The sequence below is a fragment of the Bos grunniens genome, chromosome 6 (genome assembly GCF_055505025.1).
Source record: "Bos grunniens cultivar Pamir isolate PY7600 chromosome 6, Bosgru_T2T1.0, whole genome shotgun sequence".
NCBI lineage: Eukaryota > Metazoa > Chordata > Mammalia > Artiodactyla > Bovidae > Bos > Bos grunniens.
In genome coordinates this window covers 55,344,382-55,921,097 of record NC_141170.1, presented here as the reverse complement: position 1 = coordinate 55,921,097, position 576,716 = coordinate 55,344,382, and the positions used below count along the sequence as shown (strand labels likewise).

Genomic DNA, 576,716 nt, shown 5'->3' with positions numbered 1-576,716 from the left:
ATACTTTGTTTCTAGTTCTTCTCTTATATCTCTTCATAATAACATTGTCTAACTGAGATTCCTTATTATCTCTAATGGTTGCACAGGAAGGCAATATTATCAGCCTCCAATCAGGTCCTACCAACCTGCTTTACAACATGTTCCCTCTACATTCTTTCTCTGTCTCCTATTTGAAGACTTGTCCTACCTGCTCCATTTACTTTAGGACCCTTAGCTGGAGGTCCAAGTCCTCTACAACTTATCCTAATTTACTTTTCCAAACCTGCCTCTCAATACTTACCATCATAATCCCCTTATTTCAGCCAGGCTGATTTTCTCATTATTCAATATGCCTTCTTAGATTTTACCTCTAAGCCTAAGCTCAACCATTTTCCAGACTTTAGGCTCCTTCAGTCATGCAATTTCATCCACCTCCCAGTTTCAATCACAGCAGCATAGACAGTTTTATAAGTAGCATTAAAAAAGAAATTAAAGTCTCTGGCCATTTTCTAATCATGATCAAGTAGGTCTTCCTAGGTGATGATTTAAAATGAAAAATGTTCTTTTTGTTTAGGACTGATATTTGCTCCCCAATGAAGATTTTATTAGAATAAAAAATAGTTTATACTTTTTATTGGTAATAAAATCCATATAGATGTTACCTGTTTAGGTCATAGATGATATAATTTTGTAGAAAGATCCAGAATTCAAATGGTATTCATTTTTACAGCAAATGTTATATTCTACTTATCTGAATAAAGTATAGGATGGCCGAGAGTAACTGAAGAGGGCCTAAAGGGAATTAAAATTTTAATTGATGTATATTGTGTAGATATTATTCAATCACCTACTTCAGTATAAGAAAAAAGTTTGTGTATTCAGGAATAATTGTTAAAATGCAAGTTTCTTTATTCATTCATTTGGTTAAAAACAACTGCTCATCCACAGTTAAAAATAATCTTTCACATAGATTCCAGTTTGTTGAACGCCACACCTTCTTAATGATGCTTCTAGACATTGGAGGGTTTAACCAGGTGATGTGATCTAGTAGAAAACATTGGAAACTTAAAAAATAGGACCAATTCAATTATATCAAAGTAAAACTTTTCCTGGAAATTTTAATAATTTCAAGGTCTGTTCCTGTCTAGAAAGCAGTGAGATATGTAGAAACTCTAGTCAGAATCCTTATAGCTTATATTCTTTATATGAGAATAGAATTAACATTAAATTAATGTTAGGACTGGTTCAGCATGGGGATGGGAAGAAAATGAAGATTGGTTATTAACAAATGATATATGGTAATTTGTATCATATCTCAAAGTATTTCCTACCCTAGAGAGATTTATAGCTGCTTTGGCCATTAATTCAGGTTTGGCTATATTTCTGAGATGCTTCCCTCTTGACAGGAAGATTATACATCCTGTTTTGGTGAATTCAGTAGCAGTCATATGACTTGTATTGACCAATAAAATGTTTCTATTAAGTATTATGTATCACTTTTAAGAAAGCTTTAAGAGTTTATGATTCACTCTTTTTTTTTTTTTTTTCTGATATGAGACTCCCAGGTAGGAGAATTTCTATCAGTGTTAATCTGGAAGGCAGAAGATATGTATAGGAACAGAAGTACATCCTCAAAAGTCATGTAGCATGATAAGGAAACTTGTTTTGCAAAACACTAAGGTTTTGTGATGGTTTGTTGCTGTAATATAACCTAACCTATCTTGACTGAACCCTGACTAATGCAATTGTTCTTTGAACACTTCTTTTTCTCTACTGTAAACAACAATGTACAATTAAGTCAGTGGGAATAGTGTCTGTTTACATTATGCACATATGCAAAAGTTAAATGACTCCACATTTCCAATTTTATCCTAATGATACTTGATAAAAGCTTTATGCATTTGATTTTCTGATAGGTGAATATATCGTTAAGTGTAAACTGGTTCATAGTCAAAAGTCTGCCTCATTTCCTGCTTGTTCCTATATCCATGCCCCCCCAACCACGAAAATTACTTCAATTATATTTTTATGCATCTTTCAGATTTCCCTTATATGTGCCAAATAAACAAAATACAGATTCTTATTTTCTCTATTTTCACACCAAAGAAAGTATATTATGCCCATCGCTCTGAGCATGTTTTTTTACTTACAATTTATCTTGGAGGACTTTCCAAATCAATGCAGTTAGATGAACATTGGTCTTTAGCCACATATTATCCATTATATGGCTGTATCATAATTTATTTAAGCCCTCTCTTTTTGGTGGTCATTGGGTGGTTTGATTCTTTTGCTATTGCAAACAATGCTGTAACCAACAAACATAATGCTGCTAAGTCGCTTCAGTCGTGTCTGACTCTCTGCGACCCCATAGACAGCAGCCCACCAGGCTCCACCGTCCCTGGAATTCTCCAGGCAAGAACACTGGAGTGGGTTGCCATTTCCTTCTCCAAACAAACATAATAAGTTAATATAAAAGTAAATGAAAATGGCATAAAGCATTTTGCATATGGACAACCACATATGTAAACTAAATTCCCAAAGGCAGAATTGCTTGATCAAAGTCTCTGTGTTTAAAATTTTGATAGGTATTGCTACATTTATGATTACATGGCTTGTATGAATTCACACTCCCATCAGCAATGTATCAAGTCCCTAATTGCTTTGCCAAGAGTATGTTACCAAACTTAGGAATATTTAGGAATCTGATAAGTGAATAATGGCATCTCAGTGTAGCTTTAATTTGCATCATTCTTATCATAAGAGAGGTTCCATGTAACTCCAACAATGTAGTTAATCCTATTTATTTGTTGGCACTCTGGATACCTGCTTAGCAAATCAGCCTGATTCAGGCTTTGCTCCAATTCAATTTCTCCTTTCTTTCATTTTCTGCTATTATTCTAAATAGTGCTCTCTGGTTCTGATTTCTCATTTCCATTTCTCCAGCTTTCTCTCATTGGCTTAGGGCTTTGTTGACTACCTAGGATTTAAATATCCTTACGGGGTTCCTTTGCAACAAATCAGCCTTTGCAAAAAATAAGTAAATAAATCCATTGATATGTTTTCTAATAAGATTTCTAAATATGAAAAGCCAAGAGTATCAGGCATATACCTGGAGAGAAGATGAAATGAGAGCATAGAAAAGATGGTTGACGGCATCAAGAGAAATCCTGCCCAAAGAACTTGACTTGAAACCTCAATTTTCTCTCTCCTCCTCTCTTTCTCTCCGTCTCTCTTTCCTTCCTTCCTTCTAATTCACTCCAGATTATATCTCACACAAAATTAGGAAACATAGAGAAAGAAGATTGACCACAGACATTAGTTGAATATAGTCTTTCTTGGGCAGGAAATTTATTGTAAGAACCAGAGAAAATGATGCAGCACTTTATAATCTACAGGCTTGTAACATTTGGCTGTGTGTGTGTGTGTGTGTGTGTGTGTGTGTGTGTGAATTGTATCATGGCTATTATCATGCAGTCAAAGATCCTGGTTTCGTATTTATTCATCAATAATTCCTGGCTGAGAGTCTCACAATATATAACAAAATAATTCTTTCTATTCTGTCAGAATAGTTGTTCATCAAATTGAATTATGAATGAATGAAATTTTCTCTAAGAAGCACACTCTTACATTTTCTGCCTAACTGTTACACGGACAATATTTAGGTAATTGAAATCTCCCATAAGCATTATAATGACTTTTTCAGATCTCTTCTGATCTATACAAATATTGTACAATTGATTTCACTAATTGTTTTTGTAGATCAATAGGAAATCAGAAGCATCTTGTTCCCACTTTCAGTGTTAAATTTTATCTACATAGTAAAGATAATCTGTCAGTCAAGATGTTACGTATTTATCCATCTGGCAATTCACAGTTTTTATCACAGACCCTGCCAGAATGTCAAAATGCCTATGTTAGAGAAAAGAACCCTCATATTTGAGATGTGCAAAAATTTTAATGTCAATATTTATAAAGTAAGAATGCAAATCTATCTTTAAATCATATATATATATATATACACATATGTATATATGTTTCTAAAGCCCCTAAGTGCCCTGAACCTGAGTTAGGTGTGAGTTGGGTACCCTCACCAAAGTATAGTGTAGGAGTGGGAAAAGCAGTAATGTTGCATGCTTTACTTATATTTAATCCAGTTCCTTCCCTGACTCCTAGCACACGTTTTGAGAAAGTAGTTTAGAAAAATATGTTCCTTGGCAAGTTATCTTATCTTCTGGCTCCCTTCCTAATTTTAATATGGCAATGATTTCTCTCAGCATAGTCTTTGCTTCTAAAGGAGTCTTAACTTGTCTCTGATGTAGTTTGCAAACTCACCCTGAAATAAAAGCAATATTCTTAACACCATCTGGGGTGGCACAAGGAGGGAATGAGGGTCCCCACTCAGCCCAGGACTCCTTTATGTCTCCATGCATGTTTAATTCCCTCGCACACTCTTCTTGAAATTTCATATAACTGATGTTTATGTACTTAACGGGCTTCTCTGGTGGCTCAGTAGGCAAAGAATCTGCCTGTAATGAAGAAGACCCAGGGTCAATCCCTTGGTCTGGAATATCCCCTGGAGAAGAAAATGGCAGCCCATTCCAGTATTCTTGCCTGGGAAATCCCATGGACAAAGGAGCCTGGTTGGCTACAGTCCATGGGGTTACAAAGTGTCAGACATGATGGAGCAACTAAATCACCACCATGTACTTAATACCTTCTGCTGCTGCTGCTGCTAAGTCGCGTCAGTCGTGTCAGACTCTGTGCTACCCCATAGATGGCAGCCCACCAGGCTCCCCGGTCCCTGGGATTCTCCAGGCTAGTAGTATGCTTTTGAAGAAAAGATTTGTTTATTCCCCTCAGAATCAGGTACCTGTTTCTTTAATATGTAATATGTAAATAATGAATAAATCTGTTTATCTTAATTAGATACTTAATGTTTCCTTAGGCTTGATTGACATCATATTTCCCTTTCCCAGACTGTTTTCAACTGAGTAGTGAGCAACACAGCAAGGTATATATAAATTTGCATTCACTAATATAACCACACTTCACCAATTATTTAAGTTTTTCATTATGAAGTTTTTATATTTGCCTATAATTTGATATTAGTTTTTAAGATATATATTTTCTGTATAATTTATAAAACATTCAAGGTTTATTTTTATGGAACATGTAAATATATTGTTTATGAACAGATACTTCCACATGTATTCGAGTTGTGCACTCAGATTTTTTTAATTGAAATGATTACAAAATCATAAAATATTTGTAAACTACTGTCCTAGAATGTAATACACAGGAAGAGTGAAGGATTGAGTCTATAATAAGAGAATAATGTTGTTCAAACATTCAAGTAATGCTTGGATTATTAAATATATTTCATTCTTTTTTCCTGGAAGAATAAAATGAAAAAGGTTTGATTCTGAAATTCAAAAAGAAAGGAATACTGTCTTTCACTTACATGTAATTTTGTTCTCTTTCCCTTATGCTATCCTCTTTTCCCATTAAGGAATTACTAATGAAGAAGAAATGGTGATCTGACATTTAGCATACAAGTGGGAATCCTAATAGGAAAGGCTACTCAAGCTGCCAAGTGTAGCAGTGAAGTAAGGGAGACTCAGGAGAGGCAAAATCAGATTGTGTAAAAATCTGGAGTTGTATTCCATGTACCCCTATGAGGCTTTGATAAGCTTATTGAAGTCTCTCCATGTCTTCCCTGAACTGAAAAATGAAGATAAGAAATCTATGGACACAGCAGGATTATTTTGGTTTTTAAATGGAAGAGAAAACATAGGGCATGAAGGAAACTAAGATTTTTTCTTTATATTTTATCATAGTATTTGGAATTAACATAAAAATACTCAGGAATGAGGAGGGAATATGCTGTGAATGAATGAGACAAAGCAAAAAATATTTTCTCACAGTCTTTAGATCGATTCCCAGTGTATTTATTTGAAAATGTCTCCTATATTAAAATATTTTGCAGAATAATACGGAACCTTAATAAAATTACTCTGAAGAAGTATGTACACATTTTGAGTGATTTTTCAGTTTCTTTAGTTTTTGTAGAATGAGATTAAGCAAACCAGTTTAGGAAAATCTGACCTCTATATAATAAACTACCTTGTATTGGTGATCATATATCCTTTTATATTCTATGGGTTCACTTACTGACAGACCCTAAAGAATACATGTTGTTTCAAGATGCTTGGTCATATGTGTCTGCATCCCAAATGTGCTTTGGATAATTATCTAAATTAATCAAGAACTCTTCTGTGAACTGTTTAAGTGATTCAGGTAATTGGAATTAGATACTGAAGTGACTAGATAGAAAAAAAAAAAAAATGTGTGTACTTAAATAACATTTTATAAGCATGGAAATCTAAAAAATATAGAAAATATAATTTTATAATAAAAAGTTATTCCTCAGTTTAATCTATATTTAATCAGTGCATTATACTAAGATATTGTAGGGGTTTGTTTGCTAGGTGAATTTGAGTAAGATAATTCATAGCCAACAGCAGTAAAATTTAAACCTAAATCAGAGTTTCTACAATTAGAGAATGGAAGTGATTGTACATCAGCAAACCTGTTTTTTAAAAAATTTGTATCATTTGATATCTTTATTTTAGAGCAGTTTTTGGTTCACAACAATATTAAACAACATACAGAGATTTCTCATCTATTTTCTACTGCAACATGTGCCTAGCCTCATCTGTGTTCATGTTGTTGTGTGAACATAAGTTTTCAACTCCTTTGAGTAATTATCAAAGGATGTAATTGCTTGATCATACAGTGTTTACAGTGGCATTTCATTGTTATTTTAATTTACATTTCCCTGATGACATACAATATGGAACATCGTTTCATATGCTTATTTCTCATTTGTCTCAAAAGTGTCTTTTCATATCTATAACCCATTTGTTAATTTATTTAAAAATATTAAGTGTTGCTTGTATATTTTAGAGAACAGTCCTTCATCAGATGTGTCTTTTATAAATGTTTTCTCGCAGTCTGTGACTTCTCATTCTATTGATAATGTCTTTCAGAGGGTAGAAATTCTTCATTTTAGTAAAGTTTGCTATGCTAAGCCACTTCAGTTGTGTCCGACTCTGTGCGACCCCATAGATGGCAGCCCACCAGGCTCCCCCGTCCCTGGGATTCTCCAGGCAAGAACACTGGAGTGGGCTGCCATTTCCTTCTCCAATGCACGCAAGTGAAAAGTGAAAGTGAAGTCGCTCAGTCGTGTCCGACTCTTAGCGACCCCATGGACTGCAGCCTAACAGGCTCCTCCGTCCATGGGATTTTCCAAGCAAGAGTACTGGAGTGGGGTGCCATTGCCTTCTCCGTTAGAAAAGTTTACTTTGTTAATTATTTCTTTTGTGAATCATTACATCAGTGTTGTATCTAATAAGTTATTGCCAAAACCAAGGTCATCTATAATTTCTTTTGTTATCTTAAAGTTTAAAAGGCTTGTATTTTACATTTAGGTCAATATTTAAGTTTTAATTTTCATGAGAGGTATAAGACCTGTGTCTACATTCAATATTTTTATAGGTGGCTGTCGAGTTTTCCAGCACCATTTGTTGAAAGATTATCTATTCTTCATTGTATTTTCTTTCATCCTTTGATCAAGATCAGTTAACTATATTTGTATGGCTATTTTAGGTCCTTTAGTTTTCATTATAAACAGTTTATTTGAAGGCCTTGGCTTTTCAGACTCTCTTAATTCTATGGGAACATTCAGGCCTAGAGATTTTCTAGAACTCACTCAGTTCAGTTCAGTTCAGTCGCTCAGTCATGTCTGACTCTTTGCAACCCCATGAATCACAGCACGCCAGGCCTCCCTGTCCACCACCAATTCCAGGAGTTCACTCAAACTCATGTCCATCGAGTCGTGATGCCATCCAGCCATGTCATCCTCTGTTGTCCTCTTCTCCTCCTGCCCCCAATCCCTCCCAGCATCACAGTCTTTTCCAATGAGTCAACTCTTCACATGAGGTGGTCAAAGTATTGGAGTTTCAGATTCAACATCAGTCCTTCCAATGAACACCCAGGACTGATCTCCTTTAGAATGGACTGGTTGGATTTCCTTGGAGTCCAAGGGACTCTCAAGAGTCTTCTCCAACACCACAGTTCAAAAGCATCAATTCTTCAGCGCTTAGAATTCTTCACAGTCCAACTCTCACATCCATACATGACCACTGTAAAAACCATAGCCTTCACTAGACAGACCGTTGTTGGCAAAGTAATATCTCTGCTTTTCAATATGCAATCTAGGTTGGGCATAACTTTCCTTCCAAGGAGTAAGCATCTTTTAATTTCATGGCTGCAATCACCATGTGCAGTGATTTTGGAATCCAAAAAAATAAAGTCTGACACTGTTTCCACTGTTTCCCCATCTATTTCCCATGAAGTGATGAGACCAGATGCCATGATCTTAGTTTTCTGAATGTTGAGCTTTAAGCCAACTTTTTCACTCTCCTCTTTCACATTCATCAACAGGCTTTTTAGTTCCTCTTCACTTTCTGCCATAAGGGTAGTGTCTTCTGAATATCTGAGGTTATTGCTATTTCTCCCAGCAATCTTGATTCCAGCTTGTGTTTCTTCCAGCCCAGCATTTCTCATGATATACTCTGCATAGAAGTTAAATAAGCAAGGTGACAATATACACCCTTGACGGACTCCTTTTCCTATTTGGAACCAGTCTGTTGTTCCATGTCCAGTTCTAACTGTTGCTTCCTGACCTGCATATAGGTTTCTCATTTTCATGAGAAGAGGCAGGTCAGGTGGTCTGGTATTCCCATCTCTTTCAGAATTTCCTACAGTTTATTGTGATCCACACAGTCAAAGTCTTTGGCATAGTCAATAATGCAGAAATAGATGTTTTTCTTGAACTCTATTCCTTTTTCATGATCCAGCAAATGTTGGCAATTTGATCTCTGGTTCCTCTGCCTTTCCTAAAACCAGCTTGAACATCTGGAAGTTCACAGTTCACATATTGATGAAGCCTGGCTTGGAGAATTTTGAGCATTACTTTACTAGCGTGTGAGATGAGTGCAGTTGTGTGGTAGTTTGAGCATTCTTTGGCATTGCCTTTCTTAGGGATTGAAATGAAAACTGACCTTTTCCAGTCCTGTGGCCACTGCTGAGTTTTCCAAATTTGCTGACATATTGAGTGCAGCACTTTCACGGCATCATCTTTCAGGATTTGGAATAGCTCAACTGGAATTCCATCACCTCCACTAGCTTTGTTCAGAGTGATGCTGTCTAAGGCCCACTTGACTTCACATTCCAGGATGTCTGGCTCTAGGTTAGTGATCACACCATCATGATTATCTTGGTCGTGAAGATCTTATTTGTATAGGTCTTCTATGTATTCTTGCCACCTCTTCTTAATATCTTCTGCTTCTGTTAGGTCCATACCATTTCTGTCCTTTATCGAGCCCATCTTTGCATGAAATGTTCCCTTGGTATCTCTAATTTTCTTGAAGAGATCCCTAGTCTTTCCCATTCTGTTGTTTTCCTCTATTTCTTTGCATTAATCACTGAGGAAGGCTTTTTATATCTTCTTGCTATTCTTTTGAATTCTGCATTCAGATGCTTATATCTTTCCTTTTCTCCTTTGCTTTTTGCTTCTCTTTTTTTCACAGCTATTTGTAAGGCCTCCTCAGACAGCCATTTTGCTTTTTTGCATTTCTTTTCCACGGGGATGGTCTTGATCCCTGTCTCCTGTACAATGTCACGAACCTCAGTCCATAGTTCATCAGGCACTCTATCTATCAGATCTAGTCCCTTAAATCTATCTGTCACTTCCACTGTATAATCATAAGGGATTTGATTTAGGTCATACCTGAATGGTCTAGTGGTTTTCTTCACTTTCTTCAATTTCAGTCTGAATTTGGCAATAAGGAGTTCATGATCTGAGCCATAGTCAGCTCCCAGTCTTGCTTTTTGATGACTATATAGAGCTTCTCCATCTTTGGCTGCAAAGAATATAATCAATCTGATTTCAGGGTTGACCATCTAGTGATGTCCATGTGTGGAGTCTTCTCTTGTGTTGTTAGAAGAGGGTGTTTGCTATGACCAGTGCGTTCTCTTGGCAAAACTCTATTAGCCTTTGCCCTGCTTCATTCTGTACACCAAGGCCAAATTTGCCGGTTACTCCAGGTGTTTCTTGACTTCCTACTTTTGCATTCCAGTCCCCTATAATGAAAAGGACATCTTTTTTGGGTGTTAGTTCTAAAAGGTCTTGTATGTCTTCATAGAGCTGTTCAACTTCAGGTTATTCAGCGTTACTGGTTGGGGCATAGACTTGGATTACCATGATATTGAATGGTTTGCCTTGGAAACGAACAGAAATCATTCTGTTGTTTTTGAAATTGCATCCAAGTGTTGGGGGCCGGCGTGAGGCACTCCGCCCATGACAAAGGTTATGAGGAAGGAGACTTGACATACACAAAGGCAGGATTGAGCCTCAGGAGTCCCCCTGGAAATTCTCAAGCATCTACCCCCATAACCAGAGCCTGACTATTTTACTACTTTGTGCTCTTCCCTACACCTCTGACTTTACGGGGGGCTGTCTCCCACCACCTCTTTCGGAGAAGGAATTAACTTAGAGCTCCAGTTAATAATAATTCCTGGTCATGACAGGAGTGTTTCAACCTACAAACTCCTCTGAAGGTTCTCTAGCCTGCCTGACAGGCTTGTCCGGCCACATGTGATTGCTCACAGCCTCCCAACCGTGAGAGGCATGAGATGCTTTAAACCTTCTAAAAACCGGTTCCTTAGAAAAGTTAGAAAACTATTAGTATAAGTATAATGGGCTGATTAGAAATTGTATTGGTGAAGGGTTTTTCATTTGTTGAGCCAATGTTTGTTGCTAAGTCTTCACATCCCCTGCCCTTACACACATTAATGAATATATAGAAGAAATAAGTATTAACCTTTGATATTAATCACGTTAGACCTTAGGCTAAGTAAATTCTTTCCTTAACTAAAACCCACTACACCCTCACCCTATAGGAATGTAACTTTATTTGGGTGGCGTCTGTTTTAAGAATAATCACCCTTGGAGAAAAAAGTGTTCTGGTTGACTGACCACTGTCAGAAGGAGAGGGTTGTAAATTGTCAGCAGGCCCCCCTGGCCAGAAGATGATGTAACACCCCTAAGACCTCTGTATACATTTGTGTGAAGCACCTGACTTTAATAAAAGTCAGGACTGCTGTCCCCGCGTGACTTTTGTATAACATCTCAGTGTATAAAAACAGACTCTGGAAAATAAAGAATTGGGATCAGTTCCTCGAAATACTGGTCTCCCCATGTCGCTCTCTCTCTCACTCTGGCTGAGTCTCCATCTGGAGCGTGGAACCCACCAAGCTTACTAATTTTGCCTGGGCTTCTAAGATCCGACCGGGGAGGCCTCAGTGTCTCCTCTCCTTCGGGAGAATGGAAGGACGCCTGTGGCCTACGTAAGTGGTGCAAGCTTCTTGTCTTGAAGTTTTATTGGTCTCCTGCATAAACCAAGCTACTCAGCCTCTTTTCTCCACTGAATTTTCCTACTGGGCTATCCTCATTCTATTACTCTTTATATCTTTGATGAATATCTAAATAGTCGCCAAAGCCGTCTCCCCTTTGAATACCCTGGATCAGCCGGGGCTGGACCCCAGCATCCAAGTACTGCATTTCAGACTCTTTTGATGACCATGATGGCTGCTCCATTTCTTCTAAGGGATTCCTGCCCACAGTAGTAGATATAATGGTCATCTGAATTAAATTCACCCATTCCAGTCCATTTTAGTTTGCTAATTCCTCGAATGTCAACGTTCACTCTTGCCATTTCCTGTTTGACCACTTGTAATTTGCCTTGATTCATGGATTGACATTCCAGGTTCCTATGCAATATTGCTCTTTGCAGCATTGGACCTTGCTTCTATCACAGTCGCATCCACAACTGGGTACTGTTTTTGCTTTGGATCCATCCCTTCATTCTTTCTGGAGTTATTTCTCCACTGATCTCCAGTAGCATATTGGGCGCCTACTGACTTGGGGAGTTCCCCTTTCAGTATCCTATTATTTTGCCTTTTCATACTGTTCCTGGGGTTCTCAAGGCAAGAATACTGAAGTGGTTTGCCATTCCCTTCTCCAGTGGACCACATTCTCTCAGACCTCTCTACCATGACCTGTCCGTCTTGGGTGGCCCCACACAGTATGGCTTAGTTTCACTGAGTTAGACAAGGCTGTGGTCCGTGTGTTCAGATTGGCTATTTTTCTGTGATTATGGTTTCAGTGTGTCTGCCCTCTGATGCCCTCTCGCAACACCTACGGTCTTACTTGGGTTTCTCTTACCTTGGACGTGGGGTCTCTCTTCACGGCTGCTCCAGCAAAGTGCAGTTGCTGCTCATTACTTTGGATGTGGGGTTGCTCCTCTCGGCCACCTCATCTGACCTCAGGTGTGTGGTAGCTCCTCTTGGCCACTGCCCTGACCTCACTAACCATGACCAAATCAAGAATCAGTATTTTTTTGCTTTCCGGTCCAGTAATATTTTCACTCCCATCCATTTTTTTTTAATATGAATTTTGATGTTATAAGGTTATCTTTATTTTGATGGATTAAATGATTAACATTATTATTTACATTTTGGAGATTAACTTTCAATAACTGTTAACCATACAATGCTACATTGTTATGGCTGATGACCATAGGTATCAAGAGTGTCAGTCAGGTTGGTGTGAGGAGTTTTGTTATTTCTAATATAATTAATTTCATAAGGACTCTAACAAAGGAAAGAGCCTTGGGGTCACAGACCTTATTGGAAGATGCCAGTCATTGTCTGGTTTGATCCTTTCTATTTGTTGTCCTTCTGGAGTCTACTTCTCTATGAGGTATGTGAATGTCAGATCAGATCAGTCGCTCAGTCGTGTCCGACTCTTTGCGACCCCATGACTTGCAGCACGCCAGGCCTCCTTGTCCACCACCAACTTGAATGTCAACACCTTATCTAATCTTATATTTGGAAAATAGTTAACTATTCTTTCTTTTCATCTTTAGATTGCTCTTTATTCTCAAGGCAACCAAGGCATTTAGTTAAATAAAAAGTCAAGTAGGAGGAAATATTTTTTAAAAAGTCACAAGTTTACGTTTCAAAAACTGTATCCCACTTGGCTTCATTTTTCTCTCTCCCACCTGTAACATCTAAATATCCCAACCTCTGATATCCCAACCTCTATGCCCTTGAATTTAAAGTTAGTTTCATATAAACAGGCTATTTTTTGTTTTTATTGATAGATTGCTTTTTAATTAAAATGGTCAGTATTTTACATTAAGTGAAATTACTATTAATAATGAACAGTCTACTACATTACTCTTTGTTTTCTTTTGAATTATCTTTTCTTTGTTCATTTGATTTTCCTTTTCTGCCAAGAACAGCGTGTGACCAAAAAAAAAAAAAAAATGTTGCCTGCCATTTCAGTAGACACAGAACACTACCAAACATTCTGGTAAACAAGGTATGTTTCCCGCCATCAGCCATCAGCCATAGCATCTGCCTCTGATGGTGCACCCAGAGGGGAATTCCGAATGGAGAAATACAGGATATTGGTCCTAGATAGTTAAGATGCATATCAAAGGAATAATTTCAATAAGCCAAGGATCTTGCACTTTCCCATACCCAGAAAAGCACTAAAGTCATTAACATGATGTCCGTTTTTTGTGAATAGTGATAATCATTTGATATTTGACTACATTTTTTTTTTTTAAGCAAAAACTGCTATATATTCTGGTTCCTCCCTTACCTCTTTGCGACTGCTCTGAGCTATCTGAAAGTTTACCTTCCCAGGATATAGTCCTCAGTAACGTCTCTGGATAAAACTTAATTCTAAACTTTCTAAGTTGTGTTGTAGCCACGCGTTCCAGGAAACAAACTCACTCAGAAGGATGATGCAGATAGTGGACTGTAGTTTATTACACCGGCGGGTAATAATTTTGTCTCCTCTGAGCCAAAGACCCTGACCAGCATTTGTGAAAACCTTTTATACCCCATGTGTACGTGTCTGAACCCACCACCCCAAATTCCTTGAGACTTACATAAACCAAGGAAAATACAATCCCAATAACCCCATCATTCATGTGCTATGTGCTCAAACAGTCAAACAATTAGCCAATAATCAATAAACCCGAGGTTACACTCCAATAGATACAGAAAAATTTATGGCCTGTCTGGAGGAAGTGGTGATTAGTGTATGTTTTCTCTTAGGTGATGAGTAACCTAGATATGATCTTCAAGGTTCCCCTGTCTGGAGGGGGTCTTCTCCTTCTGTTGTTGTTTTCATAGGCACTAAACACAGAGTTGAGAGTCCATTGGAAAAGTGGCCAAGCATGATCAGCATGAACAGGCCTAAGATGGAGTCCAGGCCCTATGAATTCCTTCTTCAGTTGTACTCTCTTTTTCAATGGATAAGTGCATGGCACTTAGTTGGCATTCAATTCTTGTTGATTTCCATTTCTAAACAATCACTGTGTGTGTGTTTGTCACTCAGTCCTGTCCAGCTCTTTGCAACCCCATGAAGTATAATCCATCAGGCTCTTCTGTCCATGGGATTCTCCAGGCAAGAATACTGGAGTAGGTTGCCATTCCCTTCTCCAGGGCATCTTCCAGACCCAGGGATCGAATCTGGGTCTCCCATACTGCAGGCAGATTCTTTACTGTCTGAGCCACCAGGGAGGACCCAAACAATCACTAATTCCTTCAAATGTAACTCTTTAAACTTATTTTAAAGTTTTTTTTTTTTTAAACTTTACATAATTGTATTCAAGGCTGATTTGGATGTTACATGGAGAAGCAAATAAAGTTTTAGGTTACTTAGGTTATTATTATTTGTTCAGACAATTTCCAGTTCATGGCTGGCTATAACAGTAGATTTATATTTATAACAGTAGATTAATTTCCTGAACCTGTTTTTGCCTAAGTTCACTATATTACAAGCAAAATAATCTTTCTAAAATGCCATACAAAAGTATCATCCTATGCAGTCCTATGTAATGGCTAAACCTGGCCACATCAGTTTTGAAAAAACCCAAATTACTTAAGTAGAACTCAAAAGTTTTATTTTTCTTCTATAAATTCCTCATGTTTTATGCAAAAAAATATACTAAACTAAACTACATACTGTCCTTCAAAGACACCTTTATTTCTCTGTTTTGAGCCTGAGAATGCTCCCATTTTCATAACAAGCAAAAAAAAAAAAAAAAAAACTCTCCATGTAACCTCCAAATCAGCTTCCAAAAGAGGGCTCATCATTCCTTTGTTCCAAAACCTTTCCCTCCATGAATATCTATTTTAACATGACATGTTGAATCACAATGTCTTGTCTTTCTTTTTCTAAACAATGGAATTCTTCAGGGCTTATAAATGAATTTTGTATATGTAACTCTTGAAACATAATAAGCAAAGTATAATGTTAGTTGTTCTTATTTACTATTTGTAACAAAAGAACAGTACCTAGTAGACAGGAGAGCCTCATGAATATGTCAAACAAAATTTCTATGCATGCATGAATCAGTAAAGGGTGAATAAACTAAAATATGAATATATGCACTTGAAAAAGTTATACCAGATGGTAACAAATGTTTCACTTCATCTTTTAGAATATCTGGGGTAATATCAATGTCAGTGTGTACTCAGGTGACTCTTTTATTTTTCTTAGTTTATGTTGAAAATGTCTTTCCTTTAACCAATATCTAGAGTCGGAAGACATTGTGATGGGTTTTAGAGGGGCAATGATAGTTATCCTGGCACAACACTTGAGGCTTGTTGAGAATAGTTATCAGTTAAGTATAAATAAGAATAAGAGAGAAAAAGAAATAAGTTTCTCCTATCTTTCTAAGTCCTCAGTTGGGACCCCTATAACATAAGACACATTAACAAGAGAAAAGCAAACAGAAGTTTATTAGCATGTATAGTCCATGTTCATATGAAAGATTCAGGGGAAAAAATGAATAACTCAAAATTTTGGTTAGAACTTGAATTTACAATATCTTAAGTATAGTATCTTAGCAAAATAATAATAAATTTTTAGAGAAGTGAAAATAAAAAGGAAAAGAGCCTCAATTCTCTAGGGTCAGTGAATTGTGATAAAGCAAACATAAGCATTTTGTGGACAAAGCTCAGTTAGTAAAGTTTCTTATGTAGATTCTGCTGGTGTCCTCTCCAAGTTGCTGAGGTCTAAAATTGTCACTGGCAATTAAGTTTTGTCCATGCTGGGAGAGAAGGGAGGAAGAATGTCTTTGGAAAATATGTTCTTATTTTGGTGGAAGGCAAATAGGATGAAAGCAGGGAGATTTTCACTTATCTGCTTTTTCTCAATTTCCTTAAATGCCAAATAATCCTCATGTCTAATTAGCATATTTTGTGGTGACATATTCTGCCACCCTTCAAAAGAAGTATGTTTGACTCAGTTGTGTATAGTCAAGGTAAGACATGTTTTTATTAACAAAAATGATTTAAAAATTAAAATAACTTCAAGTTATTTTGGTACATTTGTTCATACATACACACCCATATGTAGTTTCCTTCAAGGTATAGTTTTAGATTTATTTTTGGTTGATATTGTTGGACTTTGAAGATTCATGAACAGGTAAAATTACAGTCTATATGTTACAATTCACTTGTTGAATGAGAGCACAGTTTAGAATTTGTAAGCTAAAACAGCAAACATTTGTCACTTTCTTGACTTTATGTAGGTCTGTCTTTTTCTTCAGTGGCTATCGTTTACAGTCTATGGTTATAATTTTTCAGTGAAGGTTAATACTGATGTAAAACTCAGTTTCTCCTTCCCATTTTTATTTATCTAATATTGACTAGTAAGTTTCCTACTTTTAAGGGTAACTTATTCATGGAAAATCATAAAGATCATATTTTTTTCTAATCTAAAATCAAAAACAAAGACAAAAAGGAAAATGATGCTGAGGTAGAAATCTCAAACTAAGGGAAAAAAAATGAAAGCAGCTGGCCTCTGTACTCCCATCCAAAATGAGTCTAAATACCACCACTGATACTTGCATTCAATAGCTGTGTTACATCAGGAAAATGTCAATACTCTTCTGAGCCTTAGTGGCCTTATTGGAAAGTGAGGGCAATGGTTTAAATTTGTTTTACTTGTATTTGTCATCATGGGACAGCTGAGACTATAAGCCTAGAATCTCCATAGTAACAGATACCATGCCTTTCTCACTTATTGCTTTGAGTCCAACACAGCACATAAATGGTGCTCAATAAATATTTAATAAACAATACATTTGGAGAATTGTAATGAAGATTGGTTTGTAAATTAAATGGCACATTTGTAGGCATTCAATGTTAGTATTCAACATGAATATTAATTGGAAGGACTGATACTGAAGCTCCAAACACTGTAATCACTTGATACAAAGAGCCAACTCATTGGAAAAGACTCTGATGCTGGGAAAGACTGAAGGGGATGACAGAGGATGAGATGGTTGGATCGCATCACCAATTCAATGGACATGAGTTTGAGCAAACTCCAGGAGATGGAGAAAGACAGAAGCCTGGCATGCTGCAGTCCATGGGGTTGCAGAGTCGGACATGACTGAGTGACTGAACAACAACCAATATTTGTACACATTTCACTCATTAAATTGATCTTTTCATGTTTTTCACTTTTATTATTTTGTTATAAATGTTTTCTCTTTTTGAGGGGTGATGAAATTGCTAAACTTTTTTGGATATTACTGACTGTTTCATGGATAAGCATATTATATTTTATATTTGAAATTTATTTCACAGTTGTCTATTGCCCCTAGATCTTAAATTGCACAAAATTCAATAGAAAAAGTAAAATGCATTAACAATTGAAGAAATTTTCATGGACTTTCTTTAGAATGACTGCAGGGGTTCAAACATAAACCTGCTTTTATTATCTTTCTGTGTCTGCAAGCCCATGGGAAGCCTAGGAGTCTCCAAGCAGATTATGGCTCTATGTAAATGAAGAAAAGAAAATTAAAACCAAGAGCTTTCCCAGCTCTATTTAAAGAAAATTTAAATGGCTTTCCTTACTTGCATGTCACAGCGAAACAGGTTTAAATCACTAGAGCTGTGTAATGTGAGACGTTTAGAAATTCAGCAAAGCATAAGAGGTAAAACACTTTCAATGTTAAGTAACAGCATCTGATTGACATAGCTTTCCTCCTAGTGTGTAAGAGCTTAGTTTACCTTAAAGGATAGCTGAGATCACTCAAAAAGTCCAAAGAAACAGATGAATGCTTGCTTTAACATCAATGCTCAAGAATTAATTTTCAGTTCAGTTCCTTTGTTAAACATGATTATTTGCCCTATCCTTGATTTTGATTTTTTCAAAGGTATAACTTGTTTAAATTTGGAAAGAATGAACTTACATTATCATAAATGTTTTAAGATAGGAAAGAATGAAGCACAGTTATTGAACCATTCTCCAACAGTTTTTGAATAGATTCCACAATAATAACCACGTAAAATTTAGTTCATGTTTGCATACCTCTACAGAGGGCAAACTTACTGTTTGTCAAGGAAATCCATAGCATCATTGAATATTGAGGTTTAAAGAAAAGTCCCATTAGATCTAGTATTTTTTCTGTATTATAGAGATACAGTCATTTCACATTGCAAAATAATGTCTTGATTTTTAATCTAAATTATTTTACCATTTTCCCACCTGATCTCAAATGATATATAATAGAAATACTACATTTTAGGATTCTTAATAGTGCACATAAAATAACAAAAACAGTGTCTATAATAAAGTTTCCCAAATACTTAATATATTTTAAAGAGGTTGTTTCCATTTAAAATATTCAATTTACATAATTTGTGATGAATGGAAACAAATATGTATTGATCATTTTCAAGCAATATAGTACATATGTATGCCAAGCACTCTTGTAAGCACTTTACTAATATCAATTTATTACCATAACAATCCCTATTTATGGAAGAAAAACTAAACATTTTAGAATAAACTGTGAAAGATCATATAGTTAGTAAATAATAGAGATCTGAAAGCAGTGGTCTGCCTACAAAATAGTTTTGCTTAACCAAGCACTTTTGTAAGATAAGCATTATTAGTCTCATTTTACAAGTCTGGAAACTGAAATAGAAAGATTAAATAATTTTTTCATGAGTATAAATAAATGGAGATCTGGAATCTAAACACTATAAGAAGAAAAATATAGAAGAGAATTTGAAATGCAAGTTAGAATAAATGTAAAAAAAAAGAAAGCTAAGCCTTTGATAAGTTTCATCAAATTAAATTGATGAATTGCATCTGGTGATATTAAAAGTGTAGGTAAGGTTATTTAACAGTTTATAACTAACTCAATAGTTTTCATCCTCCACATAATTTAAGCTGACTTACTTTTTTTTTTAATCTGAAAATCAGTGATATCTTCTAAATATATAATTCCTACTGGTGACATTGCCTCTACACCTGTTTCAACTGCTCCTTTCAATGCTCTCTTGACTGTTGACAGATGTTTCTCTTTTCTTATCTTCAATGCACCAATCTACTGGGCCTCTGTGCTCTTATTCAACCATGCACACAAAAATAATGATCTGCCCTAATTTTGATTCACCTAAAAGCGTCTCTTCCTTTTTTCACCAATTACAGCTATGTCACCAGCTGCTTTTTTATCAGAAGCTGTTTGGACTAGGAAAATGCCTTTCCTTTCTCTTATAGCATTTTGCAACAGAATAGCATGTGTCCTGTATAGAGAACAAAGCATTGACTTTGCAGCATCTACTCACAAACAAACTTCGATTTTCCTCTAGAAAAAACCATTCATCCACTTGCAGGCCAGTAAGGAGCAAGTGAAGCTGATACAAATTTTAACTCATAGAATGAGAACAAGACTGAAACAGTCTCATATTACAAAAGTGTATGGTTTTGTGATTGAAATATTATTCAACAAGGACAATAAAATCCAAAAGTTTTTGGAAGAAAATGTGAAAGGGTTTGATTTCTCTTAGAAACCTGGAACTTAAGAACCAAAGAGACTTGATCATTCTGTTGCACGTGACACTTAAGGATCTGCAAAAGAGAATAAAGAATCAGAAAGAAATCTTGTCTGATGATAATGTTTGAGCCTGGAATTGAGTCATTACTGAAGCCTACCCACCACCAGATAGCTTAGCTTGGGTAATATGTAACTTGTGACAAAAAGTATTTCTGAGTACCTTAACCTGTGATATTTAGAAAGCCAACTCTAAGGTAAATGCTTATTTGCCACCATCTCATTAGAAGGCAACCCAAGAAAACAAGTGCCCAGAACAAAGAAGTGAAATTCAGTGCAAGCTGCTCAGTTGTATCCAACTTTTTGCGACCCCATGGGCTATACAGTCCATGGAATTCTCCAGGCCAGAATACTGGAATAGGTAGCCGTTCCCTTCTCCAGGGGATCTTCCCAACCCAGGGATTGAACTGGGGTCTCCTGCATTGCAGTTGGATTCTTTACCAGCTGAGCCACAAGGGAAACCCAAGAATACTGGAGTGGGTAGCCTATCCCTTCTCCAGAGTATCTTCCTGAACCAGGAATCAAACGGGTCTCCTGCATTGCAGGTGGATTCTGTACCAACAGAGCTGTCAGAGAAGCTCTAAGAAAAAAGAAAATGACAGACAAAAAGAGAAACCAACCTGCAGCCACTTGGGTGACTGATTCTAATAAGTTGGTACCTTCTTCTTAGAGGCTATCACATGAACTATATCTTAGAACAGTCCACAGTGATGGAGGGTATAGATGGTAAACCTGACCATCAGATCTTACTTTCCATTGGTCAGAGTTTCAACCCACAGAGTTGTTCAGGATCAAAAAACATGAGGTCCAGACAGGGTCCCATTGTATCCCCAACCTTTACATTGATAAAAACACTTCCTTAAGCAAACTTTAGTCAGGCATCTCTAAGGCCTTTGAGAACTAGGTTTTATACTTGGGACTTGACCTCAAGAGCGAGAATCCTGCCAAGTAAGTTTGGGATGAATTTTCCACTCTCAATATCTGCTGCTGCCACTGCTGCTGCTAAATCACTTCAGTCGTGTCTGACTCTGTGAGACCCCATAGATGTCAGCCCACCAGGCTCCCCTGCCCCTGGGATTCTTCAGGCAAGAACACTGGAGTGGGTTACCATTTCCTTCTTCAATGCAGGAAAGTGAAAAATGAAAGTGAAGTCGCTCTGGTCACCCTTAATGTCCTGATGATCAAATTCTTAATTCCCAAATGCCTCAGGTGATATCTGATTATTGTGGCCTGCTTTTATCAAGGATCCTGTCAGGTCAGGTTAGCCAAAATCGTTCCTTACCCCTGGTGTTTCCTCCTAGTAATTTTCTATCCATTGACCCGAACCCCTTCTCCTTGGGTATAAATTGATTTCAGAATTAAGCCCAGTTCAGTACTAATGTCTCTTTCCCCCTTTAGCAATAGTTCCTGAGTAAACTTTGTTTTCATCACTTTTTGTCGGGCTCCAGTTTTTTCTTTAACAACAGGGGAAGTCTTCTAAATCAGGAGGTAAATGCTTTTGGTCATCTATCATCAGGTGAACCTTTAAGACACTGATCAATGCCTTCATTTAGATGGTTATGTCAGTGATAGCTGGTATAAAAAAAGGGAAAGCTCCAGAGGATCTGATGTTTTGTGGAACAGATATTAGACCATCTTTTCACTCTAGTAATTTAGCACTTACTAAATTTATTACATGGAACTAGGAGAGTTCCACCATAGAATTTCCTGGACAACTAAAGTCACTGTTCTTTCAATTTTACTTCATAAACATCTCCTTTGTAGAGTATACAGAACACTTGTTGACAGAAGATTGAGTTGGGATTGATTTAAGGAAATGTCTGTACTGTTATTTCAATCCTGGGTCAACTATAACCAAAACATACTAAAGCTAAGGCACACATTTTCTCATCTTGGCAGCTTTTGTGTTATGAATTCCATTGCTCAGTAATCTACTTTCCTTTAGGATTTATCTTCTGCTTCTCAATTCCATTAAATGTAACTTATTCAGAAAAACTGATTTTTGAACAAGGCTAATTTTTTTCTCCCAAGAAACACTGGCACCCAATAAAATCAATGGGTTCTTTTCCTACCTACACACACCACACAATTCAAAACTTTGACAGGTTTCCACTGACTGAATAATTTAAGACAGATAAACATTCAAATATAAAAATAAACATTTACCAAAATTAAAATAAACCACAGTGACAACAGAACAAATACAGTAAGTGATTAAAATATTTGACAGTAGACAAAAATGTAAGCACTAATAATTTTAATATTTTAAAAGAATTAGAAAAATAGAGAAGTATTTATTAATAGTCATATATAAAACAATGTAGAGTTGTTTCTCATTATTTATGCTGGTTATGTTCTATATAGTCACCAAGAATGCTGAATTAGTGAATACTGACCCACTGTTCCTAGGGGAAATACATAGGTTCTGAGAGGCTTTAGTCACACTTTTGTCAATCAATATATAATTTTGTTTTGTGTGTATTTTTGTTTAAAGACATCTTATTTAATATATATTTCTAATTTATTGACTCACAGTCAAAAACAAGGCAGCTTAAACCCAAAATGAAGTTTATCTAACAAACATATTTTCTCTGGAAGCCTTATCATAGACTTTTCTAACTTTTGGATAGTACTTCAGCACTATGTTTGCAGGCCATTTTAAGCAACACAATTAGCCAAGAAGCACAAAAATGTATAAATTACAGCATTAAATAGAGCACAAAAAGAGTTTTCATTCTCAGAGTTAAAAACAGAGCAAAGTATTGCCTTGTTCAAATTCAGCTGGAAACATGAACATCAGAAAAGTTAAACTTTTCATTACTTTATGCATGTTTGCAAATGATCACAAAAGGATGTTTAAGGTTAACAGGGGGATTATAAATAGATATTAAAAATTTGGAAAATTTGCAAATATGGAATCTGTAAGTAATGAGAATATACTTAAATAAAGTGTAATATTATAAATTAAGAAATTTGAAAATCAAAACCCCAGTGAGTTCAAAGAAGTCAAGAAATGAGCATCAGTGAATGTTGTTCTGAGGTAGCTCTCTTGGATTTGGATAAAGAACATAGAGGCAGAGAGAAAAAACATTGGTTTCATTCATTCATTTCATTTACCTTCTGCCTCAGGCGATTGAATGCAGTAGGTAGAATTATGGGGAGGGTACAGAAGGGTAGGGGCCTGATCAACATATCACATAGCTCAGATAGGCAGGCTAACCTAATGCTTTATGTAAATAAATATGAAACATTATCCTGGAAAATTTTAATTCTTTGTCTACCTGTATTTGTATATACTTTTTATGTGATTTTGTATTTTGAGGTTTTTTAACACTACTAAGATTTCCATGAGTATTATACTCATCCTCAAATTACTTGTTTCAGGTAATGGGTATTCACTTCTTTGGGCAGAATTACTTATTCTTTTAGAGATACATGATTTATAAAATGGTAAAATATAAAAATTTGATTAAATCTAAAAATATCAGAGGTCTACAAGGAGATCCAACCAGTCCATCCTAAAGGAAATCAGTCCTGCTATTCATTGAAAGGACTGATGTTGAAGCTGAAACTCCAATACTTTGGCCACCTGATGCAAAGAGCTGACTCATTTGAAAAGACCCTGATGCTGGAAAAGATTGAAGGCAGGAGGAGAAGGGGATGACAGAGGATGAGATGGTTGGATGGCATCACCAACTTGATGGGCATGAGTTTGAGTAAACTCCGGGAGTTGGTGATAGACAAGGAGGCCTGGTGTGCTGTGGTTCATGGGGTCACAAAGAGTCGGACATGACTGAGCGACTGAACTGAACTGATTACAAACTCACAGCTAACAGCATACTCAGTGATGAAAGGTTGAAAGCCTTTGTTCTAAAATCAGTAACAAGACAAGGATGCCCACTCTCACCACTTATATTTAACATAGTACTGGTTGTACTAGCCACAGCAATCAGATAACAAAAAGAATTAAAAGTCATCCAAATTGGAAGGGAAGAAATAAAACTGTCACTATTTGTAGATGGCATGATACTGTGCATAGAAAATCCCAAATCCTTCACCGAAAAAAAAAAAAAGAAACCAAACAAAAAATGAATGGAATTAATAAATGAATTCAGTAAAGTTGTAGGATATGAGATTAATATACAGAAATCTGTTGCTTTTCTATTTGCTAATAATGAGCTATCAAAAAGAGAAAACAAGAAAACAATCCTGTTTAATATTGCATCAAAAAAAAAAAATACCTAGAAATAAATTTAACCAAGAAGGTGAATGACCTGAACCAGCAGCAGGAAGTCTATTCAATAATATTCATGTATATATATATGAATATTACTCAGCCATAAAAAATCCTGTCATTTGCAACAATGTGGATGGACATAGAGAGTAAAATGCTTAATAAAGTCAGACAGAGAAAAACAGATACTCAATGTTATCATCTCTATGTGGAATCTAAAAAATAAATAAATATATATAAGAAAATGGAAACAGATTCACAAGCATAAAGTAGGAATTAGTGATTAACAGTAGGAAGAGGGAAGAGGAGAGGACAAAACAGGGATACAGGATTAAGAAATACAAACTGCTATGTATAAAACAGATAAGCAAAATGAATGTAGTGTACAGCACTTATCAGTGTAATAGCCTTAAATGGAATCTAATCTTGAAAATATTGAACCACTTGTTTGTTATGCATTTGAAACTAATATAATATTGTAGATCAGTTACCCTTTAACAAAAAAGAGGTATGTAACATGTAGTACATTCTGCATTTGAATTAATTGCTTTCTGAGTAGTACTTTTAAATTCAGGAATTTGGAAATCACTTCAGTGTTTCTGAAGCATTCTTATAAACTGGATAAACAATTGTTTTTTAAGACAGAAATGTCTTAATTTGCCTAAATTTACTTTTTTTTTTTGATGAACACAAATTACTTTCAAATTACTTTGAAGCATACTCATGACATTTTTTTCTCTAGTTTGCAACACAGTTTTTAACATAAGTTATTAGTGGTTAATATAAAATTTTTGTCTTGGTTTACAGGAACCACAAAGAACACATTCTCTAATATGTGCCATGTTTAATACAATGCTTGTTTGACACATTGTATGGATCAATAAGTGAGCATAATTAAGAAACCAGGCTTAATAATGAGATAAATTAATTTCTATTTTCAATGAAATAATCCTGTTATTTTTGGAAAGCTCTTGTTTTATTCACATCAAATTTATAATTAAAATGGTAAATTAACTCTCCAGGCAAGAGATTTCAGATTTTCATTCTCTTCAAATTCATAATTAGAAGAAAAATAAACCAATACTTTTTAACAAACCAGAATTTTGAACACACTCCAGTGAAAAATGTAATTCACTAAGAAAGACAGTTGCAACAATATAAAGTGTTACTACGGTATCAATTCAAATGAGAAGTCTAAGGATAGATAAAATCAGGAATGAAAAACATGCATTAAAATTGAACATATGAAAACATTTTAGAAATAAAACTTTTTGGCCATGTCAACAAAACTGAACTGAAGACAGTCTCTGTATCTTAATACGAAATGAGATTGCCAGCTCTGATGTATTTTTCCACTTTCTTCCACCATAGTTACATTAGCATTTCTCACTTACATACCGGTAGTATCACACTGGTACCACTATCATTTTTCAGAATAAAAATTAAAACTACTCTGTTGACCTAGTAAAATATATCAATATCTTGATACTTAGATTGCTTCAAAACAAAATGTTCTATGATTAGAGCTGAAAATTACTCTTCATCCTTATCTGCTGTGATTGGTACATTTTAATAGAATGAACTTGAAATTTAGGAAGTTGGCACAACTTTTTAAAAGGTTCTTGTCTTCTGAAAGCCTCTGTTTTTAAAGGCAATATAATCTCTTAAAAATATTAATAGGAGTGTCAATAATCTAGAGTTTTGTTGGGTTTTCTAAAATGATTTTTTTTAATTACAGCAAATATAATTTGAGAAATAGAATCTCTTAAGTTATATTGTTTCAGATTCACTATTATGTATAAGTAAATTCATGCTCAGAATCATAATTACAGGCACTGAAACATTCTCATCTATTAAAGATATATTTTGGTGTTTCATGCTGTCATGTTGGACTCTTTGCAATGCCATGGACTGTAGCCCACCAGGTTCCTCTGTGCATGGGATTCTCCAGGCAAGAATACTGGAGTGGATTGCCATTCCCTTCTCCAGGGATCTTCCAGACCCACGGATCAAATGCAAGTCTCCCCCATTGCAGGCATATTTTTTACCATATGAGCCACCAGAGAAGCCCACTAAGATAAACAGGTACCTTTATATTCTTTAGAGAGCTTTTAGTCAAGGCTGAATGAGAGTAATGCTTGCATAATAATCAGTTAACAAGAGAACATCAAGAAAGTAGAGTCTGAATTATTAAGCATTTCCAATGTTTGCTTATAGTTGTACTTTTAAAATAGTTAACTGCTTACTTCCCTTTTTCTGAAATTCTATATATACATTATTAAACTATATCATTAGATTATAACTAATAGCAGATACCAGGCTAGGCATCTATCTTTCTCTGAAAATTTCAGACACAATTTTTAGAATGAAACAGAAATTTAGTCGATGGTTTCCTAGCCCAACACAAATAAAGCTACCTCTTTTCTGACTATTTGTGCCTCCTGACTTTCCAGTCATTCTCCATCCTTCGGTAAGGATTTCCACAGCTAGATCACTGACACCCTCCCGCTGCTGCCCTACTATTAACAGCAACATCCATGATGATTTGAACATTGAGATCCATTGAAGATCCAGTTAGTATAATTCATAGTTTCTTGATCTCCTCAGTTAACCACCTACCTAATCTCAGTGTCAACCTCCATAACTACATCACTTCTAAACTTCTAAACTTGATCCATTTCTAAACTTGCCCTCTTTGTATCTTCATCCCCATCCTTCATCTCACTGTATTGCTATTCCCCTCCGATAATTGTAAACATAATGACTCTTACAGTAGACACTACCGTCTCACGTTCTCAGTTCCCTCTAAACCCATCCCAAATTCTATGATGCTGTACTATGTTCATTCCTTTGCAAACCTAGAGCTCTTTCCTTATTTCTCCTTTTTCTTTATCACCTGACAAAATTCCAATCCTGGTAAAAGCCAGGATCTCATTTCTGTTTAGCCAAAAGTTGCTGTAAAGAAATATACAAAAGTTTTGACTGAAAATAACATTAACAGAAAATATTCCCATTCTTTCCTTGAAACTTTATTTTCCCACAACCTATGATTACAGCCATATGACTCAGATGGTAAAGAAACTGCCTGCAATGCAGGAGACCTGGGTTCGATCTCTGAGTCAGGGAGATCCCCTGGAGAAAGGAAAGGCAACCCACTCCAGTTTCCTTGCCTGGAGAATTCCATGGACAGAGAAGGCTGGTAGGCTACAGTCCATGGGGTCACAAACAGTGGCACACGACTGAGTGATTAACATGTTTCTTTTCATGACTACTATTTACACAATCTCATTCTTAACCCTCCATCACTTCCTGTTCTCCTGAATCCCAAGTAATATTTTCTATATTTCATAGAAAGATATAAATATCAGGTGAGATGTCTTTTTCTCAGTATCAATCCCAACAAGTCACTGATACCTGAACCACATACTCTGTTTTCCCACTTGCAACAATGCAAGAGCTGTTTCTGCCTTTGCTGTTCCTGTGGTTCTGGATCCTATAACTCCTTTCAAAAGCCAATAGTTAATTCTCTGGCTCATCTTACTCAAACACTCTTCAACATTTGACACAGGTGATAATTCCCTGGTTTAAACATTTTCTTCTCTGGAATTCCAGGATATCACATTCTTATGAAATGTCTTCTTTTTTTCCATTGAGTTCCTTCTTATACATGGCTTTACTATTGTAAAAGTCCTTGTCCCTATTAGGCCTCTAAATATTATGATAACCAAGATATTATCTTTAATGTTCTACCTATGTATTGAATCTGCTTTTTATTTCATTTTGTACATTCTAAATTATCTTATCCCATTCAGCAGTTTCAAATATGATTCTAAGATTTTATCTCCATTCTGATCTCTACCATGAGTCTTAAGCTCCTAAAACATATATACTATAATTATGTATTTTAGTTATTTTATTTAATTTTAATTAATTTTGATGCTCAGTGTCATTGCTTAATAATTATCTTTAATTAAATATGATGGATACAGAAGTCTTAACCTTTTCTCATTGAAATAATTTTCACTTAATTCTTCTGTGACTTAGTAAATGATACCATTATTCATTTAGATGATTTATCTTTGACTTTTATACTTTTCTCACAATGGTTTCTCTATTGTTTCCAGTATATCAGCAAATCATACTATTTATATCTTCAAAATGCGTTCATTTCTCAAAATTTCAGTTACTAATTTTATAGTTCAAGTCACCATCCTCTTTGACATCTAACATAAAAATAGCCTCTCATTTGATCTCCTTGTCTTTTCAAATGTGAGCCAGCACAATGGTTTTAAAAGATAAATCAGAGCTTTACAATTTCACTGAACACCCTCACGAATTTTCCTATTACTCTTAAAATAAAATCCAACTCCATAACAATGGCCTGAGCTGTATCTGGCCTCTGATAGCTTCTCTAAATTCTTCCTCCTTTCCTCCCATCAGCCATCATGCATTAGTAACTGTATTGGATTTTTAAAATTTTTTCTGTTTTCCTCTATTTAATCATGAAAAGCATGTTGCTGTCTCAGGATCTATGAATTTGAGTTTCCTGTTTTTCAAGCTCTTTCTAGGAAATGCCTCCATTTCCTAATCCAGAATCAATGTAAATGATTTCTTCTCACAGAGCCTTCCCTGGCTACCTATTCTAAGCATCACTCTGAACACTGTATTTAATCTTCTTCTTAACAATAATTATCTGTCAATATCTTACACTTGTATTTGTTTTTACGTCCATTAACTATATCTCACTCTATATTATAAATGTCTTGTGAGAATTCTTACTTCTTTTTTCTATTCTAGCAACAAAGAAAGAGTCTAGCACATTAAAGGCAATCAAGATTTAATCACTTTCGGATTGCAGAATATCTACTACAATCTTTAGTATTATTTTGTTTGCCAGAGAGAGAGAGAAAGGAGTATAGATAGATAGATATTAAAGATTGTCATAGGCTATACTACTCCTTCCTTTCCCAAAGAAAAAGTAGTTGCGTAAGTGTCCCATCAAGAAGACTTCATGTTTGATCATTTTTCTATGATTATTTTAAAGTCCATCCCATTGTTAAGTGGTGATTTGGAAGTACTCCTTTAGGAATTTCTAATAAAACTTAACCTATAAAGAGGTATACATTAAACTTTGAAAGTGAAAGTGAAGTCATTCAGTCTTGTCTGACTCTTTGCAAACCCCATGGACTGTAGCCTACCAGGCTCCTTACCATGGAAATTTTCCAGACAAGAGTACTGGAGTGGGTTGCCATTTCCTCCTCCAGGGGATCTTCCCGACCCAGGGATTGAACCCAGGTCTCCTTCATTGCAGACAGATGCTTTACCTTCTGAGCCACTAGGGAAACCCCATACATTAAACTCCACAATTCAATAGATATTTGTACAGTGCTTGATACGCACCAGGAACTGTGTCAAGTGCAATGGTCAAGAAGGACTAAGTTTTCTATCTTCACAGGGCTTGATATTAGTGAGATAAATATAATTGAAAAGTCTGATGTCAAAGAATTCAAGGAAATACAATATTTGAAGAACGAAAAAAAATGGGAAGCTATATATTCAGTGAATGTTGAGTAAGGTAAGTACTGCAATATGTATTTGAATTCAATAGCCAGGAAATTAATGTGCTGAATAGGAGCAGATTTAATAGAGACATTAAGGAAAGAAGTGTGAAATTCTTATTATATTAGGATTACAGTGAATATAGCTCCTTAAAAGTGGTAGATAAAAGCATGTACATAAAGTAAAAAAAAAAAAAAAAAAAGGTTCTATTTCAAATACAGAGAACCTAAAAAAAAATGAAAATACTGCTGGAATGAGCTAATTGGGAAAGACAAACTGAAGATAAAATAGAGAAATGAGAAACATTTTAAGTATCAGTGTCCTAATAAGGGAGAAAGATATGAAACTTCAAAACAAATAGACATTGAGAGGAGCTCCAATTAGAAGGAGATACTGGCTATGAATTCACTTAGGTTTGTAGGTTTGGGATAAGATGATAAAAAGTTTACGAGTGATGGTTTGCATTTTGTTCCCTGTGCTGTGCTGTGCTTGTCCGGCTCTTTCTGACCCCATGGACTGTAGCCCACCAGGCTCCTCTCTCCATGGGGATTCTCCAGAAGTGGGTTGCCATGCCTTCCTCCAGGGGATCTTCCCAAACCAGGGATCGAACCTAAGTCTCCTGCATTGCAGGCAGCTTCTTTACTGTCTGAGCCACCAGGGAAGCCCAAGAATACTGGAGTGGGTAGCTTATCCCTTCTCCAGGGGATCTGCCTGGCCCAGGAACTGAACTGGGGTCTCCTGTATTTCAGGTAGATTCTTTACCAGCTGAGCTGTAGGGAAGCCTAAAAGGTGCCCCTAGGAAGTATTTTTAAAATCTGTCCAGTAGATATGACATAAAGAAGGAATATCAGGTTTGGGAAGGACAGAGAAATTTTTAAATAAATATAGGAAATAGGAGAAGATTTGAGACAGAGAAAAGGACTGCTGAATTAAATGAAACAGTATTGTCAAACAGAACTTTCTACAGTAATGAGAAGTTTCTATACCTCTGTTGTCCAAAACTAAAACCACTAAACTTGAGGCCACTGGGCACTTGAAATGTGTGCAGAGCAACTGAGAAATTTTTAAATTGCATTTCAACTCAATTAATTTAAATATAAATAACCACATTTGCTTAAGTGGCCATAACAGATGGGCAGGTATGGAGCATCTAATTGGAGATTATAACCATTAATCTATAATAAGGAGGGAATTTCTTTTCCTGACAACTTAAATCTGAGATAAAACAGGAAAATATACTGAGATTCAACCATATTTGACTGGATTTAAGACAAGGTTTTGGATCAAGAGTCTTGGAAACAATGAGTCACTTCTTCACGTCAGGTGGCCATAGTATTGGAGCTTCAGCATCAGTCCTTCCAATGAATATTCAGGACTGATTTCCTTTATTTTTTTTATTTTTTTGCTTGTTCATTCTTGAGTTTTTCATTTTTATTAATTATTAACTTGGTTTTTAAGAGTCAGACATGACTGAGAGACTTCACTTTCATGTGTACTTTATATGGTGAATCATTACATGTTTAAGAACATTATCTACCATCTTTGAATATCTTCAATAGGTATAAAATCACAGGATCACTAGCTACATCCTTTAAGATGGACTGGTTGGATCTCCTTGCAGTCCAAGGGACTCTCAAGAGTCTTCTCTAACACCACAGTTCAAAAGCATCAATTCTTCAGTGCTCAGCTTTCTTTATGGTAAACTCCCACATCCATACATGACTACTGGAAAAACCATACTTTGACTTGAAGGACCTTTGATAGCAAAGTGATGTCTCTGCTTTTTAATATGCTGTTTAGTTTGGCCATAGCTTTCCTTCCAAAGAGCAAGCATCTTTTAATTTCATGGCTGCAGTCACCATCTGCAGTGATTTTGGAGGCCCCCTCCCCAAAAAAAGTCTGCCACTGTTTCCATTGTTTTCCCATCTATTTGCCATGAAGTGATGGGACGAGATGCCATGATCTTAGATTTTTAATGTTCTGTTTTAAGCCAGCTTTTTCACTCTCCTCTTTCACTTTCATCAAGTGGGTCTTTAGTTCCTCTTTGCTTTCTGCCATAAGGGTGGTGTCATCTGCATACCTGAGGTTATTGACATTTCTCTTGGAAGGCTTGATTCCAACTTGTGCTTCATCCAGGCAGGCATTTCTCATTATGTACTCTGCATATAAGTTAAATAAGCAGGGTGACAATATACAGCCTTCACGTACTCCTTTTCCAATTTGGAATCAGTCCATTGTTCCATGTCCATTTATAACTGTTTTCTATTGACTTGCATACAGGTTTCTCAGGTAAGATGGTCTGGTATTCCCACCTCTTTAAAAATTTTCCTGTTTGTCATTATCCACACAATCAAAAGGATCTGAAGTAGTCAATAAAGCAGACATAGATATTTTTCTGGAGCTCTCCTGCTTTCTCTGTTCATTTCCAAGGCAAGTCATTCAATATCATAGTAATCTAAGCCTATGCCCTGAGCAGTAATGCTGAAGAACCTGAAGTTGAACAGTTCTGTGATGACCTACACAACCTTCTATAATGAACACCAAAAAAAGATGTCCTTTTCATCATAGGGGACTGGAATGCAAAAGTAGGAAGTCAAGAGATACCTGGAGTAACAGGCAAGTTTGACCTTGGAGTACAAAATAAAACAGTGCAAAGGCTAGCAGAGTTTTGCCAAGAGAATGCACTAGTCATAGCAAACAGCCTCTTCCAACAACACAAGAGACAACTCTACACGTGGACATCACCAGATGGTCAATACCAAAATCAGATTGATTATATTCTTTGCAGCCAAAGATGGAGACGCTGTATATAGTCAGCAAAAACAAGACTAGGGGCTGACCATGTCTCATGAACTCATTACAAAATTCAGACCTAAATTGAAGAAAGTAGGGGAAACCACAAGACCATTCAGGTATGACCTAAATTAAATCCCTTAGGATTATACAGTGGAAGTGACAAATAGATTCAAGGGATTAGGTCTAATAGACAGAGTGCCTGCAGAGCTATGGACAGAGGTTTGTGATGTTGTACAGAAGGCAATGATCAAGACCATCCCCAAGAAAAAGAAATGCAAAAAGGCAAAATGGTTGGCTGAGGAGGTCTTACAAATAGTTGAGGAAAGAAGAGAAGGGAAAGGCAAGGGAGAAAAGGAAAGATACACCCATCTAAATGTAGTGTTTCAAAGAATTGGAAGGAGAGATAAGAAAGCCTTCCAAGTGATTGATGCAAAGAAATAGAGGGAAATAGTAGAATGGGAAAGACCTGAGATCTATTCAAGAAAATTAGAGATACCAAGGGTATATTATATGCAAAAATGGGCACAATAAAGGACAGAGACTGTATGGACCTAACAGAAGCAGAAGATATTAAGAGGTGGCAAGAATACACAGAATATACTAAAAAGATCTTCACGACCCAGATAACCATGATAGTGTGATCACTCACCTAGATCTGGATATCCTGGAATGTGAAGTCAAGTGGGCCTTAGGAAGCATCACTACAAACAAAACTAGTGGAGGTAATGGAATTCTAGCTGAGCTATTTCAAATCCTAAATGATGATGCTGTGAAAGTGCTGCACTCAATATGTCAGCAAATTTGGAAAACTCAGCAGTGACCACAGGGCTTAAAAGTTCATTTTTCATTCCAATACCAAAGAAAGGCAATGCCAAAGAATGTTTAAACTACCACACAATTGCACTCATCTCACACACCAGCAAAGTAATGCTCAAAATTCTCCAGTTGAGTATTCAACAGTGCGTGAACCAAGAACTTCCAGATGTTCAAGCTGGGTTTAGAAAATGCAGAGAAAAGCAAAACATGGTTCAAAAGTGGAATGATTGATTCCTTTCAAAGTAGAAATTCCATCACACTGGCATGGATGGCGTAAAAAACTGCTTTCAGTTGCTTTTCATTCAGCCTTAGATTTATTCATCAATTAAACAATTATTGAGCACCTTCAATGTGTCCAGTGATCCAGATTTAAAGATGAATTGAATTTCATTGCCCCTGCTATTAAGAAACTTACATTCCATTGTGAGATACAGAGAAATAGAGTTACAGTGAGAATTATGTCAATTATTTTAGCCTTTAAGTATATACATATATTTTTTAAAGTATTCTATCTAAAAGTATACAGCTCTATGTCCATATCATGTAATTATGATGATCTTATTTAATTTTGAATTGATCACAGATTACTTAATCAAGAATTGCACTATAATTAATTCAGTCTGTTAGCAATGAAACTTTTCAAGTTTATTTGGCAGAGTTAAACTCCAAAACCCCCAAAGTACTATTAACTATTTTGACTCTTTCTTACTCCCAACTGCTTGATTCCTACTCCTACATAAATGTAGTTCTCTAAGCCCTAAGGAAACTGAGGAATATACATTAATTCCTTATCAGACACAGTTGCTCTTCCAGAATCATTGAGCAGTTAGTGACCTCACTACTTTGGCCTCATATACATTTTTCTCCAGAGGACCTTTTGATGCCAGTAACCTAACTATGCTCTTTTGCATTATCCTTAGGGGACATTCACAGCATATCTTTACCTTTCATTTATTTCAAATTTTTCTTCAGTATTTCTAGATTTAACAGAATTCCTATTATATGCTATTGTTCAGTTGCAAAGTTGTGTCCGAGTCTTTGCAACCCCACGAACTACAGCAGACCAGGCTTCCCTGTCCTTCACTGTCTCCTTGAGTTTACTCAAACTCATGTCCATAGTTAAATCTATGAATATTGGTTCTTTTTGAGCCAACCACTCTAGAAGACACAAATGCCTCTGGAATTAAAGCTTGATAAAAGCCATTTCATTAACATGATGCACTTGCTCTGGTACCACATATTCTAAACACAAAAGTACAGGAGGTATCATATTTTGATAGGATTTTAAAATTATCTACTAGCACTACTTTGTTCTCGCTTCATCACATCAAGTAATGCAGTCTACAAATAATGACAATCATGTCTTTTTTTATTAACTTTGTCCCCAATAAAATAAACCCTTGAGTCTATTTTAGGCATATATAAGTCTTATGTTGACTTTGCTGTCTTTGTCTTCATTGTGTGTATCTCTTTCCTAATCATTTTCCTAACATTTCTTTTATCACTATTTCTGTAGAAAATGTCATAATTTAACCTACACATATTTGTTGTATATTCTGCAGTTAATTATAGCCCATGATTCCTGATTTACATTTTTTGTATTTAGTGAATTTTGAATCGTCTGAAATACTTTCCTGATATCAAGCAAATTTCTCCACTTTAGATTGAAAGTGATTTTGAATCCACTTTCTCTTTATTGCTTTCAGTAGTTTTTCATCCATCCTAGTGAGATCATCATACAGCTTTCTACAATTTTCTCCTTAGGTTTTTAGAAAAATGTATCAAAAGGTTTCCCTTTATCTATATCCTCATGCATCTGTTTCTGTATCTTCGTGTATAAGGTACTCTTTGTGATATAGGCTTGATGGTGGTTATTTTCCTCAAACTAAGAACATTTTATTTAGTTTGGGAGTTTGCCAATGTATAAAGTAATGAAAGGGAGGGTGCAGGTAAATTATCTCTTGACCAACAATTAGATGACATATTTTACCTGAGTGGGGACCACAATTATTTCGATCATCACTGTGTACTAGTGCTAAGGGGAAAAAAGCTCAATATATTCTTGAATAGATGAATAATAAAATCTCTTAGATACTGAAGTGAAAAATCAGCTGATACACACAGCTTCTGGTCTAATTAACAGTATCTATCATTAAAGATAAAGATTTTTACTTATCTAAAGTAGACTTTTCTCCTTTTCCCACTAAATAGTTTCATGACCACATGAAGTTAATAAACAAAACCACTTTCTTAGCAAACACACACACACACACACACACACACACACACAGAGAGAGAAAAGCAGCAATCCCTACCATGAAGACCCAGAAGGCTTTCACTGAATCCTACAGGACTTTACTTTGAGGATTCCATTTCCCTGTTCACATTGTGCCATCGGCAGATCCCTAACTATGATTTTTGTGGAAACTGTAGTCTGAAAGTTTGGAGATCCAAAAGCAGAACCTAAATACTCAAAACCTCATTTAATGATGGCAAGATTTCCTGAATAGTTCCAGGTGGAAGGAAACAAACAAACAAAAAAATGTGTTTAAACTTGCCATGTTGTCTTCCAGTAAAGCTCTTTTATTAATAGAAAGTCTTTCTGGGCTCTAAGAATTTGCCTAACTAGACATGCTAATTTTTTTTAATTTAAATTTATTTATTGTAATTAGAGGCTAATTACTTTACAATATTGTATTAGTTTTGCCATACATCAACTTGAATCCACCATGGGTGTACACGTGTTCCCCATCCTAAACCCCCCCTTCCCACCTCCCTCCCCATACCATCCCTCTGGGTCATCCCAGTGCACCAGCCCCAAGCTTCCTATATCCTGCATCGAACCTGGACTGGTGATTCATTTCTTATATGATATTATACATGTTTCAATGCCATTCTCCCAAATCATCCCACCCTCCCTCTCCCACAGAGTCCAAAAGACTGTTCTATACATCTGTGTCTCTTTTGCTGTCTTGTATACAGGCTTGTCATTACCATCTTTCTAAATTCCATATATAGGCATTAGTATACTGTATTGGTGTTTTTCTTTCTGGCTTACTTCACTCTGTAAAATAGGCTCCAGTTTCATCCACCTCATTAGAACTGATTCAAATGTATTCTTTTTAATGGCTGAGTAATACTCCATTGTGTATATGTACCACTGCTTTCTTATCCATTCATCTGCTGATGCACATCTAGGTTGCTTCCATGTCCTGGCTATTATAAACAGTGCTGTGATGAACACTGGGGTACATGTGTCTCTTTCCCTTCTGGTTTCCTCAGTGTGTATGCCCAGCAGTGGGATTGCTGGGTCATATGGCAGTTCTATGTCCAGTTTTTTAAGGAATCTCCACACTGTTCTCCATAGTGGCTGTACTAGTTTGCATTCTCACCAACAGTGTAAGAGAGTTCCCTTTTCTCCACATCCTCTCCAGCATTTATTGCTTGTAGACTTTTGGATAACAGCCATTCTGACTGGCGTGAAATGGTACCTCACTGTGGTTTTGATTTGCATTTCTCTGATAATGAGTGATGTTGAGCATCATTTCATGTGTTTGTTAGCCATCTGTATGTCTTCTTTAGAGAAACTCTTAGAGGAGAACATAGGCAAAACACTCTCCAACATAAATCACAGCAGGATCCTCTATGACCCACCTCCTAGAATATTGGAAATAAAAGCAAAAATAAACAAATGTGATCTAATTAAAATTAAAAGCTTCTGCACAACAAAAGAAACTATAAGCAAGGTGAAAAGACAGCCTTCAGAATGGGAGAAAATAATAGCAAATGAAGCAACTGACAAACAACTAATCTCAAAAATATACAAGCAACTCCTGCAGCTCAATTCCAGAAAAAATAAATGACCCAATCAAAAAATGGGCCAAAGACATGCTAATTTTTGATGCTCTTGTGAGTTTTTCTTTTTAATGTTTTCACTTTTTATTTTCCTTCCCTGTTTTGCCAGAACTTCAGAGACTTCCTGTCAGACAACATTTTATTTTGGAAGATATATTTGTATTATTTAGGCTTGTTTGGCTCTTTAGTCAATTATATTAATATTCATTTTGGAAAATGGCTACTCAGCAACAAACTTACATTTCCCAGCCTCCCTTTCTGTTAGCATGGCCAAAAGATTAAGTTCCGGTAAATGGGAAGGAGGTGAAACTTATCATGTAGCAGATTCCAGAAAACTTTCTTAGGAGAACACTGGCATAAGTTTTACTTTTTTATTTTCAATTGATCCTCCATCCTGCTGTTTAGAACATGGATATCTGGGATGTAAATGTCACTCTCTTAAACTAAGTTATTGAAGTATCATTGAGCAGCAAGGTTGAAGAAGTCTAATTTCTTGAGTTGCAATATGAAGAGGATTTATTTTTCTTGAATTATAATTAATATCTTCTAAATTATTTTTGTTCTGTTTAGAAACATATCAGCAGAAATTCATTGTGTGGAAAATGATAGGGAATAAAAATAAATAAAATATCTGAGCATTATTAGATGCAAAAAAAATGGTCACCATTTCAAATAAAAGTCAGTCCTCCCTTGGAATATTATGCAATATAATTTATAAATTGAAGATGTACTTCAGAAGTCATTGTGGGCATAGTGTAGGTGGTATATCATTTGACTGTTCCTTGAATATGAATTATTAATTTGAACCCTATTTAGTCAGAATTTGTGATAATTTGAAAGGAACTCATCAGTTAACAGATCTTCATGTGTCATTTTATATGTAAGCAAAGATATTCTAATTTCTGCTAAAGGCAAGTCCCTAAACACTTAATTTAGAGAGTTCTTATTTATGCCTGAGTTCCTATGTGACCAGAATATGAAGAATACTCTGTTTCTTATGAACTATTCCCTGAAGAAAACATATTAATAGTTTAGAAAAGTTTCACTTCAGACAAATGAACAGAAGGAAATTTTCAGAAATTTTACCTGCTTTTCAAGGAAAGACTCTCATAATACATGAGGTCAAATAAAGTATAACCTATGAGGCCAAATAAAGTATAAACTTCTGATTCCATCTGAAAGATACTAACAGAGGAGTTGTACGTGCTGGCCAGAGGGATGCCGCTACATTTGTGCTTTAGTTAGTAATTTAGTGAACAGTTAATAATTCATAGAAAATCTTCAAATAATCTTACCAGTTTCTCTTAATATTACAAATATATTTGTCTAACCCCACTTCTTGGAGTACATCTTTCAGATATTATGGCATATAATTAAAATGTATTTGAGAGTTTATTAGTTGATTTTTTTATTTTTAAGTCAAAGACCTGGTAGCATCTCAGTGTTCATAGGCTTTCTGGGTAGGTCAAATTGTAAAGAATCTGCCTAAAATGAGGGAGACCTGGGTTCAATCCCTGGGTTGGGAAGATTCTCTGGAGATTGGCATGGCAACCCACTCCAGTATTCCTGCCTGGAGAATCCCATGGATAGAAGAACCTGACAGGCTATAATCCACGGGGTCATAAAGAGTCAGACACGACGAGAAACACACAGTGTTCATTCATATGGGACTGATTAAGTCAACTAGGAAACAGTCTCACAATGGAATGCCTGTAACTGTTGAAAATATGAAGGAAAAAAAATAATAAGGAAACTCTCCATATGCTAATGTGAACAGATTTCCAAGACAGTCAGTTGGACTCTATGAAACTGATGAGTCAAATATAATAGTACTTGGGCAGCTTTATTTAATTCTTATTATTCATTCTAAAACTAACAAACAGAAAACCAGACAATGTGCAAGTTATGTGTACATTGCTAACTTGTAAGAAATGGGACAAATGTAAGATTACTTATGATCATATTTCCTTAGAAACAGAGACAGTAATAAAATGAGTTATTTAAATGATAGAGTAGGAGGGGGCAGTATTAAGAGTGAGGATTGTCACTTTAAACATTTGTATATGATTTCACTTTCTAATCAACTGTATTACATATTTTTAAAAAACTTTATTTTGTCTACATTAAACACAATAAATTTTGTCAGCCCTTACATTCTTTTTCAGAAGAATTTGTGCTATGAATACTAATAAATAAAAAAATAACTGAGTCATTGCTTTCAAGATGTTCCTTGTCAAATCAAGTACTCAATAATATAGTTTTAGAATTGTAGAAAGCTGGAGCCTTTAAATATATTACCTAAAAATGGCATTCTCAATATCATTTTGTAGCTGAAAAGTATGCATATATAACTTAACTTTCAGTATCATGCCTGAGACATTAAAATATTTTGTAACTATTACTTTAGCACAGCCTTATGAGTCTCTCCAACAAAATATTTAATACTATCTTTCCCTAACTTTATATGTAATTATTATAAGGGAGTAAATTGTTATTAAAAGAAAAATCTACCACATTTAATAAGCACCTGCTAAGATTGTGGGTCAGTGTTTTTGATGAAACATTTACCAGCTACTTATTATAATTTGCATCATTAGGTCTTTTAAACTGCAGCTCCCATAAAAAGAAAAACATTTTCTTAACCCACTTTGTGTTTATAATGTCTGCTGCTTTTCAGCTACGAAAATATCATTTCTTACATTCACGGGTTTTTATGAAGAAAGAGACTGGATGAGCCTTTCTACTAACAGTGCTTCCCATTTGATCATGTCATTCTACCCTTTAGTGTATATGGAGAATTTGAATTCAGTCAGCTGAAAACGGTTCCCTTTAGATTCTATACACATGTTTTCTGAGCCTTAAATTTTTGTATCCAAAGGGAAAATAGACGGAAGAAAAGAGGAAAAGGGTGAAAACTATGAAAGGTGATTTTCTGCATCTAAGTATTAAATGAAGAAAGTATCTCTTATTTATTTAATACCTGGCACTCTTGATGCTTAACTTGTATTAGAACCATTTAATGCCCTTTCAGAAAGTTGAGTTCAGTTGCTCAGTTGTGTCCTACTCTTTGTGACGCCACATACTGCAGCATGCCAGCCTTCCCTGTCTTTCACCAACTCCCAGAGCTTGCTCAAACTCACGTGCATCAAGTTGGTGATCCCATCCAACCATCTCATCCTCTGTGGTCCCTTTCTCCTCCTGCCTTCAATCTTTCCCAGCATCAGGATCTTTTCCAACAAGTCAGTTCTTCACATCAGGTGGCCAAAATATTGGAGCTTCAACCTCAGCATCAATCCTTCCAATGAATATTCAGGACTGATTTCCTTTAGGATTGACTGGTTTGGTCTCCTTGAAGTCCAAGAGACTCTCAAGAGTATTGTTCAACATCACAGTTCAAAAGCATCAATTCTTTGGCACTCAACTTTTTTTATTGTCCAACTCTCACATGCATACTTGACTACTGGGGAAAAAAACCATAGCTTTGACTAGACAGACCTCTGTTGGCAAAGTAATGTCTCTGCTTTTAATGTGCTGTCTAGGTTTGTCATAGGTTAATGTCTTTTAGAGACCTGTAAGCTCTCTATGTGGAGAAGGCAATGGCACACCACTCCAGTACTCTTGCCTGGAAAATCCCATGGATGGAGGAGCCTGGTAGGCTGCAGTCCATGAGGTCGATGAGAGTCGGACACAACTGAGCGACCTCACTTTCACTTTTCACTTTCGTGCTTTGGAGAAGGAAATGGCAACCCACTCCAGTGTTCTTGCCTGGAGAATCCCAGGGACGGGGGAGCCTGGTGGGCTGCCGTCTATGAGGTCGCGCAGAGTCAGACACGACTGAAGCGACTTAGCAGCAGCAGCAAGCTCTCTATGAGGTACCTACTACTTTCAGACCCATCATAAATAAGTAGAAACATGAGAGGTTAAACAGTGTGTTCTACACCACACATATTATGTGGTAGAACCAGAAGTGAGCCCAGGCAGTTTGGGTTCAGAATTGGTGCTATTGGACATTATGATATAAGGAATTAATGAATAATTAATGGAGTATGCACATTGACTGAACATATGGATGAGTTAATAAGTGAATGAATAAAAAACAGTATATATATATATATACATATATATATACATATATATATATATGCCATCACCACAAACAAGATAATAAACATAGTTTTCACTCCCAAGAGTTTCATCCTGACATTTTGTAATACCCTTTCCAGCCCCTCCCACCTACATCTGAATTGTTTCCATCAGTAGATGAGTTTTATATACATAGCATCAAGCAGTTTGAGCTCTCTTTTACCTAAGGCTTCTTTCAGTTGGTATAATTACTTTGAGATTCATGCACTGTCCTGCATGTATCACTAGCTTATTACTGTTTTTGTGTAGTACTGCTCCCCTTTGTTGATATATCACAGTTTGTTTAGCCTGTCACTTGTTGATGAACATTTGATTCTTTCCAGTTTTGACTATTACAAATAATGCTGCTCTAAATATTCACTTAAAGGATTTGTATGATCAGATGCTTCTTATTCTTCTGGTGAATACCACAAGCAGAATGCCTGAATCACACAGTAGGTACATTTTAGCTTTATAAAGAAAATGTCAAATTTTCCAAAATGCTGTACCATTTTGTATTCCTGATAGTATTGTACCCGATTTTAAGTTCCTCTGCATCCTTGTCAACACTTAGAATGGTCAGTTTTTCCTACTGTAGCCATTCTGATAGGCATGCAATGATAGATGTGTTGTTGTTGTCATTCAGTCTCTAAGTCATGTCCGACTCTTTGTGATCCCATAGACTGTAGCCCATCAGGCTCCTCTGTCCATGGGATTTCCCAGGCAAGAATACTGGAATGGGTTGCCATATCTTTCTCCAGGGGATCTTCTTGACCCATGGATTGAACCCCGGTCTCCGGCATTGCAGGCGGATTCTTTGCCCCTAAGCCACTGGGAAACCAGTGATAGTTTGCTGCTGCTACTACTGCTAAGTCCCTTCAGTTGTGTCGGACCCTGTGCGACCCCATAGATGGCAGCCCATCGGGCTCCCCCATCCCTGGGATTCTCCAGGCAAGAGCACTGGAGTGGGTTGCCATTTCCTTCTCCAATGCATGAAAGTGAAAAGTGAAAGTGAAGTTGCTCAGTCGTGTCCGACTCTTAGCGACCACATGGACTGCAGCCTACCAGGCCCCTCCGTCCATGGGATTTTCCAGGCAAGAGTACTGGAGTGGGGTGCCATTGCCTGTACTGCTAATTTGCATTTCCCAAATGACAAATTATATAGAACACCCTCTCAAATGTCTACATGCCATCCATACATAACCTTTAGCAAAATGCTTAAATCTTCCCATTTTTAAATTGCAATGGTTGTTTTATTAGTGAGTTTTAAATATATATTTTACTGTTTAAATATATACATTGAGTTTAAAATATATACATTGCACTGAAGATTCTACTCAGTGTCAAGAAATAAATAGTGGCATCTAGATTGGAAAGGAAGTAAAAGTATCTTTATTTAAAGAAGACATGATTTTCTATGTAGAAAATCTGATGGAACCCACAAAAATAGCTTTAGAACAAATAAATAAGCTTAGTAGCATTTCAAAATCCAGTCTAAAATGAAGTCTAGTTTATATACTAGTAATAAACTATAAGAAATTGAAAGTAAAAATATACCACTTACAAAGACATCAAAATATATGAAATATTTACATATAAATCTGCCAAATATGTGTAAGATATACAATGAAAACTACAAATCCTTATTGGGAAGAATTAAAGAAATCTTAAATGGAGAAGTATACCTTGTTCAATGAGTCAGAAGACTCATTATCATTACCATATAAATTCCCCCCAAATTGATGTATAGATTCAACACCATACCAATCAAAATTCCTGTAAACTTAAAAAAAAAAAAAAAGAAGCCAACAAACTGAATTTTAAATTTCAGAATGCTTAGGGCTTGGAATAGCTAAAACAAAAATATCTTTTTCTTGAAAAATAAGAACGAAGTTGGAGGGCTAAAACTCCTGATCCCATGAATTGTGGTATGGTTATTATAAAGCTGCTATGATCAAAAGAATCCAATATTGGTGCAAAAGTAGTGAAACAGATCAGAGGAACAGAATAGAGAATCCAAATATAGACACACCTATTTATGGACAACTAATTTCAGACAAAAGTTCAAAGGCAATTAATTCAGTGTAGAAAGACTCTTCAGCAAATCGTGTTGAATTAATTGGATATTTCTATTCAAAACAAAATATGAACCTTCATGCATCTTTGTATCATGAATAAATATAACTCAACATGAATCATAGATATAAATATAAAACTCAAAACTATATAATTCCTAAATGAAATAATTTTTTTTTGCTTGGATTAGGGAAAGATTTCTTCACAATAGCTGTACAGGGTAATCTAGAAAAAAAGTAATTTGGTAAGCTAGGCTTCTTTAAAATTAAAAAGTTGCTGCCCTTCAAAAAATAACAATATTAAGAGAATGGGAAGGCAAACCACAGACTTAGAAAAGTATTTGTCAACATATGCCTGAAATAATTTTGTCTGTTCATTGCTATAAGCTACTAGAGGGCTAGTATCTTGTTTATACTTTTAAATGCTGTATGTCTAATGTTTAGGATAGTGCTATGAACATAACAGATCCTTAAAAAATATTTCTCTAATGATAGAGTGATTGGAAAAACTAAGAAACAAACAAGTCAGCATATAGGTGGAAATTAAAGCTTTGGAAGACTTAAAAGGACCTAAGGATTTAGTAAAGTAATGCTCAAAATTCTCCAAGCCAGGCTTCAGCAATACGTGAACCATGAACTTCCAGATGTTCAAGCTGGTTTTAGAAAAGGCAGAGGAACCAGAGATCAAATTGCCAACATCTGCTGGATCATGGAAAAAACAAGAGAGTTCCAGAAAAACATCTATTTCTGCTTTATTGACTATGCCAAATCCTTTGACTGTGTGGATCACAATAAACTGTGGACAATTCTTCAAGAGATAGGAATACCAGACCACCTGACCTGCCTCTTGAGAAACCTGTATGCAGGTCAGGAGGCAGCAGTTAGAACTGGACATGGAACAACTGACTGGTTCCAAATAGGAAAAGGAGTACGTCAAGGCTGTATATTGTCACCCTGTTTATTTCACTTCTATGCAGAGTACATCATGAGAAACGCTGGGCTGGAAAAAGCACAAGCTGGAATCAAGACTGCCGGGAGAAATATCAATAACCTCAGATATGCAGATGACACCACCCTTATGGCAGAAAGTGAAGAGGAACTGAAAAGCCTCTTGATGAAAGTGAAAGTGGAGAGTGAAAAAGTTGGCTTAAAGCTCAACATTCAGAAAATGAAGATCATGGATCTTGTCCCATCACTTCATGGGAAATAGATGAGAAACAGTGGAAACAGTGTCAGACTTTATTTTTTGGGGCTCCAAAATCACTACAGACGGTGACTGCAGCCATGAAATTAAAAGACACTTACTTCTTAGAAGGAAAGTTATGACCAACCTAGAGAGCATATTCAAAAGCAGAGACATTACTTTGCCTACAAAGGTCCGTCTAGTCAAGGCTATGGTTTTTCCAGTGGTCATGTATGGATGTGAGAGTTGGACTGTGAAGAAAGCTGAGTGCCAAAGAACTGATGCTTTTGAACTGTGGTGTTGGAGAAGACTCTTGAGAGTCCCTTGGACTGCAAGGAGATCCAACCAGTCCATTCTGAAGGAGATCAGCCCTGGGACTCCTTTGGAAGGAATGATGCTAAAGCTGAAACTCCAGTACTTTGGCCACCTCATGCGAAGAGTTGACTCATTGGAAAAGACTCTGATGCTGGGAGGGATTGGGGGCAGGAGGAGAAGGGGAAGACAGAGGATGAGATGGCTGGATGGCATCACTGACTCGATGAACATGAGTCTGAGTGAACTCCGGGAGTTGGTAATGAACAGGGAGGCCTGGCGTGCTGCGATTCATGGGGTCGCAAAGAGTCGGACACGACTGAGCGACTGAACAGAACTGAAGGATTCAGTAAGTTCTGAGATAGGACTTGAAGTTCTGAATTTCTAACAAGCTCAGGTGATGTCAAGGCTACTGGTCCTGGGACTTCCCATGAAAGACAATGGTATAGAGTATTTAACTCAAAGATATATAGATGAAACTTAAGTTGTAAGTGTAGAAATTAACTGTTTCTAGCTCTGGGGGTTGGAGAAGGAAATGGCAACCCACTCCAGTATTCTTGCCTGGAGAATCCCAGGGACAGAGGAGCCTGGTGGGCTGCCGTCTATGGGGTTGCACAGAGTCGGACATGACTGAAGTGACTTAGCAGCAGCAGCAGCAGCAGCTCCAGGGGTAGGTGATGGACAGGGCAGCCTGGCATGCTGCAGTCCATAGGGTCACAAAGAGTGAGACACGACTGGGAGACTGAACTGAACTTATGAATGAATCGACAATATTCTCATTAAATTACTTTAATATATGAGGTCACCTGCTGAGGAATAATGGCATGGAAAAATAGAAGAGTATTCAGAGGAGTGAAAGATGAAAGGAAAGGAGAGTTGTTTTCAAAGAGGAAGATGGGTAAAATAATTGCAATGATTTTTGCAAACATTTATGGTGGCACTAGTGATAAAGAACCTGCCTGCCAATGCAGGAGACATAAGAGATGCAGTTTTGATCTCTGGGTCAGGAAGATCCCCTGGAGCAGGGCATGGCAACCCAATCCAGTATTCTTGCCGGAGAATCCCATGGACAGAGCAGCCTGGCAAGCCACAGTACATAGGGATGCTAAGAATCAGACAGGATTGAAGCAACTGAGCACCACACCTACACTAGTAGAGAAAATATGAAAATGTAGACTCTGCTATGGAGAGTCAATGTGCAAACAAATTAACCCTTTAAAAGTATCATCTAAAAACTTGAGGTACCTGTTTCTCTCTGCGTATTTATTCTGCATTTCCCTCCACCCCTGCTGAAATCAGCAATGAAGAAGCTCTAAAATGTAAATCAACTTGGTAGGCCTGCTTGTTAACAACTCCAGGAAGGTTTTGATAAAGGAAGGAGGTTAGAATTTAATTGTTCAAATGAGATTTGGGGATTTGCTTTAGATTTCATTAATGTGCTGTACCTACCTTCCATTTCTATTGGGAGCTGAGAGTTGAGAGTAACGAACACATATTTGATGTTCAGGATGAAAAAAAAAATCAAACTATTATCTAAGCATTCATTTTACTGACTATTAAATTTTACATAACTTCAACTTTTTTATTGAGAATACAAAACATTTTAAGGATGAGACCCTCCTAATCATATAAGCAACTCATTACATTGCTAAATAGCTCAGCCAGGCAACTCTTCCTTATACTGAAATCAAAATATGTCTCCAGTCAATTGTTCTAACTCATTCCTATAGCTTCAGGGAATGTCAGTTCCAATTCCTCTTCCATGTTTCAGATTTTCCAATACATGAAAGAAGAAATCATTCTGCCAACTCCTCTGAAGCTGAATGTCTTCAGCACTTGCCAACGTTCTTCCAAGACAAGAGCTACAAACACTTCATTTTATTGTTCACACTGCTCTTAATTTGTCTTCATTGTCTGTATCCTACTGAAATTGTACCAACAGCAGTAAATAGTATCCTTAGGACACTGCAACAAAGGACTTCCTTAACCCATATATTATATGTTTCAATACAGTTCAAATTAACAGTGATGCTTTACAACAAGAGTTGTTGTTCAGTTGCTAAGTCATGTTCAGTTGCTAGCTCTTTGCAACCCCATGGCCTACAGCACACCAGACTCCTCTGTCCTTTACTGTCTCCAAGAGTTTGCTCAAATTCATGTCCATTGAGTCTGTAACGCAACCTAACCGTCTCATTCTCTGCCACCCCCTTCTCCATTTGTCTTCCACCTTTCCCAGCATCAGTGTCTTTTCCAGTGAGTCGCCTCTTAACATCAGGTGGACAAAGTATTAGAGCTTTAGTTTCAGCAATACTCCTTGCAGTGACTATTCAGAATTGATTTCCTACAGGATTGACTGGCTTGATTTCCTTGCAGTTGAAGGGACTCTCAAGAGTCTTCTGCAGCACCACAGTTAGAAAGCATCAGTTTTTTGGTGGTCAGCCTTCATTATTGTTCAACTCTCACATCTATACATGACTACTGGAAAAACCATAGCTTTGACTAATGGATCTTTGTCAGCAAAGTGATGTCTCTGCTTTTTAATACTCTGTCTAGGTTTGTCACAGTTTTCCTTCTAAGGAGTAAGTGTCTTTGAATTTCATGGCTGCAGTCATTGTCCACAGTGATTTTGGGGCCCAAGAAAATAAAATTTTTCCACTTTTTCACCTTCTATTTGTTATGAAGTAAAGAGACCAGATGTCATGATCTTAGTTTTTTTGAATATTGAGTTTTAAACCAGCTTTTTCACTCTCCTTTACACCCTCAAGAGGCTCTTCAGTTCCCATTCATTTTCTGCCAAAAGAGTGGTACCATCTGTGTATCTGGAGTTGTTGATATTTCTCTCAGCAATCTTGATTCCAGCTTGTGCTTTATCTAGCCCTGAATTTCATATAATATACTCTGCATATAAGTTAAATAAGCAGGGTGATGATACACAGCCTTGTCATACTCTTCTCCCAATTTTGAGCCAGTCTCTTGTTCTATGTCCAGTTCTGTTGCCTCTTGACAACAGGTTTCTCAGGAGACAGGTAAGGTTGTCAGGTATTCTCATCTCTCCAAGAATTTTTCACAGTTTGTTGTGATGCACACAGTCAAAGATTTTCATGTAGTCAATGACACAGAAGTAGATGTTTTTCTAGAACTCCCTGTCTTTCTCCATGATCCAATGAATGTTTGCAATTTGATCTCTGGTTCCTCTGCCTTTTCTAAACCCAGCTTATACATCTAGAAGTTTTTGGTTCATGTACTGCTGAAACTTGGCTTGAAGGATTTTGAACAGAACATTTCTAGCATGTAAAATAAGCACAATCATGTGGTAGTTTGAACATTCTATGGCATCGTGCTTCTTTGGGATTGGAATGAAACCTGACCTTTTCCAGTCCTATGGCCACTACCAATTTTTCCAAATTTGCAGACATTTTGAGTGCAGCACTTTAACAACATCATCTTTTAGGATTTGAAATAGTACAGCTGGAATTCTGTCTCCTCCACTAGCTTTGTTCTTAGTAATTCTTCCTAAGGCCCACTTGTGTTCACTCCAAAATGCCTAGCTCTTGGTGAGTTACCATCACTGAAGGCCAGAAGAGTTAACTTTTCTGACCTTCATTTATGTTGCCTATTAGTGTATTATCAGTACCTGACTTGTATGTTTTTGAGGATGATTGAAAGAGTAAATCTGACAGCATCATCCGCCTTCTACCCGCAGGTGTCTCTGGACCAGACGGCCGCCCCGGTGCTGGACGGCAGCAGCTTGGGGGTGAGCACAGGCCAGTCCGTGGACAGGGGCAACTTGTAAAAAAAAAAAAAAAAAGAAAGAGTAAATCTGTGCTAAGTGTTTTGTATAAGGCATGGCATAGTGTAAGCAGCTACTAAAGATACCCATAAATTTTACTCCTCATAAAAGATCTCATCATCAAGAACAATTATAATTATTTTATTGTATATGCTGTTTGACTCAGAAAAGAATAAAATATATATCACATGTTAGAAAAACAAAGATCAATTCATTTTCTTAGAGTTTCAGATGTTAGTGTATACTTTGTTTGGAGATACCTCTCAAACAATCCTCTTCCAAAACCTGATGTTAAAAGCAACAGCGTGTATTTTATAGAATACTTACTTGACATTGTGCTAGATGATTTATGAACCTTCATGTGAGACATATCAACCCTGTGAGGCAATTATTTACATTTATTTTACAGGGGAAGAAACTGAAACATAGAGATAGAGTCAGACTCTGAAAAAATATAAGGAGAAAAACAAAACTTCATAAAATAAGGGCCATTAAAACATACCTTGTTGAAAAAAATGATGAATATATATTTTCTTTAATATCTAAAGATCACCCCAGGGGATGGATCAGAATTTTCAGAAGCAAAAGGGCAGTGATAATTCACTGTAGTAAAAATGCTGATTTTATACACTTGGAAGTAAAGGAATAAAGGTCTTGGGATTCAGACACCAAAACATAAATGAATAAATAAATAAATAACCAAACCAGTAAATAAAAGCTTGGGTTATATCAAATTCTGATATGGGAATAGAAGTTCAAAAGAATTAAGCATAACTCCAGTGACATCGTACCACACATAAAGGTAACAATATTTTAAAATGTTTTACAGACTTTCTCTCTCTTTTTTGATTCAGTACAATAAAATTATATTATACCATGGAAATAGTCTTTTTTTTTTTAAAGTTAAGTCATTTCTAAAAAAGGACTTCATCAAACTCTAAGTTGATTAACTTTTCAAACCATCATATATATAGTTTTTTGCCCTTAGTTTTTTTTTTTTTTTTTTTTTAAGATAAAATGATTGTTTTCATAGTTTCTTTAGGAATTAAGAAGACAAAAGAGAACAGAAAGGACCTAAGAAGACCATGCTTCAAATCTATCCTTGTTATTCACAAGAGATGTCAGCTACTCAGCAAATAAAATTCACATGTCAGAACGAAAGGAATTAAAATTAAAATACTAATCACCTTTCAGGGAAGCATCATTTTAACCAGTCTTTCCCTTCTATATCATCCCACATTCTTCTGAAAGATTAGATTTTTGTTACTGATATGTTTTTGTGTCCTTATGCTCTAAGGTTTAATTTAAAAAGTGCAGAAACTTCTCTGCATTAATGGTATCTTTCCAGGGCTGGAAATTATGCTCTCTTTGCTTTCTTTCATGTATGAAAATGGGAGCATTTAAAAGCCCCTTTGGCAGAAAGCCAGATTCTACTCCAGTATCCTATTACACTGAAATTCTGAGAATTATTTGAGGGTTTTTGCTTTAGAAAATTCATTTTCTGATTGTGTGGACGTATTTCTGAGTTTTCGGTTCCTGTTGAGCCTCATCTTGTGGCTCTGAAGTTTTAAGTTCTGTGGTTTGTGCTGTGCTGTACTTAGTCACTCAGTCATGTCTAACTTTTTGCGACCCCATGGACTGCTACAGACTCCTCCGTCCATGGGGTTCTCAAGAATACTGGAGTGCATTCCCATGCCCTCCTCCAGGGTATCTTCCCAACCCAGTGATCAAACCAAGGTATCCCACCTTGCAGGTGGCTTCTTTACCATCTGAGCCACTAGGGAAGCCCACTGAGGTTTACTTAAATTTCAATTATGTATCTTTTTATGAGATATGCACAATGTCAATGGTATATTCAATTCTCCTCTACTGAAAATTTTGTAGCACAGGTAGAATTTAAAGAAACAAAGAAATCTGTTCAAAGAATTTTCCTTAAGGCCATGGAACATTTTCTTTTACCAGTTAGTTAATCAGCTTGAAATTTTGCAATGAATTCTTCGAATCAAGAATGATACTAATTTCTGTGAGGAAAACTGCTCTAGTTACAAGCAAAGTTTTCTTTTGAAACTTGTGCTTGTATAAACTACATGGAGAAGAGTAATAGCAAAGTAAGATTGCCCTTAACTGGAGCAAAAATGTGATAATATGATTAGTACAATACTCTCTTAAAAAGCATCAAATCATATTAGAAGCATAATTGATATTTAGTCTCTTGAAAGAAATGAATTTTCTGCCAGTGAATTTTACTGCCAGTGAATATTAAAACAAGTTGAAATTTTTTCTGAGAATAAAAGATTAGATGCATTGACAGTAAAAAATAAAATCTTAATTTATCAATGATTGCTTGTATGCTAAGGGACAATTAGGACAATTTCAAAATGATGGAAATTTTGTAACATGTATATTAGTCTGCTATTTCTTTTCAAGTTTTCTAAATGTATTTACAGAGAGAGAAAGAGAAAATTTCAACACTACACTTTTAGTTCATTAAAAGCTAAATTTAAGGGCTTACTTTCTTATTAAATGCCTTTAAAACATTTTTTTCTAGTTTCATTGATTCTTTGGAATAAATTTTTATTCCACAAAACTTTCAAAGGAAATGTTATGCATTGACTGAAAATACACTTGAGAAAATTTCACCTAAGTATTTTAATATAGCATAGTATTAACTAACACCAGGAATATCTAATAATCCTGGATAGAGAAAACTTTTAGTCCAATTTATTATTATATTTTGTACTAGTTCAGATTCTAAGAGTAGTTAGAAATAGTTGTAGAACTATCAGAAATAATACTGACTTTGAACCAATGATTTTATACTTTTGGCTCATCTGCCTTAGCAGAGGATCCAGACTCATCAAATATAATACCTGCATTTTTGGATCCATGAGTATTGTCAGTGACTCCTAGCATAAATTCTTCTTCATTCTTGTCTCAGAGAAAGAGCATATTTCTGCCATCAATTTTCGAGTTGAAGTCCTGAAATTTAGTCTGATTATATTGGTTTAGACTTTCATGTTTTTCTCTGCATTTATTTCTGTGCTTTAAGAGAGAGATTATCCCATTAGTAGAAGCCAGATTCTCATGCCCACTCCAAGATGAAACTAAGTTTCTGAAAACTGATAGTGACGTGAATGATTTTTATCAAGGGAAGCGCAAATCAGTGTCCAAGGGAATACACATTTGAGTATTGCCTTTTTGATGGATGTATTTTTCCCCGTTTGCAAAAATAGGTTATTTTCAATACGTCTCTGCTCTTTGAATTCTCTTTTGAACAAACTGTAATACACTGTGTCCTCATTTTGTAATAAATTACATAAAATTTTTGACATGTGTCCATTTTGTATTTTATGGGAAACAAATATGCCTTTTGAAAAGAACTCATCCTTTAACAATGTGCACATAAACATGCATTTTTAGAGTTTATATTAATACATGCACTTATTTCCCTGTACTGAATGGGCAAATTCTTGCAGCATAATGAGCAAATTTAACACTCAGATCTACGTCTCTAATATTATTTCCAACAAAAAGGAATGAAGGCCTTTTGAATTTGCTGTTTGCAGATTTATGAAAGGCTAAGTACAAAATAAGTTGGTTGTATTTTGTTTTACTGGAAATAAGGAAAGTGCTCAAAAAAAATTATTGGCAAATGTCACAGGAGCTAGCTTAAAGGAGTTCCTATGAGACATCTAATTTTAGCATCAAAATCATGAGTTAGAGAAATAAATTGTAAGCAATTGGAAAAGTAATATGTCATGAGTTTATATAGATGATAGATGATTGCTACAAGAGGTAGATAAATGATAAGTAGATAGATAGACAGAGGGAAGTGGAAGATCCCCTTGACTATAGAATGCTGAGTGCCAATTCATTAACAAGGAAGAAATTGGACTGGCAAATTATCATCTTCCAACCATCATTTTAAAATTTTATTTAGAAAGGAATCAGGGATAGATGGTAAATCTAGGGTGAAATTCTGATAAGGAGAAGGCTATTTCTGTCCCAATAGATTGCTTAGTATTTATAAGGGGGAAAAAAATAGTACTTATGATAAATCAGATAACACCTTGACCAGTTAATATCACCAGTAATGCCATATGGACATAGTGTGTCCCAGGTATAATACCCACAAAAGGCACAGTTTCATGTTTTAATACCTCATTCAGGAACAAATAAACTGAATTTAAAGACCAGACAAGTGAAAGTGAAGAAAGAAAGCACAATTAAAATCAAATGGCATACAAAGTTTACAGTAGTGAATCTATGTAAAGGATATATCAATTTTTCTATTCCTCTAACTTTTAAGTTTAAGATTAGTTCCCAATATAATTTTTAAAACTGTACTGAAAGATTAATTTATCTTGACAAAGGGAATTAGTATTTTTTATTCTATTTTCCAATTAGAACAGACTTCCATACGAGTTAGCTTATTAAACATGAAGAATGTTGGAAGAAAGTTTTAAAGAAGTAATAATAAAAGATACCATCTTATATAGGGTGGTGGAGTCCTGCAAAATGACATTTTTATAATGTGAACATTTCCGTTTTATTTGTAAGATATTTTTCCTTCAAGAAGTTATCCTTTTTAAGAATCTACTTATGCACTTTGTTCTGAATTATAAGATGATGATTGCATTATATTATGTAGAAATCCAAAAAGGAATATCAATTTCAATAATGTTTTCATACATATATATATAAATTACGTATTTATAAATCACAATTTGAGTTAATAACTTACTGTACAATTCTTATGTCATCAAAGTGCTTTTCATTATGCAAAGGAAGGTACATTATAAGTCTGAATAGTTTGAAATTGATTAAAATATACATACATACAAACTGAATTATTTATATCTTTGCTCATTTGTTTAATGCATTTTTTTTACTTTTTATATATTGCCATTTTTTCTGGAGTTTTATTGTTAAACAACAATTTCTAAAATAAATGGTGTATAGTGCAAATTATTTTACTTTGTAAATAAAATGACTTAGTCATGTGAAAGTTTAAACTCTGACCTTCCTTTCATTTAATATATTTTTACTAAGCAAAGTGATAAAACTTAATAAATGAAGAAAAAGTTAATAATTTAATGAGGAAAAAATTAAGATAAAAATTAAGGGAGGACAAATTTAAATATCACTTTTTTCTAAGAGTATTGGAATGATGCCATTATTAAAACAGTGTGTTTATTACTTCTAAAGAGCCTTCTCCATATAAAGCATTGTATTGTTTACTGGGAATGAGTTATACGTACTGGTGTATGGCCTAGAATCACCCAATTTTCAAAATGTCTACACATTCTGATTCATGGGGAAAAACACTGCCTAACCACAAAGCAGTTATCCCCACCAAAGTGCTTATACATCCCCCCAAATTTATGCTTAGGTTAACCCATCAGAGACCAATAGCAAAACACAAATATGTTATAAAGACAAATAACCATCTAGAAAACTAACTTTGACCTTTGTCCCTAAGCATATTAGTTTGGCCTTTTTTGTGTGTGTGCATCACACTATTTGGAATGTATAAGCCTTAAAAAAAAAAAAGTGATGTGAAATAACTATTATGGGGATGAAAACAGAGAAAAGCTCTAGCTAGGGAAAGGTGGACAACTTAGAATGAATCCTACAGGTAAATCTTACTTACGTCACTATTTTAGATGCAAATGCTAATTTGGTCACAATTTAAGATCTTGGTGAATTTTTAATTTGTTCTGTTACTTGATACTAAGTATGATTCAAAGAGAGCTTCCCAAGGGGCACTAGTGGTAAAGAACCCGCCTGCCAATGCAAGAGAACGGGAGTTAGGTCCTTGGTTCAGGAAAAGCCGCTGGAGGAAGGAAAGGCAACCCACTCCTGTATTCTTGCCTGGAGAATCCCATGGACAGAGGAACCTGGAGGGCTACAATCCATAGCGTCATAAAGAGCTGGACACAAATGAAGCAACTGAGCACGTATGCACATGATTCATGAAAGTGACAAGTAGCATCCTCTTCCATAAAAGCCTATGGCCACCTGCTGTCCTGAAGATCTTGGTTTTACACAGAGCTTCCTCAATCTTTTAACTCTCTAAAGGCTTTATTGACAAAAAGATAACTAGTAAGAAGACTTCAAAGTGATTCCATAGATCTCAGTTTCTGTATTTTTTCTTTTGTGTCCCACTCTATTCAACCTTTATAGTGAGCTCAAACCACACTAATTGTGATAGCTTTCCTAATCTAGCTAACATGTTGGTTTAGATCATGGATAAGCATTTATCTTCTGTCATCCATTAGCAGAATATTGTTATGAAAATTGAGCATATCTGTTCTATTAAACAGAGATGTCCTTGATATTCTTTTTGTTTGCATGTGAAAAAGGTTAATCAACAAAAGCATAGGTTTGCAGTTTTGTCTCCATGGTTGATAACTCATTATCTGAGCAATTTTGGTGTAGATTAAAATTCTGTTGGTAGATATTTATGATTAAAACATTGCCCATATAATGTTGCATACCACTGCAGTACTCTTGCCTGGAAAATCCCATGGGCTGGGGAGCCTGGTAGGCTGCAGTCCATGGGGTCGCTAAGAGTTGGACATGACTGAGCGACTTCACTTTCACTTTTCACTTTCATGCATTGGAGAAGGAAATGGCAACCCACTCCAGTGTTCTTGCCTGGAGAATCCCAGGGATGGGGGAGCCTGGTGGGCTGCCATCTATGGGGTCGCATAGAGTCGGACACGACTGAAGAGACTTAGCAGCAGCAGCAACATATAATGTTGTTATAGTCACAATTCTCAATCTGTATTACTGTCTTAAGACATTTGGGATTTTGGTATGTGCATTGTCATTGATTAAGAAATCAGAACATCAATTCAAGCTTAAAGCCTCATCTTTTATATGTTTTGTTTGTTTAATAAAGAAATTTTAAAGTCTATTCTTAACATTAACTGATATGACAAATGCTTAAATTGAAAGCTGGATTCCTACATTTTTGTAAAGAAAACATAATTTGTGTTGTTAATTTGGTATATTAGCATTATAGTCAATTTTAAGGGTATTGTATATCTCCTAGAACAAATACTTTATCTATGCACTTTTGAACAAGTTTTGTCCAAAAGTAGATACTTCCATTTTAGTCTTGAGTTTTAAAAGTAATGTTTCAGTCTTTTCCTTCTTTATTACCACATAACCCTCAAAGCTCTCTTTAAGTGTTGGGCTTTATGTTTTTCAATTTATATTTTATTTCTATTCTTCACATGCTCATATGTAGTGAGTCAGTATCTTCACATAAATATTTGGTATATTCATCTATATCTCAGATACTCTAGTATAAAACCATCCTTGTAATAGCTACCAATCTATTGCCATTATAATGATGTGTAGCAGACAACCATAACATCTTAGTGCCATATAACAATAAATGTTTATATTTGCTCCTAGTCTATAGATTGTCTGGTCAGTTGTTTCTATCTGGGTTGGGCTCAGTTTGGCTCACTCATGAAATTGCTCTAAGCTGTGGTTTGACTGAGTAGTTTTGAAGATCTTGGTTCAAGTTTGTAACATGTCTGAAGTCTTAAGCTGGGGCTTTGGGGTTGACTTGACTCTCCTCTCTGTGTCTCACCCTCCAATGGTCTGGACTGAGGTTGTTCTTGTAGACAAGGCAGTGAAGCAAAGTAGAAGATAAAAGCATGCAAGTACTTGTCTAGTATCTGCTTATATCAGGTGGGCTGTCATCCCATCAGCCATAGCTATGCAAATGGCCAAGCACAGAGTCAATTTGAGATGACAACCACCAAAGGGAAATTGGTGGTTCTTATTATTTTCCAACAGGATTTTTATTTCTTGTTGTTTCCCTTAACAGTATCTTTTTACTGGAAAAAATTATTGGAATTTATTCATTCAATCATCATATGTTTATTAAGCACCTAGTAATATGTACCATCAGAGAGTACATTCTAGTGGTGGGACAGGAAAAAAAGACAAGACAAAAGTAAGTAAAACAATACTGTTTGTCAGCTGTTGATAAGTGCTAAGAAGAAAAATTAAGAAGGTGATAATGGGATATTTTAAAATATAGATTCAGTGAAATTCTCATAGATAAGGAAAGGATTAAGCCATGAGAATATATTTATGAATTTTCTCCCAAAAAGAGGATATAGCCAACTAAAAGGTGTATGCAGAAATAAAGTTTTTCAAAAATGGCAAGAAGGCCATGGTAGCTTTTATAGATGCTCAATGAGGCCACAAAGAGGAGATGGGAACATAGCTATAATATCAGCTCACATGAGATAGGGCAAAATAGATCATCTTGAGGGTCTTAACTTTTACTCTGTGTGAAATGATAAAGAATGGAGGAATTTATGTAGAAGAATAAAGAGATTAGACAGATTTAAAAGGAGTTTTTTCTACTTATTGCATTAAGAATAAACTTGTAAAATAAAACAAAAATTGAAATTTAATTCATTGCAGGTTGTGAAAACAGTAGTTAGTTGGACAGGAGGAAGAAAAGCCCAGGTTGGAAGGGTTTCAAGAGAAAAAGGAAAGGGAAAAAATGGAAGCAATAGTATAGACATCTTTTTGGAAGACTTTCATGTGTGGTGAGAACTATAGCTGGACAAAATATGTCAAGGGAGGGCTTTCTGCTTGTTTCTTTTTGAAGACGGGGAAAATTACATCATGTTTTCATGCTTGTGAGAATGATCCACTAATAGGCAATTAAAAAGCAACATAATACTGATGCATATGTCAACATGGATGAACCTCATAAACAGTATGCTAAGAGAAAAAAGCCAGATACGAAAGAGCCCATTTGTAAGAACTATCCAGAAAAATACAAATTGATGAATACAGAAAAAATAAAATCATCAATTGCCAGGGTCTAGGTTGGGAGTGCGGAGAAGGCAATGGCACCCCACTCCAGTACTCCTGCCTGGAAAATCCCGTGGATGGAGGAGCCTGGTAGGCTGCAGTCCATGGGGTCGCCAAGAGTCGGACACAACTGAGCAACTTCACTTTCACTTTTCACTTTCATGCATTGGAGAAGGAAATGGCAACCCACTCCAGTGTTCTTGCCTGGAGAATTCCAGGAACAGCGGAGCTTGGTGGGCTGTCGTCTATGGGGTTGCACAGGGTCAGACATGACTGAAGCGACTTAGCAGCAGCAGGTTAGGAGTGGGGATTATAAAAGTCCTCATAGAAATTTTACGGAGTGATGGAAATGTTATAAAATTATTGCAATGACAGTGGCATAACTCTCTTTATATTTATTGAAAAACAGTCAATCATATACTTAAAATGCGTGAATTTTTTGGTATGTAAAGATTTCAATAAAGTTATAATAAACCAACAGCTGAGATGACTTTCAATTGTACATTAACAAAAGAACCGTAATTGATACATCCCTTTTCTATTGACTCTACCTAACTTAGTTTGCTTGGCTTCCATGGTTGCTCAGTGGTAAGCATTCTTCCTGCCAATGCAGGAGACACAAGAGACACGGGTTTGATCCCCTGGAGGAGGAAATGGCAACTCACTCCAGTATTTTTGCCTGGGAAATCCCATGGACAAAGGAGCTTGGCCGGCTACGATCTATGAGGTCACAAAACAAATCAGATACGACTTAGTGAGTAAACAACAACAACCTTAGTCTGCATATGGGAAATGAGGATTTCTAAATTGGGCTCTTGTATTTGCTAAAGTCAGTGTGTTCTATGCAAAAGATCAATTCCCTATATTTAAGCTGTAACTTTTTAAAAAACCCAGTATTAGTAGGAATAAAAACAGATATCATGAACTAATACCAAACACACTTCCCAGGTGGCGCTTGTGGTAAAGAACCCACATGCTGATGCAGGAGACAAAAGAGACTCAGGTTAGATACCTGGGTGGGGAAGATTCCCGAAAGGAGGGCATGACAACCACTCCAGTATTCTTGCCTGGAGAATCCCATGGACAGAGGAACCTGGTGGGCTACAGAGCATAGGGTCTCAAAGAGTCAGACCCAGACTGAAGTGACTTAGCACACAAACAATACCAAATAGGGCTTCCCTGGTGTCTCAGATGGTAAAGAATCTGCCGGCAATGCAGGAGACCATGGGTCTATCTTAGGTAGGGAAGATTCCCTGGAGAAGAAAATTGCTTTCCACTTCAGTATTCCTGGGAAATCCCATGGACAGAGGAGCCTGGCAGGCTAATCCATAGGGTCGCAAAGAGTGGGACACCACTGAGTGACTAAGCACGCATGCATGCATGCATACAACACCAAATATTAAAAGAAATGGTTAAAAATTTTGTATTTTCTATCCAGACACTTCCCCTGAAAAATTCCACATGGAAGTGATACACTAAGGAAAACAAGATGATACAACTGGTGGTGGTGTATGTTTTGGGAGAACAAGTCCTCCTCTACTACTGCTTTAGGGAAAGCTGATCCACCCAACCCCACACGTCAGCTCATCTGTGTATTGAACATGTAAGATATTACAACTAGCAAAAATGAGTCAGAGGAACAAGAGGAAGTAACTAGAACTCTGTGATGTCTTTACTGTCCTCTGCTCAAATTGGATCGCATCATATTTGTTACGACCCTGGCTGTTCTTGCCTGCATGCTCACTCAGTTGTGTCCAACTCTTTTGCAACCCCATGGAGCAAGCCCACCAGGTTCCTCTGTCCATGGAATTTTCCAGGCAAGAGTACTGGAGTGGGTTGCCATTTTCTACTCCAGGAGATCTTCCCAACCCAGTGTTCCCAACCTAGGGATCAAACCTGCATCTCTTGTGTCTCTTGCATTGGCAGGCATATTCTTTACCACTGTGCCACCTGAGATGTCATGACTCTGGTTATATTAATCTAAAAAGAACTTTTAGAACCTTAAATTTTGTCTTTCCATTATCAGTAATTTTAGCATATTCTCAAAAATTAAAAAGAAATAAAATTTCAAATTTTAATAGCTCTAAAATCAAGTATAAATATTTTAAGAAACTGTCAGGGACTGTTTAACAGGAGGATTCCTATGTGCTGTTTCTCACAAGTCCTTTGTTTCTTTTCAAGCGGAGCAGAACGCTGCTCCCAGGAACCAGGGTCATCGTGTGAGACAGGCTTGAGGCTCCTTTAGTAAACATTCTCTTTATGACAAAACTGCTTAGTCTCGATCCCCTTTCTTGAGATATGGATGGTCTTCTGACCTTGTGGCAATTATTAAGCCCCTGTTCCCTTGGTAACGGTTGTTGTATGCTTGGTTTTCTGATCTTTATCATAGTCGTAAGAAACTTCTTGTACCACAGCTTATATATACTCACAGAAAATTCATTAAAGCACCTTTGCTCCATCAGAGCTTGGGTCCCCGTGTTTTTCTTCCTTCCTTCCTTCCTTTCTCTCTCTCTCTGTCTCTCTCTCTCTTCTGCTGATTCCTTGGAGCGCAGAGACCCGTCTTGCTCACTCTCCTGCCTGGGCTTCTAAGACTGTCTCGAGAAGGCGCCCTGTGCCTTCACCCCCCTCGAGAGGGCACCCGGTGCCTTCATGAGAGATGCAAGTCCTGTGTCAAGGACTTTATTGGTTTTCTGCATAAACCAGGGAATATCAGCCTCTTTCTCTCTTTCACTTTCTTATCGTCGCCTCCAGACCTCCAGGTCCTGGTCCATTAAAGGACCCCAACAAGAAACAATTTTCAAAAATGCAGTACAGAACCTTAAGATCGAAATCAACTATTTAGTCAGCTGATTATAGAATCTGACTTCATTTTTCATATTCATTTTATATGTTTTCAAAGGATACAGTAAACATTCAGTGTAATTCAAGGAAATAAAACTCTCATATCGATCCAAAAATTTCCCCTAAATTCACAAACGACAGTTATTTAATCTAGTTTTGTTTTATGTATTTGCTTGTTTATTGCTAACGTGCTAGAAGGGTGAATAGGAACAGACTATAGGAGCATTAAAGAGACACGAGAAGACAAGCGTCTGCTCAGAGTTCTCTAATTCATACCATTTGCCTACCAAGAATTCTCATGAATAATATTTTTGACATCCTGAAAGTTACATTCACATGTGTGAATTACATGTAGATACTATTCACTTTGCACACACTAAGGCATCAAGAGTATTTTGGAAACTAGGAGACTTCTTCGTGGTACAAGACAGAGCTTGATGCTACTGTCGGACAACAGAGTCACAGAAGATCTAAAGATGTAGAGTGATTAAGGGTTGGATGAGGAGATATGAATGAAAAAGAAGAAAGAATGAAGGACATTTCATGGGATTTCTTCATAAGATTTAAGCTGGCTTTATTACAACTTCATTATTATCCCACTGGCATCTCCTCATTAAATCAGTGAGCATTCTAATCATTAAAATTTTAAGGAGAAGTTATTCCTGTAAAATGAGAAAGTTCAAATGGTAAACAAACAAAATGTTCAGGAAACAGAAATCAACCAAGGGCCTTCATAAAACCAATCCAGCAAATATCTTGCTATTTTGGCAAGTTCTGTTATCATCTGAGAAAGGGGGCCATTTTTGTTTGTCTTTGTTTTTTTTTTTTTTTTTTTGACCACTTGACTTCTTTAACTATTGTCTTGTTATTTTATGATGTATTTTTGGAAGGCTACTTAATATAAAAAGATTTTTACCTTTTTCTACTTCTCTTTGATTTTTTTAAATTTATTTATTTTTTAGTTGAAGGATAATTGCTTCACAGAATTTTGTTGTTTTCTATCAAACTTCAACATGAATCAGCCATAAGTATACATATATCCCCTCCCTTTTGAACCTCTCTCCCATCTCCCTCCCCATCCCACCCCTCTAGGTTGATACAGAGCCTCTGTTTGAGTTTCCTGAGCTATACAGGAAATTCCCACTGGCTATCCAGTTTACATATGGTAATGTAAGTTTCCATGTTACTCTTTCCATACATCTCACCCTCTCCTCCCCTCTCCCCATATAAGGAGCCATTTTATGAGGATTCAGAAGTTTTACCCTGCTCCTTCTGTTTTCTAGAATACTCTAAAATGTAGGGTTCCAAGGGAAGGATTCTTGCCAATTCAGCTGTTTTTATACTTGTTGATTCTCTTATACTAAGGCCACAATGCAAAACATGATCTTAACTTGGTCCAAAAATTAATCAAATGTTATTCATTCTGGACCTCACAAGTGTTTTTGTAAATCATGCAGTCATAGTTCAAACGTTGAGACTATCAAATTATAGCTTGAGCTTGAATGGTCTTCTCTAGTAATGATGACCTGAAATAAAACAGGTCTGGCAAGAGAATTTTGTGCAAATTTCAAATAGAGAATTGTCCCAGATATTTTGTTTGCCCTTTTATCTCTCCACTCCTTCTTTTTATTCATACCCTGTGAAGCTGGCTTCTGTGGTCTACATCAGCTGAATCCTCTTGACTGTTGACCTTCAATGACACGCACCCTCAAGAGATGGAAGTTCACTTCTCTGCCTTCTTACCACTAGATTTTAGGTAATGGCTCTTAGTTACTGTAAATAACTAGAGTGCTTCAACACTCTTTACTGGTCTTTTTTAACCCTGACTATAGTTTTGTAATAGCTCCTTAATTTATTCTCTCCTTAATTATCTCACTTAAGCATCTATCTTTTTCCTGCCAGGAAACTAAAACATAATTAATACCAGGAGTACCAATTATTCCTAGTAATATCTGACAATGTCACATATTTAAAGATTGCTCATAACTTGCTTGCTAAGGGAAATGAGACACTGGTAATCCTTGCATGTGTGGGAATAATTAAACAAATTATTAGTAGGATGACACTGAATGAAGGGCAAGTGCAAAGCATTGTGATGACCAAGGCATTTAGTCACTATGGCGATGATGGTGTCACAAAAACTATAGGTTCAGTAGGTTGTTATTTGATCCATATTCCAGGTAATTTACATTACTAATAGTATGAAATTTCATGCATATTACATGTAAAGCTTCCATGGTGAAATAAGTTCAGAAAGGCTGCATCAAAATTTAGAGAGATTTAATTAATGGAATATGATTGAAAATGCCAAATTATAATTTTCAAAAAAATTTTTAAAGATTATTATATAAATACAGCATGACCTGAAGAATGTCTACTGATTTTTAGTGAACCACATTGAACTTATTTCATAAACTTGTCACACAGCTATTTAACTTATTTAACATGAAAGAAGAAACATTTAATATATCTTCTTAATTAACATGAAGAAACTATCAAGATGGTAAACCTTATTCAAATATTATTTGTTGAAATGAGTAATTCATAAGCAATAAAAATAAACATGAGAATAAAATTATTACCTTATATATATAACTAGTTAATAACCTATAAAGCAATGAAATTAGAATGATAACCTTTGACATAATGATTTCTATCAGAAGAAGATCATTTGCATAACTGGTAGACAAAAATCTACAAATTAACTTATAATTCCATAGAGTGTGGGCTTTACTCAAGAGAAAGTGGTGAGGTCAAACACAGATGTATCCTCCTAGAGCAATGAATAAGCCTAGATAAGTCTATTAAACAATGCCCATATATGGCACTGAAAGTGCATGCTATCTCCTCTTTGCCTGATTTCCAAGTTCTATTTTTTTTTTTTGACCATACTAATAGCAATCACTCTTTTAATTTTTATGTTTAATCAAATGTGATTTGCTTGATGTTTCATATTCTCAGGAATCAGTTAAATTTGGGCAAGGTTCTGAAATTCAGGATTGTTCACTAAAATGTAATAAACATGCTCAGGGTAACAGTGATGACCTCCCCAACTCCATGTCAGCCAATATGTTTTATGAGTATTCTCTAATTCTCACAGAAATAATTTACATTCACACAATTAGAGGAGATTTTTTTAAGTCATCAACCCCTTTCAATAGCAATATAAAAACTATGTACATTTTTATGAAATCTTCAGTTCAGAACCTCAACCTGAGATTCTGCAATCAAATGAGTCATTGAAAAATAGATAGCCTCTTAGATGTTGGAAACCCAATAGAAATTGCTTTTATATGCCATTTTAGAGTTCCACCTGCTCACTATGGAGCAAAATACCAGAAAATAATGAATCAACACTATACATATTGAAGTTGCAAGATGGGAAATAGGATTCAGATCAAAGGCCCCTGAGAGACAAAACTTACAAACCAATGAACTTTTGACACTGAAGAAGGCATTGCAGCCTACTTTTAAATTCCTTTGTAGGGCCACTGGAGCATGCTGAATGGCTCTGCGTTTCTAAATTTCCTTTCTTTTTTGTCAGGGGTCTCCCATAATAGAATTATATTTGTGCAAACAAAGCTGTTGATAAACTCATGGATATCATGCATTTTCTTGGATATGAAGATAAATGACAGTAAATAAATACTACAAATTTAGAATGACCCCTAAAATAACTTCCAAATCCTGGAAGTTTATGGTAACATAAATTACTGATCATATTTGTACACTAGAGGACCGTGAAATTTGAAAACTATGCTTCACAGCTTCTGTGCAAAATTACTCACCACTTAAGAACACAAAATTTAAAAATTGTCAAATTGCTCATTTGGCAGAGACCAAGAATTTAGTTAAGCATTTTTTAGAATAAATCTGTGTTACTGAATTGCTGTTGCCCAACATAGCATTTTTTTTCATCTATATTTGCTAGCCTTTGAAGATAAATGTCAAGAATCGGATTATAAATATAAAAAGATTTTTGTTTACAATGAAACAGAGAAACTATGTGGAAGGGGACCCTCTGGTCAATAAATGCATGAGCTTTGCTGTGAGTCTGAGTGAGTCCATGAAGACCTGAACATATAACAAATGACAAATAAACAGAATGTGGAAGAGAATTAAAATCAGTCTGAGCCTCAGCAGAAGCTTGAACAGTATTTATGATTAATGAAGGAAAACAAGGAAGAGACTGATTCCACTATGGCAGGATAAAAACAAAAAATACAGAAATGGAAAATTATCATTGACATTATTATCATTGCACTGTGTTAAGAATTGCCCAAAATTATCCCTATAGCATGACCTGCCAGGCTCTTGGGGTAACTGAAAGTTGATATTGTATGAGGATTGCCAAAGACCTGGTCTCACATGCCAGGATTTATACAGAGATCAAATGATCAAAAATATCCAAAAGTTTTTAAATGCAAACCATTTAATCAATTAACTTTTGGTTCAATTTCTTCCTTTAATATTTTTGAAATATACTGGACTCTAATAAAACAAGCAGTATGGGCTAAAATTTTAAAATAAATATATTCTTTTGGACTCTTTGGGAGAGGGAGGGGGGGTGATGATTTGGGAGAATGACATTGAAACATGTATAATATCACATAAGAAACGAATCACCAGTCCAGGTTCGATGCAGGATACAGGAATCTTGGAGCTGGTGCACTGGGATGACCCAGAGGGATGGTATGGGGAGGGAGGTGGGAGCGGGGTTCAGGATTGGGAACACGTGTACAGCCGTGGCAGATGCATGTTGATGTATGGCAAAACCAATACAATATTGTAAAGTTAAAAAATTAAAAAAATAAATAAAATCCAAAAAAATAAAAAATAAAATAAATATATTCTAACTAAAAAGATCTTTTATCTATTGACCTTAAAATGCTGTGTTGCCTATTCTTATCATCCTCACTTTATGATGGAAATGCAAATTCTATGGCTGTTTATCTGTGACTACAGTGATGTAATCTTGTTACTTGCTGTTGCTATATAATAAATCATGTCAGTGTTTAATGACTTAAAGGAACAGGCATTTGTTATCTCAAATTTTCTGAGGGTCATGAATCCTGGAGCAACTTACCTGAGTGGTCTTTTTTGAGAAGGAAATGGCAACCCACTCCAGTGTTCTTGCCTGGAGAATCCCAGGGACGGGGGAGCCTCGTGGGCTGACGTCTGTGGGATCACACAGAGTCGGATACGACTGAAGTGACTTAGCAGCAGCAGCAGCAGCATGAGGTTGCAGTGACTCTATCAATAAGACCGCGTCTCCTCCAGTCTTGACTGAGGTTTAAGAATCCGCTTGCAAAATGGCTCCCTCACGTGACTGTTATTAAGCATACTCAGTTCTTCGCTGGATTTTGGCTGAAAGCCTTCATTTCTGACCAAATGAGACTCTCATAGTGCCAGTTGAGTGTCCTCAAGATAAAGCGCTGGTTTCACCAGAGAAAGTGATCTGAAAAAGAGAAAGAAATATGAGCGAATGACAGAAGCTAAGTGACTGTTATAACCTAATCTCCAAAGTGACATACCATCATTTCTGACATATTCTGTTAGTCACACTGACCAAGTAAACTATGGGAGGGCATGACACACGGGGATAAATTCCAAGACACTCGGATAACTGGGACTATCTTCATGGCTGACTATACAATGATAGAATCAAATAAATATTTCACACTGAGAAAATATCTATCACAATCAACCAGCTCATCAATTATCCTGAACACAGTAAGGATTAAAAGAGCAAGATAATGTGATCTATATAATTGCATAATTCATCTATAAAGATATTTAGTCACACAGTAAATGAAAATTGAGTTAATTCTGAATTTACTGCTTTGACATCTGACCATAGAGGGTTAAATTTAATTAAACACACACACACTGAATGTTTAGTTTGGAAAAGTTACTTCTATTTCACTAATATTGAATGTTATTTCAAGATGTGGAGATTTCATTCTATTTGGCAGAAAGTAATTTCATGATAGATATCAAAATTTTAAATGATTTTGTGTGAATAAATCGTATAGTAACTTCAAGGACAAATCAATAAAAAGGGAAATAGTTCAAGGTAAAAGATGTAAACAGAAGAAATAACACACACATTCATACACCCTATGTAAAACTGTCTTCTTTATGGTATATAGAATAATGGCTTTCCAATGATATTCGTGTCCTAATCCCTGGAATTTATTAATATATTTCACACAAAAAAAGAAATTAAGGTTGTTGATGAAAATAAGGTCGATAATCAACTGACTTCAAAGTAGAGAGATGATCCTGGATTATATCTGGGCCCAATTTAATCTAAAGCTTATTTAGAACTAGAAGTATCTTAGAACTAGAAGAACTAAAGTATCCTTAGAACTAGATGGCATCACCAACTCGATGGACATGAGTTTGAGTAAGCTCCGAGAGTTGGTGATGGACAGGGAAGCTTGGTATGCTGCAGTCCATGGGGTTGCAAAGAGTTGGACACAACTGAGTGACTGAACTGAATTGAGAACTAGAAGAGGTGGTAGAAGAGAAGTTCAGAGTGTCATTTTATGAGGAGGACATGACCAGATGTTGCTGGTTTTAGAGATGGATGAAATGGGGCCATGAGCTAAGGAATGTGGGTGCCCACTACAAACTGGAAAACACAAGGACATGGATTCTATTCAGAGCCTACAGAATGCAATGTAGACCACCCAACACCAGACATTAGCCCAGTGAGACCCATAAGGGATTTTTAACCTTCAGAACTGTAAAATAATATCTTTGTGTGTCATATGCCACTATGTTGAGGGTAATTTGTTACAGCAATGGTAAAAACTAATATGCTTCCCAAGTGTGAAAGTTGCTCAGTCCTGTCTGATGACTCATTTGCAACCCCTTGGACTGCACAGTCCATGGAATTCTTCAAGCCAGAATACTGGAGTGGGTAGCCTTTCCCTTCTCCAGGGGATCTTCCCAACCAGGTATCTTACCCAGGTCTCCCACATTGCAGGTGAATTCTTTACCACCTGAGCCACAGGGAAGCCCAAGAATACTGGAGTGGGTAACCTATCCCTTCTCCAGGAGATCTTCCTGACCCAGGAATCAAACTGGTGTCTCCTGCATTGCAGGTGTATTTTTTACTGAGTTATCAGGGAAGCCCCACACTTCCCAAAGTAGTAGCCAAATAAATGCAAATGAAATGAGATATATTTTCCAGAGTGTCAGGTTAGCAAACAATTGAAAGCCTGACAATACTCACTGTTGAAAGAAATGTGAGGAAGAAGAACTTCATGTCCCATGTTACTTTCTGGTAATTCAAGGTTTGGGAATCCGTGTATTTCAAAGAAAAAAATATAAGCCACCAGGCATACCTCCCACCTTTTCCATCTCAATATATGCAGAATGACTTCTACAGTGGCCAGTTCACTTCTTTCCCTCCTGTTATCAAAAGGGGAAAAGGTCCTTTCCTGTAACACCAGTAGATCTTTTCCCTGCACTCTGAATTCCATCCCTAACAAATATCCTATTTGTTAGGTATATAACAAATAGGACACATGGGCACATAAGCATTATTTTGGCAACCCATTCCAGTACTCTTGCCTGGGAAATCCCATGGATGGAGGAGCCTGGTAGGCTTCAGTCCACGGGGTCATGAAGGGTTGGACATGACTGAGTGATTTCACTTTCACTTTTCATTTTCATGCATGGGAGAAGGAAATGGCAACCCACTCCAGTATTCCTGCCTGGAGAATCCCAGGGACAGGGGAGCCTAGTGGGCTGCCGTCTATGGGGTCGCACAGAGTCAGACACGACTGAAGAGACTTAGCAGCAGCAGCAGCAGCAACCTTCTTTTTACTTTATTATGCATTGTGGCTACAAATATTAATTTAATAGGGTTATTTCCTTTAAGATGTTCAAACCTAACAGAGTCAGGTTTTTAAAAAAAACAGAGAAATATAACATAATAGATGCCAAAATAATGCTAAAGCAATATTTGATAGATCAGATATTCACAAAGGCAATATAGGAAGAATCAACAAATCTGCTCCAGGAAGTTGAGGATTATTCAGAGTGTAGTTCACATGTAACTTGAGGTAGAATAAGAGCTGAAGCCATTTAAGACAGAAAACTGCAGGATCCATGGTATGCAAGAATTTTCTATATTCCAATGCTGTGCTTAGATAAATGGCCAGAAGCTTATGAATTTTTTCAAGAATTAGCTGGTTTATATTTATTTAAAGTTATTCACTAGACCAGACAAGGGTTAAATTATAAAATCATAATAATATAAATAAATAAAATTTTAATCTATACAATTATGTTCAATAGGGCACCTAATGTACTTGCATCATTTTAAATAAGAATAACAAGTTCCATACAATACTAGGGTGAAAATGACCTTGTTTTTCTGAACCATTCAGTTCAATAATTAAAGTCAATTTTAGTAACTATCTTTGGTGAATCTCTCTCTCTGGAAAAAACACTGCTGTTTTCCTGTAATATAAAAATATAATTTCCAGTGTTCAGGAAACCTATTTGAAATAATTGTGTAGATTTCATGCTTGGCTAATTCAGAAATGTAATATCAAAAATATTTTGTATTTCCTTTATAGTATAAAACAACATGATATACTTTATAAATGATATTGTGATTTAGGAAACCACTTTATCATTTAGTAATGAATTTCTTCATCTACTTATTCACATTTGGAGTGAGGCTAATATTAAAGATTATGTTTTAATATTTAATCATTTGAAAATTATTTCATGATTTTCATAATAATACACAATGATGTTTTACATCAACTACATAATTGTAAACATATGATGTTCTATATTTCATTTAGAATAGATCATCTTCTCTGTTTTCCAAATAAATATTTTCAATGAAAAATTCTACTTCTATATCTGTCTAACATAGAAAAGAGGTGAGTTTTACTTCTTCTTTTCCAATTTGGATTCCTTTTATTTCTTTTTCTGCTCTGATTGCTGTGGCCAAAACTTCCAAAACTATGTTGAATAGTAATGGTGAAAGTGGGCACCCTTGTCTTGTTCCTGACTTTAGAGGAAATGCTTTCAATTTTTCACCATTGAGGATAATGTTTGCTGTGGGTTTGTCATATATAGCTTTTATTATGTTGAGGTATTTTCCTTCTATTCCTGCTTTCTGGAGAGTTTTTATCATAAATGGGTGTTGAATTTTGTCAAAGGCTTTCTCTGCATCTATTGAGATAATCATATGGTTTTTATTTTTCAATTTGTTAATGTGGTGTATTACATTGATTGATTTGCAGATATTGAAGAATCCTTGCATCCCTGGGATAAAGCCCACTTGGTCATGGTATATGATCTTTTTAATGTGTTGTTGGATTCTGATTGCTAGAATTTTGTTAAGGATTTTTGCATCTATGTTCATCAGTGATATTGGCCTGCAGTTTTCTTTTTTGTGGGATCTTTGTCAGGTTTTGGTATTAGGGTGATTGTGGTCTCATAGAATGAGTTTGGAAGTTTACCTTCCTCTGCAATTTTCTGGAAGAGTTTGAGCAGGATAGGTGTTAGCTGTTCTCTAAATTTTTGGTAGAATTCAGCTGTGAAGCCATCTGGACCTGGGCTTTTGTTTGCTGGAAGATTTTTGATTACAGTTTCAATTTCCGTGCTTGTGATGGGTCTGTTAAGATTTTCTATTTCTTCCCGGTCGAGTTTTGGAAAGTTGTACTTTTCTAAGAATTTGTCCATTTCTTCCACGTTGTCCATTTTATTGGCATATAATTGTTGATAATAGTCTCTTATGATCCTTTGTATTTCTGTGTTGTCTGTTGTGATCTTTCCATTTTCATTTCTAATTTTATTGATTTGAGTTTTCTTCCTTTGTTTCTTGATGAGTCTGGCTAATGGTTTGTCAATTTTATTTATCCTTTCAAAGAACCAGCTTTTGGCTTTGTTGATTTTTGCTATGGTCTCTTTTGTTTCTTTTGCATTTATTTCTGCCCTAATTTTTAAGATTTCTTTCCTTCTACTAACCCTGGGGTTCTTCATTTCTTCCTTTTCTAGTTGCTTTAGGTGTAGAGTTAGGTTATTTATTTGACTTTTTTCTTATTTCTTGAGGTATGCCTGTATTGCTATGAACCTTCCCCTTAGCACTGCTTTTACAGTGTCCCACAGGTTTTGGGTTGTTGTGTTTTCATTTTCATTCATTTCTATGCAAATTTTGATTTTTTTTTTTTCTGATTTCTTCTGTGATTTGTTGGTTATTCAGCAGCGTGTTGTTCAGCCTCCATATGTTGGAATTTTTAATAGTTTTTCTTCTGTAATTGAGATCTAATCTTACTGCATTGTGGTCAGAGAAGATGCTTGGAATGATTTCAGTTTTTTTGAATGGTACCATTTCACGCCAGTCAGAATGGCTGCGATCCAAAAATCTACAAGCAATAAATGCTGGAGAGGGTGTGGAGAAAAGGGAACCCTCTTACACTGTTGGTGGGAATGCAAACTAGTACAGCCCCTATGGAGAACAGTGTGGAGATTCCTTAAAAAACTGGAAATAGAACTGCCATATGACTCAGCAATCCCACTGCTGGGTATACACACTGAAGAATCCAGAAGAGAAAGAGACACATGTACCCCAATGTTCATAGCAGCACTGTTTATAATTGCCAGGACATGGAAGCAACCTAGATGTCCATCAGCGGATGAATGGATAAGAAAGCAGTGGTACATATACACAATGGAGTATTACTCAGCCACTAAAAAGAATACATTTGAATCAGTTCTAATGAGATGGATGAAACTGGAGCCTACTATACAGAGTGAAGTAAGACAGAAAGAAAAACACCAATACAGTATACTAACACATATATATGGAATTTAGAAAGATGGTAACAATAACCCTGTATATCAGACAGCAGAAGAGACACTGATGTATAGAACAGTCTTTTGGACTCTGTGGGAGAGGGAGAGGGTGGGATGATTTGGGAGAATGGCATTGAAACATGTATAATATCATATATGAAACAAGTCACCAGTCCAGGTTCGATGCACGATACTGGATGCTTGGGGCTGGTGCACTGGGACGACCCAGAGGGATGGTATGGGGAGGGAGGAGGGAGGAGGGTTCAGGATGGGGAACACATGTATACCTGTGGCGAATTCATTTCAATATTTGGCAAAACCAATACAATATTGTAAAGTTTAAAAATAAAATAAAATAAAAAAAGAAAGAAAAGAGGTGAGACACAGGCAATAGTGCTTATTAACCTGGAAACTATTTCTTCTCAATCTCGAGTTCCTAAGCATTGTCGTATTATCAGTGGCACAAAGGAAATATACATTCTGAATTACCAGGTTTTTTTTTTTTTTAACATATATTTACCTTTTGTAGCAATGGCCACAGGACTGGAAAAGGTCAGTTTTCATTTCAATCCCTAAGAAAGGCAATGCCAAAGAATGTTCAAACTACCGCACAATTGCACTCATCTCACACGCTAATAAAGTAATGCTCAAAATTCTCCAAGCCAGGCTTCTGCAGTACGTGAACCGTGAACTTCCTGATGTTCAAGCTGGTTTTAGAAAAGGCAGAGGAACCAGAGACCAAATTGCCAACATCCGATGGATCATCAAAAAAACAAGAGAGTCTCAGAAAAACATCTATTTCTGCTTTATTGACTATGCCACAGCCTTTGACTGTGTGGATCACAATAAACTGTGGAAAATTCTTCAAGAGATGGGAATACCAGACCACCTGACCTGCCTCTTGAGAAACCTGTATGCAGATCAGGAAACAAGAGTTAGAACTGGACATGGAACAACAGACTGGTTCCAAATTGGGAAAGGAGTATGCCAAGGCTGTATATTGTCACCCTGCTTATTTAACTTATATGCAGAGTACATCATGAGAAACGCTGGGCTGGAGGAAGCACAAGCTGGAATCAAGATTGCCGGGAGAAATATCAATAGCCTCAGATGTGCAGATGACACCACCCTTATGCCAGAAAGTGAAGAGGAACTAAAAAGCCTCTGGATGAAAGTGAAAAAGGAGAGTGAAAAAGTTGGCTTAAAGCTCAACATTCAGATAACGAAGATCATGGCATCTGGTCCCATCACTTCATGGCAAATAGATGGAGAAACAGTAGAAACAATTACAGACTTTATTTTCTTGGGCTCCAAAATCACTGCAGCTGGTGATTGCAGCCATGAAATTAAAAGACACTTACTCCTTGGAAGGAAAGTTATGACCAACCTAGACAGCATATTAAAAAGCAGAGACATTACTTTGTCCGCAAAGGTCCATCTAAGAAAGGCTATGGTTTTTCCAGTAGTCATGTATGGATATGAGAGTTGGACTATACAGAAAGCTGAGCAGTGAAGAATTGATGCTTTTGAACTGTGGTGTTGGAGAAGACTCTTGAGAGTCCCTTGGACTGCAAGGGGATCCAACCAGTCCATCCTAAAGCAGATCAGTCCTGGGTGTTCATTGGAAGGACTGATGTTGAAGCTGAAACTCCAATACTTTGGCCACCTGATGTGAAGAGATAACTCATTGAAAAGACACTGATGCTGGGAAAGATTTAGGGCAAGAGGAGAAGGGGATGACAGAGAGTGAGATGGCTGGATGACATCACTGACTCAATGGACATGGGTTTGGGTAGACTCCGGCAGTTGGTGATGGACAGGGAGGCCTGGCATGCAGCAGTTCATACGGTGGCAAAGAGTCGGAGAGGACTGAGTGACTGGACTGAACTGGACTGAACTTTTTGTGGTTACTTGTGGCTTTATTTTTTGCCAGGACCATTTTATCTATTAATACGTAAACTTGAGTTCTTTCTGCAACAACTTCTCACAGTACTGTAGTTCTGATTATTCTTGTTCTGTGGAAATAGTGGCTTTTTAAATGAAATGCTTGATATATTAACTTTGTTCTTTAAGTGACTCATGAATGAATTCATGCAAGACTATTTTAAAATTCAAGGTCCTAATGATTTGTGAAATTCACTTTGGAGATATAATACTTCTAATATTCTATAGAATTTTAGGATATAGAATCAAGTAGTTCTGTTCCAAGAAGTTTCTTTTACACTTTCACATAAACCAAACACTTTATCGCTACATTTATTGAGTCTCATTAATGTAATAAGTACAGTACTGTACATAGAAGTAGACATAGTCACCACTCTTTGAATTTTCTTAGACAGTAAATGCAGATGCATTTATATTCTCAGATAAATTTAGTTTGTTCTTCATCTTTTTTCCTTACATTATTGAACCTATAATGAATTCTTTTTTGCTAATCAATGCCAACTATGGCAGTGAGACAATCAAATTTGAGAAACATCTTGGAAGGATTGAACTAGGAAATAAGGAAGTAAACACAATCAGGAGCAGATTATGGAAGGCTTTATATATCAGCCTTAAGGGCAAATATTAAAGGCTAATCTCCTAATCTGTGTGTTCTTTATGTGTCAATCATGATCTATCTGGCCGTCAGGAAAAATTACAAACTATAAATAATACCTGAAAAGATTACTAAAACTTCCCATAGTATCCAAGTTAATTGATGTATGGCAAGGTTAAATATTGCTAACCCTAGGACTTAGTCTTTATTTCCTTTTTTATTATTGTTGTTGTATACATAAAATATTACTTGCAAGCTATAAAAATCATATGAAGAAAGTATTTCACTTTAGAAATAAAAAGAAATAGAGAAAAATACAAAGAAAAAGAAAAAGGTGTGATGAAGCCAGAAATCAAGGATTTTTCACACAGAAAATGAGGCTTCCTAAAAAAGTTCTGTGTTCAAAGATGCCTGAGTATGATGGTTAATCAACTTGATCAGGCCAGGCATGCCCAAGTATTTGACTTAACATTATTCTAAGTGTGTCTGTGAGGGTGTTTCTGAATAAGATTAATATTTGAATAGGTAATTGCCCTCTCCAGTGTGGGTAGTCCTCATCAAATCCTTTGAAGGCCTGAATAGAACATAAAGGGAAAGTAAGAAAAAAATTAACTTTCTCTGCCTATCTTTGAGCTGAGATATTGGTCTTTTTCTGCCCTCAGACTCAAACTGAAAAACCGACTCCTCTTGGGTTTCAAGCCTTTAGTGTGGCACTGGCATCCTCATTTCTCCTGACCCCCCAGCTTACTCACTGCAGATTGCCACACTTCTCAGCCTCTGTAAACATGTGAGCCAATCCCTTGTGATAAATTTCTGATATATTGAGACAGAGATAGTGATGGATATAGAGATAGATAGAATGAGATGGTTGGATGTCATCATTGACTCAATGGACATGAGTTTGAGCCAACCCCAGGAGATGGTGAAAGACAAGGAAGACTGGCTTGCTGAAGACCATGGGGTTGCAAAGAATCAGACACGACTGAGCAACTGAACAACAACAAATAAGATAGAGAGCTATAGAGAAAAAGATAATGAAGATACAACCAATCATTTCTGTTTCTGGAGAGAACCCAGACTACTACACTGAATATTGTATTTGCCTGGTTATCTGATTTCTGATGCCCACAAAACTTGATTAGCATTATCCTTCTTTCAACTATTAAAAAAAAAAAAATACACGAGGACTATAGCCCAGGAGACATCATTTAGATAACTGAGAAACTGCTCCAAAGAGGTAAGAGGGAAGTTCAGTATATATACTATTTTGGTGAAGTGGGAGTACATGCAATCAAGTATTTTCTTTTTTTTTCCCCCACAAAAGGTTTATGTTAGTCGTGAGAAGCAGTTGTTACCATAAAGGAGCAGCCATTACCATGAAGGATTTTTAGTGTTTTTTTTTAGATGTGAGGGGATAAAAGAATTGGGCTCATTAAACACAGTTCCTGAAGATATCTATCTGAAGACTTGTCTTGCCAGTTTTTTCCAGAGCACAGAGTGCCTCATTTCAGCTCTCCACCTTAAACTCCTTTGAGGGGTACTGAAAGTAAGCAGTCACAGAAGCACCTGATTTATTCCTTGTTGAAGTAGATGTCAAATGTCCATGGCAGGTGTCAGTTTGTAGCTGGCACTTCTACTGAACATTCTCAAATCTTTTATTGGCCCAACTGTGTGGATTTTTTTAAAGATGCAAAGAATTAAAAAGTGAGAGATTCCATCTTTACAGAATTTTTCCATCTCCTGGTCTTTTTTGTTTTTTTGTTTTTTTTAACTCATCTAATGAGTTGTTTAACTGAAGTAATACACCAGCTTTGCTTGATAGTTCATTAACTATACACTCAGCCCTGAAGATCTAGACCCAGTCAATCCTAAAGGAAATCAGCCCTGAATATTCATTGGGAGGACTGATGCTGCAGCTGAAACTCCAATATTTGGCCACCAAGTGCGAAGAAATGATTCACTGGAAAAGACCCTGATGATGGGAAAGGTTGAAGGCAGAAGGAGAAGGGGATGACAGAGAATGAGATGGTTGGATAGCGTCACTGACTCGATGGACATGAGTTTGAGTGAGCTCCAGGAGTTGGTGATGGACAAGGAAGCCTGGCATGGTGCAGTCCATGGGGTCTGCAGAGAGTCAGATGTGACTGACAGACTGACCTGAATTGAACCGAAGACCTAGGAATAGGCATAGTTACTGTTATAAATCAGAGATGACTCAAGGCTTCTCTGGATTCCTCCCACTCATTTGCCTCAGATAAGATCAGATCAGATCAGTTGCTCAGTTGTGTCCGACTCTTTGCGACCCCATGAATCGCAGCACGCCAGGCCTCCCTGTTCATCACCAACTCCCGGAGTTCACTCAGACTCATGTTCATCGAGTCAGTGATGCCATCCAGCCATCTCATCCTCTGTCGTCCCCTTCTCCTCTTGCTCCCAATCCCTCCCAGCATCAGAGTCTTTTCCAATGAGTCAACTCTTCGCATGAGGTGGCCAAAGTACTGGCGTTTCAGCTTTAGCATCATTTCTTCCAAAGAAATCCCAGGGCTGATCTCCTTCAGAATAGACTGGTTGGATCTCCTTGCAGTCCAAAGGACTCCCAAGAGTTTTCTCCAACACCACAGTTCAAAAGCATCCATTCTTCGGCTCTCAGCCTTCTTCACAGTCCAACTCTCACATCCATACATGACCACAGGAAAAACCAAAGCCTTGACTAGATGAACCTTTGTTGGCAATTAATGTCTCTGCTTTTGAATATGCTGTCTAGGTTGGTCATAACTTTCCTTCCAAGGAGTAAATGTCTTTTAATTTCACGGCTGCAGTCACCATCTGTAGTGATTTTGGAGCCCCAAAAAATAAAGTCTGACACTGTTTCCCCATCTATTTCCCATGAAGTGGTGGGACCGGATGCCATGATCTTCGTTATCTGAATGTTGAGCTTTAAGCCAACTTTTTCACTCTCCACTTTCACTTTCATCAAGAGGCTTTTGAGTTCCTCTTCACTTTCTGCCATAAGGGTGGTGTCATTTGCATATCTGAGGTTATTGATATTTCTCCCAGCAATCTTGATTCCAGCTTGTGTTTCTTCCAGTCCAGTGTTTCTCATGATGTACTCTGCATATAAGTTAAATAAACAGGGTGACAGTATACAGCCTTGACGAACTCCTTTTCCTATTTGGAACCAGTCCATTGTTCCATGTCCAGTTCTAACCATTGCTTCCTGACCTGCATACAGATTTCTCAAGAGGCGGATCAGGTGGTCTGGTATTCCCATCTCTTTCAGAATTTTCCACAGTTTATTGTGATCCACACAGTCAAAGTCTTTGGCATAGTCAATAAAGCAGAAATAGATGTTTTTCTGGAACTCTCTTGCTTTTTCCATGATCCAGTGGATGTTGGCAATTTGATCTCTGGTTCCTCTGCCTTTTCTAAAACCAGCTTGAACATCAGGAAGTTCACGGTTCACATATTGCTGAAGCCTGGCTTGGAGAATTTTGAGCATTACTTTACTAGCATGTAAGATGAGTGCATTTGTGCAGTAGTTTGAACATTCTTTGGCATTGCCTTTCTTTGGGATTGGAATGAAAACTGACCTTTTCCAGTCCTGTGGCCACTGCTGAGTTTTCCAAATTTGCTGGTATATTGAGTGCAGGACTTTCACAGCATCATCTTTCAGGATTTGGAATAACTCAACTGGAATTCCATCACTTCCACTAGCTTTGTTGGTAGTGATGCTTTCTAAGGCCCACTTGACTTCACATTCCAGGATGTCTGGCTCTAGGTCAGTGATCACACCATCGTGATTATCTGGGTCGTGAAGATCTTTTTTGTACAGTTCTTCTGTGTATTCTTGCCATCTCTTCTTAATATCTTCTGCTTCTGTTAGGTCCATACCATTTCTGTCCATTCTCGAGCTCATCTTTGCATGAAATGTTCCTTTGGTATCTCTGATTTTCTTGAAGAAATCTCTAGTCTTTCCCATTCTGTTGTTTTCCTCTATTTCTTTGCATTGATTGCTGAAGAAGGCTTTCTTATCTCTTCTTGCTATTCTTTGGAACTCTGCATTCAGATGTTTATGTCTTTCCTTTCTCCTTTGCTTTTTGCTTCTCTTATTTTCACAGCTATTTGTCAGGCCTCCCCAGACAGCCATTTTGCTTTTTTGCATTTCTTTTCTATGGGAATGGTCTTGATTCCTGTCTCCTGTACAATGTCACGAACCTCATTCCATAGTTCATCAGGCAGTCTATCTATCAGATCTAGGCCCTTAAATCTATTTCTCACTTCCACTGTATAATCATAAGGGATTTGATTTAGGTCATACCTGAATGGTCTAGTGGTTTTCCCTACTTTCTTCAATTTAAGTCTGAATTTGGCAATAAGGAGTTCATGGTCTGAGCCACAGTCAGCTCCTGGTCTTATTTTTGCTGACTGTATGGAGCTTCTCCATCTTTGGCTGCAAAGAATATAATCAATCTGATTTCGGTGTTGACCATCTGGTGATGTCCATGTGTAGTGTCTTCTCTTGTGTTGTTGGAAGAGGGTGTTTGCTCTGACCAGTGCATTTTCTTGGCAAAACTCTATTAGTCTTTGCCCTGCTTCATTCTGTATTCCAAGGCCAAATTTGCCTGTTACTCCAGGTGTTTCTTGACTTCCTACTTTTGCATTCCAGTCCCCTATAATGAAAAGGACATCTTTTGGGGATGTTAGTTCTAAAAGGTCTTGCAGGTCTTCATAGAACTGTTCAACTTCAGCTTCTTCAGCGTTACTGGTTGGGGCATAGACTTGGATTACTGTGATATTGAATGGTTTGCCTTGGAAATGAACAGAAATCATTCTGTCGTTTTTGAGATTGCATCCAAGTACTGCATTTTGGACTCTTTTGTTGATCACGATGGCTACTCCATTTCTTCTGAGGGATTCCTGCCCGTAGTAGTAGATATAATGGTCATCTGAGTTAAATTCACCCATTCCAGTCCATTTGAGTTCGCTGATTCCTAGAATGTCGACATTCACTCTTGCCATCTCTTGTTTGACCACTTCCAATTTGCCTTGATTCATGGACCTGACATTCCAGGTTCCTATGCAATATTGCTCTTTACAGCATCGGACCTTGCTTGTATCACCAGTCACACACACAGCTGGGTATTGTTTTTGCTTTGGCTCCATCCCTTCATTCTTTCTGGAGTTATTTCTGCACCGATCTCCAGTAGCATATTGGGCACCTACTGACCTGGGGAGTTCCTTTTTCAGTATCCTATCATTTTGCCTTTTCATACTGTTCATGGGGTTCCCAAGGCAAGAGTACTAAAGTGGTTTGCCATTCTCTTCTCCAGTGGACCACATTCTGTCAGATCTCTCCACCATGACCCACCTGTCTTGGGTTGCCCCACGGGCATGGCTTAGTTTCATTGAGTTAGACAAGGCTGTGGTCCTAGTGTGATTAGATTGACTAGTTTTCTGTGAGTATGTTTTCAGTGTGTTTGCCCTCTGATGCCCTCTTGCAACACCTACCATCTTACTTGGGTTTCTCTTACCTTGGGCGTGGGGTATCTCTTCACGGCTGCTCCAGCAAAGCGCAGCCATTGCTCCTTACCTTGGACGAGTGGTATCTCCTCACCACCGCCCTTCCTGACCTTCAATGTGGGATAGCTCCTCTAGGCCCTCCTGCGCCACGGCTCCCGGTAACTCCTCTCATCGCAGCCCCTGGACTCGGGCGTGGGGGCGTGGGGTAGCCCCTCCCAGCTGCCGCCTCTATAGGGGTTAAATGTCTCTTCAACTTTCTCTTATATAGGTTCTCCAGGTCACACACAGGGCAGTTACCAACTCTCAGCTCTTCTTTGGCCTTAGAGACAAAAACTTGTTTATTATACTCATTGACTGGTTTCATCTCATTTGAAGTGACCTTACCTCACAATCTGGGTAAACAAGATAACAGAATACTGAGGGCTCTACTTGAGTTTAGGTGGAAAAAAGCAAGAAACCAATTAGCTAAATTTGTGCTCAGGTCTCAGACTTGCTACTGTCAAAGAAAAAAAAAAAGACAGAGAGGGGGGACAGATTTATGAGGAGAGATGAGAATCTTTGTGATCTGCCCTAACTTCTTAGGATTTGGGGCCTAAGCATTACTTTGCAAAAAGTCATTTATTTGTTCGTCTGTCTTTTCTGCATGCTCCTCACTAACAAGCCTTATATAATGGGGCATCTGGCTTAATTCATAAAATCGTATTCATTTTTAGTTAAATGAAATGTGTAATAATTATTATAAGTAAACAAATCAAGACATCTCAGGAATGTTGCATGTGAACAATCCTAAGTCCCATAAAAGAAGATAACTTACCTTAGATGGTTTAAATGAAAAGATTTAATAACTTGCATCATGCTTGCATTCCATTGGTTATATAATCTTACATGACAGAGCCTGAAATCAATAGTGTAGGAAATATACCCTACCCTGAGGGGACATAGCAAGGGCAAGAAGGAAAACAACTATAAATGAAAGATATAAATAACTAGCACCAGTTTCAATTTAACTTTTTAGGTTTGCTATCATAAGCAATGCAATGACTTTTAAATATGACCTGGTTTCCACAGCCAAGAGTTCCTTTTGGGCATATACACCTAGAATTAGACTGCCAGTATACACCCCAACATCACAAAATAATGTTTGTTGATTTCTTTTCCAAAATTGTCTTATCAATATACATTTGTATCAGCTATTTGTCTGCCTTTAGTTATTAATCAATAATGGGGATAAAAATGGTATTCCATTTATTTTTTATTTTAATTTCCATGACTAAATATCTGGTTGATCATCTTTCAAATATTTACTGTCTTTGTGACAAATTAATTGAAAGTAAAAATATTAGAAAAGGATGTATTTTTTTCTTAAGTGAAAGAATAAGAAAATGGTAAGACATTTTAAGTGATCAAATGATGAAACTTTTGATATTCATTTTTATAAAGTAATCAAACCATGCTTAATATAATAAAAGGGTGAAGTCTCCTTAAATTATTTGGCTATGTTATTTTAAGAAAAAACTGTGGCACTGAGCTTATCACTTAGTAGTTGCTGACAAATACCATCCCTCATTAATTTATCCAAAGAATATTTATTGAGTTCCCACTATGTGCCAGTCAGATTCTAGTTGCTTAAGAAAAAGCAAATTGTCCAATCACTTCATGGCAAATAGAAGGGGAAACAATAGAAACAGTGACAGGCTTTATTTTGGGGGGCTCCAAAAGCATTGCAGATGGTGACTGCAGCCATGAAATTAAAAGACGCTTACTCCTTGGAAGAAAAGTTATGACCAACCTAGACAGCATATTAAAAAGAAGAGACATCACTCTGCCAACAAAAGTCCATCTAGTCAAGGCTATAGTTTTTCCAGCAGTCATGTATGGATGTGAGAGTTGGACCATAAAGAAAGCTGAGTGCTGAAGAATTGATGCTTTTGAACTGTGGTGTTGGAGAAGACTCTTGAGAGTCCCTTGGACTGCAAGGAGAGTCAACCAGTTCATCCTAAAGGAAATCAGTCCTGGAAGATCATTGGAACGACTGATGTTGAAGCTGAAACTCCAATATTTTGGCCACCTGATGCTAAGAACTGACTCATTTGAAAAGACCCAGATGCTGGGAAAGATAGAAGGTGGGAGGAGAAGGGGATGACAAAGGATGAGATGGTTGGATGGCATCACCGACATGATAGATGTGAGTTTGAATATGCTGCGGGGTGATGGACAGGGAGGCCTGACATGTTGCAGTCTGTGGGATCTCAAAGAGTTGGACACGACTGAGTGACTGAACTGAACTGAACTAAGAAAAAGCAGGAAACAAACAAATATCACAACCAAGTAGCTTACTTTATAACAAGGTAAATAGAATATATAATGTGCAGAGGGTGGCAATCATTCTGGGAAAACAATAAAACAAAAAAGTAAGATAAGGCTCTGAGCATAGAGTTGGATTTTTTTTTTTTAGTTGCTCAGTCATGTTCAACTCTTTGTGACCCTATGGATTGTAGCCCACCAGGCTCCTCTGTCCATAGAATTCTCCAGGCAAGAATACTTAGTAGGTTGCCATTTTCCTCCTCCAGGGGATCTTTCCCACCCAGGGATCAAACCTGTTCCTAATGTGTCTCCTGCATAGCAGGCAGATTCTTTTTACCCACTGAGTCACTGCAGAAGCCCATAGGTGGGAATAGGGACTCACAAATTGACTCTCAAAGGACAGACTGACTGATTCAGTGAAATCCCTGAAGAAGGTAGAAGGGTGAATGATTTGAGGACCTGAAGGAAGAACTTCCAAAAGTGGAGACAGTACTGGTGGAAGCCCTGAGGTAGGGATATTCCTGGTGTGGTCTAGAAATAACAATGCTGGAACAGAGTGAGAGAAAGGAAGAATAGTAGGCGAAGAAGTCAAAGAAATAGTGGTGGTCAGATTCCCATAAAGAGTTGAAAAGATTTTCAGTCATACTCTGAGTGAGGCGAGGAAACTTTGGAATACTTTGAGCAGAGGAGTTTCCTGAGCCTTGCAGTTTTTGTTTTGTTTTTGTTTTTTTGCCTCACCTCGTGGCAGGTGGATTCATAGTTCCCTGACTAAGGATCCCCTGCAGTAGATGTAAAGACTCCAAACTACTAGACCAGCACGGAAATCCCCATAAATGACTTTTAATCTACCAGTTTAGGTTTCCTAAAGACAATTTTGCATCTAACGTTAATCAAATAAATCACCACCACTGTACTTTGCCTCAAGAAATCTTCCGTTACTTAGGATTTACTGAATCCTCATTGCCTCACTGCCCATCTATATAGCCTGTATGTGAGATTCACAAGTCTAATTTTAGTGTCTGGGCTTTCCACTGTTTATCATATAGAGAAATGACCTTGCCTTTCTGTTAACTATTACCTTTTAGTCCTGAGAACTTACAGGAAGATAATCATTACCATCTTTTTTCACCCGCCTTTCCCCTTTTTCATCCACCCTGCAGTTCTGCTCTTTTATTTACTATTAAAACATATTTCCCATTAGTGATATCCCTTTATTAAAGCCTGAAATTAAGTATTAATAGAATATAGGAGAAAGTATATATGCAATAATTTTATATGTTTTGAAATTTCTGAAAATGCATCATAGTGGATATGATAAATTGTATCAAGACTTTTCAATTATCTAGCCAGGGTTATTAAAAAATACATCAACTTATTTTTTTCTATCATTTATTATAAAATCCTGTTAAGACTAGAGTTCTTTATTGGAACATAATTTATACTTGAATTTGAGAGAATTGTGACCAGTTGCCTTGTCTTCAATGTTGACTCAAGTTTTAATTTAAGGATAAGAATCAAAGTGCAAGTAGTTTCCTGGAGATGAATGATCATTCAGGAGGCATCCTTGTCCCAGGAAAGATATTTAATCATTAATCCTATACAGATGTAATGTACAGAAGTTATTATCACTACCATCAAATGGCATTTCTTTTCTTTCAAGTAAGTGCTTACTTTATTTCAAGTTGATAAAAGGCCAAAGATGGACATTCTGTAGAAAGAATAGCTCTATTAGTTTACTAATCAAGGAAATATCAGATAAGAAAAAAAAATTCTGGGCAGGTAGTGGTATAAATTTGATTCAGTGGAAAGGAGTTTTAAATTCAGTAGCATATACAGCTGAACAAGGGTAAGTTAAATGTTCTCCACTCACTGCCATTCTTATGTGTTTGTATCACTCCTTATTTTTCTAATCAATGTGTTATTAATCAACATATGCTTTATTTATTAGATTTTTATCATATTCAATATCTCTTATCCATAATACCTTCAAATGGCCAATGTAAACTTTGGAAATAGGTTTCAGTGAATTCTTCAATAATTGTCCTACTTCCTCACTCTCTCCTTAAAAGTCTCAGTCACCTCTACACAAATTAAAGTTGAGTTCTATTCATGCTGAACCTCCTAGCCTGTTGCAATAGTTATTACCAAATGCATCTGTTCTTACCACTTTAACTAACATCTAGCTTTGTTCATCTTTGACACTACTTGAAGAATAAAATATCTATAGTGTAATAAGAATTGAAATAGTGAAACAAATCAAAAGGTTAATGAAATAGTCTAAGAAAGATATTGTATTGATAGAGTTATAATCATATAAGTAGTGAGAAGTAGATAGATCCTAGTGTATTTTGAAGACAAAATCGTGTTTACCATGGGTGAAAGATTGAATAAAAAACGTTAGCACTTTTATTTTTTTTACCTAGTTATTTTCATTGTCCATAGAAATTTTTCACTAAATGGGTCATTCTTTAAATTTTTGAATTATATTGTAATTTACATATAATGAAATGAATGAATCTTAAAATGAGTTTTGTCAAATAAATAGGCTCATAACTACACTTTTATCAATATTTCTGGAACATTTCCATCATCCTTAAATTTTCCTTTGTGCTCCTTTCCTTCCGAGGCCCCCCAAACCACTAGACAGCATTCTAATTTATTTCACCATAGAATAGCTTTGCCTGTCTTATAACTTAATCATAAAATATATACTCTTTGTTTATATTTCCTTTTATTCAGTATAACATTTTTGAGATTCATACAAGTTACTTCATATTTTAAGAGCATATTTTGTTCACTAAGAGCATAACTCAATGTTTGTGTTCATTCAAAATTCATGTGTTGGAGCCCTAAATCCCAATGGGGATTTTGGAGGTAATTAGGTGAGGTCTTGAGAGTGATGACCCATGATGTGATTACTGCCTTTGTATGAGACAACACCAGAGCTTCCTCTCTACCATGACAGGACATGGCAAGAAGGTGGCCATCCACAAGCCAGAAAGAGGCCCTCACCGAGAATTGAACCTGCTGGCACATTGATCGTGGTCTTCCCAACCCTCAGAACTATGAGAAATAAATATCTGTTGTTTAAGCCACTTAGTCTATGGTAGTTTATTGTAGCAAGTGTAGCTGACTAAGACATTAAACTGTATGGAATTAACATAATGAGCTTATCCTTTTCTTCCTTGACAAATATTTGGGTGGTTTCTAGTTTTCGGTTATTATGCATAAGGATGTTGTAAACAACTTACAAAAGCCTTTTCTTGCATATAGTTTAGGTTCTTTGGGCAAATACCTAGACATGAAATTGGTAGGTTATAGGGTTGATGTCGGAGAAGGCAATGGCACCCCACCCCAGTACTCTTGCCTAGAAGATCCCATGGATGGAGGAGCCTGGTGGGCTGCAGTCCAGGGGGTCGCTACAAAGTCGGACACGACTGAGTGACTTCACTTTCACTTTTCACTTTCATGCATTGGAGGAGGAAATGGCAACCCACTCCAGAATTCTTGCCTGGAGAATCCCAGGGACCGGTGAGCCTGGTGGGCTGCCGTCTATGGGGTCGCACAGAGTCGGACATGACTGTAGCAACTTAGCAGCAGCAGCAGCAGGGTTGATGTATTCATCACTTCTACAATTTAACTACCTAAGAATCTACCAGAATGATTCGACAAGTGGTTGTATTGATACAACCTATCATTCATTAGTAATGTATAAAAGTTCTAGTTACACCATATGCATGAATGCCTAGTGCTGTCAGAACTTAAATCTCAGCCATTTTTATGGGTGGAGAGAATTATCTCATTGTGGTTTTAATTTATATTCTCTGATGACTAATCATCTTTTGTGTGTCTTTATTTTTGTACTGCCTGTTTACATCTATTGTTTTTTTCTTTTCAGTCACTTCCTTTTTTATCATTGTGTTGTAGGACTTATTTATACATTCAGAATAGAAGCCTTTAACTGATATATGTACTGCAGCCACAATGTTTCATCAAAAAAAAAACAAAACCTAAAACTTTGCTTGCTCCAAGATCATGATGGGACTTCCTTCTCTCCTTCTGGAAGCTTATTTCCTTTAACTTATTCTTTAAGGTCTATCAGTTTAGCTGCTCAGTCATGTCTGACTCTTTGCAACCCCATGGACTGCAGCACGCCAGGCTTCCCTGTCCATCACCTACTCCCGGAGCTTATTCAAACTCATATCCATCAAGTCCGTGATGCCATCCAACCATCTCATCCAATCTATCTCAATTAATGTTTGTGTTTGATATAAAATGTGATCATTTTATTTTTATGCAGATATTAAATTTTTCTATACTATATATTTAAAAGATCCTATTATTCTTATTAAATCATTTTAGCAACTTTTGTAAAAAAAAAAATCAGTTGACCATGTAATTGAGGTCTATTTTTTAATTCCTAACTTTTTTCATTGATCTACTTGTCTACATTTAAGACAATTCACTACTGTTATATTAAGTCTTAAAAGCAGGTATTGTAAGGCCCTTCAAGTTAATTTTTTGCAAGTTTGTCTTCTGGTTAATTCTTTACACTTCTGGCTTGACACAACTGACTCTCTTGAATTTCTCTTTTCCCTGAGTGAAGGAAAAGCATGATTTCACACTTCCTAGCAGAGGCCACCGGAGAAGGCAATGGCACCCAACTCCAGCATTCTTGCCTGGAAAATCCCATGGATGGAGGAGCCAGGTGGGCCGCAGTCCATGGTGTCGCTAAGAGTCAGACACGACTGAGCGACTTCACTTTCACTTTTCACTTTCATGCATTGGAGAAGGAAATGGCAACCCACTCCAGTGTTCTTGCCTGGAGAATCCCAGGGACAGGGGAGCCTGGTGGGCTGCCATCTGTGGGGTCGCACAGAGTCGGACACGACTGAAGCGACTTAGCAGCAGCAGCAGCAGAGGCCACAGAGGCATTCTCTGACTTGTAAATAAGAATATACATCAGGCTTGCAATCCTCCCCCATGTCACTACTTGGATAAGAGAAAACCATATCTGGTCTCTGTCATATTTCAGCAGACACATCTAAATATGGCCCCAAGATTTAGATGCACAGCTTATATCTATTCTCTGCTTTAACCAGTAATTTTCACCAATATATTACAAAGGTTAGAACACTATAAGGAAGAAAGGTAAATTACATTATTCCTTTCTTTCTCCTGAATCCCCTGCAGAGTACAGCAGTACTTTCTGAGCTGGAACATAATTTTTAGAACTGTATTATAGCATGCTTATCCTAGAAATCAATATAAAAAAGAAATAATAGCTTTTATATAAATATCATGTTTTTTTTAATGTTTTGTGGTTTCTTGCACAGTTCTACTCTAGCATTAATTGAAAATCTAAATTCAGCTAATTAGTTTTCACTAGAAACAATAGGGAACTCCTGATGAGAATGCTATAAAACTTCATTTATTCATTTATTTGCAAATGCATATATAGAGGAAAATGGCTTTGTTGTTAGTAAGATGAGCCATCTTCAAAACATATTTAGAGTGGGGATTAAAGTAAAAAAGCTGGATCTAACACAGTTTTTCTTCCATTCCAAATAGACTGATCCTCAATAAACAGAGTACTGAAACTCTAAAAGAGCAGCATCATCCTCTGGAATATGGCAGATTATAACCATCAACAAAATAATATATTTCTAGACCATTTAATCATCATGGCACTTTTCAAATGCACAATAAGCTAGGGGAAATTAATATTCTGTAGCTACTGGAAAGAACTACCATTGAAAAAATGAAAGCCTATAAAACAGACTGAAAGATCAATGTTTTCTGAGCTTCTAAAATGCTTAGATGGGTTTGGTTATTTTTCTATTTTATGAATCTGAATTTTCTACTCATGAAATCATCAAAATAATATATTTTTGACAGGTTATATTTCAGATTGCTGAGAATAATAAAGTGGAATAGAGACAGATAGAGATTCTGTTATACAAATCCTTGAAGGAAACAGGTCATAAGAGAAATCAAAACCTTAAGCTCCTAAGCCTAATTTTCAACAAGATGTCATGTCCATGGCCTCCTTGTCTTAAATCCATATCTTTCATTTAGGTCTACATATGTGTCAGTCACATCCAAACCTTTGTGACCCCATGGACTATAGCCACTCAGGCTCCTCTGTCCATGGGATTCTCCAAGCAAGAATACTAGAGTGAGTTGCCATTTCCCTCACCAGAAGATCTTCCTGACCCAGGGATGGAACCCATATCTCTTCAGTTCAGTTCAGTTGCTCAGTCGTGTTCCACTCTTTGCGACCCCACGAACCGCAGCACACCAGGCCTCCCTGTCCATCACCAACCCCCAGAGTTCACCCAAACCCATGTCCATTGAGTTGGTGATGCCATCCAACCATCTCATCCTCTGTTGTCCCCTTCTCCTCCTGCCCTCAATCTTCCCCAGCATCAGGGTCTTTTCAAATGAGTCAGGTCTTCTCATCAGGTGGCCAAAGTATTGGAGTTTCAGCTTCAACATCAGTCCTTCTTGGGTCTCCTGAATTGGTAGGTGGATTTTTTATCACTGCACCATGTAGGAAGCTCATATCTTTCATAAGTGCTGCCAAATTAAATATCAGCTTGCACAAAGGTGTCCTGACTTAGCTCACTCTCTCATGAAAGTGTCAATGAAGAGTGGAATTGTGACAGAAAAGGCAGCAGTGGAAATAAAAAATCTGCTGGGAAAAAAGATCACTTTAAATCGTTGATTATTGCCACTCTTATACTGAAAGCTGAGACATTGAATGCATCTGGCCCTATATGGTTTTCAACTGGCTTTCAATGATACATAAGACCTAGTGAGATTACCTAGATTACCTTAGTATATAACAATAATAAATAATCTTTGTATGATCCCTGGGTTGGGAAGATTCCCTGGAGAAGGAAATGGCAACCCACTCCAGTATTCTTGCCTGGGAAATCCCAAGGACTGAGGAGTGTATGGTCTACAGTCCATGGGGTCACAAAGAATCAGACACGACTGAATGACTAAACAACAGCATTCTTCGTACAGCCCTCACAATAAGGCATGTGTTGTGCTTTCACATATATTTTCTCAGTCTATCTTTAAATGGTAGAACTATGCAATGTAAGAAGGATAGAGTATATGTAATAATAAAAAACCTATCTTACATCCTTATATCCAGATCTTACATGTATTCACTGGGTGCTTTTGAATAGTTTACTTACATTGTTTTCTCCTCAGTAGTCTCAACCGCAAAGCAGATGTAAAAATACTCACCATGATGGGAAGTTGTAGGATTAAATAAAGTTTTACAGAAAACATACTTGATTTATAACAGATCCTCAGTAAATTATGTACAGATCCAATAAGAATCTATTTAACAGAATGAGTTCTAATTATCAGTTTGTATAGGTAATTGATGTTGGAAATAGACCTAAAACCTAGATTTGATTTAAACATGAACACCCACGTTGATTTAATGTCCAATACCATCATCCTTTTTTTCATATAGTTAAGCATCTAAAATAATGCCTGACACAATTTTATTTGTTGAATGCATTTATAGAATACTGTTTCAGAAAAATGAATGATTTTTTCACATGAATTGATAAATGGCATTTAAGCAAGGCAATTCCCAGAAGGGAGTCTATGATATTTTCAATATTCCCAAGCCACCTTTTAATTCATAGATGGTAAATGTTTTCGTCCATAGAAATTCTGTCAAGTAAATCATTATTATCATTTTTAAAGGCCAATTAATATCTTCAATGTCCATTGTCTGATAAGAAAGAGGGCATTTACAGAGAATCCTTGAACTGGTTGACAGAACCAGGGCTTAATCTTCATTCTGCCTCTAATCAAATTTGCTGAAAGAAACTTTATTTTTGGCAGAAAGCAAAAAAGAACAAAAGCCTCTTAATAAAAGTGAAAGAAGAGAGTGGAAAAGCCAGCTTAAAACTCAACATTCAAAAAACACAGATTATGGCATCTGGTCCCATCACTTCATGGCAAATAGATGGGGAAACAGTGGAAACAGTGACAAACTTTATTTTCTTGGGCTCCAAAATCACTGCAGAGGGTGACTACAGCCATGAAATTAAAAGACACTTGCTCCTTGGAGGAAAAGCTATGACTAACCTTGACAGCATATTAAAAAGCAGAGACGTTACTTTGCCAACAAAGGTCCATCTAGTCAAAGGTATGGTTTTTCCAGCAGTCATGTAGGGATGTGAGAGATGGACTATAAAGAAAGCTGAGTGCCCAAGAATTGATGCTTTTGAACTGTGGTATTGGAGAAGACTCATAAGAGTCCCTTGGACTGCAAGAAAATCAAACCAGTCAATCCTAAAGGAAACCAGTCAATCCTAAAGGAGACCAGTCATGAATATTCATTGGAAGGACTGACACTGAAGCTGAAGCTCCAATGCTTTGGCCACCTAATGCAATGAACTGACTCATTGGAAAAGACCCTGATACTGGGAAAGATTAAAGGTGGGAGGAGAAGGGGATGACAGAAGATGGTTGGATGGCATCACTGACTCAATGGACATGAGTTTGAGCAAGTTCCAGGAATTGGTGATGGACAGGGAAGCTTTGCGTGCTGCAGTCCATGGGGTCGCAAAGAGTTGGACACAATTGAGCTACTGAATTGAACTGAACTGAACTTTATTTCCCAAGATCTATTTCTTTATCTGTTAAAGAGGGTGTAGACTACATTTTCAAAAAATTTGTTCCAGGTTCTTCCATATGCACAGCACTAATACGGGGGACACAGGAAGGGATGATAACAGAGCATGAAGCTGTTCTGGCGAAATCACCCAGTTCACATTCTAATCCAACATGTACATCAAGTAAGTGCCCATGTGTAGTAGGAAGACAGGGAAGATATGTCAAGCCGATTGTCTAATATCAGTCTTAGATAAGACACAGATAACATAGAACAATGGTTATGTTTTTGTTTTTGTTTTTTTTTAAAGACATCATGGTATTGTCACATTTATAAAAAGCATCGTTTAAAATATATATTGAATATGGTATTTACAAAAACCCATAATGTAAAAATCATTATCTCTTTTTTACAGAAAAAGGAAACAGAACTCTGAGAAATTTCAAAATGTCTTAAAATAAAGGTTATAGTAAATATTTAAATTTAGTTTTTCAACTCTAAGTCTGGTATTTAGTTACTAGGTTATAGCTGGCTGTTTTTAACATTAGCATGCTTCTGCACATAATGTTTTTCATCTCTTTTATTCATTTTTCCTTTAAAAAAAAGCAATAAAAATTTGGAGTCTATGTATTCCTGTTCTATAAAACAACAGGACATACCAAAATTTAAAAAAAAAAATCAAGTAGGAAGAACATTCTATAAGGGTTAGAATGTAAAAATGGGTCCTTTACAATACTGTAAACCAACTGTATTTCAATTAAAAAACACAGAATGGGTCCAGATTTGCTTCATGGTTCTACCACTTGCTGAGTCCATTGGGTCATATCACTGACCTTCTGTCTTAATAACTTCATCTGTGAAACTGAGGTCCTAACTGCACTTTGATTTTGTAGGGCTGTGAACACTAAATGCAAGTGTTTGTTATGTACTTAGTACTATTACTAGTAATCCTCAATAAATGCTGGTTGACATTGATATTGCTGCTGCTGTTGTTCAAATATATCCAAACCAAACTGTCTATTGCAATCTTACAGAATTTTCGCCATGACCAAATTCTTCTTCAAAGTGCTGGTCTATGTCACCAAATTGGATACAAAATGTATAACCCAACAAACAAACAGAATTTTCTCACCCCCAAAATGCTGATATATCTGAAATCAGAAAAACAGAGAAATTATATGTCCTTTTAATTGTCATACATTTTTATGACAAGCTCATTTTCCTCATTTATAATGTAAAAACTAGCCCAAAAATGTCCAAATTTTTCTGACAAAAATTATTTTAAAGGGTCAATATTTTAAAGAAACACTATACTGTGAAATGTCTGTATCTACCAATACTATATTACATACTTAAAATGTGCTCAGCTTTATGTTTGTGTTCTTACCACAAAACAACAACAAGAATAAGAAAAACAGGAGCAGAGGAAAAGCTGGAGGTGATCGGAATTTCATAGCTTTGATGGTGGTGATGGTTATATGGGTGTATACTTGTCCCAAATTCATCTTGTTGTATACATTAAATATGTACAAGCTTTTTGTATGTCAACCATACCTCAATAACGTGGTTTAAAAGAAGAATTCATATTACTAAATGAAGATTTGATTGATAGTATGGAGGCTGGTGAATAGGAAGGGGTTTTGAAATGTATCAGTTGGTAGTTATGTGACCCTATTTCAGGAGGAAAATTATACTTCATACAAAAATGTGTGGTGAAACTATGTAATGATTTTAAAATAATTCCAAGAATTAAAAGGGGAATTCAAAGAGAGCATAAAAACTGTATACACAAAAAAAATACAAAATTGACTAAGACTTGGAAAACCAAGTCTTATTTTAATGTACCACTAACATTTTTCTAGTCTCCACTATATATTGGTTAAAATGAGAACTCAGGTACTGTCTTCTGTTCAAAGCTTTGTGACAGAAGCATTGAAACTAGAACTGAGAGACTACCAAATGAAACCTCCAAATCTTTTCACTAACAGTAATATATAAATATAAAGAAACATAACTATTTTAAATCTGATAGACAACAGAGCATTATAATATACAAAAATATTACGTTGTGAAACATGATTGCATTTTGATTTGTTCTATGTGTAATCATCATTCCTTCGATGTAAAGGTTAAAAACTAGAAGCAAAATATATTATTGCAACAACTTATGTTACACACACACACACCTAACACAGAATATTGCATATTAGTAAAGTGTTTTCTACCACAATTTTGAATAAGAATCCTACAGAAAATAAGTAACCATGGATTCTATTTGAGTTTTCCAATATAAAAACTTGATTGCACTCTTCACTTATCCCCTAAAGATTTATTTTTGTGCCCACCAAAAAAAACATATCACAAAAATGATTATGTAACTATCCAGAAAGTGCCCCTTCTATATGATTCTTTCACATATTTGAAAATGACCTGGATAATAGAAGTGGATTCCCTGGCAGCTCAGATGATAAAGAGTCTGCCTGCATGCTGGAGACCCAGGTTCAATCCCTGGGTTGGGAATATCCCCTGGAGAAGGAAATGGCAACCCACTCCAATATTCTTGCCTGGAAAATCCCATGGATGGAGGAGCCTGGCAGGCTACAGTCCATGGGGTTGCAAAGAGTTGGACACAACTGAGAGACTTCACTTCACCTTTTGTTTTTTTGGTAATAGGATATTATTACCCCAATAAAAGAAAGGTGTAAATCACTACCAATTCTCATAAAATAATAGTTACCAGCAGAACTGAAGTTGGTGATGCTAGCAGTAAAGGATCTACCTGCCAAAGCAGAAGACACACAAGGCGTGAATTTGATCCTTGCGTCAGGAAGATCCCCTGGAGTAGGAAATGGCAACCCACTCCAGTATTCCTGCCTGGAACATTCCATGGACAGAGGAGCATAGAGGGCTATAGTCCATGGGGTTGCAGAGTTGGAAACAACTGAGCACTCACACACACACAAAGATATTATTGCTAAATCTTCGCAGTCATCATAAAGTTGGAAGAGATCTTTTGTGGTTGTCCAGTTTACACAGTGTCTTCAGGCGTGTTCTCCAAATTATCCTGCATGGGTAAAATGCAAATGATCATTACTGAGACCTGATTTATTCAGAGGAATTGATTTGGCTATATAAGTTTCTAGTCCAATGTTGCACAGAGATAACAGAGACTTTTATAAATCAAGATGATCCTTAATTAACATTTAAGAAAACAGCTTGCTGTCACTTAACTATTTTATGGCATAAATCTATAATGAATAACTGCTTACTGGCTCTAACAGTGTTAGGAACCAATCCTCTGCCAACCTTTTCAAAACAATAATGTATAATACTAATAAGAACATAACTATAACCTTATTAATCATCTTCCCATGGTTAGTGTATAACTGACAAATATCCTTTTCTAAATCCCAGACAACATTCGTCAGTGGTGACAAAACAGTAGATGAAACTCTTTTATTTCTTTACAACTCTAGGAAAATGACTACAATTTTAACAAAATTATAAGCAATCCTGGTGGCTTAAGTGGCAGGTTGTTTATTTTTACAGGGTTGAAATGAACTGTGAAATCATCGCAGTCTGTGTCTGGGGCTTGGTGGCTTATGTATGGTGACGTGTAACGTGGAAGAATATGTTTATAATCTCTTTTTGCCATTTAAGATCAGGAAGAAGAACATGGGTGATTTTCTTAAGCTTCTAGGAGCATGCTGTGACCTGTTTTTATTCACCTAGCTTTACTGAACACATGTATTCAGAAATTAGTTGATTAGTTTAGTAAAGATTTTACAACATATTTTTGCGACTATTTGATGTCAATCTTGGCTTTTAATTAGAAGAAAAGCCCACGGAGAAAAAGATGATAAAGGCCTAGTTAAATTAGTATGCAGTTTTTCCTCTGATTTGTGATTCTTAGGGCTACAGGTCAAGTGTGTATCTATGCTAAACGTATTTTCATGTTTGCACTAAAGACCTCATTTTAAGAAAAGTCATTCATTTTTGCTTATTTAGAGTAAGAATGGAAAGAACTTATTGGAATGGCTCTTATAAGAGCTTTTAGGAATGGCTTCTCAGTGTCAACTGGAGATTTGGGCATCTGACTTTTTGCAGAGAAATGCAAAGAACTGAACCTCTGCAGACCACCTGGGGACTGGAACCTCATTAGGCAGAAATGTGTTTACAGAGGGAGACATGATCAGGTTGGATCCATTTCTGGTGCTTTTGAAAATAATACCGAGCCAAGTGAGTAGTTGTAGTAGAAGGTCAAACTTTTCTATGTTTAGCCAATCTGGTTTGTGTTAATTAATAAGAAATGTTCTGTAAATACACATTCTTAATTGCAACTAACTTAAATATTCATTTGTAACATTTGCTCTAAAAAATTGATTTCTTAATGAGTATGAGATGAATAGGTCATACATTTAGTGCACATGGAACTCTTTGTAAAAAGAACTTACCAAAAATAGCAGTGATAATTTTTGAACTTTATAAGGGCACACAGAAGTGCTCACTATGAATATGAAAGTTTCCTGATATCATTAATATCCTCCTAAAATATACATTTATAAAAATCAAGAACTCTTTTGTTATTAAATATTACATACAGGTTGTTTAGTTGTATATGCTGATTTTGGTCAAGCTTTCTATGGGTTTGAAGTAGATATATACCAATCATTGTGCCTGAATCATACACAGCCACTTTAAGGAAATATTCTCTGTTTCATTCCTGCCACTTTATTAGATATTGAACAGCCAGCCATGATAATGTTTCAAAAGAAAGCATAAATAAATTGATGCCACCTCTTTGCTCAAATGAGTTTCCATCTAAAAAAGTAAGAATAAATTATTTTCTAAGGCCAAATGAAATCTTACTAGAGAGTTTGCATGGAGTAATGTTATATTTATCCAAATGTGTTCTTGGAATATTGGTGGACTTCTTGGAATATTGGTGACTCTTTTAATAGCCTAAACCTTATCACGCCCGTGATCTCAGGTCTGTTCATCAATGGATTCATTTCTGCCCATTGAAATTTGTAGACGGGTGTCTTAGCTCAAGCTACTATAACAAAATACCTTAGTTTCAAATGACTGGCATGTAGTTTTCATAGTTCTCCAAGCTGGGGCATCCAAGACCATGGTGCCAGAAGATTTAGTTATTTGTGCAGGCTCTTTTCCTGGCTTACAGATGGCTGTCTTCTTGAATCCACACATGGCAGAGAGAAAACTCTGGTCTCTCCTCTTCTTTTTATAAGAACATCACTTTCATCATGTGCGCTCTACCCTCTTGACTTAATCCAACCCTAACTACATCCCAAAGGCTTCCATTTCAATATATGAATCTGATGAGACACGGCCCATAGAATTCTACCCCTGACTCCTGAAATCCATGTCCTTCTCATATGGAGAATAGATTCCATTTCAACAATCCCCAAATACTTCACTCATTCCAGTATTAACTTTAAAGTTTTAAAGTCCAAAGTTTCATCGAAGTGCCATCTAAATCAAATATGGGTGAGACAGGAGGTATGATTCATCCTGAGGGAAAATTTCTCTCCAGCTGTAAACCTGTAAAACCATTCAAATTATGTGCACATACTCACAACAGTTGTACAGGCATAAGAGACATTGCAACTCCAAAAGGGAGAAATAGAAATAAAGGAGGGAGTGATGGGTTCCAAGCAAGTCCAAAACCTGGCAAAACAAATATCATTCGATCTTAAGGCTGGAGAATAGTCCTCTTTGGACCAATGCTCTACCCTCCAAGCCATAGCTACTAGGGGAGATATGTTACTCCTACAGGCTGCCTGGGTATTCTCACCCCTTCGGATCTGTGGAATAGTCTAATGCATGTAGATCTCTGCAAGGGATCGGACTTATGAGACCGAGTAAGAGGGAGCCTTTTCTGCTGCATTTATGAAGGGAATGATAGTCTTGATGATCTCTGAACAGACTTCAGGGTCGTTCCTGAGAGATAATGCAGGTTCACAGCTTTTCTTTATTCTCCACCATTTTCTCTGTTTCTTTAGTGCCAGCTGACAGAGATGACATAATTCCATCTCTACTCTTGGCCTCTGCTGAAGTGGCTGGTTGAATCCCTGAGTTGAAATTGCGGTTCAACACCCTTTATCTTCTCTTCAGAATAAGTGTGTGTGTGTGTGGTTTGTTTGTTTTTTTTTTTTTTGCAATATGGATAAGTTGAGGATGTTTTAATCTTCAAGTCTTGTTCCTTTTGACTTAGCAATTCCTTCTTTAACTCATCTGTATCCTTTACCATATTGTTACAAGTAGTAAGGAGGACACAAACCACTCTTTCAATAATTTGCTTAAAAATATCCCCCGCTAAACATTATTATTCACAGGTTCTACCTTCCACGGAACAGTAGAGCATAAATGCAATTCAGCCAAGTTCTCTACCACTTTATAACAAAGATCACCTTTCCTCCAGCTTCCAAAATATGTTCTTCATTTCCATCTGAAACTTAACCAGATTAGACTTTAACATCCATATTTCTACCAACATTCTGTTTATGATAATTTTTGTACTCTCTAAGAAAAAGAATATCTCTCCAGGTCCCTCTCTGAGCCTTCAGCAAAATTGCTTTTAACATCCCTATTTCTACCCACAGTCTTTTTACAACAATCTTGGCTTCTCTACCATCATCAATTTCAGGGCCCATCTGTATAACCTCATTTAACCTTCATCAGTTCCAAATATGGTTACATTGGGAATTACAGCTTCAACATATGAATTGATGAGGAACACAAACATTCAGTATATAACACCACCCTATGTGGCCCAATACAGTAGCAGGACAAACTACTGCAATTCTTTCTTGGTGCTTGGATTTCTTTTCATGGTTCCCAGGCTGTCTCTTTTCTGGAATTGAATTGGATTGCTAAAACACACACACATGCATGCACACACATATGTGTGCACATAGTTTTTACTTTAGAAGTTAGAGTTTTCTGTTATTTCATAAATTGCTCTTTGCCTGAAAGTGATGGGAAAAATATTGCTCAGAATAGCACTGGATTGAAATACACAAAGAGGGAAAAATAGAAGTGAGAATAGATTAGGTATCTTCAGTCTATTCACTCCTACCGATGTCACAAATAGGAAACAAAATGGAGAAATTTTACTCAGGAGTAACAAAATTTAATTGAAACTATTCCAAGAATAACTAGATTGCCCTTGCCTACTCACAGCCAGGAAAGTGAAGATATAGAAAGCTTTATTTGAACTTAAATTCAGAGGAATTTACAGTGTTTCAAAATAATTACAAGATAAAAATATATTTCTTGATTCCAAATACTTTACTATAAGGTTTAACAGTATTGGGATAAGAGCAGAATGCAGAATTTGGCAAACTGTTTTCACATATAAGAACAAATAGGAGGCACTGTCACAGGAAAGTCAGAGAAAGGAAAGCAGTATCATAAAAATCTAAGAAAAAAAAAAAAAACAAGAGAGAGAGAGAGATTCGATTAAATGCCAAATTTCACATGCACTCTCCATTGTTGGTTTAACTAGCTCATTCATATGTCCCTTTAAATTTCAAGGTACCCTCCTGCAGAAAGGCTGCTCTAGCAATTGAAATATGATGTGAATTCTCACATCTTTGCTTGCCCATTATCTGTGGTAATTGCTAGCATACTGACTTTTATAAAATCACCCACTCTGTTACTAGACATAGGTTAAATTTAATTTGATGTCTTTTGGAGTTCTTAGGAACAAAATAACTTTATCTCTACATAATATAGTTATCTTTCCTTTTCCCATTATTTATTACTATTGATTTTTTTCTTACTTATATCACTGACAGTACCAAAATTTCCAAATTATACTAAACAGTAATGGTAAAGCAGAAATCATTTTTCCTAAAAATAAGGAGAATTTTTTTTAATTTTGATTTAAAATGTGTTATTAAATAAGAATCTTTCTCTAATATATTTAAATTCAAATTTAAAATTTGAGATGAGTCATTTAGGCTATTAGTTTGGGCATATGCTAAACTGATACAATAAATTTTTGACCTAGTAATTAATATACTTCCTTATCTCATCTTTATTTGCATTCTTGGATCCAGTCCTTTTTGGTAATGTTTAAAGTGAAAGTGAAAAATTGCTAGTCCCTCAGTAATGTCCAACTCTTTGTGACCCCATGGACTATAACCTGCCAAATTGCTCAGCAGGTAATGAGCAATGCAGGAGACACAGGAGACACGGGTTTGATCTCTTGAGTCAGGAAGATCCCCTGGAGGAGGAAAATGGCAACCCACTCCAGTATTCTTGCCTAAAAAATCCCATGCACAGAGAAGCTTGGTGGACTACAATCCAAAGGGTCGCAAAGAGTCAACATGACTGAATGACTATGCACACATGTGCATGTGTGAAACTGATAATTTTAATTATCACCAAGTTTGGGACTAAGAAAACATTAACTTTATATGGTAATATCACATTGCTTTTGTGGCCTAGAACAGATAATGTAACTTGACCACTGTATTTTTTGTCAAATTTTTAAGTTTCACCAGTGAACTTGTGAACACTTTGCGGATTTTGATGTACTATTTTCACATTTTTGAAAAATTTTCCAAGAGTTATTGTCTGCTACTTTTTACAATTCTGTTATATCAGTGTGGTATTGAGCTTTTTCATAGCAAACAAGCAATCTTAATTAATGTATCTGATTGTAGTATTTACTACAAATGTTTATAGCCTTTAAAAAAAAATTTTCTTGGCTTCTTTTCTCTTATTTCCTGGAACTTGTTCTCAGATTTACCAATTTCTGCATTTTGTGATGTCTTATAAATCAGACAAGGTTTGTAATAAGCGACTTCTGTAGACTATTCTCACAAATTTCTCCAAGCTGAGCATTCATTCCTTCAAAATAAATCATTCTGTACTTTCAGGTGTCAAGTGATCCCGAAAAACACCACAGCAAGGGAGCTAACCATATGGATTCTACAGCCAAACTTCGTAGGCATGAATCTCAGCTCTGCCGCTTACCAACTGTGTAATGTTGAGCAAATTATTATACCCTGTGCTTTAGTTATCTTATCTGCAAAATCAAGATAATGCTAGTACTTACCTCATAGGGTGATGCTGAGGATCAAATGCATAGATTCACATATGTCATTTAGAGAACTGTCTGCCACAGAGTGAGGACTCAATAAAAATAAGCAATTGCATTGATTTTTGTTCTACTTGATGGCATAGCAATGATATAAGAAAATATAATGTGTCAGGGGTTATTAATCTAACTCCTTTCTTCTGCCTGTTTTATTTGCAGGTAGGAAAAACATGCAGGGATTAAACCTAAAAGAATGAACTCTCCTAGCTGTTTGTTTTACTATCTAGGATTATGGCCCATAATCATCTCTCTGAGCAATAGATGAATGTAGTGACTCGTCAGCATTTCTCTGCATATGCATACCAAATTCCTGACCATAAAATGAAAATACCTGAAGCCAAAGAATATATGTATAAATATCCACTCAAGTGAACAAAAATAATGTAACACCTTATAAACCATCACCATGGGCTCAAGGGGACAAATATAAACAATCATTTGTTGAAAATAAAGCAGAGCTTAAAGCCAATATAATAGAACCAGATGCCTTTAGAATCAGCCATAAGGTATAGAGTTTATTGGATGTAACTGCATGCCTATTCCTTCTGTAACCCTGGAGTAAGACCTTCTGAAACTAAGCAGATGAAATTCAGATGCTAAGTAGGATTGCATCTTTTTTTTATGATCTGCAAAGGTAGTTACTTAGTGCTGTGAGTGCTTTCATGTTTTGATGATGATGTCTGCAGACTACATCAAGTGGGGGAAATCTTTTCAGATGCAGGGCCAGATGGTAACAAGAGCTGAATGTTTCCAGTATGTGATTCTGAGGTATCCAGGACAAGGGCCATAAATAATACCAGGTTTACCTTTTAATCTCTTAAATTTCCCATATTTTACTTGCAAGTACTCTCCACTTCATTTATTTCCAGGTGTCATTTGTATGTCAAAGTTGTTTATAGCTTCATTTAACCACGTATATATAACATATATATAACATATATATATATACATTTATATATATATGTATATATATTATTTTTTTAAAGGGTGAATTGACTGAAGTACACCCTATAGGCTAATCTATACTTAAAACTTGATTGAAAATCCCTTTGAGTGCAATGACTTTCCTTGAGAAAATGAATGTGAAAGTATGTAACCAATCTGCTGCTGCTTCTAAGTTGCTTCAGTCGTGTCTGACTCTGTGCAACTCCATAGACGGCAGGCCACCAGGCTTCCCCTTCCCTAGGATTCTCCAGGCAAGAGTACTGGAGTGGGGTGCCATCACCTTCTCCGATGTAACCAAGAGAAATATTTTTAAAAGCATATTCATAAAAATACATTAAAAATCAATAGTGCATTAATGTTGACATTTTACTACAGTTTAATTTTAAGAGTAATTAACAAAAAGAGGACATGTAAGAAGTGTTTGTCTCTTAGACAACTTTTCATGGAAAGAGAATCTGCTGACTAAATTTCTGTGCAATTAATCGGCCTGTCCTCAGTGGAACATGAAATTTGTGATATAGAGAAAGTGTCTCTCAACTAATTATACTGTTTACCTTATGAATAAAATATGACTACTGATTTTTGCTGGTCTGTGCTATTTCTCCAGTGTTTTTAAAGTTATAGTTACTACTTTGCCTCTTACCTTCTGAAAAACACAAACCCACCCTAAACATATTTTTAAATGGCTATAATTTTCCCATAATTGGTTTCATTTTAGATAGAAGATGTCCCAAGGCCCATTCATTCTTCTCTCGAGCACTCTTTTCCTGCTCCTGATTTCTGTTTAAATAGGAAAGTTAGTAAATTACTTAAGCCCCTCCCCCTCCATATAGGAATCTGGAATCTTCCTAAGAGAAGCTGGAATCAAGATTGACAGGAGAAATATCAATAACCTCAGATATGCAGATGACACCAACCTTATGGCAGAAAGCGAAGAACTAAAGAGTCTTTTGATAAAAGTGAAAGAGGAGAGTGAAAAAGTCGGCTGAAAATGGAACATTTAGAAAACTGAGATCATGGCATCGAGTCCCATCACTTCATGGCAGATAGATGGAGAAACAATGGAAACAGTGAGGGACTTTATCTTTTGTGGCTCCAAAATCACTGCAGATGGTGACTGCAGCCGTGAAATTAAAAGACCCTTGTTCCTTGAAAGAAAAGCTATGACCAACCTAGACAATATATTAAAAAGCAGAGACACTACCTTTGCCAACAAAGGTCCCTCTAGTCAAAGCTATGGTTTTTCCAGTAGTCATGTATGGATGTGAGAGCTGGACTATAAAGAAAGCTGGGTGCCGTAGAATTGATGCTTCTGAACTGTGGTGTTGGAAAAGACTCTTGAGAGTCCCTTGGACTGCAAGGAGATCCAACCAGCCCATCCTAAAGGAAATCAGTTCTCAATATTCATTGGAAGGACTGATGCTTAAGCTGAAACGCCAATACTCTGGCCACCTCATATGAAGAACTGACTCATTGGAAAAGACCCTGATGCTGGGAAAGATTGAAGGCAGGAGGATAAGGAGATGACAGAGGATGAGATGGCTGGATGGCATCACTGACTCAATGGACATGAGTCTGAGTGTCTAAAAACATATTCTTCCTTAGTGGTAGATTTTATTACTATCCAAAGAGAAAAGTATTCCATCAGTGAACTAGAGATGGGTGCTAGCTACGCACAAATTCTATGTTAGAGTCTCTATACAACATTACCTTCTAAAGAGAACCAGAACACCGACCATCCCTGTCATCAAGTAGGCTTTAGTTATTAGAAGTAGCAGATAAACTAATAAAAATAATTATAATTTAAGATCTGTATAGACTAAATTCTATCTTTAACTCTTCTTGGAAATTTTCAAATCAGTCAGATCTAGGCAATTCTTTCAATTTCTTTCAAAGAAATGTGTTATTCTTTGATCCAATTATCAGGATCTTCCTTCAAATCTACTTTATATTTTAACTTACCAAATCCTGAAGAAAAGAAAAAGTAATAAGAACTACGTCATATTCTTCAGTTCAGTTCAGTTCAGTCACTCAGTCATGTCCGACTCTTTGCGACCCCATGAATCGCAGCACGCCAGGCCTCCCTGTCCATCACCAACTCCCGGAGTTCACTCTAACTCACGTCCATCGAGTCAGTGATGCCATCCAGCCATCTCATCCTCTATCGTCCCCTTCTCCTCCTGCCCCCAATCCCTCCCAGCATCAGAGTCTTTTCCAATGAGTCAACTCTTCACATGAGGTGGCCAAAGTATTGGAGTTTCAGCTTTAGCATCATTCCTTCCAAAGAAATCCCAGGGCTGATCTCCTTCAGAATGGACTGGTTGGATCTCCTTGCAGTCCAAGGGACTCTCAAGAGTCTTCTCCAACACCACATCATATTCTTATTTGAAAGACAACATTGAATTATGAAAAGAGTATAGCATTTGCAACCAAGTAAATGTGATTTTGAATATAAAGCCAGCCATTAATTAGATATAAGATTTTGCAGGTTACTTCATTACCTGAGCCAGGTTTCTCATTTTTAGATTGGAGATACTAATAGCTGAAGGATTTAAGTAAAGTTTCATAAATAAAATATGTCAAGTTCCTAGCACAGGGACCGGCTGTAACAGTAATCGATAAGTGCTGTTATTTTTTTTCAGTAACTAGTTGGTAAATAATTATCCACTTACATTTTTCTCAGTAGTATTCTAATGTTAATGAAAACATTAGCCATTTAGCACAATCTCAAAGGATCTAGCAGAGGAAGAAAAGATGCCATGCGATTTTGAAAATACATAAAATGGATAAAAAAGAATAAAAGTGAAAACCAGATAGGATAATAAAGCTTAATAACTTGTGTGCAAAAATGGAAAAGTTCTAAGCAAAGCCTGTTGAATATTACTAACTAAACAGATTTTCTCTCACATCCTTTGGACCTTAAGAGTAAATCTCATCTGAGGCATCCCTCTTCAATTCAACCCAAGATTATAGATTTAAACATGATTGCTGTCTTAGCTTGTGATATCTGTTTTATCTTAACTTCTCGCCTCTGAGAATTTTTGATACTATTTGCACAGTAAGTTCTTTAATCAAATTTGAAAGGAGTTGCTCTCAGTAGCTCAAAATAAGGAATATGAATGAATAATGAAATAATGATTTCAAAAGCAATCATTATATTTAAAAAATAATGTTTTAAACTTAAAAGAGGAGCACACACACGATAAGTTTTTAAGCCAAAATTACATAATTCAGGGGTGGTAGTGGTAAAGAAAACATCTGCAAATGCAGGAGACATAAGAAACGTGTGTTTGATCCGTGGGTCAGGAAGACACCCTGGGGGAGGGCACTGCAACCTGCTCCAGTGGGCTACAGTCCACAGGCTTGCAAAGAGTCAACACAACTTAAGTGACTTAGCATGCATGCATCACAACATACAGGAAGACAGCTTTAAAGTGACATGAATTTCAGGAAAATTTGAAAGATAGTATTGATAAAATTGATAGAACAGAATTATTAAAACTTGAAAGACAAGTTTTGAGGGAAAGTAAGTGTCTAAAATAACTTTACTCAGACAAGTTATCATTGAATTATAAAGCTAATAAAAAGATATTTTGAAACTGGAAAAATACTGGAGGTGAAAGAAATAGTTGAAAATGAAATCAAATGAAGGTAAAATGAAAGGATATTAAAGTATAAGAAAATAACTATTTAATGTTGGATTCTAAAAAAACAACATGTGTATAAAGAAGTTCTTAGAACTGACAGGTTTTCAAAACCAAAATTATTTGAGAAATGTCTGCAAGTAAAAGCAATATAAATTAATTATATTCAGGTGCATTATAAAAAAAATTGTTTAACAGCTCTGATGAAGAGAAAATTTTAAAACATCCACTGTATAAATGACACGTTTTGTACAAAGAAACTAAGAATTACAGTAAATTTCTCATTTGAAATTATGCAATTCAAAATACAATGTAACATTTTAAAAATCCTGCAAAGAAATAAATGTCAACCCAGAAATTTTGACTAGCAAAAATATTACAAAAGTGAAGAACATAAAGATAGATTAGACAAAAAAAAAATTGAGAGAATTAATTGAAATCAGACATTTACTAAAGGAAATGTTAAAGAAGATTCTTTAGGAATAAAGGAAATGATACCAGATGGAAATGTGTTTCTATACAAATGAGTGAAGAATGAGAGAACTGGTAACTTTATAGGCAACCATAAAATACTTTTATTTTTAATCTATTCCATGGCAACCCACTCCAGTATACTTGCCTAAAAAAATCACATGGGCAGAGGAGCTTGGTGGGCTCAAGTCCATGGGGTCAGAAAGAGTCAGACATGTCTGAAAAACTGAGAATGAGTGTGAGCAAAATTAATTGAAAGTTTAAAGGAAAAACAATAATTTACTGTGTGCTTCCTAGCATGGTAAAGTAACATATCACAATAGGCAAAGGATAAGAGGGGTGTACTTCTGCAAAATTGTTGTAAAAATTGTGTGCATGAAATACTATTTGGAAGAGAACTGTGACAAATACAGACATATATAATTAGCCTTAGGACAATCACTAAAAATTAAAACCAAGATTTATAGCTATAGTTTATAAAAATAAAATGTGAAGGTAAATGGAAGCATAAAAATACTCAAATAAATGATGGTAGGGAAAGAGGATAAAAGGACTAAGTGTAGATGGGACACATAGAAAACAAATAGAAAGACAGTAGATTTCATATCAGCAATATGATAATTACATAAAATACAAATGTTCTAAACCGGAGACTGGCTCATTGCTTTCTGTAGAGAGTCTAATAGTAAATATTTCAGGCCTTGTCATCCACCTATAATTTCTGTCACATGTTTTTATTTGTTTTGTTTTAATTCTTTAAAAATATAAATTCCATTCTCATCTCAAGGGTCATAGAAAAATAGGCATGGCTCAAATTTCTCCTGAAAGCCTTAGTGTTTCAACCCTTGGTTTAAAATCAATGAGCTACACTTTCTCTTTAAATAATTAGAAAAAAAAAGCAAATTTAATACAAATTAAGAAAAAGAAGAGAAAGAATAAAGGTAGATATGAATAAATTAAAAATAGCAGTTTCGCAAATAAAACAGATGAAAAAGTTCCTTCTTTGGAAGCATTGATAATATTGATAAAGTACCTACTTACTAGTTTATCCATGCCAATAAATTTACCTACCAGGTGTTTTTGTTTTTTTTTTTCCCCTTCATAGCTCAAATAGAAATCATGGTTATTCACACAATTATTATTGAGTAAAATAGAATTTATTAAAATGTCCAAAGAGTACCTGAAGCTTAGTAGATGCTCAATAAATTCTAGCCTTTGTCTTTTAATGATTCTGCTAATACATTTCTTCTTGTAATCATGGTGGTTACCTTCCTCTATTAATTGTGATATTCAATTTTCAATGCATTCTCTTTACTATGCTAGAGGAAAATGGGGATGAAATAAGCAAAAACTTAAGACAGTTATGTGGTCTGACTAATATCAGAAGCAAGTTAAGATATAATTCATAAGCGGTCAACATTCCTGCCCATTGTTTATCCCACTGTGCCATTCAACTGTCTTCTTTGAAATAGCCCCTTTAAAAATCCTATTAAAAGTTTTATGGATAATAGTAATTTATGAACTGCTTGTAAGCATAAATATTTTCAAATAAAATAACATAGTAAAAACATCTATCAAACTTCAATAACTAAAACTCTTAGACAATCATAAAAATAAATGAGCTTTTTTTACCCATATTCCTTCTCATAGACAAGCTACTTGGAAGGAAAAGTACAGTATCAGGAATTTGAAAAATTGTGTTTGTTAATCTCTCTCAAGGGATATAAGAGATTTATTGAAAAAGACCCTGAACTACTCACCTAAATTCAAACTCTAGCACTTCAAAACTATGGACCAGTTATTTGGCCATAGACTTCATGAGAAAATGCAAAAGCAGTTAAACAGCTTAACTGTTCAAACTAAAATATTGTTCAGATGGCACTAAAAATAACATTACAATGACTGATCTTGTTCTGAATGTAGTTTCATCTTAAAAAAAATTCTCCAATATGTAAACTAAATTTTGACACTTCAGACACAATCATAGACACAAATGGTTATTTTGGAGCCATATTTAGTTGAAAGAGATTCAAAATAAAGCTCAAAGGATTATTTTACCCACTTTGCACATAATATAATTTAAAATTATATTTTATAACTATGGTCAATGACATAAAAAGATGAAAATAATCTACTTATCTTTGAATTGCCTTGTCATAAAGATGTGCTGCTGTTTTTTGAGATATTTATTGGCAGAAGCATAGAAAATATTTATTTAGTATATATATATTATCTAGGTAAAACAAAGAATATTATTTTTTTTCATTTTTATAACTATTTTCCTATAACTAGGAGAAGGCAATGGCACCCCACTCCAGTACTCTTGCCTGGAAAATCACATGAACAGAGGAGCCCGGTAGGCTGCAGTCCGTGGCGTCACTAAGAGTTGGACATGACTGAGCGACTTCACTTTCATGCATTGAAGAAGGAAATGGCAACCCACTCTAGTGTATAACTAAGTTTCCTACTTATAACTATTCTCCTATTGCTATAATAAAAATCAACTGCTATACAGTCTCAGATTTTTAGTAAAAATATGCCTTGATATTCTTAAGATTTCTTGAATTTACTTATTTTAATGGATATTTAATATTGATAAGTGTATCCCACCATGCAGTGCTTCTTATTACTTAAAATTGTGGCTTGATCTTTTCTTCTTCATTTTATTCTCTCATGCTCTTTATTTAAAAATTAAAATTTTAACTATTAAAACTGCTGAAATGCTGCAGAAACCAGTAATCCAGAAACCAAGCAGCACTCAGAGAGTTGGAGAACTTGGGTTTATTATGCTGGCGGGCCCAGAGGAGTTAACACTCCTCATCGGACACCTTCCCACTTTGTTCTCTTTATATAAATTCTAATAACATATGGCCATAAAAGTTTGGAAACTATATTTTTTAGAGGAGCAAAAAATTTTTTTAAATACTAAAAACCTAACTTCCTTAACAGTAGGCTTTTAGCAGTGTAAGTTTGGGGAGAGTCAAAAGTTATGTGTGGATTTTGGACTGTAGAAGTATTGGTATCCCCAGCCTGTGTTGCTCAAAGGTCAACTGTATATCACAATACCTATTACAGTAAAAGTATTAATAATGAAAAACTATCAGAAGTTAAAATTTATAGGAAAAATAGAATTACAATTTATAACTTAAATGAGCTTCCAGTTTAAGAGATGATTTAAGCATACTCCACTATGCCAGAATCCAATTAAAATCACACAAAGTCATAAAAATGAGCAAAAGTTAAATGATGATAGATATAAAACTTTTAGTATAGTCTCTGATACTTATTAGGGGTCCAGAAAGGTTATATATTGTTAATGATATTCTTATCATATAAAAAGAGTCATTCATGATGGCACTAAGAAACAGAAGAAGTCACTATTACTGGATTGAGACATTGTTGACTTTTGGGGAGATAGAAAATGATTGTTATCATATGGATAATCACAATCCAAAATACACAAAGAGATTGTTAGCTGTTATAAGTGCCACTTTTCTGATAAAACAGTGATGTGGCTCCCAACTTGGAGCAAGCAAGCACAGAGGGAAGAAAAGGAACAGGTGTAGAAATCAAGTTAATAAACAAAAGGACTGTCCACAAAGCAATTCTTCAGGTTGTAAAACACTCTCTTCTCTCACCCCTGTATGTATTTAATGCCAGCAGTAGAGAATTAAGGAAAAACCTAGACAAACTAAAAAAATGAAGGAGATGTTCCTAACCTGATACAAGGAAGCTACAAAACATATAGAACATTCAGTGAGACGTCTAAAGCATTTTCTGCGATATCAGGAAAAAGACAAGGATGCACACTAACAACACTTCTGTTCTATGTCACACTGGAGACTCTAACATGAATAGTAAGACATATAAATGGGATTATAATGTATGAGGATTGGAAATGAGGACACAAAACTCTGATTATTCATAGATGATATGAATGTATACATAGAAAATCAAATGGATTATATAGATAAATTGTTAGAATTCATGTTTATTAAGATTGCTGTTACAAATATCAGTTATTATTAATGAGCAATAGTATATTGCATGTCTACCTAAGAGCATAAAATAACTAGAAAATAAAACATAAAAGTATATTTTTTCAAATAGCTCAAAAATATAAAGCAAAAATACTTCAAAAATAGCTTGGACTAAATATATTAAGAACACAAATATGCAAGACATGTATGAAGAAAACTTTAAAATGCATTGAATAAATAACCACAAAGGTTACAATGATATAGCTATCAATCATGTTTATGGATTGGATGACTCAATACTATAAAATTTCCAATTATCTCTAAAATTATGTATATATTTAATAAAATCCCAACAAGATGTGTGTGCATGTGTGTGTGCATGTGTGAAAAACCTAACAAGCCAACACTAATCTGTATTCTAAAATGTTAATCTCAGGAATAGCAAAGTCCCTCCTGAAAAATAAAAAATTGGGACAATTTGACCTAGAGATTGCAGGATTGTTTACAGAAATAAGAGAAGGCAATGGCAACCCACTCCAGTACTCTTTCCTGGAAAATCCCATGGACGGGGGAGCCTGGTAGGCTACAGTCCATGGGGTCGCTAAGAGTCAGACACGAATGAGCGACTTCACTCTCACTTTTCACTTTCCTGCATTGGAGAAGGAAATGGCAACACACTTCAGTGTTCTTGCCTGGAGAAACCCAGGGACGGGGGAGTCTGGTGGGCTGCCATCTATGGGGTTGCACAGAGTCAGACACAACTGAAGCGACTTAGCAGCAGCAGCAGCAGATCTGCCATAGAAAAACAGACCAGAAGAACAGACTAAAGAGCCCAGAAACACATGAACAAATATATGATTTTTTGCAGAACTGGCATTACAGATTAAAGATCACTGGCAAAAGTACAAAGTTTTAATAAATGATGCTAAATTATTTTGGCATCCATATTGGGGAAAAAGATAAAATTAACCCCATACATTCCCCTCCCATCATTCACAAAAATTAACACGAGGCAATTGGAATATCTAAACATAAAATCAAAGCCATGAAACTTTTAGAAGATAACTTGTGGAATTACTTTGTGTTATCAGTGTGCATAAAAAGTACCTTACCATAAAGTAAAAGACTCAACTTCAACTAAGTTGAATTTAAGAATTTACATACATTAAAATACATCTTTAAGAGAGTAAATGGGCAAACCACAGAATGGGAGGAGATATTTTCCAAAGCTAGCAAAGGACTAACATGCAAAATATAATTTAAATAAACAAATTTATAAATTAATAAGAAAAAGAAAACACAATAGAAAAATAGGCAAAAGATTTAATTACACACTTCACAAGAAAGAAAATCCAAAGTGCCAATAATATGAAAGGGATTCAACTATGTTAGCAATCAAAAATGCAAATTAAAACCACAATAAGATATTCTCATACATCCATCAGAATGGAAATGATATTTTACCATTCCATCAGAATGGTGATGATATTTTAAAAGTCTAACAGTCTAGGGTTTTAACAAATATGGAACAAAAAAAAGCTTAGAAATTTCAAGGTGGAGGAAAGTTGGTAAAGCATATGGAAGATATTTGGCAATTCATAGGAAATTTGAAGATTCAGAAGTTCTAACATTAGGTGTGTGCTATAGAGAAAATTTTGCATGTATGCATTTAACAGATCTGTAGGAAAGTTCCTGAGAGCACTTTAGTAATAGTAAAATACTAAAAACAATTCAAATATCCATCAAACATGGGGCAGATACAAAAATTGAGGCATATTTTCAAAACAAACAATTATGGAGCATGATAAGCAATAGATGGAGATAGGAAGGGTGCTATTGACTGAGAACTGCAAATTGTAAAAAATACATATGGATATGGATTAAATTGTGTCCCTTCCCAGATTATGTTAAGCCCCTTATATGTCTTCCTTATAGGGCCTCCCTGGTGACTCAGATGGTAAAGACCCTGACTGGAATGCAGGAGACCCAGGTTCGATTGCTGGGTCAGGAAGATCACCTAGAGAAGGAAATGGCAACCCACTCCAGTGATCTTGTCTGGAGAATTCTATGGACAGGAGCCTGGTGGGCTGCATGGGGTCCCAAAGGGTTAGAAGGCAAAGGAGAAAAGGAAAGATATACCCATTGAATGCAGAGTTCCAAAGAATAGCAAGGGGAGATAAGAAAGCCTTCCTCAGTGATCGATGCAAAGAAATAGAGGAAAACAATACAATGGGAAAGGCTAGAGACCTCTTCAAGAAAATCAGAGCTACTAAGGGAACATCTCACGCAAAGATGAGCACAATAAAGGACAGAAGTGATATGGACCTAACAGAAGCAGAAGAGATTAAGAAGAGGTGGCAAGAATACACAGAAGAACTGTACAAAATAGATCTTCATGACCCAGATAATCACAATGGTGTGTGATCACTCACCTAGAGCCAGACATCCTGGAATGTGAAGTCAAGAGGACCTTAGGAAGAATCACTACGAACAAGGCTAGGGGAGGTGATGGAATTCCAGCTGAGCGATTTAAAATCCTAAAAGATGATGCTGTGAAAATGCTGCAGTCAATATGCCAGCAAATTTGGAAAACTCAGCAGTGGCCACAGGACTGGAAAAGGTGGGTTTGCATTATTTTCCCAAAGAAAGACAATGCCAAAGAATGCTCAAACTACCGCACAATTGCACTCATCTTACATGCTAGCAAAGTAATGCTCAAAATTCTCCAAGCCAGGCTTCAACAGTACATGAACCGTGAACTTCCTGATGTTCAAGATGGATTTATAAAGGCAGAGGAACCAGAGATCAAATTGCCAACATCCGCTGGATCATCGAAAAAGCAAAAGAGTTCCAGAAAAACATCTACTTTTGCTTTATTGATTATGCCAAAGCCTTTCACTGTGTGGATAACAAGAATCAGTGGAAAATTCTGAAAGAGATGGGAATACCAGACCACCTTACCTGCCTCCTGAGAAATCTGTATGCAGGTCAAGAGGCAAAAGTTAGAACTCACCATGGAACAACAGACTGTTTCCAAATTGGGAAAGGAGCACATTAAGGCTGTATATTGTCACCCTCCTTATTTAAGTTCTATGCAGAGTACATCATGTGAAATGCTGGGCTGGATGAAACACAGCTGGAATCAAGATTGCCAGGAGAAATATCAGTAACCTCAGATACGCAGATGACACCACCATTATGGCAGAAAGCAAAGAACTAAAGAAAATCTTGATGAAAGTGAAAAAGGAGAGTGAAAAAGTTGGCTGAAAACTCAACATTCAGAAAACTAAGACCATGGCTCCAGTCCCATCACTTCATGGCAAATAGATGGGAAAACAATGGAAACAGTGACAGACTTTATTTTCTTGGGCTCCAAAATCACTACAGAAGGTGACTGCAGCCATGAAATTAAAAGACCCTTGGTCCTTGGAAGAAAAGGTATGACCAACCTAGACCATATATTAAAAAGAAGAGACATTATTTTGTCACCAAAGGTCCATCTAGTCAAAGCTATGATTTTTCCAGTAGTCATGTATGGATGTGAGAGTTGGACTATAAAGAAAGCTGAGCACCATACAATTGATGCTTTTGAACTGTGGTGTTGTAGAAGACTCTTGAGAGTCCCTTGGACTGCAAGGAGATCCAACAAGTCCATCCTAAAGGAGATCAGTCCTGAATATTCTTTGGAAAGACTGATGTTGAAGCTGAAGCTCCAATACTTTGGCCTCCTGTTGCAAAGAACCAACTCATTGGGAAAGACCTTGATGCTGGGAAAGATTGAAGGAGGGAAGAGAAGGGGACGACAGGGCATGAGCGGTTGGATGGCATCACTGATGTGAAGGACATGAGTTTGAGTAGGCTGTGGAAGTTGGTGATGGACAGGGAAGACTGGTGTGCTCTAGTCCATGGGTTCGCAAAGAGCCAGACCCAACTGATCGACTCAACTGAACTGAACTGAGCAACTAACACTTTCACTTATGTGTTAGTATTTGGAGGTAGGGCTTTTAAGCAGAAAATAAAATTAAGTGAACTAATAAGGGGGGATCCCAAACCAATATGACTGGTACCTTTAAAAGGAGAGGAAGTGGCGCCAGAAGTGCCTGTGCACAGAAGAAAGGCCATGTGAAGATACAGCAAGAATACAGCCATGCAGAAGTCATGAAGAGGTACTACCAGAAATCACTCCTGCTAGTATCTTGATCTTAGACTTCCAGCATCTAGAACTATAAGAAAATAAATGTCAGTTGTTTAAGCTACCCAGTTACAGCAGCCTTAGAAGAATATATAGAAAATAGTATATATTTTTTAATCTCTGTATGTGAGATACATTTAACCATAAACAAAAACAAAATAGAAAGATGGCCATAAGTCAAAGTATATTTGTAATCCAATAAATGTATTTGTATTGAGATTTCCTGTTAAAGTTATAGGATTCAAATTGAGTTCAATGAAAATCCAGCTCTCCATAGTTTTTAAAAGGCACATTTAAAATACAATATGAAAGCTTTAAACAGATGGGAAAATTGTGTCATGGAAATACTACCCAGAAAAGACACAGTGTGGCATATTAAAATTTGACAGTTTATAATTAATATGTAAATAATTAATAGTGTAAGTTAAAAAAAAATAATGTTGAAAGATATGTCTTCAATTTGAAGTGGCCCTACCACACTCTGGACAAAGGAAAAAGACATAACAACACAAATCCTAATGATATTTAGGGTCTGCCTAAATAGTATGGAAATAGTGAGCCAAATCAATACTCAACTAAACTATCCGTTAAAGACATTCAAATAAAGACTTTCAAAAAAGCACACTTTCATGTACCTGTTTATTAAAATGTTTATGCTAAAAATATGTTCTGGTAAATTGAGGTTAAACAGGAAAGATGAAATATGGGGTTTAGAAAATACTGTATCCGTCAAAAAAGAGAAAAGATGAGCTAGTCCAAAAAGTAGTGTAGTTGTGCAGCTAGGCTAAAATGCAATAATCCCAATTTTAGCAAGAGAATGGAAAACTGCAAGAGGAAGATATATGTCCATGAGGTGAAAAAAGGAGCGAGAATGCAAGCAAGAGACAGACAAAAAGACAGACAGGCAGTGAGGGAAAGGAAGATTTTACTATTCTTACTAATTTACAGTACAGGGGAAAAAAATTTTTCAAAGAGGAAATATAGATATACTATTTGAATATACAAGAAACTGTATTTAAATGACCATTATTATAAAAACCTCATCTACTAATTTTTAACTTTCAGAACTGATGTATAGTCAAAATATGAATATGGATATATGAGACATTAACCCTTGATAATAAAAATATATACGTGCACACAAAGCAAAAAAAAAAAATTGAGAGCAGTGAAGAAAAAGAATTGGAGGGATCCAAGAGCTCACAATATATTCTGAAAATATGAGGAGTGGAGAGATACTGTCTCAAGCTCATGGCAGAATATATTCTGAATAAGTGTATTATTCAAAGTGAGAGAAATATCCAGTAAAGAAATTAAAATAATACATATTGTTAGAAGAGGAGAGGGAAGGTTTAGAAGTATTAATCTTAACCTAAAAAAGTGAAAGTAAAATTTGCTGTGTCCCAGGGATGTAGCCTACCATGATCCTCTGTCCATGGAATTCTCCAGGCAAGAACACTGGAGTGGGTAGCCATTTCCTTCTCCAGGGGATCTTCCCGACCCAGGAATCAAACCTGGGTCTCCCACACTGCAGGCAGACTCTCTACCATCTAAGCCACCAGGGCAGCCCTAATCTTAACTTACCAGAATAAAAAATCAGTAACCTGTAAAGTTAATCAATCAAGAAAAAAGCAATAAAAAGTGCAAAGAGAAAAAGCAATACCAGCATATTATTTAGAGAAACACCAGTGAAAAAAATAAGAATGAAAAGGATTGAAAGTTTGTTCAGCATATGGGATTGTCATAAGGGAGGACACTGAAACTTTTCATTATAAACCTGTGATCCTTTGATAAAGTTGAAAACAAAATCATTTAAAAAAATCACTCTCTACCAAAAATCTATTTACAGTGTAAGATGAACACTTAGGATTCTTCTTAAATCTTATTTTATAAAATTTTTTTCTTCTCAGCTAAGATACAGTATGATAATTTCTCAGAAAGAGCGGTAAAATGAAGTTTCTGGGAAGCACCAAGGGAGGCACTAAGTTTTCCACTCCTGGATCCATAAGATGGCAGAAAAAAGCAGCTACAATCAGATGTCACACTTGGAGAATGGAAGAATAAAAACAGTGCTCTGGGGAAGAGTAAAACAAATCAACTACTCTAGGATTAAAAACAAAAAGGTAATGCTTAAGGTCCGGATTAGTGTGCCTGAAAAATGAGACCATGAACATGGAAATTAATAACACTTACGAGTTGTACTCTACTATTGTATAAGTAATGCTGTGAACATTGCTGAAGAGTCAGCAAAAGTAAGAAAAAGTTCAGGATCAGTTAATGATCTCCCAAGGATGGAATCCAGGGAGAATCTCCAATGCACTTGTTGGAAAATTCCAACTTTAACAGAAAGACATATATGGGAATCTCTTGAATGTTGCATTGGAAAAGTGGGAATTTCTAGTCATTAACATGTACCATCAGGATTTTTAAAAACATTTTTGTATTGAGAAGCACACAATACTTTCAATTTTACCTTCCTGATACTATGAATGTATGGTTATAAATTGAATTTGGTATGCTCTGATACAATTCTGCTACGTTATATTCTTCAGTGCTTGATACAGGTAGCATAGTGTTATAAGCTTTGACCGAAATTGATCTGAATTCAATGAGTATGGTAACTTTATGTCAAATAGTTAGTGTTTTGTCTTTGAGAAGGGAATGTGATCATTTTTATAGTATGTACTGGGAGACAATAAATTATGGGAGTGTGCCGCAATGCTGTGACCTTTTCAGTATTCAGTAGTTTGAATAGCTGGTCTTTCTATCCTATTTGATTTAACCTCCACTAATCGTCAAGAAAGTTAATGAAAGATAAAACATTTTTTTAAATGGCACAGCATTAATCCTTTTATATGGCAGAAGTTGGAATGGGAACTGTTAAGATATTGGTAACAAATTTCAATGTCTCTGCTGTAGCTGCAAATCTTTAGACAGCATCCATTGACTTTGGATGATGGAATTGTGACCTGATAAAACCTTGATCCAGCACTTTTCAGGGTAATGGTATATTACAAATGTACTTGCCGTACATAGAGAGTAGACACAACCTTCGAAATAACATTAATGTTTTCCTCTCCTCAGCATCACATACAAACTATCTCTGGAGAATCCTACTTACACTGCTGCTGCTGCTGCTAAGTCACTTCAGTCATGTCCGACTCTGTGCGACCCCATAGACAGCAGCCCACCAGGCTCCCCCGTCCCTGGGATTCTCCAGGCAAGAACACTGGAGTGGGTTGCATTTCCTTCTCCAATGCATAAAAGTGAAAAAGTGAAGTCACTCAGTCATGTCCGACTCCTAGTGACCCCATGGACTTCAGCCCACCAGGCCCCTCTGTCCGTGGGATTTTCCAGGCAAGAGTCTGATATCCAATTACATCAGTTTTCTTTTTCAGTAACCCATGGCTAATCCTGAACCTTGATGAGAGAGAGTTCTTATTTATACTGAATGAAATGTAACAGATATAAATCTATTTTTTACTGATGGGAGTTTTTGCTGGGTATTCCGTAAATACGTATTAATTGAAGAGTAGCTAATGAAGAACAAAAATCTAACCTTGTAGATATTGCAGGTTTTCATATATAGTCATTTTTTTATGATTGTAGAAATTACTTCACTGACCAGTTTTTTCCAAAATATTCAGAGTTAAATTTCATCTATATTTCAACACATTGGGAAACATAGTCAATTATAAATAAATATTCCTTCTTTATTTTAGAGTATACTAAGTGATTTATTTTAATTATCAATATGTAAGGCTTGGGATTTTTTTGTGGGAAGAGCTTACTGTATTTATTGCTTATAGCAAACTTTTAAATGATTGACACAGAGCAGGCACTCAACAAATGTATGAATAATATGTGACTGAAAGATGAATGACAACACAAAGATAATTACATATGCTATATATATTCACTGTTTTCATGATACTATCAATTTAGCATGAAATTGCTTTTAGTTGGGTTGTAGACTTGAAAAGTAAAGGATCAATATCTATTGTTAGGAGATTTTACAGATATATACATAAAAACAATTACTCATAGGAGAGTTAGTTCATTAGTTATTTGGCTAGTAAGGGTAATATTTATTACCTGTTGGTTCAACAAATGACCAGAGTTTTAAATGAATTGAAAGCAAACCAGATGTATCCTTTGAAAGTGTTGTTTGTCCATATTTTAATATAGATATAGCTTTTTAGTTCTTTCTTAAATATTGGAAGTCAAAACATTTCTTGGTGAAATTTTTATCACTTTAAAGTATTTCAAAGAAACAGCTTATCATTGTTTCTTAAAGCAATCTGTGGTTTAAAAATTTTTCCCTTCTGTTTACATTTTCTGAAGTCTAATACTCTGTTAACTGGCAGTAACAGTTACTGTTGTTGCTTTTCTTGATCTCTTATTGATTCTTAAACCAAAAATCTAAACTCTAATCCAAGTAAAATGAATCTCAGTATGATTGAAATCTTCCCTGGTGGCTCAGACAGTAAGAAGCTGCCTGCAATGGCAGAGACCTGGGTTCGCTCCCTTTGTTGGGAAGATCCCCTTGAAGAGGGCATGGCAACCCACTCCAGTATTCTGGCCCAGAGAAACCCCATGGATAGAGGAGCCTGGCGGGCTACAGTCCATGGAGTTGCAAAGAGTCAGACACAAGTGAGAGACTAAACACAGCATACAGCATGATCGAAAGCTAAGCCTGCATATCTATTTTTTCTGCATGTCTATTGCAAGACAACATAATTTTTTCATAAGAATACTTTCCGTCTAATAGGTGAAATAAATGTCTATTTAATTCGAAAATGTTTTATGTATCCAAAACTTAGTGTAATTCATTATCCATTGTTTTATTAAAAAAACATTTATGAAGTGTATGCCTGAAAGTGTTGCTAAGTCACTTCATGCATGCCTTACTCTTTGCAACCCTATGGACTTGTAGCCCCCTAGGCTCCTCTGACCATGGGATTCTCCAGGCAAGAATACTGGAGTGGGTTTCCATGTGCTCCTCCAAGGGATCTTCCTGACCCAGGGATCAAGCCAGCATCTCTTGTGTCTCCTGCATTGCAGGTGGATTCCTTATTGCTGAACCACTGGGGGAAGCCCTATAAGGTGTGTAAGTATGTGTCAAAGTTGCAGTAGATGCTACAGACGCTCTGTTAAAGAGAATAAAAAACTGATGTGCTAGTTTACATTCCAATTGGTAAAGGCAGAATGTAAATAAATAAAAAATAAATAAGACAATCTCAGCTGATGAAAAATTTATGAAGGCAACAAATGTGAATAATATTCAAGAAAATAATTGGGGCTTATACTCTATTTCTGTCCTTTTATTTAGCAAATTTAAAATAACTTTATTTTTATACCATAGATAAGGAAAATAATTATAGCAGATTATGAATCAGTAAGAATTCATCAAAATTGATTGCAATTTGATTTGCTGCAACTGGCATATCCTCAATAGTTGGTCCTGTTAGAAGTAATTTAGTGGTGCTCTTTGAGTATTGCTTTATATTAATAAATAATAATCCAATTTGCATAATAAATATTAGAAAAACAAGCTACTGACTTCTCCACACAAAACTAGGTTGATAATTTTATATGGATCCAGCCAGCCATGTTAGCTCAATCATCAAGGGTCTCTTCATTTTTATATTTTCCTCTCTTCTATTGATATGCCAATAGAGGTGACACCCATTTTAAATAGTTGAAATGTGGATTAAAATTCCAGCAACTTGGCCTCCTCTAGATAGCCATAATTATGCTCCCTGAAAAAATATGGATAAAAATATTAAATTCTAATCAAATTGCACAAATTTAGCAGTTAGCAAGATTCATCCATTTAAAGTGAAAGAAATAATTATATTTTAAGAGAAATTCAAAATCCCCCAACAATTTATTTTTAATTTGTTCCAGGTAGGGTTCTTACATAAAATGAGGTGCTAGAGATTTTCTATCCCTTTTTCCTTGGACAGTCTAGCATGCTGATGAATCAAAATTGGGCTGAGGCAAAACTGGATTTTATTGCAAAAGTATTTGTTCAGAATTCACATTAGAAGAAAATCCTTTCTATCCCATGGATGCCAAATCACACTCATGATGGGGATCAGTTCCCAAGAGATTAACTTTAGACCAAAGACAGGGCTCTTCAGTTCAGTTCAGTCACTCAGTTGTGTCCGACTCTTTGCAACCCCATGAATTGCAGCACCCCAGGTCTCCCTGTCCATCACCAACTCCCGGAGCCTACCCAAATCCATGTCCATCGAGTCGGTGATGCCATCCAACTATCTCATCCTCTGTCGTCCCCTTCTCCTCCTGCCCACAATCCTTCCCAGCATTAGGGTCTTTTCTAATGAGTCAACTCTTCGCATGAGGTGGCCAAAATATTGGAGTTTGAGCTTCAACATCAGTCCTTCCAATGAACACCCAGGACTGATCTCCCTTAAGATGGACTGGTTGGATCTCCTTGCAGTCCAAGGGACTCTCAAGAGTCTTCTCCAACACCACAGTTCAAAAGCATCAATTCTTCAACACTCAGCTTTCTTCACCGTCCAACTCTCACATCCATACATGACTACTGGAAAAAACATAGCCTTAACTAGGTGGACCTTTGTTGGCAAAGTAATGCCTCTGCTTTTAAATATGCTATCTAGGATGGTCATAACTCTCCTTCCAAGGAGTCAGCTTCTTTTAATTTCATGGCTGCAATCACCATCTGCAGTGATTTTGGAGCCCCCCCAAAAAAAGTCTCTCACTGTTTCCACTGTTTCCCCATCTATTTCTCATGAAGTGATGGGACCAGATGCCATGATCTTAGTTTTCTGAATGTTGAGCTTTAAGCCAACTTTTTCACTCTCTTCCTTCACTTTCATGAAGAAGCGTTTTAGTTTCTCTTCACTTTCTGCCGAATGTCATCTGCATATCTGAGGTTATTGATATTTCTCTTGGCAATCTTGATTCCAGCCTGTTCTTCCAGCCCAGCGTTTCTCATGATGTACTCTGCATATAAGTTAAATAAGCAGGGTGACAATATACAGCCTTGACGTATTCCTTTTCCTATTTGGAACCAGTCTGTTGTTCCATGTCCAGTTCTAACTGTTGCTTCCTGACCTGCATGCAGGTTTCTCAAGAGACAGGTCAGATGATCTGGTGTTCCCATCTCTTCAGGAATTTTCCACAGTTTATTGTGATCCACACAGTCAAAGGCTTTGGCATAGTCAATAAAGCAGAAATAGATGTTTTTCTGGAACTCTCTTGCTTTTTCGATGATCCAGCAGATGTTGGCAATTTGATCTCTGGTTCCTCTGCCTTTTCTAAATCCAGCTTGTAAATAGGGAGTTGTAAATAGGGAGATAACTGAATCCACATCTTGGGATCACCCTCTTACTTCTTACTGAATTCAATATTGTCTTGAGTGTTTTTCCCTGCTGCTGCTGCTGCTGCTAAGTCGCTTCAGTCGTGTTCGATTCTGTGCGACCCAATGGACAGCAGCCCACCAGGCTCCCCCGTCCCTGGGATTCTCCAGGCAAGAATACTGGAGTTTTTCCCTAGATGCACATTTATGAAAGCTGACAAAATTTAGAAAAGAGTATTTCACAGCTAATCTATTAAAAAGGAGGGAGAGAAGAAGAAGGAGTAAGAAGGAGAAAGAACAGCTCTGTTATTCTCAAGATTATTTTAGAAACTTGATGGATTCATTCCTACATTACTTCTCTATATCTCTGATTAATCCCCATGGACAGAGGAGCCTGGAGGGCTATAGTTCATGGGGGTTGCAAAGAGTCAGACATGACTGAGTATTTTCTGACAATTGAGAAATTTTCCTAGTTGGAAAATCAGTCTAAGTGACTCGTCTTAACTTGTGAAGATTGTCACTTATTAATAAATGTTGAAAGAAATTTCTGTTTACTAAGAAACTTGAATTTATCTCTGGGCTATTTCCCCTTGAATGGTGAAAGATAAATTATTCTGTAGAACTTTGTGAGTTAGGCAAGATCTTCATGCAGGGAAGCAACTGAAAGGAAGAATTTATGGCTCAAACATTTAAGGGTTATATTTAGTAATGTAAATTTCCTGTTTATTATAGCAGATTTATATTCCTGCATAGGCCTCATTTAGATTAATGATTTTCTCTAAAGAAGAATTTAAGTTATCAATGACCTGTTCTTACAGAGTTGGGCATGCTATTGTTCAAACAGCTGCTCCTGGGAGAGCTGAAACGTAGACCCTTAAAAACAATAGTATTTCCAGACCTGTTATGCTCTTCACCTTCTCTCATAGAGGAGTCGATGTAAACAACCAGGAACTGAATGCTGAGCACAACCTGCCTCAGGATGACAATTTAGTAGGCTCAGAGGACACCGGTGCTATTATTTCTGACTGAATTTCTTACAAAATGGGAAAGTCTACTCTGTTGAATTATTGTTTTGATAACTTTTACAAAGCTGCTATGCACAGCTGTGCAATCTGTGCACCTTGAAAATGCAGCCTGTCTGGGAACAGATAGAGATTGAAACGCAGCCTAGCATAGAACTGGTTCACAAGAGAAGAAGGAGCAGCCTTATTTTCTTTGCTTGTTTGTTTTTGTTTTGTTTGCACAGAGTAGAATCTACTCAAGGAGCTGTGAACCATGTGGAGCTGATCCTCTGAGAGGCACCATTTTTCTCTTTGGCTGAACAAGATACATTTTTCCAATTCAAACAGAAACCTTCATATACTCGCAGAAGCCCTGACTGCAGTCTTGTGGGAGCTGAGGTTTTTAAAAAAGAGATTAAATGGACTTCCCTGGTGGTCCAGTGCAGAGGGTGTGGATTTGATCCCCGACTGGGAGCTCAGATCCCGCATACTTCATGGCAAAAAATAAAAAACAGAAGCAATATTGTAACAAGTTCAATAAAGACAAATTCAATAAAGACTTTAAAAATGGCCCACATAAAAAGATCCTTTAAAATATTAGATTTATCTATTGCACATTATCTGGGAAATTATCCAGGAAGTAAAGACTCAGGAGGTTGGGCTTCAACTAGCGTGAGAGAACTTCATTTCTAAGTATTGGAGTCAGTTTTTCTCTGGATTCTGAGACATGGCAGCATACAGATCCCCCTCAATGACGCATAGTCATGGTGCAGGAGCAGATCAGGGAGGCAACATTTGAAGCCTCTCTGAAAGCATAAGTTCTGCAGTGGCTACAAGGTGTATTTGCTTCTCCTTCAGGATTCTAGACCTTCATGTAATTCTTGTCAGCTGTGATGACTAGAACTATCCTGTGAAGAATTAAGGAGACTGTGAATCCTTTGCTGGGGGTAAGGTTGACACAAAAGACCAATTTCCTTTCTCTATAAATAGTGAAGACACCTTTAATAATGGAAAGGGCAATGTTTGTAGAGGGATCAAGCATAGATGTTCAGCATGGCAAGAAATCAAAAATAGATGGATTCTTACATCGCAGCACTGTTTATAATAGCCAGGACATGGAAGCAACCTAGATGCCCATCAGCAGATGAATGGATAAGAAAGCTGTGGTACATATACACAATGGAGTATTACTCAGCCATTAAAAAGAATACATTTGAATCAGTTCTAATGAGGTGGATGAAACTGGAGCCTATTATACAGAGTGAAGTAAGCCAGAAGGAAAAACATAAATACAGTATACTAACGCATATATATGGAATTTAGAAAGATGGTAACAATAACTCTGTATACGAGACAGCAAAAGAGACACTGATGTATAGAACAGTCTTATGGACTCTGTGGGAGAGGGAGAGGGTGGGAAGATTTGGGAGAATGGCATTGAAACATGTAAAATATCATGTAGGAAACGAGTTGCCAGTCCAGGTTCGATGCACGGTGCTGGATGCTTGGGGCTGGTGCACTGGGACGGCCCAGAGGGATGGTATGGGGAGGGAGGAGGGAGGAGGGTTCGGGATGGGGAACACATGTATACCTGTGGCGGATTCATTTTGATATTTGGCAAAACTAATACAATTATGTAAAGTTTAAAAATAAAATAAAATTAGAGAAAAAAAAAATAATAAAAAAAATAAAAAATAAAAAAAAAAATAAAGTTAATTTATTTGGCTGTGTCAAAAAAAAAAAAAAAAGAGTTGTTTTTTTTTTTTCTTAAATACTGTGAATATATTTGGGCCAAGTGATGGCCCTAGAAGTTGTATTTTAGGATAATATGGAAAACTGTTTTTTAATAGCTATGGATAAAACTATTCCTAAAATTGGTTAATGCTTATTATCTGAAATTAGTTTTTACATTTTTTCTCTTCTATTAAAGTATTCAATTATTCCTTTTGAATTATGATGTATATTCAAACAATACAATTTTCTATCTCTTTTAGGATGTATCCTAGAAAAGATCAGCAAGAAAATATATGATACTCTCAAAAGAAAAGTCAGAAGTTTTGCTGCTGCTAAGTCACTTCAGTCATGTCCGACTCTGTGTGACCCCAGACATGACAGCCCACCAGGCTCCCCCGTCCCTGAGATTCTCCAGGCAAGATCACTGGAGTGGGTTGCCATTTCCTTTTCCAATGCATGAAAGTGAAAAGTGAAAGTGAAGTCGCTCAGTCGTGTGCGACTCTTAGCGACCCCATGGACTGCAGCCTACCAGGCTCCTCCGTCCATGGGATTTTCCAGGCAAGAGTACTGGAGTGGGGTGCCATTAGAAATTACTGAATTTAGAGCTGATAACTAATCAAGCAGAGGACATTTGGTGAATGCACTTTGTATAAACTTTGTATATATGGAAGTTAATGTGTATGTAAAGAATAAATTATGAGTAACCGCTTGTGGTAGCACTGGTTTTTGCCTGCTCTCTGTATAATATTTTCTTCTCCTAGTTATATTAAGGGATTAGATTTGATAGACAGAGTGCCTGAAGAACTATGGATGGAGGTTCATAACGCTGTGCAGGAGGCAGTGATCAAAACCACCCCCAAGAAAAAGAAATGCAAAAAGGCAAAATGGCTTTCTGAGGAAGCCTTCCATATAGCAGAGCAAAGAAGAGAAGCAAAAGGCAAAGAAGAATACAAGAAAGATATATCCATCTGAATGCAGATTTCCAAAGAATAGCAAGGAGAGATAAGAAAGCCTTCCTAAGTGATCATGCAAAGAAATAGAAGAAAACAATAGAATAGGAAAGACTAGAAATGTCTTCAAGAAAATTAGAGATACCAAGGAAACACTTCATGCAAAGATGGGCACAATAAAATACAGAAATGGTATGGACCTAACAGACGCAGAAGATATTAAGAAGTGGTAAGAATACACAGAAGAACTATACAAAAAAGATCTTCATGACCCAGATAATCATGATGGTGTGATCACTTACCTAGAGCCAGACATCCTGGGGTGCAAAATCAAGTGAGCCTTACGAAGCATCCCTATGAACAAAGCTAGTGGGGGTGATGGAATTCCAGCTGAGCTATTTCAAATCCTAAAAAGATGATGATGTGAAAGTGCTGCACTCAATATGCCAGCATATTTGGAAAACACAGCAGTGGTTGCAGGACTGGAAAAGGTCGGTGTTCATTCCAATCCCTAAGAAGGCAATGTCAAAGAATGCTCAAATTGACACACAATTGCACTCATCTCACACGCTAGCAAAGTAATGCTCAAAATTCTCCATGCCAGGCTTCAAGTGAGCCATGAACTTCTAGATGTTCAAGTTGGATTTAGAAAAGGCAGAGGAACCAGAGATCTAATTGCCAACATTTGTTGGATCAAAGAAAAAGCAAGAGAATTCCAGAAAAAATATTTACTTCAGCTTCATTGACTATACCTTTGACTGTGTAGATCACAAGAAACAGTGGAAAATGCTTAAAGATATGGGAATATCAGACCACCTTACCTGCCTCCTGAGAAATCTGTTTGCAGGTCAAGAAGCAACAGTTATAACCGGACATGGAACTATAGACTGGTTTAAAATTGGGAAAGGAGTACACCAAGGCTGTATATTGTCACCCCACTTATTTAAATTATATGCAGAGTACATCATGCAAAATGCCAGACTGGTTGAAGCACAAGCTGGAATCAAGATTGCCAGGAGAAATATCAATAACCTCAGATATAGAGACGATACCACCCTTATGGCAGAAAGCAAAGATAAAGAGCCTCTTGATGAAAGTGAAAGAGGAGAGTGAAAATGTCAGCTTAAAACTCAACATTCAAAAAACCAAGATCATGACATCCAGTCTAATCACTTCATGGCAGATAGATGGGGAAACAATGGAAACAGTGACAGACTTTATTTTCTTGGGCTCCAAAATCACTGCAGATGGTGACTGCAGCCATGAAATTAAAAGAACCTCGCTCCTTGGAAGAAAAGCTATGACCAACCTAGACAGCACATTAAAAAGCAGAGACATTACTTTGCCAACAAATGTCTATCTAGTCAAAGCTATGGTTTTCCAGTAGTCCTGTATGGATGTGAGAGTTGGACCATAAAGAAAGCTAAGCATCGAAGAATTGATGCTTCTGAACTGTGGTGTTGGAGAAGACTCTTGAGAGTCCTTTGGACAGCAAGGAGATCAAACCAGTAAATCCTAAAGGACATCAGTCCTGAATATTCATTGGAAGGACTGATTTTGAAACTGAATCTCCAATATACTTTGGCCACCTGATGCAAAGAACTGACTCATTCCCTGATTCTGGGAAAGATTGAAGGTAGCAGGAGAAAGGGATGCCAGAAGATGAAATGGTTGGATGGCATCTCCAACTCGATGGACATGAGTTTTACCAAGCTCTGGGAGTTGGTGATGGATAGGGAGGCCTGGTGTACTGCAGGCCATGGGATTGCAAAGAGTCAGACATGACTGAGTTATGGAACTGAACTGAACTGAGTTTTATTAATAAACCTTGTTGTCTTGAAAACAAAATTGAGTCTATAACTCTGTGAACTAGTCACAGTCAATCTGTCTCCTATAGTGGTTTATTCACAGAAGTGTATACACTCAAGCAGAAACTCTTGGAGACGTTGTATTTTGTTATGTATATAATATATACATATGTTTGGGGGGGAAATGCTGGCTGTCTTTCACTGGGATTAATTACTAACCTGGAATCTTATAGGATAGGGTGAGGGTGGGTCTTATCTTTAGCCACATTAAAGAAGCTTATCGCCAGTTAGAGAAACTAAGATCAACATACCGAGAGAAGCAGAGAAGAGATGCATGGAGCGAGAAAAACACACACAACCTTGTCTAGGCTCACAACAGAACTGAAGACAGCTTTCTCTTCCTTTTGTGTGGTAAGCAAATTCCCTTTGCTTGGGTTGATATTCTAACATAAAGAATTCTCATTAAACAAGAGAAAGCTGTGGAAATACATTTTGCTAGGTTAGAAAATTGGTAAATTTAAGTCCTGGACCTAGCTCTCCTATAGATCAGTGTGTCTTTGAATGAGGCATTTATTCATTCTGAATCTATTTGAAAACCTATTAAGTAAAGAAATGTTACAAAATAATCTCAGTTTTGTTCTAACAATCTCCATTTTAATTACATATTTTATCTGGCCTTCATTTTTTTCCCCCTCATTTTCTTTTTTTGTTTTTTTTTACTATTATTATTATTTTTTACTTTACAATACTGTATTGATTTTGTCATACATCAACATGTATCCACCACGAGCGTACACGTGTTCCCCATCCTGAACCCCCCTCCCACCTCCCTCCCCATACCATCCTTCTGCGTCATCCTAGTGCACCAGCCCCAAGTTTCCTGTATCCTGCATCAAACCTGGACTGGCAATTCGTTTCTTATATGATATTATACATGTTTCAATGCCCTTCTCCGAAATCATCCTCCCCTCCCTCTCCCACAGAGTCCAAAAGACTGTTCTATATATCTGTGTTTCTTTTGCTGTCTCACATACAGGGTTGTCGTTACCATCTTTCTAAATTCCATATATATGCGTTAGTATACTGTATTGGGGTTTTTCTTTCTGACTTACTTCACTCTGTATAATAGGCTCCAGTATCATCCACCTCATTAGAACTGATTCAAATGTATTCTTTTTAATGGCTGAGTAATACTCCATTGTGTATATGTACCACTGCTTTCTTATCCATTCATCTGCTGATGGACATCTAGGTTGCTTCCATGTTCTGGCTATTATAAACAGTGCTGTGATGAACAATGGGGTACACGTGTCTCTTTCAATTCTGGTTTCCTCGGTGTGTATGCCCAGCAGTGGGATTGCTGAGTCATATGGCAGTTCTATGTCCAGTTTTTTAAGGAATCTCCACACTCTTCTCCATAGTGGCTGTACTAGTTTGCATTCCCACCAACAGTGTAAGAGGGTTCCCTTTTCTCCACACCCTCTCCAGCATTTACTGCTTGTAGACTTTTGGATCGCAGCCTTTCTGACTGGCGTGAAATGGTACATCATAGTGGTTTTGATTTGCATTTCTCTGATAATGAGTGATGTTGAGCATCATTTCATGTGTTTGTTAGCCATTGGTATGTCTTCTTTGGAGAAATGTCTATTTAGTCCTTTGGCCCATTTTTTGATTGGGTCGTTCATTTTTCTGGAATTGAGCTGTAGGAGTTGCTTGTATATTTTTGAGATTAGTTGTTTGTCAGTTGCTTCATTTGCTATTATTTTCTCCCATTCTGAAGGCTGTCTTTTGACCTCGCTTATAGTTTCTTTTGTTGTGCAGAAGCTTTTAATTTTAATTAGATCCCATTTGTTTATTTTTGCTTTTATTTCCAATATTCTGAGAGGTCGGTCATAGAGGATCCTGCTGTGATGTATGTCGGAGAGTGTTTTGCCTGTGTTCTCCTCTAAGAGTTTTATAGTTTCTGGTCTTATATTGATCTTTAATCCATTTTGAATTTATTTTTGTGTATGGTGTTAGAAAGTGTTCTAGTTTCATTCTTTTACAAGTGGTTGACCAGTTTTCCCAGCACCACTTGTTAAAGAGATTGTCTTTTCTCCATTGTACACTCTTGCCTCCTTTGTCAAAGATAAGGTGTCCATAGGTGGGTGGGTTTATCTCTGGGCTTTCTGTTTTGTTCCGTGGATCTATATTTCTGTCTTTGTGTCTGGCCTTCATTTTATATTTAATGTAGAACTCTAACTCCAAGATAAGACACTAAAGAAAACACTTGCTGTCCTTATGTCACTATTTTTCAGGAAGACAAATCAATGTTTTGGGTTGCCTTGTATGAATATTGAAAAATTGCCTGTTGAGCTAGATTGTTCAGGAAAAATGCTTCAACAAAGGGACTTTTGAGACCTGAATGATATCAGAAGACAATCATGTGATGGTCTCAGAAAGAAAAGAAGAAAGATTCCAGCAGTTTGAATGAAAAAGCATGCTTGATTTGGGTTGACTACACAGAATCACTAATGAAATGAATTATTTATGCAGATGCTTTGTTACCTACTCTTGAATATTCTTGTTGAATAAATCTGAAGAAGTGAGACTCATTTATACTTCATTTCCACTCTCCTTTGAACTTTTTTTTTTTTTGGTGAATCTGCAAAGATAATACAGAGGAAATATTCAAAATGGAGGCTTCCTTTTTATATAATTCAGTTCAGTTCAGTTCAGTTGCTCAATCATGTCCGAGTCTTTGCGACCCCATGAATCGCAGCACGCCAGGCCCCCCTGTCCATCACCAACTCCCAGAGTTCACTCAGACTCACGTCCATTGAGTTGGTGATGCCATCCAGCCATCTCATCCTCTGTCATCCCCTTCTCCTCCTGCCCCCAATCCCTCCCAGCATCAGAGTCTTTTCCAATGAGTCAACTCTTTGCATGAGGTGGCCAAAGTACTGGAGTTTCATCTTTAGCATCATTCCTTCCAAAGAACACCCAGGACTGATCTCCTTTAGAATGGACTGGAGATCAGTTGGGCAACTGGAAGGAAAAATTATGGAAAGATGAAAAAGCTGTACCACCTTCAAATACCTACCTCCATCAAACAAAAACAATTAGAATCAATCATAGATGAGCCAGATTTTTTATTCATTCCAAATAAATACTGTAGATCCACAACTATTCACATGTACCTGAGCATATAAAATATTTAGAAAATTCCATCTCAGCAAATTTGGAAAACACAGTCAATCTTAACTATCTTCCTTTACTTACAAAGATTTAGAGTGCTTTTGAGAGACAGGAAAAAAGCTGTAACTATTATTCTAGATCAAGACAGGACCATTAAAATGCCTGTCACCTTTATGATAAAAACTAAGATGATCACAAACTGCTTATGTAGCTGAGACACTATCGGTAAGCACATTGACAGCATATTTAGATACTTGATATTTCAAACCCCAAAAATTTTCCTAGAAGAAATACAAATATCTGTTTCCATTAATGGAATCAAGCACACTTATCTTAAATCCTTTCTGTCAGAATGTGAATGCTAACTGATACAAAAACAGCCATGTAAATTTCATCCATATCTTCTTATAAAAGATGCTATATTAATTGGTTCATTTATTAAGATTGATATGAATAGTGTTTCCTTCTTGCAATAGTATTCCTTCTCTCAGTTTGCACCAACTCCCATCACACATACAAATATAGCTAAAAGCTACAATATGGATGGGTACTGGATGTATCTAATGTATTACAATAAACCAGCCTTATTATAAATTTTAAAAGCCAGACAAGGCAAAGTTTGTCTGGTGGAAGGAAAAAGGCACCATACATGAAACTGAAAGCTAACTTCTGCTCCTGACTTTTCAATAAGTAATTGTCAAGAATTCCCAAGTGAAATATATATTTTGTGCTTGATGAGTTTTATTATGTCAAAGCACAGGGGCTGCTTTGCTAAGAGAGGTCAGTGGTTACTGATGGCAAGGCTGTAAAAAGCACACACTTTTATATGAAGAGCATGCCTTCAGAGTAAAATCAAAAGTCAAAACCTTGTGAACGGTTCATTTAAGCCTCTCTCTCCTAAGACCTCAAATTTCAGGCCCTCTCCATGGAAATGCTACATTTTAAGAAAGTCATTCCGCAAATAATCTTCAACATAGACAGGAAGTTACTATGGTGGAAAAATTAAAACACTTGAAATAAAATAATCAGGTTTAGTGTCCTGGATAGAATCAGCTTTAAGTCCATGTGATATTCCCAGGAACCCATGCTCGTAAACCTGGGAGCTGATGCTCTTGAAATTCTGCCTTGAAATTCTTAATTTTCTCTTTGAATCTGTGCTTTGCAAATGAAGTGTGATGGAGGAATGGAGCCTGTATGCCTTGACACCCACATCCTGCTTCCATGGGCATCCCACCTTTCTGCTTCTCTTGAGTGGGTTCCTGAGCGGGTTCTCCATCATCTGCCCCCACCCAGAAACTACTGACACCCTCCACCCATGGAGGGGGAATAGTGTGTCTAGGCATGTGATCCCACACTCTGTTAAGGGTTTCCTACACTTGCCCCTCAAATCTTCCCATGCCCTAAGGAGTATAACATCAAATAGCAAATGAAAACCACCACAACAACCAGAGAGACAAGCTGTGGAAGAAGGGAAAAATCTTTTCTTCCTGATTTTTGAATAAGGGACCTCGCATTTTCATTTTCCACTAGGCCCCTCAAATTACTGCACTGCTGGCTCAGACCTCAGATCTTCCATTCTACAAGCTCTGTATACCTTGGAAAATCACTTCATTGATCCATGTTTGCTTCTTCATCTGTAAACTGTGGTTTATGTTTTCTGTTATGCAGTGATGCCAACTGAAAACCATCTTGATTGGAACACACAGTAGCAGGAGGAAACTATGATTTGCCTTTGAGTTGATTCATTCACGATTACTTCCAGTTCTAAATCACTTTAAATAGTCAGATCTATAGACTATACAAATCTGTAGATCATTCACTGGAACTGCGAGTTCTAGATGTCTCACTGCCAAGTCAAAAGAGAAGATATATTTTTCAAAGACCAGGTTAGAAATTAAAAACACATTTCATGTAATTAATTTTATAAATCTTGAAAACTGAAAGTGAAAGTCACTCAGTCAAGTCCACCTCCTTGTGACCCCATGGACCGTAACCCACCAGACTCCTCTGTCCATGGAATTTCCCAGGCAAGAATATTGGAGTTGGGTAGCCATGCTCTCCTTCAGGGGATCTTCCTGACCCAGGGATCGAACCTGGGTCTTCTGCATCACAGACAGATTATAAATCTTAGCCAGGTTCTATAGTATTCATTGGCCCAACTGCTAAACTGTATAGCAGATAAATTAGATTACACTGCTTGTTTTAGAAAACTAATTGTCACTTTTAGCATTATAATGCTATTATTAAATTTTCATAAGAAAATGTATTTTAACATTTCAAAACCCTCAAACATACCAAAATGAACTTTGATCATCTAACTTGTTTGCATGCTGGAGGCAGGCTGACAGTAATGCATTTTGAAGAGATTTCAGTAGTGGCTGTTAGGGATATACAAATTAAACAGTATCTACTCCACCCCTCTAGCTGTTCTCTGCCCCATATTTCTAATTAAAAATTCACAACTTAGAAAGAGAGATAGCACTAAGATATCTTGAAGTTATATACTATCTCTTCTCTTTCCCTTTCAGCCATTTGCCCTTGTGTGTTTTCTTCACCACCTCCATATCTTCACCAGTTAACATTTAAATGCACCAATGCCAATGTCAATTTCCAATTTAATGATGAAAAAGGGACTAAACTTCATATGAAAATATTCTAGGACTGTTGGCAGTTTCCTATCTGGCTGTGTTATTGAGAAATACAGTATTTTAAATACTTAATACTCAGAAAATATTTAGCCCAGAATACAGAAAGATTATCTTCTTATGTAGGGTCAAAAGTAAGTACATATTGGAATCATGTCTCTAAAGCCTAATTTCACCATGAAGCCAGAGTTATTAGAAGCATATCTTTCCTGCAAGGAAAATTTAAAATTTATAAACATACCGGATAATGGTCTTGGTGGCTCAGCAGCAACAAATACATAATTTAGTATTTGGGCTTATTCTGATTGCCCTACACACATCAATTATCTTCACTCCCAGACTGTATATTAGGTTGACAGGCAGTATTCAAATTTAGGTCTGTAGTCACCGTTCCACTTTCTCATCACAAGGAGCATTACAGATATGTCAAGTATATTGGGAAAATTAGAAACGTATCTAAGAATATTCATAATTAAATGTTTAAAAATTTACTGAAGATGATATAATTTTAACAGCAAAGGGGACATTCTGCAGTGTTTCTATCATGTATGAATATTGTTTCAAATTAAAATAATCGGATTATATATATATATCAAAATTTCTTTTTAAATTTTGAAGAAAACTAATTGGGATTATGTGGTTTAAAAGAGGAGACTTGAATACTATTTACATATTAAGAGAGGATCTAAAGGTCTTTGAGGGTTTTACTTTGAGAATATGAATTAAGAAGATGTGAATATTTCACTGGACTGAAAATATAACCCATTTCTCAGCTAGGACTCCGTACAAAATCTGTGAGGCACTGATTTGATCTGCTCAGTCCTTATGATATTTTCTCTAGTCACATATTTCTATATTCAAAATTTACTGTAAATCTTACATTGAGAATGACATAAATCAGATCACTCAGTTTCCTAATCACAAAAGCTCCAATTTTTTTACTCCATGAGCCCCTTCTCCAAACATTATAACATTAATCATAATACAATTTTGTCATATATTTGTTGAATTCCCCTGATTCTATTTCCTTTTATTTTCTAAGATGCACTTAAGCTTTTTAACCTATATTTTTCTCTTTTAGTTTCTCTCATTTAAAAAAATCATTTAAGGCTTTCTTTAGTCATATTTATATTCAATTCAGTCACTCAGTCATGTCCGACTCTTTGAAACCCCATGGACTTCAGCACACCAGGCTTCCCTGTCCATCACCAACTCCTGGAGCTTGCTCAAACTCATGTCCTTTAAGTCGGTGATATCATCCAACCATCTAATCTTCTGTCATCCCCTTGTCTTGCCTTCAATCTTTCCCAGCATTGGGGTCTTTTCCAATGAGTCAGTTCTTTGCATCAGGTGACCAAAGTATTGGAGCTTCAGGTTCAGCATCAGTCCTTCCAATGAATATTCAGGACTGATTTCCTTTAAGATTGACTGGTTGGATCTCCTTGCAGTCCAAGGGACTCTCAAGAGTCTTCTCCAACACCACAGTTCAAAAGCATTAATTCTTTGGCACATATTTATATTAAATGTCTTAAAATTACTTCATAGAAATACACATCCTTAATATATAAATGTGCAGTTTAAATGACATTAGTTCATATTTTGGATATATGAAGTCATATGCGCACAGAAAACACTCATTTTCTATTTCAACTCTTGTAAATTTAATGAATTCCTTATAGTGATAAAGCTTCAATCTTTTCTTACTGCTACTTTTTCACAAGATAGAAAGAAATATATATTGATTCATATAGTACAAAATTAATGTATACCTATTGCTAATTCATATTGATATATGGCAAAAATCATCACAATATTGTTAAGTAATTATCCTCTAATTTACAAAAATTAATGTTCTGAGACTAAGATGACCTTCTGAAATTTTATTATAAACTTACTTATTCTTAAAGTTTTTAAAATATGCTATATACCTTAGATAACACATATCAAGGGAATTTATAGGTTTGTTTACTTTCCACTTGATTTAAGAAATGTAATAAATAGCACTAGCTTGTTTTCATTGTTAAGTACAGCCTAGTAAATATCCATCAATTCTGTTTGCAGTGGGCCTCATACACTGAAAGCTGAACATGTGAGATTTGCAATTTTATGAAACATATATATATATATATATATGTATAGCTCATCTTTAATATGTTTTAGAAGAATAAATAATGCAAGTTACAGTATGCAGATACAAGAAAACATCATGACAAAATCCAAAGTTAAAAATGAAGTTAATAAGTACCCTCTAGTAACCATCAAAAAAAGGCAATTTTGGTAATTACTGTAAATGTTGTTTTTCTACTTTTTTTTTTAATGGGTTTCACCTCAGATAGAGCTGATAGGGTATAGATAAGGAAAGAATTATTGATAGGAATTCTAAATGTGTTCTAGGAAAAAAATAATGGGAATTACTAGATACTTATATGGCTCCTGTCATAGGAGGGAAATACAGAGGTAGCATTTAGCAGTGATTGAAAATAATAAATGATATTGTACAGCACTTCCTCTTCCAAGATATTGCTCTAATTGATAAAGCTAAATATATATCTACATTCTTACTCATATCTCTATCTATGCATCTAGTCATTTAAACCTCATGATTATTCTAAAAATCTACTAAAATTGTTGCCATTTAATAGTTGATGATAATAAAGCCCAGAAAAAGGTAAGTAACATGTCTAAGTTTCTCTCCTGGTAAATGGAAGAGATAGGATTTGATTCATAATTCTTAGTCAGAATCTGGATTAATGACAGTGATTATTTAGAGGGTTATTAAGCTTCTCAAACACACAAGCACATACACACAAGCACAGTTTATTTGTATTTCTTTATTATTTATTTGTATCTGTATTTACTTGATGGAGAAGGCAATGGCACCCCACTCCAGTACTCTTGCCTGGAAAATCCCATGGACGGAGGAGCCTGGTAGGCTTCAGTCCATGGGGTCGCTAAGAGTCAGACACGACTGAGCGACTTCCCTTTCACTTTTCACTTTCATGCATTGGAGAAGGAAATGGCAACCTACTCCAGTGTTCTTGCCTGGAGAATCCCAGGGATGGCAGAGCCTGGTGGGCTGCCATCTATGGGGTCGCACAGAGTCAGACTCGACTGAAGTGACTTGGCAGTATTTACTTGAAAGTGTAAGTGTTTGTTTCAGATTTCCTACCTTCCATGTGGGGCTTCTATTGAACCAGCAGATTGATGATCTCTTATATGAAATAGATGTCACTCAGTTGGGCTCAAATTAGTGAAGTAGACTGTATACTTATTTCACCTTAGCTATGACCATTGGTTAGCTTTATGAGTAAAAAGTAAAGTATTAGTTGTTTGGTCATGTCTGACTCTGTGATCTCATGGACTGTAGCCCACCAGGCTCCTCTGTCCATGGGGATTCTCCAGACAAGAATACTAGACTGGGTTGCCATGCCCTTCTCCAGGGGATCTTCCTGACCCAGGAATCAAACCCAGGTCTCCTACATTGCAGGCAGATACTTTATTGGCTGAGCTACCTGGGAAGCCCAGGTGGCTTTATGAAATATCATGATTCAATGTTTACAATTTCTGCTGCATAAAGATTAAGCATATTAGTCAGAAGAGTGCTGATGGCAAGTAACAGAAACTGAACTCAACCTAGTACAGGGAATAAAGAGAAGTTATTACATTACAGAGATTATGGAAGGAAAGAACAAAGAAACTAAGACTGGCAGAAGGCTGGGCTGTGGGGATAGCTAGAGCCAGTCACCAGAACCTTCATAGGACAAACTCTCTCACCAACATTCTCTCTGCATCTCTCTCTCCTTCCTTCCCTTTCTCTTTAAAGAATATCAATATTGTTTCTTCTCATAACAGGAACACAGGCCCAAAGAGTTTGAGAAGCTCACATATGGAGGTTTGTATCATCAGGAAGCTGATTCCTTTTTCAAGCTCCCAGTTTTACAACCCCAGAGAAAAGTTATAATAGGATTTTGATAACTATACATTTCAACTCCAGTCAAATGTGGCCAGAGTAGATTTTGTGAGTATTTGATGATTTCCCCTAGAGCAGCTGAGGGAAAAAAGGAGCAGCCACCAAATGAAGACAAAGGGAAAGAGGGAAGACAAGAGAAGGAAAGTAATGCTGGTCAGACAGAAACTAAATAAACGCAATAAAAGTAATTCACAGGCACAGTTCAGTTCAGTTCAGTTGCTCAGTCGTCTCCAACTCTTTGCAACCCCATGAACCGCAGCACACCAGGCCTCCCTGTCCATCACCAGCTCCCGGAGTTTACCCAAACTCATGTCCATTGAGTTGGTGATGACATCCAACCATCTCATCCTCTGTCGTCCCCTTCTCCTCCTGCCCTCAATCTTTCCCAGCATCAGGATCTTTTCCTATAAGTCAGCTCTTCACATCAGGTGGCAAAAGTATTGGAGTTTCAACTTCAGCATTAGTCCTTCCAATGAACACTCAGGACTGATCTCCTTTAGGATGGACTGGTTAGATCTCCTTGCAGTCCAAGGGATTCACAGGCTACAAAACAACAAATGGAAGGAAGTTAGATGAACTTAATTTTTGCTTCTTTGTTTCAAATGAACAGTACAATGAATTTTTATGCATCAGATTAAGGATACAATAATATGTTTAAAGTGCAATTTTAATTAAAATAAATTTGAAAATAAAAGTTATGAGCACTAACTCTTTTTACTAATAGCACATGTAATCTTACATGCATATTCTAGACTATGTTCCTGCATTTCTTCCCTAAATCTGAAATGTGCTTCTAGTACATAATTTTAGGATGTGAGAGACATTATTTTGCTTATTTGCTGGTTTGTTCTTTAATTTTTTTATTTAAAATCTTCTAATACATTTCATATGGGCTTCCCAGGTGGCTCAGCTGTAAAGAACCCACCTGTAACACAGGAGATGCAGGAGACGTGGGTTCCATCCCTGGGTCAGGAAGATATTCTGGAGGAGGGCATGGCAACCCACCCCAGTATTCTTGCAGAGAAAATCCCATGGACAGAGGAGCCTGGTGGACTACCTACCGTCCATGGGATCACAGTTGGACACAACTGAAGTGACTGAGCATATACAGTACTTTTCTTATACTTTTTTTTAGAGCAACCACTGGGGGTGGGAAATGAATATTTAATTCAAGACTACAGTGAGAGAGCAACAACAACAACTTAAAAAAAAAGAGTGAAAAAGGAAATATTAAAATTGAGCAGAAGTTAATTATATACATACATTTTCTAAAAAATTTAGGGGGAGCACATCATGTGGCTTTCAGGATCTTAGTTCCCTGACCAGGGATTGAACTACACCCTTGGCAGTGAAAGCAGAGAGTCCTAACTGCTAGACTAACAGGGGATTCCCAATTACATGTATTTTTAAAAGGGGATGAAAAGCAATATCTTTGGAAAAATCAATAACATATAGCATCTTCTGGGAAAGAATCAAAATAAAAAAGGGGATGAAGAAACTAAAACAAATGAAAACAAGAAATAATACAATTAAATTTTTAAAAAATGAAATAATACATTTATATTCTATATCAATGAATTTATTAACATAGATCAGAGGAATGAACTACTGGAGTCACTGTAAAATGCCAACTTGAAAAAGTGTGGGAATCTTGAACAAACCAATGCTCTTAATCAAACTTAAGTACTGATTGAAATGATAAAAAAGAGGAAAACAGCATGAAGAAAACTATGTATTTTGTATGGTTGGATACATATTTCAGAAAATACATTTTATAATATGTTCATATATAATTTGCATATTAAAGAGAGTGTTATCGAACAAAGAAAGTAGGATTAAAGGAAATCAGGGGAAAAGGAAAAATAATACAATACAGTGCAATACACAGAGAAATACAATAAAGATTCTTTAGATAAACTGATGATAGCATTGTCCTAATTACTGGAGACAAAAATAAAATGAGAAAGAAATATATTCAGGAGAGAATATTTTTAAATGGCTTTATGTAACCAAGGGAGGAAGTGAACACCCACAACTGTTTACCAACCCTATGAAAAATGTTTCAGAGATGGCAAATATAGGTTCATTAACACCACACTGACAGCAATTCTGTATGCAGTATCAAGTATCATCTCTGAGTACCCAAGTAAATGCCAAAATGCAACAATGGTTAGTGTAGCTTTGTGAATTTTACATCTATCTCACTCTGAAATGTTTTAGTTTAATCAGTTTTGGTTATGAAACCATTATACAATAACATAAATAATTTATAAGTCCTCACTATTTTGAGGAAATAGTCCAAAGAAAAGCATCTACATTTACTTGACTGCTTGCAGCATGAACAGTGACTATTGCTGACTTAGAGGGTGAAATGTCTCAATTTTTCTGCATGTAGATTTTCAAGATTCAGTCAAATGTGGTTTATTCCTTCCTCTTTCTCCACTCTTGTTACATAAGCACACATGGCTAGGAATCTGGCCTTACGACTAACCTTCAAATTTATGCATATGTATTGATACATGAGGGAAATATTCTTAATAAAACTACATACTATTATAAATCAGGAAATATAAACATTCTTCCATTATTTTCTACCTACTTCTAAAGATTGGACAAAGCCCTACAGTCATTTTAAATAATTAACTTTTCATTGGACTTAATTCAAGAAGTTCTATATTTATTTCAAAATAGATCAGTGAAAAGCAGTGGTGAATGAGGTTTCATCTTAGCAAATTGTGCATACTCACATTCTTGCCAAATCATAGCAATTAACTATCAAAAATGATGCAGTATAAGTAATTATTCACCCTAAATGATGAGGTGTTGTAATGACTTTATAAATGAAGCTACTTTAATCTATTCTGCCTCCAAATTGATTGTTATAAGATTCATTATTATTTCTAAATCATTCATACTTAGCTTTTTAATAAAACATATGGAGGGAGAAGTAATAATATTGAGCTCTATAATGGAATCAAACTTAAGTTGTTATCAACTTAAAATATTTGTTGTAGATCATTATGTGATTTACATAATCACATAATGGTTATTCTTGTGTGTGTGTGCTCAGTCACTTCAGTTATATCTGACTTTTTGCAAACCTAAGAACTGTAGCCTGCCAGGCACCTCTGTCCATTGGATTCTCCAGACAAGAATACTGAAGTGGGTTGCCATGCCCTTCTCCAGAGGATCTTCCTAACCCAGGGGTCAAATCCACATCTCCTGCACTGCACATGGATTCTCTACCACTGAGCCACAGTCACCAGGGAAGCCCCAAGGGTAATCCTAAAGGTAACCCAAATCAAAAGCTTATGGTAATGACACAAAAGACAAAGAAAATGTAAGCATTCCACAGAAGAGTCATCAAACCACAAAGGAAGAGAACAAGAGAAGAAAAAAGAAACAAAAACTATAAAAACAGTCAGAAAACAATAAACAAAATAGCAATAAGCACCTACTTGTCAATATTCATTTTAAATGTAAATAAACTAAATTCTTGAATCAAAAGACATAGATTAAAAAGACTGATTGTTGCCAGAGGCAGGGAGTGCTAGATGGGAGAAATAGGTGAATTATATGTTTTTTGTTTTAGTTTAAATAAATTAAATTTTTGAAAATGAAGCAAATTTTTTTATAATAACTATAAGTGGAGTATAACTTTTAATGTTGAGAATCACTATATTGTACACATGTACCTCCCATAACTTCATGGGAAATAGATGGGGAAACAGTGGAAACAGCATCAGACTTTACTTCTGGGTCTCTGAAATCACTGCAGATGGTGACTGCAGCCATGAAATTAAAATACACTTACCCCTTGGAAGGAAAGTTATGACCAATCTAGATAGCATATTCAAAAGCAGAGACATTACTTTGCCAACAAAGGTCCGTCTAGTCAAGGGTATGGTTTTTCCAGTGGTCATGTATGGATGTGAGAGTTGGACTGTGAAGAAAGCTGAGCACTGAAGAATTGATGCTTTTGAACTGTGGTGTTGGAGAAGACTCTTAAGAGTCCCTTGGACTGCAAGGAGATCCAACCAGTCTATTCTAAAGGATATCAGTCCTGGGTGTTCATTGGAAGAACTGATGCTAAAGCTGAAACTCCAGTACTTTGGCCACCTCATGGGAAGAGTTGAATCATTGGAAAAGACTCTGATGCTGGGAGGGATTGGGGGCAGGAGGAGAAGGGGACGACAGAGGATGAGATGGCTGGATGGCATCACCGACTCGATGGAGGTGAGTTTGAGTGAACTCTGGGAGTTGGTGATGGACAGGGAGGCCTGGTGTGCTGTGATTCATGGGGTTGCAAAGAGTCGGACACGACTGAGTGACTGAACTGAACTGAACTGAACTGAACTATATAATAATTTATATAAATTATGTTTCAATAAAAAATATGAAAGCAAACAAAGAATTTGTTAAGTAGTTGACAAAGTCAGAAATGTACACTAATCAAAATATATAAAATGTATATTCATAACACTACCTTGAATTTTAAACTTCTTTCAGTGAAAACATGCCAAATTTATAACATCTTAGAAAAATTTACTTACTCATCCGGTCTCCATCCAACATATATCCCAATGGCAACGGACTATAATTTGTAAACATAATCATAATAATATTTGGATTCAACTGACATTTGATATTCAGTAAATGTTGATTGAGCACTGAGTCACTATTCTATATATCAGAAATACAACAGGGAACAAATTTTACTAAGTTCTTGACCTCAGATAGTTTACATTCCATTGGCTTTATAATATTTTAGGCTAACAGAATTCTCAGTGAAATATGAAAATAGTGAAGAGTATAAAAAGGCAGGTAAAGAAAGGAAAGCACACCAAAGTATACAGTATCTGTCAATGTCAACACAATAGTTCACTTTATATTGTGTTGACATCTGAGTGGTGGGAGAACTCCCAACAGAGATCTTTCATTGGAGAGAAAATATCCAAAGTTTAGTTTTGAACTGGTAAGTAAGATGCCAGTCAGACATGCCAGAGATATAGAGTATCACCTATACATGGATATGTTAGTCTAGAATTCATGAGAAGCACTGCAGCTGGAGATAAATGTGGAAGTCAGTGGCCTATAGATGATAAGACATATAGCAAGTCTGATATGGACCATGGTGAGATTTAAGAGTTTAAACATCACTAATTTTTTAATCCCTAGCCTCACCTCCTCCCTTTTTCCTCTTACCTCCTATTTCTTTCCCCTCCTCCTTTTTCATCTTTATAACTTTTTGTGTGTGGACTTCCTAGGTGGCTCAGTGGTAAAGAATCTGCCTGCCAATGAGGAGGCACAGTTTACATCCCTGGGTCAGGAAGATCCCTTGGAGTAGGAAATGCCAGCCTACTCCAGTAGTTTTGCCTGCAAAATTCCATAGACAGAGGAGCCTAGCAGGCTACAGTCCATGAGGTCGTTAAAGAGTCGGACACAGCTGAGCAATGGAGCAAAATCATCAGTTGGGACAGAGTCAGATTGTAAATAAACTCTTGTTTATTTATCTGTACCTTTATTTATAGCATTTTAGTGAATAAGGCCTTCTTTAGTTCTTCCCATAGTTCAGCTGTATCCTGTTTTCACCCACCTACTAAAACTAAAGCAGACATCCATGTTTATATTTCCCCAGAGAATGTCGAATTCAAGGGTGAAATAGGCCAGGCCACAAAGGCAGGTTCAGGTTTGACGAGTCGGAGAGGGATGACTTAGATTTGACTCACTACCTTCACTTTGTGAAAAGCAATTCACAGTGCCTACAGTTAGGAATAAAGAGAGTGCACACAGTCCCTCAGTGCCTCTTAATGTTCATCAGGGAGGCACACCAATAATTGGATGGGCTCACTATGTGGCATAGAAGGGGAGTCAATCAGGTCAGATATAAACAAGGATTTTACACCACTTTAAACTAGGGTGTTGGAGTATGTCAACCTTCAAAGGGTCAGGCTGTTTCCAGGAAAGAAATTTCTTATCCAATCAGAGTCACACATTTCTTTGCTTTAATTCTATTTATAAAAAGAGTTATAAATAGAATTAAAGGTGAAGGACAGGGAAGGACAGGGTGAAGGACAGGAAAGCCTGGTGTGCTACAGTCCATGAAGTCACAAAGAGTCAGACATGACTGAGTGACTGAACAACAACAAATTTATAATTTGACTATTTTTAATTTGTCTATTTGAAGTTTCAATGTAATAGCTCTGGTCATGGCCTATCTGTGTGACAGAGAACAATTATATTTATTATACTGAAGATTTTCTAAGGGAGACCTGGAAGAATATTACCATACACATATAGTCTCAATTGATGTATCCTTTCTCAAGCCCCTGCTGTTATTTATTTCATAACTTTCCCACCAAACCACTGGTAATTTTTCTCAATTGTTATACACAGTAATTTTATTTGTGCCCCCCGCCCTCCGTGGTGAACACACACACACATCATACTACTCAGCAAAGAATGCTTTGGAGTACCCTATCATGAGAAAGGCAAGTTTGCTTATAAATAACATGTAGTATTTCCTATCATTCAGTTGTTCAGGCAAAACACTAAAAACCAATAGTGTGTTTTCTTGGTAAAGTCTCCTCCAGCTTTAAAGATTATACTTGTAATCCTGTAAGAACTTTGTGTCTTAAAAACCTTTAAACTGGAAAACTATTTATAAAGATTGTGGAGATGCAACACCTACACCATGTGGAAAAGTTAACTCACAATTAGAATTTTGCTTTTACATCCATACTGAAAATTATCATTACTTCTTTACTAATACTATGAACATTTTATGAACATAATTTATCTCCACTGCCCTTCACTTTGTCTGTTTCTGTTGATGTATGACACACTTCAAATTGCTAGAAATAAGTTATAGTGAGCAATTCCTAATTATTTGCTCTGATTAAAGTTCAGATATATCAAGGAACCTGATTCCACATGTTGCTGTTTGATGGGAAAAACTATTTTAAAATTTATCTGGGTCATTTAAAAAATATATGAATAAGGGCTTGCATTTATGTCTGTGAAATGATTTAGTATTTTTTATTTCTCATTTTCTTCTGATTTATGGGGGGATAAACTACCAAAGCTGTCATATCTTAAAAAAAATATGGATGGATAGGAGTATCATATGCTCTTTTCAGCGTAAGCGTGAACACAGTTAAGCATCTGTCAGAAAAGTTTATAATTAGATGCAAATCTACACATTGGGCTTTTCACTCATACTTCTAGTTAGGCCTTTCTGCAGAGAAAATCATTAATGCTCTGCCTGCTCAAGTGCATGCTCAATTGTGTCCGACTCTTTGTGATCCCACCAACTGTAACCCACCAGACTCCTCTGTCGAAGAATACTGGAGTGGGTTGCCATTTCCTACTCCAGGGGATCTTCCTGACACAGAGATTGAACCCATCTCTCTTGCATCTCTGCTTTGGTGGGCAGATTCTTTTTTTCCCAACTATATTCTCCCATGAGCAAGGGTTTGATGAAGAGCTTAATTTTAATCACACTGAGAATCTTTTGAGTTAATTTAAAAGATTGATAACCCATTAAAGTCTAACTAGAGCAGGAAGAAAATCAGGAGGGAAAAACGGAAATAGCATTTAATATAGTGTCTCCTAAAATATTACAAAAGACAGTTTAGGATTTGAAATGAGTTGAAAAGTGAAAGTGAAAGTTAGTCACACAGTCGTGTCCAACTCTTTGCAATCCCATGGGCTGTAGCCTGCCCGACTCCTCTGTTCATGGAATTCTTCAGGCAAGGGAGTACTGGAGTGGCTTGCTATTCCCTTCTCCAGGGGATCTTCCTGACCCAGGGATGGATCCTGAGTCTCCTGCATTGCAAGACAGATTCTTTACCAACTGAATCACCGGGGAAGCCCAAAATGAGTTGAATTGAACCTAAACTTTTGATTCTGCCTCTTTCAGTTGTATAACCTTGGGGTGTGGTGTAGAATATTACTTAGCCTTAAAAAAGAATGAAATCTTGACATTTGTGACAACATGAATGGACCTGGAGCATAAAAGCGAATTTAGTCAAGCAGAGAAAGATAAATATTGCAGGATTCCACCTGTATATGGTATCTTAATAAACAAAACAAATGAACAAACATAACAAAACAGAAATAGAGTTATAGATACAGAGAAGAGACTGCCTGTTGCCAGAGTTGAAGAGGGTAGGGAGGGAGTGAAAAACTAGGAGAGGGATATTTAGTGGAACAAACTTCCAGTTGCAAAATAAATGAATGAAATGAACAGGGAGGAGAATATATAGTCAATAAGTAATAACTTTGTATTTTAACATATCATAACTAGACTTAATATGGAGATCAGTTTGAAATGTATAAAAATAATGAATCACTATATTGTGTATCTGGAACTAAAAATGTATAGATCAATTACACTTCAAAAACAAACTCAAAGAAAAAGAAATTAGATTTGTCATCACTAGAGGGAGGGCAGAAGGGATTGGATGAAGGCAGTCAAAAGGTACAAATTTCCAGTTATAAGTACTAGGGATGTAAGGTAAAAGTGAAACTGAGTGTTAGTCACTCAGTCGTGTCAGACTTTTTGTGACCACATGGACTTTAGCCCTCCAGGCTCTTCTGTCCATGGGATTTCTGAGACAAGACTACTGGAGTGGGTTGCCATGCCCTTCTCCAGGAGGTCTTCCCAACACAGGGATCAAACCCAGATCTCCTGTATTGCAGGCAACATGCACATTATTAATATATAACATAAATAAACATAATTGACATTGCTATATGCTATATATGAAAATTTTTAAAAGAGTAAATGCTAAGAGTTCTCATCAGAAGAAAAAATTTATTTTTGTTTCTTTAATTTTGTATCTATGGTAAATGATGGATGTTCACTATATATTGTGATAATCACTTCATGATATATTTAAATTAAATCATGCTATATACCTTAAACTTATATAGCACTGTAAGCCAATTATATCTGAACAAAACTGGAAGAAAAAAAATGAGTACAAATACACTGACCTCAGCTCTGAGGACTATAAACTTGAACAAAATACATCATCTTCATTTTGCTACTTGTGCATGTGCCAAATTCCAAACATTAAAAGACAATGGATGCAAAAAAAGTAAAAACATAAATCAGTCTTAAAATACTGTAACAGATTTGCATTTTTTTATTGCATCTATAACTGTAATGATCACCGACTCTATGGACATTAGGTTGAGTAGGCTCCAGGAGTTGGTGATGGACAGGGAGGCCTGGTGTGTGCGAAGAGTCAGACACGTTGAGCGACTGAAATGGAACTGGAACTGTAATGTAAACAAACATAAACTTATGTTCAGCATAAAAGGGAAAATAAAGGACAGTCATTTTGAACCATAATTATTATGACTAAAGCTGTGTTTCTGTTTCAGAAACTTTTGCTCTTATTAAAATTATTTTATTTTTTTCACTTCCTGGCATCAATATACTATTCAATAAGAATCTGTTGTCTCAAAATAAAAATAAAAGAATGAGTTGTAATTGTTCTTCAATGTTAAATATTTGTCAGTCAAAAGGAGAGTGAAGTTCAGGTGATATATCTGTGGGGGTTTAGGAGTGATAGTGCCTCAGAGTAAACAAGTAAAGATTAATGGTCCTTTTTTAAGGAGGGGATTAAATTGTGCGCTAATGTTGTATATTCAGGATGAGGTTGGCTTAAAGAAGAGGGGAAAAGGAAATTGTACTTATTTATTTAGTAAATAATGTTTGAGCAGCTACTATTTGCTAGGCTGTGATTGAGGCACAAAGAAAGTAGCAAAGAAAAATAATATGTACTTACAGAACTTACATTCTGTTGAAGGAGAATGACAAGTAATGACATTCACAAACAAAAAAGAAAATATAAAATGTAAAACTCCTCCTAAAGAGAAATTTGTTAGAGCTATGAAGACAAAGAAAGCAGAATAAGAGACAGAGTATGTACGCTTCTTATGCTATTTAGATAACCAGGCATAGTGTCTTAGAAAAGATAACATTAGAGAAGAAAAGCAAATGTAAAGACTCCAAAGCCGGTTTAGTGCTCAAGAAGCAGCCAAACATTCAATGAGTCTGGGAGTGAGTGAACCAAGAGAATTCAGAGACCAGGTCACTCAAATAGTCATGGTTCAGATGACAAAGGATATTTTAGGCTATGAAAGAGACTTTCAGTCAGTCTAAATGCTATAGAAATCATTGGAAGTATTAGTTGTATATGTTGTGAGAAACATTTTAACACTACATGTACAGTGGACTTGAGGGTGAGCATGATCAAGAGGATGGGTTTGGGAGGGAGAAGGAATGAAGGGATGAGACCAGTCAGAAGACTTCTCAGGGCTCTCAGGAGACATGGTGGTGACTTGAACCAAGTAGCAGTGAGGGAAGCAGTGAAAGGTAATGAGATTCTGGATACATGCTGAGGTATCTTTGCAGGACTTGGTGAACTGGACTTGGGTTGAGAAAATGGAAGAAAAACAAATTTGAGCCTTGAGTGTTGACTGAACTCCTAGTGCAAAGCAACAGTGAAGACTCAGGGGAAGAGAGTGAGTTTGGGAATACAGATCAGTTCTTTATTGAACATGTTTAAAAATATATGCCTTGATAAGTAGGCAGTGAAATAGAGAAGTCTAGAACCAAAGGAGAGTCTAGATTGGTGATATTTATCTGGTGATAGTAGGATAAAGATGGAATTTATGGCCATGTGCGTGGGTGTGCACTAAATGACTTCAATTGTGTCTGACTCTTTGCCATGCTATGGACTGCAGCCTGCCAGGCTCCCTTGTCTATGGAATTCTCCAGGCAAGAATACTGAAGTGGGTGGCCATGTCCTCCTCCAGGGGATCCTTCTAACCCAGGGATTGAACGTGTGTCTCTGATGTCTTCTGCATTGGCAGGCGGATTCTTTACCACTAGCACCATCTTGGAAGCTCCATTTATGGCCATAGGTCATAATAAAGTTATCTAAAGTACACTTTGAAATGAAGAAAAGAAGCACAAGGACTGAGCTCTGGAAAATGCTGATAACTCAGTGACAGAAAGGAAAGGAATGACCAGTCGAAGACTGAGAAAGAGCAGCATGCAGGACAGGAGGAAACACACATGTGGTAGGAAATACACACATGAGCCTCAGGAATTCGACTCCAACCTTCACATTATTGTCAGAGGAAGGCAAGACAAATAAAATGGGGCTGCCACGCACAAGGCTGGGTGAAAGACGATGTGATGTGGGAACCAACTTGATGTTATCAGGGGTTGGATGTGGTCTATTAATGGTGGAAGAAAGTGTTCTGGTTTCGTTCTTTTACAAGGGGTTGACCAGTTTTCCCAGCACCACTTGTTAAAGAGATTGTCTTTTCTCCACTGTATATTCTTGCCTCCTTTGTCAAAGATAAGGTGTCCATAGGTGTGTGGGTTTATCTCTGGGCTTTCTATTTTGTTCCATTGATCTATATTTCTGTCTTTGTGCCAATACCATACTGTCTTGATGACTGTGGCTTTGTAGTAGAGCCTGAAGTCAGGCAGGTTGATTTCTCCAGTTCCATTCTTCTTTCTCAAGATTGCTTTGGCTATTCGAGGTTTTTTGTATTTCCATACAAATTGTGAAATTATTTGTTCTAGCTCTGTGAAGAATACCGTTGGTAGCTTGATAGGGATTGCACTGAATCTCTAGATTGCTTTGGGTAGTATACTCATTTTCACTATGTTGAGTCTTCCGATCCATGAACATGGTATATTTCTCCATCTATTAGTGCCCTCTTTGATTTCTTTCATCAGTGTTTTATAGTTTTCTGTATATAGGTCTTTAGTTTCTTTAGGTAGATATATTCCTAAGTATTTTATTCTTTTCATTGCAATGGTGAATGGAATTGTTTCCTTAATTTCTCTTTCTATTTTCTCATTATTAGTGTATAGGAATGCAAGGGATTTCTGTGTGTTGATTTTATATCCTGAAACTTTACTATATTCATTGATTATCTCTAGTAATTTTCTGGTGGAGTCTTTAGGGTTTTCTACGTAAAGTATCATGTCATCTGCAAACAGTGAGTGTTTTACTTCTTCTTTTCCAATTTGGATTCCTTTTATTTCTTTTTCTGCTCTGATTGCTGTGGCCAAAACTTCCAAAACTATGTTGAATAGTAGTGGTGAGAGTGGGCACCCTTGTCTTGTTCCTGACTTTAGGGGAAATGCTTTCAATTTTTCACCATTGAGGATAATATTTGCTGTGGGTTTGTCACATATAGCTTTTATTATGTTGAGGTATGTTCCTTCTATTCCTGCTTTCTGGAGAGTTTTTATCTTAAATGGATGTTGAATTTTGTCAAAGGCTTTCTCTGCATCTATTGAGATAATCATGTGGCTTTTATTTTTCAATTTGTTAATGTGGTGTATTACATTGATTGATTTGCGGATATTGAAGAATCCTTGCATCCCTGGGATAAAGCCCACTTGGTCATGGTGTATAATACTTTCTAACACCATACACAAAATAAACTCAAAATGGATTAAAGATCTAAACATAAGACCAGAAACTATAAAACTTCTAGAGGACAACATAGGCAAAACACTCTCCAACATACATCACAGCAGGATCCTCTATGACCCACCTCCCAGAATATTGGAAATAAAAGCAAAAATAAACAAATGGGATCTAATTAAAATTAAAAGCTTCTGCACAAAAAAGAAACTATAAGCAAGGTGAAAAGACAGCCTTCAGAATGGGAGAAAATAATAGCAAATGAAGCAACTGACAAACAACTAATCTCAAAAATATACAAGCAACTCCTACAGCTCAATTCCAGAAAAATAAATGAGAGAACAGTGTGGAGATTCCTTAAAAAACTGGAAATAGAACTACCATACGACCCAGCAATCCCACTGCTGGGCACACACACAGAGGAAACCAGAATTGAAAGAGACACTTGTACCCCAGTGTTCATTGCAGCACTGTTTATAATAGCCAGGACATGGAAGGAACCTAGATGTCCATCAGCAGATGAATGGATAAGAAAGCTATGGTACATATACACAATGGAGTATTACTCAGCCATTAAAAATTTTAGAATACATTTGAATCAGTTCTAATGAGGTGGATGAAACTGGAGCCGATTATACAGAGTGAAGCAAGCCAGAAAGAAAAACACCAATACAGTATACTAACGCATATATATGGAATTTAGAAAGATGGTAATGATAACCCTGTAGGAGAGACAGCAAAAGAGACACAGATGTATAGAACAGTCTTTTGGACTCTGTGGGAGAGGGAGGGGGGGATGATTTGGGAGAATGGCATTAAAACATGTATAATATCATATAAGAAATGAATCGCCAGTCCAGGTTCGATGCAGGATACAGGAAGCTTGGGGCTGGTGCACTGGGGTGACCCAGAAGGATGGTATGGGGAGGGAGGAGGGAGGAGGGTTCAGGATGGGGAACATGTGTTCGCCCGTGGCGGATGCATGTTGATGTATGGCAAAACCAATACAATATTATAAAGTAAAAAAAAAAAAAAAAAATTTGATGTTCTGTCTAAAAATAATAATAATAATGTTGGAAGAAAATGTGGCTGTAGTCTGCATTTTAGCTAAAGATAAAATAAATATGGTGACATGAGGGATTAGGTACAAAAGACTGACAGAGATACTGACAGTGTGAAGATTCAACTAAACCCACCAGCCTGTCTTAGAGTTTGTGCAGTTCTATGTATGGTTTATGATTTTCTGAGACTCTAACCAGGGACTATTAGGGCCTTAGTGGTTCCATTCAAAACACAGAGATAGTTTTTCTCTTTTCTATGATGGAAACTTCAGTTTTGATTTTGAAGTGTCTATTTTTCAGAAGCTAATCAGGGTGAGCTAATCCTGATAACATTTGTCTTTCTTGTGAATAATTCTACATAAAAATTACATTTCCCCTTCTCTCAGCAGACAGTTGCAATCATTGTCAGAGGAAGTCAAGACAAACAAAATGGGGCTTCCATGCACAAGGCTGTGTGAAAGAATTCCCACAATAGCTGTTTGCTAAAGGCGACGTTTTATAGTTTTAATTATAACACTGCTGGAAAATCATGAAATGTATACACAAATTCATTTACCTCATTTGTTTTTCACCCTTAGGTGCAATATTGTGAACAACTGCATTTGAAATCTGAAACAGAGATTTATTTCCCACTCGTGTTTATTTATTCCTAGTAAAATGGACTTCCTTTGAGCAACATGTCATTTTGTGTAATGCTCTGGCAAGCCAGTTTTAATTTCACTAAATGGCACATTTTTTATGGCTCCAAATGCTTTTTTGCCACCATTTATTTTGAAGAACCTAGTGATAACTGTAAAATATGAACTCCTGATTACTAAGAAGATATTTTGGTTAAGTAAGTAATTCACTAATTACCACTACCATAAAACTGAACACAAATGAACAGGAAACAAGTGTTTAGGAATGCAGTCACAATGGTTTTTTCCTTTTTTTATGACTAAGTGAAATTTAGTCATCTCTGAGAAGTAGATCTTTCGTTATTTTGAATAGAATAAAAGAAAGCAAATAAAGCATTTCATGATGGATGTAATGATGTCTAATTGGAAAACTGTGCTTAGTCACTCAGTCGTGTCCACCTCTTTGTGAACCCATGAACTGTAGCCCACCAGGCACCTCTGTCCATGGGAATTCTCCAGGGAAGAATACTGGAGTGGGTTGCCATTCCCTTATCCAGGGTACCTTCATGACCCAGGTCTCCTGCATTGCACGTGGATTCTTTACCATCTGAGCCACCAGGGAAGCCCAAGAATACTGGAATAGGTAGCCTATCCCTTCTCCAAGGGATCTTCCTGATCCAAGACTCCAGCCTGTGTCTTCTGCATTGCAGGCAGATTCTTTACCAGCTGAGCTACCAGGGAAGCCCAGCTGGAAAACTAGACTGATGAATATATTTTTCCTTCTCTGATTTTTCTATTCCTGGAAATTCTAAACAATTCTGTCATTACATATTAAATATCTTCTTGCCCATGTTTCAAATGAAGGTGTAATAGCAACAGGAATGTGAGTGTGTTGGTGAAAGACAGCTTTGGGGGATCCAGATTCAAGGTCACAGAGAGGATGATGATAACCTCAACTAACTACATGAATGGGACTGGCAGATTATGTTCTTTTCTTTGTCTTGCATCTGTAAAGAAGTTAGGGTTCAGGTAAAGTCAACCTCTTCTGGGAGAGTTCTGACTGACTACTTCTCCAAGATTGGTCCACATTCAAACAGAACTGCTATAATATTTTGGTTGGATTCCAAAATTCATTTTTAGGAGACAGATTAAATTTTCTGGGAAGATTATTTTTAGATGTTTTATCAGTAAATGCTCTAAACAGGAAATAGGAAACACTAAAGCATCTTGCATCTATTTAGAAAGGGATTTTATATAAGGGAGTAAGTGCCCATAAAATCACTGGAAGAGTTGGAGGAGTGCAGTTTATTCTGGGAATTCAGGAATAATTTCCAAACCATGAGAACCTGCCAGCCAACAGGAGCTCCTACCATTAAAACTGGAAGTCCCACCACTGAAACTATTGAGATGAAGATGATCCATGGTTGTATTCCAGATATCAGGAAGTCAACACTACCACAAATGTCTTGCAACATACAAAACTGGTGCCTGGATCCTAGAAAATGATAACAATCTCTGAAACCAGGAAATGGGAGAAGAGGAGCTATAATACTGCTGCAGGAAAACTTCACATCTGCAAGACCTTGCCTACCAGTAAAAAATATTCAAAAGGGCAGGAGGATGTCTTCATTCTCACTTGGATTTTCCAGTTCTCATGTGGATGGATCTTTTTGGTGGGAATTAATTAGCAGTCAGATCCTTAGCCGTATAGGAGTACTGAAAATGTAATTTTTAGTTTTCCAACATCTGCTTTAGAAAGATATCCTAGAAGACTGATGGAATAAGGAGGAGCTAAGCAAACTGCAATACCTGTCACAAATGTGATTTTAGAACAAATATACATTTCAAGTAAAGGTAGTATAAGAAAGGGCTTTTAATTTTAGACTGTGTGCATTCATACACTGAAAATGTTTGCCAAAGTCTTTCAGATCCCTATCCGTCTCTAAAGTTTACCAGAAATATATGCTGCAGCAGAGTATTGGACTAAAGTAACATGACATCATAGTGTGCTTCTTTCAATTTCTAAATCTTTGATAAATATTAAATATGCTATACTGGTGTCTTATTTTCACATACTACATGACAAGAATACAGACAAGCCCTTCAGTCATGTGTATTTAAACTTCAATACTGGTGACAGCATAAGCTATGAAAATTGATTTTTTTAATTTGTTAATATGTTTCTTTTGGGTACTTCCAGTGACAGCAATGACTCTGACTTTCCCAGACAGTAAGAAATTGCCATAGTCTGTCAATACTGCTTCATCTCATGTGATCTATTAAACACACTCAGTGTGATCTAAGCATTTTCTTTTCTGGTCTATGAATATGAAATAAATTTCCTTTGAAATAATATCATGAATTAACATTTAAAGTGGCTTTTTTTTATTTATTGAATTTCCTTATATAACAATATCAAGACCATGAGTTTTATTAATGTTGTATCTAATATTTTTGCATGTAGGTAAATAAAAATTTCATTTCCATTTAAACTATCACTTAGTTACCCGAATTTTAATTCTGAATATGGCATTGACAAGACATTATGATGATTAATTACAAGCAAAGATCTCTTGGGGATAAACACAAAAGGCACATATAATATTGTTGACAATATTTTAAAAATTGTCATTAGTGAGATCCAAGGAACAACTATATACGAACTTTTCATCCTTTCTCTACTAGAAAAATATCTATTTGAGTAAAGAACCTAATGTAACTTCTCCCAACTTCTAACTATGACTACTATGTCAAATTTTGGCAGAGTCTAGAAGGAATTTTTTCTACAGTTACTGGAACTGGCCTTACATTAACATGCGCAATGCACATTTGTGAGAAATTTTGCTTGATTTTGTTCTGTTTTGTTTTTATTTTCCCTCCCCACTTACGACCTCCTTTCTGTGATTGCGAAAACCCACCCCACACCCCAGATGTATGTAATCTTTGGGGGAGGCAGAGTCCTTATCCATTACTTAGGACAGATGCCTGCAAGTTCAGCATCTCATTTGCCTTTCTGCACACTAGGTCATAGAAAAGTGATCCAGGCTAGGAAAATCTACTATGATCCCTTAACACTGGATTTACATCTCACAATGCCAAGAAACAGGGAGAGAGACTTCATTATGGCTGTGGTGGAAGCATCCACAGTGTCCAGGAGCCCAGAAGCAGGGGCAGCCACAGCAGTGGTGCTATATGGAGTCCAGAGCAGCTGAAGAGGGACAGTTCCTCAATCTGGTGCCCAATGCCTATGACAGCTGGGGGGCCTGATTTGGCCTGCTTTTCACATTAAAAAGCAGAGACACTACTTTGCCAACAAAGGTCCATCTAGTCAAGGCTATGGTTTTTCCAGTAGTCGTGTATGGATGTGAGAGTTGGACTGTGAAGGATGAGCGCCAAAGTATTGATGCTTTTGAACTGTGGTGTTGGAGAAGACTCTTGAGAGTCCCTTGGACTGCAAGGAGATCCAACCAGTCCATTCTGAAGGAGATCAGCTCTGGGATTTCTTTGGAAGGAATGATGCTAAGGCTGAAACTCCAGTACTTTGGCCACCTCATGCAAAGAGTTGACTCATTGGAAAAGACTCTGATGCTGGGAGGGATTGAGGGCAGGAGGAGTTGGTGATGGACAGGGAGGCCTGGTGTGCTGCGATTCATGGAGTCGCAAAGAGTCAGACACGACTGAGCGACTGAACTGAACTGAACTGAACTGAATCTTATTCACTACATATGTAAGAGCATATGATTAATATTGTATTATGAAACAAACATTTAAATGAATTTTAAAATATATTCTAAAGAAAATTTTGAACTCATATGTACAAATAGGCAATATTTGTCTTTTTTTTTTCTGTTTTTAGAAACACAATATATTATCTGGTTTTGCCTAGTTTTAATGAGAACATAGGAGACATGAGTTTGGGTGAATTCCGGGAGTTAGTGATGGACAGGGAGGCCTGGCGTGCTGAGATTCATGGGTAGCAAAGAGTCGGACACGACTGAGCGACTGAACTGACTGACTGACTGAACTGACTAGACTGCCACTCATTTCCATCCATTTTCTAAGATTCATTCCTAAGCCTTCACAGGGATCCTGTGAGTGTTCCACATTTCAATAAATTGATTGCTGTTTTAAAAAAAAAATTCAAAAAGAAGCAATTTTGTATTTTTTCTTTAAGCTAAAAATCCTGACTTGTACAGAAATAGATAAAATCAGAATACTGAACATAACTCCAGCAAATAAAGAAACCTGTAATTTGTAACTGTATTAGTTTCCTAGGGCTGCTGTAATAAATTGTCACAGAGCTGTTGGCTTAAAACAACAAAACTTTATTCTCTCACAGTTTTAGAGACCAGAAGGCTGAAATCAAGGTGTTCTCAGAATCACACTCTCTACCCCCGTCTTCCCCGACTCCCACCCCGCAAAGGCTTTAGAGGAGAAACTTTCCCTGCATTTTCCAGTTTTGCTGGCTCCTGGGATTTCTTGGCTTGTGGTAACAGAGCTCCAGTCCTCATCTCTATCTTCATGTGGCCCCTATGTCTCTTTGTGTCTTTTCTCTTAAAAGTACACTCTCATTGGATTTAGATTTCTTCTAATTTAGACTTCTACTTTAGATAGAGATTCTTCTAATCTCTATCATTCTTTAATTACATCTGCATAGGCCCTGTTTCCAAATAAGGTCACATTCTGAGGTTCCAGGTGGATGTGAATTTCTGGGGGACATTATTCACAGTAACTGTATTTAATTTGCTGAAGTGTCACAGTGAAAATCCACTAGTGGGGCATAGTAACCTGCAATCCCATGATGTGTGATAATAAAGCAGTTAAATTATCTCCATAAAATTATGGCAAGTCTCTAGGATTCTGCATAGCTACTACTAAACATAAAGTTTATTAGGAAGTCAAGAACTGTGGATAAGGTGGCTGCCTTTATGGCACTGAATAGCATAAGAAAAGAGAATGATAAGGAAAAATATCCAAACTATCTATAATTTTGGCTCAAGGAACAAATGGAAGACCTGAGAGTATAGTTATATCAAGAGAATAGCAATACTTTCAAAATAAAAGATGACTGTATCTCACAATTAAACAGCACACTTAGAATTATCCTACAGATTGATGAAGTTTGATTTCAGGTGAATTCACAGTTGTTTTAAGATTATCGTTTTAAAACTATGACACTGCTAGGGGAAGAGAAAACCAGAATTGAGATAAATTTATATGAGGGGATTTTGAAGATTCAGCACACCAGGTATCCACAAACCCAATCAGCCAAAACAGTCCTTTTTCTTGTTTTCTCTGAGGTATTCTTGGGCAGTCAACCATGTCATCTTGTAAGAGAAAGCAAATTCTCTCCGGGCTCCACCCTTGCCCTGTTTATTATCACCAGATCCCTAATCACAGACATATCACAGCTCAATCCTTCAATGATAAGGAGGAAGTTGAAAAGCCTTCTGAAGCTGAGGTATATGCCAAAATTTTTTAAACCTTTTCAATTTTATGTCAGCAAAAATTTCGATAATCAGAAAAGGAATTAATTTAAAAACTAGAAAGAGGGCAGAATACAAAGTCAAATGAGATATAACTTCAATATGAGTGTTCTTACTGCAGAAATCAAGATCAACATGATACAGTGAGTATTTGAATGTGATTCTAATGGCTTTCTCAGTTAAGTTACTGAAATCTTTACTCAAAGAGTTGAGGTGCCCTTGCTAAATTGAGTTGAGATGCCAAAGAAACAACTCAATATGATTTAAAGAAGGAATCCAAATGCTCTGTGAAAGGGGAATGTTAGAGTGGATTTGTCAGTTATTGACCACTCAGCTATCTTCTATTTCCCGGAAAGCAAGCCATGCCTTAATTATATTGAGTAATGCATTGTTGCTCGAAATGCCTAGCAGCTTTAAAAGTCTTTGAGAGAATGTGTGATTTTTGTTGGACTAAGATGCTGATTATTGGCTTCCCAGGTGGCACAGTTGATAAAGAATCTGTCTGTAAATGTAGGAGATGCAAGAGCCATAGGTTCAATCCTGGGGCCAGGAAGATTGCTTGGAGAAGGAAATGGCAACTCACTCTGGTATTCTTGCCTGGAAAATTCTATGGACAGAGGAGCCTGCTGGGCTACAGTCCATGGGGCTGCAAAGAGTCAGACAAAACTGAGCACTCACTTAGATAAGTAGGTGGGTAGTTGATTAGAGATGCTTCAGTGCTATTGTTGAAATGAACTCTTTGATTCCTATGGGCAGACAATTACTAGGTAGGGAAGTCAAAGGGAGTGATATAAATGCCCCAGGCAGATTTTCAGTGATAACCTTTTCAGGAAGCTGAACTTGTTATCAACATCACTTAATCCCCAGTGACCTCAATGGCAAAGTCTTTGACTACAACATTAATACAGAATCTGCCCCAGGGCCATATACTTGATTTACACAAATGGAAAAAAAAAAAAAAAAAAATCTCCAGATGAGATAGGTAGAAGTCTGGAGAGAGTTATATCAGTGGAAAGTCACAACTTATTGAATTTTCAGAACTACATCCCTTAACAGGCCTGTTACCTTGAATTAAGAAGATGTTAGGTATTCATGAGGAAATATAATGAAAATAATAAACAAATACTAATATAAAACTCTTGACTTTCTCCAAAAGATCCTGACTGACTCTGAATCATTACCACTTCTTGGGCAAATACACAAAGGTGTTGTTGCAGATCAAATGAAAAAGATGCAATTTTTGCCTATATACGCCACACCATATACACAGTAGGACACCTGCGTTTGGTTCTCCCAGTTCTAGGGTGTATGGTTTCTGGAAATAATGTAAGCCATCGGCAGGATTCTGCATAAGAGTTGTTACAGAAGGAGAAGCCAAGTTCTATAGTTCATCCCATCTAAGAAAATAGCAAATAAAAACCAATAGTGTATCACCAGAAAAGTCAAAGAAATAAGTACCTCCATCAAAGACTCTAAAGATGCAAGAGTAATGATTTATATCACAGCCCATTTAATGCTCAGACTTGACCACTTTCAAAGACAGATGGGTTTTTGAGAATGACTGAATTATTGTAAGCTTAATTAGGTGGGGTATCTGACTGCAGCTGTTATTCCATATGTGGAACTGTAGCAAATCAGTAAACTCAAAAGGGTAGATGAAAGTTGATATTTACCCACTTGGATGAAGTTCTTGTAGTATATCCTGCTGTCTCTTTTACAAGATGCCGAGACACACTGAAGTAAAAATATACTCTAATTTCTGGTTAATTGCTAGCAGATTATCTGGGTTTCTGGCACTTGGGAGAAGCAAGATTGGAGTTCTGGGGGCAAGAAACTTTGACAGAGTTGTAAAAATATACATAGCTCAGGAATGAATCCAAACTGTAGGAAAAAGTTTGTCCCACATGAACATTTACTAAAGATCCCACTGCAGAGAAAGTTATGAATGTTCAGGTGTTCCAAAAGATGCAGTCAGAAAGTTAGTGTGGCAGTCCTTTTCCACTCCAGAGCCGATTTGCTGCCTTGTCAAGTCCTGTGGAGAGAGTATCTCGACCGTGAATGACAGATTTTAATTCATTTACAATATCTTTGCTTTCCCTGCCCTGGTCCTGAACATTATATTTTTTAAGGTTCCCTGATAAGTGGCTTCCAGTTAGAGCTTGTCAGTGGGAATCATTGTTGGAATATTAGATGGCAGGAAGAAAAGAAAAACTGGAGTATTTCTCTCTTTCTCCACTTCCAGTGAAATCAACAGTAACAGATTCTTCTTTACAGTAGCTTCAATCCTGCCACGCAGACTCAGTTCCTACAGTGCCATAGTCACTTTCTCTCTATATCCCCCCATTCCCTATGGATGGTAGCAAGTAACCTCTGGTTGCCTCACTGATAGCCCTGTCTGGTTTTCAGGCTCCTCCAATCCTTCATACACTCTCTCTTTTGCTGCTGCTAAGTCACTTCAGTCGTGTCCGACTCTGTGCGACCCCATAGACAGCAGCCCACCAGGCTCCCATGTCCCTGGGATTCTCCAGGCAAGAGCACTGGAGTGGGTTGCCATTTCCTTCTCCAATGCATGAAAGTGAAAAGTGAAAGTGAAAAGTGAAAGTGAAGTTGCTCAGTCGCATCTGACTCTTAGTGACCCCATGGACTGAAGCCTACCCCACCCCTCCATCCATGGGATTTTCCAGGCAAGAGTACTGGAGTGGGGTGCCATCGCCTTCTCCACTCTCTTTTGCTACATGATTCCTAATGGATGTGCCTGGTTTCCAGGAACCATAATGGAGCTAGGTACTGATTCAGCCCCCATTGTTTCCATTTCAATGTCTTCTCTGTACACACTGGACTATATCTATGTTTGAAATATTAGTTTACCATCTTCACTTTTTAAAGTTATTTTTTGAACCTTGTTCTCTAACTCAGTATCACACTCATCTTGCTAAAATTGTGTTGGCTCAAAGTCGATCTCTAAACATTGCATATTCAAAACCTAATTTGTCAGCACACCAAAATGCCTCTGCTTAAGTGTAGGCTTTAAAGAAAAAAAGCTCATAAAAGTGATATACAAATGGAGAAATTTAATTAACTATGATACAGTGATGCTAACTTCTGAAGCTACCATACTTGTGTCCTCTTTTCTGCCTTAAGAAAGATCCTCATGGAAACTTAAACCAAAGAACCTTTATGTGTTCCCTTTTTACATAGACGGTACTCAGAAAAATCATTATAGTTTATGAACTTTAACCAGCTTTTTTAAACATTGATATCCATAAGATAAGTGCATTAGGTAGCATATGATTCCATTCAAATCCTGCTTTATACCATTATAAGGGCAACCATAGTCAATGTCTTGGAGAAGAAAATGCCAACCCACTCTAGTATTATTGCCTGGAGAATTCCATGGACAGAGGAGCCTGGCACACTGCAGTCCATGGGGTCACAAAGAGTTGGATATGACTGAGCAAATTTCACTTCACTCATAGTCAATGTCATTGACTATTGTTCTATAATCTGAGATGTAGCAAAAATTCCTATTTTTTTTCTTTAAAAAAATCATATATCTTGGGAGGAGGTGGAATTAATTTTGTTACTCTTGAAATAAAATTATTTAGAACTTCTTATGTTACATGATTTTGAAGCTTGATTTACATCTTCTCCATCCCCAAATCCTACTAAATAGGAAGGATAAAACCCACAAAGACAAGGAGAAAAAAGTGAGAACAGTAAAGCAGATGGATAAATGATAATTAATGTGCCAGCTCTGATAAAGCTGAAATTCAGTTATATAATGTGCTAAACTAAAACAAGCTGATCTCCTTTAGAAATTCAGAAGGATTAAAGAATTGGAAGAACCTCATGGCAACCCACTCCAGTCTTCTTGCCTGGAGAATCCCATGGACAGAGGAACCTGGTGGGTTACAGTCCATGGGGTCACAAAGAGTCGGACACGACTGACTAACAACAACAACAACATAACTCTAAAAGTAGGAGTAGCAGTAAGGATGAAAATAAAAGGAGTGCTTGGAAGTCTATATAAATAGGAATTCAATTCCAGGATTCCTGGAGATACTAATCTAGAAGAACTAGACTTTGGAAGAACCCAGGTACAACTGAGAGCAAAAGGTAACCATGTTGAAAATCAGACATATTTAGCTCTCTTCTGTTTGTCAGCTTCAAAAATGTCGGCAGCCAGATGTATATTTCCCAGTTAGCAGTCAAGATGATTCCATTCTCAAAAAAAAAATAGTCCCAGGAGAACCAACGTGAGCTGTTGGATCTCCAGTAGGTTGAGATCACTTTACTGAGTCCTATCTGGTAACAGGTCTCCTTTCCCCCAAAACACATACAAAGATATTGAAGATTTAGTGTATCAGTCCCAAGTGGAAAAATTTAACCAAGAATTAATAGACACTTAAGAAAATCCTTTGAAATGAAAGAGACTAAAACAAAGAGCAAAAAGAAAGTTAGAGGAACCAGGGAGAGCAGAGAAAATAAGAAAACTCCAAAAGGCTTTATTTGATATCCTATGTGACAAAAAGAAGATATTACCAATCTGAAGCAAGCACAGACAACTAATAACAGGGGAACCTACAAAGAAAAAAAGATTGAAGAAATATAACATTAAAATGAAAATCCTTTGCAAGAATAAAAAGATGAATTTGAAGACTTTTAGAAAATAGAGTAAAAGACAAAGTAGGAAAGAAAAGGTTAGAAGATTCCCACAAAATCTATACTAAAATGATACCAATTGTAAAATAAAAGAAACAAAGAGAAACTATCAAATAAATAACACATCACAACATTACAGAACCAAAGGAACCAGTTTTCAGTAGAGATAGATTTGGTGCCCAGCACAATGATGGAGAAAGATCCGCATTAAAGCAATTACTAGAATTTAAGGATACAAGGTTCAAAAGGAGATAGCAAAAATAAATAGAAAGACCTCATTGTTTGGAAATCAGACTGGCCTTAGCTTTCTCAGTGGCAGCACTGAAAGAAGACAATAGAGCATAACCATCAAATGTGAGGGGAAAAAATAATTCCACTTTAGAACTCTAAGCATCATCACATGCTGAAGTATGATAATAAAAATGTATTTTCAGACAATGTATCAGAAATCATTTCTTAGATTATTTCTCAGGTACTGACTTGAAAACGTGTTCCAGCTAAGTGAGGAATTAAGAAAAATGGAAATGTGGAACTTCCAACATTAGAGGGATGACACCAAGAAAATAAGTAAAGGCATAAACAAACTGATGGTGTATGTAGCTGCTGATTCAGAACAAAGTTGCCCAGCAGACTCAGACTGTAGCCATTGGAACTGATAAAGAGAAGATTCCAGGAATGAGATTAAAGAAAATGATAAAGTTAGCATTATACTTGATTTTTTTTTAATGCACTAAGAGGAGATATATGTGAGAGGCCACTTAAAGCAGATGCATTAAATGTCGGAATAATTAAAAAAGAGAAGGAGTGAGAAATAAATCAGTTAATGAAACAATCTCCAAGAATAAGACTGTAGAAGAAAGGAAGTGACATCACTGTCATGCACAAAGTGAATGCTGAGGAAGAGCTTCTTGTTGTTGTTGCTCTTGTAATTATATTACTTTGCTCACCCATTAATATTTTTATGTCATAATAACAACTGAATACCCCATACAAACAATATATTATGCAAAAAAAATCATAATATAACACCATTCAAGCATAAGTGAGGCAGATGCACATGGTAAGGTGAGGGATGGAGAGTTAAATCAACATCATCAGTAGAAAGTTAACATATAACATACACATATAACAACATATAACACATTTTAACATGCATGTATAATATGCATGTGTGAACATATAATGTGCATGGATAACATATATATAACATAAGTTCAGTTCAGTTCAGTCCCTCAGTTGTATCCGACTCTCAATGACCCCATGAACCGCAGCACGCCAGGCCTCCCTGTCCATCACCAACTCCCGGAGTTCACCCAAACCCATGTCCATCAAGTCAGTGATGCCATCCAACCATCTTATCCTCTGTCATCCCCTTCTCTTCCTGCCCTCAATCTTTCCCAGCATCAGGGTCTTTACAACTGATCAGTTCTTCACATCAGGTGGCCAAAGTATTGGAGTTTCAGCTTCAACATCAGTCCTTCCAATGAAAACTCAGGACTGATCTCCTTTAGGATTGGACTGGTTGGATCACCTTGCAGTCCAAGGGACTCTCAAGAGTCTTCTCCAACACCACAGTTCAAAAGCATCAATTCTGCACTCAGCTTTCTTCACAGTCCAACTCTCACATCCATACATGACCACTGGAAAAACCATAGCCTTAACTAGATGGACCTTTGTTGGAAAGTAATGTCTCTGCTTTTTAATAATCTTGTCTAGGTTGGTCATAAACTTCCTTCCAAGAAGTAAGCATCTTTTAATTTAATTGCTGCAATCACCATCTGCAGTGATTTTGGAGCCCAGAAAAATAAAGTCAGCCACTGTTTCCACTGTTTCCCCATTTATCTGCCATGAAGTGATGGGACCAGATGCCATGATCTTTGTTTTCTGAATGTTGAGTTTTAAGCCAACTTTTTCACTCTCTTCTTTCACTTTCATCAAGAGGCTCTTTAGTTCTTCTTCACTTTCTGCCATAAGGGTGGTGTCATCTGCATATCTGAGGTTATTGATATTTCTCCCAGCAATTTTGATTCCAGCTTGTGCTTCTTCCAGCCCAGCGTTTCCCATGATGTACTCTGCATATAAGTTAAATAAGCAGGGTGACAATATACAGCCTTGACGTACTCCTTTTCCTATTTGGAACCAGTCTGTTGTTCCATGTCCAGTTCTAACTGTTGCTTCCTGACCTGCATACAAATTTCTCAAGAGGCAGGTCAGGTGGTCTGGTATTCCCATTTCTTTCAGAATTTTCCACAGTTTATTGTGATCCACACAGTCAAAGACTTTGGCATAGTCAATAAAGCAGAAATAGATGTTTTTCTGGAACTCTCTTGCTTTTTCAATGATCCAGCAGATGTTGGCAATTTGATCCCTGGTTCCTCTGCTTTTTCTAAAACCAGCTTGAACATCTGGAAGTTCACAGTTCACGTACTGCTGAAGCCTGGCTTGGAGAATTTTAAGCATTACCTTACTAGCGTGTGCTGCTGGAGAAGGCAATGGCACCCCACTCCAGTATTATCGCCTGGAAAATCCCATAAATGGAGGAGCCTGGTGTGCTACAGTCCATGGGGTCACTAAGAGTCGGACACGACTGAGCGACTTCATGTTCACTTTTCACTTTCATGCATTGGAGAAGGAAATGGCAACCCACTCCAGTGTTCTTGCCTGGAGAATCCCAGGGATGGGGGAGCCTGGTGGGCTGCCGTCAATGGGGTCACACAGAGTTGGACATGACTGAAGCGACTTAGCAGCAGCAGCTGCCCATAGACGGCAGTCCACCGGGCTCCCTCGTCCCTGGGATTCTCCAGGCAAAAATACTGGAGTGGGTTGCCATTTCCTTCCCCAGTGCATGAAAGTGAAAAGTGAAAGTGAAGTCACGCAGTCCTGTCTGACTCTTTTCGACCCCATGGACTGCAGCCTACCAGGCTCCTCTGTCCATGGGATATTCCAGGCAAGAGTACTGGAGTGGGTTGCCACTGCCTTCTCCCTTTCTAGCATTTGAGATGAGTGCAATTGTGTGGTAGTTTGAGCATTCTTTGGCATTGCCTTTCTTTGGGATTGGAATGAAAACTGACCTTTTCCAGTCTTGTGGCCACTGCTGAGTTTTCCAAATTTGCTGGCATATTGAGTGCAGCACTTTCACAGCATCATCTTTCAGGATCTGAACTAGCTCAACTGGAATTCCATCACCTCCACTAGCTTTGTTCATAATGATGCTTCCTAAGGCCCACTTGACTTCACATTCCAGGATGTCTGGCTCTAGGTGAGTGATCACACCATCGTGATTATCTGGGCTGTGAAGATCTTTTTTGTACAGTTCTTCTGTGTATTCTTGCCACCTCTTCTTACTATCTTCTGCTTCTGTTAGGTCCATAACATTTCTGTCCTTTATCAAGCCCATCTTTGCATGAAATGTTCCCTTGGTATCTCTAATTTTCTTGAAGAGATCTCTAGTCTTTCCCATTCTATTGTCTTCCTCTATTTCTTTGCATTGATCACTGAGGAAGGCTTTCTTATCTCTCCTTGCTATTCTTTGGAATTCTGCATTCAAATGTCATTTCCTTTTCTCCTTTGCTTTCGCTTCCCTTATTTTCACAGCTATTTGTAAGGCCTCCTCAGACAGCCATTTTGCTTTTTTGCATTTCTTTTCCATGGGGATAATCTTGATTCCTGTCTCCTGTACAATGTCACGAACCTCCATCCATAGTTCATCAGGCACTCTGTCTATCAGATCTAGTCCCTTAAACCTATTTCTCACTTCTACTGTATAGTCATAAGGGATTTGATTTAGGTCATACCTGAATGGTCTAGTGGTTTTCTCCACTTTCTTCAATTTCAGTCTGAATTTGGCAATAAGGAGTTCATGATCTGAGCCACAGACAGCTCCCAGTCTTGTTTTTGCTGACTGTATAGAGCTTCTCCATCTTTGGCTGCAAAGAATATAATCAATCTGATTCCGGTGTCGACCATCTGGTGATGTCCATGTGGAGTCTTCTCTTGTGTTGTTGGAAGAGGGTGTTTGCTATGACCATACAAAGATATAAATAAGAAATAGCAATGTAAACTATGCTATGCTATGCTAAATCACTTCAGTTGTGTCCAGCTCTTTGTGACCCTATGGACTGTAGCCCACTAGGCTCCCCTGTCAATGAGATTCTCCAGGCAAGAATACTGGAGAAGGTTGCCATTACCTTCTCCAGAGTATCTTCCCAAACCAGGGATTGAACCTGCCTCTTTTATGTGTCCTGGATTTGCAGGAGGCTTCTTTACCACTAGTGCCACCTGGGAAGCCCAAAGTAAACTAATGTGAATGTAAATTCTGAAAGAATCAATAAGAAAGTCAGATGAAGAAAGGTGCAGTAGAAGGACTTGCTGAAATCTGGCTGGAAGATGGGAAAAATACTACTGCCTTTTGTAAAGTGTTTTATAGATATACAGGGTCTGTGTACATACAATTTGATTAAAATTTTTTAAATAATTAGTCATATGATGAAAAGTATTAACATAAGCCAAGACAATCTAACATGCCCTCTCCAAGCCTGAGACAAAAATATGCCTGACTCAGAGTGGAGCAGTCTGCGGATCCCACCCCTACAATCCATGGACACACCTGGTATACACATAAGCAACATTTGCCACTGAGACCTTTCTTTTTATGTTTCCATGGACAACTGGCACTTTTCTGCTAAATAATATAATCTCTCTTTACATTAATTCTGCCATAGAAAAGTTTCTAGGTGAGGAAGTCACTATCTTTAGAGGGGTAATTTTTTGCAATTGTGTGCTCTAATTCCTACATGATGATTATCATAATTTAACTTTCTCATTCTATTTACTTAACTTCAACTTCCTGAAGTATGTTTAACTCTACCACCTCAAAAAGAGAAGTTGTCAACCCTGATTTAAAAGCTATATCCTTAATTATCATTTTAACTTACTTCTTAACACACTGTTTTAAACACGTTACCCTATGTGTTCAATTGTGTCAAACTCTTTGCAACCCCATGGACCTGCCAGGCACCTCTGTCCATGGGATTTTACAGGCAAGAATACTGGAGTGGGGTGCCATTCCCTTCTACAGAGGATCTTCCAGAACCAAGGATCAATGTCTCCTGCATTGGCAGGAGGATTCTTTACTACTAAGTGCCACCTAGGAAGCCCTTTAAATACATGAATTCATGCTCAAATGTCTATACTCTTAGGAGGCATGTGTCACAATGCACATGCTCTGTTCAGAGTAGGAGTTAATTAATTGAAAAAATTTAAAGTATATTTTAATGGGCATCTGCTCAGTGACTAATGCATTAAATTGGCAGCAAACAGTATTAAATAACTTTGGGATTTATTATCTGCAAATATCATTTCTCTTACACCATTAAGAGTGTAAAACATTATTAGCTAGGAATTCTGTGGAAATGTAACTCTTTAAGAATTAATGGATTTTTAAAATAATGTTGATAAAAATTTGACCTTAGAGCTCAATTAATTTTTAATCTTATTCCAAGGACAATCAACACAATCATATGAAGATATAATAAGATAGATTTTGTATTTCTTGCTAGCTCAGTCAGTTCTGAAGGTACCAACAGGAAAAAGCTTACACCAGTCAATGATTTCACCCTTTGTGAACTGGACATTCCATATCTCTTTTCAGCACTAATGCTCAAACTGTAGAATTCCTTGACAAATGCTGGCCACATCTATCAACAGTAGGCTTATCTATGAACAAACTTCAAGATCAATACTAGTCTAACATCCCCCATGCATCCAAATCAAGATATATGTGTTTTTACCAAGATTTTAGAACCATATATGTTTATTGAACAGTACATATTTTTAATAATATACAGCTACTCCACATGAAAATAGGGCATGTTCCAGAACTTTTTCATCAATAAATTAAAATATCTGGTGCTTTTAATTAATTAAGAAAAATCACAATGTATCTAGTTTTTGTTTGTAGAGATGACCTTATATCTTCCAGAATGAATTGGGAAGGTCACAGTTTGGTTCTTTAGGTGCAAAAATTCTAAATTACTAAGTGAAAAGAAAGTGAAAGTGTTAATCACTCATTTGTGTCTGACTCTTTGTGATCCCATGGACTGTAGCCCACCAGTCTCCTCAGTCCATGGAATTCTGCAGACAAGAATACTGGAGTAGGTAGCCATTCCCTTAAATATGGTTGTTTTGTTGTTAGGTGTTAACATAGGAATTCTTGGTTATTTACCAATGAAAGTGATTGCGAAACACTTTAGGACCCAGATCCTTTGCTAGAGTGCTCCAAAGCTTGCACTTGACAACCATCTCCTTGAGGTACAATACACAAAGAAACCATAAGGGACTAAAAATAACTGTGTGCATGAGCATTTCAAGCAAATTCTGGACAAAAAGACCAAAAAAGTCCAACTACTGCTACTAAAGAGCTGGGAGCAAAATCAGGGGGTTGAGAGCAAAAGCAGGGTACTCTGCATGCCCCATGCACACAACGTCACAAGGGGTGGGCAAATCACTTAAGCCACCCCTCTGACCAGGACCTTTGACACACCCCTACCCTCACTCCCATGTAAGGAACTAGCTCAGCCCCCTCAGAGAGGGAGCAAGCAAGGGAGCTCACTGTTCTTACACGCCGCTGCTTGAGCAGGGGCTTCAATAAAGCCTTGCCTGAATTTCTTGTCTGGCCTCTGATCAATTTGTATTGATTAAGGTGGCCAAGAACTCTGGACAATAACAATTGAACGAAATGAAAAGCTAAAAGAAAAAGTACCAAGCATATTCAAAAAGGGAGAAACACCAGGTATCATCTAATGAAACAGAAATAGAAATGTTAGTTGCTCAGTCCTGTCTGACTCTTTGTGACCCCATGGATAAATGGGAGTCCCTCTGCCAAAATGAGAGGTCCTCTTGAAGGATATTCTCAGGGCTCTGCCTGAATAACTTCAGGGAAATGACAACCACAAATATGTATGTGTTTGATCTGACTGAATCCAAGCTTTTTCTTAGGTAACACTGTAGTATTGACTCTGTGTTATTGTTTCCACCTTCTGCTTCTAAAGGAAAACAATTAGAGTATGAAAAGATTGCTACTATGATCCTTTCTGGGCTAGTCTTCCACAGTATAAATATTCCCAATTTCTCATTTGTTTTCTTTTGCAGCATGGCCTCTTTATCCTTTGCCAAATGGAGGTCTAACTCTAGATGGACACAGGGTTAATAGTGAGTCTCTTAATATGCAGTTTCAAGAAGAAAAGAGAATGTTCTGAAGAGGGGATTCTACTTATCCAAACCAACGATTTTCAAAATCCAAAGCCTCTTTCCCCCATGAAATGTATGGGGTTTATTTACTTATTTATATTGAGCTATAACTAACATGCAATACTATATTTCAGGTATATGACATAGTGATTCTGCATTTTAATATTATGAAATGATCACTATTGTAAGATGAGTTACCATCAGTCACCATAAAAATGGTGATTAAAATTTATTGTCTCTATTCTCTACACTGTACATTATTTCCCCATGATTTATTTATTTTAGAGTTGGAAGTTTGTACCTCTTAATCCCTTTCATGTTTCAACCCCTACCCCTACCCCTTTGCCCTCTGACAATGCAAGTTTGTTGTCTGCATCTGATTCCATGCCTATTTTGCTTTATTTGTTTGCTTTGTTTTTAAGATTGCACATAAAAGTGCAAGACATCATGCTGCACTGTCTTTCTGTCTGACTGATTTCACTTAGCTTTGAAACACGTATATATTTCCTCAGAAATTGGTAGACTTGGACTGAATATGATTTTTTTTTAATTGCAAAGAATTCTGAGCTGAGTTGTTTATAAACCTTACCTGGAAAAGCTCTAATCTAGATTTTTGAGCAAAAAATAACATCATAACATTCCCTAATTATTACTGGTACCCATTAAGCTTAAAGTAAACTTAATCTGAGTTTCTGTTAAGCCAGGTGTCCCAGTCCTATACTTTTGCAATTGATATTTTCATTGTGTATTTGGAATTTCTGTTTGTTTGTTTTTTTATGTTCAGATTCTTGTTAATTTAAGTCTATAAGTTAAGTCTGTTGGGTAAAATAGTTGAACCTTGATTCTATCACCTGAAATAATTGCTTCCCTTGTCAACACTGTATCACTTACAAATCTGATAAATGTTCCTTCATCCAAGTCATTGATGAAAATTTATAAGACTAAATAAAGAATCTTATGACATGCCACAAGATACCTCCTTCCAAGGTGACAATCATTTATTAAACAACATACTTGGGGGTAAGCCAAGAATTTATTAAACTGCTCTATCACTTAACATATTTCTCTGTTTTATCTACAAGCATGCTGTACTCAAGAGAATTTACAAAGTGCTTTACTGAAATTCTGATAAACTGTGTCAATAATACTTCTCTGCTGTCAAAGATCTAGCAGAGTCAGTTCTGGTGCGGAAAGCAGTGGACACTTATTGAGCATTTAAACCTTTCAAATGCATCCCCTCATTTATGACCACCATCTGAAATGACTTTTTTAATTTCCCACATATAAGGACACAAAGGACTAAGTAAAAGTACGTGATGCCACAAAACTAGAAGGAAAGAAGTCCAAGGGATTTTTGTATCTCATCACTTATTAGCCCCATAGCATTAAGCAAGTTTCTTAATATCCATTAACTAATTCACAGTGTATATAACAGAGAATCAGAATAAAATATATAAAATATAATATAAATTTATCTGTCATTTAAAAGTTTGAGAAGGGCAGTCTAAAGCTAGTATGGTTGTTCTTTTTCACACAGTTCTCAAAATACCAGGTTCTTTCTATCTTGTTTCTTCATCAAGCACAGCTTCCGATCTCAAGATTAACTCATTATTCATGATGACTGCGCCAAGCTCCAATTGTTACACTCACATTTCAGGCAGCAGCAAAGAGGAAGAATAAAGAAAAATGGATAATACAAATTCACCTTAGAAAAGGATTCCGGCAGCTGCTACATGACATTCTATGAGACATGTATATCTCATTGTCCAAGAGATAGTCAGATAGTTGTATCTCTCTGCCAAGAAAGCTGAAAAGTGCATTTTTAAAAATTCTGTATGTTTATGTGCCCGATAAAAATTAACTATTCTATTACTATGGAATAAGGAAAATGGATTTAGGGAGACAGCTATATCTGTGAGAAACATGCTATACATATAAAAGAAATGAGTTTAATTGCATGTGCTTGTTTTTAGTGAACCCTACTGATTCTCCTTAGTCAGAGGAGCCTGGCAAGCTGCAGTCCATGGGGTCACAAAGAGTCGGACACAACTGAGCAACTAGCACTTTCACACTGATTCTCAAATATGAGCTTTTTGTATTGTCTTTACTTTGTTCCAGAAATATCTTAACACATTCATTTATTAATTTATTCATTCAGTCAACAGATATTACTAAAGAGGCCCAGATACCACACTAGATATTGGTCCTCAAGAATCAATACAAGACACAGTTCCTGTCATAGAGGAATAAAAATTCTGTTTTTGTGGGAAAAAATATTGTGAGGGAGATAGACTTTTGAACAAGTGTAATAACTTTCATAACAGAATCATATAAAAGAGAATCAGGAGAAGAGTAAGATTAAATTAACCAAACAGTGAAGAGTTGAGGAAGGCTTCAAAAAGGTTATATTAAACTGAATTTTGAAGGACAAATGTATTTTTTTATCAGAAAAAAAAAGAGTGGGAAAAGTACTCTGGTCAAAATAATAATATACACTAAGGCATAAAGAAGCAAAAAAAGAACCATGCTATTATAGCAACATGCATAATTTCATACTATTATTAAGAGAGATTAAATAAGTTTTCCAAGAAAACCTAGTTGGTAAGGAGCAGAGCTTAGATATAAAACCAACTCTACCCATCAACAACTAATAGCCAACAACTAATAACAAGCCAATCTATCAACATGCTGATAGTTTGCTTATTTATTAATGGGTAACAAACAGACATCAGCTCATCCTATCAATACTTATGAGCTCTTTGGATAAGCCTATCATTCACCTGTGACTCCCTTAATGTGTGTACTTGTGTATTTTTGTGTGTCTGTGCATGTGGTGTTTCTATTAGCCCATGTGTCCCATCTTCCACTTCTAGAAGATTCACCAAGAAGCAATTTCTTGTCTTTCTTAGAGAATGGAAGCTTACATTCACTCACACTGTTTGTTTCTTCTTAAATAAGGTGTTAGACAACTGAGCAACTTCACTTTCACTTTTTACTTTCATGCATTGGAGAAGGAAATGGCACCCCACTCCAGTGTTCTTGCCTGGAGAATCCCAGGGACTGGGAAGTCTGGTGGGCTGCCGTCTATGGGGTCGCACAGAGTTGGACATGACTGAAGCGACTTAACAGCGGCACCAGCAGCAGCATAACATGTAAAGAAAACTAATGTCTTGTATATACAGACATCCAGCCAACCTAAATCAGAGCATCTTTAATAAAAATAATTTTTTGAATTTTGTTAAATTTATGAAATTTACTACCTTCCTAATTGGGATATATTTGAAATATAACATTGTATAAATTAAGATATATAACATGCTGATTTGATGTATTAATTAATATGGTTCCCATTGTAGTGATAATCAGCATTTCTATAACCTTTCACAATTACAATTTTTTTTAGTGGTTGGAATAATTAAGATCTACGAGCTTCCCAGGTGATGCAGTGGTAAAGAATCCACTTGGCAATGCAGGAGACACAGGAGATGTGGGTTTGATCCTGGGTTAGGAAGATCCCCTAGAGGAGGAAAGGTAACCCATTCCAGTATTCTTGCCTGGAAAATCCCATGAACAGAGGAGCCTAGAGGGCTACAGTCCATGGGGTCACAAAGAGTCAGACACAACTGAACGATTGAACACACACACATAATTAAGATCTAGTCTCTGAGCAACTTTGATGTATATAACACAATACAGTTTGTATTATACTGTACATGAGATCTGTAGGGCTGACTTGCTACCCATTGCAAGTTTGTACCCTTTAATAACTGTCCTATCCACTACCACCTCCATTCCCTGCTAACCACCATTTTATTCACTGTTTTTATGAGTTTGACTATTTAGATTCCATATAAATGATATCCTATAGTATTTGACTTGGTCTGACTTATCTCACTTAGCATAACATCTTCAAGATCCATCTATGCTGTCATTAATTGCAGGATGCCCTTTGTCATGGCTGAATAGCATTCAGATATATCTAAAGTATATATCTATGTCTATGTCTATATCTATAAATATATGCCACATCTTTATCTCTTCTTCTTTTGACAAGCACTTAGTTTATTTCTATATCTTGAGTATTGTGAATAATGCTGCAAAAAATGTAGAGTATGTATATATCTCTTCAGTATTCTGTTTTTATTTCCTTTGAGTATGTACTCAAAGAAGTGGAATTGCTGGATCTGGACCATCTTTTCTTCTGCTATCTTAACCTTCTCTGCACTGGCTTCCAACTTCATCCTGACACACAACGTTTAGTATTAACTAATGAGAGTAATTTGTTAATAGTAAATAAAACTGGGTTTTCTAACACAGATTTCTTGTTTTTCAGTAGCTAAGTTGTGTCCAACTCTTGGTAACCCCATGGACTGTAGCTCTTCAGGCTTCCCTGTCTTTCACTATCTCCCAGAGTTTGCTCAAACTCATGTCCATTGAGTCAGTGATGCCATTCATCCTCTGTTGCCCCCTTCTTCTCCTGCCTTCAATCTTTCCCAGCATCAGAGTCTTTCCCAGGGAGTCAACTCTTTGCACAAGGCGGCCAAAGTATAGGAGCTTCAGCTTCAGCATCAATCCTTCCAATGAACATTCAGGGTTGATTTCCTTGAGGATTGATTGGCTTGATCTCCTTGCTGTCAAAGGGAATCTCAAGAGTTTTCTCCAGCACCGCAGTTTGAAAGCATCAATTCTTCAGATTTCTTTATGGTCCAACTCTCACATCCATACATGACTACTGGAAAAATCATAGCTTTGACTATAGGTATCTTTGTCAGCAAAGTGATGTCTCTACTTTTTAATACCCTGTCTAGATTTCTCATAGCTTTTCCTCCACAGAGCAAGTGTCTTTTAATTTCGTGGCTGCAGTCACCTTGTGCAGTGATTTTGGTTCCCAAGAAAATAAAATTTGCCACTGTTTCCACTTTTCCCCCCCTCTATTTGCCATGAAGTGATGGGACCAGACATCATGATCTTAGTTTTTTGGATATTGAGTTTTAAGCCAGCTTTTTACTCTCTTCTTTCTCCCTCATCAGGAAGCTATTTAGTTCCTCTTCACTTTCTGCCATTAGTCTAGAATCATCTGTATATCTGAGGTTGTTGATACTTCTCCCAGCAATCTTGATTCCAGCTTGTGAGTCATCCAGCCTGGCATTTCAAATGATATACTCTGCATATAAATTAAATAAGCAGGATAACAATATACAGACTTGTCATAGTCCTTTCCCAATTTTGAACCAGTCCATTGTTCCATGTCCAGTTCTAATTGTTGCTTCTTGACCTGCATACAAGTTTCTCAGGAGGCAGGTAATGTGGACTGGTATTCCCAACTTTTCAAGAATATTCCAGTTTGTTGTGACCCACACAGTCAAAGGTTTTAGTGTAATTATGAAGCAGAAGTAGATGCTTTTCTGGAATTATCTTGTTTTTCCTAAAATCCAACAGATGTTGGCAATTTTATCTCTAGTTCCTCTGCCTTTTTTAAATCCAGCTTATACATCTGGAAGTTCTTGGTTCATATACTGTTGAAATCTAGCTTGAAGAATTTTGAGCATTACCTTGCCGTCATGCGAAATGAGCACAATTATATGGTAGTTTGAATACTCTTTGGCACTGTCCTTCTTTGGACAGATTACTATTGAACATAATTTTTTAATTTTGTCAAAATTATACCACTGATATTTATTTACGGCATAAAAAAAGATTTAAACAATCAATTATTTAGCTACGACCAAGTACAATTTCTTTTTCAAAATATTATTTCTCCAAATGTTATAACTGAATCAGACAATTCAGTTGATATTTTGACATCTATTTCTCTCTTTTAGGAGCAATATGGCAATAGTGTGCATGCAAGCATGTTCAGCCATGTCCAACTCTTTGCAACCTTGTGGACCATAGCCAGCCAGGCTACTCTGTCCATGAGATTTTCCCAGCAAGAATGCTGGAGTGGGTTGCCATTTCCTTCTCCAGGGGATCTTCTCAATCCAGGGATCTAACTCATGTTTCCTGTGTCTCCTGCATTGCAGGCAGATTCTTTACTGCTGAGCTACTGGGCAATCCAATGGCAATAGTAGATAGAAACAAAAATGTCTGGAGTCAGGAAGACCTAGTTTCAAGTGGAAAGTCCTACTGCTTATTGACGCACACTAGCTGTATGACCCTATGCAAGTCACTTAACTTCATTGATCTTTAGCTTCCTAATATGTAAAATACAGATGAGGGCTTCCTAGGTGGCCCAGTGGAAAAGAACCTGCCTGCCAATGCAGAGACACAAGAGAAGCAGGTTTGATCGCTGGGTAGGGAAGATCCCCTGGAAAAGGAAATGGAAACCCACTCCACTATTATTGCCTGGTAAAATCCCTTGCACAGAGGAGTCTGGCAGGTTACTGTCCATGGGTTCAAAGAGTTGGACATGACTGAGCATGTGTGCAAAATACAGGTAATGCCACATATATATTAGAGTAAATATTAAACAAGGTCTATATATAAAATGCTAGTAAAATGCTAAAACAAAGTCAATTAGGACTGTTAGATTCAAGTGGAACCAAATATGGATCTGCTAGAAAACTCTTGGAGATAATCTAATTAAACTTAATTATTTAACAGATATTGTCATCAAATCTCAAGGAAGTGACATGATTTACTCAAAATTGCATAGCAAATTGAGGCAGAGCAGAGATCAAATCTTGTATCACATTATTTCAGTTAAGCCTTTACCCACTACGTCATATCATTGCATCCAAAAGAAAAATCGTCCTCAAATTCTATGCAAAAGCATTTGTGTATTTTTCATCCACAGAAAAAAAATAATTAAAACAAAATATTATGTGAAAGACTATGTAGAATTCAATGGTACTACTGTATTAATAAAAATAAAATTGGCATTTGAAACCTACTTAACTGTCCTAGACCATAAGAGTATGGTTTTCAGAAAGTTAAATGAGAGTAAGAGAAAGAATTTAATGGAAAAGAAATTGACTCCAAGGAAATTTACTTAATTCTGTCTGATTCGTGATAATAGAAAAACATAGACTTTAAAACAGTAAAATAAGGACATTCAGTTCACTTCAGTTCAGTTCATTCGCTTAGTTGTGTCCGACTCTGCAACCCCATGAATTGCAGCATGCCAGGCCTCCTTGTCCATCACCAACTCCCGGAGTTCACTCAGACTCACGTCCATCGAGTCAGTGATGCCATCCAGCCATCTCATCCTCTGTCTCCCCTTCTCCTCCTGCCCCCAGTCCCCCCCAGCATCAGAGTCTTTTCCAATGAGTCAACTCTTCGCATCAGGTGGCCAAAGTACTGGAGTTTCAGCTTTGCATCATTCCTTCCAAAGAAATCCCAGGGCTGATCTCCTTCAGAATGGACTGGTTGGATCTCCTTGCAGTCCAATGGAATCTCAAGAGTCTTCTCCAATACCACAGTTCAAAAACATCAACTCTTTGGTGCTCAGCTTTCTTCACAGTCCAACTCTCACATCCATACATGACCACAGGAAAAACCATAGCCTTGACTACACGGACCTTTGTTGGCAAAATAATGTCTCTGCTTTTTAATATGCTATCTAGGTTGGTCATAACTTTTCTTCCAAGGAGTAAGCGTCTTTTAATTTCATGGCTGCACTCACCATCTGCAGTGATTTTGGAGCCCAGAAAAATAAAGTCTGACACTGTTTCCACTGTTTCCCCCATCTATTTCCTATGAAGTGATGGGACCAGATGCCATGATCTTCGTTTCCTGAATGTTGAGATTTAAGCCAACTTTTTCACTCTCCACTTTCACTTTCATCAAGAGGCTTTTTAGTTCCTCTTCACTTTCTGCCATAAGGGTGGTATCATCTGCATATCTGAGGTTATTGATATTTCTCCTGGCAATCTTGATTCCAGCTAAATCAAATCCCTTATGATTATACAGTGGAAGTGAGAAATAGATTTAAGGGACTAGATCTGATAGATAGAGTGCCTGATGAACTATGGACAAAGGTTCGTGACATTGTACAGGAGACAGGGATCAAGACCATTCCCATGGAAAAGAAATGCAGAAAAGCAAAATGGCTGTCTGAGGAGGCCTTACAAAGAGCTGTGAAAAGAAGAGAAGTGAAAAGCAAAGGAGAAAAGGAAAGATATAAGCATCTGAATGCAGAGGTCCAAAGAACAGCAAGAAGAGATAAGAAAGTCTTCCTCAGTGATCAATGCAAAGAAAAAATAAGGACACTAGAAATAGCTTTTTAAAGTTATAAAAACTAAAGTAGATTTAAGTAGAAAAAAAAATAGTAAAAGCTATTTTGTATAACAAATAGTTCTGAGGTAACAAAATAATAGCAATCATTTTAACACAAAGATTGTATGTTAAACCTAATCCTAAAGGTAGATACTTTTTGAAATCTTTCAGTAGGTTCACATGTGACAAAGACTTTTAAAAGTGGCAAACTCAGATGCAAACATCTAACTGTGAAACCCATCATACTTCTATCATAGAGTTCTTGCTGCCAAATACAAAACCAATACTTCCTTCCCAATTCCTAACTTGCGAATGAGTAGGGAGTGATATTACATTATTGATTTGGCATTTCAATCCTATTTATAATAATGTTTTTTGTTCTCCAAGGGGTTTGTCCTACTTCCCATTTATTCAGAGATAGTCACAGTCCCAAAGAAGGGGTACTACAGCATAGCTGGAAAACAATGACATCACATTTTTACATTTATATTTAAGAAATGCAATTTAGTTTAAGAGAAAAATAAGAGATGCACTGGTAGATTTGTCTACCCAACCTCACTCAAGATTAAATAAGATTCTTTGAGGAAAGGAAGAAAGGGGTTTGTGAAGCCAGTGACAAGAAATGTGAAATGTAGTTGAGGGCCATACATTCTGACCCCAAATCAAGGTTTCATCTAGAATCTCTTTAAGATATGGGTGCATTCAGGAGAATAGAGAACTTCTGCCTGGCTTCCTCTGATAAGGCCAAGGAAATAATACCCAGTGCTATGGAAAAGTCCTGTAGCATACATTGTTGGAACTCTGGGGAGGTAGGTAGTCTTATGCTAACCCTAGCTGTGACCTCTGTCCTCTGAACAACAGACAAGAAGGCTCTGTGAGGCGTAAGTTGGGGAAGAAGGCCTGATGAAAGCCCAAGGCCCCAAAGGCTCCAGCTGAGTGGCACAGAGCAAGGGAAACTTCCTCCTGCCTTCTGGGGATTCCAGGCCTGACTTAGTTTAAACCTGAAATGATTTAGAAAACCCAAGCTGACTTATACAATTTGACATTTGCTAGATTACTTTTTCTGCCAGCATGCAGAATGTGATCTTGAGTTAGAAATTACATTCAGTTTTATAGAAATAAAACAAGTTTCCTTTCTTAGGATACCTTTGCAATCTTGAAAATACATTTCAGTAAATGATCAAGTTAAAGGACTAATATTGCAAATAAAATAAGTTAATAGAAGTCTTGACCACAGAGCTGTTTTAATTGGCCATTCTTTTCTATTTTTAAAGAATTGAGTCATCTGCACACTAAAGCCCATTAGTATTGAAGAGGGCATAATAATTAAATCATATGGAAATTAGTACTTAAGGAAACCAAGGCTTTTTGTCCTACATATGAAATAATGAATGTGTCTTGTTTGCGGCCTTTGCCATTATAGTGTTATTACACAATCATTTAATTGAAGTTCTTATTCCACTGTTAAAATAACTGATCAATATCCATTTCCATCCTCTGATGTTTGGAGCCAAAATGTTTTTGTAAATGAGCCACAGTCAGGTAAAGATCCTTTTGCATTGATATATTGTTTAAAATGTCCTGAAGCTTATAATTTCCTTAAGGGAAAGAACAAGTCGTCAAATATGTTCTCCGTGTAGGTGAGAAAATGTGCTTTAACATTCTCTGTCCTCTGTAGCAATATATTAGTATTTGAGACAGAACACTGAGAGAACAAATTCTCCTACTGAATTTCTCCCTTATATTCTCTCTGGCACGAACCCTATTGAGGAAGTTTCATTTCATTTCTAAGTTGAGCAAACACACATTCTAATGAGCCAAATGATACATGAGCCTATAAGAGTGATTTACTGATGGTTTCTGTGTTTGGGGCTCATTCTGAAATAGGTGCATTTCTTGTTATCAATGGCATGTGATTTATATGAAAGCTTTAAGTTCCATTATTTAAAAGAAGTTATAATAGGGGACAGAAACTTGGCATTGGAGAAAAAGAAAAGGTCACATTATACAACTTTTATTTCAAAGAAGGAAATGTTATTGCATTATTTTTGTTTAAAACTTTATATATTTTGATTAAAGCAGATGATGTAAAGTATACTGTTACTGTTTAGTCTCTAAGTCTGTCCAACTCTTTGCAACCCTATAGACTGCAGCATGCCAGGCTTCCTGGTCCTTCACTATCTACCGGAGTTTACTTGAACTCATGCCTATTAATGTAAATTATCTTATGTATAAAATTATACTTATATATTATATGTGAAATTACAAATACATTTTCAGAAACAAAGATGTCTAGTATATGAATAATTTGTTAATAGTTTTTCTGGTATTAAGTACAAACTACATGCCAGACACTTTAAAATATAGCAGTGTAGAAATGGTTGTTGTAGTCAGGGATGCTGTTCACCTCCTTTCGCTCTCCTGTCATTTGATGGTACCTTGTTGCAGGCTGACTCATAGCCCTCGAAATTCAGATGTTAAAGTCCTATTGACCAATATCTCAGAATGTGATTGTATTTGGAGATAGGGTATTTAAAGATATAATTAAGTTAAAATGAGGTCATTTGAGTAGACCCTAATTCAATATGTCTGGTGTTCTTGAAAGAAGATGGAATTAAGAGACAGACACATACCTAGGAAAGTCCATTGGAAACACAGGAAGAAGACAACTATCTACAAGACAAGGAAAGGGAGCTTTGAAGAAATCAACCCTGTTGACACTTTGGTCTCAGACTTTCAGCTTGAAGAACCACGAGAAAACAAGTTTATTTTGTTTAAGCCACCCAGTATGTGGCGATTTGTGATGGCAGCTTTAGCAAACTATTTCAGGCCCAGTGAACTGTGAGCATTAAACTGCTGATCTGTCCAGTGTGCTTTTCCCTTGCCATGATGGCAGTGTTCCAGTTCACCAGAAATACTGCAGTATCCCGGGAGCACTGCTCATCTGCCTTGGCCTAGAGAGAGTTTGATGCAGAATACAGTCCTAGTGACTTAGAATGGCATGAATAACAAATAAACTCTTTTTGTTCAAGCTATGGTGACTGCTACATGGCTCTGTTGGGGTAATTAAATGTAGCAGATTTTTTTAGCATTTTTAATTGAAAAATATGTTAATTTCAGGGGTACTACATAAGTATTTAAAATTTACATATGTTATGAAATGATCACCACAATAAAGTCTTGCAACCATCTGTCCCCACAAAAGTTACATAATATTATTGATCATATTCCTTCTGTTGCAAATTACATCCCTGTGACTTATCTATTATATAACTAGAGTCTTATACATCTTAAATATCCCATATTTATTTCACCCTCACTCCATCTTCTTCCTTTATGGCAACTGTTTGTTCTCATTTGTTTTCTGTATCTAGGAGCCTGGTTTTGGTTTTTTATTGTTTTGTTTTTTGATTCCACCTATAACTGAGATCATGCAGTACTTGGCTTTCTCTGTCTGACTTAATTCACTTAGCATATGCCCTCTAGATGCATCCATGTTGTTGCAAATGGCAAGATTTTATTTTTTATGGATAGGTAATATTTTCCTTCTGCGTTTGTCTATTGATGGCTACTTAGGTTGCTTCTATACTTTGTCTATTGTAAATAATACAGAAATAAACATCATAGTACATAAATCTTTTAAAATTATTGGTTTGGTTTACTTCAGGTAAATATCCAAAAAAGAAAATTTCTGGATTACATGAAGCTCTATTTCCATTTTTTTAGGAACTTTCATACTGTTAACCATAGTGGTTACACCAATTTACAGTCATACCCACAGTCTGCAAGGGTTTCCTTTTCTCCAAATCTCGCCTACATTTGATGATAGACGTTCTGACGGGTATGAGGTGATATCTCAATGTGGTTTTGATTTGCATTTCCCTGATGATTAGTGATGCTGAGCATCTTTTCATGTGTCTGTTGGCCATCTTCATATCTTCTTTGAAAAGAAAAACTCTAATCAGCTTCTCTGCTTATTGTTTAATTGGATTGCTTTTAAGTAATATGAGTAATATGTATGAAGTGAAGTGAAGTGAAAGTCGCTCAGTCATGTCCGACTCTTTGGGGTCCCATGAACTATACAGTCCATAGAATTCTCCAGGCCAGAATTCTGGAGTGGGTAGCCTTTCCCTTCTCCAAGGGATCTTCCCAACCCAGGGATCAAATCCAGGTCTTCTGCATTGCAGGCGGGTTCTTTACCAGCTGAGCCACAAGGGAAACGCAGTTCACTTCACTTCATATGAGTAATACGAGTTCTTTGTATATTTGGATATTAACCCTTTATCATATGTTATTTGCAAACATCTCCTCCTATTCAGTAATGGCCTTTTTAAAATAGTTTCCTTAGCTGTGCAAAAGCTTTTTATTTGAGGCAGTCTTATCTGTTCATTTTGCTTTTGTTTCCCTTTCCTAAGAAGACACATTCAAAAAATATTACTAAGACTGATGTCAAAGAGTATACTATCTATGTTTTCTTCTAGGAGTTTTATGGTTTGGGGTCTTAATGTAAGTCTTTCATCTATTTTGAGTTTGTTTTTTTATATGGTTGTGAGAAAGTAGTCCAGTTTGATTCTTTTGCCTGTAGCTGTTCAATTTGCCCAAACCATTTATTGAAGAGACTCTCTCCTCCACTGTATACGATTGCCTTTTTTGTGATAGATTAATTGGCTTATAAAGTGGGTGGGCTTGTCCCCTGGGTAGCTGGTTGGGAGGGCCAAGTGGTCCTAAGGCTGGTGCCAACCACACGGGCAGGTAAGCCCCTACCCTGATAAGCTAGAGGAAGGGTTCTGAGACAGGGCTTGCCAGCACCAGTGTCCTTGTGGTAGAAGGAGCTCCCAAGAATGGCTATCTCTGGGGTCTGTGCTCCCAGTGGGAAGTTCAAGTTGCCTCCTGCATCTTGGAAAGATGCAGCAAATAGATCTGACCCAGACTCCTTTCAAATGGCTGCTTCTTTGTTAGAACTCAGTGTGTGAGAATTTGCACGCAGCCTCTAAGGGCAGAGTCTCTGTTTTCTACAGCTTTGCAGCTCTCCTGTGTGCAAACCCAGCTGGCCTTCAAAGCCAAATGTTCTAGGGGCTCCTCTTACCAGTGCAGGATCCCTGGGCTGGGGAGACTGATCCAGGGCTCAAACCCTTCCTCCTTGGGGGGAACTTGTGCAATTGTGATTATCCACACATTTGTGGATCTCCCACCCCAGGGATGGGTTTTGATTATACATCTCCACCCCACCTACCCATCTCCTCGTGGTTCCTACTTTATATCTTTAGTTGTGGAAATTCTGTTCTGCTAGTATTCAGGTCATTCTCATAGACAGTTGCTCTGTAGGTAGTTGTAATTTTGGAATGACCTGGGAGAAAGTAAGCTCAAGGTCTTACTACTCTGCCATCTTGACCTAAAGTTAACAAATATTTTTTTAATGACTCAAATATTTTATTTAATGACAGGTTTGTGATAAACCTGTGAAGGAAAAGTGCAACCTTATATTTACACAGCAAAACAACTTTTGTATAAATCCCAACCATTTTGGACACAGAAGTGGCAAATATTTTTCTAGGCTGCTGGGAGATTAATTATCAGAAAGATGTCTGACATAGCCAGGCGATATCTTTATAACATGATAAAACAAGGATCAGAATCCACATTTTCAGCTACTTTTTAAAAAACACTTTTTAACTATATCTTTATGTCTCTTTAAGAAGTCAAGTTTACGATGGAAGAATCATTCAAAGTAAACAACAACAAAAAATATAGCACTTCATCACCATGTATGTGTTCCTCTCCCTAAAACTACAAAATGAAGCATATTTTAAAATCTTTTATTGTATAGTATGCATCCATGCTTAGTTGCTTCAGTCGTGTCCAACTTTTTGTGACCCTATGGACTGTAGCCCACCAGGCCTCTCTGTATAAGCAGTTAAAATAGAAACTTTGAAATTTCAAATTCTAAAGAGAAATTAAATATGTTTGTTATTATTTAATTTCTATAAATAACGTTTATCTAAAAGTAAGGAGAAATATATTTCTATTTCATCTCTAATTGGACCTTAGACATACATGGCTCCTAGTGGCATCTGACTGCTTCACAAGTTGAGTTCTAATTAATTCAATTTGATAAAGACTTACTAAGTCTCTAGATATTTAAGTTCTGTGCTAGATGGGAAGATTAAAAAAAAAAAGATGAAAACTAGGCCTATGAAGAGCAAACTTATTAAGTTAAACTATAAAACTCTTTACACTTCTAGACATGAAGCATTTATATAATGACTGAGAATATGATTATTTTCCATAATATGAGGTTAATCAAAGGATAATGATTTCCAAGGGCATGGATAACAATGGATAGAATTTTATGTTCCCACTTAGAATAACCAATAGGTTAAACATATAGTTTAAAATAAATTGAACTACAATGATTTTTAATAATGAATTTCACCCTGTTTTGGAAATACCTAAATTAAAGATGAAAACTAACTATTGCTTTATATAGGCCATATCCTGGGGCACCAGCCAGATTGTTCTTTACAGTTTAATATCTTTGATTTTGTACAGTCTAACTCCATATGTTTCTGACAGTGGGGTTTCCACAATGTCCTTTGCAAAAGGGAATCTTGGCACAATTGATCTTACAGTCAGGAAATCTTTGAAGATATTCTGAATAATTTCCTCATTCTTTTAACCATATATCTGTGATAAATCCCAATTTAGAGCCACACAGTAAATTAAATAATGTTAATAAAAAAAGACCTCCATGTTCTTTTTGTTACTAGTCAGTGAACTAAAACATTATTAAATAGGATGGCTCAGCAGGTAAAGAATCTGCCTGCAATGCAGGAGATAAAGAGATGCAGGTTTGATCCCTCGGTTGGGAAGATACCCTGGAGGAGGAAATGGCAACCCACTCCAGTATTCTTGCCTGGAAAATCCCATGGATAGGAGAGTTTGGTGGTCTACAGTCCAAAGGATGTCAAAGAGTCAGACACGACTGAGCAACTGAACACCCACCATAAGTACTATTGCCTCTATCTGTCATCAGAGAATAAAGAGAGAAATTTACTCCTGTAAACTACCTTCATTCCATTTAAATAAGATTTGCTTGTTGGAACAAGAAACTCACTTAGCAGTGTTCTGGATTGTCCTCAATTCAGAACTAATGACACAGTTTAAGCTATCGCAGCTAAATTATTTAGATCAGGGTTAGAAAATGGCAGTCTATGAACAATATCTACCTCCACACACATGTTTTTGTATCGCCTCCCAGTGTTTCTTTTCTTATAGTTAGTTGACAGAAGTGAAAATTGGGACACTTTGCATAAAATCAGGATTTCTGACTACTATTGGAAAATGGAGACACAGAAGAAAAGAAGAGGAGAAATAGGGGAGGGGAAGGGGAGGGAAGAGAAAAGGAAAGAGAGCAAAGGAGCAGAGAGGAGAAGAAAGAAGGGGAGATGAGAGGACGGCACAGAAGACAGTCGTGGAGAAATGGTACCACCTCTGGTTCAGCCTCTTGATAAACACAGGTTCCTTCTGAGTAGCTGGTATTCTCTTAAAAGGCTTAAGTTTGCTATTAATGTAATTTCTTTTTTTTTTTTCTTCAACATTTTACTTAAAAAAATAAAGCTCTACCCTTAAGTTTGCTATAATCTTCTCCTTTTCCTGTTCTTTAGCACTGTATGTGTGTGCGCGTGCTAAGTTGCTTCAGTCATGTCTGACTCTTTGCAACTCCATGGACTGTAGCCTGCCAAGCTCCTCTGTCCATGAGATTCTTCAGGAAATAATACTGGAGTGGGTTGTCATGCCCTCCTCCAGGGGATCTTCCTAACCCATGGATTGAACCTGAGTCTTCTGTGTCTCCTGAATTGCAGGGAGATTCTTTACCACTCACTGGGGAATATCTTTTTACCATTTTACTTTTTAAAAAACCAACTCTAACCTCTGTGATAATTTACTCTGTGACCCTTAATTTAGACTTCAAGCTCTTTAAGGCAAACCCAGTGCTGAGAATGGTGTTAAATCTACAAGTTATTTGGGCTGAAATGAATGGGGTTCCGTGTTGAAGTCTCATCATATCACATTTATTTCTGTTTCAATTTTCATCTCATTAGAAATACTATTTCGTGTATTTTATGCTTTCTTCTTTCGTTTCCCATTGTCAAGGTCAAATAGCAACTTTATTTTGCACCCGTGCTCCTAACTTCATCTCCACCTACCGGTGATTGTAGGTGTCTCATTTCAAGGATTCCATTACCTCTGAAGTCACCTCTTGAGGCCAGTAGCACTCAGTTTCCCAATCTAAAATACGATTCATCTTAATATGAGAAATGGAAAATAAATAATGTCATCATAAACTAACTCTGGCTGAAAATCTGCTGTTCTTCCTCATTATTTAGGGCAGACGAGTTTTACCCCTTAATGCTGAATTATCACATATTTATTCAAGAATTGGGGACCAAATCTTATCTATCACTCTGCTAAGTAAGACTTTTTAGTCTCATGTAAATTAATCAGTTCTAAGCAATTTGAGGTCTTAAAATATAATTAGACTCTTTTCTCATTACTCATTTATTTTAAACTTATAACCTTCAACTTCGTTTATAGCCTATGTTGTAATCCTCATTAAATTTAAAATAAAGATAAAATATCCTGGCTTCTCATATCCAAATAGTTTTAAAAATCCAAATATTGTGTGATTTTACTCTAATAACTATATAGTGTCTAGTAAGTTCAGATTTTTTAGGGTTTTTTGTTAATTTGTTTTTACCATTTTGAGTATTAAATGATCATACTTCTATTGGTCTCCAGAAATTAGAAGTTATTTTTTTTCACTATCACAATATACTTATCTCACTATCTTCTTCAGGTTTTATTCTTTTTCCTATAACCATAATTCTTCAATTCACAACTCTAAAATATCACAAGACATTCTGTTTTTTTAAGTGCATTGATCCTTTCACTGCTAAGCTTTTATCTTAGTTGAATAAGCATCAAGATTTATGTGAATTTTATTTTAAAGCATCTTATTTTTCATACATCTTTATTATTTTAATGTTACTTTTTTGCTATGAGCTCTTCTGAAAATGTTTTTTAAAGATAAGTATAGAAGAGAGTTAAAGTTGGAGCTCTTAGAAATTTTAGAGCCAATATTATTTTCATGTCTCATTTACATCTTTTGTCTAGTATTTCCCTTTCCTTAGTATCACTGTAAAAGCCCCATATATTCTGTATAATTCCCATAGCTACAATTGCTACTTTTAGTTTTACTTTTTAAAATATTTTTTTTTTCCTTAAAAGTTTCAACTCATAAAATATCAGGTAGTCTTTAACCTCTAGTTTCCTTTTGAAGCATTGGCTTGGTTGATTTGGAAGCATAAATGAACCCTGTTCATTTGAAAGATAAGAAACATGAATCCTGGCATACCTCAGAGATATTTTAAGTTCCAGGCTACTGCAAACCAATCAAATTTCACAATGTAAAGTGAGTCACACAGATTTTTTGACTTCATAGTGCATATAAAATTTATGTTTACATTATAATTTATTAGATGTGCAATCTCATTATGGTTAAAAAATAATGTACATACCTTAATTAAAAATACTTTATTGCTAAAAAACTTTGGCCACCTGATGTGAAGAAGTGACTCATTGGAAAAGACCCTGCTTCTGGGAAAGACTGAAGGCAGGAGAAGGAAACAACAGAGGATGAGATGGTTTAATGGCATCACCAACTCAATGGACATGAGTTTGAGCGAGTTGGTGAAGGACAGAGAAGCCTGGTATGCTGTAGTCCATGGGTTCCAAAGAGTCAGACATGACTGAGCAACTGAACTGAACTGAAAAAATGCTCATCAGAGCTTTCAAAGATCACAAATTTCCATAACAAAAATAATAGCAATGAAAAAGTTTGAGATATAGTGAGAATTACCAAAAATGTGACACAGAGACATGAAGTAAGTAAATGCTGCTGGAAAAATGGCCCCAGTAAATTTGTTAGATGCAAGATTGTTGCAAATCTTCAGTATGTAGAAAACACAGCATCTATGAAGCACAATAAAGCAATGTATCTCTGTATTCTATTTCCAAACTCCCTAACCCGTTATTTGCATAAATTTATTTTTTAAACTATCCACTATTGTGGAATAGAATCAATGATGAGACAAATATTTAAAAGTTTCAGATGCCTCATCATATTTTGAGGGTTTTTTTTTTGAAACGTTTAGATAAAAATATATAAATAGTCTTGTACTTACTACATGAATAGGCAAATACTAATGATTTCTTATATTTCTTTTATTTCTTTAAATAAATAAAATAAGGTATTACTGATAAAGTCAAAGTCCATTTATACTTTATTGCTTGGTCTCAGCTCCACCCCAGAGACATTTACTATCAGAAGTTTATTCTTTAGTCCATATTTTAATAAAAAGAAGAGGAGTAAAAGGAAGAGCAGAAGGAATATTTTTAAAGTATTGACATTTTATTTTTGTTGAACATTCACTATGAATCAGGGACTCTTCTAAGTGTTTCTAAATGCTTTTCACATATAAACTCATTTAATTTTCAAAACAAATGATTTTATAGATGAGAAAATTGAGGTACAGAGAGTTTAAATGCACAAGGTCACACAGACTATAAATTCTGGAAACAGAATATAAATTCAGCAATTGTACTACATATAGAGGCATATGCATCTTTTAATTATGTTTAGTATTATTATAGGGCTTCCCTGGTAGCTCAGCAGTAAAAGAATCTGCCTGCAATGCAGGAGAAGCGGGTTCGATTCCTGGGTGAGGAAGATACCCTGGAGAAAGAAATGACAACCTACTCCTGAAAATATGGACAGAGGAGACTGGCAGGCTACAGTCCCTGGGGTCACAAAGAGTCGGACATGATTTAGTGACTAAAGAAAAGGAAGAGTATCATTATATCATGTTTAATATCGTTGTTTGAATACTTGTTTTTAGTTCCATATTTTATTTTTGAGGTGCACTTTTGTTTTAGTTTTTTTGTCAAAACGAGCATATTGTTGTAAATATTTATAAGAATTTCTTCTTACATATATCTAATAACAGGATTTCTGGATCTAGTGAATACACATTTCAAATTTTGGTAAAGATTATTAAATTGTTCTCCATGGTAGTTATATTTACATGTCCATGAGATTTCAGAATTTTCTGTTTATTTCATATATTTTCTAATACTTTATACTGTCAGGCATACTTCCTTTCCATTCAGATATGTGTGAATGGTAACTTAAAAATTTATTTTCCTTGAGAGAGATGGGATATTGTTTATTTTTTCTGAAATCTTCCTTTTTTCTCAATTACATTTAGAATTATTTGTCTCTTCATTAATACGTAAAAATTGTAATAAACTATGCACTCAAACCTTGTGTTGTAAATATATTTTTCCAATTTGTCACATATTTTTAAATCACCTTTTTGCATTCCACATACATTTATTATTTGCTAATTTTAATATTACTTATTTGCTAATTTTAATATTTAATTATTTGCTAAATATTTAATTATTTGCTAATTTAATTATTTGCTAATTTTAATATTAATCTACTACTCTTACTTTTATAATTTGTGCCCTTTAAAAACTCTTCCCTTCCCACAGATGACAGAGCTATTTTTTTTTATACTTTAATGATTCCATTGTTCTGTGAACTTTGCATGTGTAGTATAAAATAATTATATCTAATTTTATTAGGTTTCATATTTTAAAAAAGCAGTGATTTCATTGCCATTTAGTGAATTCTTATCCTTTTCTTGTGCTGTTCTGTGCTTAGTCACTCAGTCATGTCCAATTCTTTGCAACCCAAAGGACTGTAGTCTACCAGGCTCCTCTATCCATGGGGATTTTCCATGCAAAAATACTGGAGTGGGTTGTCATGCCCTCCTCCAGGGGATCCTCTCAACCTAGGGATAGAACAAAGGTCTTCCCCATTGCAGGAGGATTCTTTACCACTTGAGCCACAGGAGCCAATCCTAAAGGAAATCAGTCCTGAATATTCACTGGAAGGACTGATGCTGAAGCTGAAGCTCCAATACTTTGGCCACCTGATGTAAAGAACTAACTCACTGGAAAAGACCCTGATGATAGGAAAGATTGAAGGCAAGAGGAGAAGGGAATAACAGAGGATGAGACAGTTGGATGGCCTCATCAACTCAATGGACATGAGTTTGAGCAAACTCTGGGAATAGGTGATAGACAGGGAAGCCTGGTGTGCTGCAGTCCTTGGGGTCACAAAGAGTTAGACACACCTGGGCTCAACTGAACTGAACTGAGCCACTGAGGAAGCCCAAGAATACTGGAGTGGGTAGCCTATCCCCCTCCAGGGCATCTTTTGGACCCAGGAATCAAACTGGGGTCTCCTGCATTGCAGTCGGATTCTTTACCAGCTGAGCTACCAGGAAAGCCCAAAATACTTAAGTGGGTTGCTATTTCCTTCTTCAGGGTAAATCTTCCTGACTGAGGGATGGGACAGGTCTCTCCTGTGTCTCCTGTATTGGCAGGCAGATTCTTTAACTCTGTGCCACCTGGGAAGCCCTTCTTCCTGACTTACAAATGCTAACTCAGAACCAGTGGCTCATGAAAAGAAATGGGAAAGCCATTTGTGACTAATCTGAATTGATTTTTATAACTCTATGTAACATGTTATGGGCTTCTCAGGTGGCTCTGTGGTAGAGAACTCCCCTACTAATGCAGAAGATACAGGAGAAATGGGTTCAATCCCTAGGTTGGGAAGATACCCTGGAGTAGGAAATGACAACCCACTCCAGTATTCTTGCCTGGAAAATTCCATGGACAGGGGAGCTTGGTGGATCCCTGGGTCACAAAGAGTTGGACACAGCTAAGTACACACACCACCATAGCATATTATGAGGGAGTTATTTTAAACATAGAAATGAAAGAAAATAAAGTCCAAAAATCTGAGAACTTGTAAGTGTGGAAAAGCAGATGTGAAAGATTGCATTTTTCAAACATGTCACCATCAATATCTCCCATCTCACACGCTCTCCAGCAGTGTGACTTTGCCACTTTCCATAAAGATGTGGAGACAGTTTCTCCTAACTCTTGAATCTAGATGGGTCTTGAGAGTGTTTTAACCAACAAATAAGGCAGAACGACTCCGTGCCATTTTCTGGCTCAGGTTTCACATGACTTGTCAGCTTTCTCTGTCTGCTAGTAACAACTATGAAAAGGGCAATTGCCCTGGGATCACCAAGCCATCACTTAAGGAGACTGGAGGATCAGATGCCATGTGGGAGGCAAGGAGAGGATGGGGCACCAATGTATCTGTTATGTAAGTAAAGAAACTACCTGGAAAGCAGAGTTCCTGGCTCTAGATACCTCTGCTGACATTATGTGTATAGGAGACAGAATCACCAGCTCAGTCCTTCAGAAATTACTGACCCATAGGATGCTAAGCAAAATAAAATCATTGTCTTAAGGCATTATGCTTTGGTGTTTTGTCATGCAGTAATACATAACCTAAGCAGTGTATACCACAAGCAATAAGAAAGAAAATGGAAAAGATAAAAATAAAAAGTTTAGAGCCATCAAGTCACTTACAGGATATTAGCTCTACAGCAAAGATCAGCTAAGAATAATTCCTTCTAATCAGACCCACCCAGATTATCTAGATTCATTTACTTAAAGGAAACTTACTATCCTGTGAATCACATCTGCATAATTTCTTCACAGCAACATCTAGATTAATATTTGATTGAACAATTGGGTACATTGACACATAACAGTATCATATCATATAAATCTCTCATTTCAGATGATTTGAAGATAAATACCCATTAAAATGTGTTGTAGGAGGCAAAATATGGATCAGTTAGCAAAGAAATAAGGCAGACAGAGGGTTCTGTCTGGTAAAGAATTTTGAGTATAGCTACTGACACACCAAATAGATCAAGGGCCTACAAAGTTTTTATTGATGGAAAAATCATGGGTTTGGACCAATTACTCTTTGTCCATAATATGTGATTGTGAAACTGAGTACAAGCTATTATCCTGACATATTTTCCTTCATATTCTCTGCTCCAGTGACAATGAACTACCCTCTCAGACAGCAATGTTCTTCTTAGTCCTACAGCATGAATATAGTCTGAACACTCTAAGCTACTAAAGCAAAGAGATTTTAAAAGATGATGTAGTGACCCAAACACAATAAAAACGTTTCTTTTTCATGCAGTAATCCAGGATAGGAGTTTCAGTACAGGAAGATGAAGGGATGGATGGAGCTCTTTTCTGCAGTTATTTGCAAAGAGTGAGACTCAGCTTAGCAACTGAACAACAATGAACAATTCCAAGTCCTAAGCTGATGGTGGCTCTGCCATTGACACATAGCTTCCAAGGTTTCTGTAATCATCACTGTTCAAGTCCATGAGAAACAGAAAGTTGTGGAAGAGTGTACCTCCAGTTTCATGGGCCATCTCTGGAAGTAGCGTGCCTGACTTCTGCTCATTCTCCTTTAACCAAAGCTTACTCACATGATGACATTTCTCTCTCGGAAGGGCTGAAGTGTATAGTCCTTGACCAGGCAGTCATGTACTGGATACAACTACTTGGCCATGGAAGGAAAAAGTATAGATAACAGTGAACAGATTTGTCACTTATTGTTAAATTTTATTTGTCCTTAAGAACTCAGATCATATGCCATCTGCCCTGAAACATCTTTCCTGACTCCATGAATAGTGATAGAGCATCCCTCTCATGGGGCTTCCCTAGTGGCTCAGATGGTAAAGAATCCACTTGCAATGTGGGAGACCTGGGTTCAATCCCTGGGTCGGGAAGATCCCATGGAGAAGGGAGTAGCTACTCACTCCAGTACTGTTACCTGGAGAATTCCATGGAGAGAAGAGCCTGGTGGGCTATGGTCCATGGGATCACAAAGAGTGGGACATGACTGCGTGACTAACACTTTCACTTTCAACATCCCCTTCGTGTGTTCTCATAGTCTACTTCCTACTGATATATCATCCTTCCAATTATAGAGTGAGTTTCTTGATGGGAAAGACCTATTATTAATTTTAATATTTTCAATACATAGCACATTGCTAACCACATAATGTCATTCTCCAGAAAATAAATTAGATTGAATTAAAATGAAATTATATGGAATGTGCCAAGATTGACAAAGAAAGAAAAGAAAAAGACTGAGAACTGTGAGAGGCCAGTGTTAGGGAAGTCAGGTGAAGGAACAGCTCTATCAAATGCTTCAGAGAAACTAATTATGTCTGAAACAAAAGTTTGCTAGTTTCAGCCAATGAACAGAGGTAAACAGGTCGAGATAGTAAAGAGAAGGGGAAATAAAAGGTGAAACTAGGTGACCAAAAAAATTTAAGGAAGATTTTGTTTTGTTTAAAAAATAGGAAGTCATGGCCTTCCCAGAAGGTATCAGAGGGTATGAAAAGTAAACAGCTTGTTCTATAATTGTTCCCAAGTGTCTAGACTTGGATTCAATTATTTTATACTAAGTACAAATAGCCTAGGCATACAAGGTTAATGATGTGCAATTTTTGTTTTTCTCTATTGACAAAGAATTATACTTTCTAAAATACCTAAGCAGGAATGCAATTAAACAAGCATACATTATTACTAGAATCAGGATACGTTGAGTGACTTGAGTTTTCAAATATGTTCCAATTCTCAAAAGCTGATTTCCCCAAAAGTTGTATTTATGCTTGCATTCTTAAGCCAGTTTAGAATATGTTTAAAAACAAAAAATTAATTTTTTATCCCTTTGTTAGAAACTCAATCTATATATCTTTGTTAGCTTCAGGGCACTATAAATCATGTTACTATTTACCTCTGCTCTGACAAAGCTTTATTCTCATGTACCCAAAATAAACACATTTTTTAACCTTTTTGTATCTCAAGAATGAAAATACTCTGCATGTATTTTCTTCTTTCATTCTCATTCTGGCCTCCCTAGATTTCAAGAGTGCACAAGAGAATCCTGCTGACCAAGATAAAGTCATCAGAAAATTGTACAATCTTGCAGTAGAATATCCTGCTCTGGAGCATCTCCCTTCTTATTACTCTCTAGATACCACTCACAGAAACTCCCAGAAGGAGTGAAGAGATTCTGTGAATATCCGCTAATTTGGAGGAAAGAAGACATTGGAACAGACACTACCAATTTTCTCTTCCTGCAGTGTTCTTTGAACCTGGTGATGCAGTCCCTCAGCCCAGATTAAGGTCCCATACTGTGTGTCTCCACAGAACCTTGCAAAATCATGAACTATCCCATAATACACTTTACTGGAATTCTCTGTGTGACCCAACTGGCCCAATTTATATCAAGTGTCTATCCCATGACACTAAATAAATATGGCTGCCTGGGTGGGATTAAAATTCTTAGAAAAGGTTTATCATGGACTAGAGAGGTGTTTGCTATAGTGGAAATGTTCTAGTCAGAATTGAAGAACACATATTAGGATCGTGCATCTGAGTCTGCTGCTAAGAGAGTATATTAATTGCCTTCACAGATATTCCTTTCATTAAGATATGACATCTCATACATATGAACTGAAGATGGTAAAAGAACATGACTTGAGAAGTGAAGTAGGAATATCCTAGGAAAAAAAGACTCCAATGGGGAAAAAAGAATGCTTTTTCTCTACTTAAAAAATAACTCTCTTCAGTAAGGAAATCTTACTGAAATGAAGCTCAAAGCATAGTTTCTAATTAGCTGTCCAGGTTTCAGAGAGATGAGTAAAAGAATTTCATGAATAATAATTAGCAAGAGATAAATTAAGCTATGAGTTTTTAATTATGAAAAAAAGATTTTTCTCATTACTTGTTTACAAAATGTTGTAGATTTATAATCACAATTTGACTTTTTTACAACCTTTCTTCAAAGTAAATGGCCTCAAACATGCCAATTCAAATAGTTCTCATTTCTGACTGCTTTATTGAAATATAAATCATATACCATAAAATTTACCCCTACAAGGGCACAATTTAGGGGGTTTTAGCATATTCATGAAGTTATGCAAACCTCACCACTATGTATTTTTATAACATTTTCATGTTTTTCCCCAAAAGAAACTTTGTAGCCATTAGCAACAGTTTCCTTCTCATCCTCACATACCTAGGCTTCAGTTCAGTTCAGTTCAGTAACTCAGTCATGTCCGACTCCTTGCGACCCCATGAATCGCAGCACACCAGGCCTCTCTGTCCATCACCAACTACCGGAGTTCACTTGGACTCACGTCCATCGAGTCAGTGATGCCATCCAGCCATCTCATTCTCTGTCGTCCCCTTCTCCTCCTGCCCCCAATCCCTCCCAGCATCAGAGTCTTTTCCAATGAGTCAACTCTTCGCATGAGGTGGCCAAAGTACTGGAGTTTCAGCTTCAGCATCATTCCCTCCAAAGAAATCCCAGGGCTGATCTCTTTCAGAATGGACTGGTTGGATCTCCTTGCAGTCCAAGGGACTCTCAAGAGTCTTCTCCAACACCACAGTTCAAAAGCATCAATTCTTTGGTGCTCAGCTTTCTTCACAGTCCAACTCTCACATCCATACATGACCACTGGAAAAACCATAGCCTTGGTTACACGGACCTTTGTTGGCAAAGTATGTCTCTGCTTTTCAATATGCTATCTAGGTTGGTCATAATTTTTCTTCCAAGGAGTAAGTGTCTCTTAATTTCACAGCTGCAATCACCATCTGCAGTGATTTTGGAGCCCCCAAAAATAAAGTCTGACACTGTTTCCACTGTTTCCCCATCTATTTCCCATGAAGTGATGGGACCAGATGCCATGATCTTCGTTTTCTGAATGTTGAGCTTTAAGCCAACTTTTTCACTCTCCACTTTCACTTTCATCAAGAGGCTTTTTTAGTTCTGGGCAATAATGTACTTTATGTCTCTATAGATTTTCCCATTCTGGAAATTTCATATAAATGGAATCATACCATTGTGGTCTTTTCTGACTGGTTTCTTTCACTTAGTGTAATGTTGTCAAGGTGCATTCATGTTCTAGCATATGCTAATACTTTATTTCTGTTGTGAGAAAATTCCCATTATAAGGCATACCACATTCTTTTTACACACTTTTTGTTTGATGGATATTTGGATGTCTCCACTTTTGGGCTATTATGAATAGTATTGATATGGATATTTGTACACAAGATTTTGTGTGGAAATAACTTTTTAATTCTCTTGGACATATATATATCAAAGAGTAGAATAACAGGGCTATATGATATCTCTATTATAACTTTTTTAGGAATTGCCAAACTTTTTTCTTAAATAGCTGTTCAATTTTACATTCCTACCAGAGACATATGAGCATCCAATTTATCCACATCCTCACAAATACATTTATTGTATATCTTTTTATTATTTAATTATAATCATCCTGGTGAGTATGAAATGAATGGTTTTGATTTTTATTTCTCTGATGATTATTTTGAGCAACTTTTTTGCATTTATAATTTGTCTGTTCAGATCCCTTGCCCATTTTCAAATAGGGTTATTTGTCTTTTTCTCGTTGAGTTGTATGAATTCTTTCTGTGTTTCAGACACAATTTCTTTAAGACATATATGTTTTTAAAACATTTCCTCCCATTTTGTGGGTTTTTCTCTCTTAATGATACCCTGTCCTTTGAAGCACAAAGAATTTAATTTTGCATAAATCCAATTTATCTGGTTTTATTTTGGTAACTCATACTTTTGATGACATGTCTAACAAATCTTTGCCTGAACTAAGGTCACACTGATTTATGCCTCCTTTTCTTCTGAGAGTTTCACAGTTTTCCCTTTCACATTTCTGTTTATGAACAAATTTGAGTTAATTTTGTGTATGGTGTGAGATAGGGATTCAATTTTAATTCTTTGTGTGTGAGTATTAAGTTGTCCTGAGACCATTCATTGAAAGAATATTTATCCTTTAGCTGTGACACTCGTGGAAAAGAATTACAAAATTGACAAGAATTGATAATTAGAAAAACTATTATTAGCATTTATAGGGAAAAAAGAAATATCTGGATAAAGATCATTAGACTCTTGTCTGGCAAACCTCGGTATGCATAGGTTACTATGTACCTAAAAAAAAAAAAAAAAGTTCCACTATTTTTCCTCTGAAATTATTTATGCATTTCATCCCAGATGGCTCACTAAAGTAGTTTAATTTCTAGTTCAAGTTTTAAATTGTTTTTTAATAAGTCCTAGCAAAAGGGAGATATCAGAGTTCCAAGAAATCTATACTTTTTTCTAATAAAACGTCTCATAATTTTTTGCTACAGGAAGATACTGAACTTTATAAATGAATGTAACATTTATATTTAGTCCAGTTTCAAATGCTAAAGGAAAACTTATTACAGCAAACAAGGGTGAATTCTTTTGCAAAAAACAATAACAGAAATAATTTAAGTCATTCGAATATTCACTGGAAAAGCTATCAAGGTCCAGCCTCCACTTTTTGGTGGTACATATATATTAGAATCCTGGGGTAGCTTGCTGCTGCTGCTAAGTTGCTTCAGTCGTGTCCGACTCTGTGTGACCCCAGAGATGGCAGCCCACCAAGTTTCCCCATCCCTGGGATTCTCCAGGCAAGAACACTGGAGTGGGTTGCCATAGGGTAGCTTAAAGGAACAAATATCAAGTATTTGAAGAATCTGAGTGATTTGTTGTTCTTCTTCTTCTTTCTTTGTTTATTATTGTTGTTGTTGTGTATTTTTCTAAACCAGTTGTCAGTCCAATATAGATTCCAGAAATCTGTGTTCACAAAGCTTGTATAAACCAAAATATTATAATGTTTAAACAATTCTATATTTTCTAAATTAGAGAGACATTTCTAACAGACCAATGACTGAAATAATAGGACAATTCTAAATCCATTTGCTAGAGAAAAAAGGAAAATGGAGAAGCAATTATGCAAATGATCACCATGCAAAGGCTGGTCAACCTGCCTGGAAGAGATAATGTATAATATGGTGGAAAGGAAAAAACCAAAATATATTTGATTCATTTGATTTCGAGCCTCATGTTTCATTAATGTTTGTTTTCTGAAAAGAAATTAATCACTTTTTAGTCACCTGTTTGGTATATTTGTATTTCTGGTCATTATTCCCATATTTTTTAGGCAAGTCATTTTCACTTATTAAAAGAATGTAAGTTTCAGGAATGCTGAGATGCTTTAAGTTTTGTTTGCAATTATATTCTATTGTTCATATTCTAGATGCTCAATAAGAATATTTTATTGAACTTTGAGACTATTCTATTCAGAAATAAATAATTTCCCCATTACACACTAGGAAATGAGAGGGAAGAAAAGAGTTTCCAACAAGTTTATAAATGTTTTCAGTATGGAAATCTATGTGATAGACCTTTGTACATTCACAATCTAAAACTTTCCAGGAAGAAGCACCAAAAACTAGTAAACATAAAAAATAATAATTGTTGATAGAATTACTTCCAGCAGTCTATTCCCAAAGATGACATATTAAAGGATTTTGAGTGCCTTCCCTTATTTACACTCAAAAAATCCAATTCAATAGATAATTCCTTCATTCCATTTCTTCTTCAAAAGTCTCCAAAGAGAATAAAACCATTCAAGCAATAGTGGGTTGTTTGGTTTTTTTTTTTTTTTTAACAAGTTTTGCTCACTATTTTATAGCCTGGAAAACCAACAAACCCTTCTCCAGAGGAAAAATCTACTATAAGGGCCCTATTGCATTTAGGAAATAGATGTTAGTTTGATTATGATTATTCCCAATTAGGAAATAAAGCTTGACTTTTTTTATATCAATGACAGAATAGTTATTGCAAAACGAAATGATTTAAAATCTTTATTTACTGAATGAATGGTAATGTTAGTAGAATAAACCACACCATAACAAAACCGGATAGGGGAATTGAGGCGTGAACTCTTCAATATTCATAAAGCAAGTATCATCTTTATTTGACTTGAAGATATCTATTCTGCATCCATATTTAATTATGAAAAGTGAAAATAAGTGAAAGTAAAGTCGCTCAGTCGTGTCCGACTCTTTGCGATCCCATGGACTGTAGTCTACCAGGCTCCTCTGTCCGTGGGATTTTCCAGGCAAGAGTACTGGAGTGGGTTGTCATTTCCTTCTCCAGGGTATCTTCCTGACCCAGCGATCAAACCCAGGTCTCCTGCATTGCAGGCAGACGCTTTATCCTCTGAGCCACCGGGGTCTTCTAATCTGCCTACATTTTGTGGCAGTTCGGTACAGGTAAAAAGATTTCTAATGCTAAAATGTCAATATATGGCCCCCAAACCTAGGTTCTCTCAATGATTTGCTGGATGAATTTGGAAATTTAGTGTGCTTATTTGTAAAAAGTTTTTAAAAACAAACAACAAAAACCTCCCTCCATCTATTTTACAGGCTTAATTTAAAACTTTAAAGAGATGAGATCTCTGTTAAAAAAACAGAGACATTTAGGCTTAGCAACTTGCATGGTGCTGGAATATAAGTCTGAATGAGGTGTGGTCCTGCCTTCACATTATTTAGCCAATAAAAGAAAGAGCCACATAGATAGGAAAGTTCTGTAAAATGATAGTCCTCAGGAAGACAATGTAGAAACATAATTCCATGAGTCTATAACTGCTAAATGTCTTCTTCACCTCCCTTAACAGTTTTCTGAGGTCAGTTTTCTGAAGTTCATTTTAACTCTGAGAATGGAAAAGTCTATTTTTTAAAGATATTTTCTATTAAATCCTGTGTAGATTGTGTAGCATCAGTTTCAAAGGCATGGCCTATCTCTTGAATCTAAGAGAAAATTGAAGACAGAAATATATATATATATATATATGTGTGTGTGTGTGTGTGTGTATTATCCTTGGTTGCTATTCTCATTATAAATGGAAAGAGGTTTCACCTGAATTATTTGAATTTCAGAAGTCATGAAAAAGCTAGAGTTTATTACTATTCCAAAAGCAAGTGAGAGCTTTTATTAAACCTAAATCACTTATTTCTATGATGCCATCTTTATTTCTTATCACTAACTATGTGACCTTAGGCAAGTTATTTGGATTTTCAAAAATCTCAGCTCTTCCAAATGTGAATTGGAGATAATAATAATAGCTAACTCAGAAAGCATTTGAAATGGAGCCATTTGAATACTGAACACAGGAGCATATTAAAAGAATCAATACATTTTAGCCATTTGTATTCTTATCACAGAGGTTATAAGGTTAACTTCGTAAATGACCTTCCCAGTCATTTATGCTGTGCTCTGAAATTCCAAACCGGTTCCACAAATAGTCAGCTTCCTCTGGCTTTCTTCCAATGGATCAGCAAAGGTGCCGTCATAGCATTACCTTGACCAGGCAAAGGAACTGAAGGGAAAAGACTGCTTTATTGTGAAAAAGAAGAAGCCGTTGAGTTTCCAAGGAAATTGTATTGAACTAAATAGAAGATAACACTTATTCCAGTGAAGTTTGGTGGGAGATATGAAGTGGGGAATAAGTGACAGCTGAGGGAAGATGCAAAGAGCTGTAAAGAGCTAAGAGAAAATTCATTTTTTTAAATTATTATTATTATTTTAACAAGAAGAGTAGTCAGTTTTTCAGCAATTCTCCTAGCTTACTAATTTATTTCACGTTGGATTCTTCTTGAGATTTGCTTCATTAATTGCAAAAGATTTTCCGACAGGTATAACAGATTACAGCTACAGATTTTCTCATTTATAATAATGTGGCAAGAATGTAGCTTTCTACAACCATCAAATAAAAATTCTGAATTTCAGTTTGATTAGACCAACATGAGCCAGTAACTGTGACCAGAGTAAATATACATGGTCATTGATTTAGCCTTAGGTTGTTGTTCACTCTTCAACTCATGACTGTGCCAACAGGTACTGTGATTATGTTGATTTTCCCACATCAATGAGTGGGCATCTATGGAGCCAAAGGTGGGGTTAGCACCCACCCATATTATATGACTGCCACACAGAAAAAAGGAAATACCCCAAGGGGTGTGAATTTCCCAAGAACAAATCTGCAGTTTGCTTAAAAAAAAAAAAAAGGTGGGGGGTGGGTGGTAATGAGGTGGAAGTGACTGATAAGAGTATAACTAACTAATGATATTCCAGACCAATGAGCTTCCCTGATGGCTCAGCTGGTAAAGAATCCACCTGCAATGCAGAAGATGCAGGAATTGCATGTTTGATCCTGGAGGAGAAAAGTGACAACCCATTCCAGTATTCTTGCCTGAAAAATCCCATGGACAAAGGAGCCTAGAGGGCCACGGTTCTAAAGGTCCCGCAAGAGTGGGCCACGACTCTTGGATGCATGCATCCAGAACAGAATCACTTTTAGTTCAATTGGTAAGCATCATCATTTTTATTGGAAAATAGGGAAACACAGAGAGATAATAGCTACCTACCATTTATTGATTTTTCCATGCACTCTCTACCTGCAATGTTCAAAATATTTCTGTAAGCCTTGAAATACCTTTGGTATGGAAGTAAAGTTTTAATTTCTTCATTTTACAGAACACATAATGATTCAAGAAATTTGAGAGATTTGCTCCATGGGCACAAATCTAGCAAGTTACAGAACTAGAATTCAAGGCCAGTTATGCTTGACTCTAAAGCTTTTGCTCTCTTTCTACCACTCTGTACTACCCTCTCCTGATCCTGCAAACTCAGCAGTAACAAAAATTTCCAAAGCAGTAAATAATATATTTAACACTCTTTGCTGGAAGCAGGATGAAAATCAAATTGCCACTGAAGATGTACTAAACAACCATGAAATAAGTAGAAGCATAAATTAACATAAACTTTTTGGAAGGGATCATTATAATATACCAGAGAAGGCAATGGCACCCCACTCCAGTACTCCTGCCTGGAAAATCCCATGGACGGAGGAGCCTGGTAGGCTGCAGTCCATGAGGTCGCTGAGGGTCGGACATGACTGAGCGACTTCACTTTCACTTTTCACTTTCATGCATTGGAGAAGGAAATGGCAACCCACTCCAGTGTTCTTGCCTGGAGAATCCCAGGGACGGGGGAGCCTAGTGGGCTGCCGTCTATGGGGTCACACAGAGTCGGACACGACTGAAGTGACTTAGCAGCAGCAGCATTATAATATACATTGAAACAAATTATATGTACTTTTTGATCTGTTTTATTGTTAGAGGATACAATTTTAAGTTTAAAAAGATATGGATACAAGAATATTAATTGCAGTAGTTGGCGGAATAAGACAGGAAATAACCCAAACCGTAAGTGTTCAAGGATGGTGGAAGGGACGTGCTACACTTATTAAAGGAATAGTGAGGAAGGAGACTGAAACTTACAGACATAAGGAAGAGCATTCCAGAATGTAGAATAATTTAGAGCAAAATACAAGGGTGGGAACATGCTCAGCAAGTTTACAAAAAAGCAGAGAGGCTAACATATTTAGAACAGTATGAGGGAGGGTGAAAGTATGAGATAAAGGCAGAGCTAAGCTCAATAAAATGCATATAAGGCATTATAAACACTAGTGTACACTGGCCTATGGTTGCACACTTAGATTGTGTGTATATGTATATATTCAAGTGTAAAAACAACTGATCTAAGAACTGGGCAGCTAAAATAGAGGGGAATAAGATCAGGAGGCTGAAGAAGTGACAATTTTGAGAAGAGAGTAAGTTAACTTTATTTCCATCCTTCATTGATGAAGGACAGATTATGACATAATTTGAGAGACAGCAAGAATGCTGATTCTCGTTCTTGGCTATAGGAGTAGAAGGCTATGCTGACCAGAAGGGATTTAGGGAAACAAGGTGTCTACTAGCTCGGTTCATGTAATGAATGTGAAGTGATCGAGCTAATTTTTGAGGAAAATTCTGAAGAAACATAAGTGCTTGTTGCAAAAAAGCAAGGATACTATTAATAGTTTAAAAAGGAACACAAGAAATGTGATTTTCCAAATAATTTAGAGACAATAAAATTGATTTTTTTTCTTTTGAGATTTCCTTTTTTAACATGGATTAATTACTCCCCTAAATTATCCAAATAAAAATTAAGTATTATACTTAATTAGGCTGTTTTTCCTCCATAAAATCAATGCACTTATGTTAATGTCACTGTAAACTACAGAAACTCCACTGAAATGCATAATAATGTCACTAACAGTGCATATGAATTCTATTTTCTATTTTTATTGCAATCTATTTAGTAACTTAAGAAAAGTAGGTTCTCAATCACCTGAGGTAGTTGTGTCTATCTTGATTACATTACCAAATAATTTATTGTAGAGAAAAGTAAGTGACTATTGATTACAACTCTATGAATTTCCTAATTAATTTTAAGATTTTAAAATGTAAGTCTTAGTTATGTTTTGGATTTGCTGTCCTATTCTTTTTGCCTGCTACTTTTGTGATATCACTCCAGTTGCAGCCGAGCCAGTCCTGGAGAACAGCCCAGGGATAAAGTGTAAAGACCAGAACTGAATCAAGCATAGGACAACATACAGCCAAAGAGGACCTGAGAGAAGATAAGGATGACAGAGAGAAGGAAATTCAGGAGAAACTTACCAGTGGAACGGAAAGAGAATAAGGCTGCCAGTTACTTACCCACATCAGAGTCAGATGAATAACTGATGTGAGACAAGAATACATAGTTCACCTAGTATCATAATCACACTGAATAAAGAAAGTCACAAAGAGAAAAACAAATATGTAATATCACTTATATGTGGGATCTAAAATATGACACAAATAAACTCATCTATGAAACAGAAACACTTGTGGTTGCCAAGGAGCGGGGCATAGATGGGGGATGGACTGGGAGTTTGAGGTTAACAGATGCAAACATTATGCATAAGATGGATAAATAATAAGGCTCTAGTGTATAGCATAGGGAGCTACATTCAGTATTCTATGAAAAAACATAATGAAAATGTATAGTATGTATAACTGAATCACTTTGCTGTATAGTAGAAATCAATACAACTTTATAAATCAAACACTTCAGTAAAATTAATTTTTTAAAAAGAATACATAGTTCAGAATCTACCTGTAAAAAAATTTTTTTTTTTTACTTTTAATTTTATTTTATTTTTAAACTTTACATAATTGTACTAGTTTTGCCAAATATCAAAATGAATCCACCACAGATATACATGTGTTCCCCATCCTGAACCCTCCTCCCTCCTCCCTCCCCATACCATCCCTCTGGGTCATCCCAGTGCACTAGCCCCAAGCATCCAGTATCGTGCATCGAACCTGGACTGGCAACTCGTTTCTTACATATTTTACATGTTTCAATGTCATTCTCCCAATTCTTCCCACCCTCTCCCTCTCCCACAGAGTCCATAAGACTGTTCTATACATCAGTGTCTCTTTTGCTGTCTCGTACACCGGGTTAATGTTACCATCTTTCTAAATTCCATATATATGTGTTAGTATACTGTATTGATGTTTTTCCTTCTGGCTTACTTCACTCTGTATAATAGGACGGTGGAGAACACTTAGGGAACTGATTACTGGCTGGATCTGTCTCCCTCCTTTTCATACCTGTAAAAAATTTTATTTGTTTATATAGACACAACTACCTATCAGTTGAAAAATAAATTTAACAGTGCTTTTTTCCCATATGTATTAATTTGATACAATTTCTAATTAATCACTAAAATGAATAATGAAGAAAATCTGCAGCCTAACACAATACTGTAAAGCAATTACCTTCCAACTAAAAAAAAATTTAAACTAAAGAAAATAAAATACACCCCCAAGATCTGCAACAATCTGAAAGACTATTGTCTTTAACTTCTTAAAAAGGATTTGATATATTCACTACAATAGTTATTTCCCCAATAGAATTATATTCTTTACAAATATGATAAGAATGAGACACAGTTCCTCACATCAGGAGAATCAATTAAATCAAAAAAAATTTAAACTAAAGAAAATAAAATACACCCCCAAGATCTCCAACAATCTGAAAGCCTATTGTCTTTAACTTCTTAAAAAGGATTTGATATATTCACTACAATAGTTATTTCCCCAATAGAATTATTTTCTTTACAAATATGATAAGAATGAGACACAGTTCCTCAAATCAGGAGAATCACTTAAAATATGATAATCTTGCAGATAGATGATGTAATTCTTTTATTATAATTATTATTGATGGGCTGTAGTGACATTCTGCTCACTACCAGGTGCAGCCTAGTTCCTGGCATCTGGTTTTCCCCTTTAGCTCACTCTCCATTTCTCCTCAGTCTCCTTTGCTTATTTCAACTCTTCAGTTTGACTTAAAAAATTCTTGTGTCCCAGAACCTATCCTTGGAATCCCTCTCTTTTCTAACTTCATGGACTTTCTAGGTAAATTATCAGTTTCAAGACCTTAAATACTGTATGTATGCTGCATGCGTGCATGCTAAGTCACTTCAGCCATGTCCAACTGTCTGTAACCCTATGGACTTTAGCCCACGAGGCTCCTCTGTCCATGGGATTCTCCAGGCAAGAATACTGGGGTAGGTTGTGATGCTGTCTTTCAGGGGATCTTCCCGGCCCAGGGATTGACCCAGCATCTCTTACATCTGTGGCATCTGCAGGTGGGGTTTGTCTGTTTGTTTTTTCCACTACCAGTTCCACTTGAATTCTCTTGTTTAAACTTCAGGCTCATGTTTATATTTACTTGTATTATATTTATATTTATTTATATCAGACTCATCAAAACTGAACTTTTGAATTTCTTCCTGAGTCTTCTCTATCCCCAATGTTGCTCATTCTTAGTAATAACAACTTCTTCATTTCATTTTCTTACATCAAAAACACGAATCATTCTTGACTTCTCTCACATAAAACAATGTTGAGTCTTCAAAAGACATTCAGAATTGTAAATAAGTTCATTTGCAACATTTTTTTTAGATTCCACACATAAGCAATATGATATTTGCCCCACATAATATGATATCTATCACACACAAACATTGTAATATATTTGTCTTTCTCTGTCTGACTTTGCCTGATTTGCTTCACTTAATTGCCAGGTCCATCTATGATGCTGCATATGGCATTATTTCATTCTTTTTATGGCTGAGTAGTGTTCCATTGTATACATGTACTGTATCTTCTTTATCCATTCCTCTCTCAATGGACATTTAGGTTGCTTCCATGTATTGGCTATTGTAAACAGTGCTGCAATGAATACTGGGGGGCCCATATCCTTTCAATCTGAATTTTTCTCTGGAAAAAAGCCCAAGAGTGAGATTGCTGTCTATATCCAAACATCCTCATATTATAACAATCATTTTAGATTAGGATCCATACTACTTACCTCGTTTTAACTTAATAATCTCTGTTAAGATCCTATCTCAAATATTGTCACATTCTGAGTTACTGGAAACTAGAATATCAACATACAAATTTGGGCAGTTTGGGGAGTGGGGAATACAATTCAGCCTATAACAACCACAAATTCATATTCAATATCATGAATCTGAAATTTAACTGACTCTTAATTTAATGACAGATACTGGGAATGAGTTTCTGCTGGTTGGAAGGTAAGGAGAAAAACATGATACAGAGGATTAATAACCAAATGAATTATATTTGGACATTCACTCACCATTCAGGTCCTGGGAAATTTTTCATATCCATTGCTACCCTGATCCACTGAGTAGAATACTATTAAAACAAAATTTTTTTGCATAAATCTCCAAAAGAGGTCTAACTTGTGACTTAGATCCAGACCTTAGACCTAGAATGATAAAACTGATTTTTATGCATTGAAAATTAGAGCCATCCAAGTTGTACCTTATTGTATTTAAGCTCTCACCCTTGCTATTTTGTAAAATAAATTAGCTTCAAGAATGCTGAATTAAAATGTTGTCTTGATTATTCATCTCTTGGGCCTTAGACTTTTTGATTTTCCCAGGCCACTGAAGACTGAATAAATGCCTGAAAACATTCATACTCACAAAAAAACCTGCTGTGGTATTTATCAACTGATTTTTTTTTAAAGGCCACTTAGGAGACTTCAACCTGGTGCATGCAGAAAATAGATTATTGTTGGGGGTTGTGTTGTTTAGAATCCTTAAATCACAGCTACAGTGTATAACTTGGAAATGAGTTTAGTTCAAATGATTAATTTTTATAAAAATTCAAGATGAGAAAATAGGAGTTTTAAGTATTCTGTGTTTGCCAACACTTGGTTCAGTGGGCTTATCTGGAAATTTAACAACTACACTACAGATAAATTATAAGCATTTCTAAGCTTGGCTGCTGGGGAATCAGGGTAGAATTCAGGTTGTGACAGGTTTCAAATGTCAGGTTCATGGTGAATGATCCTGGAGCTAATTTGCCACACCCTCTTGCTTCTAACATTTCTCTAAGTCCTCTGGCCATGAGTTGAGAGAATTCAGGTACAGAATTTTAGGGATTCTTCATTATGACTCTCGAAAAATTTGATAGGAATGACTGATCCCCTCCAAATCTTAGAACTTACAGAAATCTCCTTTTAGAAGTTAATGAAAAACCCTCTCAGGGATCAACACTAGGCATTCCAAAGTAGTTTAGCAGCATTGTCCACTGACCAAGAGCAGGATGAATATAGCAACAATTAATAATAGGTACAATGTGAACACTGTCCAGTGAAGCCTGGGTATTTAGCAGTCACAAATGGCTCTAGTTATGCAAATTAAAAAAAAAAAAAAAACCCTTCTGGTGCATAATAACTATAGGATTTGTTTACAATTCTAGCAGCATAAATGGCTTCAAATTCCCATCCTGCTATGTGACTTTAAGAAAGTTCTTAAACTCTTTGAACCATTGTTTTGTTTTGTTTCTGTGTCCTGTATCCTAGGAAAAAATACTGCCTACTTTCTGGAATTGAAGGATTACAATGTAAAGAGATAATTGAACAACATAATAACTGACTCATTGGAAAAGACCCTGATGCTGGGAAAAATTGAAGGCAGGAGGAGAAGGGGACGACAGAGGATGAGATGGTTGGATAGCATCACCGACTTGATGGACATGAGTTTGAGCAAGCTCTGGGAGTTGGTGATGGACAAAGAAGACTGGAGTGCTGCAATCCACGGGGTTGCAAAGAGTCAGACACAACTGAGCAACTGAACTGAACTGAACTGAATATCTCTTAAGCTTTCAACACAAGCATGCATAAGTACACCTAAATGCTTGCAAGTATGTACAATAGAAGTTTCCTAAATGCTTTCTCATTTGATTTGGAGTTTATTTCAAAAAGAATATTTGGGAGCACTTCATGGGAAATAGATGGGGAAACAGTGGAAACAGTGTCAGACTTTATTTTGGGGGGCTCCAAAATCACTGCAGACAGTGATTGCAGCCATGAAATTAAAAGACGCTTACTCCTTGGAAGGAAAGTTATGACCAACCTAGATAGCATATTGAAAAGCAGAGACATTACTTTGCTAACAAAGGTCCATCTAGTCAAGGCTATGGTTTTTCCAGTGGTCGTGTATGGATATGAGAATTGGACTGTGAAGAAGGCTGAGCGCCGAAGAATTGATGCTTTTGAACTGTGGTGTTGGAGAAGACTCTTGAGAGTCCCTTGGACTGCAAGGAGATCCAACCAGTCCATTCTGAAGGAGATCAGCCCTGGGATTTCTTTGGAAGGAATGATGCTAAAGCTGAAACTCCAGTACTTTGGCCACCTCATGTGAAGAGTTGACTCATTGGAAAAGACTCTGATGCTGGGAGGCATTGGGGGCAAGAGGAGAAGGGGACGACAGAGGATGAGATGGCTGGACGGCATCACTGACTCGATGGACATGAGCCTGAATGAACTCTGGGAGTTGGTGATGGACAGGGAGGCCTGGCGTGCTGCGATTCATGGGGTCGCAAAGAGTCAGACACGACGAGCAACTGAAATGAACTGAACTGAACTGAAATGAAGAATAAAAGAGAATAGACAATTCTAAATGATGTGAAGATATTTATTGTTTACTTTGAATTATTTTCTCAGATGGTGCTTAACTGGTTGAGAAGAATCAGGCCTTATGAGATATCACAGTAAATAAAAATAAAAACTAATGTGCATGTTTGGTATGCACAAATTTGATATGTGATGATGAGAAAAAAGACAACATTAACACTATTAATAGTAAATACTTATGTGGCTATTACAATGTTCCAGACATTAAGTGGTTTCTGTTGAGGTCCTTTAATGGACCAGAACCTGGTGGCCTGGAGTTGACTGATAAAAAAGTAAAGAAAAGAGAAAGAGGCTGATATTCCTTGGTTTACGCAGAAAGCGAATAAAATCCCTGACACAGGGCTTGCTCTGTTCACGGAGGCCTCAGGCGCCCTCTCCATGGGATGAAGGTGCAGAGGGCCTTCTCGAGAGGGTCTTAGAAGCCCGGGCAGGAAAGTGAACTCAGAGAGCCTCTGCACTCCAAAGAAATAGCCTGAGAGAGAGAGAGAAAGAAAGAGAAAGAAAGATAAGGGGACCAAAGCTCTGATGGAGCAGAGGTGTTTTAATCAACATGATGTGTGCATATATACTGTAGTTATTCTAAGCAAAGATAAAGATTAAAATTCCAAACTTACAAAACATAGGCGATCCATATTAAAGAGAGAGAGAGAGAGAGTTGTAAATAATCACTTTTACTATAGGGTTCATAAAAAGGAAGAGGGTACTTATCACCGTGTAGAAAAACTAACAAAAGAAATGCCTGGATTCCTCAGCCCCCTGGGAGAGGCTTGCCTCTCCATTTAATTCCTGAATATTCAGGAATTAATAAGGAACAGAGAATTCCTGACAGATCCAAAACAGCACACAGGAAGCCTCCTGTTAAATGCTTCCTGACAGTTTCCATATATTAACTGAATTGGTCCTGACTATAGGGTAATTATTATTATTGTTCCCATTTTATAAATAGGAAACTAGGGAACAAAAAGCAAAGCTTTGTGACCAAGATCATATCCCTAGTAATTGGTAGAGATGGGTTTTGATATGAGTCTATGTACTTAACTTCACCACTTTTCCCTTATGTGTTCCCATGTGCCAGAAACTTTGGCAAATTCTTTCGTTTATCTTATAACATTAATGTTTAGATGGGATTTCTGTTTCAATTATACGGGATAAGGCTCAAAGATGCTTAATGATTTAAAAGTCAAGCTCTAAGAAGTGACAGGTACAGCATTTTCACTTAAGAACTCCAAATCCTGTGTTCTGTGCAGCAGTTGTCAGTACTATATTGGATGAACATCTTATAAAAATTTTTAGCTATCATTGTTTAATTAATTTTAAATTAGTAAAGATATTCCATTCTCTTTACTGAAGTTAACTTGTCTGGCTGAGGCCATAAATGTAATTGGAAAGGGAGTCTGCTAGCTGTAACACCTGAAGCAAACAATAGAATAAACTGTGATTGTAGCTGTAGGTTCTGATTTACAGTCACTGAAATTGAATCACACTGTTTGAGAGACTGCTGGGTTTCAGTTGTTAGGCATATGGATATTCCTGTAAAATATCTCAAATGATGATTAATAAAAGATATTGACAATTGAGAACTCCAAATGGAAAGCATAAATTGTCAAGAATGGTAGGGGGGAAAAAATCCACCAAGTCCACAATTGTCTACTTTCAAGGTAAAATGTTTCTCCCCATAAAGAGGAATGAACATGAGGATGTCTCTATAAAGGGCTGTGATTGATTTCCTGGGTGACTAATAGCAATCAGTCTCTTCCTTTTGAATCACACCTCATATGTCACAACTCAAAGAGCCTTAATGCCAGCTAATGTCTGCACCCAGAAAGAACAAGTAATGAATTCACAGATTGCCTTTCTTTCTATACTTCATTTAAGAAAGCTAATTGTTTAGGGAATAGACTCTCACTGGCTCATTGGTTTAATAATACAGGAAACTTGAAATTTCACAAATCTTGCATTTCACAGTAGGAAGCCAAACTCAGCCTAAATGAACAATCCTCTCTTAACCCATAATTGTGATAAAAGCAGAGAGCCTTACTCATTATTAAAATGTAAACAGATAATGAATGAATTTACTAACTATTCTTTCCTGCTGGGGCATTTAGCCTTTGGGTAGCTTTTAGCTCTAAACTATAAATAAAACACCTCCTCATTAATCTGAAACAAAAGATCACAATTAAAATATTTTGTTCACCAAAACTGATCTTTTAGCTCAACAGACCTCCATAGCAAGAATGTCTCCAGATCACTTATGGGAAATGTCACTAGTATTTTATTATTTTACTATTTTGTACATTAATTATCATGGATTTTAGGTAGCTCTACCATAATATCATATGCATGCATTTGCTTTTTGTAATGCAAATTCAGAATAGGAAAGAAAGTTTTGAAGCTACAGGTACTATATACTTAGAATTTTTGATAATCCTAGGTACATCCAGGGAAATAAACCTCATTTGTGAATGTCATCAGTTATGTGATTTCAGAAATAAAATAGATTGAGAACCACTGATTTAGTTTGTTAATATTTTAAGTTGAAGTTAAAGTATCAATTCTCATAGTCAAAATTATACATAAGCAGTACAAACTTAAGAGATACCCAGTCCTTGTCTTCTAAGATTTATGTTAAAAGGTAAGACTCCTATCACAGAGTAATAAGTAATGTATTAATACATGACAAAGTAAAAACATAACAATAATATCACTGCTAAAAATAGCTATAATTCCTGGAGTTTTGATATATAATAGATGCCGTGTATATATATATATATATATATATACATATAAATATATATACATATATGCATGCATGTGTGCTGTCAGTCTTTGCAACCCCATGGACTGTCACCCACCAGGCTCCTTTGTTCATGGAATTCCCCAGGCAAGAATACTGGAATAGGTTGCCATGGCCTTCTCCAGGGGATCTTCCTGACCCAGAGATTGAACCCACATCTCCTCTGGCTTCTGCATTGCAGGCAGATTCTTTACCACTGAGCCACCTGGGAAATCTACCTATCTATATATATATTATATAATATACATTTGGTACCTTATGTTCCTCCCAACAGTACAAGAACAGTATATATGTTATTTCTCCATTTTTAAAGGAGAAATATGAGGCTGCAGCTGCTGCTGCTGCTAAGTCACATCAGTTATGTCCGACTGTGCGACCCCATAGACGGCAGCCCACCAGGATCCCCTGTCCCTGGGATTCTCCAGGCAAGAGCACTGGAGCGGGTTACCATTTTCTTCTCCAATGCATGAAAGTGAAAAGTGAAAGTGAAGTCGTTCAGTCATGTCTGACTCTTAGCAACCCCATAAACTGAAGCCTACCAGGCTCCTCCATCTATGGGATTTTCCAGGCAAGAGTACTGGAGTGGGTCGCCAGTGCCTTCTCCAAAATATGAGGCTCAGTTCAGTTCAGTTCAGTCGCTCAGTCGTGTCCGACTCTTTGTGACCTCATGAAAATATGAGGCTAAGAGAGGTTAAATATCTTACCCTTGTAGCCAAATGATGAAAGCAAGATTTAAACCTAGGGATTACTCAGAACTGCGTGTGTATGCTTTTCCCATATGCCATTAAACAATGTGAACAACAACTATGAATTAGACTTATATCTGATATTTAGCCAAGGTCAAAAATGAGTGAGACTAGAGAAATAGGAAAGGGTTGAGAAAGATGTTGTTAAAATTCTAGGATGGATCCCACTGACTCTTGCCCTTGTATGATCCCTTCCCCTTGAGTGTGGATGGACTAGATGAGTATGATAGGATATCTTAATTCACATGGAAAAACTGGAGGGACTCTTTAGATGTAGTTAAGGGGTCTAATCAATTGACTTTGAGTTAATCAAAAAGAGATTCTCTTGAGCTTTGAAGGTAAGCACTTCAGTAGGAGACTTATGTGCTCTCCTGGCTGACCTTGAAAACGTAAGCTGCCAGGTTGTAAAAGGGAGTATAGAAGGGGCTACTTGGAAAGGACCTAAAGGTCACTTATGATAGCTAAAAATGGTCCCTGAACTAGAACCATCAAATAACACAACATGATGTGTTTCTAATCATTCTGGGTGGAGGAATTCAGATATCAACACTGCATGATGTTCTGAAAAATAGTAAATAGGAGGCAGTTTATAAATGGGCATTTGGAGAAAGCTAATTTATAAATGACACTCAATACTCCCATGGACGGAGGAGCCTGGTAGGCTGCAGTCCATGGGGTCGCTAAGGGTCGGACATGACTGAGAGACTTCAGTTTCACTTTTCACTTTCATGCATTGGAGAAGGAAATGGCAACCCACTCCAGTGTTCTTGCCTGGAGAATCCCAGGGACGAGGGAGCCTGGTAGGCTACCGTCTATGGAGTCGCACAGAGTTGGACATGACTGAAGCGACTTAGCAGCAGCAGCAGCAGCAGCAATTTATGTGACACTCAGTACAACACCTAAATGCTAAAATTTCCAAACAGCATTGACAAAAGAAAGGAAAAAATAAGAAAATTGTGATTAGTATACAGAAAATAACACCTTATTTTGACAAAATATTTACATCTTAAGAAGGTTATTTCACCTCTAGGCTGAAATACAAAATACCACCTTTTGCATGTTTCATGTATATTTCCAGCTTTATCATCTTTCCTTTTCTGATTTCTGAAAGCTTAATCAAGACGTCCTGAGCAGGCTCAAAACTTGAGATTTATTAGAGATTGTGACATCTGCACTGGCTTTAAGTTGTAGAGGGAAAAAAGGTATCACACCCAATTTGGGATCATGGAAAATATATGGCAAGCTGAGTCATTAAATGAAGACAGTGCATGATGATGTTATATCTGTAAAGTGAAATATTATGTAGCTATTACAGATTTTGTCTTCAAAATATTTAATGATTTCAGAAAACATTAGCAAGGGTTAAATAGAAAATTGGGATCTTAATTTGAATGTTATTTTGTTAAAAGAAATTTCAGATGGAAGACATGAAAAAATAGACCAATGTGTTAGCAGCTATTAGCTCTACACAGTGGGATTATGTGAAATCTTATTTTTAATGTAATTTTTGCTTTCTTGTACTTTCATGGATTTTATTTATGTTTTTCAGTAGTATGCAAATTATAGATGAATTTCATTATTTTTTGAAAAAAATAAAAAAATAGAAACTGAACTTCAAGCAAGGCATTAGAATTTGAAGTGAATTAACTGGTCTATAGAAAATGAACAAAATGCAGACATTAAACCCCTTCTACTCTCCAGATGCCTTGATTCTAAGTTCACATGGTTAAATATGCAAAGAGAGGAAAATTTTTTGGCATTTAGCCAGTATCTATAGTTCACAGTACATCATAAATAAAATATTACTCACATCCTTAGCTACAAAAAAGGGTAACCAAATTAGATGATGAATATCATGATCTCTTCAAGCTATACTACTCTGTGGTTCCATATTCCATGATTTCCTGGTATAGAATTCTTAAAGATTTTCAGATTTGTGTGTTAAGAATTTCATTTTATTTAAAAAAAAAAAAGTATAAACAGAAAACATTCAGCCTTAAAATCTATTACATCATGAAGGAGCTGGTTGCAAGCAGAGAGACAGTGCAGTATAGAATTAAAGCCAAGGGCACTGAGGTCAGATTATCTATGGTTGAGTCATATCACTGACACTTATTAAATGTGTGATTTGAGTCAAGTTCTCTGTGCTTCAATTTGCTCATCTATGGTTAAGTGCTGAACTCATAGGGTTGAATATTAATGAATAGATGTAGCCTACTTGGAACAGTATCTGGCACATGTTAAATACATATTAGTTATTTTTTTTTCTCACCTGCTAAAGTAGGAAGAGAAAAAAAATGAGTCAAATGAAAAAACAGCCCAAGGGAATTGGAGCAATTTATTCTGCATTAGAAAAGGGCTAGGAGGGACATCTAAAATTTCTCAGTCAAAGCAACCTTATTAACTTGCATGATTGCTTCTCCTCTTAAACCTGCTATTTTACCTTTAGAGGAAGAATTACATGGGCATATTGCTAAAGATAGTTAAATAACTGAGATTCTAGCTCAGAAGAGGGAGGATTCTGCAAATAACCCGGTTGCCAATTTAATTTTTACCTTTCCTCCAAGGCCACTCTCAAATGCCATTTTCTCTGTTAAGTTCTGTTAACAAAAATAGAAATGTTTCCTATCTCATCTTTTAAAGTCCTTGTGTCAGCACACATGTGACACTTTTGATAGAACCTTATTTCATATAAAAGTGTAAATGCTGTTTATTCTCCAAAAAATATATTAATAATTTATTCAACAAACATTTATATAGTGCTAACCATGTTCCAACCTCTGCTTTAAGCACTTTGCAAATATTATCTCATCTAATCCTTGTGGGTGATTGCAAAATGTAGCCGTGATTCCTCCCATCTGTGTTTGCACACCTGTTTGCAGTGTGACTTTGCCATACTTCCCAAGTGTATTGCTCCATCTCCTCAAATCTCTGTTGCCCTTGTGATTTGTTTTGACCATAGAATGCATCAGAAGCGATATTTTGTGTGTTGAGAGTGCATACTGGAACAAGTCTTACAGTTTTTGCTTTGGTTTTCTTGCTTCCCTGAGATTGCCACATAAGGGAACATTAGTCTTTTCAAGGATAAGTGATGCAATGGACAGACAAGCCAGCCAATGACTAGTACCACCTACTAAATAATGAAGAAACTTCTTAGATCAAATTTGCTTGTGTGCATGCTCAGTTATGTCTGACTCTTTGACACTCCTTGGACTGAAAAGCCCTCCAGGCTCCTCTGTTCGTGGGATTTCCCAGTCAAGAATACTGGAGGGAGCTGCCATTTCCTCCTCCAGGGAATCTTCCCAGTCGGGTTATCAAACCTGCGTCTCCTGCATCTCCTGAAATGGCAGGTGGATTCCTTACCACTGAGCCCCGGCAAGCCCCCTTAGATTAAATATCCCCAGAGAAACCACCAGATGACTACAGCTGCATGAGCGACCCAAGCAAGAACAGCAGGAAAATTACCAGCTAATTTTGGCCACCAAGTTTGGGGAGACATTTGTTTTATAGTCAAGGGTAACTGATACACATCCCAGAATAGAAATGTAAACCTGATATAATTCCATTTCCATTTTACAAATGAGGAAGCAGAGATACCTAAACTAATTGTTCAAGTTTCCACAGAGGGCACATGGCAAACCCAAGATTCAAACTTAAAATGTGGTCCTAACCATCACACTAAGCTGACTTCCTTAAATTAGCATTCCAGTGTATAGTTTCTTCAATTGCACTAACATTGTGAAGCAACCTTGCCCTCAATTAAGGACCACGGTGTCTACTGACATTCTTATTTGCATCATTTTTGTTTGAATCTCCCAACTATCCTCTGGGGTAGGCAGGCCAAGTGTCAACACTTTCATCCCATAGATTTGAGACAGAGACTCCTAGAGGTAAGCATAATGACCAAAGTTATACAAGGAAGAGGGAAGAATCTTAAATACATTCTCTTTATTTTCACATATTACCTAATGCACAGGTACCAAGTTTTCCCTAAGTTGTATATATTAGAGTATCTCTCATGGAGTAAGTTTTCAATGAATATTTACAGTAATTAAATGCAGTGGAGATATATCATTTAGCCTGTGCTTAATTTATTTCTGCTTCTTTTGCAAATGAGGTCATTCATGCTTCTTATTTATATTTCCTCATTGCAGATTCCATATGCCACACAATATGACAAAGAACAGCCATCACAGCCATCAAGAGTGATGACAATAAAATAGTGATACCAAGAGAGAAATGAATCTCTCTTCTTGCTATTTCTTACATGTCTCAAGTCAGTACCTAGGGACTCCAAATGACAATCACCTTGAATTGTGACAGCTAGAGAGAGGAGCAGATAGGCTGGTAAAAAGCATATAGACAGAATGATAAGGCAAAGATTCAGGGGCAACAGTTTTTTGGCATAAATATATGGCAGGAAAAAGGAGGTGATATAGTGGCAACCACTCTGTAAAATCATGGATTTGACCTCTACAGAGCAAAGTTATAAGTTCTTCATCATGTTCTTATAAAAAGATATATAGATATATTTATACCTCTTACATCTTATGCCTGTCTTTTATGCCTATCTTTTAAGCCTATTATATAAAGATATGTAAATAAACCTTTACTTCTTGAATAGCACATATGGTAGCTATTTTGTTTAATTAAAGAAAGGAAACTTTGGATTATATGTAAACTGCAAGTGCTGATAACAGTTCAGCCACTTTTGATTTATAATTAATCAATATGACAAATCCTTGGCACACTAAATATCAAGACTCCTGACCTATTCAGATGCTAATGTCTCATTGAAGTCCTCTGTCCTTTGCCTTAGGAAAATAGAGCTTATGAGAGAGTCATTAATGCCAGCCCCAGGAGGCTGAACTTTATGAACTAATGCAAACACCCACCAGGAAAGCAAGATCTATTTAAGCAGAGAGGATATACTGAATGGATAATATAAATATAATTGTGCTGTTCGTCTTTCCTCTTCTCTTTCCTCCCACAGCTGTATCTTTTGGGAAATTGAAGACAAGAGGAAATTTGTCAATTTAGTAAAGTGAATTCACTGTCAAATTTGAGAAAAACTAGGATGTAAATTAATAGAATACGTCTGCATCTCTTCTCTACAAATACCTAGAGGAGTGGGATGGGGGATGGGAGAGAGGCTCAACAGGAAAGGCATATATGTTTAAATACGGCTGATTTGCATTGTTGTATGGCAGAAACCAACACAACATTGGAAAGCAATTTTCATCTAGTTAAAAAATAAATTTTAAAAAATCAATAGCATAACAATAGTAATGTAAAATTTGTCTAATGCAAGAAGACTTCACACTTCAGACAGAATCTGTGCTACTCTGGGTTGAACTTAACTTTAGACGTACGTCTAAACAGTGCTAATTTTCACTAAAGTCTCTTTTATGCTAAGAAATTCAGAAACCTAAGGGTAGAAGCAGGAAGGGGAAAATAGGAGAGAAACAGATACCATATTATTATAGAAGTTTGAAGCAACATATCTAAGAAAATAGTGGAGATAATTTGCACTTTTTTATTATTTCTTTCTTGTCTTTTATTTTCCTCTTGTTTGGAGGGATCATAATGATAAAATATTTAAATTCTAAGATCTGGACTTGGAATGAAGTATATTTAACACTCACACAGTGAGTAAAAGTAACACACATATCAAGATATATCCAACTCTAGGTATGAAATCGGAGAAGGCAATGGCACCCCACTTCAGTACTCTTGCCTGGAAAATCCTATGGACGGAGGGACCTGGTAGGCTGCAGTCCATGGGGTCGCTGAGGGTCGGACACGACTGAGCGACTTCACTTTCACTTTTCACTTTCATGCATTGGAGAAGGAAATGGCAACCCACTCCAGTGTTCTTGCCTGGAGAATCCCAGGGACGGGGGAGAAGTGACTTAGCAGCAGCAGGTATGAAATAATCTGGATCTAGAATAATATTAATAATTCTACCAAAGATGGCTTATCTTCTAACTTCATGAATTGAAAATAGTTTTATTTCACAAAAAATGGAAGGATTTGTTTCAAATTTCAGAAACTTCATGTATTTATGCCTTCTCCTCTGTAATATTTAGCTAATTTAAGGAATAGCACAAAATGATCAATATTTATTAAAGAATAAAGTAAGCTTTGTTACCTTAAAATATGAGACACTGTTTGCCTAGACATTGCTAGAACATTATTTAAGTCTAGAGGGGAACTGCTTCTACCTTTCCTTTCCCATCTTTCCAAAAAAAAAGCCCCTAACCTAGATTCTTGAGAAAGTTTTAGGAGGAATCTGTCTGCGAGAAGGCTAAGTTTGCAAATCAAATTCTGTACCTATATGTAGCCAGTGAAATGCAAGGATGAGCCTATTTCACATTCCAAGTGCAAGATATGCAACACAAGAAGAGGAAAGAGATAAATCAACACTGCTTCTTCAAGCAATTTTTCACCCTAATGTGTCCCTTAGCACCAGTCTGGCGAGAATCCTCTTCTGGCCATGAGGAATGAGTGTGGGGAGTTAGAAAAAGGTTTGCAAATTCTTTAATACTGGGTCCTCTGGGTAGAAAGATAGAAGCCCTATAGCAAATTGTGAGGATGAGGCAGGACAAGCCCCCTTTCTCCTAATAAAGAGAAGTAGAAGTTGTTCCTTTCAATTCAAAATGAACTGATAAGACAAATGACTAGATTCATAGTGTTAGGGGAAGCACACTGATTGAAACCGCCTACCCTGGCCAGGCACCATAGTAACCATTTGCATAAGTTGTTTTATGACAGGAGATCCTGATAAGGAGTTGGGCACTTATAAGCCACCATCAACAGGAAGAGTTCGGGAAAGGTCTAAAGAGACACCGCGTGTCCGTCCACTTCCCAGAATCCCTCTCGCTAGCATCCATCTTGGCTGAGCCATACGTGCGCCACCAGGAAAGACTCTGAATTAGAGTGATTGGCCAAAGACCACCGGGAAACTAATCCCATTACAATAAAACCCGAGACTGCGAGCCACGCGGCAGAGCAGTTCTCCTGGGTTCCCTTACCCTACTGCTCTCTACCCGGGTGCCCTTTCCCAATAAAATCTCTTGCTTTGTCAGCACATGTGTCTCCTTGGACAATTCATTTCCAAGTGTTAGACAAGAGCCCAGTTTCGGGCCCTGGAAGGGGTCTGCCTTCCTGCAACAATAGAAGGCAAGAACTTTACACCTAGCTCATTATTGCTTTAATAGCACAATTTTGGACAAAGAATAGTATAGGACTAAATATCTTTTGGCCACAGGAAGGAGACACAAAGAAAGGAAGGAAAGATAAAAGGAAGGAAAGGAAAAAGATAGGGGGATAAATCATGAAAAAAAAAAAAAACATCATGATGAGAAAACAAAGTACTCAGAGAATACTCAGAGATTTATCCCATCCGTTTAATAATTTAAAAAGACAAGTTACTGACTTTTAAAAAATCAGTAAGATACTTTCAAGGCAAAATTGCACTGGATAAAGATAAACAAGGAAGGAAGATTTTTATTCAATAAAGAGGAGAAGGGGATGACAAAGGATGAGATGGTTGGATGGTATCACTGACTCAGTGGACATGAGTTTGAGCAAATTCTGGGAGATAGTGGAGAACAGAGAAGCCTGGAATGCTGCAGTCCACAGGGTGGCAAAGAACAGGACATGACTTAGCCACTGAACAACAAAGATTGCCTTAGGGAAGAGTGACCAGAATTCATGAACTCTTCTGATACAAAGGAGTATGGGGTTTGAAGAGCTGGGGTGGGAGCTATAGCAGATTGTGTTTAAGTGCTGCTACTCAAAGGAAAAGTAACAGACTGGAGGTAATTTTACAACTTAGAGTAAGACTCCCCCTTAAATTGATGTTACTTCAGTTGTGTCCGAATCTTTGAGACTCCATGGACTGTAGCTGACCAGGTGCCTCTGCCCATGGATTGTTCATGCAAGAATATTGGAGTAAGTTGCCATGCCCTCCTCCAGGGGATCTTCCTGACCCTGGGATCTGGCGGCTCCTGCATTGGCAGGCAGTTTCTTTACCACTAGCACCGCCTGGGAAGACACCCCCACCCCTGCTTAAATTAGTCTCCTATTTTCCCACAAAAACCTGGAAAAATGAGTGTGTAAAATCTTCAATGATTACATTTTGAAGAGATTATTTTCTTGCCCTTGAGAAAGACACTCTTGGGCTATAACCTGGCAAAAGCTTTTTAAAAGATTTACATCTCAAAAAGGTGAAGAAAATTTACAATTACAAGTGTTCTAAAGCAAATGCTCTGGGAGAAGGAGGTCAGAAGCCTACTAAGGAAAAAATGTGCCTACAGTTTACTCAAGCTGAGGGGAATATTAAGGCCTGTCTTGATCAATATCATAAACAAGAATTCTAAAAAGGGATAGAGGACATTTAAAACATCTGATTAAACAAATGCTAATGGTGGTGGACAGGGACGCCTGGCATGCTGCAGTCCATGGGGTTGCAAACAGTCAGACACCACTGAGCAGCTGAACCTAACTGATTCAAATGAAGCATAAAAAGGGAGTTGGCCGGCAGATAAATGTGGCTGTTTAGCCAGCTTTTCTGAAGAGCATAGTTTATAGAAAACATATGAATGAAGAAATTATGAGATATATAGCTAAAACTGAGCATTTAAAGGATAATATCATAATAACATCTAAGATCCCTGGTAGCCCAGACAGTAAAGAATCTGCCTGCAATGTGGGAGACCCAGGTTCGATCCCTGTGTCAGGAAGATCCCCTGGAGAAGGGAATGGCTACCCCCTCTTTATTCTTGCCTGGAGATGGAGGAGCTTGGTGGGCTACATAGTCCATGGGATCACAAAAAGTTGGACACGACTGAGTGATTAACACTTTCACTTTTCACAAGATATAAAACAACAATGTGCCGGTGATTAATAGAGCCTTAAATGATCACTAATATTTTTCACTATCTACAATTTTGAAATAATAATTAAAAAAAAAACACCTCAAGATGTATTTTTAAAAAAATAAGATAGTAAAATAAAGCAAGAGGGTATCTAAATGAGTCAAGTATTGTACTATTAATACAAAACAGGCAGGGCCATCCAACCTTGGAATTCTTAACCAAGGAGATTGATTTTAAAATGGAAAGTGCCAAAGCAAACATCATTACAAAGAAATTAAACCTCAATAAGAAAAATTACAGCAAGAGTACTCAGACATTTGAAATAATTTTTAAGTATCTAGGCTCAAATCCCCATAGGAGAGTTTAAAACTCAACTCTTCAACATATCCCTTGAATACTCATGGGTGGGCTTGCAAAACTATTCTTAAAATTTTTGAGAAATGATGGAAAACAAGGAATATATTTAAAGGGTTTTTTTTGTTTGTTTTGTTTTTTAATTTAAAGGACACAAAAGTGAAAATTTTCTTTAAAATTTTATGTCAAACACTCCTTCACGGTATGGCTCATCTGTGGCCCTAACATTTACTTTAGTCATTAGCTGGAAGTGACTGCTGATTACACATGTAAAAAAGAACCGACTCGTTAGCATTTTTTTTCAATTTAAGATTTACAACAGTTCCAGGTATAAGACAATTTTGAAAGACAAAAAATGACTATTGCCTGACTTCTCACAGAAAATACCCTACCCTTGTGGAAAATCTTTTCCTGTAAATATGAAATATGCATGAAATACATAATGTATATTACATAATATATGACTAACCAAGACTTAGATTAAAAAATCTTTTTTGTGTGTTTCAAATGTATTAAGTGTTTTAATAAAATATTATTAAATGTCTGTTTTGATTTAAAAACTTTGATTCTACATATAATTAAAAAGTAAGAGAAATCCCTCACAAGAATTTTCTATCATTTTTGCTACTACTATTAAGACATTTTACATCATAAGCAAATCTGAGACAGGATTAACAAAGTTTTATTAATAATTTAAGGTTTCTTTCATAAGCAAGAGTTAAGAATATTACATAGGTGAGTAGTAAATTCTAAATCCCATTGTTTCTTTTATCTATTTTTTTCCCCCATCTTGGTCAGTTCTCACTTTCATTATTAAAATATGTTTCAAGGAAGATTCTGATATTAGTAATTTATATCTGATTATAAATTTAATTTCTCACCTTCTCCAAAGGTAATTGCATTTAAACATTTAACTCACCCACACTGTATCCTTTAGGTTTTTCCTGTCATTCTCTAACAATATGGAACAAATTAGATATCACAACATGGATCCTTAAGACATTCACTTATTTATTATAGTGGTTGTCAATCCAGTAAACAGTTCAATAGGTCTGCATATGTCAAGAAGTTTCATACAATTTCAATGATCCAGGTCAAGACCATCCCCAAATGATCTTATTCACTAAAAAAAAAAAAAAAAAAAAAAGCAGATTTTCCTGTTTTCTGTTATATTTATATCTGTATATATATTTTTCTTTTCACCATGGTATTCTTACCTATGGGTTTCCCAGGTGGCACTAGTGGTAAAGAACCACATGCTAATGCAGGAGATGTAAGAGATGAGGATTCAATCCTTGGGTCAGGAAGATCCCCTGGAGGAGGGCACAGCAACCCATGCCAGTATTCTTGCCTGGAGAATCCAGGGACAGAGGAGCCTGGCAGGGTACAGTCCATGGGGTCGCGAAGAGGCAGACATGACTGAAGCAACTTAGCACAGCATTCTTAACCTCAGTTTGGGCTCAGTCAGATCTGCTTTTTTATTTGCTCAATTCATCACTTAATTCTCCGTGCATCTCACTCTCTTATCACCAAAATGTAAATATTCTGTGGTCTTCTTCCTCATGTCCTCCCTTGAGATTTCATAACGTGAGATTTCATAACCTGTGCATGCTCCCCTAAATTCACTGACTTAATGCTTTTCTATTTCTACAAGCTTTATCTTATTACTGTCTTCATCCAAGTCAATAGATTTCTATTCATTTCTTTCTGAATGAATGCTAAAAGAGTTTCAGACAAAAAGAAACAGCAAGGTACACATGTTCTTGAAATATGTCCTCTTAAATGTCCTTGAAAAGGTTTGCTTTGGAATGTTTGGTTGTTAGTCGTTGTTGTTCAGTTGCTCAGTTGCGTCCAGCTCTTTTCAACCCATGGACTGAAGCACGCCAGACTTCCCTGTCTTCACTCTCTCCTGGAGTTTGCTCAGATTCATGTCCAGTGAGTCAGTGATGCCATCCAACTATCTCATCCTGTGTCTCCCTCTTCTCCTGCCCTCAATCTTTCCCAGTAAAAGGTCTTTTCCAGTGTGTCAGTTCTTTGCATAATGTGGTCAAAGTATTCGAGCTTTAGCATCAGTCTTTCCAATGAATATTCAGGGTTGATTTCCTTCAGGATTTACTGGTTTAATCTCCTTGCAGACTATTGTTTCCCCATCTATTTGCCATGAAGTGATTGGACCGGATACCATGATCTTAGGTTTCAAATGTTGACTTTTAAACCAGCTTTTCACTCTTCTTTTTCACCTTCATCAAGAGGTTCTTCAGTTCTTCTTCGTTTTCTGCCATAAGGGTGGTATAATCTGCACATTTGAGGTCATTAATATTTCTCCTGGCACTCTTGATTCCAGCTTGTGCTTCATCCAGCCTGACATTTCACATGATGTACTCTGCATATAAGTTAAATAAGCATACATGATTCACTGGGTAGAAGAAACTGTGATAAATAGGCTTTTAGCAGTGTTGTGGCAAAGTGTTGGAGTATAGGAGGCATCCTAGACTCCTACGATGAAGTCTCAGTCTTTCAGTGAAGCTGTGCATATGGATTGTGAAGTTCACAAGTGCTTCTCAGATTCCCATTCCTGCTTAGGTGGGATAAAATGGCTAGAAGTGGCTGATAAAACTTCATTAGGTTAAACTCTGGTAAAATAGTTTCTCTTGAAGAAAGGCCTACTGAAAAACAGAATGCTCTGGACACTTTTTTTATTCCTTTGCCAGAAGTGTGAGAGGATTTTTCTCTAATCTTCACTGAGAACCTGGTAAATCTCCTGGAGCTGAAACAAACAAAAGTGTGATCACACTACCCTAAGACTGGGCCCCTTTGGAGTTTTTTATCTCCTAGATTTATCCATATCGAGTTTCAAGCTATTCAATTACAGTTCAGATTTTCCTACCCCCAAACTGGATCTTATGGAGACTTCTGTTAATGGATCTCTGGTCTGTTAAGTTGTAATTCTCCATGTTTTCCCATCTATCTCTCCAGTTTTGAGGGCAGCTGTTTGCTCTGTGACTTCAATTCACAGAGACAGTAAAGAAGAGTTGTTAGTTTTCAGTTTGTTCAGCTTTTTACTGGTTGTGAGAAAGGAGTGAACTTCTAAGCTCTTTACATGTCAGACCAAATAACCCCCATCAGTTCCTTGACCTCTTCTATGACCTACCCTCCATCTCATCTGAGCCACATGCTACGTGATTTATCTTAGACTTTGTCACTATCAAAAACAAAAAGTCTTCTAAAAATCTCAATTTACAGTATTCCACTTCAGATTATCACTTTTTTATTTCCAGTGTTTTCTAATATATCAACTCCAAAAATATTCTAACTTCACCAAAATCTAAAATTAATTGGCTATACCACTTTTCTCTGTCCTTCATCACTGATATGCCCAATTTTTGGTTTACTGTTTAATACATGGTCCATTGCCAAAAAGCAAATCCACACAGTATTTGTATTTCTCATTTCTCCAAGTTATCTGAAATAAATTCCAACTCTACTTAAATCTGGCTTCCCGGGTGGCTCAGCTGGTAAAGAATCTGCCTTCAATGCAGAAGATCCCAGTTCAAGTCCTGGGTCAGCAAGTTCCCCTGGAGAAGGGATAGGCTACTCACTCCAGAATTCTTGTTCTTCCCTGGTGGCTTAGGCAGTGAAGAATCCTCCTGCAGTGCAGGAGACTTGGGTTCAACCCCTGGGTTGGGAAGTTCCCCTGGAGGAGGTCATGGCAATCCACTCCATATTTCTTGCCTAGAGTATACCCATGGACAGAGGGGCCTGGAGGGCCACAGTCCATGCGGTCACAAAGAGTCAGACATGACTGAGCAACTAAGTGTGTGCGCGGACACATACACACACACACACACACATTAAATCTAATTCTTTGGGTTCTCTTATTTCTTTACCTAAGCAGTTGAATGTTGTTGAAGAAAGTATTCATCCATGATGACTGGTTTCATTGTTCTTATGACCACAGATTTAACGTAGATCCTTAGTGCTCACCTGCATTATTCTATTTTTACTCACTCATGTTCCCACTCTCCTAAATAAGCATTTTCATATTTTCTTCCTGCTCTTCAAACTTCCAACTACTTCTACTTTATCCTTAATGACTTTGCTTCCTGTTTCCCTGAAAAATAAGAACAATCAGAAGATGAATTCCATGAATTTCTATTCTGATATTGCTGCATCCATCACTTTATATTCTGTATTCCTTCCTGTTACTACTGATAACTGATCATAGCAAAGACCAACTCTTCCACTAGCATACTAATAAATCTGAACCTATTCGATGATATCATCTTAGTCATTTTTTTCATCTTCAAGCTAAAAAATAAAAACCTTTCTAAGTAATTAGCCTCCAATTAAAATAAATAAATTTAAAAAAAAAAAACCTTTCTAAACTTCACATCACTCTACAGCTACTATATCATTTTTACCTTATAACAGAACTCTTTTGAAATGTTGTGTATTCACAACATCCTTATTTGTTTTAAGGCTCATTCTTTCTTGAACTCAATACAATCAGGATTTCTTCCCAACGTAACTGTAAAACTATCTATATTCAAGGTCACTTATGGCTTTCATGTAACTAAAACCAATAACAAACACCCCATTCTCTCCTTGACCCATAGGCAGCTTTTCACATAAATATTCATTCATCCTTTTGGGAATTATTTATTTATTTAATTTCCAGAGCACTTCTGATTTTTCTCCTGTCTCATTAACTCCCTCCGAATACCTTTTTCTGCTTTTTTTTTTTTTTCCTCTTCTAGCTAACCCCTAAATGTTGATATGCCCTATTTAGTGCTTAAGTCTCTTTCCTATCCAACTCTTTCAGACTCAGAACTTTAAATACTGGCTACACTAGATAACTTTCAAATTTGCATTTCTTCCCATAATTTTACCTAGAATTGAACATACGAGTGCCTACTCAGTATCTTCGTTGTCATGTCTATTAAGTGTCTCAAATTAATCACAATCAAAAGAGAATTCTTTCTCTTACCATCCACTGAACTGTCCTCATAGTTTCCCAGTCTTGATACAGCTTCACTCTATCCTTTCAAATATACCAGTATAAATGTTCAAATAGCCTCCATTTTTCTCCAGGACTATTTCGACAACAGACTTGTAACTAGCTTACTTGCTTCTACCCTTGTCCTTGAACAGTATATTCAGCACTGAATCCAACCTGATCCATTTAAAATTTGCCAAGTTTATTTTAGTCTTCTGCTTTAACATTTAGTGGCTCCCTATCTTATCGAGAAAAGCCTATGTCTTCATCCCACCTACATAAGTGATGCCATTACTGCTCCAACCTCATTTGCTACCAGTCTTTTACTCTCAACTTTGCTGTAGTCACATTGGCCTCCTTACTCTTTCTTAACATGTTGGCACGTTCCTGCTTCAGGGTCTTTGCATTTACTTTTCCCTTTGACTAGAACTCTCTTGTCCTGTCTGTCCAAATGGCTTTTTCCATAACTTAAAATAATTTTAATAGATATTATCCCTGGTGACTCATTCAGTAAAAATCCACCTGCAGGGCAGGAGACATGGGTTTGAGCCCTGGGTCAGGAAGACTCCTTGGAGAGGGCATGGCAATCCACTCCAGTATTCTTGCCTGAAGAACCTCATGGACAGAGGAGTCTGGCAGGCTACAGTCCATGGGATCACAAAGAGTTGGACACCACTGAGAAACTAAGCACAGCACATTTTTAAAGCAGTTTTCAGTTCAGTTCAGTTCAGTTCAGTCGCTCAGTTGTGTCCAACTCTTTTCTACCCCATGAATCGCAGCATGCCAGGCCTCCCTGTCCATCACCAACTCCCGGAGTTCACTCAGACTCACGTCCATCGAGTCAGTGATGCCATCCAGCCATCTCATCCTCTGCCATCCCCTTCTCCTCCTGCCCCCAATCCCTCCCAACATCAGAGTCTTTTCCAATGAGTCAACTCTTCGTATGAGGTGGCCAAAGTACTGGAGTTTCAGCTTCAGCATCATTCCTTGCAAAGAAATCCCAGGGCTGATCTCCTTCAGAATGGGCTGGTTGAGGTTTACATAAAAATGGAGAGGAATGTACATAGAGTTCTCATATACCTCTTCAAACCTACCTTACCACCCAGATTCCCCTATTATTAGCATCTTGCATTAATGTGGTACACTTGCCATACATTGATGAATAATATTGATTAAAGCCATTATTAACAAAAATCCACACTTGACATGTTTACATTAGGGTTTGTTCTTTGTATTATTGATTCTATGTGCTTTGAAAAATGTACAATGACATGAATCTGCCATTAGAGTGTCCTACAGAATAGTGTCACTGTCCTAAATATCTCCTATACTCCACATATCCATTCCTCCATCTCCCTGAACTCTTGGAAACCACTTTTCTTTTTACTGTCTCCACGACTTTTTACTGTTTCCATGATTTTATCTTTTCCAGATGTCATACACTTGGAATCATGAATATGTATGTATATTTTGCATGTTAACTTCTTTCACATACCAATATGCACTTAAGATTCCTTTGTGTCTTTTGATGGCTTAATAGCTCATATCCTTTTATCAATAATCTTCAGTTGCATGCACATATCACAGGCAATTCCTTTGCTTCTTGAGAAACATCTTTGTTGCTTACAAAATTTGGGAATTATTAATAAAACTGCAGTAAACATTTGCTTGCAGGCTTTTGTAGAGACATAAATTCTCAACTCAATTTTATATATCATGAGTATGATTTCTAGATTGTATGGTAAGAGTGTGTTTAGTTTTCTAAGAAACTATCAAATGGCCTTCTAGAGTATTCCTTGACTTTTTAAGATCTTTATTCAAACATCACCTTCTCAGTGATGTCTTTGCTAAGGCTACAACTTCAAATTGCAGCTACTATCCCTCAACCATGACCATGAAACTCTCTATCTACTGCTCTTTCTTCAAAGCAATAATAACTATGTTAACATATCATATATCTTACTTGTTGAGGTATCCTTTCTGACCTTGCCCCATCTAATGCCACTAGAGTGTAAGATACATGAAAGTGGAATATTTTTCGCTTTTTTCCATTAAAAAAAAAAAAAAGCAACAACCTAGAACACAAATGGAACCGTAAGGGTCATTTAAAAATATGTATTGAACAGAGGAATCAATTCAAGGTCATATGATTGTTAAGAACTGTGAAAAGTCTGAAATTTTACCCTATTTACAAGCTAACAAGTTGATTTACCAGAGTTTAATGGAACATGGCTGAAGACATGGACTTCCCTGGTGGCTCAGACATAAAGTGTCTGCCTACAATGCAGGAGACCCAGGTTTGGGCCCTGGGTCAGGAAGATCCTCTGGAAAAGGAAATGATAACCTACTCAAGTACTCTTGCCTGGAAAATCCCATGGACAGAGGAGCATGGTAGGCTACAGTCCATGGCGTTACAAAGAGTCGGACACGACTGAGCGACTTAACTTTTACTTTTTCTGAAGACATGAAACTTCAGTTCAGTTCAGTTCAGTCGCTCAGTCGTGTCCGACTCTTTGCGACCCCATGAATTGCAGCACGCCAGGCCTCCCTGTCCATCACCAACTCCCAGACTTCACTCAAACTCACATCCATCGAGTCGGTGATGCCATCCAGCCATCTCATCCTCTGTCGTCCCTTCTCCTCCTGACCCGAATCCCTCCCAGCATCAGAGTCTTTTCCAATAAGTCAACTCTTCCCATGAGGTGGCCAAAGTACTGGAGTTTCAGCCTTAGCATCATTCCTTCCAAAGAAATCCCAGAGCTGATCTCCTTCAGAATGGACTGGTTGGATCTCCTTGCAGTCCAAGGGACTCTCAAGAGTCTTCTCCAACATCACACTTCAAAAGCATCAATTCTTTGGTGCTCAGCTTTCTTCACAGTCCAACTCTCACATCCATACATGACCACTGGAAAAACCACAGCCTTGACAAGACGAAACTTTGTTGGCAAAGTAATGTCTCTGTTTTTCAATATGCTATCTACGTTGGTCATAACTTTCCTTCCAAGGAGTAAGCGTCTTTTAATTTCATGGCTGCAGTCACCATCTGCAGTGATTTTGGAGCCCAAAAAAATAAAGTCTGACACTGTTTCCACTGTTTCCCCATCTATTTCCCATGAAGTGATGGGACCAGATGCCATGATCTTCGTTTTCTGAATGTTGAGCTTTAAGCCAACTTTTTCACTCTCCTCTTTCACTTTCATCAAGAGGTTTTTTAGTTCCTCTTCACTTTCTGCCATAAGGGTGGTGTCATCTGCATATCTGAGGTTATTGATATTTCTCCCTGCAATCTTGATTCCAGCTTGTGCTTCTTCCAGCCCAGCGTTTCTCATGATGTACTCTGCATATAAGTTAAATAAGCAGGGTGACAATATACAGCCTTGATGTACTCCTTTTCCTATTTGGAACCAGTCTGTTGTTCCATGTCCAGTTCTAACTCTTGCTTCCTGACCTGCATATTCAGTCAGACACAATACCTTTTATTACTTGTGATGTATACAGTAAGTAGTATCAGCCTCAAGTGCATCATGGTACCCATTGCTTCCTGGGTCCCATGGAACCAATACTGAGGTGGGTCCAAGTGGTTGTTGTACGTGCAGCATGTTTGTATAACAACTGAGGAACTCCAAGACTAGAGAAATCCAATCTCTTATCAGGGGCTACAAGCAAAACTGCTAAACCTTTGCCTGTAGAAAGATATTAGTTTTATTATACTGGGCACTTCCCAGATGGTGCTGGTGGTAAAGAACCCACCTGCCAATGCACGAGACGAAAGAGACATGGGTTAGATCCCTGGGTCTGGAAGATCCCCTGGAGGTGGGCATGACACCCCACTCCAGTATTCTTGCCTGGAGAATCCCATGGACAGAGAAACCTGGCAGACTACAATCCATAGGATCACAAAGAGTTGGGCACGACTGAAGTGACTTAGCAAACATGCATGCACATACTGGGCACTAACAAAACCTTATCTCTGCTCTAAGTCTATTCAATAACATCCTTGAAAAAATAGCTTGTAACAAAATATGTTAATGACTTTGTCTGCAAGATATACAGAACACAGGAGACCTATGAAAAATCATTTCTCAATGATAATGATCCAGCTCAATTTTAATCTTTCACAGTTCTTTCCTACACAAACCTGAAGGATTATAGAAGACTCTAAACTAGTTGGAGATTCTCAAGTGTATCATGCTACTTTATGTCTCTCAACGTCTTTGCTTATGTTCCTGGGAAGGCCTTTTGATATCCCATTCCACCTAGTCTACTTGGTATGAAGTTTTTCCTTTTTTAAGACTGAAAGAAAATGTTATTCAATAAACCCTCCCTTGTGTATCTTTGGGAGTAATGATCACCCCTACACTGGGGCCTACACAGAGCAGCCAGGGGTTTTATATTCATATGCATAAGTACTTCTTGTAGCCCAGTGGTTCTCTCTTACTGGCTCTTGGTATACTGGTAAAACACAATCTATGGTAGAGGTTTGCAGGTTAATTATTATTAGTAATAAAGTATTTGAATTTCCCTTGGCCTTGTTCTTCAAATAAATTTTAACACGATCCTTTGCAAGAATATTTTCATTTAAAATGTCACTTTCATCACATTGTATTTCTTTAAATGAGAAAGATAATGATAGAGTAGTCCTCAAAGAAACACAAAATGTCTAGATTATCTAGACCAAATATTTCCCCCATTTTCCCCTGTATCTTTCAGACAATTAAAAGAAAAAAAACAGAGCTATTCTTACATTTGTTAAGTGATCTTTAAAAAAAGCTATTTAGTCCTGAGTTTACAATTTTGTATGTGGTCCCAAATTTGCTTCTAAACAAAGGCTCTTATCCTGTAATATCAAATTGTCACCAGATATATTATTCCACTGAAATAATTCTTCTTCCATATCAGCAAATAAAAGTAATACAATTCAGTATAAAGTTACACTGTTTTCTATTCTTTGTTAAAGAAGGAAAAAGTAAAGCAGTAAAACATCTACTTGTATAACTTCGGTTCAGAGCTTCTTTTAACTGAGTGTGCCTTGAGAGGGAAGCAGTTGCATTATGTTTCATTGTTCAGTGTGTCAGGGCCACTGCAATTTCTCTTGGGGTGAGTTAGTGGCAGGCTTGCAATTTTAAGTCTCAGTGGCCTTCCTTTAATTAATTTGTTACAATATTGCTAGGATTTTTATGTTTTTAATATTTAATAATCAAAAAGCTTTTTCTGGTTTTGTGTGTTTGTTTTGTTTTTCGCTCATTGTCTTCAGATAGCTGTCTGCTTTTCCTAAGTAGAGTATATAACAATTGTGCATACTATTGATTCATACCACCAAATGCATCCTTGACGATATCAAGCAAATAAGCCATACTGTGAAAAACAAAAGGAGTAAAGCTAGGGAACACTAAAAGCTTAAAAGGAGATCCAGTATTATTAAAGTGCTTTGTCTAGAATCAATTCACACGATACCTTAGGGCATACCCCCTCATGAAAACACAAATAAATAAATAATGTAAAATAAAACTATGATTGCATAGCTTTCTTTCAAATGATTGTGCCCATCTACAACAAGAAAGAAAGTGTAATTAACGTACATCTCAATTTCAAAGGCCAAAGTATTTAAGGGGATGAAGTCGAAAATATAAATTCCTTTAGTTTTGAGGTTCACATCACTATTTCTTTTGTAATTTCAGAGCTAGCATCATCACTACTACACGTTGGAGGTCCAATAACCATTAGGTAAAAGGTGATGTAACAAAGTAGTGAACCTCGCAGACTTCAGTCAGAATCACACTAATGGAGCTTACCTGTTGTGTGGCCTCGGACAGATTACGTCACTTTTAGCTTTAGTATTCGTACCTATAAAGTGGGTGCTAGCTAACTAATACATTCTTATTATCTGTGTCATATTCATCATCACAATGAGTATCTTTGGAGTTTTGCCCATCTTATGATGGGCAAAGACTGTTCTAAGCATTTTCTGTAAATCATCTCATAACCTGCAGAGAAATACCATAAACTGTGTCTACAGATGAGAACTAAGACCAAGAAAGCTTCCATCATGTGCTCAAAGATCGCACAGCTATAAAGAAGCCAGACCTAGTTTGGAGCCTAGGTGTGTCTGAATTCCAAACCTGTCTATTTATACATCTAAGTTAGGGATTAAATTTTTTAAATGCATGTTAAACTTTTGGCTGAACAAAGGTCATAGAGTAAATACTATGCTAGATAATCCCAGGCGAATCCTTAAACCCAGAGTTTATGGAGCTGTCAGAATAAAGGAGGGGGCAGGAGGAAGTGCTCACAACTGTTTTTTCCTTCCTTTTCTTTCGTGATTCACACCGTGAGTCACTCCCACTAGTTTTAGAACTGAGAGTCCCCCAAAACCACTAACGGGCGTATATTGAAGAGAGAAAAAAAAAAGCTTTACCTGAGATAAATATTAGGTAAGTGAATCAGTGCCCTGGAGGAGCCAAGTAATAGTAAAGTAACAGCCAAGTAACCAAACAAACGGAAAAAAAGGACACTGACCTTCATAACCTTAAGCTAATCTCACTGGTCTTTGGAATAGAATGTAATTGTCAGGAAGGGCGAATTCATTCTGAACTGGTTGCAAACAATGTATGGTTTCCCACTTGTTTATCTTCTATTTTCCTTTTTCCAATTTATCCTTTCTCCCTTTGGCATTGTATAAACTTCACCCACTTTTCTCCATTTACACACACAAACCAGAGACAGCAAAATTTCGGGTCATATCTAAACCCTAAGTTAACCCGTTTCTGGATCCCCAAATCAAAGTGTTGTGTTGCTGCCGTGTTGATTTTTCTTATTCACACTGTGGCACATGTAGCCCTTTTACAGATATTTCCCCACCCACAGTTTCAACGAATGAAAATGTATACTGATGGTGAAAGAACTGGCTGTCTGTTAAGCACAGTGTCTGGTTAACACTTCTAAGAAAGATATTAAACAAGAACTTCGGATAGTAGTTCCACATGGAGTTAGGCATTACAAGGTGTGCAAGTTTGTTAGGGCTTCCATAGCAGACTACCAACAACTGGGTGGCTTAAACAACAAAAATCATTTTTCCCACAGTTTGGGAGACTGGAAATCCAAGATCAAGATGACGGCAGATTCGGTATCTTCTGGAATATCTCTCTTGGATTGGAGATGGTCAGGACTCCCACTGAATCCTCACATGGTCTTCCATCTGTCACTATCTGTGTGCTCATCTCCTCTTCCCGTAAGGACAACAGTCACACTAGATTAGGGCTTTCCAAAGATGCTCTTCATTGGGGTTCCATGTTTGACCCCCAGTTCAGTTATTTCAGTCACTCAACTGTCTGACTCTTTGAGACCCCGTGGACTACAGCACGCCAGGCCTGCCTGTCCATCACCAACTCCTGGAGTCTACTCAAACTCATGCCCTTTGAGTCAATGATGCCATCCAACCATCTCATCCTCTGTCATCCCCTTCTCCGTCTGCTCTCAATCTTTCCCAGCATCAGGATCTTTTCAAATGAGTCAGGTCTCCGAATCAGGTGGCCAAAGTATTGGAGTTTCAGCTTCAGCATCAGTCCTGCCAATGAATACTCAGGACTGATTTCCTTTAGGATAGACTGGTTGAATCTCCTTGCAGTCCAAGGCACTCTCAAGAGTTTTCTCCAACACCACAGTTCAAAAGCATCAATTCTTCAATGCTCAGCTTTCTTTATAGTCCAACTCTCACATCCATACATGACTACTGGAAAAATCGTAGCCTTGACTAGAAAGATCTTTGTTGGCAAAGTAATGTCTCTGCTTTTTAATATGCTGTCTAGGTTGGCCATAGCTTTTCTTCTAAGGAGTAAGCGTCCTTCAATTTCATGGCTGAAGTCACCATCTACAATGATTTTGGAGCCAAAAAAAATAAATAAATAAAGTCTGTCACCGTTTCCCCATCTATTTGCCATGAAGTAATGGGACCAGATGCTATGATCTTAGTTTTACGAATGTTGAGCTTTAAGCCAACTTTTTTACTCTCCTCTTTCACTTTCATCAATAGGCTCTTTAGTTCTTCTTCACTTTCTGCCATAAGGGTGGTGTCATCTGCATATGTGAGGTTATTGATATTTCTCCCAGCAATCTTAATTCCAGCTTGTGCTTCATCCAGTCCAGCGTTTCTCATGATGTACCCTGCACATAAGTTAAACAAGCAGGGTGACAATATACAGCCTTGATGTACTTCTTTTCCTATTTGGAACCAGTCTGTTGTTCCATGTCCAGTTCTAACTGTTGCTTTCTGATCTGCATACAGATTTCTCAGGAGGCAGGTCAGGTGGTTTGGTATTCCCATCTCTTTCAAAATTTTCCAGTTTATTGTGATTCACACAGTCAAAGGCTTTGGCATAGTCAATAAAGCTGAAGTAGATGTTTTTCTGGAACTCTCTTGCTTCTTCGATGATCCAGTGGATGTTGGCAATCTGATCTCTGGTTCCTCTGCCTTTTCTAAATCCAGCTTGAATATCTGGAAATTCATGGTTCATGTATTGTTGCAGCCTGGCTTGGAGAATTTTGAGCATAACTTTACTAGCGTGTGTGATGAGTGCAGTTGTTCTGTGCGGCACTAGAGCGGTGAACGGTGGCTTCATGGCACTGGAGAGGCAAGTGGCAGAGAAGACATACCCCACGTCCAAGGTCAGGAGCTGCAGCTATGCTTCGCTGGACCAGACATGTGTAGATACCGCACATCCAAGGGCAAAGGAGAAGCCCCAGCAAGATGGTAGGAGGGGCAAATTCACATTTAGAATCAAACCCCATTCCCACCAGAGACACTCAGAGGGCTCAAGCCAACCTTGCACACACCAGGACCCAGGGACCCCACAGAGACTGAGACAGAACTGTGTTTGAACATCTGTGGAGGTACGGGTCAGCAGTGGTCTGCCGCAGGGACAGGGGCTCTGGGTGCAGCACACTTGGGTATGACAAAGCCCTTTTGGAGGAGGTCCCCATTAACCACACTGTAGATCTGCCGGAACTTACACAGGACTGGGAAATAGACTCTTAGAAGGCACAACAGAACCTTGTATACCAGGACCAAAGGAGAAAAGAACAGTGACCACACAGGAGACTGTCCCGAACTTGCCTGCGGGTGTCTGGGAGTCTCCGGTGGAGGTGTGGGTCGGTGGTGGCCTGCTGCAGGTCTGGGGGCACTGATGGTAGCAGTACATGCATGGGATCTTTTGAGGGAGGTCACCATTATCTTCATTACCTCCACCATAGTTTGGCCCCAGGTAAATGGCAGGGAAGGAACACAGCTCCACCCATCAACAGAAAATTGGATTAAAGATTTACTGAGCATGGCCCCACCCATCAGAACAAGACCCAGTGTCCCCCTCAGTCTCTCCCATCAGGAAGCTTCCATAAGCCTCTATCCTTCTCCATCAGAGGGCAGACAGACTGAAAACCAGAATCACAGAAAACTAACCCATATAATCACATGGACCACAGCCTTCTCTAACTCAATGAAACTATGAGCCATGCTGTGTAGGGCCACCCAAGATGAACAGGTCATGGTGGAGAGTTCTGACAAAATGCGGTCCACTGGAGGAGGGAATGGCAAACCACTTCAGTATTCTTGCCTTAAGAACCCCATGAACAGCATGAAAAAGCAAAAAGATAGGACACTGAAAGATAAACTCCCCAGGTCGGTCAGTGCCCAATACACTACTGGAGATCAGTGGAGAAATAACTTCAGAAAGAATGAAGAGATGGAGCCAAAGCAAAAACAACACCCAGTTTTGGATGTGACTGGAGACGGAAGCAAGGTCCAATGCTGTTTGTCCCTAAATTACCCAATTTTAGTGAAAATCCTGCATTCTGCCAAGTCAGTTTAGCTAGAATCCCCCAACCTTGACAGCCCATCACCCTGGATATCTGATGGAGTTTCTCATCCTCTATCATCTGGAGAGGAGAAACAGTGGAAACAGTGGCAGACTCTATTTTGGGGGGCTCCAAAATCACTGCAAATGGTGACTGCAGCCATGAAATAAAAAGACGCTTACTCCTTGGAAGAAAAGTTATGACCAACCTAGACAGCATATTAAAAAGCAGAGACATTACTTTGCCAACAAAGATCTTTCTAGCCAAGGCTATGGTTTGTCCAGTAGTCATGTATGGATGTGAGAGTTGGACTATAAAGAAAGCTGAGCATGGAAGAAGTGATGCTTTTGAACTGTGGTGTTGGAGAAGACTCTTGAGAGTGCCTTGGACTGCAGGGAGATCCAACCAGTCCATCCTAAAGGAAATCAGTCTTGAATGTTCATTGGAAGGACTGACGTTTAAGTTGAAACTCCAATACTTTGGCCACCTGATGTGAAGAGCTGACTCATTTGAAAAGACCCTGATGCTGGGAAAGATTGAAGGTGGGAGGAGAAGGGGACGACAGAGGATGAGATGGTTGGATAGCATCACCGACTCAGTGGACATGAGTTTGAGTAAGCTCCTGGAGTTGGTGATGGACAGGGAGGCCTGGCATGCTGCAGTCCATGGGATCACAAAGAGTCGCACACGACTGAGCAACTGAACTGAACTGATCATTTCCCCCAGGCAGTGTCTAATCATCCTTGCTTGCCTTCAGCAAGAATTCTACTCAGTCATGTTAGCTAGAATCCATACTTTTTCCTTAATGTTTCTTATTAGTAATTTTTCATCCACTACCATCTGTACCACCCAAACCCTAATGACATCATTTTAACTTAATTTCATCTTCAAAGACCATATCAGTTACATTCTGAAACACCAGGACTTCAACATATGAATTGGTGGGTGGTGTGGATACAATCTAATTTATGATACAAGGCCTTGGTGTGTTGCCTCTGTGGCTCAATTTCAGAACTGGTGCCACAGGCTTAAACTTACAGATTCTCTCCCTTCACTTCTTCCTGACTCTCTTTGATCTAGGGTTTAGATCAGTTATCAAGAGTCCCCCCAAGGAGACAGCTAGCTAGTAGGCAAGCAAAGCAGCTGCATTTATGAGCTGCTCTCCTTGGCCTGAGAGCATCTGATTTTTCAAGTGTTCATAAAAGAGTAATATGAATTACCAAACCAATAATTTGCCTTCTATTATTTATTTCTTTTTTACTGGTAAGATTTTAGAAGTCTGCTGAACCAGTGATACATTTACTGCTACTGCTACTGCTAAGTCACTTCAGTCATGTCCGACTCTGTGTGACCCCACAGACGGCAGCCCACCAGGGTCGCCCGTCTTAGCAAAGTTAGCTTGAGCTCAGTGAAGTGAGTGAGCTGTGTTGAACCAACAGGCATGAACTCACTCCCTGCAGATATCTGAGGGACTAAGATAGAAGAGGAAAGCAGAAACTATGTGTCTGTTTTCATGGCTCTTCCTCCTGCCCAGAAGCCATTCACTGCAGCCCAGTGGGAACAGGCAGCTCTGTGGTGCCTGTGGCAGCTGGTTCTTGTGGCAAGCAGAGGAACAGGATTTGAGCTGTCACCTTATCTCATGTCAACCCACACTCCATCACTTATAGAGGACCCAGGTGTCTGAGAGGCAGAATTCAAATTTACATTCCTTGTTCCCCAGTTCTGAAGTCAGGCACAAAGCCATTCCACAGGCAACACCTCCTGCATCAGCACCAAGAGGGTCATCTGGCTTTACAAGTACTTTTTTCCTGGAGAATAAAGTATTTGTGTTTGTATCTGTATGTGTTTTCCTTACAATTTCCAGTGCTAAGACAGAATAGCTGGGATTCTTTTTAATGGCTTTCAAAAAAAAAAAAAGCCTGTTCTGAGGCCAGGGGGGTGAGCACATTGTGCAAATTCAATAATAAATAAACAGATTTAGCAAAGAGGAAAATGATACGTTGTTCTTTGGAAGTGGTCCTGAGGGCTCAGCTATTGGCACATTTTACAAATCAGTGATCTTGGAAGTGCTTCTGTTGAAATAAATTAAAATCTCCGGTGAGTGTCAGCAAAGCTTTTCTCCCTTGTTTCTTGTCAGAGGCAACATCCAGAAAGAGAGCTGGTCTCCTTCTGGACTTGCTCTAGAGGTATTTTGACAGATTTTGCTTTTATTCTTTGTATAGTCATTGTTTTCACCTTAATTATTTTTTTTGCAACAGTGAGGCTTAGTATTTCTTCTTCTAGCACAGAAAACAAATTTGCAGAGAGAATGGCCCATTAATCACAGTGATCCTAAGTCATTAGCAAGTGTTAATTACATAACAACAGAAAAACCCTTAAATGCATCTTTTAACTAATCATAAAACCTCTACAACACTTTCTCTGGCTATTTGAAACTTCCTTTGTTTCAGTAATTATGAAGATGTCTTATACTGTATTTGTGAAATAATTTAAGGTCTAGATCTCAGCCTCTACTGAAATGGTTTCTATTTCTACTGTGGGCTATGTTCTTTCATGAATCTTTTTTCATTTGACTATTAATATTATAGAGGTTACAGACAGATATTCCCTGATAAAACAAATTTTAATTTTAATAGCAGAGGTTTCACTCTGCTAGGAAAACTTAATTAATCATTTAATTGTTTAAAATCAGGCAGGTCTCTCTTTTCAAAACCTCAAATTGTGGAATTGAAATGAATGTCTACCTTCTTCTGTGTTAACTCCTTGAGAAAGCTCCAATTATGTAATCACTTTGTCATTTACAAAAATATAACTGAAAATTACCAGAGGAAGCATCCCTGAATTCATATACATGCACATATATATACTATATACATACACACTATGAAGTGTGGAAGTGTTAATTGCTCAGTCATGTTCAACTCTTCGACCCATGGACTGTAGCCTGCTAGGCTCCTCTGTCCGTGGGATTTTCCAGACATGACTACTGGAGTGGGTTGCCATTTCCTTCCCCAGGGGATCTTCTCAACCCAGGAATCGAACCCAGGTCTCCTGCATTGCACACAGACTCTTTACCATCTGACCTGCCAGGGAAACCCCATACACTAAGCAAAGTAACTCAGAAAGAGAAAGATAAATACCATATAATATCACCCATTTGTGGATTCTAAATATGACACAAATGAACTTATACTGGATCTTTCCAGTATAATTCTCTTTATATAAAATAAAAAAGATTGGATATTATATCATTCTTTCCATTTGTATCCAGTTAAAGCACATTTGATCTGATACATTCAGTATTTCATCTGTTCTTTCCTTCTTTTCTCCTTCTTATTTTTCTTCTCTACTTTTGTTCCACTTTTTGTTCTTTTCTCTTTTTTTTTTGACTCTTCTCATTCTCCTTCTTAAACTTTTCTCTTTTGCCTTAACATTATTTTCTTTTTTTCCTTTTGCATTTCCTCTGTTGTATTGTCTTTTCTCAGCAATTTCTTTTTTTTCTAGAGCTTTCTATGTTTTCCTGATTTCACCCTCACTCTTCTGTTTCTGACTTTGTGACTATCATCCTACAATGTAAAATGATACCTTGATTTTCTTTGTTCTAGCCTCACTATAATGCTATATTATTGTCCTTTCTGTCTCCGCATTTAAATAATTAATTTTTTTTACCAGCTTTTACAATTCATTGCCTAGGAACATAGAATTCTAATAGGCAGTGATAACATAATTAGTAAAGTCTGTGTAATGTTCAACATATCATGAGTGGAGAATAAACTGTGAGTACCTTAGCAAGGGATCTCCCTGCCCCCACCACCACCATCAGTCAAAGCAAAAGATGAATTTACCAGAAATATTTTTTCTAGGCTTCATTTTATAACTGGTGTTCAAATAATTAAACTGAATATCAATTCAATAAATTGAATTAAATTTCACCTTAGGACAGGATCTTCTAAAATTCTTTTATTTTCAGACTTCTCTTTTTTCTGCTCCATGAACCATGTAATAAGAAAATAAAAACACAAGAGAGTTGCTTACAACTCAGGTACCAGTTTCTTGCAAAACAAGAAAGCCAGTTTTATAAAACAATGGAGTGAAAGAAGAAGACAGAGAGAAAGGGGAAGGAAGAGAAATCGGTGTCTATGGAGTAATGAAGAATTAAATCCCTTGCTAAGACTGAGATATCTATATCTAGAAACTTCTGAATTAGGGGAATAAACCCTCTTCTTATGAATATGCATAGGTACTGAACATTACTGCTAAATAGATTGTGGCCAGTAGGACCAGATGGGGTCAAAATAATGGAATCAGAGGAAGGCTAAGCCTATGTTTCCTGCATCTCTCTGAACAGCATGTTAGTCTTCTCAGAGGACTCGTGTTTCCTACAGGTTCACTGAAGACGCTGAAAGGTTTACTGAGGAAAGGAAGCCATGGCACTGACCAGATGACAGAACAAGCCTTGGAAGTATAAGGGCAAGATCATGTGTGGAGGGATAGAACTGGGGTATCGAGGAAACTCAAATATATCTGTCAATTAAGAGGTGCGTGGAGAAAGAGGAGACCAAGAGAACTGGTTTGTGTGGTAAAGAGAAAGTATATACTAAATCAATGTTTGCAAATCACTTAATTATTACAATTTACTTTGATCACATGTTCTACCATAATGTAGCTTTGAATTATACAGTTCTCTCCTGTTAACATTCCACCACTGGGTACAAGGGCAATGTTAACAATTATTAAAATGGAAGAATTTTCAACTTTCTTAAAGACAAGACAGAAAATCAAAGAAACTAAAGCATCCCCTGAAATATCCAAACAGGTCATTTAAATGGCATACAAAATTATATTAATAATTAATTCAATAAATATCAGAAATTTCAAGAATGTAAGATAGAAACTATAAAAATTTCTAATGGAACAAAATTAAAATTTTATTTGACTAAAGAATGACTTCTTATTTCTACCTCATATGAGATATAAAGATAAATATTTAGCATATTTTCATGGAAGATAAAATTCCTTTAAGAAAAGCAAAGTGAAACTAGTTTGAAACAGAAAGATCTAAGTAAGAGAAAGGGTAGGTAGAAGTAACTGAATGTTTTTGGCTCTAGGTCATTGAAGATTTTCTTCTCAAAGATGAATTAGTTACCTGCTGCTGTCTTCTTAAATTCACATGTGCTGGACAGAAGCATTTAGAAATATCTTGATGTTTTGTTACACAATCCTGATTTTCCAGAAAGATCGTAAGTATAAGAGATCTCACCAGAAGTATTTTTTTTCCACTTTTCCCTATTATCTAAATGTAATTTCAGGTGTTAATTACTCATGTATAAGCATTTTAGATGAAAATGATCATTTAACTTGCCTTGATAAATTTTTTTTTGTAGCTTAGTATGTGTAAATGATCCAAAAGAGAGAACATAGAAACAAGAGAAAACATGTTGCTAAGGAGATGATTTAACAGTGTATTTATAAAACCACTCATTGTTTGAATGGATTTTTCACACATTAACCATGACTGTAATTTTCAAATTGCATTGATGCAGCCAGGTGTTTATGCCTGTATCCAGCATCAGTACCAGCATCTCTTCCAACTACTGAGGGCTCATGACAATGCTTTGTTATCATCCCCGCATTCTTTTTGTTAGACAATTTTTAAATAATATAAGGTAATAGAGGTAAAATACTGTGTTATAATAGGCAGTGTTCAAAGGAGTTTTTTATTTTATACGTACAAAATAAAAGACAAATAATCTTAGTGTCAACAAGAGTAAATGAAATCAAGCATGCAATGATAAATAGGGTTTTGTTTAAAATTACTCAGACACACAAAAGTTGACAGGGCATGTAATGTGGGAGAAAAGAGTTATTGACTCTGAGATGCAAAGCATAGAAAATACAGATTAAAATAAAATTAAATGGAGAGTATTAGTGATCTATAATGTGATCGTCTGCATATAATGTGTTTTTGTGTAAATACTGCAGATAAAGTAAAATTACTGTCTAAAACATGTAATGCTTTAAAACAACAGTGGATGTTTATATTACCAGATAAATAAATAAATAAAATTTAAAAATTGCAAGACAACTGAAAAGAAGAACATAAAATCTTTTAAAACTTGGGCCATGTGAATATGCACATTATAAATACAATGTATAAGTGTGTCTTAAACGTGCAAATTTTACAGTCTTGGAAATTATACTTTATCAACTATTTTTCTACTGCTGTTATTCACTCATGAAGTCATGTCTGACTCTTTGCCACCCCATAGACTGCAGCACGTCAGAGTTCCCTGTCCTTCACTATCCTGACAAATTAGGCAGAATAGTTGGAGTAGAAAAAAATGATACTTCAAAATGATTTCTAAGTTGGTCAGGTAAACAAATCTCTAATTTCATAGAAAAATATAAATTAAGCACCTCTCCCACCCCACTATCTCTTTAAAGATAAGATGGACAAAATGAAATTATAATGTCACTGGTTAATTATGTAACTTCATTTTTTTTTTCATTTAAATATCAGGCAAGAGTTCATAAAGACACTGCAAAACACTTAAGAAAAACCAGTTGAGATAGAATACTAATACTGGCCTGAGGAAAAACAGAGTGGGGAAATCAAAATATGCGTTGAGCCACTATGTAAAAGACAAAATGTAATTAACATAGTAATGGACATGCAAATTAAAAGGCTATGGACTATATGTACTGTCATATTAAAAATAATTTTTAAGTACTAGCAATATCACATGTTGATAATCACTAGAGAAAATATATAATTAGGCAACAAGTATAACCTCATTAAAATTAATTTAGCAAGATAAAGTAAAATGTCTAATGCATTTAGACAAATGTCTAATGCATCTAATTCAGTGATCAGAAATCTCACATCTAAGAAACTCTTCCAAGAAGTAAAATTTAAGAATATTATTATATACACACAAGGATATTCATATTAGTATTTTTTGTAATGATAAATCTGGAGGTAGGTTTGATATTTACCAATAACCCACCTTAAACAAAAATTATGAATATGACACATTCAGAACAGTAAGTTCTTTACTTACTGATGTGGAGAGCTATCCATTAAACTGCTAAAAAAAAAAAAAAAATGGAAGTTGCAAGCTATAGGAAGATCCTGCTCACAGCATTACTCAATGTCTTCTTCTTGAACTTCCAGATGTTCAAGCTGGATTTAGAAAAGGATCAAATTGCCAACATCCGTTGGATCATTGAAAAAGCAAGAGAGTTCCAGAAAAACATCTATTTCTGCTTTATTCACTATGCCAAAGCCTTTGACTGTGTGGATCACAATAAACTGTGGAAAATTCTTTGCCACATTATGTGAACAGCTGACTCATTGGAAAAGACCTTAATGCTGAGAAAGATTGAAGGCAAGAGGAGAAAGGGGCGGCAGAGGATCAGGTGGTTATATAGCATTACTGACTCAAGGGACATGAATTTGAGCAAACTCTGGGAGATAGAGGACAAAGGAGCCAGGCTTGCTACAGTCCATGGGGTGCAAAGAATCAGACATGACTTAGCAACTGAATAACAACAAATCAAAATAAATAAGAGAGTAGACTTAATCAGGGTGTCTAGAGACAAGGAAGTAAGAGTCTACCAAATAGATTTCAGCAGTTGTTTTTAGAGAATATTTGTCAAACATAATCAGGCTTAGCAAGGCTATCATGGATGCAAAGCTAGGAATAAAGAGAGAAGTATTGCCAGATGGACTAAAGGTGATGATGAATAATGTAGCAAACTCAAGCAGGGAGGAAAAGTGAGCACATGGAAAAACTCCTTTCCTACTACCTCCAGTGACATTAACTGATACATTTTAAGGATCAGAGGCATGTCTGCCTTTAGCCTGTGACTTAAAAAATTGCTGGCTGAAGCGAATGCCTAAAGCTCCATCAAGAAAGATATAAAGATTTTGGCAATAAAATAAAAAGTAGCTTTTATGCATAACCTGGCATCGCATATCTGATACTGCTTATGTTTGAAATCTATCCAATGGATAGATTTAATTTACATAAATCCAGAAAAACAGTTCAATGGTCTCATCTCAAATAATCAGAAGGTATTTGTATGTAGCCATTTAGAATTACTCTTCCAGCAAAGAGCAATTTAAATGAGAATATTGAAAGCCAATCCGTAATTATTTAGTTTATTTCCTAACTGGGAACTCAGACAACATGGATTCATGCCAGGAAATTATAGAGTCATTTAATTTAGAGGTAATTATTTTTTACCATTATCAAAGATATATGAGCATTGCCAGTAAACAAAAATGTAAAGTATGCTTACTAACTAGGAACACTTGAAGCACTGAATGTGCCTTTCTAAGGCCCTGGAGATACATGATATAAATGACATATGTGTTATAGATGGAGCAGCTGGACAGTGTTGGGTCAGCTTTCTGGTAGTCTTCACAGGAAGGGAAGGAAATGTTGTAATGTTCACATTAAATGCAGTAAAAAAAAAAAAAAAAGCTATTGGCATTATAGTTGCAAAGCTATCCTCTAAGCTGTTTTATTCAGGCTAATGGGATTCCTGCAGATGTTTGATGTGACAAATAGATGAAACAGCCAACAGACTGTGACTTAGAATGTGTAATTGAGTATTAAATTTTTCCTTTCCAAATGTCTCTTTAAGAATAGTTTATTCCCCATCTCTATACACCTATTTTGCTCCAGGTGCATAAGTATTGCTTCTAACCTACTTTAAATTATGTTACTAATAGCAGTATTTCTATCTGTAGTTTATGAGTACTTTGTATATATATTATCTAGATACTGTGGGCTTCCACTGTGTAGCTAAGGAAGAGTTAATTCCAAATAGTTTAGTGACTTGCCAGTTGGTAGTGAATAACTGCAGTGGAATTTCATTTGCATCTGCTGCTATTTTACATGAAGTTTTAATTATCATTGAAATTTGTTATCATAGATATAAAAGCTTTCTGAAAGGATGAAGCCCACTAGACACACTTGTATCAGATGTGCTGAGATGTTCTAAGAAAAGAATATATTCTTTACAACCCTGGGTCTTTCCACTACTTCACTTCTATCCGTATCCAGTATTTAGCACTCTGTTTAAATAGATGATTAATCTGATTTCAGTATTGACCATCTGGTGACAACCATGTGTACATTCACCTCTTGTGTGCTAAGACCAATGTGTTCTCTTGACAAAGCTCTGTTAACCTTTGCTTTGCTTCGTTCTGTACACCAAGGCCAAATTTGTCTGTTATTCGGGTATCTCTTGACTTCCTACTTATGCATTCCAGGCCCCTATGATGAAAAGGACATCTTTTCTTGGTGTTAATGCTAGAAGGTCTGTAGGTCATCAGAGTACCCATCAACTTCAGCTTCTCTGGCATCAGTAGTTGGGGTATACATTTAGATTACTGTCATATAGAATGGTTTGCTTTGGAAGCAAACCAAGATCATTCTGTCGTTTTCGAGATTGCATCCAAGTACTGCATTTCAGACTCTTTTGTTGACTATGAGGGCTACTCCATTTGTTCTAAGGGATTTTTTTCCCACAGTAATAGATATAATAGTTATCTGAATTAGATTCACTCATTCCTGTCCATTTTAGTTCACTGATTCTAAGATGTTGATGTTCAATCTTGCCATCTCCAATTTACCTTGATTCACGGGCCTAACATTCCAGGTTCCTATGCAATATTGTTCTTTACAGCATCAGGCTTCACTTTCACCAGCAGACACATCCACAACTGAGTATCATTTCTGCTTTGGCCCAGCCGCTTCATTCTTTCCTGAGACATTAGTAATTGCCCTCTGTCCTTCCCTGGTGGCTCAGATGGTAAAGAATTTGTTTGCAATGCTGGAGACCTGGGTTTGATCCCTGGGTCAGGAAGATCCCCTGGAGGAGGAAGCAGCAACCCACTTGAGTAATCTTGCCTGGAGAATTCCATGGACAGAGGAGTCTGGTGGGCTACAGTCCAGGGGGACATGACATGACGTCTTCTGACCTTGGGGGCTCATTTTCTGGTGTTATATATGTTTGCTCTTTCATACTGTTCATGGGGCTCTCGAGGCAAGAATATAGGAATGGTTTGCCATTCCCTCCTCCAGTGGACCACATTTTGTGAGAACTCTCCACTGTGTGTCCATCTTGGGAGGCCCTACATGGCATAGCTCATAGTTCAATGAGTTATGCAAGACCTTTTGCATAATAAGGCTGTGATTCATGAAGGGGATTAAATAGATAATCTCTGCCCTGTGTTATTGCAGTACAATTCCAACTGGTCATACATAAACTCCTACTTTCCTTCTTCTGCAACCACACTGAAAGTCTAAAAGCATTTTGTTCATGAACCCTTAAGTTTCCAAACTTTCATTGGCTTTCCATTGTCCCTAGGAAAAATCTAGTGTTTTATGTGGCTTAAAAGGCTCAGGTATCTGCTGACTTCTGCAGCTTCATCTCTCTACATTCTGCTTTCTGCATTTTTCTTCTTATTCTTCTAAGGCTCTCTCTTGAATTTGAAAATACTATTTCTGCTGCAAAACTACTGTGTCATTCCCTTCCATTCCTGTCTAGAAAATTCCAACTAATTCTTTAAACGTAGGCCAAATGTCTTCTGGTAGACCTCCCTTTTACTCTCAGATCACTGGAGATCCACATGTGCTCCTAGGACATCTGTGTTTCTATTTTATTAGCTTTCTTTATATTCAGAATTTTTTATTGATTTAAAAAAAAACTGTGTGAGTCTACCATGTTTTGGTTACTTGTCACTGTGGCATCAATGTTTCATTTGGTTGTCAAATAAAAAAATTTGGAAAAAATTTTAAAAACCAACAATATATGAATGAATGGATGGATGGATATAGAAATAAAATAATGGGTATAAATTTGAGTAAAAAAAAAATAATGGTTCTCTAGCTAGGTTTCTATCTACTATCTAGCTTTTTTTTAAAAAAAGTACACTATTAAAAAAGCCCTAGAACTTCAAAAACCAATTCAGCAAGTCAACTTATGGGGTATTTTTACATTAATAGAGGTTAATGGAATGACATTTTAACATACAAGATATGACATTTTGCAAATAGAGGACAAAGACAGTAATGGATATGATGAAAAAGCACACTCTAACATTATAGGAAACTTTGATTGTTTGGAATCAAACTTTCAATGATGTTCCTAACTGTGTTATAAATGCATCTGTTTCAGTATTTAAACACTGACAAGATCACAAGTGAAATGGAAATTTCACCCTAATTTGAAGGTAAATTTTGTCTACTGTCCATCTGCAGGTGATTTTCACTATCAAATGGAAGAATCTAGGAAGAAAAGAAAAAGGCTTAAGGTTTTTCAGTTAAACATTTAGGGCTTTAAAGGTTTAGCAATATTTTGTTCTTTTCAACTCTAGAAATAATGACCTACATATTTCCTTGAGATAATAAATATTCTTTATATAAAACTGCAGGATAATTGTTAAAAGCAAGGTGTCTCCAGGTGGCAAGAAATGGCATTTTCAGTGACAATTTATTTACAATTAGGGAAATTCTAGTTTGACATGGGATTGATTTAACTAGTGTGCTTTGTGTATGGGTAGATTCAAAATTTTATGCCGAAATATTGCTAACACTGCTTATGAGTAGTTCTATGTGATTATGAAATGACTGCTTTATCCCTACGTTTGTACTCTTTTCATTTCAAATGGAAAAAAAGCCCAAGGTTGTTCAAGTAATGAGGGGGTTGTGAGAAAGCAGCCTATCAAATATGCTAATGAGTTAATTGGATTGAGAGTTTATTACTGTGATATCAGAAATACTCTGGGCTTCAAATTGAAAAGGACTATTTTTAATTTTTTTTAAAGTTTCTAAAATGACATTATACTATCTTTTTACAAGCCAACCCACACACAGGCATACACTCCCTATTCAAAATGAATTGGGTCTTCATCCATAAACCAATGCTTTGAACCTGCATCTCCACTGGCACAATTGGTGGTTTTGTTCCTTTAATAGAACTTTCCAAGCTATATACTTCCTCCACTGACAAGTATTTTGAGAAAGGTGACTATTCTAAACAGCAAAGTTTTTACTACAACAGATCTAATCAGAACAAAGACATGTGCTCTTTTGAAGTGATTGGATATTACTAAGTGTTGCAGCTTCTGGCTCAGCCTCTATCAGCAGGTACATGATTTCTAGGTATGGAGGGAAGTAATTACTATGCTGTTTAGAATGCATAGAACTCCAGAACAATAGAGGTAGTTATTAAAAATTGATTTTTTGTAGATAGCTATCATTTATTGTCCAGGAAAGGAAATCTAAAATATTAATTAAATATTAATTAAAATTTAATAAAAATATTTTAAAAGCAGAGGCATTACTTTGCCAATAAAGGTCCATCTAGTGAAGGCTATGGTTTTTCCAGTTGTGTATGGCTGTGAGAGTTGGATTATAAACAAAGCTGAGCACCGAAGAATTGATGCTTTTGAACTGTGGTGTTGGAGAAGACTCTTGAGAGTCCCTTGGACTGCAAGGAGATACAATCAGTCAATCCTAAAGGAAATCAGTCCTGAATATTCACTGGAAGGACTAATGCTGAAGCTGAAGCTCCAGTACTTTTGGCCACCTGATGCAAAGAACTAACTCATCAATAAAGTCCCTGGTACTGGGAAAGATTGAAGGCAGGAGGAGAAGGGGATGACAGAGGATGAGATGGTTGGATGGCATCACCGACTCAATGGACATGAGCTTGAGCAAGCTCTGGGATTTGATGATGGACAGGGAGGCCTGGCATGCTGCAGTCCATGGGGTCACAAAGAGTTGGACACAACTGAACAACTGAAATAAAGTGAATCATTTATTGTCCGGGTAAGAAAATCTAGATACAACAGTCCGTGTTTTTATTATCATTATATCAGGGCTGCTGGGATTTTTTGCTATGAGAAATCCAACTTTTAACATATCACATCTTCTTTGATTTATGCTATTGCACCACACAGTCTTAGTTTGCATGGTGCATAATTCATCATGCAATTATAATAAAATCTCAGAGTGATAAAATCAAGAAGCAAGAATAGAGAGGAAAACGATTATTCCTGTGGTCTCTGTCCCATAGAAGCTGAATTATGTTGAATTTGAACTGAGGCTTCTGAGAAAAGAATGAAGGGAATGACTTGACCCTGTAATACCATTGGATGAGCACAGATTTTCTATGCAAAGAAAATGTTTGCTTTCCTATTTGTGAAAAAATTTTCCCAGAAGAAGACAGACATTATAATTATATTTAATTTCAAAACACTTATAGGGCAGGAATGCATTAACAAACCTCCAAAAGTTCTCCTCCTCCATAAAAGCAATGAGATTGGCAACAGTGATCAAGGGTCAGCTTTTCTAAAATTTGGAGACTAGGGCTTCCTGGCTGGCTCAGTGATTCAAGAATCCTCCTATAATGCAGGAGACACAGGACAAGTGGATTTGATCCCTGGGTTGGGAAGATCCCCTGAAGGAGGGAAATAGCAACCCACTCCAGTATTCTCGCCTTAAAAATCCCACAGACAGAGGAGCCTGGTGGCCTACAGTCCAAAGGGTCACAAAGAGTCAGACACTTGCAACAATTTGTGTAGTCTTTATTCAAGATTTTATGAAATCTCATTTTTTAAAATAGTGAGGTTTATAGCATTTCAAATTTCATTGGTACCAGGTCCCTCTCTACTAGTTCTGTGATAGCCTTGAGAACCAACAGCCCATAATAAAAGTAGCAACCTAGAATCCTCTAGAGGGAATGAAATGGGGCTGGATTGCCTCCAAAATGCAATTCCCTTGGTTTCCTGGAAAATCCCACTGGCAGGACTTATTTTATTTGACCTGGTTCAGACCTCTCACAAGGTGAACAGTCTTCTCCTGAGGGTGTTGTTGAAAATATAAGTGGCCATTATTTATCATCACGGCTACCTGAAGCAATGAGTTGGGGCAAATGACAAACTGACCAAAACAAAAGGAAAAGCTGGAGAATGAGATGCCCATAGGAGACTTTGAAAGCACCAGTGTTTTTCTGGGGAACTATAAGGTCACATGCATGGGTAGTATTGTGTGAAATCCTAGAAATGGCATGTACAGGGCTGCATACATGCTTAAGAGAGACCTAAGACTGTCTTAATCTCTCACTACTGGCTGACTTTCAGGCCAGGTGAAGGCAGAAAATGAAGGCCAAAATGGAGTAAGAATGTCTCTGTGTTGAAGACATGCCCTAACATACACAAAAGTCCCTTAACGATGACTAGGAGACATATTGGTACAAACATTGGGGGACTTACAAGTCCTTTGTCTGATAAGGATTTAGTATCCAGAACATAATTTAAAAACTTACAAGCTAACAATAAAAAGACAAATAATCCAATTTAAAAATAAGAACTTGAGTATTTTCCCTAAAGAAGATACACAAATGTCCAACAAGCTCAAAATAAAAAGGTATTCAACATCATTAGTTATTAGGGAAATGATAAGTGCAGCCACAATAAAATACCACTTTATAGCTACTAGGATGGCTAGTATGATGGCTGTGTATTAAAAACACAGATAATAACAAGCGTTGTCAAGAATGTGGAGATGAGAGCCTTCGTAGACTGCTAGTAGGAATGTAGACTGGTGTAACCATTTTGAGTGAGAGTTGGGGAGCTCCTTGAAAAGTTAAACATAGAGTTATCGTATGATCCAGTAATTCTATCCCTTAATATATACCCAAGAGAACTGAAAATATATATTTACTCAAAAACTGGTATGCAAATATTCATAGCAGCATTATTGATAAGAACCAAAGATTAAAAACAACCCAATGATCATTAACTGATGAATGGGTAAACAAATATTCTATGTTCATATTCAGCCTTGAAAAGAAAAATGAAATACTGTTTCTGATGCAATATCCATAAACTTTGAAAATAAAAATGAATGATAAATGAAAACCTATGATAAATGAAAAGATCTCCATATAAAAAGCAACACATTATATGATTCCATACACATGAAATGTCTAGAATGGACAAATCCATGGAAACTAAAAGTAGATTAGTAAAAAGTAGCTTAGCCATGTGGCTGGCAGGGCGAGGAGCGGGGAAGGGCACTAGGAAATGATTACTGATGGGTATGGACTCTCTTTATGGGATGAGAAAAGTGTTCTTGTATTAGATAATAATGAGGGCTCTGTCACTTTGTGAATATATTTATGATTACTGAAATGTATACTGTAAAAGGATAAATTTTATGGTATTGAATTATATCTCAATTTAAAAACTGATAACTCATTCACTAAAGAAAAGAGAGAAAAATTTCACTTGGATGTCAATATTTGTACACATTCAAAATAATCAGATATTACAATATTAAATAAAAGTTTAGGGGAAAATATTGCCTTTGGAACAATAGCAAACCCCCCTTCCCAAATATTCCTTAGCAGGATCTCAAAGTATATTTGCATTCAGATAATTCAGTTTTACCACATTAATATGATGGATCTGAGTCTTAGATAATTAGGGCAAATATTTACATGATAAGTTCCTAAAATATCAACACTGATTGATGTCTGAGTTTAAAAATTTTCCTGTTTATAGATGAGATCTATGAAGTTTAACTATATATTTTTTAGTTTTCTGAATAGATATTTTAATAGAAGTATAGTTGATTGAAATCTCTGTAAAATAGCATATCTCCTCAAAAGTTTGTAGAATAAACTAACTTTGGTAACAAACAAGAAGCTGCTATAATGACGTATATTGATGAAAAATAGATATGCTTTGGTTTTCTGAATCAGAAAGGTGATAAATAATTAATGGTGGGGCATAACTCAGGAGTCTTAAGGTTGAAGCCTGAGTGAAAAATTAGCATCCTGTAGAACAGTCTGGGAATTTGAGAGCATTCATTTCTCCTGAGGTTTCACTTTACAAATCCATGCTTCTTTGTTTAATCTCTTTCATTCATTCCCCTGTTTGTTAGTATACTTATTCACTTATTTTATTTAACTTAGATATTTGATATTCAATTAACCATAAGCATTTATTAAGTAGCTAATGGTGCAAAACAGGGGCTTCCAAGCAAAATACAGCCTAAATGTAGTGAATACAAGACTAGTAGAGATTATAAATCTTCTTTCATGTTATTACAGAATGAACTTAAGGCCGTATGTGGAAATATTTTGAAGTATAACAATTATAAATCTCTACTAAAGGAATTCAAATGAAGGAATACATCATGGCAAGAAGGTCTTTTTTATAAACAGTTTTAAAAGTTTTTGAGCAATGCAAACATTGTTTAAAATGCTTTACATCAAGTCCTGACTACAATCCTTAAAGTAGGCACGATTATGATCACTATGTTATAGATGGCTACTATGCAGTGGACTTTTCAACACTTTTACAACATTTTGCTATTGCTGGGTTGGGAAGGTCTCCTGGAGTAGTAAATGGCAACCTGCTCCAGTAATCTTGCTGGAAAATTCCATGGATGAAGGAGCCTGGCAGGCTACAGTCCATGGAGTCACAAAGAGCTGGACATGACTGAGTGACTGAGCACACACACACACAATATTTGCTATGATATATTATCTGGACTTTGATGGGATGATTAACTTGGTATGAAAAGCCTTAGGGAAAAAGAGAATTTCAAGTTTGAGGAATAAAGAGAACGGAAAAGAAAAAACAGGAAGACAATATGTCTGATGGAAACTGAGGCTGATGGGAGTTAGTGTTTGGGAAGGTGAAATGAACAAAGAATGGCCAGTTAAAAGAGAGCTGGGAATGACAGACTAAGACTTTCGGAAATGATCTGGGGAAAGAGACTGGACGTTTTGAGTGAAGGAGTAGAATTATGAAAGCAGTGTTTTATGAAGAGTAATCTAGTCAGGTACCATGCTTTTGATTGTGGTGCTGGAGAAGACTCGAGAGTCCCTTGAACAGCAAGGAGATTAAACTAGTCAATCCTAAAGGAAATCAGTCCTGAATACTCATTGGAAGGACTGATGCTGGAGCCCCAATACTTTGGCCACCTGATATGAAGAGCCAACTCACAGGAAAAGACCCTGATGCTGGGAAAGATTGAAGGCAGGAGGAGAACGGGGTGATGACAGAGGATGAGATGGTTGGATGGCATTATCAACTCAAAGGACCTGAGTTTGAGCAAATTTTAGGAGATAGTGAAGGACAAGATGAACTAGTGTGTTGCAGTTCATTGGGTCACAAAGAGTCAGACATGACTTAGTGACTGAACAACAATAACATGGGTTATTTGCATGAGATATCACTGAGGGAGTGATTAATCAATCATGAAGTAAGGTCTGCACTATGGAAGTCAAATCCTTAGTCAAGAAAGTTGGAATAAGTAGATTCAAATGATTTTTGGCCCTTCTGGATTCTCTTTAAAACCTAAATTATTAAAATCAAAAGAATAGCTTTCTATGGCCACACTATCTATTCCCTCCACATTGCATATACAACCACTTTTTCTGAGATCATGCTTTGATTAATGAGATTTCTAGACTAGAGACCACTCAGTTATGCACTCCCCAATCTATTGCTTTATTTTTTATTCTTGATTTTTTTAAATCCAGTTGAGTTTGTAAGTTCCATCTTTTAACATCCTCACCAATACTTTAATCTCCCTTGCTTATCTGTATTTCACCAAAAATTCTAATGGATTAGAAAAACACATAGATAATTATTTTTATACAAAAATTCTCTGTACTTCAACCCTAACCTCCCACCCTAGAAGTCAAATACTGTTTCACAGTTACACAATGGGATAAAATGATGTCACTAAAAATTCTTGTTCATTAACCTCAGAAGTGCTTTCAGCTTTGCCACACCTCCTGTTATTCACTGAGTCAACATTCTCCCACTTCTCAAAATGTATTAATATTTTTTAAAATATTGTTTTATTTTAAATCTTACACAAAATTGAAGAGAGGCCATGAGTTCTGTCATTTGCTTCAACAATTATCAGCATATCCAAGTTTGCTTCATCTAGTGCAACACACAGCTCCTTCATGATGTGTTATTTTAAAGGTAAACTTGGGCTTCTTATTGTTTTATCCTTTAATAGTTCAGAGAGCATCACTAAAAGATGTGAAGACTATTTTCAACATAGCCACAGTATCACTGCTACAAATTATGATAATTTCTTATCACTAAACATCTCTCTTAAAGCTCTTTGATGATGATTATGATGATGATGATTTCTACAGTTGGTTTGACTGCAGTCAGGATAAAAATAATATCCCTACATAGACATATATGTTGTATCTTTTGATTGCAGTTTCTTCACTCTTCATCTTTGTTTCCCTTGCCATTTTGTTATTGAAAATCAAATAATTTGTATTGTAAAATCTCCATTGTTTTAAAAATTACTAACTACATAATTTTATTATCTTTTTTTGGGGGGTGGTCAAGCCATGGGCAGCAGAAGATGAGATGGTTAGATAGCATGACCAACTCAATACATGAATTTGAGCAAACTCTGGGAGATAGAGGAGTACAGAGGAGCCTGGCATGTGCAGTCCACTGGGGTCACAGAGTCAGATACTACATAGTGACTGAACAACAACAAACCATCTTATTGAGGGCCTTTGGGGGAGGGTGGAAGGGTTGAGAAAACAGTAAGATCCAACATCCTTTCCATGACTAGGATTCTCTAGCTTCAGAGTGCTGAAAGCTATTGTCTGTTGTTTTTTTTTAATTTGATTAGGTTACAGTTGATTTACAGTGTTGTGTTAGTATCATTGGAGAAGGAAATGGCAGCCCACTCCAGTACTACTGCCTAGAAAATTCCATGGATGGAGGAGCCTGGTAAGCCACAGTCCATGTTAGTATCAAGTGTACAGCAAAGTGATTCAGTTATACATATACATATATTCATTCTCTTTCAGATTCTTTTCTCATATAGATTATCACAAAATACTGAGTAGAATTCTCTGTGCTGTGCAACAGGTCTTTGTTGGTTATGTATCCTATAAATATATATATATATATATATATATATATATATATATATATATATATATAACATAGATAATCTGGTGGCTTAAATGGTAAAGAAACTGCCTCCAATGCGGGAGACCCTGATTCAACCCCCAGGTCAGGAAGAGCCCCTGGAGAAGAGAATGGCAACCCACTCCAGTATCCTTGGCTGGGAAATCCCAAGGACAGAGGAACCTGGGAGGCTACTGTTCATGGGGTCTCAAAGAGTCAGAATTGACTGAGTGACTAAACTTTCACTTTTTTCATGTTAATCTCAAACTCCTGATTTATCCCACCCACCCCATATTTTCCCTTTGGTTACAATAAGTTTGTTTTCAATATCTGTTTCTGTTTTGTAAATAAGTTTATTTGTATCATTTTTAAAAACATATTCCATATATGAGTGATATCATATAGTATTTGTCTTTCTTTGTCTGACCTATTTCACTTGTATGATAATCTCTATGTCCATCCATGTTGCTGCAATTGGTCTTATTTCCTTCTTTCTTATGAGTAATATTCCATTGTATATACATACCACATTTTATTAAAAGGTTTCTTTATCCCCCATTTTCCCAGAAAACTGGCAGTTAGATCTAGAGACCTGTCAGATTCAGTTCTAATGGTTTTCATAAGAACTCATCATAGATGGTGCTGTGGTGCCTCAGCATGATGTTATGATTTGACAGTGGGATCATATATTATTAGCCTGATTTGCCCGTTATCCTTTCATGAATAATTTAAGTAGTCATGGATGACTATTGTTTAGATCCATTAAGGTTTGAAAAATGGTAGCATTTTATCTTTTATTACTTATTCTGCCATGAAAACAAAGCTAAGAGGAAAAAGGAAAATGTGGTAGAAATGTGTTTGTGGCAGTCAGAGCATGGGTTGGAAAAAAATTTCCAGACACAGAGTAGGAGGAAGGAATGAGTTTATTAAGAATGAAGAGCAGAGATAATGTGGGCACCTCCTGACAGGTCAGGGAGAGTCAATGCTTTTTGTGGTTTAGTAGGAAATTTTTATAGCCTCAAGACAAAAAAAAAATCCTGCTGGAAGGGTGGCTTTATGTGATTGGTTAGAGTACTATAGGGTGAATATAAAGCTTGCCTGGTGGCTCAAACAGTGAGAAATTCATTTCCAATGCAGGAGACATGGGTTTGATCCCCGGGTTGGGAAGATTCTTTGGAGAAAGGAATGGCTACCTACTCCATTATTCTTGCCTGGAGAATTCCATGGACTGAGGACCCTGGTGGGCTACAATTCATAGGGTCACAAAGAGTTGACCAACACTAACAGGGTGACTACTGGGGTGGACCCCTAATTTGGAAACCTTGCTGGTGATGATCAGGGAGGCTTTGGGCAATGGTTACACAGGGGCTCAGTCAGCTTCAGAGGTGAACTTAGCTCTGGGCTCTGCATCTGTAACCTTGGGGCAAGGCCTCTCATCTGCGTGGCAGACCTCCACAGAATGGATTGTGCACTGTGTTTCTTATATTCTCAACTTCTTTTTATTTTATATCACCAAATAGGTGAGGACTGAGCTGGCAAAACTTCATCTTTAGTTTGGAAGAAGTAGAGGAAGGAACATTAACACATATCAGCAAATTTTGTCCCTGACTTAAATAAATATTACAATGATGAGCACAAAGAAAGAAGCTGCAAATTCTTCTTGGGACTTAGAATTATAAATAGATGGAAAAGTAGTATCTGTGTGTGTGTGCATTATACCTGTTGGAAAAGATTAAACTGGAGAAGATGCAGAAAATGGACTTTATTAATCACGCAATTTTTTTCTTGACAGTGAGATGAACAGACTTAAGCAACAGAATATGAAAAATTTGTGTTGTAGTAAGATCACCTTTCTAACAGTATGAAGGACGGGCTGACAGGGAAAGGATTGAAGGCAGACCAGTGAAGTCCTTATTCCTGTAGCTGAAGTGGAAAATGATGAAAGTGTGAACCTGTAGTTGCAGTAGAGATAGTCCTTCTTTATACCCTTAGCGCAGTGCATGTTAAACTATACCATAATTTCTAGTCTGTCTTCTACATTGAACTGCAATGAATATAAAATAAAGGTGATGGGAGCAATTTGCCCCAGGTGTAGGCAATAAAAGTAGATAATTTTTAAATGCCAATAAAATGACTATAAATTAATCTACTTTTTATTATTACCATGCAACTGCAATTCTAAACAGCATTAGTATTAAAATACTCCTCCCAGATAAAAAATATTTTATTGGTCTAAGTTCTCATTCGTTTCTTTTCATGAGTTTTAACTAATCAGTTCCCATTTGGTCTCTTAGCAGCATTTTAGAGAAAACATAATTTCCCTATACCTTAGTGGACCAAGGTAAAAAGAGACTGGGTGGATCTAGGAAGAATTTATTCATGAGAATATAATCTAGAAGGGCTTCCCAGGTGGTTTAGTGGGTAAGAATCTGCCTGCAATGTAGGAGACTCAGGAGAAGTGGATTCAATCCCTGGGTTGGGAAGATCCCCTGGAGGAGGGCATGGCAAACTGCTCCAGTATTCTTCCCTGGATAATCCTATGGGCAGAGGGGCCTGGCAGGCTACAGCTCATAGGGTCACAAAGAGTTGAACACAACTGAAGTGACTGAGCATGCATGCATGAAGGTTACTATTAAAATATTCTTCATTAATATATTCTTCAACATAAGAATGATATATTCATTTTAAAATTACATTCAGAGGTACACACAATAATATTTTTTTCTAATACCATTTTTAAAATTGGGCTTCCCTGGTGGCTCAGATGGTAAAGCATCTGCCAGCAATGCAGGAGACCTAGATTTGATCCCTGGGTTGGGGAGATCCCCTGGAGAAGTCAAGGCTACCCACTCCAATATCTTGCCTGGAGAATTCTGTGGACAGAGGAGTCTGGCAGGCTATATAGTCCATGGGGTCATAAAGAGTCAGAAATGACTGATTGACTAACACTTTCACTCCTTTTAAACTGGAGGATAATTGTTTTACAACATTGTATTGGTTTCTGCCAAACATGACTATGAAAATACAAGCTGGAATCAAGATTGCCAGGAGAAATATCAATAACCTCAGATATGCAGATGACACCACCCTTACGGCAGAAAGTGAAGAGGAACTAAAAAGCCTCTTGATGAAAGTGAAAGTGGAGAGTGAAAAAGTTGGCTTAAAGCTCAACATTCAGAAACGAAGATTATGGCATCCGGTCACATCACTTCATGGGAAATAGATGGGGAAACAGTGGAAACAGTGTCAGACTTTATTTTTCTGGGCTCCAAAATCACTACAGATGGTGAGTGCAGCCATGAAATTAAAAGATGCTTACTCCTTGGAAGGAAAGTTATGACCAACCTAGATAGCATATTCAAAAACAGAGATATTACTTTGCCAACAAAAGTTCTTCTAGTCAAGGCTCTGGTTTTTCCAGTGGTCATGTATGGATGTGAGAGTTGGACTGTGAAGAAGGCTGAACGTTGAAGAATTGATGCTTTTAAACTGTGGTGTTGGAGAAGACGCCTGAGAGTCCCTTGGACTGCAAGGAGATCCAACCAGTCCATTCTGAAAGAGATCAGCCCTGGGATTTCTTTGGAAGGAATGATGCTAAAGCTGAAACTCCAGTAGTTTGGCCACCTCATGCGAAGAGTTGACTCATTGGAAAAGACTCTGATGCTGGGACGGATTGGGGGCAGGAGGAGAAGGGGATAGCAGAGGATGAGATGGCTGGATGGCATCACTGACTCGATGGACGTGTCTGGGTGAACTCCAGGAGTTGGTGATGGACAGGGAGGCCTGGCATGCTGCGATTCATGGGATCGCAAATAGTCGGACACGACTGAGCGACTGAACTGAACTGATATTATACATATGTCCCTTCCCTCTTGAGCCTCCCTCCCACCCTACCCCATATCCCACCCCTCTAGGTCGTCCAGAGTGCCGACCTGTCCTCTCTGTGTTATATAGCAGCTTCCCACTAGCTATCTATTTTACACATTGTTGTTGTTGCTGTTCAGTTGGCTAGGTCATGTTTGCCTCCTTGTGATCCCAAGGACTGCAGCACGCGAGGCTTCCCTGTCTTTTACCATCCCCTGGAGTTTGCTCAAACTCATGTCCATTGGGTCAGTGATGTTATCCAATCATCTCATCCTCTGTTGCCCTCTTCTCCTGCCCTCAATTTTTCCCAGCACCAGAGTCTTTTCCAATGAGTTGGATACAACAGCTAGGAATTTACACATGATAGTGTATATACGTCAGTGCTACTATTCATCTACTACAGTGTGCTTACATATTTAAATGTAAACTTTGCTCATTCCTTATAGAGTCCTCTGTTCAACATTCTCATATATACAAATCCAAATTCCCTTGCAAGTCCCAGTTAAAATTCCATTTCTGCCATAAAACTGTCTCTTCTATGATGTTTGAAATTAAATCCATTATTATTATTTCTTACTCATTGCTGTATCTTTAATATATTTGATAAAATGCTTTGCCCATAGTAGACACCCTTGAAGTAGGCGTCAGTTACTTTGAATTCATTTATATAGGAATTTTACATGACTTACAAGATACTTTCAACCCTATAGTTGTGTGATTCTTTTAGCCTCTGTATGTTACACTTCAAAGCGAATGCTTTGCGGACTATAAAATAGAAAAGGAGAAAAAAAGTTGATTTATTTTTAAAAGTTTATAAGCATATCTTCGAAATTGCATCTTTTCTCATTGAACATAACTATTTCTGGTAATGCTTGCTTAACTAACCTATACTAAAATCATTAACATACAAGGTCACAGGTTATGTTTACTTTATGCCAACCAATGGTGAGTGGATTTCTAGCTGGAGATGCTTAATACATACTTATCGAATTGTAAAGAGATGGGAATACCAGACCACCTGACCTGCCTCTTGAGAAACCTGTATGCAGGTCAGGAAGCAACAGTTAGAACTGGACATGGAACAACAGATTGGTTCCAAATAGGAAAAGGAGTACATCAAGGCTGTGTATTGTCACCCTGCTTTTAACTTCTATGCAGAGTACATCATGAGAAATGCTGGGCTGGAAGAAGCACAAGCTGGAATCAAGATTGCCGGGAGAAATATCAATAACCTCAGATATGCAGATGACACCGCCCTTATGGCGGCAGAAAGTGAAGAGGAATTAAAGAGCCTCTTGATGAAAGTGAAAGAGGAGAGTGAAAAAGTTGGCTTAAAGCTCAACATTCAGAAAACGAAGATCATGGCATCTGGTCCCATGACTTCATGGTGAATAGATTGAGAAACACTGGAAACAGTGTCAGACTTTATTTTTTTGGCTCCAAAATCACTGCAGATGGTGACTGCAGCCATGAAATTAAAAGATGCTTGCTCCTTGGAAGGAAAGTTATGACCAACCTAGACAGCATATTCAAAAGCAGAGACATTACTTTGCCAACAAAGGTCCGTCTAGTCAAGGCTTATGGTTTTTCTAGTGGTCATGTATGGATGTGAGAGTTGGACTATAAAGAAAGCTGAGTGCCAAAGAATCGATGCTTTTGAATTCTGGTGTTGGAGAAGACTCTTGAGAGTCCCTTGGACTGCAAGGAGATCCAACCAGTCCATCCTAAAGGAGATCAGTCCTTGTGTTCATTGGAAGGACTGATGCTAAAGCTGAAACTCCAGTACTTTGGCCACCTCATGTGATGAGCTGACTCATTTGAAAAGATCCTGATGCTGGGAAAGATTGAGGACAAGAAGAGATGGGGATGACACAGGGCGAGATGGTTGGATGGCATCACCGACTCAATGGACATGGGTTTGGGTAGACTCCGGGAGTTGGTGATGGACAGGGAGGCCTACCGTGTTGCGGTTCATGGGGTCACGGAGAGTTGGACACAAATGAACAACTGAACTGAACTGATGAAATATTTTTAAATTAATCTTTGACTAATCTCTCATGAGGGATCAGTAATGTAGGACTAATGAGTGGATTTGGCCTGAAAACGTAAAGGTGCTTTTAGCAAGCCTAATTAGGCAGGGAGAGTATCTATCAAAGATTGTTTAGGAGATTATTACATTAAAAAGAATGTTTACTCTTTTGCCAAAATTATTCATACCTACTGTGTGCCAGAAGTTGTCTAGTTATTGTTTCTCCTCATAGAAAGAAATAAGATCTTAACCTATGTTTAAAAAAAAAATCCTTCAAATCAATGGAAAACACAAATGTCTATCATTACTCTTATATACCATAAAACACAACATGTAGAGCAAGACAAAATGTTTTTAAAGTCATTTGATATTTCTGAGAATAGAATGATTAGTAATTCTCTATTGAGGGATTAAAAAAAGCTTTGGAGAGTAGGTGCTATTTAAATTGAAATATGCAGTATGGGAAAGATTTCAAATGTGAATGAAAAAGTTTTTGTGTATTTTGTGGGGGAAGGTGATTTCAGGGTGCAGATAGAGCCTCTTAACTTATTTCATTTAAAAGACTTATTCTAATTAAATTTTAATAAAATATTTAAATATTTTTATTATGTAAAGTAAAAGATTTATTTAAAGTCTTTTACTTTTAAATAACTAGTAAATGGTGTGCAGTTTGCTTCTAGTTGTGAATCTGAAAAAGATGGATTGCTTCTATAGTAGATTACAAATGATCACAGATTCCTTGTTTCTTCCATGAAGAGGTATATACTCCCAAGAGGAGTATATTTCCATATCGCTTGCATTCAAAATAACTTGCTTTGACCAAAAGAAGGCAGGGTAAGTGATGTTGTATGAGTTTGGAGCCAGGGCTCCAGATCCCTGCAACTTCTTGTCTGACATTTTTAGAACCACCAAGTGAACAAATTTGAGCTAGATTCCTGGAGAGGAGAGTTAGAAGACTAAGACAACGTGATGAAACCTGTCATTGCCAAATATGGAATGACACTATTACAGATTATTTGATTCCTGACTAATTATCAGTCAATTGTCTAGGTGAATAAGCCCAGGTGAGATCAGTGGGAGAACAGCCCAGCTGATTTCAGTCCAAATTGGCAATTCTTGGAATCATAAGCTGATAAACTGTTGCTGTTTTTAAGCCACTAAGCTTTGGAAGTGGTCTTTTGCCAGACAAAGGTAAATTGATATGGAGCCACTTTATTGAGGACCTGTAATGTGATACTAAAGTTTTTAGACTTTATTTTTCAAAAATAGGGGGTTGTATTATATCATCAACGAACAGTGGAATTTGAAATTAAAAACACACTATCATTAACATTAGTACTCCCTAAAATGAAATGCTTAGGTATAAACCTAACAAATATATACAAGCTCTGTATAAAGAAAACTACAAAACTCTGATGAATTGAATCTACTAACAAAATAAATGGAGATATATTCCATGTCCATCAATAGTAAGACTCAATATTCTCAAGATGTCAGTTCTCAACTTGATCTATAGAATCAATGCAATTTCAATAAAAATCTCAGTAAGCATTTTTGCAGATATAAACAAAGTGGTTATAAAGTTTATAGGAAGAGGAAAAAGGCTCAAAATAGCCAATACAATACTAACAGAGAATAACAATGTTAGAGGACTGATGCTGTCCATCTTCAAGATTTAGCACAGAGGCTACAGTAATTTAAAAAATGTGATCTTCGTAAAAAAAAAAAAAAAAGGCAAAATATCAATTAAATAAAATATAGATTCCCCTAAACAGACCCATATAAAAATAGTCAACTGATCTCTGACAAAGAAGAAAAGGCAACACAATGGAGCAAATGCTCCTAAAACAACTAGATGTCCACATGCAAAAAATGAATCTGACCATATAAAGTTATGACCAACCTGGATAGCGTATTCAAAAACAGAGACATTACTTTGCCAACAAAGGTCCATCTAGTCAAGGCTATGGTTTTTCCAGTAGTCATGTACGGATGTGAAAGTTGGACTGTGAAGAAGGCTGAGTGCCAAAGAATTGATGCTTTTGAACTGTGGTGTTGGAGAAGACTCTTGAGAGTCCCTTGGACTGCAAGGAGATCCAACCCGTCCATTCTGAAGGAGATCAGCCCTGGGATTTCTTTGGAAGGAATGATGTGAAAGCTGAAACTCCAGTACTTTGGCCACCTCATGTGAAGAGTTGACTCATTGGAAAAGACTCTGATGCTGGGAGGGATTAGGGGCAGGAGAAGGGGACAACAGAGGATGAGATGGCTGGATGGCATCACTGACTCAATGGACATGGGTTTGGGTGTACTCCAGGAGTTGGTGATGGACAGGGAGGCCTGGCGTGCTGCGATTCATGGGGTCGCAAAGAGTCGGACACGACTGAGCGACTGAACTGAACTGAAGTAAAAGAAGCCAATCTGGGAAGACTATGTATAGCGTGATTCCAACTATATAATCTTCTGAAAAAGATAACACCATGCACATGCACAAAGAACAGCAGTTTCCAGTGGTTGAGTGAGGGGTGAAAAATGAATAAGCAGAGCATGAAGGATTAGAGTGAAGAGAAAATACTCTCTATGGTACTGTAATGATGGATGTGTGTCATTATGCATTTATCTGAGCTCACAGAATGTAAATATCAAGAGTGAACAATAATGTAAACTATGGACTTTGGGTGACAATGATGTATCAATGTATGTTCATCAATTATAACAATGCACCACTCTGGTGGGGGATGTTGATATTGGAGGAAGCTATTCATATTGGAGGATAAGGAATACATGGGAAAGTTCAGTACCTTCCTCTCAATTTTGCTATAAGCCAAGGCTTAAAATGATTATGCAATAAAATTGTGTTCACCAACCTAACACAGCACAGCAGTTATTATCTAACTGCTAGGCTGCACCTTCTCTGGCCTTTTGGTTAGAGAAAGCAGGGTTTTGTTGATGCTTGTTTTTTCTACACCTGTTAGTTTTTCTGTGTTACCAGCTTCTTCAGCTATAAATAGGCAAAAAGAAAACCCAAGAATCTCCAACAACATGTTGTTCTTTGGGTCCTAACACCTCTAGTCAGCTTTCCTTTTTTTATTAGCCTTTCAGAGTCTCTTAAGAGTGTTCACATATAATGTCTATGGCTTTTGGGTATACTGAGTGGAAAAAATAGGGCAAGTGTATCAACTCAAAATTGAAAATCTCACAATTTCACTTTTATTTTCTTCTCTCATCTCAGTTAATACTCAACATGTTTCCCATTTATTTTAATAATGAAACATCAGGTCACAAGTTAAGCAAATCCTGTATATCAAACAGTATTTTTTGATACCATTTGAGCATCAAAGGTTCATCATATGAGCATCAAAATGCATTTATTCCCTAAAATATTTAAATTCAATGCCTGCTTCCAGCTTTTCTGATTTTTGGCAACCTTCTAGATTTTATCTACTGATATTTTGGTAAAGTTTTATATAGCAGTTTTAGTCTAAGCCATCTTTAAATTTTGGAGTCTCCTTTTTTTCAAAGAAGAGTTCTCATTCTAGCTTCCTCCCTTGATCCTCTTGTAGCCCCAATTGGGACAAGACAGGAACTAGTCTCTGGGACAAGACAGGAACTAGTCTCTGGTGAAAGCATAATAGTATGGGAGAATCAGACCATAAGCTTCTTCCCAAGGGCAATGGCTAGTAATTTGTATTTCTTGAGTATGTTGTTAACCTTTGAGCCAAATGCTTGGTGTATGGTAAGTGCTCAATAGACTATAGAAGAAATAGGTTCTAATTTTCTAAGAAGGACTTTAAGGGTAGGCAATCTTATGGGAATCACTTCTCTTGTGGTAGAGATATGAAGATCTGAAATAGTTCTCATATACCAGATTCTTACCCCTGCAGTTCTATTTGAAATTTTGTGTTGGAAATAATAGAGGAGGGTGGGAGGTATTCTTCAGATCTACTCCCTGCCCTTCAGTGCTGGGCTTTCTATCACAGTGGGATCACCTCTACTGAATTGCATTTCCAAAGCTCATTTACCAACTGCTTCTACTCATGGTGGGAAAATGGAAAGTGTTGGTGGGAATTGAAATGTGAGAAGCTAGGATAACCTATCCCCTTTGTCTTTGCTTTGGGAGGCATCTTTGAAAGTGACCATGACTCCTTAGAGACTATAGTTCTTATTGAACAGCTTATTCCTATTTGAAATTTTCCATCTGACAGTACTGGTTCCAAAAATTCTGGTAAGCCCACTACCTGTTTTTCCCCTCCATCTCCAGGAGTGGTAGTGATGCTTAACTTCAATTACCTCATTTAAACCTTCTCTATCATGTTATTAATATCCCTGTTATCCCTAAGGTCACATTAGTGGTAGTGGTAGAGATGGGTAGAGATGGGAACAGTAGCAACCTAATCACAAGCTCTGTCCATTTAACCAGTGTATTGCAGCTACACTTAGCCAACTTAGTGGGTGGGCCTGCCAACCTTCCCAAAATGAAACGCAGAATTTAAGAGTAGCTCTTTCACTAAAACCTGATAGGTTATTCAAGGCAAATCATACATTTGGGTTTTATTTAATACTCCACTGTAGATGGTATTTTACATAATAGAGGAGTGAGAACTCTAAAACTACATCCAAAAATGAACATCAGTTTTAAATTTTGAGCTAATAATGCTTATCTTCCAATATTACCCTGGAAGAAATGGTACTACAAGTGCTGTTCAACTTTTATTTCAACTAACCACAGAGGAGATTGAGCTCTGATGATTAGAGATATTTTTGTCCTCCTGGTGCCTATTCTTTAGCAAAATTTTGGGATATTATATATTTTTTTTCTGTGGACATGATGAGGTAAAAATTGTGTGGCTTATGATAAGAAAGATTATTTTCAAATATGCAATCAGGAAGCAAGCTCTTGTCATTCAGGCTGAACTTTTAGCTTCCTGTTGACATTTCTGTCCCATAATTTGCAAGCAGCAACTTCCCAATTGTATTTAGGGAGACTTTCAATCCAGTTGTCAGCTAAAATCAAATTTTAGTGCATCCTCAGATGAAATCTTTTTCTCTTGCAGGCTAAGGGTTTATTAATCAATACCAAAGCTATCTGAATTTGACTCTACCTCCATTTTGAATTATAAGTTTCTAACTTGTCAACATTAAGTTTGAACATATCACTCTCCAGTTTGGAATTTTAAAGGAAAAACTGAAGACAATGTAACAACTGAATATTTTAAAAGAAGAGTCAATAGACATCAAGAAATTCTAATATATATTTCCTTTTTTAATAAATACATAAAGCTCTTCACCATTTCCCTCAATTATTGTGATTAACATGAGAGTAAGATCTTTCAGAGCATCATTATGCCAATTTTGACAGCCTGATATAAGGACTCATTTCACAGAAATAATCATAACTAGCATTAATAGATGAATGTCAGTGCCATAACACAAGATCATAAGGCATATTTACACCATCTTAACATACAGAACACCATACACATACACAAAAAAATCACAGATCCAGAACAAATAAAATTCAATCTCTTAGCTTACATTTATAGGCTTTGTCTGAACCATATTTTTTTTGCTATTTTTTCATAATTATTTCTTTCCAAGCAACAAACAGATCTTCCTATGTCTTGTGATTTATTTGTAATATTGTGCTCATGCAAAAGTAATACTTGTTTTATTGCGTTAACATTTAAATAGTTTTGGATTTGGGTCCCAAAACTATCATCTAACATTTTACTTGATGTTGCTTCATCCATATTGTCACTTTATTTGGAGTGATATGATGATTTGTTTTTGGTGAGTTACAAAATGACAAACATAGCCAGTTGACCACAGTTCAAAAATCAAGATTTTAAGCTTCTTGATCATGCACATTTTACTTTCATTCTTGCAAAATTTTTTGAATCAGGAACACCATTTGACTCAATATTTATTAGTTTTTTTTTTTTTAAATATTTCTAAAAACAACAACAACAGAAAGAATGAAAGAAAATACTGTCCCACATCCACTGTTCACAAAAAGGAAGAGCAGCAAGAATCACACTGACCATTGTTAGTACAGTCAGGTGGTGACACCGGTAAACACTGAAGGTCATTGAATACTGCAGGAATGTGATCGTTACTATAACCCATACTTCTGTAACAGTTCAGATTGCCACTGGCGTTTGCGCTCTGGAAAATAATCTGGAATGTGGATTTTTTTAAAATCCTGAATACACTTTTTCATTTCTTCTTCCACACTTAGCTTCTCACAGACTTTCTTTTTGGAAAGATTGGTTTCCCGGGACTTGCTGATGAGCGTCTGAAAGAGTTCACTGTTTCTACGTTTGTCTGGTGGGGGCATCCATTGCACAGGTGCTTTTTTGGAAGGACGATCCAAAGTTAAAGTGTTAGGTTGGTGAGCTGTCGCCTGCTGGGCACTGGGTGGGTTGTCCTGGGGAGTGCTCGCCTCTGAGTGGCTGTCGCAACTGGAAGTGGAGAGCTCATTACAGGAAGTCCCACTCTCACTTCCTTTATCCGTGACTTTGTCATGTTTCCTATCTTCGTGTTCTTGTTTAGGTGACACTATTTTCTGAGGTGGTCCTAAAAAGGAGAAAAGAAGTAGAAAAACTGAGTAAGAAGTGGGAAGGTCAAATTAAATAAGCTTTATATATATTTTATTTTCAACCACAAACATTTAAGAAAAATGTCGTCTGCTTCCCTAATTTATATTTGAGGAATTAAATCCAGCACCTGGTGTAGTTAATGCACACTGAAGCATGCAATGTGCTGATTAATTATTGATAACAATTAAATTTGAGGGGTTTGCTTGATGAGCATTTATCCCATAACAGATCATCTATAACTTCATGCTAAAAAAAAAAGATTTTGTTATTTTTAGTTACTGGTTCCTGCAATCTGAAAAAGATATCACATATAAATATTTTGTTAGTCCCATAACTGTTTTATTGAACAGTTAGTTCATTTCTGTTTTAGCTAATGGCATTAGTTGTCCTTTGCGTATATAAATAATTCGCCATCATAACGCAGAAAGTACCATGGCTCTATTTTACAAAGTAACAGTATTCTCCAGGCCCAGAAGTGCAATAGCATCATTTATGCTTCCAAGAGGGAAACTGGTTTAAATCTTATCCTTCATCTCTTAATCTTGTTTCCTGTCTACTTTCTTGGAGAGAATCATGAAAGTACTATAAGATATATAGGTACCTAATATTATGCTGAAAAATATAGTTGAAATATAGTATTCTCTTAAAGTACAAGGCTTACCATTTGAGGTAAATTACCTAGGAGGACAACTTTCAGAAAATGATAGTTTGCCAAGATAATTATTTCAAATATACAAACAGTTTATTTCCAAGAGGGTGCATGTTTTATTCTCCTTGACTCTGCTGTGGGATTAGGATCTCCATCTAACATTTATTGAACATCACCACATACCCAGAACTATAATAAAACCTTGATTTAACTGGAGCCCAATTATTCAGAAATATAAGTTACTCAAATGTCTTTCTCTTGTATTCAACATTTATGCACAAGTTATCTGAACCATAATTGAAATGAAAGGCATCAGTATTTTAAACAATTGCATAGGGGATTCTACTGTGAAGCCAGAGTTGAGAATAACTGGTCAGATTCATAAGGTTTCAACCTTAGCCACATATGGAATTACCTGGAAAGCATGGATTATTGATGCCTTGATCTTAACCCCAGATATCCTGCTCGATGCTACCTGATCATTGGGTCATTTAATAGATTCAGGTGATTTCAACATGCAGTTAAGATTCTGAGGGTTTCTTCAGTCTAATATATATGAATTAATAACCAATATGAATAGTCTATATTACTTAGAAGGGTGAGGAAACAAACAATAAAAATACTTTTCATAAGAGCACCCACTATGTACTGCTGCTGCTGCTGCTAAGTCACTTCAGTCATGTCCAACTCTGTGCAACCCCATAGACTGCAGCCCACCAGCTATCACCAATTTCCCTATTTAAAGTTAGAAGAAAACCCAATGATGCTAGACATTTAGTTGAAAGGGAGTAAAGATTTTAAAAAACTTTAGAACCTTTTGGAAGGCTGCCCTGGTGGCTCAGTGGTAAAGAATCCGCCTACAAAGACAAGACACTTGGGTTTGATCCCTGGATCGGGATGATTCCCCAGAAAAAGGAATGGCAACCCACTCCAATATCCTTGCCGGGAGAATTCAATGGACACAAGAGCCTGGCAGGTTACAGTCCATGGGGTTGCAAAGAGTCGGACATGACTGAGTAACAAACACACACATACACACCCCCCACACACACCCACATATATGCACCATACAAAAAGGTCTAGTACAGTAATTCTCAACAATGAGAGTACATCATTGTAATTTTTTTAATGTACAAATGTACAGGTCCATCTCTGGAGATTTTGTTTGCTGAATGAATGGTTTGTATGTATGTATTTAAATGGCAGTCAGAGTGGTAAAGGAAGTACAGCATCTGTTTATCTAATTACCTTAATGGCGGAATGTAATCCCAAGCTAGCATAATGCCCACTAGCCTAGTAAAATGTAGACTATAAACAAACAGTTTTTACTTGTTTACCAAACTTGTGTGTTATTTTAACCAGAAATCTCTACAGAGGAATCTAAGATTTTCATTCCCAATGATGACTAAAGGATTAAACTGCAAGTAGCTGGGAAAGCCAATTTATGTTTAAGAATTAATGAGTAATGAGAAATCATTTCCTGTTAATAGGCAGAGGATAGAGCATTAAATAGAGATATCTAGGCAGAAAAGTAGTAACATCCAAGAGGAAGACAGTACAGAGATACCACATACCATTAAAGCAAATGGTTCGTTCTGTTTTGATTCACTGGGGAACAATGCTCAATGAGATAGGCCAGGAAGAACACAGATGTACATGAAGTCCATTTGTTCAGACACCAAGTCGTGTCCAACTCTTTGCGACCATATGGTCTGCAGCACTCCAGGCCTCCCTGTCCCTCACCATCTCTCAGAGTTTGCCCAGGTTCATGTCCACTGAATCAGTGATGCCATATGAAGTCCATGTGTTAACTAAATAAATTATATACAGTTATTGTTCTTAATGGTATTAATAATTATCCATGGAAAAATACTCCCCAAAATACACACACACAAATGCAGTCTCCACAGCACAGCAGAAAGCAATATATGTATGCTGGAAATGGATTACTCTTGTCTGTAGTGTAAGATGGAAGCTCAAGGAAGACTTCTTTGAAGAAGGCATTGATCACTTTAGCCAACAGAATTTTACTGAGCACCACGACGTGCCAGGCGGGGGCCTAGAGGAGGCACACAATGGGTGCTCCAGTGAAGCCCACAGGCTATGTTATGGTATTCCATAACATCAAGTGTTTAAAATGCATGAGGCACTTTAGAATATCTCCCACTGTAGACTTTGAACTCCACGAAAAAAAAATGGAGGTGGAAATCTGAATTTTCTTTGGTCTCGAAAGCACCTTTTTCTCAAAAAAAGAACTTAGAATAGGTATAGATATTAACAAGAATTAATAAATATACATTTTATTTCTCATCCCTCCTAATTCTTAAGCTACTTTGGCAAGGTAGACTCCTAATCAAGAGACAAATTAGGTTCAGATGTTCACTTAACAGAAAATGCATAACTTTATTTTGTCCACACTTTTTAGTTTGTTTTTGAAGTGTAACTGATCTAAGCACTATGTTAGTTCCTGTTACACAACATAGTGATTCAATATTCCTATACATTTCAAAATGGTCATCACAGGAAGTCTATATATCATGTGTCACCATATAAAGATATTATAGAACTATTGACTATATTCCCCACACTGTACATTTCATACCTTTGACATATATTTTGCAACTGGGAATTTGTACCTCTTAATCTCCTCATCTATATCTTTCCTTTCCCCATCTCTGCCTCCTGGAAAACACCAATTTGTTCACCTTATCTATGACTATGTTTCTGTTTTGTTGTTCATTCATTTTTTTTTAATATTCCAAATGTAAATTAAATCATACACTATTTGTACTTCTCTGATTTATTTCTGTTAGCATAACACCTGCTCAGTTCAGTTCAGTCGCTCAGTCATGTCCTACTCTTTGCGACCCCATGAACTGCTGCACGTCAGGCCTCCCTGTCCATCACCAACTCCTGGAGTCTACCCAAACCCATGTCCATTGAGTCAGTGATGCCATCCAACCATCTCATCCTCTGTCGTCCCTTTCTCCTACCCTCAATCTTTGCTAGCATCAGGGTCTTTTCAAATGAATCAGCTCTTCCCATCAGGTCGCCAAAGGATTGGAGTTTCAGCTTCAACAGCAGTCCTTCCAATGAATACCAAGGACTGATCTCCTTTGGACTGGTTGGATCTCCTTGCAGTCCAAGGGACTCTCAAGAGTCTTCTCCAACACCACAGTTCAAAAGCATCAATTTTTCTGCGCTCAGCTTTCTTTATAGTCCAACTCTCATACCCATACACGACCACTGGAAAAACCATAGCCTTGACTAGACGGACCTTTGTTGGCAAAGTAATGTCTCTGCTTTTGAATATGCTGTCTAGGTTGGTCATAACTTTCCTTCCAAGGAGTAAGCGTCTTTTAATTTCATGGCTGCAATCGCCATCTGCAGTGATTTTAGAGCCCAGAAAAATAAAGTCAGCCACTGTTTCCACTGTTTCCCCATCTATTTGCCATGAAGTAATGGGACCAGATGCCATGATCTTAGTTTTATGAATGTTGAGCTTTAAGCCAACTTTTTCACTCTCCTCTTTCACTTTCATCAAGAGGCTTTTTAGTTCTTCTTCACTTTCTACCATAAGGGTGGTATCATCTGCATATCTGACGTTATTGATATTTCTCCCGGCAATCTTGATTCCAGCTTGTGCTTCCTCCAGTCCAGCATTTCTCATGATGTACTCTGCATAGAAGTTAAATAAGCAGGGTGACAATATACAGCCTTGACGCACTCTTTTTCCTATTTGGAACCAGTCTATTGTTCCATGTCCAGTTCTAACTGTTGCTTCCTGACCTGCATACAGGTTTCTCAAGAGGCAGGTCAGGTGGTCTGGTATCTCTTTCAGAATTTTCCACAGTATATTGTGATCCACACAGTCAAAGGCTTTGGCATAGTCAGTAAATCAGAAATAGATATTTTTCTGGCATTCCTTGCTTTTTCGATGATCCAGCAGATGTTGGAAATTTGATCTCTGGTTCCTCTGCCTTTTCTAAAACCAGCTTGAACATCTGGAAGTTCATGGTTCACGTATTGCTGAAGCCTGGCTTGGAGAATTTTAAGCATTACCTTGCTAGCGTGTGAGATGAGTTAAATTGTGCAGTAGTTGAGCATTCTTTGGCATGGCCTTTCTTTGGGACTGTAATGAAAACTGATCTTTTCCAGTCCTGTGGCCACTGCTGAGTTTTCCAAATTTGCTGGCATATTGAGTGCAGCACTTTCACAGCATTATCTTTCAGGATTTGAACTAGCTCAACTGGAATTCCATCACCTCCACTAGCTTTGTTCATAGTGATGCTTCCTAAGGCTCACTTGACTTCACATTCCAGGATGTCTGGCTCTAAGTGACTGATCACACCATCGTGATTATCTTGGTCATGAAGATCTTTTTTGTACAGTTCTTCTGTGTATTCCTGCCACCTCTTCTTACTATCTTCTGCTTCTGTTAGGTCCATACCATTTCTGTCCTTTATCGAGCCCATCTTTGCATGAAATGTTCCCTTGGTATCTCTGATTTTCTTGAAGAGATCTCTAGTCTTTCCCATTCTGTTGTTTTCCTCTATTTCTTTGCATGATCGCTGAGGAAGGCTTTCTTATCTCTCCTTGCTATTCTTTGGAACTCTGCATTCAAATGGGTATATCTTTCTTTTTCTCCTTTGCTTTTTGCTCCTCTTCTTTTCACAGCTATTTGTAAGGCCTCCTCAGACAGCCATTTTGCTTTTATGCATTTCTTTTTCTTGGGGATGGTCTTGATTTCTGTCTCTTGTACAGCTTCACGAACCTCCATCCATAGTTCATCAGGCACTCTATCAGATCTAGCTCCTCAAATCTATTTCTCACTTCCACTGTATAGTCATAAGGGACTTGATTTAGGTCATAGCTGAATGGTCTAGTGGTTTTCCCCACTTTCTTCCGTTTCAGTCTGAATTTGGCAATAAGGAGTTCATGATCCGAGCCACAGTCAGCTCTCGGTCTTGTTTTTGTTGATTGTATAGAGCTTCTCCATCTTTGGCTGCAAAGAATATCATCAGTCTGATTTCAGTGTCGACCATCTGGTGATATCCATGTGTAGAGTCTTCTCTTGTGTTGTTGGAAGAGGGTGTTTGCTATGACTAGTGAGTTCTCTTGGCAGCACCTATTAGCCTTTGCCCTATTTATTCTCTATGTCCATCCATATTATCACAAATGGCACAATTTTATTATTTTTATTGCTTAGTAATAATCCATTATGTGTGTATATCTATCTTTATACATCTATGTATTTGTATATGTATATAGATAGATAAACCATACACACCAAATCTTCTTTAGCCGTTTGTCTACTGATTGGCACTTAGGTTCCTTCTATATCCTGGCTCTTGCAAATAATGATTCAATGAATATAGGGGTGCATTTATCTTTTTATAATTAGTATTTTCATTTTGGGGGGATAAATATCTAGGAGTGAAATTGCTGCATCATATGGTAGCTCTGTTTTTAATTTTTTGAAGAACACACCTTCGAATGTATAGAATGCTATCACAGTTATTTGCATAAATCATTAAGGGTAATAGTCTCCTTTTGATTTATGTTAGAATTTTTGACGATGCATAACATATTATATAATTTCTATTTAATTAAACACACTTCAAATCATTACTGATAACTTAGTTGATTTAAATTGAGACTAAGATATAATAACAAGATGATTTTTGCATTTTTATGACATGAGATTTAATAAAATAAGTGAATTAAAAGGGAATAATGATTTATTCTAGTTGCTTAGTTTTCTGTGAATGCCTGCTAATTGTATGCTTCCAGGGATAATTTAAAACTTTACATCATTCCATTCAATGATCCAAAGCCACTTGAAATGCCTTAATAAGCACATGAATAATAATTTAATAAGTCCTGCATATACAAGAATAGCATGATTGTCAGAAACTTCTCTGTGTCTCTTCTGCTAATAAAAGAATCAAATATATACCTGTGATCTTCTTAAAAGCATTCTGCACTTTGAATTACAGCACCAATCAGACTTAGTATAAGAAAAGAAGGATAAAAAAAGAAAATTAAACGTGATTTGGTGACTTAATCAGCTGGACTTTCTTCCTTCACTTAATTATTAGAATAGGCGACAAATCAGTGAACAATAAGATTAACTTTAAAAAGGAATTAGCTATTTAAAAGCCCAATATATATGTGCAGTTAGAAGCTTTTCAAAAAGTATTTGGAAAAGTAAATCTTCCACTCTTCTTTGGTTATTTGCCATTAAATACAGTAGGATTTTCATCCAGGAGTTGACTGTCTTTGAAGGCGAGTTGAGCTCTACCTAAGAGACGTGCAAGCCAGCTACCTAGTTCATGCCACTCCACAATTAATTTTTAAAAAGCAGTGAAGACACATACACACACACACACACAATACACATTATACTCCTTTATTAGATTCACACCTTTCTTCACTGTGATGGAAGATCTGAGGCTCAGCTTGTCTCAGCCTCTCTAGGCAAGTACTTTGTGCTGTTCATATCATCTAATATTTGTTAGCCCCTAGATTCATTTATCGGAGAAGGCAATGGCACCCCACTCCAGTACTCTTGTCTGGAAAATCCCATGGATGGAGGAGCCTGGTAGGCTGCAGTCCACGGAGTCGCTAAGAGTCGGATACGACTGACTTCACTTTCACTTTTCACCTTCATGCATTGGAGAAGGAAATGGCAACCCACTTCAGTGTTCTTGCCTGGAGAATCCCAGGGACGGCGGAGCCTGGTGGGCTGCCGTCTATGGGGTTGCACAGAGTCGGACACAACTGAAGGGATTTAGCAGCAGCAGAATTATTTATGTGATAAAGTTCTGTGATTCTAATTTATATCATGAATAGTAAGAACTTTTTCCATGTAGTAAAACTCTGAAAAGTGAAGTTGCTCAGTCATGTCTGACTCTCTGCGACCCCATGGACTATAGCCCACCAGGCTGCTCTGTCCATGGGATTTTCCAGGCAAGAGTACTGGAGTGGATTGCCATTTCCTTCTCCAGGGGGATCTTCCTGACCCAGGGATTGAACCTGGGTCTCCCGCATTGTAGCCAGATGCTCTTACTGTCTGAGCCACCAGGGAAGTCCAGTAAAACTCTACTGAATATTAAATATAAAACATTAAAGAGTTACCCTTAATAGAAATTACCTTTTAGAATGGGGAAACAAATTCAACTTCTATTTAAATACTTCACAGAATTACAGGATTCTAGGGTAATTTTCTCTAAATTCATTGATAGGAAGTGTAGTTCTAGAAGATATCAACTTACATTTGTTTCATTAAATCTATTCTTATCACTGAAATGCTGGCAATAAGAGTGACACTTAAGCCAACATAGTGCAGACTGGCTGGGCTCACGTTCTAGTTCAAGAACCTAACTAGGTGTGTTTTCTTGGCCAGGTTATTTACTTTCTTTGGGCTCTGCTCCTGTTTAAACTGCATCAAGTTGCAGCAAGGATTAAATGAGCTAGCACACATAGAGTACTTAGGATGTGCCTGGCATGTGTAAATGTTTGCAATGTTTATTATTAATATACAGAATAAATATTCATTGTTATTTGGCTACAGTATGGCATATTTGCTTATCTGAATACTGAGAGTACTGATTGAGGAATCTAAATAATTCCATTCTAATTTTAGCTTCACAGGTAGTAACTCTGAACATATGAATTACAGGCAAGTCACATTTCTTTAAGCCTAGTTTTTTATCTATTAAAAATGAAATAAGAACAGTAATTCCTAGTCATATGGTTATAATAAGAAAGGAGATAACAGATGTTGGAGCAATTTTGCTGTAAAGTTCTCTATAATAAATTTGAGAGACTATTAAGTATTAAATTGTTTTGTCCAAAAAGGAACTTATTTGAGAAAATAAAACACAAAAGCTCTCTTTGAGTTATTAAAATGTATGAATTACAATAGTAAAAACATTACATTCAACAAAATAAAATACACTGAATAGTGGGCGAAAACTTGTAAAATTGGACAAAATGGTATTTTCAATTAATTCCATTGGCTTTTATTACATTGATATAAAAAGGAAGAAATAGTAGCTTTTCTAAGTTATTTGGGTGAATAGAGTTGTACAGAAATAAACATTAATATTTTCATCTTTTACAAAGGTACATGACTAATAGTGCTGGCTGTAGGCGCATTCAATAGGACTTCCATATTTTTTTTCAGAATACACAGGAATTTCAAAAGGAAGTCTATGTGGAAAACTGCGCACTGGAAAAAAATCTTTTATTTTAATCTCTTTACCTGCCTACTGATGTTAAAAAAGACTGAATATGTAAAATGTGTCTGCAACAGGCATAATTCCCAGAAAGGAAATTACCTTTTAATAGTACTAAACTCAATGGTGTGTGAATGGTTATGTGGTACTTGAACAGAATGAACCAATCCATCTTAAATATTAGCACCACAGGCCTCAAAGTATTAAGCAGTTGAGTCCAAAGGGGAAAAAATTTTCATTTCAATTTGATAAACATTTGTTGAGCACCTATTATGTACCAGGCACCACAGTGTTAGTTTCAAGAGGAGGACACACACACACACACACACACACGAGTTCCTAGTCATTCAGTCGTTCAGGCTTAGTGTGACAAGAACAGTAATGCAGCTGTAAAAGGCTATTTGAATGAATAAAAACTAATTTTATATGAAAATAATTTAAACATTTCTTATGTTTTAATGATCTTTTCTATCATTACTTGATCACTTCTATGAAGGAAACTGAATAAAAGAGAAACGTAAAGAAGGGTAATTGAAAACAGAAATATACTGTGGATTCTTTTTTTCATACTGACATGATTGACCACTAACCCAATCTTGTGATAATCCTTGTAGTTGTTAACTTTTTACTATACTTTTTTATCTATACTCTGTCTTCCAGTGCTTAAACTGCAAATGCCTTGAAGGCACAAACTGTGCCTTTCTAGACTGTTGTGAAGTCTTGTTCAGAGTAATTGTTTAACCAAAATAATAAAAAGAAAATTATATTCATTTTTCTGAATTTCTATGGTAACTACTACTGACTAAGTCATTTGTTTGGTACTTAGCATTCACTACATTTTATGTTACTATGTGTGCTTGTGCTTAGTCTCAGTCATGTCCGACTCTTTGCAACCCCATGGACTGTAGCCCACCAGGCTCCTCTGTCCATGGGGATTCTCCAGACAAGAATACTGGAGTGGGTTGCCATGCCCTCCTCCAGGGGATCTCCCCAACTCAGGAATGGAACCCAGGTCTCCCACAGTGCAGGCAGATTCTTTTCTGTCTGAGCCACCAGGGAAGCCCTTTATGTTACTAAATATTCGCTTAAATGACCACAGAGTAGTAGTGGTAGTATTCATTATGGGCTCCCCAGGTGGCTCAGTGGTAAAGAATCTGCCTGCCAAGTAGGAGACATGGGTTAGACCCCTGGGTTGGGGAGATCTCCTGGAGAAGGAAATGGAAACCCACTCCAGTATTCTTGCCTGGGAAATCTCATAGACAAAGGAGCCTGTGGGCTACAGTACATGGGATCGCAAAGAGTTGAACACGACTAAGAGACTAAACAGCAGTAGGAGCAGTATTTACCATTGATAAAAATTTTGCGTTTAAGTGGACCTGCACAGTTCCAACCTATATTGTTCAAGGGTCAACTGTTATTTCCATGAGGGCACAGACTATGTCTTAAGTTTCCTTGTATCGCTCCATTCAGGAGGCTGATTCATCACTGAATCAAAGATACTAATAGACTGAATAAGCAAAAGTAATGTAGTACTAGGGAAAAATAAGAGAAGATACACATGTAGTGAGACTTATATTGGAGGAGGTTTCAAAAGTAATCTTGTCACCTTCCTCCATTTCTATAAATCTGTTTCTTTCTGTTAGTTATTTCTGTAGATGATATCCAAGTAATCTTTGGCTACTCGATGGCTTCATCAGTTCCAATTATTTTCCAGGTTTTGTTAATTCTACTGTTAAAACTGGCTTTTGAATCTAGTGTTTGTGTTAGTTGCTCAGTTGTGTCTAACTCTTTGTGACTGTGGCCCACGAGGTTCCTCTGTCCATGGGATTCTCCAGGCAAGAACACTGCAGTGGGTAGCCGTTCCCTTCTGCAGGGGATCTTCCCGACCCAAGGATCAAACCCGGGTTTCCTGCAATGCAGGCAGATTCTTTACCATCTGAGCCACCAAGGAAGCCCCTTGAATCTAACCTTCATTTCTATTCCCATTTTTCACTTCTTGTAACAGGTTTCTCATGACTTTTTAAGCAGTTCTCCGACTCCATTTCTAGCTCCACTTCAAACAATTCTCTACAGCATTGCTAAATAAATATTCCCAAAGTCTAATTCCATGTACAAAAACCTTCTAAATATTTCCTATGTACACAAAATCAAATCTCAGTGACACATTTTGGCATTGGAAACTACTCTTAGTGTGACCCAAGTGATTATCACAACCCATCTTGTAATGTTCCACATATATTGGCCAAAATACATGTATTTCTGGTAAATGCTTGCTTTATCCATGCCTATTCCACCCCTCTGGATTGCATTCCTTCCTTGCTTCAAAGGAAAAGTATCATTTCAAAGCCTATTCCCAATAGTGGTTTTAGCATCAAACATTCCATTCTTCCATTTGGAAGTGACTTCTTGTTATCCTTGTTCTCTGATGATCCTTTGCAGTTTGCTTGAATCTATCAATTATTGGGTTTATCTTGTCTCAAATAATAGTTATTTCCATACTAATTCTAAATTGCATCTCTGGATTCTGCCCCCAAACACACACACACATACACACACACATAAAACACCTATGTTAAGCACTATGGAACAGAGATTCTTTTCTATGTTTGTATTTCCTGGAGCACCACTATTATGAACAAGACTCATAATTATTCAGTAACAGTTAAACTGAATTAAGTGAAATTCATATAATTTAACTAAGAATGTCTAAGCTCATAGGGAATTTTTTATCCCCAAAGAAGTTTTGCTTTGTTTTAACTAATAAGAAGATAAACCCAAGTATAACTAAGCCCATAGGTTATAACAAAAACAAACAAAAGACATGTGCAAAGATAAGAACTTTTAGTGTGATATATAAGAAGGACCTCATAGTCTGTGTAGTAAGTGAAAATTTTCCTTTGAGAAGGTTCAGTTCAGTTCAGTTCAGTCACTCAGTCATGTCCGACTCTTTGTGACCCCATGAATCTCAGCACGCCAGGCCTCCCTGTTCATCACCAACTCCTGGAGTTCACTCAAACTCATGTCCGTCGAGTTGGTGATGCCATCCAGCCATCTCATCCTCTGTTGTCCCCTTCTCCTCCTGCCCCTCAATCCCTCCCAGGATCAGAATCTTTTCCAATGAGTCAACTCTTCGCATGAGGTAGCCAAAGTATTGGAGTTTCAGCTTTAGCATCAGTCCTTCCAATGAATACCCAGGACTGATCTCCTTTAGAATGGACTGGTTGGATCTCCTTGCAGTACCTATGTTAATCCCTTGAGGTTATTAAAGAGAAATAAAAAGCACTGGGGAACTGTATATAATAAGGAAAACCAACTGTCTTTGTTGTGTATTGAATTCTACCATACTAATGTGATTGTATCTGATGCTTGCATCAGATGTCTAGGAAAGAAGATATTAAGTGCTCATGTGTCCATTCAGAATCCTTATCACATGCAGAATGGTTACCAACACCTTGTAAGAAGTCTACATTTGAAACTATCTTCTCATTTCACTTATAGGAGCTAGTATTCTGTGGCGCATGTACCAAATTTTGTGATAAAAAATAAAAAACAAGAGCTTCAGAAAGATGCTCAGGCTCCTTCTGGATCCTGAAATTAAGAGTTGTTCATTCTCAGGCTCCTACCACATCCGAATCTACCACACCTTATTAATGAATGTCTGACTTTTTTCTGTACATGCTGAGGTAGCCACCTTCTCATTACCTCCTTTTTCACAGGCACATACTATATAAGAGGGATAATTTATCAGGTTTAAAAATTTGTGGACACAAGCCTACTCACGCTGTTCTACATCTGTAAACTGTGGGTCATACCACCTTCACAGGATTGAGAGGTTGTATTCATAACACATCTGATGGCTGTGGGAGGAAAAAAAGGCGCTCCGAAAATGTAGGTTGGGGTGCACTTACGGTATGCTGTGTAACAAACTGAAATGAACAAAATACCATGCTGGCTGTAAATTATCCTTGCCTGATGTAAGATACTAAAAGCAAAAACTCAACGACAACAGGGGAAGCAGAGTGTGTGAGGGAGCAAAATAAAAACCAGGCTAATACTCTTGGGCTCCAGGAGCAGCAGTGATTGTAGGCAGGAAGTCATATTTAAGGGGATTTTTGTTTGTTACATCTCTTCAAAATCTGAGTGCCTGCCTACCAATAAATGGTTTCAAGTACTTCCAACAATGTCCAGCGAGATGCCACTTCTTATAGCTGCCATACTATTTGATGTGCGTGCCTCCTCTTTTCCCTTTGAGATGTGTGAAAGTGTACCTGTTATGGAAGCAGTGCAGAATCCCAACAGTGAATGGAAAAGGGAAACATAAATGCTCACAGCAGGGCTTAACTTCATGTTGTGTGACAATGAAAAATTGCTCAGCCTTTAAGTAGCAAAACTGTGCTTGAAGTAAAGTTCTGACAACTACTAGCTATGTGCCAAAATGTGTCTTTGAGATTCATTTTCCTATTCTGCTCAAGAAGGATTAAAAATATGGTACGTCCCTCCTAGAATTGCTTTAAGGAAAGATATGTATAAGAAAGTCTTACAGTTGGCTGAAACGTGGCCCCAGGTCCTAATTCCTGGAAACTAAGTGTCACTTCATATGACAAAGTGTTAGCAGTTGTTCTGGATTATTTGGATGGAATCTAAATCAATCACAGGAATCCTTGCAAGAGGGACATAGAGGGAGATGTGATACACACACAGGAAGAGGAGGAAAGGTGATCACTGAGTCAGAGATTGGAGGGAGGTGGCTACAAATCAAGGAATGCTGGCGACCACCTGGAGCTGGAAGACGCAAGCATCAGATTTTCCTCTTGAACCTGTGGAGGCAGTTTAGCATGGCTATCACCTTGATTTCAGCCTGCTGAAATGATTTTGGATTTCAGGCTTCTGGAACTATGAGAGAATAAAATTTATGTTGTTTTAAGCCACAAAAATTTTGGGAATTTGTAACAACAGCCACTGGAAACTAATACAAGTCTATTTAGTCTAATGTCTGGCCCTTGTCAATGTTGAGTTATGGCATTTATAGAAGTGAGCATGGTATTATCTTAATAACTTGATGATACTGGATCTGAATTATAGGATCTTAGTTTCTTTACTAAAATGCAATCTCTGCCAAACTGTCATCATATTTCTTTTCCAACTCTTAGCCCTTAAGATTTGGGAAAATAGTTATCATGTTGAGTCTAAGTTTTGCCCAGTTATATAAATCAGCCATTATTTGAATAATGAGGTTTATAGTCCTCTAACAACATATCTGTTCCCACAATAAACTCTTCTATTTCTAAACATACATGCTCACACACACACATCCACCCCTCCAACTATACACACAAACATCATATATATATATATATATAAATGATATTTTTAATCACAAACTCTTATCTATAAGTGATTCCATACACATCTCTAGCTCCTGACCATTCCTTAAAGTTTTAGCACTAGATTTAACTGCTCTCTGGACATCTCCTAAACTTCAAATACCATACGCCCCCAAATGACAAATGACCTCACTATTATTTCCCCTTTAAACCAGTTCTTCCCCTGATGTTTCTATTTGCCTTTTTTTGTATAAGAACTGCAATCTTGTGACTCACACAGATTTGAAGTCTTAGCATCATCTTCATTATTGCTATCCCTACTGCTCTATTGATTCCTTCCTTCTATGAACAGCTACCTAATCTTACTGAGTGTACTTTGATAGCATCTCAATCATTTCCTTTGTTTTAGTCTTGACCATCACTGTTATGATCCTCCTTAATCTACTGCAATGACCTTTTAACCTCTTACTGAATCTACTGAAAAGACATTCAAGATTTTTTCATTTCTAATATCTACCACCTGCTATCCACACTGAGAACCCAGCTGCATATCACCAAAACACAGCTCTTTTTATAGTACCTCTTCTCTGAAAATGGCTTTCAGAAACAAATTCAAATCTCTTAGCCACATAAACAGGACATCCTATGACATGGTCCCAGTTTCAACTCCAAAACTCATTTTCTATTACTCCCACCTTCTATTCAAGCCAGATTAGAGATAATTATTATTAATCCTCAATACTGTATATATTTTTGCTTCAGTTCTTTACCTCTGCAAAGAAGGATTAATTTCTCTTTTGTATCATACTTATGTATTTGGAGTAAATTCTTTATTGGTTGAGTGTGTATGTGTGTCTGAAAATAAATTTATGGCCCCTATCTATGTAATGGTCTCCAAGTCCAAGGAGTAGATTTATAACCCAGACTGGGATAACCACAGTACCTTACCAACTCCATCCCATAATCTAAGGCAAAGATGAAGGTTAGAAGGCAAGTTACTTGGGTAGTTCAATAACAAGAAATCCTTGGAATACTTTAAACTCTTGATGAAAGAAAAAAGAGAGAGAAGACCTTTACATACTTGGCAAAAAGCTTTTGGATGTGACTGCAGATGGCTGAGTGTTCATCCCCAACCAGAATAGAAGAAAATGAGAGTTGAAAGGAAGCCCTATCAATGTTGGCCCTGTCTGACTCAATGATCCTTCTGTTCAATTCCACCTGTTAGGCAAGTATTTTAGACAGAATAAAATATAATATCACCAGAAAAGTCCTTTTTATATAAAGGACTTTTTATAAAGTCAAGTTTAGATATTTTATTAGATTCAAATAAGCTTGAAGTACAACTTAAATCTTTGCTCTTGAAGCAAGCTGAGTGACATTTGATTGTATTCGTCATTGCAGAACTCTGATGCCTAATGCACAAATTTAAATATTTTAAGCTGCTGATCTGAAAAGCTGGGGAAATTTAGAATGAGTTATGCAGAAATATATATATACACAATCAGTGTGTATGTGTATGTTAAGTCCCTTCAGTCATGTCCAACTCTGTGCAACCCTACGGACTGTAGCCTGCCAGGCTCCTCTGTCCATGGGATTCTCCAGTCAAGAATACTGAAGTGGATTGCCATGCTCTCATCCAGGGGATCTTCCCAGCCCAGGGGTTGAACCCATGTCTCTTATGTCTCCCAAACTGGCAGGCAGGTTCTTTACCACTAGCACCACCTGAGAAGCCATTTAACCAGGTAATCTTTATCAAATCTAAGATTTTTCCATTTCAGAACAAATGTTTATGTTGCAATATCTTCTGAAGCACACATTATTGTAATTTAGACCTATAAAAAGTTTCTTTTATATTAACTGGATAGGCACAGATCAAGAAAACAAAAACAGTTTAAACAAAAATTATTTATTTAAATATGAATTCCACTTTAAAATTTACAGTGTGAAAATAATTAGAAAATTGATGAGGATGTAGAATTACAGCCGAGAAGAAAAAGAGAGGATGAGGGAATTATCTCAGGAATCATGACTTGCCAAGTACTATAATATAGTCCAAAATATCAGAATTAGATTTGTATAATAAGGCACCTTTGCTGCTGCTGCTGCTAAGTCATTTCAGTCGTGTCCGACTCTGTGCAACCCCAGAGACGGCAGCCCGCCAGGCTTCCCCGTCCCTGGGATTCTCTAGGCGAGAACACTGGAGTGGGTTGCCATTTCCTTCTCCAATGCGTGAAAGTGAAAAGTGAAAGTGAAGTCGCTCAGTCGTGTCCAACTCTTAGCGACCCCATGGACTGCAGCCTACCTGCAGTAGATGCAGGCTCCTCCATCCATGGGGTTTTCCAGGCAAGAGTACTGGAGTGGGTTGCCATTGCCTTCTCCGAAGGCACCTTTAAGACTGAACATTTCTCAATGATGTGCCTCTTGATCGGAAAGATTCTACCATAAGGTCAGAAATGTCTGTTAAGAGCTTTCGGAGCCTAATTAAATAATGAGTAGATTCTGTCAGAGTTGAGATGCCTTGAACTTTTCATGGCATAAAACTTTTCAAGTGCACTTCATACTGCACTTTAGTCTAAATCTAATCTTTCAATAGCAGCAGTAACATCAATCTTCCTTTCTGACTTTAAAGCTTTACAGATTAAAAGATTGTGAGGTATTGCTAATGAAACTATTACAAGATAAAAAGATGTACTGGTAACACCTTCTATGTAGATCAATCAAAATGGTTATGTAAAGTAAGAATTTGCACTGGGAATACATTAGGAAAACCGTGTTTAATTACAAGATATATTAATGGTTATTCAGTAAAAGCTTAAAGATAGCGCTATTTAAATATAGGCAGCATTAGTAAAAGAGTATGTTCCCAGTATGATGCATATTGAATAGCTCTTCATGAAGTGCTGAGAACACAGGATTCACAGAAATGAATAGTCTGCTTTGACTTTATGTAGTTCAGTGAAAGTGATGTAGGATGGTCATTCTTTGTTCAATTCATAAAACATATTTAAACAAACCACATACAACTGGAATAGAAAATTCAACTCTATTCATTCCTTTTAGGGCAAAAATTTCCATAACAAGGAAGTAAACCAGAGCTACAATTACTCAATAATAAGAACTATGTATAAAAACCACTAATTAGGAATTATGGCTTACATTTTAATTGATTTTAACACAACTGTCACTGTATATAAGCATTTTGGGGGTGTGTGTGTGTGAAGCACAAAAAAATGTTTAATCAATGATTAAAGACTTACACTGTTTTGCTTGAATGGCTGGTCACTCCATTTGCCTTTAATAAATGGTGAAATACTTTGCAAGCAATACTGCAAAGGACAAAAGTCACAGAACACTAAGGTGATTCTGATTTGGGGATCAAAGAGCAGATCAGAATGGATAATATTAGTATTAATGAGAATGGTTATTGGTTTTATTTTCTCAATTTCTACCATTTTTGTTTACAATAGAAAATCATACATATAATTAGAAAAAAAACTTCATAATCAAAATCTTCACTATTATGTGTTCAAATTGCTCTATCCTTTAATTACTTTATCAATAACAAAATATTGTTTTATAATTCAATTTTTGACCAAGGAATCCTATCCTATCCTTTCTTACTCATCATTATACTAAAAATGATAGCATAGAAAGGGAAAGATAGGGAAATCCATAACTCTTTTTTCTTTCAGTTCTTCAGTTATTAGTCGGACACAACTGAGCAACTGAACTGAACTGAACTGAAGGCAAAGATAGTGTGTTGGCAGAATGTGTACACATAAAGAAGTGGAATACGAGCTTTGTTAGTTTTGTGCAATACTTTTTGCCTTTTCTAGTAAGAAAGGTATGCATACACACACACTGGCAACAAAAACCAGTCGTGTAATCTTGGTGATTCTGTTTATCAGTTTAATGCTTTAATATTTGCATTTAAAACTGACATTCACTATATAAACAGTAAAATTCATGCTAGTAATTTAAAACTTAACATTTCTTTACTTAGAACACTATTTAATAGCAAATAAAAAACAATGAGTTGTGAGAGCGACTACAGAAAAAAGGAAGAAGCTTTATATTTTAGAATTTCAGTGGCTCGCTCTTTCTGCTTTTTGAACAGGAAACGATCTTTTCAGTTAGCACTGGGCTGTACACGTTACATCAATAAAAGACTTTATTTTAAAATGTAGAATAGTGAGGTCACTACATATCAAAAATCTGTAGAGTTTACACAGTGATACTCAGAATAATAAATAATGTATCCTAAAATACATTTAGTACAAAACTAGAAAGAATAAAAATAAATGAATTGAGCATTCAACTCAGGGTACTGAAATATAGCAAAATTACTCAAGAGGAATAGGAGCTTAATATGAAAGACAGACAGTAAAAAGAAGGAAAAAAAATCTTTAGCAAATAAAATGAAAAGATGGCTGTTAAAAAACAATTTTGTGGTATATCTAATAAAGACAAAACAGAATTCTCTTTAATTCTGAGAAAGTGAGAATAATTAAAAAGAGAATTAGAGAGACTGTAAAGTGATTATACTATTAGTAAATTTATATCAATAAATTTAAAATTAATATTCTAATATATATAAATTATTAATTTTGACTTACTAAAATAGAAAATATGAATATATATATACACATATATGTTTTAAAATAAAATAAGTTTAAGATCTAGTCCTAAAAAGGAAGAAACTAAATAACTGATTAGATCTTTAAGTGCAATGCAAATGGTAAAGTATGATATGAAGAGTATATCATGTTACACAATCTCTTTCCCGTATTTGATCAATATCATACTTCTCAGTGAGTCTGAGTCTGACTATTCCCTATTTTAAATGGTAACCCACCTTCTCTTCTGTCTCCTATTAATAATTAAAAACTCCTTACACATCCTTCTCCTCTGTTCTACATTCCTGGAATACAAAATTGTTTTCTCACTAAATGTGTGTGTCAACCACTAAAGTTAATGTTTTTAAACAAACATGCGTTCCCTTAATTCTGTGGAGAGAGTAAAAGCCTGCCAGCACATGGCACCTCTGTCAACTGCTACATCAGCACTGAACATAATATATTAAAAACTCCTTTGTAGCAGAAACACAAAAACCACTGTTCTCTACAGGAAGCTTAGGATAATGCTGAAGGATGAAACTGCTTTGCCTGAGGAGTTTTATTAGGTGCTCCACGGATGGGGAGAGGCTTGCTGCTGAGTTGCTAGCAGTATAAACACAGACAGAGTAAGCAGGGATGAGAATCAGAGGTATAAAGATCAGTCTGAGATGATCGCACTTGACCTAGTTGGTGACATTGGACATTCAGGTGGAATTCAAGAAACCATATTGGAGAAGCCCCAGGAAATGACGGCAGGCTGAGAAATCCTGTGTCCATTACAGAGTTTTACTCTTTTGAGTATAAAAGGTGAACACAGCCTTTAAGAGGTTCCACTAAGCTTTCTTAGCAAGAACATTTCTCAATTACCCCAGCAATTACCCCTGTACCATTCACTTATTTTCTCTGTGAAAAACAGTTTCTAATCACTGCCATAATTGTAATACAGTGATTGCACCCAGTATTTAACTAAAGTCACTATTGCTAATTATTTTTACCACAGCGTTACTGAGTCAATACCAGTCAGTGTCATCTCGCATATCTGCCGTGTTTCCTGGCACCAGCTAGCAGGGGAAGTAATTACCTGGGAGCAGAGCCATGGGGAACTTCCGAGCCCTGCTCCATCACCAGAGTGTGTCTTAATGGGTAGCCTTTGAATCTGTACCTCCACCTCTTATCTGTACCTCCACCTCTTATGTTTTCATAAAATAATGCAGTCCCTAAATAAGGTCATCATATCAGGCCACAAGATAGAATTACAAAGCATATCAAAAACTGAAAAATAACCTGAGATGAGAAATTTGGGATGCTCTAAAAGTACAACGTATGCAAATTTTCATTCAAAAAGAAAAAGACCTTGTCTAGGACTGGAATAATTGGTCTGCCATTATTGCAGCCTTGTGTTACTCAGCCTTGACTGATACACTGTCCTGCTCTTTTACTCATTTATCCTCATAAAACTCAACTGAAACCTCTCTTGTTTATAAATACTGCAACTACTGAAGAAATCAAAACCTACATCATTATATTGGGAGTTAAAAATAAACCTTGGGAGGATATGTTTATTTCTATAGCATTTGTCAGCTTTTACTTGATAACTGATGTCAAGATGGGAATTTCAAATCAGTTGACGGTCTGTCTCTAATCCACAGTTTAAATCTCTAGGCAATATGGGGAGGATTTTGTTTGTTTGTGTTTGTCTGTTTATTAAGAGGTATTCAGTTTCCTTGTATGTGGATTTTCTTTGGGGGTTTGTTATATTTCAAACATATATTTCTTTGGGGGTTTGTTATATGTGTGTTCTGTTTAAGTATCTTAATAGAAAAATTAAAACAAAAGAATAAAAATGTGTTTGTTCTGGAATCTTGGATTTTTAGCCCCTCACAAGCAATAATATTTAATGATCTGTTAAAATGGGATTTTTCTAAAGGGTTTTTATTATGCATACACAGCAGGGCTTGCTTTAAAATGGCTTGCTTCTATTGCAATGAGGAACAGAGAAAAGAGATGTGATGGGCCAAAGAACTTAATAAAAGAATATGAGATTCAGAATTCCTGTGCAAACTCAAGATACTCACTAGGGAACATAAGTTCAAATAAGATTCTCATCTTTTTTGAGTTTACTCTTCAAGCTAGTAAACATTTTACTTAATAAACTTTAGGGAAAAAGGTTGCCCTTTCTCCTTTCACATTATATAAAATGAAAACATATGATTACGTATGAAAAGCAAAAAATAAATGTATGAACAGAGGCACATTAAAGAGCCTGGACAGACCTGGCAGTGAAAATGCAAGGTTGGATGGTGATAGAAGATGACTTACAGTACAGAAACCAAAGGAAGTTATGCAATTCTAGCTAAATAAATAACTCCAAGTGTTGAAAGCACTAGTGAGTTCTACAGTGGAAGGAACTGTGTAATTCAAAAAAACAAAAACCGGTAAAAACAGAAAGTACAGAAGGCATATTAACCTCTCTGAGCTCAGTTTGAGATCTACTGGAGTGCCCAGCATATATTTTTTTCTCAGCATTGTGTCAGTATTGTAAAAATCATTACTGCATGTGTGCTCAGTTGCTCAGTTGTGTCCAGCTCTTTGTGATCTTATGGACTACAGCCCACTAGCCTCCTCTGTCCATGGGATTCTCTAGGCAACCAAGCTAGTATACTGTAGTGGGTTGCCATTTCCTCCTCCAGGAAATCTTCCTGATCCAGGGATCGAACCCATGTCTACTGCATCTCCTGCACTGGTAGGCAGATTCTTTACCACCACATTACCTGGGAAGCCCCAATCAGATAGCGTGCATGCATGCTAAGTCACTTCAGTCGTGTCCGACTCTTTGTGACCCTGTGGACCATAGACTGCCAGGCTCCTCTATCCATGGGATTCTCCAGGCAAGAATATTGGAGTGGATTGCCATGGCCTCCTCCGAAGGAGCTTTCTGATCCACGGCAGGTGGATTCTTTACCACTATGTCACCTGGGAAGCCCCAATCAGATAGCAGTTATTGCTTATCTTTTCTTCACAACTCTTTCCATAAAACTGATCTCCTCCTTCTACAAAATGTTAAAGCATTTTATGTTTCTTATGTTTTCATTCTTCAGTGACTCTGAACCCTTTAAGAGTTTGGGGAATGGGGAGTTGCTTTTCAATGGGTATAAAGTTTCAGTTACATAAGATGACTAAGTTCTGGAGATCTGCTGTGCACACTGTAAACCTTCTATACTGTACACTTAAATATTTGTAACAGGGTAGATCTTATGCTATCTGTTCACACCACAATTTTTTAAAAAGGAGTTTTAAACCCTCCTATACAGCTGGTAGAAATGTAAATTGGTGTAGTACTATGGAGAACCGTATGCAGGTTCCTTTAAAAAGCTAAAAATAGAGCTACCATATGACCCAGCAATCCCACTCCTGGGCAAATATCCAAACAAAATTCTAATTCAAAAAGATGCAGCACTCCAATGTTCATTGCAGCACTATTCACAATAGTGAATAGCCAAACAGGGAAAAAAGTTAACTGTCCATCTACAGATGAATGGATAGAGAAGATGTGGTACATATTAACAATAGAATATTACTGAGCCATAAAAAGAATGAAATAGTGCCATTTGCAACAACATAAATGGACCTAGACATTATCATACTAAGCACGTGTTAGTGTTAGTCACTCAGTGTGTCTGATTCTCTGCAGCCCCATGGACTGTAGCCTGCCAGGCTCCTCTGTCCGTGGGATTTCCCAGGCAAGAATACTGGAGTGGGTGGCCATTCCATTCTTCAGAGGATCTTTGCAACCCAGTGACCAAACCTGGGTTTCCTGAATTCCAGGCAGATTCTTTACCATCTGAGCCACCAGCAAAGTGCCATACTAAGCAAAGTACCCAGGAAGAGAAAGGTAAATACCATATAATTTCACTCATTTGTGGATTCTAAATATGATGCGAACTTATCTACCAAAAGGAAACAGACTCACATTGAGAACAGATTTGTGGTTGCCAAAAGGAGAGGTGGCAGAGGGTTGGATTGAAAGTCTGGGATTAACAGATGCCAACTATTATATATAGGATGGATAAACAACAAGGTCCTTTATCCCTGAACAGCACAGTCGTGTCTGACTCTTTGCAAACCCATGGACTGTATAGTTGAATACTTAAATTCTCCAAGCCAAAACATCAGACTGAGTGGCCTTTCCCTTCTCCAGGGCATCTTCCCAACCCAGGGATCGAACCCAGGTCTTCCGAATTACAGTCAGATTCTTACCAGCTAAGCCATAGGGGAAGCCCAAGAATACTGGAGTGCGTAGCCTATCCATTCTCCAGCGGATCTTTCCGACCCAGGAATCAAACCAGGGTTTCCTGGATTGCAGGCAGATTTTTTTTTTTACCAACTGAGCTACCAGAGAAGGCCCTGTATATTTAATATCCTGTAATAATTCATAATGGAAAATAAAAAGTTTTAGGAAGTCAGATGACCACCGTAACTGTCGGGAGCTGCGTTAGGCATTACTGACAAAATGGAGGCACAGCCCCAACTCCCTCTCTTTGTCCCGCAGGGACGGACCTGGGATGAAGGAATTAGGCCTTGTAATTCTGACTTGTTTTTTCCTCTCCTTGGCTGAGTTGACTGAAAAGAATATTAAGGTGCTTATTGTTCTTGAGAGAAGCATGAGAAACCACAGAGCCTTCTGCAGTTGTGCCCAGAAAACAATTTTTAAAGTAACCATTGACATTTGTTCAAGGATCTTTACAAAGAATGTTATGGGGTGAGCATGTAGGCTGCAGCTTGAGGCCATGGGAAGGATTGTTATCTGAGACCTATTTTTGAGAGAAATGTTTATGGCAAAGGAGTTTGCTGAATTTAGGGCTTAGGAATAATTAAAAAGTCAGGAGTTAAAGATTTAAAGAATGTTATAATGTTAGCATATTTTACAATAGCTTATAGAAATTAGGAACTTTAGAGATATTAATAGCTAGAAGCCATTTTTAAGGAATAGTTAGCTTAGGATACTAGGGGCAAACAGGATTTAGAAAGATAAGAAATAAACTGAGGAATGTGGTATGCAGCCCAGACATTAGCATGAGTTACAGTGTATTCACAAGGACACATGAGAAGAAGTAGATAAGAGAATCGCTGAGGCAGGAACTCCTTTTGAGGGGCAACAATGACTTATGGAGACAACAAATTTGGGTCAGGGGTAACTAAAAATGTCAAACCTCTGACCTAATGCTTTTGTAAAGGTATAAAAGAGAATCTTAAGCTTGAAATAAATATGCAGTCCAAGAAAACTGAGAGGCTGCATCATTTCTTGCCAACACCACCCATCCCTTCAGGCTGATTCCCCGGCTGCTGGAGCTGGACTCCGGCACGGAACGAGTCGTTCCAGTTCTCTAACTCTCTGGTGTACTTGTGACAATGAAAAAACTGCTGAAGCATTTTTCTTTATCTTATATATTCATGCTGCTGCAACTGCTAAGTCACTTCAATGTCCGACTCTTTGTGACCCCATGGACTGTAGTCTACCAGGCCTATGGCATTCTCTAGGCAAGAATACTGGAGTGGGTTGCCTTGCCCTCCTCCAGGGGATCTTCCCAACCCAAGGATTGTACCCAAGTCTCTTAAGTCTCCTGCATTGGCAGATGGGTTCTTTACCACTAGTGCCACCTGAGAAGCCCCTTATATATCGATATTTACCCTTTATTACTCATAATAATTTTGTTTTGAAACAAAGAAGGTGATATGGAAAATGTTTTAATAAAATAATCAAGAAAAAAGTCTTATCACATGAAGACATATATGCAGGATAAATGATTTGGAAATTTTAAATGAGTTTGCTCTAAAAACAAGTGCTTCTCTTACTGTTATTTCATTATTATTATTTTTCTTAAAGAGTATCTACCTATCATTTGTGTTGATAATAACATAAGGAATAATTTTTTACTCAAAAAGCACCACAGAGTTTCAATTAAATCTGAGAAATGGATGCTGAAAGGAGGGGATATAGTCAATTAGGGGACAAAATAAAATTTTTTGTAGGTACATGGAAATTGGGCACAACCCATCTCTGATAGGAAGACAGAAAGGGAGGGGACCACTCTTCCTCTTTGAAGATGTGCTTGGACCCTGGGATCTGCAACCAGACATTAGGTAGTTCTGCCTCTAGGAGAGTTTCCATCTCAAATTAAGAGAGAGAAGTAGGGAAGGAGGCTCTCTGGAGGTGGGCAGAGAGTCAGTGTCACCATCAATGGAATAACAGCAGGAGTAGGCAAGCAGAAAGTTGGGACTGTAGCAGAGACACAGCTCACCAGTCAGCTAGTGGTGAAGGTGCATTTATGATGGCTTTGCTTAATGTGTGTAAAAAATATTGTATTTGACCAGATTTCCCCTTTCACTAGCTTTATCCTTAACATATCTTTAAAATAATATTATAATAAGGAAAACAATATTACGCTCATTTTATATATTTATTGGCTTTCTAATATATTATTGCTTATTTTGTGCTCATTTTTCCTTTGCATCTATAATCCTTTTTTAGTGACTGAAAATTTGTTTAAAATTATAGTTATTATATTATATATTATACTTATAAAATTATACCAGAATAAAATTTATAAAGTCAAAATTTTAATCTGATTTTGTATTTTTCTATAATTAATTTGGGATTTATAAACTGTATGCAGGTCAGGAAGCAACAGTTAGAACCGGACATGGAACAACAGACTGGTTCGAAATAGGAAAAGGAGTACATCAAGGCTGTATATTGTCACCCTGCTTATATAACGTCTATGCAGAGTACATCATGAGAAACGTTCGGCTGGAAGAAGCACAAGCTGGAATCAAGATTGCCGGGAGAAGTATCAGTAACCTTAGATATGCAGATGACACCACCCTTATGGCAGAAGGTGAAGAAGAACTAAAGAGCCTCTTGATGAAAGTGAAAGAGGAGAGTGAAAAGTTGGCTTAAAGCTCAACATTCAGAAAACTAGGGTTATGGCATCTAGTCCCATTACTTCATGGCAGATAGATTGAGACACAGCGGAAACAGTGTCAGACTTTATTTTTCTGGGCTCCAAAATCACTGCAGATGGTGATTTTGGCCATGAAATTAAAAGATGCTTACTCCTTGGAAGGAAATTTTTGACAAACCTAGACAGCATATTCAAAAGCAGAGACATTACTTTGCCAGGTTTTTCCAGTAGTCATGTATGGATGTGAGAGTTGGACTGTGAAGAAAGCTGAGCTTGAAGAATTGATGCTTTTGAACTGTGGTGTTGGAGAAGACTCCTGAGAGTCCCTTGGACTGCAAGGAGATCCAACCAGTCCATTCAAAAGGAGATCAGTCCTGGGTGTTCTTTGGAAGGACTGATGCTAAAACTGAAACTCCAATCTTTTGGCCACCTGATGCGAAGAGCTGCCTCATTGGAAAAGACCCTGATGCTGGGAAAGATTGAGGGCAGGAGGAGAAGGGGATGACAGAGGATGAAGTGGTTGGATGGCATCACCAATTCAATGGACATGGATTTGGGTGGACTCCTGGAGTTGATGATGGACAGGGAGGCCTGGCGTGCTGTGGTTCATGGGGTGGCAAAGAGTCGGACACGACTGAGCGACTGAACTGATTCTTTTAGTAGATATGAAAAATTACTATGAAATTAAATACTTTAAACCTTAAGCCTAGGTTAATCAGCCATCTTCTTGAAAAAAGAAAAAAAAAGCAACAAACTAGAATATTTGAACTCTAACCTCTCTTTAGTTATATGCTATCTGTTGGCCAATATTGACTTCTGTTTTTAACTGAACGTTCTCAATTTGTAATGCTTCTTTGACCTTACACACAGATTTAATGAAACCAGAGTTATATAATACAAAAGGGGTTTTTGGAGATTCAGTTCAGTTCAGTTCATTTCAGTCACTCAGTCATGTCCAACTCTTTGCGACCCCATGAATCACAGCATGCCAGGCCTCCCTGTCCATCACCGTCTTCCAGAGTTTACCCAAACTCATGTCCATCGAGTCAGTGATGCCATCCAGCCATCTCATCCTCTGTCGTTCCCTTCTCCTCCTGCCCCCAATCCCTCCCAACATCAGAGTCTTTTCCAATGAGTTAGCTCTTTGCATCAGGTGGCCAAAGGATTGGAGTTTCAGCTTTAGCATCAGTCCTTCCAATGAACACCCAGGACTGATGTCCTTTAGGATGAACTGGTTGGATCTCCTTGCAGTCCAAGGGACTCTCAGGAGTCTTCTCCAACACCACAGTTTGAAAGCATCAATTCTTCAAGCTCAGCTTTCTTCACAGTCCAACTCTCACATCCATACATGACCACAGGAAAAACCATAGCCTTGACTACATGGACCTTTGTTGGCAAAGTAATGTCTCTGCTTTTGAATACACTATCTAGGTTGGTCATAACTTTCCTTCCAAGGAGTAAGTATCTTTTAATTTCATAGCTGCAGTCACCATCTGCAGTGATTTTGGAGCCCCCAAAATGAAGTCTCTCACTGTTTCCACTGTTTCCCCATCTATCTGCCATGAAGTGATGGGACCAGATGCCATGATCTTAGTTTTCTGAATGTTGAGCTTTAAGCCAACTTTTCACCCTCCTCTTTCGCTTTCATCAAGATGCTTTTTAGTTCCTCTTCACTCTGCCATAATTTTGGAGCTTAGTGGGCCAATATTAATCTGTCTAGTTCTCTTGAAAGGAAAGAACCCTGTGAAAAGATCAGGGTGTCTGCCCAAACTGATATGCCTTTCTTAGCCTATAAAATGAGAAATAGGTCCCCTGTGCAGTGTCATGTGTTATTAGCAGCTTAAAAACAAAAACAAAAACAAAAAAAACTCAAAGGCTTATAATACAGAAAAGTGCAGAAACAGGCAACTGCCAACATTCACTATAGCCAAAAGGCACATTCAATTTTTATACAGTGAGACTCTGAATGAAAGAAAATGCAAGAGCAGGAAATTAGTATTTTTGAGAACTATCTCTGCTATTAAATTTTTTATGAATGGTTCTTCTAAACTAGAGTTTCTAGCAAAATAGAGAATTCATTATGTTATAAAGATTATCAGTGTATATGCCTTGCAATTTCACGACTTAGTTTTCTTATTCTTCTTAGTAAAGTGCCTTTTTAATTCATAAATATCAGGTCTAATCACCCAAAGCATCATTTCCCCAAGGATCTCTAGACATCTGGATTAAAATGAAGCAATCTCTTGGAGCAACAGGCCACAGGGATTATGATGTGACTCAAAATTAAGGGTGGGATGCACTGGTAGAGCATAAGGATTGTTAATTGGTCTGCAGGGAAATTTCACTGGTTAAAAGAGGAAGACTTGAAGCAACAATGAAACATTAGCATTGACACAGAAGTGTGTAAGAGATATGCAAGCTAGTTTCAAAAGGTAAGAAATATGGAATAGCACAGTGTCTGTAACTAGTAACTGTTACTAAGTCAAGGGTCTTCTTAGTTTGTTCCTCAAATCCATCTTCCATTTTTCCTGGGTCAGTGCAGTTTCATGAAACAAGATTGAGAAATACACAACATAAAGAGAGATTTTAAGCTAAATAATGATTATAAAATTCTTTTCTGTTTCATAAAACCAGAGCCCCACTGTCACTGAATTTCACAATATTAGAATTGTATTTTCCTCAGTGTACCTGAAAGAGTCAATTCTAGGCAGGTTGATAAGAAGTCTGGGGTTGAGGAGGAGAAAGGGGTCTGGAATGCTCAAGGAGGAGGAAAGAACAATTTTTTTTTTTTCACATTCCTTAGTCTTAGTCACATAAAAGTTTTTTTTCTTTAAACCAGGAACTGATGATTATACAAAAAAAAAAAAAAAAACTCAGCTTAAACTCTGCACTAAGGATTATGTAACAACAATGTATCCTGCTTGAGGATAGTTTCTCCTTCTTGAAAACCTTCTGATTAATCCTGTTATCTTAAAATGAGTATTATGGGAGTGGGTCTGATAAGATCTTTCTATTGTTAGTTTTGATCCTGTCATCTTAAAATGTAAATTGTGGGAGTGGGTCTAGTAAGATCTTTACAACCTTGAGACATTCTTTTGATTTATTATAATAATCAATTTAAAAAGTTATAGCTCCTTTGATAAGACTAGCAATGGGGGCATTCTCTGTCCCCCTTCTGATGTCTATATCAGAAGCTTTCTCTGTCATTTTTTCACATTAATAAAACTCTGCTACACAAAAGCTCTTGAGTGGTCAAGTCTGGTCCCTGGTCCCAAATCTAAATTTTCTTCTTCGGAGATCACAAATCCAACAACATTCACCTTCAGCTATCATACCTAGAAAAGCAATTTCATACTCTTCTATTCACAGGACTGTAGTTCAACGTTTTCTATTGAAGGACAAGGACCCATATTTTCTTGACTCATCCTCCATCACCCTTCCATAAGCCCACCACAAATTCTTTTCAGCCACTATAAAAAGTATTATAAAGAAACCAAGTTTTAAAATTTCCCTGATGAATAACAACATAGTGAATTTCAATTGTATTTCTGATTTTATGTTCAATCCATAATGTTAGTAATGTATACAAACAAAATTATTAAATGTTGCAAGTTAAATAATTTTAAGCAAAGAGAAATGACAACATGAAACAAAGAACCAGCTAACAAAAATTGATTTTTGCTTGCTTTATGATGTGGGTTGTTTTATGTACCCAGGAGGATATGTTCAAGTCCTGATATCCTGTACCTTGACTGTGACCTTATTTGGAAATAGGGTCTTTGCCAATGTAATCAAGTTAAGATGTGGTCATATTAGATTAGGATGAGTCTTAATCCAATGGCCAGTGTCCTTGTGAGTGAAATTTGGACACCAAGGCACAGGGAGAAGAATGATACAAGCAGATGAAGGCAGAGACTGGAGTTATAACAGCTACAAGTCAAGGAACACCAAAGATTAAAAGCCACCACCAGAAGCTAGGAAGAGTCAAGCGATCATTCTACCCAGAGTCTCAGAGGGAGCATGGCTTCTTGATTCATACTTCCAGAGTCCAGACCTGTGAAAGACTACGCTTCTGTTATTTTAAGTCACCCAGCTGTGGTTATGGAAGCCATAGAAACAGAACACTGTAGTATTAAATATTTGTCAGAGAAGTCACTATTAGAGGCAATTTTTGGTTACTATATCTGTATATAAGTAAAATTTATAATCATTGTTCCAAAGAGTGACCTATATCTGTGAGAAGAGTTGTGTGCCTACTGAGTCGCTCAGTTGTGTCTGACTCTGTGTGACCCTATGGACTGTGGCCCACCAGGCTCCTCTGTCCCTGGAATTCTCCAAGCAAGAATACTGGAGTGGGTTGCAGGCCTCCTCCCGGGGATCTTCCCCACACAAGTATCAAATCTATGTCTCTTATGTCTCCTGTATTGGCAAACAGGTTCTTTACCACTAGCGCCACTTAGGAGACCCATAATTTAACATTTTACCAAAGGCAAATTATCTATAATATCCAGAGTACAACAATGTATAATTTATGAGTATAAAAATGTTAAGTCCTTTATTTTCTGTAGTAGTAGTGTTAGTTGCTTTTAGTTTTATCTGACTCTTTGTGACCCCATGAACTGTAGCCCCGGAGAAGGCAATGGCACCCCACTCCATTACTCTTGCCTGGAAAATCCCATGGATGGAGGAGCCTGGTAGGCTGCAGTCCGTGGGGTCGCTAAGAGTCGGACATGACTGAGCAACTTCACTTTCACTTTTCACTTTCACGAATTGGAGAAGGAAATGGCAACCCACTCCAATGTTCTTGCCTGGAGAATCCCAGGGACGGCAGAGCCTGGTGGGAGGCCGTCTATGGGGTCGCACAGAGTCGGACACGACTGAATCGACTTAGCAGTAGCAGCAGCAGCAGAACTGTAGCCCACCAGGCTCCTCTGTCATGAAATTCTCCAGACAAGAATACTGGAGTGGGTAGCCATTCCATTCTCCAGGGGATCTTTGCAACCCAAGGACTGACTCTGGATCTCCTGCATTGCAGGTGGTTTCCTGTATCGCCGGGGGATTCTTTACCATCTGAGCCAACAGAGAATGAACACTACTACTGGAATGCTTAGTAGCCAAAATTAACCACTATAAAGTGATATGAGAGGTACAAAAACTGTAAGACCTGGTTTCCACATTCACACTGAAGGAAGATGCATATATGGATTACATACATGGATTAAGGCAGCACATCTGATGCACAAAACATAACCATGAATTACTCCATTGACTTTACTGCCCATTTTTTGATGCTGGGCCTACAGCCTTACTTTTGGATTGAAGATGAGTTAAGAATTTTATCCAGTGTTCATCTAAGCTAGAAGATAAATTCTAAATAGCTTCTAATATGTCTATTGTAGCAGTTTCAAAGAATGCAGAAAGCCAGAAATAAAATGCCACTTCTCTGTTACCTCAATCTTCAAGCTGTACAGTGGGTTTTCTTGTGAGATTGGGCACTCAGTGAAGCCTGGTAAACATAATGGAGCCTATACCTAGCACTGCACTAATTAGAGGAATGCTCACATTTGAGGTGCTGGTAGAGAATGAGGTATAGTGATGAGTCTAAATGATTTACCTTCTTAGGAGGGGAAGAGACACGTGTACCCCAGTGTTCATCACAGCACTGTTTATAATAGCCAGGACATGGAAGCAACCTAGATGTCCATCAGCAGATGAATGGATAAGAAAGCTGTGGTACATATACACAATGGAGTATTACTCAGCCATTAAAAAGAATACATTTGAATCAGTTCTAATGAGGTGGATGAAACTGGAGCCTATTATACAGAGTGAAGTAAGCCAGAAGGAAAAACATAAATACAGTATACTAACGCATATATATGGAATTTAGAAAGATGGTAACAATAACCCGGTGTACGAGACAGCAAAAGAGACACTGATGTGTAGAACAGTCTTATGGACTCTGTGGGAGAGGGAGAGGGTGGGAAGATTTGGGAGAGTGGCATTGAAACATGTAAAATATCATGTAGGAAACGAGTTGCCAGTCCAGGTTCGATGCACGATGCTGGATGCTTGGGGCTGGTGCACTGGGACGGCCCAGAGGGATGGTATGGGGAGGGAGGAGGGAGGAGGGTTCGGGATGGGGAACACATGTATGCCTGTGGCGGATTCATTTTGATATTTGGCAAAACTAATACAATTATGTAAAGTTTAAAAATAAAATAAAATTAGAAAAATAAAAAAAAAATAAATAAAATAAATGATTTACCTTCTTAGGGAAACTGGTGTTAAGAGATTGCATGCTCTCATAATCCAGTCAGTAGTAACCATGACAAAAGCTAGAGAACATCATTACTTTATGAAGTAATGGCAGAGATGGTAAGGTAGAAGTTAAAAGAAACTTAAAGGGGAGATAGGTCCCTTCCCTTATACAGATTAATCCCAAAGTGGTGGCATGTAAAAGAGTGAACTACCATGTAGGAACCTATTGAAAAAAGGAATAGTTTTGTTTGATTTTGGAGACAGGGATATGGAGGTATTCCTAGATAGGCTGCAGCTAATCAGAGTGATGGTGAAAGATTCACTTGTTTTTTCTATAACAGAGCAACTAGTTCTGAGAAACACACACCTAATGTTGTCCAAGCTGTCTAGGATATAGTAGCAATAAAATAGACACTGATGAAAACACACGTAAGAAGTATCTTTGACGAGTCCACCAAGGTTTGTCTAGGGGAAGGGTGTGGTGGAAGGAACATCACATTCTACCCCTGTTCCTGCCCAAAGCATAATTCACTGGCCCCATCATATTTCTTTAATAAAGATACAATTTGTAGCTCTAGACACTCTGCTCCTGTTATCCACTAAGAAGTTTTCTTTTGACTTCTCGGTTTATCTTGCCTCCACCAAGGGTTATACCTTGTAACACTAAGCTCTTTGGAGCTTCTCAGGCTTCCCTGGTTGGCTCAGCTGGTAAAGAATCCATCTGCAATTCAAGACAGCTGGGTTCAATCCCTGGATTGGGAAGATCCCCTGGAGAAGGGAAAGGCTACCCACTCCAGTATTCTGGCCTGGAGAACTCACATGGGATCACAAAGAGTCAGACACAACTGAGCAACTTTCACTTTCACTTTTCACTTTTATACTGAATAGATATATGCTGTCAGCGGAGAAGAATCACAGTTACTTGGAGCTGGAGTCAAAGATGAAAAATTTGGGGAGTATTTGGGGTACAGGAGTCACTTCTGTATGTTAGGAAAATGAAGAAATAAAATTTAAGATGAATTCTGTATCTCCCTGCACAGTGTTTGGGAATTACTTTTAGATTGAAGGATTTGTTTTCTTTTGATCATGGTACTATTTGAGCCATGGGTTACCATGAGGGTCCTGGCTTCCAATTTGCTGCATTTTGGGAGACATGTAATGAATTTTAGACCTAAGGATCAATATCCAGCTGTACAACCCCTCCACCTCCCACCACACACAACATACTTGAATAAACAGATAGATCCATCATCTTGGTATGAGCTGTGTTGTGCCGTGCTTAGCTGTTCAGTCACGTCCAACTCTCTGAGATCCCATGGACTATAGCCCACAAGGCTTCTCTGTTCATGGGAATTCTCGAGGCAAGAATTCTGGAGTGGGTTGCCATGCACTCCTTCAGGGGATCTTCCCAACCCAGGGATTGAACCCAGGTCTCCAGCATTGCAGGTGGATTCTTTACCATTGGAGCCACCAGGGCTAGCAATGTATATATAATTATCACTGCTCAATGCTTGACTTAGAAGGATACAAATGGGTTTCCCAGGCTGCTGAGTGGTAAAGAATCCGCCTGCCAATGCAGGAGCTGCAGGTTCAATTCCTGGGTTGGGAAGATCTCCTGGAGGAGGAAATGGCAACCCACTCCAGTATTATTAACTGGGAAATCCCATGGGCAGAGGAGACTGGTGGGCTACAGTCCATGGGGTCTCAAACAGTCAGACACGACTGAGCGACTGAGCACACAGAAGGGTATAACTGGGTAAGTATCATCGGCAGGAAATCCATGATTGTCCTTGGAATGCTCCCAATACACCAAAAGAACTCTGTAACGCAGTTATCAGTTTACTGTCTCACAGCTCCAAATGCTTCAGTACCTTCTCTGTTTAAGTGGAATGGGCTCCTTAAGCATTTCAAGCATTTCTCCTTTACAGTGACTATGATAAGCACTGCCAGCAGAGGGCAGTGGCGGAACACTGCAGGAGAAAGGAGGCGGCTCCTGAATATTCATTGGAAGGACTGATGCTAAAGAGAAAGCTCCAATACTCTGGCCACCTGATGCGAAGAGCCAACTCATTAGAAAAGACCCTGATGCTGGAAAAGATTGAAGGCAGGAGGAGAAGGGGGTGACAGAGGATGAGATGGTTGGATGGCATCACTGACTTAATGAACATGAGTTTGAGCAAGCTCCAGGAGATGGTGGACAGGGAAGCCAGGTGTACTTGGGGTCACAAAGAGTCGGACATGACTGAGTAACTGAACAACAACTTGTTCCACTGTGCTGTGTTTCACTGTGGTGCTCTGCCTTAGTTAGCCTTATGACAGAGGGACAGTCCCTTGGGGATCTCATAGACCTGGCATGGTCTAATGATGACACTGCTATTGCTCTCTTAACACGAATAATGTCTGAGTTGGGACTCATGTCCAGATCAGTGTTCCAATTTCATCTATATGCTCCCCAACCAGCTTCTATTCACCTGTGCCAGAGAGGGTTGCTTCCTAGGCAACTTCTCCATCCCATGGCTGCAACTTCACCTTCTCCAGTGGGGTTTGATTCCAGACTTTGAGAGTGCACTAGTTTCCCAAGGCTGCTCCAGCAAAGTACAACAAATCAAGAGCTTAAAACAACAGAAATACATTATCTCACAATTCTGGACGCTGAAACTTTGAAAACAACATGCTGGCCGGCCGATGCTCCCTCTGAAGCCTGTGAAATCTTCCTAACTTCTGGTGGTTTGCCAGTAGTCTTGGCTTGCAGCTGCTTCATTCCAATCTCTGCCTTCATTGTCACATGGCATTTTTCTTGTGTCTCTCTTCATATGGTGGTCTTCTTATAAGGACACTGGTCACACTGAATTAAGGGTCCACTCCACTTCAGTATGACTTCATCTTAACTAATTACATCTGCAACAACTGTCTTCCAAATAAGGTCATCCATTCTGAGGTACTGAGGATTAGAATGTCAACATACTGGTGGACCAAGTTTGCCCCATCACAGGGAGGAAAGTCCTTCTCCAAGCTTGGCCCTCCTCAGGTACTCTCCTTCAGCCTCAGGGTATCTCTAGAACTGGTAGGTTGAGAAATCTTGATTAAGTCACATTATCTAGAATTCCTTTCTTTCTAAATCTGAGAAGAGGGGCAGTGGAGGCAAACCTTTGTAACAAGTGATGCAGCAGGACAAGCTCTAGACAAGCATGTTCAGGTAGGCAGATCACACTCTATTTCCAGCCCTATTAGCTCCCAGGACATGCTGCTTTCCCAGGAAAGGCTCAAACTGATTTATTCAACAGTCTCAGAATTCCTAAAGACACATAGGGCATCACACAGAGCGAGGCACCTAACAAATGGTGGACTACCAGCCTCGAGTGCTCCAGTAGAGGTTACTGCCATTTTCACCATAGCAGGAAAAGAGAAATGCTTTCGTGAGAGGTTTTCCTTTATTTCAGAAAAAAAGAAGCCTCACTGTCAAGTCCAGAGTATCTGACTTTGTGCTTAATATCGTGATTTTGACCAAAGCAGAAGTGACAGGCTGTAAATGAATCTGAGTCGGAATTAATACCCATCCTTTCTCCTTCCCAGGTTGGTCACAAGCATGTGATTAGCCCGGCAGACATTTAACACCACCCTGTGATGCAGCTGTCCTCATTCTACTCACTTACCTCAAGTCAAGGGAAAACTGCAGAAAGGGGTTACAATCTGCTCATCTTTACTGCCAAAAGTAAAATATATCTGATGGAATGAAGACCATGATTTGAGTTCCTAAACTGTATTAGCTAATTTCTTAAAAAATTCAAATGACTATTAATGATATAGTTTTTCATTATTACAAATGAAAGTTATAGATGCATAAGTAGGTTGCTGCTGCTGCTGTTGCTAAGTCGCTTCAGTCGCGTCCGACTCTGTGCGACCCCATAGATGGCAGCCCACCAGGCCCCACCGTCCCTGGGATTCTCCAGGCAAGAACACTGGAGTGGGTTGCCATTTCCTCCTCCAATGCATGAAAGTGAAAAGTGAAAGTGAAGTCGCTCAGTCGTGTCCAACTCTTAGCGACCCCATGGACTGCAGCCTACCAGGCTCCTCCATCCATGGGATTTTCCAGGCAAGAGTACTGGAGTGGGTTGCCACTGCCTTCTCCATAAGTAGGTACATGATGAATAAATAGATCAATAGATATATAGATGCATAGATAGATATGCTATCTGTCCTTAGCAGGATTTTCACTGATCCTTGGCAACCATTTTTATTTATATCTTCGCTGAATCACAATGTTTTTGCAAACATTTTTTGTCAATAACTCAGATCCTTATTTAACTTCTCACCATTACCCCTATACTCAAAAGATGTCACATTAATTCAACAAATATTTTCTCAGTATACCAGCCAATGTGATACATCCTGAAGATGCATTGTTTAACAAGACAAATTACTGCCCTCATAGAGTGTGACTTCTAGTGGGTCAAAGAGATAGTCAACAATAAAACAAACAACTACAGTTCTGATATTAATCAGTTCTGAATATTCATTGAAGGACTGATGCTAAAGCTGAAACTCCAATACTTTGGCCACCTGATGCAAAGAACTGATTCACTAGAAAAGACCCTGATGCTGGGATAGACTGAAGGCAGGAGGAGAAGGGGACGACAGAGAATGAGATGGACATGGGTTTGAGTAAGCTCTGGGAGTTGGTGATGGACAGGGAAACCTGGAGTGCTACAGTCCAGGGGGTCACAAAGAATGGGACACGACTGAGTGACTGAACTGAATGGATGATGTCAGTAGATACTACTAGAAAAATAAATGTAATAGATAAGCTATTTAAGTTCCTCTTAAACATAATAGAGGATCTATTTAAGATGAAGCTTCAGGAGAAATCTCCTTAAAACCTCATTAAGGTTTTATATTTTTGCTAAAATTGAAGTTAAGATTCACTCAGATTAGTAGAATTGCTATGAGAGTACAGAATAAGGAATTTATTGTAGGGGTTAGTCCTCATGTGAGGGGGGCAGCTGATGAGAAAGTCAGGGGAGCCAATGGGAAAGCCCAGGCAGGCTACTGCCTCTGCAGAGTTGAGCCTGATGTTGCTAAGGAATCATGAAGACCAGAAATCATGAAGAAATGGAAAGCTGAAGGTGAAAGAGAGCAAGGGCAAACTGAAACCTGCAGGGAAAAAAACTGGAAATCACAAGGACTGACTACTGAAACTGTCTTTCAACAACTCTAACCTTGATCTGATGGGTGGCCTGCAGAATAGCTAGCCCCTTCTCCACAGTTACACACATATGCCTCCATCCCAGAGAAGCTAAAGTTGGAGATTTGATCAAAGATCTGAAGCTATGGCTCAGGAAGCTGCCACATCCCCAAATGTAAGCCATCATAACACTGAGATGCTGAAGTTCCTGGTGCTCTGCATTATCATTCAGAGTTTAAAAATGTGACTGCTGCTTCACTTCCACTTTTCAAATCTCATGCAGAATATATCTCGTGTTCAAGGCTAACCCAAAACTACACACTAAAAGGAATTCTAGGTCAGCACATCTAGCATAAAGTCACCATACTTGCTAATATACAAAGAGAAGGGGAAAGAACCAGACAGAAGGAAGGGAAAGCAAAAATACTTGGAAACTTTAAAAAAAAAAAGTTTCAGAATTTTTATGAGATGACAGTAACAATGACTGGGTGACATCGGATAAGATAGAGGCTGGCCATGACCATAGATTGGAGATGTACAGAAGAGACTAATTTTAAATGTCCTTTTAGGTCATGATGTGGAGTATGGATTTACTCCAAATTTCATGGGAAATCATTGAACAGTTTTAACCAGAAAACTAACTGACTTGACAATTATGTAGAGAATGCAAGTGAAAGTCGCTCAGTTCTGCCCAACTCTTTGAGACCCCAATGACATGGTTTTGTATACCACCTGCACAGATTGTGACATCTGTATACCTCTCTCATGATTTCTGTCTTATGTATTTCTTATCTAAATGATTTTTCACTTAATAATTTCATTTACAAAATATTTTACTTAATATTTTTCTTTGTGACCCCATGGAATTCTCCAGGTCAGAATACTGGAATGGGTAGACCTTTCCTTCTCCAGGGGATCTTGCCAACCCAGGGATCGAACCCAGGTCTCCCACATTGCAGGTGGACTCTTTACCAGCTGAGCCACAAGAGAAGCTCAGAGAATTCAAGGAGGATATCAGTACGGGAGCAGGGATATTTTGTGGTAGCCATTTGAGAAATGATAATGGAGAGGAAGAGTTTTTTAAAAATTCAGTTCAAGAGTAAGATCCACAAAAGTGTCTGAAAACATAAGATTTCCCCCCCAGATTATTCCTCTTAAGAAAGAGAACCAGAATGGCGTATAGGGCTTCTGTTTTTAGTGACTAGGTGAATGGCAACATCACTGATGAAGATGGAAAATACTGGAAGATTAGATTTTGAAGTGGAGGAAGAAAGGAAATCAAATATGGCATTTCGTACCTGCTAATTTTGAGGTGCTTTGGGGCATCCAGATGTGGAAGAGTAAAATAATTTGTTCAAAGTCAAGAGTATTTCTAATAATGGCATGACTATTTTCCATTAACTCAAGCTTGACAGACACTCTATAACACTTTGGGACTTTGTTAATTCTTTCTTATTCTTCATATTCAACAATTTAAAAAATTCTCCTATTACTTATATATTTCACTAAGCACTTAACATGCTCTCAATATGAGGATGAATACAATTTAGCCTTTCTTTCATGGAGCTCCTAGTCTACTACTATAGCAGAGAAAGGACACCGATTTTACAGTCAATATGGAAAGTAACACACTATCTCTGCACGTTCTGTTTGATTGATGTCTATGTGTCACATTCCTTTCCTCCTTTGTCCTTCCACCTTTCCACTGGTCTCATAGTTGAAATCTTGTTACTTTGCATCTGGACCAGGGGTGGGCAAACTAAATCCCACAGGCTGTTCAACTGTTTTTGTAAATAAAGTTTCATTGGAACCTAGCCATGCCTATTCATTTAAGTATAATCTATGACTGCTTTCATATTATAAAGGCAGAGTCGAGCAGTTGTGGCCTGCTAAACCTGAAATATTATCTGACCCTTACAAACATCTGTAGAACATTTAGACCAAAGTGACTTTTATGTGAGCTCCTTATTTACTCTTTCCTTCAATCCAACGCTTCTTTTACATCACTGTTATATTAATATCTCAAAAGTTGTTATAATCCTTTCTTCAAAGAGACATGGTATACTTAAATAAATATAAAAAAACATTCTAAAAATGCCTTTGAATACATTATAACCTGCTCATAATCCTTCAACAGCTCTCTACTGCTTATGAATTAAATATGAACACCCATTCTGACATTCAAAAGCTTCTATTATATGTTCAAGAGCTAATTTTTAGGCTTATCTCCAATTACACCCCAGTAGAGATGTTTCAGTCAAATTGGGCTTCTTCCTATTTCTGTGATTTCTCCTCCTCCTGAAAAACCCCTTTCTACCATCCTCTTTACAGGTTCAGTGCTATCCATTTGTGAGGATAATGTTAGCATCTAAAACAGACAAACTCTTAAATTCCTGACTTAATACACACAAATAAAGTTTTACCAACATACTAGTTCAATGCTTGTGTTCTCAGTCATTAGTGTGAGGTGAAGCATGGTGAGGGCTTCCCAGGCGGTGCTACTGGTAAGGAACCCATCTGCCTATGCAGGAAACGTAAGAGACACAGGTTCAATCCCTGGGTCAGAAAGATCCCCTGGAGGAGGGCATGGCAACCCACTCCAGTGTTCTTGCCTGGAGAATCCCCATGGACAGAGGAGCCTGGCGGGCTACAGTCCACAGGGTCACACAGAGTCGGACATGAATGAAATGACTTAGCATGCAGAGACACACCCATGATGTGTGGTGAGTGTGTAGTCCACTCTACAAAGTCACTCATGATGGCTGTCTTTAACACAAATCCTTCAAGATCAGCTTTGGCCTCAGTGTCCAGCCAGCAGGCAGAGAAAAGATAGTAGAGAAAGGATAGCTCTTCTTAATCCCAAAGACGTCACACACGTTGCGTCTGCCTACATTTCACTGATGAGAACTGGTCATACGGTCCCACATAATTTCAAGGGAGTTTGAGAAGTGTGGTCCCTCGTCAAGCATCTATTCCTCAGCAATAAGTTGGTGTGATCAGCGGGGAGTATGAATCTTTGATAGACAATTAGCACTGTCTGTAGAACTATCTTTCATTGCACATCTCCATACTATCTTCCTAGTCAGAAAAATTCTCCTCCCGATTCAACTTTGTAGCACTTCATTTTTATCTATTATTAGGTTCCAACATGGTCGGTCTATCAAGTATTTATTATATGTCTACTTATATATTAACTTTCACTTGATTTATCTTTTAACTTTTTTAACACTATCCCTAATGACCTTACTTTCCTGACAATATTCTTCATATCCAAAGAATACAAAGTGAATGAATGAGTGAAACATTCTTGTGTTGAATTTCATCTTGAACTTCTTGTTCAGGAAATAATTTTTATGCACAAGGCATTCAAAATTTTCCCTACCAAGGGAAACTTTTGTAATGCCAAGACTGATATTTGAATGCTGCAAGAGGAAATAGACTCAGTGAATGTTTCCTGAGAGACAGCACCCCTGACGTGACAAGGAGATTCACAGATAATTGTTGCTACAAATACGTGAAATACTTAGAATGTGGCTGGCTATTCAATTCTAGAAACTGCTATGGGTTGCACTGTGCTCCTCCTTTCCAGCCAACAAGAAGAGAGATGTTGATGTCCTAACTCCCAGTACTTCAGAATGTGATCTTATTTGGAAAGAGGTCTTGACAGAGCTAATCAAATTAAAATGATGTCATTGTAATAGGTTCTATTCCAGTAAGACTGGTGTCATTATCAAAAAAAATGAAAAATTCAAACACAGACATAGACTCGCCCTGACGAAAGATGATTTGAAGAGGCACAGGGAGAAGGAAGAGAAAACGGATCAGAGACTGTGGCTATGGTGTCATTAGCCGAATAACAGCTGGGATAGCAGAATCTGGAAGGCGGTGGGAAGGGTTATTCCTCTTGGTTTTCAGAGGGAGCATGGCCCTGATGGCCTATTGGTTTTGGACATCTCATCTGCAGAACTGGGAGACAACAACTTTTTCTCCTCTTAGAAAGTCTGGCTTTTTCTCTCTCTTCCACTTCCCTGGCTAATCAAAAGCATGACCACTGTCCACTATTCCCACATCTTAATCTAGTTTAGCATATTAATTGTCTACATCTCTCCTTAAAATGTAAGCTATAGGGCAGTGTACTTGTCTCATTCTGTTGTGGCTTTAATCCCTCTGTGCATAGCCACAGTGACTCATATATCATACAGCCTCAATAAACAACTGGTGAGTTAGTCAAATAAATCATCACATTTTTAAATTTAAATACATAGATTCTGAAACCAAACTTAATGGGTTTAAAACCCAGCCTTGCCATTTCACAGCTCCTACTTAGGGCAAGTTGAATAACCTCTGTTATTAATTTTCACATTTGTAAAATGAAGGTAATAGCTATACCTAAGGCATTGGATTGTTACTGTGATTGAATGAATAGTACATAAAATATTTAGAGCCACATCAGCACATGGTAAAATATTAACATTTGGATGGCTCAGCAGTAAGAATCTGCCTGCAAAGCAGGAGACACAGGAGATGCAAGTTCAATCCCTCTTTCAGGCATATTCCTCGGAGGAGGAAATGGTGACCCACAACAGTATTCTAGTATGGAAAATCCCATGAACAGAGGAACCTGGTTGGCTACAGTTCATAGGGTTGCAAAGAGTTGGACACAACATGCATGCAGATGCAGATTTGCTGTTATTATCATTATCATTAAAGATATGCAATGTATAGTTTATTTACTTTAGTTGATTAAAAAGTGGTTAAGGCCATTTTTTTTTTCTGCCTACAAAGACTAATCTATATAGTTAGGGAAACTGTATGTTATTCAAATAAAATTCAACTTATCAATTTAAAGCAAATGATATAACACAAATACAACATTAAAATATTTGAGGAAATAATTATGGTGAAGTGAATATAATTAACATGTTGTTTAGTTGCTCAGTCATGTCTGACTCTTTGCAACCCCATGGACTGCATGCAGCATACCAGGCTTCCCTGTCCTTCACCATCTCCTGGAGCTTGCTCAAACTCATGTCCATGGAGTCTGTGATGCCATCCAACCATCTCATCCTCTGTCATCCCCTTCTCCTCCTGCCCTCAATCTTTCCCAGCATCAGGGTATTTTCTAATGAGTTGGCTCTTTGCATCAGGTGGCCCAAGTACTGGAGCTTGAGCTTCAGCTTCAGCATCAATCCTTTCAATGAATATTCAGGATTGATTTCCTTTAGGATTGACTGGTTTGATTATACATCATATAGTTATTATCAAGTGAATGGTACTGCTTAGGACTGATTTCACCATCTCACATCATCTGGATCACAAAGTTGTGTTCTAAGAAGCATTGTTTACAAGGAATTTAACTAGAGGTTACAAATTAACTTCTCCTGAAGTATTTCTAAAAGAAGTTCTTTAGTGAAGTGAAGAGACCCAGTGTCTGGCACAAATCTACAGAAAAATATAGGATGTCTCAGGACTCTCACAGCAGAGACCCCAAAATTTGGGATCAGTATGCTGCTTATTAATGGTATTCTTTCTCATGGAGGAATTCCTGAGGCACTTTCACTTTAACTTTGCCATTAAAGTCTCTTAATATTCAAAGCTAGTCTTCAGGATCTACAGATCTTATTAGTACACACCATTATCAACACCTACCAATAGGGAATATTCAGATTCTCAAGCATAATGGACAGAAAAGAGTGTGGTTTCCAAGCCCAATCTAGCCATCTGTGCTAGGTGGTTCCATGCAAACACCTGAAAAAATTGATTTTGCTTGCAAATTTATAAATTTGGTCATAAATTCTCTGTGTTTGTTTAGTGTTCCTCCACTGGGCAGCAGAGATGCTCAGTGGTAATGACAAACTCAGATATGCACATTTAGGTGATTATTTTGGATTCCAAACACCTGCGCCAAGAGCTGGTCAGTATTCACTAACTCCAGTTATCCTCCAGCTGCCATGTGACTTTTATCATACATAGGCTAGGAAAAGATCATATATCTTACCCTGTTTCCCCTGCACCAGCCCTATCTCTGATTTTCAAGTCTTTCTATAATTGCTTCAATCAATGTTATAACATATTAAGTGGATATTTATGGAAAATCAATTCAGAACACTATAATTAGCAAGTACCATAAGCCTGGAAATGTTGATGCAAAGCATTCAACTCCAGGAAGGGATTTATCTGTAATAAAATTTGTATAAAATTACCTATGACATTTACCAGTACTGACTTGGTTGAGGCTTAAATTTTGGTTTTTATTTTATTTATTTGAGATACTGTATATATCACAGCCTTTATCTTATTTTCCCAAACAGTGATGACAAAGCTATATTTGACCAAAATGGAATGTTATCTATAAGTATGTAGTTTAAATATTTTCAGTATTATGTTGCTGCTGCTGCTGCCGCTGATAAGTCGCTTCAGTCGTGTCCGACTCTGTGTGACCCCATAAATGGCAGCCCACCAGGCTCCCCCACCCCTGGGATTCTCCAGGCAAGAATACTGGAGTGGGTTGCCATTTCCTTCTCCAGTGCATGAAAGTGAAAAGTGAAAGTGAAGTTGCTCAGTCATGCCCAACTCTTAGCCACCCCAGAGACTGCAGCCTATCAGGCTCCTCTGTCTATGGGATTTTCCAGGCAAGAGTATTGGAGTGGGTTGCCATTTCCTTCTCCGTATTATGTTAGGAGGAGTAAAAAATTCAGTTTTGTACTCCACTGGTAAAATTATTTTAATGTTCTTAATACATGAAAAAGGTATACTAAAATTAACTACATATATTTTTAATTTTAATTTTTTATTAACATTTTTTTCTTGGAATGAACCAGTCTCTTCTTTTCCTTCCTCTTCTCTTTCTCTGATTCTCTGTTTCTCTCTGTCTGTTGATGGAATAACATGTTGTTACCATGTTGATTCTAGCCACTAACTCCAGAAATGAAATTAGAGTGGCTGCTCTGAAAGCCAAGGTCCAAGATGGAAACCTCTTCAGTATCTTTGGGTGTGTGCATAATGAATAAATAGCTCAATATTGGATAGCATTGTATTCTAACTACCTTTCAGGCTTTTATTTCTACCAGAAATATCTGAGGAGAAGGTGTGCTAGATAAAAATGCAAATTTATAGGCTACAACCATAGTAATCCTGATTCACTAGATCTCTAGTGACACCTATTTAAAAAAAAACAAACAACACTCAGGTGAGTCTTAAGTGATCACTTAAGTGTTAAATGATTTAGAAACAGCACTTTCAGAAACAACTTCTAGACTAAAAGGCTCTTTCATATTGCTTAAACATTCCTTCCTAGCTTTCTTGATGACTGATTTCTCAAGATCTTGTCTTTGTTTTTCGCAGGGCCAAAACTGTCAAAAAATTTAGTGGTGGAGTAGAGACTCAAACCCACTTTTCTGCCCCACACTTTTCACCATGTTGCTGGTTCCACTATAGACCCAGCCTGCCCAGCAGGGTGCCTGACTGACTGATCTGACTATAAAAGTCATGAGGAATCTCAGGTTTTCAAGGTAGCTGCATAGCTAGAGAACGAAAAGGGCCATAACATGCCACTCAATTTACAAAAAAAAAAAAAAAGAAATCAACAATATTTATCCTTCTATAGCAGAAGAAACGCCTTTCTTTCTATTAACTTTACTGTCTAAAACATGACAAAATAAATAGATGGAGCTATTACAATGATCAGATCAGATCAGATCAGTCGCTCAGTCATGTCCGACTCTTTGCAACCCCATGAATCGCAGCACGCCAGGCCTCCCTGTCCATTACCAACTCCCGGAGTTCACTGAGACTCACATCCATCGAGTCAGTGATGCCATCCAGCCATCTCATCCTCTGTCGTCCCCTTCTCCTCCTGCCCCCAACCCCTCCCAGCATCAGAGTTTTTTCCAATGAGTCAACTCTTCGCATGAGGTGGCCAAAGTACTGGAGTTTCAGCTTTAGCATTATTCCTTCCAAAGAAATCCCAGGGCTGATCTCCTTCAGAATGGACTGGTTGGATCTCCTTAGCTTAATAAAAATAATAAACGACAAATTCAGGATAGTGGTTTCCTTTGGGGAAGGGTAGTTCAACTATGGTTGGAATGCTTCACTTCTAACTTGGGATATAACATTATTATTTATACCTATTAAATTTAATTTGATATTTAAATAAAGTAGTATTATATGTTTATCTAGAAACAAGAATTCCATGGACTGGAATTCACTTTCACTTTTCATGGAGTTAAATGATGAAACTAACAAGGAAATAAATAGAAAATGGTTGCCTCTGAGGGCCTAACGGGGTTTCTCTGGTGGCTCAGCACTAAAGACCCCGCCTGCCAATGCAGGATATCTGGGTTTGATCCCTGGGTTGGGAAGATTCCCTGGAGTAGGAAATGGCAACCCATCCAGTATTCCTGCCCATGAAATGCCATGGACAGAGGAGCGTGGTGGGCTAGAGTCCGTAGGATCACAGTGGAGGAAGGCACAGGGAACTCTATTTTTTTAAATTAAATTTATTTATTTTAATTAGAGGCTAATTACTTTACAATATTGTATTGGTTTTGCCATACATCAACATGCATCCGCCACGGGTATACACGTGTTCCCCGAACTGAACCCCCCTCCCACCTCCCTCCCCATACCATCCCACTGGGTCATCCCAGTGCACCAGCCCCAAGCTTCCTGTATCCTGCATCGAACCTGGACTGGCAAATCGTTTCTTATATGATACTATACATGTTTCATTGCCATTCTCCCAAATCATTCCCCCTCCTCCCTGGAGGGAACTCTATTTTTATTATGAATCTCATATTACTAGTTGACATTTTATACTATACAGTACACTCTTCAATTGATCCAAAACTTAAATAAAATATATAAAAGACACGAGCTTAGTTATTGTTTTATTTGTTTTGGTTCTTAATTTTGTTTTCTTGTTTTTTAGAAGCAAGTTAATTTAGGTACTTACCTTATGTAATTCTTTCTAAACGGAAAGTAAAAAAAGAAATGTGTGTTTATCTTACCAATCATTTAAGTTGTTATCTTTACACTATTCTGATCTGGGTTCTTTATATTATGAGTTCTTTGGCCTGCTTGAATACATTCTGCCTTTTCAGTATCTTTCAAAGCCTCTAAAATTTTATTAAAGATCAATTCTTTTACCATTTTAATCTTTCATTTCAATACAGAGTGTCTCTATTTCTGTAAATCAAATAGTCACAAAAGTAATTTGCTCTTTTTCAAGGAGCTTCCTAATTCATCTCAGTGCTGTGTGGCACTGCAGTTTCACCGGGTTTGTTCACCACTTCAGCAATCTGTACAGCATTTGAATCTGTCAATCCCGGATTTCATTACGATTAAACTTGCTTTAATGGATAAAAAATACACTTGCCCCAGGTTTAGATACAATGAACTGAAGAATAGGAACCAGGTTGCTGTTATATGCAACTGTCAGGAGGCTTATGTTGCTTTACTCTTATTCTATTTTTGTACACAGATTCTGTATCTCAAGGGACTTTCAAAGGTTGTCAACGTTTAGACTAAGGATACAATTTACCACAAGAAGTCTATTCTCTAGAAAAAAGCAACGTATACTTTATGTAGTCCTTAAGAATTTCAAATGTTTTCTCTAAACATCAGGGTTTCCTATATTATTTTTTTTAACTTTATTTTATTTTTAAACTTTACAATATTGTATTAGTTCTGCCATATATTGAAATGAATCTACCACAGGCATACACGTGTTCCCCATCCTGAACCCTCCTCCCTCCTCCCTCCCCATACCATCCCTCTGGGTCATCCCAGTGCACCAGCCCCAAGCATCTAGTATCGTGCATCGAACCTGGACTGGCGACTCGTTTCATATATGATATTATACATATTTCAATGCCATTCTCCCAAATCATCTCACCCTCTCCTTCTCCCACAGAGTCCAAAAGACTGTTCTACACATCAGTGTCTCTTTTGCTGTCTCGTATACAAGGTTATCGTTACCATCTTTCTAAATTCCATATATATGCGTTAGTATACTGTATTGGTGTTTTTCTTTCTGGCTTACTTCACTCTGTATAATAGGCTCCAGTTTCATCCACCTCATTAGAACTGATTCAAATGTATTCTTTTTAATGGCTGAGTAATACTCCATTGTGTATATGTACTATAGCTTTCTTATCCATTCGTCTGCTGATGGACATCTAGGTCGCTTCCATGTCCTGGTTATTATAAACAGTGCTGCGATGAACATTGGGGTACACATGTCTCTTTCCCTTCTGGTTTCCTCAGTGTGTATGCCCAGCAGTGGGATTGCTGGGTCATAAGGCAGTTCTATTTCCAGTTTTTAAAGGAATCTCCACACTGTTCTCCATAGTGGCTGTACTAGTTTGCATTCCCACCAACAGTGTAAGAGGGTTCCCTTTTCTCCACATCCTCTCCAGCATTTATTACCTGTAGACAGGGTTTCCTTTAAAAATTGTGTATTATTGACACAAACACAGTGTAGAACATTCCAATAAAAAAGTTTGTAAATATGATGGTTTCAGATATTCCCATTCATTTATACATTATTTCCCACTAGCTTCATAACCTTTGGGAAATTGCTTAACCTCTCCATGCCTTGATTTTGTCTTCTATAAATTGAGGCTTAAAATACTATCAGCATTATAAGATTGAATAATTTAATAATAAATTGAACACTTATGCATACTTACCATGTGTCAGGCACTGTTTTAAGCCTCTCACGTGTAATTACTATTTAATCCTCAGAACAACCCATGGGAGATTTACTCTTATCAACATCTGAATTTTATAGATTAGGAAAGTGATCTGGGCAGTTGAGATACGACAGTGGTGTCTATGATCTACAACAGACATGGTTTCTATTATTCAGGAGCTCATTAAATATATGGAAGATAGTTCAAATCAAGTGTGATTAGTGCTTGGGCATGAGTACATAGGAGGTGGCATGGCAGGAGAAAACAGGAGGCTCTGATGTACTCTAGAGAGTGATAGAAAACCCTGCAGGCAAAGATGGCCCCATTTGATGAAGTAGCAAAGGCTAAACTCTGTAGAGTTCTGAAGATGACAAGGATGATCTCAGTCGGTGTCCTTTGGTAGACTGGTATCAAAAGAAAGGAGTGAAGACAAGTCTTTTTAGGATGAGTGGAGGAAAGTTGTGGCTATTTTTTTTCCTCTAGTATTATTCATAAAGTCAACTGGATGGGGAAAGTTAGCAGAGAGGAGGCCAGCTTTGGTCAAGGGCGGTCAGTAGAGTGTGACCAGGCTTTGCTTGTCTCTGCTTTGACCCTCATAGGGAGAAAGCAGCACAGAAAGCCACTCCTCTTGACCACTTGCCTCACCTGCTTTTAGTCCATGAACACATAAGAGATCACTACATGCTGAGAAATAGCAGGGAATATTGCAGATACAATGTGTGCCCTGAGGGCCTTTACACTGCTAAGTGAACCAAACAAAAGTAAAGACTTCACTATAGAAATTATCACTCTCCTACATGGAAAAATTTAAAAAGCAATATTCTAGAACAGGCAGGCTCAGGCTCAGTTCTAATTGATGTTTTCTTTAATAACAGAATTGGCAGATGAACTTAGCCCTCAGCAATAGTGTAAAGAATTAACAGAATATATGAAGCATTGTTAGGCAGAAGGTGAAAATGTGCTTTCTGTCCAACTCCAATAACAAATCAAGATCATAAAATCATTAAATCAAAGCATGAATCAATATGGGCTGCTGTTGAGCAGCGATAATGATAATGATGATAATAATACATTAGTAAAAATAACATAAAAATGATTGAGCACTTAAAACTTGTCAGACAGTGTGATACATTTTCTGTACACAACATCTCATTGAACTCTTGAAACCTTTTGTAATGAGAAACCTGGCACCTGGATGAGTTAAATGGCAATTCCAAAGTCACCCAGCAAGTAAGAGGCAAAACTGAGACTTAAATTCTTACTTGTCATGAGTCTTTTTCTGGATGTCATTGAAATGAGGATAAATTGAGGATAGCTTGGGTGAAATCCAGTCGCTAAGTGGTGAAGGAAGCAAATAGCTTTTGGTCTAACAAGGTGGCTCAGACAGTTACAAATCTGCCTGCAGTGCAGGAGACTCGGGTTCAATCCTTGGATCTGGAAGATCCCCTGAAGAAGGGAATGGCAACCCACTCCAGTATTCTTGCCTAGAGAATTCCATGGACAGAGGAGCCTGGCAGGCTACAGTCCATGGTATCATAAAGAGTCGGACACAACAGAGTGATTTTCATTCTACTTTATACCAGTGAAATTGCTTTATTTTTAGTATTTTAGTTACGATTATGTTATTTTAAGTAGTCTACAATTCAATAGAGAAATAATATCACCTATCTCTCAACTATGTGGCACCTTCTATGTTTATCCAGAGATTCTGACTCATTAGTTCTCCCCCAAACATACCATAATGCCATAAATATTCTGGGCTTTGATTTTAAACAGAATTCATCACCTTTATGACCATAACTTCCTGTAACAATCAAGGTCATGGAAGGAAATAGAACTCCTTCCATAGAAGGATGTTGTCAGAGTAGAAGTTAAGGAAGGACAAAGGGTAAATGGAGATGAGGGGAATTCAATAAGAGACACTAAAGCACCACAGGACTGGCAATCCGAGGGAATCCTTACTGTATCTCTAGAACTGAAGGGCCAGAGGCTACCACAATCTGGAAAGACTGTCTACATTTTAGCTGAGAACTGCCTAACCACCCCACTCCAGTACTCTTGCCTGGAAAATCCCATGGACGGAGGAGCCTGATGGGCTGCAGTGCATGGGGTCGCTAAGAGTCGGACATGACTGAGCAACTTCACTTTCATTTTCACTTTCATGCATTGGAGAAGGAAATGGCAACCCACTCCAGTGTTCTTGCCTGGAGAATCCCAGGGACGGGGGAGTCCGGTGGGCTGCCGTCTATGGGGTTGCATAGAGTTGGACATGACTGAAGCAACGCAGCAGCAGCAGCAGCAGCAGCTGCCTAATAGCAGCTCTGGCCCAGGGAGCCAGGAACTCAGCTATTGCCACCTATAACCATGAAAGAGGGAGCCCAGGGACTCAACCCCTGACCTCATTACTCTCCTCTGCTCCTCACATCCTGCAGTGCCTCCCACTGCCTGGACCTCTATCTGAAGTCAGACAGCAAGTGAGCATGACTGATGCAGTACAGAAGGCTCAGCTTCCTGGAGTCTGAAGGGTGAGGCACACTGGAATCCAGGTAGGTCCCATGGTTTCTGGCTACCCAGTGGACAGTGCTTGCAGCACTCGCTCAAAGAGTAATGGAGAAGAGAAAGATGTATTCATTTTGAAACCAAGTGTGTTACTTTAAAATGAGTTCCATTTGGGAAGAATGGAACTTTTTCCATAGGGAGAATGTTTATTTCTCCCTATCCCTTGTAGAGTTTTAATCATTGTGAGTTGGTTGTATTTAATTCTTACACATGTAAATACGTGATTTTGAAGCTATATGAACAAAAAGAAAAAAGCAATCATTCTTTACCACCTGGAATACTGTGTATAAATTTGCCTGAAATGTACACATTGATACATATTTACATCTACATGGAAAATGAGTAGAAATGGCCAGATCCTTTGGAAGATAGTGAAGAAAAAAATAAAAATAAAAATATAGCTAAATATCTATGTAAAAAAAATAGAAGAATTAATAGAAAAAAGTAGTAATGAAAGAAAAAACAAATAAATAGCTATGGAGGAATGTGGACATATATTTACCATCTCTTGCCAGGTGGCACTTGTGGTAAAGACCTGGCTGCCAATGCAGGTGATATAATAAGACACTCAGGTTGAATCCCTGGGTCAGGAAGATCCTCTGGAGAAGTGCATGGCAACCCACTCCATTATTCTTGCTTGGAGAATCCCATGGACAGATGAGCCTGGCAGGTTACAGTCCATTGGGTCACAAAGTCAGACACGAATGAAGCAACTTAACACACTTCTATAATAGGGAAGGAATGTCTACTACACTCCTAAGAGAAGAACAATGCAGGAGGAATCCTTTATGCCTCTTTCTTCACATCTTCTTGCTCCTTGTTTGGGAGGGAAGAGTGATATCTGACAGATGAGTGATTCTACATTCTCCGTTCCTCCTCCCCTTTTACTTTCTTTCCATTTTCCTATGCAAGATACACAAGAGTTCCTGTTCCTCTGTAGGGTGAGTTTATCAGAACAGAATCTGACACTACAGGTTTGCTGTTGGGAAGGCTGGAGTGGATTTAGTAGGATGGAATGGTCTATAGTTATGAGTGAGTAAAATAAATTCATGGAGCACTGTGGGGAAGACTGGTTGTGATATGGATGCAAGTTGTATTCTCCAATTGAGATTTACCAATAGTAGGGCCAGCTTTTTGATCTCCATCTGACTCACATATGGCTTCAACTGGTTTGCAATTTAGGAGGAAAAGAATGGAATGGTATTCATTAGTCCACCCTGTAAAGAAGTCCAGCAGCTACTGTCTTGAAGAATACATGAAATCTCCCATTCCTAATTTTCTATTTAACCCTAAGCATACGCACATTTTGTAAGACCTTTAATACATGGCTTGAATATGCACATCACAGGAATGAGATGACTCAATAAATAAATCTCAGGTGTTGGAGGGGAGAAACACTGCTGAGAGATTATGCAGACACCAATGAAACAGCTGAGGTCCACGCCATTTTTGGAGGCGTGTATGTAACATTCAGATCTGCCTTTGCCACTCAAAACACTAAAAAACAAAACAAAACAAAACAAAACACAGAAACCCTCCAATACCTTCCATTGCTCTCTGGATGAAGTCTAAAATCTGACAGGATCAGAGTTCTGGCCTCTTGTCCCACTCATGATTCATCTTGTGCCACACTATGTTCTCTCCTCCTCAAACCCAACAATCTCCCTTCTGCCACAGAATCTTGTGGATGCTGTTAGCTCTACTTGGAATGTTTTCTGCTCCCTATCCAAGTTACCTGTTATTCACGATTCTTATGTCAGCTTTAAGCTTCTCTTCTTTGGGAAACCTCCTTGATTCTTCAGCTTAGGTTACTGATACTGCTATATGCTCTCATAATTTCAGCTACTCTCTGTCACTCTCTCTTGACTTATCCCTTGTTGTAATGTTTTATTTTCTGATGAGATTATTTGACTAATGAACTATTGCAGTCCAGGCTATAGCTTCATGAAGGTAGAAACCGTGCGTAATCTTGTTAACCTATCATTTAAAGTAGAGTGTAGCAGAGTCAATAACTATGTGTTGAATTAATGAATAAATGCAAATTAACAAAAAATAAAGTTACCCATGTGTCATTATATCATGTGTAAATATGCAGAAACACTCAATTAAATAGATTTTATGGGTCTTAAGATACAAGACCCTGGTGTATTTGAAGAAAGCATTCCATACTAAAAAATAAATTGACTTCTACATTAGATTTTAGTAGTTCGTTTTTTGTTTCTCAAAAATATGTTCATTTCATCTTAGTGGCACAAAGTTTTTAATAAATAATCTCTCTTGTGATATAGTGAAGTTACTTCTTTATTATTCACACAGTTATACCATTTCAAAATTTTATATAATTCATATAACTGGTAGCACTATTATGTATTATCTTAACTATCTAAGCATTCTATTGAATTTTCTAAAATTATAAACTGGTCCCCAAATAAATGTTGCACATTGAGGTCTTATGTTATCTTTGATTTATAAAAGAAAATCAAAAAAAAAAAAGAAAGAAAATCATATGATAGGAAGCAGAGTAGGAGAAGCAGATCACTTTGGAGGAAAAAAAAAAAATCAGAGCCTTGGGTTCTAGATCGTTCCACAAATTGCGAGTCATGTGCAGGAGTAAATTTAAATAACCTGAACATCTCTGTGACTGAGGAAAATAGTGCCTGTTCTGTCTTTACCAGCAGAGGATTATACAAGATAATGTGGTCTCATCTCTTGGTAAAATCTAAACTACAATTCAAATAAAAGATAATCATAGGCAATCCCTATACTGGGAAATTTCAGAGAGGATTTTGATGTTGTTACAGACTCTGAAGCTACATCATATTTGTCCAAAGCCTAGAAGTATTAGGATTAAGAACAAAGCCTCAGGATTCATAGGCAATAACTACTTCATACCAGTCTTGGCATTGATCTTTTAATCTGACACCAAAAGCAAAGCAACAGATACAAAAACAAAGAAACGGGACTACATCAAAGTAAAAAGCTTCTGCAGAGCAAAGGAAACCGTCAACAAAATGAAAAAGCAGCCTATGAAATGGGAGAAATCATTTGCAAACTGTGTATCTGATAAGGGGCTGGAGAAGGAAATGGCAACCCACTCCAGTATTCTTGCCTGGAAAATCCCATGGACAGAGGAGCCTGGTGGGTTACACTTCATAGGGTTGCACAAGAGTGACTGAGCACACAGTATTCAAAATACACAATGAACTCTTACAACTCAATAGCAAAAAAGCAAACAATCTCATAAAAGATGGGCAGAAGATCTGAATAGACAATTTTCTAAAGAATACATAGAGATGGCCAATAGGGACATGAAAGATTCTCTGTATCATTAATCATTAGGGAAATAAAAATCAAAACTACAAAGAGATATTATCTCACATATGTTAGAAGGGTGATTATCTAAAAGATGACAATAAAAAGTGTTGGTGAGGATGTGAAGAAAAGGAGACCTTTGTGTACTGGTGGTAGGAGTGTAAAGTATTGCAGCCACTACTAGAAAACATGAAAGTTTCCTGAAAAAAATTAAAAACAAAACTACCATATGATCCAGCAATTCTAATTCTGGGTGTTTATCCAAAGAAAATAAAAACACTAACTGGAAAAAAATATGTGCACACCCACGTTCATTGCAGTCTTATTTACAGTTACCAAGAGAGTGAAATAATCTAAGTGTCCATCAATGGATAAACAGATAAAGAGGACATCGTATATAAATATATATTTATTTTCCAATTGTGGTGCTGGAGAAGATTCTTGAGAGTCCCTTGGACACCAAGGAGATCAAACCAGTCCATCCTAAAGGAAATCAACCCTGAATATTCATTGGAAGGACTGACGGCTGAAGCTGAAGCTCCAATACTTTGGCCACCTAATGTGAAGAGACCATTCACTGGAAAAGACCCTGATGCTGGGAAAGATTGAAGCAAGAGGAGAAGGGGGACACAGAGGATGAAATGGTTGGATGGCATCATCGACTCAATGGACATGAGTTTGAGCAAACTCTGGAAGATAGTGGAGGACAGAGAAGCCTGGTGTGCTGCAGTTCACTGGGTTGCAAAGAGTTGGACAAGCCTTAGTGACTGAACAATAGCAACAATGGAATATTGATCGATTATCAAAAAGAATCAAATCTTGTCATTTGCAACAACATGGATGGAGTTGAGGGCATTATGCTTTAGTGAAATAAGTCAGAGAAAGATAGAGGCATATAATCTCTCTTACATGTGGATTATAAAAGCAAAAAAACAAAGGAGCAAACAACACCCCCCACACCAAGAAAAGAAGGCTCACAGATACACATTGGTACCAACAGATTGGTAGTTGCCAGACGTAGGGGACTGAGGGTGCAAGAAACAGGTAAACTGTTTTATTTTTTTTTAATTTAAATAAATTGAACATTTTAAAATATGGTTGGAATTTTAAAGTCTCAGGCTACTTATATGCCACTTTCTGGAGCAGTCCCTTGGTACTCAATCTTTCAGCTAACATGTCTTTATTGAACAGCTACTATATTCTCAGCAATATGTTAAGCTGATTCAACTTATGTGAACAGCAATAAATATGAAAAAAACAAAACAAAACAAAACAAAAAACAGAACACAGCATCTAAAGCCAGAAGTCTGGCCTCAAATTCCAGCTTCCTCATTTCATGGCTGTTACTTTGTATCTGTGCCCATTTCCTCAGTCATGTGAAAGCAATACTAGCATATTTCGTACAGTGTTATCATGCAGATGAAACAAGGCTGCATATGAAATGTGCGAAGAACAGTGCCACCACAATCACCCACAGGACTGACGCTATGTAAGAATTCATTGTCTGAGCTACAGCTTCCTTATATCGGACGGTGTGGGTGGCAGCAGTTTATTGCTCTCTTCACATGTGTCTGCAGCCTCTGGGGTGAGAAAAAACACTGTTCATTTAATACTTTGGGGATATTTAGTCAATGAGAATATAACTTTGCCAACTGAAATTTAATTGAAAAACATTTATCATTTTTACTAATTCACTGCTTATCTCTACTGCCTTTGGGTTCACCTATACTCAGCATTTTCTTCTGCCACAATAGGGTGTGTATTCTCTTTTGATTGGCTTGTACTTTCACCTCTCAGACAGTAAAGAATCTGCCTGCAGCGAGGAAAAACCCAGGTTCAGTCCCTGGGTCGAGCTGATTCCCTGGAGGAGGGAATGGTTACCCATTCCAGTATTCTTGCATGGGGAATTCCATGAACAGAGGAGCCTGGTGGGTTACAATCCATGGTGTCGCAAAGAGTCGGACACGACTGAGTGACAAACACTTTCTTTTCACCTTTTCATCTCTCAGTCTGGGCCTCCAAATTTTCTAAGGTAATTTGGCCTCTAACCTTGTTACCTGCTTTCTCTGTCTTGAGGGTACTTCACTCTTCTCCATTTCATGCCAATTACCTCTCCAGGTAGATTTACTAATAAAGAAACTGGAGATGCAACCAAATACTAACTCCAGCACAAACCACTGGGACTTCCCAAAGTGCCTTTTATCCTGACCCCACTGCCAGTCTCGGCTGTGTGAAGCGGGTTCACTTTCAAGCCCATTTAAATCAATTTGTAAAACTGCCTGAGGCACTAACAGATGATTTACTGAAATTGAGGTATGACTATTGCCTTCTCGGCAGCCACAAATGGTGTCCCTTCTACGAAAATAGCAATCAAGTGAGTTTTGCATGATTTGATTTTAAGAGACCCGAGGTCTTCGCCGTTCACGTTAATTTTATTCTCTAGATGCTGGAACTCCTTTTCCTACTCCCTTACATTGGAGAGATTAAAGAGAGATTTGAGAGCTGATGATTGCCAGCAGCGGGCTGTGCAGCTCGCCCCACACTTTCATCACCGTCTTGTATTGCTCCCGGCATATCTTTAATGTGTGTCTTTAACCCCACCCATGAATCAGAATTATTATCAGCCACAGGATTTTATTCTAGTTTGTGTTCATGAATGATTTTGTTGTTTTTTCAACTGTGACAAGGATCCAGTATCTCTAGGAGCCCTGAGCGAGACACATCTCCTACAGCAGCTTTTAAAACATGTCTAAGACTGACATTATTACAATTCTAAAGACCAGCTGGGCATGGTCAAAACAATATACGGACACAACTGAAGCGACTTAGCAGCAGCAGCAGCAGCAGTGTCTACAAGGCCCCTGAGGCTATTGTGTGACTGTGCTGAAATAAACAGGAATTTCTATTATTTTATACAATTCACTTGTCAGAGGTATTCAGAGGAAAACATGCAGCAAGGTCTTCATCCTTTACTCCTTTCTCCATGATCTTAAGCATCACAATCTCTCTTAAGACCAAAACCTACATCTCATTTTTCTGTAATTTCTATCAACCCAACTCTTGCCCTTCTTGATTTTAAAGCTCAATGTTGCCCTATTCTCATTTTGCCAATTCCAAATCCCTAATCTATATATCACAGCTATTTTCTGCTAGAGGAAGTGCCAAGTACTGGTGATGAGATTTGCATGCATTTTCTCTTTTTATCCAGGAAAATGAAAACTATTCATGTTTATAACATTGGTGCACCTCACAAAAGGTCAAAAATACGTAGAGTTATAGCTGACTAAAACACAGATTTATTTTGTGAATTTATATCATAATTTTGAAAGAATTAAATCTTTATTTATAAATATGAATATATGTATGCATAATTTATATACACACACTCACTTTGTCCTCTTCAAAATCTCTATGATTATCCCCATTTCACAAAATGAAACTGTTGCATCAAACAATTAAGTAATTTCCAAAGGTGAAACAGCTGAGATAGAGTCAGATTTTGGAGCCAGGTGGTCTGGTTCCAAAACTAATTCAAGATATACTTAAGGAGTATCTTCTCCAAAGTTACCTGACCATAAGATAAGTGAAATAAGAGCTGTTTTAGAGAGAGAAAGATTATATGGACTTAACTGATGCACTTAATTATGGATTATATGGACTTAATCGAATATAAGGGCTTCCCAGGTTATTGCTGTTTAGTCCCTAAGTTATGTCCAACTCTTTGTGATTCCATGGAGTAGAGTGTAGCTCAACAGGCTCCTCTGTCCATGGAATTCTCTAGGCAAGAATACTGGAGTGGGTTGCCATTCCCTTCTCCAGGGGATTTTCCCAACCTAGGGATTGAACCTGGGTCTCCCACATTGCAGGCAGATTCGTTACTGCATGTCTCCAGTTCAGGAGACATGGGCTCGATCCCTGAGTTGGAAAGATCCCCTGAAGGAGGAAATGGCAACCCACTCCAGTATTCTTGCCTGAAAAATCCCATGGACAGAGGAGCCTGGTGGGCTACAGTCCATAGGTTTGCAATGAGTGGGATTATGATTGAGCACATAACTGTATTTTCATTTGTTAAATCTGACAACCCTATTACCAGGAGACATTAATTTAGGCAAAATGACCACTTTCTATTATCAACACTTCTGTTCTCCATACTAAACTTCGCTCATTTTCCTTAGGCTTCCTTTCCATATTCAAACACAAAGATTTATAGAGAGACTGATTTTTCGTCCTCTTTTCTTGTGATTCTGACATTCGATTATAGAAAATTCTTTTTTAGCATGCACTTTTTCTTACAATAAAATAAACATTCCTAACCTGTCCCTCTTACCTCTAGCAATTTCATAAAGTAGCAAAAATAAAAGACTGAAAGCTTTTGAATTTATGATATCAAAATTCTACAAGACATGTCAAAAAAGGAGGATAATGAGAATAGGGAATATCAGCGCCAGCTGGTTTTCTGGGGAAGGCAAGGGAATAGAGAGACTGGAAATAAGTCTAATAGCCCTCAGAATGTTTTATAATATATAAAGACATTAGTATCGCTGTACTAAGACTGAAAATATAGGATACATCATACTCAAAATAATACTCAAAAGAAGCTAAAATCGGCAGCCAACTATCAAAATCTATGTATCTGTTCATGTTTGGAAACCTCAGAAAATAATACTGAAGCTGAAGCTCCAAATACTTTGACTACCTGGTGTGAAGAAGAGTCGACTCATTGGAAAAAGTCCTGGTACTGGGAAAGATTGAGGGCAGGAGGAAAAGGGGGCAACAGAGGATAAAATGGTTGTGTGACACCATTGACTCATGGACGTGAGTTTGAGCAAACTCTGGGAGATAGTGAAGGACAGGGAAGCCTGGTGTGCCGAGTTCATTGGGTAACAAAGAGTTGGGCACAACTTAGCAACTGAACGACAACAATAAAAAAAATAATACAACTGAAAAAAATAACAAATTTTTACACTTAGTTAACAAAATACCTAGGGTCTGGGTTAACGTTCATGTAGGTTTTGTATGTCTTATGGCTTTAAGCAGGTATGTGAATTTTTTCTTTAATTTTCTTAGAAAGAAGAAAGAAAAAAAATAAAAAAGAAGAATAAAAAACTATTTTTAAGATAGCAGTAGAAAAATAGATAAGAATATTCTCAAAATTCAATAAAGTGATGTAGACTATCAGGAAAATGAGATTAAGAATATACTCTAATTGGTGTTAAAATGTCAATATTCCAATAACCATATGCCAGCACTAAAGTCAATTTAATTAGTATTTTTTTCTTATCAAGCAATAAATCAAGTAGAAGACTGATTGCAAAGAAATCAGCTGACTTATGAAACATTCTGGAATTAGTTTTCTAAAACTTAATTGCCTTCAGATAGATCAGAAAATGCTTGAAATAATTTAAGAATTCAGAAAATTATATATGGCATGTATAAACCTCCCAGTACCTCTTATATATCTTCTAATATTTTAGTTTTTCATAATTTTTTTTAATAATGAGAAGACAGTAAACACTAGAATGAGCAAATACCATATTTTCTGGCTGGGGCCAGTACTAGCTAGACAAATATGATTATTTCCCAAAATTGATGACTAGGAGTTATAACAGATTCCAATATATAAACACATTTAGACAATGTACTGATTTCTGTCACATGGGAAACCCTTCTAATCCATCCTATCATTCCGCTAGTCCAAACTACACAGAAATCAATCCAAACCTTTATAACGATCCCCAAATAAGACAACTTCAAAGACTTTCATTTCTGGCAAATGACTGTGTCTCTACTTAGAATTTGAAATCATTGAGTATGAACCACAAGTCTCCAACATACTCATCTAGTTTTTACCCTAATTTTCCCTCATCTTTCAGTATGTAGTCACTAAGTCGTGTCCAACTCTTGTGATGCTATGAACTGTGTAGCCTGCCAGGCTCCTTTTATCATGAGATTTTCCAGGCAAGAATACTGGACTGGGTTGCCATTCCTTTTCCAGGGAATCTTCCCAGCCCAGGAACTGAACCTGGGTCTCCTGCATTGCAGGCAGATTCTTTACAGTCTGTGCCACCAGGGAAGCTTTGCTTCAAGTGAGTCAACCCACCTATAATTTTTAACCCATTGTTTTCCATTTCTTCAAGGAAGATGCTCTATTAATCATACCTAATTTCCCTCAGATCTTTAATCTACAAACATCCTTCTTTCAAAAGAAGCAGCCTTAAGTTTCTCTTATTAGAAAATCAAAATCTCCCCTTTGGTTTAGGTCCACTTTCTAACCTTTTCCTGTTTCTCAGACTCCCCATTTTATCTTCTTTAAAGAGCCTTTCCATCTTCCAAACTTAATTCCTCACATCTCAATCACTCTCAGTCATCTATCTTATGCCATCCTCCCATGTTCAACCCATACCATCCCCTGTAAATACCCTTGCTGAAATCAACTACAAAGACAGTTGCCACATCCAGCGGCAATTTCATAGCCCTTATCACATATTCCTGTGTCTTAGAGCAGATATTTGACCTCCTTGCCATCTACTGCCCCTGTTTAGGAAAACTATTCCACTTTGATCATAGCTACATCTTCTTGCTCTGATATCCTTAAATCAAAAAAAATGCCCCATGATTTTTATTCTTTCTGTCTGTTTATGGTATCAATGGTTATAAATGGGGAAAAATCATCTTAGATACATTTTTAGTGATCCATGTTCCCATCATCCAACTAATCATTCATTCCTATTAGTTAAAACTTCGAATTATTTCCTATTTTCCTCTTTACTATCAATAATGTTTTAGTCACTACTATTCTCTTTTAGTTCCCTAAAATCTCTTTACTGCGCCATTACAATTTTTTTTTCATTTTACTTTATTGTGGTAAGAACACTTAATAAGAGAACTACCCTTCTAAGGAAATTTTCAGTGTGCAGTAGAATATTGGTAACTACATGCATAATGTTGTACAGAAAATCTCTGGAAATCACTTATCTTGCATAACCAAAGCTCTATATCAGTTCAACAACAACTCCCCATTGCACCCTGCCTCCAACACCAGGCAACCATCACTTTACCCTCTGTTTCTATGAGTTTGACTATTTTATTTATTTTTTAATATAAATTTATTTATTTTAATTGGAGGCTAATTACTTACAATATTGTATTGGTTTTGCCATGCATTGACATGACTCTGCCACGGGTGTACAGGTGTTCCCCATCCTGAACCCCCCTCCCACCTCCCTCCCCATCCCATCCCTCTGGGTCATCCCAGTGCACCAGACCTGAGAACCCTGTCTCACTCATTGAACCTGGACTGGCGATTCGTTCCACATATGATAATATACATGTTTCAATGCTATTCTCCCAAATCATCCCACCCTCGCCTTCTCCCACAGAGTCTAACAGTCTATTCTTTATATCTGTGTCTCTTTTGCTGTCTTGCATACAGGGTTATTGTTACCATCTTTCTAAATTCCATATATATGCGCTAGTATACTGTATTGGTGTTTTTCTTTCTGGCTTACTTCACTCTGTATAACAGGCTCCAGTTTCATCCACCTCATTAGAACTGACTCAAATGCATTCTTTTTAATAGCGAATTAATATTCCATTGTGTGTATGTACCACAGCTTTTTTATCTATTTGTCTGCTGATGGACATCTAGGTTGCTTCCATGTCCTGGCTATTATAAACAGTGCTGCGATGAACATTGGGGTACACATGTCTCTTTCAATTCTGGTTTCCTCGGTGTGTATGCCCAGCAGTGGGACTGCTGGGTCGTATGGCAGTTCTATTTCCAGTTTTTTGAGGAATCTCCACACTGTTTGCCATAGTGGCTGTACTAGTTTGCATTCCCACCAACAGTGTAAGAGGGTTCCCTTTTCTCCACACCCTCTCCAGCATTTATTGCTTGTAGACTTTTGGATCGCAGCCATTCTGACTGATGTGAAATGGTACCTCATTGTGGTTTTGATTTGCATTTCTCTGATAATGAGTGATGTTGAGCATCGTTTCATGTGTTTGTTAGCCATCTGTATGTCTTCTTTGGAGAAATGTCTATTTAGTTCTTTGGCCCATTTTTTGATTGGGTCGTTCATTTTTCTGGAATTGAGCTGCAGGAGTTGCTTGCATATTTTTGAGATTAGTTGTTTGTCAGTTGCTTCATTTGCTATTATTTTCTTCCATTCTGAAGGCTGTCTTTTCACCTTGCTTATAGTTTCCTTTGTTGTGCAGAAGCATTTAATTTTGATTAGGTCCCATTTGTTTATTTTTGCTTTTATTTCTAATATTCTGGGAGGTGGGTCATAGAGGATCCTGCTGTGATTTATGTTGGAGAGTGGTTTGCCTATGATTTCCTCTAGGAGTTTTATAGTTTCTGGTCTTACGTTTAGATCTTTAATCCATTTTGAGTTTATTTTTGTGTATGGTGTTAGAAAGTGTTCTAGTTTCATTCTTTTACAAGTGGTTGACCAGTTTTCCCAGCACCACTTGTTAAAGAGATATCTTGTGTAATTGGACTCACACATTTGTGTGCCTGGCTTTCTTCACATACCACACTGTCCTCCAGGTTCGCCTATCTTGTCACATACTACAGAATGTATTTATTTTATAAGGTAGAATACTATTCTACTATATGTATATACCACATTTTCTTTATCATTCACCCATCAGTGGACATTCAGGTTGTTTCCATATATTGGCTATTGTGAGTAAAACTGCAATGGATGTGTATGTGTGTGTATGTGCGCGTGTGTGTGTGTATGCGCGTGTGTGTGTGCGCGCGTGTGTGTGTGCTCAGTTGTGTCTGACTCTGTGACCCCATGGACTGCAGCCCACCAGGGGCCTCTGTCAATGGAAGTTTTCAAGCAAGGATACTGGAGTGGGTTGCCATTTCTTCCTCCAAGGGATCTTCCCCAAACATGGATTGAACCTGTTTCTTTGAGTCTCCTGCATTGGCAGGCAGATTCTTTACCACTAGCGCCATCTACGGGTTCCTCAAAAAACTAAAAATAGAACTATTATGATCTGACAATCCCCTATATCCAAAAGATTTGAAATCAGGATCTTGAAGAGATACAATAGTTCTTTTACTGTTTTTTCACCCTGCCTCTGGAGTTATCCTCTTCAAATCTATATTTCTTTATGCTGTTAGTTTTTCTTTAATTAATGTTCAAATGACCATAACTTTAATATTCTCTACTCAAAACCTTTAAAGACTAAGTATTACTTATCAGAATGAATGTAGCCTTTTTAGCATGGCATGAAGGAATTTCATGATATGTAATATTACTGGATTTATCAAATTAAATTATTGCATAGGACATACCTTCAGTCATTACTTGTATGAGATTCAATTTGAACCAGGCATCCTATGTTTTTCTAGCAACCCCCATGATAGAGAATTTGATTATTTATCTAGGTCATTCCTCCTATGCTCCACCCATATTACTACTCTCCACCTTACACTGTCCACCTTGTATAATATTATCCACTTCTCCCACCCACCTTAAGACAAAGAAAAACCTACTGGCTTACTACTTTCTTCTTTCTAGTCTTTTAACACACTATACTTTCTTGCCCACGTAATGTCTTCTCTTCATCTCTGGTGTGTTACCTTTCTCTTTAATAGCTGTGCATATGTATTCCCAGCAGAACACAATTCTAGAATGGACTTGAAGTCAGATGTTGCCATATGATCAAATTATTTCCAGTGAAATGGGACCAGATTTAATCCATGCCTTAATCTAGCCCTGTTTTCCAGAACTTCAAAGAATGCCCTTCAATACACTTTGTGATAATGACACAAAAGGGCCTTAAGTCCATGTATAGATGATAACCAAGCTGCCATCAGCCTGGGTCCCTGAGAAACTAGGTCCTTGTGAAGTCTCTTCAAGTTCCTGGAGCACCTGCCCCAGAAGTTTTGTAAACAAACAAACAATTCTATTGTGTTTGGGGCCATTACACTTAGGGTCTCTTCAGTTAACATTCAGGTCTCAGATAAATGAATATTATCTAATATTGAAATGCTTTTCTGCCTCCCAAATACTGGGCTGCAGAAGGACAGGAAGACTAGGTGAAGGAGATTTGACAATTCTGAGGACTAAGAGCTTCAGTGAGAAAAGTAGGACTTTCATTACATTTAACTTGAGACATGAATTATAATGCAAAAAGCCTGTATCCTCCTTGATTCTTATGAACAAAGAATATAGGTTAAAGATATTTTTCTTATGACTAAACTTGGGCTTTTTTGACTTTCACTTTTGAAAATGATTAAAAGTTAACAAGCCACATGCAAAAAGACTTTGCATAAAACCACTCGAAAAATCAATTCCCTTTACAAGTCACTATTATTCTAATGCATATTTTTTAAAGTATAAAATACTTTATATGAGAAAACTACAAATTGTGCTCTACACCAAGTGTCAGGGTTTTTTTTCTGTAAAGGGTCTTATGATAAATATTTTTGGATTTGTAGACTATACAATCTCTGTCACAATGAATAAAATGCAAAAGCAGCCATAGTTGACATATCAACAAACAAGCACAGTTATATTCCAATAAAATTATATTTACATCAACAGGAGATAGGCAGGATTTGATCCATAGGTTACAGTTTTGCCAACTCTCTGATCTATACCCAAATACAAAGTACCAGTAAAAACTGCACAGAAATGACAAAAATATTAATAATTTGTCTTATTCTGTCTTTCCAAATTCTCCTTTCCCCTCCTCTTCCTATTCCCTTTCTTCTGCCTTCTTTTTCTCTCAATGAATATTACAGAAAAATGATGTAAACTAACCTATTTTCTTAAGTTATACAAATGGTATCATTTTTGCACATAATCCTTTGTGGTCAGTTTTTCTTTTTTTACTAAGAATTTTCTTTTGAAATTTAACTAGGTAGATTTGAGTTAGTTCATTTTCATTGCTCTATAATATTTTGGTGTGTTTACAGTTTATTCATCATTCTCCATTGGTTGACAGTTTACTTTTTTTTATAAACTCTAGGAAACAGTGTGGAGTTTTTCTTAGACTCTTTGAAGTGGAAATGAGGAGTACTAAGAATATGCATATCTTCAAAAACTGCTTTTCAAATCAGACGTTATGCTTTCACCAGAAATAGCTTCTGTTTCCCTATATCTTGTCACACAGGTTCTTGTCTGATGTAATAATTTTTGCCTATTTGATGAGTGTTAAAAAAATTCTCTTTAATAGAAATTGCTTAGACTTATGAAATGCTCATGCTTAGGCTAAACTAAATGTTTAAAGTGTCCTAACATAATCATATGAGCCAGCATTACTTTCATTTCCATTACAGAACTGAAGCAACAGAGGCTCAGACGCATAAAGTCACTTTCCCAGTAACTTGGCTCATTGTGCTTGTGCTCAGTCGTGGCCGACTCTTTGGGACCCCGTGAACCGTAGCCCTCCAGGTTCCTCTGCCCATGCAATTTTCCAGGCAAGAATACTGGAGAGGGTTGTCATTTCCTACTCCAAAGGATCTTCCCAATCAAATCCGCATTTCTTGCATTTCCTGCACTGGCAGGTGGATTCTTTACCACTGTGCCATGCTACTCAGTGATAAAATCAGAATTTGAACTCAGGTAATTTGATTCCAAAATCTATGTTATTTACCCATAAAACTAGCAAGTAAAATTGATGATCATATTATATATTTATTACTACTCAGACTTCTTTTTTTATGAACTGCCTAGATATACCCTTGGTTTATTGCCTCATTGGTCCTGATAGGAAAACATGGTCTTAGAATCAAGATGCCAATGACTCCTTGTTATGTTTGAGCTCTGATGCCTGCATCCAGTCCCAGACTGTAGCATCTAGTCCCTGCTAGATATAATAGAGACTTACCCAGCAGCTGCACAGCCCAGCCTGAGGCCCAGGGTCCATGGTGAACACCAACACAGATGCCTTTTTTTTCCTAATACATTTATGTATTTTTAATTGGAGGATGATTGCATTACAGTATTCTGTTGGTTTCTGCCATGTATCAACATGAATCAGTCATAGGTTTATGTATGTCTCCTCTCTCTTGAACCTCCTTCCACCTCCAATCCCATCCCACCCCTCTACGTTATCACAGAGCAATTCCTCCCAAGACAAAGCTTCTCTTCTCCAATCTGCTTCTGAAATTTTCAAACAATTTAGCAGCCCTAAATTCTGGCCTATCACTTCTCAGCTCCACAAGTTACCTCTCAACTTGTGTGCTTCTTCTCTTCATTGTGGTAAAGAAAGTACTCCCATACAGAGATCCTGAGTAAATATGAAGTTAACTTCACATACTTCTATCTCGAGAGTCTCACCCTCCCTGCCTGTCGTCCAATGTCTGGAGCCAGTTTTGTTAAATTATCTTGTCCAGTTTTGTAGTTGCTATGGTGGGAGGGGAAATCTGGTCCCATTTACTCTGTCATGGTTATAGACAAAACTATTTTGAGCTGATATTTATGTGTGCTTATTATGTCTACGTAGGAATATTTTATAATTGGGGGAGGAGTCCCTCCTAAGCAATTTTGTACTTATTTTTGCCAGTGTCCTAGAGGTTTCACCATACCAGAAATAATTTTCCTGTTGAGGAGATGAAACTTAAAACCTCTGTAAGTGCAGTGATTGCATATATATATTGCTGTTCAGTTGCAAAGTGGTATCTTACTCTTGGCGACCCCATGGACTGCAGCATGACAGGCTTCCCTGCCCTTCACTATGTCTTGGAGTTTGTTCAAACTTGTGTCCATTGAGTATATATATGTCCTACAGCCCAGACACAAAAATAAAACACCATCTTAACAGGCATGGTAAGCAGTTTTTATTCTTCATCATCTTTGTACTATTTCTAATATATTCACACAGTAGGATACTATGTAGTGATGAGAATAAACCACTTATAAATACATGACATAATATGGAAAATGTCACAAACAATATTGATAAAGAGGCTCAATACATAAAAGTAAATGCATCCAATTTACATCCAATTTAAAAATTAATAGAAATGTAGATAGTGGCTACTATGCTTGGAGGCAGCAGAGTCTCTGTGGGATCTGAAGAGGTGTGTTTGGGTGTGTTAATGTTTCTTACTTAGTCTGGGTGATGGCTATGCAGTTTGTGAAAATCATCACTTTTTCTACATTAACTTTAGCATATATTAATGCTAATAAAAAGTTAAAATGTAAATTTAAAATGTGACCCAGAAATTTCTTTTGATCAATAATAAGGAAGATTAAAACTTATGGAAATTTTAAAAGATTTTAGAAAATTTAAATGATTTAAAAAGTTACTTTGGATAAATACATCAAAAATATTAACAAAGGTCTTTTTGAGGTCTTATTTAAACATTGAAACATTCTCTCTAGGCCTGGAGGCCTAGCCTGAGGCTGGGACTGTCCCTAGAGCACTGTCACAAGGTCATGCATATTTAATTGGATAGTTAATTGAAATACACAGAGGAAAAATACTTTCCCAAGGTTGACACAATGGCAATATTTTCCTTTCTAATTATTTGTTCCAATGTCCCTACTGAGACTACAATATTAATATAGGCCACACTTTTAGCCACAGCCACTTCTAGTTCAGTTCAGTCGCTGATACTTTGGCCACTTGTAGTTAGATGTCTTCAATTCCCTAAACCCTTTTGTACTACTTCTCCTTACTAGGCACACTGACGTCATCGGTACTAGTAGCTATGTGCTTAGAGAGTAGATAGATGAGGATGCAATGCGACCATAATCCAGGTTTTAAAAGACAGTCATACTGGACAAGGCCTATACTTTTCCTCTTTATCTTTACCTAAAAAAAAGGATTCCACTGTCAAGGTATAAAGGTTTTGATCCGTTGACCTGAATACCCAGTTTTTAAAGATCCAAGTAGCTAGAAAGGCTATTGATAGCCATGGGTAAACTCACCTTCAATAGGAAGAAAGATACTTTCCTAAATTGTGCCTTCCTAATTCCTTGTAGTTCACTACTTCTTTTAGTTAAATGTAATAAACTTTGAGTTGCCTATTGGATACAAAGTGCTGTTTTAAGAAGGTGAAGGGGGTTAACTTACTAACAAAAATGAGTTAAAAATCTTTGCCCTCAAGTAAATCGAATTGTTAGAAGAAAGGTAATTTATGATTCACGGATACAAATATATTAATGCTATGATATCTTTTTGATTCATTTAAAGGTTTTAAGTTTAAGGGAATATCTGGACTAGTCAATATAAAAAGATTTGAATTGGAACTTAAAACAATGAAGATTTACTAAATTCATATATATATGTAGTTGTATATAAATATATTTCATATGCGTATATATGTATGAAATCTGCTTACTTATAGACATATTATCATTGTACATCATCTGTATCATAGTATATATCATCTATATTAAAGCAAGTTGGAAGGACTGATGCTGAAGCTTCAATACATTGGCCACCTGATGCAAAGAGCTGACTCATTGGAAAAGACCATGATGCTAGGAAAGATTGAAGGCAGAAGGAGTAGAGGGCAACAGAGGATGAGATGGTTGGATGGCATCACTGATGCAATGGACATGAACTTGGGTAAACTCCAGGAGATCGTGAGGGACAGGGAAGCCTGGCATGCTGTAGTCCATGGGGTCATGAAGAGTCGGACTGGGTGACTGAATAACAACACTACATGCTAAATATTAATGCAAACAAGCCTTGAATTATTAATAAAACATAACAGAATCAAGCAAAGACCACTACCTTATGTAATTTAGTTTGACATAAATTTCTCAGTTTGAGTTCTGAAACTAGAAGTAGACAATACATAAACCTTTGTTAATTCTTTGTCTACATGATGAAATAAAGTAGTGATGCCCAGCATTCTGCCTCTATCATTCATAACTGAAGTGCATTCAGTGAAGCATTAGGAGTCTACATGGCACAGGACCTTTCCTCAAGAAAACCACCCAACCCAGCTTTTGTTCAAGGAACCGTGCTAGGCCAGTTCATCCACATAAGCCAACAAACCACCTCAGTGACAGGGGACTGAACCAGAAAGGGGCCCCTAGATCAGAGACAGCAAATCTTAGAAACTCTCTCAAGGGATTTGTAAATTTGAGATCAAGAAACTAAAATTAGAAATTGAGAACATGTAGAAAAAGACAAGCAAGCAGTGACTCTGAGGCAGAGGGACATGAACAACAACAACAAAAAAAAGGTTATTAATCTGGAGTAAGCAGAAATCAACAGATACAAGGAGGAGAGTCTTAGGAGGGGGCAGTTAGAGCAGTAGATGAAAAAGAAGGACATGCTGTCACACTGGAAGAGAGCACACTTGCAGAATGGGAAACAAATATTTGCAAATCTTGTGTCTGAAATGCATTTGTATCCAATATATAATGATTTATATAGTAAAAAGGCAAGTAACCCAATTAAAAATGAGTGAAGGATCTGAATAGACATTTCTGCAAAACAAATGATCAATTGGTACATGGGAAAGATGCTCAACATCATTAGTCATTATTGTTTAACTCTTTTGCAATCCCAAGTACTATAGCCCACCAGGCTCCTCTGTCCAAGGGATCCTCCAGGCAAGAATACTGGAGTGGGTTGTCATTTTCTTTTCCAGGGGATCTTCCTGACCCAGGAGTCAAATCCACATCTCCTGCATTGGCAGGTGGATTCTTTACCAGTAAGCCATCAAGGAAATATAAAATGCAAATTAAAATGACAATGAAATACCACTTCACATCCACTAAGATAGCTTTAGTCAAAAGTCAGACTATAATATGTGTTAACAAGGTTGCACAAGAAGTGGGACAGTCGTTCATCCCTAGTGAGAATTCATTCCTGATCACTTTGAAAAACAGCTTGGTGTTTACTAAATTGCTAAACACAGATTTACCATATGATCCACAATTCCATTCCCAGGTATATATGCAAGTGAGATGAAAACACATTCACCAAAAACATGTACATACATGTTCACAGCAGCATTACTATGTTGCCGAGTGTAAACAGCCTAAATGTCCATAAAATCAATGTTTAAACAAAATCTGTATATTTATACACTGAAATGTTACTCTGCTATAAAAAGCAATGAAGTACTGATACATGCTACAACATGGATAGAACTTGAAAACATTATGCTAAGCAGAAGAACCTTCATAAAAGACCATCTATTGTATAAATGTACTGATACGAAATGTCCAGAATAGGCAAATCTATAGAGATATAAAATACACTAGTAGTTAAGCAGTGCTGAGAGAGAGGAGGGTAAGAAGTGACTACTAATAGGTATAGGGGTTATTTCAGGAGTGATAAAAACATTCTAAACATAGATTATGCTGATGGTTGGTTAGTTCTTTCCATATACTTACAAATATATAAAACTGTATTCCTTAAATGGGTGTATTTTATGATATGTAAATTATATCTCAATAAAAGTCCTAGGGAAGAGATTCATAAATTTATGAATATTGGTAGAGAAGAGGTAAAATCCAAAACTGAACTGTGTTTCCTCTTTCCAAAGCCCAACTGGAGTATTTGTGAGTGTCCATAATTTTTGGTTGTGTGGTTAGCCATATATTTGCAAACTAAGCTGATTTCACTCCCTTAATGTCACATATGCCTTTACTGCAAAATATTCTAAACTTCAAGTAACCTGAATAAGACCCCTTTCCTAAAAACTCAAAGAGGATATTTAAAACATTTCCCTGGATAATATCTCACTCAATTTTCATACTGGCTCCACTGCCTTAAACCTAAAATGATTATGAGGATGGTCTTTGATAATTAACATATGAGTCAAGTGTTGTAAAGTGTGGCTCTCTAGCTACAGTACTTGGATACAACAACTTACAAACTGTGTGATCTTGGAAAAGTTCTTAACCTCTTGGTATCTCAGTTTCTTCACATGTAACATGGTAAAAATAATGATACCTGCAATGGAAAACTGGTGTGAGATACCTGACACATAGCACTCACAAACATTAACTATTATTGTACTATTTGGAGCCAATATATTTCTAGTATTTCTAAATATGTGGTTTTCATAATTAATAAACTGAGTTAGAAAACTTCTGGGGGAAGATAAAGCAGCCTTTTCAAAACTCCCAAATACCAATAGCACTTAAGTTTTTAGCTAAAGACTCTGTACTGTATTTAGAATAGTGCCTCCAGGAACTTTGGTGTTTGTTTTTTAAAAAGAATAGTATTGGGGGCTTTCCTGTTGGCTCAGTGGTAGAGAATCCGCTTGCCAATGCTGCAGACACAGGTTCAGTCCCTGATCCAGGAAGATCCCACATGCTGCAAAGCAACTAAGCCTGTGTGCCACAGCAACTGAGCCTGTGCTCTAGAGCCCAGGAATTGCGACTACTGAGCCTGTGTGCTCCAACTCCTGAAGCCCATACCCTAGAGTCTGTGCTCCACAAGGGAAGCCACCACAATGAGAAGGCTCGTGCGTTGTAACTAGACAGTAACCCCTGCAGAAGTGAAGACCCAGCACAGCCAAAAATAAAGGTAAATAACATTTTAAAAGGATAGTATTGGATTTAGTATTATCGGTTCTGTTTTTGTTTGCAGAGTAATAGTACATGATTTCTATATGTAGCAGCTTGAGTAGAGAGATGGTAATTACATGTTTCTTTTCTGCACCTCAAAATTATGTATCTCTCAAATATCATCAGCAGGTCCCTATTATGAATGAAGTGTAAACATGTCACACTGTATATAAATATCATTATGTTGAACACCTGAAACTAATATAATACTGTATGTCAATTATACCTCAATTAAAAATAAATTAAAATTTAAAAAGTCATGTCACACTAACATTTTGAATCTGCCAAACAAAGCTTCTGGTTCCTTTTCAAGTAGAAAAGGCCATATCATTATAGAAACAAAGATTCAATAGAGCAGGAAGTAATTGTTTAGATTTATTTAATTCATCCTCCTACATTCAAGCACCTAACCCATCCCGAAAAGTAACAGTCTACTTTATTCCCCAAAACCTCTTGAGATGGAAATGTATTTTTCTTGGTAACCTCTCCCTGTTTCTTATAATTGTTTGGTCAAATAGTTCTTTCTAAAACAAGTTCAGAGTAAAGAAAAAAACTGAACATACTTCTATATCCACCTCTCTCTCTAAACATGTTTCCCCTCCCCACCCCCATAGGAGCTGCCTGAATTTTATCACCACTTTTGTGAAATGTTTGAAGGCATTAATGCTAGAATATTTTAATAGGAGCAAAAAAATCTAAAGGCAAATTGTTCCTTATGTCTGTTCTTTGAGGTATATTTTTTCACGATTTCTCTCACCTCCCTACCCCACCTAAAGTTCTTAAATATTTATCCCAAATGTTGTAAATCAAATATTTTTAACATTTGATCATATGCTCAATTCCATATTTTAGGTATAAATTTGACAGGAAGGCTCAATACCGTATCTTAGGCATAAATTTGACAGGAAGATTCAATTTCTATATATACTTCAGCTTTCCACAAGTTATTCAGTTGTTAGGAAGTCAGCCCAAAAAGAAACAGAATGCATTACTAGTGTCTGAAAATCTGAAAAAGCTAACCTGGTTGCATAAAAATGGAGATACCGTCAAGTGAAAAGTAAGTATTTTACATTAAAATGTAAAAACAATTATTAAACAATTGAAATTAGTAGAAAAGTAAGTAGAATAAAATTAGAAAATATGTTGAGATTGGAGAGCAGGGGGAACATGCAAGTGATAACAATAATTTACTCAGCACATGTGATCTGAGCACCTATTATGTTCAAGGCACTAGAGGTTCAGGTTTGAGCAAAACAGAAAACATGTTTACCTTCATGCAACTCACCTTCCAAGCACGAAGACTGACAACAACAAAATCCTAAACGAAGTTATAAAAACCATAATGTCAGGGATTCACAATCACTTGCAAAAAAATAAAGCAAGTTAAGGGGAAAGAGTGAGGAAAGGTGATGCTCAAGATAGGGTGGCCAGGGAATGCCCTTTGAGGTGCTAAGAGCAAAAAGTCTTGGGGTTCCTGTCATCATGTTTAGAATTTTCAAAGAACAGAAAGACCAGTGTAGCAGGAGCTAAATGAGTAAGGAGAAGAGTGAGGGAAATGAGTTTGAGAGCTACTGAGAAGAGGCTGGAAATCATAGGACATGACATACAGGCCAAGGACTTAGAAGGTCAAGAAAAGGTGAGTAACTTGATATGTATTTTGTCTTACAAAGGATTACTTTTGTTGCATTGTGATGAATAGACTTCAGCGAAGTAAGACTGGAAGCAGAGAAACCAATTAGACCTTATTGAATTAAACCATGAAAGAGTTAACACGTTTAGACCAGGTTCTTGGTGCTGAGGATTAGAAGTGGTAAGATTTGGGTTCCCATTTGAAGGTACAACTAGTAGAATTTCTACTGGTTTATACAGGAGATAGAAGAGAAAGAAGCTAGAGGACTCTAGGAAGGTGCCAGGATTTGTGACCTGAGTAATTGGTGAACTAATGGTGGTCTTCATGGAATCCGGGAATACTGGAGAAGAAGGAGGTTTGAAAAGAAACATCAGATGTTAAATTTGAAATGTCTATGAGATATCCAGAAAAATGCCAGAAAGCTGAACATATAAGTCTAGATTTCAGTAGCAAATTTGGTTCTCTAAATCAAAATTAAGTCATCTGAAAGTACAGATGTTAAACCAATACAATATTATAAAGTAATTAGCCTCTAATTAAAATAAATAAATAAAATTAAAAAAAAAAAACAAAACAAGAGAATGGATGAGATCCCCAAAGAAACTTGTATAAATAGAGAAGAGAAGAGGTCTCAGAACTGAATCCTAGAGCCCAAAAGCACCTGAAAAAATCTTGACATTGGACCATAAGCCCGTAACAGAGACTGGCTTATATTGAGATAGAAAGGCTGAGAGAGTACAGTGTCCTAGAAACCAAGGGGAGAAAGTACTTAAAGAAAAAACAAAAGTGAACAGCTCTTTCAAATGCTTCTGAAAGAATAAGTCATGCACAAGTGTCCACTGGGTTTGACTTTGACAAGTTCTTGACGAGACTTTTAGTGTAGTGATGTGGAAGAAGAAAGAATGGAAGACAAGGAAGTACAGATTTCAAAGATTTTCTCTTAAGTAGAACAAGTGGAGCATTGCTTCCAAGAGGGATATATGATAAGGACTTCTCTGGTGGCTCAGTCAGTAAGGAATCTGCCTGCAATGCAGGAGACCACCAGTGATGCAGGAGACCCAGGTTCAATCCCTGGGTCAGGAAGATCCCCTAGAGAACGAAATGGTAGCCCACTCCGGTATTTTACCCTGAGAAATCCCATGGACAGAGAAGCCTGACAGACTACATTTCACAGGGTTGCAAGAGTCAGACATGACAGCGACTAAACCACCACCACCACCATAAGATCAAAATATCTATCTATTCAATCATCTATCAACAATTTAGAAGAGAAGAGAAGGGATAACTGATGATAAAGAAGAGAGAGGGAATAACTGCAAGAATAGTATCTCTGAAAAACCTGTAAGAGATAGAATTCACATTTATTATATAAAGACATTGCTTACGTAAGGGCAAATGTATCTTACAGTAAGTCACTTGTGTGCTGCGCTTAGTCGCTCGGTTGTGTCCGACTCTTTGCGACTCCATGGACTGTAGCCCTCCAGGTTCTTCTGTCCATGGCGATTCTCCAGGCAAGAATATTGGAGTGGGTTTCTATGCCTTCCTCCAGGGGAATTTCCCAACCCAGGGATCGAACCCAAGTCTCCTGCATTGCAGGCAGATTCTTTACTGTCTGAGCCACAAGGGAGCGTCTGTCTACAATGCGGGAGACCTGGGTTCGATCCCTGTGTTGGGAAGATCTCCTGGAGAAGGAAATGGCAATCCACTCCAGTACTATTGCCTGGAAAATCCCATAGACAGAGGAGCCTGGTAGGCTACAGTCCATGGAGTCGCTAAGAGTCAGACACGACTGAGCGACTTCACTTTCTTTCAGCTTATCCCTTCTCCAAGGGCTCATCCCAACCCAGGAATCGAACTGGGGTCTCCTGCATTGCAGGTGGATTCTTTACCAGCTGAGCTACCAGGGAGGCCCAAGTCACTTGTGCCTTAGGGTAAAAAAGGTATTCATTCTTTACATTAATGTTACGGAGTGATTTTATTTTGCTTTTAATGAGAAAACGTCTAGGAAGTGTGCATTAAATTTTATTTGAATCACCATTTTTGTCAATGTCTTACAGTGATAAAAACAACTGATAAAGCTCTACAAGAAAATGATTTCTATAATCATTACACTTTCCCCTCTTGGGTTTTTAAAACATTTTAAGAAAGTGAGATAAGGGATGTACACAAGTAGAATGATGAAACATGGTCTGGTACTTTATTCTCAATTTAAAGTGTAACAGCTTGTTCAAAAATTAATATTCAATATTCTCTAGGGTGTCTTTCAAACTTCAAAGCAAGACTTCCTTATAGCTTAGTTTGTATGAAAACTTGAGCAAAGTAGAATAGCTGTTAAAATGAAATTCATTCAATTACCATAACAAGAGATCGGTTTTGGGTAAAAGGCTGCTAGCTATAGGAGATTTTGTATAATTGTTTTCACTCTGTCCATAACAATTCTAAATTTTACCCTGACATTCTCTTTCTTCTGCCACTGCAGCAATAGAAAGAGCCTGGTACTTTTTCTTTAGGCCCATATTTTGATAATCTTTATTTTGTCACATTTTAGGCATAACAAGTAACATGAAAATCTGCTTCTTTCCCTATATCAAACATGAACTTATACATTGAAAATCTAAGTAGATGAGAAGTTGAAGTTGTTTTATTTTTCAAAGAATATAGATTCATGAATCATGTTTGCATATCTAGATTCTTTCAAAGAGAATAACGGAATGCCAGTGTTGTCATGGCCTCAAATTAATATCAGTGGAGTTGCCTCTGTGTGAATGCACTGATGTTTTGGACCCTAAACTTGGCTACTTCTTGTTTGATATAGCTCCAAGCCTTTAAGCCCAGGTATACACACTGCGTATCCTTACTGTCTGCTTCCCTAGTGGCTCAGTAGTAAAGACTCGACCTGCCAACTCAGGAGACGTGGGTTGTGAAGTCCCCTGGAGAAGGAAATGGCAACCCACTCCAGTATTCTTGCCTGGAGAATTCCATGGACAGAGGAGCCTGGTGCGTTACAGTCCATGGGGACACAAAACAGTTGGACACAGCTTAACAAATAAGCAATAACAAACAATCCTTACTGACTACAGATGGATTAATATACAATTTATTATTTTATTTTACTCTGATATTAGAAAGAAAAGAGTAGTAAAACTAGAAGGAAAGAAAAAGGAAAGGGATGAGAAAGAAAGGCAATGCTCAGTTTGGGGCAAATGGCTTACAAATATTGAAAAGTGCTATTAAGACTACTGGGCTTCCCTGACAGCTCTGATGGTAAAGAATCTGCCTGCAATGCAGGAGACTGGGGTTCAATCAGTGGGTCAGGAAGATCCCCTGGAGATGGAAATGGCAATTCACTCCAGTATTCTTGCCTGGAGAATTCCATGGACAGAGGACCGTGGTGGGCTACAGTCAGTGGGGTCAACATGAGTCAGATACAACTGAGCGACTAATACACAGACATTAAGATTACCAATGCCTTAAAACGCATCCCTGATCAATGGCCTTCAAATGTCATAGGAAATTGAATCTGCTACCAAGACAGGAAGTAAAATCATCTATCCATCAGCACACTTGCTTACAATATCCAAATGCAATCTCACTCATTTCCTTAGTAGAAACTGACGCCATTCTGGGGAAAGCTCCCTGTGTCTCTGATAGCGTGATATCAATTGACAATTTTTTTTTTCTTTCAAGAAACAGTCTCCAATCTCTCCCACTGTTTCCAAGTAATTGCCACAACTGACTGTGCCCCCAAAACAACAATTCAGAGCAGTCACTTACCTGCTTTTGCCTATATTTTCTCATCTATAAAACTGGGATAATATCAAATCAAAACTACAATGAAGTATCACCTCACTCCAGTCAAAACGTCATCATTAAAATGTCAACAAATAATGAATTCTGGAGAGAGTGTAGAGAACACGGAACCCTCCTACACTGTTGGTGGGAATGGAAACTGGTATAGCCTGTATGGAGAATAGTATAGAGTTTCTTTTAAACACTAAAAATAGAGTTACCATATGATCCTGCAATCCTATACCTGGGCATAAAAGAAGGAAATTATGCTATTTGCTGCAACATGAGTCGGCCTAGAGATTATCATACTCTAAATGAGGTAAACCAGACAGAAAGACAAATTATCATATGATATTCCTTATATGTGGAATCTGAAAAAAAAAAAAGAATTTATTTACCAAACAGAACTAGATCCACAGACATAGAAAACAAACTAATTGTTGCAAATAGCTTATATGGATGGGTTTAATATATTCACACCACTATATAAAAGAGAAAACCCACAAGGACCTACTGTACAGCACAGGGAATCATACTCAATATTTTCTAACAATTTATAAGGGAAAATAATCTGGAAAATATATATATAAATAAATCACTGTGCTGTACAAACCTGAAATTAACACAATACAGTAAATCGGCTATGTTGTCAATTTAAAAATAAAAAATATAAACCCCTAAGAAACAAAACTGGGATAATACCAGTTTCTATCTCAAAGGGTTATCATGGAGACTAAACAACTGAAAAAGTATCTAGAACATTTTAAGCACTAAATAAATATTATTATTTTTTTTATTAGAAAATAATGAAGAGGAGCAACTCCTTTTTACTGTTTAAGTTCAGAATTGAAACTTACTCAAAGCTTCAATTCCCTGGATGTGACCAACCTTCAGTATTTGGTCCCTTTATTATTTAACCAATATAAAATCTTAACCAATTATTAGGACTTCCAAAAGTCAGTGTCAAATTTTCTTATTTACTTCATATTAGGGTGTTTGTCAAGCCTCATCACAGTACCTATATTAAATTATAAAGTCTGTAGACTTATAATTATAAAGTCTGTAGGCACAAACTTTGGAGCTAAATTGAGGTTAAAATCCATAAAGAATAACAGCAAGTTATACAAGTATATACACATACTATTGATTAAAATTTTAATTTATTATAACCATTATTGCTTGTCAGAAGAAGTAAAGGCACTTCAAAGCCCTTCATTTGGATTTCACCCTCAATCAATATTTACATAGAATTCTAATCCTCTAGAAATAATATTCAACTTAATGAATAGTAATCAATCATGAAAGGAATATACTGAGTATATCAGATAATTAATTTGTGAATAATAGTTTTGTTGTGGGAGATAGAACAAAATAATATTTGAGTGTACATGTTCAGATTACAACTTCTAATGTTCAACTCCCAATGCCACAGTTCACTGAGTATGTTAATTCCTCTATCAAATAAAGGTAATATAATTAGCTATACTTCATGGGGGTTGTTGTCAGTATGCAGTAAAAAGACACACACTGACTGTCCACTGATAAACATCCATTGTATTACCACATGGACATATGTTAGGCTGAGCCATAAGTAATTGATGCTTTTTGTAAATATCTATCAAATATTGGAAGGATAATACAGTTGAATATAATAAATATACACAGAGTGACTCTCCATAAGCTTCAAAAGAAACCTTACAAAAAGTAACAAGAACATTATTTCCCACAAAGTTTTCCAGAAACACAAATGAACAAATAAGTCAAACTAAAAAGAAATTATAGCTCCTTCTAGAATATATTATAGGATCAGCATAAATTTTCCCATCCCATATTCCTGTCTAAAGTAATGCACAGTGACAATTCAAAATGAAGCTCTTTATGAACTTGAGGAAGCTTGAATCATCAGATTCTTAAAATATGTGTAGAATAAAGAGTATTCCCATCTACCTTCATTCTTTAAAAAATGATACTCTATATAGGATAATGTTTTAGATAATTAGTATATGAAATTAATACTTTACAAATTCTTGAAGAATTTGTGTTATCATAAGCTCACATACATATGTGGAGTGTGTGCATATAAATTGCATTCATGGTAACACAGGTTACACACCATTATGTATTTTAATTCATACTTTAATTCAACAGATCCATTTTCATGTCAAGCATGCATCAAGCACAGGGGATGAAATGGTGAGTGAGACAAGCATGGTCTCTGCTCTCAACTAGGCACAGGTTACTGGAACTATAGAAATCTAGTTTTTCCTGCAGTACCACCAAGACAGAAAATCAAAAATTCTTCAAATATAAAAACTCAAATTCCTTTACTCACTGTAATCATTTAGTAGGGCCAGAGCTATTGATATTTCTGAAATGGGAGAGTAAATTGTTCTTATAGAGAAGATTATCCCTCTTCATGAGTCACATCATATATGAAGAACCACAAATCTCTTATTTTACTTGAAGAGTTAGAAAGCTAACAACAAAATTGGGAAATGGAAGCATAATAGACAAAACACAAATCTGCCTAAAGAATTCTGAATGTTATATGACAGTTCATTTCTTCAATGGCTTCTGTCCTAAAAAGAAATACTTCCCAATTTTTAAAACATCAAATACTCATAAATATTCAGAAGGTGACATTCCTTCCATATGGCATATATAATTCATATTTTCTCCACTATGCCATTATACAGGTAAAAAATAAGTATGTTGAAAGGGTGCTAGCCATCCATTTGAATTTAAAAACTTACTCTTATAGTAGCAATTTATAGAAAAAAAAAGCATGTGTATATATTTGTCATATGTATATTAACAGACTGCTACATAAATATTTTCTATGAGAAAACAACTAAGACATTTTCAATGTTAGCATTGTAAAACTTCAATGAATTTTTCATGATTGAAAGAGTGCAGAGGTTTGGAATATGAATTAGAAATCTCATAAAAGGTTGAAAATGGGCCTCTCAGTTTAGCCACTGAACCATGTGGGATAAAGATGAAGATTTTAAGGAAAAAGAGTCAAAACTGTCCTGAACTCAAAAAAAAAAATCTTTTAAACTGAAATGCCAGGATAGTTCACACATGATCATTTCTTAATTTTTTCCACTGACTGAAAAATTCTCTTGAGAAATATGTATTTTAGGAAATAACAGTGCTAAAAGCAAAATATAAGCATGACAGGATGAACCCAATATTAGCAGTTATGTCAAATAATTCATGTTTGTAAAATAATAAACATGATCAATAATATTCAAAAATGCTATTATGATAACATATTTCATAATTATCTTGTTACAATGAACAGATGTTAATTTGGATCCTCAGTGTTATGTTTATTAAAAACCATATTAAAGTCTGAGGAGAAAAATATAGTTTGTTGCCAGCTAAAAACTTTGTTTCTTTGTGAAAGTCTTTCTGTTGTTTGAAATCATGTAAATAGGCAACAAGAGAGAAAGTCTTATTCAGCTTACTCTTTAAACTGAAAAAGATTATAAAACTCTACCTGATCTAGCTACCAGTGTTAAAACTCCCTGTAATCCTTATGTTTAACTCCAGAGAAGGCTTTAATAAAATTTAACAAGTGCCCCAAATATTGAGACAGTAACAGAGATTTTATAGTACTAGCTTTAGAGGCTTAATGGGTTCCCTGGCAGCTAAGCTGTTAAAGAATCTGCTTGCAATATAGAAGACCCTGGGTCAAGAAGATCCCCTGGAGAAGGGTTAGGCTACCCACTCCAGTATTCTTGGGCTTCTCTGGTGGTTCAAATGGTAAAGAATCCACCTGCAATGCGGGAGACGTGGGTTCAATCCCTGGGTTGGGAAGATCCCCACTCCATGGGGTCACAAAGAGTTAGACATGACTGAGTGACTAAGCACAGCACAGCACATACAGGCTTAATAAGTAATTTCAAATGCATGCATCCCTCCTTGGAGTAATTAAAGTGTTGCAGAAGCCAGTAATCAAGAAACCAAGCACCACACTCAGAAACCACACTTGGAGAATTGGAGAACTCAAGTTTATTGCACCCGCCTGCCCAGAGGACTTAATACTCCAAGCTCTGAGCCCCGAACAGAGGGGTTACAGAGTTTTTATAGACCTACTATAGTGGGCAACGCTAGCTGCTAACAGGCTGGTTTAAACTAAGAGGCTTTGTGCACGCAGAAACAGCAGTCAAGATAGGGAGGGGGATGCCTGACCTTTACAAAGACAGGCAGATTAAGCAGGTTTTCTGGGGCTGGGCAACTGCAAAGAGCAGAACAAGGGTGAGAGAGATAAGCTCCAGTTTCTAGTATGGTTAAGTCCCCACTTTCCAAGAGTATGTGACCTACATGACAGACTGCAAGGAGCAAGCTGAGTTACAGAGGCAGAATGAGCAGGAGGTTATGTAAAATTTTAACTTTTCCTCTTCATAAGGAGACTTCATCTTCTAGCCTCCTAATGCATGCACGCTCAGTCATGTCCAACTCTTTGTGACCCCGTGGACTGTAGCCCACCAGGCTTGTCTGTCCATGGAATTTTCCAGGCAAGAATAGTGGAGTGGGTTGCCATTTCTTCCTCCAGAGGATCTTCCCCACCCAGGGACTGAACCCATGTCTCCTGTGTCTCCTGCATTGGCAGGTGGGTTCTTGACCACTGAGCCATCTGGGAAGCCTCTAGCCTCAGGAAAGTCTAACAGTCTAATGTCATTCCTTTGATTGAATCAGGTGCTTTTTTAAGAAACAGCTCATTCTTTTTTTCCCCCCAGAGTTATTCAAATTAGTATAATATGTTTATCTTTTATTATCCATAATCACTATCTAAAGGCTTCCAGATTTTTTCTAAACCAATAAATTGTGAAGCTCCATGTTAGATAAAATGCTAATCGTAAGATTATACTGAGATCACATCTTGGCTCTTGTGAGCTTGTCTTCTGCTATATTACACTATCAAACTGGATTGTCTCTGAGTATCTGAACTTAATTATATTAATATTTATATAATTCCTTAGCCCATGCCAAAAATTTGGTTGAAAAATGCTTATTCATTCATGATAAGAGTTTAAAGTCTGGACTGGAAAGTTTATTCCTAAGAAATTTTATTACTTTCTAACAGTCTCAAATCAGAATGACATTGACCAGGCTTGCTATACTTGCTATATTGCTATAAAGCAAAAATATTTACTGTTTTTGGAATGGAGCTTAATCAATTTAGAGATTGGAATATGGTACACTGCAGTCTATTAATGTTTCTTTTTCATTTGTCCTGATTAAGGTTCTACACATACATTAAGTTGTAAATCTTTTTTTTTTTTTTTTTTTACTCAGAATGGCTTTTAGGAGGTGAAGTGATTTACTAAAAAGAAATGTCTTGATGACAGCTTGGAATAAAAGTTAATACTGAAAGGTCATGTTCAAAAAATAAAACTTCTATGTGTGGGACAGGATAAAGACTTAATGTTACTCCTTAATTAAAGTGTATGAAATGATGGGGAAATATCCTAAAAAAATCAACACTGGAATGAGACAGGGACACAAGGAAGATGTAAGACTACGTAATCTCTATCTCCATGTGTAGGAACTAGGGACAACAGGAATACAAAAGATGTGTTCTTAACATTACAAGTGGTAAGGGGTGTCTATCAGGTAAATTATCTCCATGAGCAATTTTACCTCCTCTCTCTTGTCTCTGTCTATCCTTCCCCTTTCCTTCTCTTCTCTTTCTTTCTTCTTTCTTATCCAATGTGAGAATAAAAAGACATGGTCTAAAGTACCCACATCAAGCATAAAAGCATGAGAGCAGAAAAGATCAAGAGTATTTGGGAATTTCTACAGTTTTAGGAGGTGGAGACTTCAGTCATCCATAAACTTAACAAATGAGGACACAAACTTAGATTTACATGTATAAACTAGAAGTTGAACTCCAGTTTAATCTGAGCCAAGAACCTACTAAAATACAAAGTGTGATCTTCAAATATAAAAGCCTCTTTTTAATGCCCTTTACTTGCATTTTATTTCTTGTGATCATAGTGGAACAAGCTGGTTTTAAATGGTAGCAAACACTGCACTCTTTATGCCCATGTAAAGAGCTGCACTCAGGCAGTCTGAATGCCAGACTGAGGAAGGGTGCTCCAGGAAAAGGTATGGCAGTGTGCATGGTGGGTGTGTGTGTGTGGGAGGGGGTGGTGGTGACAGAGGATAAGAGTAATGCTATCACATATAGCCCCCAACAGAAAAGCAAAGCAACTCTTCACAACTATTAATTAACCAACTGGTATCACTTAAGGAAACTTAGTGAAACTTAAGGAAATTCAGACTTCTTAAAGGTCTGAATTAAAATGCAGTCGAACTTGCTTTAAATATGGTTTCTTCTTCCATGCGAGCAGTAAGTATATTACTGTGGCAACTCCTATGGCCCCAGAACACAGCCTACAAAGTGGGACACAGTGAGAGATGTGTAGATACATGTAGATACATGTAGACACATGTAGATAATAAGGTAGGTGCATTGCAGACAAATTGAAAACAACAATAAAACTTAAAGTCTTTTATTATTATTATTATTACTATCATGCAAGGGTAATTCTCAACAATTTCCATACAAAATACTCCTCCCTGAAAACATCTTTTGTTTGACTAGGTTCTACATAATTGCTAAACCAGTCAATTCTAAAGGTACTCAACCCTGAATATTCATTGGAAGGACTGATGATGAAGCTGAAGCTCCAATAGATTGGCCACCTGACACAAAGAGCCTACTTGTAAGAAAAAACCCTGATGCTGGGAAAGATTGAAGGCAGAAGGAGAAGGGGATGCAGAGGATGAGATGATTGGACGGCATCACCGACTTGATGGAATGACTCTGAGCAATCTCTAGGAGGAGATGGTGAAGGACAAGGAAGCCTGATGTGCTGCAGTCAGTGGGGTTGCAAAGAGTCGGACAAAACTAAGCAACGGAACAGCAACTAAACCAATACTGAATCATTCATAAATGACGTCATATCCTGTAACCAACCCTATATTCTGTAATTTATTCTCTATTCTCCCCTCAATATGTCCCCAGTAAATGTCAAGGTTTCTTCCTTTCTCCTATTGTTGCTTTACTAATCCCACTTCCTTTTCATTCGTATTGTAGGGAATAAAAAAGATAAGCATATGTGCTTTTAATAGAAGAGAAATACTTATTAAAAAGTCAGACTATTGATAGGGTAGAATAGTAATTACTTTCATATGGATTGAAAGGGCAATGGTGAAAAATGAAGGGAGCAGCATATTTATAGAGGTGATGAGGAAATAGTCTAGAAACTATAGAAGAAACAGTCAATAGTCATTGGCTCTCTGGCCTCATCCTGGGAAGTCATCCAAATGTACTTTAAAACTCTGTTGGAATTGGAAAACCTATCACACCCACACTGATCAATAGTATTCAGGTTGAAATGAAGAGGGTCTAAAATCAGAAATGATCAGAGTAACGGTGACCTGTTTGAGAGTCAATCCAAGGCCTCATCTCTGTTCTCATCTTTTCTGACCACTCAACCATGACTCATAGAGTTGACCACTCTGTCTCCATTATTCCTCAGCTATGCAGAGGACAGACTCCACTGGCTACCAAAACCTTCTGCTCAGTTTCCCCAACATTTTCTTTATTGATACATTGTGGTTCATTTCCAGACAGACAATCTGATCTCCAAGGTATCTGCAACAAAATTAAACAATGCCAGTCACATTCGCATTCTTGGTTGCTGAAGATTTAGTCATTGCTTTCCCATTCCTGGTTGCTGAAGATTTATTAATTGGAACAGAATTAAAGTTATGGGCTGATCTTTCTATAGAATGCATCTCAATAGTTTGTTTCATAAAGTGTATACATTTTCCCATGGGCTTCCCAGGTGGCTCAGTGGTAATGCAGAAGATGCAGGTGCATTCCTGGGTTGGGAAGATCTCCCAGAGGAGGAAATGGCAAGCCATTCCAGTATTCTTGCCTGGAAAATTCCATGGACAGAGAAGCCTGGTGGGCTACAGTCCATGGGGTCACAAAGAGTATGACATGACTGAGACACTGAGCATGCACACATACATTTTCATACTTAGATTTAGGAGGAATATGTCTCCTGCTCTCTTCCTTCTTTATATTAAACTATAAATGATTCAAGTTGCAGAGATGCCTGCTTTCAGCAACTTCTCCTGGGCACTACTCTGAAGAAACTGATGTATACACTCATTAAATCCTGGGCTTTGACTGATAAGGATTTTCTACGTGCCTTCTTCAGTCCAATGATATTAAGACAGAGTTCTCAATTTGTACCTGTGGTGATTTACTGTTCCTGCTCCAACAGTAATGATGGAAAATGCTTTTCCACTATCATTTAATTCGCCTGGAATCCTAGTAGAAATTAGTCTTCCAAATGTACCAGCAGAAAAAAGATTGAGAGCAGCTATAAAGAACCTTGCACCAAGACTGGACAATTTTAATAGCACAGCATTGGTATTAAACACTATCAATAACGGTAGTAATCCTTTACTATAAATGGGTTAGAAACAGACATCATTAGCTTCTGGGGACTGCATTCCCTATCGGCATAATGAAAGGCTGGGCTGGCTCATTTGAAATACCCATCCCCAAAAAGATGGCCTAAAATAAAGTGGCCCTGAGGATGAATATTACACTAATAAACATCTTAAATGAATGAGAAGTGATTCCAAGGTAACAAAGAAAATCTGGCTTTCTTAACCATCTATGTCTTGTCATACCATAGCTTCATTTTTAGAAGTCCTCATGTATCCAGTAAACTATCTACTCCTATAACAAATATAAAGTATATTTGGGACTGTTCTCCTGCATTTCGGGTAACAAATATAAACTCATTTGGATTGTTAAGAAACTGTCAACAGCTCAGGACTGATATGTTCTTACAACTAAAAAAGAGTTAACAATATTTAAAGAATCAAAGTACAATAAAATATCAAATATTGAAGGCATCATGAATGAAACAGAAACTATGATATGCTTTAGAACTGTAGCGATTTTGAGTCATGTTTTATCAAAAAAAAACCCAAAAACAAATGATAGTTCTTTCAGCTTTCTAGCTGACTATATAAGTGAAGATAATTATAAGGAAATGTCAAGAAAATAAAACAGATTTGCCTCTTTTTTAACCTGGCAGTCAAAATATGTATATGATTTCTTTATAAGAAAAAAACTGCCTTTTACCTTTATGTTCTTTTCTCTTCAATACAGTCAAAAATTAGAGTCACACTGGATATCACACAAATCAAAAAGATGTATCAGTTATATCTCTGCTTCTCAGGCATGTAAAAAGTACAAAAACATTTCAATATCAGATTCATCATAATGCCTTCAGTTTTTTTTTTTTTTTAACAAACCTGAAAGTCAATCATGATAGATTCAACTAAAAGAATGAACAAGCCACATATCTTAAATGAGGTGAATATCATTTTATCACAGCATACTAAAGTATAGGATTTTATATTTTTAACTACATGAATACCCAACTCACAGAGAACCTAAGAAATGTAACTGGTTCATAATGATTCTTTTTCTTTAAAACAACTGCACAAACAAAAAAAAATCTATGGAAACCAAGGAAAAAGTAAAATATATTTCTAACTAAACTAAACTTCAGGTGTATATCAAGAGACAAATCAATTTCAAAATCTTTATTGTAGAGAGGAGTAACTACTCTCTCTATCTCAGTTCAGTTCCATTCAGTTCAGTCGCTCAGTCATGTCTGACTCTTTGAGACCCCATGAATAGCAGCACACCAGGCCTCCCTGTCCATCACCAACTCCTGGAGTTCACTCAAACTCATGTGCATCAAGTCGGTAATGCCATCCAGCCATCTCATCCTCTGTCGTCCCCTTTTCCTCCTGCCCCAATCCCTCCCAGCATCAGGGTCTTTTCCAATGAGTCAACTCCACATGAGGTGGCCAAAGTACTGGAGTTTCAGGTTCAGCATCAGTCCTTCCAATGAACACCCAGGACTGATCTCCTTTAGGATGGACTGGTTGGATCTCCTTGCAGTCCAAGGGACTCTCAAGAGTCTTCTCCAACACCACAGTTCAAAAGCATCAATTCTTCGGTGCTCAGCTTTCTTCACAGTCCAACTCGTACATCCATACATGACCACTGGAAAAACCACAGCCTTGACTAGATGGACCTTTGTTGGCAAAGTAATGTCTCTGCTTTTGAATATGCTATCTAGCTGGGTCATAACTTTCCTTCCAAGGAGTAAGCGTCTTTTAATTTCATGGCTGCAATCACCATCTGCAGTGATTTTGGAGCACCCCCAAAAAAGTGCGACACTGTTTCCACTGTTTTCCCATCTATTTCCCATGAAGTGATGGGACCGGATGCCATGATCTTTGTTTTCTGAATGTTGAGCTTTAAGCCAACTTTTTCATTCTCCTCTTTCACTTTCATCAAGAGGCTTTTTAGTTCCTCTTCACTTTCTGCCATAAGGGTGGTGTCATCTGCATATCTGAGGTTATTGATATTTCTCCTGGCAATCTTGATTCCAGCTTGTGCTTCCTCCAGTCCAGCATTTCTCATGATGTACTCTGCATAGAAGTTAAATAAGCAGGGTGACAATATACAGCCTTGACGTACTTCTTTTCCTATTTGGAACCAGTCTGTTGTTCCATGTCCAGTTCTAACTCTTGCTTCCTGACCTGCATACAGGTTTCTCAAGAGGCAGGTCAGGTGGTCTGGTATTCCCATCTCTTTCAGAATTTTCCACACTTTATTGTGATCCACATAGTCAAAGGCTTTGGCATAGTCAATAAAGCAGAAATAGATGTTTTCTGGAACTCTCTTGCTTTTTCCATGATCCAGTGGATGTTGGCAATTTCATCTCTGGTTCCTCTGCCTTTTCTAAAACCAGCTTGAACATCTGGAAGTTCACAGTTCACGTATTTCTGAAGCCTGGCTTGGAGAATTTTGAGCATTACTTTACTAGCGTGTGAGATGAGTGCAATTGTGCTTAGTCACTTCAGTCGTGTCTGACTCTTTGCAAGCCTTTGGATTATAGCCTTCTAAGCTCCTCTGTCCATGGGTTTCTCCAGCCAAGGATACTGGGGTAGGTTGCCATGTCCTTCTCCTGGGGATCTTCCTGACCCAGGGATTGAATCTGCATCTCTTATGTCTCCTGCACTGGCGGGTGTGTTCTATACCACCAGCACCCCCTGGGAAGCCCTATTAATAGTCTAGGGCTCGCTAGTTCAGTTTTCACCCCTTCTCATTTTTGTCTACACTCAGTCCCTTTGTATACATAAGAAGTCTCATAATTTTAACTACCAAGTACATTCCAATAATTCAAAGAATTTTAATTTAGCACAGATCTCTCCTCTTAACTCACGGTTCATATATTCAATTTTCAGGCATCTCAAATTCAACACCTTCAAAACTGAATTCCTAATTTTTTCTTCCAAATACACCCCAAAACTTAGTCTGTCCCATTTTAATTGATGGCAACTCTATCCTTCCAGTTGGTTAGGCCCAAAACCTTGGAGTCACACTTGAATCATCTTTCTTTCATAACATACTCTTCAGGAATTGCTGTTGGGGTTACCTTCAAAATGCATTCATAGTTGACTACTTCTCAACATCTCCAATACTACCATCCTTGTTTCTCACTTATAATAATGTAATGGTCTCCCAACAGTTAAAAAGTCCAATGCGGCTGGACATGTGGATAAAGGAAAGAGGGGATGGGAAATCAGAGAGAAAGACCAGAGGTAGATTCCTGTAGAGCTACTTAGGTAAATTTAAGAAGCTTAGAATTTATGCTACTATGATAGGGAACTATTGGAGTAGTTTAAGTAGGAAAGTGGCATGACTCGATCTATGTTTTAAGAAAGATAACTCTGCTCCTGGAGGGAGAAAGAATGTTATATATGAGTGGTAGTTAGAATATATGAGAATGAATAGTAATGTATATATATTTTTTAGTGATCCATTATCAGATGTAGGTAAGTTGGGGGAAAAAAATTGAAGAAATAGGACTTAGTCTTAATTAATAGTTCAGCGTAGAAGGGTCTACATTTTCCTAATCATTACATAGATTGGATACATAGATTACTACAGCATTAAATTTTATCTCAGAAATACCAGTTATTCACAAGTAATTTTTTAATTATAAATTTTAATTCTAAAGCACTTCAACTGATTTCAGCTTTGGGTTTACATAGAAACTATGGGAAATAAGTATTATGCAACTCTTTTGGTTAAAATCATTTTTAAGCCTCCTTGAAAACAAATTTCTAATTTTTAAGCGATTGTAGATAATCATTGTAGATCATTAAGAAATGCTGACAAAACACTGCAAAGAAAATATAAATAAATTTCAGCTAGTGAAAAAAAAATAACCAGAATCTAAACACATGGAAACTTTACCTGAGCACAGGATTATTATGAATATCAACATCACTCGTTTTTCTAATTTGATTCTTTTTCTATATACTATAACTTTCTTTTTAAAACCATTTTAAAAGGTTTTTTCTTCTTCATCGATGACCTTTTCCTATTCAGTAAGAGTTATCAAATATAATCTCCCAAATTACTGACCTCAAATTATTTCCAAAAGAAATGTTCAGCTTGCCCAAATTTGAAACCAGATTAATTTATCCCCCATACTTCCTGGAGAAAATTAACTTTAAGTTGTACCAAGATTCTGAACTCAGTTCTGCATCCTGATTTACATTTGATGTGGCAAACAAGCATTAGTCACTATAGACTGAAGCAAGGAAACCATGAAAGTGTAATTGCTAGAAGCAGCACATCGAGGACATAAAGAAATCTAATTTCTATAAGAAAATGTCAGGGAAACTCAAATGATATTTATTGCTTAATGAGCGAGATTTTCAGGCTTTGATTTTTTTCCCCCCTAGGAATTTGATATGGTAGGTCTACTGATAATATTTTAATCAATTGTTTGATGACTCAAGATAAAGCAAAAGATTCAATAACCTTTTTAACACTAGCCAAAAATTAAGCAAACTGTTGAAAATACTGGAGCATAGCTACTTGAAAATTCTTCCAGCATTCTGAAGGATAGAGAATCAAATTTTTTCGAACAGCCTATGGAAAGCCAACCACAAAGGAGAATTCCTTATCTGAAACGTTTTTCTAAAACTTACTGCATTAAAAATTAAGTAAGCCTATTTATTCATTTGTTTAACAATCTTTATGAACATATACTTTTATTAACTTAATCATCAATGTAAAATTTTAACATGACTAATAACTAAAATTTAAATTAATGCAACCCTATGCATTTTTACCTAAAAACTTACCAAAGTTAATGCTTATGGTTGGCAAGGGATTGGTGAAATTAACATTCAAAAAAGTAAGATGTAAATGATACCATGTTATTGTGGATCTAAATCACAGAAATGATTTGACACATGTAAGTTCCATATAACTATACAGAAGGAAAAATGAACAACTACCTTACGATTTCCTGGACATCCCTCCTCTTAGTATATTTGGATCCCTGGAGTTCTGTGGTAAGTCAATCTACACTTAGTAGATTTTATGAGTTTCATTTGCCCACTGCTACCTAGGAGCCATCAAAGTGCTCTCAAGATCACAATATAGGAAAACATTCTGACTAAAGCTTTTATAAATCAAAACCAGATTTTCTGATTGCAATGAGAGAAAAATTTTCTTTGAAAAGTGTACTCTTTTCTCATGTCATCCAGTTCAAATTCATTTGCTTATCACCCTGTAGCACCATAGCAACTGGTAAGATTATCTGCTTTTGATTTATAATAGGATTGGTTCACTGTGAAATAGACCACATATTTATGAATACTGAAAAAAACATTCTCCAATGGAACCTAATCTTCTTGACAACTTATCCCCTAAGGTTTCACTTGGGTTCTCACCAAATACCATCATCAGTAGAATCGAAAAATGCTGATTCTGCACAATATCCTTTATATCAATGTTTGCACGAATCTTCCTAACAAGTTTTAGTTGAACCTGTTTTTCTAAGTAAATCTCACACAGAGTCCAATATACAGAACAGACAAAAATAGAGCTGACTTGTTAAAAGAAAAAGGAGAAAGTATCACCCTTCATGTTTAAGGTCCCACTTTTCTATAGTAAAATTTGGAGGCATGTCTATTGAATCTTAAGACCAAGGAGAACTCAGTGAATACACCACTGAACTACAGGAAATGGTAAGACAAAGTGTTCTAGGACAAGGGGAGAGAAAAGGCTATCAGAGACAGAGAAGCTAGATGGTGATACAGATGTCCTCCAATGGGTCCTTCTAGACCTAAGATGCTAGGCATCTTAGATTTGGCCACGGGCTCAATAGATTTTAAATGTAAGATCCAGGAAAGCCCTCCTTTCAGGTCCTTTGATGTCATCCTTAATTAACCGACAGCTTCTGGGAAAGGGAGGGAAAGCAAAGAAAAAAATTTACATGTTAAATGTGTAGGTAAGTGTATATTTTTATATGTAACTGAATATATTCACATTCTTTGTTTTCCTAAGTATTACCTTTTCTTATATCCCTTTATTTTGATACACATTAATAGTAGTGGTTCATTAGATATTAATTCAACAGTCTTTCCTTTTGTAAATTACTTAGCCTGGTCATTTGGTAGACAAATTTAAAATTATAAGTCCAAGTTTGATGCATGAAGCAGGGAACCCAGAAGCTGGTGCTCTGGGACAACCTAGAGAGACAGGGTTGGGGGTGTGAGAGGGGGGTTCAGGACGGGAGGACACATGTATACTGTGGCTGATCTATACTGATATATGGCAAAAACCATCACAATATTGTAAAGTAATTATTCTCCAATCAAAATAAATCAACAAAATAAAATTTTAAGTTCCTAGATAATTAAAACTACTCTACCCATTCCCCCTTTAATTGCCTTCCATCAATAATTATTTTCCTTGATTTAAGTATTTCCAGTTCTTATCCGATCATGTTTGTTATTAAAAGCAATTTTGCAGCAGAACAAGGAATGCTATTTAAATGGCGTGAGTGGTTGTCCAGTCATGTCCAACTCTTAGCTTGCCAGGCTCCATTGTCCGTGGGATTCATCAGGCAAGAATACTGGAGTGGGTTGCCATTTTCCTCCCTCAGAGGCTATTCCCAACCCAGGGATCAAACCAGAGTCTCCTGTGTCTCCTGCATGGCAGGCAGATCCTTTACTTGCTGAGGCATCAGCAAGTACAAATAAGCATTATGAATGCATTTTTAAAATACCTAGATGCACATTACAGGAAAAGATTTAAATTTTCTTTTGCTGGGCAAGAGATAAGTTTTCCCTCATTTTTCTGACCTTATGACTAAGTCAATTTCTCTGCCTTTCTTCCCATTCTAACCAAAATGGAATTCCCTCCTAGCCATAATAGTCAAAACAAAAAAAGGATATGGGAAATCCTATTTCTCCTCTAATAGACACTTTGTGTTTGATTTTGGAAATGACTTTACCATAGAATTAGTGATATAAATGGTGTTAGTTTCAACAGTCCATAACAGTGGCACATAGGTTAGTTAGACATTTGTGAGCAGGATTAGTGATCCAACAATCATTTATAATGTTTCTACAATATGTTTCAAATTGATACGTTAGTGGTTTATGAAACACTGCAATGTGTTTCATAAAACTGCAAATCAGTTTTAACTGTTTGTTTAAAAAAAGAATATCTCAGATATCAATATAACCTATAGATTATTTTCTTGATCTTTAACAAGGTCACAAGATTATCTGACTCCTCTGATAACACAGTGATGAAAGGTATCACTTAGGTTCCACTAATATTTTTCTCCTGAATTCTCATAAAGACACCAGAGAGCTTTGGGATTTTTCTCATTTAGTTTTTGTGATTTTTCTGAAAAAAAATTTTTTTTCAATATTTCCCACAATGATAACCTAAAATCAAAGGATATAAATTGACTCTAAAAAAATTCGAGAATAATGAGAACCCAGAGTTTATTCCATCTTCAGTGTCACATAGTCTAGGTTACATAAGGCATAATCTGAAATATTCCAGTAGATACTGGAAAATGGCCACTTTCTATTTTTTTAACATCAGTAAAAGACATATTGTATTAGGCTTTCAAAATTAACATTCCATATTTTAAACAGTATATCCGGTGCTACAGAAGCAGTGTACTTTCATAAATACTTTTGGCATATCTATGTGCCAAACACTGGGTTGACATCATAAAAACCCAAATAACACACTCAATAATTCAATTCAGACACTACCACATAGAAAGCATGCTATCAATGCAAAGTACTAGTTTAAAAAGCAATTGAAAATAACATAAGAAAAACTAAAATATTTTGCAAATAGGTACATATGCTAAATGAAACAAATTAAAATAAAATGGTCTAAATAGTACTACTCCTTACAAACTCATAAAAATAGAATTGTCATCTAAAGTTTCAACTTACTTTGCAAATTAAATTAACTTTTGATTGCTTTCAACTCCAAAAAGTCCTTTTCCTTACATAGTATGGTTTCCTATTTTTAAGATGCATATTTTTTCTATTTAAACAGCTATCTATATTAATTATAGTATTATATATATTTTTACTCTGATGAACTATTAATTAAATAGCACCCTAGAATCAGTGAAATACAGTATATGTTTTCTATTTTTTAGGGAAAGCACTAATTTCCCATTTCCTTGTACTTGAAAACATATTTGTAAAATAAGGTCACCTATTAGTGGGAATGCAAAATGGTACTTCTACTTTAGAAGGCAGCCTGGCAATTTCTTACAAAATTACACATACTCTTACTTTTTGTTGTTCAGTCACTAAGTCATGTCCAACTCCGCAAAACCCCATGGACTGTAGCCAGCCAGGCTCCTCTGTCTTCCACTACCTCCCAGAGTTTGTTCAAATTCATGTCCATTGAGTCAGTGATGCTATCTAACCATTTCATCCTCTGTCTCCCCCTTCTCCTTTTGCTTTCAATCTTTTCTCAGCATCACGGTCTTTTCCCTCTTACTACATGATCTAGCAGTTACATTTCTTGGTATTTACCCAAAGAAATTGAAAATTTATGTGCACACAAAAACCTGCATACAAGTGTTTACAGCAGCTTTAAATAAATAGAACACTATACCTGCTTTTCTTAAACAAAGTTTTCCAGATCCTAAGAAGAATATGTTAGACTCTTCACAGTCCAAGGGAATATATTTATCATATACATACAAACATAAGAAAAGTCCAATTCTACATGATGCATCTGAGACTTCCTTGGAACACAGCTCTTGTGCAATATCTTAACATATCTGAGTAATTTCATAGGAAATATCTACGACTTTTCAAGGAATTTTTTACCTCTGGAAGTTTCAGTATCCCTCATCCCTTTATAATGTAACTGGTGTATCCATATATGAGCCTACCATAAGACTGAACCAGTTGCAGTTAAGAACTAGCTTAAGTTATCTCTTTCCTGTCACAAAGAGTACTGAGTATATCAGTGTCAAGAAGACATGTATGGAATGAAAGTTATACTGGAAAATACACATAAGATGATATGTTTACAAGAAAGAAATATACATGGAGATGTGGCAGGAAAAATAAAAGGATGCCAGGTCCAACATTTCTCATTCTCTGTGCTCAGATGGAGACTTATAGTAGTCCTTCCGTATCCACTGAGGCGGAAGATCCCTTTGTTTCCCACAGATGGTCTGTCAGGGCTTCTTCTGTTTTGCAATTAGAAGATGATATGTTCAGTTATATATGTCACCCAGAATGAATCAGGATCCCTGCAAGGGAAATGGCAAAGTCTCTAACTTCTTTTCATAGAACTCCTTCTCTGATGACTTTCCCTCTCCTTTATTTTTTTATAAAATGAAATTAACTAAAATAAATTAGGGTGAAGAGCATCACCATCACCATGGACTGTGCCTACATTTATGTTTTGTTTCAGCATCAATAATGTATAAATATATATTAAAATCTCTTCAGGGAAAGAGCTGACACTCCCACAGAAACAATAGAAAATAGCTTCCTGGAGAATTTCCTTAGAACTTGCTTCTTGACATTCATTCTGACAGCCCCAATGTGAAACAAACTCCTTCAGCTGACTAAACTCTATAAAGTATTTAGAATGGTTATCAGTTTGGAGTTCATATCCACTGGGTCTGTATCCAAGTGACCAAAGGCTACCTTCTTAAAGACAGGTAAAATTTCTAGATCCAGAAAAGTACAATACAGTAGTTAGACATGAAATAAATATTTATAAAATGACAGCAAATAAAGTAAAAAGTGAATGGAGCTTTTTAAAAAGTCATTTATCTCATGTAAATGGATGTGGTATAAAGGTGAAAACATGGTAAAACATATATAATTGCAAAAAAATTAATTCAAAATTTTGCATGGCAATAAAACCTAACTAATTTACTTATTATTCTAAGCCTCTTTGAAAACTGCCATGCAATGAGGTTAAAAATATAAAGATCACTAGAACTTACTTTAACATTTCTTAATTAGGTGTCATTTTCCCCATTACAGATGTGAATGAACATGTGGTTGTGTGAATTTATGAAAGCCAGAAAAGTATGAAAGGATATCAAATGGCTAATAACTGCATGACTTAAAGATAAGCATTCTTACCTAACACTGGAAGAGATGTCTGCAAGAGTTCTCACTGTGTCATTTTCTAAGAGAAATATTTTCTTATGTCTCTTTAAAAACTAGGCATGTCACTATGTTTTGCTGCCCACCTAGTCTTCCGTGTAGCAACATTCTCACATAATGAATGTGACGTGTGCTTAGTCACTCAGTCGTGTCCAACTCTTTGCGACCCCAGGGAGCCTGCCAGGCTCCTCTGTTCATGAGGATTCTCCAGGCAAGAATACTGGATTGGGTTGCCATGCCCTCCTCCAGGGGATCTTCCCAAGTCAGGCATTTAACCCAGGTCTCCCACATTGCAGGTGGATTCTTCACCATTTGAGTCACCAGGGAAGCCAATGGATGTGATACTTCCTCTAAAGTTTAAAGTTAGACAGCAAACTGGAGTGTGTTCACCTTTCTTCTTGCACAAAAATGTAGTGGGTATTAAAAAAAAAAACTGACTCATCTATTTTTAATATGTAAAAGGAATTTAGAGTTTTCTACAATGACCTATAGAGGTTCAGAGTAATACTGTCTTGCATTATAATCAGTCTTCCCATTTATGCATAAATTAGAAAGGATTATAGTACTCCAAAGGTCGGATATTTATTAGAGACATAGTTTCTGTTTCAGTTTCCTAATCATGACTTTTATTGCTAGTAATATAAGATAATAATAAATGTAAAGCACCTTCCAAAATGGATCTAATTCCAATCATACTATCAGAAAAAAAGATTATATTCACATATTTTATGAGGAAATAACTGTGTATTACCATCTCTTTTTAAATGAAAACGTATTTGAAACAGTCTACTAAAAGATTGCAGAAAAGAATAATCATCTTTGCAATCCGATGGCAACACGGGAAAATACTATCATACTTGATAACTGGAAAATGAATTAAATACTTTCATGGTGTACTTTTTAAATGTTCAGTTCAAACTAATTCCATGCTAGTGAAATTAACAATGACTACTAGGCCCAAATTGTCAGCAGAAAGAGTATGGTGCTTCAAAATCTTAACTGCAAAATAAATAAAATTCAGGCTACAAGTCAGTAATATAGCATGTATGAAGTCACACTGATAAGATGTCACGTAACACTGAGCTATATGGTAGGTCAGAAGTCCAGCCTTCAATGCTATTACTGAACTTCAGACACCTGAATTGTGATTCTATCTATAAATATCACAAGTGATCATCTATATTCCTAGTTCTACAAGAATCCATTTTTCCCTATCTGTTTTCACTAAGCATGAAAAGTATAAAACAAACAAAAAACGAATAATTCTAGGTGTCAAAGATTGAAATGTTTGATACATGGAATGTGTCCAATTAACACTTGTTGATTAAATAAAAAGCATGTTGATTAAGTAAAAAGCATGTTGATAAAGACAACAGTCACAGTTTATAATGAGGAGTGGAAGGCCTGCATTTTAACAATATCTCCCCCAGTCTTTCTACCACTTGAAGCATCATTTGCCTCAAAAAACTCCTCTGTTGCAATGACATCACTCATTCCCAGCTTGGTCTTAAGGTAACAAGAAGTGATAACAAATTTAATGATTTCAAGAACCAAGTGAAATCAGCCTTGATGAAGAAGAGATTTGTCTGGAAGGACAGAAAAATCCATGTGTTGGGGATTAGGTAGACCCAAACTCATAAAGTGACTTCTCTTTATTCTGCTTCCTCTTTAAAATGATTCAGTTCAGTTCAGTTCAGTCGTATCCGACTCTTTGTGACCCCATGAATCGCAGCATGCCAGGCCTCCCTGTCCATCACCAACTCCCGGAGTTCACCCAAACTGATGTGCATCGAGTCGGTGATGCCATCCAGTCATCTCATCCTCTGTCGTCCCCTTCTCCTCCTGCCACCATCAGGAGGAGGGATCTTTTCCCAGCATCAGGGTCTTTTCCAATGAGTCAACTCTTCGCATGAGGTGGCCAAAGTATTGGAGTTTCAGCCTCAGCATCAGTCTATTGAACACACAGGACTGGTCTCCTTTAACATGGGCTGGTTGTATCTCCTTGCAGTCCAAGGGACTCTCAAGAGTCTTCTCCAACACCACAGTTCAAAAGCATCAATTCTTAATAATAGGGCTTCCCACGTGGCGCTAGTGGTAAAGAACCCATCTGCCAATGTAGGAGATACCAGAGAAAAGGGTTCAATCCTTGAGATTGAAGATCCCCTGAAGGAGAGCATGGCAATCCACTCCAGTATTTCTTGCATGGAGAATCCCATGGACAGAAGAGCCTGGTGGTCTATGGTTCATAGGGTCGCAAAGAGTCGGACATGACTGAAGTGACTTATCACACACACAATGGTTAATGATAGTTAATAAAATCAAATACGGTTAACAATGACTCTCACATTTGCAAGAATTTCTAGTCTCTACTCTTCTGTATGTTTGTAGTCTCCTGCTGAGATAAGGCTTCCCTGGTGTCTCAGTGGTAGAATCTGCTTGCCAGTGCAGAAGACGTGGGTTTGATCGCTGATCCAGGAAGATCCCACATGCCGTGGGGCTACTAGGCCTGTGCACTGCGACGGTGCTGTATTGAGCCTGTGCTCTAGAGCTCTGAAGCCGCAACTACTGAAGCCCGCTTGCCCTAGAGTCCATGCTCAGCAACCCCAGAAGTCACCAGCGAAACCCGTGCCCCGCAACCAGAGAGTAGCCTCCATCCTCCACAACCAGAGAAAAGCCTGCACAGCAATGAAGACCCAGAACAGTCAAAAATAAATAAATAAATAAAATTATACAAAAAAGAAGCATCACATAAAATCTACTCATTTTGAGAAAACAATGAACTACGTTTAAAAGTAACACTGTTTTTGTTATCTTATACCAAATGACCCTAGATTAAACTTATAATTTTGCTTCCCTCCACTAAGTTGATAGCTAGAGTAATAAAAGTATAGAATTTAATATAGTTAGAAAAGATAAAACATCTCTTTTTTACTGAATTACAGTCAGAAAGAAGCACAAAAGGAAAAGGTCTATCAATGTGAGTCAATCCCTCCCCCTGTAAAGGTATTTTTAGGGAGAATAAATCTAACATTTTCTACTTAAATATGATTTACCAGAAAATAAGTGAATAGCCATCTTGGGGAGCTAGGAAATGTGAATTTTTATTGAATTTGTCATAAATAAAACTGGCTTTCTGTTAGCAAAGAAGAAAAATGAATTTTAATAGGCAACTGGCACTCTCTGTCACAGATCATAAAAAAGGAGAAAGAGAAAGAAAAGGAAAAGATAAGTCTCTAATCAACAAATCAGATTATTTTCAGTAGAAGGCAAGCACCAAAATGGCCATGCAGTCTGAAAAACTAAAAGATATAAACAATGGTTAAAGACACCAAGCACATTTCAACTGAAGAGAGGAACTTGACAGCTGTCTTCAAATACATGATGAATTATTTAACCAAAGCAGCCAAAAACAAGAACAGTAATTAAAATTTAAAAGGGACAAAATATCCTTTCTTAATATAAGAAAGGATATTTTTATTGAGTTCCAATCAGAGCTAATGGGAAAGGTCCTTATCCCTAAAGAATTTTGCCACAATCCGGTGAAGGTTTGTTGTAGAAAGGCTGTTTGTCTAAATGCAGATCAGATTAAAAGAAACTAAAGAAGTCTTCCCACGCCCATGCTCACATTCTAGTAATGATGATCACATACCTTTTTTGCATATCATACCCAGAAATAATCAAACTTAAGAATGAGAATTAAGCCAGCTCATCTATCTCCATTGTCTAAAGCTGATCTACTATGGGAAATGCCCACCCTTACACTGTGAAGTCATCCTATACTTGTTTATGCATCATTATTTTCAAGAGGAATATCATATTTAGAAAATAGTGCAATACTAGATGCATATGTTTGCAGTGTTTTGTCAAATAAGACATAGTGAAGTTCAATATACCATCATCATGATATCAGATTACAAACACAATTTATAAAAAAGCTATAGGCCATTGGGTATAACACATTGCCATTTATTTTCCAATTAATCGTATAATTAAATTTTTACCCTCAAGAGAAATTTAGATTTAAGTTACATATCACCTATGCTTTTCATTATATCAACTTACATTATGAACAAAGTAGAAATTACTATGAAATAGGCCTCAGAGTGTATCTAAATTTTTCACAATGCACAGGCTTATCACTCATATATCTATGTATCTAAATAAAAATCTATGGTCAAAAATCATAATAGTAAAATAGTGTAGAGGTTTAGTGTATAATAGTTTAAAGAGATCTAGACAAAAGACAGATTTATTAATTAGAAAGAGGTTAATATCACTTCCTTAAGCAACTTAAAATATTAAATATTAAAATATAAAATATTAAAATAGCCAGCTGTTACAGTCACTATTGCTTATTTCCATATACTGAAATAAATCCCTGTCTATTGTTCACTTTATTTAATTGCTATTATATGTAGATATAAAATTTCCCAAGATATGCAGATGCTCCCTTACATATAATTCAATGATCTACATTTATAAGTTAAACAAAACATTACACAAGTTAATATAAAAAAAAATTAAATATATATGATGTCTCCTATTTGGATATGGCAAGAAAGTTTTCAAACTGATATTAGTCAATCATTTAATCAATTAAGCAATCAACAAGTGCCAGTTAGCTCCAAATTGATGCCCAGAGTAGACATTAAGTTACAAAAAACCCTCTTTTTTTTCTGTAAAACAAAGTAGAACCTGTTGGGTTCCATATTTAGACAGTTTGTTAAGAAGATTATATAAAGCTCATTTTTCAGGTTAATAGATTGTATTGAATATACTAATCATAATCTAGAAGAAAAAGTAATATATAAACAGGGAAGGAGTGTGGAAGAACAATATTGAATTTTATCAATTCTTGTTCAATATCTATAGGATTTGATATTATAATATTTCATTCTGTATGTATTTTCTTTTGAAATTATAAGTGCATATTTTGAAAAGGTAATGTTTACAGGGATAAACATTAAAAGGAGAATAAAAATGTGTACTTTTATGTATATATCTTATATGTTTATGGCCTCTTCCTTACAAAGTTAAAAATAAAAATAATCAAAAAGAGATTGCAATTTAAAAATAACCTCTTAGCCATAAAAAAAGAATGAAATGTCATTTGCAGCAACATGGATGTAACTAGAGGTTATCACACTAAGTGAAACAAGTCAGAAAGAGAAAGACAAATGCTGTAGGGTATCATTTCTATGTGGAAGTTAAAATATGGCACAAGTGAATCTATCTACAAAACAGACAGACTCCCAGACACAGAGAACAGACCTGTGGCTGCCAAGGGGGAGGGAAGTAGAGGAGGGAACGACTGGGCGTGTGGGATTAGCAGATGCAATTATTGTATATAGGATGGATAAACAGCAAAGTCCTGCTGTATAGCACAGGGAACCATATTCAATATCATGTGACAAATAATAATGGAAAAGAAAATTAAGAAATATCTATATGTAGATAAGGGAGTCACTTTGCCATACCACAAAGATTGACACAACATTGTAAATGGACTATACTTCAATAAAAAATAAAATTAAATTAAAAAATAGTCAAGTAATTTACTAGTCAATAACGAAAATGCAGACTATCAAATAACATTCACTATAACACTAAAAGTTTCTTTAAATAAAATATGGAAAAAGTGGGAGCAGTGAAGATTTTATTTTCCTGTGCTCCAAAATCGCTGCAGACAGTGACTGCAACCATGAAATTAAAAAAATGTCTGCTACTTGGAAAGAAAGTAAAAATCACTCAGTCATGTCCAACTCTTTGTGACCCAAATGGACTATACAGGCCATGGAATTCTCCAGGCCAGAATACTGGAAGTGGGTCATCTTTCCCTTCTCCAGGGGATCTTCCCAACCAAGAGATCAAAACCAGGTCTCCCGCATGGTAGGCAGATTCTTTACCAGCTGAGCCACAAGGAAGGCCCAAGAATACTGGAGTGGGTAGACTAACCCTTCTCCAGTGGATCTTCCTAACCCAGGAATTAAACCGGGGTCTTCTGTGTTGCAGGCAGATTCTTTACCAATGAGCTATCAGGGAAGTTCTACTTGGAAAGAAAGCTATGACAAACCTAGACAGCATATTATAAAGCAAATACATCACTTTGCTAACAAAGTTCCATATAGTCAAAGCTATGGTTTTTCCAGTAGTCATGAACTGATGTGAGAGTTGGACCATAAAGAAGGCTGAGTGCTGAAAAGTTGATGCATTTGAATTGTGGTACTGGAGAAGACTCTTGAGAGTCCCCTGAACTGCAAGGAGATCAAACCAGTCAATCCTAAAGGAAATCAACCCAGAATATTCATTGGAAGGCCTGATGTTGAATCTGGAGCTATAATACTTTGCCATTTGATACAAAGAGCTGACTTATTAGAAAAGAATCTGATGCTGGGAAAGATTGAAGGCAAAAGGAGAAGAGGGCAGCAGAGGATGAGATGGTTAGATAGCATCACCGACTCAATGGACATGAGTTTGAGCAAACTCTGGGAGATGGTGAAGGACAGGTAAGCCTGGTGTGCTACAGTCAATGAGGTCGCAAAGAGTCAGACACAACTTAGCAATTGAACTACAGCAACACTAAACATTTCTTTAAATAAAACATGAAGAGATAAATGTTGAAATATTTAAAATATCATGTTAATCCTAGTCTGAGCAGGAGCGGCAATAATTAATATACTCTATATTGAATATCTAAAGAACATAACTATGGAATAATGATTTTAATCAAATACCAGATAAATACGGTAACCCACTCCAGTACTCTTGCCTGGAGAATCCCGGGGACAGGGGAGCCTGGTGGGCTGCCATCTATGGGGTCGCACAGAGTCAGACACGACTGAAGTGACTTAGCAGCAACATACATTACCTTGACTCAACTTTGTCAAACAAAACTAAAGAATTTTAAATTTATAAAATGTTTGAATTCCTAAAGTAATTTTAATTTCAAAACTATATCAGTTACAATAATCTAAGGGCATTATTTCACATAATTCAAATTCTCTCAGAAAAATATATATCTTACAAATTGTATTATTCTGAGCATTGACAATATTCTGGAAACCCAGTAAAGTCTTTCAGCTATATTTAATTATCTTACTCATTAAATATTTAGCAAGTCATACTATCAGAATTGTTTAGCTGAGATAAAATGGAGGTAATTTTAATGGACTTTCATAAAGTTAGATAATTCACTTCACAAGACTATTCCCATAATCTCCTTTTCCAATTCTCAACCTTGGACTTTAAAAATATAGCTATCCAATAGTTGCATCTATTAAAATAGTAGTAATATGAAGAACAGTTTTTTAACAGAGTATTGAATCATTGTAAGCAATCAGATCATAAGATTTATATCATTTTGAGACTTCTATTAACAAGTCCTTAGACAGATCCTTCAAAAAGAAAAAAAGAAAAAAAAAAGATTGCATATTCTTTAAAAGCATGGGACCTAGTATTACTAAATTAGATCTAACTGAGGAGAAATACAATCTTCTTTGTTTATATGTATCCCTTATAAACACTTGACATTTTAGAGATAACTTTGAAATTCTATTACATGAAACCCAATGAAATAAATAAATAAATTGATAGTATAATTGTTATTTGCATAATGAAGATTTTGTGAATAACCTGGCTTTGCATATAGAAACAGTCTTAGCACATAATTTCTAGACCAGGAAACACTAAGTGTAATGAAGTGTTGTTGAATTGAGCAATTTTTAGTGTTACAGTAAAAAGGCACCAGAGTGTTTTATGGGATATGTTAAAAATATTAAAAATGAGAATAAAAATACAAATTTTTAACACATATTTATAAAGCTAAGGTCTAGTATCTCCTGATATAGTCTAAACCATTGTAATGCTGGTTAGTCACTTTCAGGGAAAAGAAATGAACTATTTCACTACACAAGCTTTCTATGTGATCATAAAAATTTAAACTCTAAAATTTTTTAGTTACTAATATTACATTACTTGCACTGAGGCAGGACATAGACAAATCCCAGCCTGAACAGCTGGATTGGGGCCCTGTGTAAAGTTATTCCAAAATGAAGAGAAGGAAGAGCTGAGCCCTGCCCAGATAAAAGACAGAGACCATGTGGTTCTTCCAGAGGTCAAAGAAACATTCCCAACTATACGTACATGTGCAGAGAGGCTCCTTGGAGGTCAAAGAAGGAGTGATGTCAACCTACTCATAAGCCTCTTCGCTGGAATGCATTTTGGCTAAGATATATATGCACGCAGGAGGACCCTGAGATATACCAAGAAATGGACTCTGAACCTGACAAAGCAAGATGACTGGCCACAGAAAATCTGGAAGGGATGCCCCATTTAAGTGATTTAAATTACCATGGGGTAAGACTCTTCTCTGAGTCTGTCCATGTGTCTATCCACATGTACTTTTTCCTCCTAATAAACACTTCACTTGTTTCATTGTTTTCTGTCTTTATGGGAATTCATTTTTGCAAAGTCAAAGGGCCAGGGCCTTGTCACTGGCCACTGGTTTAGTGGCTAGAACTCTTACCACTGTGGCCCAACCTCAATCTCACCAGAAAACAAAATCCTGCTTCAAGTCACTGCAGGTTGAGGCCCTTACTATAAGGAACAATGATCAGATTCATGGTGAATCCAACATAATAAGACACTGCCAGTGTGCAGAAAAACTGCAAATGTGATTAACACATTTATAAATCTTATTTTAATTTCTGAAAATTGTTTGATTTTATGTGTCTCGATGTTGCAAAGAATTTGCTTTTATTTTTGCTTGCATGTGCCTGTGTATCTAACTATATATAAGCCAACTATTTCTTGGATTCAGTAGAAAAGATTAGCTCTGAGAAACCCATTTCCTCCCCACTGAATAAAATGTTAAGTATAGATCACATCATCAGTTTTCCAAAACAGGCCTATTCTATACTCATCTTTCACACGCTTCTACATTCCCGATTCCTCTCTCTTGTGTATTATTTTCATATATGTCTCAGCTTCAGGCTTGGCAATTACTCTTAAGGTAAATAATTTTCTAAGATCCAGTAAGGCTCTCAAATTCTTCCATAAATAATGTTCCAACAAATCTTCTATATCACAGATATGAATAGTCCTTAGCTGTAATATCCTTTCTCCATTGTTTTCCACCTCCAAAATTTTCAAAAGTATTTTATACTCAGAGCTTAAATGACAATAAAGACAATGCCTACAATAAGCTCTCTCTCCATTACTTTCCTGTTGTACAGTGTTACCCACAGACTACAAATCATTTTCCATGTTAATCGGAGGAGCATCTTTCACCACAAAGGTAGATAATCTCCCTATTTATGCCGCTGCTGCCGCTGCTAAGTCGCTTCAGTCATGTCCGACTCTGTGCGACCCCATAGACGGCAGCCCATCAGGCTCCCCTGTCCCTGGGATTCTCCAGGCAAGAACACTGGAGTGGGTTGCCATGGCCTTCTCCAATGCATGAAAGTGAAAAGGGAAAGGGAAGTTGCTCAGTCGTGTTCGACTCTTCCCGACCTCATGGACTGCAGCCTACCAGGCTCCTCCGCCCATGGGATCTTCCAGGCAAGAGGACTGGAGTGGGTTGCCATTGCCTTCTCCGCTCCCTATTTATACATTACAACAAATCAGTAGAAAAAAATGAGAATTGCTCATTTTATTTCAAAACATATTTACATATAGCAAAAACCTATCTATTTTAGCTTTATTTTAAGGAAATTAGATTTTTAAATTCAAGGGTCACCAACAGAAAAAACAGTATGTTCATTTCAAGGGACGCTAGTAACACCAAACCCTTTGCCAGTCAGATGGAAAGCCTGTCATTAAAATGCTGGCCTTGCAAAAACACACAGTATTTAACATTCAAGAAAACATGGCATTGCCAAGCAAATCCAGAAGGAGGGGATAAAAACCAAGTGTGCTTTATATTATACTATGAAATAATTCAGGATCTATAAAACAAAAGGCCAAAAATAATTTATTTGCATCTCTTAAACCCTTAACTTGAGTTTTAAAAGTTGAATGCTCTATTTTCATTCTTCCTGTTTTCCTCACTGTTGTTATGTATCTCATGTCATCATCCCAGAGGATACTTAACTAGGCTGATTTAAGTGTAGAAATTGAAGGAAACCTTTACTCATAATCAGAGTGCCCACTCCTTTTTTTTTTTTTGTAGATACCTATCAGGAATCAAGGGTCATAAATATTCTCTTACCACCTTTCCCTGTCAGTTCCAAAACCAATTTCTCTTGAATTTCAGGTGTCTTGATTTGTCATTTTTTTTAAGTTAGATAAAATGTGACTGTGAGGAGAGGTATACTTTCAGATTTTCATGCAATTAAATTTTGGAAAATGTTCTCTAAAGAATTTTGAAATGGCATGCTTTGCTCCTTGGGAATGTTTTAAGAGTAGAGGCAGTATTTTACATATCTTTGTTTCTTAAAACATACTTAGGTGCTCAACAAATGGGGATAACTCATTTGATTGGACTACTAAACTGAACTGACTAGACTTTCTCATTGCATTTGAAAATAGAAAGGCCATTCAAGTCAGGACATGAATCACTGGATATCAATACCCAGGTATTGATCAATACCCAGGTATTAAATCTTTCTCAATTTAGTTCAGTCGCTCAGTCATGTCCAACTCTTTGCGACCCCATGGACTGCAGCACGTCAGGCTTCCCTGTCCATCACCAATTCCTGGAGCCTAGTCAAACTCATATCCATCGCGTCAGTGATGCCATCCAACCATTTCATTCTCTGTTATCCCCTTCTCTGCCCGCCTTCAATCTGTCCTAGTATCAGGGTCTTTTCCAACGAGTCAGTTCTTTGCATTAGGTGGCCAAAGTATTGAAGTTTCAGCTTCAGCATGAGTCCTTCCAATGAATATTCAGGACTGATTTCTTTTAGGATAGACTGGTTGCATCTCCTTGCTGTCCAAGAGAATCACAAGTCTTCTCCAACACCACAGTTCAAAAGCATCAATTTGTCAGCTCTCAGCTTTCTTTATAGTCCAACTCTCACATCCATACATGACTACTGGAAAAATCATAGCTTTGACTAGATGGACCTTTGTTGGCAAAGTAATGTCTATGCTTTTTAATATGATGTCTAGGTTGGTCGTAGCTTTTCTTCCAAGGAGTAAACATCTTTTAATTTCATGGCTGAGGTCAACATTTGCAGTCATTTTGGAGACAAAAAAATGAAATTTCTCACTGTTTCCATTGTTTCCCCATCTATTTGTCATGATGCGATGGGACTGGATACCATGATCTTAGTTTTCTGAATGTTGAGTTTTATACCACCTTTTGCACTCTCCTCTTTCACTTTCATCAAGAGGATCTTTAGTTGTTCTTCACTTTTTTTTTTTGTTATTGAGTGCAAAAGTGGGAAGTCAAGAAATCCTTGGAGTAACAGGGAAACTTGGCCTTGGAGTACAGAATGAATCAGGGCAAAGGCAAACAGAGTTTTGCCAAGAGAATAACTGGTCATAGCAAACAACCTCTTCCAACAACATAAGAGAAAACACTACCCATAGACATCACCGGATGGTCAATACCGAGAGTAGATTGATTATATTCTTTGCAGCCAAAGGTGGAGAAGCAATATAAAGTCAGCAAAAACAAGACAAGGAGCTGACTGTGGCTCAGATCATGAACTGCTTATTGCCAAATTCAGAATTAAATTGAAGAAAGTAGGGAAAACCACTAGACCATTCAGGTATGACCTAAATCAAATCCCTTATGATTATACAGTAGAAGTGACAAAAAGATTCAGGGGATTAGATCTGATAGAGTGCCATAAGAACTTGATAAAGATCAAGGAAATGCAAAAAGGTAAAATGGTTGTCTGATAAGGCCTTACAAATAGTTATGAAAAGAGAAGCAAAAGGCAAAGGAGAAAAGGAAAGATATACCCATTTGAATCCAGAGTTCCAGAGAATAGCAAGGAGAGATAAGAAAGCCTTCCTCACTGATCAATGCAAAGAAAGAAAGGAAAACAATAGAATGGGAAAGACTAGAGATATCTTCAAGAAAATTAGAGATACCAAGGGAACATTTCATGCAAAGATGGGAACAATAGAGGACAGAAATGGTATAGACCTAACAGAAGCAGGAGATATTAAGAAGAGGTGGCAAGAATATACAGAAGAACTATACAAAAAAGACCTTCATGACCCAGATAACCACAATTGTGGGATCACTGACCTAGAGCCAGACATCCTGGAATGCGAAGTCAAGTGGGCCTTAGGAAGCATCACTATGAACAAAGCAGGTGGAGGTGATGGAATTCCATTTGAGTTATTTCAAATTCTAAAACATGATGCTGTGAAAGTGCTGCACTCAATATGCCAGCAAGTTTAGAAAATGCAACAGTGGCCACAGGTCTGGAAAAGATGAGTTTTCATTCTAATCCCAAAGAAAGGTGATGCCAAAGAATGCTCAAATTACATACAATTGCACTCATCTCACATGCTAGTAAAGTAATGATCAAAATTCTCCAAGCCAGGGTTCACAGTACATGAACCGTGAACTTCCAGATGCTCAAGCTGGTTTAGAAAAGGCAGAGGAACCAGAGATCAAATTGGCAACATCCGATGGATCATCAAGAAAGCAAGAGAGTTCCAGAAAAACATCTACTTCTGCTTTATTGACTATGCCAAAGCCTTTGACTGTGTGGATCACAACAAACTGTGGAAAATTCTGAAAGAGATGGGAATACCAGACCACCTGACCTGCCTCCTGAAAAATCTGTGTACAGGTCAAAAAGCAACAGTTAGAACTGGACATGGAACAACAGACTGGTTCCAAATTGGGAAAGGAGTACATCAAAGCTGTATCTTGTCACCCTGCTTACTTAATTTATACACACAGTACATCATGCAAAATGTCAGGCTGGTTGAAGCACAAGCTGGAATCATGATTGCCAGGAGAAATATCAATAACTTCAGATATGTTGAGCACACCATGCTTATGGCAGAAAGCGAAGAAGAACTAAAGAGCCTTTTGATGAAAGTGAAAGAGGAGAGTGAAAAAGTTGGGTTAAATAGTCAACATTCAGAAAACTAGGATCATGGTATCTGGTCTCATCACTTCATGGCAAATAGATGGGGAAACAGTGAACAGTGTCAGCCTTTATTTTGGGGGGCTCCAAAACCACTACAGATGGTGACTGCAGACATGAAATTAAAAGACACCTGCTCCTTGGAAGAAAAGTTATGGCCAACCTAGATGGCATATTCAAAAGCAGAGTAATTACTTTGCCAACTAAGGTCTATCTAGTCAAACCTATGGTTTTTCCAGTAGTCATGTATGGAAGTGAGAGTTGGACTATAAAAAAATCTGAGCGCAGAAGTATTGATGCTTTTGAACTGTGGTGTTGGAGAAGACTCTTGAGCGTCGCTTGGACAGCAAGGAGATCCAACCAGTCCATCCTAAAAGAAATAAGTCCTGAATATTCACTGGAAGGACTGATGCTGAAGCTGAAACTCCAGTTCTTTGGTCACCTGATGAGAAGAAATGACTCATTTGAAAAGACCCTGATGCTGGGAAAGATTGAAGGCAGGTAGAGAAGGGGACGACATAGGATGAGATGGTTCGATGATATCACCAATTCAATGGACATGAATTAAACTCCGGTAGTTGGTGATGGACAGGAAGGCTTAGCATGCAGTCCATGGTGTCACAAAGAGTCAGACAGCACAGGGTGACTAAACTGAACTGAGTGCAGCACTTTCACAGCACCATCTTTCAGGATTTGGAATAGCTCAACTGGAATTCCATCACCTCCACTAGCTTTGTTTGTAGTGATGCTTTCTAAGGTCCACTTGACTTCACATTCCAGGATGTCTGGTTCTAGGTCAGTGATCACACCATCATGATTATCTGGGTCGTGAAGATCTTTTTTTGTACAGTTCTTCTGTGTATTCTTGCCATCTCTTCTTAATATCTTCTGCTTCTGTTAGGTCCATACCATTTCTGTCCTTTATCGAGCTCATCTTTGCATGAAATGTTCCCTTGGTGTCTCTAATTTCCTTGAAGAGATTTCTAGTCTTTCCCATTCTGTTGTTTTCCTCTATTTCTTTGCATTGATCACTGAGGAAGGCTTTCTTATGCCTCCTTGTTATTCTCTGGAACTCTGCATTCAGATGGGTATATCTTTCCTTTTCTCCTTTACCTTTAGCTTCTCTTCTTTTCTCAGCTATTTGTAAGTCCTCATCAGACAAACATTTTGCCTTTTTGCATTTCTTTTTCTTGCAGATGGCCTTGATCACTGCCTCCTGTACAGTGTCATGAACCTCCATCCATAGTTCTTCACGCACTCTATCAGATCTAATCCCTTGAATCTTTTTGTCACTTCTACTGCATCATCCATAAGGGATTTGATTTAGGTCATACCTGGATGGTATAGTGGTTTTCCCTATTTTCTTCAATTAAATACATATGATTAATATCAGTAATATATTTTTCTCCTTTCAATGGTTTACTTATTTTTTAATGTAATAGAAAATGAAAATTAACTAAGGTATGAAATCTTAAAAAAAATAGCAATAGAGAACCACAACTATATATGAATACATAACTAACTAACTCCTAACTCCTAAATGCATTTGGACATACCTAGAAAGTTTAGTATTTGCATAGTTGTATTAAGAAAGCATTTTTATATCCTCTGTTCTGCCGCCTTTAAGACTGAACTTTGCTAAGCATTCCTTCACAACTATCTTTATACATAAACATGTGTTTTTATACACATGCACAGTAGAACTGGTTATTTGATTCTTTTGTTTGTTGTTGGTATTCTATATATGCAACAATGTTTGTAGGAAGACAAACAGGTTTGTTCAATGTATGGTCCAGATACTGTCCTAAAATTGCCTGGTAATGAGCCAGCTGGGACTAGGGCTTTTCTTGTCTCCCAACAAGGGATGCTGTGCAGAATCTTCATGTTACCCAAAGGCTCCATTTGGCAGGCAGCTAGCATTCTAACACACCATTACTAGTTGATAATCTACTTCAAACTGTATATCCAAACTCAGACTGTTTTCTCCCAATTCTGAGGTCACAGTCAGACCCATCTCACGTAGAATGAGAGCATCAGAATGGTGGGTCACTTTCTTGTAACACAGTCCTGTGATATAGCCAGCTGTGCCCGGCCCAAGTAATATTTTCTGCAGACTTCCAAGAAAACTAGAAACTTATATGTATCCACCATCTGCTCATGAGTTCCAGTCAGAGAAAGGGAACACTTTCTTAGTTTGTGCTTCCCAAATCTCTGTGCATCAGTGGCTTCAAATGTGAGGTAAGCACCAACTGGTGCCTGTTAGCTAAAAAGTATTTAAATGAATATACCAACAGACAGAGATATAGCTAGAGTGCTACAGGAGGTTGTAGTCAATATGATGGCCATGTGGTCCAGTGGCCGCTCTGCTATAGAGGTCCTGAAGCAGGTCAGTCAAGTGCCCTTGGGAGGATACCTATAATCTTAACTGAAATTGGTCTCTAATTTGGTACTTCATTTAATTTGAAGAAACAGTATTTTCTGGCTCAGAATCAACTCCTCAGTGGAAATTTTCACCTTCCCATTAAGTAACAGTGAGTTGCCTTGTCATTTATTTGGTTTATCTATAATTCAGATTCTGTCTACAAGAATGATGTATACCATTGATTAACACATATAGTACAAAATTATTCTTGTCTATAGTTTACAAGGTACTAGTTTAGGTAATGAGGATACGATGATATCATACTAGGAGATACAGATAAATATCTGAGGCAAAGAGACTGGAATAGGCATAGGGTCCTTTGGAACAGATACCTAATTTCTGACCTGAAAAGTATATTAAATTTTAGCCTAGTAGAGATGTGTGGAAAGAAAATTCAAATACAGAAACAACATCTGCAAAAACCTGCAAGGAAACTTGCCAAAATTAGGTAAGTGAAGGTAGATCCTCCTTCATGAAACCAACTGAGCAAGGAAGGAGTCAGAAGAGAGAGGGCTGAAAAAATAAACCAATAGTGAGATACGAATGGTCATGTAAAATATTGTAAGCATTTTGACCTAAATTAAACTAGGTTTCAGAAGAAAGAAACTTTTATAAGTTCAAGAGAGACCAGAACATTAAATGGATAGAATCCAGTGACTAGTTGGAGACGATGAAGAATTAATGATATTATCCCAAAGTCTAGTTTGAGCATCTTTCTTCAATCATAAAGAAAGACAAACTAGACAATACTACAGGTTTCTGTAGTTTGGTGAGACAAAACACAAAGAAATTATGCATTCTGTTTTGGAAATGAGGGTCTGAGGTGATGTGAGACATACAAGTTCATGCAGCTGGTAGGAGTTGATATATAGTAGGCTGAAGTCCCAGGAGATATGTAATTTAGATTTGTAACCATCAGAATATAGCTGTTGTTGCTGTTGTTGTTGCTGTTCAGTTGCTCGGTCATGTCTGACTCTTTGCAATCCCATAGACTGCAGCATGCCAGGCTTCCCTGTCCTTCACCATATCCCAGAGCTTGGCCAAACTAATGTCCATTGAGTTGGTGATGCCATCCAATCAGCTTATCCTCTGTCATCCCCTTCTTCCAGTGCCTTCAATTTTTCCCAGCATCAGGGTCTTTTATAATGAGTTGGCTCTTTGCATCAGGTGGCCAAAGTATTGGAGCTTTAGCTCCAGCATTAGTCCTTCCAATGAATATTCAGGACTGATTTCCCCCAGGATTGACTATTTGATCTCCTTGTAGTCCAAGGAACTCTCAAGAGTCTTCTCCAACATCACAGTTCAAAATCATCAATTCTTCAGTGCTCAGCCTTCTTTACAGTCCAATTCTCACATCCATACATGACTACCAGAAAAACCACAGCTTTGACTAGACAGACCTTTGTTGGTAAAGTGATGTATCTACTTTTTAATACGCTGTCTAGGTTGGTCATAGCTTTTCTTCCAGGGAGCAAGCATCTTTTAATTTCATGGCTGCAATCACCATTTGTAGTGATTTTGGAACCCAAGTAAATAAAGAACATAGCTGACATATGTCAACAGAAAAGTAGTAAGAAAAAGGAAAAAATAGTGTCATGAAAGTCAAATAATAGATTCAATTTTTTTTAATTATGTAAGTTACAGTTCCTTATAATCGACCCAAGCAGTGAACTGTGCACTAAGTATGAAATGAACTCTGTTTTCTTCACCAATGCAATCTCAATTCTCAGAAGTCATTGGTAACACTTTGGTGTGTATGACCAGACACTGTCTCAGTTCAGTTCAGTTCAGTTCAGTCGCTCAGTTGTGTCCGACTCTTTGAGACCCCATGAATCACAGCACGCCAGGACTCCCTGTCCATCACCAACTCCTGGAGTTCACTCAAACTCATGTCCATCGAGTCAGTGATGCCATCCAGCCATCTCATCCTCTGTCGTCCCCTTCTCCTCCTGCCCCCAATCCCTCCCAGCATCAGAGTCTTTTCCAATGAGTCAACTCTTGGCATGAGGTGGTCAAAGTACTGGAGTTTCACCTTTAGCATCATTCCTTCCAAAGAAATCCCAGGGCTGATCTCCTTCAGAATGGACTGGTTGGATCACCTTGCAGTCCAAGGGACTCACAAGAGTCTTCTCCAACACCACAGTTCAAAAGCATCAATTCTTCAGTGCTCAGCTTTCTTCGCAGTCCAACTTTTACATCCATACATGACCACTGGAAAAACCACAGGCTTGACTAGACGGACCTTTGTTGGCAAAGTAATGTCTCTGCTTTTGAATATGCTATCTAGGTTGGTCATAACTTTCCTTCCAAGGAGTAAGCATCTTTTAATTTCATGGCTGCAGTCACCATCTGCAGTGATTTTGAAGCCCCAAAAAATAAAGTCTGACACTGTTTTCACTGTTTCCCCATCTATTTCCCATGAAATGATGGGACCAGATGCCATGATCTTAGTTTTCTGAATGTTGAGCTGTAAGCCAACCTTTTCACTCTCCTCTTTCACTTTCATCAAGAGGCTCTTTAGTTCCTCTTCACTTTCTGCCATAAGTGTGGTGTCATCTGCATATCTGAGGTTATTGATATTTCTCCCAGCAATCTTGATTCCAGCTTGTGCTTCTTCCAGTCCAGCGTTTCTCACGATGTACTCTGCATCTAAGTTAAATAAGCAGGATGACAGTATACAGCCTTGATGTACTCCGTTTCTTATTTGGAACCAGTCTGTTGCTCCATGTCCATATAAATACATAACATTTATACCCATATTTATACAGAGGGATCATATTCTATATTCTACAACTTGTTTTATTTATTAGACTCTGGATATATTTTACTATCTGAATGACATCATATTCTATTGTATGAATATACCATGAGTAAATCATTTAAATTTTATATTTAAATTCTTATTCTAGGAATAATTCAAGAATATAAAAATAATAAAAAATAAAATTTAAAATTTAAAATCTCCATCCTCAACTAGAACCAACCCCTGTCATTACTTTCGGATATCTGAAGATTGTTTCCAAGTATTACACTTAAAAATCTGCTATATAATTCACCAACTTTTTATTTCTATTATACCTGTAAAAGATGAAAAATAGGAAATTTATGCAGCATCTCATTTCTCTTGCTCTCTACATCCAAATCTTTGTTACTTAATAATTTTAATTTTTTCTAGGGTTTTTATTTTTCATTCACTTATGTAAGAGATTGTAATCTACTTCTCTTGAGTTGTTTATCACTTTTAATATTATTTATTTACCCTCCACTCAAAAAGAGAGAAAACTAGCTACTTAGCTTCTGGCCATCTTTCTTCCATTTCTCAAAGATTTTGGCATAAATTATTTTAGGATCAAAATTTTGCATTCTCTTCTGTAAATATAAATTCTAAAGTAATTTTCTTTATTTCTATAGCTTAGTACTAAAATTGTTTAACCATTGTACAGAATTTAATGTGCAATTATGTAAACATTATGTACTATAGAATCAAAAAGCGTACTGAACTCATAGAAACTTAAGAGTACATTATTTAAACTCTTGTTTCCATTCCTTTTCCAACTTTCTTATAATATTTTTGTAGTCCACAGTGCCCTTCCTCCTCCCATTTTTAGGGGAGGTTTTTCTTTTTATTTCCTGGAATACTTGCTCAAGTGACTTTTTTTCATAAAATAAATATGTACACTAAAATTTCTCAGTCATTCTATTCCTGCAAAAGTGTGTATTTTAACTCCGCATTTGATTGACAGTATATCCAGATATCTAGGTTCAAAACATTTTCTCTCAGACTTAGGAAACTATTGTTCCAGGGTCTGATGTTGCTGATGAGAAGTCTGATGTCTCTATGACTGCCAATTCTTTGAAATCAACATATATTAGCATAATTTTGCTTTGTCTCATTTCTTTCTGGATGATTTCTAGGATTTTTCTCTTTAACCTTGATATTCTAAAATTTTATTCTTTTGGTTCTTTTCATCTTGCTCAGCAATGAAAAACCAGTTTTTACCAATGTATTCAAAACATCAGCTGTCAGTGTCTTTCTATTCTCCCTCTAAAACTCATTTGGACATGCACTGGGCTTTTCTCATTTACTTTTCTTTAATTTTCCTCCTAATCTTCATCTGTTTCTTTTTTGTCTTAGTTCTGTCAGATTTCTTGATTTTTTTTTTCCAGATGATTTGTTGCTGTTTTTTAAGATAAATTCTTCCATCAACACCCCTTAACTCTGCCTGTTTTTACCACTCATACTTTGTCATTTTCATTTCCATACTCATTTTTAAAATTTATGAGTAATCATTCCAATAGTTTAATTTACACCTAAATCTTAATAAAGACAACTAAATTTATTTTTAAGTTTTCCTTCATTCTCTGAATTATCTCTAATCCTCAGACTGATTTTTGTTTTGGTTTATCTTGGGGTTTTTTTCTTCACTTTGGTGATGCTGATTTTTTCCAGAAGTCACACGTTCATTATAAATATAAGTGAAATACTAAGTGCTTATGGATAAAATTTGTTTTCTCATCAATTGTATATGCTTCTTCCAGGTGATAGGTCTCTTCTACTGGAAGATCAACTGCAATTGTTAATATAAATAACTATGCATGTCAACAGGTAATATTCCTATAGGCTTCACAGATAAGAAAAAGGAAGTCAGACATCTACATTACCAGAAGAAGGAGTAAGCAGTTTGGCAGTGGAGACAATCCTTTTACTACTGAATCAAAGTACATTTCTTTTCATTTCTCTCATTTTGTGTGTGTGTGTGTGTGTGTGTGTGTGTGTGAGTCTAGAGCAGAGGTTGGGAGAAGGCAATGGCACCCCACTCCAGTACTTTTGCCTGGAAAATCCCATGGATGGAGGAGCCTGGTAGGCTGCAGTCCATGGGGTCACTAAGAGTCGGACACGACTGAGCGACTTCACTTTCACTTTTCACTTTCACACATTGGAGAAGGAAATGGCAACCCACTCCAGTGTTCTTGACTGGAGAATCCCCGGGACAGGGGAGCCTGGTGGGCTGCCATCTAAGGGGCTGCACAGAGTCGGACACGACTGAAGCAACTTAGCAGCAGCAGCAGCATGGTTGCTTTCATGCTACAAGAGAATTGAGTAGGTTCATCAGATTATATGGTCTGAAAAGCCTAAAATGTTCCCTATGAAGATTTTTGCTTGGCAAAAGTTTGGCAACTCCTCATCTAGGGTATCCTTAAGCCAGTGATACTTCTTTTTCATCCTCAGTGCTCACTAGTAGCTGTGTTCAGGTAGATCATTTTCTGTGTTTAAGAAAGGAATTTCAGTACTTATCTTTATGCTAAAAACACTAATCATTAGATACTTAATTTACAATAGGAAGAGGGAAGAAAGGCAGGTGTATCAGGTATTCTAAAGGTGTTTACTTAATAAATTACCTGGTTTGTTCCCAGCTGTCTTTGAATTTGTTAACTCTCAACCTGGAGCATCTCTGGACTTGGGAAGGGAAGTCCTTGCTTATTCCTGTTATCTATAGGATATTCTACATTAATCTTATGCTATATGCGTTCTATATCCCAAGCTTATGGGATTTCTGATTCATTGTTGAATCAAATTATTTCTTATTCATTATCATTATAATTGTATTTCTCTTCTGTTTCCATGAAATTTCTGAATGACCTATAAAAACTTTTAAAGTAAATGAGCTAGATTCTTGTGCTCAAGCTGTCATCTGCTATACGAAACTCCAAGAGAAAAAAAGTTTTACAAGAAGTAATAATCAATATTGCTAAATACTGCTGAGAATTAAAATGAGATATGGGTGGAAAAGTGACCCTAGATAGAGAAACAAGGATATCATTGGTTACCTTGGATATAGTAGGTTAAGTAAAATAGTAGGGGGAGAGAGCAAAGAGCAGTAGCTTGGGGAATGATTGAGATTTGAAGAAAAAAAATACAGTGCATATATACAACTTCCTGGTGTTTGATCATGAAAGAGAGGAGAGATATAGGTCAGTGTGTGAGAAAAGGAAAGTATGACTAGATTATGGATTTAGAAATCTGTGGGCAGGTCAAGAAGCAATAGTTAGAACTGGACATGAAACAACAGACTGGTTCCAAATAGGGAAAGGAGTACGTCAAGGCTATACATTGTCACCCTGCTTATTTAACTTATATGCAGAGTACATCATGCAAAATGCGAGGCTGGGTGAAGCACAAGCTGGAATCAAGATTGCTGGGAGAAATAACAATAACCTCAGATACACAGATGACACCACCCTTATAGCAGAAAGCAAAGAAGAACTACAGAGCCTTTTGAAGTGATGAAAGTGAAAGAGGAGAGTGAAAAAGTTGGCTTAAAACTCAACATTCAGAAAACTAAGATCATGGCATCTGGTCCCATCATGGCAGATAGATGGGGAAACAGTGGAAACAGTGAGAGGCTTCATTTTGGGGGCTCCAAAATCACTGCAGATGGTGACTGCAGCTATGAAATTAAAAGATACTTACTCCTTGGAAGGAAAGTTATGACCAACGTAGATAGCATATTGAAAAACAGAGACATTACTTTGCCAACAAAGGTTCGTCTAGTCAAAGCTATGGTTTTTCCGGTAGTCATGTATGGATGTGAGAGTTGGACTATAAAGAAAGCTGAGCGCTGAAGAATTGATGCTTTTGAACTGTGGTGTTGGAGAAGACATTTGAGAGTCCCTTGGGCTGAAAGGAGATCCAACCAGTCCATCCTAAAGGAGATCAATTCTAGGTGTTCATTGGAAGGACTGAAGCTGAAGCTCCAACACTTTGGCCACCTGATGCAAAGAACTGACTCATTGGAAAAGACCCTGATGCTAGGAAAGATTGAAGACGGGCAGAGAAGGGGACGACAGAAGATGAGATGGTTGGACGGCATCACTGACACGATGGACATGAGTTTGAGTAAGCTCTGGAAGATGGTGATGGACAGGGAAGCCTGGTGTGCTGCAGTCAATAGGGCTGCAAAGAGTTGGACACAACTGAGTGACTAAACTGATTGCTTGTTTATTGTTGCCACATTTCTTTTTTAAGATAGAAGTTACTATATCACACTTAAAATACAGTGAAAGAAACTTTTAGATAGAAACATTTTATTGGAAGAAAGAAAGGAAAAGAGAGGGTATAATTTATGAAATGTGTCGTTGAGTAGGCAGAAAAGAGTAGAATCCTGGGTAGAGGTGGAAGAACTCACTTTAGATACGATGACCGACAGAGAGGAGGGAAGGACAGGTGTGGACATAGACTAGAAATAGACAGCAGTAAAATCACAAAGGTTTTTTTCCTATTCACTTTTATTTTCTATGTGAAATACCAGCTAAGAATATATCCTATGTGTTAGCTAGCCTAGGAAATTTAGAGAGGGTTGGAATAGTTGCCATAGATAATGGAAGAGAGAGAATTTGGATAACACTGAAGTACAGAGGAAGTATCAAGGATCCAACTGAGGGTAGGTATCATTCTTCTATAGTAACACAAGCTTCAGTTTGTAATTTTCTATAATAGTTTTCAGCAATCTAAATAAGGGTGCAGCTAGGTTTATCTAGAGTTAAGGTTTTACCCAGTAAGGAACTGGAAGATTTGGTAAAGACTATCTGAAATTTGACTATAATGCTTAAGATGAGTAAGAAGGGAGTAAAACTAGGAGATGACTGATAGGGAAAAAAAGAGAATTTAGGGACTATGTACTTTTGTGGTTAAAAATTCAAAATACAGAGTGAAGTAAGCCAGAAAGAAAAACACCAATACAGTATACTAACACATATATATGGAATTTAGAAAGATGATAACGACAACCCTGTATGCGAGACAGCAAGAGTCACAGATGTATAGAACAGTCTTTTGGATTCTGTGGGAGAGGGAGGGGGGGATGATTTGGGAGAATGGCATTAAAACATGTATAATATCATATAAGAAACGAATCGCCAGTCCAGGTTCAATGCAGGATACAGGAAGCCTGGGGCTGGTGCACTGGGATGACCCAGAGGGATGGTATGGGGAAGGAGGTGGGAGGGGGGTTCAGGATGGGGAACACGTGTACACCTGTGGCAGATGCATGTTGATGTATGGCAAAACCAATACAATATTATAAGGTAAAAAATAATAATAATAAAAAGAAAAAAAAAGAAAGTAAAAAAAATTCAAAATAGTGTATAAACAGAATGAGAGAGTTGCAGGAAAAGATGCTATGACTACAGAATCTTTTTTTAATTTAAAATAGTAAAGAAATGCATTCCTATGCCATGACCCTCTTATAGATATGGAAATAAATTTCTAATTAAATTCTTACTTCAAAGTGAATAATTATTATGTAATTCCTTTCAGAGATAAGAAAATCACACAAAAACACACATAAGAACAGTAACTTGCACAGGGTTACACAAAATACCAAAAGGTGATAAATCTAAAATTTGGTGTTCATAAAATCAGTCCTATATTCTTCATGCTTTTTCTGTGTCTCAATGATATTTCTAATGAGAAGGGCACCAGCAAGAGAATGACAGTCCTATGTCCTTTCCTATGAAGCATCAAATCCCACAGCAAGTTACTCTTATCTACTCCTATACTTTCTGTCCATCATTTCATATATGATTTCCTATAAAGAAAATGGTCCCTTTGTGGGAAAGTTTGGGCACTTCAAATTTGGGGGGATTTTTACTTGCAACAAGGTTTTTCTAAGGGCACTTAGAAAAGGATATTTCAAATTTTTCTTCAATAAAAATCTCACTCTAGATTCTGGTACTGCCCTAATTTATTATATTGCCCTAAGAATACAGGTTATGATTCAGATATATAGCTAATGCCTAGTCACAGGTACCTTTTCCCCATAAATATTGTGAAATAAAGCTTTATACATTTTGCTGGTGTAGGGAGAATCACTGAAAAATAGACTTCTCCCAATAAAGCATTTTTATTTTGGAAGTATAATTACAGTCTCAGAGGACTCTGCTAGAATTCATTTCAGGAAAGGTTTGAAACTGAAAGACTGGGAGGCCCAACAGTCAAGCAGCAGTTGTGTGCAAGAAAATGCAGACAAGCTCACCCAATCTATAATCAATCCCTGCGCAATGGTGACTGGAAAACAGAAGACAGGAAAATGAAACAAAGTCCATGGTTTATTCCTGATTCTTAGAAAAGTCCATAGACACTTCTGCTTTGCTAGTGTATTTTAAGACATCTTAAGAACGCACACAAAAGGACAACAAGTTCAGAGTGACAAGAGAAAAATGACAGTAGAACCAGGGGCTTCAGAAAATGGCATTCCCAGCTGGATTTGCACATTCTGTTCCTCATCCCTAGAAACTGTTCCTTGTGGTGTTAAGGCTCCTTTCGTTCCATTTTTGTTCCAAAAGTGTCATTTGCTCACAGCAGCTTTCATCAGTCACCTTGGGTGAATACTTGCCAACCTGTTTTGCTTATCATTCAGTACATTTCCTTCAAAATATTTATCATAATACCTGTTTTACTTGTAGTTTTTATTCTAACTTTCTCTGTTTTCTTTTTAACCCCCATTTTTACTGTATGAGCAATTCAATCAGCATCAAGGCTGTTTTATGTAAAAATATGCACCATGAACCTTATACACAGTATGCACTTGATTATCTTTTGCTGATTTAATCTACCATCCTAAACTTTATAAGAACAATCTCCCAAAGGTTCACTTAAGATTTACTGTGTCACTCAGGTTTGTATTTGAGTTCAGGCAACAGAGACCCCACAGTGTCCTATCCAAAGGATATAGTTGTTTTACTTTATGTTCTTATATAACAAAGTGCTCAGAGATAAGTAATAGCTCAGGAAAGGTGTGACAACTCCACATTACCATTATCCTAAAATCCTTGGATTTTTTTGTTTTCCCAGACTTAGTTTAGCATCCTGCATCAGAGATTGTAAAACGTGTTTTTTACTTGTTGGGAATATCATAAAAAGTATCAGTGGTTCTGTTAGTAAAAAGTCTGGGCAGAGAATTAAGCTTTATACACACTAGAATGTCTCTTCATTGATATATAACAACTGCAAAAAATCATCATCACATTGTTTATATCACCCCAGCAGGCATGATCGTCAATAGATTGTCCTACATGGGAAACAAAATCTTTATCAGAGAAGGCCTAGAGAGCACTGAGTTAAAATGAAGAGAGATAGATGAATGAAATAACAATGTAATGGCAGAATAAGACAGCTTAATGTATACATCTTCACTTTGGGATGACTTGTCCAGTGATATATGAATATTCAGTTTGTTGAAAAAGGCATCTTTTTCTCTAGACCATATTTGAACTGACACAGTGAACTCAATTACAGGACCCTGTCTTTTCTATACTTCCTTTTCTGACTAAATCCTTTATTGAGGGATACTCTTTATATTTTACTATGTTAAATTAAATTTAATCTTGTAATTCAAGAAGCTGATATTTCTCTTTAAGACAACTTTGCATATCTCTGATCTGATGTGTTACGTGTTGACTTCACAGTTGAACACTCAGAAAACAATTTCATTCCCATTTTTTCCAAGTGTTCCTGGGACATTAGTATAGTCAGGAAATACTGACAAAGGGTACATATAATAGTCAATACGTAGTGTGCAATAGGAATAAAGATTTTTCTTCTAATGTCCAATACTGATATTGGCTTCCCCTTGGAGACATTAGTAAATGTATTATTTTCTAAATCTAAGAATTGCTAAGATTTCTGAATGTTTGGTTCCTTAACATAAGCCAACACTTTACTAATTTATTCTCTTTTTAAGTGTAAGGATTTGGAATCAAAATGGTCCAATTTGAGGCTGGCTTTACAGTGCTACCTGTGATTTTAGGCAACTCACATGACATCCCTGAACTCATTTCTCCATCCAGAGAAATGATATATCTGCCAAGCTATCACACAGGGTTGTTTTAAAAATCAGATTACAGAGGTATGAGGAAAAGTGAAAGGAAAGGTGAAAGGAACAATCTTGGTTAAGGCAGAATTTCTAAGTGTTGCTCACCTCTAAATTTCTAAAATTCTGGGAAAAAGAACTATAAATACAATTGTCTGTTTTATATAGCCAATGCAGATAACTAGCCACAATTACCTCTTTGGAGGGTAGCAGATAGTTTGGACAGATAAGCTGAGATGCCTCACATGTGTGTATGTAAGATTCCTGAAAAGACAGGAAGAATCCAAGGTGAAGAGAACAGTTCAAAAACTAATGAGAGGATGAGGTTGAAGGCAAGCTTTCCTAGTACTGCCATCTTCTAGAATAGAATTCTTAGCCATTTAATAATTATAAATTTAAATCTGCCATTCTAGGTTTTTGTGAAAATATATTAGTCAAAGTATGAAGGTAAACTCTGTCTTATTTAATAATTTGCTAATTAGATACACAACTTTAAATATTCATACATATAATTCTTCTCTGCACCTGCAAATGTTAGCAGCTGGCATAAATCTTAGTCTCTCCCTATGCTTAGGAAATATTTATAAACAGCCCTACAGAAGGAGATGTACCCTCAACACCTTAATTCACGGGGTATACAGTCACCCTAGTGCTATAAGGCACATCCAGAACAGGGCAGGAAGAAACATGTACAGATACACAAGATAATCCTAGCATCTGCTTCAGAGAGTGGTGAGGTAGGATAACTCTAGAGCCAATGCATAACTTCTCAAAATGGAATCTCTGGATATAAAGGAAAAACAAATATGTGAACATTGTACTAATGGCCAGACAGGAGTTGTGGTCTAAAACATTTATTTTGAAAAGCATTATCCTGCTACTGTTCCATTCACAACTTTGTACCGTTCTGGGCTTTGTTTGTTCCATTCTTTAAGTACATTGGACATCTATGCATGATGAGCCTTTTGTATATTTTAACCTTAACACTTCATATTTTGGGTCATTTTTACTTTCAGGAATAACAGCATAGCACCAGTCACACTAGGATTAAACATGATTGTGTGTGTGTGTGTGTGTGTGTGTGTGTCTGTGTGTGTCTGTGTGTCTGTGTGTCTGTGTGTGTGTTCTGGCAGCTGTTTACACCTCATGGATTAATTTTTTTCTAAAAAAAATTAGAAACAGGATTCTACTTTGTGCCATTTGCCTTTAACCTCTATGGGTTCAGAATTAGGATTAAAGCAATTTGATTTGGTGAAAGTGACTACTTAAATCCCTCAGTATATAAAAAACATAGGTCTACTCCCATATATTTTATTTACTTACAGGGTTTGGGACCTGAATTACCAAGATAATTTTCTTCAATCTTCACTGTATTTGTCTCAACAATTTAAAACTTAAACACCATTTTATTTTTCACATTTTAGCTTAGGATTTTTTGTATAAACAGGTTGTATCTTTCCTCCTCGGCTTTAAGCCCTATTTGTTTGTCTAGTTAGCTTTCTCTGAATTTGTTATTTACTATGGGTGGCCAAGGCTGATACTCCTGTCTTTCTAATATCTGAACATTTGAAAGCAAGCTGTTTTCCAGAAAGATTCCCATGCATGAGTAACAGTAGTCTGACAGTGAAATTAACCACCTCACATTCTTCATCCCTTTATTCTTCCAAATGAGAAAACTAATCTTGTTATGTAAGAAGTCATTACTTCATCTACTCATCAGCTGTTTCTGACATGCTCCAGTTGGCTCTCAGTTTGGAAATAAAATTACACAAGGATGAAAATGAAGCCTGTTTCAGAACATTTTCAAGGAAGATTTGTTCCTTTAATGGGCTCTTTGCTGAAAGATATGGTTTTTAATTTGTGAGAAAATAAAAATGCAGTTCAACCAAGTGAAGCATAAAAAGTCATGGGTCAAAAGACTTTCTTATTTTTATAGCAAGAAGTTCAAACTCCGTATGAAGTGAAATCACAAGCACAGTTCTTGCTGTGATTTACTTCTAACAGTTTGGGTAATTCATCAGAAAATAATTCAAAACAGTCTGGTTTTGATGTCAGGGTTTCATATATACTAGTTGCAGAACCAGTATTTTTTCTAAGTAAAGTATTAAGCACATTAACTTCAACCTCACCATGTCTATTTTCTTATAATGATAGGTCTCTGCTTTACTTGTTGTGGCAAATAAAGTATGTTCTAACTAATACACGAGGTTGATAAAGAATGTTTGCATAATGTTCTCCACAGTATTTCTGGTTGCAAGAGATTTTATAAATACTGGAGCTGAGAGCAAACCCTGAGGATATAGTGAAATAATCAAGGCTCAGAAAGAACACAAAAGTCTGAGATAAAGTTTGTTATTATTGACATTAATAATTATAATTATCATTATTTCATTTAAATGCTTGAAGAAGATAGCAATTAAGAAAATACAGGGACTTCCTTAGTGGTCCAGTGATTAAGAATCCTCCTCCTTGCAACACAAGGGATACTGGTTCAATCCCTGGTTGGGGAACTAAGATCCCCCATGCCACAACACAGTTAAGCCCGAAGCCACAACTACTGAGCCCACAAGCCACAATTAGAGAGTCTGCGCACCAGAAAGATCTCGCATGACTCAACAAAGATCCCATGTGCCCCAACTAAGACCCAACGCAGCCAAATAAATAACTGTTTAAGAAAAATAAAGAAAATACAGTCTCTGGAGATAAACTTTCTGCACTCTCACACCAGTTTCACCACTTTCTAGCTCTTTAGCTGTGGTATCTTGAGCAAGTTACTCAGCGTATCTATGCCCTGATAGCCTCATGTGTTGAATAAGGACAGGGTTAGGGGCAGTAAATAAAGTAGGTCCTAACTCATATAGACACTGTGGAGGTTTAGTTCATCAATACAAACAGTAGGGCAATGGCACCCCACTCCAGTACTCTTGCCTGGAAACTCCCATGGACGGTAGCAACCCATTCCAGTATGCTTGCCTGGAAACTCCCATGGACGGAGGAGCCTGGTAGGCTGCAGTCCATGGGGCCGTGAAGGTCAGACACGACTGAGCGACTTCACTTTCACTTTTCACTTTGATGCATTGGAGAAGGAAATGGCAACCCACTCCAGTGTTCTTGCCTGGAGAATCCCAGGGATGGTGGAGCCTGGTGGGCTGCCATCTATGGGGTTGCACAGAGTCGGACACGACTGAAGCGACTTAGCAGTAGCAGCAAAAGTCATTTCCTGGACACTATTCAAAACAATTTATAATCCCCAAAGTTTATAACTTTAAGTTTTAAAATATTGATTTAGAAAGCACATTGGGAATTTATACACTCTTTCCGAGATACTTTCTCATAGGAAAATAAAGTAATGCCACTGTCCCTCTGTTCAGTCGCTTAGTTATGTCTAACTCTCTGGACTATAGTCCGTCAGGCTCCTCAGTCCATGGAATTTTCCAGGCAAGCATACTGGAATGGGTTGCTACCTTCTGGGGATCTTCCCAACCCAGGGATCGAATACAGGTCTCCTGTGTCTCCTGCATTGGCAGGCGGGTTCTTTATCACTGTGCCACCTGGGAAGCCCAAGGCCACTACCTGTAATCAAGTAATAATTGAATATTTTTACTAATATTTAACTGTCTTATGTATTAGCTTCATTCTCAAATACTTAATAATTAGATTTATTGGTTTTATAAGGCACACCACAACTGATAAAAGATTAACATAAAAATAATTATTGCAATTGACCTCTCTAAAGGATTTTTCGTAACACCTACTAAATGTCTTATTCTGACTCCAACAAATATATTTGAATTAGAGGGAGATCTGAGAATTGCATAACCAGTTTGTTAATATACATTCTGGCAAACCCAACGATTTGGCTCTCCTGACTGTATTTTCTCTTATCTTATGGCAATTTTCACATGGAAGGCACCCATACAATATACAGATATTATTGTGCATAGTAAGTACTCAATAAAAATAATTTTAGATGACTTTCCATTAGGGATGCAAGAAAATTAACTATTTTATGCTAGCAAAGACCATGAGAATCAAGCTGCTAAATAATCAGTGCCATCCAGAGAGTTGTTTTAAAGCTTCAACAACTACGGGAAATGATTCCACCACGGGAAATGGTTCCAGCTTTTATTGGGTCGAATCTTAACTACCCACAAGTTACTTTGGGAAATCCATTAATCTTCAGAGAGCTCTGAGATTTACTTCATTACTGACTGTCAGTAGAAACTGAGTTTGCCCATCATTCCCTGGCAGCTAAGGAGAAGAATGTAGAGAAAAAGAGAGCTGTGTTTTGGTTCCCATTCTGTAGTCACTTATTTGATATACTGTGCAAGTCACTTATCATCCCAGGGCTTTTGTTTTTCCATCTGCGTACTGACACTAAAATATCTCTTTTAAGATCTTGCTAAATGTTGGTTACAGGGTAGGTACCATAAGAACCAGAATGTTTCCTTTGGAACATTATATCGGAGAAGTAAATATTCCTGTAAGGTCTTACACTAATTAATGGGTTTCAATAGTTTTAAGGATAAATTCTCTATTTCTGTTTTTAAGACAGAAAACAATTTCACTATTTTTCTTCTAAAATGTTTTATTTAAAATGTGTAGCTATCAAACGGAGAAGGCAATGGCACCCCACTCCAGTACTCTTGCCTGGAAAATCCCATGGACAGAGGAGCCTGGTAGGCTGCAGTCCATGGGGTTGTGAAGAGTCGGACACGACTGAGCGACTTCCCTTTCACTTTTCACTTTCATGCATTGGAGAAGGAAATGGCAACCCACTGCAGCGGTTCTTGCCTTGGAGAATCCCAGGGACGGGGGAGCCTGGTGGGCTGCCATCTATGGGGTCGCACAGAGTCGGACACGACTGAAGTGACTTAGCAGCAGCAGCTATCAAAAATGATCATTCACAAATTAATTGCATTTTTGACAACAATGAAGTTTTGTAGACAGTATCCTGAAGACTTCGAGAAAAAGCTCTCCCATTTTACATGTTTCTTAATAAGTTTGTATTACATTCTTTCCTAATTCTTTTTTAGAGGGTCTTTCTGTAAAAAATGATTTCAGTGTCATTATGTGAGGTGGAACCAGTACTGGTCTGAATCAAGTTTCTTATCAACTACTCTTGGCTTGACCAAACCATCGTGTAACTGTGAGTCATTCATTCAACTGTCCAGCCTCAATTACCTCACCAGCAAAGAAGGAAAATATGGTAAAACTGCCTCACTACTGGAAGTGAACCACAACACTGGTATCACCAAGGACGTTTTAAGAAATCTAGAAACTCAAGCTCAGACTTGCTGAATCAGAACTGACATTTTAACAAAATCCCTAAGTAATTTCTGTACACATTAAACTTTGAAAAGTGTTGAAATAATGAAATTTAACAGTTTGTGAAAGCAGCTAGTAAATTGTAAAGTTCAACAGAGATGTAACACAGCCATTATTCTCATGTTCTTCATTCCAATCAGAGATACAATTAACCTTGAGCTTTTTCTTTACAATTAGATTAAAAACAAGCACCTCAACACGAATCAGCCACAGGTGGCAGAGGCCAACACAATGTTATAAAGTAATTATCCTCCAATAAAAAGGAAAAAAGAAAAAAACAAGAGTTCCAGCACAAACTTTTGTACTAGATTATAGACGACTAATGCATACTTATTTGAATGAAAAACAAAAGCAATATTTACTCAAAGAATACACTAACACTAATTCAAAAGATACATGCACTCCAATGTTCACTGCAGCATTATTTACAACAGCCAGACATGGAAGCAACTTACATGTCCAACATAGGTGAATGGTTAAAGAAGATGCAGTATGTTTGCATGATGAAATATTACTCAGCCATAAAAATAATGAGATTTTGTCCTTTAGGACAACATGATTGAATCTAGAGGGTATTATGCTAAGTGAAACAGATCAGACAGAGAAAGACAAGTACTGCATGATCTCATTTATATGTGAAATCTAAAAAACAAAAGAAAGTAAAATGGCAAGAGTCTCAGAGATACCGAGAAATAAGTTTTTGCCAGAAGGGATGGGGTGAGATGAGGCAAAATAGCTGAAAAGGATTAAGAGGTCAACCCTCCAGCAATATAGTAGGCAAACCACAGAATGTCATATATAGCATTGGAAATATGGTTAATAATATTGTAACAACTTTGTATGGGAAAGATGGTTACTAGACATCATGGTGATCATTCCCTTATATATGTCAAATCATTATGTAGCACACCTGAAACTAATATATTCAGTCAATAAAAGTCAACAATATTTCAATAAAGAAACAAGAAAAAAGTGAGTTGAATTATAAAGCACCTGTTCTAAGCATAATATTAATAATGAAAGTGAAAGTCACTCAGTCGTGTCCGACTCTTAGAGAATCCATGGACTATACAGTCCATGGAATTCTCCAGGCCAGAATACTGGAGTGGGTAGCCTTTCCCTTCTCCACGGGATCTTCCCAACCCAGGGATCAAACCCAGGTCTCTCGCCTTGCAGGCAGATTCTGCACCAGCTGAGCCACCAGATAAGTCCAAGAATACTGGAGTGAGTAGCTTATCCCTTCTCCAGCGGATCTCCCCAACCCAGAAATCAAAGCGGGGTTTCCCGCACTGCAGGCAGATTCTTTACCAGCTGAGTTACCAGGGAAGCCAATATTAATAATAATCTGATACATAATTTTCTTAAGATACAAAGGCCTAAAATTATTAGTTTTTGTTCTTCAGTGTTACAGTGCCAATACAGATGGAGAGTGATAGCTAGCAAAAGAGGAAGGTAGATTTTAAGATGTAATTAAATCCAATAATGTGTTTTGTACAGGTCATATAGGGAAACATTCATGGAGCAGCATGCATTAAATTTGGAAATCATTCTTAGTAATCCAAATAAATAACTTTCTAAATATCTTGGAATTAGCTTTACCACATAAAATTTAAATGTCCATTCTAAATTTGACCTCATAGATTTTAGTGTAGAGGAGACTAGAGTGAATATAACTTCAATTTTTCATTTAAGACCATGGCAGCTTCCATCTACTGGCATTTCCCAGCAATACCATGAGAAATATACTATGACATCTCATGGCTCAATACCTCACAATCTGGCTACTGCAGATACTTTATGTCCTATATAGAAAAGCCCCAATAATTCAGGAAAAAAATGCACATGAGCCTGCCAGCTTTTTCTATTGTCTTTGTACTTTTCAGTGTAACTAAAAGCCTCACACTTCAGATTAGCTATGCCAGGATTCCCTGGTGGCTCAAACAGTAAAGAATCCACCTATAATGTAGAAGACCCAGCTTCAACCCCAGGGTCAGGAAGATCCCCTGGAGAAGGGAATGGCAACCCACTCTAGTATTCTTGCCTGGTGAATTCCATGGAAAGAGGAGCCTGGCAGGCTACAGTCCACAGGGTCACAAAGAGTTGGACAGGACTGAGCAATGAACACACATAGACACAGACATGCCAGAATCACAGCAGTTGAGTGAATCTTTTGGTTGGTCTTTCAGCCATCAGTGATACACTGTTACAACTTCCTGCAAGATTTACAAATGTGGGTCAAACCTCAGGAACATATTTCACTTATAAAAATTATGCTCACTCAACTATTTGCTTGAAACCTCAGGTCAGTGCTGTCTTTACTTTTGTATAATACTGTTACTAGTTCATTCCTATGTTTTATTTAGTTCTGCCTTTCTCAAATACATCAGTGTATCTTCTTACCTTTTGAATTTCTAGAAATTTTATTGTCTCTGAACTTCTTACTCTAGTTTCCATAAGTGTTTGTTATTCATGGATGTTATCAATATCATTATCTCTATCAATATCAGAACATTATCTATTTTGCAGGGACTGAAGCCCATCTTTGTAGTAGCTTTCAGTTAATTGTGGGATTCAGTTTTAGAAAAAAAATTAGAATTGAAAATCAGAGTGACCTGGGTACAAATCACAGTCTGACAGTTACTAGAAGTGTACACTTGAGCTAAATTACCTAACTACTGTGAGCCTCAGTGAATCTGTCTATATAGCAGGTATGAAGAAATGGCCACCAGAGATTCACACCAGATATGTGAAAGTTAAATAAGGTAATATACGCAGGGCACTCGTACACAGTGAACGCAGGCACTCAGTTTCATGTTGTGATGATGACGGTGACAAAGACAATGTGTTAGTGATGCTGATTCAGAGTTTCAATTACTTTCCTGTTTGAGCAAGAGAAGGGAGGGCTTTCTCCCCTAGAGCAGAGACGATATTGTGACACTGACCCTCCAACACCATCCTCATCTCCTGTCATTAAAGTATCACAGATGTCATGGTAAGACAGGAAGACTTTTTGTGGATCATCCATGTTAAACATTTTTCATCAGTGGAGAAACTGTTCTATAATCCCACATTCATTACAAATTGAGAAGACATGGTAGTTTTACATGACTTCTAAAGAATGTCCATGAAAAAAATTACATTTCTGGAGTTATCTGCTTCTTCTCAGTTTGGCAATAGATTTTTGATGGAAAGAATGGCTCTAATGGTAAGAACTCTTAATACATTAATACATTAATTTGTACTATTAAATTTTACTATTAGTACATCACTACAGTCCATTCTAAAGGAGATCAGTCCTGGATGTTCTTTGGAAGGAATGATGCTAAAGCTGAAACTCCAGTATTTTGGCCACCTGATGCGAAGAGTTGACTCATTGGAAAAGACTCTGATGCTGGGAAGGATTGGGGGCAGGAGGAGAAGGGGACGACAGAGGATGAGATGGCTGGGTGGCATCACTGACTCGATGGATATGAGTTTGGGTGAACTCTGGGTGATGGACAGGGAGGCCTGGCGTGCTGCAATTCATGGGGTCACAAAGAGTTGGACACGACTGAGCGACTGAACTAAACTGAACTGAACAAATTAAATACATGTTCTTAATTTTACATCCTTTCATGATGTCAAGAAAAACAAAGAACCAGAGTATTAATAACATACAGACACTCCCTTAGTTGGGGATATTTTAATTCAATGATAATAGGAATACAATCAGCTCCTATACACATTAACAACCGTAGTATTTTACAATTATCTTCTTTTAGAAAGACAAATACACTCAATATAATATTCTCTATTCTATTATAAAGCACTGAGAAAATTATTTGGATTCAATGAGAGAAAACAGATCTCAGAGTCTTAATGATGGGCTAATCATGTTGTTCTTGATATAATAAATGTGACACCATATGAATATAAATTAATCTGCCATTGCCATTTTTGAGTAGAAAATTTTATTGTTCATCTTTCTTGTTAATTTGGAGATAGCAATTTACAGGGAAAAAAGCTACAAATAAGTTTCCATACAGTTACTCCACAGAAACTAATGAACCCTCAAGTAAAACACAGACCAAATTTCTCTCAGATCATCACGCTTTAAGAGACATAAAGATTAATGCAATATGCTAAAAAAAAAAAAAAAAAAAAAAAACACTTGAATGAGTCAGAAGACCTAAATTTAAGTCACCATTCAATTATTTTATAGCTACACAATCTTGAGTAAGTCACATCTTCTAAATTTCAATATTCTTAATTTTCATAGAAGAACTTGGACTAGATCAACAAATGTTTTTTTCCAACTGGTCTCCTTGACAGTCAAATCCTCTTTTTTAAGCACACTCTACACAGAATTTCAATACGTTTCTAACAGATGACAGTGGATTTGCTCTGTTGGAAAGAAGATGAGAGAAACACGGTCCAGCACCTACAGCCTTACTTGTCACACACCGCTATTACACAAATACCTTAAATGTTGTTTCAAATCAAGTGTCTCCACTTCTAAAAGTTATTCATCACAAGTTTATGAATTTCAGTCCTTCAACACAGAGGAGAATGGAATATTATTCAAATGTTATTCTCAATGGTACAACAGAGCCTAAGTGCTTAATAAATGGTCTTTATCTGCAATTCTATCCTACATTTATGTACTATTTTACCTCTTACAAAGCACTTCCAGTTTCCCAGTCTCTCACTTGCTTTTCCACTTATGAAATAGGCAAGACAAGTATAAATAAAAGAGGAGTAGGTTCCTTCTCACTGTATTCATCTTTCTCTTTAAAATTTTTCCAATAGTTAGGAAAAGACAAATTCATCATAATAATTCCATTATGAATGATTATATTTTTATCACACCACACTACACACATGTTCCATACTCATTTTACTCTTTCAAAAATGCCTTTTGCTTTATATGAGAGACCAGGGATTCTCTTCCTTGGCACTACTAACATCTGGGATTGGATAATTCTTTGCTGTCCTATGAACTATAAGATGTTTAGCAGCACCCTGGCCTTTACCCTCAATACAGTTTTTAAACTACCCCCATTGCTATAACCTAAACTTTTAAAATGTCTTCAGATGTTGTCAAGTATCTCCTGGGGAGAAAAACAATCCCTAGTTGAGAGCCACTTGACAGACAAACACTGAGACCAAATGTAATGGCTAAGTCATTTAATATGCCTACCATATTCTCAACTATTTGCACACATGAATGGAGAACAATGCCATTCTTTTGCTGTTGTTGTTGTTGCTGTTTAATGGCCCAAATAATGAGCTGAATGCACTGAAGCCTTTTCATTTTATCCATATGGAGACAATGGAATGAGTACATCATAGAATACACAGGTACTTTATTAGACCTTGTAAAAAACACTGTATCTTTTCATTGACAACTGAAGATAAGGATAGGAAATCTAACATAAAGACCAGGAAAGATGTGAGTCCTATCATGAATATTAATTATACCGAACAGCAGGCTGTATAGAAAGCATTAGATGCTTAAGTCACCAGTAAATTAGGAAGCCTTTTGTTGGAGATATTCTAGATAAAAACATATGCTACTGTCTTAAAGACATAACTCAATACTTCTTAAATACTGTGCTTTACCACATCCTTCAAGGGATGCACAGCAGTAGTGCAACTGTCAAGGGCAGAACTGAGCACAAGCTGGGTATAACTAAAGTCAAGTCTTCAATGAATACCTAAGGACAATACATAACTGACAGACAGTCCTTCAAGGAAGGTCCTGGTGATTACTCAAAGCTGACGCCATCACTCATCCATTTCTCCACACATTTATGAAATGATCACTTCATCTGATAATATGTAAGAGATGAGAAAGTGAAGATAATACAGCAGCTGAGTTAGAGATGTGGTGTATGAAGGTGGATGAGATTGATGATGTAAACATGGACAAAGGCAAAAACACAAGGCAAATCCAAATGTAAAAAGGAGTAGTGGCTGTATTATTAGTTGCCAGATAAATTTTTTACAAAGTTCAATCACTTTATATATTTAAAAATTAATATGCATAGAAAATAAAATATTCATAATCCTTAACACACTAAAAGAGGTATCATCAAAATATACGGAGCAAAGTATATCAGAAGTATGAGAAAAACTGAACAGAATGTAACTCTGGATAGCATTTCCAATTTTACTGTCAATTGAAAATGCAGAAATTAGGACAGAATTTGAAGGATAGAATTAATAAAGTTGAGTTAATAGCTATAGTATATTGAACTTAGCAGTCTACAGAGAGATATTACATTAATACTTTTTATTCCAATAAGCCACTGAACATTTTTTAAAAGTCACTGAATACATTAGGTGTCTACTACATGCCAGGCATTCCTCCAGTAACTGGAATACAGCAAAGAAAAAAAAGAAAAATTCTCTTCACTATATAGCATACATCTGTTGCATTAAGCCACCAAGAAACCTTCAAAAAATTCGAAGTACATACATTTTTAACTACAACAGTATATAGGAATAAATTAAAGACTTATTTATTTAATATTTAATAAATTTAAATATTTAATAAATTAAATATTTCGGGCAAAAACCTCATCAGTCTTTTTTCTTTTTTTTTAATTAAATGTTAATGCCAATTTTATCCAGGATTATTAGTTCTGGAAGTTTACATTAAGAAAATAAACAGAGATAGGCATGCAGATTTAGCTGCAAGAGTAAATTTACCAAGGCATTAACTACGTTAATAAAAGCTTCATAGGATTTGAATTGTAAATTTATGGAAAAAATTTCAAAAAACCATATGAATGTAATAATACACAACCTTTTAAAACAGAGGTTTGAGGGGTATAGGTAATAATATGAGAAACTCTATAAACATAAGAATAAAAAAATCCAAGATACACTCTAATGTACATATTCTGATCACAAAGGAATAAAACATTAAAGTGATAACCATAAATATTTGGAACTGAAGATATTAAATAAGTAAATACACATTGGAAATTTTAAAGTACTTGGCTCAATTGTTTTATAATCAAAGTGAAATCCAAACATACAACCACAGATTACCTAGAATACATCCAAAATGAGAATAACCTATATGAAAATTGTTTAAAGACTTTTCATCAGACAAGGGATAATACCAGGAAAAAATTTTTAGATAACAATAGAAGTATTCAAATAGACAATTAAATACAATAATTATTCTGGCAAACATTTTTTAATTATCTATCTAACATTTTTATAAAGTTAGGAATAAAAAAATGTACATATAACACATATAAAAAGATTTGGGAAATATGATACTATGTACCAGTCTGTGTTGACAAAGTCGATTATCTCAATGAAATGGAAAATTATTTTTAAGTGAAATACTTAACAAGAACAAATAAGCAAAGAAAAATTTGAAAACCCTGAAAAGACCATTAGTCACAGAAGACATTTTAAAGAGATGAAAGAATCTTCTGCAGGAGTGACAGTTTTATTAGTGAATTTCTTATGGTTTCCAGACTAGATAATACTTGTTATGGTGCAATATAGATGCAAGAAAAATGCTAGTCTTTTAGAGAATAGAAAAGATGATAATGATCCTAAGTCAACGAGAAGACTATAACTTCCAAGGACCTCTGACCACAACAGAAGAAATTATTGAAGAATTACAAAATAAAATTTTAAAATTTTGAATAAAATATTAGCAAACCAAATTGAACTGAATATTAAAACCGTAAGTCAAAAATACCAACAAAGATTCACCTCATAAGTATGAAATAGCTTAATATTAGACCCTAAAATAACATATTATCAATAAAACTAGCTAGGAAAAGGATCATCTTCATAGAATTGAAAATTTATAAGGTAAGTTTCATAAAGAACACTTCCTTACAGTCAAGAATCAGGTCATACTCACATAGTTAGCATTTATTTATTTTGATTTATGGTGAGTCACTGAGGGCACCCATCCAAAAGAAAGACCCCCAAATTGTTGTTATTTCTGGTGTATAAAACAACAGAACATGAAACATACAGAAAAACCACAATTATAAGAGAAAGCATGACTGTTACAAAATATTAACTGAAAGATTAGAGATAAAAAACATTCAAGTGGCTGAGAAGATAAAAGTGCAAACTTTGTTATAGCAGTAACAGAAAATATAAAAAGTCATAATATCATAAAATTAAGATATTCCAAGCATTGAATGTGTGATATCTACTTGGAGAAAACTACATATCTTAATTAGGAGATATAAAAATAATTGATGAGGACTTATTTTAAAAATGAATAAAATTATAGGTCGGCTCTGATAGCAAAAGAAACTTAGAATAAAATAAAAATGGTACATAATTAATCCCTGAATGAGAGAAGTCTTTTATTTTTAAACAGGATTGAAGAAGTGATAAACGAAAACCCATTTAATAAAATTAAAATAACAAAAGCAGAAATATTTAATTATGTATGTAAAAAAATGAATTAATTCAGGTAAGAATCTGAACCTTCTTGTCATAAAAGAAAAAATAATAAAGTAATAAACATCTCTAAAATGTTCGATCTTATAATAAGTTAAAATGTAAAGCAAATTACAATTACAAATTAATTAATTTAACTATGATAGAGTTAATCAGAGGAATTTTTCAAAAGTGTATATTTTGAATTGAACTATTTAGAGAAAGCAAAGAAGAGAAGATGGTGAAGCAAATAAATTTTACTTAGGAAAATTTCTCTTCATAAGACCTTATATATACTCACAATAAAACAAAGTAGATAGACAAGTGAGGCCTGTTTTGAATAGAGAGGTACATTCAAAATTTAAAGCAGGAAAAAAATGAGATTTCTTCCTATTTTCCAGTACCACTGCATTTTAGAGGCAAGGAAACAAACAGGTTTAAATCCTGAATCTATAGTTTAATGCTGGGCAGCACCTAGGCCTCACTGACTTTATATCCAAAATGAAGATATTACCTACCCAATTTATTACCTAATGGGACTGAGACCAAAGATACTGCAGAAATTTACAGATAGAAAGGTAATTAATACTTGTAATATAGTCTGCTTTAAATTTTCAAAAGCTTTTTTTAAAATTCGAAGTATTTTTATTACAATTCATACTTTATTTCTTGAGGAAAGAAGAAACACACTACACACAGCAAGAATTTGGAAATTTGTTTTGGGTGTATAGTGGAAGTAAAGTGAATAAAAGTCACTCAGTCATGCCCAACTGTTTGCAACACCATGGACTATACAGTCCATGGAATTCTCCAGGCCAGAATACTGGAGTGGGTAGCCTTTCCCTTCTCCAGGGGATTTTCCCAACCCAGGGATTGAATCTAGATCTCCCGCATTGCAGGCGGATTCTTTACCAGCTGAGCCACCAAGGAAGCCCAGGATCAGTCAAATTGTAAAAGGAATTTTAAATGGTTGTGTTATTGATTCTTCCAGAGTGCTTAGGACCCCTAACAAAATACCCAAACAAATTAAGAGCAAGAGAAAAACCTGTTTTTAAAGTACCAGTATTTCAGTGAATGTGAAAATTAAAGTCAAAGTCGCACAGTCCTGTCCGACTCTGCCACCCCACGGACTATGCAGTCCATGGAATTCTCCAGGCCAGAATAGTGGAGTGGGCAGCCTTTTCTTTCTCCAGGGGATCTTCCCAACCCAGGATCAAACCTAGGTTTCCCACATTGCAGGCAGATTCTTTACCAGCTAAACCACAAGGGAAGTCAATGTGAAAACAGGATTAACTCAAAGTGTGTGTGTGTGTGTATGTGTGTGTGTGTGTCTGTGTGTGTGTGTATCATTTTATCTACATCTATAGAAAGAGAAAGAAAGATTCAGTTCAGTTCTGTTGCTCAGTCATATTCCAACTCTTTGAGACCACATGGACTGCAGCAACCCAGGCCTCCCTGTCCATTACCTACTCTCAGTCTTTACTCAAATTCATGTCCATTTAGTCAGTGATGCCATCCAACCGTGTCATCCTCTGTCATCCCCTTCTCCTTCTGTCCTCAATCTTTCCCAGCATCAGGGTCTTTTCAAATGAGTCAGCTCTTTGCATCAAGTGGCCAAAGTATTGGTGTTTCAGCTTCAACATCAATCCTTCCAATGAACACCCAGGACTGATTTCCTTTAGGATAGAATGGCTGGATCTCCTTGCAGTCCAAGGGACTCTCAAGAGTCTTCTCCAACACCACAGTTTAAAACCATCAGTTCTATATATGTGCGTTAACGCACATATATGGAATTTAGAAAGATGGTAACAATAACCCGGTGTACGAGACAGCAAAAGAGACACTGATGTATAGAACAGTCTTATGGACTCTGTGGGAGAGGGAGAGGGTGGGAAGATTTGGGAGAATGGCAATGAAACATGTAAAATATCATGTAGGAAACGAGTTGCCAGTCCAGGTTCGATGCATGATGCTGGATGCTTGGGGCTGGTGCACTGGGACGGCCCAGAGGGATGGTATGGGGAGGGAGGAGGGAGGAGGGTTCGGGATGGGGAGCACATGTATACCTGTGGCGGATTCATTTTGATATTTGGCAAAACTAATACAATTATGTAAAGTTTAAAAATAAAATAAAATTGGAAGAATAAAAAAAAAAATAAATAAATAAAACCATCAGTTCTTTGGTGCTGAGCTTTCTTTATATTCCAACTCTCACATCCATACATGACTACTGGAAAAACCATAGACTTAACTATACAGACCTTTGTGGACAAAGTAATGTCTCTGCTTTTTAATATGCTGTCTAGGTTGGTCAAGGAAAAGGCAATGGCACCCCACTCCAGTACTTTTGCCTGGAAAATCCCATGGACGGAGGAGCCTGGTAGGCTGCAGTCCACGGGGTCGCTAAGAGTCGGGCACGACTGAGCGTCTTCACTTTCACTTTTCACTTTCATGCATTGGAGAAGGAAATGGCAAGCCACACCAGTGTTCTTGCCTGAAGAATCCCAGGGACGGCAGAGCCTGGTGGGCTACCGTTTAGCCCACCAGGGTTAGACACAACTGACGCGATTTAGCAGCAGGTTGGTCATAACTTTCCTTCCAAGGAGTAAGCGTCTTTTAATTTCATGGCTGTAGTCACCATATGCAGTGATTTTGGAGCCCAAAAAAATAAAATTGGCCACTGTTTCCCCATCTATTTGTCATGAAGTGATGGGACTGGATGCCATGATCTTAGTTTTCTGAATGTTGAGTTTTAAGCCAACTTTTTCACTCTCCTCTTTCACTTTCATCAAGGGGCTCTTTAGTTCTTCTTCACTTTCTGCCATAAGGGTGGTATCATCTGCATATCTGAGTTATTGATATTTCTCCCGGCAATCTTGATTCCGGCTTGTGCTTCCTTCCACCCAGCGTTTCTCATGATGTACTCTGCATAGAAGTTAAATAAGCAAGGTAACAATATACAGCCTTGACGTACTCCTTTTCCTATTTGGAACCAGTCTGTTCTTCCATGTCCAGTTCTAACTGTTGATACTGACCTGCATATAGATTTCTCAAGAGGCAGGTCAGGTGGTCTGGTATTCCCATCTCTTTCAGAATTTTCCACAACTTATTGTGATCCACACAGTCAAGTCTTTAGCATAATCAATAAAGGAGAAGTAGATGTTTTTCTGGAACTCTTGCCTTTTCGATGATCCAGGGGATGTTGGTAATTTGATCTCTGCTTCCTCTGCCTTTTCTAAAACCAGCTTGAACATCTGGAAATTCACGGTTCACGTTCTGTTGAAGCCTGGCTTGGAGAATTTTGAGCATTACTTTACTAGCATGTGAGATGAGTGGAACTGTGTGGTAGTTTGAACATTCTTTGGCATTGCCTTTCTTTGGGACTGGAATGAAAACTGACCTTTTCCAGTCCTGTGGCCACTGCTGAGTTTTCCAAACTTGCTGGCATATTGAGTGCAGCACTTTCACAGCATGATCTCTCAGGATCGAAATAGCTGAATTGGAATTCCATCACCTCCACTAGCTTTATTGGTAGTAATGCTTTCTAAAGCCCACTTGACTTCACATTCCAGATGTCTGGCTCTAGGTCAGTGATCCCATCATCGTGATTATATGGGTCGTGAAGATCTTTTTTGTACAGTTCTTCTGTGTATTCTTGCCACCTCTTCCTAATATCTTCTGCTTCTGTTAGGTCCATACCTTTTCTGTCCTTTATCAAGCCCATCTTTGCATGAAATGTTCCCTTGGTATCTCTAATTTTCTTGAAGAGATCTCTAGTCTTTCCCATTCTATTGCTTTGCTCTATTTCTTTGCATTGATCGCTGAGGAAGGCTTTCTTATCTCTCCTTGCTATTCTCTGGAACTCTGCATTCAACTGAGTATATCTTTCCTTTTCTCCTTTGCTTTTTGCTTCTCTTCTATTCACTGCTATTTGTAAGGTCGCCTCAGACAGCAATTTTGCTTTTTTGCATTTCTTTTCCTTGAGGATGGTCTTTATCCCTGTCTCCTGTACAATGTCACGAACCTCCATCCACAGTTCATCAGGCACTCTGTCTGTCAGATCCAGTCCTTTAAATCTATTTCTCATTTCCACTGTATAATCGTAAGGGATTTGATGTAGGTCGTACCTGAATGGTCTAGTGGTTTTCCCTACTTTCTTCAATTTAAGTCTGAATTTGGCAATAAGGAGTTCATGATCTGAGCCACAGTCTACTCCTGGTCTTGTTTTTGCTGACTGTATAGAGCTTCTCCATTTTTGGCTGCAAAAAATATAATCAATCTGATTTCAATATTGACTATTTGTTGATGTCCATGTGTAGAATCTTCTCTTGTGTTGTTGGAAGAGGGTGTTTGCTATGACCAGTGTGTTCTCTTGGCAAAACTCTATTAGCCTTTGCCCTGCTTCATTCTGCCAAGATCACACACACACACACACACACACAAACCAAATGCTTTTGCATTCTTTACATATATTTGTTCCTTTTTATCTTGTTAGTTCAATCCCATATCTGTTCTTTTTTCTTCCCCATTTCTTACTACACAGTGGCAGTGGCTCAGCCAACCTTTGATACAACAAAGATCAGAAAACTATTAGTTCCTCTAATAGGACATACGGCATCAATTAGTACTTTCAGTGGAAATGGATATTGGAAAGCAAAGTCTGTCATCTTTGACGTGCCATATCTTACATGTGAGTCCTGAACTAAGAGTGATTTCCTAAGGTTTTTAGAATTTGTTGTAGGCCAAAATAATACCTCTCTTCCTGCAAAAGATTTTTTTAAAAAAAAGCCTAGACCTACCTAGTCCTCAGATCCTGTGGTTATGTTATCTTCAATGAGAACAAAAGACTTGGCTGATATAAATTTAAGGGCCTAGAGTTGTGGAGATGACACTGGCTTATCTGGATTATTGGGTGAGCCCAATCTAATCAAATTCAAGACAGTAGAAGAGTGGGTCAGAGATGTAATATGAGGATTCAGTCCACTGCTGCAAGCCTTGAAGTGAATTGTCAGTCGCTCAGTCTTGCCTGACTCTTTGCGACCCCATGGACTGCAGCCCACCAGGCTCCTCTATCCATGGGATTTTCCAGGCAAGGATACTGGAGTAGGTAGCCATTTCCTTCTCCTGGGGATCTTCCCAACCCAGGGGTTGAACCCGGGTCTCCTGCACTGCAGGCAGATTCTTTACTGACTTAGCTATGAGGGAAGCCCTTGTTGCAGGCATTAAACAAGGAGAAAATGGGGCTACAAGCCAAGGAATGCCAGTGGCCTCTAGAAACTAGAAATGACCTCTGTGTACAGCCAGCAAGAAAATGAGGTCCTTTGTTCTACAACCATAAGAAACTTAACTCTGCAAAAAACTCAAATGAGCGGGGAAATAGATTCTCCTTTAGAGCCATCAGAAAGGACTGCTGGCCTGCCAACACCTTGATTTTAGCTCCATGAAACCCTTACTGAGCTTCTGATCTATGGAATTATAATACATTTATGTTGCCTAAGCTGCTAACTTTGTGTTAATTTGTTATGGCAACAACAGAAAACTAATATAAAATTGCACACTTAGAGAAAATGTTAAAATTCATTTGAGAGAACATAAGACAATGATAAAATTCTCAAGTTCTATCAAATACTTCAAAGCACTAACTGATTGTAAAGCACTTATGTTAATCATTTATTAAATATCATCAAATAATATTATCTAAAAAGTATAATTACTACTAATACTAATAATAACTAACATATATAGAACGCCAAGTGTTACCCAAAATGTGTGACTAGTATTAGCTTACTTAACCTTCTGGAAGACCTTATGGTAGATTTGGTTTTTATCCATATCTTACAAATAAACAAACTGAGGCTTAGTGAGATACAATAAATTCCCTAGATTCACTCATCTAGTAAAATGTAGAGATGAAACTCAAACCCTAATCTCTGGAAATAAATCTTGTGGTTTTAATACTATAATAATGTTATATATTACCTGTTAATATAGTCAGCAAATTTGCCTTTGTGTCATCTGCATGTTTTGGAGGCTCTGTGGTCCAAATATTTTACTGGAGTTCTCAAAGACCCAGAATCAAAACCTTAATAGAATAGTTAATACCCTCTAAAGTTTGCAGAACATAACAGCATATGAATTTTTAAATAAATAAAATATAAAACACTTCGAACATTGACATTTATAAATATGAATAAAATAGTAAGAAGTTGAATTAAAAATAAATATTCTGCAACTTCTTATAAAAATAATTCTTGAGAGCAAGAAATCTGTCACTCACTCTCATAGGTACTGTGAATATTGCACAGTTCTTTATTGAAGAGAAGTGAAAATTTATATTAACACAGAAATATGTATGGGAATATCAACAGTCTGCTTAATCATAATCTCCAAAAACTGTTAATTGCCCTACTATATTTTACCCAAAAAATGGCTAAAACCCTGGTACCATATATATTCATATAGTACCAATAAAAAAGAATGATCTATCAATATATACAACAATATGACTCCTAGATGCATTTTTCAAATTGAAAGAATCAGACTCAAAAGGTTATATATTATATATTTGTATTTGTATCATATTATGAAAAATACAAACTACAGGGATGGAGAACAGATCTGTGCTTACCTGGGGATGGATGTGAGAAGAAAGCCTGTCTATAAAGAGAGTTAAGATTCTGTGCTATATATGTTCTATATATTGATTATGGTGACAGACATAATTTCATTCATTTTTAAAACCTACATAACTGTAAACCAAAAAGAGTAAATTTTATCATATAAATTTAAAATATATAAAAAGTTACTAGAGTAGATATAATGGAATATTGAAAACTACTCAGGAGACAGAAAATAAAAAGATGAAAAAATAAAAATCAAAAGACACAAATATAAGGACAAAACAGCAAAACAGGCTTACAAATAACTATATCTATCACTACATTAATCATAAACTTACTAATATTTTTATTAAAAATGAACAATTCTAAATTACAATTATAAAAACGAGAATTAAGTATGTGCAATCTTTTTCACATATTAAATATAAACACTTAGATGACTTAAAGTAGATAGATAACAAAAGATACAACTTCATAACAATAAAGATACAACTTCATAACAATAATCCTTAGAAAACTGTAGTGGTTTTTTAGAAAAAGTAATCTCCAGGTAAGGAGTACTATAAAAATGAACAGATATAATTCAAATGAAAAAAGGATCAACCATTTATCATAATTCCAAATACATATGGACCTAATAATTGAGCTTCAAAATACATAAAACAAAATGACACAACTAAAGTGAGAAATAGTTACATAATTATTGTTGAAGGATTTAAACCTCCTCTTTCAGTAATTCATAAAACAACGAGACAAAAAATCCACAGGAATATATAAGATTTTAACAACACTATCAACCACCTTAGAATAACTGACAAATTTAAAACATTACACCAAAATATTGAGAAGAAACATATTCCAAGATAGACCAGTACTTTGAAAGAATCTGAATCATATAAACTATGTTCTCTGATCATAATTTAAAGAACACTAACAAATATATCTCAATGATCTCAATGAGATCATCAAATATATCAATGATCTCATTGCCAGGTATTTGGAAATTAAATATCCAATAATTGTTTCATAACTGCCCAATGAAATAGTTGTACAAAATATAAAAGCATTATTCAAATAATTAAAGACAAAACCCAATGGAAAAACTACATGAAAAGACATTTCAAAAATAAAACACACAGATGTTCAATAAGCACATAAAGGCATTCAAGTTCATTGGTCATCAGATAAATAAAAAATAAACCACAAATACCCCACAAACTCACTAAATTAGCTAAATTTAAAGACTGAGAGTGACAAAACTTGGAAAGGACATCAAGAAACTGGAACTCTGGATTGTTGATGAAACTGAAAATGGTACAGTCACTTTCAGCAATGGTTTAGCATGTTCTTATGAAATTAACACATCATTTGATACAATAATTCTACACCTAGGTTTTCAAAAGAGAAAGAAAACATGTCTGAATAAAGAAATATACAAGAATGCTGGAAATTTTATTCATAACAAACAAAAGTTGGAGGCATTCTAAATGCCCACATAAAGATCAATGGGTAAACAAACTCTGGCATATCTAAAAATGGAATACTATTCAGCAATAAAAGGAACTGAACTCTAGAAAGTTGTTCTGTAGAACAATGATTCTACAGTATATGCTGCTGCTGCTGCCGCTAAGTCACTTCAGTCATGTCCGATTCTGTGCAACCCCATAGATGTCTGGCAGCCCACCAGGCTCCCCCGGCCCTGGGATTCTCCAGGCAAGAACACTGGAGTGGGTTGCCATTTCCTTCTCCAATGCAGGAAAGTGAAAAGTGAAAGTGAAGTCGCTCAGTCATGTCCGACTCTCAGCGACCCCATGGACTGCAGCCTACCAGGCTCCTCCATCCATGGGATTTTCCAGGCAAGAGTACTAGAGTGGGGTGCCATTGCCTTCTTAGCATATAGGAAGAGGCAAAAAGACACAGAATAGCCAATAAATTATTGAAAGAGAAGAAAATATTGGAAGATTGAAACTACACAACTTTAAGATTTCTACAAAGCTACAATAATCAAGACAGTGAGGTACTGGCAACAGAATAGACAAATAGATGAACAAAACAGAATAGAAAGCCCACATGCTGCTGCTGCTGCTAAGTCGCTTCAGTCGTGTCCGACTCTGTGTGACCCCATGGACTGCAGCCTACCAGCCTTCTCCATCCATGGGATTCTCCAGGCAAGAACACTGGAGTGGGTTGCCATTTCTTTCTCCAAGAAAGCCCACATAAATATATACAAATCTCTGACAAAAGAGCAAAGGCAATACAATGAAGTAAAGACAGTCTTTTCAACAAATGATGCTAGAACAAATGAACATCCAGACAAAAAATGAATTCCGACACATACTTTACCTCCATCATAAAAGTTAACTCAAAGTGGATTGCAGGCCTAAATATAAGGCCTATAGGAGAAAACCTGAAAGAACTTGGTTACTACTTCTGCATTTGTCCAAATGTTGACCATCTTTCTGGTGATAACTTTTTAGATACAAGACCAAAGGCATGATACATGAAAGATATAACTAATAAGCTAAACTTCATTGAAATTTAAAACTTCTAGTCTGCAAAAGACAATGCCAAAAAATGAGAACACAAGCCACAGACCGGGAGAAAATATTTGCAAAAGACATATCAGATATAGAGCTGTTATCCAAAACAAAGATACTATTCAAACTTTAACAATAAAAAAACCAAAAAACCTAATTAGAAACAGTCCAAAGACTTTAACAGATAACTCACCAAAGAAGACACACTGATGGCAAATAAGCATATGAAAAGATGTTCCACTTCATATGTTACCATGGAAATGCAAATTAAAACAGTAATGGGACACACTTATTAGAATGGCCAATATCCAGAACATGTGACAACACCAAAGGCTGGTGAGGATGGGGAGCAATAGGAAATCTCACCTATTGACAGTGGGGAGAACACTTTGAAAGACAGATTATCTATTTCTTACAAAACTAAACATACTTTCCTACGTTATGACCCAGCAATCACTCTCTGATGTTTACCATTAGAAGTTGAAAACTCATGTCCACACAAAACACACAGATGTTTACCACAACTTTATTATAACTTCCAAAACTTGTAAACAACCAAGATGTTCCTCAGTAGATGAATAAATAAGTAAACTGTAGTACATCCAGATAATGGAATATTACTCAGTGCTAAGAAAAAGTGAGTTATCAAGTCATGAAAAGACATGGAGTAAATTTAAATATGTACCACTAAGTGAAAGAAGCCAGTTTGAGAAGACTTCATATCGTATGATTCCAAGTAACATTCTGAAAAAGGCAGAACTCTAAAGACAGTAAAAAGATCAGTGGTTTCCAAGAGTTGGAGGATGAGGGGAGAGGTGATTGCAGAGCACAGAGGATTTTCAGAGCAGTGAAAATAACCTAATGATGGATACATGCCATTGTACGTGTGTCCAAACCCATAAAACTTACAAAACCAAGACTGAACAATAACTTAGACCATGGGCTAATAATGATGTGTTAATGTAGGTTCATTAATTGTAACAAATATATCACTCTAGTGGGAAATGTTGATAATGGAGAAGGTTGTGCATATGTGGGGACAAGGGTTATATGAGAAATCTCTATTCCTTTCCCTCAATTTTGCTATAAAACAAAAATTATTTTTTAAGTAAAAATAAAAGAACTGAACTGATAATGCAACAACATGGACAAATAAGCTGAGCAAAAGAGATGATGACACAAGGGCACAGGCTATATAATCCCATCATAAGAAGCTCAAAAACAGCCCAAACTAATCTATGATGATAAAAGTCTGAAGGGTGCTTGCCGTGGAGGAGTGATGGTCTCAGAATTGACAGGAAAGGCAGGATGGTATTTCCTGGTGTGATACTTCCGTATTTTAATAGGGTTGTATTTTATGCACATGTATATATTTGTCACAACTCACTGAATTGTACATAAAATAAGTTCTAGTTTACTGTATGTGAATATTATCTAAATAAAATAAAATTTTAAATCTATAATAAGTAATATAGACCTACTGAACTTTCAGGTCTTTATCAACTATAAAACATACAAAACACACAAAACACAAATATAGTTTACATGATAAAATATGTTAATAGTAGTATTAACATAAACCAAAGATACTGTGGTTATGCTGAACTATATCATTTTACTCATCTGAAAATTAAACCGGCTACCACATTAAGGGGGGGGATATTTTGATTTCAATATATCTACGTGCGGATTACTAACTAGTTCTATTTTTCTCTATTCAAACAACTATGAACTTTCCAATTACACAGAATCACATGACACTACTAGGGTTTATTTATCAGTTAGACATGCATCCTTTACACCTTAAGTACACCCTCTCTCCTCTGCTACTGGCTACAAAATTAAAGCACGTGGATAACACAGACCTAAAAAACAATGCAAATACAGACATAGAATCAGTCATTCTAACACAAAGGCCAAGCATTGACAGAATCTTCTTACAGTAATTTTCCAAAGGTTATCATTGAATTAAAAACACAGTATTTTAATACTAAGGAATTCCTCTAAATATGTGAAACAATGGTGCTCTATAGGTTAGTTTGAGAAACAATGCTATTAACCTTCCCTTTCTACTACCAACACAGGCTTCTCTGGGCAACAAGGAAGAAAGTAATGGAATGTGTGCCCGTCCCCTACCCTCCTCACTGTTCGTAAGCCTTACTTTGGTTCACATTATTCTGTTCTTGTTTCTGTGTTCTTTTGTTGAGTCCCAAGAAAACACTTCACTGCCTCTCTTAAACCTTTTAGGACACACTGTAACTGAACTACTTTGGCATGTTTCTCAGGTCTGGATGGTTTAGACAGTTACTACTTTCTTTATTCGATATTTCTACATGTTTTGTTCATTTCCAGTAAACCAATACTTAAGTTTGAGAATATCTTATTAAGTACTAGGAACAATAAGTTAGCCTTTAATTTTTAATTTTATCATAGAAACTATTTTTAACATTCAAAATTGTACTTTTAGTATAACAATTTCATGAATAATAAACAAAAGAAAATGAATATCAGGTAGATTCAAACATACTAAAGAAAGTTAGAAATGTTCTCAAACAGGTTCTTGGCAGATTAGAATAAAATGCCCTAAGGAATTAGTTTCAAAAGTACTCTTTGGTTAGACTTATACAAAGTGAGCCACCAGGGAAGCCCATACAAAGTGAACAGGAGAACTAACAATTAAGTAATAGGTATATTCAACCAGGATGGATAGCTTAAACAAAAATACGCCATTGGTCCTAGCTATCTAAGTGACAATTTATATAGCCCTAATTTACTATATAAGCTTCCCACATGGCTCAGCGGTAAAGAATTTGCCTGCCAAGGCAGGAGACTCAGGTCCAATCTCTGAGTAGGGAAGATTCCTGTGGAGGAAGACATGGCAACCCACTCCAGTATTCTTTCCAGGAAAATTCCATAGATAGAGCAACCTGGCGGGCCATAGTCCACGCAGTCTCAAGGAGTCAGACACGACTGAGCACATACACACAATTTATCATACAGTGTTCATAAAACCTTAAATTAAGTTCTGAAGAGACAGAATATGATCAGGATCAGCTCAATTTACTATGAGGAATAGAAAATTTTATATATTTAGTGTATATACTGATCAAGTCTTCACCCTTTTATTATGTCTGAAACATAAGCATACTCTCCTCTGGTCAGAAGCTTTTAGTATTTTTTGGCTTCTTTGGTTTGTTTTTTGTTTGTTTGTTCCTTTCTTTCTTATCAATTCAACTGGACAAAACTGTATTCTCAAGTACAAGATTCTCCACAAACCAGAACACTGGGGAGAAGACACACTGTGTTACTAAAATTAAAATTGATCTATATGTTACCTAGATAAAAAACAAAATAGAACTTTTAGCAATTGTGTATCATGAGTGAGGTTTCAAAAAATGTGTTCAAAAGACTAAATTCTGAAGCCAAGGTAAAGACAATGAAGAAAATAAAATAATAATTTGAGGGGCTTATATCCTACTATTGGAACTGAGTTCATAGACTACATGGCTATGCTTTAATATTAACAATTTGCTATCATATTAAAGGAAAGGTATGAACATTAGATAGATCTGCATTTGAATAGCTGAGCAGACCCAGATCTCTATAGGACTCCACTTGAGAATTCTACAGACATTTGCAAGCTCTCTTTCAAATGATTATATACACATTTATATACCTTAAAGGCTTGGTTTTGCCAAAATGACTTTACGATTGCAGGATCATTCAGTCCAGGGTCTTAGTTGACATCTGTAACCAGAGACTCTGGTCCTGATTTCAAAGATAATTACTAGGGAGATGTCATAGCAAACTATCAGAATTGACTGATTTTACTTCCCTACATCCAATATATTCTGTTCAGTTCAGTCGCTCAGTCGTGTCCAATTCTTTATGACCCCATGAACCACAACACACCAGGCCTCCCTGTCTATCACCAACTCCTGGAGTCCACCCAATCCCATGTCCATTGAGTCGGTGATGCCATCCAACCATCTCATACTCTGTCGTCCCCTTCTCCTCCTGCCCTCAATTTTTCCCAGCATCAGGGTCTTTTCAAATGAGTCAGCTCTTCACATCAAGTGGCCAAAGTATTGGAGTTTCAGCTTCAACCTCAGTCCTTCCAATGAACACCCAGGACTGATCTCCTTTAGGATGGACTGGTTGAATCTCCTTGCAGTCCAAGGGACTCTCAAGAGTCTTCTCCAACACCACAGTTCAAAAGCATCAATTCTTCGGCGCTCAGCTTTCTTTATAGTCCAACTCTCACATCCATACAAGACTACTGGAAAAACCATAGCCTTGACTAGATGGACCTTTGTTGGCAAAGTAATGTCTCTGCTTTTGAATATGCTATCTAGGTTGGTCATAACTTTCCTTCCAAGGAGTAAGCATCTTTTAATTTCATGGCTGCAATCACCATCTGCAGTGATTTTGGAGTCCAGAAAAATAAAGTCAGCCACTGTTTCCCCGTCTATTTGCCATGAAGTGATGGGACCAGATACCAAGATCTTAGTTTTCTGAATGTTGAGCTTTAAGCCAGCTTTTTCACTCTCCTCTTTCACTTTCATCAAGAGGCTCTTTAGTTCCTCTTCACTTTCTGCCATATTTTAAATTCCAACCCTAAACTTCCTTATGGTGCTAACAAAAGTGACAAAATCAACCAGTCACGGACTTCCTCTACATCTTAGGTGCAGCCACTAACTGATTGCATCAGTTTCCCTCTGGTGGCTTGTTAATCAGCCAAAGTGACTATATCACGTGATTGAACTAATTAATAGGTGATCAGAGGTCATTTTTAGTGACAGATCTCAAGCTCCAGAGAAAGAATGAAAATATGTCAAACCAAAAATGAATATATTCAAATGTCACCTCACCTCTTGGTTGCATGAAAGAAACTGGATTGTTATTCAGTCACTCAGTCATGTCCAGCTCTTTGTGACCTCATGGACTGCAGCATGCCAGGCTTCCCTGTCCTTCACCGTCTTCTGGAGCTTGCTCAAGTACATATCCATTCAGTCAGTGATATAATCCAACCATCTCATCTTCTGTCATCCCCTTCTCCTGCCTTCAATCTTTTCCAGCATCAGGGCCTTTTCTAACAAGTCGGCTTTTCACATCAGGAGGTCAAAGTATTGGAGCTCCAGCTTCAGCATCAAATGACTGTGTAGCAGTGGCACAAAGAGAAACCTGTCATGCTGGGTGGCCCTCTTTAGTTCTCCAAGTCATCATAAACTGGGACTCTCGTTGAGCTTGTGCCCTTTCTAACAAAATATACAATCTTTTTTCAAAAGAAATAGATCTCTTCATGTTTAGTAGGAGGTATTGGGATTTTACTTAGCTTATATGCAGAGTACATAATGCAAACTGCCAGGCTGGATCAAGCACAGCTGGAATCAAGATTGCTGGGAGAAATATCTATAACCTTAGATACGCAGATGACACCACCCTTAGGCAGAAAGCAAAGAGGAACTAAAGAGTCTCCTGATGAAAGTGAAAGTGGAGAGTGAAAAAGCTGGCTTAAAACTCAACATTTAAAAAAACGAAGATCATGGCATCCAGTCCCTTCACTTCATGGCAAATAGATGGGGAAACAACGGAAACAGTGAAAGACTTTATTTTCTTGGGCTCCAAAATCACTGCAGATGGTGAGTGCAGCCATGAAATTAAAAGACACTTGCTCCTTGGAAGAAAAGCTATGACCAAACTAGAAAGTATATTAAAAAGCAGAGACATTACTTTGCCAACAAAGGTCAATCTAGTCAAAGCTATGGTTTTTCCAGCAGTCATGTATGGATGTGAGTTGGACCATAACGTAATATGAGCACCGAACAATTGATGCTTTTGAACTGTGGTGTTGGAGACTCTTGAGAATCCCTTGGACTTTAAGGAGATTTAACCAGTCGGGCCTAAAGGAAATAAGTCCTGAATTTTCTTTGGAAGGACTGATGCTGAAGCTGAAGCTCCAGTACTTTTGGCCACCTGATGCAAAGAACTAACTCATCAGAAAAGTCCCTGATGCTGGGAAAGATTGAAGGGAGGAGGAGAAGGGGACAACAGAGGATGAGACGGGTGGATGGCATCACCAACTTGATTGACATGAGTTTGAGCAAGCTCCAGGAGTTGGTGATGGACAGGGAAGCCTGACATGATGCAGTCCATGGAGTCACAAAGAGTTGGACAAAACTCAGCAGCTGAACTGAACTTAACTGATTGGGATTTTAACTTTGGCTTTATAAGCCCATAAATATGCAAAGCGAAGAACATATCTGAAGGGAAAGAAGAAGATTATTAAGACCTGGACTAAATCTCTCACGAGCTCAGCAGGAAATGTGGAAATGAAAGCACTGTACCAAATGGCTCTCTAGGGTTCTTCCGCTTTAGATCCTCCAGAACACATTATCTCATGATACTGTAGCCCACAGCATCACATACAGCAATGTCCTGAATGGGGATGTCTGTCCAAGTAGAGGTTGCTGCTCTGATGCTGTAAATAAAAATATAATTGCAGCCCTTCTTAAAGTGAATATCATGCCAACCAGTTGTTGTTACTTAGTTGCTAAGTCATGTCTGACTCTTTTGCAACCCCATGGACTGTAGCCCACCAGGCTCCTCTGTTCATGGAATTTTCCACACAAGAATATTGGAGTGAGTTGCCATTTCCTTCTTCAGGGGATCTTCCCACCCTGAGATCAATTCCAGGTCTCCTGCATTGCAGACAGATTCTTTACTGTCTGAACTACCAGGGAAGCCCTAAATTTGCTTAGTTAATTAAACATGCTTAGTTAGCATTAAAAGCCTTAGTCAATGATTAATAAGTAAGGTATTTTATGTTCCAATTTTGGCATATGTCCTTAGTGGAATTAATGAGAAAATTATATTAGACAAAAAATACATCAGCATTATCAACACTCTGACATTCATGATCAATAAAAGAACTTTATATAAAACTCTTTAGCTATATGATTTTAAAATTAGTTTAAATATAATAATATTATATGAGTAGGCTAGAATGATGCTAACGATAATGCAGGCAGTCATGTATTTCTTCTGGTGCCAGTAAGAAATAATTAGATCAATACTTTTATGCAAAAAAAAAAAAAAAAATTCCATTATTATCCCTGTAGGGCATACTCTTGGCCTTTCACTTAAGATAAGTCGGCAAGTTTCTTTCAAGATAAATAATGTAATACTAATGTCACAGTTGGAGAACTGTTCTCTGAATACACACAGCAGGTACAGAAATTATAGCCCAATTTTACTTGGAAAGACACCATTCCTTCCTAATGAATATGTCTAGCTTCAGATAACATAGAAGGACAGAGTTAAGACCTTAATTAAAATGACTGTATTACATAAAAAAGCACATGACTTTGCATAGTAAAGACTATAGGTCAGCTTTAGTGAAAATCACTAAAGAAAATGACACAGTTAATCGGGCTAAATATTAGACAAGTAAAGCCATTACTCAAAGTCCTATTTTTCTACTTCCCCTTTCTTAACATAGTTTTACATAACTGCCATAACACAGACATGTATAACATTGATCTGAAAGACACACTCTAGAAAATAAGGAGGCATTATGTTTAGTTCCATTTGCTTCACTCAGGGTGGAAAATGAATGCAAACTAGCCAGAAGCACAAAGACAAATGCAGATAAAACGTGTGAATGTGTATCTTCAAAGTTTCTACTCTTGTGATCAACAGTATTCATTCTAAGAGTAAACATCTGTGTGCCTTAATAAGAAGTGATTATTATTCTTATACCAATTCCTTATCAAAAATATTTATATACGTACTGCTTCATGGAGAAGTGGTCTTTCTTTGGGGTTCAGTTCTAGACCCAAGTTCAAGGTTAGTGAACCCTCTTGGTCCTTGTTGTTTACAGCCATTTAAGCTCATATTGAGGTGAAGGAAATGGCAACCCACTCCAGTATTCTTTCCTGGAGAATCCCATGGATAGAGGAGCCTGACAGTCTACAGTCCACGGGGTTGCAAAGGATCAGACACAACTAAAGTGACTAGCACATGCACCCACACACACACACTTACACACTCATACTGAAGATCAGAGTCACATTTCAGAAACAAAAAAACAGGCAACACGATCTTTTTGCTGTGTTGACCCTCCTTTGACAGCTTGGCAGTTTTTAGGGTATTGATTCCCTCCTCCTAACTAAAACTTGCTTCTCTCTCTTGGCACAATTCCCCTCTTACTACCCTTGACACTTTTTTTTCTAACTTTTTCTGTCTTAGATGCCACCTCTTTGGATACCCTGTCAGCTCTAGAAACTGCACACTTATAACTATTTCTGGCTGAGACTCTAGAAAAACTTAAGTGATGCAAAAATCAGTCTTATCCTCATCATTACCATCATCATCCAGCAAAGGGCTCTAAGATGATATCTCACCTTTTGATTTCCACACTTTAATTATCTCTGCTTCTGAGACAGAGTTAGGAGCACATGAGATTTGTTGGGGATAACATCTGTGAATTATAAAGAAGGGGAAAAGGAAAGATTGGGTAGGGAAGGCCTTCAGACTGTGATACAGATCTGAAAAATGTTTAAGACAAGGATGTGGGGGGAAAAGAGGAAAAGGATTGGCAGAGAGCCTCAAACCACAGTAAAGATCTAACAAAGTCTTGGATAACCCAGCAGGGAGCTCTGGAACAGGGACTTTTCATTACAGGTGACCCACATTGGGCAGAGGTAACCCGGCTCTAGGGCCCCCGACATGCTCAGTCATCAATGGTAGATAGCTGCCCAGGAAAAAGCATGACCTTGGTCCAAAACCAATGTGAATCCTGAAAGCACTAAACAGAAGGAATCTGTCCACTAACTGTACAACTTGCAGCAGCTGACCAGGAGGGTTTTTTTCTGAAAAGGAGAGCCAAGCAGCATACCTCTATGGCTGCCATACTCTTAATAACTCTGCTTACATGACTACATTTTACTTGGGCCTGGTACATTCTAATATTATTTCTTTCTACATCCCAATCAGTTCTAAACTCAGCCACCAGATTAACTTTCCAAAGCATAAGTCTGACTGTAACAATGTCTATTCAAAAAGACTTGAATATTATTTGCTATAATTTTTATATATTATTCAAATAAATAAAGTTGAAGGTATTTAACTCTGTATCAAAGGCCAACCAATACCTGGGCCCAATGATTCTTTATGGACTTACTAAGAGACAGTGATATCCAGTAGAAAAGACATGTCAGAGCTATATTCACCACTCAGTAGATATATGACTTCTTTTCCCTTTAATTTTCTCACTAGTAAAATAAGAATATGTGGGGTGAATTTTGAAAATTTATTGAGATAATCTTAAGGGTATAAAAAACAACACATTTTAATTCCCTTTTGCTGTTTATTTCTCCTCTGTATCCAATTGTATTGTGAGTATCCAATCAGATCATTTACCATGCCTTTAATATGTCTCATGCTTTCTTGCCTATGCCTTAAACTTTTTCTTTGCAGCATACCATTTTCCCAATACCTTCTCAGCTATTAAAATTCTACCTATCGTCTGAAGTCTTATAGTCCAAACCTTATGATCACTCTAGGCAGATGTAGCTCCATAATTTAGACTAAAAAACAAAACAGTCAAATTTGTGGGAAACTGCATGATGGATGGCCTGAGAACAACATTATGGGGTTAGGTGATCTGATATTTTCACCACAGGACTGAAATTAGTTTGACTTTTAGTTATTAAAGAAAAGAATGCTTTACATTAAAAGTGCCCAAGTTTAATATTGAAACTAACTTAGATTTCTGTATTATTTTGGTTATATTTCCTCAGAAAAAATAATGTAGATTGCTGCAAAATTATCTTTGTGATTGATTTTCAAATTGTGTGATTCTGAACCACAAAGTTTGGAGAGGGTCTGGGGGTCTCAGCAAGAACCCTGGATCTCTGTGGAATCTTCTGAAGTGAGTGAGACACTGAGTCCCAGGCTTCAAGTATTTCAGGCTCATATTCCCTCCCATCTCACCTGCATTTTTTCTTTAATTTCTTGCATTGGAGGCTCACATATTTCTTTCAGATAGAGTAGCGTAAAAAATGAAGTTTTATTACTTTAAGAATGCCATGGCCAGGAAATATCATTAATATAAAGTATCAATATGCTATAATAGGGCAAAGGAATCATAAGATCACTGAATGTGACCTTTCCATAACTTTATATTATCTCTTTACCTAGAAAACTGCTGAGAACAAAGGCTGGCATTAGTGATAGCTCTCTGAACTGAATATTCAATTGTTCTTTAGTTTCAATTTAGTTTCAATTTATTCAGGCAAAGTCAAGCTCCGTTAAATGTCCGTTCATCTTTGTCTATACAGGCATAGTCTAAATAGAAGAAAAAACAGAATAGTTTATGTACTTTAAGGAAGAAAATGCACCTATGGATCTGAAAAACTTTTTGCCTGGTCATTACCAGGAATATAAACATTCTTCTTTAATTCCATGAATCCTAATTCCTCACATATCTTGGAATACCACCCTGGATATAGGCCAGGGTCCATTAAGATGAAGCCAGCTTCCAAAAACTGAACCTTGTTAGCCTACTGAACATTTTTTTTTCAGCTTACACCGACATCTCACACATTTATCAATGAACTGTTCATTTTGTGCATTCCCTTTAAAGCACTGAAATGTTGACCTGTGGTTAACTGGGTGACATATATGATGATGGTTAGAAAAGGCATAGCTCCCTTGATTGACAAGGAGAAGAAATTCAGTAATAAAAAGATTAGAAAAGCATCAGATTAGTAACTATTAATCTAATCTATTAAATTTTCATCTTAAATATTTTATATTTCAGTTGTCAGTTCCCTTTAATTCTCTTTCATGTCTTCTATTTCTAATATTATTCTGTTCATGGTTGTCTTTAAATCCTCAGCATGTTTACAGCAAATGATTTAAACTGCTTTCTGATATTTTCATCATCTCTGTAATTTCTATATTCCTTTCTATTATCATATTTTTTCCTAAAGAGATTAGGGGTCACACTGGTTGGTCTTTGCATATCTCATATTTGTTTTGGTTTTGGTTTTTAGACATTTTGAATGTTATGTTATTGAGTACTGAATTCTGCTGACTTTTTCAAAAAAGTATTAGACTTTTCTTCTGACAAGCAGTTATGTGCAGACCAGCATGATCCTTTTTAGACTTGTAGGTTTTGTGTGGGGGTTAATATTTTTTTGTAGGGAGGGCTTGTATAGCCTTTATTCTAAGCTAAATTGACATCTATTTCTAAGGGGTGACCATTATGCAGTCTCTCAGTTATATCCCAGGGGTTCAAACAGTACTTACTCAGGCCTGTTGGAATTAAAACATCCCCTAGCCCTGTGTGATCTCTGAAGATTGATCATCTTATAGCTCCCTCAGTTCAGTTCAGTTCAGTTCAGTTCAGTTGCTCAGTTGTGTCCGACTCTTTGCAACCCCATGAATTTTGCATCACGCCAGGCCTCCCTGTCCATCACCAACTCCCGGAGTTCACTCAAACTCACGCCCACCGAGTTGGTGATGCCATCCAGCCATCTCATCCTCTGTCATCCCCTTCTCCTCCTGCCACCAATCCCTCCCAGCATCAGGGTCTTTTCCAATGAGTCAACTCTTCGCATGAGGTGGCCAAAGTACTGGAGTTTCAGCTTTAGCATCAGTCCTTCCAAAGAAATCCCAGGGCCGATATCCTTCAGAATGGACTGGTTGGATCTCCTTGCAGTCCAAGGGACTCTCAAGAGTCTTCTCCAACACCACAATTCAAAAGCATCAATTCTTTGGCACTCAGCTTTCTTCACAGTCCAACTCTCACATCCATACATGACCACTGGAAAAACCATAACCTTGACTAGACGGACCTTCGTTGGCAAAGTAATGTCTCTGCTTTTCAATATGCTATCTAGGTTGGTCATAATTTTCCTTCCAAGGAGTAAGCGTCTTTTAATTTCATGGCTGCAATCACTATCTGCAGTGATTTTGGAGCCCCCGAAAATAAAGTCTGCCACTGTTTCCACTGTTTCCCCATCTATTTCCCATGAAGTAATGGGACAAGATGCCATGATCTTAGTTTTCTGAATACATTCCCTAATCAGCTGCATGGAATTTCCTTCTATACCTGGCTGGGTGGGATTCACCAACAGACTCAGTGATACAACCATTCAGAGTCTGGGAGCTCTTTTCTCCTTAACTCCCTCCTGCTTTGTAAACTCTAGCAATCTGGGCCTCCACAAACTCTAATTCTCTCAGTTCAGCTCAGACAGACCCTCTGAACTCTGCCTGGGCTCATCCACCTTGTACCATGGTTAGGAATATGTTTTCAGGGAAAAAGCCAAACTGATCATAAGGATCTCATTATTTTTCTCTTCTGTCTGTGATCATAGTCCCGCAGTTCCCAATCCTCAATGTTCAAAAACATTTATTCAATTTATTTTATTCAGTGTTCTATTGTCTACTTGTATTGTCACACAAGTACTCTAGCCCCAGTTACGGTGCCAAGGTGGGAAATCTTGCTTTGGGTTATTCTAAGCATTGTTACTGGTCACTCTGCAACCAACATTAGAAAAAAATAATTTTCTAACATCCATCCATGACTCCTCCTTTACCATTCTTAGTATCACTAACTTACTTTATTCGATAGTTTTTTTTTTTCCAATAACATACAACAGGTCTCTTTTCCTCCAACCTCTTTTAAAAAAAGTAAATTTACTAATTCTCTAAGATAGAATTTAATCATATCAGCTTTCAGGCTTAATGAATGCTTTTTTGTAATTTATAAATTAAGTAAAAGAATTCTCAGATTGGTCCAGCTGCCCTCCCACTCTCTGACCTAACCATAATGTTTCTAGTTACAGCAGTTTGATCCTATTCCTTCATGCTTATTTTCCATACCTGTGTAACAGGATGACTATTCTCTAAATAAGAACACAGTCCCATCTGTGAGCCACTGTTCTTTCCATCTAAAACAACTGTCTGTCCCAGAGCGTTGCCTTCTCTGCCTGTCAAAAGTACATCTTTAACATCTATCTGAGATACTATATTTTTCATTGAGACTAAAGATAGACATAACCTCCTTTTTCTGAACCATTATAATACACTCTTATTTTATCAACTAATTGAGCCTTTAGAATGCGCCACTTACTTTTCTAAGTGTTCATGTAAATTAATTTGCTTTCAAGCTATACTACTTATAAAAACTGTGTTGTGTTGTTTTACTGAGCACATCCCTGCTGCTGCTGCTACTGCTACTGCTAAGTCGCTTCAGTTGTGTCCGACTCTGTGCGACCCCATAGACGGCAGCCCACCAGGCTCCCCCATCCCTGGGATTCTCCAGGCAAGAACACTGGAGTGGGTTGCCATTTCCTTCTCCAATGCACGAAAGTGAAAAGTGAAAGTGAAGTCACTCAGTCGTGTCTGACTCTTAGCGACCGCATGGACTGCAGCCCACCAGGCTCCTCCATCCATGGGATATTCCAGGCAAGAGTACTGGAGTGGGTCGCCAGTGCCTTCTCCTGAGCACATCCCTACTGCTGTATTATAAGCCCCATGAGGGGCAGTGGCTTTGCAAAGACTCTGAATAGTTTAGGCAAAGTTCAGTATTTGTGACTTCTCTGGAAAAGAAATGAGTGAAAAATAAAAGTCATAAAATGTGATTCTCTTCTCAAAGTTGGTATGATTTTGGAAAAATGAAAAACAACACAAGGAAATAGGCAGTAAATAATAATTTTTAGCTGCCTGGACAATTTGTTTGCATAATTCTTTTATTAAAACGAAAAACCAGAGTGTAAAAGTTTATGAAAATTGAGTCAATTGAGAAGAATTTAATAACTGCTAGTTATGATGGAAATTCTGTTTCCACATAAAGCTTACCCTTTATGTAAAATTTATATATTGTTATTAATTATTGTTGAGAAAATTCTTGAAATATACATGGTTTCCTCTGTTCGGCAAAACAGGGAATACCAAAATACCACTTATTCTTTCTTTAATAATAAAGTCATCAAAAATATTGATTACTAAACTATGCAGTTATAAGGTCATGCCTTCAGTACTTAAGTGAGATCGATAAAGACATTTGCTTTATTGCTGGACAGGTTGCTCCTTGTGTCTTCTTCCTCACCATGAACAATGATATGTTGTTTCCACGTTGAGTAACTCTAAGCCATGAAGTATTCTTCTTTTCTTGATTCAAGAAAATTCAAGGCACAGATAATTCCATAAAATAACTACACTGGCTTTCAGCACATAAAAACAAATAGCTAAAGTATATTATAAGAACACCTCAGAGGAAGGGGACTTTTAACATCACTATTTAATGGCAGTACTGTCTCCTAAAGTTAAGTCCCCAGCAAAAAGAAACAAGGAATATCAAGTAGGAGTCTATGAGAAGTTCTGCTCAAAGAAAGCATCCAACTATGTGTATCATTTAGAGGATACAAGTGGGACCACTACATATAATGGCCATCACTATAAAATTACCTAAAACTGTAAGAGAAAAAAAATCAACTTCTATATATACTTTCAAGTTGTTGCTGTTTAGTAGCTAAGTCACGTCCAACACTTTTGTGACCCAGTGGACTGTAGCCTGCCAAGCTCCTCTGTCCATGGGATTTCCCAAGCAAGAATACAGGAGTGGGTTGCCATTTCCTTCTGCAGGAGTCTTCCTGACCCAGGGATCAAACTCTTGTCTCCTGCATTGGCAGGCGGGTTCTTTACCACTGAGCCACCAGGGAAGTCGTATACTTTTAAGTAGCTATTTTATTTTATTTGATACATTTACTTTCTGCTTGAAAAAAATGCAATCCTCTGCTACCATCAAAAAGGAAATATGAAAGTTAAGGACTAATTAAAATATTCTCTAAATATATAAATATCCTTAAATTAAATAATCTAGATTTCACCTATTTGTTTCTATTTTGTAGTATAGTAAAATAAAATGAGGTAAAAAGATTACTGCTAGAAATATTTTCTTATGGTAACCTTGAATGCTATTAAAGTATCTAAATATAGAAGATGAAGCTTAGTTGGAAATGTCTACCAAAGCCATAGAGGAAGGACTTCACAAGGTCAGAGCTGATTTTCTTCCCCCTCTCTTGAAGGTATACACTTCTTGTAACCTAATGTGAGCATAAACATGTTGCTTAAAATATCAAGGTAGGGCACTACTTAATGAGCAGTTTAAAACTTATTTTTTCAAGGCCATTATAATATAATAGATATACAGCAGAGTAACTGGAGGCAGTGGGAAGTATGCTGATTTAGAAGCTAGCAATCTGAGTTCTGGTCCCAGAACCACTACCAAATTACATTTTCACATCACTTTCCCCTATGAATCTCTTTTTCTTCCTTGCTAAAATAAAGTGATTGTTTCAGATGATCTCTATGGTGTATTAGATTTAATCACTGTCTTTTTCTTTTTTGAGATGAAGTTTTTGCTGTTTTGCTTTTCTATCAGAAACAGAGCGACCTCTGTTTGTCCAAAACTACTCAACATTCAGAAAACTAAGATCATGGCACCTGGTCCCATCACTTCACGGGAAACAGATGGGGAAACATTAGAAACAGTGTCAGACTTTATTTTGGGGGGCTCCAAAATCACTGCAGATGGTGACTGCAGCCATGAAATTAAAAGATGCTTACTCCTTAGAAGGAAAGTTATGACCAACCTAGATAGCATATTGAAAAGCAGAGACATTACTTTGCCAACAAAGGTCTGTCTAGTCAAGGCTATGGTTTTTCCAGTGGTCATGTATGGACGTGAAAGTTGGACTGTAAAGAAAGCTGAGAGCCGAAGAATTGATGCTTTTGAACTGTGGTGTTGGAGAAGACTGTTGGAGAAGACTCTTGAGAGTCCCTTGGACTGCAAGGAGATCCAACCAGTCTATTCTGAAGATCAGCCCTGGGATTTCTTTGGAAGGACTGATGCTAAAGCTGAAACTCCAATACTTTGGCCACCTGATGCAAAGAGTTGACTCATTCGAAAAGACCCTGATGCTGGGAGGGATTGGGGGCAGGAGGAGAAGGGGATGACAGAGGATGAGATGGCTGGATGGCATCACCGACTCAACGGACATGAGTTTGGGTGAACTCCAGAAGTTGGTGATGGACAGGGAGGCCTGGTGTGCTGCAATTCATGGGGTCGCAAAGAGTTGGACACGACTGAGCAACTGAACTGAACTGAACTGAACCATTTGATTCCACATATTTTGATGTTTCAGAGAAAGGTAAGGAGGACTTTCAAAACCAAAATCTTCCAGCTTTAGAACCTGTGAATTTCATCACCAAGAGCTTCTAATTTCTGAGGTATACAATTTGTTTTCTACTTGCTTGATACTGTGAGTGGTTTGTTTCCTTTTGCTTTCTCAAGTTAAGATAAAACTTACTTCATCCTACAATTCATATTAAAGGAAGAAGCAAATTTCTACCTTATTTCCTACAGACTGCAATGCAGTACTAGAATAAACAAATATTAAAATATCACTCTTAAGTAAACCTATTGGTATTTGTGAATAATTACTTATAGTTTACTGAACAAGTTCAAGAGGCAGACTGTAGAGGGTTAATTCCTATCTCACCACCTACCTGCTGAGTGACCTCTGATAGGTTTCTAAAACTCTCTGTGCTTCAGTGACCTTATCTACCAAGTAAGGAAAACCTATTTTATAAGATACCTTTGAAGATTAAATAAATTAGAAATGTGAAAATCTTAGAAAACTGCTCACCACACAGCAAGCACCAAATAATATATATTAAGAACTATTATGCTGTACTTTTTTCCATTTTAGCATTTTAAAAAAGAAACATTATCATTAAGAGAAATAGTGAATGATGCTTTATAATCACATTATGGCAGAAAAGCCTGGCATAAACATGACTGAAAACCATGAGCTATAATATATGAAAGATTAAAAATAGAAAAAAAATTCTATAAAAAATATCTCCACAAAGTTAAAGGCTAAATCTATGCCCCCACCACGAATGCCCCATTCACTAAAGTTGAATGGTTCTATGAAGACCTATAAGACCTTCTAGAACTAACACCCCAAAAGATATCCTTTTCATCATAGGGGACTTGAATGCAAAATAGGAAGTCAAGAGATACCTGGAGGAACAGGCAAATTGGCCTTGGAGTACAAAATGAAGCAGGGCAAAGGCTAATAGAGTTTTCCCAAGCGAACACACTAGTCATATCAAACACACTCTTCCAACAACACAAGAGAAGACTCTACACATGGACATCACCAGATAGTCAATCTTGAAATCCTGATTACATTCTTTGTAGCTGAAGATGGAGAAGCTCTAAAGGGTCAGCAAAAATAAGACCAGGAGCTGACTGTGGCTCAGATCATGAACTCCTTACTGCCAAATTTAGAATTAAATTGAAGAAAGTTGAAAAAAAAACACTAGACCATTCAGGTATGACCCAAATTGAACCCTTTACGATTATGCAGTGTAAGTGAGAAATAGATTCAAGGGATTAGATCTGATAGACGGAGTGCCTAAACAACTATGGACGGAGGTTCCTGACATTGTACAGGAGGCAGTGATCAATACCATCCCCAAGAAAAAGAAATGCAAAAAGGCAAAATGGTTGTCTGAGGAGGCCTTACAAAAAGCTGAGAAAGGAAGAGAAGTGAAAGGCGAAGGAGAAAAGGAAAGATATACCCATTTGAATCCAGAGTTCCAAAGAAGAGCAAGGAGAGATAAGAAAGCCTTCCTCAGTGATCGATGCAAAGAAATAGAGGAAAACAATACAATGAGAAAGGCTAGAGACCTCTTCAAGAAAATCAGGGCTACTAAGGGAACATCTCACACAAAGATGAGCACAATAAAGGACAGAAATGGCATGGACCTAACAGAAGCAAAAGGTATTAAGAACAGGTGGCAACAATGCACAGAAGGACTATACAGAAAAGATCTTAATGACCCAGATAACCAAGAAGGTGTGACCACATAACTAGAGCCAGACATCCTGGAATGCAAAGTCAAGTGGGCCTTAGGAAGCATCACTACAGACAAAGCTAGTTGAGGTGATAGAATTCCAGTTGAACTATTTCAAATACCAAAAGATGATGCTTTTAAAGTGCTGCACTCAATATGCCTACAAATTTGGAAAGCTCAGCAGTGGCCACAGGACTGGAAAAGGTCAGTTTTCATTCCAATCCCAAAGAAAGCCAATGCCAAAGAGTGTTCAAACTACTGCACAATTGCACTCCTCTCATATGCTAGCTGGAGAAGGCAATGGCAACCCACTCCAGTACTCTTGCCTGGAAAATCCCATGGATGGAGGAGCCTGGTAGGCTGCAGTCCATGGGGTCGCAAAGAGTCAGACACGACTGAGTGACTTCACTTTCACTTTTCACGTTCATGCATTGGAGAAGGAAATGGCAACCCACTCCAGTCCTCTTGCCTGGAGAATCCCAGGGACGTCAGAGCCTTGTGGGCTACCATCTATGGGGTCGCACAGAGTCGGACACAACTGAAGCAACTTAGGAGCAGCGGCAGCATATGCTAGCAAAGTAACCCTTAAAATTCTCCAAGCTAGGCTTCAACAGTACGTGAACCGTGAACTTTCAGATGTTCAAGCTGGATTTAGAAAAGGCATAGGAACCAGAGATCAAATTGCCAACATCCGTTGGATCATAGAAAAAGCAAGAGAGTGCCAGAAAAACATCTATTTCTGTTCATTCTGACAAAGCCTTTGACTGTTTGGATCACAACAAACTGTGGAAAATTTTTCAAGAGATGGAAATACCAGACCACCTGACCTGCCTCCTGAGAAATCTGTATGCAGGTCAAGAAGCAACAGTTAGAACCGGACAGAGCACAACAGACTGGTTCCAAATTGGGAAAGGAGTATGTCAAGGCTGTATATTGTCTGTTTTTTTTTAACTTATATGCAGAGTACATCATGTGAAATGCCAGGCTGGATGAAGCACAAGCTGGAATCAAGATTGCTGGGAGAAATGTCAATAACCTTAGATATGCAGATGACACCACCCTTATGGCAGAAAGTGAAGAACTAAAGAGCCTGTTGATGAGAGTGAAAAAGTTGGCTTAAAACTCAACATTCAAAAAACTAAGATAATGGCATCCAGTCCCATCACTTCATGGCAAATAGATGGGGAAACAATGGAAACAGTGAGAGACTTGATTTTTGGGGGCTCCAAAATCACTGGAGATGGTGACTTCAGGCATGAAATTAAAAGATGCTTGCTCCTTGGATGAAAAGCTACAGTATGTTAAAAAATAGAGACATTACAACCCAAAGAGGTCCACACCAAGAAATTAATTATAATTTCACTATAATTAAAATGAAAGAAGTTAAAGACAAAGGATGTATCACAAAGGCAGCAAGAGAAAAGCAACTAGTTGCATAAAAGAAAACTGACATAGGAAAATCAGCTAACGTTTTAGGGAAACATTGCAAGCCAGAAGGGAGACATATGCTATATTCTCTAGAGAAAGAAAACCTACAAACAGGAATACCCTACCTGGCAAGGATATTATTCAGACTTAAAAAAGAGATAAAGAGTTTCATAGACAAAAAAAGAAAAATGATCAGAGTTCAGCATTACTGAAATGATATTATGAGAAATGCTAAAAGGATTTCTTTAAGCAGAAAAGAAAAAGGGCATAACTAGAAATATAAAAACTATGAAAGGGAAAATTTCACCTGTAAAGGCAAACATACAGTAGAAGTAGTAGATCAGTCAGTTATAAAGCTAGTAGAGAGGTTAAAAGACAAAAGTAGTAAAATCATCTCTATGTACGATAAATAGTTAAGGAATACACAAAACAAAAACATGTAAATATAATTTCAAAAAACATTAAACATAGGGATGAGGAATAAAAACGTAGCATTATAAGAATGCATTTGAAATTAGCAGATTAACTTAATCACACAATGCTAAAGATGGTAATCAAATCTCAAGCAAAAGTGAAAGGAACAAAAATGAACTGCAGAACAATCAGAAAACAATAAAATGGCATAAGCAAATGATTGTCAGTAACTACTTTAAATATAATTGGACTAAATTCTGCAATTAAAAGACCAGAGTAGCTAAACGGGTAAAAAACAAAATCCATATATATATTGCCTATAAGAGACACATTTCAGATATAGAGATACACACAGACTGAAAAATGATGAGTGATGAAGAAAGATATTCCATGGAATGGAAACAAAAAATAAACGTAAAGTAGCGATACTTATGTCAGACAAAATTGATTTTAAAATGGAAAATTTTACAAGAGACAGACATTATATAATGATAGAAAGGTTTTTCAAACAAGAAGATATAGCAATTGTCAATGTATATGTACCCAACATGGGAGCATTTAAATAAATAAAGCAAATATTTACAATATAATGGGAGAAATGACCATAAAGCAATAACATTACCGGACTTTAACACCCAGTTACATCTTTGGACAAATCAACCAAAGAGAAAATCAATAAGGCATAATAGGCCTTAAATGACGTTATAACCAGATGAACTTAATAGACATTTATAGCATATTCCAGTAAAAGCAACAGAAAACACTTTTCAAATGAATATGGAACATTCTCTAGGATAGATCACATACTTGACCACAAAAAAAGATTCAATAAATTTTAAAAGACTGAAATAATGTCAAATGTCTTTTCATAATGGTAAATAACTAGAAATCAACTGCAAAGGAAAAGAAGGAAAAAAACTGCAAAACTCACAAATGTGGAGGCTAAACAATATGCTACTGAACAACCAATGGGCCACTGAAGAAAGCAAACAGCACCTTAGACAAGTGAAAGTGAAGACAACCATCCAAACTCTGGACACAGCAAAAGTGGTTCTAAGAGTGATATGGGCCTATAATTTTGTTTTTTTCTGGTTTTGGTATCAAGGGCATGATGCTCTCATAGAATCACTTCAGAGGCATCCTTTCCTGTTCATTTCTTCAAAATAGTTTTGAGAAATATAGACATTAACTCTATATTAAATGTTTGGTAGAATTCATCTATAAAGCCATCTGGTCCTGGACTTTTTATTTGTTTTTGTTTTTTAATTACTGATTCAATTTCTTTAATAGTAATTTTTCTGGTCATATTTTCTATTTCTTCCTGATTCAGTGTTGTGAGATTGCTTATGCTTCTAGGAATTTATCCCTTGACTCTAGGTCATCCATTTTTATTGGCAAATAATTGCTAATATTAATCTCTCTTACCATTTTTTGTATTTCTGTGGTATGGGTTGTAATTTCTTTTCTTTCATTTCTGATTTTGTTAATTTGAATCTTTTCTTTTTCTTGCTGAGCCTGATTAAAGTTTATCCTAACTTTGTATAGGGATAGATGGTTATTAGACTTGTGGTAATTACTTCATAATGTATGTAAATGTCCAATCACTATGTAGTACACCAGAAACTAACATAATATTGTACATCAACTATATTTAAATTTTAATGGAATATTACTCAGCCATAAAAAAGAATAAAATAACAACATATGCAGCAACATGGATGAACCCTGAGATTGTCAGGCTGAGTCAAGTCAGTCAGACAGAGAAAGACAAATATCGTATGATGCCACTTACATGTGAAATCTAGAAAAATTATACAAATGAACTTATTTACAAAACAAAAATGGAGTCATAGATGTAGAAAACAAACATGGTTACCAGGAGGGGAGGGAGAGAGCAATAAACTGAGAAACTTGGAATGGCAATATACACATATTTTATGGCACAGAATAGCTAACTAACAAACCTATTGTATAGCACAGAGAACTCTATTCAATATTCTGTAATGACCTATATAGAAAAGAATCTAAAAAAGAGTGGATATATGTATACATATAACTGGATCACTTTGCTGTACATCTGAAATTAACACAACATTGTGAATCAACTATACTCCAGTAAAAATTAAATTCATTCATTCTTTGAATAAAAAGAGAGAATATTCCAGGAAAAGGCACTAAATGTCCCAAATCACAATCTCCATAAAAAATGGAAATTAAAATGAGATGTCACTTTTGAATATCAGTTTGCCCAAAAAACACTGTGATTGTTATTCAGTATTGGAGAGAATGTGACGTTAGTGCTCCAAAACAACATGCTTGATGTGACTGGAAATCATAAGGTTATCAGAGAATAATTTGACATTTTATGTCAAAAACTGAAAGCACATACTCTGAACCCAATAATTCCAGGTAAGGGTTCTGTTACAGAAATATTCAAATACATTTTTCAAAGAAGTTTTTACAACATGATTTTTTGTAAATAATTTTTAAACATATATACTTATTAAAAGGGGCAAGGATAAACTAATTTTTAGAACACCTAAGCTATGAAATAGCTTTTTTAAAAAAATAGAAAAATAAAATTACATATTACTATTTAAAAAAACATGGTTGAGTAATTATATATTATGATCATCTTCTTTTAAATTATACAAGTTAGGAGGAAAATATTACTAAATATATCTCAATGATACAACTATGGGCTTAAGTTAATTTTTTTCTCCATTCTGTTACTCCATAATAGAATTATATTACATCTTCTCAATAAGAAACTCTTTCTTAGATAAGGTGATAATATTTATTATTAACTCTTTGGATGGGAATTAGAGTACACGTATGTGACATTGAAATGATACTTTTATTCATTAATAAGAGGATGCATGCACTGATATGGGCACTTCAAAAATCTTTCAATGCAGTGATTTTACAAATTAATGTTTCTTTGACTTATTTTATCCAAAGGAAGGTTATGATTATTATTTAGAATACTAAATAATATTCCATTATTAAATAATATTTAATATTCAATAATGGAATATTAAATATTCCATTCAGTTCAGTTCAGTCACTCAGTCGTGTCCGACTCTTTGCAACCCCATGAATCGCAGCACGCCAGGCCTCCCTGTCCATCACCAACTCCCGGAGTTCACTCAAACTCACGTCCATTGAGTCCGTGATATCATCCAGCCATCTCATCCTCTGTCGTCCCCTTCTCCTCCTGCCACCAATCCCTCCCAGCATCAGAGTCTTTTCCAATGAGTCAACTCCACATGAGGTGGCCAAAGTACTGGAGTTTCAGCTTTAGCATCATTCCTTCCAAAGAAATCCCAGGGCTGATCTCCTTCAGAATGGACTGGTTGGATCTCCTTGCAGTCCAAGGGACTCTCAAGAGTCTTCTCCAACACCACAGTTCGAAAGCATCAATTCTTCGGCGCTCAGCTTTCTTCACAGTCTAACTCTCATATCCATACATGACCACTGGAAAAACCATAGCCTTGACTAGATGGACCTTTGTTGGCAAAGTAATGTCTCTGCTTTTCAATATGCTATCTAGGTTGGTCATAACTTTTCTTCCAAGGAGTAAGCGTCTTTTAATTTCATGGCTGCAGTCACCATCTGCAGTGATTTTGGAGCCCCCCAAAATAAAGTCTGACACTGTTTCCACTGTTTCCCCATCTATTTCCCATGAAGTGGTGGGACAGGATGCCACGATTTTCATTTTTTGAATGCTGAGTTTTAAGCCAACTTTTTCACTCTCCTCTTTCACCTTCATCAAGAGGCTTTTTAGTTCCTCTTCACTTTCTGCCATAAGAGTGGTGTCATCTGCATATCTGAGGTTATTGATATTTCTCCCTGCAATCTTGATTCCAGCTTGTGCTTCTTCCAGCCCAGCGTTCTCATGATGTACTCTGCATATAAATTGAATAAGCAGGGTGACAATATACAGCCTTGAAGTACTCCTTTTCCTATTTGGAACCAGTCTGTTGTTCCATGTCCAGTTCTAACTGTTGCTTCCTGCCGTCATGTCCGACTCTGTGCGACCCCAGAGACGGCAGCCCACCAGGCTCCCCTGTCCCTGGGACTCTCCAGGCAAGAACACTGGAGAGGGTTGCCATTTCCTTCTCCAATGCGTGAAAAGTGAAAGTGAAGTCGCTCAGTTGTGTCCGACTCCTAGCGACCCCATGGACTGCAGCCTACCAGGCTCCTCTCCATGGGATTTTCCAGGCAAGAGTACTGGAGTGGGATGCCATTGCCTTCTCCTGACCTGCATACAAATTTCTCAAGAGGCAGGTCAAGTGGTCTGGTATTCCCATCTCTTTCGGAATTTTCCACAGTTTATTGTGATCCACACAGTCAAAGGCTTTGGCATAGTCAAGAAAGCACAAATAGATGTTTTTCTGGAACTCTCTTGCTTTTTCCATGATCCAGCGGATGTTGGCAATTTGGTCTCTGGTTCCTCTGCCTTTTCTAAAACCAGCCTGAACATCTGGAAGTTCACGGTTCACGTATTGCTGAAGCCTGGCTTGGAGAATTTTGAACATTACTTTACCAGCGTGTGAACATTTTAATGACAAAGTGATGTTTCTTTCTATCAAATCCCTATTCTCAAAACAAAAAATGCCATTTGTGTATAGTCTTCTGACAGGCATTTGTATTGAGGTTTTATGTAAACTTCAGTAATAGCTGAAACATAATTCAGAATGTTGTCAGTTGATTCAGTGCTGTCCTGAATTTTAGAAATAAATTCAAATTGCACAAATATCATACAAATATTACTAAGGAAGTATATTAATCAATTTCATTTTCTCTTTTAAAGATGTCTTGTATATACCTTGTTTTGTCAAAAGTTTTAACTTTCGTCTCAGGTTTGAAGGATTCGTTAACAAAAGGCACTACTTGTTACACACAAATAAACAATTTCAATATTTAATGAAGTATTTAACTTATTTTCAATATACAAACATTAAAAGAAAACAGAAATAGAAACAGTAAAGGAGAGTAACAGCACATATATCACCAAATTGGGCAGACCAACATCCAGACTCAAACAGAGCTGGGAAGTCCCACGTAACAGCAATCTTGGGTCCCCGTTAGAAAAAGGCCCCAGGCACTGTGCCTACTCCATGGGTGAGACTGCAACAAATTGCAGCTTTGATGCAGTTTGTAGGATTCTTGCTTACAATCTCAGTCTGCAAACTGATAGTACCATCAGTCTGCAAGCAAACTGCAGCTCTGGTTTGATGTTAATCTTTATTACAATGCTGTTTGTTTTGTCTTAGAATGTTGTAAGCCCTTTGCTTGGTTGGCCAGACCCCCTCTAAGGGCTCAACCCTTTCAAGATCCACCCCCTATTTTATCCATATTGCCCCTGGCTTACTGGTAACAATAGGTACACTCTGGAGCAGGCAGGTAGTCAGGGCAGTATCCAGGCGTGTCAGAAACAAGGTCAGAGCCCTGATCTGCTTTCTTGTCTCTGAAGCTTGAACAAGACTATCTCCATTTAATTTCCCTAACATACCTAAAACATTTAACAATTGAAAATATATGGTACTATAAGAAAGAGAGAGAAAAAAAAAAAAAAACACCACTTAATGGGGTCAAGTTAACTCACTGTGTTCAGACACCTGCAGCGTTGTCTGGTGAAGAGTAGACAGACACACATTGTCTTGCTCCAGAGGCTAAACTAAGTCAGATGTGAGCAAATAGCACACAGCAAGAATGACTTTAGCAGTATAAAAACTTCTAAAGCTTTCGTTTTTTATTTCATATAATTCTCTACTACCTACATGATTTTAAAAAAAAAGTATTATTTTTAGAATAAAAATAACATTTAGAAAAAAGTAGAGAAGAATAAGAGTCATGGATTCTTAAAGAATTGATACAGGAGAAAGACTTCATCCCAGGATCCTTTCCAATGGACAATTAAATTCCAGAGACATATAGGCTAAGTTCCCTCTTTAGTTTGAATAAAAATATCTCTGAAATCTCTTTGAGGTACAACAGACTAACAAGGCATTATAACATTTAGTCCTACATTTACATAAATAGTACTCTACACCTAATTAATCCCCAGGAGCCTAACACATCTGGAAACACCTGCATAGGAAGTGACTCATTTTGTGAATAACATACTTGGTTGAAGTCAGACGCCTCTCTGTGAATGGAAAAAGGTTAAACATCAACCCTAACTGAACTTCAGTTCTCTGCCAAAAAAAAACCAATATTATGCATCTTATTTTAACTTCTGGAAAAATCAAGTTATAGGGTAGATTTCTCTTCATTCACATAATAATACAAATTTCTATGGAAAAATACTAAAAATAGTTATACCAATACTTGACTTCCTAATTTTCTAATCTTCTGTCTCTGTAAATTTATTTTAAACAAATTATAATGCTTTGATAGATTAAAATCAATAAAGGATAACAGTGGAACACACACATATATGTAAGACATATATATATATATATATAGTGCACACACACATTGGGATATATTGGTTTAGTTAAATCGTGTCTGACTCTTTGTGACACCATGGACTGTAGCCCATCAGGCTCCTCTGTTCATGGGATTTTCCAGGCAAGAACACTGGAGTGGTTGCCATTTCCTTCTCCAGGGTATCTTCCCCACCCAGGAACTGAACCTGGGGCTCCTTCATTGCAGGTGGATTCCTTACCATCTGAGCCACCAGAGAAGCCCATATAGATACAGAGAGAGAGAGAGAATACGGTGGCTCCAGATATCCTATTAGTATAAATCAATAGTTAGCAAAGCATTTACTACAAAACTTTACAAAGAACTGCCTGATAGGCACCAGACTGTTTTATATGATCTTCCTCTAAGGAGAATGACTTTATTTGCTGGCTTTTCTCTCTAGCATTCATAACCTCTCCTAAAAGCACTTTTTTCTTTGAGAGATTATACTCTACTCCCTTTTTCCCATTGGGCATAGCATTGGTTCAAAGATAATTTTCAGGAACCAATCTCTCCTAAAAAAAAACCCCCAAAGACCAAATTTTCCATCTCTCTTCATGGGGAGAGTCAGGCAGTGATCTAAGTTTATTGAATTAAATGCTCTCTGCTCTGAGTATTACACTTAAGGGAAAGATGCCAGAAAAAGTAAGAACAGGTACAGAAAAATTGCCACAGAGGAAGCATGCTTTCAGACTTCATGTTCATGCTCATAGAACTTTGGGGTTGCCTTGATTGCCACTTGTTTTCAAAACAGATCCCCAGGAACCCATAAATCTCTTCTTTCACCTCTATTCTCTTTTATGTTCTCCTTTCCATAAATTAGCCAAAATCAGTTTCTGTTGCTGGCAGCCAACATCCACAGATTTCAGAGGCCAATGACAAAGTTATAGTACTGAATTGAGATACACAGTGAATTACTAACCTTGATATAAAATAATTTTAGGAAGATTTATACATATGCCAGAGACCTAGTTTTACAATGGTGCTAGATACATAGTAGTTTGAAAAACATGCTATTCACAACAGTGGGAAAACCAATCAAACACTAGAATTAAATCACATAAAAGACAAGATGATCTCTCACAGAAAAATACATTTTATTGAGAGAAAGTAAAAAAAGACCTTAAAAACTTGAGAGATATATCATGTTTGCAGATTTGAAGTCTCAAAAATTTAAGGTGTTAATCCTCCCCAACTTTCTCTAAGGACTGAATGAAATCCAAATAAAGATCACAACCTGTGTACGTTTTAACCAACTTGCTACTAAATGTGGAAATGCAAAGAGCCAAGAATAGCCAAGACACTACTGAGGAAGAACAAGGCAAAAAGACTTGCTCAGTGGGATATCGGGAGCTATTTTAAAAACACAATTATTAAAATAATGTTGTACTGGTACAAGGACAGACAAGCGAACAAATGGAATGAAATGGAGAGCTCATTACCACTTGTATGTATATATGGACAATTGATTTTTAACAAAGTTATTACTTTATACAGTGGGGAAAGGACAGTCTTTTTCAACAAATGATTGTAAGACAATTTAATATCCACATCAGTTCAGTTCAGTTCAGTCGCTCAGTCGTGTCCGACTCTTTGCGACCCCATGAATCGCAGCACGCCAGGCCTCCCTGTCCATCAACAACTCCCGGAGTTCGCTCAGACTCATGTCCATCGAGTTGGTGATGCCATCCAGCCATCTCATCCTCTGTCATCCCCTTCTCCTCCTGCCTCCAATCCCTCCCAGCATCAGAGTCTTTTCCAGTGAGTCAACTCTTTGCATGAGGTGGCCAAAGTACTGGAGTTTCAGCTTCAGCATCAGTCCTTCCAATGAACACCCAGGACTGACACAGGGAAGTGTCTTTGTATATGGAAGTGAAAGATTTCTTAAACAAAACACTTAAAAACAAAACAACAGAGAAAAAGACTGACTAACTGGACTACATAAAAATTGATTATTTTTGTTTCCAGCATTAAGAAAATAAAAAGGTAAATTATATACTGGGAGAAGATATTTATAATAAAAATAGAAACATAGTTTTTTTTTTTTAATACAGTGTGTATGGGGTGTGTGTGTGTGTGTGTGTGTGAATCACACAAATCCATAGAGAAGAGAAAAAAAGATAATATCATAGAAAAATATGGCAAGAGATTTGAACAAAACTTTGTAAGTGCCCAAATGGAACCCAACCTAATCAGTTAGCTATGAAAATTAAAAATATCCTGTTTTCTTGGGCTCCAAAATCACTGAGGATGGAGACTGAAGTCATGAAATTAAAAGAGACTTGCTTCTTGGTAAAAGAAAGCTATGACTAACCTATACAGCATATTAAAAAGCAGAGACATTGCGAGACTTGCTTCTTGGTAAAAGAAAGCTATGACTAACCTATACAGCATATTAAAAAGCAGAGACATCGCTTTGCTGATAAAGGTCTGCATAGTCAAAGCTATGGTTTTACCAGTAGTCATGCCTGGATGTGAGAGTTGGACCATAAAGAAGAATGAGTATTGAAGAAGTGATGTTTCTGAATTGTGGTGCTGGAGGACTCTTGAGAGTCCGGTGGACTAAAAGATCAACCAGTCAATCCTAAAGGAAATCAACCCTGAATATTCATTGGAAGGACTGATACTGAAGCTGAAGCTCCAATACTTTGGCCACCTGCTGCCAAGAGCTGACTCACTGGAAAAGACCCTGATCCTGGGAAAGATAGAAGGCAAAAGGAGAAAGGGGCAGCAGAGGATAAAATGGTTAGATAGCATCATTGACTCCATGGACATGAATCTGAGGAAACTCCATGAAATAGTAGAGGACAGAGGAGACTGGCGTGCTATAATCCATGTGGTCACAAAGAGTCAGACATGACTTAGCAAGTAAACAACAACTACAGTGGGACTATTGGGCTTTCCAGTGGCTCAGTGGTAAAGAATCCACCTGCAGTGCAGAGATGCAGGTTCAGTCCCTAGCATGGGAAGATCCCCTGGAGAAGGAAATGGCAACCCACTCCAATATTCCTGCTTGTGAAATTTCATGAACAGAGCAGCCTGCTAGGCTACAGTCTACGGGGTCACAAAAGAGTCAGACACGACTTATTGATGAAACTGTAAACACATCCATCAGAGTAACTAGAGTTTTAAAACCTGACATATACCAAAGTTGGTAAGGATGTGAAGTAATGGGGAAATATAAAATGGGAGTGCACAGTTATATCACATGAGAAACAATTCAGCAATACCCAGCAATACTAGAGCTAAAGATACATGTTGTTAGCAGCCTCACTTAAATATTACCCAAGAGACATGAAGAAAAAACAAGAATCAATTCAAATGCATGTGAAGAGAGAATGGATTTTAAAAGTGAAAAACCACCACACACACACAGACTGCACAGCAGTAAAAACGAACAAAGTACAGCTACACACAACACGGCTATGTGCCTACATGTCACAGATATCACACAAAGTACAGCTACACACAACATGTGATTCGTGCCTACATGTCACAGATATCACGCTGGGAGAAAGAAGCTAGGCATGAAAGGACACAGTACATGATTCCATTTCTTTAACAAATGGTGACGTTAACATGGTTAGGGATGCGTACCTAAGAGTTAAAACTATAAAGTAAAGCAAGAAAATTAATGACATTAAATTAGTATGGTCAGCATAAAAATTAACTTAGGAGGCTAAGGCACAGATGGTGATCAGGAAGGCAAAGATCTATTTCCTGTCCTGCGTGTGGTTGCACAGAAATTAACAGAAATGTTTATATTTCTTCAATATAAATATAGTGCATAATTTTGCTTTAAAGATTTTTCAGAATATATGTCATGGCAATAAAAATTCAAATAAAAACAAAGGTTACTCTCCAAATGGCAATTTTTAAAAAGCAAAAGGCCACACATATATTAATAAAAGAGCACTGGGAATTTTGTTTTATTTCCTGCTTGGATTCATGTATTTAGCATGATTTTAATACATTGTTCCTTCTCCTAAAAATGGCTTTCCCTAACATATCAAATTATATTATTTTCTTACTCTATTGATATTTTTTTGAAATTAAGGGCAAGATAAATTCTGTAATAGGAATAAAATTAATTAAAATATTAAATATATCATTTACAAAATTTATTGATCATCCAAGTAATCAATTATCTGCAGACTGGGCAGTTAATACACCTCAGAGACTGAGAAGGAAACAAAATATGTAGGAAATACTAGTGGACCTGTTTCTTATGTATTTTCTGATATACTGAGGTAAAATAATATTCAAAACCCTCAACACATTTAACTCATTTTATGCAAATATCATGGCTTCTTTAGTTATTTAACTGTTATTTGGCTCTTGTGCTTTGAGGCTTAATTAAAAGTTTAAACTCATGTAGAATATTTATCTTTTCTCTAGTTTTAAACAAAATTTCTAGCAATAAAGACCATTCTGAATAAATTCAAGTCTGAGATCAGATAAGACCAGAACAATAATAGAGAAGAAATTTATTACTAAAAATTTGCATGCTGTTCTCCCCAAAATATTTTTGAGACAGGACAATTTAACAAAATCATACATTTTTATTCTAACTTTGTGTTGCATAATGAATAGATGTACATATGGCATTTTAAAAAATAACCAATAATGTATTACTCCAGCAGGATTAAAAGCACAGTTGATTATTACATTGAGAGTGCATATACAGGAACAAAACTATTTACCCTTAGCAATCCAATACCTAAATATGTCTTATTTATAATTTAATAAAATATTTTATTCATAGAAATGTTTGGAACATATATATCATAAATATAATGGAAAAGTAGATTATCCAGATTGCTTCATACACATCCTTCCAAATTCTCTAAGAAGCAATAAAATCTGTATTTGGTTTATATACTCCTCTACTCCAGTACTCTTGCCTGAAGAATTCCACGGACAGAGGAGTCCGGCAGGCTACAGGCCATGGGGTTGCAAAGAGTCAGACACGACTGAGCATGCACACAAAATACATCTCTTTCCATGTGTTTTTTTTTTTTTCATTTAATTTCCAATATTTCTTCTTCAGTTTTCTCAAAGGCTCTTTTCATTCCCTCTCCCCTTCCATCAAAGTCCATTATCATCTCGTCACTCTCTATAACAAAGCAGAATTTTCCTAAGAGACATCATTAAAAGCCTTTGTATATGCCTTATGCTTATCTGATCTCACATAAGGTGAGATTTTTCTTCCTTGTTTCTGCTCATTCCAAGTTTTTTACTGACATAATTCATCTGTCACTGCAATAGCTCTAAGGTTCATTTACCACATTCATTTGCTAAGATCCTTATTCTATAAGGGAGGCTATGAAATCATATTCCCTTGGGATAATTAACACTAGAAGAGTTGTCTTCCTGCCAGAAATGCTTTAGGTAAAACTTGCCTGAAACAATGAAAAATGTATTAGACAGTGTAAGAAGCCTTTTTTGGTCTTATGGTGTATAATGAGATATTATGTGATTATCTGGGGCATTTTTAAACATGCTTGCCTGAACAACAGGACACTAGTAATACAACAGAATCTTATGTATTCTGATGGTTTGGGGTCAGAAATAAACTAGATATTCTAAAAATACAAAGTATCAACTAAAAATGCCTTTGTTCTTTCCATAATGGGAATAGATTTGTCAAAGGTTGATATATGACGGGACATTTCTGCTGTTATAGCTAACATGAGCTTTTTTAAAAAATAATACAATAGTCATAATGTACTCAAAGTGATATGCACACTGCATTGCTGAAATCATCTAAGAATTCTCCTGAGCCAATATAGGAAAAACACAATTATCCCAGATCCTGTGCATTTTTTAATGGTTTAATGAGTAAAAAATATCCCTATGAGAGATAATCCTAAAATAATATAATTATGAATATTAGATAAATGATACCTTAATTCACCAACTGGTTATTGAAAACTTTGTATTTGATGCAGTTCTAAGTGTATGAACTTGCATGACTATAACACGGCTTTGCTACTGAGTATCTTATGGTCTCTTAGAAAAGACCTTTACACAGGTAACTACTATTCAGAGCAGCACATGTTAGGTGTCATAAGAAAGCAAAACTAAGGACCCTACAAATAACAGGAAGAAAAAGGTCATTTTTTAGGCTGGCTACATTTGATCAGGAATTTGAAGATGCCATGTCAGCTTACATTAATGAACTGGTAGCATTTCAATATGTGATGACAGAGGGAAGAAAGTTCAGGTAACAGAAACATAGAGATGCAGGTACAGGAAGAGAGAAGCCGAGGATGAAGAGGGGATTTCTGAATGGACTTTGACTAAAATGTTGACCACAGGTGGATGATTTAATATGTTGAGAGGTTGTTAGAGCTCAAACTTTGATTGATTTTGTATGCCAAGTTAAGAAGTTTGGACTTTATTCATCAGACATGTGAGAAGTGTTAATAAAACAAACATTAGTTTCATTTAATCATAATGTCAACTTTTATGAGCTTGTTGATAAAGCCCCATTTTACAGTTAAGGACACTGAAACTTAGATTAATGAGTGTGTCCAAAACTGAAGAATAGAAAGTGGTCTTTATTCCATAATCCATATTCTTTTCTACATGACAATGCAAAAGTGACTACAATAATATGAGCAATGTAGTGTTTTCGACAATCAAATAATATGTATAATAGGTGGCAAAATAGTGAAGGAAAAGACTGAAGTCAGATACACCATGAAGTTGTTATAAAAATGGTCCAGATGAGACGAAATATAAACCTGCAGTAATTGTAGGAAAATAATGGAAAAGAAATATTTCAAACAATACTGCAAAGAATCCACACAGCTTCTTAATTGAATTATAAAAGAATATCACAATAACTTCAAGTGACTATTTCTATATTAAAGGTGAATTTTTAAAAACATTATTTGAAATTTTAACCCAGTTAAGACCGACCCCCTAAAATTAAGAAACAACACGTATTTAAATACTAAGAAATAGCTCACCAATTCCAAACATAATTCTCTAAATATCAAAAATGTTATAAGATATAATACTTAAGCCATCTGCTTTACTTCTCTGTTCCTATAATTTGGGTTAAAATAACCTGGTAAAATTAGACAAAAATAAGCATGGTGTTGTATGGATTAAAATAATTCTTGAAATCGATATTTTCAATTCATTTATGCCAGAAACGAGCTTGTATGCAAGATGGTAACTTAACCAAGAAGCTAGAGGAATTAAAAATACATTTCTTTTTGAAATCAACTAAAAGCATCATTAATTCTAAGTATTTCCTTGATGCCTGTCACCATGGTATCAAATCATAGAACTATTAGAAGAGAAACATTAAAAGGAATTGAAACTTTGACGTCTTTTTATCCCATTGTAAGTCATATCAAAGCTTAGGAACTAAGAGAAATGCTTCCACGCTATTTATTCTTAGGTTAAAGGGGGATGTTGGGGGAAAAAGGTGTCTTTGATGTATTTCTGTACATTTTAATACTGAGACTAGAGTTAGTCTCCAAGAGTATGGATCAGCAGCTAGGGCATCTAACTGAAAACTCTGCCTCTGGCTTCAGTGAATGAAGTTCACTACAAGCCAACAAATTCAAAGATCACAGACTTAAGTAAAATGAAAAGCTGTAATAAGGACCAGGGCAGAGAGGAGAGATGCTAGAAAACATAATTTTGCCTCTTCTAGGCTACACCTATAGTTTTACACCAGCTTCTGAACAGTACTTCGTGTGTTATTAAACAACATACCAGTTATATTACAATTGGACATTATGGAAGTGTTTCTGCCATGGAATTCATCTTAAATTAGAGTCAGAATAAATAGAAATTACTTTAATGGCTTTCAAGTAGACTATTCAGAAGTAGCAAAATATTCAGATCTACATTTAAATCTTTAGCCACATTTATGTCTTAGTATCAATAACACAGGGATGTTTCAGGGTTCCAAGCATGGACCAAAAAAAAAAAAAATTGGGGTTCTTGAACAACTGGATATTCACCAAAAAAAAAAAAAAATAGTGAATATATATCTAGCCCTTATACCTTTCCCAAAAATCTGTTTAAAATGGATCACAAACCTAAAAGTAAAACACAAAACTATGATTTTTAGAAAACAACTTTGGGGAAAACTTGACAAAAACATGGTCAAATGACGTCATCTCCAAAACTGATAAAGATTAAATTGTCTCAAGCTTTTAGGAGTGTAGAGAATTAATAAATATATTGAAATTTTAAATGTTTATACCAATTGATCCAGTAATATCATCTAGAAATTTATTCTAAAATAATTAAATATGAAAAACATTTATTTCCAAATATTTATTCTCTCATATAATAGGAAAAATTGCAGGTAGCACTTAAAGGGAAATCATAATAGAGGGAAATTTATTAAATAAATTCTGGTCGCTCCCTGCAATAGATTACCATGCAATTATCAAAGTGGAGCTGCTGTATGTCTCATTGACAAGGAAATATCTTGCTTAAAAATTGAGTTTGAAAAGCAGTTTGTAAAATTATACTTCTAACACAATTTATATGAAATTATAGTCTGCATATATTATTTGTGTTTCACTTTGTGTATGTGTGTATGTGTGTGCAAAGAGGGAGGGCTCAGAAGGAATCTTTGCTTTTATTTTTTACATCTCAACTTGTTAAGAATATAGTAGATCTAGGAAAAAATAATCAAAACAAGCAGGCAAGCATGCAAACAACAAAAACAAAATCAGAGAGCTTATTTAGGAATACTTCTCTGAGAGGAGACTTGGCCATATGGAGTAGCCAACCTCACTAATAGTTATCATAATAACAAACATTGTATCTATAAGTTATTGTAACAGGATTTGGAATTACACTCATGATTCTGGAACCCAGAATAAGTAACCAAGTCTTCCTCTAACTTCCCTTTTATCGTCTGTAAAGTCCAGATAACCATGATGGTGTGATCACTCACCTAGAGCCAGACATGGAATACGAACTCAATTCGTATTGGGCCTTACGAAGCATCAATACAAACAAAGCTAGTGGAAGTGATGGAATTCCAGTTGAGCTATTCCAAATCCTAAAAGATGATGCTGTAAAAGGGCCGCACTCAATATGCCAGCAAATTTGGAGAACTTAGCAGTGGCCCCAGGAATGGAAAATGTCAGTTTTCATTCCAATCCCAAAGAAAGGCAATGCCAAAGGCAATGCCAACTACCACACAATTCCACTCATCTCACACACTAGAAAAGTAATGCTCAAAATTCTCTAAGCCAGGCTTCTTCAACAATACATGAACCATGAACTTCCAGATGTTCAAGCTGGATTTAGAAAAGGCAGAGGAACCAGCGATCAAATTGCCAACATCTGCTGGGTCATCGAAAAAGCAAGAGAGTTCCAGAAAAACATCTACTATTGCTTTATTGACTACACCAAAGCCTTTGACTGTGTGGATCACAACAAACTGTGGAAAATTCTGAAAGAGAAGAGAATACCAGACCACCTGACTTGCCTCCTGAGAAATCTGTATGCAGGTCAAGAAGCAACAGTTAGAACTGGACATGGAACACAGAATGGTTCCAAATAGGAAAAGGAATATGTCAAGACTGTATCTTGTCACCCTGCTTATTCAACTTATATGCAGAGTACATCATGTGAAATGCCAGGCTGGGTGAGGCACAAGCTGGAATCAAGATTGACAGGAGAAATATCAATAACCTCAGATATGCAGATGTCACCAACCTTATGGCAGAAAGCAAAGAAGAACTAAAGAGCCTGTTGATGAAAGTGAAAGAGGAGAGTGAAAAACTTTGCTTAAAACTCAACATTCATAAAACTAAGATCATGGCATATGGTCCCATCACTTTATGGTAAATAAATGGGAAAACAAGGGAAACTGTGAAAGAATTTTTGGGGGCTCCAAAGTAATTGCAGATGGTGACTGCAGTCAAGATAATAAAAGACACTTGCTCCTTGGAAGAAAAGTTATGACCAACCTAGACAACATATTAAAAAGAAGAGACATTACTTTACCAAAAACAATCCATCTCGTCAAAACTATGGTTTTACCAGTAGTCATGTATGGATTTGAGAGTTGGACTATAAAGAAAGCTGAGCACTGAAGAATTGATGCTTTTGAACTGTGGTGTTGGGCAAGACTCTTGAGAGAGTCTGCAAGGATATCCAATCAGTCCATTCTAAAGGAGATCAGTCCTGGGTGTTCTCTGGAAGGAGTGATGCTAAAGCTGAAATTCCAGTAATTTGGCCACTTCATGCGAAGAGTTGACTCATTGGAAAAGACTGATGCTGGGAGGGATTGGGGGCAGGAGGAGAAGGGGACGACAGAGGATGAGATGGCTGGATGGCATCACCAACTCAATGGACGTGAGTTTGAGTGAACTCCGGGAGTTGGTGATGGACAGGGAGCCCTGGCGTGCTGCAATTCATGGGGTCGCAAAGAATTGGACACGACTGAGTGACTGAACTGAACTGAACTGACTGATGCTGAAGCTGAAACTCCATTACTTTGGCCACCTGATGTGAAGAACCGACTCATGGGAAAAGACCCTGATGCCAGGAAAGATTGAAGACAAGGAAAAGGAGACGACAGAGGATGTTATGGTTGGATGGCATCACCGACATGTTGGACATGAGTCTGAGTAGGCTCCGGGAGTTGGTGATGCACAGGGAAGCCTGGTGGGCTGCAGTCCATGGGGTCACAAAGAGTAGGACATGACTGAACAATTTAGCTGAACTGAACTGAACTGAAAGTCCTAGAAACCCTAACCAGGTGGTGGGTATATACCTCTCACCCTCTTACTTCTTTCCACCCTTACAGCCTGAGTGTTCCTCTTAGATAAGGGATTTTTATCATGTCATTATAATGTGTTCTATCCTGCTCTCTGAATCACCAACTTAAAAATTCTTTAATGAATTCCCATGGCTCTTAAGATAAAGATAAAACACTTTAGGACACTACCTGATGGCTTTTCCCTACCTGCTCCACCTCTAAAATAGGCTACATTCTATTCTACACTCCAGTCATGCCTCTCTTCCTTCAGCCCCTCAGACTAGCTGGGCTCCCTTCCCTGTCCTCTTCCTCTACTTAACTCTTGCTTCTCCTCCACATGTCAGTTCAAGCACGGTTCTTACCAAAGTCCTCCTTGACCTCCTGACTAGGTGAAATCTTCCATTAGGCTGTCACATAACATTGTTACTTCTATTGTTCTTACCATGGCCACAATGTATGATAAATCAGATTAATGCCTCTCTCCCCTACTTCACAGCATGCTCTAAGAAGTACAGGGAACATGTCTATTTTTGTTTACCATTGCATTTCCAGCACACAGCTTGATACCTAGAAGGAACTCAATAAATCATTCACTGAATAGATAAATAAGTTAATCAATCAATCACTATCAAAGCTAACAGAATTCTTAGAGGTTCATCCCCCTTACAGGATCCAGTTTAGCATATTAGGCTGCAATGTTTACACTGTACATTAAGTTTACAACAAAAATCATATGAACAGACTATCACTAAACTTATAAAGTCATATTTTTAGAATATTAAAAAGAAGAAAATTAAGAAATGTTTTAAATACCAGTAAAATGAGAGTAAAACATATTTTCTCTCAATATTTAACTTTTTATGCAAAGGAGAAAGGGGCTCAGCATATTTGAAATTAGAAGTAATGCCACAATCTATTCAACTAACTAAATCGGCATTACTGAAAATCTCTGACATGGCTACAGGAAAATAAAATAATGGTGGTGTCTCTTTTTTACTGGCTATAAGTTTGATGATCTAAGGCAGATTATCTTTCAAACTCCTTTCCAGCTATTTGATGCATAAAATACAGGAAATGGCACAACAGAAACCATCTAAAGATATTTAAGATTTCATACTCCTTAAAGCTAACACCATAGGTTGCTATCTTAAATTATGTATAGATACCCAAGGGGGAAAAATAAACTGACAAAGTAGGAAAAAAAATTTTTTTTCTTCAAAAAATCTTTCAGCTGTTTTATCAAGATGGCCTTGAGCAGAAATCCTCTGATATGGGCAGTCATGTCCAAACTTTGAGATTAAAGATAAAACCAGGATTTCACAGACATCATCTAGAGTTTCTTGAACAGTTTATCAGTGTTTTGTGGTTTGTATCTTTCTTAAAAGCAAATCAGATTCTGCATGAGCCTTAATCTGGAATTCAGCCAATGACTACTGAAATTCAGTGACACTACACTAAGAGCAGAATGTTCAATCATAAAATTATTTTTTTGTGAGATTAAGTGAAGCACCACCTTCAGTGTATGAAAAAATCCTATAAATATGGATAGAACAAGCTAGGCTTTAGATCCCTTGACTGCTAGAATTAGCAGCAGAAAGATAAATATGGATTTTGGCACCCAGAACGGGAACAGGTTTTTTTCGGGGAAAAGCTGTTATGTAAACTAAAAAGTAAAGAGGTAAACTCAGGGATAACAAACAGTAAACCTGGTTAGATGCATCTTTACCTCACAGTATTTTCAGAAAGCAACATAAATCCAGAGTCGTAGTTAACTATGGAGAGCAAATGATGATATTTGGAGAAAACATTAAAGTTTCATAATCATTGAGAAAACACACTTTCTAGAAATCTTACCTCCTGGCACAATTCAGTATCTGGGCTGGGCTGTTTCTAAGTTGATTTTACACATGACTGGACTTTAGTGAGTCACCAGCATAGCCTCTGCTCGGCTCCTTCTGTCCTTTTTTTGCAGTTACATGCAAGCTGGTCATCCAGGTTTTCTACACCAGGGATACTACTCAAGTAGTAGCTGAATGTACACCAGTGCAAGAAAGATATAACATGAAAATTTCCTTTCTGGTTAAGAGGGGGAAATTGGAGCATTTATGGGCATTAAAGGACTTAGCAATGCATTGAGGAAGGAGAAGTATTCCCTTAGCACAGTCTTCTGTAATTGATTGGAGATTATTTAAGCTCCTTTAGTGTTACCTGTACTTCTAATTAGGTCCAATTTAGCGTTCCAGAAAATGATTCCCGAAGGAAAGTTTTTTTGCCTTCTATGTAGGGGAACAGAGCATAATGATTAGTTCAATAGATGTTCATGGTTCAAAACAAGATAACATAATGTTTAAGAGAAGATAACCTTACCAACCCACTGGCAGGGTTTATACATTCAATATGAAGGAATTTGCAAATTGCAGAGCATTCAACATGTGAAGCTTTTTGAGTTTTGCTGAACTGAGTAGATAATCACTTTTTTAAATAAAAGGAGCAAGATGACAATAGATAAGCACAGTTGCTTTTATGGGCACTTATTTCCTGAGTATCTGTTTTTTTTGTCTACTTGTTTGTTTGTTTTAATAAATAATATCATATCTACAGACTGAAATTTCCCTGGAATTTACACAAATTCTCAACTCACTTTCTGGATTAAAAATTAGTCAGCTATTTCAGAATAATGAAGAAAATACAAGTTAGATGAGAACAAGTGTCTCCAAACACTGCAGTTCTGTTTCTGCATCTTAGAAATAAACATTGGGTTCGACTCTTTCTCTCTTATTCGTCCTTTCTCATAGATAGCAGTTAGCACTATTTTCTGAACTCAAATCTACCTTTCAGTTCAGTTCAGTTCAGTCACTCAGTTGTGTCCAACTCTTTGCGACCCCATGAATTGCAGCACACCAGGCCTCCCTGTCCATCACCAACTCCCAGAGTTCACCCAAACTCATATCCATCGAGTCAGTGATGCCACCCAGCCATCTCATCCTCTGTTGTCCTCTTCTCCTCCTGCCCCCAATCCTTCCCAGCATCAGAGTCTTTTCCAATGAGTCAACTCTTCGCATCAGGTGGCCAAAGTACTGGAGTTTCAGCTTTAGCATCACTCCTTCCAAAGAACACCCAGGACTGATCTCTTTCAGAATGGACTGGTTGGATCTCCCTGCAGTCCAAGGGACTCTCAAGAGTCTTCTCAACCAACACCCCAGTTAAAAAGCATCAAGTCTTCGGTGCTCAGCTTTCTTCACAGTCCAACTCTCACATCCATACATGACCACTGGAAAAACCATAGCCTTGACTAGATGGACCTTTGTCGGCAAAGTAATGTCTCTGCTTTTTAATATGCTATCTAGGTTGGTCATAACTTTTCTTCTAAGGAGTAAGCGTCTTTTAATTTCATGGCTGCAATCACCATCTGCAGTGATTTTGAAGCCCAAAAAAATAAAATCTGATACTGTTCCCACTGTTTCCCCATCTATTTCCCATGAAGTGACTTTACTATCATTAAAAAAAAAACAGTGAGTTGAAATGTACAGTTAAGAAGTACCAGCCATTTTAATTGGATGTTATCATGTATTTGAGATTATAGAATATTTCAGACCTTCAAGATGTAAACATGGTCAAAATGTATACAAAGTCATACCATTATACTTAGAAACTATACCTCTAGAATTAACCTTATCAGAATAATTAGAAATGGACTCAACATCTTGCATATCCTATTATTTATTATAGCATTACTTGAAAACTGGAAAATGAGTGAAACAACCTAAAGATACCAAAATAGGAGGCTGGCTCAATAAAAGTAACATCTGCAATTATGTAGCTGCAAATCACAGGAAATCTGACTAATTCAGACTTGATAATATGAGTTAATTTTCCTCAAGTAATTAGTCTACTTGGAAGCAGTGGCTCATAATGCTTTAGGTACTCAACAACACCACCAGGATTTTTCTATATTTCTGATCTAACATCCTTAGAACATCTCATTCTCATACTTAAAAGATGGCAGACTGAGCTCAGACCTCTTTCAAGGTAGAAAGAAGGGGATAATGGTAAAAAATTTCAACATATCAGTCCTTTTTAGCTAAACCTTCCCAGAAATCCAGAAAGAAACTTCTACTGAAATCCTATAGGCCTTAAATAGGTTATATTGCTGACCCTCGCTAGAAATCAAGGCAATGGCAACCCACTCCAGTACTCTTGCCTGGAAAATCCCATGGACGGAGGAGCCTGGTAGGCTGCAGTCCATGAGGTCGCTAAGAGTTGGGCACGACTGAGCGACTTCACTTTCACTTTTCACTTTCATGCATTGGAGAAGGAAATGGCAACCCACTCCAGTGCTCTTGCCTGGAGAATCCCAGGGACAGGGGAGCCTGGTGGGCTGCCGTCTATGGGGTCGCAGAGTCGGACACAACTAAAGTGACTTAGCAGCAGCAGCAGCTAGAAATCAAGTGCTAAAGACTAGTATTTCTTTTCCAGCCTCAATTCCTAGAAGTAGAAAGAGATGGAAATGTAAGCTGAGTTACCAACCAACAGTAGTGGCCACACAAACTACATCTTTGAGATAAGTTACATGAGAACAGGAACTTTATCTCTTGCCTTTTAATGCTTGGCACACAAAAATGTTCAATGGGTGATAATGAATGAATGCACTGATAAATAAAAGGGACACAGGCAGTCATAAACATATATTTTTCAAAGGATATTAAGAGCACTGGGGATTGTTCCCAAAAAATATATGAAGAAAGCAGAGTACAAACCAATATATTCTGTGACCCTAATTCTGTAACATACATATATAAACAAGATTGAATACAAATTCCATATTGTTAAAGTGGTTCTCCCTCAGTAGTATTACTATGAGTAATCCTGTTGTATCTTAGTATCTTCACTGTAAATTTGGTAACATCAAACTGCTTTCTTTCTTTTAATGTCCTGGCCAGTATTAAAATTTTGTTTTAACTTTGTCTTCCTGCCTGATTCTCTTGAAATTATGCTCCAGATAACTTTTGTGGTGCTTATATTCTGCTGAACCTCTATTTGAGGTCAATCCTGACTGTTAAATGGTTTATAAAAAAGGGAACAATTGGTGAACATTGGTGACAATTTTTGTAATTCTACAGAGCCATGCATTTTCTTTTCCTATTGAAATAGCATGATTCCCCACTTGATAATATTTTAGTGGTGTTACGTGAGTTTTAATAAGCACAGTATGTCATGCAGTCCATTAGAATAATGTACTAAAGTCCCTGCTCCCAAGGGTTTCACAGTCCAGAAAAAGACAAACAGAGGTACTAAGACTATAAGTACATGACACAGATGCATCAGTGGTACTAAAGCTACAATGAGAGTGTGAGCACAAGCGTGGAGGAAGGTCATAGTATCAATTAGGCCAGGAGGGATGAAGGCAGCTTTATGGATAAGATGATACACACACAGGTGGACTCTGAAAGGAAGGGAATGGAGGTAAAGCATTCAGGAACAATAAAAAGAGAATATATTTTGAATGATTACACATTTCTATGGAAAGAAGCCTGGGGCATTTTTTCCTTCAATCACTTTACTCACAAACCTGCTTCCAAATCCAGTAAGTTTCTGATTAACAAACATCCTTCACTGTGTCATAAAGGAAAGGTCTTAAAAATCAATAATAAGATGACTTCCCAGGCACAAATTTGTATCATGCTTCTCAAAATCAGGCCACATTTCAGAGACATTGCTTCAATCATTTTAAAAACCTGATACACTATTATAAGGTGCATGCTTAGTGCAGAGAAACAGCTCCACATTATCTTTCATTACAGCCCAACTATAATTGAAATCCCAGCCTTATAAATGGTTTTGGAAGTCCATCCATATGATAGGTTTCAGGGGCTCATAAATATGGAGGGACACTTCTCTATTCAATAATATAGAATGATGCATCTATTGCAAATGCTAATATTTTATATAAAATAAATGCAAAATCTTTGCCATTACTAATGGAGCCCACCCATCCTTAAGCCTTGCTTCTTCCTCCCCTCATGTGGCTGATCTCTACTATTAGCAAGATATAAACCTCACTTTCTCTGGAATCCTTTGCTAACTCTGGAACCTGGGAGAGAAATCTTCCCTGTTGGCTTCCTTATCTTCCCATGCTCCTCATCTTAAACCATATCTATTAGTTGTCCTTGTTCTTCACTACACTTCCAGTGCTCATGGACTATAGACCCTCAAGAAGGCTAAGTATAAGGTTACAGTTAAGAGAAAGGGCTCCAGAGCAGGGCTACCTGGGACCGGTCAAACCCCAGCTCTGCCACTCAGTGGTTTCAGATGGTCTGGCTCCAAAATCACTGCAGATAGTGACTGCAGCCATGAAATTAAAAGATGCTTGCTCCTTGGAAGAAAAGTTAGATTTTATTCTAGTTTTCTCCTTGGAAGAAAACCTAGACAGCGTATTAAAAAGCAGAGACGTTACTTAGCCAACAAACTCAAAATTATGGTCTTTCCAGTAGTCATGTATGGATGTGAGAGTTGGACCATAAAGAAGGCTGAGTGCCAAAGAAATTGATGCTTTTGAACTGTGGTGTTGGGGACTGCCAGGAGATCAAACCAGTCAATCCTAAAGGAAATCAGTCTTGCCTATTCATTGGAAGGACTGATGCTGAAGCTCCAATATTTTGGCCACCTGATGCGAAGAGCTGACTCATTGGAAAAGACCATTATGCTGGGAAAAATTGAAGGCAAGAGGAGAAGGGGACGACAGAGAATGAGATGATTGGATGGCATCACTGACTCAATGGACATGAGTTTGAGCAAGCTCCAGGAGATGGTGCAGGACAGGAAAGCCTGGTGTGCTGCAGTCCATTGGGTTGCAAAGAGTCAGACACAACTGACCAACTGAACAACAACAACTTAACCTGTTTATTCCCTAGCTTCCTCATTTGTAAAATGGAAACCATAACAATATTTATTCCATTGTGTTGTAATGAAGATAAAGTGATTTAATATTTTAAAGCATTTATTCTGGGACTTGACTTATGGTAAGTATTATACAAGTTTAGATATTTTAACAGTGTTTGCCCAAGACTAACATCATTCCTGGCCCCAAACTTTAATATAAGTTGTGTTGTGTTGACTAAAGGAATGGAAGAAAATCACAGATCAGAATTTTGTTCTCCCATCCCATTCTTTCCACTGTTTTGCCTATTTTCCTTCCTTATTTCCCAGACTGAAGCTCCTTCACTTCTTTTTTATTCTTTCTTCCTCTCTCACTCACATTTCAGACATCCAATCAATACTCTAAGATATTATAAAGTCCTTGGCTTAGAACCTATGCAATTCCACACACTTCATTTGCTGGACTGAAAGGTAAGGCTTAGCTAAAGATAAGTTTATTTCTCCTTAAGTAACATTCTTTAGAAATAACACAAAATAGACAACTATAAAGAAAGGTAAGTAAAGATTACAGTCTACTCAGAAGAACTGGAGCAATCCTTGAAATCAGTATTTCAAGTATAAAATGCTCAATATGTGCTAGCCAAGATTATCTATAATTTTCTAGATGATCAGATAGGTTTTTACTATAAACTGATGGGGAGGCCCAAATTCAAAGTATAGACTAATGCAAAAAAGTATACAAAGGTGCTCCTGGAGAATAAAGAACAATCAATGAAGAGGAGTACACAGGAGTACACTGAAGAGGAGTATAAAAAGAATTTTTGCCTGTATTTTAGCAGACCTAGAGGCTGTAGGGAGAAGGCAATGGCAACCCACTCTAGTACTCTTGCCTGGAATATCCCATGGACAGAGGTGCCTGGTAGGCTACAGTCCATGGGGTCGCAAAGAGTTGGACACAACTGAGCGACTTCACTTTCACTTTTCACTTTCATGCACTGGAGAAGGAAATGGCAACCCACTCCAGTGTTCTTGCCTGGAGAATCCCAGGGACGGAGGAGCCTGGTGCGCTGCCGTCTATGGGGTCGCACAAGAGTCGGACACGACTGACATGACTTAGCAGCAGCAGCAGAGGCTGTAGAAACAGGAGCAATGCTTTCACTCCTGAGGTAAGACTGAAGCTCTCTTCTCATATCCCATAGCATTCTCTAGCTCATCTACCATGGGTACATGAGGATGTCCAACGTCCCATATGGCGAGATGGTAAATGTAATTAGAGGCTCTCCCTACAAAAAATCTCAAGGCAAAGATTAAAGAGAAAGTAATAGGACCCCCAGCCCCTCTTCAGCCTCAAGACACAGTCATGCTCTCAACCTAGTTTCACTAGAAAAGCATGCACTTTGGACTGATGTGGCTTCATTTATAATGCTGACTTTTCAGCATAATTATGAATGCATTTAATGTTAACATTTTCTATCATCTAGGACCACTATGAGAAAGAAAATTAAGCAATTTTAATCTCATCCCACAATATATGTTAGAAACACAAAATATGTTTTCCCTTGCTAATAATGGCTATGAGCAAGGCAATGGGAATACAGATGTGAATAAAATGTAGCTGTTTCCACTGAGAAGCTCACATTCAAAGTCAAGGATGTGAGCCATAAACACCAATACAGTATATTAATGCATATATATGGAATTTAGAAAGATGGTAACAATGACCCTATATGCGAGACAGCAAAAGAGACACAGATGTAAAGAACAGACTTTTGGACTCTGTGGGAGTGAGGGTGGGATGATTTGAGAGAATAGCAATGTGAAATAGATCACCAGCCCAGGTTCAATGCATGAGACAGAGTGTTCAGCGCTGGTATACTGGGATGACCCTGAAGGATGGGATGGGGAGGGAGGTGGGAGGGGGCTTTAGGATGGGAAACACATGTACACCCTTGGCTGATTCATGTCAATATATGGCAAAAACCACTACAATATTGTAAAGTACTTAGCCTCCAATTAAAATAAATTAATTAAAAAAATAAGAAAGACTAAAAGGAACAAAGGGAGCACAAATCAGTAAATGGTTAACTGTGGTCAACGGAGGCTGGAAATAACTTTCATTCTGGGTCTTCAGGAATGTGTGTCAGGCTCTTAGATGAAAAAGCAGAAAAGAGCATTCCTGGCAGAGGATGTAATAAATGCAAAAGCATCAAATAGCAACAGAAAGCTGAGAAATCTGTCATGGACTAGATATGTCTGCAGCACATGGAATGAGAGAGAAACATGGATAAATAATCTTGGAGAAAAGACGTGACACTAAGACTTGCAAGACCCACAGTATAAATATAAATGAAGCCTGCATATCATATGCCTAAATACTTAAAACGTACAAATCAGGATAACCTACTCCTATATAAAATGCAGGCTTCCCAGGTAGCTCAGTGGAAAAGAATCTGCCTGACAATGCAGGATATGCAGGTTTGATCTCCGGGTCAGGAAGATCCCCTGGAGAAGGAAATGGCAACCCACTCCAGTATTCTTGCCTGGAAAATCCCACTGACAGAGGAGTCTAGTGGACTACAGTTCACAGAGTCACAAAAGAGTCAGATAAAACTTAGCTACTAAATAACAACAACAAATAACCCTATGGGCTTCCCAGGTAGCTCAGTGGTAAAAGAATCCACCTGCAATGCAATCCAACTGGAGACACCAGTTAGATCCCTGGGTCAGGAAGATCCCCTGGAAGAGGAAATGGCATTCCAGTATTCTTGCCAGGAGAATACCATGGACAGAGGAGCCTGGTGGGCTAAAGTCCATATGTTTGCCAAGAGTCAGACATGACTGAGCATGCATGCACAAATAAAATATGCTCTAGCCTCCTACATTTACAAATAGAAAATCTTAGCAACATGAAGGTCAGAATGGAATTTTAGAGTTTTTGTATTTTTTTTAATTTAATTTGAGTCTAATTAGTTTACAATATTGTGGTGGTTTTTGCCATACATTCACATGAATCAGCCATGGGTGTACATGTGTCCCCCATCCTCCTGAACCCACCTCCCATCTCCCTCCCCATCCCATCCCTCTGGGTTGTCCCAGTGCACTGGCTTTGAGTGCCCTGTTTCATGCATCAAACTTGGACTGGTCATCTATTTCACATATGGTAATATACATGTTTCAATGCTATTCTCTCAAATCATCCCACCCTCGCCTTCTCCCACAGAGTCCAAAACTCTGTTCTTCATATCTGTGTCTCTTTTACCATCTCATATATAGGGTCATCATTACCATCTTTCTAAATTCCATATTATGCATTGATACACTGTATTAGTGTTTTTCTTTCTGACTTACTTCACTCTGTATAACAGGCTCCAGTTTCATCCACCTCATTAGAACTGACTCAAATCCATTATTTTTAATAGCTGAGTAATATTCCATTGTCTATATGTACCACAGCTTTCTTATCCATTTGTCTGCTGATGGGCATCTAGGTTGCTTCCATGTCCTGGCTATTGTAAACAGTGCTGTGATAAACATTGGGGTACACGTGTCTCTTTCAATTCTGGTTTCCTCATGTGTATGCCCAGAAGTGGGATTGCTGGGTCGTATGGCAGTTCTATTTCCAGTTTTTTAAGGAATATTCACGCTGTTCTCCATAGTGGCTATACTAGTTTGCATTCCCACCAACAGTGTAAGAGGGTTCCCTTTTCCTCACATCTTCTCAAGCATCTATTGTTTGTAGACTTTTTGATAGTAGCCATTCTGACCAGCATGAGATTATATCTCATTGTGGGTTTGATCTGCATTTCTCTGATAATGAGTGATGTTGAGCATCTCTTCATATGATGGTTAGCCATCTGTATGTCTTCTTTGGTGAAGTGTCTGTTTAGTTCTTTGGCCCATTTTTTGACTGGGTCATTTAGTTTTCTGGTATTGAGCTGTATGAGCTGCTTGTATATTTTTGAGATTAATTCTTTGTCAGTTGTTTCACTTGCTATTATTTTCTCCCATTCTGAAGGCTGTCTTTGCACCCTGCTTATAGTTTCCTTCATTGTGCAAAAGCTTTTAAGTTTAATTAGGTTCCATTTGTTTATTTTTGTTTTTATTTCCATTACTGTACGAGGTGGGCCATAGAGGATCTTGCTGTGATTTATGTCAAAGGGTGTTCTGCCTATGTTTTATTCTAGTAGTTTTATAGTTTCTGGTCTTATGTTTAGATCTTTAATTCATTTTGAGTTTATTGTTGTGTATGGTGCTAGAAAGTATTCTAGTTTCAGTCTTTTACAAGTGGTTGACCAGTTTTCCCAGCACCACTTGTTAAAGAACTTGTCTTTTCTCCATTGTATATTTTTGCCACCTTTGTCAAAGATAAGGTGTCCATAGTTGCATGGATTTATCTCTGGGCTTTCAATTTTGTTCCATTGATCTATATTTTTATCTTTGTGCCAGTACCATACTGTCTTGATGACGGTAGCTTTGTAGCATAGTCTGAAGTCAGGCAGGTTGATTCCTCCAGTTCCATTCTTCTTACTCAAGATTGCTTTGGCTATTCGAGGTTTTTTGCATTTCCATACAAACTGTGTAATTATTTGTTCAAGTTCTGTGAATATACCATATTCATGGATTGGAAGAATCAATATAGTGAAAATGAGTATATTACCCAAAGCAATCTAGAGATTCAATGCAGTCCCTATCAAGCTACCAACAGTATTTTTCAGAGTTTTTTTTATTTCTTGAGGTTTCTCACAAGAGCATGGTAGTATGCAGAGAGACAGCTGCCACACTCTAACCAATCTCACCTCTCTCCCCACCCCTAGTCCCTTCCCTTAGTGTGAGAGTATTCTCACACACATGAATGGACAAATTTATGCATCATCAAATTCTATCCATGCTCACTGGAAACAGTTGATCATCCATCACGCCAACAGGGAAGCACATCAGAAAAACTGGAAGGGCAGACATATGTAGGAAGCCAGAAGATACCCTGGAAGAAGGCTCAAGGTCTTTTTCAAGGAAAATTATGGGGTCCTGAGTACCTCACTCGCAGTCTAAAATGAAGAGGCCCAACTCCAGAGCGGGCTCCAATCCTTGGTCCCATAGACAACATGTGTTATGGCATGAAAATGTTTGGGGAAAGACCAGAAGGGGTCCAGCATACACAGTGCTGACAAGAACTGTTCTTGGTCAAGTCTAATGGCAGTCTTACTGTAAAAGGAAGGAAAGAGAAAGGTCATACAGGGCCTTACTTTTTATGTCCTCACCTCATTTTCCTCCAGGTAATATGGTGACATGGAAGGAAGTAGCATGGCCATAGTGGAAGCAGTGTGGACTTGCCATGGGATAGCAAGGAATCCATAGCCTTGCCCATACTATGTTATGTCTTCTTTCTCCCTTCTCCTTTTCTCCTGTAAAACTTTTCTTGAGCCTCATATCACAAAAAGTAAATCACTTTTTACTCTACCTTCCCAGAGAACTCCTCATAATTCTATTTGACATATATAAGCAAGTTAGCTGCATTTCCTAATTTCCTCCCTAGTCTGTGAAATGATTTGTAATAGAGATCAACTCTGTGGAAAGCCAACTATTGTAAGATGGGATTCTCTTTGTGAACTGAGCCTTCCATATTATTAAGAAATGATAATATTAGTTAAATAAAGTATATACTACTGCTCAAGAGCAATAACTGACAAACAGACCTGGTCATATCTATTTATCCTTGCAATTAAAAATATACAATGAAATATACATGGGAACAGTCTGTAATTCACATCTGAGTTATATTACAGTATGAGAAGTCCCAGGTCATGGAAGGACACCCATTATCATTGCTGTATAAAAATTATCCCACAACACAGTGACTTTAAACAGCAAACATTTATTATCTCACATGGCAGGCTTCTTGATGTCTGTTGGGCCAATAACCTCAATTTATCAGTAGCTATAGGTTTCCATCAGTCCCTTGCCATGTCAGTCTCTCTATAGGGCAACTCATATCATAGCAACTGGCTTCTCTCTGAGAAAATGAGTGAAACCCCAAGAGCGAACACCCAAAATGAAAGTCACTGCCCTTTTATAACCTAATCCAAAAGAAGTAATAGCCCATCACTTTTGCTGTACTCTGTTCATCAGAAGAGAGTCACTAAGTCCAGGCCTAACTCAAGGAAAGGTATTTATACAACGGCAATGCTGATGATGTCAGAGGTTTCCTACTACAGACCACATGCATGTAACAATTATAATCAAATGTCCTTCTTTATAAATACATATGTAACATAGAACCCACATACACAGCATGTGTGTGCATATTAATCAATGAACAAGATATTAGGATAATAATGTTCATATAGCCTTGATTAAACATTATTTTAAATTAACTATTAGTGACTGCAAAGAACAATGTAATGATATTTTTAACTAATAAAGCAATCACAAAGAAATTCACATAAATATTCTGGGGTTGGATTTAGCTACAGTAAACACACATTTACTCCAGCTGTGAATCACCGCAAACTTGGTGGCTTAAAACAATACAAATCTATTATCTTAATGATTCTAGAGGTCAGAAGTTCAAACTTACTCCCAGTGGGCTAAAATCAAGGTGTCAGCAGGGCTTCATTCTAGAAGCTCTCAGAGAGGCAGCTCTTGCCTCTTTTAAGGACCTTTGTGATTACACTGGGCCCACTCGGACAATCCGGGATAGCCACCCCGTTTCAAAATCCTTAACTTGATCAGTGGAGCCCTCATGAAAGAATTTGTGCACTTCTAAAAGAGGACCAAAAGAAAAAAAAAAAAAGAGGACCAAGAGAACAATCTTGTTCCTTTCACCATGCGAGGACGGGGCTCACACACACACAGTCTATGAACCAGGAAGTAGGTTCTCACCAGACTTTCAATCTGTCTGTGGCTTGATCTTGCACCTCCCAGGCACCAGAACTGTGAGAAATAAATTTGTTTATTCCATTTATATTTCTGTATATTTCTGTTTATATCGTAGGCCACTCAGCCTACCATACTTTGTTATAGCAGCGCAAATTGACTAAGACACTTGTACATCAATGCAAGTGCACCTAACATTATTAAACTGTACATTTAATGGTTAAGGCAGTGAATTTTATGTTATGTGTATTTTACTACAATTTAAAACTTAAAAACAATAAACATATGTTCAGATCTTCAGAATCAAAACAAATGGCATAGTTTGTATTACTGTTAAACTGATTCAATGTACCATCATGACAGCAGTCCACATGATTCCACACAAGTTCAAGGTTGCCAAAAATAACACAGTGGTGGCATTCAGCAAATAAATCTTCCTGAGCCTGATGCTAAAGCCAGGCAGCAGGTGTAGACTAAATTTCAAGGCCTATGCCAAATCTCAGTACAAGCTGAAATGAAGACTCTTACAGAGTCTTGCCAACTATGAAAACCTCAGAAACTTTGGCAGACAGTCTGAGAACAAGCTTTTGGTCAAGCAACCCTAATTGCCTTTCTTCAACACACATAGATCTTACTATTTAGACTAGTACTCATTCCAATAATCACAGAATCAGACCTATAGGTTTATACTGTCCCTAAAACTAAAATAAGCCTCTTCTTTATTTGAAGTTGGTGCTGAGAAAGGACATTAAGGTTTACAGAGGAGAGTTCCTCCTCTGAGTGGGTATATGGTGTGGCCCTATTCTATTGCAGCAGTATTACAGAAGCCTTCTACACTGATGTACATTCTTCTGCAAAATAAGGCTTTATATATATACATATATATATTGCCTTATTTTACATATATATATAAGATATTTATTGACCATATCTTTTGAATTCTAAAAAAAAAATCACAAGTTGAGCTGAGTCAGGTCAAATCTTAGTTAAATATTTTGGGTGTACTTGGAAAGGACTCTGAATTGCTCCAATCCACCTTGATTTTCCCTGCCAGTATTCATTTATTATCCAAAGGTTAGAGGCTGATTCACTCATACAAAGTAACATTAAAAAAAAAAAAAAAAAAAGATGCTTACTAAATACTTTTCATCAAGCTGCTGATGAGAAACTTCTGGTGCTAAGAATAGTCAGGTGAGATAATCCCAAATGGTAAATACAACTTCCTCTCTGGGCTAAATGAGGAAAAGTATAAAATGGTGAGATTTGGCTTTCAGGCAGAGAATGGTCTCAATTCATCATAATTTCTTCTTTGAACACTGCAATGTAAAGTTTATTATAAATTATAGCTCCATACAGCTGAAAAACATCTATTTTTACTAAACACCAAAAATATCACCAAATGATATTCATGAGATAAACCTAAATATATCAAATTGTCAGAACAGATAAGGACAAAGAAGCACTTTTCCTCCCAGCCTACAAAGCAAGAATACTGATCACTGCTAAGTCATAGTTGGGAAAAGTGCTAACACTGAATTTCAATTCCTGCTGGAAATATTTATGTCACACAATGTTGGAAAGATGCAATATTGTGACAATACAAAGTTGTACTCCTTCCATATTTAAGCATTGATTGTAGTGAGCACAGTTCTGTGACCTTTAATGAGAATGGTATTTTTAAGAGCATATAATAGCAAACTATAGCTTTGCTGGTTTGTCAAAAGGAGGATCAGGTTTTAGAAAAGGAGGTAAGGTAGGGACGAAAATAAAGGTTGTACTATTTTCCTAAAGTTATAAAGAAAGTTCAAAGAAGAATACAGATTTGGTCTTGCAAATAACATATTCCTTATAAATTAGTGTCAAAAAATTCTAAAATCACAAGTTATTCACATACCAGTGGGCTAAAAGTATGTAATTAAACAAAATTTAGGAAATTAATATTCCAATATTTTAGTAAATATACTCTCTTTTTAAAACAGAGAAGCTACTGATGGTCACTCTGAAAAAATAAATGTATAAAAGGCCAATTTAAAAATCAGTCATATGGGATTTCCCTGGTGGTCCGGGTGTTAAGTTCCCATGCTTCCACTTCAGGGGGCACAATTCAATCCCTGGTCTGGGAAATAAGATCCCACTTGCCACATGGTGCCCCCCCTCAAAAAAAATTCAGTGATAAAATTCAAATAAACATTCTTAGAAAAGTACTATGTATGAACAATGGAGTGTCTGGATGGTAACTGGCAGAATATTAAAGTGTCTTATGAATTATTAATATAAAAGTAAGTGGTATTTAGTATGCCAGTGTTAATTATATTTATAGTTCTCCACTTATTTTGAATTTGATAATCAATGTAACATGGGTGTGGTCAATGAGAATTTAGAGTTCAAGAGAATACATTTCCTGACCATTGAGTATGTTTAGTTTATTGTCAGTACTTTACTTCCTCTTGTCATTAAAAAGTATCAAAATTAATATTTATTTCAAAATATGGAGCATTCACTCTAAAATATAATTACAAGTAGAAAAAGCAAATTAATCAGAAGAAAAAATAGCATCTACTGATTGTCCAATAGCATGGCAAGGACTAAGAATTTTCACAGGCATTGTCTCAGTTGAAGATATGTGTTACTATGCTCTTCAATGCAGGCAAAGAAACAGAGGGTCAGGAAGATCACATAATGAGACCAAACTTCCAATTCATAGAAGTAGAATTTGAATACTCATCTTCTTTGAGCTTTCAAATTCTGTAATCCCAATGTAAAAATCATAATGTGTCCCAAAGAAAATGTAAACTCAGAAAGGAAAAGATAAATCTTGTCTTTTTTTAAGTACTCCAAGAGAAAGCCAATATTTGTGCATTATGCATTCCCATATTATGGTTTTAATGTCACAAAAACACATAATGTAGTCATTATTATTCCTATTTTAAATTTAAATCCTCAAGATTAAATCCTGGTTTCAAACTCAACTCTCTCTGGCAATGTAAAATCACCCGGAGTTCAATCAGATAACTTAGAGTACACACTTTTATGTGTTGCATGCATGGTATAGACAGATGAAGCATTCCCTCTAGGAGCTTTTGATTACAACTCCAAACTAAGCCAAAGTCTCAAAAACAAAAAAACCTTAATTGGAGTCAGTGAAGGAATAGATACTGCAGCAATTAAGTGTTTACCTGAAAATAGTGGAAAATCTTGCAGTGACAAACATTTTCTCATATTAACAAGGTATTTAGATTCCAACACAGGCCTTGATTCAATGACTCAGCCATGTTAGGACTCAACTGTGTGGTTACCTAGACTTTTCCCTCTTTCATAGTCCTTAATGTTCTCAAGATGGCTGCACAGCTTTCAGTCATCAGAGCTATGCTTACAGCAAGAATGAGGAGAAAGGAGTAATGTCTTCTGGTTTTCCCTTTTGTAATGAGAAAACAAAAGTTTCTTGGGCACATTCCTAGCAGAGGTCCTCCAACATCTAGTAACTAGAAAGAAATGTGCAAGCTTTCCAACTCTACCAGCAATAAATATGGGGATTGAGAGTGTTCCACGTTCCAGACTCTATAGAAAAGACAGGAAGAAGAGTAGGCAGAGGGAGAGGGGCATTGAGTCTTCCAACTACAGTGTTTGCCTCAAGAACTACATGCCCGCTCAGTCACCAGTCATGTCAAACTCTTTGCAACCCTTCGGACTGCAGCCCACCAGGCTCCTCTGTCCATGGGATTTTTTCAGGCAAGAATACTGGAATGGGTTGCCGTTTCCTCCTCCAGGGGATCTTCCTGACCCAAGGATCAAACCCACATCTCCTGTGTCTCCTGTACAGCAGACAGATTCTTTACCGCTGAGCCAGAGGGTAGGGAGGAGAGGAATAAATTGGAAGACTGGGATTGACATACTATTATATAAAAGAGATAACTAGTAAGGATCTCGGAGAAGGCAATGGCACCCCACTCCAGTACTCTTGCCTGGAAAATCCCATGGATGGAGGGGCCTGGTAGGCTGCAGTCCATGGGGTCACTAATCGGACACGACTGAGCGACTTCACTTTCACTTTCATGCATTGGAGAAGGAAATGGCAACCCACTCCAGTATTCTTGCTTGGAGAATTCCAGGGATGGTGGAGCCTGGTGGGCTGCCGTCTATGGGGTCGCACAGAGTCAGATATAACTAAAGCGACTTAGCAGCAGCAGCAGCAATAAGGATCTACTGTCAACACAGGAGTTTCCCAGGTGGCTCTAGTGGTAAAGAACCCACCCACCTGCCAATGCAGGAGACAAAAGAGATCTGGATTTGATCCTTGGGTCAGGAAGATCCCCTGGAGGAGGGCATGGCAAGCCTCTCCAGTATTGCCTGGAGAATCCCCATGGACAGATGAGACTGGTGGGCTACAGCCCTTAGGGTTGCAAAGAGTCAGAGACAACAGAAGCTGCTTAGCATGCACATACATATAACACAGAGAACTCTACTCAATACTCTGTAATGGCCTATACAGGACAAGAATCCAAAAAGAGTGGATATATATATATGTACAACTGATTCACTTTGTTGTATATCTGAGACTAACACAACACTGTAAACCACCTATGTGCCTGTGTGCTCAGTTGCTCAGTCGTGTCCAACTCTTTGCGACTCCTTTGACTGTAGCCCACCAGGCTCCTCTGTCCATGGAATTTTACGGACAAGAATACTGGAGTGGTTTGCCATTTCCTCCTCTAAGAGATCTTCCCAGCCCAAGGAAAGAACCCTTGTCTCCTGTGTCTCCTGCATTGACAAGCAGATTCTTTACCACTGCATCACCTGGGATACTCCAATAAAAATTTTAAAAAGAAAAGAAAGGAACCAATTCAGCTGATGTAGCCCATTTTACCCTCTGTCCTCTTTTTACTTACAGACTGAAATGCAAATCTGGTGGCTGAATTCTAGCTAACTTTAAGAAGTAACATATCCTAAGAAGAGAGTTTGAGAAAGCTTGGAGGGGTCTGAATTACAGGGACACAAGAGGGCTTTCGTTACATTCCTATACTGCTTCCATCTAGATCCTTTCACATGAATAAAAAATAACTGTTTCATTTGTTCAAGCCATAGTTTTCAGGGTCTGTTAGCCAGATTGTGAACCGGTATCAATTGGAAATAAGATACAGTATAACACATCTAAATCAATCAGTTTACATAAAAATGAGGATCACAAAAATATTAAGAATCAATAGTCCCTTTCATAGATCACATGCCAGTTAGTGAAACCATTTTTATTAACTTATGAATGTCTTCACCATAAGTAGCAAGTCTAAGCACATTTCTCTGATATTTATATATACATTTAATATATATACATATATTTATTCACATTGATATATATGTACATATAAAGTGTGTGTTTGTGTGTGTAGTGCATACACTCACTCACACATATATAATTAAGCATAATATATATACACAGAATATAACAATTAGTTGGTAAATAGAAGTATGTTCATTCAATTCTTAGATAAAGAGATGACCAGAATTTCATCTGCATAATATTGGTAATATATTTTCTGGGAGGTTACATTTGCATAACTTTTCTATTATTATTCTTGAATGTTTCTTTATTGCTTATCTATCTTTAAATAATGAGCTTATGTCTTTTTCTGAAAAATAATGAAATCATTCTTTAGAAGTCATTTAGGATGTATTGTTGATAATGTGGTAAAACTAAAAACACACTGGTAAATATTTTTACTATGTGAGAAAACACTATAAGAATTTTGGACTGTTGTTTCTAGCATAATTCTTTGAAATTATGGTATCTAACACACAGGAACTAAAAAACCTCTTGATGAAAGTGAAAGAGGAGAGTGAAAAAGTTGGCTTAAAGCTCAATATTCAGAAAACGAAGATCATGGCATCCAGTCCCATCACTTCATGGGAAATAGATGGGGGAACAGTGGAAACAGTGGCAGACTTCATTTTTTTGGCTTCAAAATCACTGCAGATGCTGACTGCAGCCACGAAATTAAAAGACGCTTACTCCTTGGAAGGAAAGTTATGACCAACCTAGACAGCATATTCAAAAGCAGAGACATTACTTTGCCAACAAAGGTCCATCTAGTCAAGGCTATGGTTTTTCCAGTGGTCATGTATGGATGTGAGAGTTGGACTATGAAGAAAGCTGAGTGCCCAAGAATTGATGCTTTTCAACTGTGGTGTTGGAGAAGACTCTTGAGAGTCCCTTGGACTGCAAGGAGATCCAACCAGTCCGTCCTAAAGGAAATCAGCCCTGGATGTTCTTTGGAAGAAATGATGCTAAAATGGAAACTCCAGTACTTTGGCCACCTGATGCGAAGAGTTGACTCACTGGAAAAGACTCTGATGCTGGGAGGAATTGGGGTTGGAGGAGAAGGGAACGACAGAGGATGAGATGGCTGGATGGCATCACCGACTCGATGGACGTGGGTTTGGGTGAACTCCGGGAGTTGGTGAGGGACAGGCAGGCCTGGCGTGCTGTGATTCATGGGGTCGCAAAGAGTCGATCACAACTGAGCAACTGAACTGAACACATAGGATTAATTTATTTGTGATTACAAATCAGTTGTAGCATAATGAATTATAGTTAAAACTATATTTAAAACAAGAAACTAAATTTTCTTTTGCTTAGGTGTATTTTTTTTTATTATGAAGGATTCATTTTACAGCCTATTCCTATAGGAATATCATTGATAGAAAATTGAAATATTTATTTTTGTGGTCAAACAATAAAATTTGGAAATGTATTTTATTTCATTTTACAAGACAGTCATAAGAAAATCTTTAAAATAATATATGTCAGGTAAAAAGCTAGAATATATATAGCTTCTATGCCTTTAGAGGTCAAAGTCTTTTACCTGTTTTACTTATTGTCTAAAAGATATTCCTTGGAAGTAAGTTTAAAAAATCAACTATTACAGTCCCTTAAATCAGACGTACAAAAAACGGTGCCCAGTCATTGGAGTTAATGTGTCCTCTTTAACACTTGCTACTTTCAGTGCTGAAAGGACAAGATTCTCTATGTCACTTCTCACCAGAAATAAATGCAATCCCGAAGTACAAACATAAAAGATGAAGTACAAAGAGAGGTGACTTATTCTAGGTCACACAATGATAACTGATTCATTCATCAAGCATCCACTGTGCATTGACTGTTTTCTAGCTCTTGAGGACACAAAGCTGATGAAGGGAATATTTGAAGATATTTTGCTTGATGGCCATCATAGCAGTCTTTCAACTCTATCATCTTAGATCATTTATGTGTATCACAGAATTAAAGATCCAGAACAACCTCTAGAGGACATCAAGTACAAACTTATTTTACAGCTGATTTCACTGGGCAGCAAGAAAGAAGACCTATTCTGTACAAGGTAGTCATTTAAAATTACACATGGAAAAAGAGCCAAGCATGTGATGAGCAAGGTATAGCATTTACTAGACACACGTTGAGGAAGGAGTATGTGTGGTTCCTGGAATCAAAGAAGGCCAGAGTCACTGGAATAAGAGCAATATTATTTGAGGCCAGAAAGGAAACCAGGACCAGAACAGGCAGATTCCTGGGGTCTATGGTTGGGAGATTAGATTTAATTTTAAATCAACAAACAAATGAGAGAAGATATTTGATAATAAAACCTTCAAGAATGACTTCATACATTTGGCACACTAGAGAAAGAAAAAGAACCAGCAAGTTTGGGTACAATGAAGATAACCAAGATAGGACTTTGTCACAGAAGCCAAGAGAGTTCTGCCAAACAGTACAGGTACAACATGGAGGTTATTCTATTTGTCCATTAGATGAGAACAGCTTCAATAAAATACTAAAAAGTCAGAAGTCAGACTGTGGGGGAGTGAAAAATAACAAATGATTAGTAAGGGAATTCAGACAACTGAATTTTGCAAGTGAAGGGTAAAAGAGAAATGTCAGTGAAGACAGACCCCTACATGGAAAATTTGTTGGAATGTGGAGATTTTATTAATAGTTTCAATACTAGTAGAGGTGAAAGAGCCAATGAAACACGGAAAGACTGAGGATATGAGCAAGATCATAGAGTAGGCAGAAGGGGGTGGGATCTGAATCAGAGATGAGAGAGTTAATCTGGGCAAAGGGTCAAGGAAAGGAAAGTGAAGTCACTCAGTCACATCCAACTCTTTGACCCCATGGACTGCAGCCTACCAGGCTCCTCCGTCCATGGGATTTTCCAGGCAAGGGTAATGCAGTGGGTTGCCATATCCTTCTCCAGGGGAATCTTCCCAACCCAGGGAACGAACCCAGGTCTCCCACATTGCAGGCAGATGCTTTACCATCTGATACACCAGGGAGAAGGAAAGAAGAGACCAATGGCTATTCTTATTGGATTAGAAAAAGCTAGTGTAATCCACAAATGATGATCCTCCAGCAGGATAAAGGGTGTCTAATAAAGTAACAGTGAGTGTATGGCTTGAGGACTTGAGAAAAAAGTAACATATTCTGTTATATAACAAAAGATGGGGAAAAAAGGCAATCAAGTCACAGCAAGGGTCTCATTAAAGTTGGATAGCATTAATCACACAACAGAAGAAAAAAGTCCAAATATAAGTAGAAGTATCTTTATCTCCCTCCAACTGAAATGGAAATAAATTTGTTACTGACCATCTACTCTAGATGGCATTGAAAGTAATTATATTATTTTTAGATGAGCCAACTCATCACATTTTCAGGTGGCCTCTGAAACTACTTTGAATTTCCCACTATCATTCTTTAATTTAGCATTTTTTCTGTGATAAAACAGATCTCACAATACAGACTAATTTATTAATGCCAATTTTAATGCTCACAGTACATTTTTTAATTGCATACCTGACATTTCAATTGCCTTCTCTGTTCAAGTAAACCTGTATTATTTTATTACAAAAAGAAAACAGGCTCAAATTCCTTGGTCATGTTTAGTTTCTGAAAATAAGTCTCTGTAAAATTCCTTCAAATACTAAAATAATGGCCTGTATTCCCTACTCCATAGCAAATGTTGAGCATCTGAAACATAAAATTTCATCTACTTTTCCACTGCTTCAACGAGATAGTGATGTCAAGTCAGAATCATGATATTTCTGTCTCCTACTTCCCACCTTCTCTAGAATACTGTTACTAAGCTCAGACAGGAGAGAAGAGAAAAAAACAGACATCAAAAAGCAGCCCTTTTAGCCTACATGTACCCTTCTTGCTTCAGTGATGCTCCCCTCTGGGGCTAGGGTCACTAGCACTTAAAGGGAACAGAACCAGCTCAGACCCAACCCTCACTTTCTCTGCCCCAGCAATTTAGTATCTGACCCCACACCCGGAACAGTGACACCCCATGAGCAGAGGGGAAGCCCTGCCTCCGACCTGTCTCCAACTCTAGCCCCTCCATTTTCAGCCCCGCCTTCTACCAAAGTAATAACTGCTAGCACACCATAAGGAGAGAAGTGACTTGCATCCACATCAAATCTGGCTCTCCAATCAAAAGCTATGAGCACACATGTTCCATATATGGATACTCACACATAAGGATACCCCTTCAAGACTGTAGTAGGTAACCATTTCACCTAAATTCATAGAGATAAAGAAAGTTAACTAAAATGAGAAGGCGGAAGAACTTGAAAAAGCCTCAAATGAAAGTGCAAGGAAAACCCCCCAAAAATAATGAAATAGAAATAAATAATTTATCAGAAAAATAATTAAAAACATTAGTGAATAAGAATGCCAATTGAATCAGAGAAAAGAACAGATGAACACAGTAAGTGAGAATTTTAACAAGGGAATATATGAAAAAGACCCAATCAGAAATGATTCAATAACAGACACAGAAAGCACACCAGAAGGAATGAACAGCAGACCAAGAACCGTTAAACAATTTCAACATGGTGGCAGGATACAGTATTAACATATAGAAATCCCTAGCATTTCTGTAGACTAATAGTGAAATAAAAGAAAATGAAAGCAAAACAATCCTGTTTGCTGCTGCTGCTGCTGCTAAGTCGCTTCAGTCGTGTCCAACTCTGTGCAACCCCGTAGACGGCAGCCCACTAGGCTCCTCTGTCCCTGGGATTCTCCAGGCAAGAATACTGGAGTGGGTTGCCATTTCCTTCTCCAATGCATGAAAGTGAAAAGTGAAAGTGAAGTCGCTCAGTCGTGTCCCACTCGTAGCGACCCCATGGACTGCAGCCTACCAGGCTCCTCCATCCATGGGATTTTCCAGGCAAGAGTACTGGAGTGGGGTGCCATTGCCTTCTCCGAAACAATCCTGTTTAAAATCGTATTAAAAAATACTTAGGAATAAACTTAAACAAGGAAGTGAAAGACCTAGTCTCTGAAAACTATAAAATTGAAGATGATAAAAAGAAATGGAAAGATGTCCCATGTTCTTGGATTGGAGTAATTAAGACTGCTAAAATGTTCATACTATCCAATATTTTTCACAGAACAAGAATAATCCTAAAATGTATATGAAATCATTAAAAACATCCAAATTGCTAAAACAATCTTAAGGAAAAACAAACTTGCTGCTACTGCTGCTACTGCTAAGTCGCTTCAGTCGTGTCGGACTCTGTGAGATCCCATAGACGGCAGCCCACCAGGCTCCCCCGTCCCTGGGATTCTCCAGGCAAGAACACTGGAGTGGGTTGCCATTTCCTTCTCCAATGCATGAAAGTGAAAAGTGAAAGTGAAGTCACTCAGTCGTGGGTATCATATTGCCTGACTGTAGACTATACTACAAAGCTATGGTAATAAAACAGAATAGTACTGGCACAAAATGATACACATAGGTGAAGGGAATAAAATAGAGAGCACAGAAACAAACCCATGTACTTATGGTCAGTTAATCTATGACAAAGGAGACAAGAATATACAATGGAGGAAAGACAGTCTTTAATAAGTGGTGCTGAGAAAACTGGACAACTACATGTAAAAGAATGAGATTAGAACATTTCCTTCACATCAGGTACAAAAATAAACTCAAAATTGTTAAAGATCTAAAGTAAGACCTAAAACCATAAAACTTCTAGATGAGAAAAGAGGCAGAATATTCTTTGATATAAATCATAGAAATATTTTTGGCTCTGTCTCCTAGGACAAAAGAAATAAAAGCAAAGATAAATAAATGGGGCCTAATTAAAAGCCTTTGCCCTTAAAAGCTTTTACACAGCAAAGGAAACCATCAAAAATGAAAGGACAACCTATGGAATGGGAGAAATATTTGCAAATATATGTAATATCTAAACTTTATAAACAGCTCATACAACTCATTTAAAAAAAACAAATAAACTGATTAAAAATTGGACAGAGCCTTGAACAGACATTTTTCCAAAGAAGACATGCGGATGGCTAATAGGCACATGAAGAGATACTCAACATTGGTAATTATTAGAGAAAGACAAATCAGTATCACAATGAGATATCATCTCACACTTGTTAAAATGGTTATCATCAAAAAGTCCACAAATAACAAACATTGGTGAGGATATGCAGAAAAGGGAACCCTAATACCCTGTTGATAGGATTGTAAATTAGGGCAGTCACTACAGAAAACACTATGGAGGGTCCTTAAAAAATTAAAAATAGAACTAGCATATGACCCAGAAATTCTACTGCTGGGTATACCTACAGAAAGAACAAAAATACTAATTCTAAAAGATACATGCACCCCAAAATTCACAGCAGCACTATTTACATACAGAAGGAACCCATCAGACAAATGGATTTAAAAACATTCTATATGGCTAATGGAATATTAAAAAAGAATGTAATTCTGCCATTTGTAACAATGTGAATGGATCCTGAAAATACTATGTTTAGTGAAATAAGTCAGAGAATGGAAATACTGTATGATATCACTTATATACAATCTGAAAAACAAAACAAATAAATGTACATAGCAAAATAGAAACAGACTCACAGATAAAGAAAACAAACTAGTGGATGGCAAACAAATTAGTGGATACAAGGGTAGGGGATCAGGAGATAGAAACTCCCACATATAAAATAGATAAGAAACAAGTATATATTGTACAGCACAGGGAATTATACCCATTGTTTTGTAATAACATTAAATGGAGTATAACCTATAAAAATACTGAATCAGTATGCTGTACACCTGAAACTAAAATAACATTGTACATCAACTATAATTCAAAATACAAGAAAGAAAAAGGCAGTTCTTTTCTAGCACCTTCAATTCTAAAAGCCAAATCAGTCTCATGGGAATTCACTATATGGCTATTCTATTTCAGTTCAAGTGAATAAATTTCATGATTGTGTTTTGATCATGAGTTTTTTAAGATTCAGTTTGGTATGATAAATAAACGTTGCACACTGAGTGCTTTTAAACAAGACTTTACAATTCACACTTCAGTACTTTTCCTCTAATCATCATATCAGAAGCATGAATCCTTTAGAACTCTCTGGAGTGACTGAAGTTTTCATCCTTGCATTTTTAAGCGCGTTTCTCTGGTGCGCATCCTAGAGCTGTCACTGACTCACTGCCAAAGAAAGAGGTAGTACTGGCTTTCAAGACAGAAACTTTCAAGAAAGAAACCTGCGGGTGTAAGCCACGTTTATACAAGTTACTTTACCTCTCTGACCGTCAGTCTCCTCATCAAATGAGAAGAAAATACTGCTTATGTTGCAGTTATTTTAAGGAGGAAATGACTTAATACAAGTAAAATGTTTAACACAGGACAGTACATACTAAATCTTAACCAATGGCAGCAATTGCTACTCTATTTAAGCATCATCTTTTATTCCCATTTCCTTAATATTCTCCCCAAGCCTCAAAATGCCTACACTGCTCCCTCAAGAAACTGCAACATTATTATGGTACTGAATAAATGAATCTGTTTTTCACACTGCCAAAAGCAGCATAGCTCTCTCAAAATAATTTTATACAAAGGACCATGAATTTCCACAAACTCAAATATATGCTAAATGATAAGGTAATGCAACAGATTCCCTTACTTATTTCAGACTCTCAAATTGTTTAAAAAAAACCCTAAATTTTAGAATTAAATTCTATTTTGTAAGTCAAAACTTGAATTCACAAAGGAAAAGTACACCTGGCATTTAAATATGGGAAAAAAAAAAAAGATTTAACTGGAGAGTAACAACAAAATAGAGGATAATTCAAGGAGTTACACTTTTAACTCATGCTGCTATTTGATTTTTCATTTTAGTATCTTTGAATTTAAGCCTGTCAAGCTCAAATATTTATTTTCTCTTTTAACCTTAAGATTTGCTGAGATCTTAGCTCAACAGAGTAATTAATATAAACAATAATCTACTAATGTAAATATTCCAAGACTCTACTACCTCTTGGCATTCAAATCCTTAACAGAATATCAGTATTTAATTACTGTTTAATTGAAATTGTCATATGACATTTATATATATTAAAAAGAATAAAAATGCATAAACCTATGCTTCAGAAAAGAGAAATAAAACAACATGAAGAAACCTGCCATAGTGTCACCATTAAGCACTATGTGAATTTAAGCAAAACTCTTGAGTCCCAGAAGCCAAAAGCAGTGACTTGCTGCTTCTCAGTCACTTAGTCGTGTCTGATTCTTTGTGACCCCATGGACTGTAGCCACCAGGCTCCTCTGTCCATGGGATTCTCGAGGCAAGAATACTGGAGTGGGTTGCCATTTCGTTCTCCAGAAGCCAACTTACCCAGATGCTAATAAAGCTTAAGGCTCCGTCCAAAGTCCTAGGAGGAACCCTAGCAATGGATTCACACGTAGATTTTCATAAAATTTTCAAAAGATATATTAACCACAATTGATTCTAACTGCTGTCTTTTCTCGTGTTAATTTCTGTCATACTGAAGTGTTTGTGAGCACTTCAGAAATCTGGCTAAGGGGAAGCTGAATTAAGAAAGCAAGCTGTCTGATACACTGAAATGATTGTAAGTAGTTTCCATTATATTACCCATGCTAGTGTAAAAATGGCTTCCAAGAACCCTGCACAACTTACTTAACTTTGAAACACAAAGGCATAGGCTTAAGACTTTATCATGATATGGTGTCCTTTGGCAGCCATTACTGAAAGTACGTGGTCAGTGAAGTTGTCAGTGTTTCTCCTTCAAGAAACAAGATTGGCAATGAACAGAGCCAGAAGCAAATCTGTGGGAAATACTTTCATTTATCAAACATTTTAATGTAAAAATGAAAATGGTAAATTTATCAACACATGGTTAAAACTGAAGATATCTTTTGTCAATTTTGTCAAGATACTCTACAATGAAGCATATCTAAGCATGAAGGCATATTTTGGGAGGGCTACAGTTCAGTTCAGTTCAGTCACTCAGTCGTGTCCGACTCTTTGAGACCCCATGAATTGCAGCACGCCAGTTGAGCAAAATAGAATTTATCAGAATTACTCTATGAGACTTCCCTGGCAGTCCAGTGGTTAAGACTGCACTGCCAATGCAGGGGGCACAGGTTCGATCCTTGTTGGGGAACTAAGATCCCACATGGCAGGTGGCTTGGCCAAGAAGATTAATAAAAAAAGTACTCTGTTTACTAATCATAATGTGAGTACATCTATATGTAAAGCCACATGGTTCATGCATTTCAATAATTTAAAAAATATATATTTCAATCAGTCCTACAAGAGGAAAAGCTTTTTTCTGTAGAACATATTATAAAACAATTTCAATAGGTAGAAGATAGAAGCACACTATTAGTTTGATAGGGCTGCCATCATAAAATACGAGACTGAGTACTTTACCAACAGAAATTTATTTTCTCACAGTTCTGAAGGCTAGATGTCCAAAGCCAAGGTGTTGGCAGGTTTGGTTTCACCTTAGGCCTCTCTCCCTGACTAGCATACGTCAGTCTTACCACCAAGTCTTCAGATGATCTTTCCTCTGTGAGCCTACATCCTTGATGTCTCTTTGTGTGTCCTAATCCCCTCTTCTTAATGGACACCAGTCAGATTGGATTAGGGCCCACACTAAAGGCCTAGTTTTAACTTAAAGGCCCATCTTTATTTTGAACTACCAGGGGTGAGAGTCTCAACATAGGAATTTTGGGGCGACACAATTCAGCCTATTATAGACACTAAGAGTACCATAAAATGTCATGAAAAAAGTAACTTTTGTAGGCAACTAATTTTTAAGTATACTGTTTCCATGGATTTTGAGATGTTTCTAGCATTTGAGGTCTTTTTAAATATGCAATTTGTTGCCATTTATTTTCTCATGTGGAAAATTATTCATTTTTGTACCAAACTTTTTATTCATAATTTATTTTTTATTTCTTCAAGAGAGCTGTTTGCCCCCTATATTGCACTGGATTTGGTCCTTACAAAACCAAGATCCACTTCCAGTCTTTACGGATTCAATTAATTAATCTCAAAAAAGGAAATAATTTCATTGACATTGAAAAACAAACAGCTTCCATTACAATTCAATATATATGCATTTTGCAAAGAAAGTCATTGCTGAAATGTCATATATTGAAATTTTTTCATAGAAGGCCATAAAGTTTTTCCTAATATTCAACTGTCCTTAAAATCCAGACATTCAAATCCTTGTTGTGTTCTTACTGTATTTCAGGTCTTATTCCCCACCTCTCTATATAAAGACTGTAAGTAGAAAAAGTTTTAAATACCAGTGAAGAAAACATTGCCTAGTGACATCAATGTCTACGTGAATATGACCCTGCCAAAAGGATAAATAAGCCTGACATTTTACATTTATATTATAGTCTATATATCATTCTTAATAGGATACTAAACTGTGTAAACCTGTGTAGACTTTCTCCTGGATCATCAGCATGCCCTTGAGTAGGCCCTAAGTTTTGCCTTAGGTCTAAGGAGATAAGAGTCCAAAAGAGGAATAAGATGAATGACCTCAAGAGCTGGCCTGTTTAACAGACAGCAGGGGAATAAGGACAGAGAAAAACAGGAAAGCTGATTTATAAAATCCTCATATTTTACATTTCAAGAAATCTCATAACAAATTCAAGAGTCTAGCATTTTATGTTTAATTTCATGTTTGAAGTCACATAAAAGTAATGAAGCTTGTCAAATGATCTCACTTTAAACACTCAAAATGTTGAGAAGAATTTAGGTCAGATTTCAGGTGCTAAATGCCTCTCTTGTTTAATAATAATCACAGTTCACCTTCACAAGGCATGGTTTGAAGTAAAATATTTTGAGTTGCTTAAGACAAGACTGCTTTGAAAAGCCTAAAGAAAATATAGTTCAATGTAGAAAACTGCAATTTTATTTTTCAAAATAAATTTCATGAGCTTCTTGACTTAGGTATGGGTTTTTACCTTATATCATCTAATATTAATAACCAGATATAACAGCTTTTGTTTCAATCAAAGCAATAGCAAAAAAAAATTTTTTTAAGGATTTAAAACAATCACAGTTCAGTTCAGTTCAGTTGTTCAGTCATGTTCGACTCTTTGCGACCCCATAAACCACAGCACGCCAGGCCTCCTTGTCCATCACCAACTCCTGGAGCCCACCCAAACCCATGTCCATTGAGTCAGTGATGCCATCCAACCATCTCATCCTCTGTCATCCCCATCTCCTCCTGCCCTCATCTTTCCCAGCATCAGGGTCTTTTCCAATGGGTCAGTTCTTCGCATCATGTGGACAAAGGATTGGAGTTTCAGATTCAACATCAGTCCTTCCAATGAACACCCAAGACTGATCTCCTTTAGGATGGACTGGTTGGATCTCCTTGCAGTCCAAGGGACTCTCAAGAGTCTTCTTCAACACCACAGCTCAAAAGCATCAATTCTTCAGTGCTCAGCTTTCTTTATAGTCCAACTCTCACATCCATACATGACCACTGGAAAAACCACAGCCTTGACTAGACGGACCTTTGTTGGCAAAATAATGTCTCTGCTTTTTAATACGCTGGCTAGGTTGGTCATAACTTTCCTTCCAAGGAGTAAGCGTCTTTTAATTTCATGGCTGCAATCACCATCTGAAGTGATTTTGGAGCCCCCAAAAATAGTCTCTCACTGTTTCCAATGCCATGATCTTTGTTTTCTGAATGTTGAGCCTTAAGCCAACTTTTTCACTCTCCTCTTTCACTTTCATCAAGAGGCTCTTTAGTTCTTCTTCACTTTCTGGCATAAGGGTGGTGTCATCTGCATATCTGAGGTTATTGATATTTCTCCCGGCAGTCTTGATTCCAGCTTGTGCTTCTTCCAGCCCAGCATTTCTCATGATGTACTCTGCATATAAGTTAAATAAGTAGGGTAACAATATACAGCCTTGAAGTACTCCTTTTTCTATTTGGAACCAGTCTGTTGTTCCATGTCCAGTTCTAACTGTTGCTTCCTGACCTGCATACAGATTTCTCAAGAGGCAGGTCAGTCAGGTGGTCTGGTATTCCCATCTCTTTCAGAATTTTCCAGTTTATTGTGATCCACAGAGTCAAAGGCTTTGTAATAGTCAATAAAGCAGAAATAGATGTTTTTTCTTGAACTCTCTTGCTTTTTTGATGATCCATCGGATTTTGGCTGTGGTCTTAAACTGAAAAAAAAAAAAAAATGCAAAAGAATCTGCCTGCAAGGTGGGAGAGGAGACCTGGGTTCGACCCCTGGGCTGGGAAGATCCCCTGGAGGAGGCCATGGCAACCCACTCCAGGATTCTTGCCTGGAGAATCCCCATGGACAGAGGAGCCTGGCAGGCTACAGTCCACAGGGTCGCAAAGAGTCAGACATATCTGAGTGACTAAGTACAGCACATTCAAGGTTAAAGATCTGATGAGTTAGGCCTTTAAAATCAAGAAAAATAGAACAGGGCATTTTCATAGTGTCATTCTTCTAATTTTCTTCATTGTTCTCCTCTGGAACTCTACTCAAATAGCCCCATACACCAAAGGTATTATATATCCATTTTTATCTTAACCCAAAATAAAAATCAGAAATGGTGGTTCTTAATGGTGATTCTTTCTTATTGGTGGTCAATGTTATTTGGATCAACTAATCAATCATCTCTCTAGCTATGAGTATTCTGAAGAGCTTGCCCTGTATCCTCCAAATAAAGGCTAATAGTACAGTTTTTCTCGTTCCAAAGTATGTCTTTATATACTGAGCCATTCTAACAAGTTTTGGTTGAAGGGAACTTAACAAGAATAGAAAAAATGGGAAGCTCTGCTAGAAGTTTGGCATGATATTTTGGCAGCACTGCTTTCTTTGAGATTAGTTTACATTTTGCATTTCTTTGTAAAGCTATAGTCAACAGAAAAATGTAATATGTCTCTTCCAGATTGAGACATCTGCTTTCTTCATTATATTCTGGATAGCTTCTCCCCATACTAGGATAATATCCAAGTATGAAGAGGTAGAAATACAGTAGGTATGAGTTCTGAGGTTAAGATAGAAAATGGACAAATCTTTGGTAATCAGCAGACCATGCAGAGGATATAATGGATATCTTTCAAGAGTGAAATATAGTCTGGACAGTTAATTTCAAAGCATAAGTTTATGCATTGAAAGATATTACTCTTCTCTTTATTAACTCAAGCATGATCTATCAAATCCAAGAAAAGAATTAAGGAGAATAAATATCTATGAAAATGACAGATATTACCCAAAAAAAAGCTGAAATAAAATTTATGAAAATAATTCAAGTGATTCAAGTACATCCCATCTGTGCTTCTTGTCACATTATTTTTATCCTCAAATTTACATATTGTATTTACAAATGTTTCTGTTCTCAGGTTAATTTTAAGAGCACTAATTGGGTATTTAAATGTTTGAATTAAGTGTAACAACTAAATAAATATGAGAACACAAATCTTGGATGTTAAATGTATATTGATAACAATCGAATTTATCTTCTTAATCCTCAGCCAACACTTGAGTTCAGTTCCATCTGTCTAATAGACCACTAGATATATCCATTGTATTATCCACCCATCGCCCCACAAATCTCTAAATGTATTTTCTTCGTCTAAAATATACTGCTTTACATTGTTTCTTTATGTCGATCAATATTATAAAATTTCTTTCAATAATTTAAGACACAAATTTCAGCATCTTCATTCTATCATTCATCTCTTTTATCCCTAAGTCAGTCCTAAAGATACTGCCTGTCAAAATCTGCTCTTTTACTGACTTAGTCAAGGTTCTCATCATTTTCATCTCAATTACTACAATAAGCTCCTAAGTCATTTTAATGCTCAAACACTACCTCTTTCTAGTTACCCTGATATTATCACATTAATTTTTTTAATTCACTATTTTCACTTTGACATTCCCTCTCCCTGGATCAAACTCTCCAATAATTATTTACCACCTACTGAAACAATTTTAGGTTTTCTAGGCTGTTACTGACTTTCTCACCGCCTACCAGATTCTCACACTTCAAGAGTTAATCTGGTCTCACCTCTTTGATTTTTTATTTACCCTCGTGTCATTGGAAGCAGAATAATAGTGTGGTAAATGTGCTCTGAGGTTTCAGGGAACTTTGAGACTATTTCTCAGCCCCATGATCTATCCACTGTGAATAAGTTAAGTCCTTGAATTCTGACTTCATTATATGCAATACAGGGGATAATAAAGCCAAACTCATATGGCCAATGAAAGATTACAAGAAAAAGTGCACGTAAATTACTAGTAAGGACAAGTGATTTTACTTGGCAGACTATAAAACACTAATCCATATTTCAAGTTTAATAATAAAGCATTGTTAAAATTATGATCTTGACTCACTAAATGGTCCTTGAATATTTATCCAACAAAAAAGAAATCTCCATAGCAAACTTTTATTACTGTTGTACAAGCTTGCTCTATGAGCTCTTTGGTAATATATATCTGCTCTATCTCCTGCATTTAACCAGAATTATTCATCAACAACAAAAAAAATAATAATGACCTCAAATTACATATCCACAAAGAGCCAGACAAAATTTAATATATTTAACAGTGAAGGAATGAGTGTGAAGACTTTTGAATTCAGAAAGTTAATTGGAAGATTTCTAATCATCATTTTAGCATTATGAGCCTTCTGAGTAAAATGACTGACAAAGAAGAGACTGATATTTTTATATATCCAGAGAGACCCCAAGCACAGTCTGCAGCTCTTCCAAGACAGAACTGTCATTTAGTACAAAGATGTGCTGGCAGAACAGTCCACATCCTCTAATGAGCAGGAAGACAAGCTGCTGACTCAAGTGGTCTAGCCGTAAGAGGCATGGAGGTAGCCAGGTTGGCACTCACTTGGAGAGATTATAAGGAACTGATGGGGCCAGAGGGGCATTCAGAAATTGAGAAAAAAACAGTGAAGTAGTAGCTGGATGCTTCTTCAGCATACACAAAAATAATCATTTTAAGGGACATAATACAGTAACATTTTACCAACAATGTCAAACATCTAGAAAAATATAATCAAAAATTTATAGGGAAAAAAAAAGGCTTTCAGCCATCTTTATTATTTTGGAAAGAACTGAATGATTCTCATTATCAGTTTTCTAGTTTATAGTGTATTTTAAAACAGCAAGTGTTGGAACAGTAGTAGAATAGAACACCTAGGAAACAGAAATAAGAAACTGACAACTAAATACTTGACATAAAGGAGAAAAGGAGAAAACACACAAGAATCCAAAGCACAGCATTCCAGGGCCCTTATTTCAAGTTTTCTCAGTCATATTTCAATTGCTCCAGGAGCTTGACTTAATTTATTAACATGTGTGTGCGCTAAGTCACTTCAGTTGCGTCGGACAATGTGCAACCCCATGAACTGTAGCCTTCCAGGCTCCTCTGTCCATGGGATTCTCCAGGCAAGATTACTGGAGTGGGTTTCCATTTCCTCCTCCAAGAGATCTTCCCAACCCATGGGTCAACCAAAGTCTCTTATGTCTCCTGCACTGTCAGGGGGTTCTTTACTATTAGCATAACAGTACAATAAAATGACTAGTAATGAAGAACCTTCTTAATTTTACTTATCCTCTGAAAAACTCTTCCTAAAATATACTGCATAATTTCCTCCCTTACATACATATTTACACAGATTCTAATATAATCTTTTATCTTGAGATAGTGCTAAAAAAGCTAAAATACTTAAATACTCCAAGAATAAAACATATGATCTCTTTATTCTCTAAATTATATATAAATTTTGTTCAAGTTAATAAGTATGATCCTCTTGATTGATAGATCTCAACATCACTCTGGATTAATACCCAGTGACAAATATTAAATGTAAGACTAAAGTTTTTCCTGTGGTCATGTATGGATGTGAGAGTTGGACTGTGAAGAAGGCTGAGCACCGAAGAATTGATGCTTTTGAACTGTGGTGTTGGAGAAGACTCTTGAGCGTCCCTTGGACTGCAAGGAGATCCAACCAGTCCATTCTAAAGGATTTCTTTGGAAGGAATGATGCTAAAGCTGAAACTCCAGTACTTTGGCTACCTCATGCAAAGAGTTGATTTACTGGAAAAGACCCTGATGCTGGGAGGGATTGGGGGCAGGAGGAGAAGGGGACGACAGAGGATGAGATGGCTGGATGGCATCACTGACTCGATGGACTTGAGTCTCAGTGAACTCCAGGAGTTTGTGGTGGACAGGGAGGCCTGGCATGCTGCGATTCATGGGGTTGCAGAGTCGGACACAACTGAGCGACTGAACTGAACTGAATTGGACTGAATCACAATAATGATAAGCACATACAGAATACTTTTTATGGTCCAATACTGGGTCATGCTCTTTGCTTGTTTTATCTTATTTCATAGTCTTTATGCTATAGCTTAAATTATTCTTCTCATTTTACAGTTGAGAAAACTGAAGCGTACAAACATAAACTGATGTCTCCATGTCCCTAGTGAAAAGGGGCAAGAGTATACAGTTTGTGATTTCCTAATTCGTCATTTTCCAAGACAGTTGTGCAAAGTAATGTGTTAAAATAATTAAGAGTTTCCAACATTGAACATGTTTAGAGAACTTAAGGTTAAGTTCAACAGATTTCACGAGGGAATTTTTAATGAATTTAATATCTTAAGGGGCACTAGGTCTCCAAGGAGGGTGCATAAAATGTAGATTACCATTCCATATATCCCACCATTATTTGATCATGCACTCCATTTTTCTTAGAGCATCTTAAAAAACTAGTTTTTCTTGGAACAAACTTGGAGAAACATTTCCTTAAAAAGTACAATACCTGTTTTCATACAATCATTAGTCCTTTGATACAAAGCTGTGAACATAATGTCAGAAACAACAAATTATGAAAATAATTCTATTTTTCCAAATACAGTATAGTACAGTTCCAAACACATGGTGTTATGGGTTGAGTTGTGTCCTCCAAAGAAGGCATGTTGTGATTCTAACCCCCAGGCCATCAGAACATTACCTTATTCAAAAATAGTTGTAACCCATGTAATTAGTTGAGATGAGGTCACCCTGGAGCAGGGTAGGCCCTTATTCTGATTTGACTGGTGTCTTTAGAAGAGAAGGAGAGACACAGGAAGGAGAATGCCACGTGAAAACACTGACACACCAGGGAAATGCCATGTGATGACAGAGGCTGCAGCTGCAGACCAAGCAATGCTGAAGACCTACAGCCACCAGCAGGTACGACAAACAGGCAAGGAATGATTCTACTCAGTGGATCATGGCCCTGCAGCTACTTTGATTTTTAACTTCTCCAGAATTGTTAAGAGAACTTTCTGTTTTGTTAAGCCACCCAAAATATTGATACCTTGACCATGGGATAAAACCTAGGATACTCAGAGTAAAGAACTGTGTAATAACTAGAGAGAGTAAATAATTTAGTAAGAGGCTTGATTGAGAGTAGATATTCATGTGGTTAACTGAGATCTACTTTTCAATAATATTTAAAAAAAAAAATAAAGTAAGTAATTGAACATTTGTCTAAAATTCAATTTCTTAAGTGGAAAGCAGGGTTTCCAGCTCTCATCTTACAAGATTATCATGATGATTAGGTGGGAAACGTAGTATTAATATATAGGAAACAATGAAGACATATGATTACATTAGCTACTTTATACTAGTAAATTCTCTCCAACAAAATTTGATCAATTTAAAATTAATGCTATCATTTTTCTAGCTATATTGTCAATTAGCTAAATTATCTAATATGATATAAAGTTATCTGCCTGAGAATTCATGTAGGTAATTTTTATTTATTTACAGGATTTGTCCAAAGCAAAAAAATATATATATATATCCTTCTTTCTTCTAAGTCCATTTTTTCAGTTATGTTCACCCTGTCATGATCATGTGTCCTGCTACTGCAATTTATTCATTAGTTTTGAACCTATAATGAATAGACAATGCAATAAAACATTGCCTGTATTCCATCTCAAAGTCACTCCTAGATAAAAGATGCTTATTCTGTCCTTATGTTTTTCTATTTAGTACAGTAAATCTTATGATAACAGCACCATCTTATAACAGCAGCATCTCATCAAGTCATTGCAGACCTATAACATCAATATATAGAAGGCCCTCAAAATGGAAAATTTATTGTATAATTTACCTAAACTGACAATGAAAAGCATGAGCACATTTAAGAGTCAGATTAAAGTAATTGTTAAAATTAACAAACTCCCATTGTGATACATTAATACTTATCTGAATTAACATGCTTAGAAAATGGACAATTTCATGGCAATAAATTTCCCTGGTAAATGAAACTTGTAACTTTATTTCTCTTTATTGAAGTATACTTGATTTACAACATTACATTAATTTCAGGTATACAGCATAGCAATTCAGTATTTTTACAGATCATATACATACAATTAAAAGTTATTAATGGGTAGATCCTGTGCTATAAAATATATTCTTGTTGCTTACCTATTTTATACATAGTTGTTTGTACCTCTTAATCCCATACCCCTGTATTGCCCCTACCCTCTTCCTCCTCCTCAGTGTAACCACTAATTTGTTTTTTTTGTATCTGTCAGTTTGTTTCTGTTTTGCTATATACATTAATTTGTTTTATTTTCTAGATTCCACATGTAAGTGATATCATACAGTATTTGTCTTTCTCTGTATGATTTATTTCACTAAGCATAATATTCTCAAGGTCCATCCACATTACTGCAAATAGCAGAAATTCATTCTTTTTTATAGCTGGGTAATACTCCCTTGTGTGTATACATATACCTATATATATATAATATATAGCAATACATTATATATTATATATATATGTATATACATACTTCTTCATTATCTATTCATCTGTTGATGGATGTTTGGGTTGCTTCTGTATCTTGGATATTATAAATAGTGCTGCTATGAACACCTGGTGCTTGCATATTTTTGAATTAATGGGGTTTTTTTCCGGATATATACTCAGCAGTGGAACTGCTGGATGATATGGTAGCTCCTTTTTTAGTTTTAGGAGGGATGAAACTTGCAACTTTAAAAGATAAACTTCAGGGAAAATAATACTCACCCCTACAAACAAATTTATAAATATATGACCCACATCTTTATGACTTCTTGGTAATTAAAAGAAGTTGTTTTAGTCAGACTCTTAGTGACCCCATGGACTGAGCAATCAGGGAAGCCTCAATTAAAAGAAGTACTTGTCTTCAATATAGTTTTAGTCTGAAAAGTTGAACTAGTAAATTTAACACATAAAGAATACCATGAGCTATTCTAGAAAGTGCCTGAAGGACCAGATTTCTCCTAAATCAGTGCTTAAAGAGCAGCCTGGAAATCTAATTGCAGCACTGTTAAATGTCAAAAATGTCATTATGTAATCAACAGGGGTAACATATCCACAGAAAGACTATCTAGGGTAGTGGCTGGGGTTAGAATAATGCCTTCTGTAAAATGTGCAGCCCCTAATCCTCAGAACCTGTGAGTTTGTCACCTTACTTGGCAAGATGGAAGAGTCCAAGAAACAGTCAACACAGGATTCTAGAAGCTGGAAGAAGCAAGCAAACAGATTGTCCACTAGAGAGAGTCTCCTGAAGAAACACAGCCCTGCTGATATCTGAATTTTAGCCCAATGAGACCCATTTCAGACTTCTGACTGCCAGAATTGTAAAACACAAGTTGTTTTAAGCCACTAAGTTTGTGGTAATGTGACAAAGCAGCAATAGGTAACTAATATGATGGTCTTCATAGAGTGCAGAAAAAACACTGAGGAAGAACAAAACAGCAGAAAGAATTTTTTGTTCAGCATGACCAAAGGAAAAAGACTCTGAAATGCACTAGTTATCGGAAAGGTACACTCTTTTCAGCCAGACTTTAACAAGGTTTTAAGCAACTTGAATAAAAAATTTCATAAAACATTATAATTCCCTTTGATCTACTTCACTGCTTCCCAAGAAAACTTTTAGTAACCAAACTGTCATCTAGGATATAAAATAAAAAGAAAGTGCTCAGAATAATAAACTGTAATATAAAAATGGCATTCTCTCCACTATAAATGAGCCAAAAGCAGAAGGTGTCTCCCTATCCTTTTGAGTCCACTTAGAAAGATGCCTCTTGACAAACTGTCTGCCTCCTCCCACCCCAATGGCTGAGGATTAGATTGATGGCCACCGACGGCAGGTAGCCCTGCCATGACTCCTTTGTAACACCTTCATCTCACTTTTTAACCTTGACACTTACTTAAATATACTCTAAATTATTTGAAATATTTAAAGATTCTATATTTAATAATTATATAGGTAAATAAATATTTAAAGAACTCAGGGGAACTATCGCAATAACTATAAATATTGTTGCAAACATATTTTGAGAGCTTACTATGTACCAGGCACTATACCATGAACTGTTAAAGTCGTAATCTCTTTTAATCCTCAAAACAGTATCTGAGTCAACGCACAGTGAAAAAATAATACTTAGATCAGCTGAGCAACTTGTCCAAGGTCACACAATAAGGAGTCAGAAGTTGAATCCCTTTGTGTCTGACGGCAAAGTCCCAAGCTCTAAAATGTAATCACTATAATATAACTATGCTATAGGGAGCTATTTATGGCTTTTTACTCCCACCACAAAGTGCCCCCAAGAGCTAATTTTTTTAATTCTCGAATGATATCTCTACTGATTTTCCTATCATATTATCAAAATCTAATTTATATTTCTCACAGAAATTAGAAAACAAAGCTTATTAAAAAGTATGAGCAAATTATAGCTCATAAACTATTACTCTAGGATAGCACTTTATTTCAAGTCTTCTTCAGTGAAACTTTAGTCTTGAAAATTATCTTAAGATAATATGTCTTATTAGTGTTATAGCTTATAGTATCATTTAAGATAATACTATCTATTCTAGCAAAGTACTTCCTTGAAAGAACTTGCCACACTGTTTTATAATCGTTGGGAAAATGTTTTCCTGGTTAGATTATATCCTACCTGGGGTAAAGAATGAGGGATGATTTGGGTTTGTATCCCCATTTATAGTAGATCCTTGAGAAAAATCTCCCCCATGAAGCCTATAAAACACACCAACAATGCCCACTGGAAACAAGTTTTTCTTCCTGTGGGAAGCTGGAGGCATTAGTAGAATGTTAGAGTGTATGCTAAGTTGCTTTAGTCATGTCCAACTCTTTGTGACCCTACGGACCATAGCCCTCCAGGCTCCTCTGACCATAGGATTCTCCAGGCAAGAATATTGGATTGGGTTGCCATGCCCGCTTCCAGTGGATCTTCCCAATGCAGGGGATTAAACCCGTGTCTCTTTCATCTCCTGCATTGGCAGGTGGGTTCTTTACCACTAGAGCCACCTAGGGAGCCCGGTAGACTGTGTATATTGTACCTACTGTCCTAAACAAGCTGCCTAGGTCTGTGTGCCATTACCCAAAACTAGAGTCTGCACATTGCAATAAGGAAGGAGAACACCAAATATCCTCTAGTTTCCTAGAAATTTTTTGGCTTCATATTTCTGTTTTAAAATAGAAAAATAGAGATAAACTTTCTCAGAAGCATCACAACTGAAGTATTAATAAAAAATTATGCTTGAATGTTATCCAAAGATCCATATCTGTTCACCTAAGAAGGAGCCAGAAATCGCCCCTTTGCAAGTTATTTAAGAGAATAAGGATAACTTGAAGCCTAGACCCACTGAAATAGCTGAACAATCTCACCTTTAGGCAGAGACCAGAAGTAGTTAACTTCTGAATATTGTTTAAGATTGAATTTGAACAGAAAATAAATGAACAGTAAAACCATTTTGTCTAGTCTGTGTCTCCTGACATCCTGAAATTTCTATTTCATTGTAATTTAAAAAATCAAAGCAGAGTGTTTTCCAGAAAAGTCTATTATCTCTGACTTGGGCAAATGCGAGACCTATCTAGAGATGACAAGTATTAGCTTTAACTATATCTGTGATTTATTAAATTAGTGAATGAATAAATGAATAATGGAAATGTAAGTTGATAAAGCATGTGTGGTTGGAAAAAAGAAAATCAGTCTGAATTTGGCTTTATAAAGGCAGTGTTTAATTTATCTTTGAATTCAATTTGTTTAAATGAATATAAACCACTAGACCCAAGAATAGGAAAAGCTGATTATAAATGTTAATTAAAAATATTTAATTTTCTGGGCATGATGAGCTAGATGAAGAAATACTATTTACACTAAGATAATTCTCAGAGAGCTGCCAAGCAAGAAAAAAATTTTAATTTTGTGGCAAATATAGGCAAACAACTGCTGTTTGCCTGTCTAGCCATAAGTATAGTTTTGAATATGCTATTAGATAAGTAATAATAGCAAGGCAAGGTAAGTATGCAATTGTTAAGCATTTGATTTCTAACCAAGAATCTATTATAACTAGCTATATAATCTCACGGGTACTAATTGTGCTCATCTAACAAAACTGATTTAAGTAATTATCATGTTCCAGGCGCTGTAGAGGCCCTAGGGTTACAAAGATGGATAAAGTACGTTCCTCTCCCTCAGTAAACTCAGAATCTGGGAGATCAGACAGGTTCACTATAGCTCACCTAAACACACTCTGATGAATCAATGGTATGATAAAGATCCTTCCCAATGACTGTGTGAGGACCATTGCTGTTGTTTAGTCAGTAAGTCATGTTGAACTCTTTTCTGACTGAATGGACTGTAGCCCGCCAGGCTCCACTATCCATGGGATTTCCCAGGCAAGAATACTGGAGTGGGTTGCCATTTTCTTCTCCAGGGGATCTTCCCGAATCAGGGGTCAAACCCATGTTTCCAACTTGGCAGACAGATTCTTTATCACTGAGCCACCAGGGAAGCCTATGAAGACCATTAAGGAACCATTATAAATTCTGCCCTCATATTGGTAGAAACTGCAGAAAGCTTCATAGAGCAGGCCACTAAAGCATCTGCCTGTAAAGGAAGGCAATGGACAGAGGACATTCATGAAGAGATGGCAGCAGTGTGAGCAAGCACAAGGGTGAAACTAATTGGTAGCACTACAGAGAGTGAACAGATTGATGTGGCTAGTACACAGAATCTGTAATAGGCAGTCATTGGAAACAGAGCAAAAAATAAGAAGAACCAATGGTGGAATAGTTGAAATTTTAGTGGCAATAAAATATGAACTGTAACATTATCCATTCATATATCTTTCTGACCAATTAGAACTTATAATAAATGGTTCAACATTATTTGTTTTGGATTCTTACGGTTAAGCAAAGCATCAGACTGATGTCAGCAGGCAAGAAGGAAGCTGGTTGAGGATCAGGGGATTATTTTTAGAAGCTTTTAGAGAAGATTAAGGCAGTGGGTCAGGAAATGGAGAGAAGAGGAAAGAATAAAACAGACATTGCTCAACAACTGCAAGTGCATTACTGTGGTCAAGGCACAGTCTGTGGGCTCAGACAGGCCTTTGTTAGAATTACAGTTCCCCAACTACAGGTGTGTTACCTTGTGCCAGTCATACTTAACCTCTTCAAGTTCAGTTTCCTCATCTGTAAAATGGTAAAAAGCAAATAATACATATCACCTAAGGTTAAGTAAGACAATGCACACAGAAAATGATCAAAAGAGAGTAATTATTACTATAATTTTTAAATGCACACTTTACCAGTTTGTTCACCTGACAACCACCTTGCATATACCCAAATGTGGCTGTGTTTAATAAAAACTCAAATTATTTTATTAACATTATTCTCAAATATTCTAACATACTACATTCAAATAAACTTAACTAATCAAAAAAAAATGAATTAGGAATTCTGGGGAAATGATGGCAGCTGTGGAAACATAATTTTGCATCTTCTGAATATCCATATAAAAACATAGAAAGTCATTACATTGCAAATCTAAGAACCTTGGACAACATTTAACAAAGATAGGTGACAAGATGCTCTGCAAAGCCTCAGAATATAAGTGGATAGTTTCAAACCACTAACAGCCACAAGACCTTTTTGGTATCATCATTTTGTGAAAGGAAACAGAGAGAATCAACAGAGCCACTGAAGACGTGAGAACAAAACAACCCCAAAGTAACCACCAGGTAGTCACCTAAAAGTGCTACTGGCATGTTTTAAGACCTGCAACTGAAGGAAGGGGGCTTCCCCACTCCAATAGTGTCCCATGGTGAGGGAGAAAGGAGCTGGAATAGCTTAATGCATATGACTTCTAAACAATCAAGCTGCCTTCTTGAGCAGGACTACAAACCGAGGAGAAACTACGGGGAATGGCATCACAATACAGCAGAAGAGAGACAAGAGCAGGGATAAAATGAGAAAACTCAGAAAAGACAGTTTGGGCACCAAACCAGGAAATATCAGAAGGCAAGGCACCAGATCGTTTAAAGCTACACAAAAATGATAGACTGTGGGAAAATCTACCAAATTACCCAGGTTTTTTAGTAGATAAATTGTAAGTGGGGGAAAAAGGGAAGGGAGGAAGAATGGTGAGTTTCAGGCATCACTTGAAGATTAGGGAATTAAAAAACTCTCACCCCCCAGTGTTAACTAAAAGATGATACTATGATCATGGCATCTGGTCCTATCACTTCATGGCAAATAGATGGGGAAACAATAGAAACAGTGACTTTATTTTGGGGGGCTCCAAAATCACTGCAGATGGTGACTACAGCCATGAAATTAAAAGAGTTCCTTGGAAGAAAAGCTATGACCAACCTAGACAGCATATTAAAAAGCAGAGACATTACTTTGCCAACAAAGGTCCATCTAGTCAAGGCTATGGTTTTTCCAGTAGTCATGTATGGATGTGAGAGTTGGACTATAAAGAAAGCTGACTGCCAAAGAATTGATGTTTTTGAACTGTGGTGTTGGAGAAGACTCTTGAGAGTCCCTTGAACAGCAAGAAGATCCAACCAGTCCATCCTAAAGGAGATCAGTCCTGAATATTCATTAGAAGGACTGATGCTCAAGCTGGAACTCCAATACTTTGGCCACCTGATGCAAAGAACTGACTCCTTGGAAAAGACCTTGATGCTGAGAAAGATTGAAGGCAGGAAAAGAAGGGGACGATGGAGAATGAGATGGTTGGACGGCATCACCATTGATCACCACTGATCACCAACACTTACTCAGTTTCAGTAAGCTCCAGGAGTTGGTGATAGTCAGGGAAACCTGGCGTGCTGCAGTCCATGGGGTCGCAAAGAGTTGGACATGACTAAGCGACTGAACTGACTGATGGATATCTTAGTTCAGTTGGGCTGCAATAATGTTGGCAAAGAATCTGCCTGCAATGCAGGAGATGTGGTTCAATTTCTGGGTTGGGAAGATTTCCTGGAGAAGGAAACAGCAATCCACTCCATATTCTTGCCTGGAAAATCCCATGGATAGAGGAGCCTGGTGGGCTATAGTCCATGAATCACCAAGAGTTGGACACAACTTAGCAACTAAATCATCACCACCAATGGAATACCATAGCCTGGGTAGCTTGTAACCAACAGAAATTTATTTCATGCAGGTCTGGAGGCTGAGAAGTCCAAGATTAAGGTGCTGACAGATTCAGTGTCTGATAAAGATCTGCTTCTGCTTCATTCATAGATATCACTGTGTTCTCGCACGCTAGAGGGGGTGCTGAAGCCCCCTGAGGTCTCTTTTATAAGAACAATAATCTAATTCATAAGAACTCCACCTTCATCACCTTATCACCTCCCAAGTGCCCCACCTCCCAATATCATCACATTGGGCATTAGGATTCAATATATAAGCAAGTTGACAACTTGAACTTAACTGAATTGCTAAGGTCACAGGGCAACCAAGGGGGCCAAAATATGAGGAGAGTCAGGTGCTTGCAAGAAAAGATGAGAGATAAGCAGCAATTTAATTGACTGAGGTATAACTGGACACTGATAAGAAGAGATCAAGGTTGGCAAACTTTCTTCACGGGGCCAGATAGCAAATATTTTCAGCTTTGGAAATCACAAAACTGGGTCACAACTTCTCAGCTATGTTAAAAACAGACATAGCTAATTGGTAAATGAATGAGCATGAAGGTGTCCCAATCACAGGGATGCTTATTTCCAAAAAAAAAAAAAAAATCACCGGGGCTATGGTTTGTTTCTCCTGGGCTGGATGTGTGGTCTATTGCTTGAGACTGAGTGTGCCTTGGCAAGAAAGTAAAGTCCCTGGGAGCCACAGATACAGAGCATTCACATCCTCTTCCCAGGCTTCTCTCCCAGGTGTTCAGAGAAAATATCAGGAAAATCCTGAGAAAGTCTCTCTCATGACATAAAACTAACAATTCAGATAATATTTTAGAGTTGTAAGGAAAAATGATAAAACTGTCGGGAAACTAATTAAAAGAAGTCAGAAAATGAAGGCTCTAAAGGAATTATAATTGGTGGCTCAGATGGTAAAGAACTTGCCTGCAATGCAGGAGACCCAGATTCGATCCCTGGGTCAGGAAGATGCCCTGGAGAAGGAAATGGCTAGTCACTCCAGTATCCTTGCTTGGATACTCCAGTGTCCTTGTCCATGGAGAATTCCATGGACAGAGGTGCCTGGTGGGCTACAGTCTGTGGGGTCACAAAGAGTTGGACATGACTGAGCAACTAATGCTTTCACTTTCACTTTGAAGTGAAGTGAAAGTTGCTCAGTTGTGTCCGATTCTTTGCGACCCCATGAACTGTATAGTCCCTGGAATTCTCCGGGCCAGAATACTGGAGTGGGTAGCCTTTCCCTTCTCCAGGGGATCTTCCCAACCCAGGGATCAAACCCAGGTCTCCTGCATTGCAGGCGGATTCTTTATCAGCTGAGCCACAAGGGAAGCCCAAGAATACTGGAGTGGGTAGCCTATCCTTTCTCCAGTGGATCTTCCTGACCCAGGAATTGAACCATGGTCTCCTGCATTACAGGCAGATTCTTTACCAACTGAGCTATGACGGAAGCCCTTAGGGCACTAATTAAAAGTGAGAAAATGAAGGCTATAAAGGAATTGTAAGTTAAAATAGTTTAAAATAGAGCAGGGTTAATGGTCTTCAGTCCCTAGGATGAATCAGAGACAAATATAAGCTGTTTTTTAGGAGAAGGTGGGGGGAAAATGATAGGCAGTGAATTTCCAAGAGAAAGGCAAAGAACTTAGAGAATTGCTTCCTGAAGGTGTTTTTAAAATTGGTTTCTTTTTTTTTTTTTTTTCATTTTATTGTTTTGTTAACTCAGACTACGGATAAAACATAAGTGAATTTTCCTGAAAGCAAGTGTTTTTTCATATCTTGTGGTTTTATAGTATTTCCTAAGTATAACACATAATATATATTGCCTTCCAAAGAACAGAACAAATTTCTCAAGATAAGACTTTGGAGAGCACCTCTCCAAGGAGATTCACAAAAGTTTAATCACAACATATTCATGATAGAGATGTCATATGACTCCCTTATCCCTACCTAGCATTTGGAATAGATAAAATCCTAGGAAATTATGGGGAAAAAACATGCAACATCTGTTTCAGATGTTTCAATATTTGATGTAGCTACTATTGGGAGAAAGCCCAGAATTCTTATAATATGGAAAAAAGTTACAAAGACTTATTCATAATAATGTTTATGGTTTCCAATTTTAACTATGGATCCTCTTTTTTTCTTTATATAAATTATTCTGTGCTTAACAGCAATTACATAATCTGAGCATGGGCATTAATTAACTGTTCCTAAAATATGTGCCATTCATTCTTATTTTTGTTACTTAGCAATATCTTTCTAAATGTCTATGCCTAATGCAATACACTGTGTTCCTTAGTGATAAAATAAAAACCTCAAACTTGGCATTCACATCTTTAACTTAGAATTTTACCCCTCCTTGGTTTTTCTGTCTACTTATTAGCCATTTGGTTGCTGGTCAAACTCCTCTCTCCAAGAAAACAATAAAAAAAATATTAAATTTAAATCTATCAAACTTTGTTATTGGAAAGAAGGTCTTATATTTTAGGATTTAATGCGCTTGTAATACAAGATTCTTTTCTCCATTATCAATTGTTAGAGGGAGCACCTTTGATATGTATTAATCAGTGTGATTTTCAATCTGGATATGTAGGAAGGAGGTGAAGAGAGAGGACCAACCTCATAACCAAGAACTTGTATTCAAATACTTTGGAGAATAGATATTGTTTAAAGGAGCTCCCTCCTAAATTTTATTTGGAGTTGGATCTGGCTAGGATTCATCCTAACTGTATCACCTATCAGGTGTTTATCCCTGGGTAGGAGGCTAAATCATGCTGAGCCTCAATTTGCAGGGGATTAAAATGAAAACAACAACATTCTCTTCACAAAGCTATGAGGAGGATTAAATGAAATAACATAAAAAGCCTGCTGCTGCTGCTGCTGCTGCTAAGTTGCTTCAGTCGTGTCCAACTCTGTGCAACCCCATAGACGGCAGCCCACCAGGCTCCCCCGTCCCTGGGATTCTCCAGGCAAGAACACTGGAGTGGGCTGCCATTTCCTTCTCCAGTGCATCAAAGTGAAAAGTGAAAGTGAAGTTGCTCACTCGTGTCCGACTCTTAGCAACCCCATGGACTGCAGCCCACCAGGCTCCTCCATCCATGGGATTTTCCAGGCAAGAGTACTGGAGTGGGGTGCCATTGCCTTCTCCGTAAAGAGCCTTTATAAACCAAGTGGAGTTTATAAACCAAGTACATGGTCCCTGGTACTTGGTTTATATCCAGCAAATATTCCTTTCTATTCAGTTCAGTTCAGTTCAGTCACTCAGGCGTGTCCGACTCTTTGCAAGCCCATGAATTGCAGCATGCCAGGCCTCCCTGTCCATCACTGACTCCCAGAGTTCACTCAAACTCAAGTCTATCGAGTCAGTGATGCCACCCAGCCATCTCATCCTCTGTCATCTGGAAAAACCATAGCCTTGACTAGACGGACCTTTGTTGACAAAGTAATGTCTCTGCTTCTGAATATGCTATCTAGGTTGGTCATAACTTTCCTTCCAAGGAGTAAGCGTCTTTTAATTTCATGGCTGCAGTCACCATCTGCAGTGATTTTGGAGCCCAAAAAAATAAAGTCTATTACTTCAGCCCAAAGGCATAGTGATGTTGGTGCTGGTGGTGGTGTTTCTGACCAGGAAAGAGACCGACCCTTCCACTACTCACTATTTCACCAACCAGAAATTTGCCTGCTTCAGTTTCCAGGGTAAATTTTAACACTGATCTAAGTCAGTGGTTCTCAATTAGAGCAGTTTGCCCCCAAGGACATTTGGCAGTATCTGAGGACATTTTTAACAGTCACAACTGGGAGAGTGGAACAATAGGGTATGCTGGTAACATCTATTAGATAGAGACAGGCAACACTACTAAACAGCCTACACAAGAATTATTGGACCCAAATGTCAAAAGTACTGAAGTTGCAAAACCCTAACCTGAATTAGTAAAGCTGGCACACTTACACTGTTTCTTCAGTGACTACCATTACACAGTGCAGGGTACATGTCTTTCCACTCTTCAGCAATTTTTGAAATAAGTAATTTCAACACTCTGGACACAGAATATTCCATTAGTAAAACAGCTATTCTGATAATTATTTTGTGAATTGTCAAGACATCAGTGAAACAAGAGCTTCTCTGCAGTTCATTAATTGACACAGCTGTGATTCCAGAGAACGTCTACAGTCTGTCTGCTCAATAAAAAGTGACCCAATTCCTCTGTTAATTTAAGCTGGAAAAAGTTCTTGAGAATGATCCACAAGAGACGATGAACTTCATCTCCCTTTAAAGGCAAAAGCAAGAATTCTTTAGACAAATGGAGGGTAGAAAGTTAGCAGGGAAAACAAGTAAGTAATAAATGTACCATGAGTTATTATTTATATAAATCAACAATAATGGAGAAATTATAAGCCTTTTAATCCCACTAGATATGAACAGGTGAGCTGCTTACAACATAAAGAATCCTGTAATCAGCATATCCATACACCTTCTATACATTCTTAAGTTTTTACCCTAAAGAAAGTTTTAATTTCTTCCATACATATTAGTGAGACTTCTGAATAATCATTGTGACTTGACTTAATAGTAAAATTCACTCAGAGAGAGCTTGCACGATTTCTGATGCTGATGGTTAAAACAATATATAAGTGATATCATAATGTCATACTGAACTATATCCAAAAAAAGTAGCACTAAGTAGACAGTTTCTATAGGTTTTCTCTATCACAATCCATTTTTGAACCAGCCAAATGGGTTCCAGTTTGATTTTACACAATAACCACTGTCTTCCCTTCATAGCCAGATAAATAGTATTAAACAATATGGGCTAGCCAATCTTTTCTAAAGACATACCTATGGCCTTAAAGAGACTCTTCTGGGTTCCCCACCATCTTCCCCAACACGTACCCTGGTCATTCACCAGCCTAACTACTTACCTATATTTGTCTCAACAGGTAGTAGCAGCTATTAGAGTCTTACCTAAATGTCCCCACTCCCAGCCCATCATTCTCAGGGTTCTTTCCACTATATGACTCTGCTTTTCTACATAATTAGATAGACTCCCACCTACACACATATATAGCTATTCTCCCTTTCATGTCAATATATTTTGCCTCTAATTACAAGCAAAAGTTAGTATAAAAGAATGAGAAATCTGGAGCAGAATAATACTTTTTACAAAAAGTAAAAGACATCTTAAATACTGTTTGGGAAATGTCAACTGAAAACAATTTTTGATATAATTGTGTGAGGCTGTTCCTCTATAATTCAGGTTTGTCCACCAAAAATAAATTTAGTAATTGCTTCTAACTTTAGGCTTGAAAAGCTAACTAAACACATAGTCATATTATTTAAAATACTCCAAAAAGTCACCCCCCAAATTAAGCTATGGAAATGATATCTACTTTTGCTAATTTAATCATAGAGAGCATCTACCATAACATCTGTTATAATAATATTAAGAAACATTTCATTGTTACTCTCTTTTTAGTCCATTGTTATAGACTGAATTGTATCTCTCCAAAATTCATATGACAAAACCCTAACTCCTAATACCTTACAATGTGACTATATTGGAGATATAAGGTTTTTAAAGAGATAAAGTTGAATAAATAAATAGGGTGGCCCCTAATCTGATATGACCAGTGTCCTTATTAGAAGAGGGGATTAGGATGCAGACATACTAGAGGGAAGACCATATGGATAAACAGAAGACAGCCATCTAAAGCCAAGGAGAAAAGCCTTGGAAGAAATCAGTGATCTCAATGATCCCAGCCAATACCTTGATCTCAGACTTCTCATCGCCAGAAATGAAAATAAATTTCTGTTTTTTAAGCCACCCAATCTGTGGTACTCTGTTATGGCAGCTCTAGAAATGAATACACCCAATAGCCTAAACATTCCGATTTTTAAGAAGTGTTTAAAATAGAATAAAAAATCCTATTTATTATAGAGTAGTTCCACAATTAAAGGTGATTTACTAGTTTGGGTCTATCTGCCTCTGAAAGAACAAAAGGAAATGGAGCAAATACTGCACCCAGCCAATCTTCTGCTCCTCTGGATGGTAACAATCACATATTCATGTTTACATTAGGTCTGGCCAACCCTTAGTTTTGCATTCATAAATATACAGTGATATTTCATTTTGGCTTGGAAACGAAAAGGTTTTATCAGTGAAAGGAAAGTAAAACACACTAAGAGGTTTAGCATGGATTTTCACCATTTAATCCTCAGCACCTAGAACTATTCTGGACATTATCATTGCTTAATCAATAGTTAAATAATTTATAAGCATTGCTTATTGAACTTTTATGCAGAGTACATATGAAATGCCAGGCTGGATGAAACACAAGCTGGAATCAAGATTGCCAGGAGAAATATCAATAACCTCATCTATGCAGATGACACCACCCTATGGCAGAAAGTGAAGAAGAACTAAAGAGCTGTTTGATGAAGGTGAAAGATCAGAGTGAAAAAGCTGGCTTAAAACTGAGCATTCAAAAAACAAAGATCATGGCATCTCATGGCAAATAGACGGGGAAACAATGGAAACAGTGACACTTTCTTTTCCTGAGCTCCAAAATCACTGCAGATGGTGACTGCAGCCATGAAATTAAAAGATGCTTTCTCCCTGGAAGAAAAGCTACGACCAACCAGGACAGCATATTAAAAAGCAGAGACATTACTTTGCCAACAAAGATCTTTCTAGTCAAGGCTATGGTTTTTCCAGTGGTCATGTATGAATGCGATAATTGGTCCATAAAGAAAGCTAAGCCCCAAAGAATTGATGCTTTCAAACTGTGGTGTTGGAGAAGACTCTTGAGAGTCCCTTGGACAGCAAGGAGATCAATCCAGTCAATCCAAAAGGAAATCAACCCTGAATATTCATTGGAAGGACTAATGCTGAAGCTGAAGCTCCAATACTTTGGCCACCTGATGCGAACAGCCAACTCATTGGAAAAGAACCTGATGCTGGGAAAGATTGAAGGTAGGAGGAGAAGGGGACAACAGAGGACAAGATGATTAGATGGCATCACCGACTCAATGGACAGCAAGCCCTGGGAGATGGTGATGGAAAGGGAAGCCTGGCATGTTGCAGTCCATGGGGTTTGCAAAGAGTTGGACACAACTGAGCGACTGAACAACAACAACAAATCATAGTCACTGAATGCTGAAACTGTCAATGAATAGAAAATATGACTATCTTCTCCTGGTTCCTGAAAAGACGGCAGCCTAGCACAGGTTGCTGTTTCTTTCCCCAAAAATGCATCCTTTTAGGACAAAACACAGAAGGAACCACAGACCTGAGGAACCAACATAAAAACACTGAGAAAACTACTGTGCGATTATAACACCATGTAGCTAAGCACAGAGTCAGAGGATAATTTTAGGAAGGACCCCACTCTTTCCTCTTCTAAATATTGTTTTAAAAGAACCACTGCCTCTCGCACACTATTTGCCAGACAGGGTAAAAATATATCTATATCAAAGTTATCTGACCCAAAGCAATATAAGCAACCAACAAAAAAGAGGAACTGAAAATATATGTCAAGTACCAAGTAAAATACTACTTGGTAACATATACTAAAACAGAAAGGAGAAATGAAATAATATAAACTGAATGAGGCATATCAACACTAATATGACACTTGTAAAGGGAAAGTTATTTTAAGTACATTCATCAACAAACAAAAAGCGTTGGGGAAAAAATGACACCCAATCTTTTAACCTGGAAAGTGGGAAAAAGAACAGCATAGCAAACCTAGAGAATGAAGGAGGAAGACAATAATAAAGATACTAACAAAAATCAAGACATGGAGGAAAAAAATCCACCAAAAAAATGAGGAAAAATAAAAAAGTAAAAGCTTTTAGGAGATTAATAGATAAACAGACTCTGGCAATTAGTTCTGGGAGAGAGGAGGGGTGAGAGAGGGAGAGAAAGAAGATATAAATAAAAAACATAAGTGAGGAAGGAATAAGTATAAACACAAAAAGATATTAAAGTGGTAAAAGAATATTCTGAGCACCCATATGATACTAAATCTGCAAACCTAAATAAAATGTTTATTTCTGGGAAAATACAAAATGTAAAATTAGTATAAAAGGAAACAAAAAACTTCCAATAGATTGATCATATTAAATAAATTTAAAAAGCAAAGTCTCCTCCTCTGAAAAAAAATCCCCTGGTCTTGCTGATTCTTAGGTGCACTTCACCAAATTATCAAGGAACAGATAATTCTTACCTTTTAAGAAAAAGTAGAAAGAGAGAAAGGTGTCCATGTTATGCAGCTAATGTAATCTTTATTACAAAATTAAAGATTATGCAAAAAAATTATAGGCCTATTCAATTGTAAATAGTGCAAATGCCAAAATAAATATTAACCAAATGAAAGGGTATATTAAAATTCAATATGATTAAGTTCAAACTCTTACAGATACTATTATGACTATAATGACCAACTTGATTAAACTAAACTAGACTCATTACTTTCCTCCTGCCCCTAAATCAGTCCTTCCTCTAGGCCTCCATATTCCTGTGAGTTCTTCTAGGTACCAAACATGGAAGCATTAAAGCCACCTTTGATTCTACCTACCTACCTACCTTGGACTCAATCCACAGCCCTAGAAAAGATTTCTGAACAATGTTTTCCATATCCACCCCCTCTTTTCCATTTCATTACCATCAGCTCAGTTCAAGCTCAACCCATGTCATGCCTGGACTCTCGAAATTGCCGCCCAAAGGCCCTTTTTGCTGTAATTTACTCCCTTCATGCATTCTTTTGCTACTGCTGGTAAGTCGCTTCAGTCGTGTCCGACTCTGTGCGACCCCATAGACGGCTGCAGCCTGCTAGGCTGCCCTGTCCCTGGGATTCTCCAGGCAAGAGTACTGGAATGGGGTGCCATTGCCTTCTCCAATTCTTTTGCTACCATACCTTTAATATTTGCCATTTTCTTCAGGATAAAGATCTAATTGGTCTTGTATAAAACTACCACCTATTATTATCCACTTCCTGAGGTTAAGGATGATATATATGATATATCCATTTTGATATCCTTCTTTAGAGAGTCTTGTATTAGTAGCTCAGTCATGTCTGACTCTTTGCGATCTCATGGACTGTTACTCCTCTGTCCATGAAATTCTCCAGGCAAGAATACCGGAATGGATTGCCATTACCTTCTCCATTAGAGAGTCTAGCTTATAAAAATTACTCAATAAACATTTATGAATTTGACACAGTCACTTGGCTCTGACAATACACTGTACACTACCAGCTTTGTCAAAAGTCTAATACAACAACAAAAAATCCTTAGTTTAAGTCTTCCAAGGAATATTCTGCCCTTCAATACTCAATATTTTTCAGAATACCCTTTGACAGATATACACCCAGGTGACTAGGAACCTATGGCAGATTTCAGCAATTTCTCTCATATCACCTTCGAGATTTTCCAAACTCAGCTGGATTCATGACCTCAGGCTTCTTTCAGGGTGATGTTCCTTCTACATCACTGTTCTGATTCAGGAGGAGAAGGGGGCAACAGAGGGTGGGATGGTTCTATGGTATCACTGACTCAATGGACACGAGTTTGAGCAAGCTCTGAGAGATAGTGAAGGACAGGTGAGCCTGGCATGCTGCAGTCTGTGGGGTCACAAAGAGTTGGACACAACTGAGCGACTGAACTGAACTGAACAGTTTAGGTCTTGATTAAAACAATGGGTAGATTAAAACCTGAGAGTCTGAACATTTATGGCCTTTACATGTTAGAGGGTGAGCCACTCTCAGCAAAATCATGTCTTACATGGAATTTGTTTTTCATACACAAAGTTCTGCTTTTACTCCATGTTCGTCTCAGCTATCTATCCCTCTATTTCCCTTATTCAGATATAAAATGCTTTTAATGTTCCTTCTTCCTTCTATCTTTATTAAAAACATTTTAAGACAGTATCATATCTGTATCTATAATCTAGTACTTAGAAATATTTATTAGCTACCAATTTTAATAACTTCAATTTATTTTAAATTATAAAAATATAAGCTGAAAGTAAATAGTTTACAAAATTAAAAGTTATTTAAAAATCCTACAACCTAGTAATAACGAAGGGCATTTCCTTCTAGGCTTTTAAATGCCTTAACACTGACTTGTATCTTTTTTTAATATAATTATCAGCATTCTATGACACAGATCTATGTCCTATTTTTTAATTTATTATTTTAGCAAGACCATCATTTTTCTCAGTACCCACATTTTTATAGTTAGGAAAGTTCTTAAACATGAATCTGGTAGGAATATTCTCAGGCACCACTCCCCAGAGATTCTAACTCAGTAGGAAACAAATACTCTAGTTTAAGCAACATCCCAGGTGCATTACAAGTTCCTGAGATTATCACAGCTTTACTGATTTCTTTATGCATCCTGAAGGAAGCAACTAGTTGCATCAACTACTCATTTATCAGCATCGTTCACTAGCTCTGCTCTGTTCTTCAGAGCACCCACACTAAGAATCCACAAGCCTGGATGAATCCCATTATCTACCCTTTCTACTTCTGCATGCACATCAGAGCCCATTCCCAACATGCAATTTGCTACCACTGTGATTTATAATTTTCTTTAATTATCTTTAAAATCACTAATGAGCTCCTAATTCGGTAAATCTAATTGATGTTTTCAGTCTTAATAAACGGTCAACCCTCTGAAGCATTTATACCGTTCTGTTTAAAAACTCATTCCCTAGTGATACAGCAAATAAGAATCTCCCCGCCAATGCAGGGCACGTGAGTTCCATCCCTGGTCAGGGAAGATTCCACATGTCATGGAGCAACTAAGCCCATGAGCACAACTACTGAGCCCACACCGCACTCTTACTGAAGGCCATACACCCTAGGATAAGTGTTCTGCAACAAGAGAAGCCACGGCAATGAGAAGTCCCGTGCACCACAACAAAGAGTAGGCAACACTCCCCGCAACTAGAGAAAGCCCATGCACAGCAATGAAGACCCAGTGTGACCATAAAATAAACAAAAAAAAAATTTTTTTTTTTTTTTTTTTTTAATCAGGATGCATCTTTAGGAGGAGATGGAACACAGCAGAGCAACCCGACTCGCGGCCACACCCGGAAAGTGGAAGCTGTATTCCCCGGCGAAGACGCTGCGCCTGCAAACTCGCGGTCTGGGCGCCGGAGCCGGGCCAGCTCCGGGTAGCGAAGGCACGGCGCCCTCCACGGCTCAAAAAAAAAAAATTTTAACTCAATTTTTTTGTGCTTAAAACTTGTTTTTCCCACAGACTCCACGACCACCTCTCTCTCTTGAAACTTCCACTGTTCCCCTGGCCTTTCACAATGTTGTTCACAGGCCCCTCTTTATCAACCTACTCCTTCAACAGCCTCAGCACAGTTCTCTTCCTCTCCAAATTAACTGATCATTTATCTAATCTCTAGTACCTGCTTTCTGAGATACTCCCACTTGCAAATTACAGATACCTTAAATGTAACAGGTCTAAAGCTGGTCTGATCATCTTCTTCAGGATGGGCCTCACTCCTCCAGTATGCGCTATCTCAGTCATGGCCATCACCAACTGGAGTCATTCCCTACATGTCTTTGTCCCTCTTCCCTACATCCAACAGGTCAAAACATTTGAACAAAGACACACAATCAAATGATCACAGTGGATGCCCATAAAACAGATCAGAGTATTAAATTTTACTAACAATTTAAAGAACCAGAGAGGCAGAGAAGAAACCAAGAGTGGTCTGGGACATCCTAAATGACTCCTTCATTCCTTCCTTCCCACACAGAACAGTCACTCTCAGGCCCAGAATGATCAATGAGGAATTTAAGGGAAGTTTTATGGGGTTCCCCACAAACAAGCACATATAAATCTTCCATATTTTATATACTCAGAAAAATGAATAGCCCATTTGGTATCCTCCAGGGATCCATGCCCTATATAGACTTTGTACTTATTCACTGTAAGTCATTCTTAGGGTCATTTGGTAAAGGCATTTACTAGATATCTTTTCTTCCTAGAAAGATCACTCATGTATTTACTTCGAGAGCCAGTTGACAAGGAGGTCAAACCAAGTCATCTGCCTTCTTTTCTTTCTCCCAAGGCATCCTCCTGGTAAAGGGGATAAATGAATCATTGGGAAACTGCCAGATGCTTTAGCTCTTTGCTTTAGCCCAAAGTTCAATTGACTATGCTACCTCCATACAATAGAATGCATCTTTTACTCCCCAACTGTACTGGAGCACATCAGTTTACCTCTAGCCTGAACCTTTACCATAACCACTAACTAACCAAGTAACTTCAATTTCCCCGATTCTATGTCTCACTCTGCTGCCGTAGCTGCTTCTTGAAAATGCATATTTAGCCATGTCCTTTACTGGTTTAATATCCTTTGGCTAACATAAAATGTACAGCAACATCCTTCCACTGCCTAGATTTCCAAATTTTTCCAACATGTTTCTTGATATCCAGCCAGATAAACCTATTCTCTAATACTTCATGCCTACCTAACAAAGCCCCCAAGCTCTCACATGGATGCACACTGTTCAGCAAATACTTTTCAATGCTATCTTTTCTCAAATGCCTTTCCTGAACCAACCCCCTGCCCCCCACTGAGTTCAGGTAATAGCCACTCCCTCTGTATTGTCACTGTTCTTTATAAATAATAAGCAATACAGTACACTTTAAATAACCAATAACCTTGACTTCAAATAAGATGCTATGCCACGTGTTTTATTTGCATCACACAATTTAATTCTCAAAGCACCCTCTGAAATATGTACTATTATTCTAACAATTTACAAAAGAGGAAACCATGGTTTGGATACAAAAAAGACTTACCCAGAGTCACACAGTCATTAATGAAAAGAGTTAGAATATGAACGCAGCTCTAGTTTACTCCAGAGCCCTCCTCCTTAAGACCAGTTTTAGTATGTGTCTACTCACCCAACCCACTTCAGTACTCTTGCCTGGAAAATCCCATGGACAGAGCGGCCTAATGGGCTACACAGTCCATGGGTTCGCAGAGTCAGACGCAACTGAGCGACTAAAACAATAACTCACCCATTACACAGCTTCCCTAACTATATCAACAAACATTTGCTAAGTGATAATTTGGTGCCACACACAGTGTGAGACTTCACTAAGTAAAGTGTGGAAAATAAGTCTAATTTAAAAAATCACCCTCTCTAACTAAAGAAATCACCAGTTTTAATTTCATTTAAGAAACCAAACTACTATATACTACTCTTAACAACAGTGTCAAACAGTGTGAGGCTTCATTTCATAAGGAAAGGAAAATAGATTTAATGTGAAATTATCCCCTTAACTTGATGGGCCAAAAAAAATCTGCATCAGGTTTAACAGTTAATTTCTCTGGCAATTTAAAGTTACCTAGTAATTCCCATCACTCATGGGCTTTTGAAAGATTATCTATTACATTGTACAGGCATTACTGTTGCTAGAACTTTTTTTACATCCGCCCTAGATCTTGCACTTCAGTGACTTAAATTTACATTCCAATGCCAGGCAAAAGTTATTCATCTGGCAAGTAGCTAGGGTAGAACCCTCAGCTTGCATTGTACCTGATGTAGAAAATGAGATAGTGCCTTTACCAGCTTCTTTCTCATAGTTTACCTCAAAGCAATCTATATGTTGTTACTACTGGCTCAGTTTATATAGGGTAATTTAACTGAGGTGCTAAAAACACTTGATATGTATCATCTCATCTATGCTCAAACCATTCCTCAATGAGAGATGGGAAAATAATCTCAAAGTATTTAAGTGATTTTTATGCAATCAATAACTAACAAGTGACAGAAGCAAAAGGTCAGCCAAGATCCTCTGATTTTCTCTAATCTTTGCCAGAATCCATACACATGTCAACATTACTAAATGGTAGATGTCTAAAAATTTAGCATATTTTCATTTATCCTAGACTCTAACATGCATATTTTGAAACTACATACTTCTACTATATATATATATATATATATATATACACATATGCACATATATACACATATACACTATATGTATGTACACACACACACACACATATATCTTTTCCTTGGGTATTTTTTTTATTATCCAATATTCCTATACCTGTTCCTCATTGATAACTTATGATTACTAGTCTCATTTCTATCATACATACCTAGTATATAAAAGAACTCCCATAAGGGGAGTTATGCAATGATGTCTTTGCAGAGATAAGATGAACATGTATATATTTGCAGGCATTTTGACAAAGAGAAAAAGTATTGTCTTTCATATGTGCTTCTTAAAGTTAGGTGAGGCACAGGTTGTACAAAATATGGGTGGATCTGCTGTACACTAGCAGGAAAAGGCTAGATAGATGAAAACCATGGAATTTCCTGATTTCACTCAGATGGGATTCCAGATCTAATCCCTGTTGCCTGAATCAGTCATCCTCCTATAGACTTTCATTCAGAATGCAGAGGAGGCAGGGAGCAGGGCATCACCGTTTTGCAGGGGAAGTTGTCTGCAGCTATGCAGGCAGATTCTTACTCTCAGTTCCCTGATTGTGGCAAAGGCAGCAGCCACATAGGTGGCCAGTTCTCCAGAGTGATTTAAAGTCTTCCTTCCTGAGATTTATTTCTTCCACCCTTCTATGAGATATGTATATCCTTAATAGATCCCTTTCACCTCAAATTAATGAGTGCATTTGTTTTTAGGGAGCTGATGAGTATGATTTAGAATAGAGAATGTGGTTCTTGCTGTAATAGTTCAGTTCAGTTCAGTCGCTCAGTCGTGTCCAATTCTTTGCGGCCCCATGAACCGCAGCACGCCAGGCCTCCCTGTCCATCACCAACTCCCGGAGTCCACTCAAACCCATGCCATCCAACCATCTCATCCTCTGTCATCCCCCTCTCCTCCTGCCCTCAATCTTTCCCAGCATCAGGGTCTTTTCCAATGAGTCAGCTCTTCTCATTAGGTGGCCAAAGTATTGGAGTTTCAGCTTCAAAATCAGTCCTTCCAAGGAACACCCAGGACTGATCTCCTTTACGATGGACTGGTTGGATCTCCTTGCAGTCCAAGGAGTCTTCTCCAACACCACAGTTCAAAAGCATCAATTCTCTCAAGAGTCTTCTCCAACACCACAGTTCAAAAGCATCAATTCTCTCAAGAGTCTTCTCCAACACCACAGTTCAAAAGCATCAATTCTTTGGCGCGCAGCTTTCTTTATAGTCCAACTTTCACATCCATACATGACTACTGGAAAAACCATACCTTGACTAGATAGACCTTAACAGGAGTACTACTCTTTCATATAAGGGTGACTGCCCTGCTGACAAAGCTGGCACCATTCGCTAGACCATCAATTTAAGAGAGGGGGAAGTGAGTGATTCGCACAGGTCAAAAATTAGTCTTCAGGCCTAAAAATGATATGGCACAAGATTTCTGTTGCTCTTAATTCACTCATGAACCTGACCAAAACTGCAGTTCAATTTTGAAGCAATCTTTTGCCCAAGAAACTGCAAGACTGGCCAGCAATAGCCTGGGCTATTTAACCCTAAAGCAACCCGCAAGCCCCCGAATCCAGAGCCAGAAAATGAGCTGTAAAATCTCAGCAGCTACAAAGAGGATGCAGTGCCAACATCTGCCTCAGTTGGCCACAGAGCATAACTAAAAGGGAAGAATCCCCAGAAGGTAAAGGAAGGAACCATAAAGGACAGCAGGTGAGGAAGGGAATGTCACTCAACAGCAGAACCAGGTGCTGCCAGCTGGGTTTAACAAGGAATTTATTCTGTTGCTAGTAAAGGGAGTCTCTGCTCTCTGCTGTGTGCTGTGTCTCCTATTCTCCCATTTTTAGAGCAAAAACTTTCACTGAAGTCATCCTACTCCTATTTGAGATTGTTTATTGAATGCACTAAGGACAAATAACATACATTAATATATTAACTTATAGGTGACCATTCCACAAGGAAATCACATTCGGACCTCATACAATATACTGTACATAACCCAAAGATGGAGGCACGGCTGATGAGAGTTTGGGTCGCCCTTTAGTGAGAAAGGTTGGGAAAATATTCACTTGCATGAAAGGCAATTTCATCATGTTAAGGAGGAACATGTGTTGATCATGCTATTGCCATGGCTGGAATTTTAATAGAGAAAGAAGGTGGCCAAAGAGATAGACTAAAATGGATCCTCTTGACCAGTTCACTCAGGGTCTTTTCAATGTACTTCTAATCTACAATGACTGAAGAGCTAATAATTGCATTTCCAACATCAGTAATTAGAGCAATGACATTTAAAACAACAATGAAGTATCATTTGGCAGTCAAGTGGTTAGGACTGCATGCTTTCACTGCTGAGGCCGTGGGTTTGATTCCTGGTTGGGTGACTAAGATCCTACAAGCCGAGTGGCATGGCCGAAAAAAAAAGAAATAAATGAAAATAAATTCATCAGAATGGTTGTTATGAGGATGAATTGTAAAAAACTGAAAGGTTCAAATTTCATGTGCTGTGTGTGCTCAGTCACTTCAGTTGTGTCCAACTGTTTGTGACTCAATGGACTATAGCTTGCCAGGCTCTTCTGTCCCTGGGATTCTCCAGGCAAGAATACTGAAGTGGGTAGCAGTATTCAGTTCCCTGGAGAAGAGAACTGAATACTGAAGAGTATTCAGTTCTCTTCTCCAGGGAAATCTTCCCAACCCAGGGATCAAACCCAGGTCTCCCACATTGCAGGTGGATTCTTTACCAGCTGAGCCACCAGGAATCCATTTACATATACATATATCCCTTCTTTTTTATTATTTTAACAGGTGGTGCAGCAGTAAAGAATCTACCTGGAATGCAGGTAGATTGGAATCTACTGGAATGCAGGAAACACAGGAGACATAGGTTTGATCCCTGGGTTGGGAAGATCCCCTGTAGGAGGGTATGGCAACCCATTCCAGTAATCTTGCCTGAAGAATTCCATGGACAGAGGAGCCTGGCAAGCTACAGTCCATAGCATTTCAAAGAGTCGGACATGACTGAGAAACTTTCACACACATAACTGATTCAGTTTGTTGTACAGCAGAAACTAACACAACATTGTAAAGCAACTACACTCTGCTAAAAATCACTGTAAAAAATAAATAAATAATTAAGCTTAAAACAGACCAGTGTTGATAATGTACCATAAAGATTTATTATGTATCTGTTTTTAAAGCTACATTTCCTAGACTCTCTTATAGCCAGAGCTCCATATGTGATTCAGTTTGCACAACCAGACACTTGTCCACTGAAGTATAAGGGGAGACAGGAAATTTCCTGATAATCTTACTTTGCTGTGCATCCCTGGTGGCTCTGATGGTAAAGAATCTGCTGGCAGTATGGGAGACCGAGGTTCCATCCCTGGGTTGGGAAGATCCCCTGCAGGAGGGCATGGCAACCCACTCCAACAGCCTTGCCTGCAGAATCCCCATGGACCAAGGAGCCTGGTGGGCTACAGTCCATGGGGTCGCAAAGAGTCAGACATAACTGAGTGACTAAGCACAGCACATGGCAGATTGTGTGGCTGGATGCTGCAACTACGTGGCAGTTGCCAAATTCTGAATTCCCACGTCATTGCAAAGCAGAAACACCTTAGCAGCCCTATTTGGTGGTGTGGTTGGGAATTCCTGGAAGCTTAGTCATCCCAAGCAATCTATGCGCTATTGATATTATACTTAATACATTTTCCGGTATAAATTATCTAGAATGGAGTGTGCTGTCTACAACTAAGATCTCTGAAAAATACAGGGAATTTACCATTGCCTTTCAAACTTTTCCCAGATGTTTTACAAGATAAAGAGTTTAAAATTACTTTGGTACTTTGCTAGAGCTGCCGTAACAAAATACCAGAAACTGGGTGACTTAAACAACAAAAATGTATTATCTCATAGCTCTCACAGCTAGATGTCCGAGGTCAACGTATTGGAAGGTTTGGCTCTCCCTGAGAGATATGAGCAAGAATCCGCTGTGCTTCTCTCCCCACTTCTGTTGGTTTATTGACAATCTTAGCATCCCTTTTCTTGTAGATACATCAGTGTGATCTCTACCTTTACACTCATGAGGTATTCTCTCAGTGTGCATGGACACTTATATCTCTATGTCCAAAATTTCTCCTTTTCATAAGGACACCAGTCATATTGGATTCAGTTCAGTTCAGTCGCTCAGTCGTGTCCAACTCTTTGCGACCCCATGAACTGCAGCATGCCAGGCCTCCCTGTCCATCACCAACTCCCAGAGTCCACCCAAACCCATGTCCATTGAGTCGGTGATGCCATCCAACCATTTCATCCTCTGTCGTCCCCTTCTCTTCCTGCCCTCAATCTTTCCCAGCATCAGAGTCTTTTGGATTAGGCCCACTCTAATGACCTCATTCTAAACTGATTACCTTCATAAAGACCTTGTTTCTATATAAGGTCACATTCTGAAGTGCTGATGGTTAAGGAATCAATATATCTTTGGCGGGGGCCGGGGGGGTATCCGGGGGGCCACAATTTCAGTCCATAAAATACAGTTTAACAAACATTATATCCATTAGTCTCTAGAGTCTGGTGTTTGCACTAAAACTGTGAGGTAACCAAATACTCACTATTACCAAGCTTCACAGTATGAGTGCCAAGTACCAAGCTATAATAATGATAAATATAGTTTGATAGTGTCAACCATAAAACAAGACAGCTTGAAATAACTAAGTTTACTATCCAAACATGCTAACATAGAAAGTAAAAACTGGAATATTTTAATGGTTCTTGCATGCCTTAGAAACACATCAGGCCAGCAGAAGAAATGTAAATGATTATTCAAAGCTACAGAAATTTCAATGCGGGACTTCCTAGCATATTTACTCATGTTTCCATTTCCCATTAATATTAGCAATTGTTAACAAGTTCCATATTTCTTGCTACAAAGCAAATATTGAATTGACCAAAAAGTTCATTTGAGTTCTTCCATGAAATCCCATGGAAAAATCTGAACGAATTTTTGGCCAACCCAGTATATAGCTTTTTACCACTGTCTGTGAAACATGCTAAATCAGTCCATCACATGTCTGCTTAACTGAAATGAAAAGGAATATCTAATAACCATTTTCATTTCAAATTTAATCTTAATTACAGATTATCTGTCAAAGGTAACCAGAAAAAATCTTCATTTTAATTTGACTTTAGGATTTCTTCACATACAACAGACATCTATAAGTAGTATGGCAAAATCTGGACTCCTAAATAGACTTTGCATTTCTTCAAGAAGTAAAATTTCTCAAAAAAGGAGTGATGTATAATGTAGAAACCAGAAAGATTATCATTTGCAATACTGAGTTTATTTCTAAATAGGCAATTTCAACCAAAGGTCAAATTAATACTAGTGCCACATTTTTCAAAAACATACTGGTCATTACTCAATCGTAGGTTAGAGGGCAAATGTTTTTAATTGACAGCAATGGTTCACGGAGTCATACTGATCATATCTCTATGCAGGTTCATGTGAGTACACACACACACACACACACACACAGATGGGTCTATATTCTTGTGGTCAGAAGTATTAGAGACATAATTGGTCTTTGGTCATGGGTAGGATCATCACTCAAAGGCCCACAAGTGTGTATTGCTCGTGTACAATACACAATCCACTGTATTGTTATACACTTAGACCTACTAAGTACAGTCTAGAGTTAAGCAGATAGGCTTCCCTGGTGGCTCAATGGTAAACAATCTGCCTGCAATGCAGGAGACCAAGGTTCGACGCCTGGGTGGGGAAGATCCTTTGGAGGAGGGCATGGCAACCCACTCGAGTATTCCCACCTGGAGAATTCCATGGACAGAGGAGCCTGGCAGGCTACAGTCCACAGAGTTGGACACGACTGAAGTGACAAAGCAGCAGCACTGGAGGTAAGCAGTGTGCAACCTGCACATATGTATGTCATTGCCCTGATTATGAAAATCAGAAAATGTGTTCACCATTGCTTCCTAACACATCTTCAGTATCTAACAGATTCCTCTGTATATAATACTGACTATAAATGCATGAATAAATATAGAATAAATAAGACAAATGGATCATTAATAAAATTAAACTAGATTTCTCTTAGTTTGGTATTCTTTGTATTTCTGAATGTTTCTTTAGAAATCATTAAAAAAATACAGTGCATGAAAAGGTTTCCCCCTCAATAAATGTTTTGTTAACATCGGTATACTCAACATATTCTCTTTAAGAAATGACAATCCCACACAATAAAATTAGAACAAAGAGCCTATTTTTATTAAGCACAGATTACTTGGAACATATTATTGATGAAATTCCATGGAGGTAATATGAAAAAAATATCAATTTCTACCATTTTCTACATAATGAAGTACAGCAGAGTTAGCCCAAAATAAAACAAATCTCCATATCAAGGAAGATTAAGACAATAGCCCAGAGACACCTATTCCCAACTCTTTGTTTTTCATTCTAAGTCCAGATCAACATTAAAGGGATTCACCCAAAAGATCACCATATCAGATCAGATCAGATCAGTCGCTCAGTCGTGTCCAACTCTTTGCGACCCCATGAATCGCAGCACGCCAGGTCTCCCTCTCCATCAACAACTCCCGGAGTTCACTCAGACTCACGTCCATTGAGTCAGTGATGCCATCCAGCCATCTCATCCTCTGTTGTCCCCTTCTCCTCCTGCCCCCAATCCCTCCAGCATCAGAGTCTTTTCCAATGAGTCAACTCTTCCCAGGAGGTGGCCAAAGGACTGGAGTTTCAGCTTTAGCATCATTCCTTCCAAAGAAATCCCAGGGCTGATCTCCTTCAGAATAGACTGGTTGGATCTCCTTGCAGTCCAAGGGACTCTCAAGAGTCTTCTCCAACACCACAGTTCAAAAGCATCAATTCTTCGGTGCTCAGCCTTCTTCACAGTCCAACTCTCACATCCATACATGACCACAGGAAAAACCATAGCCTTGACTAGACAAACCTTTGTTGGCAAAGTAATGTCTCTGCTTTTGAATATGCTATCTAGGTTGGTCATAACTTTCCTTCCAAGGAGTAAGCCTCTTTTAATTTCATGGCTGTAGTCACCATCTGTAGTGATTTTGGAGCCCCCCAAAAATAAAGTCTGACACTGTTTCCACTGTTTCCCCATCTATTTCCCATGAAGTGGTGGGACCGGATGCCATGATCTTCGTTTTCTGAATGTTGAGCTTTAAGCCAACTTTTTCCACTCTCCACTTTCACTTTCATCAAGAGGCTTTTGAGTTCCTCTTCACTTTCTGCCAGAAGGGTGGTGTCATCTGCATATCTGAGGTTATTGATATTTCTCCCGGCAATCTTGATTCCAGCTTGTCTTTCTTCCAGTCAGGGGTTTCTCATGATGTACTCTGCAGAGAAGTTAAATAAACAGGGTGACAATATACAGCCTTGATGAACTCCTTTTCCTATTTGGAACCAGTCTGTCATTCCATGTCCAGTTCTAACTGTTGCTTCCTGACCTGCATACAAATTTCTCAAGAGGCAGATCAGATGGTCTGGTATTCCCATCTCTTTCAGAATTTTCCACAGTTTATTGTGATCCACACAGTCAAAGGCTTTGGCATAGTCAATAAAGCAGAAATAGACGCTTTTCTGGAACTCTCTTGCTTTTTCCATGATCCAGCAGATGTTGGCAATTTGATCTCTGGTTCCTTTGCCTTTCCTAAAACCAGCTTGAACATCAGGAAGTTCATGGTTCCCATATTGCTGGAGCCTGGCTTGGAGAATTTTGAGCATTACTTTACTAGCGTGTGAGATGAGTGCAATTGTGCGGTAGTTTGAGCATTCTTTGGCATTGCCTTTCTTTGGGATTGGAATGAACACTGACCTTTTCTAGTCCTGTGGCCACTGCTGAGTTTTCCACATTTGCTGGCATATTGAGTGCAGCACTTTCACAGCATCATCTTTCAGGATTTGGAATAGCTCAACTGGAATTCCTCCAGTAGAACAAACCTCCACTAGCTTTGTTCGTAGTGATGCTTTCTAAGGCCCACTTGACTTCACATTCCAGGATGTCTGGCTCTAGGTCAGTGATCACACCATCGTGATTATCTGGGTCGTGAAGACCTTTTTTGTACAGTTCTTCTGTGTATTCTTGCCATCTCTTCTTAATATCTTCTGCTTCTGTTAGGTCCATACCATTTCTGTCCTTTATCGAGCCCATCTTTGCATGATATGTTCCTTTGGTATCTCTGATTTTCTTGAAGAGATCTTTAGTCTTTCCCATTCTGTTGTTTTCCTCTATTTCTTTGCATTGATTGCTGAAGAAGGCTTTCTTATCTCTTCTTGCTATTCTTTGGAACTCTGCATTCAGATGTTTATATCTTTCCTTTCCTCCTTTGCTTTTCGCTTCTCTTCTTTTCACAGCTATTTGTAAGGCCTCCCCAGACAGCCATTTTGCTTTTTTGCATTTCTTTTCCACGGGGATGGTCTTGATCCCTGTCTCCTATACAATGTCACCAATAACGTAAAATCACCATAATCACCGTTTCTTCCCACAATTCACTATAAAATTGCCACTGTAGCAACTTTTCCATCAAAACTGGAAGTCACTTTAGAATTCTATGAATGAATCCTTACCCTCCACCTGCAAAGAGATGCAGCCTTTACCAACCAAAAGAGGCCAAAATATTGGAGAATTATCTCTGAATGGCTGCCAGCATCTCCCTTACATTGCTATGCTTTCTTCAAATAGCTGGACTCTTTAGTAACAAAAACACTTATATTCAAAATGTGTAGAGTAGTTTCAATAGGAGCTGATTGAGGTGAAGACGAACACAGTTTTCTAAAAATTGTGGAAATAAGTATATGAATCCAAAATCTAATCTGAAATCCTCTGGTCCAATACACAAACTCTAAGCAATGTTTTAGCTCCTTGGGCCTGTGATAATTTGTTCTCTTGCATAAAACTGCTGAAAATCAAAGCCAAAGGCTTTATCAGAAATATAAGTACAGAATGTGGTTTAGAGGTGCTCTGCCCCAATAAATACCATAGTTTGAGACAATAACCACTGAATACCAATATTTCTATTATTTGTGGCAAAACAGACTGGTGACCAGCACTAGACCAGAAAGAATGCATTTTTCCCCTAAAACCTGAAAAACAAATTAGAATAAACTTATTTTAATAATCTGCTACAATTAATTTTCTACTTTGTTCATTGTTCAGTCACTGTATTGTGTCTCTTTGCAGCCTCATGAACTAAGGCAAGCCAGGCTTCCCTGTCCTTCACTATCCCCCAGAGTTTGCCCAAGTTCATATCCATAGAATCGGTGATGTCATCCAACCATCTCATCCTCTGTTGCCGCCTGCTCCTCCTGCCCTCAATCTTTCCCTGCACCAGGGTCTCTTCCAATGAGTCAGCTCTTCACATCAGGTGGCCAAAGTATTGGAGATTCAGCTTCAGCATCAGTCCTTCCAATGAATATTCAGGGTTGATTTCCTTTAGGATTGACTGGTTTGACTCCTTGTTTCCAAGAGACTCTCAAGAGTCTTCTCCAGCACCACAGTTTGAAAGCATCAATTCGTCAATTGATGCTCAGCCTTCATTATGGTCCAAGTCTCATATTCATACATGACTACTGGAAAAAACATAGCTTTGACCATATGGACATTTGTTGGCAAAGTGATGTCTCTGCTATTTAACATGCTGTCTAAGTTTTTCAGAGATTTTCTTCCAAGAAGCAAGCGTCTTTTAATTTCGTGGCTGCAGTTAGCATTCACAGTGACTTTGGAGCCCAAGAAAATAAAATCTGCCACTGTTTCCACTTTTTCCCCACCTATTTGTCATGAAGTCATGGAACCAGATGCGATGATCTTAATTTTTTGAATGTTGACTTTTAAGCCAGGTTTTTTAGTCTCCTCTTTCACCTTCATCAAGTTCCTCAAGTTTAACCCTCATCTTTAGTTCCTCTTCACTTTCTGCCATTAGAGTGGTATCATCTGCATATCTGAGGTTGTTGATATTTCTCCCCTGTGAACAGTATGAAAAGGCAAAAAAATTCCTACTTAGGATGTCAATATCTTTTTTTAATGTCACTAATGATGCTGGGAAAGATTGAGGGCAGGAGGAGAAGGGAATGACAGAGGATGAGATGGTTGGATGGCATCATTGACTTGATGGACATGGGTTTGGGTGGACTCTGGGAGTTGGTGATGGACAGGGAGGCCTGGCGTGCTGCGGTCCATGGGGTCACAAAGAGTCGACTGAGCAACTGAACTGAACTGAACTGAATGATAATAGGACCTTTCCAGAGCAATTCTGAACAGGCACTGCTATCCATTTCCTTAAAGAAATAAAAAGAAATTTGGTATTATGAATTGACAATGTAGAGAAATGGAATTAAATAGATATTTTGAGGATCTTAATAAGTGTCACTAACTAGCATATATTGAGCATTTAATTTTACCTGATAGTCTTTTAAGTGGTTTATATGGATTACTACATTTAATGCTCATTATAAACCTATAAGATGAGTAATACTGTTTCTCTCACTTTCCCTGCAGAAGGGAGATTATTTTCCAAGCTCCGAAAACTAGAGCCAAATTTTTCAAGGAATGTGACTAAAAAGTAGAAAATCATTCTGAGAGTTCAAGCTTTTGGCTTTTTGGGAGCGGGGACCAAGAGATTCTAGTATTGTCTCTTTCTAAACACGGTATTCCTCTCCCTAGTCTCCTTGTATCAGAAATTAGACATGTCTATACAAGATGAAAGGAAATAGCATATACTGTGGATTCCATCTATGCTCAAGGGTTTTGTTATTATAACGGGTGCAAGAAATGAAACTAGCACAACTGAATGGTGAAATCACTCACTATTTTGGTGACCTGAAATCAATACTATATGTATTTTTTATTCTTTTGTTGTATTTAACTCATTTTCCCTCATGTAAATATGATCTAGTAGTTACAACATGGTAGAAATTGTAGTCCAAGTTTACATTCCAACTGCCGAACAAGCATTAAAATAAGTTTAACTGGTGAATGAAGCTATGCGCTATTATTGCCAGTGAAGTTGACTTGCTTTTATTAACAACTTTGACCCACGGTTAATAAGTAAAATTGATACTGATATATCAATCATGAAACTGTAATACCTCTTCAATGTATTTCAAGATATCTTTTAAAAACTAGAGTAGTGATAACAAAATGAAGTTCACTAGATCCTCACATTTGCAAATGCCTACTAACATTGCCAGACACTTCCTGAGCTTATGTTACACCACAATAGGGCCTGACCGTGTCTGGAGGTAGCAGTCACTCCACATTCTAACATGTTTTGAAAAGCAAGTATTCAACAATGTGGTTGCAGGTAGGCTGCAACTTAGAGCATTTGCCTAATATCTTTCATACATAAAAAAATAAGTCAGCTAATTTTTGATCCCTTATACCTTCTATCCTACCAATCATTTAAATATCAATCAATCAACCAATCAATGTGTGTGTCTCCATGTGTGCATCTCTGTGTATATGTTTACAGTTCTAACAACTTCATTTACAATATTATCTTAATCAGTCCCAAGTTTTAGTTAACATTTCACCTACTCTCATTCTTTATAGGTGCCCATACGACAGCTTCTAATGTCATTACTCTGCCTCTTACTAACACACCAAATAACCCTCTACAACATAATTCACTACTACATAAAGCTTACTATGATAACTTTAAATGCAAAGTTTCTGACATTCACATTTTCATCCCTTGTTTCAAGCTGGAGCCTCATAATTGCTCAACAAAATAACTACCTTGATAGAATTTCCAGCATCATTGGTTCATTTGTTAACTTGCATTTCCATTCAAAAAAATAAATATTTACTGAGTTCCCAATATGGTACTAGCCACTGCATTGAGGGTTGATAAGACAAAAGTGAGACTTGGTGCAAATTCTCATGGAAAAAGTAGGCCAGTGTGGAAAGTCAACATGATAAGAGGTAATCCTATGATCCAGCAATCCTACTTCTGGATCTGTTTCCAAAGGAGATGTCTAAAAGACATCTGTGCTCCCATATTTATTGCAGCATTATACACAATAGCCAAATATGGAAACAACCTAAGTGTTTGTCAGCGAATGAATGACTAAAGAAGATGTGGTGTATAAAACAATGGACTATTATTCATCCATAATTAAGAAGGAAAACCTGCCATTTACAAGAAGATGGATGGAACTTGAGGCATTATGCTAGGCTAGGTTAAAGAAAGGTCAGATATAGAAAGAAAAATACTGTATTAAATCATTTATTTGTGGAATCTAAAAAAGCTACACCCATAGGAACAGAGTAGAATGGTTGTTACCAGAAGAATGAGGGGGTGGAGGAAATAAGGAGATGTTGGTTAAAGGGACCAAACATCCAGTTACCAGTTGAATCAGTTCTGGGAATATAACCCATAGCATTGGGATTATAGATAAAAGTACTGTACTATATACTTGAAAAGTTGCTAAGAGAGTAGATCTTACATGTTCTTGCCACATAAAAAGAAATAGTAATATGTGAGGACATGAAAGTGTTAGCTAACACTACAGTTCAGTTTAGTTCAGTCACTCAGTCGTGTCCAACTCTTTGCGACCCCCTAGACCTCAGTAGGCCAGGCCTCCCTGTCCATCACCAGCTCCTGGAGTTTACCCAAACTCATTACCATTGAGTTGGTGATGCCATCAAACCATCTCATCCTCTGTTGTCCCCTTCTCCTCCTGCCTTCAATCTTTCCCAGCATCAGGGTCTTCTCAAAAGAGTCAACTCTTCACATCAGGTGGCCAAAGTATTGGAGTTTCAGCTTCAGCATCAGTCCTTCCAATGAACACCCAGGACTGATCTCCTTTAGGATGGACTGGTTGGATCTCCTTGCAGTCCAAGGGACTCTCAAGAGTCTTCTCCAAAACCACAGTTCAAAAGCATCAATTCTTTGGCGCTCAGCTTTCTTTATTGTCCAACTCTCACATGTGTACATGACTACTGGAAAAACCATAGCCTTAACTAGACGGACCTTTGTTGGCAAAGTAATGTCTCTGCTTTTGAATATGCTGTCTAGGTTGGTCATAATTTCCTTCCAAGGAATAAGCGTCTTTTAATTTCATGGCTGCACTCACCATCTGCAGTGATTTTGGAGCCCCAAAAAATAAAGTCTCTTGCTGTTTCCACTGTTTCCCCATCTACTTCCCATGAAGTGATAGGACTGGATGCCATGATCTTAGTTTTCTGAATGTTAATAAAGCCAACTTTTTCACTCTCCTCTTTCACTTTCATCAAGAGGCTCTTTAGTTCTTCACTTTCTGCCATAAGGGTGGTGTCATCTGCATATTTGAGGATAACACTACAGTGGTAATCAAATTGCAATATACAAGTATATCAATACATTGTAAACTTACAAAATGTTATATGTCAATTATATCTCAACAAAGCTAGGAAAAGTAGGACATAATAAGAAAGAAAAAAAGAGACCGTGACAAGTTATAGGAAATACACTGAGTGTACTAGGAAGAAACAGACGTGTAGGCTAAATGCAGGAGGATTATAGCAAGAGGTCACTCAGTAAAACATGATCATGATACCAGGGGTGCACTAAAAAACTCATGAGCCAAAAAATAAATTTTTAAACAGTATAAATCCAGTATAAAATATTTCATATACTTTCTCTTTTGAAAGTGGGATGATCTGAGAGAGTAGCATATATATTACCATATGTAAAGTAGATAGCCAGTGGGAATTTACTGTATGACCCAGGCAACCCAAAGCTGGTGCTCTGTGACAAGCTAGAGGGGTGGCATAGGGATGGAGCTGGGAGGGAGGTTTAAGAAGGAGGGAATATATGTACACCTATGGCCAATTCATGTTGAAGTATGGTAGAAACCATCACAATATTGTGGCATAATTATCCTCCAATTAAAAATAAAATAAAATTTTAAAATATCTAACAAAAAAACAGAAAATCCAAAATACAACTAACCTCACAGGATAATTAGGTTTTATGACATGCTCCCTTGCAGAAATGAATGATGAGAAGCATGCAGACAGTAGGCACAGAGCACCTAGATTCAAGTCAGCAGCTAGAGGTTCACCATCACCCTCAGAACTTATCATTTAACTTACCTATGGGAGAAATTTTGAAATCCTGTGAATAAAGTTATTCTCATCTTTAAGTAAGTCCTTGCAAAATCTCCATTGGTATAGTCTCCTACTACTAAAAGAATGATCTCCATTAGAGAAGCCACCAGCTTCACCTGCAGGATTATAGCTGTTAAATGCTGACGATACTCTGAAGTTAATTTAAAAGAGGTTTTAAAAATTATAACTGTAACAAAACACAGGTTGAAGGGTTACCTAAAACACTACTTTCCAATTACTTCAAATTTATAGATATACTTCTAGAATACTTTAAGATTCAAAAACACCAGAAGCCAATAATCTCAATACCCATCAGGTATTTGATATTTTTTTGAACTTAATTATAGCAAGTATAGAATTCAAAGGCAATAATCAATACTTAGGACCAATAAATTACAAGTAATTAACAAAAGTGATTTCAACTAAAATGCCCTCTTCACTCTGTTACTTTCTAAGAACACATAGTCTAGCCAAGGCTATGGTTTTTCCAGTGGTCATGTATGGATGTGAAAGTTGGACTGAGAAGAAAGCTAGCAGCGAAGAATTAATGCCTTTGAATTGTGGTGTTGGAGAAGACTCTTGAGAGTCCCTTGGACTGCAAGGAGATCCAACCAGTCCATTATAAAGGAGATCAGTCCTGGGTGTTCATTGGAAGGATTGATGTTGAAGCTGAAACTCCAATACTTTGGCCACCGCATACGAAGAGTCAACTCATTGGAAAAGACTCTGATACTGGGAGGGATTGGGGACAGGAGGAGAAGCGGATGACAGAGGATGAGAGGCTGGATGGCATCACCAACTCAATGGACAAGAGTTTGGGTGAACTCCGGGAGTTGGTGATGGACAGGGAGGCCTGGCATGCTGCAATTCATGGGGTCGCAAAGAGTCAGACATGACTGAGTGACTGAACTGAACTGAAGTGAACTGAAGAACGTATAAAGCATATTCTATTTTATAAGGTAAAATGAATTTTCTGTAGAAGATTACCTTAACACTGTTTAAATCTGTCAGTCTAGCAAACTGATAGATATTATTTGTTCCCCCAAAAGAGTGGTAACTTGAGTCATATGGTTTATTTTATTTAATTTAAAAATTATCCATGAATGTGGTAGCCTTAATCACTAAAAGTTAACCTTTTCATCAGGTAAAGACATAAAACATATACAGTTGGCTCTTCAATGCAAGATAGGGGCTACCAAGTTCTGCTCAGTGGAAAATCTGCTTACAACTTTATAGTTGGTCCTTGAATTTGAGAGAGTTATTTCCTAGGCAGGTTGATAGAGAGTCTAGGGGTCCCCAAGGAGAGATGGGTCTGGAATGCTCAAGGAGGAAGAAAGGACAAACTTTTTTCTTTCTCCACATTCCTTAGGATTATATAACAATAATGTATCCTGCCTAAGGACAGTCTTTGGATTCAACCTTCTGTTATCTTAAAATGTTAATTATGGGAGTAGACCTGGTCTTTACAAGGATGTATCTTGCCTGAGGACAGTGTTATCTTAAAATGTAAATTATGGGAGTAGGTCTGATGAGGTCTTTACAACCTCCAGACATTCTTGGGATTATATAACCTCATTGTTAACACTAGCAAGCCTGTACTCTTTCTGCCCCCTTCTGATGCCTATGTCAGAAGCATTCTCTATCTCCTTTATACTTTAATAAAACTTTATTACACAAAAGCTCTGAGCAATCAAGCCTCGTCTCTGGCCCCGGATTGAATTCTTCTCCTCCGGGGGCCAAGAATCCTGGTGTATTCGTGTGATTCAACAACAACCTTTCAAATTGGAGGTTCTGCATCCTTGGATTCAAACAATCGCAATATGTATCATTTGAAAAAAAAAATCTGCTTATAGATGGACCCTCACAGTTCAAACTCAGTTTGCTTAAGGGTCAATTGAATTTTCCACATTCTTAAAAAAATTAACATAAATTAAGAAATACTAGCTTCATTCATATACAGCTCACTCTACTCATTTTTGCTTACAGAGCTATGTTTTAAATACTCACTAGACATTGAAATATATTTGCCAAATTTATTGCATAAAACAGGTATTACTTTTAAATACTTAAGAGAAAGGGCTTTGCAATAAGACATAACTATTCAAATTCCAGCTCAGTCCTATACCAGTTTCATGACCTAAAGATTTTATTTAACCTCTTTAAATCATGGTTTCCTAACTGAAGTATTAGGAAACTAATGCCAAGCTAAAGGAATATTTTTAAAAAAAGTAAACAAAGTAATGCCTACAAACATTTATCATAAAACTAGGTACATAGTAAATGTTCTTTTTATTACACATACTATACTTTGAAAAAAATCAACTCTTTTTTAAGCTTATAGGGAAAATGTTCAATAGCAGTATTTATTTATAATACTATCTGTGGCAGAGGACATGTATTATACTTTTATCCAGCTGTGCTGTGCTCAGTCACTTCAGTTGTGTCCAACTCTAAAAACTTCAATGTCTTATAGGAAATGGCACTAAATGTATAACTGCATTAAATGTATAAAACAAAACAAAGCAAAGATGGCACATAAACCATCTATACAGTATCATCATAACTTTCAAAAATATGTCTGTCATCTTCATAATTTAGAACAGAGGCTAGAAGGAAAGAAGTCATTGTATTAGAAATTACTGGTGATATTTTTAATTTTACTTTTCTTTTACAAAATTCCTAAAACTTCACGTATTACTTTCGTTATCAAAAAATAGTTTCCTTTGAACAACAAATTGACAATCACTTTTATATTTTAGACTAATTGACCCAATAACTTATAGCAAGAATAGGTAATAATTGGTGCTAACTTCATACATATTATTTCTTTTTTCCAAAGATATTTTTTTCTTTTTAAATAAGGCATGTGTCCACTCTCTCACACACACATATATCCATATCTTGAGTTCCAGCACTCTAAGTTACAAACGAGAAAGAACTGCCAAATAAGGCTTATAGGGCCATTCTTTTTGCTTCATTATGTGCTTAAAGACTGACCCACACATTAAAGCCAAACACCACTAGTGTTAAGCTAAACCATAACACTATTTCAAGAGATCAAGGTTACAGATAGTATTATGCCAAATATAAAAGTTTAATTCTCTTAAACAGTAGCCAATGCCATCACATGATCACCAAAAGTTTTGTACCCAAGGTTTTCTATCATTTTCAGTCTCCTTATTCCAATTATCTGCATGAAATAAGAATCTTGGTATTTTACAAAGTTATCTGTTCCCCATTGATTCCAAAGTCATTCAGCCGTGTGGTTTCAGAAGAAACTTTCTCATGAAATTATAAAAATACTAGTTAAGTCTCCAGAAAAAAAAGAACCAACTTAAAAAAATAAGAGGAATAAAGTTATTTTTTCATAAAACAGTGTTTGGTGATAAAAGTAGATGCATTTTTAGACAAAAAAATAATGTACAATTTTAAGGATATGCATCTAAATAGAGTGGTTTTTAAAGATGTTTCTTAGAAAGCTTTTAATGCAACAGGTCTGCTAACATAGGACTAAATAGCTATTTGAATATTTTCAACTCAACCTAGCTTTCTTCAACCCAACACAGTGAAATAAATCAGAATAGATTTAAAAGACTGGATATAAAAATTCATTAAAGACAATAGAATCCACAGCCCAGATAAGAAATAGCACTGGATCTGAGATCTAGCACTCTTACACATCACAACAATTAAAAAAAAAAAAAGGAAATCCCAAATTTAAGGAATATCAATTGAACCTAGAGAAATGTATACTTTTATACCACATATCAATCAACCAACAAAGAATGCAAAACACAAATACTAAGAGAAGAGCAATGAATCAATACTACCTTCTTGTAAACACACTGATTATGAGAAACAAAGGATACATTAACATTCATTCTAATTGTGGGTAGTCTACATATCACATTCTAAGCAAATTACCTATTGTCTATGTAATGTAACAAGCTTCCCAGGTGACGCTAATGGTAAAGATCTCACCTGCCAATGCAGAAGATGTAGGAGACATGGATTTGATCCTTGGGTCAGAAAGATCCCCTGGAGGAGGGTATGTCTACTCACTCCAGTATTCTTGCCTGGAGAATCCTACCAGCAGAGAAGCCTGGCGGGTTATGGTCCATGGGGTCATAAAGAGTTGGACACGATTGAGGTTACTTAGCACACACGCATGACTACAATGCTAACATGAAATATCTTTTTTCTATTCCAAATATTGCTAAAAACAGCCCTAATTACACTTAACAGACATCCCCTCCAAAACAACAACAGAAAAAAAAAAAAACAGAAAGTACAATAAATCACTGTTTTCCTTTAAGAAAAGACAATCCATCTTCAGTATTAGAAGAATAATACAAAATTTCATAGTACTGTATATGTTGCAGAGTCTAAAAGTCTTGATAAAATAATGAGTTACGACTGATAATAGATATAAGTGTCCATGTAGCCAAATTAAGCTGGTATTAAATCTTTAATAACCTGTATATAACCTTGAGCATTAGAAACTAATGACTTGGATACAAGCACTTAAGGAGATATGAATCTAGCTCAGTTTCTGTCAGAAAATATTGCCAAAGTTTCAACTCCTAATGGAGAGTATTAAAACATTTCTTGGCCCTGAATCAGAAAAGGGTTCTGTTGGAGTTGATCCAAAAGAACTAACTGGAGTATGATTGGCAAATCTGGGTGATTTGAACTTGCCCTGAAAAATCCAAGTTCCAGGAAAGAATCTGGTTATTAAGTTGGTAGTTTCAAACTTCTGAAAGTGTATTATGCTATCACTTAATTGCAAAGCAATTTTGTAATTAACTTTATAATTAAATCAGCTATACTTCTGGTGGCTCAGATGGTAAAGAATCTGCCTGCAATGCAGGAGACCCTAGTTCAATCCCTGGGTCAGGAAGATCCCCTGAAGGCAGGCATGGCAATCCACTCCAGTATTCCTGCCTGGAGAATCCCACAGACAGAGAAAGCTGGTGGCCATAGAGTTGCATAGAGTTGGAGACAATTGAAGCAATTTAGCATAGTACAGCACAGCACAGCACACTTACCAAAAAACAAATTTTAAATTTAATACTGACAAGAAAAAGTCTTCACTATAATTGTAACACCTAACTTTTTAAAGCTCTTAGTATAGGTCAAGCATTACACATTAATTCTCAAATCCTATAAAATTCATACTATAATAATCTCATTTAAATAGGTGAGAAAACTGAAATAATTTAGTCAGGATTACACATTTGGCAAATAGCAGCATTTGGGATTACTGAAACATTTGTCACTCTCCTTCCATCTCTACAGAAACTAAGGGGAAAAGTGGGGTGGGAAAAGGTAGTGAAGAGTTGAAATTGATATTCAAGTGTATAAACTGCAATTCTATAATTTTCAGAGCAGTTTCAAACTCCTAAATTTACATGTAGCTTGAATTTTAAAAGCTGTTAAATTGATTGATATGTGTTATACATTAAATAAATATTTTTGAAAGAATTATATCAAAGGGGAAATAAAAGATAATAAGACCCTGTCTGCCTCTAAAACAGTGGTCAAAGTTCATCCAATGTTGTCGTTTTTATGAATAACACTGACTTTTAAAAATAGAGGCCACTAAACAAGATAACTACACTCTGTATATGTGTGTGCTTAGTCACTTAGTCATGTCCGACTCTTTACAACCCCATGGACTGTAGCCCTCCAGGCTCCTCTGTCTATGGGGATTCTCCAGGCAAGAATACTGGAGTGGGTTGCCATGCCCTCCTCCAGGGAATCTTCCCAACCTAGGGATCAAACCCAGGTCTCCTTCATTGCAGGAGGATTCTTTACCAGCTGAGCCACCAGGGTATATGTAACATTATTACTTATACTAAATATGATGGAAATACAGTGCATTTTCGTTAACCAATATTAAATGGAATCCCTTCCAATATAATTTGTGAAATGTGCTTCAAGCTATACAATGCATAAAATAAATGTGTGTATAACAGAGTTTGAGATAAATTTTATATCACAAATAAAAAAATGGCAACTATATTCGGTTGGTCTACAGGAATACTGCTTCAAAAGAGGCATATTTAATCTGGAATTATGTATTTTCCCCAAAAGGATAATCAATGGAAAATGCTATAAGTTGCTTCCTTAGATTTCTGAGACTTTTATGAATGAATCTCAGAACTCATTTGTTACATGATTACTCTGCAAGTAGTTATTCATAATATAAATATTTTGTTTCACTTCTAGCTCCAGAACTGAAATATCCTAAATTCCAAACAATCTCTCAAATCATCTTTTGAATTAAATTGGCTGAGTTTCCAATTTCAATGTACTATCTCATGAGCATTTTTTCATAATTTAAAGAGAACCTGTATTACTTCTTCATAATCAAAGTAATGGACATTTTTCAAGTCCCCAAGTTTCTAGGGGAAAAAGACCAAAACTATGAAAGATTCTGAAATGCAAGACCCTTAACTTCAGAGCACTTATGCTTATATCTTCTCTAACTAAAAGTCACTAAAAAAAAGTCAGAAGTTATTTCCTCTCATCTTCTGAAGTGCCTGGAAATAAACCCTTATTGAAATGCCATAAATGCTTAGATGTTAAGTGTCAATAAAGGCCCCTTCCTTTGAGTGGCTTTTCTGACTACAGATCCTTTTATTGTGTGACAAATAATACTTTCATATAATAAAGACAATTAGATTTTTATTGAAATGTAATTGATTTACAATATTGTGTTAATTTCAGGTATAGAGCAAAGTGATTCACTTATATATATAAAATTTTCTCAAATTATTTACCATTTTGGTTATTATGAGATATGGAATACAGTTGCCTGTGCTATAGAGTAAATCCTTGTTGCTTATCTATTGAATGCAGAGTAGTTTGCTAATCCCATGACTCCAATTTTATGCCTCCTCCCCTCCCCCCTTTGGTAACCGTAATTATTTTTTTATACGTTGGAGAGTCTGTTTCTGTTTTGTATACAGTCTTATTTGTATTAAAATTCCACATATAAGTGATATAATATTTATCTTTCTCTAAGACAATTAGCTTTTTATCTAGCACTTCAATGGACACTTTCTTTGCTTTTCTGTTGAGATGGTTTTCTTAGGAAAATCAAAACTATTAAAAAAAAAATCTTAGTGTGGGGATTTTGTCACCCTTAACTCCAAGGTTACTAGAATATACAAACAATGAGCAACTTCCAATAGAGTTGAAAGGAAAGGTCCTTTCCACTTTCCCAGTCAAAACAAAGTGCAAAAATTGCCTGAATCCCAAACAGTGAGTGACTCAAATAAATAAATACAATGAACGCTGGGCTTATTTCCATCGTTGGCTATCAGTGCTACTCTCCCTAACACTACAGAAAAGTTTTCAGTCTTCTTGTATTTTGACAAAGAAAAAAAAAAAAAAAAGGGTTTCCCAAACGATGCCCCCGCTGCCATGGCAAGTGGCTTTTCATTTGTCCAAACAGCTCTCGGGTTGTGGCCATCCTCACCTTATACACGTCACTGAAAATTGTCTCCGCCCGGGCTCCCCATCCCCCAAGCCTCAGTGATACTTGGTGGAGTTCTTGAACTTCATCCACAGATCGCCCTCGCCACGCCAAGTGCACTACAAAAAGCATCATGCCAGATGCTTTCCAAATCTTCTCTTGTTCACTAAGTTTAGAAAAATCTCTGCATTTATTCCCCCTGGGAAAGTGAATTCAATCCCTCATTCGCACTGCAGGTGCCCAGAAAGGAAATACAACCACGCGCGCTCGCGCGCACGCGCGCGCGCACACACACACACACACACACACACGTGCACGCATACACACCATGTCCCTTCCTAATCTCCAACCCTGACAGCAGCACTCAGACAACCAAAGTCCGTTCCCTCCACCCCACTCCGTCCAAAACACATAACAATTACAGAAGACTACTGGCGCTGGGGAAATGTGAGATTTATATGGGTCAATGGGAACCTCTTTTCCCCGGACTTTTGAGGCGCTTTGCAGACTTAATCGCCACTTTTCTTGTTGCCCACTACAGAAATCACCCATAATGGGACGCTCCTGCGCAGAACCTTACCACCAGGAGGCCATCGGGACGCGGCGATACCTTGATGCCAACCCTCCCTCTTGAGGGACACCACCGGGACCCACATAAATTGACCCCCAGGAGTACAGCGGAGGCAGAGAGACGGGAGGACTTAAGCGCTCAGCCTTGCGCTCGAGTCTCTTCCCAGCCCTGGGTAATAGAAGGACACCCAGCGCCTCCAAGAGCTGGGCAAGGCAGGAGGGCAAGATCAATAAAGTTAAGGAAGAGGACTGCTTGGGCACTGCGTGCTCCGAAGCTGTTGAAGAGAGGCGCCGAAAGGGACATAGACGCAAAACCAAAGACCCATCGGCCACGTTGGGCTGGGGGCGCGCAAGGACACCAGAGCCGCCGGAAGCCGCGGGGGTCGGCTAGGGGGCCGGCTAGGGGGCCGGAAGAACTGGGAAACGCGGAAACTTACGGAAGAAGATGTACTCGGTATAGCTGCTCCAGATCTTGTCGTCGCGGTACTGGTTGACGAAGGCGGCGGTGCCCGAGGAGTTACACGCCACCATGTGGAAGCCGGCCTCGGATAGGCGATCGAACGCCTGCTCCAAGTAGGTGAACTTGAGGTAGAAGCGGGACGTGTACTTCTCAGGCGGCCGGTCAGGGTCACGGCTCTCGTTGAGCGTGTCACCGAACACCTCCTTGGCCAGCGCGATGCGTCCGCACACCATGATGCGCGCCACGCGCCGGAACTTGGCGTCCGCCTGGTTGTCTCGCACCGTGGTGTAGGAACCGCGGTAGCCGAGTGTGAGGAAGCCCGAGCGCTTGTCCTGCGCGCTGCCGCCGCTGTGCGCTCCAGGGCCCGAGGGTGCGGCGGCCGCCGCCCCGCGCAGCAACAGCGCGTCGCTGCTGCCCTGCGAGACGTTGTCCTCCAGATCGCTCTGGCAGCCCTCGTCGTTGAGCGAGTTCTGCTTGGTGACCTTGGGCGACAGCAGCTTGACCAGGTCGGTGAGCTGGAAGTACTCGGCCTCCCGTAGGAGCCGCTCCTTCTCGGGGAAGTGCTCCGGCAGCGCGAGCTGCTTGTCCCGCAAATAATCCAGCACGTACCTGAAAAGGAAGCCGTCCCGGTCGATGAAGAAGCGCGCCCGGCTGTCTCTGGGCAGCTCGCCCCGGCGTCGGGCGCCGCCCCGGGGGCTGGAAGGCGAGAACATACTGGCCAGAGTGCTATCCGGGACGCTGAGCAGCGTCGAGTGCTTGGTCACATAGACCTGGCCCCCTACGTTCAGCTCCACCACCTCGGGGAAGGGCGAGGGCACGCAGGGCCCCGGGGTGGCGGCTGACGAAGCGCCGGGGGAGCTGGACGAGGAGACCATCTCGCTAATGGGCAGGATGGTGCCGCCGCCGCTGCCCGTGTCCTTCAAAGCCATGGTCCCCCCTCCGCCGGCCAAGTGACCCTGGAGAGCAGCACTTTCTCCTTCCCGAAACCCGTGCCCTGCGCCCCGGGTGGTGTGCGCCTGATGCGCCCTCGGGCCGGGCGGCACGTTCCTCCGGCCGGGGCGGCCCGGTTCAGGGCTCGGGGCGGCGGCGGCCGCGGCGCCCGGGCTCCATCGGGGAGCGGTGCGCGGGAGAGGAGCTCTGCGGGCGCCGCGGCGGCGGCAGAGGCGCCAGGAGGAGCGGCTGCTCCTTTGGGGCGAAGGCGGGGAAGTGTGAGAGAGACTTGCGAGAGGCTCTCTTAGGCTGCCGCTCGGCTCTCCGCGGGGAGGGCGGGAGGAGGGGCCGGAGCGAAGAAAACTCGCCGCCCTAGCAGCTTGCGAGCGCGCCGCGAGCCCGGAGCGCGGACGGTGGCGCTAACTACCCCTCACAGCCCGGGAAGCGAAACTGACGTCAAGCCCAGGACTGGGACCCGAGCCACAGCTGTCATTTAAAGAGATAGGTGCCAGCCTCTGGCTGCAGGGCTCTGACTCTAGGGGGCGGAGCCGAGGGCAGAGCCTGGAGGTGATGCTACTTGGCAGCGAGTGGGGAGACGAGGAGAAGCGGGCAGGGAAACGACAACGAACGGGGAAAGGCCAGCTTTCTCTCCTTCATTCTCTCCTTCATTCATTTCATTCCCTTTTTCCGTCGTCCGTCCTTCTCTTCCTCCCTTGCCCTTGTTCGCCCAGTAAAACTGTTTTTTTTTAATGCTGGCATTAAGGTGGGAAGTGGGATAGGGGTTTGGATTATTAAAAAAAAAAAAAAAAAAAAGCTATGCTCCTAATCTGAAATTACGACAAGTGTTGGCAGGAGGGTTTTGATTGTCAAAAGACTGGGAGCGAGGGAGGGGGTTGAATCTCTTGTAGTGGTTTTAGCATGGTTTTTTGAAGTGAAAGGCGAAATGCACGAACCTCTATTACATTCCGATGTCATGATTGCATATTTAAGTGCACGCATCATGTGCAGTTGAAGAATTTTTAAGACTGAAATCTGATTTCAGTTCACAAAACTAATCACAGATTGTGGTAACGCGACGGTTCTCTCCTTTCATTTCGTCAGTGTTTGATTCATAGTAGATGCTTAATAAATGTTTTTGAAGGAATGGACGGAGCCAGGGAGGAAACTTGGTCTGTTTGTTCCTAGTTTCCTATCTTGATCTGTGCTTTGATTAATCTCTCCTTTTCCCTTTCAGCTCCATAGGGCAAGAGAAATGGTTTACATTTTATTAGTTATATAACCCCAAGAGTCAGGTCACAAATGAAAATTGTAAGAATTTAAGCTCACTTTAATTTCCATTTGTACACAACACAGGTACAGTCTTTTAAGATCAGCGTTATTTGTGATAAAGAGTGAGGATAGAGATGCAAATGAACCTCACTTCTGCCTATTCCTCCTGGGACATCCTTTTGTGTTCGGAAACATAGAAAATCATTAATTTATATAAAGTTCAAAGGAGAAAAAGTATACAGTGGCACAAGTAGATTGTGTCACAAATTATAGTATTATAGAGGAACTTTATCCATTAACAAAATAATGTACAGATTTTCATGTCTTAAAAATTCCATATGCCTACTTAGGATTCCTTCTCTTTGAATTTAACATACACACAAACAATAAACTTTAATTTTTAAGAAGTAATAAATCATTATTTAAAGTATTAAAAACTATATTTAATTCATTGATCCCTATAAGCCACATCCCCAGAAAATGTTATATCAGTTTTGAAGTTAGATTACCTGAGACTGAGAATGAACCAATGAAAGAACACAGTGTATTTGCGGAAGGTCTAAGACTTAAAACTGAGTGTAAATTGTCCATCTTCATGCAATCCTCTTATCCAAGCCTCCCCTAAATTTATAAACCAGTCAAATTAAGAAGAATAATTGATTTTGGCCTTCTTCACTTAAAAGCTAACATCAGAAAACACGGGAAAATTTAAAATAATCATTCTTGGGAAATAATAGAAGCTTTATAATATTTATAGATGAAAGAATAATAAAGTCTCAAACCACTACTAATGAAGCTCATTTATCATGAGGTAAGTGTCCCTAATGATAAGTATGTCATAGACCATAGAAATGTAATGGAGTGGATGTATAATACATATGCATATGTGTATATGAGGTCTCCAGTATTATCAGGTTGTAATCCATTTTAATCTTTTTAATTGCATAAAGTATGTTTATAAGATGAGATAGCCTAAAATGTGTACTCTAAATGAATATTTCTTAGACATTCTTAGTGAATTGCATCATATGATGTATTACTTTTTTGAAATCTTTCAACCATGATTGAACATTTTTCCTTAACCCCTTCCATCCCCACACTCCTCTTAATCTCACCCCTCCCCCAACTAAACTCTGGAGCCAAACTCCAAATTTTACAAATCTCAGGTCCGGAATGTCTTTACCAGTGGTTCTTTTGGCTAGAAATGCCTTTCCTTTTCCATGAGTTCCCTAATCTTTTCTCCCTGTTTATTGCTTCCCTGAGGTTTTACCTTAAAAAGTGCTTCCTCTGGAAGTCTTTCAGACTTAAAACAAACCAGGTGTTCCCACACAGGTGTTCCTATGCTTACACAAGGACTGGTTTGTTTGTTTTTGTTTTTTTTTTATCACACTGATGTGTCCTTGTTTCCCATCAGATCAAAAGTATGGCATACGACCGTATGCACTACCTGTCCCCAACATCATGCCTAGCCCTTAGAAGACAGTCAATCTCTGTTGAATGCTAACTGCCTAGAAGTGTGTTCATATCACAAATGGATGACAAAGCATCAACTGAGTGCTAGACACTGGGCTAAGCAATGAGACTGCAGAGATAAATAAGACTAATTCCTTCACAATTAAAATCAGGAAAAGTGAGAACAGAATCTGATTGAAATAAAATCAGATCTTAAGGACGAAGAGAAAGCAAGAAAGAGACAAGCACTATTGGAGCAGTTATTTTGGTGAACTGAGAAAACATCAAAGACTATAATTAGAACTGTCTTGTTCTAAGCCACAGACACCATTAATGTTCCCTAGATCAACTTAATCACAAGGATTCAGTTCAGTTCAGTTCAGTTGCTCAGTCCTGTTCAACTCTTTGTGATCCCATGAACCGCAGCACACCAGGCCTCCCAGTCCATCACCAGCTCCCAGAATTTACCCAAACTCATGTCCATTGAGTCAGTGATGCCATCCAACCATCTCATCCTCTGTTGTCCCCTTCTCCTCCTGCCTTCAGTCTTTCCCAACATCAGGGTCTTTTCAAATGAGTCAGCTCTTCATATCAGGAGGCCAAAGGATTGGAGTTTCAGCTTCAACATCAGGCCTTCCAGTGAATAGTCCAGACTGATTTCCTTTAGAATGGACTGGTTGGATCTCCTTGCAGTCCAAGGGACTCTCAAGAGTCTTCTTCAACAACACAGTTCAAAAACATCAATTCTTTGGTGCTCAACTTTCTTTATAGTCCAACTCTCATATCCATACATGACTACTGGTAAAACCATAGCCTTAACTAGACGGACCTTTGTTGACAAAGTAATGTCTTTGCTTTTTAGTATGCTATCTAGATTGGTCATAACTTTCCTTCCAAGGAGTAAGCGTCTTTTAATTTCATGGCTGCAATCACCATCTGCAGTGATTCTGGAGCCCCAAAAAAATAAAGTCTGCCACTGTTTCCCCATCTATTTCCCATGCAGTGATGGGACCAGATGCCATGATCTTCGTTTTCTGAATGTTGAGCTTTAAGCCAACTTTTTCACTCTCCACTTTCACTTTCATCAAGAGGCTCTTTAGTTCCTCTTCACTTTCTGCCATAAGGGTGGTGTCATCTCATATCTGAGGTTACTGATATTTCTCCCGGCATCCTTGATTCCAGCTTGTGCTTCATCCAGCCCAGGGTTTCTCATGATGTACTCTACATAGAAGTTAAATAAGCAGTGTGACAATATACAGCCTTGACATACTCCTTTTCCTACTTGGAACCAGTCTGTTGTTCCATGTCCAGCTCTAACTGTTGCTTCCTGACCTGCATACAGGTTTCTCAAGAGGCAGATCAGGTGGTCTGGTATTCCCATCTCTTTCAGAATTTTCCACAGTTTATTGTAATCCACACAGTCAAAGGCTTTGGCATAGTCAATAAAGCAGAAATAGATGTTTTTCTGGAACTCTCTTGCTTTTTCGATGATCCAACAGATGTTGGCAATTTGATCTCTGGCTCCTCTGTCTTTTCTAAAACCAGCTTGAACATCAGGAAGTTCACAGTTCACATATTGCTGGAGCCTGGCTTGGAAAATTTTGAGCGTTAATTTACTAGCGTGTGAGATGAGTGGAATTGTGCGGTAGTTTGAGCATTCTTTGGCATTGGCTTTCTTTGGGATTGGAATGAACACTGACCTTTTCCAGTCCCGTGGCCACTGCTGAATTTTCCAAATTTGCTGACATATTGAGTGCAGCACTTTCACAGCATCATCTTTCAGGATTTTAAATAGCTCAAATGGAATTCCATCACCTCCAGTAGCTTTGTTCATAGTGATACTTCCTAAGGCCCATTTGACTTCACATTCGAGGATGTCTCACAAGGATGGGTCCTTAAAATCTTCTATTGTTGTGCAAAGACAAGACATCAAAGTTCTCAGTCTACAGATTACCCTATATCCCTTCACTTTCCAGAAAGTTTTAAGCAATACAGTCAAAACTCTGTCTCTAAAAGTACAGCAGACTAACCAGAAAGAAAATGGGAGTCCAGGTTGTAATAAATAATTGTTAATTTAAAAATAACAAATATTTCTTCACCAGGGTGAGAGTTACTAAAGGCAGGAACTGTATCCTCTTAGGGGAGGAAGAAGACACAAGGTAACAGTGAGATTTAAAGTCAGGCAGAACTGGCTTAAAAATCTACCTTTGTCTCTTTCTGGCTTTGTGATTTGAGCAATTGACTTAACTACTATAAACCTTAGTTTCTTCGTGGATATAGTGGAAATAATAAAGACCAGAGACTTCACTGAGATCATGCGTCCCATAATGTGGCCGTTCAAGATAAGAAGTAAAAGGTTTTGATGGAGTTCACTGTATTTACCTGGTCTGTTTCACACTGTTGTTTTGAAGGCTGACAGCAGAGCCACACCCTAACTGAAAAATCTGAAATTCCAGTGTAGATAATTGATTATAGTGGCTCTATCTACCTTTCTTCCATTTGTCTCAGCGCTAAGGTAACATGCAGCCCCTCCATAGTGAATATCCCCAGTATTTACAATTCTAAGCAAAAAGCCTGAAATTCTTTCCTGTACCAAGAGCTTTGCAGTTTTTTGAGCAGTGGTGTCCTTTAAAAATATCTTAAAGTGTTCCAGTAACCACTTTAAAAAAGTAAAAAGTGAAATAGGTGAAATTCTTTTAATAATATCATTTATATAGCTCAGTGTATCTGAAATATTATCATTTAGGTATGTAGTCAGTATACAAATTTATTAATGACATAATTTATATTTTTCCATCCTAGGTCTTCAAAATATGGCATGTGTTTCACACTTATAGCCATGAAGCATCTCTCTAGCCAAAAAGGAAGAAAAGCTCTAAAAAGAAGAAAGAAAATAATGTAGACTATATCGGTGGAAGAATGTCTGTTTCCCTTTCACAGCCATCATGGGCAAGTTTTGCTGTACACATTGTTCTTGTGAAAAGCAGACCAACCCCAAAACATATGGCCTCCTGGAAGATAAGAAGTAAAAGGTTTGCTGCCATAACAGGGTCAAAGAACAGATAGTACAAGATGGGAAGGACCATTTTCAGATTCAACAATTGCTGTAGAATCTGGAGAAAGTTGGAAAGCAGAGTATAGAAACTAGGTAACCCGCAAATCTCACCTATCAGTTTTAAGAATTTAATAATGCTGTGAATGAAAAACGTTGCACATGAAGTATTTAGGAAACTCACAGTATCAGTGTTTGATGCATTTGTTATATAGCGTTTTCTAGCAATTTAGATATCTTACTATAATGTCATATGAATTCTTGGTCTATATTATAAATTATAGAGGCATTATTCAAGGCTAGAGTTGATAAAACTCTACTTATTAATACTCAAAGTAATGAAATGTATAGATTATGATTCAATATATCTAAGCACTTAATGCCTGGAAAATAAAAAGTACTCAATATTTATGAATAAAATTTGTGTAAGCCATTTTCATATTACCTTGTATCATGTAAAGGTCCTGTTTTTGGATATAGCTATGAAATTTTATGGGCTTCGCCAGGGGCTCAGTGGTAAAGAATCTGCCTGCAATGCAGGAGACACAGGAGATGTGGGTTCAGTCCCTGGTCAGGAAGATCCCCTGGCGGAGGGCATGGCAACCCATTCCAGTATTCTTACCTGGAGAATCACATGGACAGCAGAGCCTGGCAGGCTACAGTTCATGGAGTCATAAAAAATCAGACACAACTGAAGTAATTGAGATAATATGCACACATGTAATTTAATATATGGTATGTATGTGGGAATGTATGTGTTGGAGGTAATTTAGCAACAGATATCCTTGTATTTCATCTTGTGCAACTGGCTGCCTCCTTGAAACACTGCTTAACCTCTCAAAGCTTGGGGAGGAAAGCGTTAAGACATTCTGGATAAAAATTTTCAGCTAGGCAGTGGGCATAATATTCTGATCCAGAGTGGAATCTAAGCCTCTTCAGATAACATAAACCAGGAGCCTAAAAATGGTTTTGCCTGTGTATATTATATGCACAATATAAATTTTATCAATTCTGTGCTGAAATTTTAAAAGTTTCACTGATAAGAAGCAAATTCCAAAACATATGACACAGTAATGTTAATTTCTAATGTCAGATTTTCCTTTAGAATTGCCCCCAAATTACAAACTTTTTTTAAATTATTTTTTTAACCAATGACTGGCTAATAACTGATGAGTTTGACACCATTATTAAAAAATTAATCATAGCAGGAATTCAGTCATTGGAATTCAGTATTAAAGTTTTTGTCCTACCTCTTAGGTTTGCTAATAGGATTATTTAGCTAATGACTGTAAGGTACTTGATGCTCCTCAAAGGCTATGGAACCGAAATAGTGCTCCTATCAGTTCCTTACATCTCCTGTGATGCTGGTCCCCAGTGGGGACACAGCCTGAGTTGGATTTGTGAACGTAATCCTTCAATCTAAGGTTCTCAGATAGTAAAATGCATGATAATTGTCTTAAATCTAAAAAGAAGCAATTAAAATTTTAAAATAATGCCCTCAGGGAATCTACTATTAAAAATTGTAAATGTAGTGTATGGATGGGAATGCTAATAATTTGATCTAACACAATATAGTATCTATTTTCTAGAAAATTGTTTCCCTTCTCATTGGTATTTTTTAAAAGGATGACTGAAGATGTGTCAAATGACTAAAGTCCTTGGTAGGGGTTAAGTGTCTGAGTCTGGGACAGACTCTTCACCAAATTGATAGATGAAGCTGAACCACATGAAATAGCCAATTTTGTGAAAACGGTCAAAAATTGGCAATTTAGTATGGTCAAACTTAATAGTTTTCAGGAATAAGGACAGCGAATCTAGCACCATATCACTAAATGCTTAAATGTTTAGAAATGCTTAATTTGTAACTTGAATTTTAAATATGCATATTTAATATACTAAATCTTTATAATTTTTCAGGAAAAAGTTCTGTCTACCACTTTACTTTTGGTTCCCCCAGCGCTTAAATGTAGCTTGCCTGAAAGACATTTTGTTTATATTTGGCTTGAATGTGTTCTGAATTACCCTTCATATGTGTCTATTTAGTATATCTACCTAGATGACAAATTCTTTGCAAATGGACTATTCTCCAGTTGTTTTATTTCCAATTCAGTGTTCTGCATACACTTAAAAGAAGCTGTAATGGTGATGGGTGGGTTGTTTATCTTCAGCATGACTAATTAGCAGTGAGACTACTTACAGGCATTTGTGGTGCTGTTTAATTTTTCTCTGTACTGTTAAACAGGAAACTATTGATATTTGTATACCTCCAGACATCACTTTAAAAAGAACATCAGTCAAATCAGACTTCAAAAATACATTTAAAGCACAATGCTTCAATCTTGGAGAGCATTCTGATATAAGGTATAAATTGAGCTAATAAATTGAGCTAACACCCATTATAGTACACTATGTTATTCAGTAGACAGCTTCTTAAAAATATAGCTTCAAAGGACATTATGTGTTATAACTTTTCTTGCCAGTGAATGTTAGGATGTATTGTGTTTCCCATCTTTCATAACTGAAGTGGACCAGAGGTTTGAACAAAACTGGAAACTAAATTTGAATCCCAGTCCTACCAATGACACAGATTTACAAAGTGACCCAGTGCACGTAGCTTTCCTGTTCACTTTCTAGATGGTTAGACATACACATCCTCATATATTTGGGGAAATTCTTTTCTAATTATCTACTGTTGCACAACAAACCACCCCAAAACTTAGTAGCATAAACAATAATCACTTGATCATTCTGGGCTCAGCTGGGTGGTTCTTGCTCATACCTCTACAGGTTGTAGTCAGACTGGGACTAGAATCACCGTGAGCTCTGAAGGCTCAGCCTTCTGAGGGCTGGATAGTTGGGGCTTTCTGCTCTCTCTCTCTCTCTCTGTCTCTCTTTCTTTCTCTTTCTTTCTCTTTCTATGTAGTCGGTGCAAGTAGTCTTTCCATCATGGTGCCACAGGGCTCCAAAGTTGCACAACCCCAGAAGAGGGCACCAAGTAGAAGCTGTATTGTGTTTTATAACCTAACATAAGGAATCACAAAGTATCACTGCTATCATAGTTGATTAAACAAGGCAGTAACAAAAGCCCTCCCAATTTTAATGGGAGAAAATATGGACTCTACTGCTTGAAAGAGCATGGAAACATTCTGGAAGAGCACGTGGGACCAAACATATCACGGCTATTTCTCTAAAATCTACCACAAGCTCTAAAAATCAAGTATCATTCTACCCTTTATGATATTTATATAGAGGGCATGTGTGCTAAGTGGCTTCAGTGTGTCCGACTCTTTGTGACCCTTTGGACTGTAGCCCACGAGGCTCCTCTGAGCTCCATAAGTGGAGACCTGGCTTTCCACTGTAGCACGCATTTTACAGACTTTGCATGCCTAGTTGTGATGTATGGGGAGCCCCAAGCACAAAGAGGCATACACATGCCCAAACAGCCAACTCAATAGTGTGGTTGTCTGAAATCTGAAGCCAATATTTAGAAACATGAAAGCACAGCAAGGTGTTTCCTTCACCTTTAATAAGAATCTCAGTTATTTTCATTTTGATCATTTATTCTGCTCTAATAAATTGCTTCAGCCAATTTACCTTTCCTATAGTTAATCAAGAACCCCCTCTCCTTTCTTTTAACATCCTTTACAACATCTGCAAGTCTTCATTCTCCCTCAGTGAATCATCTCTTTTCATCTTTTAGATGCTGACCTAGTAAACACAAATACTTCTGTGCACACTTGAAAATTGTACTTGTTACCCAGTTTTTCAACAGTTTTCTCTATTCTGATCATTATATTATGGATACAGCTCTACTGTATAAATTTCAATCTCTGTGTTCCAAAGTTACTCTTCTTCCTACAAAAGTACTGGCTCTTTGTCTGGAGATACTCACTATGCTCATTTTTCACACTGTAACCCATGTTACTCTCATTTTACTCTGTACAAATCATGTTATTTATTTATTCAAAGATTAGGAAGATGGTAAGTATAATATGTCTTGTCAAATGGCCATCTATGAAACTAGAACTTTAAATTTTTCTGCCCAATCTTGGGGAAATTAATAAAAGGAAACCATTATTTTTTGGTATAAGTATCCCCCAAAATGGTATTTGTGTTTAGGTTATACACATAGTTTGAATAAATTTTGAGGTAGCTTTAAAAGCTAAGTTCCTGTCAAATTAAATTTAATAAAATTCAATGAGTGTTTGTTGAATATCAATTCCATGTTCTGCTAAGTGCACTGTGGGTTATAGAAATGACAAAAACATCTACCCTGTCACTAAAATCTTACAACAGGGACAGGAGAATTAGAAAAGCCTCAGAGTAACCAGAGATTGAATCACAGGGAGGACTAAGGTAAATGTTACAACATAACACACAAAGTGATATGCGAGTCAGAGGAAAGAATACTTCTGGTCCACAGGTTCAGTTCAGTTCAGTTCAGTCGCTCAGTCATGTCCGACTCTTTGCGACCCCATGCATCGCAGCACACCAGGCCTCCCTGTCCATCACCAACTCCCGGAGATCACTCAGACTCACATCCATCAAGTCAGTGATGCCATCCAGCCATCTCATCCTTTGTCATCCCCTTCACCTCCTCCCCCGAATCCCTCCCAGCATCAGAGTCTTTTCCAATGAGTCAACTCTTCGCATGAGGTGGCCAAAGTACTGGAGTTTCAGCTTTAGCATCATTCCTTCCAAAGAAATCCCAGGGCTGATCTCCTTCAGAATGGACTTGTTGGATCTCCTTGCAGTCCAAGGGATTCTCAAGAGTCTTCTCCAACACCACAGTTCAAAAGCATCAATTCTTTGGCGCTCAGCTTTCTTCACAGTCCAACTCTCACATCCATACATGACCAGATCCACAGGTTAGAAAAGTTTAAAAGGAGTAGGTAGAGGGTAGACTAGATAGATTCTAATGGTTAGACATAATGTTCATAGGCTTGGATGACAGAATAGTATTTCAAATCTAAATGATAGTATGAGCAAAACTGGACTAGTTAGTAACGATACTTGTCTCACTAATCTACCTATCTACTCATCTACCTATTTAATTTTTCATCTGTAAGTCTTCATCCTGTCTTATTCCAAAAGATGACTTATATAAAAATGTAAATGGAAAAAGTCAAGGTAGAGAAAATATAGCATACAATATTGACATCAATAAGAAAATTAGGAATTAATTACATATTTCATAGAGCCCTGGGTTAGTAAAGTTGACACAAATTTTACTCATATGGAATACCAGCTTACTAGAGGAAGCAAAAGTGATCAGTTTTGTGACTGAATTTATCAACAAGAAAAAAAAAAAAAAACTTTGAGAAAGCATATTGATTTGTTAAACAGTTCTGTTTATTAGGCAGCTTGAGTATATAATGGTCAATATCACAAATGGCACACCTGATAACAAATGTAATAGCAGATTAAGGTTAGTAGCAAATTTACTTGTATTCACTAAAAGCTAAAGATCAAACATTAATGTATAACTTAGTAAAGATAATCTATATGGGATGTTGGCAATATTATTTCTGTTTTTCAAAATAGGAAATACAGATACATGCACAGTAAATTGGTCACCAAAGAGCACACAGCTAATAACTATTAGAGTTTGGATTTGGATGTGAATCCAGATTTGTGTTACTTTAATGTGAGAGTAAAACTGGTTAGTAAAGGATAGAAAATAGGTCCAGAAAAAAACTATAGGCAGAAATCATCCACAAAGTTTGATTATGATGAGAATGATTGAGATTATATTATCAGGATTAAAATGAAGCCCTTTCAAGACAAGGGAAAGAACAGTTCTTGGCTGGAAGAAGCAGCTTTAGGGGGAAAGTGAGAATGCTAAAGAGAGGCTGCTGGAATAGAACCTAAACAAAGATGAGAACAGAAGTGATGAAGGGTTTAGCCTAGGCAAAGAGGCAGAATTTGTCTTCCTGGAACAGATTGTGAAGAAAAGGAATAATATCACCCAAAGAATCCAAGAAATAGTACAACCAGCCTCCCAGCAGGTTGACTGTACTGTACCACTAAGTCGCTTCAGTCGTGGCCAACTCTCTGCGACCCTGTGGACTGCCCACCAGGCTCCTCTGTCCATGGGGATTCTTGAGGCAAGAATACTGGAGTGGATTCCCATGTCCTGCTCCAGGGTATCTTCCCAACCCAGGGATCAAACCTGCAGCTCTTATGTCTCCTCTACTGGCAGGCAGGTTCTTACCACTAGTACCACGTGGGAAGCCCCCCAACAGGTTTAGAATCAAATAAACTAGAGTTTGTTGAGATTTCTAGATTAAAGTTCAAGTGAAATGTCTTATGTTGCCCTTTGGCCCATAAAAGAACCAGCATTCAAGAGGAAAATAATAGGATATCATGTGGCCATTTCTCTTATTTCATTCCATTTCCAACCTTTATGAAATCAATCATGTCTGGAAATGTATACTAATCTGGGGATAAGAATAAAAAGATTTCTTTATTAGTCATGGACTTGCCACCAACCTAAGATTTGCATGGCATTTGGGAAGATCAGTTTAGCTTCCAAATTGTTCACTTTGGACTACTACTTTTGGAGCCTCAATATCACCATATAAAAATAGAAAGCTTAATATTTGCTTTTTGAATTTTATTAAGGATTAAATGTGCCTAGGATACACTAAACAATCAATAAATGTGGGTTTGTCCCTTCCTGTACCTTAAATGGCACATATTAAAATCTGACAGCTGGATAAAGATCCTAAATAGAAGAGCAGTAAATGCTTCCTTTTCTGGTATTCCTTTATTATTTTATTTCCAATTCTTTCAATATTTATGCAATGCCTTCTGTGTGACAAGCACCCAGATCTCCTTGAAAACCATATATAATCTCTGGTTTGGTCAGCATTCTTCTTGAGTCTGTCCTCTGGCTCTAACTATTTTTAAGCTAGTTTGTCATTTTTATTACATTGGTACTTAAAGTCCTATCTTAATATAGATCTTGATCCCCTTAAACTAAAATGCTGGTTTTTGCTTCCCATCTCACATCTTTTATATAGGTTCTGTATCCTGTCTCAAGCTAATACTCTGTTCCTATGCCTCATAAATCTTGGTTAATCTTAATTTATCAGTCTCATAAATTAATATGGTAACATATCAAATATGCCTTAAATGCCTTAGACAAAAGGAAATGAGTGAGAATAAAATGTAAATAGTTTTATTGGTAAAGGAAAAATAAAATTAATAATTTATAATCTGAATTATTTCCTTTTTAATCCTTCCAACCTAGAATTTGTCTTATTTAATCTCCTTTCTCAAAGAGCATCGTCAGCATTTGTGTCACATGGGATCTAAGCGGGAAACTGATGGTACACTCTCCTGTTACGTAGCTTATAGGAGTTGGTTCAGTGAAACAAAAGAAGCACTTGGACCATTAAGAGCAGAAGGTCACTGCAGCATCTAATCTGAGAGGCAAGGAGAGGGAGCAGTTACTGGAACCTCAGAGACAGCTATGTGGAGAGGGCTATTTGACAGGGGCTGTTACCTTTGGCAGAGAGGTGTGACCCCAGAGCAACTCAGCAGGAAGGAAGCACAGGAAAAACAAATACTACAATCTTATTCTTTTTTATTATTTCAGGTTTATTTATTTGTTTATTGCCAGTGATAATCACTTGGTTAAACCCAACCAAAGGAAGAAAGCAAGGGAACCCATTGTTTATTCCACATGGATCAATGTTCTAGGCTATAAAAGGATGAAAAGTAGACCTGGAGAGACAAAAGGGAGCTATCCAGAGAAAACAAATAATCCAATGTGAAAGAACTAGAACAGCAGTGTAAACCAAATGCTAAGGGGACAACAACCCAAAAAAAGAGAACTCTGGTCAGATTTCTATGGCAGGGAAGGACAACGTGGAAGACAGATGGAAGATGTGAGGCAAAAATCATATTCCCCGCTGAGGGATTATTAAGAAAATAAATACTTGGTGTTTTTAGAATTTGAGTAAACCTATAGAATTACAAAGAAGTGAATGGAAATGATGGGGCCAAAGATAGGCTAGAATGCCAAATTCAGTAGTATTGTATTTATTGTGCAAATTATGGGGATATATGAGTATTTTACAGAAAAGAGCTATATAATCATCCTACTGGTACAAAGAAGATGAGAAGAAACAGGAGGACTCTTCAAGACCATCTCAGAAATTTGAAATGATCCAGCCAAGCAAAGAGAAAGACATGAACTGGTTCTGTGCAGAGAGACTTGAGTAGAGGCGATAGATTTGGAAGACCTTAATCAACAAATCAACAGTCTTTAAAGATTCACTGGATATAAGGCATGAGTTAAAGAAGAGAAGTGGTGATCAGGTAGACTGTGACACCATGCATACTAGTCTTCATAAACCTAACATAAACCCAACAGTTAACAATGCCTGTTAACACTCATTCCTGCATACTCTGTGCCAACAATGTTGTAAGCCCTGTTTTATATTAAGCCATTTAATCCTCACAGCAATCACCCCACCATTACTTAGAATTAAACTGAGGCACAGGAAGATTAGGTAACTTACCTACTTTCACACAGCTGACAAATGGTAGACATAAGTTTGATAATTGGACAGTTTAGCTGCAGAGTGAAGACAATGATTACTTCCTTATACTAATTTCTGGCTCATTTGAAAAGTTGCCATGCTTATTTGTTTAATTGGGTATTTTGCTTATAAACAGAGAGAATGATTCATATAAAGTTAGAGCAACCTTTTTCACTACTTTCCTTGCAACTCATTGAAGTTTCCTTTTGAACATTTCATGGAACAAACTCATAACATCTACCAACACTATTGCCACCCACAAGATTAGAATTCAAACAAATGCGTATACTTGAATAACTAACTGCCATTTAAACAATTGTTCCCTACATTGAGCTGTGATATCTCGTGCTGTTGCTCCTCGGAAGAAAAGTGATGACCAACCTAGACAGCATATTAAAAAGCAGAGATATTACTGTGCAAACAAAGGTCCATCTAGTCAAAGCTATGGTTTTTCCAGTAGTCATGTATGGATGTGAGAGTTGGACTATAAAAAAAGCTGAGCACTGAAGAATTGATGCTTTTGCACTGTGGTTTTGGAGAAGATTCTTGAGAGTCCCTTGGACTGCAAGGAGATCCAACCAGTCAGTCACCAAGGAGATCAGTCCTGAATGTTTATTGGAAGGACTGATGCTGAAGATGAAACTCCAATACTTTGGCCATCTGATATGAAGAACTGACTCATTTGAAAAGACCCTGATGCTGGGAAAGATTGAAGCGGGGAGGAGAAGGGGACAACAGAGGATGAGCTGGCTGGATGGCATCACTGACTCGATGGACATGAGTTTGAGTAATCTCTGAGAGTTGGTGATGAACAGGAAATCTCGGCATGCTGCAGTCCATGGGGTCGCAAAGAGTCAGACACAACTGAGCAGCTGAACTGAACTGATATCATGCTCTTATTCTGCCTTTCCTGCTAGACACCAATTTTATCCCAGCCCCGTGCAAAAGAAAAACAGTGCAAGCCATAAATGAGACACAGGTATACTTTTAAAAGTTCTAGAAGCCACATTAAACAAAACAAAGCAATACAAGGTACAAAGTTCAGGAGCAGTCCAGAAGTCCATCCTCATTTCCAACACCAACTACAAGGCAGGTCTTCAAGACCCCCTCACCTTTGTTACCGGTTGCATCTTCAGGGTCTATGGGACCACTCAGTATAAGTAATTTGCTAGAAGGGTTCAGGGAGCTCACTGAAAGCCTTTATACTCTTGGTTACGGTTTATTACAGGGGAAGGGTGAGAGTTAAAAAGCAGCCATGGGAAGAGCTACAAGAGCAGAGTCTGGGAAGGTTCCACCCATGGAGTTCCTGGTTATATTCTTCCAGGAGAGTCATGGACAGTGCTAACTTTCCCAGCATCATTGTGGGTAAGATGCATGGAGTATTGCCAACCAGGGACACTTTCCTTAGACATGGTGTTCAGAGTTTTTATTGGAGCTCCATCACATACATAACTGACTGCCAATGTGGTTGACCTCAATATCCGGACCTTCTCAAGTTTGAGCTGATGCCATTTGACTCAAAGCCCTCATAAATCACACTGTTACACCGTCTGCTGGTGCCCAAGACTTCTAGGTAAATGGACACCCTTATCAATAGAACATTCCAAGAGCTTAAAAATTACCTTCCCAGGAGTTAATTACAAAGACCAGGCTTTTTTTAAGTAGGGCTAAATTCTATACTAAACACAGGTGAAATTAATTTTAATGGTGTATTTTATTTAGCTCAGCTTATATAAAATATTATCACATAATCAGCATAAAATATTATTGATTTATTTCATGTCTTTCCCATATTAAGTCTTTGAAATCTTGTGTGTATTTTATATTCACAGCAGATCGCATTTGAACTAGCTTTATTTCAAGTGCCTTAGAGCCACATAGAGCTAATGCAGCCAAATCTAACAAAAGTATTATATTGTTTGTGGGCATGGCTATCAGCGTGTTCTAATATTTTTAACCTATTACAAATGTATTCATTAGCTATCGCATAAAGCCTATGTTTAACATATATTTTTTTAAGTACAAAAACAAAGGCAGTATCAACAAATAATCTCCTTACCTTCCCATTTGAAATCTCAGTTGTTATTCCTTATGGAAGTAGTCACTCCTCTGGTGTATTTTGATTACTTTTAGATTGATTTTCAACTTGATCATAAAGTGACACTGTAGATGGTTAATGATCTACCTCTTGTCCCTTATAATTCAGATTTCTACTTGCAGTGTCCCTGATTTTTGCAAAGCATTTAATGTCCCTTCCCTTTCAACAGTATCTTTGACAATCAGAGCAGTAAGGGTGAGACTAGAGAATTCCAAAATATTACTTTTTGTGTGCAAACCCTCCTCTTCCTGAAAGGGATGTTTGATTTATCTTCACCTGAAAATATTTCAAGAAGTCTGCCAAAGCCTTAAAAATTTCTAGAGTCTACCCAAGTTACCATCAAAACTAGTAGGAAGCACTGTTAACTATTAGAGAAATTATTATTTTTCAAAATTCTCTATTCTAGTTGCAGTCTAACACTTTAAAACTTATATTTAAGCAACAAGGGAAAAAACACTATAGTATATGTTGGCTTACACTGTTAAGTATATGTTAAGTATGGCTTCTTTTGTTTATGTATAAACATTAAAAAGAGGATGTTAACAGTTCTAATGGTGGCTATTGAAATGCTGAACTGTAAAGGTCAAAGTCAGTCTGCAAGCGCTTTCCCACTCCTCCTTGGACTCCTTCCTTTCTCCTGTGTTGCATGACCTCCTGCAGTGGTAGGGCACATTGTGGGGTGGTAGTTAGTCCAAGTGTGCCTTGAGGATTTTGAATTCATTCGTTCTGCAGTAAATTGTACAGTATTATCGATCTCATATAGTTCCCTTGTTTTCTCCATTCCAAAACCTTAGAATCATGCTTCTGTACTGAGTTCGCTTCCATCACAGACACCATTTCATGTGCAGCTGGCTCTGTATAGGTTCTGTTGTTTGCTGATTTTAGAACCTTTTGTCTGTAATCTTATCTCTTGTTTGTATTGACTAGCTATGAGATAGACAGTTCTGATGTACTGAAGTGCTCTAGAACGCAGCACTCTTCCTACCTAAATATGGGAGGTAATTTTCATTTGGGGGTAGGGGTGGGGGGGTCATCTGGATATACACCATGGACTGTAGCCTACCAGGCTCCTTGATCTGTGGGATTTTCCAGGCAAGAGTACTAGAATGGTTTGCTAGTTCCTTCTCCAGGGAATCTTCCTGACCCAGGGATCAAACTAGGGTCTCCTGTCGGGAGCCACGTTAGGCGTTACTGACAAAATGGAGGCACGGTCCCCAGCCAGCCCCCTCTCCTCATTCCGCAGGCACGGATCCCGGGATGAAGGAGTTAGGCCTTGTAATTCTGACTTGTCTTTTCCTCTCCTCGGCTGAGTTGACTGAAAAGGAATATTAAGGTGCTTATTGTTCTTAAGAGGAGCATGAGAAGGCACAAAGCCTTCTGCAGTTGTGCTCAGAAAATAATTCATAAAGTTGATCATTGACATTTGTTCAAGGACTTTTACAAAAGAGTGTTGCAGGATGAGCACATAGGCCATAGCTTGAGGTCATGGGAGGGATTGATACCTGAAGCCTATTTGTGAGGAGAATGTTTTTGGTAAAGGAGTTTACTGAATTTAGGGCTTAGAAATAATTAAAATAGTTAGAAGTTAAAGATTTAAGAAATGTTGTAAAGTTAGCATATTTTACTATAGCTTATAGAAGTTAGGAATTTTTAGAGACACTGTAGCTAGAAGCCTTTTTAAGAGATAGTGAGCTCAGGATGTTAGGGGCACACAGGATTTAGGAAGATAAGTAGTAAACTGAGGAATGTAGCATGAGTTACAATGTAATCACAAGTTAACTATGGGACACATTAGAAGAGGTAGATAATAGATGATAAGGCTGATTCCGAGAGAATCACTGAAGCAGGAACTCTGAAGAGCAACAGTGATTTATGGAGATAATAAATCTGGGAGAGGAGGAACTGAAAATGTCAAACCTCTGGCCTAATGTTTTTGTAAAAGTATAAAAGAGAATCTTAAACTTGGAATAAACAGGCAGTCCATAGAAAACTGAGAGGCTGTCTCATTCGCCCACACCGTCCATCTCTTCAGGTTGAATCCCTGGTTGCTGGAGTTGGACTCTGGCAGTCTCCCGCATTGCAACGATCTGGGAGACGGGGCTTCGATCCCTAGGTCGGGAAGATCCCCTGGAGAAGGAAATGGTAACCCACTCCAGTACTCTTGCCTGGAAAATCCCACGGATTGAGGAGCCTGGTGGGCTACAGTCCATGGGTCCCAAAGAGTTGGACATGACTGAACTACTTCACTTTCTTTCAATTTAATCTGGATATTAGCACTTTGTGCCTAGAAAATTAGCACTCTGGAGAAGCCACATTTCACCTCTTGCAGCATGCTCACAAATGTGTGTGTTTATCAGTTGATATCCCAAGACTTTTTTGTGACCTTTAAAAGCCCTTTCCCATTTTAACTGTTGACAGACACATCTGTTGACTGTTTAGTTAAAACTCTTAATCCCTTTCTCTTCTTATGAGCTGAAAATGCTGTGTCCTCTTCTTTTTGGTCCCTTGCCCTGGTAACATTTATGAACAGATAATTAGTGCTCCTGATATAGCTGGGACTCTTGTTCTTTCCTACTAAGACAGTTTTGTTTTTTCATTTTTTAAATGTTATCTTAATATCTCCTCTCCTTTCAAGGCCATAAGTGATTCTTCCTTTAAAATATTACATGATGTATTGAATTGGAAATATTACTTCAAAATAAACTGCATTTTACTGTAAATTAGTGACCTATCAAAAAGACCTTACCACCAACCAAATCAATACCCTGACCACACATATATGAAGCAGAGCTGGATTTTTAACTAATGCATCTTGTTTTAGTCAATTTGGGCTGTTATAGCAGAAAACCACAATCAGAAGTTGTTGGTGGCTTAAACAACTTTCATTTCTTGCAGTTCTGAAAGCTGGGAAATCTAAGATTAAGGTGCTGGTGGGTTCTGTGTCTAGTGAGAACCCACTTCTTGGTTCAAAGACATCTTCTCTCAGTGTCCTCTGTGGTAGAAGAGGCAATAGAGCTCTCTGGGGTCTCTTATAAAGAGCACTAATCCCATGCATAAGGACTCCAATCCATGATGTAATCTCTTCTTAAAGGCTGCTGCTGCTAAGTTGCTTCAGTCACGTCCGACTCTGTGTGACCCCAGAGACGGCAGCCCACCAGGCTCTGCCATCCCTGGGATTCTCCAGGCAAGAACACTGGAGTGGGTTGCCATTTCCTTCTCCAGTGTATAAAAGTGAAAAGTGAAAGTGAAGTCGCTCAGTCGTGTCCGACTCTTCGCAACCCCATGGACTGCAGCGATAGAGGCTCCTCTGTCCATGAGATTTTCCAGGCAAGAGTACTGGAGTGGGGTGCCATTGCCTTCTTCACTTCTTAAAGGCCCCACCTCCTAATATCATCACATTGGGGATTAGGATCTCAACATATGAATTTTGGGGGCCACAAACATCTCTTTAGGTACAAATATCCCTGGAAAACACACCTGATATTATTGCACAATGTACTAATAATATATTCATTCAAATAAATGAAAAGTGAATAAGCAAAAGGGATCATTTACTAACTAGAAGATGTGGCCAAAAAGGAAAAAAAAAAAAAGGAATTCTGTGTTGATGACTATTATGGTGACATTACTTTTCTGAATCTATCCACAGGAATAAAAAACAAAACCTCAGCTAGGTTGCCAGATAGACTGTAACACAGTTAAAATTGAATAACTTTTTAGTACAAGCATGTCCCAAATATTACATGGAACATAATTATACTAAAAACTACTGCTGCTGCTGCTTAGTCGCTTCAGTTGTGTCCAACTCTGTTCAACCCTATGGACTGCAGCCTTCCGGGCTCCTCTGTCTGTGGGATTCTCTAGGCAAGAGTACTAGAGTGGGTTGCCATGCTTTTCTCCAGGGGATATTCCCGACCCAAGATCAAACTTGGGTCTCCTGCATTGCAGGCAGATTCTTTGCTGCTGAGCCACCAGGGAAACCCATACTGAAAATTATACATTGCTAATCTAAAATTCAGATTTAACTTGGTGTTCTGAATTTATTGGCTAAACCTGACAACTTTTTTTGATAAATCTGGTGACAAACTCTACAGCTGTATAATGTATGTAGTATCACCATTTGTCACAGAGGGCAGTAATGGGCAACTCACCAGTGTAAGAATAGGAAAAGCCCTGAATTCCAGCCATGCTCTCTGCAAAGAGCAGCAGGCCTCAGGAGGACAACTGAAACTAGACAGTTTTCCCTCACTCTCCAAGTTTCAGATGAATGCAAGGGGCCTGCAGTGAGGTTTAGAGGAACTAGAGCAGGCTAGTGTACTAGGGTGGGCTCCCTTCAAGATGAATGGAGAACTCACTTGGAATAGATTCCAAAATTAGCAAAACAAGGACAATTGATACAGATGAAAAAGGAAGGTCCAGAGAGTTAGGAAGGGCCACAAACTAGAATATCTGTAGGCCTTATGTTTGAACAATTCACAAGGACAGTGAAGAGGAGCTCTAATGCCCGGAAGTTAGAAAAGCTATACTGACCACTTTTACCTTCTAGATGTCCATTGTTTGAGGACTGGTTGAATAAATAATAGTACATTCACATAATTAATTACAATGTGATCGTACAGAGGAAAGAAGAATATCTCTATATACAACCATGGATGTATCTTCAGGATATATTATTACCTGAAAATGTTTAGTAAATAATAAACTGGATTAAGAAATATATTTTTGTGTTTGAATAAAATTCAGACTTTATACTAGAAGAAATTCACATGTTATAGAATAAAAATAAATGTTGAAGGATCATTTTTGTTTATTACTTAACTTTATCTCATGGTAGCAATAGCATAGGAAGGCCAGCACATTCAAGGAGAACTCTTCAGTACTGTAAGCTTCTGCATATAAAAAAGAAGCTGCATGGTATTGGTAAATTAAACAGTAACTTTGAATCTAAAGTGAAAGTGAAGTCACTCAGTTGTGTCTGACTCTTTGTGACTCCATGGACTGTAGCCTACCAGGCTTCTCCATGCATGGGATTTTCCAGGTGAGAGTACCAGAGTGGGTTGCCATTTCCTTCTCCAGGGGATCTTCCCAACCCAGGAATCAAACCCGGGTCTCCTGCATTGCAGGCAGATGCTTTACCTTCTGAGCCACCAGGGAAGCCCTTTGAATCCAAGAAAAATTTTAAATCTGACAAGTTTCACACAGAAGGGAAATGAAAAGTGAGCACAAGTTCAAATTTCAGCAGTGTCTACAAAAATTGTTTTCAGCTCTTCTTGACAGATAAGGATACTATAAATAATGCCAAATTATATTTTAAAAGATAATCAAGCATTAGAAATTGGGCTTCCCTGGTGGCTCAGACTCCTGCCTGCAATGCAGGAGATCTGGGTTCTATCCCTGGATCTGGAAGATCCTCTGAAGAAAGAAATTGCTACCCACTCCAGTATTCTTGCCTGGGAAATACCAGGGACAGAGGAGCCCAGCCAGCTACAGTCCATATGGTCGCAAAGAGTCAGACAGGACTTAGCAACTAAACAATTCTAAAATTAAAAGTTGATTCCTTTTAATGTTGCAAGTGTTTTCTCCCAGTCTGTCAGCTCTTAATTTTGTCTCTGGTGACTTCATTGAACAGAAATGTAGACACAATGGCTGCTTCAACATAAGTGATAGTATAGAGGTGAAGAGAAGTGGACAGACTTTGAAATATTTCAGACAACAGTGAACTAGATGTGGGAAGCAAAAGGAAACAAGACTGCTTAATTTCTAAAAGCTTTGTAGTGTTTATTGTGATTGTAAATAGTATCCTATTTTCTATTTAATTTCTAAATGTTTATTGCTGTGGTAAAGAAATGCCATTGATTTTTGCATATTGATCTTGCTATCTTAATAGGTTTAATAGTTTGTCTGCTAATTATAGGAGGTTTTCTTTGTAAATGATCAATTAATTATAAATACTGAATATTTTTCTTCCTTTTTATTCACAAACATGTTTTGTTTTCTTTGTATTTAATCAAACAGAACTTCCAGTACTATATTAAATAGTAGTATATGAGAGCTTTGCCTCATTCCTAATATCACAAGGAAGCTTCTGAAATTTCTTCATTAAATATATCATTTAGTATTGATTTGTGTTTGTTAATCTGCTTGTTTTGCTTTATATTGCAATTGGGGATGGGTATCAGGAGAGGATAAAAAAGATAGACTTTATCAGAATAAGGAAATTTCCTTTTATTCCTATTTTTTAAATAACTTTAAAAAAAGCTCAAGTGAATTTTGAACATTATCAAAAGTCTTTCCTGTGTATTTTGAAAATGATCATGTTTCCCCTGCATCCATTAGCGTGATAAATTATGTTTTTACATGTTCTGATATTGACTGTCCTTGCATTCCTGAGATAAATTCTCTTTGATTCATGGTGTGCTTTTTAAAATGTGTTGCTTATTTTGTTGGCTAATTAATATTTAGAAAATTTTAATTTATGCCTCAAAAAGAAATTGACTTATACAGTCATTTTCTCATAGTTTCTTCATCTAGTTTTGATATTCTGCTAGGTATTTTTTCATTTGTCCTTCTGAGCTTATTCTCTGTTTTTCTCCCTGCTCTGTACATTGGAACATGACTGAGCCATTTCCATCAATGGGCTCCTTTGCCCTCTGGCTTCTAGTATCGCTGCCCATGCCATTCTTCTGGCAGGAGATGCAAGGGCAGGGATATGAATAAAGTCTGGGTATTGACCCCTCAATTCCTTTCTATTAGATTGAAGTCTGATGCATCCTTCTACCAAAAGTCCCAGTTCCACTCTGGATTTTGTAAATAACTCTCTCAAATTACCCCTTTTGGTCAAAGAATGATATTGGCCTTTTTTATAAGTCTGACTGCAAAACTATTCTCTCTTGGTTTTCCTAAAGACAGTCCAAGCCATTATAAAAAGCATCTTCATTAAAATCTCTTCTATTCCCCAGTATAAATGTGTTTCTTGCTGGGACTCTGACTGACACAAATACCAAAGTTACACTCACATCAAATTATGAGTTGCAAATTTCTTTTCTGCTATAAGAAATAAATTGTGTAAAATAGACATATATTCCTTGGAAGTGTGGTAGAAATCACCTATAAAACCATCATTTTAGGGGCAAGGATTTACTGTAGTTACTAATTTATACAAATTTTCTATTTCAGTGTCAATTCTGAAGTATTACATTGTCAAAAATATCTATTAACTTTAAGATTTCAAATTATTAGCATTTAGTAGTTCACAATATTCTTGAATCACTCTTAAATATCTTTCACACCGCAGCTATTTTCCTTTTGCTTAATCACAAATTAAATTGAAATATCTGTATGTTGCTTTCAGAAATATAAATTGATGCACAGAAAATGGTTTGGTGATTCCTCAATAAGTTAAACATATAATTACCGTATAACCCAGTAATTCCACTCCTGGGTAGAACTGAAAACAAGTGTTCAAGCAAAACTGTGTATAAGAATATTCATAATAGCACTATTCACAATAGCTAAAATGTGGAAACAACTCCAATATTTGTCAACTGATGAATGGATAAACAAAATTGGATATGTCTACACAATAGAATATTTTCCCTCACAAAGAAATGAAGTGCTGCTACATGCTACAATATGGGTGAACCTTGAAGCATTATGCTAAGTGAAAGACACCAGTCACAAGAGACCACATATGCTTCCATTATATGAAATATCAAGAATAGGCAACTCCATAGGGAGAGAGAAGAGATTAGTGATTGCCACAATCTAGGAGGAGAAAGGGATGAAAAGTAACTAAAGGAAAGAGGCTCCTTTTGAGGTGATGAAAATGTTCTGAAATTAGTGGTAATAGCTGCATAACATTGTGAACATACAAAATGTTATTTATAGTGATTGTTGTCTTAGATGTATTTGACCACAATAAATTAAAATAATTTGTATTTGTGTGATGACTACATACCACCTACCCTTTAGAAACTCCTGCTGCTGCTGCTATGTCACTTTAATTATGTCTGACTCTGTGCAACTCCATAGACAGCAGCCCACCAGGCTCCCCCATCCCTGGGATTCTCCAGGCAAGAGTACTGGAGTGGGTTGCCATTGCCTTCTCCGTTAGAAACTCCTGAGTCTTTCTGAAATGCTTACCACGTTTAGGTGGGTCCCTGGGGTAGAGAAATAGAAGAAGGATAGTAGACTCATAAGTGAACCCTATGGATTAATCCTCCTTAACAGTTTCTGAGTGTTACCATTTTCTTCTCCTACAGCCCTGACTAGCTGTGATGATGTCTCCTACAGCAACTAATGGCATGAACAGCAACTTAATCATAAATACGTGCTGAAGATACTTGAGTCAAACTTGACTCAAATGCTAATACCACTGATGTCCACTCCTAGGCTCAAAGAATGCCTTTTTTGGCTGCCTTTTTTGTTGTTGTTTATCAGCCCTGGGATTTCTTTGGAAGGAATGATGCTAAAGCTGAAACTCCAGTACTTTGGCCACCTCATGCGAAGAGTTGACTCATTGGAAAAGACTCTGATGCTGGGAGGGATTGGGGGCAGGAAGAGAAGGGGACGACAGAGGATGAGATGGCTGGATGGCATCACTGACTCGATGGACATGAGTCTGAGTGAACTCCAGAAGTTGGTGATGGACAGGGAGGCCTGGCGTGCTGCGATTCATGGGGTCACAAAGAGTCGGACACGACTGAGCGACTGATCTGATCTGATCTGATTAATTCATTTATAATCCACCTCCTTCCAAAAAAATGTCTTGAGTTAATCAATGCCTTAGTCAAGAGCACCAATGTCTGTGCACATCATTGTCCAAATTCCCTACATAAAAGTGGTTAATGCCTCTGAGCAATTTCAGACAGATTTTAGTAGAATAACTACTCTAATTTTTATTGTTATTAGAAACTGCTGACCTAAGATTCAGACCTGAAGCCTTTAAATGTGTGAGTGTTAAAATTGTGAGTGTTAGACGTATGAGTGTTAAAAATGTCTACCTGCCCTTCCTGTTGGGAAGGAGAGGACTTTCATTGATGAGCAGCCTTCATACGGTCTGTTGGTCATGGCAGGAATGATGCCAGATTGTGCCCCAGCATTTTGCTCCAAGCCTGTCCTCCCTGGAGAACCTCTCCACCCTCCTATTCTCTTTGAATATCTCAGAATACAAAGGGAAGAGCAGATGTTCAGAAGACACCTTCCATCTTGTATATGCATGGACAATCTAATTGAGATTTCTCCTGAAATCAATGCTAAGACAAACATCCTTCTATGATAGCACATTTGAAACAAAAATGACAAAAAATAAAAACAAACAAGGATTCTAGTATCTATTAATCTTTGGCTTTGAATCTGGAGAAGTATCACTTTAAAGATTTTATATAAGAAGAGGGGATATGGCTTTTCCTAGGGTAAATGGAAGTTATATGAAGATAAAATGGGGAAAAAAACTGATTCTAAAAAATAATGATTTTAGAATGAAACTCTATCCCCTTGCTCAGGGGAAGTTCCCTCAATTAAGCAGTATTCAACATGACACCATATTACAAACATCAATGGCACCACTAAACTGAGTTACTGGAGATAATTAACTTTACAAAAAATTTCTTCAGAACTGGGAAACATTCATTTTCTGCTAATTTTCTATAATGAGATTTTATCTGTTAAATTTTCAAAATGTCAGAAGTCTATTTCTTATACCACCTTGTCATTTTTGAAAAATATAAAATATCATTCTGTCATGATGAACCCAAAGATAGGTGAGGATAAAATGGAATTTGTTCATGCAACTAAGAATTTTTGACAAAAGGAAGATTTATTTGATATTCTAGAAAATAATTGTATTAGAGGATTCAAGATTCAGAACAAAAGTGATAAATAGAGTAGCCTAAAAGAAATCGCTGATAGAGTTTCTACAAAACAAATTAAATTAGAAGTTATTGAAAGGAATGTAAGCTCAGTAATGGAGGATGTGAAAAATATCTAGCCAGAATTAGAGCATTCTTCAAAGGGAGAGAAAAAAAGTATGCTGCTGTCAATAACCTAGAATGAAAAGTGGAATAACTAGCATATATAATAAAAGGTATACATTGTAGATAAGCTGGAAAGAAAAATAAGTCTGGTGACATGTGAATATGAAAAGTTAGTAGTTAAAAAGAAACTGAGACACTAAAAATTGTTCTCATTATAATCTTAATTCCTTCAGCAATCCTATTTTGAAAACCTGTCCTATGCTAATTTTCTGTTAAATTCTGGGAATGTACAACTGAGGAGAAGATTTTGCAGACAATATAGAGATAGAGAAGATGTATGAGGAAAATGTAATGCAATTTGATACGTGCTTTTCTACAGGCAAGGACAACTTGTTTTAACAGTGTGAAGGTGGGGAACTGTTGCTTCTCTGATAGAATTGATGAACACCTCTCTGAAAGGCGGTGGGTAAGCAAGATGCCTGCTTGCTCAATTGTGTCTGACTTTTTGCAACCCCATAGGCTGTATGTAGCCTGCCAGGCTCCTCTGTCCATGGAGTTTCCAGGCAAGAATACTGGAGTGTGTTACCATTTGCTGCTCCAAGGTTAGCAGGATAGTCATGAGCTATACTGACAGGAGAGGTGCTGTCACAGGTGACAAGACATGACTGTAGGTACGGACATTGCAAGCACAGGAGAGAAAGGAACTGAAACAAATGCTGAGTGTTTTAAAGGCATATTCTCACCACAGGTAGTCATGATTAAGACAGTTGGCAAAGAGAAGAAGTTGCGTACGAACAATACAGCTTTGCTTCTCTGTGATTTTATCCTTATCATATCCTATATCATGAAATCCAAAATTATACAAAGGAGTTTTGCATAGCTTGGTATAGGCTGTAGTACTTTCTTTTCCTCCCTTGCTGTGGCTTAATTACAGAGTTGATTTGTCCATTTTCTCTAATGCTTCACTAATTACCTCTTTCCAGCTTCCACCACAGGGAGGGTGTGTGTGTGTGTGTGTATGTGTATACTGATTGGCTGGTCATTTTCTGATCCCTGAATTAGCAAAGAGACTAAGTTTGAAGTAGGCAAAATTTGTCTTTTAGTGTGTCACCTTGAAGGCCCCCTTTACCCACTAAGGTACTCTTTCTTGACTCTGGCATCTCTAGATATAAAATCTTAATAATAATTTAGATACAAAGCATTCTCCCTCCCAAGTAGTATTTGCATTCTAAAGGAGGTTGGCACAAAAATTCTCTATAATGATATGATTTTAGTATTTTACAGATTTGTAGATTTTAGTATCTGTAGCTGGTGAGAGAGAAAAATACTTAAGGGCAGTGAGAGTCTTCAACATGTATTCCACACTGTGCTGTGTTTCCCCCTGTGTAATGAAAACTTTGAATATAAATTCTCTCTAATTTATATTAAAAGCTTTAGTTCATTTATCACTTTACCATCTTATAAAGGATTATTATCACTTTATTTTATTAATTAAGAATCTTGCTCTTACAAAGCATTTTATATGCCTTATTTTATTTAAACCTCAAGAGCGCCATTGGTATTGCTTTCACTGCCACCTTCAATTTTGGATACAGAGCAGCTGAGGCTCAGAGTGGAATCAAGTGGCTTGCCCCAGGTTTTACAGCTAATAAGTGATGAGTCTTGGATTCAGTTCAGCATTCCATCTTTCAGTTTACTGGTTTTTGTCACTATACAACTTTTTCTCACTATGCTACTCTGTGCCCTGCTCCCCTACAAATTTATCACCTTAGGGTACAGGGCTCATCAACAGGATCATAATTCTGTATGTGTGGGCTCACAGGTATGCACTCTTCATATCTCAGGTACTTCAGATGCAGACAGGTCAAGCATCATAACTTAAGAAACACAGGATAAGAGCTATTTTGGGTGATTATACAAGGGATAGCAGGATGGAAGCATTAATATTCCAATTAATCAGAGTCAACCCAAGGTAGAGGAAGGTCTTAGAGACAACAGAACTTTAGACCTTCCACTAGCTCTTCCACTTCTCGCCCCTTCTACTGCATTTCAGTCCCAGGGACCTTCAGAGGGCAACTGCTTTTGCTCTGTAGCACCCAGCACAGCTTGGCCCTAAAGTGTTCTATGCTGCCTGAACTTGTATTTCCCCAGAATAGAAGTGTTACCATCTAAACCACCTAGTATTTCATTAGCCTGGTGGTTTGTATTAGAAAAGAAAAAGAAAGGTTCTTACCCCATGCAATGAATTTCGTATCATGGAATTTCAAAATAAAAAAGATGATTATGGAATGAAAGCAATGAGGAGGGCAAAGGAACTTTTAAATCATTCCAAAATCATTGCACAAAAATAGCCACATATTCTGAAAATCCACAGGGCAACTCCAGCATCACTGAAGAGCTATTATTTCAGTCTTACTATTTGATTCTGGTGGGGTTGGGTTATTTTATAGAATCACGTACTGCATAGAACTTCTATAAATGAATTAAGATATACAGATTAGTACCCTTATTTGGCAGTTGTAGCAAAGGGGATTAATGATCAATCTTTGTGCCACAGTAGTAAGGAGAGCCAGCTCTGTGGACAGCCTAATTCAGGTATCACACAATCAGCCGGCGGCAGTGTGACAGCCATAATTCAGTGCCTCATCTGTAGCTTGACTTGAGGAGGAATGAAGCCAAATAGGTGTAAACTACTAAGTCTTTAATAAAGAAGAATTATTGTTGAAGGGCATTACAGTTGACTCTCACTAGTTATGATAGTTTTGCTTTATACAGTTGTCGTGAACAGTAAATTAACTAATGCTGAACCATTATTCCTAAATGAAATATAAGGTTAGGTTTTGTCAACTGATCGAAACTTAATCATGTTTTATGTATGCTCTGTTTAAAGATATTTTATTTCATACATATTGTTCATTCATTGATATTGAATTCAGAGACAACAGCACTGAACCCCATGCCTAAACCATACTTATCTAAAACACATATTTTCTCCATAATGCTTATGACCACCTTCTTGCTTTTTGGAATACAAGACAGTACTTCATCCACTCTGCTCGAGAGCATTTCAAACAGAGAAATCACCAACAAAAATTACAAAAATGCAAAAACAAAGTCGCTCTGAATAGACCTTAAGAAGAACATTCACTTACAATATGAAAACTCAAACAAAATGACCAAGTGTTGTACTTCAGCTGAGCAAGTACACATTAAGTTGCTCAAATTTTTGGCTACTCTGATCAGGTCTGCAAATGACCACAAAAGTGCAGCAAGTATTGATTGGGGAATTAGAACTAAATTTTAACAAGTAGGTAAATTCAAGAACATGAAGTCCAGGAATATTGAAGATCGACTGTATAATGCTGTAGTCAGTGTCTAGCAGTCTGATACCATCGGTCAGCCCTAACTACTCATCCCCTGTGTAGTCTTGGGCAAGTGTCAGTTTCCTCACCTGTGAAATAAAAAATAACTGCAGCTCCAACCTTCTGGATACATGATGAAAAATAAATGAGAAACTGACTGCATGTAAGTGTTTACTTGGCACATGACAAATGATCCAAAATATGCATTACTAATGCAAGGAACACTAAGGCAACAAGAATTAACTTTAACATAAGTGGAATTTACTTACTAACACTTCTCGAAATGTTGGAGGAAAGTGGTTTGACTGAATAATTTACTTTTTCCTCTAATTTCCTGTGTATGAGCAGAACCAATTATAGTGACAGATATAAAGGGTGTTATATTCTAATAAAAAAATCACTTTGGTGAAGTATTATAAATCAATAGTGTCATTCTAGGGATCTTAACTAAAGTATTCAGATGCTATATTTTAAATGGGGCCTTGTGCTAGAATTTCAATTAATGTAAATGGAAAGAAAGTTGAACTGTAAGTACTAATTTTATTTGCCTAGCTTAAGCCAGCGAAAAAATGAGCTCATGTCTCTAAGGATCTGATCTCAACACTGAAAGATAAATGCATAGAAACATAATCACATGACCTGAAATTTCATCTCTTTTGATACATTTTAAATAGTTTCTATTTTGAATAAACACTAGCTTTGGCTGGAAATCCTAATGATGTATTTCCAATCTTTATCATCCATCTGTACAATGTCTGTGACAACAAAAATTTAAAAATGAAAAAACTACATTATTAATTATTAAGCCAAGAATTCCCGCTCAAGAGCAGTGGCCACTTAATTCACTGAAAGGATATGAAGTATCTCTCACTTTATTTCAACTAGTTGTATGCAACACTCAAAATTTCACCAGATAGTGCAAACAGAATAATGAATGAAGAAAATCGATGAAACCAAAAAGAGAGCAAATGAATGTGAGAAGTGTTGTGTGTGTGTGTGTGTGTGGTGCATTTTGATTATAGACTGCCAGGTAGAGGTGAAATGACAAACTTTTCATGTTGAACATAGTTCATTCAATTTCAAATGCTACCACAATGAGATAGAAAAAAATAAGTAAGGATATTTCTTAATCATTTCTGGATTGCTTAAAAAATAATAATAATAATAATAAACTAAAGGACTTTCTCCCCAGAAAAGTTCACAATACATACTCACATTTTAAAAATACACATATGCATTTTTATAATGTTAATGTGTTTAAGGATGTAGTGTTGGAGAAGACTCTTGAGACTCCCTTGGACTGCAAGGAGATCCAACCAGTCTATTCTGAAGGAAATCAGCCCTGGGATTTCTTTGGAAGGAATGATGCTAAAGCTGAAACTCCAGTACTTTGGTCACCTCATGTGAAGAGTTGACTCATTGGAAAAGACTCTGATGCTGGGAGGGCTTGGGGGCAGGAGAAGAAGCAGACGATAGAGGATGAGATGGCTGGATGGCATCACTGACTCAATGGACGTGAGTCTGAGTGAACTCCGGGAGTTGGTGATGGACAGTGGGGCCTGGAGTGCTGCGATTCATGGGGTCGCAAAGAGTCAGACACGACTGAGCGACTAATCTGATCTGATCTGAGAGGTCCATGTATCCTAAGTTAATAATCTTCTCCAAAGAAGTAGGAAGAAGCCACTATTGATTGTATGTAAATTGATATTTTGGGAGGAAAGTTATGACCAACCTAGACAGCATATTACAAAGCAAGAGACATTACTTTGTCAACAAAGGTCCGTCTAGACAAGGCTATGGTTTTTCCAATAGTCATGTATGGATGTGAGAGTTGGACTATAAAGAAAGCTGAGTGCCAAAGAATTGATGCTTTTGAACTGTGGTGTTGGAGAAGACTCTTGGGAGTCCCTTGGACTGCAAGGAGATCCAACCAGTCCATCCTAAAGAAGATCAGTCCTGGGTGTTCATTGGAAGGACTGATGTTGAAGCTGAAACGCCAATCTTTTGGCCATCTCATGCGAAGAGCTGACTCATTTGAAAAGACCCTGATGCTGGGAAAAATTGAGGGCAGGAGGAGAAGGGGATGACAGAGGATGAGATGATTGGATAACATCACCAACTCAATGGACATGGGTTTGGGTAGACTCCGGCAGTTGGTGATGGACAGGGAGGCCTGGCATGCTGCGGTTCATGGGCTCTGAAAGAGTTGGACACAGTTGAGCAACTGAAATGAACTGAACTGAAATTTATATTCTTATACGTTACCTTCTTTAATCTTATAAACTCTATGAAACACATTCAATATTCATGATATTCACAGATGTAGCTTTTGAAAATATTACAAGATAATAATTTAAAGCATTATTAGGGAAGTTAAAGTTTATGTTTCTATTTCTATAGATTTTTGTAGTTTCATTCTCTCAATACTCTCTCAAAGATATTAACTGACAATGCTGCTTAGAAAAAGCAAAGAAAATTTACCTCTTTTTAGCCTTTTTGTACTGATAGAATTTTGTAGATTTTCATTAAATTGGTATAGACTCTTCAGGGACTTGTCCAGTGGAAAGTCTGTGCATACCTTTGATTTCAATAAGGAAGGCAAGAGTGGTGAATTGTGAGGCAAAAGAACTCTAAAAGCAAGAATTAGGAATACATTGTTCCATTCTGGGATGTTTGATGGGCACTATTTGAAGAAATTATTCAGTTCATTCATAAGCCCATTCATTTCCTCTGTAAGCCTAAAGCAAAGTAATAGCATCATTTAGGTCCACAGGTGTTCCATTTTACCATGACCTCTATTTTTGCATATTTCAGTGTGCTCCATAGACATATCATGGGGATTCATCTCAATCACATTACAAAAACATTCAAAGACGGGAAGCAATTCATTTTTCAAAGATCCATTGGGTCACATCACCTGGCTTTAATAGAAATATACAACTGTGGCTGATAATGCTGTTTAACACACTATGATCCAGAATTTCAATCTGACACCCTTTGGTGCTTATCTTTGGCATCATCCAGAGGCTGCATTAGATGCCAAGCTTGGTCATGCAGGGAATGTAGATTTAAAGAGCCATTTTCATTTATAACAAACAAACCCAGCTGGGAACACAGCTGTTAAGTGGGATGGCAAAGCAAAAATTTCCTGCTACCTGAAACAGTCTAATTATAAAAGCACCTAGACAACTTTTCAAAAGTCATAAATGAACGAGCCCACCCTCAATGTGAGTTTAACTTAAAAAGAGAAAAAAAGTGAAATTATCTGAATCACATATAGCAGAAGTAATCAGGAGTATTTTATAGAGTCTTAAAATCTATAAATGTCCAAACTGAACCTGCCTTTGATTCTTAACATAGTTTCCAAACTTCTCTATATTCAGACTTAAATCTAAATTTTGAGATAACCCAGACAGAAAGAAATGTGAAGTACAGCTTTTCTGTATTACTATCCCTACCATGTCCTTCACTAAATAAACAGCAAAAGATCAGCAACTTTATATGAAAGTATATGAAAACAAACAGTATATGAAAACAAAATCTAGAAATTTGACTATAATAGCTAAGTTTTTCAATGGTCAAGGGGGTTAAAAGCATTTACATATAAAGTATCTGTGTCATTCACTCTTGCCATCTCTTGTTTGACCACTTCCAATTTGCCTTGATTCATGGACCTGACGTTCCAGGTTCCTATGCAATACTGCTCTTTACAGCATTGGACCTTGCTTCTATCACCAGTCACATCCACAGTTGGGTATTCTTTTTGCTTTGGCTCCATCCCTTCATTCTTTCTGGAGTTATTTCTCCACTGATCTCCAGTAGCATATTGGGCACCTACTGACCTGGGGAGTTTCTCTTTCAGTATCCTATCATTTTGCCTTTTCATACTGTTCATGGGGTTCTCAAGGCAAGAATACTGAAGAATACTGAATGGTTTGCCATTCCCTTCTCCAGTGGACCACATTCTGTCAGGTCCATGAATCAGGCAAATTGGAAGTGGTCAAACAAGAGATGGCAAGAGTGAATGTCGACATTCTAGGAATCAATGAACTGAAATGGACTGGAATGGGTGAATTTAACTCAGATGACTATTATATCTACTACTGTGGGCAGGAATCCCTCAGAAGAAATGGAGTAGCCATCATGGTCAACAAAAGAGTCCAAAATGCAGTACTTGGATGCAATCTCAAAAACAACAGAATGATCTCTGTTCATTTCCAAGGCAAACCATTCAATATCACAGTAATCCAAGTCTATGCCCCAACCAGTAATGCTGAAGAACTGAAGTTGAACGGTTCTATGAATACCTACAAGACCTTTTAGAACTAACACCCCAAAAAAATGTCCTTTTCATTATAGGGGATTGGAATGCAAAAGTAGGAAGTCAAGAAACACCTGGAGTAACAGGCAAATTTGGCCTTGGAATACGGAATGAAGCAGGGCAAAGACTAATAGAGTTTTGCCAAGAAAATGCACTGGTCATAACAAACACCCTCTTCCAACAACGCAAGAGAAGACTCTACACATGGACATCACCAGATGGTCAACACCGAAATCAGATTGATTATATTCTCTGCAGCCAAAGATGGAAAAGCTCTGTACAGTCAGCAAAAACAAGACCAGGAGCTGACTGTGGCTCAGACCACGGACTCCTTATTGCCAAATTCAGACTTAAATTGAAGAAAGTAGGGAAAACCACTAGACCATTCCAGTATGACCTAAATCAAATCCCTTATGATTATACAGTGGAAGTGAGAAATAGATTTAAGGGCATAGATCTGATAGATAGAGTGCCTGATGAACTATGGAATGAGATTCGTGATGTTGTACAGGAGACAGGGAACAAGACAATCCCCATGGAAAAGAAATGCAAAAAAGCAAAATGGCTGTCTGGGGAGGCCTTACAAATAGCTGTGAAAGGAAGAGAAGCGAAAAGCAAAGGAGAAAAGGAAAGATATAAACATCTGAATGCAGAGTTCCAAAGAATAGCAAGAAGAGATAAGAAAGCCTTCTTCAGCGATCAATGCAAAGAAATAGAGGAAAACAACAGAATGGGAAAGACTAGGGATCTCTTCAAGAAAATCAGAGATACCAAGGGAACATTTCATGCAAAGATGGGCTCGATAAAGGACAGAAATGGTATGGACCTAACAGAAGCAGAAGATATTAAGAAGAGATGGCAAGAATACACAGAAGAACTGTACAAAAAAGATCTTCACGACCCACATAATCACGATGGTGTGATCACTGACCTAGAGCCAGACATCCTGGAATGTGAAGTCAAGTGGGCCTTAGAAAGCATCACTATGAACAAAGCTAGTGGAGGTGATGGAATTCCAGTTGAGCTATTCCAAATCCTGAAAGATGATGCTGTGAAAGTGCTGCACTCAATATGCCAGCAAATTTGGAAAACTCAGCAGTGGCCACAAGACTGGAAAAGGTCAGTTTTCATTCCAATCCCAAAGAAAGGCAATGCCAAAGAATGCTCAAACTACCTCACAATTGCACTCATCTCACACGCTAGTAAAGTAATGCTCAAAATTCTCCAAGCCAGGCTTTAGCAATATGTGAACCGTGAACTTCCAGATGTTCAAGCTGGTTTTAGGAAAGGCAGAGGAACCAGAGATCAAATTGCCAACATCTGCTGGATCATGGAAAAAGCAAGAGAGTTCCAGAAAAACATCTATTTCTGCTTTATTGACTATGCCAAAGCCTTTGACTGTGTGGATTACAATAAACTGTGGAAAATTCTGAAAGAGATGGGAATACCAGACCACCTGATCTGCCTCTTGAGAAATTTGTATGCGGGTCAGGAAGCAACAGTTAGAACTGGACATAGAACAACAGACTGGTTCCAAATAGGAAAAGGAGTACGTCAAGGCTGTATATTGTCACCCTGTTTATTTAACTTATATGCAGAGTACATCATGAGAAACGCTGGACTGGAATAAACACAAGCTGGAATCAAGATTGCTGGGAGAAATATCAATAACCTCAGATATGCAGATGACACCACCCTTCTGTCAGATAGTGAAGAGGAACTAAAAAGCCTGTTGATGAAGGTGAAAGTGGAGAGTGAAAAAGTTGGCTTAAAGCTCAACATTCAGAAAACGAAGATCATGGCATCCAGTCCCATCACTTCATGGGAAATAGATGGGGAAACAGTGGAAACAGTGTCAGACTGTATTTTGGGGGGCTCCAAAATCACTACAGATGGTGACTCAGCCATGAAATTAGAAGGCGCTTACTCCTTGGAAAGAAAGTTATGACCAACCTAGATAGCATATTCAAAAGCAGAGACATTACTTTGCCAACAAAGGTTCATCTAGTCAAGGCTATGGTTTTTCCTGTGGTCATGTATGGATGTGAGAGTTGGACTGTGAAGAAGGTTGAGTGCTGAAGAATTGATGCTTTTGAACTGTGGTGTTGGAGAAGACTCTTGAGAGTCCCTTGGACTGCAAGGAGATCCAACCAGTCCATTCTAAAGGAGATCAGCCCTGGGATTTCTTTGGAAGGAATGATGCTAAAGCTGAAACTCCAGTATTTTGGCCACTTCATGTGAAGAGTTGACTCATTGGAAAAGACTCTGATGCTGGGAGGGATTGGGGGCAAGAGGAGAAGGGGACGCAGAGGATGAGATGGCTGGATGGCATCACTGACTCGATGGACGTGAGTCTGAGTGAACTCCGGGAGTTGGTGATGGACAGGGAGGCCTGGCGTGCTGCGATTCATGAGGTCACAAAGAGTCGGACACAACTGAGTGATTGATCTGATCTGATCTGTGTCATTCCCTAGTATTTTAGCACATTATATCCAAAAGTTTCATTGTCACTGAGGTATGTTGTTCATGGCTGTCTTTTTTTTAAAAAAATGACCTCGGAAAACAAAGTGAATTTTTAAACATAATTTGATCCAACATCTTAACTGCTCGGCATCTATTCATTGTGCATCAGAGTACTCCCAATACAACAATCCGGGATCCCTAGACTGCAGAGAAGTCCTTAGGGACAAAGAACTCCATAGAATGTTATTCTCTTCATGCCTTACCTTCTTTAGTCTTACTAACTTTATGAAACACATTCAATATTCCTTGACATAGAAGCATCATAATACATGTTAAGTGTATGTTCAGTAGTTACTATTTAATAGATGATAAAATTCTAAAGGGTTCTACATGTTGGTTTCTGTGTGCAGTATCAGTACATCAGAGTAAACAAACAGACACAAGCCATGGTTTTTAAGTGCATAAATTGAATTTGAATTTGTATCACTTCTTCTTTGCTTGTCTAACACTTTCCTTCTCTGCATGGAAAGAAGTTTTCATATTATCACTAAACTTTCAAGATTTTCTTTAATAGAAATGTACTTTATGTAACAATATTGGGTCTGGATTTTATCTAACAAATATCTGAGAAAATGAGGCAAATTTTAAAAGTTATAGAAATCAAGTTTTAGAGACACCAATGTGTAGATCAGTCTTATGGACTCTGTGGGAGAGGGAGAGGGTGGGGAGATTTGGGAGAATAGCATTGAAACATGTATAATATCATGTATGAAATGAGTCGCCAGTCCAGGTTTGATGCACGGTACTGGATGCTTGGGGCTGGTGCACTGGGACGACCAAGAGGGAGGGTAGGGGAGGGAGGAGGGAGGAGGGTTCAGGATGGGGAACGCGGGTATACCTGTGGCGGATTCATTTCGATATTTGGCAAAACTAATACAATATTGTAAAGTTTAAAAATAAAATAAAATAAAAAAATAAATAAATAAAGATGAAGAAATTTGGTGTTAAAAAAAAAAAGAAATCAAGTTTGTACAACCTTTCCTTCAGTTGTACAACATTTTGTCACATCATCCTTAATTTTTTACTTTTCATATTTCTGCATTTATGTTTAGACTTGGCACCTTTCCAGTTGAGGCCATATCCTATGGTTAAATAACCCTTCCTGCTTTATAGTGGTGATTAATGTTCAAATACCTCCTCCCTCAAAATAATACCAATATGTTAGTAAAAGAAATATTTCCAAAAGACTCTAAATAAAAGTATGATCACAAAGGTGGTACCCTTCAAGGGAACTTCCTCAGAGAAGTAATGAAGGAATAATAAGGAAAAGAAGAATAAGGAATAATGTTAGTAATGAGTAGAATTTATGAAGTGCCTATTAAGCATCAGACACTATTCTAAGCAATAATACATTCATATTCTCATGCAACCCTCATAACAATCTTAAAAAGTATGAATATTTTTCAGATAAGGAAATTGACAGGCACCGAAATTGAGTTTAGCCATTAAATTTACTTACTAAATTTCATATATAGACTATATTTCTGGAATTATTTGAACTAGAGTTCTCTGTAGTAGGGCATGATGTTAGTTCAGAGACTCAATAACAGATGTTGTTATCCTCTAGTTTTCCTGGTGAAGGATCCATAGTAGGAAGGACTCCATGCATTAATGAACCCTGTAGTATGCTATTCAAAGTAGAGTGATTTTTTTCACAAGTGTATCCAATTATGAGATCCTGCCCCCAAATCCCAGAATAACACAACCACTACCAACAACCAAAAGTTTAAGAACCAATGTTGATTGTGTGGTTCCTACCACAACTTCTCCTACAGGGAGGACTCAGGACTGCTCCAAATATGTTGATTCTTGCCATGTGAAAATGCTAGGAGAGGCTAGAAGTCGAGCCAGAAATTGATGGAGTGATCAGGGACACTGCAGTGATACTCGCAGAAAAAATGATTAAAGGTTGGAGTTGGGAGTGTGACTCGGTACAAATCCCTATTTTGCTGCTGTTTAATAACTTGAGACAAAGGTCCGACAAAGGTCCATCTAGTCAAAACTATGGCTTTTCCAGTAGTATGTATGGATGTGAGAGTTGGACCATAAAGAAAGCTGAGCGCCAAAGAACTGATGCTTTTGAACGGTGATGTTGAAGACTCTTGAGAGTCCTTTGGACAGCAAGGAGATCCAACAAGTCAATCCTAAAGGAAATCAGTCCTGAATATTCATTTGAAGAATGTATGCTGAAACTGAAGCTCCAATACTTTGGCCACCTGATGCAAAGGTCTTTCATTGGAAAAGACCCTGATGCTGGGAAAGATTGAAGGCAGGAGAAGAAGGGGACAACAGAGAATGAGATGGTTGGATGGCATCACCGACTCGATGGACATAAGTCTGAGCAAGCTCCAGGAGTTGGTGATGGACAGGGAAGCCTGGTGTGCTGCTACGTATGGAGTCACAAAGAGTGAGACATGGTGACTGAACTGAACTGAACTGAATAACTTGAGAACTTGGACAAGTTACTTAATTTAAGTCTCAAAATTTTCACCTGCAAAACATGAATAGGATCTATCTTGTGAGATTTTTTTGTAAGAATTGTACAGTAAAATGCACAAATTGCTTAGCAAAACTCTTTGCTAATAGTAAAGCCTCAAGGATTGTTACCAACTTTCACTATTATTCTAATGGAAAAGGGCAGTAAAAGCAAAATAGATGACTGTAGCCCTTTTACTAATTATGGCTGATTCACCAATTTTTAAAAACTGCATTCATTTTATTCAAAGTAAAAATAAACAGAATTATGAAAATATGGATTTACTACTTCCATTGTGTAAGTTGATGCAGCTGTTTAAAAGACTTGCAAATTGTTTTTCAAGTTTTTAAGGCTTATCTTGATCTCTGAATAGAATATTCTTCCATTCTCGGGGTGCTAGTTTCTGGAGGGAGCTCTCAGGTGGACTGCTAGCCATGTCTTAGTCTTATCATCCTGGGGGCTTCTCAGTTGTCAAGCCCATGATGGAATTCTCTGTGTAGTTATCTAGAATGCATATTACACACAAACTGCTTGAGTTTTGCCAGCATTAGTACATAGCTGATGTCACCAAATACATACTTATACGTTAAGCTGTCAGTAGTTAATACTGGAGTCTGGAGAAAAGTGAGTAGGATATTTTGAAATGAATGTAAGAGGTCAGCTTGTGAGTGTGCTTTTATGTTTGCTGCAGGGAACAAAGCTGACTCCTAGCTGTAAACAAAGTTAACTAAGATTGGGCAGTGGGGAGGGGGCGGTTGTTGGGAGGAGGTCTCCAAGTACACGAAGGAGCTGAGAGGACTGAGAATGTTCCCCAATAGGATTACTAACCTATTCTATACTCCTTGAAGAAAAATCAGTACCTGAGCTAAGGAAGAAAATTTTATAATGACCTACGAAATGTATCAGATTGTAGGAAGAAGGAGAAACTACCTCTAGTGTTCAAAGAAATCTGGAAAACTGGCTTCTGGGGCAGCAGAACATCCACTGAGTCAGCCAGCAGTCAGGAAGAAGTGCTGCTGATTTTCCTGCACTTTGTAATACAGTCAGCACCATTGATTGCCTGGTATGCTACTAAACCCTGCTGTGCTGCTGCTAAGTCACTTCAGTCGTGTCCGACTCTGTGCGACCCCATAGACGGCAGCCCACGAGGCTCGTCTGTCCATGGGATTCTCCAGGCAAGAACACTGGAGTGGGTTGCCATTTCCTTCTCCAATGCATGAAAGTGAAAAGTCAAAGTGAAGTCACTCAGTCGTGTCTGACTCTTAGCGACCCCATGGACTGCAGCCTACCAGGCTCCTCCGTCCATGGGATTTTCCAGGCAAGAGTACTGGAGTAGGGTGCCATTGCCTTCTCCATGCTACTAAACCCCAGATTCAGTAATTCTGTGAATCTTTAAGTGAAGTCTTTGCCCAATAACATAATATCACCAAGGACCTTTATAGAAATGTAAATTCTCAACCTGTACCTACTGATTTAGAAACTCTGTCTTAACAAACCCTCTAGGTGATTCTGATGGACCCTCAAGTTTGGGAGCCACAGATCTAACAATGTGGTTTATGGAGGGATTGTGGACATTGACAAAGAAGACCTCCAGGTTGGGTTTACCCCAGAACCACAGAAGCAAAAGTGTGACAGAAAGTAAGCATTTGCAGTGGAATTTCGTAGAAATGTTAGAAAAAAACTATAGTTCAAACTAAGATGCCAAAGTTTCATGTGTGACCCTCCTGAGAGTAATGTGTTTGAATTCTTGCTTAAAGAAGTCACTAGTTCTGTTTGTTACTGATATAAGTTGATGTCTGAATTATAAAAACTGTAAATGATGGAAGAATTCTTATATAGGCTCTGCCTTTCTAGAAGCAATAGAAAAGGTCCTAGACAGAAAGGAGATCTGATGAAGAAGCCAGAAAGTCAAAGAAACTTAAGGTGGTGAAGGAATTAAAGTTGGAATCAAGAGGTTGAAAGTAGAACAAAGTGATAAAAAGAGAAAAGGAAGAAAATGCATTCAGGACCATTTTAGCTAAATATAAGTTATAACCTGGTCTTAGATAGTATAAACACAATCCTTCTGAATCCACATCTAAAGTAACAGTAAAAAAGATTCATACACACAATCAACTATAATGAATCTTCCTTTAATAATCCTGAGAGGAGGACATGGGTCCTCCAGCAAAAGATGCTGAGTGTGACCAGAGACATATGGAAAGGACTACCAAAACTCAGATCTCCTGACCTCACTCGGCTCCTCACTCAGGCAAAATAAACATGAACTATATCTCTACTGATGTTGAAGCCTTCATGGGAAAAACTAAGAAAGTTTTTTCTCTTCTTAATTGAATGCTGTAAGTTTGGAAGCAAATCTGGCAGAAGGTATGAATGTAAAATTAAGAAAAACTTGTTAAAGGACAGTGTTTAGTTTCTGTGTCTTTCTTGATTGATATAAGAAAATTAGGTCAGTGATGATATCATGAAAACTGAATGTAACATTTTCACTTAGGACATCATAATTTGGTCCAGTTTAACTAGAAACAAACAGAGAAGAGGGAGGAAAAGTTCCAAATAAACTTACAAACAAGCAAGCAAAAACCATCTGTAATGAAAACTAGATGTGAATACAGGGGAAAAAGTGAATAAAAATCCTTGAAAGAACACAGGAAAGAGGGAAATATAGAGGTTCAGATGTCTTCATTTATAATGAATTTTAATAAAAATAAGTAGTTTTGGCCCCACAAAAATCACCAAGTCCTGGTGTTGAGATGCATGAAATAGATGCCAGGGAAACAGAAAGATAGTCCTATTTAAAAGAAGTGCATGGAGTTCCCTGGTTGTCCAGTAGTTAAGACTTGGCGCTCCCAATGCAGGGGGCTCAGGTTTGATCCCTGGTCAGGAACCTAAGATCCTGCATCCCACACAATGCAGCCTGAAAAAAAAAAAGAAGACAACAAAGCACAGTGGGAGATAAAACTATGTGTCAAGGAGATATTTCTATAAAATTTGTGAGGGTGAAGGTAAGGAGAGGTTGAGAGCAAGTAGATGAGAATGAAAGGTAAGAGACATAATACCATGGTAACACTCTCAGGACTGTCTAGGCAGACAGGGTATGTTTGTTACTTAATATAGAGGGCAAAACTGGAGCAGAGGTTATTAGTGTTTGGGGACTTCAATTATCTGGACATCTGCTATATATTTCATTCATCTAAGGCCAAAACAGCTGATAAAATATTGCTATTGCTAAAATTGTCATTTCAGAGGAGATAGAATCATATCATCTTAAGTGCAGAAAAGATTTTCAAAAGAGTCAAGTTTAATTCCCTCTCTTCAAATTTAAATCCAGGAAAGCCAAAATGTTAATTTTACATGAGACAGAAATTAAACATTCATTTAATCACTTTCCAAATATTCACAGAGCACCTTCTATGTGCTAGATACTGTCCTAGGTACTTGGGTATATGTTACTGAAGAAATAGACAAAAGTCTTTGTATTCAGGGCTCTTATATTCCTGTATAATGGGACAACAGATAATAAAAAACATGACAAGTAGGCAGACAATCTAATAAAGCACTGTATAATTTGGTAGCCACTAGTCATATGTGGCTACTTTAATTAAAAGATTAGCCTGTTCACAATTTATTTACTACAGATTTTAACTGAGTTCCTAACATATTATGGGAGCAGGCAATGTTTGAGATGCAAGAGGTACAGCAATGAATAAAAACAAACAGAGGTTCTGTCATTCCCAGTGGACAAGACAGAAGGTAATCAAATAAGAGAATTAATATTTAATGTGGTTACTGATAGCAGTGAGTGCAATGAAGTGAAATAACGTAGGGGTAGGGCAAGGATAAAATGAATGGTGGTACACTAGTTCAGGTAGGGTGTGCTGTTGGTTAGGAAGAAACCTGCAGGAAGTATTTCAACAAGCCCTATGGCTGTCAGAGGCAAAAGTATCCCCTGCGGATTGAACAGTAATTACAGAAGTCCTGAAGAAGGTGTATGTGCAGCACATTCATAGAACATTAAGGAAAGCCAGGTGACTGGAGCATAGGAAGAAAGAAGCAGAATAGGAGGAGAAAGGTTGAAGAAGGGAATTTCGAGGCCAGATCACATACAGTCTTGGAAGTCAAAGTCTGGATTTCAGAATTTATTCTATGTGTAAAGGAATGCCCTTGGGGAGATCCAAGAAGAGCAGTAACAAGATCAGATGTACATTGTCAAAGAATATGAAAGCTGCTGTATGGAAAATAGAATCTAAAGGGCAGGCATGAAGGAGGGAGACCAGTCATTCTGTGGATAACTACATCTGCCAAGTCCATTGGGCATGTATACTAACATAGTTAGTTTCTGGAAATTAGTTCACCAGAATTCCTGGTTAACTACACATTTAACCAAAGTAAATAATAAAGGCAGCTATTAAAAGATTATATTCACAGAAATAAATTTGTTTTAAGAACACCTGTTGTTGTTCAGGTGCTCAGTCATGTCTGACTCTTTGTAACCACATGGACTGCAGCATGCCAGGCTTCCCTTGTCCTTCACCATCTCCCAGAGCTTGCTCAAACTCATGTCAATTGACAATATGACTCTCATAAAATCACATTCTCTTCCTTAGAATGTAGCTCTAATATCAGATCAGCAAAAGCTCTTCCACCTAATTCCTCATTTTTGTTTATTGTACTCCCCCCACCCCCCCATCCCCCGCTTTCAAGAATTTGGCTTTGATTTCCAGATGGGACTAGTCAAGACACAGTTGATAGTCTCAAAGCTGTACACACTTCTGTACTGACTCTGCCCACTTCCCCTTGCCATTAATACTTTGAGTTTCTAATCTCTGATGCCCTGCCACTGTCAAGGATACAACATGAGAGATTAAAGGACTGTCATTGTTCCAAATTGCTTGTAAGTCTTAGCTCTATTGGTTAGTCTACAACAAATGTGTTGGTCAGTTTCTCTCTTTCATGAGGCTCTTCCAATCTACCAAAAAGAATATTTACAATCCATGTTCCTTACCTGAATTCACCTACTACCTGAATTTGCAACGGATACATACATAGCTAGGACCTTCATTCACCAAATCAATGAGGAGGAAGCTGTTTTGAGACTGGACTTGGTAGACAGAACTTTGACAGGCATTCTGGGCCAAGTTAAAAGGAAAGAAATCCAATAACAAATGTGGAGTCACAAAAGTAAGAGACATAAAAGGCAATGGCAACCCACTCCAGTACTCTTGCCCGGAAACTCCCATGGAGGGAGGAGCTTAGGCTGCAGTCCATGGGGTCTCAAGAGTCAGACACGACTGAGCGACTTCACTTTCACTTTTCACTTTCACGCATGGAGAAGGAAATGGCAACCCACTCCAGTGTTCTTGCCTGGAGAATCCCAGGGACGGGGGAGCCTGGTGGGCTGCTGTCTCTGGGGTCGCACAGAGTCGGACATGACTGAAGCGACTTAGCAGCAGCAAGAAATTCACTTAGCTTAGAATCTTATTCACATTTTCAGTGCTCCTGAGATGAAATGAGACCATCTCACATGTAGGTCTTAGGAAATGGGCTGTGATTTTTGCCACTGTGACTTTTGTGTATTTATAGGTTTAATTGAAATACAAAGCTACTAAAATCATGCTTTGTACAGAAAGAAGCATAATATCATTATTGTTGGAAAACTTACCTGCTGTGCTTATAATGTTCTTGCTGACTACCTCTGGGAAGTTCATTATGATAAATTGATTAAGTTTGTGAATTCTTTGGTTCATAAATGAGAACCACTGCTGAATAAAGATATTCCGTATTTTTTTCATAATGAAGCTATTTTTTTCCTATGTGCGGGTAACTCACTCATTAAAGAGACACTCATGATTTGTACAAGAAAAGATTAATTTTCTCTCTTTCCCTTGCTTCAGGTTTGAAGATAGTTCTTTCTCTTGGGTAACTTCTCTAAATTACAGAACAAATTAAAAGATGTCTGACTATATCTAGTAGATCATATTTCTCATATGAGCCATTTACAAGAGATTTTAAAGGGGTATCTGGCTTCCTGGCTTCAAAAAACAAAGATCATGGCATCCAGTCCCATCATTTCATGGAAAATAGATGGGGAAACAATGGAAACAGTGACAGATTTTATTTTCTTGGGCTCCAAAATCACTGCAGATGGTGACAGCCATGAAATTAAAAGATGCTTGCTCCATGGAAGAAAAGCTATGACCAACCTAGAAAGCATATTAAAAAGCAGAGACATTACTTTGCCAACAAAGGTCCATCTAGTCAAAGCTATGATTTTTCCAGTAGTCATGTATGGATGTGAGAGTTGGACTATAAAGAAAGCTGAGCACCAAAGAATTGATGCTTTTGAACTGTGGTGTTGGAGAAGACTCTTGAGAGTCTTTGGAGACTCTTGGACTGCAAGGAGATCAAACCAGTCAACTCTAAAGGAAATCAGTCCTGAATATTCATTGGAAGGACTGATGTTGAAGCTGAAACCCCAATACTTTGGCCACCTTATGGGAAGAACTGACTCATTGGAAAAGACCCTGATGCTGGGAAAGATTGAAGGCAGGAGGAGAAGGGGACAACAGAGAATGAGATGGTTGGATGGCATCACCAACTCAATGGACATGAGTTTGAGCAAGCTCCAGGAGTTGGTCATGGACAGGGAAGCCTGGTGTGCTGCAGAGCATGGGGTCACAAAGAGTCAGACATGACTGAGTTACTGAACTGAAACTGGCTTCCTAAGATTGGTGATTAAAGTTGGCATTTGGCAATCTGTGATCTCTGACAGATTTAAAAGTACCTCTACAGAAGTGGCAAACTGGAGACTCATGGACTTAGACATTGGTAACTTAATTAAATAAGCAGGCCATGAGACTGAAGTGACTCATGCCCTGGCAGGCTACATAAGTTAACCAAAATCTAAGCCTGCAAATGCCTCAGTGTTAGAAAAATCAAAATACTAAGGTCCAGTGAGAGCTGGACCATAAAGAAGACTGAGTGCTGAAGAATTGATGGTGCTAGAGAAGACTCTTGAGAGTCTCTTGGACACCAAGGAGAGCAAACCAGTCAATCCTAGAGGAAACCAACCCTGAATATTTATTGGAAGGACTGATGCTGAAGCCAGAGATCCAATACTTTGGTCAACTGAAGCAAAGAGCTGATTCATTGGTAAAGACCCTGATGCTGGGAAAGATTGAAGGCAGGAGGAGAAGGGGGTAACAGAGGATGAAATGGTTAGATAGCATCACCAACTCAGTAGACATGAGTCTGAGCAAACTCCAGGAGATTGTGATGGACAGGGAAGCCTGGAGTACTTCCTGGGATTGCAAAGAGTCAGACATGACTTAGCGACTGAACAACAACACAGGCAATAAGCAATAGCCAACTGAATAATTTCCTACCTCTGCTTCTCTACTTTCTCTGTGCAAGTTTTTCCCCTGCCTCCTGTTGAAAGAGCACTCCTGACCACTTGGGTTTGGTGGTACCCAATTTGAATTGATCTTTGCTCAAATGAACTAAAAAAATTTAACATATCTCAGTTTATCTTTTAGTTCCATGCTGGCTTATACGTTTGGTTTTGCCAATAAATGTTTTAAGATGTTTATTTCACAGAATTTTAGACTGTTTTCTATTGGATCACAGGAGGATTTTGCAACACTGAACTGGAATTCCTGTGTGCCATCAGTTGGATTAAACCAATAAGTGACTCTCAGTTTATATCAAGCCCCCCATTTTCCTTCTCTATCTTCTAACTGACACTCTTTACTCCTTTATGTTTTGTTCCAGGCTTCTGTAGGCATTTGAGTTGTTATCTGATTTCTTCATCTGATACTCATTTTGGAATCTTATTGTTTAACATTTTCTGCAATTTATATCAGTCAAAATAAATGTCGTATCCTTCATATTTTGCAAGGAAGGAAGTATCAAGTCAAGATAAATCCTTTGTAGGCTTCTCAAAAACTTGTAAGGACTATCCACATCTTTGTCCCTACATCGTGCTTAGCTGATCTTCCTCTCAAACTTCTCACATGGTGGCAAGGAAATGTGAGAGGCCAGATCTTCAAGACTACATATGTATCTGCTGCTTGTATTCAGCTGAAAAGAGAGAGCACATGTCACATTTCATTCAATTTCATAACACCACTGAGGGGTGAAAGATCCTCCAATGAAAACCAATGTTTTATTTTTTTGCTTTGAATAAAAAAAATAAAGAAAAAACAAAAAGACACATAAAAATCCCAATCTTCTTATTTTTCCCTTTAAAAAAATTCCTTTCATTATTATGACATGACTGGTGGTGGGAGTTAAATAGATCTCAGTTTGACTCTTGGCATTATAATTTATTTAAGGTTTACTTAATCTTCTTTATATTCAGTTGCAGCAGTAAAGTGGGGCTGATAGTAGCTAAGCCATAGCATTGCTATGAAGTTCTCGGAAAATGTATGCAAAACTGAGCACACTGAAAGTGAATAATCAGCACCAAGTTATTATAATTTGATGTTAAATATCTGCATCTAATCTCTAACTTCTGTAGACCGAAACAGTTGCCAAGAACTGGATTTAGACAAATTGCAGTGCTAAAGGATGATTTTTGATTATTAACCCCAACACTGCATGAACCTAACCATCTGCTTTCTCTACACTGTGCCCATAAAGTGAGCACATCTTGGGGAAAAAAAATCATGTGATGGGGCAGACTATATATTAAATAGGTACTGATCACTGTCTGCTTACCACTACCAGTAATCCAACTATTGTTTTCTCTTCCAGCTTGTACTTCTACAGAGATTAGTTCATTATCTTCTCACTTTTTAAATCCCTACTACCCT

At 37.3% G+C, this 576,716-nt stretch overlaps 1 protein-coding gene and 1 long non-coding RNA gene across 2 annotated transcripts; one reads left to right on the top strand and one right to left on the bottom strand.

Moving 5' to 3' along the window:
• Positions 1 to 263,730: 263,730 nt before the first annotated feature.
• KCTD8 (potassium channel tetramerization domain containing 8) lies at positions 263,731 to 529,221 on the bottom strand. The gene is made up of 2 exons (XM_086407714.1): positions 527,872 to 529,221; positions 263,731 to 265,068 (listed from the first exon to the last, which is right to left on the bottom strand). Exons 1-2 carry the CDS (start codon positions 528,821 to 528,823, stop codon positions 264,608 to 264,610), a joined length of 1,413 nt encoding a protein of 470 aa, XP_086263840.1. The 5' UTR covers positions 528,824 to 529,221; the 3' UTR covers positions 263,731 to 264,607.
• LOC147370746 (uncharacterized) lies at positions 527,773 to 535,017 on the top strand. Its single transcript, XR_015166176.1, has 2 exons — positions 527,773 to 528,007; positions 534,348 to 535,017. It is a non-coding gene; the product is annotated as an uncharacterized LOC147370746 (long non-coding RNA).
• Positions 535,018 to 576,716: the final 41,699 nt, after the last annotated feature.

Excerpts from the sequence above, each read along its gene's own strand:
- KCTD8 (XM_086407714.1), bottom strand. The coding sequence starts at position 528,823 with ATGGCTTTGAAGGACACGGGCAGCGGCGGCGGCACCATCCTGCCCATT. Across the intron at positions 265,069-527,871 it reads TACCGAGTACATCTTCTTCC|GACCACCTCAGAAAATAGTG; the intron begins GTAAGTTTCCGC and ends TCTCCTTTTTAG.